Below are 576,716 nucleotides of genomic sequence, written 5' to 3' on the forward strand. Positions count from 1 at the left end.
GGTGGCTATCACAGGACTTGTTCAGTGAGTCGAGGCCTAGACTTGGCCCAGTTTATGGGGTGTCCGGGGTGCTTGGGGGCTTCCAGGAGGGGACACCAAATGGATCCTGCCACCACTCCCTATCAGTGGATCCTTCAGGGCCTGTTTTGTGCCTGGGTGTAGTGAGTTCCAAGTACTTGGGGGCTGCTGGAGGGAAAAGATATGACCACAAGGTGGCAGTAGCACATAACAAGCTTTATTTGGATGACACTTTGGCAGGTTTGCAGGTGGGGGTAGAGGTGTGCCTCAAAGGATGAGACCCAGGGGCCTCCACCCAGAAGAGGAAGAGAATTCCAGGGAAGAGGGGATCAGAGAGTTGCCTTAAGTGACTTGGTGATGGTGCTCAGCAGCATTGTGGGGAGTTGCTGAGCCGGACAGCTCTGAGGGGCAGCAGTGGCTTGGGGTCTTTATAGCCCCAGAGTTTACCTTATCTATGGCTAGCAGATGTTGGGCAAAGTTTCATGGGGAATGCAAAGCAGGCAGGCTCCAAATGGGTAAAAATCTGCTTGTTTGGGCTCTATTTAAAACAAATGGATGTGTAAAGTTTTGAGGTTTTTGCTAGCAGGCTTTTGAGCTAACTGGTTCTGGCCTACTGTGAAAAAGTAAACAGCATGGGGCCAATGCATAGAGTCCATCATTTACCATTTGTATAACATCAGGAGACTGTTGGAAAGCTTGCCCCCTCTGCTTCGTCTGGAGTTTTCTGTCCTGCAAATGCTGCAACCAACTAGAGTTTGCGGAGGGTCTTTCTAAATGAACCTCTGTGAGGGAAGCTTCCTCCCTGCTCCCTGGGTTATGCTATGTCCAGAGAGTTGAGAATTCTGGGAGAATCTCAGCTCACCACCATCATCCTCTGCCCAAGTCCAGCCCTGCCCAAGATAATGTTTCCAGAGAGATGCATCCCTCCTCTTGGGTTTTCCATCACATCTCTGGCCTGCTGCAGGACCTCTCTTATTTGTGAAACGACAGTAAGTTCAAGTGAATTGTGGTTTGAGCTAACTGGGAGGTTCCTGGAGAGTTACAAAAGCGTGAAAGGAAATCTCTTCCCTGGAGAAGAATACTCTGAGCTTGGATTCCTGTGGGATGTTTTCTCTAGAGCACTAGAAGCACATTATCTCCTGTTCCCTCTTTACTCTCAAAATCTTTCCCCCATCACCCTCAAGAAGGTGGGTAGGATGAAGGGTGGAGAGTCACAGGGCTGGAAAGACAGGGCTTGAAGGTCATTTCCTGGACCCCATTCACCTCCTGAACTAACATACTAGGTCCTGTGACTGTCAGTCCCAATAGCCCCCAGCTCACAATCTGGACATAACTGTTCACGGTTGCAAAGGGCCCTGAGAATGCATGTCAATTTCTAATGACTATACCTGAAAAGTGGGGGCAAAATCCCCCTTAACAAATTACATAGATCCCTCTTATATCACAGCTAAATGTTTTACTATTTTATTTCCTTTTCTAAAAAAGTGAGGAGGGGGAAAAAATAGCCCACCCAAGCCCAAAATGTGTTTCCTGGTGAAACTCACAAAGCTGAACACGTTCTCTGTCCAAAGCATGAGGCTCAGTGCACTCCTAGGCCTCCGTGTGGTACACTCTGCCACCGCCTACCCCCTTGTGGCAAATCCCCTGCTGGCAGTGCAAACTTGAAGTTGTCCTCACTACTTTAACACCCTCAGAGGATAAAGACTGTTGGCCCTGATAATGGCAGTACGTCAGGGGAAATTATTTGGGGCAACACATTCCTCATAGTTGCCAAGAGAGGATATAGGATGAGAAATACTGGTCTTTATGACATCTTGCTCATCTCTGGGAAGCAGAGAGAAGACTGATATTATCAACTCCATTTTGTAGAGGAAGGAAATGGGGCACTGAAAGGTTAAGTGTTTCCTTTAAGTCAGGCAGCAAGAGCCTGCTCTAAAATCCTGCCTCAAAGCCCAAGGCACTCTCTCCCCTGGAATGCTCTGCTTCCCTTCTGAACCAGTGTCTGTATGTCAGAGACAAGGAGTTAAGCCACACTGGACCTGTCTTCGAAGTGAACTGATTTAAAGCTCTGCCAATCCAAGGCCTGACCATCACCCCTGCTGAAGTGTCTGGCTGGGCCGAGAAGGTGGTGGAATCTCTTCTATTTGCTAATAAGGGGTCCAACCTCACCTTTCCTGAGTTGCTGATTCCACTTGGGCCCTGCTCTCAGCCCTCACTGAAAGAGGCATTTCTGGAAGGCTGGCCCAATGCCTTCCCTTTAGAGTCCTCTAGAAGGATCAAGAGGACATCCCTCCCTGAGGGCTCAGGGCCCTTCTTTACTTTCGTTTCTAGAATGAAACGATGCTATAGCAGCAATAGCATTATGCACATAGTGAGAAGCGGTAGAGGGTAGTGGTTAAGCTCAAGGTCTTTGGGGCCACACTGTCTGAATCCTGGCTGTGTAACCTTAGGGAAGCTGCTTAACCTCTCTGTGCCTCTGTTTTGTCATCTATAGAAGAGGGATATAATAGTACCTATCTCATAGATAGGAGGATTACATAAGTTAATATATTAAGGAAGTGCTAGAACAGTGCCTGGTACATAGTAAGTGCTGCATAAGATGATCAATTAGCATAATCCCAGCACTCTAATTTTTAAAAATGTCATTCTGCATATTTCTTCCCAATTCTTCTCCGCACGCATACACACTTTTACCTAGGCATGATCATAATTTATGGCATCTGGTTTTTGAGAGAAGTAGAAAACAACTTGTTTGCTTGAGAATAAATTTATAATTGATTTAGCTCTATTTACTCAGATCAAATATTTGTTCATTATCTCATAAGAAAAACGTTCATATTTACCAATATTGTAGGCTTCAAATTTTGGAGAGGATTTGAAATTATTAGTGACAGTGTTACAACCATCAGTTTCAACCATATTTATCTACATTAGTTTTCACGCTTGGACTATGATTATGCAGTGTCAAAATATCGGGCCAAGCCAAATGTAGTTCATTTGTTCACAGGAAAATCAGCTGAGCTGATTGTTAATGTTGTTATTTACAAGTGTTTTGTGCTGTATAGTGTCTTAGCACTGCAATTTCTCCCTACGCATGGCCGGAGAATATATTCCATATAAGCGAAATTTCCAGATTCCTGAAACCTCCTCTTTCACTGTCTGGAAAATGTTTAACATTTTGAAGGAAATAATTCTAAAATATATGGCATGCTCTTTTGCCTTAGTAAAAAAGATATACTTAAGATAACTTAATCTTTCCCTGAAGACTTTAAATCATTACTGTGACCTAAAATTATTGCTTAGGCTGCCCTCCCCGGCCAGTAGCTGCATGCCCCTGTGGTAAATGGCCACAGTTGGCTGTGCTTTTAAGTTTTTAGTCTAGTTTCGTAATTTCTTCTGTCTCCTCTCTCAGCAACTACTACAGTTATGACTTTATACTTTGTGATCTTCTTTGTGCTGTGTGCTAGGAATCCAGATCATTAAATATTTGACAATTTTCTCTTAAATGGGCTTAGAATGATGGTCCAAGGGTCTCTCTTATAAAATGAATTGGCTTTGTGACTTATTTTCTTTATGGCCTTCAGTTTTAGAGCTGTTAAGGTAGGTAGGAGCGTTGACTATGTATTATAATGCAAAGGGGGTGCGAACAAGGTACCTATGGCCAGAAAGTCTGTAAGCAGAATAATCTACATGTCTATAATGAGATTTTCATAAAAATTTTATTTTGCATTTTTAAATAATTCAATGCATTGGCAGTATAGTTAATGCCTCTATGAGAGAAACCAATGCACCAGCTCAGCCAATATCATTTTTACAGAGACATCATTTTGGAAAACAACAAAACTACATTAAAATGTTTGTACACAGAGTTACTGTACTGAGAACAAAGCACCAACAAAATGCTTGTGCGCCACACATTTGAAATGCAAAGCAACACAGGCAGATACAGTTTTATACATATAAAGCACATGAAACCAGGTTTTAGGAACCAGATACCATTTCATTCATTGCTTGATGTTAGAAGAGTTACCTTGGTCTATACAGAACATCTGAACTTACGGAAATTCTGGTGAGACGAGCATGCTTGTTAAGAATAGTGACGGTGAATCTGCAATGAGTATGAATATTGGAAATCTGCACCCAAGAAAAAGTGGTTCCAAAGACTAATTGGATAATGGCAAAACAAAGGGGGTACTTTATGAATTATCACGGCATTTCAATGGCCACCTGGGATGCCACCAATGTGGAAAAGAGTCTTCCCCTGGGGGCAGGGCCTCAGGAAGTTTGCTTCTCAGGAACCAGGCCAGGCTATTTCTGATGGTTCTGCTCATTTGCTGATGTGGAGGGAGCCCAGGTCAGAACATTGGCCTCAGAGATTTGAGCTGCAGTTCAAGTCAAGCTCACACCAACCCTGAGGGCTCAACTCAGCTCATACGTTGCAGCTGAGGTGGCCTCCATCTTCCCTCCCATGCTTCTTGACATACAGGTATCTCTTGGAAACTCAGTTGGATTTGAACAGAGCCTCTTTGCTCACAAAGGCCAATGGAATGCACGTGGTTGAACCATAATATTATGATAAAAGCTTCCAAGAGGAAAGGAGTTTTCATTTCAAATCACTGCCTTCATATAGCAATGTAGCCATTGCCTCCTGGAACTATAAAAGAATGTTTTTCAAGAAGGGAAAGCTAAAATCCCATGAAGAACAACAAGCCAGACATGTAACACATGCACACACACACATACACACACACAGGCAACGTGTCCTATTTCTGCAGTTATGGCCTGCCAAATGGTCCAGTGACACGGTGTTGGTGAGCACCCCCACACACAAAGCATATGATGACAATTAAATTCCCGTTTGTATCCTGGTTACTCAATAAATATTTTCCATGACACTTAAATATACAAAGTTTCTGTTTAAAATATGCATGAAAATGTCTTCTTTTTTTCAAGAACAAGAGAAAGGTTTATAGAGTCACATCTTCATTTACAACATGTTGGGATTATTTTTCTGGTTCTTATATACAGGCTAATGGGAATGTTAGGAAATACTTCAAATGAGTGCACAAGACACTAATGTGCCTCTTAGATACAAAGCAAACACACATGTAGACCAGGCAGAAGACACCCCTGGCTAGTCTCAGGGGTATTTTTCAAGTGTCAGTCAATGACTTACTGGAAAAATGGGTGGAGTCATTTGTTAAACCGCATTAAGACACAGAGGATATTATAAAAGTGCTCCTCCACAAAAACTACCTCTGTCCTTCTTACCATTTGTCAGTGTGGGGTATGGAAGGGCCCACAAAACATGTAGGGTTGGTTCCTCTTTGAAAACCCATCAATATTTGCTTAGATTTGGATTTCATTCCTGTCCTATAGACTGGTCTAAAGCAGATTTACCAAAGACTCCACATTTCAGTATTTTAATGTAAGAGGCAGAGAGAGAGAAAGAGTGAGAGAGAAAGAGAAGAAATATACATTGCAATCAATGAAAATATTTCTTCAGTCAATAATAACAAACCCCTCCAAAAAAAATAAAAGGAAAAAGAAAGGAACAAAAAAGGAAAAAGATGACTCTAAGAAAACACCCTGACTCAAGTGTTCTGGGAAATTTCTTGAACAGAAATTTGTTCTTCATATTTATAATAGTTACAGCAACATCTGAAGATGTTTGCCACTGCCAGGCCTCCAACTAAAATTCATTGAAAAATCCTGATATAAACTGTCTCATCTGCCTGCAACCACTCCACTTGCTCCAAAATTATGTTGTAAAGATCAAAACACTGCTCCACAAAGTTATACAATTGGACAAATGAATTCAACAGACTAATATTTATACTGCCATGTAATAATGCAGTTATTATAATATCATGGTTTCATAATACAGCATGCCTTTCCAGATGGCATGTTTTAAATCAGAACACATCTATTTTTGTTAATCTGTTATGTCTTAAAAGCATGAACAAGTACAATTCAGAAGCTCACATTTAATTCAACTATTCATTTGTTTAGAGAGAGAAAGAGCCCGAGCAGGAAAGTGAAAGCCAGAGGCAAAGAGAGAGAGAGACAGATAGAGAGAAACAAGTAACAACAACAACTACAGCCACAGCCACAACCACAAGAACAGAAAAGAAACCAGTCTCTTCTTTGGAGGATCCTAAGAATTTGTCACTCAACTAACCAACTGTGCCAAGGGGAAGAATTTTAAGTATCTTCTGATCCCAAGAAGCATGGTATCTGAGCCTGGTCTCTCTACTGGGCTCACTTTTGACATATTAATTTTATCTGAAGACAAAACTACCTCAAACAATCTTCAGCAGCCCTACTCTGATGAAAATAGGAATAAAAACAGCAATTTGTAGACTTGAATAAATGTGAGAGATTTCATCTCAGACATTTCTCTTACTAAAATATCCAGAGTAGAATCATCCAGGAAGAAAACTATTTGACAAATTGTCTTGAGATAGAATCAATCTCATTTGTAACATTTGTGGGTGAATATGATTGATTAGTGAGGATGGTTTTGAAATAGTGAATCACCAGATGATAATGAACACATTTCTAGCTCTCTGTATCCATGCAAACTGGTCCATTGCCTAGGGGGACTGCGAGTCCCTGTGTGAGTGTAATGTCAATTAAACCAGACCCACATGTGCCATTCTCCAGTCAGGAAAAACATTACAGCAATACCACGAGGGGTAGAAGAGCCCCCCAAACCCTGTTATTGTGCTGGCCACAGAAAGGACTGTGGAGGCAAAAGAAAGACAGGCCAGAAAGAAAGAATATGACATGGGTCTCCTCCAGGGCTAACATTCGACCGTGGACACAGGCTCGAACAGAACATGGAAATATTTAAAGAAAAATAGGATTTTAGGGCAAGTTCTTCAACCTTTCCAGATACAAACCTCTTATTAACTGCAGAAGATGCATAGGACCAGGAGAACAGGGACTTTGAGACTTTCTATTCTACTCTCAGCATAATTTATGATGAGAAGTTCTAATAAAAATGTGTGTGTGTGTCTTTAACGAAAACCTCATTCTCTTATAAAATATACTAAAGTTTATGCCTTCTTCTTAGCGACCTTGGTTTTCTTTATATTGGGTAGTAAAGGGAATTATTTTCATTTGGATGCTCATTTCTGAATATTAATCGTGTAATTGATACAGGAGACATTCTGGTTTGAATTCAGAGCTAGGACAGTAAGTAGATACTTTTAACTAAAAACACATGTTAAATAATAACTTCGATCCCTAATAACGTAAAAACCTTTTGAACAACAATGAGGAGATGGGAGAATTACTGAGTTTCCATATTACGAGAAAACACAATACATTTTGGATAGAGACCCTAATGTTTCCTAATAATACAAAGGCTGTCATTAGAAGGAGCAATAGTAAATAATTTATCCAAGTTACATTTACAAGTTAGAAATACCACTTGGACATTTAAAAATACAATAATAATAAAATTACACTTACCTATCCTTATTTTAAACCAATCTTGAGGGTTTTCTAAGTGCTTATCTCACTTCCATTTTACCTTCGAGATGTAGAGATGACCAAACTACCCCCACTGATCCATTTGGGCTCAAGAGGGCTTCATTCTTTTCAGCTATCTCCTGCTTAAAACCCATACCTCTAGGGCCTCATCATCAGCTATCTACATTCATAGAGAATTGATTTATATTTAAAAATGATGTAATAGTTTATCATTGAAGTGTATGTGTGTGCACGCACATGAGTGTGTGTGTCCACATTAACATAAACGTGAAATCCAAACCCTCTTTGACTGGTTGCATTCAAGTAGTATGTTGGAGCTGGCTTGCCCAGTCTTCCAACTTTGTGTGCATCTCTATCCAACTCTGTGTTCAGTGACATCATAATTAGTAGCTTGAAATTAGCCATGGTGGGAGTATTTATACCATGGAAATTGGCAAATGCTACAAATCAAGTGCTTTCTATTCTCAGAGAGCTGGTTGTTAAACATTTTACGGGTACACCACTGGTTGCATGCCAAGCTGACCAAAACAGAAGCTAGCTCTTCATCTGGGCAACATGGCACCAACTCAGCCTCTTTGGGGGTTTCTCCCATTCTGCTTCCTGCCCAGGGGCTCCTCTTCCACTGATTTCACAAGTACTGCAGAACCACAGAAGGGCATGAGCCTCAGGGATGCATTTGGCTATCCATTATCACCCTGCTGGGCTCTACCCTCAGAGACACTTCTCCTATTTGGTAGCCACAGGAGTGATGCAGGCCAAAACCAAATAGGTAAAGTATTTGCAATTCTTATTAAGCTCCAGCTATGGCAGCTGGCTTCCTGCTGCAGAGGCTTGAGAACAATGAGTCCCTCAGTAGGAGCAAGCTCTCTCCAGCTGAAAGCATCCACTGGGGCATTCTTCAGGAGGTTTCCCACAGCTGGCCTGCATGCTGCTGCTCACCAGCAAGTGCTGGCAGGCACTGGGTTTGCAACTGCAGCTTCCTGCCAGGGGCCTGGTAACAGGCTTCCTTTGCTTCCCCCTTCCCTCCTCAAAGTCTGGTACAAATCAAAGAGCCAACAAAATTGAGGTCACTGGCAAAAGAGTTTGAAATTTTGAATGATTTTTATTAAACACCATTAGTCTACACTGCACAGTTAATGAAACAGCAAAGCTCCAATCTCTTAGAAGAACGATGATTGATCATGGATCAGAAAAGCAGTTCAGTGTCCCCTAACCCAATGTGAGCCTGGTGAATGATTCATTAACATCTCATGTCAGAAGCAGAAAGGGGCGAGAACTGCAGCCTGGCCTGGAAGGGCTTTCCCTACCCTCCACCCCCCAACCCCCACCCCCACCCCTCTCAGCCCACCCCTCAATGCAACTTTCTTTTGAGTCGATGGATTACAGAGGAAAATGTGATGCTCTTGGTAAAGAGGGCTTCTAGATTTATGAGAAGTAGAATGGAAAGGGAATTAATACTTTTTCTTTCCCCAAAAATATCAGATGGTACGATTGATGTCTGAACCCAGCCTATCTGATTAGCCTCCTGCCAGGGTAACTGCTGATTATCAATACACAGATGCCATTTCTGTTGTTGGAGTTTGCTAACACCAAAGAGAAAATGAATCCGAGTTTAATTATGAGAATAAGGCTGTGCGAGTGGAAATGAGAAAGAACAACAACAACGATGACGAAGAAGAAGAATTTAGTCTGCCAGTCACATAACAGAGCAGTGACAACTGGCTCAATGTTTTCCCCACAGAATTGAATTTGGGGGCACTGAATCGACCCATTCATTTGACATTGTGTAGCTATAGCATCTCGCCACACATTTTCTCAATGGGGATAGTGATGCTTCTCTAAGCAAGCAGTTCATTGCCTTACTGAGTAGTCCTACCCAGTGATCCAGTTTGGTTCTCCCACCTGCCAACTCATGCAGGTGAATTTATCATGTCTGTTGAGAAGTACGTGAGAGCTTCACTCACAGCTAAATCGATTCTGCCTTCAAAAATGCTTTCCAACTTCATACTCCAACTTCAACCTCTAGGATGCAAATTTGAATAAAACAAAATCTGAATTAGATAGCTTTGGGAAAAATACGATAAAACAAGTATCTTTCCAAAGCAGACCCAATCCAACGCATTTAGTGATGTGATGTCCAAATGAAAACCCATCCATTTGGAAACTCAACAAAACACCTTTTAGCTAATGTCTTCTAATTTAAGTAACTTGGTTAGTGACTGAAGATTTGCATCTTTTTATGTCATGACATGGAAAAATGGCATCCCGACCTCAAGTCTTTTCAAAGTTAGCAGCAGCTAATCTGCTTTTCCAATTATGTCATCCAAATGTAAAACTACTAGTATTTTCCCAATGAGATTATTAAGCAATTAACAGTCTACAGGCTGGCTAACAACATGCTTACGGCTAAATTCTACCCCGAGGCCACACTAGTATACTCTTTTCAAATTAATCCTACCTACCCAACTCAGACAGTAATATGACAAAACCACTAAAAAATCCAAAGTTAATTAAAAATACAAAGCCAAGCCAACACCATAACACAAATTTGTCAAACTCTCTGTGGTTGGAGCTTGGGTGACAAAGGAAGGCATAGTGGTGGCCCTACCTGGGTCACGTTGCAGGGCTGAGATCCTTCTGTGTACTTGCTCAGGTGGAGCTGCCCGTTACTCTGCCCATTACCCTACCTCCATGTGCTTATTGGGATGTGTCTCACCACGCCTCCGTCAAGGTCTCAAGGCAGGATCTCTCACTGCCATCCACGTGTCTTGTATCCCTCCCACAAACTGGTACACTGAAGATATTTACTTGACAAAATATCTCAATCCTTCAAATAGCTGCACACCTACGACACACATCACCATTTACAATGTGATGGATAGAGTGCCTAGAAAACAGCAACAATCCTTAATCATGAAACCAAAAGACGTCTCATCTCCAGGGATAGGAAGGCAATTCATCCTCCATGTTTAATTGGTTTCTAAGCTGCTTTACAAATGGGTCTACTAAATAATCAGGTGGTGATCCTGAGCTCGACTGTCAGATTTGATAATCATGCTGCTGACTTGGCACACACTTTACACTCAGCCACCAGAGGTGACATCAGGCAACAGGCTTCTCTGCTGCCTCTCTGTTGTATGTAAAGTAGATGTAATGACTCGCTGAAACTAGAGCTGCAAGTCTTTCATCCATGAGGCAACATGCTTGTTTCCCTGGGAAACTGCCCCTAGCATTCTAATGTCTAGTTTCTGGAGATTGAATTTCAAGAAGAATCTACTCCTAAATCCATGATGGTCTAGGATTGTGGTCTAGGTTGAACTTACAAGTCAAGCCAGTGGGCTTCATTATATAGTAATAGTCAGACACTCTACCTGGTAAGCCATGGAAAACAAACTGAGAACTTGAATCACTGCAAAGCCATCAGCTTAATTTTTATATGTGACACCCTCCTTGGGTGTTCAGAGTCTTTCATATTATCATTTTCCTCATTTAAGAGGCTCAGAAAAGATTCTCTCAAGTTTCACTTATCTGTATGTGTGTCTGCTTGTGTGAGTGTTGTTGCTGAGACTGCGAACGTAAAGCTCAACCACACTGGGAGCATAAAAAGTGCTGGGTCAGCTGCTGGGATGCTCCCCGCAGTCATCTTAACAGCTTGGCCTCAGCCATTGGAGTACAACTTCCACAACCTTATTATACAACAAAGGGCCTTAAACTCAAAGATGACCAGAGCGGAGCTGGTCTGGCTCTTTTGCAACTGGTGATATATCTAACCTTGACAATGAAAGTGCAGAGTGATCCCTTGCTGTTCCTATTACAGACTTGCATGACTTGCTTTAAAAATCATACAAGTTTGCATCTTTCATGTGCATATATCTATTATTTATCTCGTCATGACTCAGTGAACAGAATTCAATAACTCAGCAGATTAAAGGCTATGTGGAATTAAATACTGGCAGGTAATTACAAGGAACTAATGTGTGGATAGTGTTGACTACATGTGGGAGATTCTTCTGGTGAGCTGGAATATCAAAGATGATATTTACATTGTGATGTTTAGGGACATAAAATGAATGTAGAGGATCATAAGGGGTGGGGATAGTCGCAACTGACGTGGAAATGCCTCCAAATTAGGTGAACTGTTCCCAATCTTCAGGGCTTTTTCAAAGCACCCTAGGGTGAAGCATTACCCCAAGACTCATTGTTTGTTAAAAGGCTAGATACTATGTAGAGAGTTTGGAGTTTTCTTTGGAATTTTCATTGAAATGATTCATGCTAATACAGACTTGAATAAAATCGTTGATTGTATTTCAGTCAAAAGCTAATGAGCCAAAAAAAAGGAAAAGAAAAGAAAGAAAAAAGAAAGAAGAAGAAGAAAAAAAGAAACCCTGTAAAATAGAGAATGAGAATAATTGGGCAAGTCCAGATTTTAAAGCCACTAGGAAGCAAACTGTATATTATTACGTCTAGGTAGTGATAACTTGACTTTTGTTTCCAGAGATTTGAGCAAAATACAATAAAAAAATCCTGCCAGTTATGGCCCCACCTACCAACTGCAAAAGAGGCAGAGGTGTGAATTCCTTGGACATTTTCCAGACCTCTCTTATCTCTTATCTGTGAAACTGGAGTGTAGCGTTTTGGCTACTAGGGCGCGCACCCACTAAACTGCCCCTGAAAAGGAGAGCTTTACACAAAGAGAATCTCAGGTGAGAATTTATGCTTCAAATCATGGAGTTCAAAATACTTATGCCAGCTGATAACTTTAAGTTGTCAAAATAAATGTTGCCACTCCTTCTCATCATTAAAATTTTAAAAATAGGGAATCAGGAAAGGGATGCTAAAAAAGAAGTCCTCTGGTTGTGTGCCATAGTATCATCTTAAGAGTGGCATTGCTATGCTCGTTTATTTTCTTAACACTCTTGAGTTCATGATGTTGCTACAACCTCTAACCAGTGGGTTTTGACAATGAAAATTCTCACCTGAAGATTGAGTCTGTGGGAACCACAAAAGTTTAACAATGGATTCTGAAAAACTTCTTTTCTGGACATAAAAGTACAGTTTGGGGAATGGCTATTGCTGAAAATTTGAATCTTTGCAGGTCCTTTGTGTCTAAGTTCTCATATCTTTATGTAAGACATCGCATTTCATTTCTCAAGAACCTGTTATCATCACAAGTTCTTTCCATTCTTTGTTTTGGGTAGTGTGGATTGAAAACAATACTGTAGGGACTGTGTCATTCTATCAAGCAAAAGGATGGTGGGATCTGAGAAATGCATATAAAATACTGAAAAATGACTAAGTAATAAAACACACTGTTCTCAAGTTGTAGTGTCCACTTACAATGACTTCTGTTTTTCACAGATATCAAAAGAAACATAAAAACAAACATAATCAAAGAGAACTTTCCCAAATGAGTGGAGTTCCACCAGTGACCGTTGGTGCTCTGGTAGAGGTAGAGTGATGAGTGGTGATGCTGGAGATGGGGGAGCACCCACTACAACAAATGGGCATCGATGCGCAGCCAACACAGTCCCTGGCGAACGTAGCGGACAAGATTGGTCATGCTGCTGTGCTGGGTCAGAGGCCCCATCAACGTGTCCAGATCACCAAAGAATTCTGAAAGTCAGAGCAGACCTTGGTCAGGTCTTCAAATGGTATCATGGAAATATGTACCAGATTGCTTAAGGTGCCTTAACAAAACCACATGGACATTGGAAAAGTTATTCATTGTTCATTCATTCATTCAACAGAAATTTATAGAGCACCTACTAGGGGGCCAAAACTCCACATGTATGTCAAGCACTATTATTTTAATCTTCAGTTAGCTCCCAAAACTCCACAGCATAAATAATGTTTGAAGTGTTCTTATGATTAATAAAACACAAATACATTTAAATTTGTTAATTCATAGTAAGTTTTTTCAAATAGCTACGTATTTTCTCAGACAGTGGATTCTAAAAGTACATTACAATCCTGTGGAAGTTTGTGAGATACACACGCACATATATCACAATATGTATATATTATATATAAAAATATATTTGTCTATATATTTATATAATAAAGATATATAATATTTACATATATTAAAATATACACATAAATTATGTTTATAAATAAAATGCATTTAAATCTATTTTATATTATATATTGAATTTATATTTTTTTATACTATAAATTTATATTTAGAAAAGGGTTCTTATACACAAAATGGTAGGGAGACATGGTCTACAGTATATCAGGCTGTTTGACATTCTATGTGTTATTGAATTGAAAATATTTTCTTTTCATTTTGTCTAAACGAACTGAGTTTACCGATTTTTCTTAGCATGATGTAGACACAGCCAGTGAACCTGGACAGCAATTATAATCATCAGCATCTAAGGCCAAATAAACGTCTAGAAGGCATCTGACTTGGCAAGTCTTATTAGCAATTCCTTTAGGGAAGGAAAACAACCTGCAAGTATCTGTCACAAAACAACTTTCCCCGCCCCCCAGGACATAGATGGTAAGAGTGCCGGGCTGATTCCCCTCCAGCTGTCTAGGGGAAGGGGCGGAACTGAGGCCACACTGCTAACCAATGTGACTGGAGCTTTAGACTGTGTGCTTTGTGGGGGGAGTGGGGAGTATGTGGGGAAAACTATTTGATGTCTAGAAACTAGCTAGACGTCCCCTTTTCACATCTGAATGGATTTGTCTGACACTGCGTTCATCTTGGTTATGAGAGGGCACTTCGTTAGCTCCCCACAGAGGAGGCAGCCTCAGCCATGAGGAAATCACGCCTGTGCTGGTTGGGGGTGAGGAATTTGGTGTGTGTGGGGGCACTGGAGACTAGCTTAAAGTGGTTGGGATGCTCTCCTGCCTTCTTGGAAAGCAATTTCCATGCATGGGTTACACACGCTTGATTGCCCAGCAGATGGTATTTCACTAAACAATGCATTTATTCTTCATGTTATGTATAACATATGGGCTCCTTCTCTAGGTATCAACTTCATTTGATTATGTGATACTTTCTAACCTGTACTATGCAATAAAAGTAATTTCTGCTGATAAAAGAGTAAATTATTTTTGGCATCTAAAATATTTTCTTATGTAATACAATAGTAAGGAAAATGTTAAAGGACCTAGTCATTGTTGAATGAATGTGAGCCAGGATGTCCCCTGGGTATTCTGTACAAAGCCTGCTGTGGCACACTTAACTAGATACTCAGGTCACCATTTTAATAACTGCTTCAAGTAAGCAGCTGGGAGGTAGGGAACAGGGCTTTTAGACCAAAGGCCAGGGGGCAGCGTCAGCCACACTGGCCCATTTTAGCACTAGAATCTTCTGCAATAAGCCATCTGCAGCTGCATGGGTGGGCAGGCACAGGGTGGGGGTGGAGACGTTCCACTGGGAGAGCGAACCTCACCCATCTCTGTTGCACAATTGGGTGGGAAAAGGCACAAGTACATGGTTGTCTCCAGTGGGATGCAGGTTACCAAGCAAAAGGGAAGCTTCTCAGTTTCCCCATTTCTTTTTTTTTTTTTTTTTTGTGAGGGAGATCAGCCCTGAGCTAACATCCATGGTAATCCTGCTCTTTTTGCTGAGGAAGACCGGCTCTGAGCTAACATCTATTGCCAATCCTCCTCATTTTTTTCTTCCCCAAAGCCCCAGTAGATAGTTGTATGTGATAGTTGCACATCCTTCTAGTTGCTGTATGTGGGACGCAGCCTCAGCATGGGCGGAGAAGTGGTGCGTTGGTGCGTGCCCGGGATCCGAACCCGGGCCTCCAGTAGCGGAGTGCGTGCACTTAACTGCTAAGCCACCGGGCTGGCCCTCCCCATTTCTATGTGGATAAGAAAGATGTGGGAAGAACGCCCAACTCTAAGCAGTTCAGAAATGACAAGTGTGTGAAACTCAAGGCTGCAAACAGAAGATTCCAAACTAGGTCCACTGAAAAGCCTGAAGACAATATTAGCAGGATACATTTCCTTTCTCTTGGTAGAGTAACGGAGTTGTTTTGATTCAATATTAGGCAAGGAATTTAACAACTCCTTGACACACTGTGCTGGGACAAGATTAGCACCATCTCATTTGAACATCAGCACAGCCACGGTGTTGCTCCTGGAAGGTTCTGTGGTTAATTTAGAATTAATTACTTCAACAGATTTTGAAAATGGATGCAATTATGAAGGACATCCATAAATATTGAACTGCCCTCCAGTTACCAATACAAAATGAGATAGTAGTGGAGGCAGAAAAACTAGGCAAGTCTTAAGATGCTTATGCCTTCCCTTGCACTTCTAGAACCCTCGGACGGGCCTGGTTGTCTGGGCCAGTTTCCTCTTTGGATTTCCAGAAGCCTAGAAAAGTAGACAAGTTAATAAATGCCAATTACTCAGGTAACTGAGGTCAGGAGCTCACTGAAGGTCTCTGAGGACCCATTATGAATCTTGCTCTCTAGATGGGCAGTGTAGCCTATTGGTTAAGAGTTCAGACTCTGGAATCAGATAGTTGTAGATTCAATTCCTGCTCCTAACAGTAAGAGCTATGATATCAAGAGTGAGTTTCTTGACCTCACCGAGCCTCAGTTTCTTCATCTACGAAATGGGGATAAATGAGACAACAAATGATAAAGCGCACAGTGCAGTGCCTGGCATATAGAAATTGCTGCACAAACGCATGTAACCAATACATGCAAACAGTCCCAGGAGTCAGTGTAAGTGTATAGCTGGGTTGAGGGTCGAAGTCTCAAATTATGGAATGTGCTTTGATAGCCACGGAATCTTTGAGTTATATAGATATATAATAATATGGAGTAAGGAAAGAGAATAAATGTTTGTAGGCTTTCTACCTTGCATCTGATATTTTATGCTAGGGGATTTACATATATTATTTCATTCAACCCATTCCTATCATCCTTCTGGGTAGTTTCATCATCATCATCATCATATTATTATTATTAGTGTACCTGTCCTAGAGATGGAGGCTAGGAAGTAGGACACAGATTTAAGTAACTTGCCTGAGGTCGCCCAGCCAGTGCATGAGCCAGGCAGGATTCAAACTTAAAGGATCAGATTTCAAAATCTGCAGCCTTCCTACTCCAATGGGACTGTTTCCCCACACACTCAACAATGCAGTAGTGAAGCGGCAGCAAGGAGGAGGGGCCTCATTCCATAATCAGGCGCTGGAGAGACTAGAGCAGCAGCTTTTCAGAGAGAAGAGAAGCAGGCAAGAACGCTGGGGTTGGAGTGGAAAGGAGAGGACAGCTGCCTGGGCCTTGAGGACTCTGAGGCTTAGGAGAAGAATTGGGCCAGGAGACCCAGTAAGTCCTTTTTGACCAAGCCCATGGGAACTGCTACCTGCAACTAGGTGGCCTGCAGCCCCAACCTGATTCCAGAAAAGCCCTATCAGTGCTTGGGACCTAGCAGCACCCAAGCCCACTCCATGCAATTTGCATCACATCATGCCCCAGCAGCAGCCCCTGGGCCGTGCAGGATGCTAATGCCTCCCTGTTCCTGGCCAGACATTTCTAACTTGTCTAAACTGCTGGTCACCTCTTTGCAGTCTAATTCTGAAAGGCCCACATCTGTCCCCACCTTGACTGGAGTAGGGCTGTCTGTGACTGCTGGGCCAGGATCAGCCACGTCAAATGAATGGCCAGAGCAAAAGTGTGGTTTATTTTTACTTCCCACCTTCATTAGGATGTGAGGCTTCATTGTGCATCTCCACGACAGCTAGGGTCACAGATGGCAGCATGAGTCGCCAAGGACACTCTGGTGAAGCAGGGTCCTCCTTGCATTTGTTTTGTAGCAAACCTCATGTGTTACCATGAACAGGACCCTGATTCTTCATCCCAGCTGTCAGTGTGTGAAAAATACTAGCTGAGCTTTGGTCCTTGCTTCTGAATGCAAGCCACATGATCACGTACTCACTGGAACTGATGATTATAACGAAGGTATAAGGCCTTAGTTTAACCTCACCTCTCCAAAAAAAAGATTAAAGTTGAAAACAGAAGCCAATAGGATCTTAATTAATTTGCAAATCATTCTTTTTTCCTTTGCCTCTGTTTCTTTGTGTTGATCCTTACCAGAGGGAAAATCTGAAACAGTCATTTGTCAACACATCACAATTCAGATTAATTTAAACTTTAAAGGAGAACTAAATCCCAGGCCTTTTTCACTCTCTCAGCAAAAATTGGTCATTTTGTCAGCCCTGAGTTAACCCCCCGTTCCCTCATCTAAGCCCTAGAAATCAGAGAGACAGAAATATAAGGCCACTGAGGACAACTCAAGTCCTTCAAAGCACAGTTGACTCCACCATGGTCTGCAAGCAATGGGGAGAGCAGGTGAGCATACCTTTGTTCTCTCTTGTCAGTTTGTCGGCCATGTCCCAGTGTTCGTAGCCCCGTAACACATTGCTAGTGATGTTGACGTGGCTGGCAGCCATGTGGTGAATGCGCTGGGGGATGGTGACTGGGCCGTTGTTACAGTTCCCCATTGAGTTGATGGGAGAGACGTTGTTGAGAGACACTGGAGACGGAGTGTTCCTAGGGAATGGGAAGGATCAGACCTCGTTAAGCTGGTTGGGAAGAGTGACAGCAGGGCTCTACGCCTCCCTCATCACACTGGGACCTCAGGAGAACACCATTTGCCACAGCGAGGTTTAGCATGGTGAACATATATGAAGCCCAAGTGGAGTGGAGCTTGTTCCCACATCCCACTGACTTTCCTCAAAGGACATCTGATAGCTTTTGCCAACATAGTAGCTTTCTTCAGAGGCCCCATGGTAGAAAGAGCTTATTATCACCCCATTCCTGCCTCATCTGACCAACCCACACAGGGCTACAGCGCCAGGCTGTAGAATGAGGCATCCCTGTCTTTTTCTAACGTTGAACACTCAAGTGTCCCTGCTTTTGACAACCATTGATGACTCCATGAGTACTGCTACTTTTGTTTTAAAATACCAGAGAGAGCTAAGTGAGTTTTTTTCTGGCATTAATTCTACCCACAAATGTAGTACTTTGAATATATATAACAAGTATCGTGATGTTTCAGAGAAAGAACGAGCTCAGAGCTATGATGATTTCTCTACCTGCTGCCAGAATGGCTATTGGCAGTTAGAAAACATTTGATATGCAATATCGGTCTATTATCAAAGTGTTTTGTGGAAACCACAATGACAGTTTGCTCCAAATACGTCACCACAATAAGCAAAGTGCAGTTCTTAAAAGCCCCCCAAGGAACAATAATAGAGAAGGTGGAAAAAGTAAGATTCTGAAGATGTCTTGAGGACGTTTTAAGACACGCTAACAGGGATGGCTGTTAATTGCTGACTGTTCACCTGCACACTGGTTTATAAAGAGAAGTCTTCAGAGTTCCTACTTAGGCAGTACCAATGTTCAGAGATACATTTTTGGTTAATTCTTTAATGTCAGCAACAAGGAGTCAACTGCTGGCTGCACATAGCAAGGAGGGCCTGGACTTAGGTTGCCCTGCTGCAGACTTGCCCAGGGACAGTCCCAAAGGCATGGGTGGCTTCCTGTGCCCATGAGCAAGGTCCGTGTGTACCCAGCCTTCCTATCCTCTTTCAGCCAGGCTTTGAACAAGTGCCCAGGCAAATGTACCGCTTTATTATGACTGAACATTTTGGGGGAGTAAAAGAAATGGAGGAAAGCTGTGTTTGGGACTCCCTGAGTCTGCAAGTTTGAAGAAACCTCCTCCTCATTCCTCTGAACACACTCGTGCACATCATCAAGGAACTCTCTCTCACTTCCCCTCCCCTTTACCAGATGCTGCTGTTGGCAACTCTAGATTTCCAGGGTGTCTGTGTTCCTCAGAGTCAGCTGCTGCTCACAGAATGGATGTGCCCCTGACAGGCAGCATACACATAGGATTTGGGGAAAGAGCAACTACAGCATACCAAAATGCCGAATTGCTGCCGACCCGATCTGGGATCACTTCAAACTGATATACTCGCCTCGAGACTCACACAGGCTGTGCCTACAGCCACATGAGAGCTTGCATCCATTTCCACAAACAGAGGATGTCTTCTGGTATGTTCTGGTATGAAGGGGAAAGTGGATCCTCACACTTGCTCTGTACTTGTCTGGTGTAAGAGGGTGTGAAGGTTTTCCTGCTCTGTTTATAATTTCTGAGATGTTTTGATAGAAAGATTTACTCTCAAGGCAGGGGTGTGGCAGGGAGATGTCCAAGCTAAGGGACCTAGGCATAGAAGGCTTAGCTAATGACAAAAGAAAAGCAGTGAATGCTGGATTTCCTTGTCAAGGCAGGTTGCAAACGCTATTTTCTAGGCTTTTTCCCCAGTGGTGGTCATTAACTCTTAAATGTCAATGTAAGGCAAGAAAGGAATATGTCCTCATTTGTAATCTCTAGAGAAAATTGCAAAGGTGTCAGATGTCACAAATGTTGAAAGGGGGACCGTGTGGTGCAGTGGAATCCCAGGAGACTTGGATTTTAGCCCTGGCCCTGCCATAAAATTGCTGTGTGCTCCTGAGCATGTCCCTTCCTCTCTCTGGGCCTTTCCTCGACTGGAAGAAAAGATTGGATTCAATGATTTTCACTCATGTGCAGAATTCACAAGGGGAAACAAATCACCTGTTTACCTTGTACATCTTGAAAAGGCCTTCTTAGTTTATAACATTGAAGTGCTATGGAGGGGCTTTCTTTCCCTTCCACTTCCTGTTTTCTTTCTGTTAAATAATCAGTAGTGGAGGTGAAGAGAGCTAGGGCACGGGTTTGCTTTTGGTCATTACTGATCTCACATGAGGCTCTGTGAGCTGACCTCCTGAAGAGCATGTCTACACATCACATTGTACTAACGAAATGAAAAAATTCAAACCTGCCTAAGGAATTGTGACTCTGGCTAAAAGAGGGTTGATGCAATGCTCACATCAGTGTGCCTCCAACTCCAACTCTGCTCTCCCCGCTGCTTGGGGTTCCTCGTCCTGTGTTCTTTCTGTGGGTCTATTTGCAGATCTTGTCCTTTTCTTCACATCCATGGCATATGCAAATGAGCATGCACATACAAGAACATGCTTCTCACCACTTCCTTCCTCGTCCAGCTCATCATCCTCTCTCACCTCTCAGCCACACTCACCCCTTTGCTGTTCCTCCGATTGATTAGGCATGCCCTTGCTTAAGAGTTGGTTGCTGTCCGTTTGCTTGGAATGCCCTTCCCCCAGGTATCTGCATGGCTTGCTCTCCCATAGTCCTTCTCTAATGTCCTTATTCAAGATCATTCCCCTGCTCCCTCCCCTATCCCCAGCAGCCCTTTCTATCCTCTTCCTTCTTTCAAATTGCTCTATGACATTTATCATCCTGTAGCATACTGCATATTTTTTATGGTCTTTCTCCTCCAACAAAATGTGACTTTGATGAGGGCAGGGATTTTTGTCTACTTCATCCACTGCTGTACCCCAGCATTCAGAACAGTGCCTGGTGCACATAGTACGTACTTAATGAATACCAGCAAAATAAATGACTAAATCGCTTTCTAGCCATCCCTCTCTTATTATTTAGTATCTACTACATATAAAGTGCTCTGGAGAGGGAAGAAAGAGAACAATGTACAGCACAAGGATAGGGGATATGTTTGCAAAGTGCTTGGCAGAGCGTCTCGTACATAGTAGGTACGTAATATTTGGTGAATGAAAGAATGAATGGCCCTTTATTGAAAAAAGCTAATAGTCTAATAGGGGAGCAGAATCCATCAATTTCTGGAAATCTAGGGTAAGGGCCAAAAGTGAAGTATAGAAAAGGGCTGTGGGAGTAGGGGTGGGATCCACTTGTGCTTTCCAACTTCAAAAGGTAACAATGATAACAAAAACTTTGCCAGTGGCAGCAGCCACCATTTGTTAAAGTTACCGTTCACCAAGCATAGTACTGTGGGCTTCACCGATATTATCCTTAAGCCTCAGGACAACTCTCCGAGGGAGTTTCTGCTGCCACTGTTTCAGAAGTGACAAAAGGGCTCAGAGAAATTCAGCTTCTTTCTGAGGGCCACACAGCATATTATTTGAAGAGCCAGGATTTGAAAGCAGGTCTGTTTTCCTCCAAAGTCCATTTTCCTTCCATTTCACTATGTCACCTCAAAGTCTTCCAAACTCTACCAAAGATTTCACCTGACATGGGTATCCACCTCTACCTTCACCCTTGTGTCCACATCAGCTTGTTTCCACTGCTCTCCCCAGGCCCATAGGTACCTCATCTACCTTCACACAGGTACAGCCCTCCCTAAGCTTGGAGATAAGTTTTGCTTGATGCGGATGTTCCCTCCAGTGACCACCAGACTCCTTGCAATCCTTTTACTGGCCAATGTCTCAAACAAGTGGGGATAACCATTCTCTTTTAACCTTTTCAATATGGCATCCACATCCACCTGTCTACTGAAGCAGCTCTTCTAAAGGCCTCCAATGGCCTCCTTCTTTCACAGTTCCATAGCCTTCCTAGCCCTCTTTCTTTTTAGTCTCTCTGTGTGACATTTGAGATTCTCGCTCTGCCCTTTACAGCTCTCCACAATGTGGTTTCCATGACTCTATATCAAGGGTCAGAAAATCTGGCCCACCACCTGCTTCTGAATGGCCTGTGAGCTACAAATGGTTTGAAAAGACGAACATTTGCAATCATTTTGATGAAAGGGAGCACTAACTTTGAACCTCAATTAAGCAAAATGTTATTTAAACAAAATTCCATTTTTCTCCTTAGCAGACTGTATTATAAAAATTGTACTTAATTGTCATTGTATTTTTAATTTCATCAGCAAAATCTTTGTGGAAATTTGTTTTCTCTTTTATATTCTTTCTATATAACAGCCTCAGTTTTGCCTCTTGGCCAGCAGACTCCAAAATATGTACTCTAGATCTTTACAGAAAAAGTTTGCCTACCCCTGCTCTATACTGAACAGATTTTTCTTCTCCTTCTTCCAACTGCTTTGTTACACTTTCTTCCCTCAATGCTTTAAGGCAGAGGATGCTGCTTCTGGAAAGTGCTATGAGAAGCCCTGTGTGGGGCCAGCCATCCTCATCCACTGGAGAAACCAGGCTATAGTCTTGCTTGCAGACAAGAAGCCCTCCCTGACCAACCAGGAAGGCCCAAGCTCCCTTTCTCTTGGGTTTCCACAAAAGTCTGTTCATACCTGTCACCTCCCTCCACTGGACTGTGTGTTTCTAGAGTGCAGGTGTCGCATAGAATTCAGCTTTGTCCTCAACCCCGTGTATGGAAATACACCCAAAGTGTTTGCTGAATGAATGAGACGTAATCCTGGGCAACCATTCTAAGTTGCCTCATTCAAAAGCTCTATGGCCTACCCAAGGGAGTGTGCTTTCTACAGACAGAAGCTGCTTAAAAATCATTTCAGGAAGCTTTTAATGTGACTTCACAAGCTTAGGATGTGTTTGAATTCTTTTGTTTCAGAATTAAAAAAAAAAATTTTCACAGTGATCTCTGGGCCTTTCAATAGTTATTTTTATTTTCTGAACTTTCAGAGAGAAGCATTCTTTCACTTTTGTTCATCAATATAAGAGTAAGACCTAATTCAACAATTTAAATGGTACTTCCTTTCAATATAGTAATTGAGTTAATGCGTAGTTTTTAATGGATCTGTTCCCTTACTCTGAATGTTTTTATGATCTCAAAGTAGAGTTCATTGTGCCACTGCTTTGGGAGTATGCTTTGTAGTTACTTATAAAGTGGCAGAGGAGACTATTTAACTCTGAAGAAAGTGTTTTGATCAGAGATGCAAGAATTTTGAAATGAAGGAAAATGGAAAAAGCAGCTCTTTGTGAAAGTATGTATCCACAGTAATCTAGTTTCCCTTCTGACTAATGGTGGGAAGCAGGCTTGGGGTAGTGAAGGAGGTATTAGGATCAGAGGAGAAACTGATGCTCAAGTAAGTAAGCGTAGGTGCATGGCCAGTTCATGGCTGAGCCAGAACTAGGATTCCAAATCTCCCTCCTAGAAGGAACATCTCTTCAGATGGCCCCCAGAAGTCATTGGGTCCAGACCTTTCATTTTAGAGATGGAAAAAGGAGCCCAGAGAGAGGAAGGGGCTCACTTAGCTTACCCTGGGAGCTAAAGGCAGCCTCAGGACCAGGTCAATGGGTTTCTGACTCACTCTACTGAGCTGGCCCAAGCACCTAGAGCTCGAAATATGGCCACAGGAATGGGTGAGTTCATCGAGCCTTAGATCAGCATTATAGTAGATGATTTTATATTTTAGGTCAGGGTATTTTAGTATTAATATAAAAATCATCATGAAGGCTCAGATAATTGGCTGACTAAGTGCCTTCACATTTTCAGCACTATTATGCCTCTGGTTTTATTAAACAGCACTTACCATATATCAATGAATATTTCATTGGTCTTTCATTACTGAATGAATCATTGAAAAATCACTGCAGTGGAGTTAACTTTACCCTGCCTCTCTGAAATGGCATGGTGCTTGCCATCTCATTAACAGATATTTTTATGGCCATAATTTGGCTTCAAGATCAAATAGTTAAAGAAATTTGGAATCACATCATGTTAAACTTTTCTGTCCTGCCATTAGCTGAAACCTGACTAGAATTTTGTGTGCACAAAAATAACTGCAGTCTCAGAATTGACCTTCGCTCCTGAGTTGTCAATACGAAATATTTAGGGTCCATTAAATCACCGATTTTCATGAAAAAGCAATTTTCACAAGATACTTACTTTCCATTGCCTACCCATGGAGATGGTATCTGAGTGACTTTCGAAGCATTTTGCTAAAAAAGAGAGAGAGAGAGGGAAATAAGGATATCTATTTTGTGTTTTATTAATTCAGAAACGGAAGTGTGATTTCGAGGACATTAATATTGATTGCAGCATTTTGGGATGCCTCCTGTTTCGTTAGCAGAGCTGGGGTGTATGTGCACGTCAGCAAACCACGATGCATAGTCAATGAAAATAACTGGTTAGGATAATTAGTGGGCTCCAATCAGGACCATGGACGTCACTTGGTGAAAGATCTTATATACTAGAAGGTCCACTGAAATCAGACTCGGTTCTCCAAGAAGTGGTTTAATTATCCTCATCTGAAATTTATTCTGCAAAACAAGCTCTTCAGAGTACAGACAAGCTTTTCACCTTTCACTCCAGTTGCAAACTTTTTTCCTGGGATGCAGCGTGGGCTGCAGTTTCTGATATCCCAGGAATGTTACAGGGATATAACAAACCTTTTGGTTTGTTTTTTCGTGAATCACCTTGATTTGCTCTCTTTACATGCAAATCCTCATGGCTGACAGTTTTCCCTGGTGAGCAGTACAACTGGTTCAGGGCTGCATTGCAATGGAACACTAAACATTGTTTTTCCCTCTGATGGCACTGGGCTGGTTTAAAGAATCAGCCTCCTGTATTTTCGAGGTCATACACTTGTGGAGCAAGGGAAGTCTGACACTTAGCGCCACTAAAATAGGACAGTGATCTAGCTCATTATAATGGCCTCACCAGGTTGAAACCAAACAGCACCAGGCCAGGAGGCCTGTGGCATTGAGCATTGAGCCTGACTCAGGCCTATCTTTTCACAGTCACAGCCCCAGTTATGGTCCTCCTCTGCCTCTTGGGTTCCAGCCCAGCCTCCTTTGCAAAAGGTGTGCTAGGGAGAGAGTCTGCATTTTCAGAAGCCCAATGAGAATACACCATTTCTCTAGAGCATCAGAGACCCACATCTGCAGTGCATTCTGCAGACTCGAGTTTTTAACCTCAAAGAAGCTCAATGCACCGCCAGAGGAGTGAGTTATGCAACATCTGTTTGGTATGTTGCAATGCCCTGAAAGCTACACAGGATAGGCCAAAGAGGACAGATACTAGAGTAGTGGCTCTCAAAGTGGCTTGTGATCACAAGACCAACAGCGTCAGCAGCAGCTGGGAACTTGTTAGAAATGCCAATTCTTGGGCACTGTTCCAGGCCTACAGAATCAAGACACTATGGGGATGGGATCCAGCACTCTCGTTTCACAAGCCCTCCAGGGGATTCGGAGGCCCACTCAAGTTCAAGAACCACCTTTCTAGTGCATAGGTTGAGACTGTAGACATACGAAGGGATGGGCAGCTGTTGTATTTGACGCTGTCCATCTACATGAGCACTAGCTTTATGGCATTATGGCCACAACACATAATAGCTGGTGAACTTGCTCTTTTTCTCTACCACCAATGTCCTCATACAGCTCTGCACCACCACTCACCGGGTTTGGATGTTTGATGTAAGGTCAAGATTTGATTCGCTTCAAACAACTGCTTTGGTGCAATTTGGCCAAGCAGTCTCATGCACTTGGCAAAAAAAAAAAAATAATAATAATAAAATTGTCTTTTTCTTTTGAAATCTGCCCAGCAGAAGGAACCTTGAGTCTTCTTAACTCTAAATCATGGGGCTGGCCCCGTGGCTTAGTGGTTAAGTGCGTGCACTCTGCTACTGGTGGCCTGGGGTCGGATCCCGGGCGCGCACTGATGCACCGCTTGTCCGGCCATGCTGAGGCCGCGTCCCACACACAGCAACTAGTAGGATGTGCAACTATGACATACAACTATCTACTGGGGCTTTGGGGAAAAAATGAGGAGGATTGGCAATAGATGTTAGCTCAGAGCCGGTCTTCCTCAGCAAAAAGAGGAGGATTAGCGTGGATGTTAGCTCAGGGCTGATCTTCCTCACACACACATACACACACAAATAAATAAATAAATCATGACCAGTGTTGGGGGACAGAGGCAGCAGAAGCCCCATGGATCCTCAAGCCAGTGACAACTGGTACAGTGGCCAGGCCTAGCACCAGGCTGCTGCTTGCAGTTTTTATCCAGGCTCATTCCCAAATTTTGGCATTGCATTTTTGCAGTTGAAATATCTTTTTTTGCTTGAAAATTAAACAAACTCCAGCTCCCTAGATGATGGATTTAATTATTAATTTGTTTGTTTGTTGTTTATATGTTTATTTTGGTAACCAAAGCATTCAGTTGTCTTCTTTTATTTTTAATTTTTTGTTTATTGCAGTAACATTGGTTTATGACATTGTAAAAATTTCAGGTGTACATCATTGTACTTCTATTTCTGCATATATTACATCATGTTCACCACCAAAATACTAATTACAACCCATCACCACACACATGTACCGAATTATCCCTTTCACCCTCCTCCCTCCCCCCTTCCCCTCTGGTAACCACCAATCCAATCTCTGTCCCTATGTGTTTGTTTGTCTTAAAGTGCAACCACCACACTCCAAGACTCCCCATGGCCAAAGGGCTCCCAGGGGTGTGAAAGTCCTCCCAGAGCCCAGAGTGGCCACAGTGACTTCTCTCAGTGCTGAGAAATTTCTGGGATGGCTTCTCCTTTGACACAAGACTGGCCACAGCCACAGCCACAAGCTGTGTCCCCTAGTGGGTCCACTGTGCACGGTGGGACAGAAGGCCTCATCCGCCTGACTGCCAAGGGCCATTTGGTCAGTCTGGAGAATAATCAGGGGATTGCACAATTGTATCTTCTCTCCTTGGAATCAAATCAAACCTAAGCTCTCCACTGAGCCCCAAGCAGAGGTGGGAGGACCATGGCCGGCCGGGATGAGGGAGGTTAACCCTTTGGCAACAACAATCTTGACATTTAGTAACATGCCTGCCATATCTCCTTAGTGATTTTATTCACCCAGTACCTATAAATTATACAAAATAAAGATTACCTTAAAATATTCCATCAGTGATCTCGAGTACTTCATAGCATGGTCCTTCTTCAGTTTAAACATCCGCAAGTAGAGAAGTGATAAACATCGGTAGCTGTGGTGATGAGGAAAGGATTATGTTAATGCCAGCGCTTAATGAAACCTATAAACTGTAAAAAAATGCTGATGTATGTTTTGTAGTTACTCTCCTATGGTTACTGAGGAACATAAGTAAAAAAAAAAAATTAAGAGAAGGGGTAGGCATTAAAATCCCATCTTGATAAGGGTATAAATTAGGAGAGTAAATGTTTAGTCAGTGACTGAAGAAATCCATTAGTTATCCTTTAATAGTTTAATGGAAAACAAGAATAATGATCTGAGGTAAGCAGCTTAAGTTGATCTGGAGTTTTCTAATCCTTCTGCGACATTTCAGCTGTTTCCTTGTGGCCTCCATGAGACTTACCATAATACTGCCAGCTTTTTGTCCCCGTCCGAAGCCAAGGGGCTTGCAAAGTTCTTCAGCCTCATTGCATACCTTTGAAGAGAAAGGACAAGCTCATGTGGAATCTGTATTACCCTTCAGAAAGCCCCAAAGTCACTGGCATTGTCATCTCCTGAATGCGTTAACCCCACCTTTGCTCTGGGCAGGAGGACTGACAAAGGCATGTGGGCAAAAGCATGCTTTCCCGAAAACATATACAAAATGATGATCGAAAGAGCACCACGATAGCACTGATGTGACATACAGAAGTTAGCTCTGGAGAAGTCAGCTAAAACCGGAGCCCACATTCTAGGACAGTGCTGTGGAATTACTGTTATTTTGATGTGTGTATAAATGCTGGCAAAATACTGTTTCTAGGAACACTCTAGCTAAACAACATTATTGCTTTTCAATGAGAGGTGGACACAAATGTCAGTCTCAGCTGAGTTTATGCCAGATGAGGTAAATAATATACAACTGTGTCTGACACGAGCATGGGGAGGGAGGCCACAATCACACAGTTAAAAAGGTCTTTTCTAATGGCTCAGGTTTGGAATACATTCCTATAGAAAGTGGTTTTGTTTTTTTTAAGGGAAGGTCAATTTCATAGCATTTGAAGGTCTAAGCGCCCTTAATTTATGGTGCTTGTATATTTTGTCTTTCCATTCTCTTTAATTGTTACCGTTCCACACTGGAGGGACCAAAGGTTGAGTAGTTTCCATTTTTTTTTTCTTCTAGCTGAACACATTCCATTCTGGGCATTTAGACTCTTGAAAATCAATTCATTGCATAAAATCATTGTCTGAGCTTTAATGCAATTTCACAGGTACTTGTGGTGGAATAAGTAATGGAGTTCAGTGTTGCAGAAGGAGGCTGCAAGTGTGCAGGCAGCCTAGACTAGTTCTCATTTACGAGAAGGCAATGGAGAGCCTGCAGAGATGCTGTGCTTGCACCATGGACTCCTCATTTTCAGCAGCCTCCCCAGAATACCAGCACCCCTGGGCTTGCCCCGCAAGACTCTGTGCCCCCTCAGCATACTCTATCTACCCTGCTTTCCTGGTTATTGCTCCAGTTCTGTTGGGTGAACATTTTCCAACAAAAGGGCCCGTGCACTTGATGTGGGTCCCTCCTGTTGTTGCAATATTAAGCAAAAGGATTTTTATTATGTAATAAATCTAACTGTCTTTGACAGTTGGATCACTGAAATGTCAAGTCATTGTGATGCCCCACTTGTTTTCAAAAATACATTTCTATTGCAGATTCCCCAGGCTCAGAGCAACTATAATTACTTGAATGAAGAAAATGGAGTGCTCTCACTGTAGCCAGCATACTGTCGGGGAGAGAGTAATAAAAATCTCTTCAGCATAATATTACACTACTAAAAACTATGTTCATATCAGAGTCACCCTCTAATTGCAACCACTTTTGAAGTGACTTGATAGTGGAGCTTCGATTGCCTAAATGGACCAGAAGACCTAGTTGCTTTAGCTCATTTTATTCCCAACTGAAGTTTCTCTCAAAAAAAAAAAATTATACACACACAACTTTACAGAAAAGGTAAAAAAAAAAAAAAAAATATATATATATATAGAGAGAGAGAGAGAGAGAGAGAGAGAGAGAGAAAGGAAACACACAAAAGAGTGCATGTAAAACTGGTGAAATCTGGAAAAAAAAAAAAGCCAAAACTGATAAAATCCGAATAAAGTCTACAGATTGTATCAATGTCAATGTCCTGGTCATGATACTGTACTATAGTTATGCAAGATATTACTATTGGGGGAAACCGGGTGAAGGGTACACAAGAACTTTCTGTATCATTTATTACAATTGCATGTGAATCGACAATTAACTCAAAATAAAGTTGAAAAATATTGACTTTAAAGTGAATGTCCATAAATTCTCCATTGACTTTCACCAGGTTCCACTGAAATATACTCCTATGGGGAGTAATCTATCATGTAATGAAAAAAAAAAAAAGTGCTTAAAAAAAAGAAATTTTTTTTTGTGAAAAATTAAGGGAGAAGGTTTTTTAATGGAAATAAATATTACTCAATGATTCACATTACATTTTGACCAAAAACGAAATTTGAAATTTTGCTTTTATATTTTTAAGAGAGCACGTGTTTTCCTAAATGAAAATTAATAAGAAAGAAAAATATAGAGAGAGGAAAACACCCATAATTTTACCCCCCTATTACAGCTGTGATCTCATTTCCCTTCTTAGGTTGGTCCACATGCAGAAACATGCTTTTCACGGTCAGAAATGTAGTGTATATATAATTCTGTAGCTTGCTTTTGCTTTTTTTTTTTTTAAGATTTTATTTATTTATTTTTCCCTCCAAAGCCCCAGTAGATAGTTGTATGTCATAGCTGCACATCCTTCTAGTTGCTGTATGTGGGACGCGGCCTCAGCATGGCCGGAGAAGCGGTGCGTCGGTGCGCGCCCGGGATCCGAACCCGGGCCGCCAGCAGCGGAGCACACACCCAACTGCTAAGCCACGGGGCCGGCCCGCTTGCTTTTACTTTAACATCATATTGTAAACATTTTCGTGCAGCCACATAGGCTCCATCATTACTGCATTTCAATGGCTGCAAAGCATCCTGGTGAGTGTACTACAATGTAATTAATTACTCTTCTATTATTGACTATTTGGTGCACTTCTAATTGTGTGCTATAATATATGCCAAACTGAACACTGTACAGATAAGTTGTTCTACTCTTACAATTATTTTCTTCAGTACAGGAAATTCAAATTTCCGGAAGTTGAATTACTGGCTCAAAAGATGTGGATTCTCACTTGCATAAGTTTTCCTACACAGTGCCCAATTGCTCTCAATTTACAATGATCAATTTCCACCCCCACCAGCAGCATAGGAGAGGCCCAGTTCACCATACCATTATTTTTGCATGTGTGCTAACACTTGGTATTAGTATTTTTACATTTTCTTGTTAATTTAAAAAGTGCCTTGTTTTAATTTGCATTTTGGGATGAATAGAGGGCACTGATTTTCTTCATGTTTTTTCATTAATGTTTCCCCTCAATTTTGAATCCTTATAATTTTTACCAGAATTTTCATCTTGTACATGTTTGAAAATTGCAGGCAGCCTCGATTAGACACTGAGAAATCAGTTTCTCCTTAAAAGCTACAGAACGGTGGTGGTGGCTTTCACAGTGCATAAAGTGTCAGAGAGAGACTTTATCTCAGAGCAGCGAAAAGCCAAAGATGGCTGATTGGCCTGGCAAGGCAAGGCTGGAGCTTTCCTCATAATCTCCCTACTTTTGTGGTTTTAACTAAATCTTCTCATTGTATGTGAGCATAGTTTTTTTTTCTTTTTTAGTAATAGTACCCATTCTTTTGATCTTTTGGTATGCTTTCCTGGGAAAATATGCATGCTAAATTTGTCCAAGATTTGTCTGAAGGTTTAGGTACAAGTGTGCTCAGATTTGTAACAGTTTATGCAGATACAAGCAACATAGTAAAAACCAGGCCTGGCATTATCTATTAAGCAATTAATCGAGCCAGAGGTGACTAGGATAAGAGGCCCTATCAGGTGAAGAACTGCTCATTGAATCAAAAGCAATTATTTAGTCCATCCAGTGAATGATGGTGCTTATCCACTATTCAGAGGTGGATTAAATTATTTTTCAAATATCTGCAGGTTACTGAAAAACTCTAGAATGGATATTATTTCTTCTCTTGCCCTTTCTTCCAGGAAATTTTTTGATTACCCACAAATTCTACTCCACCAAGACCAACAGGCCATAAAATTTCATTTAAAATGCAAATGAAACCAATAATCTGTGTAGGTAATATACTTTCTCCTGTTCTCATCCTCTCATCTCCACCTTGCCCCCTGCTACCACCTTGTCCATTTCCCTTAAATTCCAAATGCATGGAAAGTCCACTCCACAGCTGCAGCCATAACACCAACTTTGTGTTGGAACAGTGCCCCCTCCCTTTTTAATAACCAAGGCAGAAACTCTTAGACAACATGGTTTGTAACAGAGATCTGGATGGCACCACTTTTTTTGAATTATAAATCTACACTCTGAAAGACAAGTGTCGATGCCAAATGGTGAAATTATTATACTTCCACCCACTATGTTTCCATTTTAAATTTATGAATATTGCAAATTATAACACGCACATTATAACCTCCGAAGGGAATAATTTATAAAAGCAGTGTCCATCAATTATAAATTTTCCATGACATTAATAAAATGGCAAGAAATAATGATGACTTCTAAGAAGAAGATGCCTTGGACAAATCATTACTATGTGGAAATGATATTTTTAAAAAACATAGCAGCTTCTAATTATGACTGAAACGAGCTTAGGAAGATGGCTGCAGAAAGGCCATTAACCTGAGGAGCTCCACAGTCTCGGAGTACATGGTATACGGAGACTTTGCTTCCAGAGGGTCGCGCTCCATCGCATTGCCACATTCGGTGAAGGACAGAGCTGCATCCGCATAATTCACGGCTTTGCCAAATTTCTCGAACTGAAACAGGAAGATCACTCGTCAACATGGTATTCCCTCTTTTCTCCCTCATATGAAGGAGTGGTTCTCAACCTGGGGCAATTTTGCACCCCTTCCCCAGGGAACATTTGGTAATGTCTGGAGACATTTTTGGTTGTCATCATTAGGGACAGGGGGCTTCTGGTGGCCAGGGACCAGAGATGGTGCTAAACATCCCACAGTGCACAAGACAGCCCCATAATGGAGAATTACTCTGCCCATGATGTCAATAGTGCCAACATTGAGAAACTCTGATATAGAGTGGGGACAATGTATGAATTTGTATTCACAATAACATAGCTGATTTAAGGTTCTATTGTCATGACACTGAGGCTGGTTGAGAAGAGAAAAACACAGCCAAGGTATCATGTATGGTGGTATTATCATGTACTTGTGTATTATTGTTGTTGTTATGATTTTTGTGGTGGACCTGAATGCAAATCACTGCCTTGACTAGTTTCAATTCATTAAATTTATTTAGACTGCTCATTGTATTGTCCCATAGACAGAGCTTGCAATGAAACTCTGCTTTTTATAAGCCTCCGGAACAACTAACACATACAGTCTTTGCTTGCAACTCTTTGTGAGCACATCAACCCCACCCCCAGGAGAAGAGTAACAAATTGATGCTATTGTCATGAAAAATGTGAAGCTGCAGTGTGACTGTTGACAATAATCACATCACTTTCCTTGTAAATGATGGTCTGAAATAGTGTGTCAAAAAGTCGAAAAATATAGCACTACTAAATATTTTAGTTTAGTAAAATTTTATTGCAAAAGGTTTTAGCCCTGATAATGGTCACGATTAAACTGACTTAGACATACTGATTTCTTTTTTATGTGTAATGAATATTATATATGACATTTTTATAGTGAGTATTTTATAACAGTATTTAACTTTTTCAATTTTTGATAGCCGGATGTAAGAATTCCACTAATACGGAATTTTATGTAAAAGATTCAACATAATGCAGATTTAGCTATTTTAATTTTCTTATATACCTTTTATAAAAATATTTTCTATGCAACTGTGAAGGTTTCAATTCTCAAAATGGTAGAGTAGCTGTCTCTAGCAAAGGATTAAGTACAACTATAAAATGATGAGTTACAGGTCCTGCAGAATCTCTTGTTGTAAATGACTCTCTTTACAATAAATATTCTTCAGTTTTTATGTACTGCAGGAATTCTGTGGTTTCCTTCCTGTAAGCCATCGTGGAAAACATATAGGTTTCAACCAAATTCAAAGTGATTTTATGAAAACCCATGTGTGTATGTGCAAACTATCTCCTTCTTCTCTTGCCTTACAAGATAATTTCCTCAGGTCATCTGGCTCTGACTGGTTCTCTCATGTGAAAATGAATCTTTACATCCTGATTTTTGAAAGTGACTTTTCATTCACAAACCCATATCTGGAAGGATCCTTAAAGATCTCCTAGCTCAAACCTCTCTTTTTCCAAAAAGAGAAACTGAGGTCCACAGAGAAAATTACATGACCATAGTGGCAATTAGTGGCCAGGTCATACCCTCTTCCTGGCCCTCAGTTTCCCCATCCATAAAATGAAGGGCTTGAACTACAAGGGGGCTTCCATCTCTGGTATAGACACAAGCCTAGCAAAGATATCTTCCTCTAAATGAGTGTTTCTCAACCTTTTTTTTGTTATCACTACCCCCCCATCCCCACCAATGGAGCTTTTTTAGAAATTTTTTTCACACACTCCCACTGAAACTTTAATACCAAAGATATACTGATTATGTCTTTGTGTACTGTGGCCCTTTGGAGGGTTGCACACCATTGCAATATCTAAGACTTTTTCACCTCACCCTCCTCAAACCAATTTTTGCCCCCATGGGGGCAAAATCTCCCCAATTAAAAATGCATTCTCTAAATGGATTATACCAAAAGTGATTTTGGGAGAACATAAATACAACCCTGGAAGATAGAGAGTGATGTTGATTCTTAATCATATGTATGTATCTCTGTGGCTCTGATTTTTCTCAGTTCTTCTAACATTTCACCTACATGATCTCACATGTGCATCCTGGTCTTCATCAGCTCATGGACCAGCTTGTCAGGAGAATATCTATGTGCTCCCTTGCCCTGATTTTGACAGAGGGCAAACTCCAGAGCCCTTCTGCAGTGCTGCAGAGTTGAAGACATTTAGAGAAAACCTTTAGTCTTCAAGCCAGCAGCACTTGCCCAATGCCTTTCAAATCTCTGGCCGCCCATGCAGTCGTCACAGGCGCAGTCTTCCTGGCATGTCTCGTGGAGCTTCTACCCAGCCTGTGTTGTCATTTTTATCTGTAGGAGCAGGGAATAAGTGTTCCCAAGGGACAGTTCACACCAAAGAAAGGTTAGCTGCAGACAACAGCTGAGCAATCTGGACCACAGTGGGAAAATGACAGAAAGTAGGGAAGCGGTAGATGCAAGGGCCACACACGAGTCATAGTACAGAGACTGCTGTGGTACTCCATTACAGCCTTCCCAGTGTCAAACACCATGTGACAGCTAAGTCCTGGATGGACACAATACAACGACGGAGGATATTTTTTTTTAACACAGTGCGGTTGAACTGAGACTTCTAACTGTGCTGGGGTTTAGTCAAAGGAGAGGAGCCTGAATTTAGGACCTTCTCTAGGGCAGTTGTTCTCAATCTTGGCTGCACTTTGGAATTATCTGGGGAGCTTAATATCCATGCCTTGGTCCCAGTCTCAGGAATTCTGATTGCATTTGTCTGGGGTGTGGCCTGGGCATCAGATTTATTTTAAAGCTCCCCAAGTGATTGTAACATGTGGTTGAGATCCCCTGTTAGGAGGATAAATCAAGTCAAACAACTCAACATGCAGAGCTCATCACTGATCTAGGTGGCCAAAACCCTTAGGGACAGCGAGGCCTAGTGTCCTGGGGAAATCCAGATGACAGAACTTCCTTTCTCTGTGCAGGGTCCTAGCCTGACTGTGGGCCTCACTCTGGAAACCTGTAATTAAATGCAGCAAGGAGCTGAGCTTTTTCTACAGAACTGAGTTTCCCAAAGCCAATTTTTGAGGCCACTTAACCAGCCCTCAACAACCTTCTCCCAGCTCACACCAATTCTGGTTTACTGGAACCAACGGGAGCTCCCACCTTCTCCAGGGCAGCTTCCAAACAACAATAGTATATGGCATCTAGCTTCTGAAGTTGGGGCAAGAAGAACAGTGGGAAAAGAAATAATGGCAGGTCAACACTGTACAAAGACCTTTGGGAATTACAGTGCTAAGGAATTAACCAGCTCTGATCTCCCTATGTCAGAGCAGCAATGAGAAAGTTTGACTCACTTGTAAGGTGCCTTCTTTGTTTTCCTGCAAAGTGTAATGCCTTAATGGGAGGAAAGCAGTGAGAGGAAGGAAACCTACCAGCGCATCAGCTTTGTGCTTCAGCTTCTTAGCCTCTTGCATGTAATAATCAGCATTGTGAACCCTAAACAAACAAAATGAGCTCTTTCAGAAATCAATGTTTCATCTTTTCATTAAACGATTGAATAGTCAAAAATGTTTTTGCTATAAATCCATTCCTATATAGGAGTTCTCCCTGATTCGTGGTTTTGCTTTCTGTAGTTTCAGTTACCTGTGGTCTGAAAATACTAAATGGAAAATTACAGAAATAAACAATTCATATGTTTTAAATTGTGTACCGTTTGGAGTAGGGTGATGCCATCTCGCACTGTCTCACTCCATCCTGCCCGGGACCTGAATCATCCCTTTGTCCAGCGCATCCACGCTGTAGATGCTACCTGCCCTCTAGTCACTTAGTAGCCATCTCGGTTATCAGATCGACTGTTATGGTATCGCAGTGCTTGTGTTCAAGTCACCCTTATTTTGCTTTACTTAATAATCGCCCCAAAGCACCATTAACCTCTTACTGTGCCTAATTTATAAGTTAAACTTTATCATAGGTATGTGTGTACAGGAAAAAAAAAAACATAGTATATATAGGGTTCAGTACTATCCGTGGTTTCAGGCATCCACTGGGGGTATTGGAACATATCCCCCTCAGATAAGGAGAGACTACTGTACAATGCCTTGAAGAGGGCAGATGAATGCTATCATTCACATAATAACTAACCTTGAAATAATCCTGTAAATGAAATCTGAAGTGCATAATGGCCCATTAGGACAAATAACCACATCCACCAACTGCAACCATTCCAGTTGTCCAAACAGATCCAACAACACCTAGCTGTAAACCTCTTTGTTGGCACACACTTCTATCTGAGGTCACGGGTAAAAAAGGAGGACAAAGCAACCTAGAATTATGCACCTGCTTTTGGAAATAGTAACAGAGCTCCATGATTAAAATGGGCCAAAGACATTTCTTGGTGGGGATAGAGATAGTGTTGGGAGGAGGGATAATACTTTTCAGGCTATAGGAGCTGCTGCTGAGGTCTTATTTTGGGTGACACATGCATGGTGCTAGAAAAGCCATACTGTCCCCACCGCCCATTCACCACTCCCAAACTGTGTCCATGATAATCTGGGGACAACATACGAGTCATCAAAAGTGAGCTTGGGTCTCCGGACGTTGGTGGTGCTGCTGGACAGAAGGGGCAAGGCTGCCCAGGACGTCATCTCCAGGTGACTGCTATCCATGAGGCCAGTAGTGATGGTAGAGGTGATGGTGGAAATGGTAGTGGTAGTGGTTGTGGTAGTGGCTGTGGCAGTGGCAGTGGCTGTGACAGTGGCGGTGACAATAGCAGTAGCAGTGACAGTGGCAGTGGCAATAGCAGTGTTGGTGACAGTGATGGTGGCAGAGCCTGCCTTTTTTGGAGTGTCTCCCTCCTGGGAAAAAGGAGGACAAATGGCTTCCATTAGGTTCAGCTTTTTAGAACATCTTTTCATAAATGCTTTGAATGTCAAGCACACTGGGAAACAAGGCAAGAGAAAAGAAAACAATGCACACAGCTTGAGGATAAATAGGTGACCCTGGTATATTTTATGAACTCCATGAATCACCAGCTTTTGTTTTATGATGACCCCAAACACCAAGCTAGTCAGGTGCTGTGATTACATAGCCTCATCATACCATGAAGACAGCCGTTGGCAAAGGTCTAAATCCAGTAGGGGATGTGTGAGGGGGGTGGTGAGGAAGGGGAAAGTGAGGGAAGGATAGATAGAGGGAGAGGGAAAGGCAGAGGGAGAGAGAGAGAGCGAGAGAGATGACCCTGATGTGCATATATTTGATAAGGGAACCAGCCCGAAAACTTGCACTAGCCTAAGTAAAGTACTCAGGTCACTACAAAATACCAGATTCAGCACAGTAAATGCCAGCAAAGCAGGCACTGTACTGCAATAGTCAGTACCCTGGGACCGAGGCTGAAGCTGCCCTTTTGCTCACGTGACGAGCTTGACTGGTTTCCGGCTGAGTGAATGCCACATGAGTGCCTCCTTATTTTGAAGTCTTGGGATGGTGAAAGGTCATTTCCACCAGGTCAAAAATCAAATGGGTAAGAGACTTCTGAGTTTCACTCTGAACTGTTGTTGCCATAGAAAGAATGGAATCCAGATGAAGAAAGTTGGTGGTAAGATTTGTAATTAAGTGACTGTGTGTGTCACGAGACCACGGGCTGTGTTCCACAGCAGACTCTGCCCTCCCCACCTGGCAACTGTGGAACGATCCTGACTGTTCTACACCTGACCATACTTGCCATGGTGCCTCTTCCTCCCTCTGCTCTTCTGAGTTGGTATCTCCCTAAGGTTGGTATCCCCCAGGTTCATTCCTCAGCTCTCTTCTTTCTTGACCTTGACAGGATTTGCCAATCATATATGCACTGGCACAGATTTAACAATAAGCAGGTAACTCCCAAATGGGAACCTCAATCTTACTCTCTCTCCAAAGCTCCAGACCTGCAGTGACCACCTCTGGATAGTTCCACCAAGATGGCCCATTAGCACCTCAAATTTCCTTGAAATCAAATTGATAACCAAAACAGTTCCCTTTTTCTGTTAATGGCAGGCTGGTCTTCCCTGTCACTAAGGCTGGACTTCACGTCAGTAAGGGCATTGTGGTCATCCCCGGGCTAGGAGCATTGGAATCAGTGTATTCTCTACCTTGCCTTCCATCTGAGCTACTCCGTTTTAATCAGCTTTATATATTGAAGTTCTGTAAATTGTTTCATTTCAAAAAAGGATAATGCTCCTAAAACTCTTTGAAAATCACTGTTCCATTTCATTTTTAATTTCTTCTCCATTACCTTTATCCAATTAATTACAGAGTCCTATTCACTGTATCTCCCCAACATCTCTCAAATCTGTCCCTTCCTACTCTGAAGCCTCAAAGTACAGGCCCTCATGGCTTCTGACCCAGACAATCAAACAGCCTCCTGGCTGGACTCCCAACCTCCAAGCTAGCTTTTTCAATACACCCTCAATCCACTGTTTGCTAGCGTGAGCTTCCTAAACAAAGCTCCACACATTTCCCTGCCTTGCACCCAAATGCAAACCCTAGGCTGAGCTCCTTTGCTGGCATGTAAGGCCCTCCATAATCTGGCTTCAGCTTTCCGCCTCATCTCCCACTACTCCCTCCCACACTTTCACCAAACTGAACACAGCCCGTTTTCTTCACTTTCCTGCTTTGCTTCGTGCAGAGTCTTAGAGTTGAAAAAGCCTTCCCTTTGTTACCATTTTTTTCGCCTTGTGATAATTCACTCTTTTTAATTTTTAAAATTGTGGTAAAATACAAATAACATCAAATTTACCATCTGAAACATTTTTAGGTGTGCAGTTCAGTAGTGTTGAATACATTCATATTGTTGTGCAACCAATCTCCAGAACTCTTTTACCTTGCAAAACTGAAACTCTATCCCCATTAAACAACAACTCCCCATTCTCCCCTCACCCCACCCCCTGGCAACTACTCTTCTACTTTCTCTCTCTATGAATTTGACTACTCTAGGTACCTCATATAAGTGGAATCCTATGGTATCTGTCTGTTTGTGACTGGCTTATCTCACTTAGCGTAGTGTCCTCAAGGTTCATCCATGTTGTAGCATGTGTCAGAATTTCCTTCCTTTTTATGAACAGCATTCCATTGAACGCATAGAGCACATTTTGTTTAATCACTTCCCTTTGTTTCTAAACTCTACTCATCTATTAAGGCCTGGCGCAACAAATGCCTTCTCCTCCAAGAAAACTGCCTTATGACTATGCCAGAAAAGCTTTAATCCTCCTTGGGCCCTTTAGAGATCTGAAGGGTCTGTCTTGATCCCTTCTCTATGACACCAATCACGAGCTATTTTACATTCCAGTTCTTTGAGTACATGTCTCATTGCTCACCTTAGATTGAGAGCTCTTTGAACCCTGGAGCCATCTCTGATTTATGACATCACTACCCCCACTCCGACGCCCTTGCCCCACAGCCCAGTGCTCTCAGTTATTTGCTGAATGTATGCACGCATGCTTGTCTTAGTCAAAAAGATCACTTTAAAGATAAAAGCCAAATGTGAACATTTCTTATATCCACGAAAGTCTATTTTGTCCACTTGATCCTGGACCTCCTGATTATCAAAAATTCTTACGACCATGAGCTCACTGAGATAAACGTGCTGAGAGGCTACACATATAAAACTTGTTATGATTAATATGGAAAAAATAGTTTAAAGATTGTCATGGATTTTATTCTACTCAAACACATAAAAAAAAAATTGAAGCCTTCTGAAATTCCTAAGCCAGCTCCATGTTTCTACTGCCCGAGCCAGATGGCCCAGACCAAATGGTGGAGCAGGCCAAGATAGTGCCTCTTGTCTGTATGGCCAAGATATGTGACAAGAACCCTGAGACGCCACATCCAGCACATGCATGGCATTGATGTCAGTCCTGGCACATCTGACTGGAAATGGCTGCATTCAGCCATCATCACGTAAGTTATATAAACATGTCCTCTGTCCACACTCACCCGTCAATTGAGTCAATAAACAAGAATTCATGCATAAATGGAATAGAGAAGAAAACAAAAAATTGAGAACACTTTTGGAGTTGGAAGAAGCCTTATAGATCATCTAGTCAAATCCACTTATTTTATGTACTCAGAGAGTTTTCATAATTTGCCCAAGGTCACAGTGCAAATCTGTTACAGTGTTAGCACTCTGTGTCAAGTCTCTTAACACTCAGGCTAGGGCAAAAATATACCTGGATTTCAAGCCATTAACAGAAAGAAGGAATGAGTAAAGAAGAGGCAATGGGTTCTCAATTCTATCATGGGGGACCCCAGGGATTTCCTTAAGAAGGAACATCCATTTGTAGGTACAAATGTAATCATATTTGTCAGGTTTTCCCAGTAGTTTTTAGCTGTTGTGGAAATGACTTTGCAGATTCTTGTTAAGCATTATCATTGTCATAATAACATCCATATTAAGCACCTAATTATTTGTGATTATATACTAGGCACTGTACAAAGAAAACTGCCTAGATACGGCATATGCCCTCCAAAAGCTTGCAATAGAAGAGAGCATCAGTTGGAGTTTATAATATTAATTACATTCAGTATGAAAAATTGAATTGATAATGTAATTACTGTTTAGAATAGATGGCTTAATTCCTAACATTATCTTTAAACGTGAATGCAAATATTATGTGTGTATACACAAACAGAAGTTTCATGTGGAAAATGACAACTTCATAATAAAGCAATTTCTTTAATCAGTGATGAAATTTACCTAGATATGTATGTCATCTCAGTCATCTCAGATGATGAAGAACTATAAACTGGGATCCTTAAAGCTCAGAGGCCTCATGGTGTTTCATGAAGTGTTAAATGGGCATTTTTGGTTCAGGGTCCACCAGGTTGGCACCAGATATTTGAAAACTCATTGATTTTCACTCATTTGTTTTTTGTATTACACCTAAAGGAGACCAGATGCATATAGATGCTACATCCTCATATACATGCATTTTCATGGGAAGGCGGATACATTTGTCATTAATATTCACCAGTGACACTACTGCTCGTGGTTTCCACAGTTCATGTACCTATACCTGAGACAGATGAAAAGACATTGGGTATGGATGTGAAAAGTGATACAAATTCTCAATTATCTATCTAATCGAGCAGCAGTGCAAAAAATCTAAAAGACTGGGTAATCCTTTAGTGGGCTTAGAACCACAATTGTGTGATTTTTAGCAACAGAGTCATCTTTTAAATTCCATCCTTTTTAGTCATTATTTTTTAAAACAATTTAAACCTGCTTAAGCATGGTGGTGGAAAGATGTAACTTGGAGTTCCAACCCCAGTTCAGTGACCTTGGGCAGTCCCATGCATTTGTTCTTTCATTCACTCAATGATGGGTGCCTACCATGTGGCAGATGCTGTGGTCAGTATTTTGGAAGTTTCCCCCACCCTCAAGACATGAAGGGATTGGACCAAAGGATGCCCAAGGCCCTGAGTCTCTACATAATAATCTGTTTGGAGAAGTAAGACTGGAATGAAAAACTCATCCTAAGTTAGAATTATCAAGATCTGAAATAATAGAGTTTATTTGTGCACATATAATTACATTTTCTCTCTGCCTCTTTCTCCCATCCCCCTGGCAACATCCCCATGTGGTCAAGTTCAGTTAGATAAGCTGGGTCAACTTATTTCTACCTGACGCTTATAATATTTCTTCTAAGATGCTTACATTTACGGATATCCCTTTGAAAGTAGCACAGAATTTGCCTTCACTCCTCTTAGGCTTGGTAGAGGTGATCTGTCCAATTGTAGGGATGTTTTTGTCTTGACTGAAGGGACCATTATTGCCACTGATATTTCTGCGGCGTGGAGGGTCCTCTGGCAGTGGGGAAAGTGGAGGAGGGAACAGCTTTTCTTCTTTCCTTCTATTTGCTCTCCTGGATGAATTATTTCTGTGTAAACAAAAAGTGCAGGGTGTCATAAAGTTTTGTCTCTCTTTATTCTGATTTTTGCCATGATACTAGTACTTTCAGCTGAAGTAATATTTTAGTTGATGGCCCTTTACCTCTGATAAGGAGTACGTATAAAAATGCATATAGACATAGATATCTATAGAGAGCTATCCTTCTCTATAGATATAGCTATAGATAAATGCAAACATATGTATTCAAGAATAAACACGTCTTTGAAGCAGAACTCCATGATAAATACAAATGCCTAATGGAGTGTGCTACAGTGTGATATTTGCAACCTTTCAAGATTACTGTTAACTATATTTTTATGGAAAATCCAATGCAGACTTTAATCCCATCATTTTTTAGGATGTTTCCTACTTATTTTGCCCCACAACTTAACTGCACAATCATGCAATAAATGGTACAATAAACTATTAGTGGAAGGATATTTTCTTAAGAAATACTATGCTTATACATTACTTAGAAATAAAAAATGCACTAAATACTTTTGTGATGCATTGCAAATCGTATGTTCAAAATGTTCTACCCCAACACCAAGGCATAATGAGCTCCTGACCTTAAGTCATTATACTGAAGTACTGATGTACTCCACTTTACAAAACTCCGTTTGAAAAATATTTTGTCTTATTGCCACAAGACATCTGCAAGTACTCCTGTGCTTTCAAACTGATTTATCTACCCATTAAATGGGCACCATCAAATAGACTGAGTCTTAAGATAAAACAGGACAACTAAAACCTTATGCTAGCTACTTAACATGGTAATCGGGTCATGGATTTTCATTTTAGTTACTGTCTTAGACTAATCAATGAAGATTACTTGAATTTTAATATTTTCTTAGACAACTAATATTGCACTGTGCAGCCATTTACTTTTCATGATTATTGACTGCAATTTTCAATAGCAAATTAAGTCAACAAGAATTTATGTTTTCCTCTTGGTTAATTTCAGTCAGTGTCTAGAAATATAGATTTACAATATCTCAAAGCAACAAATCAAAGGTGAACAAGCATTCAAGTGGTTTGATTTCCTGAAATGGTAGAAGTCAATGTAGTCTCCTTGTCCCACTTCTGCTGTGTTGACCAAATTTGCCAGTTGTAATAATATTCGTCATCCTCTCCACCTTTTGTTTCATAAATGTGGCTCTATGTCAATTTTTGTCACACAGCAAAACTTTAAAAAAACTCAACTGTTTCGGTCATTAACTTAATTGGTTAAAATTATTTAAAAAATATTTGCCAATGAATTTTTAAAATTGTTCTGACATGTAAAACCATTTTAAGACAGTTGTGATGCCTGATTAAAATAATGGTGAACATGTAGATTAGGATCTGTGTCCATGAGGAAGCTTCACAAACATCAACCTGCACTAAGTGTAATCATTACAAAGGCATTGAACTTTTTGGAATTTATACAAAGAGATTTCAAGCATTGCTGTGGCATCTATGAGAGGTGAATGGTTCATTGGCTCCACTACTTGAGCTGCCTGAGAAGGTAGCAGGGGCTGCAAGGGGAAGAGCTGTTTCCCAGGGGCAGTTGATTTGCCATTGGCTACTACAGTCATGCTGTGTCTTCCCATCTGCCGTTGTACACAGTACACTGTACACAATACAGTACATTCTGTGCAGTGGTCACCAGTCACCTGGCCCCCTTTCCATCTGTTTGGTAGTGACCTGGAACCATGGGGCTTTTAATGACTTCCTTGGTGAAAGACACCCAGGGAGCATTTTCTAGAGACCACTCTGTCACTGTTATGGCTTCTTACTATAAGAACAGTTTTTACCACTCTGGGCACCTCTTATAGTAGGCCAGAGGAGGACAGCAGACAGGAGAAGTGCATCATCACCCCCACTCAATGCTTCCGAGGTCCTGCTGATTGTTCAAGCTCCAAAGAAGGGGGAGGAACTCATCAGGGCCCTTCTGTTGGACGACAGGGAACTCTAGCTGTCATAGTCTAGTGTGGCATTCTTTGCTAGGTTTAGAATATTCATTTAGAAAAATGAATGTTGTCTCATAGAAATTTCCAAGGATTTAGTTTGAAGGATGAACAAAGCACAAAGGAGCAGAAAAAGCTTGAGGAGACGGTTCCCAGGATCAGAACCTCTGAAAGGCCCGTCCTTGCTTTGTTCTCCTTCAACTCCAGAGATTTTTTTGCAGACTTGGATTTGTTGGGTGAGCATAAGAACCTGATTCAGGCCCTTCCTGAATGATAAATGCTGCTAGGTAAACACTGCTTCGCAAACTACTACAAAGGCAGAAAGACTATAAAGACTAAGAGTTAAAAACACCATTTTATGAGAACAAATTCAAATTATTAGACACTGATGTAAGACTTGATCATCTCTCTTCCATGAAACAGGAAAAGTGACAGGTCATTGGGTCACATAAGGAGACTAGCAATGGGGACTGATGATATTGCAATGCCCCACTGCCCCCTGACTTTTCCTTTTGCCTTCAGGTGGCCTGAATTGGTCAAAGCCTGGGAACTGGAGAATTACTGCCACTACAGCAATGCCATTTTAGTCCATCCTCCTTGAAGAGGAGGAGGGCCCTGAAATGATCATGTTTGACCGTTGGGGAAGAAGCATGTCCTCCCACATGCCTGGCTCACCCTAGGGTGAAGAAGGTCAGCTTGCTCCATTGGAAGAGTTTCTAGTTCTGAGAACTCCAGGTATGTGAAGGGATGTTTCCGATCAAAGTTATACCAAGAAATACAGATGCACGTCACAAAGAGCTGCAGATCCTCAGGGAGAGGGGCAGTCGAGGGCCCAAATCTCCTTATTCTATCCAGTGGATCTAGTGGTAATTGGTCTTTTCCTACCCTTCATCTCAAAGCAACAAAGATCCAAACAAATGTGAGCTGATAACTTATTTCCGACATCTTATCTGTGGCAGATTGATGCCACATCACTGATGTTAAACAGTAATCTGTGAAATAAATTGTTAGCAGCCGTTAGCCAGATTGCCTCTCTGCTCTGGGCTGCTAATAGGCTCCAAAACTGGTCTTTGATGGAAGTAATCTCTGATGTTGAATGAATTTATGGCAATAATTATCCATATGGAACGGTTCCAGTAGCTGACATGATTGTTAGTTAAGTGATATTTACAAGACGGAAGAACCCGGTCCCAAGCTTGGTAGAAACAGAGAGTAGGACTTCTTCAGGGAAGGCTGGGGCTGTTTGAGTGAGGAGGGACAGGAGGCCTCCTGCCTGACTCTGGCACCTTCTTCAAAGAGGGAGAAAGGAGAGGAGGTGCCAGCTGATTGGAATTAACATGTCCATCCCTAGCTGGCTTTCCTCAACACAGAACTGCTCAGGGGGAGTGTCACTCCTAGACAGCTCATCTTTCTGGCCTCCCCAGACATGTCATTCCCATGGCCTCTGAGGAGTTCAGGATGTAGCTATTGGTACTCAAGCTTTGTATTAAGGTTAAGTAATGACACAAAAGAGGAAGCAGCAGCTGGGTCATCGTGTCAAGGCCAAGGGGTTGCTTTCCAGGGAAACTGTTTAATCACCATCAGAACTGGAAGCTGCTCAGAAGCAGGTGATCTGGTTCAAGGGATAGATGTCTCTTGATGCTGCCCCTTTTTAATTCATTTACTTCATTTTACCCTTCACTTAGTGCTAAAAGTTCACTGTGGCTGATTTTGGTGATCAATCTGAGTTGGGGTAGAGAAATGTTGCTAAAAAGCTCATGGTGTCACTCAAAATCTGGCAGCCTGTATTCAACCCCTTATCCACCCTTGTTAGACCAGTAGCTAGGGACAGCTGTCAGGACGAGACTAAGCAACTCCTGTTTTTTACCTACCGTTTCTCTGGGACAGGACCCCCCAAAAGGCTTCAACTGGGATTTGTAAGAGTCTGAACAATCTAAGTATCATACAAAGATAGGGCACACTCACTCTTTAGTGTTGGGAGGCCTGTGGGGTGGGGCTGGTGAAATGCAGGGGGGGAGCAGGCAGATAGTGGTGGCCTCCTCCAGGCGTTGCTTTTTCTCAGGGATTTTCTCTGCAACTTCTGTTGGCTTTAACAGGAAACAAAATACACAGAGTTTGAAATACATGGCACATGCAGACATTTAAAAACAATGAGCAAGGTGGACAGTTTGCTTCTATTTGAACTTCTAGATTAGGTAGGAGGGTTCAAGGTGCACCTTTGATCAGACAGAAAAGCAATCAGCCTCTCCTAGCCTACTTCTACCAAGAAGTTGGCATTTGAGAGACTTGAGCTTATGATGTGAACCTCTGATTAAAGAATGGGTGGCACAGGAATCTCATACCAAAAGTAAAGAAAGTCTATAATTTTCAGACACTTCTCCCATCAACAATGCCCCTACAAATGAGTAGTTTAGAAACTATCATTGCAACTTTCACATGGCATAAATCCTGCCCTAGCAGCATGGGGACTGTGGGTAACATATAAAGGTCACTTATACAATCAACAACATGCAAGGAAATTAACCATGTGCAAGGCACGCCTTTGCACCTCTGTGTGTGCTGGTTCTGAAGGTCCACTTTCACCCCTGGTTGTACTGTTGTCATCACTAAGAGTGGGGAAACACTGAAAAGGCAAGGGCCCAGAATTTGGTCCCTATTTTGGAATATTAAATTGAATAAGTGGGTGCATGGCGCAGAGATAATACCCTCTGTTTTCGAATCTGTAAAGCTGAGTGAAGACGTAAATCATCCTTGCAGTATAACATTCAGCAGTATGGTTTGGCCACAGGGAAAACTGCTCCCTAATGAAGAATCTGAGCCACTTCTGACCATTCTTAAGTCTCTTCTGGGAAGGGTCAGGAAAAATGGGGCAAGGATTAGGAATCTCCTCTAGCCACTAAGGGCAGCCATTAAAAATAATATTGCCCAGGGGCCATCCCCCTGGCCTAGTGGTTAAATTCAGCATGCTCCACTTTGGTGGCCCCGGTTCAGTCCCCGGGCACAGACCTACACCACTCATCAGCGGCCATGCTGTGGTGGCGACCCACATACAAAATAGAGGAAGACTGGCACAGATGTTATCTCAGGGGTAATCTTCCTCAGGAAAAAAATAAAAATAAAAATAAATATTCCAAAATATCATGCAAGATAATGTTCTTTTAAAAACTACCATAAGATCTGGAAATATAACAGAATGAACTTGTTAGATACAAATTCACTTCCCTAGGTGTATTTGAAATGGAAGAGGCCATTCTGGGTTTCACCTTCTGACTGTAGCTCTGGAATTCAGCCCCAATCTCTTGCAGGTGAGATTTTCACAAGTCAAGCTGACCACACAGGTCAGGGGGCCCAGCGGGCTGGCCAGAATGTGTGTCTAGTGGAAGCCAGGATAATCAAAGTGTAACTGGGTTGCAAGGATGCTGATGTTTGTCTAGAGAAATTAACAAGGCCCAGAGGATGCATTTTGACCTTAGGAGCACTTGGGTGCCCTGATGCTGCTGGGATGGGGGACTACAGAGTAATGACCCATGAGTCCGTGAAAGCAGGAGCAGCTTAAGGAGCTGACCCCAGGGACTGGCTGCCTGGGGAAGGAGACTCTCTTCATATTCTTTCTTGCTGCACATTATAACCCCTCATGTGCCATATTGGATATTCTTGACATTGGCTGCCAAACCCTGATCATTCCTAACACTTCCTCCCTGGTCGTGAGAAATATCGCATTTCCCATGGAAAACCTCAATGCCTTCACCAACGACTGCAATCCACTGCCATTGGCCTCCTTGAAAACAAGACTCAAGATCAAGTTAGCCAACAGCCAGCCACTGTTCATGAGCACTTGGCAGATCACATCAGACAGCTTACCTTGTGCTTACGCTTGCCCTTAGGGGCGGGTTTTTCTGCAGCTGCAGCAGCAGTCTGACGCTTGGGTTTTGAGGATGTCTCCTTGAGGTCTGGCTTGGCTGGCGTTGCTTGGAGTGAGTTGTGGCCAGGTATTCTAGACAGCAAGTCAAGGTCAATTTTCACCCAGAGATTTTTCAGATTCTCGTGATCTCGTAGAGGGGATAGAAGCTCAGTTTGCATGACAGGGATGGGTGAAAAAGTCGGCTCCTCATTACTGATGGATAAGTTGTTGCTGCTGCTGCTGATTAAGGTGCTGAGGGTCAGGCTGACACCACATGTTTCCTTGGATTTGGCAGTATTGCCCCCAGGAGCAATGCAAGGTGGCAGGACTTTGATCTGCAGGGTCTCTTCCTGATCTGTGTTGGAATCAGACGTAGACGAATCCGTTTCAATGAATTCCCGGGACTTTGGCACCATCTTGCCAGGCCCTCTATACTTCTTCTTCTCAGCAGCCAAGGGGATGTTAGGCCTTGGTTCTTTCCTAGGGACTGGTTTGTGGGCAGTGGCTTTGTTGCGGCCTCTTGGTGGATCAGGAAGCTCCACGCTTTCCTTTTCTTTGGGAGTGCTGCTGGTAATATTTGGTTTGGGCCAGGTAACCTCATCAATGCTGGTGTTCTTCTCGACCTTTTTGGGCTGTTTTTTCCCAATTGTCCTTTGAGAAGCTGTCTCAATAGTTGCTGACAACTTATGCTTCAAAGCCTTTGTTTCTGGAGTTTTCTGAGCAGGCCGTGGACGGGCTTTCTCTCTGATGAGACTGAGGAGAGGCCTCTCTTTGGGTTCAGCCAGGACCTGGCTGGGGGTTGTCTTCACTTTGACCTGGACTTCCATTGGTTGGATGATTGGAGGAGGCACTGATATTGTCTCCATGGGTGTTTCATTTTGCCCACAAATAAATGATTTATTCTGGGATGTCACTTTGTTAAGCCATTTATCCAACTGCCACTTGTTGGTTGAGGGTGGCTCAGGCTGCAGATTGAGAGATAGCAGCAAGAATGAATTTCGTGTTTGGGAAGAATTCAGGAGGACCCTCAGTGCAGTGACTGCAGATAAAAGCTTGGGATGTTAAGTGACCATTCACACATTCACAAACACACACAGAATCCACATAAACCAACTTACCTAGATAACCAAATACTCCAAAAACCAACCTGATCTACTTATTTAAACAAATTTCCACTCCTCTTTTGAAAATATTCTCCACTCTGGCTAGGAAGGAAAGAATTATTCACAGAGAGTTTTTCCAGAGAGTGAGCAGGGAGGCCTGGGAGGGAACCTGTTCCCCAAATCCTTTGGTGGGACTCATTACTCAACCTCTCACCAGGAGGCAGAAGTAATGATCTCTGGTCCTGAAAAGAAATGTAAGCATGCCTCAAGTGTAATTCAAAAGGAAAGGCTTTCTGTCTGCCAAAGTGCCAGTGCCTCCTATACAATGCTGTAATTCACTGCAAAAAGAACAGGCTTTTTGTATTCTTACTGAAGGATGAAAAGATTTGACTTCCAAAAACCACTGCACTTTCCTCGGTGTTTGGGCAATAACCAATTTATGGGGACATGCATGCAGACATTAGTGTCCACTATTAAGCCACGGAAATGATGCGTACAATTCAGGCGCTTGATTCCCAACTCGGAATTCTGCCTGTTGAACTAAAAGAGCCATCATTTTTATTAGAACTGCTCTTCTTTTGAAAGCCATGAGCTGAGGCTTATGACACCAGCCAATAGAGGGTGACAGAATTAAAAACGCCTGAGTAGCTGTGATTCCAACTTGCACAGGGCAATAGCAGGTAAGGGTCGAGGAAAGTATCAGCTGCCACTGTTGGCAGCAGAGCTCCAGGGTTAAGGGCACTGGCTGTGGTAACACACAGAGCCTGGTTTCAGTCCTGGCTCTACCACTGTCTACCTGTCAGATCTTGGCAAAGTGCTTTCTTACCATCTCAAAACCTTATTCTCTCATCTGTAAAATGGGGATAATATCAAGGACTCCATAGGGTTGTTATGAGGATGAAATGAGAAAATACAAGAGCTTCCACATTCGAGAAGTGTTAGCTACTATTAATAGTAGCAACATTACTGCCGAATCTTCTATTATTCTTTTCTGATTATCGAAAAACAAGTGTGTAAAGAGCCATGGAGGGATCTGCTTGCTGTACAAGATGCAGGCTCAGGGGACCGAGGAGCTAGCCTGGACTCAGAGAGGATGGGAAAAGAAAGGCACATTTTTTTTTTTATTTCAAAATTATAATTTTTGGATTTTATGGGGCTGTGTTAAATGTTTTCGTGATTTATTATCAAACACTCAAAGGATGCAAATTGAAATTAAAAAAAAAATGTGACCTTTCAACCATCACACTTCTTGGGTCTTACCTGCCAAGTGGCAACTCATTGCTTCAACCCAGAGTAAGGGGTGGTGTTCCCAGTCCAGAAGTGGGTCTTGACTGGCTTCACTGGTTCTCTCGAAAGAGAAGTTGCTAGCCCAGTTATTGTTATGCCAGTGATACCTGTGAGGAAGCTTGAGACTCAGAGCAGCTAAGTGAGTCACACAGCAAGTCAGTCATACAGCCAGAAATGTCTGTCTATTAGGGACTATACGAATATATATTTTAGAGGGAAAAAATGCTATCAAATACCTGAATACTTTTCTGAAGTATTTATTGTGCTAAAGTAATTATTTTGCTGAAAGTGTGTGTGTGTGCCTGTGTGTGTTCAGTGTGCTGCCTCAGGGAAATTGTGGTTAGGGCCCTGGCCACTTCACTCACCTCTGGAGTGGCCACACGAGGTGCCTCATTGGATTCGCTGTCAGTCGTGCTGCTGTCAGTATCTGAGTCTGACTCGGAGCTGCTCTCTGAGTCACTGGAGCTGCCGGATCCCCCGCTGGCTTGCACTGCAGGTGGGGGCTGAGGTGTAGCCAAGAGTGGGCTGAAAGAAAAACGACATCATTCATTGCCTCATTCAGTCTCAAACCAGCTGGAACAGAGCCTAGCTCAGCATAAAGCTCTGTGATCTGGGAGATACAGGCAGAGGGAAGCATAGCACCCCATTTTACAGATGGGAAATGTGAAGCTCAGGAGCGAGTGCTCCAAGGTCAAACGTTTCATTAGAACCAGGTCTGCGTGTGTCCAAGTTCTTTAGGTTCCATCACACCTCCTTCCCTCCCAGAAAGCCTTGCCTCCCTCCCTCCACATGAGAACTTTAAGCTGAGGTTGCATGCCTTCCGGATGCATTTACAGACACACAACCTTAGATTCTTAATGGTCACATTTTTTTTTCAGTTAAGGTAATTGTTCATTTTCTGTTGCCATCTTGTTCAGAAACGCACAGGTTTGGCTAGGGGTTCTGATCTTAGCTATATACATGGTATAGTCCTCTCCCTATGAAGGGAGGCATTCAACCCTCATTTTAATTGGAAGAAACTGAGGTCCAGAGAAGGGGAGGGGTTTGCCTCTGCTTCAAGGCTAGTTAGAGAAGTGAGACTAGAATCATGGCCTTCTAGCTCCCTCAATAGGCAGGGGCTGTGTAAAGCATATTCACTGCCAGGTGCACAGCATTCAGCACCAAGGTGACCAGAGTTGACTGTATGAATAAGGGAATGAGAAGACGCATGTCTAGGCCTCCTCCACCATAATTTTTGTAAACTTTTTTGTAAAACTCTTATCAGGAGGTATGATCATAAGAGACCAACTATCTCTAATGATTGATTTTAAATTTGTAAAGCTGACCACGCAAAGCATTTGAAAATTGACACCATTTGCTACTCTGCCTTTATTGATAATCAATACTCTTCCTACTAATCATTTGCTCTCTGTGCCCCACAACAAATCAACCTCAGCTGCCTCTTGGCATGCTGGGGTATGTCATTGCCTTTCTGTCCTTTGGCCCATCCCCTCTTTGAAGTGAGTTTTGCTCTGCTTTCCCTCAGAAATGGAGCTCTAAACTCAGGGGAGGGTTCTCATCTCCCTCTGTCTCATCAGCCCAATCGCCTCTTCGGAGATAAGTTTAATCATGGTGAGGGGTGGGCTGGGGGCCCACCAATAGCTAGGGGCACAGCTATTTACTGCTGTGCTTGGGTTGGCCCACCTGTCTGCCTGGCTAGCCATCCGAGCCTCGCTGCCTCTCACACTCCCAGTTCCTTGCCTGGCTCTCCCCACTCAGCTCAGTCAGGAGAGGCCAGTCCTGGCCATGGAGGGCACCTGGTTCTGTGGCCTCACCTTCAAACTGGAGAAAGAAGGACCTTAAAGACCTCTCTGCCCGAGACTCTGAAAGCATAGAGCATTATTTCTTGCCTGCCCCCATCCCATGCCCTCCCCAGAGCCTATTCTTCTCCAACATTACAGCTCTCACCTGCTGAGCTGCAGCCATAGTCAGCTGCCGCTTGAGAAGGAATAGGATCCCTTTCAAGCCAGCATGGGCTCCTCGTCAGTCACTACCCAATGCAGAGAGCCTTTTCATTACATGTGCCTTGCGTCCTTAAAGACTGCTCCTTTAATCTCCCAGGTAGGTATTTTCTTTCATATAGCAAAAGCTCATTTTAAAATGCTATCTGCTAAGTAAATGCTGTCTGCAAGTACATTACTCTGCCAAATGTACCAGGAGATTAGGAGAAGCAGAAGAAATAGGGGACAATATTCCTTGGGAAAATGTGTGTGTATAAGTCTCTGTGTGTGTGTGTATATCCATGCCTTGTGTGTGTGTGTGTTTGTGTGTCTGTGCATGCATGTGTGTCTGTTCATGCGTGTGTGTGCACGCATGTGTGTGTTTCCGACAGTGGGGGCAGGGATCTACAACTCGGTGCTCTCATTTCCCTGCATTCCTTTACAGATCTCTCCTTAACGTCAGTAACGACTCCATATTTATGCAAAGTACTCCTTAAATCTAATCAATTGTTTTTGTCTTTGTTTACTAAATAAAGACTGAGGGAACATATTTAATGAGACTAATCCAAATATTATGCTAGCTTGGCCTCAATTCCCCCCAAGTAAAGTTTCGAATACAGCACAGGGCATCTGCAATGCTGAGACTACTGGCTGGTGGATTGAGAGATGAGATCAAACTCATACTCACATTTATGATTTTCAAGTGAAAATGCTGATTCTTGGTTTTCTTTCATATTTATGCATTAATTTATGGCTTCTCATAAAACCCTGTTCATCCTAACATTACCAACCTAGAGTTTGGATTTACTTTGGAATATTTCTGGTTAGAGTTTCTGTTTACTGGGTTATTTTTGAGCAACTTCTGTAAGAAACAAAAGAATCCCAGGGATTGTTCTTTCAAAACCGAATGTACTGGGGTGATATACATAAGGCACAGGTATTTTATTTATCAGAATCAACTTATTCCTCACATAAATCAAAATAAAGCCTTCACAGACTTAGTGGGAAACTTGTCTGTGTGTGTTTTATACAGCTGTTCCTTATCCAAAGCCCTTTGGAGGGCAGACGGATTTTGATATTCAGATTTTTTTAAATTTTAAAAAAGTAATATGGTGAATATACCATATACATAATACCCCCAGTGGGATCTGGGGAAGCACCCCTTAATAAAAGTTGTTAATATTGCTGCAGTAACATTCACAGTAAGAGGAATAAATAAAGACTTTAAATAAATATCGGCGCATCAGTTTAGGTCAGGTTTTGTCATCAAATGAGTTTGTCTCAAAGTTACTGAAAATAACAGTTCTCAGAATTGTCTGAATTTCAGAATTGTGTGAGTAAGGAATTGTGGACGTGGACAGCAACCATATATAAAAATTGACTATAACTATATGTATAAGTAAATACAGATATATTGGTATAGATACAAAATAAAGTCTATTTTAAATCTAAGAGTACCCTTGACTGAGACCCAATGAAATGAGACCTGAAATTATTTTCCCTAAGACTTCTTACAGCTAATCTATTGCTGTGTTCTCAGGGAGGACCCCCTGACCAATCAACATTGACAATGACCACTTAGAGGAATCTAATATAGAAAGAACAGGAAGAGGTACATTAGCTTTTCATACCCACATTGATGGACATAGATACTTGGGAATGAGAGCAAAGGTGGACTTGAATTCAGAGAGGACACCATGAGAACCCAAACTGGGGGTCAAGGACTTCAGCATCTTAATGAGAAAGAATTGCTTTCTCCAGGCAGTTGCACAGTTGGAAAGAGGGAGAGCCAGCATTTGTAGGAGGGAATAACAGTTGTTTACAATGGAAGCAAAATTCTCTCCCCAGTACCTTCCTATGCCCTTACTATCTATCTGCTGTTCCTGGGGTTGTTGGAGAATCTGGCTGCATACAGCCTGCTGAAGAATGTAAGCCACAAGTCTGAGGCTGGCCCTTACCTCCTGTGGGCTCACCAGGCACCCAGCTGGGGCCACTCCCAGGGACAAAAAGTGAGTAAAAAACCAAAACATTATATTCACAGGTAGGACAAACATCAACATCAGAATAATTGGCCTAAGGACACGTTCTTGTCTAGAATCCACCATGGAACTTTCAAGTTGGCAAATCATCACAATATTTCATTTTCACTTCTTCGCTGAAACCTGTTAGCTGTTCAGCTAGTTAAATTCCCACTTCTGCTACATTTATTTTCATACATCGCTAGTTTATTTTCCAAATGTATATTAAAGTGACTATGAGTGAAGCTGGCCCACGCAATACTTGATTCTGCCTAAGAGATGAAGGACTAATGTGCAATTTATACATTCTTCATTCATCAAACTGTATTAAAATTATATCTCACGCACCATTTACTCTCATATTTTAATAAACTACTTTTAAAAAGAATGCTGGTGGTTACAACAAAGATAATGTGTGGTACTGAAAATCATTAACATTTAATATATTAAACGGTCTACTCCATCGTCTGTAAATATTAAAAGTGTACTCTATGACTTCACCCCTAATGTAATAAAACTTCTCAAAGGACCCACATTTGTAACAACTTCAAAGTCAACTGCTCAACCTTTTCAGAGATCATATTTTACTATTGTATTCCTCAGAGTGAGCAGTATTTACTGAGTGGAGCAAAGCCTCATTTTAATCCTAACCCCATCTAGTAGGTCTTCATGGTCACAGGCCAGACTGAGGGCAACCAAGTTGGCTTAGCAAGTCAATGACTCTAGTGGGGAAATCTAGGGTTAGGGAGGAGGATCAAAGAGCATGCCGGTGGGAGAGAAGTTTGGGAAGCATTTAAGATGCCTTCTCCAGGCAAGGTTGGCCCTGGTGTGGAAGACTTGAGAGTACCAACGGGAACAGATGGGTTTTAAGTGGTAGTCGAAGTACCTTAATCTCTAGACATGACAGTCTCTCTTTGCTTATACTGACAAGACCTCTTCTGCAATAAAGGGCTCAATTTGTGACACCGTAAGATAGTCTGGAAGCCATATGAAGGAACTGGGACTACTTTGCCTGGAGAAGACTCTGGGGTGGGGAGGAGAGTGGTTCATATGATGATAGTCTTCAAAAAACCTGAAGGTCTGTCCTGTGGGAAAGGAAGTGGGCTTATTCCGAGGGCCTTCCAAGGTAAAACTGGGGCCGATGAGTTAGGGAACTAGTCAGGAAGATTTCACCTCGACATCAGGAAAGACTTTTAAAAATCTACTGCTGACCACAGAAAGAAGCCACTACATTGTAGGCCAGTGAGCTCGATACCCTTAGGTGACCAGATAGCAGGCAATAAAGACTGTGGTAGAGGGATTCTTACTGTGGGTCCAAAGTGGGGTTGGATGATCTTTGAGGTGTCTTCCAATTCAAAGATTATGATCCTTACAAAACTAAAGTGTATAGGGGATTTTAAGGAAGACTGTTTATGGACCTTAGAGAAAATGTGTGAAGAGACATTTGCACAATCCAATCCGCTCCTTAAGGCAGTTCTGAAAATGACCTGCTCTTGACAACACTTTATCAGTCATAGAGCTCTTATGTGAACCTTAGAGGATTAAAGCTGCATTTCTGTAGGGCTATTTTATAAATCAGACTTTTCACTAATTCAGATTAACAGCTTCCAGAAAGCCAAACATCTGCATCAGGGCTTTCTGACTCTAATCCTAATTTAACTGTGAATTCCTTTCTCAGGAGATAAACAGGGATGCTGAATTGGCCATTCTGCTCAATCAAGCTGTGTGGGCATCAAAAAGGAAAGGTTCGAGAATGGGTAATGACATTGTAGTGGGAAATGTACCTGGAAAGGATTCGACAAGCAAGTCCACAGGGTATTGATATTGGCAACATATTTCACAAGTCCCAGAACTTGCCAAAGACATATAGCATGAGATGTTTGATGGGGGAATCCTGTATTAAACCCTTGTCTTTAGTTGAGACTTGTGCAAATTTCATCAACATGACACTTTTCCAGTTTTATAGGGATCAAATGTCTCTCTACAAGATAATTTCAAATGCTTCCATATTTGATTTCATTATTAAGTTGTAAAGAGGTGGCCCTGAGGCAAAGGAATCAACATTTATAGGTGATCTTACCTCTCTTCCTCGTTTTCTTCTCTGAACTTTGGGTTCCAGAACTGGAACAATATATCTGCCTCACCACACCAGGCCACTAGAGGCAGACATTCTGAACCCTGAATCTATCTCAGCCAGGGGATGGGAGGAATCCATTTTTGTCTGAGTCAGTAATTTTGAAATCTACTCCACCCACCTTAGAAAAATACATTTAGCCCAATTGTACAATAGAAAGCGTATGCAGAAGCATAATACATAAAACAGATAAAAGCAGAGTTGCTCTGGTAGAAACAAGGGATAGAGCAGAAAGCAGGGGGAGGGTGTCCCTAGCAGCTTGTCCTCCTCCCTGGGATGGCCCCCAAGCACAGTCTGAAAGTCAAATACTTTATATCCCAATATGATCACAAGCAATTCAGAATCAAGTATGTTCTGTGTTAATGTACTGATGCTATTAACGAGTAGAGAGTGAATCACTGTCCAGTTGTAATCCAGACCACACCTTGGCATGGCTTCAAGGAGATAATCTTTGTCTAACATGTGTACACTGGGTGTTTGTCCTTTTGTCTGATCCTGGTGTTTGAAATGGAGTCTGCTCAATTTATTTGCAAAGAGTAATAAGGAGATGCACACTGATCCACTCATATTCATTTTCCTGGGCAAGTTACCATACATGACATTGTTGAAAGCTCTGACTGACTGAAGAGACCTGTGGTTGGCAAAATAATGAGCCCCATTCATGTCTACGTCCTAATCCCTGGAACCTATGAATATGGCACCTCACGTGGCAAAAGGGATTTTGCAGATATGAATAAAAGTGCCCCAATGTAATCAGGGGGTCTCTGGGAGCCAGAGCTCAGCGTCAGGAAGGCGCTAGTAGATTACTGACAAAGCAGTGGGCAATGAAAGAGGTTGTATCTTCCAGAAAAGCTGCAAGCTGACCACTTGGAACCTTCATGATTACTGGAAACGACTGGCTCCTCACATTTTTTGATCACCAGCAGTTAGTGTCTATTTCTCCTAACTTAACTGACACCTACCTCCTTTCCGAGGCGATAATGCTGAGTGATTTTGGCAATGGCTTTTCATAATTAGTTTTGACTCACAGTCAATCCCGGCTTGGTTACCCTTTTTGGACTGACCAGACCCAGGCTCTTGTCTTCCTTTCCTGCCTGTGCCCTTTCTCCCATTTTCAGTCTATTTCACATATCTGAATAGTTATATTTCCCCTACTGGTTTTAAAGAGGTAGTTTTAGTACAGTGGGAAGAGCACGGGATTGGAAGCTAGATAATCTCCTTTCGAGTGTCACCTTGGATACTTTATTATTGTGTGACCTGAGGCTAAGCACTTAAGGGTTTCAGTTTCCTCATCTGTAAAATGGGACTAACACATCACATAGGCTTATAAGAGGACTGAATGAGGTAACTTAGGTGAGAGATCTCTATTAACCAGTGCTTCTCAAACTTTAATGTGCATGTGAATCACCTGGAGATCTTCTTAACACGCAGATTCTAATTAGGTAGGCCTGGAATGGGTCCTGAGTTCTGCATTTCTAACACACTCCCACGTGATGCAGAGACTCCTGGTCAGTGGACCACAATGAGTAGTAAGGCAAAACCCTACACAGGCTACTGAGATATAAGCTGCTGGGGAAAAAAAAATAAGTTGGTGAATTTGAAACTAAAGGCTAAAACACAATTTTGAGATCAACTGTGAGTTTTATCGTTCTATAATTATTCTGTCCTCCTTTAGTAATAAAGTTGACTGCCTTATGTCAATTTTAATCTAACCTGGTCAAGTTTAAGCTTTCTTTAGGCAATTGCTTCCGAAGAGGTTTTATCGGATTCCCTCTGATAAGCACTGACTTCAGCTTACAGCTTTCCTGAAGCTACTTGCCTGCACCAGTAGTTAACCAAATGCAAGAATCTCTCCTCCCAATGTGTCCTGTGGATCACTGCGAGGGTCAAAGGTGGCTTGCCACTGTCCTAGCTGAGGGTCAGGGTGGTATTAGACTGCATAAATGGCCCCGGCTGGGACCCAGAACATAATTCATAACGGTAGTGCTAGTCTTAGCTACCACATATGTAGTGCACTCTGTGTGCCAGGAACCAGGCTCAGCACTGTCCCTGCCTTTTCTCTTTTAATCCTCATAATGCCTCTGTGAGTTAGACACTCTTACTACTTCCATTTCACAGTTGAAAATACTGAGATTTAGTACCAAACAATATCAAGCTGAAAACTAGTTTTAAGGATACAATGGGATCAAACGTCAATATGCATCTTCAAAGAAATGAAAAAAAACAAGGCACCAGGATTCAGCTTCATTGCAGTATGGCACTGTGGAGGATGCCGGTGTGTTCCCAGTAAGGCTGGTCAGTGCTGGCTAACAGGCCATTTATGTCTTGAGAGTGTCATAATTTGCATTTGGGAGAATAAAATGATTTATTTAAATTTTTCTGGAAATAATTAAAAGCCACACTGACTTTTCTGCTATCAGAGCTGTTTCAAACAGATAAACAACTGGAAAAAAATCATATACAACCAAGTATTTTTGCTCCTTTTGCCTTTAAAGTCCATTTTAAAAAATGGGAAGCAAGAGGACGTGAATGCTGACTCCCGTGAGCCCTGTCTACACCAAAACAGAGGATGAATGATTGGCAGCTCACATTCATAAGGAACCCAGAGAGGGCCAGATGCCAGGAATCTATAACAATCTATTGGAAGGTCAAAGCCTTCCAATAAAGAATTACATCAGTCATGAATCCTAGGTGGAGCAGGGGATGTACTTCGACTGAGTGACTTCAACCTGGAAGCTGCTTCCATGCGGGCATCTCCCCACTGTCTACAGAACTGGTCTGGAGATGAGGCCCAACTGCCTGTCACAAGAGCCCAGGCAGTGGGCAAGCTTATTCCCTAGGACAGTACAAAGCAGGCTGGAGATAGGCTCAGAGCGACTCAGCACAAGCCTCTGCCTTTTTCCTTGCTTGATATCTTCTTTCTATTGCCCATCACGCTTAGAGCTGCCTCTCAACTTGGGAAGTGGGCATCCCTCTTCCAATCTCTCACTAGACTACATTTCTTCTTTGATGTCTTTCAACATCAATCTCCTTATCAGTATTGTCTTCTCCCCTTCCTGTCTGATTTGTTACCTGATGTATCACAGACACTTGATTTAGAAGGTAAGCTTCTAAGGCCAGAGCCTTTATCAACCACACACGAACTGTAAAATGCTTGGTGCACTTAAGACACCCCAGAGTAAAGCTATAAAGAAGTCTCCTCTATAGATCTCTGAGCGAACTCTCCCTGGGCACATCCACTGCCTACTGTCTATGTTCCTATGGTCCCAATAGGATATCATCATCATTGGATCAACAAGACCAAAATACTTTTTGACTGCAGAGCACTTGATAATGTTCCAGCATTTTCACTCCCATGACCTCATTTGATTGCTATAAGGACACTGGGGGAGGAGGTATATCCTTTTCACTTTATCCATGAATCTCTAGGCCCTCTTAGCCAAAGTCATGTGGCTGGGGTCTGGGGGCGGGGGTGGGTTTCACCAGGCTACTGTGACTGTTTCCTAATCACCAAGTCTAGCTTGAGGAAATGAAAAGAATCAGTGATCCAGTACAAAATCCATCCTTGTAATCACATCAAAAGGCAACGGAAACATAGAATTAATCCCAAATGATTTCTTCAAGTGACCTAATGAGATAGGTTGCAAGAATTTGGTGTTGAAAACACTGAAAGCCATCAACCCTTTATGCTAGGGAAACCTTTTTGCATTTGACTCATTCACATGACAAATCTCACTGAGGCTAGAGGAAAAGATTTACAGTTCGTAGCTGATAACTCTTTTCACGTATATTAATAGTGTGTGAAAATTAAACAGGGGAAATTTAAATGTCCTTTATGTTTCACATCGTTGTGTTTATTCAACTGTATTTGTTTTTTTTTATGTTGTTTTTCGATTGATTTTTTTTTTCTTGTTAGACTTTTTTTTTTTTAATTGATGTTTTACTGGTTTTTAACATTGTGAAATTTTGGGTTGTGCATTTTTGTTTGTCCATCACCATATATATGACTCCCTTCACACCTTGTGCCCACCCCCCACCCCCACTGCCCCTGGTAACCACAGTACAGTTTTCTCTGTCCATGTGTTGGTTTATATTCCACATATGAGTGAGATCATACAGTGTTTGTCTTTCTCTTTCTGGCTTATTTCACTTAACATAATATGTTCCAGGCCCATCCATGTTGTTGCAAATGGGACGATTTTGTCTTTTTTATGGCTGAGTAGTATTCCATTGTACATATATACATTTTCTTAATCCAATCGTCAGTCGAGGGACACTTAGGTTGCTTCCACTTCTTGGCTATGGTGAATAATGTTGCAATGAACATAGGGGTGCATAAGCCTCTTTGGACTGTTGATTTCAGGTTCATTAGATAGATTCCCAGTAATGGGATGGCTGGGTCATAGGGCATCTCTATTTTTAAGTCTTTGAGGAATCTCCATACCGTTTTCCACAGAAGCTGCACCAGTTTGCATTCCCACCAGCTGTGTATGAGGGTTCCTGTTTCTCCACATCCTCTCCACCACTTGTTGATTTTTGTCTTGGTGATTATAGCCATTCAAACGGGCGTGAGGTGGTATCTTAGTGTTGTTTTGATTTGCATTTCCCTGATGATTAGTGATGTTGAACATCTTTTCATGTGCCTATTGGCCATCTGTATATCTTCTTTGGAGAAGTGTCTGTTCATTTCCTCTGCCCATTTTTTGATCGGGTTGTTTGTTTTTTTTGTTGTTCAGTTGTGTGAGTTCTTTATATATTATGGAGATAAACCCCTTGTCAGATGTATGTTTTGCAAATATTCTCTCCCAGCTGGTGGGTTGTCTGTTCATCTTGATTCTGGTTTCGTTTGTCTTATAGAAGCTCTTTAATCTGATAAAGTCCCACTTGTTTATTTTTTCTTTAGTTCCCCTAGTCTGGGTAGGCGTGTCATCTGAAAAGATTCCTTTATGACCAATGTCAAATAGTGTGTTGCCTATATTTTCTTCTATGAGTTTTATAGTTTCAGGTCTCACCTTCAGGCCTTTGATCCATTTTGAGTTAATTTTTGTGAATGGTGATAGCAGATGGTCCACTTTCATTCTTTTGCATGTGGCTGTCCAGTTTTCCCAGCACCATTTATTGAAGAGACTTTCCTTTCTCCATTGTATGTTCTTAGCACCTTTGTCGAAAATCAGCTGTCCGTATATGTGGGGTTTTATTTCTGGGCTTTCAATTCTGTTCCATTGATCTGTGTGTCTGTTTTTGTACCAGTACCATGCTGTTTTGATTACTATTGCTTTGTAGTATGTTTTGAAGTCAGGGATTGTGATGCCTCCTGCTTTGTTCTTTTTTCTTAGGGTTTCTTTAGCTATTCGGGGTCTTTTGTTGCCCCATATAAATTTTAGTATTCTTTTTTTCTATTTCTGTGAAGAATGTCATTGGGATTCTGATTCGGATTGCATTGAATCTGTAGATTGCTTTAGGTAATATAGACATTTTAACTATGTTTATTCTTCCAATCCACGTGCATGGGATAACTTTCCATTTCTTTATATCATCTTGGATTTCTTTCAATAATGTCCTGTAGTTCTCATTGTATAGGTCCTTCACCTCCTTGGTAGGTAAGATTTATTCCTAGGTATTTTATTCTTTTTGATGCAATTGTAAATGGTATTATCTTTTTGAGCTCTCTTACTGTTAGTTCATTATTAGCATACAGAAATGCAACTGATTTTTGTAGATTGATTTTGTACCCTGCAACTTTGCTGTAGTTGTTGATTGTTGCTAGGGTTTTCTATATATACAATCATGTCATCTGCAAATAGTGAGAGTTTCACTTCTTCGTTACCTATTTGGATTCCTTTTATTCCTTTTTCTTGCCTAATTGCTCTGGCCAAAACCTCCAGTACTATGTTGAACAGGAGTGGTGAGAGTGGGCAGCCCTGCCTCGTTCCTGTTCTCAGAGGAATGGCTTTCAGTCTTTCCCCGTTGAGTATGATGTTGGCTGTGGGTTTGTCATAAATAGCCTTTATTATGTTGAGGTACTTTCCTTCTATTCCCATTTTATTGAGAGTTTTTATCATAAATGGATGTTGTATCTTGTCAAATGCCTTCTCTGCGTCTATTGAGATGATCATGTGGTTTTTCTTCTTTGTTTTGTTGATGCGATGTATCACATTGATTGATCTGCGGATGTTGAACCACCCCTGCATCCGTGGTATAAATCCCACTTGATCATGGTGTATTATCTTTTTAATGTATTGTTGTATTCGGTTTGCCAATATTTTGTTGAGGATTTTTGCATCAATGTTCATCAGTGATATTGGCCTGTAATTTTCTTTCTTTGTATTGTCTTTGTCTGACTTTGGTATCAGGGTGATGTTGGCCTCGTAGAATGATTTAGGAAGTGTTCCATCTTCCTCTATTTTTTGAAATAGTTTGAGAAGGATGGGTATTAAATTTTCTTTGAATGTTTGGTAAAATTCACCGGAGAAGCCATCTGGTCCTGGACTTTCATTTTTTGGGAGGTTTTTGATTACTATTTCAATCTCTTTACTTGTAATTGGTCTATTCAGATTCTCCATTTCTTCTTGGTACAGTTTTGGGAGGTTGTATGAGTCTAAGAATTTATCCATTTCTTCTAGATTGTCCAATTTGTTGGCATATAATTTCTCATAGTATTCTCTTATAATCCTCTGTATTTCCACAGTATCCGTTGTAATTTCTCCTCTTTCATTTCTAATTTTATTTACTTGAGCCTTTTCTCTTCTTTTCTTAGTAAGCCTGGCTAAGGGTTTGTTGATTTTGTTTATCTTCTCAAAGAACCAACTCTTTGTTTCATTAATCCTTTCTACTGTTTTTTTGGTCTCAATTTCATTTATTTCTGCTCTGATTTTTATTATTTCTCTCCTTCTGCTGACTTGGGGCTTTGTTTGTTCTTCTTTTTCTAGTTCTGTGTATTTGTTTTTAAATAGATAATAAACATGGTGATGAATTCAAAAGATACAGAAAGAGATACAATGAAAAGTAAATCTTCTGATCCTCTACCATCATGGCATCTAATTTTCCAGAGTTTTCTACCATTATTAGTTTCTTTTAATTCTTCCAGTGATACGTTTATGAATATTGATATGTGTGCTTTTAAAATAAAGGTTTTTTTTATTGTAAAATTAATACCTAAAAAAAAAATCCTGTATGTGGAATAGCAGACATTCAAAAAATGGCATTCAAAGTCACATACACAGTTTCTAAAATAAAACTCATACAGTTTCCTTACTGAATGTGTCTTCGTAATCATGTCTGAAATATATTGTAAACATAAGCATTAAAATACCTAAGTGAATGGCAAAAATTGAAACTTGCAAAATAGCAGTGTCTAACCCTAAGACGAGGTAGAAGCAGTAATATAACCATAGCTGTGAGGAGTAGACGCTGCTCAGATGGCCCTTCTGGGTGGGACCAGGCCGCAGGTTCCTAATCAGAAAACAGTTGCTGACTATCCTCCACCATGAAATTTCTTAAAGATGTGGCCAACACGTGCTGGTTCCACTTCCCCACCCCTGGAAACTTCTATAAACCCAGTAATCAGGCTTTGTAACTCTTTGATCGACTGAAACTGCTTTCTTAATTGCCATCAACAACCTCTGTCCTGCCCACTCCCCATTGCGAATCAGATGTTCTTCCCTTATTCTCCTTGACCTTGCTCCCTGTTGGACTAAAAGCTTTGACTTCTTTTGTACTTGGTCCCAGTGACCATACACAACATGAGATCTCTTGGTTTCAGAATTCACAGTGACTTCCTCGCACATAGAGGCACTCTTCTCTCCAAGATTTTCAGAGCTCTATCTCCATCACCTTAGTGCCAGTTTTTTTTCCCTCTATTCCGAACACACCTGCCACTTTTGTCTCCTCCCTGCTCCCACACTGCCTTCATGCCTTTGCTTATCCTGTTTGTTCTGTCTAGAATGACACATTTTCCCTCTCTCTGCTTGCTTAAATCTTTATCTTTTAAGCTCAAATTCAAATAACATGAGGTCTTCTCCCATGACTTTAATTCTCACAGATACCTCCCTGTTCTGACTTCTTTTCACTAACTGCATCACAGTTCATCACTTAATTATTCTCGAATTATTTCATTGTGCTAACCTTTTGCCTGCTCAACTAAATTGTACATTCCTTGATGGCAAGGGCCAGATTGTACTGTCATTTTGTGTATCCTAGGGTGACTAGCATGATAACTTGTGTATAATTTTCTTGTTATGAAAAAATACTCCAAATGGCCTCCTAATGAATAGAAAATCAGCACAAATGAGGTCACCTGGTAAAGAACAATACTTAACTATGAAATGTCTATGTATTGCTGACTCTCAACAGAAGTCAATACTTAGGCCAGCCTACCCAACACCAAAACATCCTGAATCATAAATTAATTTGATGAAAATAATTAAGCAAACAGGTTGCCTGATGATGGATTTGTAACCTTTCAACTGATCGTATGGATGCTGGCTCATCACAGTGCCCGACTCTTTCTTCAGCTTCAGTTACACTGACAAAATGCAACTTATTTGGACAGACATTTTTAATATAATTGTTATTTAGAGCAACAGCCGTCGGTGGGTCACAGAGTGCACATACATGCATGAACATAAGAAATAAATGGTGTGACTCTTACTGAAAATGAGTGCTACATACACACAGACCTTCCTATTTTTCATTAAAATGATGATTCCATTATTCTGATTTGCGTGAAATGTGAGCTACTCTCATCCTATCATTTTGATACATTAACCAGCCCAGTCTATATTGTGCCTAATATTAACTCCCTTTCTAGTTGATGATTTTTCTAGTGGCATAATTAATTTCCTCATGGAAGAAAAATATTCAATCAATTTGGGATTAAATATGAGGTTGAAGGACTTTCACAAAAGACAGATTTAAATCTCCTAGCCCACATGCATTGCTAATTATGACACACTCACATTAAGAACAAGAAGGTGTCCCCTTCCCAAGATAAACGGGCCTGAAAATCCTCCCCAGCATTTACTATAAATCACAAAGACCATTAATAAACAGGCAGGAAAAAAACTGACAGTTTCTACGAGAATTCACTCCCATTCTCTGCCTAAGACTATCAATGTCATATTTAAAGCTGACATCTTAAATCTTCTATACAGAAGCCCTCTAAGTCAAAAAGCCCAGCTATTTTAAACAGAATTTCCTACGCCTGTTATTTTGAATGACAGCAAAGGAAATACTGGATCTTTAATCCCGTAATGCTATCTGCCTGAAAATCTTGCCTTCCAGCTAACAGTCTCCCTTCTCATCAATGCTAAATTAAAGGAGGTCAAGTGCAAATGAGAGAAGAGGGGACCACACTTTCCTCATACTTGGGGAGCTCCTTTGATCTTGTGCACAATTCGCTTTCGACATCAAGAGGAAAAGTCTGTTCATGGGCACCAGTAATAAGATAGCTAAGTACACGCAGCCTTATTCAACATTGACTCCTGTATATGGAAAGGCGGGGCTTATACTTGAACCTAGATCAACAGCAGCAAGAATGGCAATCCCATATTACAAACGAACACAGAGCCACTTAAAAGCTGACCTAGAAAGAAATGGAAACAAACTTAGGCATTCCTGCATGAACTAGCAGGATCTGTGATAATGACAAACAGGCTAGTAGTAATAAGGTCAGAGTGTTTGGTTTTGTCATTAAGAGGAATTTATGGTGTAGAGGAATTTGTCATGCAGAGAATTTGGGAAATTTAGCAACTCCAAAGAACACAGAATTTAGAATAAAAAAGATTTAAAAACCAGACAATTAAAAATGCCTTTTGAGGTTAAGTAAATGACATTTGTGGTCATCAGGAAAACCTGAGACTCTGCATGTCCTGAGAGTTATGTCAATAGCAAGTCACAATTAGACAGGGTCACCACCAGCTAAGCCCAAAAAATGTACATCTTTGGGATCATAGAGAAGGCAAGTCACTCACAACTTGGAGGTCCCACGGGTGTTAAATGTCCAAAACAAGAAAAATATGCTCACTTGCAGACCACATGAGATGTGTACTTTTAGTGAGATGTGAATATGTTTTCTAGCCTGAGAGTATCAATATCTCAGATTCCACTGCAGTTTCTAGGAGCCTACACTGCTCTAGCTTCACAATGACAAGACCCAGGTACATTACTCTGCCAGTTGGAAACTTGGGCAAAAAATTGCTGGAGAAATATTTCCAGAAAGGTTATATGCTAAAACGTTTCCTTTGACATATTGAAATAATTATATTTCAATATGTATTTCAGACAACTATGCCTAAATTCAAGCTATTATCTTGCTATTAGCTGTAGTACATGTTGGACATTAGTCATTTAATAAAGAAGATAATGTTGCCGACCAACGTTTGCATTAACCCCCATTTGGGTTCTAGCCATGTTTTAATAGCACACACAAATGTACGTTTACATGTATGAGAGTCAAACATTACTCAAGTTCTCATCATATATGCGAAGGTTAATCTTACAAATAAGAATATATAAAGGCAAAAAGTCTGAAAGAATTGAAAGGGTGATTATGTTTCAGTCTGTCAGACACGACATTAAATATCAAAGGGAAATGTGAACTCTTTCAGTTAGCACGAAACTCGTGAAAACTGAGAGGCTTCCAATATATAGAAACAACCTAATGTTGACAAACATCTTTCACAACAGATGAATGGATAAAGAACATGTGACATATATATATATATGTAACAGAATATTATTCAGCCTTAAAAAAGAAGGAAATCTTGCCATTTGCAACAACATGGATGAACCTGGAGGGCATTATACTAAGTGAGATTAGCTGGACACAAAGAACGATACTGTGTTTTCTCACTTACATGTGGAATTTAAAAAAAAAAGTCCAACTCACAGTAACTGAGAGTAGAATGGTGGTTACCAGGGGCTGAGGGGGTAGAAGAAAAGGGGAGATATTGATCAAAGGGTACAAATTTTCAGTTATAAGATGAATGAGTTCTGGAGACCTAACGTACAGCGTGGTGACAGTAGTTAATAATGTATTGTATACTTGAAATTTGCTAAGAGAGTAGATCTCAAGCGTTTTCATCACAAAAAGAGAAGGTAATTGTGCGAGGTGATGGATGTGTTAATTAGCTTGATTGTGGCAATCATTTCACAATATATATGTATATCAAAACATCACATTGTACAGCTTAAATATATACAATTTTTATTTTTTAATCATACTGCAATAAAGATGGAAAAAAAAACTGATAGGCTTCCAGTGGCGGTAGCACGATGATAAATTCTTGGTGTTGGAGCTACGGTTTATACAGAATTGACCTACTCTTCCAGTAGTATAGATGAGCTAGTACAGATCTACTATTGATGATCTCTTTGATGTTTTCAGTAATTTTTTACGTTGTCAAGAAAAATAACAAAGCATAGAATCACCTTTTTTTTTTCCCTTTTCTTCCTCCTCCTCCTCCTCCCTCCTTTTCCTCTGTCTCGTTCTGATATCTTACTTGTAAAAGTCTCATTATTCAATGTAATACTTTCTATTTTTAAGGGTCCTTTATTTCTGAATTGTATTATAAAATGACTTGAAAAAGTCCAGTTTTAGAAGTGTTTCCAGTATACATCTTTTTGAATTAATTGAGTCATTATAATGGGAGAATTTCTTTTTCCAAATCCCCTCTAAGTATCTTGTATGTCTATAACAAGCTAATGCTATGAAAAATAACAATACAAGTCAAATATTTAAAAGTTTTTAATATCTATATTTCAAATATTTCTTAGTTAACTCCATTCTAGAATGAGCAAGGAGAAAGAACTCAACCTCCTATAATTTGTATGTTATTAATGTTGCTATAGAAGAGCAAGAAAGGGCATAACATCAAGTGAAACATAAAGAGATTTTAATCAATGCTTCCCTTGCTATGCTCTTTCTTTAGAGATTGCATCTTTGGGAGCCCATCCTGTGTTAATTGTGTTTCCAAATTGTACATGAATCTGAAAGAGGAGACCAAAGCAACTTTCGCTCTATGATTTTACTTTCCTTTAATATGATGGCTTATACACTGTGGTTTATTCATTTATTGGTCTGATGGTTTTTATGAGTTGTGATTCAACATAGCTTCTTTTCTAGTATCGTGTTTTATAAAGATATGGAGAATGTAAGTCTGATACAATTATGGTTATGTGCCACACAAAACAATACTGTAAATATGAGGAGAATCTGAAAAGCTGCTTAGCAAAATGATCTTAATATACAAGGCAGTGTGAAAATGTAAGAGGAATCTATAATGACAACGAAGATTAGCCATTCGCTCTCTAACCTTATTTACAGAAGCAATCAGAGGTATTCAGGTCGAGTTAATGACCCTGTCTCCAATTAATTCAATTGTCTACAAACAACACTGGTGCAGTGGCTGTCTCAAAGTCTGCCACACAGTCTCAGAGGGAATACATAAGACTCCATTAAAAGTGACAATAATAATGCATTTATTACTGAAACACTATTGTATTATAAATAAATTCCTCATGTTAAATTATGCTCCACGCTTTAACAGAAATTCAATTACTGAAATAATAAAAAGATGGTGTATTTGCCAAGACTTGGACTATAATTTGGCTGCTTAGTTACCAGCGGTTGGCTGTTTTGCAATTTTTCCTTCATAGACTATTTCTTTTGAATAAATGCCAGACTTTTTCATACAAATTTTATGAACAAGTTGCAAAATGAAATTTTGAGCTTTTGAATCCAATTATGAAAGACATAACTAAATCTATTATTGAAAAAAATTCTAGTAAGCCCTTTCTGCCGTTGTTCAGAACTGTCTGGTAATTGAGGTAAGCACAGGTGCTGCTCATTATGGACCATTGTGCACCATCTGAATTCTGGGAACTGTGGAATTCAGATGGTTTAAACTCTGTTTGTGTGAATAACAAACAGGCCTGATTCTGCGCTTGTTTGTACAAGCTTGTACACAGCTCATTTGGGACTTCGAAGACACCTGCTTACCCTTTTAAAGCCAAAACAGTATCATTTATGTTCTGGCTATCCTTCTGATGACAATTTTGCAAAAGCAACAGATTTTGTGCTTTCCCTTCATTCCCACCATCTCCTCCACCATAGTAACTTCAACACGTCCTTGTCTTCAGTGATAGGAAAATTAGTTGAGTCAAGCTATGGCAATTATCCAATGACAGAGGAGCCACAGAGCTGTAAGACATAGGAAAAGAGAAAAGAAGAACCAGCTCTTCCCATGGGAAGACAACTTTGACGAACCAACTGTCTAAGGGGGACTGGGGATATGGTTTATTTGCATTTAGGGCTAGGAGATTTTTTTCTTCATTTTTCCCTTTCTTCTGGGTTCTCACATTTGTCTTTCTCATGTCTAATCTTCTTGTCTTTATTTTTTTCCAGCTTTATTGAGATGTAATTAACATATAACACTGTGTGGGTTTAAGGTGTACAGCATGATGATTTGATATATATTGTGAAATGATTACCACAATGAGGTTAGTTAACACCTCCATCACCTACATAATTACAGTTTGTGTGTGTGGTAGGAACATTTAAGATCTACTCTCAGTCTCATTGTCTTCAGATGTGTCATCTGAAAGCAAAGAACCTTATAATCGCAGAGATTTGTTTTCTGCTTTCAGAATGCAAAGGAAAAGCTACTCTTAACTGTGGTCGCCTCTCCTGTCCCATAGGGCCACAGGCCAGCAGCCATCAATTGAGCTGACTTGCCTGAGGAAGCTGGAGCCTGCACTGCAGTCCTGAGCTTCTGAGTAATGTCAAACGGCAACCAATATTCCAGCCTGCAGTAGCTTCTCAGTGCTATGACTAACTTTAATTATTCAACGACTTTGCACTTTCTCTTGTCTTACTGTGGTTTTACCGGCTGTAAATATAACACCTAGAAAATATGTAGTAATGAAGCAGTAGTTCTGTTGCATAGCAGAAAACAAATCTAGATTACCCCATACCAAACTCCAACTCTGGGTCCCTCCAACTGCAGCCCGCCCACCCCACCCACAATGATTACCCATAAAAGGTGACATTCTAAAATACTGTTTGTGAATCCTCATGGTGGGAGTTGTCTTTCATATGATTGCAGGAAAGAGTTGAAGATGTAGGGAATGAAAAATAAAATCAAGAGAAGAAATTAAGGATGCAATGTTTTAGGCTTGAAAGGTCTACTAGCAGACACCCCAATTTACCCATAGTGTTTATAGAATCTGGAATATAATCCTTCCAATTTAGCAAATACTCGCACTCCAAGGTCCTAGAGAAGTCTAATGATGAAGCAGAGTAGTCAACCCATGTCCATGTGCAAAGGCATAGTGGGATATTACCCAGTACACTGAAAACCTGACACTTTGTTACACCTCTATTTACCTTGTCTGTCAGGCAAACTTACGGTCATGACAATGCTTAATAAAGCCAATCAAAGTAACAATCAGCCAAAGTAAGTTCCTGCATGTCAGATATTAACGATGACTAATGTGGCTTGACAGTGCTCCACAGAAGACACATTGGAATCTTACCTTTTCCCTTATCATTATCACAGAAAGTGCAAGATAAAGCTCTGCAGGAATATAAATAATTTGGAAAGCCTCATAGACAATATTCTACTGTGTGTCTCATTTGCACTTAAAAAAAAGCTGCCCTACAGACCTTATGTACTTTTAAGATTTATCTGAAAGATACATGAAGAAGACTTCCAGCCAAAAAAAATGTACATATTTAATGGAATTAGATCTCTAGGCAAGAAAATGTCAAAAGAAAAGGTGAAATATTAAAGCGAATGCAAGGTGCTCCTTTCCACAGCTTTCTCTCTTTGATAAATATCTTCTGGGATGTCATTTCTAGAAAGTCATGATTTTACAAAATGAAAAAAAAAAAACCTGGACTATAAAATATACTCTCTTTATTGCTGAAGTAAGTTGCTATTTCACATTTCTCTCTGAAATCTGCTTTTGTCAGCCAGAGGACTTGATATTTGCCTTTATATCTGCCTTTTTATCATTCTTATTGGAAACATGGCAATTATTGTGAAATACTCAAACTGCCGGAAACTTCTGATTACATGGCAGGGACAGAGCTGGGGCTCTGCGCTTACTCAAAGTGCTCATCTCCCTTCCAGCTGTAGGTGGATGTGATTTCACCTAAAACTAAAGATCACAGAGTGGTGGTGGGCGGTGCCCGCCAAGAGAGCTGCAGGAAGGTCCAGGATGAGGTGATGTGGACAGAGCTTGTCCCCCAGAGCAGAGAGCACCAACAGCATTACCTCTGAAAATGAGCTTTTGAGGTAGAGGAGGATGGTAGGAATGTGAAATTTGGGCTTGGAATTGTATAAGAACATACACATTATATATATATATATTTTCAAATGACAAAAAAATTAAGCTCATTGTTAGCCTATCAGTGATCTGTGGTTTATAAAGAGAAAGTATCATATAAATCTAATTTCAAAATAAGTTAGGTTCCTCTCTCCTTTGAGTTTGATGCCTGAGTGTAAGACCTACACAAGTTATTAGGATACAATATATATACATCTTATTTTGTCCAACATTCTTTACCAGCAAAATCTTTGTTTACAATCATTACCATCCACATTATATGTAATAATGATAATACTAATAATATTTAATTTTATTGAGTTCTTAATATGTGCCATGACTTGTCCAAGGTCTCACAGCCAGTAAGTGGCTAGGAAGAAAAAATCTCACTTTCTTGTTGTTTTTCTGTTTGTTTGTTTTGTCAAAACACACTTTGAAAGGTTCTGCTCTATTTCAGCCAATCTCCCATCCATATGTGTATTTTCAGACAGATCTATTGGAGAAAAAGTACTAAAATCTTTAAAAATACGCTTTCATAAAATTATTTGCAGCCTTCTCTACTGACAATTGAAAATGCATAACGTTTACTAATTATTCTTCAATTAATAGCGATGATGATGATAGCTAGATTTTATTAGGCTCATGCTGTGTGCCAGGTCCTATGCCACCACTTTTCTTGAAATCTTGCTTAATCCTCACAATGGCTCCATGTGCACATCCTGTTATTACCCTCATTTCATAGGTGAGAAAACTGAGGTTTAGAAAGGTCAAGCAACTTGCTTCAAGATTTGAATGAGGGTCCTTCTGATTCCAAAGGCTGCGAGCTTTTACTACTATGCTATATTGAATTGACTTGGGAATAATTCTGATATGTAATTTAAATAAAATATCCATCACCATCATTTAGGTTTCTGGTTTTACAAATACCCAGTTTTAAGAGGCAAATGGCCTTCAAATAGCAATTTCATGATAACAGAGCAGAATCATAGTATCATAGAATCATATAGCTGGAGAGGACCTTGGTGATTTATTAATCCATCTCTCTGAATTGTCAGAAGAGGAACTGAGGCCAATCAGCAGTATGTTCAGTGAACTAAAGGTCATGTGAGTGAGTCAATCAACCTCCTAAACCCCTATCCTAATAAGATCGGCTGTGGCCAATTTGCTTTGGTGGTGAACAGGAGCTGATGAATACAGACAATCCAGAGAGGGAAAATATTTTATTTAAAACAATCAGCTCTTTTATTTTGAAAGCTGATTAGTGATTGGCCATAAGCCAGGCATTTGACTGATTCGATAGTCTCAAAACCTAACAGTGACAACATGGTGTGTGTGGTTTTATACGTGTGTATATGCTTAAAGCAGAGAGTCTGATTCCATAGGTCTCAGGAAGTGACCTCATATGTAGATTTCTTAACAAGCTTCATAGGTGATTCTGATGTGTGTCCAAATTTAAGAGTTGCTGGCTTAAAAGAGATGTTCTCATGTATTTTGGACATTTCCCCTTCTATATTGGTATTAGATAATAAGCAACTAACATTCTCCTGGTCCATTTATTGGAAAAAAATATTCAAATATTTCCATATGGTCTCATTGTTATGCTGTTAATAATAATTATAATGAATTATGCAGTCAATAGCAATAGCATTTTTCCAAGTGCTCAGGCCGAAAATCTTGGAATCATTCTTGACTTCTGTATTTTTTTCATATCTCCAATTAACCCATCAGCAAATCTTATCTGTTCTCCCTTCAGAATATATGTCTAATCTATCCACTCTTCACTACCCTCACCACCACTACCCTGGTCCAAGCCACCACCATTCTCACTTGGATTATGGCAATTGTTTCCTTACTGTTCTCTCTGCTTCCACCCCTGACCTCCATAGTAATTTCTCAATAGCCATAGTGTGATTCTATACGACATAAATCAGATCAGGTCTCTCCACTGCTCAAAATCCTCCAGTGGCTCCCAACTCAGAGTCAAAACCAAAGTCTTTCAAATGGCCTGCCATCTCTTATATAAGGATTCTCAGGGAACACTGACCTCCTCTCCTAACATTCTCACCCTTACTTACTGTGCTTCAACTGAACTATCTTTACTGTTTCTAGGCGCACTAGGTATACTCTTCCCTCAGGGCCTTTGCATGTGTTATTCTTCTTCCTGGAATAGTCTCCTCCCAAATCCCTGCAGGGCTTATTCCTTCATTTCCTTTAGGTCTTTGCTCAGACGCCAGGTCTCAGGGAGGCCTACCCTGACCACCCTGTTTAAAATTGCAACTCCACCCCAGCCCTCTCTAGCGGTATACCCTGATTTTTCTCCATAATACTTATCACTTTCCAACATATTTTATCATTACTTATTTATGTTGTTTATTGTCTATCTCCACCCAAAAGAATATAAACTCAACTAGGGCAGATCTTTGGACTGTTTTGTTTCCTGCTCTATCTCTAACTCCTAGAACAGCGCCTGGCATCTAGTACATATTCGATAAATATATGATGCATGAATGTATGTGAATAAATGTAAAAGTGTGTGTTTTTTAAACTAAAGTAAGGTTGGTGGGCTCAATGACTGACAAAGTAAACCACTAACAACAGATGATAGGAATAGGAGTGCCCATTTATTGAGCAACTACCCTGTGCCAGGGGCTGAATACTCAACACAAGTTACCTCAGTCCTCACAGTAATTTTCTGAAGAGATGGGAACAGTGTTGTAACCCAGTTGAACCCAACTGGAGGGAGGGAGTGTTTGAGTTTGATGCTGGGGGTGGGCAAGGAAGGCTCCTTACAGTGTAGCTGGATCCAGCTTCCCAGACTCTGAGGCTCAGGTAGCTTAAGTAAGCTTGCCTAAGATCACACAGCTAATAATAGGAAGAGTCTAGTAGTCAACTCCAGGTCAGCCTGACTCCAGAGCTTCTCCTATTATGCAGAAGAGAACAACAAAGAGAGTGGTAGATGCCCAGGTGGCTCATTCTTTCCAAACACAAAGAATAATGGCTCCTGAGCAGGCCTGGAGTTTATTGTGAAGCTCCTAAGAAACCAAGAGCAGCACTCCCTTGTTTCTAATCGGGAAAATTCTTAGAAGATTAAATTGCCCCAGGCCATACCCAACCTCAAACTAAGCTGTGCCTTCGGTCCCATATGATTTATCCTTGGAAGCAAATCCAAACTCATAACATTCCACATGGGAGTTTTGAGAGTCGGACTTGGATCCCTTTCACTCAACAGCAGAATAAACTGGGGCCCAGAGAGTGAAGGGACATGCTGAGTTGTGGGCAGATTTGGTGAGAGAGTGCTAGTCTCTTGGCTCCCAGTGGAGTCTACTACATATTTGCCTTATTGAGGGTGACACTGGCCTAAGTCATGTCTCCTGGCATCAGCAGTAGCAGCAACAGTGGCAAAGAAGATGGAAATGAAGCCCCAGTTACATGTCAATAGGAAATGAATGACACAATGGTTGTGTTTAAGGATGAACAGATTGCGATTGCCACTTCTATCCTTTTGGAGTGGATCATTCCCATAATGGTGTTCTGAGTTAGTTCTCCAGCACTCAGCCAGTCAAAGGACTCAATTTCCTAATGTTCTTTCAGAAAGAGAACTACCCCCCACTACAAGTGTGATACAATACTTGGAGCAGAATAAAAGCATGCATATCAGCCTTCATCTTATTAACAATCGTAAGGGAAAACAAGATAATTTACCTTTGTCTTTCTGAATCATGTTAATAAATTTATTTCAACAACATCAGTCATTATAGATGATAAAAATGGTGCAAGATATGCAAATTAGAGGATGTTAGCTTGGTGTGATTTGTGTTTATATAATGACTAAGGTTACCAATTAATTGGAGAAGTACTATTCATAACTGTATCATTCTGATAAATGGGTTATAATGGCTATTATAAACTTCACATTTTTTCTTTTAATTCTAAGAAGCAGAGATATTATTTAAAATATCAATGCACTGCAATAGGCAGATACTGTGAAATAACTCAGTGTTGGGAATGCAAATCACAAATATGGCTTGCATGTGAATTCTTAAATGCTCATCTTACCACAATCACTTTAAAATGTATGCAGTCTTTGATGAAATGAATGAAACCCATTACTCAGAGGCATTTGCAGCTTACAAAAATATCACTCACCCCAAGAGTCCCTATCTGAAGTCAGCCAGCAGCAGCTGCCGAAATAGCACTGCCTTAGTGGCCACGGGACCAGGAGCACTGCGTTATTTAAACCCCCATCAGCTGCAGGTAAGTGATTAGTGAGATGATAGACATTTCTCCAGTTCCACTAGCCAGAGGCCTCAGAGTCCTTGCTTTATTTGTGATGTATGTGCATGGTTTGGGACCAATGCAATTGAAATTCAAAGCTTAGAATGTCAATGGTGAATGGGGATGGAGGACAGAGTATTTGGAGACTTGGTGACTTGCGGGCAAGGCACTGCTGCTAATTGGCCCTGGCTATGTGAGGCAAACAAGTTTCTAGGCTGGAGAAGGAATGCTGGGACAGTGAACTCCACACAGGTTACAATGGTTCAGGCTGGCTTGGGGGAACAGAGCACTCCTGCTAGCCCCTGAGTGGAAATGGTAAGTGCCCTGCGTGACTCCAACCCCCACCAGGGCCTCCACTTTTACTTTTGTTCCCCCTTTACTGAGAGTCGCTGATGCGGTTCAAGGTGAAAGATTTTCCAAATGATTCATAGGACACTGTCTAATGTCTCTTGTAGGCCAGGACATGTTGAGGCTTGACATTTTCTCCACCCCTTTGGCCAATGTATGGTAAGAATAATCTCATGTTTATAGCTTCTTACAGTTTGCACATCTTTTGGACAAAGAACATTCTCTCCTGTTCCTTGAAGTAACCTTGTGAGGGAGCCAGTGCAGAGATTATTATCCCCATTTACCAAAGAAGAAACTAATGCCCCTGAAGGAAACTAGACTAGTTCAAGGCCATGGTACTAGCATGTAGCAGTGTCAGGATGGCCTGGGTCTGTCTGACACCTGGCTTCTTATATCATAGCTCTGCCTGAGGCTATGACAATGCCCGGCACATCCAGGCAAGGTGTGCTGACTTTGTGTCTTTCAGTGTTCCAGGTAGTGGGTGCCCACCCACTTCCATGCACTTGGGCTTGACTCATTTTGTAGGGTCTGTCAGAAGCCTGCTGTGAGCCCTGGCTGGGAACTTCCAAAACTCTTCTGGACTACCTATAAATCTGAGTTTCTTTTCACCTTTGGCTTTTTAGGCTAGGAAAGGGGATAACAGCCACTGGGTCCCGGGATGTGGGCTGGCTTCCAGCTAAGTGAAGACTAGTGAACCATCTGCAGACAGTTCCCTTCAGTCATGGAATCAGGATGACTAAGGATACTGCAAAACACAGAAACAGACATTTCCGTCCGGTCTCAGAAAGGCTACCTTAGATGAAGACGGATGACAAGGACACCAGGTGGAATCTGTTTTGCCATGTGAAGAAAGTACTTCAGCGAATCACACTAGGACTCTTGGCTTAGCTACACTACAACCTAAAGATAATTATGAGATGGTAGGTTTTCTAATGATATTAAAAGAAGCAGTATTGCTTTTCATTTGTTTGAAGAAATTGGATTGAATACAGCAGAGATGGAATTTCATTTCATATATATTCATTAATGGAGTGCTGCTCTTTAAAGAGAAATGTTAACTGAAGGGAAACCAGAAACTACTTTTATTGCTCAGATGGAAATAAAGACCTAGGTAGACTGGCTGTGCATTAGCCTGTAATCAACAGTGAATCACAAAATCATGCTAAAAGACTTGCAATTGTAATCCAATTAGTTTTCTTACTGTTTGGAGGGATTAATTTAGAGCTAGCACAGGAAATGCAGAATAGTACATATCTGGGAGATCTGTCAGCTCCTGTCTCCAGTCTGGGAGAACTTGAAGATTAAATCTCAATGTGGTAATGCCAAGGGTGACCCAAGTAGAAAAATGTGTAAGGTGTGTGGCTCTGGCCATCAACTGACTCATCAAGTGGAGGAGGAGCCTGGTGTCCTAGCAAGATACTGGGTGGGGAACCCAAACAACTCTGAGTTGGATTCTCAACTACTACTAATTAACCTTCTAAGCCTCGGTTTTCTCATCTGTAAAAAGAGAAAAAGGCCTTGCAGAGCTGCTGAACTGATTAGAGATAATACATGTATAATGTGTCGTGCCCAGCAGGCACTCAGTACACACAGCAATTACCGCTGCGATTGCTTTCAGAAGGCAGGCTGGGTCTGCAGAGCCTGAAACAATGGACAAGGCAGGTTGTCTGACAGTATGAAATACCAAGCACGGCCTGCCTCTGTACGCCATCTTGCAATCTTGGAGTCTGTATGGGATCTAAAAGCAAACTCACTCTTTTATCTACTCTATTTTACAACTATCCATCCATAATTTGTAAAACTGTTTTTTGAAACATGTAAAAGAGACATCCTGAGATGACTCCCAAATTTGTTACTGGCAAATGATGTTGGGTGGCACCTTCTCATTCTGTGGCTAAATGAACTTAAGAAGCACTAATTGCTTTGAAGTTAATAAAGACTTTATTGGCTTCAAATAATTGGTGTTTGTTTGGCTGCTATGCTTATAGTTATCACACTGTCTCTACATAATATAAGCTGGCAGAAGTTTCTACCTTTTACAAGTTTTAAATCCCAATAGAATTGACAGAAAAAGCTATAACCACAAATTGGTTTGCAATTTTCCTCTTTCTTCCCAGCAAGTCCTGTATAGTTATATTATGAACCTTGCTTCACACAAACTGCTTGTGACTTTTATGGCCCTTTTGTGATCTAAATGGGTATCTCATAAGATATTCCACTGCAGCTTCTTTTTCAATTGCTTTTACTGTGAAATGCCCTTGTGGAGAGTTCTGGGGACCATTTCACACTCTTATGGTATTGATTTGCTAAACCTGATGATAGGTTTATATTTAAGATACAGTACTGTATATGAACAGAGTGGGAAGCTTATGAAAAACAGGGCCAGAGCTTCACTGAGGAGATGTTGGATACCACTTGGATGATCTGGATTATAGGCAGAATCCCTAATCATCTCTGCATTCATCTCATAAACTCAGCACATGGAAATACCACCTGAAAAATGGCAATTTGGTGTATATATAGTAGTTCTTTCCCCAATATTGTTATATTCAAATTAAGTGCAATTTAACAGTGCATACATAAAAACATTATAATATCATTTTTTCAATACACTAAAGTAGGGAGTTTGGCAGTCCTTTCGCTATAAACATTTTTCATGACCCTCCATGAAAGAAGCCAACATCTGGCTAGAATGTGGAATGCAAGGTCTCTCTTTGTCTGTGACTGAATTGCTATTTAGTGCTCAAGATAATAACCAAATACGAGACTGCTTGGAGACCCCTTACTTCTGGTCCAGACTCTAGTTATTTTTGTTTTCATTCTATAGACTATAGCGTAATGAGAACAAGGCTAAGTTTGAGTTCTGGCGAGAAGAATGTAAGAATGTGAGAGAGAGAAAAAGGAAAGGAAAGAGAAGAAGGGACTATGAGGAAACATATAAGACAGAGGGAAGCAGGCACAGAGTACAAAGGAAAGAGAAAACAATAAAAGAGAGAAAGGGGAGAGAAGAAAGTAGAAAGGGAAGAATGATTTGTGGTAATAGGGTTATTTATTTAAATAGGAAAATTATGAAGCTTATTGGTCTGGCTGCTGTAAGGTCTCTGCCAAGACATATTTCCTGCCTTGAACCCTGCCTCAGCCATACTCCCTCACTCTAAAGAATTCTCTAGCCATAGCATTAGTAGTTATTAATAAATGTCTACGTTCAAGGTCCCAATTTCTCTTCCTTCCAGAATCTATTAATTCTCCGGATAAATTGAAAAGTCTAAGTCTGAAGCATACCATAAAAAAAAATCCTAACATTACTCAAAGTGGCACCGAAAAGTAAACTGACTAGAATTCATAAAAAAAAAAAAAAGCCTCAAACACAATCACTAGACAAAATGAGGCTTCAGGTCTCAGGGTTGGAGAATCTTAAATTATCTGGGAAGAAACAGAGCTGCAAGGAGGGCACCAGCTGAATGCTTTATATACTTTTCAATTAGAGCATCAGGGAAGAATTCATATGCTGCATTTTCCATGTGACATCGAGGCTTTTATTCTAAGAGGTCACCCAAATAGATCCACCAATAAGTTTCATTTGAGTGACAAAAATCAATGAATATGGATTGAAGTGGTGGGCAAGTTTCAATCACTAGGAAAATGAAGAGGAGGTCATTGCAATTTGGCAATGCTTTGATGTGGGAAGGAATGGATTGCTGAAAACACCACCATGATGGACTCTAGCTCACATCCTCTATAATTATGAGCTATAAATTCTACTCTGCGTTCTCCATATGCTACGTCTTCATTTAGAAACCATGGCATTCGTGGCTACTTCCATCTCAGCTCTGCAATGAAATTGACTTCCCCATAGATCCTCAACAAGAGTGACTCCTATGAACTTTGATGACTTCCCTTTCTGCTTTGCATAGAAAAGGTGATGTGACTTGGGGGGGAGTCGTTGTCTCCCTCCTGAATTATACCATCATTTGTCCAGCGTCAGTAGTGGGGAGCTCATGCAACCAGTGTGATGCAGAGTGGAAGAATTTCCATTCACCCTTTTCATCTCAGAAGGACCGAATAAATAGAGTTGTCAGGCTTTGATGTGGTTAGGCTGCTTTTGGCAAACGACACCAACGCGTACTTTGTTATTTTCTTTTATGACATAGCAAGCTTAGAACTAAAATGGAACTTCCAGTACAGCCTTGATGCTTCCCCACCCCAGGACTTTTTACATAATGCACAGTACATGGGAAGTGGTAGAGCTGCAAGACAAGGCAAGGAAAATACTAGAAATATCTGATCAGCTGAATTGTGGCTTGCTTTTGTGGCAATTGCTCCAAGAACCTACATCCAGCAGACTCAGCAGATGTTTATCCAGCAGTTACCATATGCCAGGGATTTTTATACACATTACAGGAGGCATTATCCCATGTTAGAAATAGGGAAACTAAGACTGAGAAAAGTTAAGAAAACTGCCCAAGGCCACAAAGCTAGCCAGATTGCAAATCCCTATCTTCTGACACCAGGTCCAGAGCTCTTGCCACTGAACCCAGCTGGTAGGCTTTCCGATACAGGGATGAACATCATAGCAAACACTTGTATAGCTACACTATTCCAAGTGCCTTACGCATAGTAATTCATTTAATCTCCATCACACCCTATGAAGCAGGTTCTATCACTATCCCCATGTTACAGATGAGGTAAAGGAGGCAAAGAGAGGGGAAATAATTTGTCCAAAGCTACCTAGTGGGGAAGGGACAGGGCTGCGATTTGAACTCATACACTGGAACCTGTGCTCCTCACTTCTCCAGACTGTGCCTGTTGTAATACGAGTTTTTTAATAGCCAGGCAGAGGACCTGGACTCCTGAGGCCAGTGCCAGCAGCCAGCATATTGCTATGGAGGTGACCTATTAGCATCCCTTGGGACAAATGTGTGTGTGACACACTGTGGGAATGTTGTCCTAAAGGCTGAGGTTACCTTTACTATTTCTTGCACCCACTCATCTAAACAAATATTAAATGCCTACTGTGTGCTAGGCATTGACTCTCTATAAATTAGTTAAAAATTTCAAACTATTTTTCTAATTTTCTCTAAATACAGAGATTATAACATCGTGTCCTTATAATGGTAACTTTAAATTTGGGATAAAACAACTGAATATTTTCAAATTTATCCCTATGGCTGTTCACTGACAGGAAGCTGCACGTTAGCAGAAAGGATTCATAGATTAGACAGCATTAGAGCTGCCTGGGGCCTTAGAGCTCACGCAGTTCCCTTTTTCATCTGATTCAGGATGAAATGGAGGCAAACTGGACAGCTGCTCTTAAAAGCAAATTGTTAAAATAATTCGATCTAATATCACACAGACCTACTTTTTCTCACTATCTGTGGAATGGTTGGATCTGGATGTGTGTGCAAATGTCCTGTTATATGCATTTACTTATGGAGTAGATCTGCCTGAGTTGTTTGCTGATATTCAGCCTATGGAGAACCTCCTGGTAAAATCTGAGATAGATGCAGAGCACAGACATTAGAACTCGTAAGCAGCATAAGCCCACATTACCCAAAGGTTATTGGAACCAGCAGGATTTGTGTGGGGGTTGGCTTGATTTTAACATTTTTAAAAATTATTCTGTATCACACTTGGGTTGGCATCTATCTGGAAGTGGAAGCATATGTGTATCTGTACTCCCCGCCGCCCTACAACTAAACTCTAACACCCTTGTGGGTGGGTGCTAGGTCCTCCTGTTGGCATCCGCTACAGTGTCTAGCCAAGTAGAGGCTCAACACATTTCCAGTCAAGTGCATCAAATCACGCAGAATGCTTTCTCTGGAAGAGGTACTAATTGTCCACATTATCTCCATGTTCATAATGCCATAAAAATCAAGCCTTGTAGATCTAGATGGAAGGCATAAGATGCAGGTAAGGACCTTGAAGCTAAACAAGTTTGCCTTCAGTGACAGAAAATTGATGTTTGCTAAAAGCACATGTGCGCGTGCGCGCGCGTGCACACACACGCACACACACACACTCTATGGATTTTTTACAAGTCTCACTATTCTATTTTCATTTGCTGGTAGGTTTAATCACTATCTTTGGTCATTAATTATGTCCCTGAAACAAATCAAAGTGCATACAGTACAAGACTTATATTTTGAGTTCCCATATTCGCCCTTCCACTCTAACAGGATTTGAGGCTCATCTATCTGTATAAAGGTGAGATTCAATTCACTTTTTATAGAAAAATCTAAAATCTGGTGGTCATTTCTAATGTTATTATCTACGTCAATAGAGCTGAAGTCTTAAATATAATTAGGCCCCATTTATCTGCTGGCAACTGCCAAAGTCTAAGCTGTGGTTCCATTTTGACATATTCTACTTTTTCACAAAAGATAAACAGCCCTAGAGAATTACCCCTAACTTCCTTTTTCTGTAAAAAATACACGCAAACAGTCTTCCTCCTTCTAAGGTCTAGATACTCGCCAACCTCATGAATATGTGCAATCAGATAAGCTTTCGGTTGGATTTAGAAAGTGATTTGGGATCCTGTGAGAGGGAATATTTGGTACACTGTGGATTCCCCGGCAGAGAATAAAACCCTTCTAGGCAAAGACTATATATGCCCTATAGAGCAAACAATCATGTGTTTTCTTAGGAGTTGAAGTATTTTTCAATTCTCTATGCTCTATCTGTGGGACCCTGTTCAACTCTGCTAATGCACACTGTGATTTTTAACACATGTCCATATTTTATCTATCACACATGCTTTGTTTTTACTTCCTAGTGAGTTAGACATGGTTTGCTGTGTTTCAGTTTCCAAATTTCAGCAAACAGCAGTAGAGTTTAATATTCATGCACTTAGATCTCACATCACAAAGCTGATCTTAGAGGTAATATTGAGGAAAGGCTGTATTAGGGAAACCACCTTTTAATGAGGTGCTTTTGGTAATTCAGGGACAAAATCTCTTGTGCCAGGCATAGAAGGACAAAAATAAACCATTTTAACCCCCAAATCTACAAAGTCTGAAAAAGCAATCTATAATTGTATCAAACTATCATTTAGTCTACATTACATATGGGCCGTGGTGGTATAGATTTGCTTTTGAGGCATAAACTCCTCATAGTTGTTGGTATGTGATTGGCATTACCTGTTTTATTATCTTAGAAATATCTCTGTACTTTATAAAGGGCACCTGGGTAACGATGAGCATGGTGAGGGCCAAAGGACATTAATGCATGAAGAGTGCCAGCCAATTGCTTGCTCCGGCTTCAAAATCTGTCAGTGAAATCTGGCAGAGTCATGTGCTTCCCATAATAAACTTGTTCCTCCGCCCGTGGCTGTTGGATTCCCACAAGCCAATGAGCTGTTTTGAGTTTGAAGCAAGAGAATATACCTTGGCAAAGAGGAAGCATTGCAATGAATAATGAATGCCCCCTCTGCTTTGCTGGTGGGGAGGGAGAGGAATAAGAGGAGTTCTTCATAGATGACCGACTTTGAGTGGCGGGCAGAAGGTTGGTAAACAGGGATTCTAAATGGGAAATATTTTAGAATCAAGTGTTGGTGTTTTGCTGAGAACATCCTAATAACTGGTAAGAGAGCAAGGATGTCTGAGTGCCCAAGAAACAGCACCAAGGTATCTAAACCCCCTTGGCAAAGTCATTCCAGTATCTGAAAAGACAAAAGGGGGGGAAAAGAAGGTCCTTAGATACGAACTACTTTCCATTTTTTTTTTCTTTTTCCGGAGAATATAAGAGAGCAAGATGAAACAGATTCATTGAATTCCCAAAAACCAAAACTACTCCATGAGGACCAAATGGTGCAGCATTTGAATTATTCTTTAGCCACAAATTAGCACCTCCTAAGAGCTTCATGTTTTTGAGCCATTGATTTTTGATGAATTCTGATTGGCAAATGTGAGAACAGATGTAGGTGTGCCAGATGGTTTTTCCAGATTTACTCAGGTCTAACTGCCAGACTTTGGGCCAACTAAAGCTGACAAAATTAAAGAAATAATTTATTCTCTTTCTCCTGACTCCGGGGATGGTTCTCTCTGCACCCACTAGTTCATGTACTGTGTGCAATGCCATCCATCTGGAAGAGAATCATTTATTCAACGTCCAGGCCAAAAGAAATACACCAACGGAGGGAAAACAGAAAATAATTTCAAAAAATTAAAATATGCTGGAAAACAGGGAAAGTACCAATTATCAGTTATCCAAGAATTTATGAGAAAACGCTTGATTCCTTTGAGCCAAACAGTGTTTACAGTTGCAGCAATGAAAATTCTAATTTTGTGCTCTAATGAACACAAAACGATCCACACTCAACCTTGGCAAAACTTATAATGACTGTGTAATTGAAGTGACTTTGTCACACTAAAATATTTCATAAAATAATAAAAACTGCCAAGAGGTAAAAACATGGATTGGGAAGCTTTGGTTACGTGATACAATAGCCACATTGTCCCCCTGTTTTTTAAGTAGAATGAACTGTTTACAGAATTAAAGAACACCCTTCATATTTAACACTAGCTTACCAATCCACAAGATGTTAGATGCTTTTAAGAAGGATCCACATAATAGAGTGATTTTATTCTAAGCATTAAACACATTAAGTTATAATTCACTTTTGTTGCAATATCTCTCAATGTACTTAAAGTGCTATTAAATTCCTCCTCACTATACATTTGGAATGTAGAAAAAAAGACTTTTTTTTTTTTTCCTGGTGACATTCCCTACTTAGAGTCAGCTAGTGGTTCTCACTCACTATGGAGGCTATGGGGAATCATAGTCTCCAGTACGGTTGTAGGAGAAATACAAATCAGAGTAATTCTGATTTGGAGAGATTTGGAGAGGACCTTGATTACACCTTAGTTCAGAGAATAGATTTGAGACCTAATTCCTAATCCCATTCTCTTGGGGATCTTGGATTTAGAATTGGAAATATCCATTTCTGTATTGGGCTAAGGCTTTTGTTTTTGTGTCACATATACAAAGTCCAAATAGCTACTCAAATGTTGCCTTCTAAACCAAAAGGCAGTGTCTATACAAGTAAAGAGAAGTTAAAAACTGTGTAATTGAGACCGAAAATAGCCAAAAGAATCTTGAAAAAGAAGAACAAAATTGGAGAAATCACACTTCTCAATTTCAAAACCTACTATATATCTACAGCAGTCAAGACAATGTGGTACTGGGATAAGGATAGATACATAGATCAATGTAACAGAAATAAGAGTCCAGAAATCACCCCTCATGTTTATGATCAACTGATTTTTGACAAAGGTATCAAGACAATTCAATGGGGAAAGAACAGTCTTTTTAACAAATGGTGCTGGGACAACTGGGTTTCTACATGAAAAAGAATGAAGTTGGACCTCTACCTCACACCATATATAAAAATCAACTCAAAATGGATCAAAGACCTAATAATAAGACCTAAGACCTAAAAGTCTTAGAAGAAATCATAGGTGCAAACCCTCATGATCTTGGGTTAGAAAGGGGGTTCTCAGATATGACACCAAGAGCACAGGCAACAAAAGAAAAAAATAGATAAGTTAGATTTCATCAAAATTAGAAACTTTGTGATTCAAAGGACATCATCAAGAAAGTTAAAAGACAACCCAGAGAATAGGAGAAAATTTTTGCAAATCGTATAGCAGAAAAGGACTTGTATCTAGAAGATATAAAGAATTATTATAACTCAATAATGAAAAGACAAAGATTCTGAATAGGTGTTTCTCCAAAGAAGATATAAAATTGGCCAATAAGCACATGAAAGGATGCTTAACATCATTAGTCATCAGGTAAATGCAAATCACAACCACAGTGAGATCCCACTTCACATCCACTAGGATGGCAATAATCAAAAAGACAGATAATAACAAGTGTTGGTGATGTGGTCAAGACATTGGAAGCCTCACACACTACTGGTGAGAATGTAAATGGTGCAGCCACTGTAGAAAACAGTCTGGCAGGTTCTCACAAGGCCAGACAGAGTTACCATATGATTCAGCAATTCCACTCCTAGGTATATACCTAAAAGAATTGAAAGCATATGTCCACACAAAAACTTGTGCACCAATGTTCATAGCACCACTATTCTAAATAGCCAAAAGGTTAAAACGACCCAAATGTCCATCAATTGATGAATGGACAAACATGATGTGGTCTACCCATAAAATGGAATATTATTCAGCCATAAAAATGAATGAAGTACTGATTCATGCTACGACATGGATGAACCTTGAAAACATTATGCTAAGGGAAGGAAGCCAGACACATAAGACCACATGTTGTATTATTCCATTTATGTGAAATGGCCAGAATAAACAAATCTATAGAGACAGAAAGGAGATTAGTGGTAAGAGCTGGGTGGAGGGTAGAAAGGAGAGTGACTGCCTAATGGGCACAGAGTTTCCTTTTGGGGTGATGGAAATATTCTAAAATGATTCTGGTGATTGTTGCACAAATCTGTGAAGATACTAAAAGCCACTGAATTGTATACCCTAAATCAGTGGACTGTATGGTATGTGAATTATATCTCAAAATAGGTATTTTTAAAAATTGTGTCATCATCTCAAAAACTCCACTTTGTATGTCTATAATGGAGAAAGTTTTGAGAGAGGATAGACATTACAGGGGATGCTGATCTAGACAATATGGATATTCACATTTGCCTAATTGATTAGACTGTAACTCCAATTTTCCAGTTCACTTTACCTGCTTACAATGAGGCTATGGCTTGAAGACTCTTTTCAGGCCCACTGGCTAGTTGATTTAGACTAGTGGCGCCTTTAGTGGCCCCCTTGGTAGGCTGGTGAACCTTCCGGGTTGTGCCCCAGTGGCTCCATATACCAATAGCAGGTTGGCTAAAAAAACTTTTGTTTCTGGCTCAGTGGGGTTACCCTCAGATGAGAATTACTTTGCTTAACTCACTGATGAGTTGACATCATTAATGCAATCCAGCTTTACTTATTCCAGCATGTCTCAAAGTCGATTCAGATATTCCATAAACAGAAGGCTTCTAGGTCATGTAAGTTTGAGAAACACTGCAATAAACTATATCCCCCCTCTTAGAGACGCACAATGTACATAGAATATTAAGGGCTCAAAATTCAACTTAGAAGAAAACTTTTTAAACTCAGCATTTCCCATATTTATTTGACCACTCTTCACCAAACATACACACCCACAGATGCACATATTTGTTTGCTTTGTCTTCTGTGTAACACCTATTAACATCCTTCAAAACACTATCCACGGATCACACTTCGGAAAATGTTATCTTAGCCGATCAAATTGGCTGAAAGAACAGAGAACCACGACCTTGAAGCTTTCACTGTCTGAGTATGTTACCTTGCTTTGAAGAATTTTAGTCTTAAAAAATTGAACATGGATGCCTAACACTCAAATCCCTAGAATTAGCATTTCCTAACCTTTTCCACATCTCGGTCCACGTAGGAAAGGATTGAAATAGTATGGCTTGCAGTCAAGAGACTCCAGGGCTCCTGGGCCCTGCCACCCCAAGGATTAGAAGGATCACTATATCTGCGTTTTTGGAATCTATGCCACTAAAAGCTGTGGGGAAGTTCTGTTCTTGATAATCTATTGCAAAACCACCCTAATTCAAAGATTTTCACACTGGAGAATTAGTAGACAAACTGTCTAGGTGATTCTTGACTTATCTGGACATTGGAGAATTTGTACAGACACTACCATAATGCTTTTTACAGCAAAGTGAGATTGAGTATAGTTTTGTTGAGGCAGTAGGAAGCCGACAGAGCAAAGGGGTTATGTAACACCACATTGCCAAATCCAGGAACAGAACTGGACACTTTGAGGAATGTGACTGAGCATGATTGCATCTAAGCACCTAGAACTTTTTTTCCATCTTTATTGAGATATAGCTGACATATAACATTGTGTAAGTTTGAGGTATATTACATTATGATTTGATACACTATATTGCAAAATGATTACCACACTAAGGTTAGTTAACACATTCATCACCTCACATGTTTACCATTTTGTGTGTGTGTGGTGGGAACTTTTATGATCTATTCTTTTAGCAACTTTCAAGTATACAATACAGCATTGTTAACTACAGTTACCCTGCTGTACATTAGATCTCCAGAACTTATCAATCTTATAACTGGAAGTTTTACCCTATGACAACCTTTACCCATTTCCACCACACCCCCACCCCTGGCAACTACCAATCTACTCTCTGTCTCTATGAGTTCAGAGTTTTTTAGATTCCACATAAAAGTGAGATCATATAGTATTTGACGTTCTCTGTCTTATTTCACTTAGCATAATGACTTCAAGGTTCATCCGTGTTGTCACAAAGGCAGGATTTCCTTCTTTTCTGTGGCTGAATAATATTCCATTGTATATGTATACATATATATACCACATTTTCTTTATCCATTCATCCATTGACAAATACTTAGGTTGTTTCCATGTCTTGGCTATTGTAAACAATGCTACAATGAACAAGGGCATGCAGATATCTCTTTGACATAGTGTTTTCATTTTCTTAGGATATATTCCCAGAAGTGGGATTACTGGATCATATGGTAGTTCTATTTTTAATTTTTTGAGGACCGTCCATACTGTTTCCATAGTGGCTGCACCAATTTACACTACCACCAATAGTGAGCACCTAGAACTTTTGAGCTACTAGGATTCATGTGCAAATGGCACGATGAGAACCATTCATAGTGTTAATCTTGTATGGTCTTTCTGAATCATCAAAGAAGGATTAGATTATGCCTGACGTCATTTCTTGTTGAGGGTATTCAATCTCTTCTAACGCCTTGAAAGTCATTCTCTCTATATGTGAGAGTTCCGTTAACCAAATTATTTTGATTAACCAGAGCATTTCTTTCCCCAGGCCTGTCCAATGTCAAAAGCAGAAATATAACTTTTTTTTTCAAACAGTGATTTTGTTTTCATTATTCATTCTTTGCATTATTCCTGTTTTGGGGAATTTGAGGTGTATTTATGATTTTTGTAGCAGTAAAAATTATTTCAAGGATCAGATTTCAGAGGGCTTCACAATATGCTTTCACTTGAACGACAAATCCAATTCAACATGAAGTTTCATTATGAAGAAACTGTTACATGTGATGACACTGGTTATTGAAAATTGCAATGAAGTGAGAGGAAGCTAACACTAACGTGTATGAGATTCTGCTTTCTTTGAATGACACAAAGAACTCAATATATCTAATCATCTCCGTTATGCCCACTGGGAACTGAGCTCTGGTAATATTGCACAAGGTTGCTTCTTGATTGCTGGAAACCTAAGTATTAAGCCATATGCCACTTACATCAGTAGTTAAAAAGCTCTGTGTGACTGCTGGATCCTGGGGATTGTTTTACATTTCCTCTCTTGGTTAAAGTAAATAATAGTAATAATCTGGGCATAAAATTAATAAAAGAAGGGTATCAACCACTCAGCGCAGACTGACATTTTGGCTTTTACACTTAATGTCTGAATTATTACAAACCTAGAAGTAGGCATCAGGCACATCATCTCTGATCACAGGGCACATCTTCTTGTGCCCTAATGAGTGGCCTAAGCAGAGAGACTTTTAACAGGAACACAACAGGGGAATCTTCTTTCTCCTTCCTATTGAAGGTTTTGCCTAAGAGGCTTGAGGGCTGAGAGGCAGTATATACTTTGATGAGCAACCCCTCTGCTCTGTTTCTCTCTCTTGTTCATAAAACTATTCTTTCTGGCTTTCCTCCCCAACTCTCCTGTGTTCATGAATCAAATCAAATTTTGAGTACCTTTCCTCCAGCCTCCAGAATCAATGTCACCCCAAGGTTACCAGAGCCCCCTGATGTGTGGCTTCTCTATTAGTTTCCTCCTTCCCTTCCTCCCTCCTAGACACTCAATGTATTGTATCTATAATTTTCTCAGTTTCCACTTGGTGGAGTTTGAGAGCTGGGGTACATTTCTGAATTTGGGTCTCCTGGTTAGTTGTGCTGCACTATGCTGTCAAGATAACTCTGGATTCTCTTTATAATTAAAAAAGTCAACAAGCAGGAAACGATTGATGGATGAGCCATGCCTACAAAGGCAGTGTGAGAGCTTCACTACTCAGTCTCACCACCCTCTCTTCTCTCATCCTACCCTCCATAATTCTGCCCTGTCTTCCATTCAGAATCTCCGAGGTCCTAGATCATTATGCAAAATAGTTTTATGATAAGCATTTGAAGTAAAAACTACAGTGATTCCCGCCATTTCTAGTAAAATACTTAATGTACATGTTAAAAGCTACAATTTGATTACTGATCTGCTAGCCAGTAAGTTCCCAAAATAATTCCAAGTAAATTTCCCTAGTATGTCTAGTTATTCTACCCTGCCTGAAAGATTGCTAATGAATGTGCTGCCTGAATGAACAGAAAGATTGGGGACTCAAACATCACCAGCCCGGATAAGGTGCTACTGGCACCAGAAAGCAGTTCCATCCCATGCAAAGCTTCCTCTGGAGTATGTTCCTCATCCAGAGGTGATTTTCCAATAAAATCAGCCTCGATTATTGCAAGCATAAGAGCAATCCTCGAGGGAGGAGACCAGGCAATTCAATTCTAGGAAACGCTATTTGAGGCAAAATTAACCTTGTAGCAGTGTTATTTCCTGAAACATGGTCTTCTTTTTTAGTTTCTTTCATACACATCGATATAAAGTGAGGAATTTATTTTAACCTCATCACTGAGATATGACCAAAGGATTTAATTATTTACATATTCATGAAAATAACATGAAACGAAAGAAAGCTTGTTTGGTTTTACCGCTCCACAGAGTTGTTACCTAAACCCTTGTGACAAGAAATGTCTGTGAGTCTGTGTATCAAGCCTTGCTTAAGGACCAGCTCCCTTAGAGCTGCTCACTCCAGAACCATCCAAGTTCTGAGACTATGGGCCAGTGGGGAAAGTTACCAAAGGCTTCAAGCTGTGACAGTGGAGTATGGTGAGAAAGAGAAAGGGGAGATCAGGTGCTTCTCAGACTCCCGAGCTCTGAGGAAGAGGGCAAGTGTGTATGTTTTGGCATTGCTGCTGTGTGTTCCATCCTGCTAATTTCTGAGCATCAAGATGGCCTTTCAAAAATAGGAAATAGCATGTGTTGTCAGCTGTTAACTTAACGACCTTTTGTTTCCTTGTCCCAGAGTGACAAAATATGCCTTCGGTCATTCTTGAAAATGCCCAATGACATCAAATGTAACTGCCCATGCATAACCCCCACCCACAGGGAGGCTGACATCTTTCCCCTTGTGCCTTCCCTTCCAAATCAAGAGTAGGAAGATATCCCGAATAGGAAGATGGGTATAGACCAGAGGAATCATCTGTGAGGTAAAATTCTAGCTCTATAAAGACAGTAAAACTAACTTTATAATGCCTCAGAGTAAAACCAATACAGAATATAGACTATTTTAAAAGAATGCTTGGTTCCTTTCCAGGAAAAGTTAGTGACTCACATGAGAGCCAATAAGGGTTCAGTGATTGTCCAAAGGGCAGTGCAATATCAGGCTTGCTCTAAGACTAAACTCATACTGATACTCAACTATGATGGCTGAACTTCAAAGTCATATCCTTAGATGCCTGCACCCATTCATTCAACAAATATTGAGCTCGTACTATATCACAGGTACTGTTTGAGGTTCTAGAGTTACAGCAGTGAATAAAACAAAATTCTCACTCATATGGACCTTACATTTTTGTGGGAGGTGACACTTCAAAACATAGATAGAAGATAGATAAATGGATAGATCAATTGATAGACAGACAGACAGATACAGTGTGATGATAACTGCTAAAGAGGAAAAATAAAGTAGGCTAAAGGGGGTTGGGGGTGTATATGTTGGAGGGGTTGCTATTTTGCATAGGGTGCTGGTCCAGTGCTGTTGCTCTTGCATAAAGCCTTTGTAAAATTCCTCTCCAGGGCATTCACTAGCCACAAGAGAAAATCACTATAATTTTGAAACAATGCCCACATTAATTGCCTTGATTGACCACTGTTTCAACATCCATGGCTCTGAGTCACTGTCTTGGACTAGTTTTCAAAAGTCAAACCCACATACAAGGGCCTACCACCCACCACTAAGGATCAGCAGAAGAACCTCACACACGTGTGATGGAACTCTACGAGATCTCCCAACAGGCTCTGCACCACAACAGTATCACCGCAGAAGGGCCCTGCTGTGCTCAGCTGTGTCATTATAGGGCAGCCGTCATCTCGGTGGATTCAAAAATACATAGCATTTTGTAGTTGCATCATATATGTAAACAGATGTTTCTATAGTGCTAGGAAATAGTTGGGACTCCTGTTTCCTTTAAACATAATCTTCTACAGTCTTGTTTCAATCATGTCAAATTCAGTTTTTGGAAATAGGTGGGGTTTAAATTATATATGAGTGTACATAAATATGTGTAGAGAGTGTTTTACACATCTACATATATCTTTAAAGCAAGTTTGCTAGCATGTTTAATTTGCTTAGTAAACCCTTGCATCATGGTTTGAGGCAAGTTAAACTTCCACTTAGCCAATGTTGGTAGTGATACATATCTCCAGCTAGTGGAAGAGAGATGAATAAGGTGTGCTTATACATGCAGAAACTATTATTAGCAGATTCTTGGCAACTCACACTGCAAGGTTTGATAATGCAGAGACGAATGAGTATGAATGAGCCCCTTGGCTGCCCTGGGCTTGCCCTGCCAGTAATTCACAGGGCTTCCAAGGAGGTACACAGTCATACACTCCCTGAAGCTGCCAAGAAATAAGCAAAAAGCCACAAGAGTTTTCTGAAATATTTTCGCCATCTATGTGGAACCCACTTATGGTAATCTGGTGCTGAGAGAAGGCAGAAAGCAGTCAACATATTAGGGGGTGATGAGAACAGAGAAATGGACACTGAGAAAAAGATCTGAGAACTTCTATAGTTATGGTTGCCTCTGCCTGCCCATCACCAGGAACAATTCTATATTGGACTTAAATTACCATGGAGCACGAGGGTATATTGATGTATAGAGTACATAAACACATGTGCATGAAAAAACCTGGATTATAACGATGTGTATATAAATGCATGTGCATATAAAAACTGGATTATAACGACATGTAATCTACCGCCATGCTGTAAATTCTACAAATGGAAACATTTTCTTGTGGAAGAATGATTTACCTTTTTAAAAAACTGTTCTCTAGATAACTGCTGTTGGTTCAGGCAAAAGCTTTAATAAAGCAGAAACTACTTGTTTTCAGTAGTTTCAGTCCCTGGCCAAAGTGAGTCATTTCTATAGTTCTCTGTCCCCCCAAACTAGTAGTCAACTAAACAATAACTTATGACCCCAGGCTCCTGACTTTGAACATGTTCTGCGGTCGCTGGAGGCCTCATTGACTGCTTGGAGCCTTGCGTGTGGTTACCAGGGGGGCATGCAGTGTTTCCCTAGAAATAAAAATGGTGCTGCTGTGCTTACATTTGTGGCTGATAAAAATACATTCAGAAAGAATTTTTATGTCTGTGAAGTGAGTTCAGAAAATGAAGCTAGAATAATCGTGTTATGTGTCATGCCTAAAATACTATATTTTAGTATATCCTAGATGCTTGAATAATGTGAAAAGAACTGTACAAAAGTAAAGTTTTTAAAAAATAAGAAACAATCAAGGGTCGATAAAGCCACAAGGGAAGAGCTGGATGCTTTGAGGAGTCCTATGTGAGCTGAGATTTACATAAATGACCACAGAGAAGGATCAGCCTGATATAATGAGAAAGCATTTGATGTGTCTATTTTTCTGCAAACAGTTTACAAAGGGTGCCTTATAATCCCTCCCTAACTCTACCCTTTAACTTTCTAGAGCAATAGAATCCTTTTCAGTATTTTCTTATTTTTGTTTACATTGCACTGCTCTCCTCTTAATGTCAAAAGTGGAGCCCGAGTCTTTGGCAGTGTGATGCTTTAGGAATCCTGGCACAGAGAGCTCCTCTTTTCTGTCTTGTCTCTCCTGCAATTCACAAACTTGGTATTTCCTGCTACTGTGAAAAATGCCCCCTTCCTAAGTTGCCTCTACCTACCCGAAATTGCTCACAACACGGCATCTGCTTTCTTCTCGCCGTGCCTTTTGCAAATGTTGTTCTGCTCTCCTGAATGGCTTCATCTCCGCTGCTCCTTGGGGGACTCCTGCTGAGCTAGGGAGAGCCCACTCCAAGCAGGTCTCGCTCCATCTGTGCCTCACTGGATGCCGCCCTTGCTTCAGTCGCAGAGCCTGTCTGTTCTGTAGAGCAATGACCTGTTTGTTCCTCTGCCAGAGGGTGAGGACTTTCAGGGTAGGAACGTTATCTTACTCATCTCCCTATCAACCAAGCCTGGAACACAGTAGGCACACAATTCATGTTTATTAAAAGAACACGTGTGTGGCTTGCTTGAATTTCTATCAGATCAAACTATGTGATTCTGAGTTTTTGACAGTTTTTTGGAATATTGCTGCATGGCAACGTTAAAATAAAATTGTAGGTGTAACTCTTATGTACCAAAAACTGAATTGACTTGTCTGAATGGATTAAACAGAGTTGTCCATTCTTATCTAAGCAGCAAATGTTAAGAAGCACAGAGTTAGAAAGTAATGTGATACTTTATCAAGTACTGGATAAAGAGATATTTATGAATCTTGTTGCTTAAAAAGTGGTTTATTTTCCTTTAAAATGGTTTGATTCCACATTTGCTGGTTTGTTTGAGGTCCCTCAGCTTCACCAAAACTTGGGTGCTTTCTATTTCTGCTTCATCAGCGTGGTTATCAGAGTGTTAATTCACCACCTAAACAAAAAAAGTTCTCATAAAGCTTTTGGAAAAATGAGTGATGGTAATGAGACAAACCAACTTGCTTGGAGTTTTGAAGAAACTCTTCCTTATAAAGTTAAGATAATTGAAGTTGGCATAATTGTTCAAGTGCCTGCAAACTTGTCAATTCATTAATTTTTGGAACACTTCATGCCATATTCTAAGAAAACAAACTGTTACATAAAGTTAGATAATATGACAAAAAACCAACAATAAATTTATACGCATTGAAAGTGACCAAGTATGTCCTAAGAGTCGATGACAATGAGGCAGTGGGTCCCAAGTGGAGAGAATTTCTGGAATCATGGGGTTCCGGGCAGTCTGTTCTCTAGGTCTCAGTTGTCTCATCTGAGATTGCCCAGATAATGCAACTCCAATTACCAATGAAAAGGAGGGTGCCCAGAAATTTGTGCAAGTTTCATTAGCTGTGATGATGATTGCTGGAACCTTCTGTATCTGATTATAGTTATCTGGACAACATAAAGAGCACAATTTATTTTATTTAGCTGTTTAGAAAGAGGTCTTATCTTTCCTTTAACTACCCTTAAAATGGCCAGAGCCGATTAGAGATTGACTACACTTCTGTTGACGTGGCAGGGAGCACACTGGTCTAGGTGCCTCACTGTCATGAAATGAGTGGGCCAGGCATCTGACCCACTGCTCTGATGAGGCTCCCTGGGGACTGCTGGGTTTTACGGATCTCATTCAGAGAGACTTAACTCCAAACGGCCCTTACCCTCATTGAGCACTGCTCTTCAGGTCATTCGTAAGTCATAAAAATCGTTTAGAGTGTGACACTGTAAAAGAGACAGAGGAGATATTTGATCACTTCAGACTTGAGTGATTTCTTTCTTTTCCATGGTTGACTTTTTAAATAATCTGCTCACTTCGAATACTGTTGTAGAGTCTGAACGTAAGTTATTAGGCCGTACCTAATTTTCAAACTACCTATGGAGGCCAGGCCTCCATGTGGTCATTTTATTTTACATGGACTCAAGCATCAAATTCTGTGTTCCATGCAATACCATGCCGGATAAGTTCTCTGCTCAAATACGTGTGGGAAACCTTGGATAAGACAAAGTTAAAGAGGCTTCTTTCTACAGGACTTCTTTGAGCCTGCATTATGCGAACGTGCAGAGGGGCGCTCCAGGAAAGGGATGTGGTAGTGTATGCCAAACCTCTTTGGTGCTGGAGCCTTTTTTTCCTAAAGGAGATAATCCCACAAGAACAGTGTTTGGCAGAACACAGTTCAGAGTCCATCGCCTTATCCTACAGAATGTTGTGATTTCAGTGATATTCTACAGGTCTGTGACGTGCATGTGTCCAAGAGCATCACATGAGATATGGACACCAACCACAAAATTACCTTTGGTCATAAGGGGTCATTTAAAAGGTTCAATCCAACGTCCTTGGAACCACACTATTCTTCTGTCTCACATATCTCTTTAAAACTCTAATGATGTGGCTTCTTGTCCCTCATTTCACAAATAGACAAGGCAGAAATGACGGGAAAAGGCATTGTGTGTGTGTGTGCACATGTGTGTGTGCATAAACACATATGTATTATGTACCCAATGTTGATAATGTATGTGCATGTATGCATCTACATCAAAATTAACATAAATTTTTCCTAAAATAAGCAGAATTATAAATCAGGATTTCAAGCTTTGACTTTTTTTAAGAGGTGGAAGAACCATACAAATAAATCTAGCTGACGTTTGTAGCAAGGAAAGAACATGTACAGTATCATACCACAAGCTGATGTCAAATTCAGGACTAGATCCCAGGTCTACGGATTCTTTGTTTATGTTTAATAATTAGGGGATTAATTGATGATTCACTGTAACAAGTTAGAGCTCTTCAATGCTATTTGACTCTACACCAAGCTAATCTCTTTCATCTAGATAAGCCCCGAGGGTCCCAAACCAGCATTTCTTCTGAGCCTCAAACCCAACCTTTGAGACTGCCTGCCACCTCACCCCCAGTGTTTCAAACCAGCAGTCTTTAAAGTCCTGGTGCAAATGTCTCCTTCCTCCACCCCCCTTCTCCAATAATGATAACTAGAAGCACTTTCTGTCCTTAGAGCTTCCCTTGTACTTTATCTGTCCCCCACTTAACAAACATATCTCTATGTTGTATTTAGTTCTTTACAAACCGATTTTATCTCTCCTGCTGGACTCTAAACTCCTCAAGGGTAAGACCTGTGTCAGATTTATTTTTAATTCCCTTGGCATCTATCACAGTTCCCGGAACACGGTAGATCCTCAATATATATTCATTGGAGGAATAAATGAATAATGCACAAACATCACAGGCAGGGAAATCTTTGTGGCTATTTGTCATTTTCAACAATGAAACCACCATATCTATGAGATGAATCAGTTCCTAAATAAAGCTGTAATTTCCCAAGCAGAGTGAATTCTGATCCTGATTTGTGAAAGACAACAACCACATTGTTTAACGTTGTTAAAGTGTAAAAAAGCAAGGAAAAATTTTATGATTGACAACTGCTTGCTGTCCCCTCCCTCTCTCTCTCTCCCTCCTTCTCTCTCTGTCTCTCTCTCTCTCTTTCTCCCTCTCTTTTAGTAACAGATGTCAACCTCGGTTAGATTCAACTCAACTTATTAGTGCATGGCTTTTAGCCAAAAGCAATTCACATTTGCAGAAGTGTACTATCACATATGTCTTAATAACAGAAACGTGTTTTTAAAAAAATGTATGTGATAAGTCACATATGGTAGAAGAAATCTGTACATCTCTCAGGCCTTGTTGTCACAATGAAAGCTTGGAGATAATTGCCGTGAACATTAATATACAAGTGAAAGTCTCTCTGACACATTAAAGAGCCACAGTTTGAACATACTAATCTAGCTTTGATACCAGCATGGTTCCAATAGACTGAGAAATGTACCGGCATCTCTTGTCCTGATCGCTGATCTTAAGAACATTCAATTTTGATTCTTACCCTCAGAGGTAATATTTAATGTTTCAAGGTAAAGTCATTAGTGTATCCAGGTAGATTATGTGCTTACATTCACTAACCATATATTTAATTTCTCCTTTATATGGAGTGTAATTAATGTGTACCACAGTCTCCCTATGGTGATGAAAGAAGCTTATAACCATGAAGGTATTAAAAATAAATTGAACAAGTGGTTGATAAATAGGGAGGGGGAGGTGAACCTTTAGAGAGGAAAATATACAAACTACATGGATACTGCGAATCATTTACCATCACTCTAATTGAAAGTTTACTTAGCCTTAGTTAGATCTTGGGAAGTTACAGAATTTTAGAAAATGCATATGCCTTTTGCAATATAGCCATCTACACACAACTTGGAAGATTGGCAGTACACTCCAGCTACGTGTTTGCTGGTTTGTGAGGCATCACTGCCCTGTTAATGGATCTCATATCCATAATGATTTTCAAAGATAGTGAATTAAGAGTAGTCTCTTTGCTCTGAATGAGAATTGCTGAAAGTCCAGAACACACAATAAGGGCTTGGTAAATACCTACTCAGTGTTTTAAAGGATAACAACAGAAAGGGTTGATAGTTTAACCTTCACAGTCGTGGAAACGCTTACATTTGTGCCTTTTTCTACGTGACCAACTAGAGTAGGGGTTAGCAAAGTTTTTCTTTAAGGGGCCAGATAGTAAATATTTTTGTTTTTGTGGTTTGCATAGTCTCTTTTGCAACTACTCAACTCTGCCATTATAGCACAGAAGCAGCCACAGACAGTACGGAAACAGACGAGTGTAGCTGTGTGCCAAGAAAAGTTTGTTATAGACACAAATTTAAATTTCATATAATTTTCACATGCCATGAAATATTCTTCTTTTGATTTCTTCCCCAACCATTTGCCCAACTCTGCACCAGAGGATGACATCCAATGACACATATGATCATCTTCACCAATCTGCGTTCGTACTTCAGTTGTAAATGATGCCTCCAGACCTCTACTCTTCCACCAAGACTGTGCATGCTTTCCATTGTACGCTCAAACAAACAAGCAAATGTTAATTCTTGCATACGAGATCAGACTAGTAACTGGTCGGAGGCAAAGCAGTTGGAATAAACCAGAGCAACATGGGAGCATTTGACATGTGGCATGAGTCAAGAATAAGAGACTGAATGACTTGGTCAGTTACAATACAAAGGCTCTTCCAATCTGACCCTCTACTAGAGTAAAGCCACCAGTCTTATTAAGCCTCCAGGCCAGGTTCCTGAAAGGACTGTTTTCTGGGATGTGTCCAATTTGTTTACTTGTTCATTCATTCAGAAAACATGTATCGAACCCTTACTCTATCTGGGGTCTCAGTGCACTGTGTAACTGAAATTCTCTGGCAGACATCAGAAACCAAAAGATGACCACTATACATAAAACTTTCAAAAACTCCACTTCTGCTCTGCTGTAAGGCAGTGTAATTGAACCATGCCCTGGAATTTCTGTCCCTGAGCTGAGGTCTGGACGAGGCCTCTCTTCTTAATGTACCTAGATGGTTGTGGCTGGGTAAGTGAGTTAGATATCATGAGCCCAAATGCAACAGGACACCCAAACTCACACTGAGAACAGTATCTCATTTAATTAGAAGACAACTCTAACCATCTACCAGTTGACTGTGACTTAAGATTATTATTGAGCAGATTTTCAAATATATTTAAAAATAAAAAGCTCCATATTCTAGCACTAATCCTTTGGCTCTTCTAGTTTTCCTATTTTCTTTTTATGATACTCCTTAAAGTGCTAGACATTAGAGTCTTAACTGTAAATTAACAAGAGCTCATAAAAAAATATAATCATGTGTAGGGTTGAATCCTCACAAGGAGCAGAGAGAAAACTAGTCCCACCTCCAGGCCATTAGAGTACGATTTAATGCAACCCCACACTGCCAATGGGCCATCTTGTGCACGGACAGATGGAGCTTAGGACTCACTTTGTATTGGGAGGGCTTGAACTTGGAGATGTTTGTCCCACTGAGGGCCTAGATTTACACTCCCCTCCAGCCCTTGCCCCATCCCTTATGACCTGGGGCACACATCTACATGCAGGTGGACTGCTGGTAGGGGTGCAGTCAGAGTAGGGGAATGAAGATCACTAATGGCCCACCCAGGGACTGAAGTCCTGGCCTTGGCCTCATTAGCACCATCCTCTAATCCACGGAGCTTGCCTGCCACGGGCTTGCAGTAGAGAAACCTTCCGGGCATAGACAGGAAAGAAATCAGGCTGCAGAGAAGATTTCAACCCCAACCAAACAACCAGACCAAAACTCAGCTACTACACATACTCCAATGGGACAACTACAGCATACTACATCTCCACACTACAGATGCCCTGCTAGAGGCTACAGAAGGCCGATAAGGAATATTCTGTGGCCTAAGAAAAATCAAATTTAAAAACAAAGTTCACAAAACCTTTTGGAAAAGTGAATTACAGCTTGGATTTAGTGGTGTGCTAACCACTACCCTGGTGACTTTGAAAAATTAATTCTTTTACAAAACACAAGCAGCCTTCTCATCGTTGGTATTAACTGATGCATTCTCCCAGAAACACTATTAAAAATCAATGCACTCCCCACTTCTGCATTTGGTACCCACCATGATGGAAGTCAGCTGACGTAAATTAACACGTAGTTCCTAGAGATGTGGTATTACCAGACCGACAATAACCCAGCACATAGAACGGGTCTTCCCTCGGCCACATGGCTGGCGGGGCTGAAATGCCTCACAACACTGCAATCAGATGTCACAAACCCACATGACAAGACAGACATCATTCTTAATTTGAAAGTCTCCCTTCTGAGAGAGACAGGATGTCTAAGATGTACTATATTTAAAAGAGTGCTGTGCGGCTTGTTTATAATTTAAGAGTATCCCATAAAATGCCTTGCAAATAGCTCTCTGTTAGCTAGAAAAACCTTTAGTTAAATATATTTTTATGAGCTTTTCATTAACAGAGTAGCGAGGCCTTGATGCCAAGGTGCCAAAACTCCCCACGTGGCTGGAAATGACTTGGCACATTTTCAGCCATTTACGTCTCTGTCATAGGTCCAAGGATTGCAATTAAAAATGTAATCTTTTTAGCATGTGCAAAACCCAAAGGCTTGAAGTACCATGCATTGAATATGATTGTAATAGTATTTGGCAGCTATTCGTGGATGGCTCATATTAATTTATGTAAACTGGGCACAACTTGGGGCACTTCCTCATCAGGACTTCATCAGGACTTCACAGGAAAAAGTAAAAGCTGGTCCTTGCTTATTGGCGGTATATTTTTTTTTGCTTGTTTTGTTTTTGTTTTTAAATTGTCATGAATAGAGATTAAATCAAACTCCAAGGTCTCTTTTATGACCTTATTTTTTCACATGCATGGAGTCCGTTCAAATTAAAATTTCCAACTAATAAAAAAAAACTTACTTCACGGGATTATTCTTAGGTTTTGCCTTTTCAACAGCCTGTGAACAGAAGAAAGAAATGCAATTAGACAACATTAGCAGGCATAATCTTTGCAACTAGTTACCAAAATAATAAGCAATATAATATGCTCTTCAGAAACATAAGGAGCTAACAGAAGCAGGGTGCTGGAGATAAGCAGACAGGAGAAGCAGAAAGCAAATTTTCTCGCCTCGGGAATATGGTTACCTGTCCAAGTGCAGCTTTCAGACACAGGCGGGCATTGTCAGGGCTGCTGGAAAGTTCGGCTATGCCCGTGTGAGTGGGCCATTAGGTTCACAACTCGATTCTCCTCTCTCCACCCTTCACTCTAATCTCACCCCCAATATGAGCCTCATGGGGCTATTACGACAAGGTGGGGAGACAGGTATGGAGGGAATGGTCATGAGCATATCTTGGATTTTTAGATTTGTGGTAGGGAACCATTTACCCTGCATTACTATTGACACCTGGTGCACCTGCACAGTGATAGAAAGGCCAAAGTATCCATTTCTAAAATCATTTTTATTAGCAGACACCAGAAAAGGATGACCGACTGCTTGGATCAATTTCCTCCCATGGAACCTTTAAGAAAACACACACCAAATCATCGAAATGAGGAAATCTCTGGGCCTCTCGGCCTGCGTTGCCTTAGACATGGAGCCTGGTTCCAGTTTATTGCTGAACCCATTGATCTGTGTACAGTCCATTTATCATTCATGAAAAGAGCTAGTGATCTTCACAGTATATTAGAAGAAACAACTCAGATCATCTGTCAACAGCCCTCTTATTTCTGTTTCCCTCTCCACAGGGATTGCATCTCCTTCGATTCTTCTGGAATTAAAATGTTGCTAAGCAACACAGCTGGGGGCGCTGATGGCAGAATGGCTAAAGTCTATCAAACTGTTTAAGCACCTGGAGGGGTTTAGTGATGATTTTTTTTCATACTTCCGTAGCATGATTATGTAATCAGAACTAAATTTGTACTTCCCTAGACTTTTTCAGGCTGTGGAAGTAACGTTTAATATGCGGAGCGCTGAAGCAGTGGTTTGACAACCTCAGGGTTCCTCAGACCCTTTTAAAAAGTATCCATTTGGAGACCTTTATATTTGTGAATCCTGGAGGTGGGTGAGGGCTAAGAGACTAAGAGAATACTGCTGTAAATTAGAATGCAGAGGCAACCACCTGTAACAGACCATTGGACTGTCTAACATTGGACTTGACATTCTGGGTGACCAGCGCATAAGCATATTGAACCCTTCCATGTATAACAACAACTCAATGCACTTTGAAGCAATTTTTTTAAATAAAACACTCCCCAAGTTTAGACATTAGTATTAGAATTCGAAGTCCTTCTCGTGTCTATTAAGTTTCAGGTTCTGTTGCTTGATAAATATCCATTAATATTTGGGCACTTTCTTTGGCTCAGTAGGCAAAAATCATTTTCTCACCATCTGTGCCTGAGGTTGAATTTTGGCAAGTGGTAGAATGGCAAGAAAGCTAGGGAATGAGGTAACAGGTTAAAATGACAAAACAAGGAATATGTGTCTGGCTGGCCCAAGTCATGTCTCACATGTGTTTAGGATATGAATGTCCATCCCTAAGCAGTTTCTGTAAAGGATGCTGAAAGGAAGAGGTGGATGCTGGTGAGGAGTAGGGGTTGGACATCGACCTTCACTAGTCTGCCTTTTCTACCACTTTTCTCCCCTAATCCTGGCTGGTTTGGAATAGGATGTGGTAGTGGGCTAAAGACATGTCACTGTGGAAATCACATGGCTACACTTCTCCTGATCCCTGAAAATCCAAACAAGTCTGTTCTAGAAGACTTAGGTTATCATAAAGTAATGGTCATGATGTTCAAGCAGTTTCCTTTTAAAGCACGCTGGATGTAATAGTATAAGCACGCCACTGGCAGAAGATGGGGAGGGGAGAAATCAAAGTGACATTGCTTAACCTAGCTCTGATTCAGCGACATGGTTTTTGAAAATGTCCTCTCGCTTCTGTGCTTCGGGACTGTCAACTAGGCCCAGTTATTCTTCTCTGATCAGGAGAAACATAATTATGTTCAAGGCCAGTTTCTTTGAAACATATGTCTTTTTATACAGCCATTATAGGAAAATAACTTCCTTCAAATTAATTTTTCTGAGTTGCTTGGCTATTGATTGAAAATGTCTATGCTGAGAGTTTCTCTTTCCTTTGGAAGTTAAATCGAGATCATTCCAGAGTCCCAACAGCTCTAGTCAGATGTGCTAATGGCATCCTACTCTGTGCTCAGCACCTTTAATCTCTAAACTAAGTGGTCACAGAGAGCTTCCGCCAGACACGAGACACATTGCACAACTTGCGTTCTTCACTTTCACTGTAATTTGACTTTGTTTTAAACAGGCTATAAGGGATTATTAAATTAAGAGACTTGGAAGAAAAGTTAACTGAATTATTTGTGTGCAAAATATATATGCCTTTAAGGCATAAGAACTAGTCTACAAAATATACAAGGAGGAAATTCCTCTTTTGAAATTATGGGACATGAAAAGACAATCCCAAGTTGCAGCTGCATGTGCCAGAATGTGAGATATCCCGCAAAAGGAGGGGAATCAAAATGAAATGATATAGTGTAATTCACCAAGCATTAAGAGGGTTACATATTGGGATTATAGCTAATTTTGAGTTTAAAAACATACATTAAAGTAATTTAAACTGATTGGAAAATGGAAGCTAGATAGTTAACACTTATGCTGCTTTAATTTGTACTGTCTATATGTTTTTTAAGACCTATATTCTACCTATTTTGTGCCACGTTTCCCCAACATAATAGCTATCTTGCCATTAAGGAAGCTCTGGTATAAGAAAGGATGATAAAATATATTAAAATGTTAAAAAATAGACCTCAGTATGGTGTGATGAGAGGTAATGGGGTATAGTGGAAAGAGTGCTGTGCTAGAAATCCAAAAACCTGAGTTCCACTCCCAGCTTTGCCACTTACCATCAGCAAGACATTAGCAAGGCGGTTAACACCTCTGAGCCACAGCTTCCTCATTTTAAAAATGAAGATAGTCATTCCTGTCCTGTCTACATCAAGAGTGGTTGTGAGTAGCCAACATCCATGACAGTGCTCTAGAGACCATAGCATGCTATGCAAATACAGTGCATCTTGATTGTGACTGCTGTTCACACAGGCATTGGTGTATAAATTTTTACAGCCAGAGAGTTTATGGGCTTACTGACTAGTGACCAGGTTCCAGACCTATGCAGTTATTCCAACGAGGATTATATGAGCACTCTGTTCCTCTCTCCATATCAAGAGTAGTTCTGGAGTGAATAGAATGCTTCTGTCTGGGAAGTCCTACTTGAGGGAGAGTAGGAAGACAGGAAGAGTCCTTCCTACTGGAAGAAGACTTTGATGTGTTTAGATCTTGACAGGCCTAGCCCAGCAGGAGAGAGGGCCCTATACCGTCACACAGGCCTCTGCCCTGAACCTTCTTAGGGGTTGTTGATGGTAGAGAGGTCAGGGCACCTGAGGTGCTGTAGGGGCACAAGTGCATGTACATACACTCAAATCTCTCTCTGTCTCTCTCTCTCTCTCTCCCTGTCTCTCTCTCTCTCTCTCCACAAGAAAGCCTGGGAAATATCCTTCTTCTCCAGGTGACTCCTCCATTAGCAGTCCTGCCTCTCACACCTCACTCCATCAGGAGGGCTCTTTGCTTTTTCACTAACATTTGACCCTGAGGTTGGGAAGCCCTGAGGATGCTACCCTAGGTGAGCCTCCTCCATGATACGTATCTGGAGAAATTATATGCCCAGGGAGAAGGCACTTTTGTCATTCAAGGAGTGTTTATGAGCTGATTCTTCTCTCGTTACCAGCTTTGTACTATTTGTGGTATCCCGCTAAGCAGCAAATTTATTTGCTCAGGAGGAATGATGTGGCTAAGGACATACTCATAGTTGCTTACTCATTAAATCCATCTTCCTAAAAATAAGAAGGAGCTTGTCTTTCTGTTATGTAGAGAATCCTTCTGCTATACTGAAGCTGAAGTTACATACTCAATTACATGAACCATGAAATGTAAAGCTATCATGAAAAAATAGAAAGAAGGAAAGAAAGAAAGAAGGAAAGAACGTGGTTGTCTATTGAGTCCCAACCTCCATGGCATACATTGCCTCATATTTCTTGAGGGAGAAAATGCACATATGAGGCACTTAGGAAACTTGCTAGTCATCTTCTATAAAATGATCGAACTTCTTTAAAATTCTTTGGTAAGGTAATTCTGGCCCAGTGATTACATATCATTAACTGTTATCCTAGTCCAATAGACACGTGTACTATATTTATAAAAAAATTTTGGAGAATCTTTTTGGGCTTTTAAGAAGCATGGCCTGAACAGTTATATCCAGACTTATGACACTACCTGCCCCCCGCTCCGAGATTTACAGAAAACAAAACTCAATGCAATATGTTTCCTGTTCGTTGAGACTGTCAAAGTGAGCCCTCGGATGGCCTAGAGATATCGTAGCAGTGGACTCATTTTACAAGGCTACATATTCAGGTACTGCTTTCTTCTTTAATCAATAATAATGCTGTCGGTCAAGCACAGAATGTGATTCTGTTAGCATTGCTCTATACGGCTTTCACATTTCCTGCTTAGATGTTTTTTCCTGGCACTATACTAGCAGATACACTCAAGCTGGGCATACACAATACATTTCTTGATAAAAAATGAAAAGTCAATCCTTCAGATAATTTCAAATAACTGGGATATTAGGCACTATCAAAACAAGACAGAAGAACAATCAATTGCATTGGTTCTGTGTTTCTATGTTTTACCTTTTTTTTTACTTTTCACGGCACTATTCTATGAGATGCAGCCATACCTTAACCTAGTGGCATGTATTGGTAAATTGCATCGATTGCCTAAGTTCAGAAGAGAAACTCCTCTATTAACAAATGAACTCATCATTAGGGTATTCAGATGGTCTAAAATCAATACCTACAGAATTGGTTAAATCAATTAAAGAGACATATACTGAGAGCATTTGCCCAAATATAGAAATGAATTGCTTAATTACAGCATTTAAATAGATTTCACTGGAACAAGTAAAACAGTAAGAGGCTATATTATATTCTATAGGCTGGGGTTTCAGCTGGCAGCACGCATGCACAGCCAGGATTGCAGATTAAGAGGAGAAAATGTCACTCAGCATTTTGCAACACCTGGATGCCTGCCTGAATTTCTGACTTTACATCCAGGGACTGCAATCTTTAGGAAAACACTACCCACTATATTTAACCTTCTGGATGGGTGCTCTGAAGGAAACGTGGAAATACTCTGTATTTGAACCTTGAACTTGTAGAAAGCAAAAACATGTTCCCTATACATAGAGTATTGGGCTTCTCCCATTTTAATTTAATTCATTGTTTTCTACGCATATATGCAGTAGGCCTGTGCTAGACATAACGGGGGCAGGAATAGAAGTTTGACAGGCAGAGATTGGAGGAAATTTGTTCCAGGTGGAGGGAACTGTGTGTTGCAGCTAACAGTCACTTAATAAACATTGAGTAGATAAACGCATTGGGGATGACTGTGGAGTCTGAGAGGCCTGAACACTGCTCTGTGCATGAAAGAGTACCTGAGGGTCTCAAGTTCCATGCAGAGGATAAAAGAGGCTCCCGGAGGAAAAGCTGAGATCCAGGACCACATGCATCTGGATCCGTCCTGCAACTGCACATGAGGCTCATAGTCACACCCAAAGAGGAGGGAGTCCAGAGCATTGGCAGGGTAAATTTCCCACCCTGCTTTCTGGCAGAAGGCTGTGCTTTCCTCATTCTTCCTGCAGCTATGGCCTAGCTTGATCCTTATTACCTCTTACCTGGACAATGGCCACTACCTCTTCACTGGTCCACTGGTCTCCCTCTTCTTACACCATTTTATGCTCCACTTTGATAATGCCACTCTTCCTCAGAACCCTTCATGCCTTCCCATTGCTCACTGAACTACTTATTAACTTTACCCACTCTGCTGTTAAAGACCCTGCCCATGCCAGTTGAACATCGACCTCATAGCAGGTCCTACTTGTCCCTGCATGTGTATTTCACTAACATGGCAACCAGTAGGAGTTTTTCAAGTGTCTGGCCCAAAGATGATGTGATAACAGGATTCAGAAGTGCATGCATCCCATTAAGGCTTGCTCCCTTCAAGGTTTCTATTTTGCTGGATAGAAAACCCTTTAGCAAGATCCATTTGTCAACCGACAATTTTGTTTATAACTAAAGTTTTGGTATATTGTAACTTAATGAAAAATGCACTGTCTTTGGTGAAGAAGCATGTTTCACTCACAAGAGTCATATGTTGACACTAATCATTCTCTAAGTGGAGTAAATATGGAAACACCAGGTAGAGCATCTCAGCATTGGCTTGAGTTATTTATTCTCTCCATTAGAAGGGCCAATGTAAATGGCACTCAATTAATCTGTACCCCTGGGGTTTGTGGATTTGAAAATTCAATTTTCTTTCCCCCAGCCAATCTAAGCCCTCTTGCCCCTGATGCTAGGGGGCACTCCTCACAAAATGACATGAGTCCTTTGATAGGAGATAATCAATACATAATAGAGGCTCTCTCCCTACCATGTGTAACCAGGAAAATGGGAAGAGTATTCTTAGTGAATAGTAGGTACTCAATGATATAAGTATTCCAAAACCCACAGGGGACTGAATATTGATGATGCATCTTTAGCATTAGTAAACTAGTGTGTTCAGGCTTTCTGTCCCTTTAGAGCACATTCTACTCTGGGTGAGGATGCTACATCCATCGTTAGCCATATACCTGTATTAGAAAACCCAGAAGTCTTCCACCTGTGTTTCTCCTTTACTCTCACACTGCTGCCACACTCACAACACCTGATGTGTGGGCTTTTTCCCAGCCCAGCAATTCTGTGACACCAGATGGGTGTCCTACAATTTAACTCAATTCGGACACTATCTACCTGGAGATAGTGTCAGATCCCACAGGTTAAGAGCTCAGTCCCACAAGACTGCCTCCTCCTCCTCTTGAGATGCCAATCGCAAGTCCAAGTTGTCACATGTGCTTCTGATCAATCAGCTATAAGTCACAGGTTCGCATGGCCCCCTCTTTGGGTTCAATTAATTTGCTAGAGCGGCTCACAGAACTCAGGAAAACAGTTACTTATGTTTCCCAGTTTATTAAAGGATATGATAAAGGATATGGATGAACAGCCAGATGAAGAGATACATGGGGTGAGGTCTGGGATGGTCCCAAGCATAAGAGCTCCTGTCTCCAGGGAGTCGGGGTGCATCACCCTCCCAGTACATGGATGTTTGCACCAGCCTGGAAGCTCTCCAAACCCCATACTATTGGGATTTTATGGAGGCTTCTTCATAGAGGCATGATTAACTCCATTTCCAGCCCCTCTCCCCTCTCTAGAGAAGTTGGTAGGGGGAGGAACGGAGCTGAAAGTTCCAAGCTTCTAATTCTGGCTAGGTCTTTCTGGTGACGAGCCCCAATCCAGGAGCCCATCCAGACTCGCCTCATTAGAACAAAAGATGCTCCTATCACCCAGGAACTTCCAAGAGATTTAGTACCCTGTGTCAGGAACAAGGGTCAAAAACCAAATATTAGAACAAAAATGCTCCTGGTGTTCTTATTAGCAAGAAAATTACAAGGGACTTAGGAGCTTTGTGCCAGGAATCGGGGGCAGAGACCAATATCTATATTTTCTATTATCTCTCAATACCAACTGACTTCTCCATGCCTCAGCGTCCTTATTGGCAAAGTTAGGCAGCTAGAGCAAAGATCGCCATGGTCATTTTAAGGTTTGCTATTCTATATTTTAATACATAAACAAATATTTCAGCGTATTTATATATAGATATGATTCAGGGCTAAATATGAAAACTGAATCCGCTTCCATTGGCCTGAAATAAGATTTATTAGCAAGTTTACAAATGTTTATATCTAATGTTCCAAAGACTCCTGTAAGACTCTGTGAAATACGGGTTATTTCATACATTTTGGAAAGGTCTGCTGCTTTTATCTGCCCATCCACTTGAAGTTTGAATGGTTAATCGTGGATTGGTAGCTAATCTCAAATTTGGACACTTCCATGTACTGACAATGCTTATGCTCTTTGCTCTTGCTAAATAAATAGAAAAAAATAAATATAACTAAGAATAGGACAGACTCTGTTTTTCATTCAGGACCAGGTCCTGGGTGTTTGCAGCCTTCCTGGTAGCTTTTCCAGCAGATGGCAGATATTTGAGGGACAGAGTAAAGCATTCCTGGGCCCTAAACCAAGCCTCAGTAAATTTTTCAAAGCCAGCATACAAATTTCAAAATCTTACATTTTCAGTTTGGCAAAGTGTTTTATTACACAGCTTTTACTGGAGATGTTCCTATTGCTCTAGTATGTGCTAGAACCCTAATTAAACTCAAGACTTGGAAACTTGTAATAAACTTCAGTACACGTGGTACATTGCCCAGGGTTTGTTAGCTAATGACTCCAAGACAGAACCTCCAGGCTCCAACTATGGATTTTGGACCCAAATTGGGGTGAATAAGGAGCCTAAGGAAAAGAACATGTTTGGCCCAAACAAGGAGTGAGCGAGAGTGGAGAGAGGACCAATGCTGTCTAGCTACTTCCTCCAGCCCAGGGGCGGTACAAGGGCAGCATGGTGACGCCTCTGCCTCCCAGCACGTCAATTCAAATCAATTTAGTGATCCCCAGCTTCCGAGAGGTGTCTGCTGCTCCCCCTTCCACCCTCTTTACATAGCCAGATACGTGCCATGGGCTTCTTGTGGTCAAAAGGCTGTGGTCATCCCTGTCCTACATGAGAGTTATCTATTCTGAAATAACAGATCATACTCATTTCTGTTTCTTTTTGGATCTTGGGACAAGCAGCACACCCTCACCAGTATCTGATTTAAGGTTATTGTGAGAAAAGTGTTAAGCTAAGCAAAATAGCCATTGGCTTTGCAATTGAAATGCTCATAGATGGATATTTCACAAATTGTAGTGGACATTAGCCAGTATCTGGTCATCAGCTGTGATGAGCACAACATATAAAAACAGTGTGCTGCTCTGTATCTCTATGTGCTCAAAGCATTTTATTGAGATTACAATAAAAGGCAATCTATGGAGATTACAAGTTAAAATATTTAGCACTAAAAGTAGACCTAATTACAATGAAAAGATTCAGCACGCAGGTTTCTAAACAGTCACAGACTTGCCTGGAGCATATTAAAAATCACATCATACAAGCCCTAAGCAGTTTCTTATTAATCTAGTCTCTATGCTAATAGAGCCAAATGGGAAACACAGTCTTGGGAATATGAAGGCCAATGTTATTCTATTAACCTTATATGTTATCCTATTTACTTTCCTGTCTTTAATGAATAAATTAAAATGTCCTCTCATTCTCTAATTGCTGAATACTTAGGGTATTACAATGTACGGATTTTATTCAGCTACATTCTGTAGCCTTAACAGCCCAAACTCGATATTTTGTGGGGGATTTCAATGAAAGGCAATGATAGATAAATTGTTTGCATTAAAAGACTCTATCAAAGTTATTTTGCACCTGGTTTCATCCTAGTCCATCTGCTGTTTCTATAGCTCTGACAGGCTGACCTCTCTTGCAGAGAAAACTTGGGGAGGTAACAACTTATCCAGCATGATGAGAGAAAACTGTGGCTAAAAAATAGGAACAATTACAACAGAGAAGAGTGTCTGTTGTCACAACGAATGCATTCACTGCAGCACATCGACTTCAGAAGAGCCAGCTGACAGCAGGAGTAAACTTTATTGCATCTTTTTCATTAACAAACTTTAAACATAAAAGTGGGCTTGAATTTAACTTGGCTAGTAAGTTTTGAAAGTTCAATAGGCATTACAGGTAGAAGGAACACATCCCAAAGCTGCTAGAATGTTCAGATTTCTGCTACCATGGAATTCATCTCATCTGCAATTATCGAATAACAACCTAGCTAGTGAGCTGGCCCGACAGTAACAACAAAAACAAACAAACAAAATTGGATTAAATATAAAACCAAAGTCAAGAACTTGGATTAAAAGCACGCTGCTTTGTGTATGAGGTAATTAGCGATATTCAGACAAAAAATAAAATTGTGAAGTGGAGAGGAAGAGCTAAGAAGACAATATTTTTCTGTAAATGTTAACATGTTTGAGGTGCAGCTCTGCTACTAGCATCTAGTTGAGAAGTCCACACACCCCCAGTAACACGCTTTGAATTAACTGCACATTTCTAAGGGTACCAGGGCGATCCTTAGGCAGAAAAGGAAAGAAGACTGGATTAAATAAAATTGGGTACATCAGAGCTACTTACAACATTGCATCCAGACACAACTCATTGGAATGCCTTTGTGCTCAAAGCGAATTCAAATTGTTCAGTTCTGTTTTTAAAGCACCGACAGCACTGCAAAATTTATCTAGAGTCCTTTAGCTGAGCCTGATCACTAATTAAACATTCCCAATCACAGTACCCATTTTCTGAACTTCTAACTGGGCTAAATGAAGTCATCTAAAGTTTCAGTCTAATTCACATTAATAACAAGATTGTATTAATATTAAAATGCCTTAAAGGTGGTTTCTAACAATACCTATTTCTTTTGTAGCCTTTATACTTCGAAAGTCTGCTGCTTTTGATGCCAATCTGAGATGATATGGGCCTGGGAGAGCCATGCACAGGTCTCACCTGTGTTCAGAACCCAGGCATCACAGACCATCCAGCCGCCAGAGCACAATAACAGACTACATGCTTAGAGTTGTGTACATCAAACATCACGATATAATTCAAGGAAACACTAAGCAGATGTTTACCTGGTTCTATGAATATGTGTTGGAGGGAGCTCTGGAGTTTGGCCACCACACGTTCTAGAAGCCTTTGGAATAGGGCAAATTGTGGCTAGCTTAAAACTTTAAAGACAGCAATTTTAATAATCCTGTCAATACAATTTCTTTGTTAAAAAAAACATTTGGGACTGATTAGGCTGCTTATATTGAAAGAGAAGCACAAGGTCTATATCTTTAGATCTTTTATTGAACTGCAAGCACAGCATCAATAACTGCTTCTCAGCTGTAAATGGAAATCAATTCCAGGTTTAACCCCTCATTTTCAGGGGTTCTTTTAATCCCGAGAAACATAAGAAGAAAAAATTTACCGAAAGGAAATCTGAAGGGTCAGCGCTATGAGATGAGAGCATTTAGAGAGCCCCATACCTACACACTCCCAAGAGGCCTGTCCTACTGGAGCAGGCCACTCTCTAGCCAAACTCCAGTGGACTCATCCCAGCATCACTGCCTGCCCTGGACGACTGGCTTTAAAATGGCAATTCAATAAGTGTTGTATGGGGAAGGCCAGGGTTGGCTTTTATATCTGTGATGCCAAGTGCAGTCAGCTGGCTAATCGACATCATGAAGCCCCTACATCCCAACCATGTTATTACCATCCAACTTAAAAAAAAGAATATATTGCAATGTGTATGTTTATGCAGACACAAAGTACAAAACACTGCATCCGATTCAAACACTGCTCTGAAAAATTCCAGTGTCCAATGTCAACTTCAAATGATCGTTTCCCATTCAGGGGGAGCTCCTGAGAGAAAACCAAGATGAGTACAGCTGTTCTCCAGGGCAGAGTGAGAGCTAGGAAAGGGAAAGTAAGAACTGCAATCAAAAAGGATGACTCAACCCTCCATCCACGTCAGTCCTTTGAAGAAAAACTCTTTTTTAGAGACATGTAATTTTCCTGGAGGACTTGGTACAGTGTCATTGGCAACCTGGACTTTCTTCCTGGAATGTCTGGTTTAAAACTTGTCAGGGCTCAAAGGGGAAGAAAGGTCATTCATATCCAATGGATGCCTTTGGGAGGCAGTTAGGACATTGAATCCAGTTGCTAGCAGATCTCTATGGACATCAAGGCAAAAATGAAGGGCAATATCTATTTACCAATGGATCCAAAGGAAGACGGTTCCAGTTAATGTTTAAAAGGGCCATAAGGAAGAATAACCACCTATTTGTGTAGTGCTTGTGGTTTTCAAAGCATTTTCTTATGCATGTTCTTCATTTGATTTTCACGATACTCCTAGGAGTTAGACACGACTGGTTTATCCTAGTTTATTGGTGAGAGATCTGAGACTTAGAGATGTTAGGTGACTTGCCCAATGTCTTGCAGCTAGCATGTGATAGAGCTGGGATTGAAGCCCAGGCTTCTCTATTCCAAAAACCATGCTCTTAATGACTACACTTACAATTCCTCACGGCCAGGCACACACAGCTAAGTAAGACATGTTAGGACAACACAGAATCTTTTCATTCAAGTTTGGCACATACTGGCTGTGTTCCAGGTAGTTAATTCAGCAGCTCTCTTTAGCATCCCATTTCTTACAAGAAAAGGGAAAGTAATGTATCTAGCATCTCAAAGACTATGAGACATTTTAGATTGTTAGTAGTAGTAGTAGTGATGATGATGATGATGATGATCATGGAAAGTGGTAAGGACTTACTATGTGCCAACCATAGTCTCAAATGATTTTGCCTGTATTCATTCACTTAATTACTGGATCCTCACTGTGACCCAATGAAGTGGGTGCTACTGTTACCTCCGTTTTATAGACACTTAGGAATTTAGCCCAAGGTCGCCAAGCAAGTGGCAGAGCCAGGATACAAACCCGTTTGACTACACACCTATGCTCTCGCTCACTCTCCTATACTGTGCCAGCACTCCCTCACCACCTTACAAGACAGCATGGACATATCCACTTCCCAAATAGTCACAACCAAGGAAGCAAATTGCAAAGGGTGATGTGGAGAGAAAGCACAAACTTTTAACAAACATTTTCAGGGTACAATCACTTTTGCTTTTTCATTGAAACCATGTGCGAATGTGATTGTGTATCTCTGACTTCAAAGAGTCACTAGAAGGTAAGATCTTTCATTAAAGATGTTTTCTTATAACCCTTAGTCTCTGTGGCCAGCCATTTGGTATCTTTAATTTGTATATTATAATTTGCCCATTCTGGCCACACGCACCATTTTGCCATTTGCAGGAATAATACTTTGCATTTAAACACATCCTAATTGTTCTACTAGTGTTTGTGCACAGGACTTGCTCAGCAAGGCTAATCCTGCTGTGGAAGGCGCCAGTGGTGGGGCAGGGAAAGGGGAGGTTGTCCTGATTATGAGAGACTGGTGACTGAAATGTCAAATTAGAAACTGACACTACTTGATCCTGTTTTACATTTTCATACAAGCATTTGAAATGCATTCTCTTGGGATAAGGTCTTAGGAGCTTTTTGGATAAGACTGGTGTGTATTCACTAAACTTGGACAATTTAGATCTCCTTAGGTGAGTCCAGGTGCAATGATTATGGATGAGATGGTTTGAGGATGTCTCCAGAAAGCTAATAGCTTTTTTATTGGACTATGTCTGCATGAATATAGCCACTGGGTTCTAGGAAAGTTTCTAAGTAAATGTCGGCTCAAACCAATGGTGTGGTCTGGCCCCTTGGACAACAATGCATTTGTTTGTATGTGTTACCCCCAATCATCCTGCCACAACTAGAATTATTTTGCAATTCTGTAGCTCAGACAGAAGACCCAAACTTATCTCTAAGGTTTGCTGCAAGGTTCGAATGAGACAGAGCACCTAACTTAATGTCTGGCACAGAGCAAGGGTGGCTCCATAAATGGGAGCTCTCAGCACTCCTCCTGATATTGCTGCAGGTATGACAGTCCCAATTATAAGATGAGGGAATAGTACCACATTATCTATGTGGCACTATATTATATCACCTGTAAAGAAAGTAACTTTGGCAGTTCCTCATTAAGTTAAGCATAGAATTACTATATGACTCAACAATTCTACTCTTAGGTATATACCTAAAAGAATTGAAAACAGGTGTTCAAACAAAAACTTATACGTAAATGTTCACAGCAGCACTGTTCACAAAAGCCAAAAGGGGGAAACAACCAAAATGTCCATCAACTGACGAACGGATAAACAGAAAGTAGTAAATCTATACAAAGGAATATAATTTAGCCATAAAAAAGGAATGAAGTACTACATCCCAAAGTGACAACGTGACTGAACTAGAAAGCATTATGGTAAGTGAAAGAAGCCAGACACAAAGGTCACATATCGTATGATTCCATTTATATGAAATAGGAAAATCCATAGAGACAGAAAGTAGATTAGTTGTTGTCAGGGGTTGAGAGGGAGGGGGAAATGGGGAGTAACTGCTTAATGGGTCTGAGGTTTCCTTTTGGGATGATGAAAATGTTCTGGAACTGGTGATGAATGCACAACCTTGTGAAAGTAATAAATGCCACTGAATTATACACTTTAAAATGGTGAATTTTATGTTACATGAATTTACCACAATAAGAAAAAGAAAGTGATTTCAATCCATGTACCTTTGAAAAAGAATGTTGGGCCTCATAGAGCCAGAGCTCACCAAACATTGCTGCCATGGTCACCTCTGCTATTGCACAAGCATTCTCTCTTGTTCTTTAGCCTTCCAGCCTTTTAACTAGTCCTCAAACTCTATAAGGAAAGTTCATTTGCAAATCTTTATAAGCTTGCACCCACTTCTTGCTTCCTGGACCCAGCTAGAGAGAATAAGTTGTCATTCTGCCTTACCTTAGGTCTCCCAGTTCAACCTCCCCTTCAAATGAGAAGGTTCATGGAGGAAGGCGTGCCAGTCTAAGGGCAGCATGCCATGGAAAGCTTCCCACTCGCCAACCAGGATTATCCGAGGGTCTCAGCACTTACACAGAGTCACCACATACATCCTAAATACCCAGATAATTTTGGCCAGCAGACCCGATGCCACTTCTTCAGGCAAATACAGAAAATAACAACTTGAGAAGCTAAAAAGCAGATTGCTTTTATGTAATCACATAGAGAGGGAGTCAATGTGCAAAATCTACTTTCATTTATTGTTGATTACTGCTTTAAATATTTCCATTAAAAAGTAATGTTGCATCTGTCAAAATCAATGATCAAGAATTTTTTTTAAATTTTATTTACCAATACAATGGTGTATTAAATACAGAAAGCAGGAATGGCAGACACTGGAATCTAAGCGTGCATTTCACATTTGCTCTGAAGCCCAGGACTCAAGTAGGAGAGGGACTGCTTGCATTCAGTAAATGTACAGCAAGCCTCTGGGAGACAACTGTGCTTGTTCTTGATAAAGCACCAAAGTTGCAAAGATACTATATTTACATACTATCAAAAATGCAAGCAGAACAAAGTAGAGAAAGTAAAGTAGAGAAAAGCATTGGCCACATAACATTGAATATGTATTCAATTTTAAAATTATACTGAATGGCAGGAGTTCTTGTGCTTGTGCTGAGAAAGGAGTAGGTGAGCCTTGAGAGTTTTTCCTAAGCTTTTCTTTGCAGGCTCCTCACAAAATACTTAGTGAATGTGGATTTCCCTATTTGTTAACTACCTTGAAATACCAGTGCATGAGCTTTCCTTAAAATAGTCTGGTTTCAGTTTTATAACTTAGCAGACTTCACCATAGAAAGAACTTGCTCAGGTATTGGCTTTAAACAAAGGCAATCCTTCTGTGTTTCTTATTTGAGGTTATAAGCACCTGCAGAAGGACCCCACATGTGGGACAGTTCCCTGTCACAGAGAAAATACACAAGCATCCTTGACACCATACACTACATTGCCGTTCTTCTGATTCATGAATGATACTTGACCTTTTCAAATCAAGGAGTCCAGACTCATTAGAAATGCTGAAAACACACATTCCTGTCATCTAATTTGGTGGAAAGTACTGCAAATACTTATAATGCAGAATGAAAGAAGACAGGGCAGCAGTAAGTTTTTGCCAAGTGCTTTTTGCCTGCAGGTTCATGTAAGCTGCAAGCTGCTGGGTACTGGTGCTCAGCTGTGTTCTGAAGTGGTGCACCTGGGCAAGGTGAATGGAGCAGTCACATTTATACCCTAATTAATTAATGAATGTGGGCTTAAAACCTCACCCTGGAGTCACTAAAGGAAAGTTACACCTCAGCCAAGACAATACTTAGTTCAAGAGAGAGAAAGACAATCTCTATTGCTTATTGATGACCAGTATGTGTGTTTGGCAAGGAGGAAGTGAAGGGAGGGGGTGAAAGCAGTTTTCAAGAGTTCAGCATCCCCTACTATAGCTTTAATGAGAGTGTGAGCTGATTCAACCTATTCCGGAACACTATGACTATCTATGACTATGCTTCTTTCCCTCTCACCAATGCCCAGAGATGAAGCAGAGGGTAGGCTTGTGGATGGCAAAACCATTCTAGTTCCTTTAGCTCCCTCCCTTTAGGTCCCAAACCAAGACCTAAGCTGCTCCTACCTGGTAGAGCTCAGTGGCAGTGCACTGAGTGGTCAAGGTCTTCACAGGCTCAAGGTCATCTTCATCACTGCTCAGCTTCAGGTCATCCTCAAGCATCCTACAAAAAAGGCCGAGTGGCATTTGTGTTAGAAAGTATCTTTTCTAAATCATCCTCAGATACATCTTGCAACAAGGATAAAATATTGGAGCTACAATCTGCCAGCTGCAATTCTGTCAAAGGTGCAGAGGGAACCAAGATTCTTTCAGCTAATTAGATATTTGAGCTCTTATATTTATGTCATACTCTGCACACATCTTCCCTCTCTACCTTCCCCTAAATCAAGAGGAAAAAAGGACTATTTCAGCATCTCCAGAGATGACTGGAGTCTATATATTTTTACTACTGGAAGCGTAATAAATGTGCTGATCAATCACTGTGGAGGTGGGATGTGGCATTGAATCTCTACAGGAAAAGATGCTCCGAATCTCCCAGGAAAGAGTAGAAGCATGACAACAGCCCCTAGCTCTAGAGGCTGTTGTTGAAGCCTGCTGGGGCTCTCGGGATGACAGAGGCAAAAGGCCCAGTGAACTTCCACCGCCTTTCAGTGTCCTCTGCATTGTGGCAGCTTGGTGGCCACAAAATAGCTGGGCAAGAAATGGCCCTTCCTGTAAAACTTGATCCAACAGATGTAAGCCCATGATGTGGATAAGAAATCTCTCCTAAGGCAAGGTACCTGAAAAATATGAGTGGTCTGAATTTTGGTGATGAACTAGCACTTTCAAAATTGTTTATCGAGCACACGGAGCCTTTTGTTTCTACAGGGATATTAATTCCAGTGCCACCAGCTCTATCTATCTCCAGATCTGAGCTACAGCAGGAAGAGTGACTTATTATCTCAAAATTCCAGTTACACAGCCTTCAAAGACTAATTGGTGTTTATATTTTTGTTTATTAAATTCAACTTTAAATCTCATCCCCAGGCTTCAACTGGGGGCAGTCCCAGCCTGTCTGGACTGATTACCATTTTCCGAGTATGTTTTGCTCTTTCTCGCTTCCAGACTCAGCATCAGGCTCAGCTCCCTGGCTAGAACTCCCTTCTTCAACTCTGACAACCCTGTTTTTCCTCCATAGCTCAGTCAGATCCTACCTCCTCCACAAAAGCTTTTGAGAAAGAACCCCCATCTCAGAAAGAACACCTATTCCCTCTGCGCCACCCCAGCTCCGGCTGGATCACAGCACTGCTTTCCCCTGAGTGTCTCCTCCACCAGGCCCTAGTTTCCATGTGGGCAGGGGTTGCAACTTATTCACCTCCACAATCTTTACAGCATCTTCCCAGAAATGATACAATCCACCACCTTCATTTTGCAGACAAGGAAAGAAAGGTTCGGAGAATCCAAGTGCTTTGCTCAAGGTCACATAGCTAGTTGGTGCTAGAGCCAATCCTAAAACTGCCATCTCCTGATTCCCACCTGTGTGTTTTTTCCAGAAGGGAAGCTGGAAAGCAAAAGGCAGCTTCTAATTTGATAAATACAGGAATGTATTATTTTAGAGATTATGTTCAAATGTTAGAAAGAGATTCGGGTCGGAGTGGGTATCCAATAACTCTCCAAAGAAAGCACAGCTCCTCCACTTTCACGCTCAGCCACATACGGCCAGGATGTGTTCACTGAGGTCTGAAAACCGAAGACTGACATAAAGGATGATTGGTGGGAAGGACAACTGTTAGAGTTGGTTTCAGATAAACCGAATTTGCAGGATTTATGACTGTCCTTCAAGAGACTAATGGATGTTTTGAAGATCTCAGAGAAGGAGACAAAATGTATCTTGGCATTTCTTCTGCAGTTGCAGGCTTATGACTCTGAACAAATAATTCTTTACAACACATTGTGGTAAGTGAAGACTGTATCATTCTCATAAGCTGTAGAATTCAAATATTTAAAAACTACCTACGCTGGTCATAAAGGGCTTCATTTTCCTGTGTGTGCGCGTGTGTTTGTGTGTGTGTGTATATCTCAATACAGGTAGCCAATGTCTATGTGTTAATTTACATCTAAGTGTTCAGCAAAATAAATGATTCCTACCATTTAGAGGATCAATTTCTGTGTCAGGGAAGGTGCTAAGTATTTGACCAGCAGCATGTAATTTGGACCCAATGAAGGAAATTCTATTATTAGCCCCATTTTCCAGATGGAAACACTGACGCTTAGAGAGGTCATGGAACTTGCTCATGATCACACAGCTAGGAAATCATGGAGGCAAACATGGAACTCAGACCATCTTCAGCCAGACTTGAGAGTATATAATGTTTTGCTAGAGGATGGAACTTACAAAGGATCAGGTGTATTAAATAAAATCAACAGCAACAACAACAAAAAAACACAAAACAAAACAAAACACATTGACATGGAGTCAAGATATTTGGATTCAGCTGCTGGCTAATCAAAAACTGATACCTTGAGTGAATCGTTTACTGTCTCTGAGCCTAATCTGTGTCCCTCATCTGTAAAATGGGATAATAATTAAACTCTTGCACAGGATGATAGTGGTGGTGAGCATAACATAAGCTAATGCATTTGAATTGCTTTATGAAAGCAGATAATCAATGCAGGGCATCATGATTAGTTTGGAAATATGTCATCTCAGTTAGAAATAATGTATATCATTAATACTATCAACAAGTAATCAGAAGCAAAGTCTTCATGAGCCTTTGTTTTTCTCATTTTATTTGCCAAGTAATCTGAAGGTAAGTCATGGTGAGTCAGGAAATGTCTCATGGCATCTCAAAGCTGGATCTAGAATAGGCTCGTGGTCTTCAGGCTATTCGCCTTCAAGTAGAACTAGCCCATCCAGAGCCAGAGCATGGAGAACCGAGCTCAGTAGTGATTTTACTCTCCAATCATCTCTATGTGATTTTAACATGGAAATGAAAGGCCCTCCCATGTACAGTTCTGGAAATGGGCAGCCAATCTACATAGCGATTGACATTAAACACCATGCAACAAGCTTGGTATGGATTTTGTTGTTAATAAAGGACAATTTGATCGGTATATTCAAGTCTCAGTAAACACAAGTTAAGGAAGTTACTACGAAGGCAAACTACCATTAGTTATCTCTGGAGTTGTTAGGGATTCATTTCATTCTGCTCCTTCCCTGACCTATTAAGCTTTATTATTGAATATACATGTACTTGTTTGCATTTCCCTCCACAGCTAATGCTGAACATTACTCTAGGGAAAGCATAGGATTATGAAAGATTTTGGATTTAATTATTATAGCAGCACCATTCACACCCATTGCAGTTAAGGTAGTCTCAGCAGAAAAAATGGTACGTTCATGAGGTTATAATTCCATAGACAAATTCATCACACACTGGGTATCCCAAATGTGAAAAAACCATGCTCATATAAATGTATGCCTGAGTGTGTGAGATCTTAAAGAACAACAAAGTGTTCTTTCACTTTTCAATTAGATGAAAACAGAACAAAGTAGACTTCCTTAGTGACTTCAGCTGTTTGTTCAGGATCTAGTAGTTCACAATGTCTGCCTTTGTACAAAAACTCTGTTTTTATTTTTACTATGACTTATAATTTCTACAGTATTAAGAAGCAAAATAGTCCATAAAACTGTGTCAACAAAACCAAGTCCTTGCCCTGAAGAGAGGATCCTATAAAAGCTCAAAAAATGAAATTTGGGGCAGATGAGATAGAATGAACAAAAAGAAGTCTGAGGAGGCATTGGAGAAGGAAGGGAGAGTTGCACCCAGGGTCTTTTCTGTTCCTAAATCTCTGGGCCTCAAGCTGAACCTGGTGGCCTTAGAGGGCTCTTTGCCCTGGGACATCCTAGGACACTTTGATATCACAGACTTTGTGTGAGTTTTCCTCATAAAATCATAAGATTACAGAAACCTTGCCACTTCACATGGTGATTTTGAAGAGGAAAAAATAGAGGGCTTGAAACATCATTACAGAAGGTTCTATGGAAATGAAGCCTTCAGTTGAGGCAGCATGGGCTTAAGAGCAAGGGTTTGAGAGCCAGACAGACCTGAGTTCAAATACAGGATTTTCTAAGGGGTTTGCTCTCTTGAACTAGTTAATAAAACTCTTTGAATCTCAATTTTTTTGCATGTTAAAATGAGGAAAAATAACACATACTTTGGAGAATTTTTGGAAGGATTAGAAAGTTTATACAAATTGCCTAGGAGTTAATATAGGTAGCTATTGTTTTTATCTTGGTTATTATTGCTATTGTTGTTATTATTATTACCCGAGAAATAGTGCTGTAGAGGTTCAAATAATAAAAAGCTCTGATGGTGACCCAGAGACTGGCAGAGGTATCAACTAGAAAGCATCGTTGGAAGCCCGTGACCAGATGAGGAAAGGTTCATAGATACTTAAGGAGTTTGGAAAGTTTCAGGGCTTGGATTTACTCTTCCAGAATGTTCTACACCCATCATGGCTGTTTTGGGTTTCCTGAGATCCTCCCAGAGTGTTTACAGATCCCCTGGAGATTTGAAAGCCTGTTGCCAGAGGAAACACCCAGACAATTCCAAGTGAAAAAAAAAAGAAAAAAAAGAGTGGCTCTGATGTCCTACTCCTTATATCTGTGGAGCAACCTGCAGATACAGAAAAATAGGCCAGGGATGGCCCCCACTGGAAGTTGTGCTCACCTTGAGCACCTTGTCTTTGGGCCTGCCACTCTCAGGAGGCAGTTCAACACACACCTGGCTCTAACATTTGTATATAAGGCTGGGCTTCAGAGGCTGTTAGTTGATCCAGAATCCTTTCTCAGAAGCAATTTTAAAAACCCTAAATGGTTCTCAGGGCTTGCAAACCTACATAGTACCTTTTTGTGAAATACAATATGGTGCCCCTCTGGACAGACAGCTTATCAGGTGAATCACTTTATATTGGCTGGATTCCAGCTTCTAGGTATCTATAGAAATAGTTGTAATGTTGGTGACTGATACTGAGATGGACACTGGCTCTCACAATTGGAAGTGCCTGTAAGTGTTATCTACTTCACCTTGTCACCCAGTGGAGGTATCTACAACATCCCCAACATATGGCCATAAGCCATCGTCTGATGGGTAGCAGGCAATACTCTTCTATTGTTCAGTAGCTTTAATTGTTAAAGTTCTGCCAGTTAGGAATTTCCCTGTGCTTTCCTGTAGCTTCCATCTGGTAGCCTGAGCTTTGGTTTCTATAGTCCACACTGGGAGATTAGACTTGCAATGGTATTGGAGATAGAGCCAGTGCAGGGGAGGGGGGGCGGGGCGCTGTTTCACTGGAGTTTTAGGCTCTAAACAAAAAATAGGGACCATAGCTTCTGTCTAAACTGTTTTGGTGTCTTTAGGGGACTGGCTTAAATTGCCATTGTCTTCACAAGTATCCAGAGCTGACAGCAATAAGAGTAAGTTTTTTTATGGCTCCAAATGGATAACACAGCTGAGCTGGGCTGGGCATCCCAGAGAGTCTGTGGGATGCCTGAAGACTTGTGCCTTCTCATCAGGCAGTGCCTTACTGTGGGCCCTCTTCTAGAATAGTAACTTAGTCCTACTGACTCCTTAAAGGGCACTTCCTCTTCATAAAGTTGGCTCGGAGAAATGAAACATGACTGGTTTAGAATTACTCAGGGAATTATATATTTTCCTACCTAGTGCTTTGTAGTCTCTGCAGCATTGAATCATTTGTTGGTAGTAAGGCAGGCGATGAGGAAGAGGCGGTGCTATTTTTCAAAGCATTCATTCTGTTTCCCTGAGGTAAAGGTGCTCAGGCTTTTTTCTTGGCAGAAGCTGCATTTAATTTTCTCAAGGTTTTAACTTAAAAGTCTGATTCCATGACCACCCCACTGGGAATCCTGGAAAATCCAGGTCTGAGGGCTGTGGCAGTGACAAACAGTTTGAAGATCTAGACTATATTCTATAGGGATAAATCTCGACCATCTGGCGGGGCCCTCTGGCCCAGTGGGCCCACAGCCTGGGTCTATACTAGATCATGCACCCTGCCAGGGGCATGCAGATCAGAGAAGTATTGTCTTCTGTAGCTGACGGCCTTCTAGGAGTTTCAGAAAATGGATATCTCGTAAGGTTACTTTGGTTCTTTAGCAAGAGAACTGGGAGTTCCCTTAGGGACCATCTAGTCCAGGGGTGGGCAAACTGCGGCCCTCAGTCTAAACCAGCCCTCCCTCTGTTCTTGTACTGCCCGTGAGTTAAGATGAGTTTTCACATTTTTAATTGGCTGAGAAAAAAATCAAAAGAATAATATTTCATGACACATGAAAATTATGTGGAATTCAAATTTCATTATCCATAAAGAAAATGGTATTGGAACACAGCCACTCCCATTCATTTACATATTGGCTATGTTTTTGTGCTACAATGGCCAGGTTCAGTAGCTGTAACAAAGAACATATGGCCCGAAAAGCATGAAATATTTACTATGGGGGCCTTTACATAAAAAATTTTGCTGACCCCTGCTTTAAGCTAATGATTTTCAAACTCTCTTAAACCCCAGAATCTTCCCCCTGCCAGATGAAATCTTACAAGGAACCCCAAATAAAAAAGAGATTAAGGCAGTGCTGCTTTGGTCACAGCCAGGTTGGGGAACCTCTGAAGTGCCCCAGGGATTAGAGGAACATAGTGTGAAAACAACTCATCTAGTCAAGTCTTATTTTTTGGAGGTAATTGTGGCCCCATGGATATTGCATAGGATTTAGTTAGAGAACCTGAGTTTAAGTTACTTAACCTCTCTGCATCTCAGTTCACTCTTCTGTGCAATAAGAATCAAAATAATATCTATCTCAGAGATTCAGGAAATGCCAAGCAGTCTGTTTGGCCAGAGTGCTGAGTATATAAAAGGCAATAGTAGGAAAAAGGAAGAGTAAATATCATTTTTCTAGACATACATGTGGTACAAATGGATTTACATCTATTTGCATACATAAGCCAAAGCTAATAACGTGAACCTTGATGTATATATATGACTATTGACTTGTATCAAACTGCCACCTCTTCAACCTTGGACTTCCTTAGAATTGATCACATAAATTCAGCACAATACCAATTTTCTGCTCCATGGTCATTATTTTGAATTTGATTTTCATTTTCTTGGTAGATTTCTCTGGGTTATGTCATTTTCTCCCAATGTGGGAACTCAAGTTATCATGCAAATGACAAGCTCCCTAATAGAATTCAGATGGCTTTCAAGAATGTTACACACTCCAAAACACTATTGTATCATTTTTCAGGGGTGTGTGTAGGACATCTAAGAGTGGATTTCCCCAGAGAAGACCATAACCCAGTGGACCAGCATGGACCTGAAAACAAATGCTGGGATAATTCCAAATGGGAAAAGAGAATCTTTTGTCTTAAAAACTATCCTAAGCATGCATCTTTTTTTTTTTGTGAGGAAGATCAGCCCTGTGCTAACATCTGCCAATCCTCCTCTTTTTTGCTGAGGAAGACTGGCCCTGGGCTAACATCCGTGCCCATCTTCCTCCACTTTATATGGTACCCCGCCATAGCACGGCTTGCCAAGCGGTGCGTCGGTGCACGCCCAGGATCCGAACCAGCAAACCCTGGGCCGCTGCAGCGGAGCGTGCACACCTAACTGCTTGCGCCACTGGGCCAGCCCCCCAAGCATGCATCTTGATAGCTGATGTTGCACTCTTCAGTAGGACTGGACGAGTCATCTTGAATGAATTTCCTTTGAGTCATACTGGACGATATAGAAAGTCATCCAAGTGGAGTAATAAGGATTCATTCAAGACCATTTACTGGGCCTGGATTTGTGAGTGAGACAATATTGTAGCACTTAAGAGCACAGGCTTTGGAGTTGGGCTGTGCTAAATCTGAACCCCAGCTGTAAAACTTATTGAGTGCGGACTTGGGCCAGTTATTTAACTTACCATAGCTTCAGTTTTCTAATACGTAAGATGCAACCAAAAATAGTACCTCTTTCAGAAGGTTGGTATGAAGATTAAATGAGATTATGTATGTAAAATGGTTAGTAAGGACTCTATAGTTACTATTACTAACATTATTACTTACCATGACTGTGCTCGGCCCTGGGGAAGGGAAGTAACTATGAGTGTAATATGGTACCTTCCCCTAATAAGCTTGCACTTTGGCAAGGACGAAGACTTCATAAACAAATAATGGTAATGCAGTGTTGCAAGTTCAATGTTAGAGGCATGTAAGAAGGGAGTCAAAGAAGGAAAGTCTAAGTCTACCCAGGGAGTCTGGTGAAGGCTACCCAGAAGCAGTGGCCTTCAAGAAATGCCTTGAAGTCAGAATGAACTGCTGGGGAGAAAGAAAGGAAAGAGCAGTGTAAGTAGGACAAACAGAGATAACAAAAGACTTGAGGTTTCGGGAAGAGTGAGATGCTTGGTCCGGCTGGAGTACACTACCTGTAGGCTCTAGTGAAAAGGGATGAGTCTAAGAAGGTAGGTTGGAATGAGAATGGGCCATGCCTTTTTCTAAAGAACACTGGGGAGGGGAACAACCAAAGTTTTTAAGCAGGGGAGGAACATGGAGAGTGAGAAGTGGAGATCTTGGGGAGCAAAGAATACAGATTGACTGAAAGAAGGAGATAGCAAGGGAATCAGTTAGACCACCATTGCAGTAGTCCAGGTAACAGAGGGTGGTGGCCTGGGCCAGAGCATAGACAGTGAGGATGGGGAAGAGAAGGGACCAGATTTTAGAGACACGTTGGAATTAGAATCAACTGAATTGGGACACTAATGATCCTGACATCCAAGGTCTTCTTAGCCACTCCAAGGGTACTGCATTTATATCACGAATTCTACCAAACTCCACAGCATGCACACATCCCCTCACACTAGGCTGCCCCTCTATATTGATGAACGTCTCTTCATTCTCCCAAGGCTCTGATACCTGCACTAAGACCTTTGCTGCCCAGCAGAAGGAGTGTCTCTAGTACTCAACCTTTCTCTCTGAAGACAGATCTGGTTAGCTCCATTCCCAATTGATGAGGAAAGGCAGATTTCTTGCCATGAAGACTTCCTTTTGGGGTTGTCCCTCTTAGCCTTTCTTCAGCTTCTCAGAGCAACCACAGCTGATTAGACTAGAGAAGAAACCCCTGTGGTTACCTACAAAGTACCTCCCAAACACAGAGGGTACTTCATTACTTACCTCTGTACTTCAGCTCCTAATTGTTAAAGGATTAAGTAAAGAACTCCTTTATGGAGCTGGTCCATTAATCTCCATCTAAGGAAACTCTTCAAAACAACTGAAATATTAAGTTGCTGTTAAGTGCACTACAACTCGTGCATGCTGACAGCCATTGTGCCTTATATTAAACTCAATGGGGGCAAGGACCAATTCTTAGTTAGATCTGAGGCACTGCAAATTCTCAGCCACTGATAACACAGCACTTTAGCTTGGAGTGCTTTAAACTGTTTCTCAAACACTTTTCTAGAGAAAGGTTGTGGAGAAAGGCTGTTTACCCTGAATGGACACAGCAGATAGGATTTCCTTTATGTTGATGCATAAAGAATTCACATTTTATTTCAGATGGTTTAAGCAAAATAGTCAAACCTGACAATTTAGGCCTAACTAAAACATTGACAGCAATCTTGCTCAGTTGTTTATGAAAATCCTACCTGATTTATATGCTCAGTCTTTTCTGTAGCATTAAAATGACCGCCCTCCCCCCCACACACATACTTTTGTTTAGGGTAGAAGGAGGTAGATTGTCTTATAACCAATATTGACACCATTTCAACCTATAAAATTCTAGGTTGGAAAGACTTTCTCGGGCACATGTAGCCCAGGATCCCTGTGAGCATTCCATCAGGTGAGCATGAGTACCACCTGTCACACACACACATACAAGACAGAGCAAGGCCAAGGCCAAGGCCTGAGTGATTCAACTGGTAAAGATACAGCAATTCACTTCTAGATGCAGACAGTTTAGTACTTACATAATGAAAGACAAGTGCCAAAGGTGCCAGCTCCCTGTGATCCTTTCCCACACACTGAAAAGGATGACACACAAACAGAAGGGGCCTGACAACTGCAGAGCAAGTTATAGAATATTCTATTACTGAGGAGTCCTGTTCTAAAATTCAGTTAATGAGTTTTATAGTCTGCAAGTCTATTCAGCAGGGGATAGAACAGAATGTTCCATACCTCATCAGAACCTGGAAGGCGATGGGAAATTGTCTCGTGACAGCCTCCCAGAGGAGACGGGGAGCGAGTGGGAGATGGCCTTGAAGTACATCTCAAGATCTTCTTGTCCTCTCCCGTTCTGGGAGGATCACTAGGTGTTCTGCTGAGACTCAGATTAGCTGTGGTTCAAGCCTCAGCCTACATGGCCTATTTGGATACTGCAGGGTGTCCACAGTGCCATCCATGGCAGAGCTGTTCTCCTACAACACCAGACATTCTAGTCAGTTGATAACTACTCCTTACTGGACCTGCTTTTCAGAGTCTAGTACCATGATGAACATACTCATTTACTGATGTTTCATGTCAAACGTGCTGCCCACACAGACTTATGTTCTAACAAAAGCTAGAGTATCATTACTATAAGCAGAACAATAGCTAACGGACTTTTTTCTTCTCTAGAAATAATGAATGTGAGCTAAGCTAGCCATAGCTCGAGTCCCAGGACACACATCTGCAAGAACTAGCCAATGTTCAGAGTCCTTGGAGACCAGCAACTTTCCTCTTTGCAAAGCCAACTGACTTGCATGTGGCTCCTGAGCACAGTGAAGGACTCAGTGTAGGGACTGCACTTCCTCTGCAGTCAGACAGGCCCAGGTTCAAACCCTTACTAGCTGTGTCATCTTGGATCAAATTCCTTGAAATTCCGAGTACCTTGGTGAAAGGGGGATCATAATAGCACTCTTATAGGATTTCTGCAATTATTAAATGAGATAACACACTTCAAGTCCCTAGCACATATGAATCACTCAATCTTTATCATCTATTGTGATTATTGGTTCAAGACAGTTCAGCCTGGATTATCCTGAACACATCAGATGTCATTTTATTTGGAAAAAGGAAAACTAGAGAAATGTGTTCTCATGATAAAGAAAAAGTTCCAGAAAGGAAAAGAACTGTATCTTTGCCACAAATAGATTTGCATGCCAGAAGTAGAAGCAGATCAATTTTTTGAGTACAAAGAGAATCTTTATTAATATTATTATATCAACTTTTTCAAATCTGGAAAATTCAAATCTACATAAAATGCAACTGAACTGTATATCACAAAATATTAATCTACCAGATACCAGGAGTGCATAAACAGTTTGATATTGAGAAATCTATTTGTATTATACATCACATCATCAATAAATATAAAAACCAAATGATCATCTCAATAGATGCCAAAAATATACTTGATAAAATTTCATACCTATTCCTGATCCAGACCTTTTAGAAACTAGACAGAGAAAGATATATCCTTTCAGGACAAGGAATATGTAATGGGAAACTGTCAATCTAAAGGTATGTTTTAGTATGTAGAAAGGTTAGATCAATTTTTAAACATATATTTTAAAACAAAAATGGAATCACAGATGACTGTGTTTCAAGTCAATAAAAATCTGTATTAATGTTGATTCATTGGGTAGACAGAAGGCACACAAACAGACTAATATCATCCAATGATACCATTTGTTCTGATAATTACTCCAATTTAAACAGTTTCGAGGCATCACATATGGCTTCCAAAAGGAATTCTTTCCATGTAGGTAAAGACAAAATTAGAAAGTAGCGTGAAAAACCTCAGTTTCCACTTCCACATTTCGTAAAGTATTAATCCTTTAAAAACACATCACCATTTTATTGGCATTCATGTTTGCCTGCAAGCTTTATAAATGCAGAGATGCTGGGTAACATGATTGAAAATTTGATCCTATTGTTTTAGCAAAATGAGAATTGTTTTAGAAGGGGCTCCACAATGTCTGGGCATATATTTTCCCTAAGTAACAGTATGAGGCATGCATTTCCCCCGGGAATTCAACATTTATGTTGATGCGCTTGGCTGCAGAGCCAATCCTGCACTGGCTCTAATACAGAGGAATTTTTTGAACATTTTGAGTAATGGGACTGAAATAATTTAACGGCTCCTTCTGTGCATGTTAAATGAGTTGTATGATATATTTAGCTTTTGCAGAAAACTTGTTTACACTATAAATTATAGCACATGGCACAATCACATTAATGTGGAAAGCCAGCCATGTTGAGCAATTTGGCCCTCTCTCTCCAAACTTCAACTTATTGCAATTGAACTCTTTGTGGCTCCACCAACACACCCTGGGTGTTTCTTAACCCTGTGACCCTGTTGAATACACATAAGGCCATCATTTTAGCACTTCCATTGACTCCAAAAGACAAGCTGGATTTCTGAAATAGGAAGATTCTCAAGATAGAAGAGGGCCTACTGTTGATAAGTGAGTGGCATACAGATCTAAACTGTTATGTACGACCATTTATCAGTGGATTAGAATGCTTTCTAATGCCGAAACACAGAAATAACCCAGGTGCCTAATGATTAAGGGCTCTGGTAAATCTGATCTCCTAAGAGGCAACACTATATAAAGGAAAGAGCAAAGACTTGGCAGTTGGATGGACTAGGGGTCGAGTCCAGGCTCTTGCATTTACTAGCTGTGCAAATCTAAGCAAGCTGATTGACTTCTCTGAGCCTCTGTTTTTTGTCTCTAAAACAAGACTGCTGATATCTACTTTGCCCGGTTGTTGTGTAGAATAACCGAAATAATATGTAAAAAGAGTATGATTATGAGTGCTTAATAAATGCTACTACTTCTATTACTACTGATATTAGGACAAATTGGAGCCCGATTCTTATATTAATGCATTCAGAAGCAACATTAAAGGAATTACTGTAGAGGAAATCATCAGGTTTCTGGTTGAAGAAAGCCGTTTAAGCAACAACAGAGAGCCATCAGTGTAGGTTTTACACATAGTAGGTAAACATCTCAGGAAATTAGAGATCTATTCTTTCATGATTTGACTTTAGGTAAGAAAGTGGCAATTCTGAATACTTGCCCCCACAAGTATTTCTATTTCTATCCTGTTATTCACAGACTCACATTCGTGATAGATGGGTAACTAGCTGTCTAGATAGAGAGAGAAACAGAGAGAACTATAAATATAGATATATGGAGAGTGGAAAATTTCAACACTGGCCAGTGGTTACCAGCTAATTTCTAGAACTATAAAATATATTCAAAATAAAAATGTAATCACTCCAAATAAAACTACTCCAGGCATTCTAGGAATAACCTATTAGTAAAATCAAAGCACTCTGAACCTTTCATGTCATACCTGTCAGATGTTTAATTATGACTGGAGGGCTCACCCCTTGCCTCTGTCTCACAACACACCTATGTTAGCCAATTTTAGCAAATAATAACTAAGACTTATCCAGGTAAGCTTAATGTGTGCCAGATATTCACTTCACCAAGTGCACTAATGGATCAATTTATTGACTCTTTCCAAGAAATCTGGGAGCTTGTACTTGTATTTTCTCTGTTTTTAGGCAAGGAAACTCAGGCTTAGAGAAGTTGAGAAGAGTATCCACAGAATGGGAGAAAATATTTGCAGGTCATGTATCTAATAAGAGTCTAGTAATCCAGAATATGTCAAGAAGCCTGGAAACTCAACAAAAAAACGATAGGTAACTCGATTAAAGAATGGGTAAAGGATCTGAATAGACATTTCTCCAAGGAAGATACAAATGGCCAATCAACAGATGAAAAGATGCTCAATATCATTAGCCATCAAGAAATAGACATAAAGTAGAAACAACCAAAATGCCCACGGAATGATGAGTGGATAAATGATGAATGGATGATACAGTCTATCCATACAATGGAGTTTTATGTAGCCATAAAAAGGAATGAAATACTGGTATATGCTACAACATGGATGAACCTTGAAAATATTATGCTAAGGGAAAGGAGCCAAACACAAAAGGCCACATATTGAATGATTCCATCCATATGAAATGTCTAAAATAGGCAAATCTATAGAGAGAGAAAGTAGATTACAAGTTGCCAGGGGCTGGGGTGAGGGGGAATGGGGAGTCACTGCTAATGGCATGGGGATTCTTTTCGGGTGATGAGACTGTTCTGGAATTAGATAGTGGTGATGGTGGTACAATTCTGTGACTACTAAACATCACTGAGTTGTACACTTTAAAAGGGTGAATTTTATGGTATCTGAATCTCAATAAAGCTGATATTAAAAAACAGTTATGGGCCAGCCTAGGGGGGTAGTGGTTAAGTTCACGTGCCCTGCTTTGGCAGCCTGGAGTTCACAGGTTTGGATCCTGGGCATGGACCTACGCACCATTTATCAAGCCATGCTGTGGCAGGCATCCCACACATAAAGTAGAGGAAGATGGGCACAGATGTTAGCCCAGGGCCAATCTTCCTCAGCAAAAAGAGGAGGATTGGCAACAGATGTTAGCTCAGGGCTAATCTTCCTCACCAAAAAAAAAAAAAAAGTCACACAGCTGGTCAAGTGGGGGAGGGAGAGCTGGGATGACAACCCACACCTGCCTGATGCCAAAGCCCGTTTGTCCCTTACTGCCCTGCATGACAGAGATTGGCAGAAGGTCTCAGATGCATTCCTACTCACATCTGCAGAGAAGAATGCTGAGAGAAGAACAGCTATTTATTCCCACATAATCCCTTTCTCCTTCCATTTTTCCTAGGTTAAAAATTGCAATTGATACAGCCAGCACAAGTTTCACCAAAGGAAAAGGACTTTGTCTTTTACAGGAGAGACAAAGCATTACATTAAAGAGAGCTGCCTGGATGGGGCGGGGGCCAAGCCAAGAACCCTTCAGCAAAGATGCTCTACCCTTCCCTGACTTCAGAATTTCCAAACCTGAGGCTAGTAAAGAAAGCAATCTGTCCCTGCAGAGGACCCCTCTCAACAGGACAAATCCCCTGCCCCACTCTCCAATAAAACCCACAGGCAGACTTTTGTTTAACATGGGCTGACTATTTGGATGAGTTGATCTAAGCGGATGTCAGAACTGACAGAAGCAGGCTCATTTTAGCAGTTACAGGGGCAACTGTGGTGAGGATGTAGAGTTGGTCTTCAACTGATTGTTTTATACAGCAATTCATTAAGCACGGATAGAATGGGACTCTGAAACTCTTCCCTACTTTAAGGTCAGGAAAAGGAGTTAGTTCTTGCTGATCTGATGTGCAGGCCGCCCAGGATTGCAGTGGTTTCTCCTCTGTTGAGTCCACGCCAGGCCTGGTGCTCCACTAGCTAATCGATTTTCCAGATCCTGACACGTGGGATTAGGTAGCTGGGCTCCTAACGGGGCCCAGCCCTGGTGTGCAGCTCCTGTGGTAATGCAAATGTTACATCACAAATCCAATTTAAATCAGAGTTCCCTTGAGCTGAGAGAATTTTCCCCTAATCCTCTTCTGGTTGTCTATCGTCTAACCTTCACAATCTTAGATATGACACTGTAAAAAATGTCCGCATTGCTCCTTTTCATGCAGAGGGAGCCCCCCACACACACACACCCACCACCAGTAACACTCTGTTTCTAACCATCAGCATTAAGAACTCAGCACAGACCTTGAACTCAACACAGACCTTGCTGCCATCTCCCCTACCGCCCACCTTCCATTTCCAGACCTGGACAAGGAAAACATTCAGGGCTGCTTCGGGGAAGATGCCCTGTCCTTGGGCTTGCCACACTAACTTGGGGCTAGGTTCAAGTGTGGAACACTTGGCTGCCTCCTTGGTTTTCGGACCATGCACTAATAGGGGTTTTCCCCTCTCATTCTTCTTGCCTTTTGTTATTTTTAATCACTCACCTATCAGGGCCAAATTGCCTTGTAACTGTCTGCAGAGTTTGCATCTGACAGAGATAGCTGCTATTGTTAATAGGAGCCTTCACTTCAGCCCATTTAAGTTGCCTCAGTTTGACAGCTTCACAATAGCCACCTTCCCTCGAAAGAAAACTGTGATTTAGTGGAGAGAGAATGTGGGACAACAGCCTGATCTGTCTCTCCGTCTCCAGTGGGTTCTCTTGGCATAAAGTCCCACCACAAAGCCAAAGGATGAACTACCACAGGAAAACAGGCCAGTCAGAAGCTGGGCTTGGTTAAGGACGCCTGGAAAATCCATGGTGCAGAACTGCTTACAAAGAATGTGGGGGCTGCTTCCTACGAACATTCTGTCTCCACAGGAAAAAGTAAATCTGTTTGTTGTTTTCATTACTTTATCAATTGCCCAAGTAGTGGTTGAGCAGGCTTTTCTTAACTTGGTAACTGCAGTAACAATGTTATCTGGAAATTACTGCTTGCAGATGCCTCCTGAGTCAACTCCCTAAATCCGTGTCATTCTGAGAGGGCGGAGAAGAAGGGAGCTCAAAGGTGGCTTTCCTGAGGGGGTGATTTCACGCCCCCAAATCCCTACTGTCTGGGATGGGACAGAAGTGAGCAACTGATCACTACTGCCATCTGAGGGAGCATGTTTAACAAAGACTGTTAGAATCGCTGCCATTCAGAAAAGGCAAATTCAGGAAATGGGCTTGTTATGGGTTGAATTGTGTCCCTCCCCACCAAATTCATATGTTGAAGTCCTAGCCCCCAGTATCTGAGACCTTATTTGGAAACAGGGTCTTTACAGAGGTAATCAAATTAAAGTGAGGTCATTAGGGTGGGCCCTAATCCAGTACGACAGGACAGGTGTCTTCATAAAAAGAGAAATTTGGACAGAGACACACATAGAGGGAAGAAGATGTAAAGAGACACAGGGAGAATATGGCCATCTACAAGCCAAGGAGAGAGGCCTGGAACAGATTCTCCCTTGCAGATCTCAGAAAGAAGCAACCTTGCCAACACCTTGATCTCAGACTTCTAGCCTCCAGAACTGGGAGACAATACATTTCTGTTGTTCTAAGGCTTCCAGCTTGTGGGACTTTGTTACGGCAGCCCCAAGAAATGAATACAAGGCTTTACCCCACTTCCCAGTGTCCCCAGATATGTGGATTGGGGGCACATGCATTCACCCCTAATGGCTGTCTTTTCATATACTTGCCTCACCATCTAATGACCTGGTGAAAGAAACATTTAGGGGTATGACAGAAACATGTTTGCTAGGAGAAAATAGCAACTAAGGTGATGGGGAGGAGGTCCCAGGGACCAATTTTCTAAAGTAGAAAATAACTGAAACTTGTGTCATCTGAGCTTCTTGAGTTGAAATAGCATCTCCAAAGCTAAAACTCAACCAAATCCCATGTCACTCCTTACTCTATTTAAGATATTGTCTTTATTGTTAAGAGAAATTATTAATTATTATTTTGTTTGGTGAACCACATTGATTTCACTTCTATTCTTGCCAGTTGTAAAGCTGAATTTTGCTTCCAATTACCTCTGACAATGCCACCTGAGGGTAGATTCAGACTCTTTAAATGTGTGATATTTTAGAACTGAAACATTCCTGAACCATGATTTTTGTTCCCTAGAGAGCTTAAAATGTCACCTTTTGGGCACAATCTGGACAGAAGACCTCAGAACAAGAATTGAATCACACAGCATGAGGGGTCAAATGCCAGAGAATACAGCATAAAGGAAAAGCCGAGAATGTAAGATGCCAGTAATGGGGCTTGTGTTCTCCCACCCAGGAGCCAGAGGGAAAGAGGACGCAGGAACTGAGTCCCACTTCTCCGACTGCTGCATGCCAACGGTCTTGACTGCTCTCTCCTCCTTTGCCCACCCACTTGCAAATGCTGCTCTTCCCCTGGATTGGCTTGCTTTTCCACTCCTTCTGGTTGAAATCATCCACTGCCCTGACTCCCACACCTATATCTTCAGCCTAGAACATTCTCCTGAGTTCCGGACTCACAAATCCAGCTCTCGACTGGACAGTTCCACCACCATGTCCCACAAATGCCTCAAGACCAAGAAAGCCAAAACCGAACTCATGATCTCTAGCCTGTAGCCATCTCCTCCTCCTGGTTTGTTTTATTTAAGTATGCATCCATCCATTCTCTCATTCATTTTATGTTTTTTTTTAATTATTTTATTGAGGACATATTGGCTTATAACATTGTGTACATTTCAGGCATACATTATTATATTTCAGTTACTGTATAGACTAAATCATGCTCACCACCAATAGTCTAGTTTTTATCTGTCACCATACCTATGTGCCCCTTTACTCCTTATGCCCACCCCCAACCCCCTTCCCCTCTGGTAACCACTAATCTGTTCTCTTTGTCCATGTGTTAGTTTATCTTCCACATACGAGAGAAATCAGGTGGTGTTTGTCTTTGTCTGGCTTATTTTGCTTAACATACTACCCTCAATGCCCATCCATGTTATTGCAAATGGCACAATTTTGTCTTTTTTATGGCTAAGTAGTATTCCATTGTATATATATATATATATATATATATATATATACCACATCTTCTTTATCCATTCATCCGTTGATGGCCACTTGGGTTGCTTCCACATCTTGGCTATTGTGAATAATGCTGTGATGAACATAGGGGTACAAATATCATTTTGAATTGTTGATTTCATGTTTTTTGGGTAAATACTCAGTAGCACAATAGCTGGATCATATGGTATTTATCTATTATTGTGGTAAACTACACATAACATAAAATTTAGCATTTAAAATGTACTATTTAGTGCTTTTTAGTAAATTCACAATGTTGTGCAACAATCTCCATTATCTGGTTCTAGGGCACTTTCAGCACTCCAAAAAGAAATCCCATAAGCTTTAGCTATCATTCTCCCAATCACTCCCACCCCTCAGCCCCTGGCAATTTCTAATCTGCTTTCTGTCTCTATGGATTTGCCTACTCTGGACATTTCATATAAATGGAATCATACATTATGTGTCCCTTTGTGTCTGGCTTCTTTCACTTAGTGTAATGTTTTTGAGGTTCATTCAGGTTGTAGCATGGATCAGCACTTCATTTTTATGCTTTATTTTTGCATCTCTCTGTAGTGTTACCACCTACCCAAATTTCTAAGAAAGAAAGCTTGAAGTCATTTTAAAATTTCTACCCTATCCCTCACCTCACATATCTGTCAGTCATTCACTTCTCTTGATAGGTCCACAGACCATCCTTTCCAGTCTGTCATCTCTTCTCTATCCCCACCTTATTTCAAGCCTTCAGCATCTGGGTCACAGTGATCATTCTAAAGTATAACTCAGGCCATGTAATTCTCCTGATTAAGATCCTTCTGATACCAGCCGAAGACAAGGTTGACATAAGGGAAACCATATTGTAGAAAAGAAACCATATTGTAGCTTTGAATGACCTCTGACTCACTAACCCAGCTGGATCTGCACCCTCCAGGAGATCTACCTACTCTGTAGATTTTATGACCCCTGCTTGTGCATGTACCTCCCAGCTGCGATAAGATGATGACTTTGTTCTTTTGAGTTGCTTAGGAATGTGATGACCCCTGGACAGAGTCTATCTGGTGTGGCCACTCCCAGTCTGTAACACCAGAGGGTCAACATTATTAGCCACCTCTCCTGTAACCCACTGGCCTATATAACTGCTTCAAGATCCTGTGCCCTTAAGATGGTTCTTTTGGATATTAGTCGGCCATCTTACCCCTTGCTAGCAAGCTGTAATAAACTGCCCTTTCTCTGCCACCATCTTGCCTCTTGATGATTAGCTTTTGTCTTGCAGCAAGCAGATCGTGCTCTTTGTGCGGTAACACTTTGAGGGAAACAGAGGCCGCAGTCTCTAAGAATCACTGCTGGGATGTCTGGAATCTGCAGAGTAGTGTGGCCTTGAGGGAACTAGGGTCTGGGGCATCTGGAGGAGGTTGTTTTAAGGGGCTGGTGGTAGAGGGTGGCTGGCACCATGATGTATCAGGGCAGTGTATGGAACTTAAATGGAATCTGGTGTCAGCATCAGAGCGTGCTGATGAGGAAAGGCTGCCAGGTGTGCCTGGTGAGGATGTGGGAGGAATCTGGGAGGGCTGCTGGGAGCTGATGGCACCTACTTCTCCACTCAGGGTAGTGCTTGGTGAGAAGGGAAATGCCTTGAGGGGCACAGAGTGTGTGAGGGCTGGGAGGAGTCTGGGCCCTAGGCTCTAGGGTGTGACTAGGGAATCAGAGAAGCTATGAGAGATGGCCTTGGGGAAGGGCAGGAAAATCCCATTGATTTTCGAACAAGGGGTACTTATATAGCATCTGGAGTGACTTCTTGCTGGACCGGTTAGGGGTCTGTGTGGGATACTGAGAGAAGACTACAAGACAAGGACTCAGGAGCACTGTAGGCAGAAGGCATGCCACATGAGGCCCATGGAAGTATAGACAGGCATGAAAGAGAAGAGCTTGTCTGCAGAACTGACAATTCCTATGTTTCTATAGCATATGAACAAATAAGAACCCAAATTAACATTCGTGTTGTCTTCTTGTACTTAAAAGAGGACTGTACACATTAAAGAAAATATCGTTTAGCTCATCTCTGTGCATACTGTTGCTGATCATTAAAGGACATTTTAATTCTGTTATTCAGGGATGGACTTCATTCTGCTCAATAAAATCTTGCTCTTCTGAAAGCTGCTCAGTTACTGAAAGGCCCTGCTTCGGTAGAAAGCTACCTGGCTCCACCAGCCTGAGGCCTTGTAGTGGAGGGCGTTCCCACATCCTTGTCGCCAGGCTAGTGCACCGGTCCTCTAGCTGCTGTGGGTTCTCCTCCAGGGCCCTCCAGATGGGCTCTTCTCTAGAAAACTGCCCTTGGCAGAAAGAGAGCCACCTTGCTCTTGGATAGGAAGCCCCTATCCAATGACTGAGTGATAAGGAACAAAAGGACCTCCCTGGGATCAGGCTGAAGCCAGGCTCCAGTAGGGACCACCGCCTTGCCTGGCAGTCTTCCCTGCCCTATCCTGCTCTCTTCACTTCCTGAAAGGTTTGTCCTTCTTTATAGTAAGTTCTCAGGAAATGCCTATGTTAGGCTCTGCTTCTAAGGAACCTGACATCTGACAGCCCCAACCCCACATACGATTCCCCACACCTGTGCGGCTTCTTGATGAGAATTCTTTGGGTCTATTTCATTTTGGAGATCTAATCCCTTAGTCTTCCTGGAGAAAAAAAAGGGCTTAATCTAGATTTAACACCCTCTCTATCTCTGCAGAAATGTACACCATCATGCTACAGCATAAGAAAATATGTCATGTTACTAAAAACAGCTTTAATCCATTCTTTGACTTCCTTATTAGCGCTAAATTGAATAAATGCAAAAATAACTTCTTTTGCATAATTCCCAAGCTTGCAGTTATAGAGCAAGGAGCATTTGCAGAAACTTAAAGCATATTTCCACAGAGCTATGCTTAGTATTTAGTAGAATGTGGCCACAGGCTCCTTCTTCATCACATACTAACTCTCCACCGTCACTCATTTTAGCAATTCTTGAGCCCTCTTATAGGGCTAGTAGTACCTCCCATTTTACAGATGGAAGTGATTAGAAATAGAGCATTGCAAAGATGGATCGCACAGCATGTTGCGGGGATCCGTGCCAGTACAAAACATTGTCTACGTTCTATACTAGTGTGAACATCTAGAATGTGCTGAGATTGTTTTTCTCATCGTTAATACAGCTGTGTGTGTTTTTTTTTTCTTTTTGCTTCTGCTTCTTTAAGCAGGGACAAACAAACCAACAAAAAAGTGCCTGTCACCCTACTGTATTGATTGTTTCCTACTAATTACGCTTTATTTAATTAAAAATAAAAGCCAATGTATATGCTAGGCAAAGAATCTTACTAAGCTGACAGCTTAGAAATGTGAAGCCTCTCTTTGTTTGGGAGCACAAATAATTCTTGAAGGCTAAGAGCATAAGTTTACCTACATTGCTCTCTCCTTGTCCTCGGAAGAACAGCTCTGGGAGTCAGCAGGGGGTGTGCCATAGAAATAACCTTGTCAATCCCTCCCTGCCAACAAGGGTGCTAATTAGTGCCAATTAAGAGCCTCGTTTTTTTGTCTGTGGAACATCTGTCCATAGGCATTGAACTCAAACCCCCAACTCATTTTATCAAGGCCAAAAATATCAGACAGCAATTCATCTTCGTCCCTGCTAATGCAGCTTGATTTTAAACTCACAAGAAGGTCTGCATCCTGCTCTTCTTCATCAGGGTCAGCTACTCTATTCCTGCGCACTCTAATCGTCACTCACATTTACCTTATTTTGATAAAGATATGTCTTTGTGAGGTCTATGACACATTGGTTGAGAAGTGGCGAGATAAAACCCTGGGAGACCTCTGCTTCTGGCTTACCCTATATTCTGCACTCTGCCTCATTTTTTTTTAGTGTAATGTATTGTTACCTAGATAAATGGTCTTTGTTTTGTCTTTTTTTTTTTTTAATCATGGTGGGGTAAAGGCCAGTGTAAAATAGCTTCTTTTTAATTGAACCTATTCTGTGTACACAGTGTGTCCATAAAAGCCCCTCCATCATTAGTGTTTGGTGATGCAAATGAAGGTTCCCCCGCTGTTTCTCCCTTTATAAAGTGCCCTTTCAATCAATGTTTGGGACAGGACAAGACCCTTGCGACTCACAGCTTGTTTTATTCTGTGTGGCCACGAGAGGACTTTCATTCATTCCTGGGTAGCTTTATACTGACATTTTATCACAGACAGTACCTAGGCTATTTCTTACTACTGCAAAATATGTGGTATATTTTCTGAATTCACCGCAGACTAGGAAAGCTGTTCATTTTATCTGGCAAAGATTCCTTTAATTCGGGTGTTTCTCTGGATTCCATTATGAAGCCTTTGTCCTTTCACTTCAAAGTAAACAAACACACTCATTGATCTTTAGAGGACTATCAAATTTTACTGTAAAACACATTATTGCCATATCATTTTCTTCAGTTCTCTAATAACGTTATTTCACATTATTCAATTTGTGACCCGCCTAGTGCAGTGAAATGTCATGAGTCTTTTCAGAGTGAGTTAGAGTCTCACAAGAAGTAGAAAAATAAATTTATTTAAAACAAGATGGAGTTCTGGCTGCTAACACATTATAAATTGCTTTATTTTAAATGTCTGAACTGGGCACACTTAAAATACAAGGGCATATTTCATTAGCATTTATGTAATTTTTCAGACGTCTTTTCCCAATGTTTCACTCATTGTCAGATGAGAGAGAGCTTGTCAGGAAAAATTACAGTTAATGGTAGTTAATGGTGGCTAAATTCAATGGACTTGTTTCTATTTTGTTTTACTCTTGCTGGAAATAATGAAAGTATTACATGAACAACCTTTACGGTGCTTGCGAATATGCGTCCAGTTCCAATGGTAGGTAACGTAAAGCTTTATCTGATTTATAAAACAATCTATGTAAACCTATTTTTATGTTTTATTTGATTCTAGCCATTACCCTGAGCTAGAAAGTAATTCTAAAATATATCTCACAGCAGAAATTTTCTGTACTATGCCAAATTAATCTGCATAAATCTATACCTGTTTCTAGGACACTGGAATGCATGTACGTGAAAGAGAAATACATTCAGACTGTCGTGTTTGTGGAATTTGGGGGAATGTCAAATCATTGGGCTTCACCTCAAATAGCAATGCTCACCTCCTCAGAGGCAACACGTGTTGTCTATATTAACCATACCATCAACAGGACTCCTAGTTCTCAATTGTTAAATCAGAAGTGACAGATGCAGAGAAGCCTTTCCACCCTTTTGGGCTGATCAGAAGTCACTGAGTTGGATCCCCAACCAGTTGGAGTTGGATATCTTTTTGAAAAACTGCATCAGTTATCCATTTGAAGCCAATCCACTCTGGGATTTCAAGGTAGGCTAACTGGCAGAGTCGAATTCAATCAGTATTCTGCCTGCTTCTCTTTGAGTTAAATATCCCTCATTGGCCGTGCACCAAATGATGAAGACGTGCTCAGAGGGCACTGGACCTTAACAAAGAACACACAGTGCAGCATCAGCAAATCTCTGAGCCCTTGTTTGATACTTTTTCAATTTATTTCTCTCTTGGCTTTCATCAGGACTCAGCTGCAGTGAAAGGAAAGCAAAATAAGGATCTCCCACCCCAAGGCCAGGTCCACCTGGGGTTGATATGCCAGCAGAACTTTATCTTATGGCAAACATAACAATCTTCTGACTTCTAAGAATCTAATTTCTGGGCCGGCGTCATGGTGTAGAAGTTAAGTTCGCGTGTTCTGCTTCGGTGGCCCGGGGTTCGCCAGTTCAGATCCTGGGCGCAGACGTACTCACCACTCATCAAGCCATGCTGAGGCAGCGTCCCACATAGAAGAACTATCAGGACTTACAACTAGGATATACAACTATGTACTGGGGCTTTGGGGAGAAAAATGAAAAAAAGAGAAAGATTGGCAACAGATGTTAGCTCAGGGCCAATCTTCCTCAAAAAAAAAAAAAGAATCTAATTTCTACTTCTCTTTGTAGATGAAAATACACATTCCTTCTCACATTGCCACCTGGATTTCCAGCATCATTCTCACCCTATCCCCTTTCTCCCTGTGGACAAAGAAAAAACACAAGGACAGCAAAAGAAGGCTCAAGTCACAGTGAAAATTGTCCCTACAATATGACAACTTTACAACTTGACAAGATAAGCTGGGGATCTGCATCTACTCTTGGTATTTCCTCAAAGAATAGCCATGAATTTAGATTGAAAGTTTACTAGTGCGTCCTTGAAAAAGTAACTTGCTACAGCCTGGATGATGTTTCAATCTGAGATCCCAAACCTCAGTGAACAGGCATTCAGTCAACCAGATTTTGCAAACACTAAATGCAGTTGGGGCCGGCCCCGTGGCTTAGTGCTTAAGTGCACGTGCTCCGCTACTGGCGGCCCAGGTTCGGATCCCGGGCGCGCACCGACGCACCGCTTCTCTGGCCATGCTGCGGCCACGTCCCGCATACAGCAACTAGAAGGATGCGCAACTATGACATACAACTATCTACTGGGGCTTTGGGGAAAAAAAGGAGGAGGATTGGCAATAGATGTTAGCACAGAGCCAGTCTTCCTCAGCAAAAAGAGGAGGATTAGCATGGATGTTACCTCAGGGCTGATCTTCCTCACAAAAAAAAAAAAAAAGGCTACCATTGAAAAAAATAAATAAATAAATGCAGTTGGATGGTCACTTCCTAGTTCAGGTAGCCAAGATAAGGCAAAGAAGAGTTTTATGTATGGACAGTGAGTTTAGCAAGATTAGCTGTGTGATTTTCAGCTGTCTTTCCCAAGCAACTTCCCACCTAGAAGACGGTACAGTCTTACAAACCATACTTTTGCACCAGCCTCTCAACATGTTGTATTTTCATCTTTGTTATTTCGCGAGAGATCATTCTTCTACTGCTGAATTTCTTAATTTAACACTACTGATTTGCTGAGAAACATGACATTTGCAAAAATGTGTCTCTGATATGCATGCATAAAATAAGTGGTGATAATGATGCATGAGAAAATCTAAAGGCAAAAAATTAACCCCACAAATAAAAATTTCAATATTTGAGTTCCTCTATATTATAAAGTAGCTGTTATAATATATTGCAAATACAATCATTTAACCATCTCTCTCTCTACACATTTTACAAGATGCATATTAACTAATATTGAGTATACGTCAGGCATAAATACAAAGAACAATATGTAATTGGTGAAGGCAGAAAGAGCCAACTAATCAGAACTCATCTCTGCTACCCAGCAATATTTTGGGTGCTTTCATATCCAATCAACTAATAATTATCTACTATCAAGTCTTGGATAATGTGAATGAGATAAGATATAACGAAAATTATAAATCACTTGTTATGTTATATTCATTATTGAAAATTGTGTTCAAAACTAATGTTTAAGTCAATAAAGTAATTAAAAATGATAATTAAATGGAACACTATGTCAACAGAAACATCTTTAAGAGTGTAGATCAGAAGACCAGAAATCCCAGGGTAGGGCTTTATACCAGTTTAACTACCTAGTAAATGCTCCTCATAATAGGAGATCTATTATCAAGAAGGGCACATTCTTGGCCTTGTTGAAAATATGACTTGGCTATTTAGGAGGGAATGCATCAGCCCTGGCTTATTGGTGCTGATAGAGGGAAGCAGCACACAGAAAACCAGGGCCAAATGGGAAATTCTTTCCTCTGGAGTCTGGATTGTGTGTGATGCAAGCTCTCCCTCAAAATTAAAAAAAAAAAAAAAATATATATATATATATATATGTATATATTCTGAATTGTCTTTTTTCAATCTAACATTCTGCAAGTTTGCATTTCAAAAACGCATTCCCACAGAGGGTGGGGGGAAGAGAGCCCAGGGCTGCCAGCTGGGGAAGACACAATTTGAAGTGGACAATCCACAAGCTTAGATTTGAGAGTTGACTTCATTACCACATTCTCAATAATACCAGCATTCAGAATGGTCTGAAACATCACCAGGATAATAGGACTATTATCTCTCTCGGCAATATCTAATAAAAAGCTCTTAAGCACATCCAGTCCCTGGTTTTATAAAACATGGCGGCAAATTATCTCCCAAGAATGTTCAGTGAGTATGCAGCGTTTCTTTCTCTATTCAGCCAGCTTTTCTCCTCACAGTGAGGGAAGATGATCGGGGGATCAGAGTCAACCACCAAGGAGACAACTTACAGTTGCAGGTGGTCATGGAAAACACACGTGCACGCGGGTGCACACACACACACACACACAGACAAAAGGCTCCTCACAAAGAAATCTTCAGGGTGAAAGTTCGTGGGATTTCAGAACACCCTCCATATTATCATTACAAAAATAAAGTCTCCGTGATTTCTGAATACAAATTATAATTTCACTAAGCTGCCTAAAAGGGACATTTGATTTAAAATAGACTTTCTGATCTGGTTGGGCAACTAAAGGAAAAGTGGAGTGGAGTGGCAAGATAAAAAATAATGAGCATCTCCACTTCAGGCAGATATTGAAGCTGAGTCTACATATGCACAGAGAACTCTGTAATGAAGGAGTGATCTAGATGGGCACAGCCCAAGTTATTCCACACAATATTGACAGATATTCTGGGAAAAAACTCTATGGCCATGTCAGTTTGGGAAACACTTCATATTCTACACCCTTCCTGTAGAAACACAGTGAACATTAGCATATTAAAGGCTCAAAGAAGTCCGACAATGAAAAGACTTGTTAGGTTATTTTAACCCACTGGTTCCCAAATATACTGGATCACAAAAATCCTTTTTTTTCCTGAATAACAATTAACACTTCATGGTAACTATTTCATGGTAGTATTTTATGGTAAATCACTTAGGAAAGGTGAAATCTAGATATTTCATATCTAAAATAATTTTGCCTTACGCATCCACATAATTAACAGGAAAATGAGGTTATTTTCTTTCCCTCTGAATTGGGAAATCACATCATTTGCATGGCATAAATAAGACCATACAGCCAAAGGTTCCAAGGAAAATTGTTTGACATTAATAAGAAAATTTTTTAAAAAGCACAGTAAAAGCTTGATTTTCACTTAGAAGATGAGAGTCAATGTACTAAAAATCCCGAAATAATCACCCAGCACCACATTCATGACTCTCCCACTGACCTGCCTCGTGGTCAAAATTGAACGCAGAAATGGGCTGTCTCTTTTGAAAGTTGAAAAGCTCAACGTGTTCTTGCAAATTATCTGATATGACTACATTCAAAAAAAGTCTGAAAATAGTGCTGTACAAATAAAAGACCAAATATTAACCCCTGTATAATCAGCTCAGAAAAACTTTTGGTAAAATTGTTCAAGCTGAATTCCATATGAAAGTTCAAACCTGTGTTTAGCGAAGTTATTGGGTGAGGGCTTTAAATGCTTGCATTTACTTCAGGGGCTGTTTATTTTCATGCAGAAGGAGACGAGTTTCCCAAAGTATCATCTTAGAAGAATAGAGAATTCACATGATGTAAATCTCTGTATTGCTGTAAATGTTCCTGCAACAAGGTGCGGGGAGGTGTGTCTTCTGCATTGGAGATGTGCTTATAGGTCCTGCGTGCACAGATCTCATATGATTTTGCACAGCTCAGCCCTGGCTCCCTTTTCAACGGCATTTTGCTCATTCAAACTGATGATTTCAGGGAACCTTTCCACATGGGCTGCTAGGCTTCTTTAGAGAATTCTTGTTCTGAGAGATGCTATGCCATGTCTCCGGTTACTGATCTGTCCATGTCATGATGGTTGTGAATGTTCTGCACACCAAGTATGACATTCCATTTCAAATGTTACTAATGAAAACTGCTCTAATTTTCTCACTAATTTATTGTTAGATTTTCAGCTCATGGAATGTGTCCATGAACCAGGCAAACTGAAGGGGAAAGAAGGGACTGAAGGATTAGGGTCCCATGAGAACAAGAACAAGGCCGTGTTTGACTGACTGCTGCTGAAATACGGCATTTCACTAATTATGAATGAGCATTATGGAACTACCTCTGAGGCAGCCTGTGGCATCTCCATCTCTACTTGTGTTAGCAAAAGCTGCTGGACTATAAATAATTAATATTAATGGTGAGCAAACTCTATAAACCATGGACCCCAATTTAAAAAAAATATATTTTTACCTTTTTATGCTATACAAGGAAGCATTACTTTGCACAATAGATTTGTTTCCGGAAAATGCATGTAAATTGATGTTTTGAAAATCAACCCATATTGTAAACGCATGAGATGAGCTTACTATTTAGGGAAAAGCTGTGGTGAATCATTTTCAAAGTGAAGGATTCTTTTTAAGGATGAAAAATTACCTTTTTATCTGTTTGGAAATATATGCTAGAATTTTTGTGACAGCCTTGCTTCAAGTGGGAAAACATCTATATATGTATTTTCTTTTTCTCTCCCACGTAAAATTGTGAGTTATAATCATTCAGTGATAACCACCATGCAGCCAAACTACACTGTAATGGAGTGGGCACATGGATGTGCATTTTCTCCGTTTTTTCATTATGATTCATCTGCTTTGTCCCTTGCCATCGTTTGAAAAGGAGGAGTTACTGAAACGCTGTTTATGAGAAACATTGCTTTGAAACCTTTCCACATACCATCATTTACATTATTGGAATTAAACTAAGAAAAAAGTTTTATACCATAGGTTCAAATGTAGGAAATTATTTAATGGCTTTAAATTGGAAATGGTTTGACATGATCTGACGTGCATAATGAACTGTCTCATCATACCTCATCAAACGTTTTTTACATGAAATTAAAAGACAACAAACCTGAATTCCTGAATTGAAACATGATTTTAAATGTCAAGTGACTTTAGTTTGGATCTAAAAGTTTTAGCAAGAGCAATAGAGGGACATATGCTTAGGCCTACCTCCTATTATTCTACAGTTTTGGAACAGGGCTTCTAGGAGCTTAACATAAAACTTTATGCAAAGAATGGTCTCTGAGAGAGCTGCTTTTCCACAGAGGTAGCCTCTTAACCAAGATAATTCAGGCTGTCCAGAGAAAGCTCACTTTCTAGAACATGGAAATTCATTTACTTGTACTGATATATTTATTCTACCTACAGTTTCAGTCTCTTACAATAATAAAGGTGCCAGTAGTAAATACAATGGGTGTCAAATTCTAAACTATATGACATATTGGAAAGATTTCATTGAACCTCTTTGATTCTATTTTATAGTTAATTTGTGTCGCATTCAGAATCAAATTGTCAAAGACATCTCTTTGCTCAGAATTGTTATCTTCTAAAACTGTTTTAGACCTTCACTTACTATATCACTTAACTAAATTCCTTACGGTGTACTTTTCCTAGCAAGGCAAGAAAAAAGATGAGTCTATTGGGTCTAAAACAGACATTCTAAAAAAACACACAAATATTTTTAAACAGTGCATATCTACTTTATGGCAATACTCTCTTAACTCAGTGCTTAGGAGTAAGGGAAATAGCACCTCAGTGGATTATTTTTCATAGTTCATTCAGCAATGTGTTTACTAAGTCACTGTTACTACTACATGCTTATATATTTTGATATACAGTATGTTCTACAATAGTGTGTCTTCTGAGATTTCATTCTTATTTTTAAAACCTATTTAAATGTTATTTTACCTTCCCTCCCAGCAAAAACAAGCTTATTTCTCAAGGGATTCATAGTCAACCCTGATCATAATTAAAGGCAGAGTCTGAAATGTCTTTTTAGACCCAGGAAACAGAAGCAGATATGCAGCATAAGGAATGATCTGCCCAGGCAAGGGAATAGACTGTTTATTTCACAGAACGGTGGGGGCTAGTCCATGAAACTTTATTCACATGTTTTCTTATTCAGACGAATCCCCTTATGCATGCAAAAAATTGGGAATTCAGAAAAGGTTTCTGTTCTACCTGATTAGAAAACTGCCAACGTATTTGTTATAATATTTCAGCAGCAGTTATTCATATACAGGTTTCCCCCACTATCCAAAAGTAGAGTGTGCCTATGAAAGCTTTCACAAGCCGAAATGGCGTAAAGCAAAGAAGTGAATACCGTTAATTTATATGGGAAAAATTTCTGAGCATTCCCAGACCCAAAAAATAACCTACCAATATAGATCAAGATAAAGCACAGATGCTCACAGACACAGTTCAAGGCTATGCAGGCCTGATGCTGAGTGTAGTTCCCGGGGAAGGAGCTTGGAAGCTCCACTCTCGGTGCTTGGGGCGTGCGCTGCCTCTATAACAGCTCACTGCAAAACAAATGCTGAATGCTATTTTCACTTTTTGCCTTTTTTCATAAAAGCGAAAATTAGCAAAAACGGGTACTAACGTAGGTCTTTTGGAAAAGTGAAGTGGTGTAAAGCGAACTTTCGGATAGTGGGGGAAACCTGTATATGTGAACCAAGCAATCCACAATCATGACTCAGGAAATTACTCCAGAGGTGATTCCGCAAAAGGTGAGAGGCTATCCTGGGAATCAGGGGCAGAGAATTTTTTTGGTCAAACTCTGGTCCTCTGTTGTCTCTGAGGAGGTGTTGCCATTTCCCAAGACAATTGAGTCCAGGTGGATCGTGGGATTGGACATTCCATGGGTAGGCAAGAAGGCCAGAGGTCAGGGGTCCCTTACTGGAATCAGCCACGTTCAAGACATGAACCCACTGTTATTGGCTTCCAGAACTTAGTTTCAATTTATGAACCTCAGTTCCTCCTGTGTAAAATGTGGGTAATAGTAGTGCCTGCATTTGATTGGGTTGTGAATATTTAATTAGCTAGTGGATATAAAACACTCAGCATAGTGCCTGGCACTTAGTAAGTCCTAGTTTCTATTTTTTAAAATAATCACAGAATTGAAAGTATAGTTGTGGTTGTGATAAGATGCTGTGATGAGCTCCAAGAAGGGGAAGAATGTGCCTAGTACCAAAAGTGTATATATTTAAGACATTTTAGCCATTCTTCATTTCTATCCTTGGGGGCTGGAGTAGGTGAGGCAGCAGAGGAAATGCTCAATGTAGACCAAGTTTGCTCATTCTGCAGAGGTCTTGCTCCAACTGGGAACCTCCGGGACAAATCAAGGAATGGAGGGAAAGGCTCCCCAAGTGGCTGAAGATTGCAATGTAGTGCAGTCAGCACTGAATCAGAGCACTCAGTAATAATGATAGTACTAATCACAAGCATAATTAAGAACAATAGTTAATGTCTATTGAGAACTTCCTATGTACCAAGCACTGTGATAAGCACTTCAATCACTTAGTCCTATAATATAAGTGTTATTACTATCCCTATTTTACAGATGAGGAGACTGAGTGATAGGTTAAGTAACTTGCCCAAGATCACACGACTAGAAGATGGTGGAACTGGTGGAACCCAGGCAATCCGTCTCCAGAGCCTGTCCACTTCAATCTCTATGTCATATTGTTTTCCATGACTAAACTGTACACAGACACACACACACACATGCATACACTCATGCATTTATATTTCTTCTTATAATACTACCTTTTTAATATGAATTACAGAATATAAGAATAAAATTAATCAAAATGTTAATATTAATTCAGAATAATTGATACCTGGATCCTTCCTTCACTACCTACCAGTCACTCAGTTACATTTTCTTGTTATCTATTGTGTAGCAGGTCCTCTACCAGTTGCTGAGGAAACACAGGTGAATCCATACCACCCCATCCCTAAGGAGTTCACACACTTGTGAACTTACTATGTCAGTAGAGCCAAAAGTGCTGCCGCCTGAGGTTCTACAGTCCTCACAAGTGGAAGACTGGTGGTATTTGTTTGGTGGGCTTTCCTGGGCATTCCGTGGGTTTGGAGGAATATCATAATTCAGTCATCATTATCTCAGTCTCCTCAGCACACAGACTAACCAAACAAGAATGAAGAGGCTCTCAAGGGAGGTGAGAGGCAATCTACCCTCAGGTCTTCAGACAGAGCTATCCATCAGTGGGGGATGAGAGTTCCTGTTGCTCCATAGCCCTCACTCCCAACTACCTGATAATCTCCAACAGGCTTAATATTTGCTATCCATTGTGTGGGAAAGAGTATGCCAACTTTCTCAGAGTGAGATGATCACTTCTGGTCTGAAATTGCTCTCTTCAGAGAGTTAAAGACACATTTTCTATGTGTTTCGTAAGAAACACCCATTAAAATCCTGTCATGAGCAAGACAAAAAAGAAAAAAAAGCCCAATCAAGTAAAAAAGAATCCTGTTATAGAACCACAGACATAGCTCACAACTAATTATAAAGCCAGACTCATCGTGATGTGCTAGTCTTGAGAGAGAAATGCAAAAAGGAAGGGCAGATGGAGAATCCCTGGACTTTCAAATGCCTCCATCTCTCATCCTACTCTGAAGTGAGATACTCTATATTGCTTGTTTCATTTCCCTGGCTTTGGGAGCATCAATGTGATTTCAAGCTCTTTCTGCTACTGGGCAAATCAGTGACTGCTTGCCCTCTTGATCTGAAAGTCTGTCATGTGGCTGCTCTGCATTCCCCTACTGCGCAGAGCCCTGGGCACAGCAATCTGTGGTTGGAAAATGGCTGCCATTTGGACCCCAGGGCCACTGGGGTTTGCCTAGGATGGACCCCCAGAAGTATCTTCTCTGAGTGTCTTTACGTCTTTACTGTGCATCTTGGCTTCCTGCCACCCTAAATATCACAGTTCTTTCTGGATAGTATAAATTGAGCTGAGGTTGATTTAAATTTCACACAGAAAACAGCTTTGCTTCAAACCACAGCCATTTTTTTATGTAAAAAAGAAATCCATCAAGATATAATCTTTTCGTGGGTATCCCCGCTTCAGATGCACAACCTCTAGAAGACGGAAAGGCAGATTATTTCAATTAAGAGGCTGTCACTGACCATTGTAAGCAAACTTTCTTCAAAGTTCATGACAGCAGTGACTTTAAAATTTCTTAGTGACTGTCATGATCTAATTTTCAAGGTATGGTTGCCATAGTAGCAACCTGGAATCTTAATCCAGTAGTAAAGGCCAAGACAGGTCATCAGTTTCAGGTCCTCTTCAATCTTAGAATAAGAGGGCACCCCAAAAAAGCACGAATATAAGGTGTGGATCTAATTTCAAATTCCATTCTCTGAAACAGTGAGATTGTAAAACATATGTGATTTTTTTTAAGTTTTCATATTCTTCTACAAATGTTCAAACTGTCACTAAATCGAATAATGATATGTTGGGTGTGAGTAGGTGGGTGGGAAAATGCACTCACTCTTCTCAACATGGTGAAACATGCAGAAACATGCCGAGGATACCTAATCTAGGTAGGAGAGGAGTAGTGCACATAGCAATTGATTTCAAGTCAATTGCTCTCTGCTGGCATTGGGAGTTGATCCTTTGATTCAAACCAAATCAACACAACACTTGTGAGAAGTAATGGCGGATATTAATAAATAGAGCACTCAACCAGGAGTCAAGAAGCTTGGAATTCAGCCTTGGCAACACTATGAGTTGTGTGAGCTTGGGCACCTTGCTTAAGCCATCCAAGCAGGACTCTCCTCACTCCTAACATGGGGAGATAACTATCGTGAGTAACTGACTGCAAAGCCCATTCATGAACTCATCCGATGGCAACACAATTCACTATGGAGTTTGAGTAATTGTGCATGTCCATTTTATATATGATGAAAGAAAGGCTCAGAAAAGCACCAAGTGACTTCATCAAGTCACATGACAGGAAGTGAGAGAGCTGGGATTTGAGCCACCCAGAAGTGGAGGTCCAGCAGCTGAGGTCTCTCAGGGGCAATGACAACTCCCTCTTCTTTTCTCCTGGCTCCAAGGATTGAGTAGACACCAAATGTAGCAAACATAATGATACGTGTGGAAACGGAAAATGTTACAGAACTAGAAAGTGTTATTATTATTATCAGTGTCATTTGCCTCCGTACTCAACAGTTGATAATTGTTCAATTGAAAGTTTATATGAGTGTGGCAGATATGGTATAAAAAATAAAAGTTTGGGATTTGTAATCCAAGAATCCTAGAGTGAAATTTTATCTCCTCCAATAACTACCGATGTGCTCTTGAGCAACTTATTTAACTGCTCTGAGATGAAATTTCCTTCTCCATAAAATCGGTTTAATCTCACAGAGGTGTTGTGAGGACGGAAGGTGACGAAATGAGTGAGCCAGAGAAGTGGCACAGTGCAAAGAGCACCAGGCAGGCCTGCTTTCCAGTGTCAGCACTGGCACTGGGATGTTTGTTGGGTGTCCTCTCTGAGCCCTTGAGAGATCGCCCTGGGAGTGGTCATGATGATGACAGCCCATCTCATAGAGTTGTTGAGAGGATGAAATCACTAATGCTTATAAACTGTTGGCCTCAGTGTCGGGCATATAGAAGTTGCCTAGAAGTGGTGGCTATAATGAGCCAAGCACATTGCTCACATGCAGTTGCTTTGCTTCCTTTCTCTCTGTACTATATGACAGATGAAAATGATTTTGGAGAAACCTACAATGATTCTTTCAATTTCTAGATATCCTAAACAATTTCTAGATATTACGAGTATTCAGTACATTTTTGGATTTTTCTCTTGAAAATCTGGAAATATTACATGTAGCTATAATATTGAGATATCTATCTGGGATTAAAAACAGTGGGCACCTTTGCAGAAGTGAGTTCACTCCTGAAAGTAGGCAATGGAGATGGCAGAATTGTAGGTTGGCTCCTCTGTAAATCATTACTTTCCACTCCCTTTTCCAGCACTTTGCTCTCGCAGGCACCCTGGAACCTTAGCCAAGGACCAGGTGGTATACTAGGGGTTGTACTGGTAGATATTAGGTACCAAGATCCCATAGAGTAGCAAAAGAAAATAAATGTTGTTCATTTGGTTTTTAGAAGGCATACCCCAACCGCACCCTACTCCATCCTTCTGTCCCATCTTGGCAGCATATTGTGAGATGTCAATCAAAGAGCTTTGAGACCTTTTTCTTTTTTGGTCCTCATTATTAAAGAGGATAGATGAACCACAAAGAAAGGCATTTGTCAGATTTCTCAAATGATTTTACAGCTGTAATGGTGCAAGCATCTGTGGTATTGTACCAACACTGCTTCCCACTCATCAGTAAAATGGAAGTGCTTTTAGCAGCTCTGAGAAGGTGTCAAGAGCAGAGCATTTAAACAGAACGTTCCTGATAATGTAATTGTAGCAAAGGATCTGGCTGTTTGTGAAATACTTGATAAGATGGAAAAGAAGAATGAATACTTTAAAAGCGGGGTGGATATTCCTTCTCATCTACTCCAGTCTGAGTTGGGTTTTTGTTTGTTTGTTTCTTTTTAATTTCTAAGAATGATCCATGGGGCTTATCTACACTGCTGCTATATTTTCTTCACCTGGGCCTGGAAGACTTGTCAGCGGTCTGATTGATGAGTTCTGGCCCTGCAGCCATCTGGGAAATCTGGGGACAAAGCGGCATGTTCTAATGGGAATGCAGGATCCTGGCTTCCAGTCCCAGCTCTGACACTCCCTAGCTGGAGGACTTTGGGCAAATATCTTCCCCTCTCTAAGCCTGGTTTCTTTTCACCTGGCTATTTAACAAGATTGCTTTGACACTTACATGAGGCTAACACATTGTGTGAAAGTACTTTATAATAATCAACCACTGTGCACATGAAAAGTAGCTCTGGCCGTAGCATTTTACAATCTAGTAACTGAAAAAAGAGTGCGCAAGTGTGTACACGCATCTTATTAGTTCAGACAGCATTAGATAGACCTGATATTCTGAGATACAGAGTATGTGCGTGCATATGTGCATATGTGTGTGTTATCACAACATCATGTTCAATTATACAACTGGAATTATTTTGACTTTAGTCCCTTGCTTATTAACTTCAGTGTCTTCCACCAGCATTATTCGCTTCACTCCCAGTTACTGTTCAAAATGTCAAGGAGAACTTGGAAATAAGCCATTGGTTGATAATATTGGGAATATTTTTTTAATTATTTCACTATGAGGATATAAAGCAACTTTCCAATTATCAAACACATTGGTAAGCATGAAAGGTGATGGATGAACCTCTCGTAAAAACAGACCTAAATATCAGTTCTCTTCTTTTCACTTTAAATTGGCAAAATGGAGATTTCTGGAGAGGGATGTTGTTCCCATCGCAGCCCATTGAAATCAAACTTATAGGGATTTCGTGTGGTGGTGTAAGTCCCTTGCAGGCACGGATCCTTCTGCCTCCCCAAAGGGAGCATCTCACAGGCATGGTGACACAATCTGGCTGCAGGCCCTGAGCTGAGGATGGACCTGTGCTTGCCTAAAGAGAGTCCACGTCGACCCATACAGTATATATGAGACCTAACTCAATGACAGTATTCAGATCTAATACTTTCCCTGCTCTAACCCAAAATGACATGGACCATTTTGGCCTGCATTGTGGTCAGCCCACTTAGGCCTAATGCCTGGGCAAGATCACACCGGCCTTCAAATCAGTAAGGCCATCTCCAAAGTGCCTGTGGGATGGCTTCAGTGTAGGTTAAGAGCATGTGCTCTGGAGTCTGTTCTATTCTGGCTTTGTTACTGTGGCCCTTTGGGCAACCCAGTCAATGTCTCGGCCTTTGTGCAATGTAATGAGTGTGACTCCCACGGGCTAGTTGTAAAGAGAGAAAGTGTCTGGCACATCGTAGGTACTCAATAAATATGAGTTAGTGAGGTATTGGTGCTATCAGTGCAATGTCTAATCTTTGCTAACCTGTGAGCTCCTTGAGGGAAGGATGTGTGTTGTTTCACCCTGAGTTACCATGGTGCCTCATGCAGAGCCTTACACACAATAGGGGCTTAATGCATTTTTGTTGAAAGGAATGAAAGCTTGAATGGACGAATATAAATATGAATGCAAATCAGATAGATAGAAAAGAAGAGATACTTGATTTTTCCCTGAGAGAAAGAGAGAGAGATGTTTGCTTCTAATTATAGAGGTGTCTCGAAATCCACCTGAAACATACAAATCTCGGGCATGTGAACAACAACACAAAAATCAAATCTGATCTTTCAAGATGTATGCTAGCTGAGCCAAAACATCTATGTTTTCAGCTTTTGTAATGGAAGTGGAAATCCACAGCTCCCGTCGAAGAAGTCCCCGTTTTCAGTCTTGGCGCCTGTCAAGCACCAGCAGCTCCAGAGCTTCTTGACGCGAACATTCCAAATGCCAATATTGCTTGTTGTCACATTAGCCAATATACAATCCTCAAAATAAAATCCTCTTGATGTCTGATTACTCTTCTTAAGGACCTCATGCTGATTCATTTCAAACTGTGAATTACCTTTAATTCACAGCTTGAACAGGCTGCCAAATTTTGTTTTCTCTGCTCCCAGGTGGCTATCCCTGATGCAGTGGAGAACTTCCAAAAATATATTAAGTCCTTAGGAAAAGTTGGCAAGCTCTGAGATGCAGGGCATACAAGACAGGTTAAAAGCAAGAGCTGGTGTGCGTCTCGGTTTGAAAATCGGAATGGCTGCAAGTAGTGAAAGTCACCCAGATGATCAGTTTATTAGGAGAGTTTAGTTTGGCTTCTGTATGCCTCAAACTCATTAGTAGTATTTCTAAGTTCCAAGCACCAAAGCATGTATTCTGAGTAAGAATTAATATGATTAAGAAAATAATGGCCATTTTCCCCTGCCTCGTTACACAGTCACTTTGCTACCGAAATTGTATCTAAGTAGCAGACCAAACACCTACTTAAGGGAAGAATACATGAAATTGCTAGAGATGAGGGTTATTGCTCTGCAATGAGGCACGTCAGTTCTCAAATCTCAAATCAATCAGACTCTCAAAGGAAACGTTTTGATGATGAAAGTTTTGGTAGAAGGATGGTCAGAGTTGTAATGAATGTGAGGGGTTTTTTTTGGTAAAAATAAAATCTTGAAATTCATCTAAAAAATAATGTAATGTTCGTTGTTGGTTATAACGAACTGGAAAACATTTCTAATAATCTTTCTATTCTCTATAGTATTTAAATCTTCATACCACATAGAGAACAGTTGAGAAATAATGCTTTATTTAAAGCAATTTTGACCCAGTTTTGTATCATCTAAAAAAGAGAGGTATAATTTCTTGTGGGACTCCTTCCCACCAACTTCAGCTCTACAAGTTTATTTGAAGGTTGTGTCCAGGTTCAAAGGGCCAAATTTGGTGTACCAAATCCCTGTACTCATCAGATCCTGTGAGGAAGGGCAGCCTGGTGGAAAGAAAGAGGGATTTGAGCCTATGCAGCCCTCAGCCTGCATTCAAGTTTTCCCACCAAGGAGTAGTGTAACTTACTTGGCCCTTCTGTGTACTCAGAGCCAAAATACACATTCAAGAAGGGTATGCACATTGTCTTCCCACTGCACTGTGCACACTTCACAGGGAGGGACTGTATTCTAGCTTTTCTTTTCTCATCTGTAAAATGGGAATAATTTGAAGCCCCTCCAGGATGGTGGCAAGCATACTAGGGTGATGTATGTAAAAGCACCTGGCATGGGCCTGGCACATGTGCTCAGTAGCACAATGATTATTGTCTGAGACTTCTGCCATTCCTGTGATAGTATAATTTCCTTTCCTCCTAACTAGTGCTACAGCCAAGGACTTGTTCACATGGCATGTATATCCGTCACTCAAGAGGGAAACTGAGGCTGGCCCCAACTAGTCTGTCTCCATAAGGCTTTTCATCAACTCTCTGGGTCCATGGCTGGGATGTTTTCAAACCTGTAGCTAATACCGTAAGTGGAGGAACTGGTTTTATGGCAAGGAAAGAAGAGCATTATGGCTACATCTGCCTTTATATTGGGCTTTTATGGAAACCATCCAGGCATTCTCGACAGCATGGCTTAAAACACAGGAGCTGCTTGATTAAAAGGGGGTCTGGATGGTTTCCAACTGGACAGAGTCCAGATGCTAACAACCAAGTATAACAAAGGAACTGCATATTTGGAGCTGCCATCTTCTCAATAGTACTCACAAAATTAGCTAAAGTCAAGGACTGACTAGATGCATACCCTTGAGTTCATGTATGCTGTCTGAAAATGATTCTCAGGGCAACTGAATACATCTTATCTGTTCCTATTTAGGATGGCTCATAAAAGACCAACAAGGTTATGTATTTTTGTAAAGGCACTGTACTGACAAGTAACTAACAAGATGTTATAATCAAGTAGATGAAGCAATCCAACTCAACAAAGAAAATCCAAGTTCTTTGGGCTTGGTTTCAGTTTTCTCCTCCATCACTTCTTAATGACTTCATTAAGAAACAAGAAACTAACCCAATGTCTAGTGTGTCCATTCAATCCTGGAATTTTGTAATTGAAATAAATTGATCTTTTAGAAGCAGAATGGACATGATATTACTGTACAAATATACAAGTCTATAGCCTGAGAAATAAGATTTGACCTTCATAAGCCCATGCCCCACCCTCTTTTTTGGGACAGAGACCTATTTTGAAGGAGGCTGGAAACTCCATTGGATTTAGAAGACCTCAGTGAGGCCTATTCCAAGACTGAAATACAGCTCAGACTCATATAGGCTGAGGGAAACAAGAACTGCTGGGTCTTCTTTCCTCTGGAAATTATTAAGGGTTAAAGTTAAATGCACTTTTATGTTGTCAAGTTTAATTACTAAAGAGTATAACTGTTTACATTTGAATTCTGACAAGTGTTTGTGTGTATACCTGTACGTGTATATGTATGCATGTGCAAATTAATTTGTTTAATTTCCCTTACGGGGCTTTATCTGTATACTTTGAAATAAAAATAAATTCCCCCATGATTTAAACTCACATCTTCTGAATCTTACATCAGTGCTTTCCCCTCACTACCATAACTGCCACAGAGCAGAGACCCAAACCCAGATCTTGAAACTCTCCCAGGCCAATGCTCTTGCCTCATGGGCAGTCAGGGTCCCAGCTGGACCCGGTAGGATGCCACCCCATGGATGGAGACACCACAAAAAGCACTGTGTGTCAATGGAGTATATTGAGTGAGCAAAGACCCAGTTTTCCAAAAGGCCAGTCATACTGCTGGGGTCAGGCCCAGAAAGAGCAGTGACTATCAAGAACACAGAGGGAGGCTGGCTGGTTACCAGCCTGCACTCAGGCGCACTTGGGCCAGTGTTTTCAGATCTGTTGCCCATGCATACAGTCCTAATAGACAATTCAGACTCAAATGGATGATCTGTATTTCATCAACCAGAGAAAAGAGGCCAAGATGGAGGAAACTAATAAGCACCCCAGTAATTAAGAGATTATGTTTTATAAGACTCTCAGCTCTCTCTACTGCAGTAAGTGGACGGAGCATGTCCAGGACATTTGCTGGCCTTGGGAAGGTGGCTCCCCTGTAGCAGGGCTGACTTAGGGTTGCTTCCCACCAAGTTCTGGTCACCAGCAGTCTGTCTATACTCAGAATGTTCTTAGTTACCTGGAGGATTACTCTGCCAAATGGAAAATCCTGGAAGCTGGCTTAAAAAGCACAGTGTAGTAAAATGTGGGAGAATGATAGTAATGACTAAGCTGATAATAATTTGGAAGCTAAAAATAAAAAAATAATTATTATAACTCTGATCTGTCTTGTGTTAAACCCATATCCTACCATAAAAAGGGAACTTATTCCAGCTAAAGTCTGATGGACAATGCTTGCACTTTAGATCAGTAGCTAAAAAGAGAGCAGCTCATTCATAAAACTGACTCCCTGTCTTCTAGTTTTATTGATGCTTCCTATAGAGAACCTTAGTCCTATTGAACGCACTACATACCTCTGTGCTATGAAGTGCTGTTCTCTGGAAATGCAGCCTCCAACTACAAACCACAATTGGCAAGTTTATTTCTGTTACTTACAAACTATTGAAATGTCACATTTTATGGTCTATATGGAAATCAGCATATTTCACAGCTGGAGCCTAATACTCTTGCTTTGGAAGCAAGGGCATTCTACAATGGGAAAAATATTTTTTATTTTTTCATGTTTGGAAACATTCGTTGATTTCCTAAAGACACAAGTATGTGTGTGTGTATGTGTGAATTTTATTCACTTTTTAATGGGAGTGGGACAAGGTAGGAGGATAAGATCTATTGTTTACTAGCATAACAAGGGGAAGGGCAATTCAAAATGTGATTAACGGAAAAGCTGAAATGAATAATATCAAAGATGATTTTGATTTCCATATAATTTGATCCTTAAATCAGGGTTTTGGTTTTATTTTCCCCCTCTTTTTTTTTTCACTTCTTTAAATGGAGAATTCTTGGTTGTTGAAATTGAACTTGGAATTAGAAGGCAGAGATCACGCGAGAAAACCAAATAAGAGGACTGGCGATGGGGTGAGGGCTGTGGGGGCTTTCCTGCTCAACAGAACCAAGAACATGGAAATGCCACTGACTTGCCCAGAGCCTCTGTCTATTTGGGAGTCATTCCCAGTTGTTTTATGCAATTATTCGTGATATTCCAAAAGATGAGCAATTCACTTCAAGTGTGCCATTAGGCCACTTGAATGTTATAAATTATTTCATTTTGAAAATTTTCAAGTATGTGATCATTACTCACACAGAAAAGTCGACTTCCATGTTCTATTATTAGGAATGAAAGAAGTTATGAGAGAAATACTCCCTTGATATGCTCTTGGACAAATGTATATTAGAAAATCTACAATAGTTAATCTGAGGAAATTGGTTTCTCCATACCTCTCCTTCAGTTAACATTAACAAAAAAGAAGACAGTGCTGAGTGAGTTGCAAGGCCTTGGCTTCTGAACTTCAACCTAGCATCATGTAATCTCTTATTCCATCTCTTCCTGGCTGCCCTTGTTTGTCTTTAATATACAGTCACCAGATGACCTGCAAACAGCAAGGTCTCAGGCTGACTGGCCATAGCAATCCACTCAACATTTCATGTCTAATCATGGCCGCTTAGACGAGTCCTTTCTCCATCCTAGTCAGCAGTGGCTGACTATTGCATATAATGATGCCTGTGGCTAAAGTTACGCAATGCTCAAACAACTAGTCAAGAATCACATTTGTTTTCATATCCCAGGTTTTGACCCAGCCTGTGCCTACAACATTAGAGAGTCTAATGGTGATTTCATTCCTTTTTACTGTTACTTGCTTATCATGGGAAATCTCATTCTCTCCTCTAACCCAACTCCATATTATTATGAGTCAAGGTTCATATTTACAACAAGCAGGAGAGAGAACAAGATTCGCTCAGCACTGAGGCACCATTTCCTTGCCAAATGCCCTTGAAGAAGCCTGTTTTGGAAACCAAAGTTTAAAAAAAAACTCACGACTTGAGTGATACTGACTTTGTAGAAGCTCTGCTGGTCGGGTCACTCCACTCTGAAAAGAAAGGGCACACACAATTACCATCCGTGTATTCTACTGTCAGATGATTATTCTGAATTAAATTGGTCTTCAAACATGCAGCTCTTCCAGTTACACTTTTTCACAGCATCCTGCCATGAATAACAGATGAAAAAAAAAGGAACTAATTGGATATATCACAATATGACTTTTTGTTATTGTCGTTATTTTATGTTTTAATGATATTAGGTAGGCAAAAGAAGAAGGTAGGAGAGGAGAGGATGTGAATGTTTGGACTAAGAAGAATTTTTTAAAAACACCTACTTTGTAAGGTGAATCCTGTGGTCAGATGTTGGGATTCCTATAAGGAAGAACACACACAATACAAACATTAGTTAAATTATATGAGGGGAACAAAAAGTGTATCAGTTATTGCTGAAGATGTAACTTGATTAATGTTTGCAAATAGGAAACCGTTGTGAACAATTCCATTAATGAGGCTTCTGTCTATAGTTCTATTTGAAGGATAAGCATTTGCTAGCCAAACCTGCTGCAACATGACCATAACTGCCATTTTGTCAGAATCATAAGTAAGACTGATATCTGTTTGGAAATGTGTGCAACATGGGAACAAATGACCCACATGTGTGAAATTCAAGTGTATAATTTCTCACTTAGCTAGGCAATGAGGCCTCTAAGGAAGGAAAGGGGACTGAGTTCAAACAAACAAATGATCGTGGTTTGTGTAGAAGTGTAAATAAGACCGTAACTAATAGATTTGCTCAGTTGTTCCATTTTATAGAAACAACTCCCATTTTCTACCTTAACTGTGACACATATGCAATAGATACATCTCATTTTCACAACAGGAGTGTTCTTAAAACTTCATTACAAATTTGCTGAAGTATAGGAATCAGTTTGAAATATGCTAGTGGAGTGCATTATTCAAAGGGATTTAAATTTGATTTGAAAGTCACCCTAAGCACAATTTATTCACTGTTTTGAAAAATCCGGATTTGCACACATCAGGCTTTCTGGGAGCATGGCACACCTGTGTGGATCCTGACAAAACTTGCAGGCAGAGCACTACGATGATGTACATGGCACGCACAGCACTGCACGGATGGAAGAGAGAATATCAACTGCAAAGCAAGCATTCCCAAACTGGAGACGATGAATTAAAAAATATAAGAATTAGTTATATCAATCACTGCTGCAAGTCATCTACTCTTTAAGCCTAATATTGCCATGCTATTGAGTAAAAATAGGATCACAGCATAATGTATCTTTAAAAGAAGTAAGCAAGAACGATAACACTGTGCTTTAATTGAAAGTGAACTTTTCAATCTATTTAGCATTTTTCTGCTGCCCAAGAGACTAATCTGCTGACAAGATCACCACTCCAGAAGACTACCATAAACTCCACAAGAGATGGAAAAGGCCTCTCAACTAAAGAGCTGTCACAAAGCCCATGCAGTTTGTTGCTCAAAGGCTTCTGTACTCTCACTGACAGAGAATTGACTTTTGACAACAGACTCTAACAAGCTTGGCCATCTGATTCCCACACCTTAGCAAATCATAAATGGCGAGGAAGGGGAAACACTTCTAGAGGAGCAGCCACTAGGAATATTGAGATATGAAAACTGACAGCACGGGAGGGCAAAGAAAATGACACAGCAAAGTCACAACTTAAAAAGCACAAGAGTCTATGGCCACTTAATATAGAGGCAAGCATTCCTACCCACCTTAACAGCTCCTGAGGGCACAATTACAGCACGGTATAATACTATAGCATAGTACAATCACTGATGCTCATAATAATGTCTAAGTTATCAAGAAAGACTAAAGCATGTTCAGTATAATTTTTATAAGAAGTCAGAAAAATATTAATTACATTTCATAACGATCTTTATTACATGATTCCTATGGAAGGACAACCTTTGGTTATCCAAGAATTTCAAATATCCAGAACACCTCATCTCCCAGAGTTCCAAATAAATGAGTGGTGGACCACTTATATATCCTTAACTATATACCACTATTTCAACTTGTTATTTTTTTAAAGGGATTTCATTACAATTGTATCGGACAAGTTTGGGCTTGTATACCATTAGGAATCAAATGATAAGTTCCAAAGTCAAATAAACCGAATATCTGATTAGAGAGTGAAACATGCAATCGGTCTTTGTAATGGTCCCAGAAATCTAGACTGAATTTTTAACCTTCATCCAAGTATTCTGGACTTTAGACCCAATCAGTTGTTCAAGGCATCAGGGCAGCGATGCAGGAAACAAATTGAAGGGTTTTGTTATTTACTGAATTTGAGTCATTGGTGTTATGCATTCTTGATACAGTTTTTAATGTTAAGCTGGGTAAGACTTCTTAAAACCAGAATTCCAAACAAATGAAACACCTTTGGATATTACCCAAGTTACTTTACATACATGCTCAACCTGAATTGGAAATAGCTTGGCTGTGGAAAGCATCTGCATTGTTCATGCAATAAGTGTTGATGCATGTAATACACATCTTTAAGAAATGTCTGACTGTGATTTGTGCATTTCTTTCATAGACATGTCATATAAGTAATTTTAGTAGTAGAATATAATGACACCAAATTGTTTTCACAAACTTACGTGAGGCTATTTTAAGTAATAGCCTTGATGATAATCCTACTATCAGAGGCTTTCATAGGATCTAGATTCTAGAGCAGGGGTCAGCAAACTTTTTCTGTAAAAGGCCAGATAGTAAATATTTTAGGCTTTGGGGGGCATAGAGTCTCTGCCATAACTATTTAACTCTGCCATTATAGGGTGATAGCAGTCATAAGTAATACATAAATGAATTAGTGTGGTTGGATTCCAAGAAAGCTTGATTTATAGACACCGAAATTTGAATTTCGTATCACTCATATTATTTCATATCATTCATACTATTCATGTTCTTTTTCTGTTGAAAATTTTAACCATTCAAAAATCTAAAAACCCATGGGCTATAGTTTGCCAACCTCTGTTCTAGAGGATGTTTACCTCCATGAAGCCTTTACTAAACTTCCCCTGAAGACATTACTAGCTCCCTCAATTCTGCTTAGCAATGTACCCCTTTGTGAGTTTTTCCATTTTCTTCGAGGAAACATGGCATTTTCAATTTGGGATTGACAAGTAAACTTAAGTAAGTTGAGAATTTTCAACTGTATCTGTTTTTATAAGTTTACAGCATCATAGACTATTTGAATTGAAAAATCCATTGGGATTACATAGTACACAAATACACACAAACACAAACACTCACAGACACAGTACAGATAGGTAACTGAGGCTCAGAAGAACTTGAACAGGACCACATAGCCAGCAAAGGGCAGAGCCAGGATTAAAAGCAGCCAGGTCTGCAGCTCCTAAGACAGCATCCTTTTCACTGTGCAAGCTATGTCACGGATGTAAGAAATGGATGATTCCTGAGAGGGTGGTGTCACCTAGTTCTGGTGCAAGCACTAAGGAAAGGGCGATCAACTCAGTTACATGTATTTACTGGACACACTCATGCTTTGAAAGATGGAATTTGAACCTGGGCATGTGTAAATCTGTGTGATAAACACATCGCCAGAACACTTGGATCTAAAGACTGGTTCCCTCATTTATTAACTGGGTGATTCTGAGCACACTACTTTACTCTGTGTCTCAGTTTCCTCCTCTGTCAAATTATCATTCTCTTTGGGTTGTAGTGAGGATTGAATTATTTATTATATATTAAGTGCTTAGAATGAGGCGAGGCACATCACAGCATTATACGTGTTGTTGATGTCATTATTGTTATTTAAAATTTACTTTTCTTCCAAACCAACATTTTGGCAGGAATCTAGAGAAACAAAAGACTGGGTGTGGAGCCATCCTGGTTTCACCATTTTATCTCACTTGCTTCTACCTTTATCATGGGGTTGATGGTAGCAGAGATAATTGGCAGAAAATGTAAATCATGCCTGACTCCAAATTGTGCACTTACTACAAAAGCCCATTTAAATAACCAGTTCTATTTTACACACTTGTAAATGTCAAAATTGCGACTTGCACAAATTATCTCCAAAATTGGAGAACACAGCTGAAAACACTGCGATTGCTGTACAAGTGCTGGATTCAATGCCTGAAACGGCTGAATGGATCCCTTGGCTGAGATGCTAGGGAGAAGGATACTGAGCCCAGGGCAGCCTAAGGAGAGAGAGTGGGGACACAAGAGGGAATGACACGCACCCGGACAGGGACAGAGAGGGCTGCTGCTCACTTAGTTCTGACCTCTTTCTAAGGTGGGAGGGGATGATTAAAGACAGTTTAGGCCAACGTTATTGTCGAAATCATGACCCTAAAAACTAAAGGATCTGATTAGGTTTCTCCTTCTACAAATAAAGTCCAAACTCCTTGGTTAGTATTCAAGGCCTTTTATAGAGATGCACTTATCTCCCCACTCCCCATCACACAAACTCTGATTCAGCCAGTGGAGACCATATCAGTATGGATCACACTGTGATCCCTCCTCTCTTCGTGCCTTTGCCCATCCTGTTCTTCTGCATGCAGTGCTCTTCTCTCGGGCCCTTCTCCACCTGTCAAAGGTGTAAGCATCCTCCAAATGCTGCCATCTCTGTGACACTTCCTCAACGCCCCAGGGAGTGTTACATACTTCTCTGAGCCTTTTATTCTCTATGAAGACACTTTCTCTGTTGCTTTGTCGTTTAGCTCATAACACATGGAGGGTTTTTCTTCATCCCTAACTTTAAGTCTATTGTATGTCCTCAGTAAATGGTTTCTGAATAAATGGATGGATGGATGGATGGTTAATTGGATGGAAGGAAGGAAGGAAGACATTTTTTCTTCCAAAGTGTGTTATTAGAATAGCCATTTTTTAAAGGCATTTTAAAAACTGATCATAAGGAAAAATTCTTACTGGGAGCAGGTGAGGAAAAATTACATTAAATATTTGACAATAGAACTTTAGAAGAAAAAGTTCGGTCAATATGATCAGTTGGTGTGTAAAGATCTGTCTGCTTGTGAGCAAGGACTGGAAAGTGATATACAAAAATGAAAATTGATCCATTCGAGTGAAGAGTATAGGTATTTTTTTGTGTGTGTGTGAGGAAGATCGGCGCTGAGCTGACATCTGCCAATCCTCCTCTTTTTGCTGAGGAAGACTGGCCCTGGGCTAACATCTGTGTCCATCTTCCTCCAGTTTATATGGGACGCCGCCACAGCATGGCCTGACAAGCGGTGAGTCAGTGCGCTCCCGGGATCCGAACCGGCGAACCCCAGACTGCTGAAGCGGAGCACGCGCACTTAACCGCTTGCGCCACCGGGCCAGCCCCAGGAGTATAGGTTTTTTAATTTAAAAAAAAACTTGGATATTGTAGTTATATCATCTATTTGGTCTTTCTTAAGGGATGAGTTCACGCCTCTCTGATTCATGAGCTCTGGGCACAATGAGTTGCCCAGTGGCAATGCTCTAAGTAGTATGATACGCATGCCAGTATCTGTGCGCATATTCTCTTAAAGACTCTATTTCAATAAAAATATCTATATTAACATCCCAGAGGGCAAGAGAGGGTCTCCATTTTATGGCACTAGAACACCAAGGCCATTTTTATTTTTAAGAATGTAATTGGAAGATTGGTATAATTGAAACAAGATAAAGGAAAATGGAGGAAGGAAGATAACTGACCTGTCCTTGGATGGAAAATGTGTTCTGCTCAGAGTTTCCAGGAGTATGCATGGCAGTGAGAGGAGCAGGCCAGGGATGGGTCATCTCCTAATGAGGAAAAACAAAACAACTTTATTTGGGGGCACTTAGAAAATTAAACACCTTCTTGGCACAAAACATACTAGGTTCTTTATAAATACTTACTGACTTAATTGGCCTAATTTTTCTCGAGGGGACTTAAAGTCATTTGGTCCATTCTCCTGCTCCACACTGATGCTTGAAGCCTACCTGCAACACAAAGGGCCACCCAGCATCCACTTGCACATTGCCAGTGACAGGGAGCTCACTACTGCTTGAAGCAGCCTGTCCCATGTTGAGACAGCCTGATCAGACTATTCTTCCTGGTTGTAAGGTAAACGCCTGTCTCCCAGGAGCTTCTACCTATGGATCCTACTTTGTAGCTGCACAGAACATATCTCCTCTTCCTTTGCATGACAAGCCTTCAGCTGTTGGAAGACAGCAATCCTATCCTCTGGTGTTGTCTTTTCTCCAGGCTGAGACATTTGCAGCTCATTCATTCATTTGTTGGGAACCTTCAACTTTTCTTCTAATGCTTGAGTTCTGCATTTTATGACTACCTTAGATGCTCCCAGGAGGGATTCCCGATTGCCTGGGGCTCTTCTAACTCATGGTAGCCTGTTTCAGGTGTGATCTGCCAGCTCAGGGGAGGGCAGCACTGTCACCACCCGCATTCTAGATACTCTGATACTCATTTCTCTTGATGTAGCCTAAGAGTTAGTGACAAGATTACACACATGATGTTGATTTTTTCCATGCAAAGATGAGGCAGCTAAGGAGAATTCTTTCTCATTCAAAAGAAGGTTACTATGTGATTAGTGGCTCTGTTCTGCCCCGCCATACATGTAGTGTATTTGTGAGTTCAAGTCTCAACATAGGAAAAGCCCCTCGGGCTCCCACTCTCTCTTATCAGCAGGCACACCTTCTCAGTTCTTTCAAACACTCAGTTTGAAAAGAGGTGCTGTTCAAATCTTGCTTCAGTCTTAGGGTTCATGGCCAACATGCTTGACCCAAAGAGGAAGGATAATTAAACCACATGCTTAACATCCCAGCACCAGAGGGATGACAAAGTTTGTGAAGCAGGAGGGTGCCAGCATGTGTTGCATTCATCAAACATTTTGGTATATAAACATTAAACACAAAAATCAATGTAATGATAGAAATAAAGGAGAGCTTTGGGGAGGGGTGGTGAGGATCAAAGTTTATTAAAGGCCTTTTTAATGAGTCAGTTACATAATACTTTTTCCCAATCTTTATGGGTAACATAGTTAGTCATTCCAAAAGTAGTATTAATAAGAACTTTCAGGTAGCACTAAAACATGGGCTTTTTTTTTCTTCTGTAATTATCCAGTTCAAAAAGAGTCTTTGATGTATGAAGAGCTGTAATGCAAGGAGATACTTCACAGATTCATTCACAGTGGCACTGCTGAAGCAGAATTTGTAAGTATGATTCAGACAAGCGCTGACACAGATTGGATTTTACCTAGCACTATTTAAAAGGAGGCAGTAAGTACATTAAAAATGCGTACAAGATTTAGAAGGGATGCTTAACCTACTTAAGAGATAGACTATTTCCAAGTGTTTTTGAGTTGTGAATTTGTATGCAGTTGATAACGTTCGTGACAAATGCTACTCATATATTCATCAAAACTGGCCCAAAGTAACTCTATGTGACAATAGTTTAAAGCCGAATTCCAATTACGTTGTATTTTTAAAATACTCAATGATTTCTTTTAAATTTTAGATGATTTTTCCTGATTAAGGTGGGTCTTCTCCAAATTGAGTCCCCTCATTTAAAAGATGTAGATCCTAGTTAGCCAGAGTCAACCAAGGGGCAATAAACCCAGGCCTGGGATAGGAGTGCTGTCTCTTTTCAGCAACTAAGGGGTATGTATCCATCAATGAGAGCCTGAGTTATATCCCTTTTCACCACTGGCTTTAGAGGTGTGCCTCTGGGTTTATTAAAAGGTGTTTCAGATGCCTGGATGGATGAACTCACTTCTCAAAGGTGTAGCTTCTTCTCCAGGTCTTCTGTATTTACTCTGCGGCAGAATCTGATTATCTTGAATTACTGTCTGAGTGTACCACCCTGCTGGCCAATCCACACAGAACTGCATACACTTTTGCATTTTCAATTACAACTGATTTTCTGTATTTGAAAATGTGAGATTTCATGAAACAGCAAGCCAGTTCCATGGTACCATGGATGCATGCGATTAAGGTAGGGAGGATGCAGTTGAAAGGAATATAATTTCCTGAAAGGATATCTTCAGCAAGGAACATTGGAGCAAGCTCTTTCACGTCTCAAAATGAGTTAGACCTGTAAAGTGCAGAAAGCGCACAGCAGATTTTCCATTGTTATCGTTTTCATTCACACCTGAAGGATATTAATCTATTTTTATGTTCTTGCTGTTCTCAAGATAAGAACACCCATACACCCTTATCCAACTGTACTAATCCTTTGCCTGTTCATCAGGTAGGAATGAACACCTGCTCCACAGTGTTGCCAAGGCTATCACAACAGGCTGCAGTGCTGAGTACCTGTACTCAACACCATGCAGCACTTCTCCAATAACAACAAAATTATACACACACACACACTCACACACATGAGATTGGTTTGAAACTCCTTCGTCTCTGGGCTCCTTTGATCCTCTCCAAGAGAGAGAAAAAGCAGGGATTCATAGCCCCACTGGGCAGTTGAGGTAATGGAGGTTCTGAGAGGTGGGAACGCTTGCGCACAGCTTCACGTTAGTCATAAGTGAATGCTGGTGACGGGTTCCAAAGCGTACACTCTTTCCACTACACCAGTGTGTCTCCCCTTTGTAAGGTTGACTAACATGGTTGATGGAGAAAGGACTAAGTAAGTAATGATGTTTTATTTTTCAGTATTTGACAAAGAATAGGTTTCACAAGCAATAGGGCATTCTACATAATTTGCAACAATGGTGCAGATGCTTGCATTAATGTGATCTGAAGACTCAATAGTCAAACCCATAAAAATCAGGAAAGACCCATTTTCCACCAAAGATTATTTCCCAACCATGTTATCAATACTATGGCTCATGGCTAAGGACTCTAATGAATCCAAGACAACTTGTGGGTACCCTTGCTTTGCCTGACTTAGAAACAGAAGCTGGGTACCCCACACACTGAGGGACAGAAGATAGTCCGAATTCCAGACTCTGCTAATCTCAAATGCAACCTATACTTGCCTAACACAGAGCTGTGTGATTGGCTGGTATTTCAAGTTACTAGTATGTTGTCCCAAGCCTTGTCTAATTCAACTTTGTAACTCTAGGGCCTAGTACGTAGTAACTGCTTAATATGAGATATTATTAGTCTCTGAAGTTTCTATGTGAGAATTAATACTTAATAATAATAATAATAATACCAAGATTTTCCAAGTGATTCCAGTGTACCAGGCACTTATTTCTCATAGTTGGTCTTTTTGTAACACAAACTAAAGAGGCAGGGATTAGCATCATACTTGTTTGACAGATGAGGAAATGGAGACACAAAGAGGATTGTCCAAGGCCACACAGTTAGCAAATGGCAGAGTCTCTTTGGTGGATTCCCTACATTTTGTTCTAACTTGTATCGGGTAGCCATTATGTACCAGTCACTGGGATCTAGAAATGATAAAACGTCAAATTCCCGCCCGTGAAGAACTCACTGCTTGACATGCTAACCACCTCGAGAGGGGAATGTGCAAAGGTGTCAGGGAGGAATTCTTTGTGCAAGGCATTTGGAAAAGGCTTCCCAGTGGAGGCGAGAGGAGCAGGGTGTGAGCACGTACATGTGCACGTGTCTGTGTATTCCTTTCAGAAGCTAACATTATATCTGGCACATAGTAGATGTTCAAACAATATATGTTTAGGTTAAATAACATGACATAACACAAATATTAAGGTCCTTACTTCAAAGAGTTCAAACTGAAGAGATGATTACAGCAATTTTTCAAATAACCATCTTAATGAATACAAAGGATAATGGTATCTCACACAATTTAATTGCTGTTGTTATTGTTGTTGCTGGAGTCAGAGGGATTCCCAAAAGATCCCTGGACTAAGAGTAAGGAGGCTTAACTCATGTCTGACTTGTGCCAAAAGTTACCTGAGTGACCACCGTCAAGTTGCTTGCCCTCTCTGAGCCTCAGTTTTCCTACCTGCAGCATGTGGGCTTTGACTCAGATGGCCTCTAGGGGTTCTTCCAGCTGCTAGTGTTGTTAACCTCTGCTTCTACCTCTTCTGCCTCCCTCCACAGGCCTGCCACGGGTGAAATGAGCTAATGCGTGGTCAAGGGTTTGAGAAACTGTATAGTGCTGTGCACTTACAAAGCTCGTTGCTACCAGCCCCACAAGCCCACCTACAGCATCGCCAGCGTGAGCCTGCTTAGCCAACAGTCTCCTTAGGCCGTGACTAGGGCTCATGATGAGAGGGGCCAGGCACACCTTTCCCCCTTCCCTCAGCTGAAATGCCAAGAATGTAAAAACTGCAATTTCAGAAGTATTTACAAATTCCTGGGATTAAGAATAATAATAAGTGGGAACAGCTGAGCAGTTGTAAAGTACAAATATGATCAAATAGAAGAAGAAATCCACACAACCAGGTTGGAGTTTATTTTCATGGAAACTTAGACTTAAATGACTCCCAAGTCATAACTGACCTTGGTCTCTGACTTCCTTTGTGGGAGGGGGTTACTTTCTTTCTTTTTTCTTTTTCTTCCAGGAAGTGTACTCACAAATAGTACTGTAATAGCAAAGTAAATATAGACACTGGGCAGTCCTACATGCCACCATGGCCTAAGGATGCGGGAACATCAACAGCCTCCATTCTCCAAAGCTAATTTAAACCTGAAAACACTGAGTCCAGGTGTCCTATTTCTGTGAGTGAGGTCTGTGCATTGCACAGTCAAAGCTACTTCTTTAGCTAAAGGGCCCTCCCTCCTCCATGTTTGGGAGGGGCGTTAATAATTTACCAGGAAACCTCATTTGTTTGAATAAATGATTTAGAACCTTCATATCCATGGGCCCTGACAGTTTTCTGAAGAGCCAGAAATGGGGGTGGGGCGGACTTAGGCATTGGGGCTGCCAGGGAATAAGGGACAAGGGCCCTTGGGGTCCCTGGCATGGGGTTGTCCAGGAATTCGGGTCTCAGGAGAGCAGCAGCCAAATCATCAGGCCTCAATCCACTATCAATTGCTAACTGGCCTGTAGGAAGCTCTGCTCCTCCCTCATAGGAGAGGAAAGCCAGGCAGGGGTATTAGCACATTATCTGCAGCAGCAGGAGGCTGTTAAATAGGCAACAGACAGAAGACAGGAGCCGGAGAGGCCCTGGGATGCACCCTGGAGGGAGTTGAGTGATCAGCTGTGAGAGGACTCACATGCTGACTGTGGTCTGCACAGGCCGCCACTCCCGGTGTAGCAGACCAAAATGCAGCCCCGCTGCTGTGCAGCCCCTGCAGAAATGTGCATCTGCCTGTGTCTCCTGGTAGGCCTTCCTGGAGCAGGCCCTGGGAGGACAAGGGCTGGAGGATGGAGCCCTTGGCCAGGGTCGGGGAACTTGGCTGTTGCATATGAAATTCTCCATGCAAGGAAGTAGGGCTCATGGAAAGAGCTACTGGTCTCGCTCTCTCTCCCCTCTGGGCTCTCCTAAGATAGACATTGTGTTTCCCAGAATGTTTTGTCCTAAAGATGCTCACTGCTCTGTCCAATTAGGGTTCCAGGGCCTTTTTGACCCTGGCCAGACCACAGTCTAGAACACTGATGCCACTTGGGAAATCAGATCCCAGTTGGCAGACTGGAAATTGCCATGGACATAGCACATCTTGGCTTCAGCAAGGCATTCACCAAACCTCACATGTAACTCTTACAACTAAGGATGGAAATGTGCGAGGTGTGTTAGCATGCACTAAGGTGGGTTTACAGTGCAGGTGAATAAGCCTGCACAAATTGCTGAGTAGACAAGCTCAACCTAGAAGGCAGTCTCTAGAGGCATGCCATAGGGCTCTGTCATTCCTTGTTTACCAGTTTTAATAATGATAATAATGTCTTACTTTTTATTGGGCTTTTTGGTTGAAAGAACTGCTTTCAGAAACATTATCCCATTCAGTCAATAACTTAAGAACATTAGAATGTCTGCTTATCAAAATTGCAGGTGATACCTATGAGTAATTAAATTTCAGACAGATCATGAAAACTGGCCCAAAGCCAATAAGGTGAATTTTAACAGGGCTACAGGAAAACTGCAATTATATTCCACAAACCAAGTGTAAAATTGCAGAATGAGAAAGAGCACCTGACATGGCTATAATACATGGGCTAAAGCCCAAGGATTTTAGTTGATCCCCCCAAGTAAATTTGAGGGGGTTTGGCAGCCAAAAGAACCAACACCAATTCAGGTGATATCAAGGTAAGTATGATGCCCAGAATGTGGAAGGCAATAGTTGATTGTGTAACAGTACATTGTATGGGACAGACCACATCTGAAACAGAGTGTGCCATCTTGGATGCCCCATTTCAGCAGGGCCGTTGGAATAGTTCGATTTCTTAAGAGAGACAGCTACTAGAATGGTAAGAGCTTGCAAAGCTCGTCACCTATATAAATTACACAGGCACTTGAAAAGAAGAGGGAAAGTTCAGTCTACAGAAAAGGGAGACTGAGGGAAGGTCTGAGAGGTGCATTCGAATACATGAAGGGCTCTCAGATGGAAGAGATTTGGGACTTGCTTTGTGGACCAAGAGGTTAGGACTAGCCCCAAGGGTGGAAGTTATCAGGGGACCAATTTTAGCTTAAACTAAGAAAGGATTTCCAATTATGTGAGCTTTCCAACCAGGGAGCCTACTGCTTTAGAAGATGAGAGAGGGGGAGTAGTGGACCAACTGTTTGGCCTTACATAATCATATGATCATAGTCTTTATTTCTCTAAAGTCAATGATATTTATGAGAAGATGCAAAACTCATATGTGGAAGATAAACAAACACATAGATAAGGAGAATAGATTAGTGGTTACCAGAGGGGAAGGGGGTTGAGGGGTGGGCGAAAGGGATCAAGGGCACATATATATGGGGACAGATAAAAACTGGACTATTGGTGGTGAACACGATTGCAGTCTATACAGAAACTGATATATAATGATGTACACCTGAAATTACACAATGTTATAAACCAATACCACCTCAATAAAAACAACAACAACAACAACTGAATCTGGACCAGCAGGGCTTTGTTTTTTGTTTTTTGTTTTATTACATGACATATAAACATGGCTGACCAAATTGGCTAAGGAAATTCATCATTCTTTCAGGGATGGTCAGGGGGCCTGCTGTCTCACAGTGAGACAACTAACAGTCCAATTTGTCTGATTGTTTGCTCAGCCCTTGGAAAGTCCAACAACAGTGGAACCATAGACTTTCCCGAGCTTGATCACTAACACTCCTGCCAAACCTCTCTAGTGGTCTCAAAACGCTGTGCCATTCAATTGAATGAAATATTCTTCTGTTTGGAATGCTCTTAAGACAGTCTCCTGAGATTGCATCTTTGATTTCTATGCAAGTGCTGGAAGGGAAGAAGTATAAAATCAACTGTTACATTAAACATAACTCACCAACAATGGGCCAACACAAAGTGCAATCCACCAGAAAAAAAAAAGGCTAATTCTTTTAAAAGTTTCTAACACTAAGTTATGATTTCATTGACATAGTATAAAAAGGCTGGCAATGTTTCTTCAAATAAATAATTAACTGCTTTATTCAAAACTCTTTAGTGCTGGCAGTTGTTTCAGAGAATCTGGAAATTTTCTCCATTGGCCCCAGGATTATACATGCAAAAAGTCCAGCTCACACCAGCTGCCTTCATCCTGGCAGCCCCCAAACCAGGGTACCACTTTAAATGAGCCTAATTCTAATTTACAATTGGGGAGCGTGGTGATCAGTGACCCTGCAGCTTTACCGTGTGCTCATTCAGACAATCAATCAATCCAGCTTCTTGCCATTGCCTGATGCAATCAATTATATTTCATCCACTAAATGTAACAGGGATGTGTATGGCCATGTGCAGGGGCTAGCCATGTAACTTCCTCTGGACAGTTACTCCTCAGGTGCGCTACACTCAGACTCTGCAAAGAAACATCTCCAAAGGCAGCAACAGGGGAACAGACCACCATAGTCACATACTGGGCAGAATTCAACTAGACCCATTGAGTTCTGCACATGTTTTCAGCAGCAGCAACCTGAAGCCTCAGCCCATCTAAGCAATGGGGTCTGACTCTCCAACAGATGATTGCCTTGTAAACTTCAATCCTTATCAGGACATTTGTCTCAATTAGTTGAACCAATCACAAGAGAAGAGTGGCCACCCCTCTAGGAAATGTTGTTAGATTGAAACTGCCTTCTTTGGTAAAGGCAAAATTAGCACAAGTTCAAGGGTAAGAAATATAAGACCCAGCCATTGAGAAATATTTTGCAAAGATCAGGAACAAAAAGGAAATCTAGGTAGAGGGCTTCTGCTCAGTGGTCAAGTTCAGGCATCAGAGGATTCTAAGGTTTCTTGAAGGCCATTTCTTACCTTTCTAACCCATGAACTTGTTTCCTTCGTTCCTAAGCTACTTTTGACATGGTTACTCTTTTCAAAAGTGATTTTTAACTTTGCTGTTGAGTTTCTAGCTCTTCTATTTCAAATTATTTTGCCATCAGCTATATCCAAATGACCATCATTTAAAATACACTGGCTTGAAACAATTCCCCAGGCTTTAATAATATTACAGCCATGTTTTTTCTCAGAGCCACTCTACTGGATGGAATGACACACTATATCCTCATAGCATGAAATATATCTTTATGGTTAACCTCCAATTTGCTCCTTTAGCTCCAGGTCAGCTAAACCAATTTGATAAAACTTACGCACCTTCTCTGGCTTCTCCCCCAGCACATATTTAATGATCTACATTTAATTTCATTCATTCAAAAAACATTTATTGAGTGTCTACTTTCTGCAAGGCATCTAAGAGCCAGGGGGCTTGACTAGGTCCAGGCACAGGGTGCGGCCAGGTTCTAGGGAGCTAAGGTATTCGTAATTGGATGAGTGTAAGATAATGACAATTAGTGGTTATCATTCAAAAGTAGAACTAAAATAAACCTGTCTGAATGGTTGTTATTTTTTTTTTAAAGAGTAACATGCAGTTTGTTACCATGTTTCAGAAATTACCAAAGGGATTCATTGATCTCACATTGCTGGACAGATATGCAGTGCAGATGCAGCAACACAGCAGTCATTTAGAAAGCCAGCTTATGCTATCGGTGAAAGGCACTAGAGAATGACAACTCTGGGCAAAGGGAAGAAGGATACATTTCTCGCGATCCCCAGTCTAAGCCTTTTCAAAGACGACACAAGCATTAGGATTCCATTTCTAAGGGCTGCTGTAGCTTTTCAAACATGATAGCTTTCTTTTAGTTTACACTTATCACACTAAGAAAAATAGTAACAAGGAGTTCATGACAACTGCTTTTAGAAGGAACAAAGGCTCAATTGCTGAGGAAAAAAGAAGTAATACCTATTTTCATGAAAAGAGGCCTCCAGTGAACAAGTTGGCTGCAGCTTTGCTCTCTCATTATTTCAGAGCTCAGTAAAAATAAGGCACTAGGCCACTACTACAGCTGAAATTCCAGCCAATATGATTTGCATGGAATTGTCTTTCTTCTGAAACAGCTATTTCCATCTTAGAATCACAGTGCCAGGGGGATGAAAGAGAACTGGTTTGTTCCATTCACATGAAATTAACTAACAAATCGATCACAAGGTGTCCGTGTTCTAACTACTGAGCACCAGCCCCTCCCCCCAGTAAAAACCAAAATAAACCAACAGAGGCATCAAACTCCACAGTAGCCTGAATTGAACAACAACAAAACCATGACTAAGCCCCAGTGAAATTGATTCAGAAAGCCCCCTCTGAATATTCCAAGCCCCTAACAGGCTGAGTATTCCAGAATGCCTGGACAGTCGCTCCTCTCTCCAGATTAGTTTTTTTCTGCAATTACTTCAAATAATGGGAAGTAAATAGCTTCTTTATTCCATATTAAGAGTGGCAAAGAAGCAGCACAAGTGAGAGCTATATCTTTTTCTAAAAGGATGTCTGACTAATGGAGAAAGGGAACATTCTAAACTCAATATGAACACTCTAGGGGCCAGGCGGTGTAGACGTAAAACCTTGCCCCATCGGCATGCTGTAAAGCTTAAATCCTGAGTTACAATCAGGAAGGCAGGTCCCTCTCTGCCTTGGTGAAAATAGCCACTTGCCAAACAGCGTAAGCTAGAAGTAGCTACTGATATGATACATCCTTGGAAATCATATCATAACAATGGCACATGGAGTCTATTATCAAAGTGTCTTTTATTACGAGTCTGCCATTGACATCTTTGAGGCACCCACACCTGTTCTGTAAAGCGTTTGCTCACCACAGGGAAAGGATGCCCTCACCTGGCCCCCCACCCAAAGCTTCCCTAATAACCCTGTGGGAATCCATTGCCCATGGATGTCTCTAAATCCTACTTAATCCTATATCTGTTTTCAGACTATACCATCTTTTGGGGTAACCAGATCGATACTTTTACTTCCTGCTATAAATTTAGTAAAGCACCAAAAGAAGATTCAAAGAAAACAATGTCAAATCCTTTGCTGGAAAGGTTCCGGTGAGCAAAGGTCACATTGGGCTCGAGGTAAATAAATAGCGCATAGCAGACTCTCCCCCATAAACCTGCCTCTCTCAGGCCTGGCTGCAGACTGTGATGTGTAATCAATTTGTATCTCTTGTCCAAAAGCCAGTTGTCAACCAGCGGTTTTAGACTGGGCTCTAGTCACATCTTTCTTCCCAGCGCAGTAGCACACTGTCCCTTCCTTCCACTGGCTCCTGCTCATCTATTGTCTCCTGCATTTGTTTTGAAAAGGGAGAGAAATGTGCAAAATCATTTAAAAAAAATCCTGGTCATGGATTTGCAAGCTACCCACAGAGACTGTTATACAGCTGACAGAAATCAACGTGGCAGGGTCTCTGGGCTAATTAAATGAATGTGACAATTTGAAAAGCTGCAAAGTGCCTTATGAACCATGGAGTGGTCAAAAATGAAAAAAAAAAAAAAAAAACCCTGCACTGTATTAAAGACATGAAAGGGGCCTACATATTTAATAATTAAGAAAACCATCACAGGGACAATTTAAACGCCTTGGCTAAACGCGATTGGGAGTCTGTGAAGGGATGAAATAAGTAATTCAAAGTCCCACTTTGAAAATAATTTGAATTGCTGAACGACAATCAGAAAAGTCACAATAACATCCAATAGAAGTTTGCACACATTTAGGAGTTAGAATTCACTGAATGTTTCATTTATGTTACTGTATTTCATCCACTCAAGAATCCATGGAAGTCGTTTTTCTTATTCTTATTTCACAGATCAAATACTTGACTCTCAGAGAAGAGCAACCGCCGGCACAAAGTCATGCAGCCAGCATGTGGCAGATCAAGGCCCTCCGTCTAGGTGTCTGGCTTTGCACTCTGGACCTTTGCCACCACCGTGCTCCATAGGATGGGCTCTCTAAAAGGGAACACTGCAGAATGTTCAGCAGGAACCAGGCTTTCTCACCTTTCTATATGCCAATCATATTTTGGTGCTTGAAGGAGCCACTTTATAACTGTTTTGAAACCACTGCCCTTACTCATGCCACTTTCTCAATTCATTGTCATGTGCGTGGGTCACACAACCTGGATGGGGCAAATCAAAGAAAATAAGTCTGCCTATAAGGAGAGGCCTAGATATATTAAATGTGTCTTGTCACCAAAATACAATCCAATGAAGGGCTGTTCACAGGACTTAGACCATTTTAAGGTTAATAATCCAGATCTAGGGTCCCTGTAATAGTAGATCAAAGTGTAGGTGATCAACTTCCCCCTACGAAGTAATGTGTCATCTAAAGTCTCTGGAGCTGTCCAAGTGCTGCTTGTGGCCCTTCCTTTAACGATGCACCTTAGGTGACTCTCTCAAGAGATGGAAAGCCTGGGGCCAGCCCAGTGGCGCAAGCAGTTAAGTGCATGCGCTCTGCTGCAGTGGCCTGGGGTTTGCTGGTTCAGATCCCGGGCGCGCACCAACACACTGCTTGGCAGGCCATGCTGTGGCGGCGTCCCATATAAAGTGGAGGAAGATGGACACGGATGTCAGCCCAGGGCCAGTCTTCCTCAGCACAAAGAGGAGGATTGGCAGATGTTAGCACAGAGCTGATCTTCCTCACAAAAAAAAAAAAGAGAGATGGGAAACCTGAAGAGGGTAGAAAAGGGAGAGTGAAAGAGAGGGAGAGGAGGGAGGAGTGACTATGATCAGGTTCTGGGTTTTTACAGTACCATTTTTGTGGAAAGGGCCCTTCCAGGGTCTCATGCACACTTTCCTTCCCACAGCCGGGGGTTGAAGGCATTATCACACCTCTTGAACACAGGAAAATGAACTTGCCTGGGGCCTAGGTTGGGAGTGGGGACTTACTTCCCTGTAATGCCCACCAAGCCAAGGGTATATGCCTTAAATTCCTATCCTCTTCTCTTCTGTGGGAACATTCATTTTATCTCTTTCTACCTACTTAGCCTGATTTTTGGTTCTTTTTTTATACCATAAGGGCACTGCTCAGAACTAGAGTAGCATTTGACTGATATATTCTACATAAGCCTCAGGATGGAAATAAATTATTCAGAGATACTCTAAACACGGTCAAGGGTACATAGTTGAAAAGCTAAAACTAGATTTCGTTTTATTTAATGATAAGACTCAGAACAAAGACCTAGAGCAGATCTTAAGAGATAATCTACAGGCAGTTCTGTTCACTAGACCTTTCTGCAATGATGCAAATATCGTATTTTGTACTGTCCAATGATAGCCATTGGCCACATGTGGCTACTGAGCACTTGAAATGTGCCTAACGGACTGAAGAACTGAACTTTTATTAAAATTTAATTAATGTAAATTTAAATAACTAGCCATATGTGGCTATTGTTACTATATTGGACAGCACAAAATAGTCAACACTTCAATTTTACAGATGGAAAATCTGAAGCACGTAATGGCTAAGAGACTAGCCAAGGGTCACAAAATAAGGTAGTGGAAGGGTCAGGACTAGCTGTGAGGGCTCTTGATGCCCAGTCCAGTGTCCTTGCCACATTGCTTTCCTCTTAATCCCAGTTCTTCCAAAGGCTGGTGCTATATGGTCTTTACTCTGTAACACAGACCAGGCTCTGACAACATCAGGGTGGAGCCTCCAGATCAGAGCACCACTCAGTTTTATATCAAAAGTACTGGGTGTAATAGGCTGTGCTGGGGGATCCTGGGTTAAAAAGCAGGAAAGAAGCTGCAGAGTTTTAGGGTGGACAAGCTCCTTGGGTCTCCTCCATTCCCTACAGATACTGAGAAGTTGGAAAGGAACTGAATAAAAAATGATGAGAGGCCCAGACAGCCAGGATCCTTTCATCTGCCTTAGTTTTAGACGGGCCTTAGTTCTTTATTTTGTGATTTGGCAATTTCTAATTAACATGTTGCCGGGGAGAGCTGGATGAGTCTGTTTGTGTTAGCGTGTTCATCCCAGGAATGGAGGACTTTGGAGGAATGCTCTGTTTTGACACAACCTTTGTTGTGAGGCTGAGAGTGTTTAATGGAAGCAACATACAGGCTTTGATCCACAAAAAGATCTGGAAAATTCACTCTGGAAGAGACAACACATCTCATGGAAGCTTCTTTCTTATGACCACAATGATAATAAGCACAGTGAATGGACTCAAATCAGCCCCTTTAACATTATTCGAGATTCAAATCATCTCTTCTCTCTCTGATTATAGTAGCATATGGGGCCCTACCTTTGCCTTTAATCAATGCCTTGTTTAAAGTGATAATGCCAACATTATTGTACTCTGAGGAGCAATATCAAAAATAGGGTAGAGCAGTGGTATTAAGTAATAATTGGCAATGGAGAAACTTAGCACAAAATTTGATGCTAAATACCTTATTTGGAGAAATAAGAAATGGAGTCATTATAATGCCTAATATTTGTATACCATTCTACTCACTAAACACTATTATCTGCTTATTAACTTACAATATCTTCACAGAAAATCAAATCATTATTTTAATGTGCATGGAAGTAACACTATGAGATCATTTTCTCTAACCATTCCTCTACAAATTTAAGTCATTCAACAAACACGGTGCACCTACTCAATGCACTTTTTCTACACCTACACTTGTCACCTTTGTGTACACGTGTGTGTGGGAGGGGGGAAGGGGAGGCTTCTGGGCTAGGCCAAAGAAACAGAAAGAGGAGTTTGACACGGACTGTGCTCCAAGGGACCTCACATTATGCCATGAGATGCAGCCCCCCCAACACACAAAGGCGACAAGTGTAGATGTATAAAGTGCTAAGGGGACCCAGAAGAAGGAAAGAGAGAGATTCAGCTCATTTGGACAGTGTTAGGGCTTCGGAGAAGAAGCGCTCTCTGTGTCGGCTCTCACATGGTGTGAACAGGAGTTCTCCAGGCAGACAAGAGTAGATGCGGTTCCAGGCAGAGGGAGGCGCCAACACACAGAGGTGGCGGTGCAGGTGTGTGTGGCATATTTGAGGAAAGGAAAGAAGTCTGTGGAAGATGGAGAAAAGGGCACATAGCCAGGAAAAGTGGCAAGAGATGAGGTAGCCAGGAGTGATGGCACACAGGAAGGGCCCTGACTGCCAAGATAAGGATTTTGGAGTTTCTCCTCTAGGGGCTGGGGAAGCACAGTACCTCTGCTTGAATACTTTTGGTGACAGAGACCTCACCTCCCTTCTATCCTTTGACAGATCCACCAGTTAGAACAGGGAAGAGAGGAAGGATCTAATATTTATTGAGTGTTCCAAGCACTATTCTAGGGGCTTCACATACATCAGCTCATTCAATCCTCCCACTAATCCTGAAAATTAGGCAATATTAACCCAATTTTGTAAATGAGATCCAGAATGGTTAAGTTACCCAAGAACGTTCATCTGGTGAGAAGAGCCAAGCTCTATTTCCTTAACCATGATGTCTCCCTGGAACATTCTTCCTTTTATTGCTCAAATATTTATCCCTCTGTAACTGCCCTACAGGGGTGGCGTTCCACCATTTGGGGACTTCTAGCCTAAATCCAGCCTCTGAGCCTCACTTCCACATGGTAAGTCCTTCAGGCAGCCATGGCCTGCTCCTTCTTCTAGTTCAATCTTCAGCCATTCTAATTTTGACTCCACTCACTATCCTGCTTACTCTTTGCTGAGTGCATTTCAGTTCAGCAGCATCCCTCTTAACACTTTTTATGAAAGTAATATAAAGTATAAAAATTGAGAACATTTAGAAAAGAAAAAAAACACCCATAATTCTGTCGCTCTAACAAAATAAGAACTATTATTTCAGAATATTTTCCTTTAGTTTCTTTTTATTCATATTTTTACATAGCTATAAAAATTAAGTACATAAAATGTTATATTCTGGTTATTCCACTTCACATTATATCATAAGTTTTTTTTCCATGTCGCTACATCATCCTCAAACCATCCTTTTAATGACCGATTATTTTTCTGAGTGTATAAATCAGAATTTGCTTAACTATTCCCCTATTGTTGGATATCGAGTAGCTTTTTTTGCTATTACAAATAATGTTGTAATGAATAATTTTGTTCATATAGTTTTTCTAGGGGTTTGGATTTCTTCCATAGCATGGACTCTTCAAAGTGGAATGACAGATTATCAATGTCCCTCTAAAAACAGGGTGGTGGGAGCCAGCCTGGTGGTGTAGTGGTTAAGTCCCCGTTCTCCACTTCAGTGGCCTGGAGTTCACAAGTTCTGATCCCGGGCACGGACCTATGCACTGCTTGTCAAGCCATGCTGTGGCAGGCATCCGACATATAAAGGAGAGGAAGATGGGCACAGGGTCAATCTTCCTCAGCAAAAAGAGGAGGATTGGCAATAGATGTCAACTCAGGGCTAATCTTCCTCACCAAAAAAATAAAATAATAAAATAAATGAAATAAAAACAGGGTGGCCAACCTAAAAAAATGGAGAGGCACACTGTGTTCATGAATTGAAAAATGCAGCAAGGTACAAGTGTCAATTCTCCCCAAATTGATCTATAGATGTAATGTAATACTAAGCAGCATTCAAGCAGGAGTCTTTGTAAATATAGATAACATGTTTCTAAAATTCATATGGAAAGGAAAGGGAACTAGAATAGCCAAACAATTTTAGAAAAAGAACAAAGTTGGAGGATTCACATTATCCTATTTTAAGACTTACTATAAAGCTACAGTATTCAAGACGTTATGGTATTGGTGAAAGGACAAGGACATGGACCAATGGAACAGACTACAGAGGCCAGAAATAGACCCACATAAATAAAGTCAACCTACATTTTATAAAAATGCAAAATAAATTCATAGAGAAAGATAGTCTTTTCAACAAATGAAGGAACACAATGAACCTTCACCTACGATAAAGCTTCAACCTACACCTCACACCATATACCCAAATTAATTCAAAACGAATCAAAGACCTAAATGTAAAACATAAAACTATAAAGTTCAAAACAAAACATAGGAGAAAATTTTTATGACCTTGGGTTAGACAACAAGTTCTTAGACTTGACCCAAAATCACAATCCATAAAAGGAAAAAATGATAAATTTGACTTCATCAAATAAAAGACTTTTGCTCTCAGAAGGACACCATCTAGGAAGTGAAAACAAGCCAAGCCACAGTCTGGGAGAAAATATTTGCAAATTACATATCTGAGCAAAGATTTATACCCAGTATATATAAAGAACTCTCAAAATTCAGCAATAAGGTAACAAACAACCTGATTTTAAAAATGGGCAAAAGATTTGAATGGACATTTCATCAAAGAAGATACACAAAAATGAAAATAAGCATATGAAAAAATGCTCAACATCACTAGCCATTTGGGAAATGCAATTTAAAACCACAATGATATACCACTACACACCTATTAGAAAGGCTTAAATAAAAAATATCAATAAGATCAAGTGCTAGCAAGGATCTGAACAACTGGGTCTTTCATATATTGCTGGTGTGAATGCAAAATGGTACAGCCACTCTGGAAAACAATTCAGCACTTTTTTAATAAGGTTAAACATACACTTGACCCAGCAATCCCACTCCTAGGTATATACCCCAGATAAGTGAAAACATATTTTTCACACAAAAATCTGTACATGATTATTAATAGCAACATTATTCATAATCACCAAAAAACTAGAAAGAACCCAAATGTTCTTCAATGGGTGAATGGATAAACAAATTGTGGTACATCCATGTAATGGAATGTTACTCAGCAATAGAAAGGAATAAATCATTGCTACATGCAACGACCTGAATAGATTTCAAAGGCATATGCTGAGTGAAAGAATCAGTATGGAAAGATTACACACTGTATGATTCTGTTGATATGACATTCTGGAAAAGGTAACACTGTAGGGACAGAGAACAGATCAGTGGTTGCTATGGGCTGAGGGTGGAGAGGAGAGTCTGACTGCAGAAGGGTAATATGAGGGAATACTTTGGGATATTGGATTGTTTTGCATTCTGTTGAAGGTAGAGATTACAGGAATCTATGCATATGTTAAAACTCATAGAACTATAACTAAAAAAAGTAAATAAATAAATCTTACTGAATGTACTTTTTTAAAACTGTGCCAGCCAGAAATCGATACCACAAGCCAAGTGTGGTCTAAGTAAAACAGAGCAAGAGGGATTCTATCCCCTTCGTAGTTCTAGGTGTTCTAGACCAGGAGTCAGCAAACTTAATCTCACAGGCCAAATCTGGCTCACTGCTTGTTTTTTTAAATAAAGTTTTATTGGAACATAGTCTCAAGCATTCTTTAACATATTGTCTATGGATGCTTTCATGCCAAATCACCAGAGTTGTGACAGAGACCAAATGGCCTAAGAAGACAAATATATTTACAATCTAGCCCTTTACAGGAAAAGTTTGCCAATCCCTGCTCTAGATATTTGTCTTCTACTAATATATTTTTGAGAAGCAATGTATGTTATTGCTAAACTTTTTCTTGTCTACTCTAAACATGGGTGGACTCAAATGCACTACCATATAGTTATACTCCTATGAAACTTCATTTTATTAGATTTGATCCATCTGGTAAGCTGTTTTCCTGATTCTGACACATGGTGGTATTAGCAATCCCTTCTAGCTTCATTGTTATCCACTGGGTCAGGGGCTGAGCCCTGCAGTAATCACTTAAAACCTACTTCTTCTGCCCCGTACCCTCATGGTGAAAGGCAGAATGCACAATGGTTAACAGCATGGACTCTGAAGCCAGACTGCCTGCGTTGAGATCCTGGCTCTGGCTCTGGTTAGCTGTTGAACTTGGAAAGTCACTTAAACTCAAAGTACTTCCATTTCATTATCTGTATTGGGGGAATGATAATAGTACTTGCTTCCTATCACTGGTATGGTTATTATATGAGTTACTATATATGTAATCCTTAGAACAGTGCCAGGTGCAAAATCTTGCTATGTAACTGATATTATTAGTGTGTACACTCAATTCAGGCCAACCTGAGTTCCACTCCTGTTTCAACTGCTTTGTAGTTGTATGATTATATGACTTGGGCAATTTATTCAACCCCTTGAGGCCTCCAGGCTGCCCTTGACTCATTAGTCAGTGGTCTCTGGGTAATGAACTAAGCACTGCTGGAGAAAATTACACAATCTACAGACTGGAACCAGTATAAATTTTATGTCTTCAATATCACCTGGCTTCTTGACATTGCCTCATAATCTTAGTGTATTCCTTAGAGAGCCCTCTCTCTCCCTTTCAACGACTATTTCAAACCTTCTCTAATCTCCTCAAACCTCTGAATTTTCCCCTGAATGCCTCCTACCCCTGCCGGCTCATTAGGAAACTAGTGCTGGAAATTAAAAAAAAATAAAATTCTCCCATATTTACTTCTAATATTTTAGCTTTTTGTTTTTAATCTTTAACACATCTGGAAATAATATTGTTGTATGGTGTGAGGTAAAGATCCAAGATTAACTTAGGGAGAATAGAAATGTTTGTGATATCATCTTCCTATCCAAGAATGGTATGCCTTTCCACATGTTTAAATATTTTTTGGCATCTCTAGTAGTGATTTAGTGTGTTCATATAATTCTGGCACATTTCTTGTTAAATGAATTAATAAGATATAAATGGAGTCTTTTTGCCCATTATATCTTACAGTTGGTTACTTTACATATAAAGATTAATTCTATATATTTATTTTGCACATTGAAACTTTGCTGAATTGCTGTATTGTTCATAATAGTGTTTTTGGTTAATTTTCTTGGGGTTTTTAGGAAGACAATATATATATAATCTACAAAGAATAATTACCTTACACATTCTCTCCATTTCAATACCTCTTATTTCTTTAGTTTGTTTAATTGCCTTGGCTAACCTCCAGAGTAATATTAAATAATAATGGCAATAAAGAACATCTAGTCTTTTTTCTTGACCATAATGGGAATGCTTCTAGAGTTTCCCTCTGAAGTATGACACCGGTTTTTGAGCTGAGATGGATATATTTTATTGCATGAAGGATGTTTCCATCTATTTCTATTGGATGTTTCCATGTATTTCTATTTTATCAAGAATGAATGTTGAGTTTTGTCAAGTGTCTTTTAGTAGCTATGAAGATGATTCTGTAGTTTTTTCTTTCTTATTCTATTCATAAAAGGCATTATATTAGTGGATTTCTTAACATTTACCCAGCTTCACATTCCTGGAATAAAACTCAGTCATGGTGCATATCCTTTAAAGTTCTGCCTGATTCTGTTAGTATTTCATTATAGAAATTTGCATGAATATTCATGTTATATTATTCCATAATTTTATTTTTTGTGTGCTGTTTTTGTCAGATTTTGGATCAATATTATGTGCCAGTTTGGGTTTTCTAAAAAAATACTTTGCAAATTTTTCTTCTTTTTCTATGTTCTGGAATAGTTGAGCTGTATTATTCCTCAGTGGTTTGGTTGAATTTCCCCATGAAATCCCATCTGGGACTGATTATTTCATTAATGGGTGGGACCAGTCTCCATTTCATTGATGGTGATAAGTCTGTTTAGATTTTCCCTCTTCTGGAATCAGTTTCAGTTAATTATATTTCACTACAAAAGTTGTCCATCTCATCTAGATGCCTACATTTATCTGTACAGAGGTGAGTAGATTGCCACTTATGATTATTTTAATTTTCTCTGTATCTGAGAGGTTGCTTCTCTTTATTATTCCTCATTTTTTTTGTATTTTTGCTTTTTATCTTTTTTTTCTTGATAAGGTTACCTAACAAATTATCTGTTTATTGCTGTTACTCTTTTATTTAGGAAAAAAGAGATCTTAAATGTGCTAATTCTAATGATTTTCTGTTCATAATTTATTACTTTAAGGTTATTGATTTATCTACTTTTTAAATAGCATCTTTAAGCTCTTGTATCACTGTTTGGCTAATGTTTTTTCGATAACATTGCTTCATTTTTTAACAATTCATGCCACTATGTTGGTCATAGCTTTAATTTATTCCCTAGCGACATTTTTTTCTGCTACATTTTTTGTATGCTTTTTTTTTTGTATTTTTGCTTTTATAGTGATTCCTTTTTTGATTATTACTAATTTTATACTGATAAGAGTTCTTCCTGGACAGTTATTTGCAGGATGTTTTTGTGGCAATGGAGGCTAGGGCTTAATCCCAGACTAGCAGGAATTCTCTTCTGAACACCAGGGTGTGTGACTGAATGCTTTGGCCTTTACTTCTGTCTTATCAAAAGACATCAGCCCTGCAGGCTGCTCACACAGCAGCATCTTACTCTTCCACTTTGCCTCAGCCACAAAGTACTTTCCACAAATGCGGATTAGTTATGTAATTTCTCAATCAATCCTGCCTTTCCCACTTCGCAAGATATGTATATCCCAGACTTGGACCATGGAAGCTGCCATCACAAACCTTCACACCCATTCCCATTATTCCAATGTTTTTGCTTTTCATGGGGTGCCACTTATCCTGAAACTCTGTGCTTCATCAGCTATGCCCCAGATCCACGACCGTGGAAACCACCTCTTGGATTTTTCCCTGTTTGACCTTCACAAGAAAAATTGTGATTTAGGCCTATGGATGTCTTTTGGTTAGATCAATTAGGGAGTTTATTATTCTTTTTCTCATTCTCCATACTGCTTTTGGTGAATAACAAGAGAAGGTGATTAACAAGGCTTGCTTCATTCTTTAATTTCAAAACTGGAAGATGTCTGCCAAATTGATTCTGAGAAGCCACTTTCTCGATGTGTTTTCCAGGGACACTAGTTTTCCCTTTACACAGATGCAAATGGAATGGTCAGTTTGCTTGCATTACCTTTTTCTTCCCCAACCCAATCCCGCTAGCATAGCCAGGACAAAAAGGCTGGTTCTCAAACACCAGTTGGAAGCTATGACTTCGCTCAGATAAGCCTAGACTGCTTTTTGGCAAACCAAAACCAATACATTGTTTCATTACCCTCTCTGTACACACACCCAAGATACAGAAAGCAGGTGTAAATTCTACATGTGGCTTAAATTCTCACCTGCTTTCATTCAATTCAATAGAAAACAATGAATCACCATATTCACAAAAAGAAACAGGCTGACAAGAAAACAGACTTATTTTTATAGCACACCTAAGATATATAGGGAATCATATATTTACTCAGCTATTTGAAAGGGGCTACTCTTGCTCACTCCCTGGACAGCTAAATGCTGAGTTGCTAAGTTACTGGTATTTGACATCATCTCTTCCCTGACATGTCCCATGTTTGACAGGTGCCCATGATTCACTGGGCCAGTCACCTCGTTACTCACATTACTCATTTTCTCAATGACGTCTGTATAATCATTTAGAATTCACATCATATACTAGCTGCGAACCCCCAGATTCCACATGAAAATATTTAAACTGCTTGACAGGCTGTAAGTGCATTTGGAAGCACACTGGATGGCTTACCTACGTTGTTCACGTAATAGTTGTTATAATTAAATTTAGCATCTTTCTTCTGGGTTGGTTTGTGTTTGAGAAAAGAGGAAATGATTACTGGGAGGCAAATAATGGGTAATATCTCTTATGGACTAATTTGGTTCCATGAATAGCTCACCTCACATATGTATGCTACGTATTAAGTCCATTAGTGCTTTGAATTAGCTTCAGAAAAGGTAATACTCCACCTAATTTACCCAGTCAAGGGTATTTTCACCTGCTGACAAATTTACATATTTCCCAATGTCATTAGGTAAGAGCTACTCATCAGAATAGCAGAGGGTGCAATCATTAATTAGTTCATTTATTTGACTCCATCAATGCTAACATTAATTATAGTCTAAATTATATTTAGCAATTGTTGTCTTTCTTGGATGGAACACTATATTACTACTTCAAGAAACTATAATTTTAAAAGTCCACACTAGAATAAGATAGATGCTTTTTGAAACATTCCAGAAGGATTAGTATTTAAGACAGCTATATAGAAAATCGTTTGCACGTTTCCAATTTGAACATTATTTAGACATTAATTTGGCAGGATATAAAATCAATTGCCTAATTATTGGTTAAATTTATCAAAGAAATTCTACTGAAAGGTGCTTGATTATGGCTGCATAGTTATGATAATATAATCAAATTTCTTTTCAGACATAATTGTCTGACCAATTTTGTTCTCTGATCCATATTTTTCTCACTCTTAAGATGCGCTTTTCATTTGTTTCCTCTTTAAAAGTAAAAAATAGCAAGTACTGTACATGGTCGTCCTGTAATTATTTGGTAAGTCCTTTCCACACTAAAACTGTAAACTTAAACACAGACCTAATAAGTAGAACTGCCATAATTTAGAATGTTGTAAACACAGATCATGCTGTAATCAAAAAGGGGTGCCCATACCGGTGTTTACCAACCTGATCCATATGGCAGGGAGAAATCTGTAAAATGATACAGTTTATCAAATCAAGTTCCCTAAATCCTAGCTAGCAAATTCAGCATCCCTCATAAACACTGAATTACCCTTACAGATGTTTGCCTATGAAATCATCAACTACTAGGTACTTTGCTAGGAAACACAATCTGTTCAGCGTCAAATCAAAGAGAAGCGCTATATCTGCATTTGTGACTCTAGAAAGGATTTAATTGATAGTTTGTTGATATTTTTAAGTAAATTCGTGCTATAAACAAATAAATCACGCGACTGCAGAACAAATAATCACTGAACATCCGTCTTTAGCTCGTAGCATTTAGTGCATGCTGCTCTCCTTGGCTTAACTCTTCCAGAAATGATTACTCTAGGACTCATAAAACCCCGTGGAGCTCAGGAAAGAAGCTGCTGCTGCTGCCCACATTATTACATACGAGCAGCTTAGGAATCCCTCATATGATAGATGAATTGTAACTGCAAAGCGCCATCACTGGGGCCAGAGTTGTTATTATTTTTCATTTCTGTTTGTACTTGAGGGTAGCTTGACTCTAAAGAAAAAATGGCATGCTGACACAGGCTGGGCTGCACTGTGGAGATAGCTGCCTTGAAGTTTCTGATTTGTAAAATTTATAATAAGTAATAATATACTTGACAAGTAGCAAAGACATCTGAATTTATGCAGCTTGTTTAGTGGGATAAGGGCAGTTGGTGCGAAGGTGTTGTAGGCTGGGGAATTCTGGCTTATTGGAAAAACTACTTGAAATTATTTTGGCATAATTGAATTGGTACAAATTAAGGAAAAAACAGAAGCTGAAATGAATCGTTGGTTGATGCAATTATAATGTTAATCATAAAGTAGACTGGAGCTTGTGAAGTAAGGATGGATTCAGGGAAGCCAACAGGAACAGGAGGAATGGACAGCAGGACAGCTGTCAGAGACCTGGGGGCAAATTTCTTCCTCTGTGGGTTTCAGTCTTTCCTGTTCTGTAAAATGTGACTAATAATACAATCTTTTAGGGTTGTTGTGACATGTAAATGACATAATGTGCTAAGTACTCTGCCTGGCATACATTAAGTGGCCCATTACTATTATCATGTCTTTTACTAGTATCAGTGATTTGTTATTTTTATTATTTTATTATTTGAAATGAGATTTGAAAATATTAAGAATGGCAGGAAGAAAGAATTAATTCCTAAGACCTGCTCAAATTATGTTGGTTTGCTGATATTCTTAGTTAAAGTTGCTAGAAGTAACTCAGCCAGCATCAGAGGCATTGTTTTTTAAATCCAGAGACACTCACTGCAGGTTGGCGATAGGGTGGTTGACAGGCGTCGTGCAAAACAAAGAGCAGGTTCTATTTCTGCTTCTGCCATATACTAGCCTCACCCTTGGTTGCAGGTCATTTATGTCTCCAGGCCTCAATTTCCTGAAATAATAAGGGACTACCATGTTTCCTATGAAATAAGATAATGAGGTTCAAGTGCTTTGAAAGGCAGTCACGTGCTACAGGGAAATAAGGTCGCCATATCAGGTCAAGTCAGCCCTGGAAGACCAGATGAGGTGGGCTACAGGATGCTGTGAGAACTAGGAGCTCAAAGAAAGAGAAGTGGAAGTGCTGGTCTGAAGGGAGCCGAGCCCATTATCAGAGAACGGTGAGAGGAACTTGCAAAGAAAGCCAACTGGTTTGAATTTGAACAGCGTTTGAAAAGAGAGGGGCAAAATAAAATGCATTAGGCAAAAGTATTTCCCTGGCCTGGGGACTGAGGGGCTGGGGGTGGGGAGAGGCTAGTTGTGCTGTACTTGGTTAATAAAAGAAGTCTGTCCCAAGGGGAGATGAGGGTTTGCGCGTTTGCCTGTAGAGGGAAAAAAAGGGGAACTCGGGGAGGTGGGAGAGTGGGAGAGCAAAGAGACTATGTCCATGTTACGCATGCAAATACTGTGCACACTTGAAAGATTCCTTCACTGCAAGGGGTGGTGGGCTGGAAGGGTGAGTGATGATCTCCTGCTTTCTAGATGAAGAGATTGCAAAGCCACACAGCTAGGAAGTGATGGAATGTCAGGAGCAACAGGAGGCTGGCTCTTCCTACCCCTGGGCTGGAGCTCCTTCCTCCGCACAGCTCCACTTCAGCAAGGGAGAGGAGATGACCGCACTCTGGACTCTGCTTAGCTTATAAAGCACTGAGGGGGTCAGAGAGAGGCGGAGAGAAGAAAGAGAAAAGGTACTTCGCCCCTAAGAAGGAGGTAGATGGGGAGGAAGGTGACAAACAGACTTACTGTGGAACCATCCGAGGGGCTCTAAGGCCCTCACACCAACAGGAACATGAACGTGTGATAACAAAAATGTCCAGCAAGTACTCTGTTGTGCCATGTGAAGTAGTCTATAAAAATTTAAGTATTAGTCATAAAATTTGGACATAAACTTCAGAAAGCTTATTTTTATTCTAAGCATGGGGAATGAAACATGTCACTCCTCAATAAAGGAAAGCCCACTCATTAATTGTGCTGTTGAAAAAAAAAACAGAATTCTATACAATCTATAGCCCTTCAAAAAAAAAAAAAAACGTTTCCCCAGATTCTCTTTCAAGAACAACGGAAGGACTTTTGTTATTTTCTCAAAGGGTGCTATCTTTTATGAGCTTATTAAGGCAACCTGCTTCTTTTCTTTCCATGTTTAAGTGACATTCTGTTGTTTTTCTAAGTGGCTCCTCCAGCAGACTGGAGTACCCAGCATCTAACAGGTGTTCACCCCGCGCCCCTCATTAGTCACCATGTGAACCACCTAGGCACGAGGGCCAGGCTGCTGCTAAGTAGAGAATTCCAATTTTGACAAATTAGGGAGTGATTTTGAAATGGGTCTGGCATTCCTTTGGGAGTTAAGAAAGGACCAGTGACTTCATTTGGAAAAGCAAGACTACTGTGGAGACTAGAGTAATAAGTTTCTGTCAGTGTTACCTTTCCGTAAGGAAGGCAGCCAACACGCTAGCAAAGATTTGGTGTATTTGGTGTATCTGACCTATCTCCACCCAATGGAAAGAGCAAGCAGCTGGGTTTCCAGGGTCATCACACTTGTGAATTTCACAACAGTCGCCCACCCTCCACCCCAACCCTTGGATTCCGGGGAGAGATGACTGAGGGGTTCCTGGGCTCTTGTCTTACAAAAGTAGCCAGTATATCCCTAATTCAGAGTCTCACCTCTTAATACTCAATAACAATGTTCTTGGGCTGAAAAAGGTGCACAAATATCCACAACAGGTGAAATCAGGTGGCCAGTCAACTCAGTGGTAAACAGCTTTCTGCTCTTTATTATTCCTTTAGCTGCATTTTCACAGGGTTTGCTTCGAACACTGGGCTGCTAAGAAGGCACTTACTAGGGTAGTCTCAAGGGGAGTCGGGGTAACTTTGCCAAGTGAGGAAAGGGGGTGCAGAATTTTCACTGGCACACAGGTTGTTTTCTTTCCCCAATGGAAAGCCTGCATGGTTTTCTCATGGCCACACTGATCATCATTTATCATAATAATGAGCATTTATATACCACTTGGCAGCTTATAAGAGAATTAGGACAGGTATTGTTGTCCTCTTTTACAGACAAGGAAGGGAGATTCAGAAATATGAATTCATCTGTCCAAACCACAGAAGTGACAAATGGTAGAGCTGGGACTAGAACTCACTCCCATTACTCCTATTCTTCATATACAGTCACGCACCGCATAACGATGTTTCAGTAAATGACCAGGTTGCATATATGATGGTGGTCCCACAAGATTAGTGCCATATAGCCTAGGTGTGTAGTAGGCTGTACCATCTAGGCTTGTGTAAGCACACTCTATGATGTTCACATGACAAAATCACCTAACAACGCATTTCTCAGAATGTGTCCCCGTCGTTAAGCAACATATGACTGTACCATATTTCCTTATGATGCCAACAGCCAGATAAAGGAAATACATTTTTCTGGCTGGGCTTTGGCTTTTCCTTTCGCTTTCATTGTTTACTTTGGGAGAGGTTATTGCCACCTTTTACAGCTTTCTGCTGCCTCTGTGCCATTCTCATGCACAAATTCACTCCCATTAGTAACATTTCCCCCCAACTTACAATCATTCTCAAGTCTCTCCTCCCCTCCTCCCATCCATCCTCCCACATCCCCCCTTCCCCCCCCCTATAGGCCACAATCTCCATAACCATGTGCTATCAACAATGCAGCTAGAAGCAGCAGTGAAGTTGACTTGAGATTACCGAGAGCAGAAAGGCAAGGATTTAGGGTAGGATGCCTGAACAGGGAAAGTTTCCTAAGGAAGGTTGGTGAGTCTCTGTCCAGACCTCAAAAGAAAGACTCAGAAGGATATGAGAATGGGATTGAAGCTTGGTGAGGTTAGGAGATCAAAGGAATTTAACACTTGCCATTTTAAGCCAAATGTGGAAAATGACCCTTTGTCTAGCATCTTACATAAAACTAAAACTAAAAAGGAAGAAACAGATATCACATTTTATTTATTTGAGCAAATAAATGAGATAATTTACTATATTTTCTGGGGGCATCAAGGGGTAGTGGAAAGAGCATGGCCTTTGAAGCTGGACGGGCGTGGATTTAAATCCCAGCACTGATACCTAACTGGCTTTGTGAACTTCGGCAAGCCACTTGAACTTCTCTGAGCCTCTGATTCTCTGTGTATATTAAGGGGAAGAAAAAAATCCACGTCTAGGATTGTTGTGAAGTTGAGATGAAGAGAGGTATATAAAAGCACCTTAGCCTGGTAGTGAATGCATCTTAAGTCTCCACCAGCACCTTCTATTTTAAGTTCCCTCTAAGGCCCTAGGAAAGGCATCAGCACCCTGAGCCTTGGGACCACTGAGGAGATAGCAAATTGGCCCCCATGACATGATATGAGAATGGGGAGGTGACAGGTAAGAAATAAGACAAGAAGTATAAGCAGAAGGGTTTTGAAGTGAAATGTGAGGATTGCCCATCATGATACTCCCGGAAACAGAACAGTAATTACTTTAAACAGCTTAAGCAGACAGATTGCTTCATTATTAAAAGGCACAGAAATAAAGGTTTAAACTCACCCGCAAGATTTCTTCAACACAGCTTGGATCAGTGGGAAGGCTTACCTACAATAAAATAAACAAAAAAATTTAAGCACAATCTAGTTATTCTCAGAGAATTTTATTGTATAATATTTTACTCTGTAGGAAAAATTGTAAAGAAATAAACATAGCTATCAGTGTGTTTTTTCCCTATTAAATACAAAGCAGTAAGTATCTAAAAATGGCAATTTTGTTTTACTTTAATGAAGTAGTAAGACCACAGTGCAAGGTGCAGAAAGAGAGTGACTTGTTTTATCACTGATTTGCTGGGCGATGCTGAGCTATCCTCCCCCTTCACCTGGGCTTCACTTTGCTCATGTGTCCAAAGAAGGAGCTTGACTTCCTGATCTTTAAGGTCTCCTCAACCCTCTGACATAATTTAGTGTATTATTCATAATCACAGATTTTTAAAAGATGCAGCCTATATGAAACACTTCTATGATTAAGTTCTCTTTTAACTTAGGAGTCCAACCAGATGCCTACAATTCTTATCCAAAACACTAACGCTAAAACTCCTGTGTAAATTGCATTCTTGCTTTGGCACTTAGAAAAAATATCACAAATATACAAAGGGAATCCCATGAGCCATCTTTCCCATGAGTGTGACACCTTCCCAATCAATCAAAATTCAAGCAACTAACAGAAATGTACTGAGGACTTACTCCATGTCTGGCACATGACCCTTTCCTCCAGGGCTCCCTAATGAGTGAAAGCAAGAAGCCAAACACCAAAGTGAGACACCAGCTATGAAGCAGTGCATGACTAGGGACTTGGGAGTGGTACAACCACCTGGGGAAAGGTCTCCCGGGCATGATGTCACCTATGCAGGTTATGCACATCTCCCAAACATTCCTAACTCTCTCCTTCATACCTTCACCCTCTCGAGATTGCAAATTGATCACTTCCACTTCCCTCCAATTCTGGCTGTATGTTCCAGGTCTCTTACAAGGGCAATTAGGTCGTAGCCCACTATTACTCTGATAGATTGGAGTGTGAGCATAACTATACTTGGGAAAATGGGAAATAGAACATGGCATCAGTTTCTTTCAACCTTAGAAAAACGTGCTAGAATCATCAGCAAATCTTAAATTAGCATTCAAGTCGTTACTGTATATACATTAAGTTCAAGCAATATTTATTGAATACCTTCTTCATGTAAGGGTCCCTGCTCCAAGGAGCATAAAATTCCTAGCAGGGGAGGCAGTCTGAGAACGAGTCACTAAATAATGAGGGGGCCATCCATCCTGGGTTATCTGATACAGTTCCAGTTTACACCTGTCATCCTGGTGTAATTATTGACAGTGCCCCCTTTCACCCTCAAAAATGTCCCAGTTTGGATGTTAAATTATGTCGTCACCTTTCCAAAAACAATAATATTCTAATAATGGTAGAAAGAACAGTAGAAGGAAAGGCTGAAAAAGTTGGCTGGGCATACATTGTAAAGAACCTTAAATATAGGTTTCTGATAGGGAACCATAGGTGGTTTGGCCCAGCACAGTTTGTTCATTCATTCATTCATTCAACAAATATTTTTGGAGGACCAGGGACTGTGCCACCAGGATTGTGCTAGGTACAGATACAACGGGAAGCAAAAGGAGACACAGATTCCTCCCTCATGGAGTTTGCAGACTCAAGAAGAAGGCGGATATTAAGAATCACATAGTTAATGTATGGCAGTAACCGTGATAAGTGCCTCAAAGGAGACCATCCCATAGACACTAGTTCTGCAAAATGAAAGGTCCCATGTCCAAGTAAGTGTGGGAAATTCTGCAATCTGTCCCCCTCTTGGAGTTCCATAATGCCAATTAAAGACTCGGAGACACCTTCTAATTGGTTTAATGCAGCACGTTCCCAACTTTCTGGACCATTGAATTCTTGAGTTTTTAGTTTTCGTGTTTTTTTCTTCCCAATTAACAATTATCGCCATTCCATAGAATGAGTGTTTGCAGAACATACACTGGGAGATGCTGGTCTAACATATCACAGGATTACAAAACTGAACTCATTATTCTTAAAAGCAAATAAAATCTCATTCCATTGCCCAATGCTCCAGCAAGTATATTTTGCACGACAACTCTTGAATTCTAATAAATACCTTCCCCAAACACAAAGATCAAAATGATTAGAGCAAAGACTTAAATCTTCAATATCATTATTGCACTGTATCGGTGTGGGCTGCCTGGGCTAAAAATATATAGCCCACTCTCGTGAAAAGGTCTTTGTTGTCCTTTTTCCGCACAAACACATAAATGTTAATTTTTAAATTAAAGAGGAAAAAAATATTAGCAATATGCAGACACAGCAAGAACACTTGCCTATGAGTCTAAAGAGTTGGGTGGGAGTCCTGGCCCTACCACTTGGGAACAGGACTTAGTAACTTTACCCCTCTGAGTTCCAGTTTTCCCAACTGTAAAATAAAATAGAATAAAATAAAATAACAACAATAATAATACTTGCTCCTTTCAAATCTCACAGGGTTTCTGTGAGCAGCAAATGAAACAAGTAATGTGAATGTGCTTTGTAACCCACAAAGCCCCACACAATGAGTCAGGTTATTACCCCTTGTCCTGTTGTTGCTTTATTATTAAGTCCAGGCTTCCAGTCTTTTCAAGGTAAGATCTGACTCACTCTTGCCAACTGCAAATATCATCTCTACACCTGGTATTATAAATATCCATTTCCTTATGGGGGAAATGCTATCAAAATAGAAAGAGTTGTGGACTCCGGGGCTTTGCAGCAAATCTAATAATGACTTAGTGGGGTCGGAAGCATTCAGGATTGGGAAAAACTCTATAGACAAGAGCAGTCAAATAAATATGCATCCACACTGAGTGTTCAGATTTTTTTTCTTTTTAAAAAAATACTGGAATCCAGCATTCACATGGAGTCACTAGTCTTGTAAACTCATCTATCCCTGCCCCACAGCTGTTTTCACCACAAGACCACTACATTTGTGCCGCAAGTGCTTTTGAATTAACCAGCAAGCATTTCCTCTGCGCCTAGAACAGTGCTAGGCATGGGGAGTTGGTGATACAAATAACTACGAGGAGACTTGGCCTCTTTCTCTCTGAGTTAAATGTCTAGATGGGACAGGAAAACAAACAATTAGAGACCCACTGGGACAGACAGAAGTAAGGTAGTCGTGACAAGGGTAATAGGATCGTATTCATTCACCCGTTGCCTATTCATCAGTTCTCCCATTTATTTCTTTAGACAACAAATCCTGATTGAGCTCACACTGTGCTCAGGATGGTGCCAAAGGGGAGGATTTAAAAACACTGAAGACAACATAATTTCCACCTTCAAGACTCCACGTAAATTGGGGAGACAAACATTTACACGGGAAACAGACAATACTGAACAGGAGGTCTGATTTAGGTGTCCGGGAGAGGGTACCTACCGGGTTCACAGACAGAGCCATGTCCGACAAAAACTCCCAGCTGCCAAGGTCCCCACTGTAGTCCTCACTCCATATGGGAGTGAGAGGCCAAGGATCTGACATGGCCGAGAAGTGGTGGGGCCACCTGAGGCCACTTCAGTCTCTGCGCCCCCTGCAGAGCCGCGCCGGGGTCACTCTGCACACTGGAAGAAAGCTGAACTAAGGCTGAGCCTTGGCCCCGAATTTTTCCCAGTTGCTCTCTCTGTTTCACACACACCCGTCTTGCAGTAGTTCTGGAGGAGTCGGACAGGTGTGAAAGGAGACTGAGGAAGAGAACTAGTGGTGACACTGGGATTAGAACTGCTGCCCGATGAGTTGCCAAGCTGCTGCTGAATTCCGGACCCACCTTCTCTTCTCTTTCAAGCCACTCTTGAGTATTCAGATAGTCCACAAAGCGCAAGTTAGCCACTCAGAGCTGCAGCGTCCTTTTGCATTCCCCCTCTCCGCCCCCTCCTCCTGGAGCAGAAAGCAAGCCGCAAGCTGCACAGGGAAGCTGTGCTCTCACTCCTGGCCTCAGACGACCCTCTTGTGCTGGGCACGGATGTGGTCCTCTGAGGGGCAGGGAAGGCAGGCGCACGTCGGGCAGGTGGTGAGTTGACTGAGAGTCCTCACAAGTGCCTACCCTCTCTGCCTGTGACAATGCAGGCTGCCACCCCATGTAGCCACAGAGAGACCACGCACAAATCATCTGCCTGGTGATAAATACATATCTTAGGAGATAATCAGGGTACCTTTAAATCATCAAATATTCAATTAACTGCAGCAACAATAAATGAATTGCATAGGATGTTTTAATCATTCTGGAATTAATCAGTTTGGAGCATACTTCTTGGCGATTAGGGTAATACAAGATATCAAAAATACCCTGATTGTGGCATTGAGAGACATAAGCAGCAGCTAGTACTAATAGAAAACACAGAGATTAATGTAAAACATTAAAAGAATAATGATCATCACATGGTTAACCCAGGGGAGCTCAATACATGCCTCTGAGTATATTATTATTAAGGGATTGCAAGGGAAGAGAGGTCATTTTTTTCCTAAAATCATCCTGAGGTTGTCCCACAATACCTGGCAATCAAAGCCCACTATTCTAGGCATTTTCCACCTTGACAAAGACTTTGCAAAGTGGAAGTCAAAACTGGCAAGTTTAATTGTCAGCAAATGCTTGGATTCCCCTAACAAGTGCAAGTGACACTGAGTGACACCCCACTAACACCAAATACCATGCTACCGGCCCAGTTACACAATATCCACGACTGACATCGATGGCAGCTGCCAAACTAATTCTGCTTGTATTTTCATTAACAAATTGCGACATTTCTCCCCAGGATTGATTTACGGGACACAGAGCTCCCCTGACAGGGCATTACTAATAAAATGAAAACTCAGGTTATGACATTGTACTACCAAATGAGTTTTCCATGTTTTAAGAAAGTTTAATCCCCGTCATCGGTCATTTGTAAAAACAAGGGGCAGCAGCCTCTGAAGTTCTTATTTGCATGCGCTTTGGGATCCCTTTATCTCCCCTCCCCATTCAGCGAGTCCCTGTTTTCCAATTTGGAAAACTACAAACCCAGTTCACATTAGGCTCCTTCTGTCCCTTGCTTCCTGCCTCACCTTAACCCGTCCCTATTCTAGTTTGTATTCATGAGTCTATGATTAAATGGGAACAGTTAATATTACATAAGCTGCAGACAGAAGTCCTCAGATAATATAACTTTAATCAAAACAAAAAAGATTTCACAACAGCTACATGGTACAGCCAACCAGCTCATCTTCCAATTTCATTTTAATACAGCAAAAGTCCTGGGTGTCCAAAGAGTTGGTGTTTACTTTAAAATACTGCTTCTGGCCAATTTTTAAGGGAGTCACATGGTCAAAATACCCCATGTAAAACAAGTTAATATTCACCATTCCCTCTAAGAAAGGAAAGAACAAAAAGTAGAGCGTGAAGATTACAGGAATTTAACACTTGCCATTTTAAGCCAAGTACGGAAAATGACTCTTTGTCTAGAATCTTACATGGAACTAAAACTAAAAAGGAAGAAACAGCAATCACATTTTATTTATTTGAGCAAATAAATGAGATAATTTACTATATTTTCTGGGGGCATCAAGGGGTAGTGGAAAGAGCATGGCCTTTGAAGCTGGACGGGCATGGATTTAATCCCAGCGCTGATACCTAACTTGCTTTGTGAACTTGGGCAAGCCACTTGAACTTCCCTGAGCCTCTGATTCTCTGTCTATATGAGGGGAATAAAAAAATCCACGTCTAGGATTGTCGTGAAGTTGAGATGAAGAGAGGTATATAAAAGTACCTTAGCCTGGTAGTGAATGCATCTTTTTTTTTTTTTTTTTTTGTGAGGAAGATCAGCCCTGAGCTAACATCCATGCTAATCCTCCTCTTTTTGCTGAGGAAGACCGGCTCTGAGCTAACATCTATTGCCAATCCTCCTCCTTTTCTTCCCCCCAAAGCCGCAGTAGATAGTTGTACATCATAGTTGCACATCCTGCTAGTTGCTGTATGTGGGACACGGCCTCAGCCTGGCCGGAGAAGCGGTGCGTCGGTGTACGCCCGGGATCCGAATCCGGGCCGCCAGCAGCGGAGCGCGCGCACTTAACTGCTAAGCCATGGGGTCGGCCCGTGAATGCATCTTAAGTCTCCACCAGCACCTTCTATTGTAAGTTCCCTCTAAGGCCCTAGGAAAGGGATCAGCACCCTGAGCCTTGGGACCACTGAGGAGATAGTTTGGTGGCCTTGTGAATTGGCCCTCATGACATCTTGTGAATGTTGCTAATTATTAAATCTTACTCAGGGGCCCAGTGTATAAGGAGTCTCAGGCTGCTGCTCCGTCTGGTGACTTTCGCTGAAGGTAACAAAGGAGGCTGGAGATGGGACTTGAGGGGGTAAGACAACAGAGAGAGAAGGGGGAGCGGGGCAGGAGAGGTGGGGGAAGGGTGAGCAATATGCTTCATTATGAGGCCATCTCTTCCCTGATTACATTAGGAATGGGCAATGGCGGAATGCATATGCAGAAAGGCCCATCATCAGCTAAGAGTACCTAATAGCAGATGGAATTTCAAGTGAAGAGTACTTAATTCAGTGGATTCTGAATAGCCATTAGCTCACTGTTTATTTATCTGGTCTAATAACCAGTTTCTATAGAAGAGTGAGCTATAAATGGGGAGGGGGTTATAGTCTTAAAGAAAAATAAGGTACACATCTAGAAAGATCACCTTAAGAAACAAAGAGCATACCTGGAAGTGTCTGGCTGCCTGACCCACATTCTCCCCAGGAAGCCTCGCCTCTGGTCACCTGGGCTGGGCAGTGAGGTCATTCTGGCTGCTGCAGCTGCTGCCACTGCCCATACCCATGCCAAAGCTGTGTAGTCTCCGCTGGCCAGGTTCCCCAGGGCCAAGATCCCCTTCGTACACATTCTCCAGGCTTCTCGCCTAGATTCCTTAATTCTGCTGCTCACACTCAAGCTGTACTCTCCTACTTCTCTCTGCCAGCTTCCTAGGCTATGACCCAACTTGCTTGCCCCTTCCTGCCTGTGTTCTCAGCCTTCTGTCAGCTTTTGGTGCCAGCTCTACAACCCAGACACCTTCTAGCCACGCTCCTTTCCTTTTGAAATTCCTAGGCATGCATCTGACTCCTCAGGACCCACGGGATACCCACTTCTCTCCTGTCCAAGTCCCAGCACCGCAACCGAGGACCATTTAAGATTAAAGTCTTGATTCCACTAAATCCCTACTTATTGCACTTCCATTAACGTTAATGGCTATCTTGTGTGCAAGCCCATAATCTCCTCTAGCAAAAGAGGATACTGTAAAAATACAGATGCACAAATTGGAACGAAGTAAGGCAATTTCTGAACTCTATCAATAGCCACTGTTAACAAGGCTAACACGCGTGATCTAAATATACAAAAAAGACATATCAGGAAGCAAGTTCACTTTTGAATTATGTCAATTAAAGAGTGAATGATACAGTCTTTAGAGTTTTCGTATCCTCCTGACCTGTCCATGATCACAGCAAACTCTCATACCATAGAGCAACTAAACAATTTCAAAGCAGTGACCTCACTTCCAGGTAACTATGATCTTATAAAGTAGTGAGGAGAAAAATATACTGACAGTCAGGAAACACTTCCATGTCCAAGCTCTCCCACCAATTAGCTGTGTGATTTGGTACAATTCACTTCCTCCCCCTCTAGCCTATACAACAAAGGCATGGGAATATATTACAAGTTCCCTGTGTTTTGTATTGCATATAACAGTACAAAAATAATAGGACATCTACATAAGATTACCAACTTTTTTAGTTTTTCAAGAAAAGACATTACAAAAACAATATCCAAAAGGTAGGCAAAGTGTAATCTCCAAATGAAGGACAGTTTCTTCTCAACATATGACAGCAAACTATACCAACATGAAAGACACTCACATATCATTGTTCTTAATGTTCTCATTTTGCCACAGAATAACAGCACCCACAACTCGGACTGATTGCCAGGCAAAATGATCTCTCAGGTATCTTTTGGATTCTGTGATTTTATTCACTTTCTGTTTTATTTTATTATATTACATATATTTTATTCTATGGAATAGTCCACTTCTCAACATTCAATTCTCTATCTCCTATGCATGGATTATTTTCTCCGTGATCACTGATGCTAATTGTCAAATCCCAGGTACATTTCCTCTTCCCCTGCTGATGGTTTTTAAATGCATGGGAAAACAAACTAATTTTTGTACTAACCAATACAAACATAATTAAGAAGGCAACCTTTATGTAACAAGTCATATAGCATATGTAGCTTCATCTATAAAACTGGTTTCACACCTTAGTCATCCTAAGATGAAACTGAACCAAAAGACCATTTAAAGTACCTTTTGCTGGGAGTCCACATTCCATACAGCATAGCATATTATCTATCACATGTCATGCATTTCAAAGCCAAGCATGAATTCTTAGGAGCGGCTAGGGAGGCAGTAGGGAAATCGGGTAAACGTGGTGTCTCGAAGCCTGGAGAAGAAAGTGCTTCAAGGAGAAAGTGGCCCTTAAGTAAGATAAGAATTGGCCATTGGGTTTGGCAAGATCTGGGTCATTGGTGACCTTGGTCAGAGCTGTTTCAGTGGCATGCTGTGGATGCAAACCTGATTGGAGTGTGTTGAGGAAAAAGTAGGAGGGATGGATGGAGAGAGTGAATAAACAACAATTCCTACTGTGACAGGGAGCAGAGAAATAGATGATAGGAAGTAATGATGTGGGGGTCAAAGTTTTTTCTTTGTTTTTTAAGAGTGATGATATTAAGGCATATTTATATACCAATGGGCATAACTCAGTGGAAAGGGAAAAAGTGTTGCAAAAGAGAAAGTGGATGATTGCAAAAGCAAAGTCCTTGAGAAGAAGAGAGCGAAATCAGGACAAAATTGGAGAGGACGGCATGAAATAGGAGCATGGACACTTCTGGACACTTCTTCCACTGTAACAGGAGGGAAGGCAGAGTGCCTAGGTACATAAGAGGTGGGTTGGAGAAACTAAAGATGAGAAGATGAGGTGGTACTTATCTGACTGTATCTATTTTTCTCTATGAAGTATGTGGCAAGGTCATCAGCTAAGAATTGGGGGTGGTTATTGGAAATGTCAGGAGAAGGGAAAGGTGGGAAATAGTTTTCTTGGAGAACAGGAACATGGATTTGCCAGGGAAGTATAATAGAACTATCTAGCAATGTTTAAGGGAGAGAGAAAAAGAGCTAGGTATGGTGTGAAACACAGAAGGAGATGCTGTATATACCTGGTGAATGGAGATAAAGGAAGGAGGAGGCAGGGGGAAAGGAGAGAGTCGGAGGCCAATTAGCTCTGGTGACTCAGAAGGAGGTGACACTCTGCTCCCCACTATTAGCTACTGCCCTTTCCAACACTGATTAGCTAATTAACCACAGTTTGCAGTTCTCCGACTGCTCTAATCTATAAGAGGCTTCATTCTGAATGGAATAAGCAGAGACCCCAGGAGTAGGAGTAACCATTTTCTTGGATCTCACAGTGGTCAATCCCATAAGATTACCCAGAAGGCCAAATGAAATTAAACCCAGCTCCAAATATGGCCCCAGGGCTTGAGGATCTCCTCTCAGGGCTAAATGAATTCAACCCTATCTCTAGGGAAGCAGAGAACTCCATTAACCCATATCCTGCTGAAAGAGATCATTCCTATAAAACATTGGAAGGAGTTTCCAAATTGTTATAAAAGAGCTATTTTTAATTATGTAAATATTTTGTACTTAAGCAAACATCTTACACATTTACTATGTGATCATTAGCATGAAACATTTTAAAATACGATTATCTTTTATAATGCGTGTTGGAATGACAAGTTCTTCAAAGCATTTATGGTTTCTAATGATACAAGGATTTCCTCATTGGGCGGGGTAGGGGTGAACGGGATGGGGATGGGACGACGACGGGGGACGTGGGGAGGGAAGGGACACAAAGTGGGAGTTCAGGTTGTTCTGACAGCTTCTGAAGATATTACCACAGGCATATTATGGAGCCTTAATGCTCCAATGCTGTAACCCCATTTATAAAAGAACCTTTTAAGTATGTATCTTTGGCTCTTATTTTTTGAATATCTTTTAGAAAAGGTCTTTCCTTGACATTCACAATCTCTCACCCTAAAGAAACTACTTCAGTCTTCTTCTACATACATAGCTAATGATTTAAATGTTCTGCTTTAAAAGGAGAAACCCAGATTTCAGTCTGATTTTCTTCTAGCTAAATTTCCCTTAAAGTAATATCAATGGAATAGACTTTATAAATTGTACCCATACACGTCCTCAATAAAAATGTGACAACACAATACACTTGATAGAAAGTGGCTCTACTTTCAGACTAGCCTCTACGGAACTTGGCATCTTCTTGACTCTCTAAACTCCACACTTAGGATTGTCTTAATTGCCAGTGGATGACACTGCGATTCCACAGAAACAGAGTTACAACTGCTCTTCTTTGACAGTGATGATCCTAAAGAACGAGCCCTGTGCATGGGAACTGAATCCTCGCCAGCTCCCTATTATTTATAACTCTAATTAAAACACTTTTATCTATTAATGCCAAGTGACACTGCTATATATATTCAGGGAAGTTCACATTTTTTTCTATACTTCTGAAATCTCTTAGATCTGCACCCACTTACATGTGGTTTAACTGCTCACTAAAATGAAACGATAGCTAAGAATAACTCACTTCTATTAGATTTATAAATCTCATTAATTAATTCTACATCTCCAGTGGTGTAGAGACCAAACTCAAATGCAAGATCTAATTAAAGAGAAGTAAAAAAATGTTAAGAAACAACACTGAGATTGAAACACAGAAGTAACTGTTTAGCCTCAAATTAATGAGGCGCTATGCTAGGCAAGCATGTCCATTAATCCCTAATGAGGATTTTAAACACATTAAAACTTCCTAATACAAAATGTTTGCCTTCCTTTTATCCAATAACAAATAAGCCAATAATTTTCTGGCTCTAAATGACACTATTAACTGTCACGGCATGTTTTATTTGACAAACCCTCCATTCAAATACTGTAAAACCAATTAATTTGCCTGCTGTGAAATGTGTTTCTTGATAGCTTTTATGTGATTTTTTTTTCTTCTCAAAGAAATGTAAATAGGAGGTCAATGTAGGTGCCTGATTTTGCTTAAAAAAATATGCCACAGCAGCTATAGGTTGTCTACCCTGTTTGCAATTCAAATGAATTGAAAAACAACCTCCATTTTCAGGTCACAATCTCAAATTGGTCTTCTGATAAGTAAACTGTGCCAGAGTAATAGTTTGATTACCATGAAGATGGTCTCATATTTGAGAATGGAGAGTTGGCAAAATTGCCACTTTGTTCGATGATAAATAATGATTCACAACCCTGGCCCTTACCTTTTAGCTTTGTTAAGTGGCCTGGCTTTGTTACCTATCTCCTGCTACATCCAGCCTTCCCCCAAATACACCTGCATGTGTGTCCAGGAAATCGCTCTCTAAAACTGGAGTTTATTCTTGATGCTTTTATTTGAAAACACTACAATTTGTTACACTTTTTTGCCGGCAGAAAAATCAATAGAAAAAATACAAGAAGTTCCTGTTTCTTAAACTTCCCCTGGGCCTTACTTAGTATCTCCAGTTAGCTTTAGAGATGTCCCCAAGGCCCCATCTGCCCAGCATTTATGGGACACTCTGAAACAATTGGCTCATGGAAGGGCATGGCACTCTTCCAGAAAATCACTCTGCAAACACAGACCCTTGACACAGTGTCATAAAGAAAGGGTCTGTGGCACTGAGTGTGGGCCTGCTCTGTGGAGTGTCTCAAGCCCATTGCATCACACACTGAAGACCAAAGAGGGAGTGATGCGTGGCACACCATGATTTATGGAGCCTAACAGTTTATGCCAATTAACATGGCCAGCTCATGCATGGCACCAATGATCCTGGCTGGTCTCACACATCCACACGAAAACCAGGGATTGATTATTTCTTAGCTGTGAAAGTACGCAGCATAATCAGACACCTGGCAAGTAATTATAATTCCAGGTACAATTACAACATATTGATACAAATAAAATACACTCAGTGAAATAAGCACACTTACTCCTGACTACAATCAATGTGTTGGGGTATTTCTAAACTTGGAGTTTGGAAAATTGATTCACGTGAAGAAAATTGTCCCAAATGGAAAATATACATTGCATCCCCACTATGCACAGTACCCTGCACTAAGCATTATGGGAAATTAAATAGATGATAAAGAAGAAATGTCCACAGGGAGCATATACTTTAGATGAGTAGCAGGACCTACATCCCTAAAATGAGTAATGACAATGCAAGTTAGCATATATTTTCTGATCCCTGAATCAGGCACACAGGGAGTATGAGGATTTTTCTTTGAGTGGGTATGAGAACCAGTTTGGGTAACATGACTCAGACGGCCAAATATGGGAATTCCCAGAATATCTAATACGGGGAGAATGAAAGTGATTATTTCAAATCAGGACTATCCTAGAATTCCCAGACTGTGTGGTGATCCTACTTTTAAAAGATGGATAAATGGCTTTGACCATAACTGTGACAGAAAGTCACAAAAGAGAAAACTGTCTATGTTTTCTCTGGATCTGGGGTGTCTATGGATCTGGGGTGGTCAGGCAAGGAAGTGAGACCTGATCTTAACTTTGAATAAAAGAAAAGATTCAGATAGGTAGTGACTATGGCACTGTATGACTTTGGGCAAGTCACAGTTTCTCCAGATATAAAATAGAGGGATTGGCCTAGAATCTAGTCTCTAAAGTGACTCCAATCTGTTAAAACAAGACTATCAATCAGTGGTCCAAAGCAAATTAATTTCAAAACTTCAACTTGAGTTCACCAGCAGATCTCTAATTAATAGAAGTCTCTCATTAAAATTAAAAGCTATACATTTCACAGGTACAGAGCCCACATTATCTACAGAAGAAAAAAGTCAAGCCATTCCAACAAATGTTTTGAAAATGGAAACAGACAACATGCTTTAGAACTTCAGTGGAGGCATTAAAATGCGGACAGTTCAATTTTTAGTATCAGGGAGACCACAATGACAATTAGATGTCATTTTCAAAAATGACAAGTTGGCCCCAAAGCCAAAGTGCCTCAATCATGTGAGAGCTGTGTGTTGAGTTACAGGTTATTGCTAAACGGTAGTGAAAATGTGATCTGTACTGGCTAAGTCAATAAACTTGAAGCCAAAACATGTAGAATGGCTCTGTTTGAAAAGATTATTTTGAAAAATCTCATAATAGTTCCTAAATCTTCCTTTTTTAATCAAGATTTGGGAACGTACTGAGACCACCAGACATCGTGTGCTTGCGACCTTTTCAACTGTCAGACCAGACAGACTTTTATCTTATGCGAATCAACCCAAAGCCTCAAAGGTGAAGTGCCAGAGCATGAATCCATTTCACTAGACAGTCATTGAAATTATAATTCAAAGTTCAACTTACTTTCACATTTTCTACTGCAATACTTTTGGCAGCCCAGGGCAGAAAGTCGAAACCTGGTTTCCAATGGAGACCACTTCTAGTGGTTTCTAAATTTTGGCAGCAAGAATTCCATCTTGTCAAAGAGATCAGCAGTCGCTGGCTTTCATTAATTTACTTTCAATGACTGCTGCTCACTCTTAGGAAGGTTTTCTTTACCTAAGGATGTTGACCTGCTGTTGGACCCCATTAGAAATAGACACGAAGAGACACTGATATATTAGTAGATTGGGAAATTCCCTCCAGTGGCTTTCACAGACTCCACAACTTCCATTTATTCTCACTGATGCCATGAGCACAAAAAACAAGATTTGTGGCCAAGACATATAGCTGGAATCTATAAAAGCTCCCAACTCAAGATAAATAAACTCACCAATATATATAACACTATAAAGTGTTATTTGAAGATCTTTAGAATCAGTTTTAAAGTCTTTCTTCATTCAAATGGATTATCATAAAGAAGAGAGACTTTTAAAATCTAAAATAATAGACCGATTTAAACAATGCAATTACTAATATTTAGTGTGCATTTAGTTGAGTACCCAAAAGGCTCTGGGCTGAGGGCATACTGTAAATAAAAATTTATTATGATCACACTAATCTTGAAATTATCTAGCCTAGCACTTAGGTATACTTAAAAAATACATTTCATTAATTTCTAAATGTTTTACCTTTGTTTTACAATCCACGCTCAAAAGGAAAGTGTGATACCTTATCAAGACTCTACAAGGTTTTTAAGCAGCATCTAACATCTATTTTGTGATGATAAGCTTTCCAATTAGCATTTTCAAGATTCTGTTTCTCTTCTCTATAAATGATAACCTAATCCCAAGTGAGATCTCCTAAATCCTTAATGTGAAGATATTAACCCCTTAATTCAAAAATCTAAGAACAGCATCCTTGTGGCATATGAAAACAATAGGGAATGAGGGCATTTATATGAGGGTGATTTTAAGAATGTCTTCTACTCTTATTGTTACTGAGACCAACACCCCTACAAATAATTCCTGGGAAGGTTAGAGTCTGTGTTGGGCTACAAAGTCTTTTCACATCCTCTCCACTCCCCACTCCTCCACCCCGTAATCATTCATTCCTCACAACAGCCCTGTGAAGTAGGCAAAGAAGATAGAATGAGCTTCATTTTAAAGATGAAAAGAACTGAGGCTTAAAAGGTTACAAGACTTGTCTGAGGTTTTATGGCTACTTAGTGGTGATGACTAGCCCCTGGGTTTTCAGCTACCCAATCCAGTGTATCTTCCACTATTTCATGTTGCTGTACAAATACAGACTTACACACAGAGTTCCCACTAAAGCCATAGGAATTCAGGATCCAAGCTCATGAACTGCAATGAAGGTTCCCTTCTAGGATGAGAGGATACTTATCTCTGTTATAGGGCAAAAAGTGTTATCACAAATTCCAAAGTGACTATGAACATAAAAGGCAAAAAACACAGATGATCTAAAAAGAGACCTACAAAATGGCATGTTGAGAAACTGAGAGGAAGAAGAACGTCTTGAAGGAACATCCCCTGTACAATCATGACTCAGAGACTGTGCTTTGAAGAGCACCTGCTGTTGTCACTGGCAGACCAACTCTTTCCTCCAGCCAGGCCTTCAAAGTTGCTAAACATCGAAGACTCATGTTCAACATCGAGGTCAGCATCTTGCTACTCCAGTTTGACTCCTCCTTTAGCTTTTGTGCTTTGGCCATTTTACATCCAATTAAAGGAAATTCCTACAGGTTCATTGGCAGTCCAAATATGCCATGAAAACTGTCCTCCCCACAGCCAATATTGATTTTAGAAGTCATGAACTTGTGGTGAAATTAGCTTACTGGTTCCATGCCAAGGCTGGAATGAAGAAAGACACTTGTTCACTCAACACAACCTACCCTTCCCCTTTTATCGCTTCATTCAAGGAATGGGGAAACAGCCAAATAGAGCTGGCAGGGGAAACCCTTGCCTCTTTAGAAATTTGGTTACTTAGAGTAAGATGAGCACTCTGAAAAGGACTGCCCCTGACAGCCATGACAGGTATGGTAGAGGCCTTTGGCCCAACGCATTAAAGCTCTGACCATGATCTATTAAATTTGCTGGAGGGCAGGGAGGAGAAGGACCAGGTAATAAATGAAATAACTCTGATGACAGATGTGCCATCTGTCACATGCAAAGCTAACGTTACCAGTTCATTCTCAATGGAATACTTATCAGTTGCTTGTCCAGTAATGGATACATTCATCTCATGATAGCCTTGACAGAGAAAGGGCTCTGGGAGTTATACACTCCAACCTTCAACCACGCAGTCCATTCTAAAGACGAGGACAAATGAAGTGCAGAGAGGTGACATGATTTGCCCAAGGTCGCACAGCCATGTGAATAGAAGGCCTGGGACTAAATTCTGGTCCATCTGACCACAAAGGCCAAGTTTTTGTAGTCATATTATACAACCATTACTAACATAACTCCCATGACAGGAAACTCATTACTTAATGATTCCATTTGATTCAATTCAGTTAATTTCAATTTAATTAAGCAATTCAAGAAGCTCTAATCAAGCTTCTTCTACTGGAAGATCTAATAGATCTATCTACACAGTCTCCTCTGTATTTTGTTGGGAAGTGAGGGGAGGGGAGTTGTGCCCCCCCCTTACCACTGAAAACAGCATCTAAATAGGGTATCTCTTTAACAAATTTTAAATAGTGTGGTGATGTGGCTATTGTTAAGACTGATGAAAAGATGTCCGAGAAAGCAGTGTGCAAGTAAGAAGAGAAGACACATAAAAGAGAGGCAAAGTCTGGCACTTTTTTGATATACTTGCTGTCCAGTCACCCAGCAGTGCAGCACCACCCCACCACCTTCCTCCACCATCACCACCAAGGCTACATCATCAGGAAGTCAGAATCCAGCTTTCCCTCCAGCCAGGTGCGATAGGCAATAGGCTGGAGCTCCTACTTAGATTCTTTGGCTGTGGAGAATGGTGAGGTTCACTGGGGAGTAGGGGTCATGGTCACTGCCTCGGCTTCCATAGCACCATGTTCAGTCTAAACAACTGAGCAATCAAAGCCAGGAGACGAGGAAATACAATGCTAGTAAATTGGAAGTATTGAGAAGAGACAGTTAGATGAATAAACCTGTTTTGTAAATTATGATTTAAGTGCAGAAAATAATAGTATTTGTTAATTTCTGGAGAGACATGCGTTGGAGCAGCCGCAAATGCCCTACTTCTGTAAATGATTCTTCCACGCCTCCTTTCTAACGGCATTTATTTCAAAAGTGAAATTCAGCACACTGAGTGGTATTTCTGAAAGTTTAGGTAATTTCCTGTCTCCTCCCTTTCTTTTCCTTGTGTACCCAATTTTACTAATGCAGCCCCAACATCCAGCCCTTCAATGGAAGAGCCACACCAAAGTGGAAATGATCAGTTTCAATGGGCCTCCCTAATTAGGTATTGTAGTATATCCCATCACCCAAACCATGGCCTAATAGCAACCTCCAGGCCTAATTCAACTAGACTCTAGAGTGAACACTTGGTGGTAGCTGCCCCCAATGCACACTGAATGCTATATGCACACCACTACAGCTTTGGCATTTTACACAATTAGTTTCACAGCGGAATGTTTAACAGTATACTGAGTTAAAGGTAAGGGGCAAAAATGCAAACTATGTGTCAACAAAGCCTTTTGTTGTTATAGCTTTAGTGTTAAAACGGTCATGTAAATGGCTATTGTTTATAGAAATGCTTGTTGAGCACTTGCAATGGGCCAGGTCTATTCCTTTATCTTACCTAATCTCCATGGCAACATTATGACATAGGCATTATTATCCCTGTTTTATAAATGATGAAAGTGAGGTTCAGAGATGTTAAAGAATTTGCCCAAGGTCACACAGTTATGTGATAAAGCCAAGATAGAAAACCATGTTTGTATGACTTCAAAACCATGTTCGTAACCATTGTATAAGAAGACTGACTCCCAATTATATTATCAAAAAATAAAATACGTAGTAGCCCCTATTAAAAATATGAGTTGTATTATATTATTTTCAGGTCACAAAACTCCTTTGTTGTGCCAATATAACATAATGTAGTGAACATGAAAATACAAGTTGCAGTTCAATGAGCCCAATTTTCCCATAGTTCAATGAGCATAAGGTTCTATATACCCAGTTCTATAGGATAAACAAGATATTATGATTATTTCTTTGCATTCGCAACTACCATGGCCAATACAATCACCTCAATTTAATCTATACAAAGTACAATGTGTAGCTCAATGGGCTATTTCATAAGATCTCAAAGAAAAACTAATTAAAATGGTCTCAAGAGGATTTGCTGCCATTTTTCTTCCTATAGAACAAATTAAGTCAAACTAGAAGGTAACATTATGTTGAGCCTGTTCAATAAAGACAAGTAATTCAGGAGTGAAAGTTTAAAAATATTTAATTTATCTGCTGTGGACTTTTGTATTTGAAACGAGTGTTTTTCTCTGCAAATGTGAAATGTGTATGTGAGAGTGGATACAGAATAAATATATATTGGCCCACAATTGAAAATCTAACGGCAAAATGGGTCCTCCTTAAGGAAATTTCAAAGCCTAATTTTTCAAAGGTTGCATTTCTCACAATTTCCCTCTAATGGGTTCACTACTGGTTTGTTTATTCTATTTGTCTCTAATCAGAGAAAACCTACTCTTTCCAATATTATCATCACCCAAAGCTTTCAAAGTGACCAGACCTTTTGGCCCGGTTATGTTTGAAATGCTCCTTTGACCTTGATCATGGCCAAGCTGATCCTTTGACAACCAGTTCCACTGTCTTGTCAATTCAACCTATCAATAGACTTGTATTTCCATCTCTCTGTTTTCAGAGCTCTGCGTCGCACAGTGAGTATGTCTCATAATGGGCCTGCCTAATTCTACCAACAATAGAGAGGGAATAATGAAAATGCATGGTTTACTGTAGGAGGAGAGGGGTGGCCAGTGGGAAAGAAGGCTGTAGCTGAGGTCAGAAGACTTTGGTTCTATTCTTCCTTCTAGATCTCTCTCGAGTTCTTCACCCATGATGTGAAGAGAATAGAAGAGCAGGTATCTCAGATCTTGCAGAGCTCCCCAAAATAAGACTGTGACTGGTGACCAAATAAATTGATTATACTGCTAATCAATGAGACTGAAAGTAAGTCATTATATAATGTCTACAAGTAACAATTCCTTTTAGGAATTGCTTTTGTCCAGAACACTTAGAAAGGGTTGGACTATCAGACTTTCTTCATTTCGTCAAGGCAACTTTTGATAGACTCAAAATATATCATTTGAAACATCCCTCACTATTTATTCTGGCAGTTGGGAGCTATTTTTCATCAAGTTTCATTTATCTAGCTGTGTGTCTTTGGTGAATCACCTCTGTTCTCTGGGCCAAAGTCACCTCACTTTGAAATGAAGGGGTCTAATTCTCTCTGCGGTCTATTCTGGCTCCTATATTATATAGGAGCCTAGATAACTATGATTCTTAAGTCTTCATGGAGTCTTATGGTGAAATGATCACCTTTGGCAGTAACCAGTATTTCTGTCTTAATTCAGGGGACACAGATTCTGTTGAAATGGTGGTATGATCAGCTAGGTGGGAAAAGAAACGGGGCCATAGAAAACTCAAACCTACCATCCTTTTACTGCATCAAGTTCTCACTCATTTTTCTGGGGTCTAGATAAGGATCGCAGGACTAGATTCCTAATTGTCTAAGATAATGCATGTGCATACATTTTGTAAAATTGACAGACTGTATCTCTGTAGAGGCAACATGTTCTTAGAATACACTTTAAAGCAAAAAAATATAAAAAAACAAAAAGCAACAATCATTTCAAGAGAAGACAGAAAATAATATTCTTCAGTAGTTCTGGTGGGAAATATACCATCACAGCTACTAAATTCATAAAGAAATTAATCCCTTCCAGGAGTGTCATTTCTCTCTCTAGAACATACTCAAGTGGGCGTCGCTTAATTCAGCCTCTTTTGTAAATACGCAGTAAGTTGTATACATGGGCACAATAATCTGGGCAAACATACACATGCCACACAAGCAAGGCTTGCAAATGATGCTCATAAATTGTTTTAATGCATTAAAAAAAAACCCAGAGTAAACATAGCAGTTTAAAACCTGAAACTGATGTAAATCAGTTTTTAAAAATCCAACCAAGTGCTAGGTGAGTTGTTTACGGTGAGAGGCCCTCCGTGGCTCTGCCTTCACAGCGCCAGCCCTCAGACTGCAGGAACTGATGGGAGTCACTGAGAGCAGCACAGTGGCTGAAACAAAGAGGGCCTCATTACCATGCACAGCACAGCATCCTTCAGATGAGATGAGAAATGTGACTGCATGACAAACTGGGCCTGGGGAAATTTCAAAATATGACCACCCGAGCATACAGAAGAGGGCGGTAAGAACAGGGGCAGGATGGCGGGTCAACTGTGCACAGAGAATGCTGGTTTAGGCCGCAAATATAAATAACAATGGCCACTTGGACCTGCAATCACGCAGATTTTATATTAATAGGGATCCACATAGACAATGTTCTTGACACGTGCCTTTGTGGAACTGCTGAAAACAGAAAACTTAATGGAAGCACAATGTTCATGCTTCATTTTCATTACATTAGGCCATTTAGTACGCATTTTACACACTATTCTATATTGCTTTAGAGTGAATATGAAACCAACTGTGGCCTGTGGATAACTCTGACGAAAGATAAACAGTCGCTAAAAGTCCTCCCCCCACCACCCCCAGATGAAATTTCTATCATGTCTAAACCAGTTAGAAGGTGCTTTCAAAGGCACTGACACTGTGCTTAGTAGGGAGAGACACATCAACTTTGAGATAACCCAAATGACGATTTAGCCATCCACTAAGAAGTCTCGCATTAGAACCTGGAAGTTGAAAACGAACAAAGTACCCTTAACCAAAATGTGGACTTTCTTCTTCCACCAAATGTGCTACTATATCTTTAAAGGTGTCTGCTACAGTCCTGGAAGGACGAGATAACTGAGAAAGCGAGTTTGCAAATTCCTCTGCTCAGATCAATACAACTCTCAGCTCTAGAGTCTCTTTATTGATGACAATCTCTTTCATTGTAGTGATTAGAGATTCAACATCTTTTAATCACTTTCAACATGACAACTACACGTATCTATAGCTCTGTGATTTATGGCAATTGACACGGTACTAAAAATCGGTGATTATGAGGTTGGCTTTTTGGTGTTACTGATTTTCCCATCTACTTCAACCAAATAGCAAATAATGCAAAATAAACCATTGTTGCAATGTTGAGACAAGCAGGCAAAAGGAAATCTGAGTTTGATTTTGACACTCCTATGCTAAGGAATTGAAACTATAATGAAGGACAAAGTCAATCTGAACTCACTTTCAATTTTCTAGTCTCAAATGGAGGGCCTATTTTCTGCTTCCCAACTACTGAATGTTGTGGCCAATCTATGATATATTGTTGTTACTGGAAGTTCTTTTCTTACAAAACGACACACATTTATTAAATTTAGTAGACATATTTCAGTTTGTAGTGATAATGAAACTGGCTTTGCCTATCCACAAATTAAATATCACATCTCAAGGAGGCAACTTGGATTGCTCAAACATGCGTGTGCGCGCACGCACAAACACGGTCACAATGTTGATTGTTGTTCAAAAAATTAGTTCAGAAAGTTGACTAACTTTTCACACCATTCTAAACCACTGCACAAATTCCTTCACATTACACATGGACTGGGCACAAAACTAAGTGTAATGAAAAAGAGACCACCTTAACAAAGAAGTTAAAAAAAACTAATTCTGGCCAACAGTTGTGACTAGACACCTAGGTTTCAATCATCCATACATTTTTTTCATTCATCTATTCAGCAAACATTTGTGAGTAATAACTACCCTTTACTGAGTATCTATTATGTGCAGGTATTTGGCATATATATAAACTGTAATGCTCATAATGCCCATAAAGTGGGAATCTGAATTTTGAGTTTAGAAGGAAGTAGGTTCGGACTGGCTAACTGGTGCATGGGTAAAGAAATGAGATTAGAACCCAGGCCTGTTGATCTCCACCACATCAGACCCATTGCTTCTTCTACTGTAGTCCAGGCATGGCACTAGACAATGCTGTAGGGGCTTCAAAGATATAGAAAACATAGGCCATACTGTTAATGGGCACCATTATGGGTTGATCTGTGTCTCCCCCAAAATTCAGGTTGAAATCATAATGCACAGCCCCTCAGAATGTGACCTTACTTGGTGACAGGTTCTTTGCAGATATAATCAAGTTAAAGTGGGGTCAGTTACAGTGCACCCTGATCCAATATGACTAGTGTCCTTATAAAAGGAAAATTTAGAGGAAGACATGCATAGAGGGAAGCCAGTGTGAAGAGAGAGGCTTACGACAGCAATCTACAAGCCAAGGAGAGAGGCCTGGAACATGTTCTCTGTCACAGCCCTCAGAAGGAGCAACTCTGCCAACACCTTGATCTCGGACTTCTAGCCTTCAGACTGTGAGACAATACATTTCTCTTGTTTAAGCCATCTAGTTTGTGGTTCTTTGTTATGGCACCCCAAGCAAATTAATTCAGTCATATAGCCTAGTTGGTGGGACAAGACAAACATATGAATGCCTGAGCTACAAGGCAGACTATAGAAAAGGACGAAAGGAAGGTAGGAACAATATTCAACGGCAGGGGTGACAGGGTTAACTTCCGGGGGAGGAGGGAGAAGGCAACAGCACTGCGGGGTTAATTTCCCATATTTATAGATTAAAATGACAACAATAGAAATAATAACAGCAATAACAATAACGATAATAATGATACAAATTATAGCCACATTTACTAAGTACTTAATATGTGCTAGGCACTGTGCTAAATGCCCCACAAGGATTATCTCATTTAATCCTCACAGTAATCCTGTGACGTGAGTTCTAGCATTATCACTATGTTCCACTGGGCACCTGCCAGGCTGTGGACATGGGTAAGAGGAGGGTCAATTCTGTTCCCCATGCAGCAGTGATGCAGAGTGCATCTCTTCCACCAGACCAAGTCCACACTCAGGTGGGTTTCCTTGCCCCTAACCTCAATGCTCCCTAAAAAGGTTCTCCCATATTGCTCACAGACTGATTTGTCTTATGAGTGGTCTATTTTCCTTTTGGCATTGGGCTCACAAGCCAGTGCTAATTAATTTCTTACAGCTGACCTGCCTTCCTTATAGCAGGGAGGGTATGAAAAGATTCTCATAAGAGAGGCAGTTCCTTAGAGCTAGGCTTACAGAGCACAAAGTCAAAACAATAAATAGATGTTGATTGCTACAAGGGCCCGAGGTGCAATGTGCACGTGGCACATGTAGCCTGGGAGTCCCACATTCTGTGTACAAGTGGGTCTATGGTTACACAAGTCCATAAATGTCTACCCTGCATCACCCCCTACCTCATCCTCTCTTCCCTTCCTCCCGAGCACACAAGATCCAGATCATCAAATGCGTACTTGGCTGTGAATACTCATTTTTAAATTTACCAACTGTGTTATGAAACTAACAGATGGTCATGACAATAACAGAAACCTATAGCTATGCTGGCCATATCTTTCCAAACAAAAAAGTAGAATTTATCATCTCAAAGTTCTTTGTGTGTGTGTGTGTGTGTGTACGAGAGAGAGAGAGACTTGAGTATGTTTGCACTGTAATTCTTAACAATTTCATTCACTTGTAGACCTAAAATCGGAGTTCCTTCATGTAACGTATTCCATTCAGTGAAAGCTTTTCTATGAACTGGGCACTTTGCTAGGTGCTAAGACATGGAGCGTTTGTGGAATGGGTTCATAACCTGGGATCCATAAATGGGCTTAGGGGGGTCTGAAATTGTATGTAAAATGTTGTATGTGTGCCTATATGCATTTTCTGGCAAGAAGTCTCATTATTTTGATCAAACCTTCAAAATACACTGTGATCCATCAAGGGTTAAAAATTCTGGTTTATGGGGACAACTGGGCAAAATATTTGAAATTAGGTCGGTCTTAAAAAATCAAGGGCATATCTATAGTGTATCTTCCCCAGCATGAGATATGCACCCGGCTCCTGACCCACAGACACAGAAGCCCTCAGCATTTATCAGACTTGTCTCATAGCAGGAAGGCTCTTACTGGTGCCTTGCACCAAGGCACAAGGTAAAATGAAGCTGAAGTGGGTGAAGAGATGTGTGAAAAAGTGAAGCGTGAATGTGGCAGCGGTCCCTATTTTGGTACCATCAACATAAACCATCAGAATGGCCCAGAAATCACCTAAATTTCACCTCCCAGTCTGAATCTTATCCTGCAAGTGGTATAAATATCCTGATATTGGGTTCAGATAAATGAGATTCCTGAAACCATATGGGTGACAGGGAAAGATAGTAGTAAAACCCCTGACTAACAGCTAATCTCACCAGCCAAGGGAACCATCAGTGAAAAGATGAGTAGAGCCAGTTCCACAAACTAGTTTGTGTATGACTGTGTCTGACTGTGTAACTGTGTGTGTGCCCCCTGCCTCTCTCTGCTGCTGGGGAGGGCCCAAGAGAAGCAAAAGCATAAACAGCTGAATTCAGCCCAAGACCTGATTGCATCCCAAATGTATATGCTGTGGCCCGCAAGTGAAAGCTGCACCAGATCAACCTCCACGGATGGCCTGTGGCTTTGTGTCACCCACTTATGTCCGTCTCCGAGAGGGCCAGCCCATGCATGGAGACAGTGGACTGTTCGGGTGCTGCTTCTGCATGTGTAATTAGTCACGGTGCACCTGTACCTAACTGCATTAACAATTAACACAATTACACACACAATTGTGGAATTGCCCCCACTATCTGAATAATTAGTGAGCTAACAACATGATTTGCAGGTGCAATTGAGCAATTATGTACAGTTCCAAAGTGGAATATGCATATTTAGAGGCTTGGATGAGGCCCATTACTAAATCTTGTTCCAAATGGTCAAATTAATTTTATTATTAGAAGGAACAGTACTCAGCGACAGCTATCTAATCCTTAAGCACTCTAGCATTAGGTACGAGGGAACAGTTCATCTCATCAAGGTATTCAATTAGGAGGTTCAGTGAACACAGCACCCCTGCCAGAATGCTGCCAGCCTGCCCACTATCCCCCGGCCTCCCTGAGCCTGGGGTGTCCTTCTTAACTTGTCCTTGCCTCTCCTTTAAAATGCTACTACAAATTCATTCGCTCCTTGCAGCTTTTCCTAACTGAGCCCTCTCTCTCTCGAGTCTTGGGTTCGGCAACCCAAGAGCTCAGCACTAGTGGCTGAACCAAAACATCATGTCAGCTGCCTCCTGCAAGGAATAGGCCTGGAAATGTGGCAGCAGTGCCCGGGTGCTACCCACAGCCAGACCCCAGTGGGCAGGGCAAAGACAGGACTGACTGCGCTGCCAGATGTTGACAGTACTAGTTGGCACACCTTCCTAGTTCCCTGGCATTAGGTAAGTTTTCTCAATCTACTCTGCTCTCTTCACCCCCCTGGCTAAGTGGGTGTCTCTTCGGCCACTGAAAAGGACATTCACTAAAGGCTCAAGTTTCAGACATGCACGATGGCTAAACCAAATGGGCCATGGGTCATTTGCTCCCATTGCTATGGAATGCTCAGGAGGGGAGGCAGAAGCTAGATTGTGCTGGAAACCCATGGAGAGACCCGGGGCTGCTGCTGCTGCTGCATGGTGCCCACTCAATTTACAAGGCACCCAGTGCTTGATTCTCCTGTGAACTCACAGACTCTTTTGGGAGAAGCTATAAGGCTTGGTCAAATCTGCCTATAGTTCAGCAACTCCACCCAGTGTTTTTGCTATCTAAAAGGAAGCAGAAGAAAAAGCCACTTCTGGGTCCAATTTGAATTATTGTAGATCCCCCAAAGACCAAGGCAATTCTCCCTTCTAGAAACAAGTTACAAAGTCATATCTGAAGATGGTTATCGCCTCTAGAGTGAGCTCCAGTCATGTTGCGGCATCCATTTAGTGATCTATGCGAGACGTGTGATGCACATCATAACTGGCAGAGGTGAGAGCAAACAGGAGGCATGACCTGGTGATGCATGCAGCAGGGTAAGTGCCGACATGCAGCCTGGGCCTGATAACCACCATGTAGTACAGAGAGGCTTTGGGGAATGTTTTCTTTTTGTGTATATGTTTTCTGAATGTCAATTAGTCTCTCTTTATACCACTGAGGGAAAAATGTCAATAACTTCATACTTCCACTATCTAACCAATAAGATTCAAATAGGAAGACATATAGATCAAAGATGATAAATGACCTTTTTTTTTTTCAATGTTTTTTATTCCTTAACATGGCGAATCAGAAATGAAGGCTGGAACAAGGATCATTTGTAAAGATTCTGTATGCTTAAAAACGTCAATCCCCTTTTCCTCATTTGTACTTTGGCTAACTTGTACAGATTGGGAAATGAGTGGAGATGGAGGATGAGCTCTGTGTACTAAGCTCTTTCCAACAAAACTCCAGGAAAATTATTATTTTGGAATATTGCATTTTTTCAGCCACCTCAATGCCATTACTTTTTACTATTCAGCTGCATGAAAAATTACCTAACTTGTTGGAATAGATTTCTTGACCCATGTATAGCTACATTAAATGGTAAAATTTAATGCAATCTAACCAAATTAGCACAAATTAGGCTAAATTAAAGGGCATGTCACTAATAAATTTTATGCTAAACATATTACTAATAATAAATTCACCAAAATGCATAATGAAAAAAATATTCTTTTTAGCCTAGTTTAGTCCAAATAATATCCAAAAGTCTTTAGTATGAAACATAACAAGCAAAATCCATATTTCCTTAAAGAGAAATGGAAAAATAACATTCTGCTGTGTTAACTGTGGCATTGATTTGTTTTTATGTTTGTCACTATGATTTCTTAACAATATTCCCAAAACGTTTATCCTCAGAGGGACTCAGTTTCCTAACCTCTAAAAAGTACAGGTAACATTGAGTGATCTTCAAATTTATTCTAGAGCAGAGATAAGGTGTAGCTTAAGACGGTATTAGAAAGAACACAGGCTTTGCTATCAAAACACTAGATTCCAGCCAGTCTCAGTTCTGCCACTTATTGGTTGGATATATATATATATATTTTTTTGCTATCTGTTTTTCTTTGTAGTAGACAAAAATTATCTCAAAAAGATACGTCCATGTCCAATCCCAGGAATCTGTGACCATTAAGTTCTATGGCAAAAGATGTGATTAAGTGAAGGCTTTGGAGGGGACGAGCTTACCCTGGATTATCTGGGTGGGCCCTAAATACAATCACATGTATCCTTATAAGAGAGAGGCAGAAGGAGTTTTGGGAGAGACACAGACAGAAGAGGAAAAGTTGATGTGAAGATGAAGGCAGAGATTGGAGCGATGGGGCCATAGCCAAGGACTGCCGGCTGCCACCGAAAGCTGGAAAAGGCAAGGAAGGATTCTTTCCTCGAGCCTCCAGAGGGTCCTGCAGACACACCCAATTTGTTCTAGCCTCTAGAACTATTGGAGAATAAATTTCTATTGTTTCAAGTTACATTTGTTGTAACTTGTTACAGCAGCCATAGGAAACTAATACAACCTTGGATCTCAATTTGCTGGGCTGGAAAATGGGGCTAGCAATGTCTTCCTCACAGATTCAATGTGATAAGCTTCCAAATAAGTAATAACAACAAAGGCTACTGCTCTTATATAACTTACCATGTGCTATTGAGAAAGCCAAAGTGCATGCTAGCACAGGAGTCATTATCATTCCAGCTTGTCATTTTCAGTATTTTTAATCTTATAAGCTATTTTCAGATACCACAATAGAATATGCATCTTATATAGAACTTATACGTACAACTTGCAAAAATTTGTGAACCAAAAGAAATGGCCAACTCTTTCCTGGCCACCTAATAAATTTTCGTAACAATTGCCTTCCCTGATATCAACCATATCTAAATGAACAAGGAGGGCAACACTATGCTATAGAGCTTTTCACTAAAGGTGGATCCATTTTCATGAATAATCATTCAAAATAAGGATGTGTTGATTGTGCATAATTACAACGAATCAAGGTAAAGAGCTGAACTATCCAATCAATAAAAATTACTCTACAGGTTCCAGTCCAATAAAATCCAACTTACTCTTTCTGATCACTCAAAAGGCCCCCAAAGTTCATTACATGATGAAACAGTTACTGAATTTTATTTTTTCTGCCATGTGGCCTAAGAATGAGGGACAGCACTGGGCAATTGCACTGCAGAGAGCAGCTTGTCCAGTTAGTTATGAAATGCACTCCCAACCTACTGGTCTGAGGCCAAAGAAACAAAATTTTTCCCCAAGCAAAACCAATATGTTCCCATAAATATGAGGGAGAAGGAGGAGGATTCTAGAATTGTATAGGTTGCTCACAGGCTGATTTTTTTTTTTAAGCAGTGGCCATCAGTATTATAATAGCAGTAGCCAACTATAGAGTAGCCAGATATAAATCTGGAGGGAAACACAAAAAAGGTTAACGAATAAGGGAGGAATGTAGGATATGAAGTCAGCAAAGTGGGAAGGAAGAGGGAAAAAGAGAGGAAGAGATAAGATTGTTCAAGTGCTTGTCATTAAGTGCAGGAAAACTGTATGGGTCCACAGGGTGCTAGACACAAATCTCTCTGGACTGTTTTGTTTTCTTCCCTGTCAATCTGTGCTCATACAAGGAGGATATGACATCTACCTCATGCTAAAAAGATAATTCTCAGAGCTAAAATAAGTGCTCCATTGTGTATGGTGATTGTATGTGAGGTTTCTAGTGTATCTCTTCTTCTAAATCATTTTGATAACTTTTTAATCGTTATTTGAATTGCCTTTGCCAATATTCATTTTAATTTTTTGACTGCCTTGATTCATTTTAGGGAAAAGTTGAGAAAGAAGCCAATAATGGTAAGCAAGTTAAAAAAGGATAAGATATAGGCACTCATCCTGACTCGCCATTTGTGACCAGTATGTGCTGCTCGTTGTATTTGCAATGAAGTCCTACATCTTCATTCAAAGAGGAAACTCTCTGAAATGGAGGTTTTCTCCCAACAGTTCAAGACTGTCTCTGTGAAATAACTTACTGGAACACGGCAGTCACACATCTCCCACCTTTCAACACTTTGCAAAATGAACAACTTCTAACTCACGTTTCCTGAGAGAGGCCCGGTTTCCTGTGCATTCAGGGGCCTCCTCTTCCCTGTTTTCTATATATTTCTAATATGGAGGGACTCTGCAGAGCCAACCTACTTCCCTGGATGTTTTCCATCCGCACAACAAAAAAACTACCTTCTGTCCTATTTTCCACCATAAAATCTCCCTGCTTTAGTAAAGGGCTCCTGAAATGAGAGCTAATTTCGCCAAACCTTTGACAATGATTTTTCAACAGCAGCTTTACATCTCTATAGCATACTCATCATTTGCATTTGTTATTCTGATTGATTCGCTGCCCAATTTTGCATATTTCCAGGATGAATCTCATTTACTACTCAGGAGGCTACCCTCTTCACAAGTGCTTGCGAAATTGCCCTGGCCCTCGATTTGGTTCTAAGAAGCTGGTTAATAAAAGATGCAAACAGCCTTCACTGGAGGGTTACTTTCTCCTCATAAAGATATGAAAAAAAATAAATGTAACCACAATCAAGTGTATAGTCATTATTACTTTCATAGCTCCCCCACACTAATTACTTATTTTTAAATAGATACATAATTTTATCTTATAACAAAAAAGGGCATGGTATTTATATACAATTTAGAAAATACAGGGAACAAAAAAGAAGATTCTATAGCCCCCCACCTAGAAATTACTAGAGTTAAAATTTGGTGTAGGGTCTTCTAGTGTTTTTGTTGTTGTTGTTGTTTACATACATATGCTTTTTTTTAACAAGAAAGATTATATCATACATAACCAATTGCTTCTTCATCAATGGATGGATGATTATATCATTATACTTCGTCTTCTCATCTTATGTTGGTTTTGATCCACAGTACTGCAATTCCACGACAAATAAATGTAAAATAAAATGTATAAGGCATCTGTTGTCTCAGTCCCAATTCTAAGATTAATATCTCTTATTTCTTCATTGCCTTCAGTTATTTGGAAATCCCTAATAAAGAAATCATCACACAGCTTTCATTAGAAGATAAAAAGTTTACATCCCAAACAGACTTTTGGAAAGATTTTCGATGGAAATTTTAAAGATTTTATTTATTCATTTTTTTCCCCCCAAAGCCCCAGTAGATAGTTGTATGTCATAGGTTCACATCCTTCTAGTTGCTGTACGTGGGTCTCGGCCTCGCGTTGGACGGAGAAGTGGTGCCTTGGGGCGTGCCAGGGATCCGAACCCGGGCCGCCAGCATCAGAGCGCGCGCACTTAACCGCTAAGCCACGGAGCCGGCCTCGATGGAAATTTTAAAGTAACCAAATATTATACCTGAAATTCATAGGAGGTTCAGGTGAGAAAAAAAAAATCCTTGAAAATGTAAACCACTGTTCTATAATAATCACATGGTATTTTATATAGGCAACGTTAAACTCATCAAAAACATCATTTTGCCATTCTTTCTTCTTGGATTCTAAATTTCAAACATCCAAGCTGCTTTCAGATGCCTCTACAATCCTTTCTTCATGGCTACACACTGTGATGCATAAAGGATGAGAAATCAAAGTTGTCAGCCCTCTGAGAATTTTGAATGTATCAAACATCGCCTTCTAAATACATTTCTATTTCATTTCAAAAACAAAACATGAGTGATTTAGTCTAAAAAAGTCAGTCTGTTTCATTACCCTATAGCTGTACCAAAGCAAGAGTCAATTACATTGCCACATCAGATGTGTGTTGAGATAATTACCCTGGAAAGAAGATGTAAGGATGCCCATAAAGGCAGTGAAATGTGACCTATTAAATCAGGCTGTAACCTATTATGGGTCAAAAAACACATTTGTAGAGCCAGCAGTCTCCTGCCTACATCTAGTCTTGCATGAATTCTGCAGGTGTCTTTTGCAAGTAAACTTTCAATCTGCCTTTTCATTTCAAATTGGGGTCTTGTCTTCCTCCCTTCACTACTCCCGGCTACCTGGGATGCATGTATGCACTTCACAGAACTAATTGCCTACTTAAAATTACATCTCTTGAAATCTATTGGCCAAAGCCGACACAACAACAGGCCAAGATCATGCTGTATTAAATAAGCAGGGAGTCATTTGGGTTCACTTTCCTGTAAGTTCACCTCTTGTTAATACTTTGTAACATTGATTTCCATCTCCAAATGTAACATCTGTTATAGTGAGAGAGCAAATGAGTCAGCAATCAGATTGACTGAGGATCACCTGGCATTGAGAAGAGAAAAAATATTTACTGTTGTCTTTACTTGGATTACTGCCAGTCACAATACAGACAAGATGGTGGTGGGGCTAAAAGGTGGCTTCTATTCCAGGAATTCAATGGGTTGGAGGGATGCTCAGTGCCAGGCAGTACAATATGGAAATCAGGGGCCATCTTCTTGCGATTACAGATGGAAAAAAGAGGGGAGAGTAGTTATAAGGAGTAAATGCAGGTCTTGGTCCTGTTTGTGGCAAATCAACAGGTCCTTCTATAATTGGACATACTTCCTTTGAAAACAGGTATTTTCTCCTATTACATGACACAAAGAAGCTAGCTAGTCCCAGGTACACTGTAATCCTGTATTGCAGCATCCATAAAATGACCCACATGTTCAGAGAACTCATGGGACTCCATATAGTTGTACTTACAGCTGAGGTTTCTGACAGTGAAAGGATACATGAGAGGATCATAAGGGAAAAAGACACAGGTGGCATCTGGAGGAATCCATGTGCAGGCTTTCTTATGTTCTCTCCCTCCTGTGAAGGACCACACAGTGCATTCTGGCCCAGCAGTGAAAATGAGGTCACATGCATGCAATGCTTCTGCCCAGGGAAGCCCCTTAGAGACTTAGCATTCAAGGTTTTCATTTGGGGCTGGCCACATGCGCACTCTCTGCCTAGCATGTACCAAAATTCCAGACTTCCAGAAAGAAAGCAGGTGTTCAGCATAAATCACACTGTTTGTAGGAACAGTCTAGGCACAGTGAGCTTGCTTTTTCGGTTAGGGATTGTCTTCAAAGCCAAGTTCCCCGAGGCCAGCCAAAGGCCAACCTTGCAAAGCAAGCCCTCTAAACGATTACAGCTTCAGTACTGCAATGCTAACTAACTCTTCTGCACAAATACACTTCCAGTGAAGCACATCTATACTATGCAAATAATTTCAGTTTGCAACTGAAAATCATCATAAGCAGGTCAAAGGAATCTCTGTGTTAAAATATGTTTTACAGTTGATCCTCATGAAAGAACGAGAGGCTATCCCCATTCAGGCTCTTCATATGTTCTTTCCAAGACTTCTGTGAGGCCTTTCCAGACTACAGGAGCCATGGTCATCCCTTATATTTCTCAATGGATCATGAACTATCTTGTAATATCACTTATTATGCAATTTAAATTTGCATGAGATTCCACTCATTCATCCACGTCTTTACTATTTTTCCTCCACTTGTAGTACCTCCTGCCCTTGAAACCACACAACTCCCCCCAACTCCACAATTACAAATCCCACTGATACTTCAAAGTTTAGATCAAATATCATTTCCTGCTTTTGAAGCCTTCCTCAGGAACCCTGGCTGGAGTTAATCTGTAACTTTCATAGCACTTTCTACTTTGAACTACGGTTATTTGTGTGCATATCTTGCTACATGCAAGATTTTCCCTCTAATCTGCAAGCTGCATGAAGGCAGGGTCCAGTCCAATCATGATAAATTTCTGTACTCTCCAGTCTTTCCCCCAGCACACGCCACTAATTTCTAACACAGCACTCACACATAGTAGGCACTGAGCAAATGTATGTCAGATGGATGGATGACTGAATAATCTGGAAAGGCTCTCAATTGGCCCACATGAATTTTGCTGATAACTGGACTTATAAAGAATGCACACATTCACAAGGAAAGCTCTGCCTGCACAGCAGGAGTCACAATGCTGTAGAACCATTATTACTTGACTGCAAAATGTACTTCTTTGAAATGAACTTCCCATTTGGACAGCTGGAAATCTGGGGATCTTTCCTGGGAGTCAACCCAAAATTTAATATCAGGGCAATGAGAAGGGGTCTGAGTTTGGAAGCTACTCAATTAATTTAGAGTCCTGAGTCCAAGGAACATCGTTTTCCACATTACTCCAATGATTCTGGCTCTATCCCAAAATGTTTAAAACGTCTGTTCTGGATTCCCACTGGAACTACAGCCCCCAGAGGGAAACAGGAGCCAAGTTCAGGGTGGTGGGGCAGGATCAAAGTCTTTGTCCTCTATGTACTAGGAAATGGCTCTACATTTCGGACTGAGGTACCCAGTGACACACCTGGACATAAAGCACAATGCATTTAAAAACTGTTTAACAGTTTACCAATAGGGAACAAAAATACATCACTGGCAGCACTGCCTGCTACCCTGTCACCTTAGTTTCTTCCATTACAGGTTTGCCATTCATGAAAACGACTCACACTTCATGCTTGTTGGCAGCCTTCATGCTGTTATAGCTGCCTTTTATCCAAAGTATTTAAAATAGCCCCTTTATAAGGAAGGTATATCTTGCTTTCCACAAAGCAAGTCCAATTGTAACGATTTTTATAATAAGCTTTTTTAAAATAAAAATTCTAATTTATCTATTTTGTAATATTATTTTTCATCTATTAAGTTTCCCTAGAGTGAGTCCCCACCCCATTTCATTGGAAGAGGTGAGAGGCAGCACAGTTTCAGAGCACAGACAGCCTGTGTGCTCAGTCCAGTTGGCATACACATGCCAAGCTCTTTGGCCTCTCTGAATCTCAACCTTGTCATCTGTAAATGGGAAAGAACAACACCTACTTCAAAGGGCTGTCTAGGGGAAGTCAAGGAGAAAGGTTGGGATAAAAAAGAAGTGAGATGGTGGCAAGATCTGATTCCTAAGTCCGTGTTGTCTGAGAGGAACCACATGACACTCAGAGACCAGTTGTACAACAAACAAAAACATATCTCTATAACTTTCTGCCAAAGCAAAGACATTTTGGTCAGTGAACCCAAAATGCTGCTCCCCCCCACCCCAATCTCTACTAAAAAGGCAACTTTTCTTTTGAATTTATTTTCCATGTCATATCTATGGGAAAGACTTATCTGTAGCCTAAACCATTAGTCCTCTTAAACTGAAAGGGCCTACAGACCACAGTGACTTACAAATATGTGTGTATGTGTGCGTGTGCATGCATGTGTGTGTGTACGACTGCGTGCACATTTTTGTTCGATTTTGAAAGAGAACCCCCCAAGACACTCTACGGAATCGTCAGTAAGGGCAGCAGGGTGGTAACAGCAGGCTTGCACTTCTGAAGACCTGGAAGTGCAGTTAAGGAGGTGTGAATTGCATTTAATTAAGGCCTCTTAATCTCAGCTCCCAGTTCTTGAAGAGAAAGGACAGCTGCAGGTAACTGGGACACATGTCCCAGATGCAGGGGCCACAGGGGTTCACAAGTTTAGTCCGGGAAGTATATGTGACTAGATCATTGTAGTCAGAGTGATGGATGCTCTACTAGTCATAGTAACAGAGGGAGGTGGGACTAGGGAAGACAGAGATGAACTGCTTGGGGTGGGGGACTGGGAAAAGGGCTGGGAAGGGAGCAGAGCAAACTTCAGAAGAGAGACCAGGAGTGGATTCTTGTGAGATGTATAATAGTTCACTAGGCAGGGAAAGTGGGGACAGCCCAATATTCCAAGCAGAAGGAACAACACAGAGGAGGCATGTGGCCTGAGGCTGCATTTATAGCTAGCCTCCCAGGGACCTTGGACATTAGGATATAAGCGTTCAGATTACTTTGTCAAGTCTCATAATATTGGAGCCACACTTTACAATTATTCTTTCTATACAATGGGCATGGTTATCCAGACCTTCTTTATGGAAGTCTTAGAAAGAAAAAGAAATACAATTGACTACAATGATATCTATGAATGTAAAATGCTCTCTAGCTGCATAGCATTGCTCATTTAAAAAGTGTTAAATATCCTTCACCTACATTACAAGCCAAATTGTGAAAATAAACCTGTCTTATTTAATTAAGAATAACCAACTGAGTCCGTAATGCCAATAATCACCCTCTATCAAGATGGCTGTAATTTGTTTGTCAGCCTTTTTAAGTTCTTAGCAAATTAGTTTGTTCAGCATGTGGTTGCAAGGATATTATGAAATCACAGGCTTTGGAATGCCTTTCTCTATTAAGACTGAGCTTTAGGTTGCTGGAAGCCTTCATTGGCAAACCCTGCCATCAATCGCCCTGTATGACTAAAGCTCTCAGTTGAAAATTCTGAGTCCATCATTGGAGGTGTTTTGTTTACTTCTTAACAACAGGAATCTTCCTAGGATGGTCACATTGATGCCATTTGTTGTATCACAGTCTTGCTTTCTTCCATGAGGTCATTTTCTCAAATAAAGTCCTGTATTTAGCAAGTTATTAATGCTTAGCTTTTACAACTTTCTTTTAATCGACTGTGATCATTCAACCTACATCATCTAACTATAGCAATAATACAAATTGGACCCTACAATAAATTATCATTTTTTAATTTGGCATTGAAAATCCTCTCTCCCTTCCAATTGCCTTTCTTTAACACATTGCACAATACAGGAATCATTTCTATAACTCATGTTGGCAAGAACTGTATCACCTGTATAATACAGTGGTCCCCCCCTTATCTGCAGGGGATATGTTCCAAGACTCCCAGTGGATACCTGAAACCATAGAGGGTACTGAACCCTATATATACTATGCTTTATTCTATACATATATACCTATGATAAAGTTTAATTTATAAATTAGGCACAGTAAGAGATTAACAACAATAACTAATAATAAAATAGAACAATTATAACAATATACTGTAAATAAAAGTTACTGTGGATCTTAGCAACCTCAGCATACGATTTTTGTTCTTTCCTTAGTAAGTTGAGAACTTTCACATTTTCACTTAAAGGAAGCACTTCACGGCTTGTCTTTGGCATGTCCGAAGTGCCAGCATCACTACTCTTGTGCTTTGGAGCCATTTTTAAGTGAAGTAAGGGTGACTTGAACACAAGCAGTGCGGTACCGTGGCAGTTGATATGATAACTGAGATGGATACTAAGTGACTAACGGGCGGGTAGTGTCTACACTATGGATACTGGACAAAGGGATAATTCAAGTTCTGGGCAGCACAGAGTGAGAAGACGGGATATTTCATCACACTACTCAGAACAACATGCCTTTTAAAACATGAATTGTTTATTTCTGGAATTTTCCATTTAATATTTTCAGACTATAGTTGACCGCACATAACTGTAGGAAACTGTAGGAAACCATGGAAAATGAAAACACGGATAAGGGGGGACTACTGTAGTTCATCTGAGAAGTTATACTTAGATGGCATTTTGTGTATCATGTTACTGTGGTCCCTAAAATCAGTTACTAGTTACTTTCTCCTTCGCCCTTTGCTTTTAGACCAAAACCAACCAAACAAATAAAAACACAATCTAAACAAAAATGTGAAGGCCAAAGAAAGATAATGTTACCCATAATCAAGGGAGAATCCACACTTCTGTACTTTTTCTGGCATTTCTGAGCACTGAGAAATTCCGAGAGAACACTAAGCCAAGAAGAAAGCTGTCAATGATCAGGATCACAGAATTAGACAAACCTCAGGCAACATCACCCTAAATAATCCTTGACAGATCAGAATCCTCCTTGCTTATAAAGACCTTCTTAGGAAGGGAATCTACAACCTCATGTAGTAATCCTCTGCAACATTGTAAAGGACCATAAACGGTAAAGCATTGACTGTTATCCTAAATAGAAATCCTGTATGCTATGCACAAAGGGGTTCTATAAACTCCAATCCATCTATTTTCAGAAAGCAACTAAGGTGCATTCTGTTTATACAGCGATAAAACTCTTTACTCACAATCAGGAAGTAAGGGGCTTTGAAAAAAATTTCTACTGGCATATCTGGGTCCACCTCTTTTGCCAGGAACCCATACATTTCCAACAAAGATGGAATTAGAAGTTTCATAATCCACAATAATGTGCATCACGATACGATAGAATAAATCTAATGGAAAAGAATGAAATTACCCGCAAGGGTTCCTGGAGATTTAGTTAGGCAGTTAAGCCCACTGCTGCTACTGAAGAGACCAGAAGCCTCACCTTGGAAGAACAAAAAGGAAAGAAGGAAAAAAGGAAGCAAGAGAGGAGAAACAGGATAAGAGATCAAGAAAAGCAAGGAATATAGAGTGGTAAAGTGCATACCATAGAGTAATGACTTCTGGGGCCCAACAGCTTACCCTGCCTCTCTCAGCTGCCAGGATCACTGGAAATGTCACCCAGTCAAAGAGATTGATTCTAGTAAGGAATTCAGGAACAAATATTTCAAAAGGATCTGTCAATGGGAAGCAAATTTTCCCTTTGAGTACAATCATTCAGAAATAGCAAATTTGAACTTCAAGATGAAATAACAGGACTGTATCACAAGGTCTTTTGACATCTGCATTTCTGAAACTGTCACAAACACATTTTGTACATGCCAAGTGAACAACTGGATCTTCTGCTTTTATAAGGCACGTGTGTATGTAGGTACACATGCAAAAAGAGACTTTGCAAAAGAAGATGAAAGGCAGATATTAAGAATCAAATCAGATTCTCAAAAAAAAGGAAACAAACAAAACAAAGCCGACAAAATTACAATGTGCCATTGACAAAATAAATTAACATAATTCATAGCATTGCTACTATTAAAGTTGTATTCCTAAACTTGCATCCTATTCTGATCTTGAATAAACAGGCAAATAAATTTGCATGTCCATAGTTCAATTATTTAAACAACTTATTTTACAGCAAAACCCAGAATTCATCAAAACTGGCATCTTTTAATGCTAATCCTAATTAGAACAAGCATTGCATTTTGTATGCTTTCCAATTATGCATGAGAAAAGTCAGCATAAGTGTCCTCTCTTATCATAATTATCTATTTCTAATTTCAATTTTGGCTATGACTTTGCACTCAATGATGTAAATGTAACTGTTCCTGTCAGATGAAGATTAATTTGATTTAGGCCCTCTTTGTTCTAATTATATATTCTATTTCTGCTCAGTGTGCATGTTTCTTTCTAAGCCACATCTGTATTTTATCACAACAATGGAGAATTTATTTGGCATTTAAAAGGCGACCATAAGATTTCTTTTTGGCACAGTTATGACAATTTTCATTAAGCCTGTGCCAAAGGATTTAATATTTCAGCTAATCTACAGATTAATGTAATTATTATTTGAATATTAAAGCATGAACGTTTCTGAAATGAAGTTTCTAAAAGTTATTGCTCTAATTACTCCCTCTGCTCCCAGGAAAACCTTATGGTCGTTAGTTTATTTCCTGAGCAAATTCCTTTATTGGGTGACACCTTGCATGCTACGCTTCCAAGTGGCGCCACTATAAAGGTAAAAATAAAAATTAATCACTTGGGAATCAAAGCTGTCTATCTGGAGGTCTGGAACCTGAGCATCCCTGCATTCATCCTCAATTTCTCTTACTAATTTCCTACCTTGCTATTTCATAAAAATAATCACGTGAAAAGCAGTGGAAAATAGCAAATTAACCCTGTAGTAAAGTCTTCTTCTTCATTCAAAGTAGAAAGTGGTTGGAATATGGCATCAAAAAATAAATACTGGTTATAGGATCCAGTGCTGAAAGTCAACCTGAGGTTTAACACTACAGGAGCATGTTCTACACACATCTCAGAGGCCAAGATTTCAGGTTTTCGTTTTTACTCCCCTGGAAAAGCCCAGGAGGTAAAATACGCAGTATAATTCAATTCAGCAAACATTGTTTGAGTGTCCAGCACAATGCCAAGTACTAGAAAGTTTTTTACCAGGAGAATATGGTCAAGTCTAGATACCTATACCTATAAAATGCTTTGAGATTCTCAATACTAAAAAAGATTTTTAAAAATCAATATTTGCTGTTTTAAGAAGGGCCACGGTACATTTATTTGAAAATACAGAGTAATTCAGCAAAGCACACCTGGATTTCAAGAAGTAAATTATCCAGAAAAGGCCTCCTCAGTCTGGGCTGTGAAGGTCAGTGACCTCCTGCCACATGCACTTTTATTTTATATTTTACAAGTTCAATCCTGTTCTGTCACAAAATAGATGTGAGGCAGCTTGTGGAGATAAACTTAATACAATGATATAAAAAAATGGAAGGAATAACATTGGCTTGGCTTGGATTAGGCCAAGACTAAGTAGCCCAAATACTTTCTACAAAAGCACGGATACTTACTCCAGGTGGCTCAAAAAGGAGGAGCTGTTTCCTGGCAGCCAGAGCAAAGAGGGGCTCCTGAGAGGTTATGAGATGCAGAGGGTGCATGAAATGAGAACAAGTCGATAAGATGCTAAGGAAGAGCCCTTTTCCTCGGATGGAGAGCTGAGGAAACTTGCTGTTCTGTAACTTCATGATGAGATGCTAAATGACACAATGGATCATGCCTAAGCAGCATCCTGATATTATAAGTAGTAGAGTGAGGTTCGTAATTGGCAGAGAAAGGTGCTTGGAGCTAAGAAAGTCTAAACTTGCAGAGAACTGTATCACTCATTTTCTCAGTCGTATACTCATTCATTCAATCATTCGTCATCTATTCAACAAATATCACTGAGTTCTACTATGCAGCAGGCACTACGCTAGGCATTAGAGCAACCACAATGAAAGATATGTGCTTTGCTCACACTCCATGAGGACAAGGACAGTGTCTGCTGTGTTCACTGCTACATTCCCAGCACCTCTTACAGTGCCTGGCATAGAGTTAGGGCTCCGTAAACATTTGTTGGATAAATCAATGAATGAGTCTGCAGTCTAAAGAGCTAGTGAATGATAGGGAGTTGACCTAACATCAGGGCTTGAACTGAACAGGAAAATAGAGGTAGACTTGACAGCAAATGCTTTCGATTGAGGAAATAACGGAAGAGGCTTTGGGACTTGATTTTGAAAGACAGTTGAGTGGCATGCCATCACAATCATGCACGTTATAATTCTGTGTTTTTATATCCCCCCTCCCCCCAACATATACAGAGTACTAAGCTATAAGTACAATGACTTTTTGCTCCAACTTGTAAAATATCAAAGAATAGATTAAAATAATAAAAAATACTACAATCTCTAAAAGTTTCTAAATAGCTAAATATTTCAGCTCTAGTTGGAGCTATAACTACATGCACTTTTGTTCAGCCAACAAAATATTGCTATTTATTGACACAACAAATTCATGAAGTGGTAGGGAGATATAAAGCTCATTTTACACATAAGGAAACTGAGGCCAGAACACATAGGGACAATGTTATTAAAATGTAAGACTGTACTGTATATTTTCCTTCTAAGACTGCATAGAAGGATGAAGTAACATGCAAGAGCCCAAAGCAGAAGAGTTGCACTTAAATCTTCCATTGGTAAATAAAGGTGTTTAGTTCCATAATCGGAGACTTGGCACTGAATGTCAGGTTAATACAGGCATATTTTAAAATCCTGCATATTTATATTCTGAAGAAATGACTTCAAACTTTAATAAGAGCTGCATATGCCATTTACTGTATGATATTGACAAACTATCCAACAATGTCTTGCTTAAGGCACTTTGAAAATGCTATAAGTGTTCAGGTAGATGAAGGATATAAACTATGGGCATGACTTCTATATTTCAGAGTATTTCACTCTTTTACACATGGAAAATTCCAATTTATTTTCAGTGATTTCACTTCTTTTCAATAACAATAACAGATTGCCCTTCCATTGTCCGGTAATCCATCGAGTCAGTCCAGTTGCGAGTACGCAGTTGGCACTTCAATTCTTAAAGCGTCTCTCCCTGTAGATATTTGACAATGCCTGAAGGCCATCTTTCTTCCTGAGGAGTAACTAAAAGAGACACTGTTGAAAGCTTGAGGAAAGTTTTGTGAATTCTGTCAGAAAAGGAGGAAGAAGGGTGACATCTCTTATTCGTCCTTTACACTGCTTTCTGTAATCAGGTAGTATAGGCAGGAATTAGAATCCTTTGAGAGGAGGCCCATAGAAAACTCCACTTTGGCTTTTTAAGCAGCTCCATTCGATGCTGCTTCACAGACTTCAAGAGGTGTGTCACTGTTTCCATTCTAAATCCTGGTTTGGGTAGGTTTGAAGCTTTGGTTATTAAACCTGGCATATTAAGTCTTAGCTTGGGAGTGAGTTATTTTTTCAATCCAATGAAAATTCCAACTATGGCACATTGGAACAAAGAAAATAACAAATGGCTTAGTTTCAATGCTTTGTTTTTAACTTGAAAACGCTATTTATTATTATGAAAAGAGTAAAATTGTCTTTTGGGCAGATATGTTTGCTAGAAAAATGAATAAGCTCTGTCAAGTGAATTTTCTACTCTCTAGCCTCTACCTGTGGCTCAAAGCAAAAGTGTCAAGAAAATCTCTTTAATAAATACTGAGAGATTCGCAACTGCCATTAGTCAGTTGCTTCACAGTTTCTTTCACAACATGCCTAAGAAGTTGATGAAAATACTGGATTCACTTGGTGGGACAATGATTTCTCATCCCAGACTGAGTGTGGCTTGGGTTTCTCTGAACAGACACTGTTCAGGCATTCTCATAATCGCAGTACGTAGGTGAAGTGAAGTGAGACACAGGATCAATGTCCCTGAAGCGATCTGAATCTATTTATGATGTATATAGGGAGGATCAGAGGCATTTCCATTAACAAAAGTATCCCTAGGATAACATAATGATCCTTCCATCCTCAGAATATAATGAAAAATGTCTCCAGTCTCTATTTCCCCCACTGTGATTTGGCATCAACACTGTCTGCACACAGTGCATTCTGTGGTTACAATAATGTCAGTTGAGAACTATGTCAGAAAATGTGACTTGCAGAACCACTTTATTTCTCTGAATACATTGTGCCCTCATTGTCACACTGAATTCAGACCTTCTTATCTCAGTAACAATCCTTGAACTCATTTCACAATATTTCTTGAGGAGCAAAACCCTTCATATTGTCTGGTTTGGGTTTAAATGTGGTTTTTTTCATAGTTTAAAAGAAATAAAATATGCCCCAGAACCTATAAAGTCATGCAAATAATTAAGTCCACTACTAAAACTTTTCAAAGCTCCAAAAGTAGAATGGTTTATAATTTTGTAAATATTTTCAAGAACCATGTGAACCAAAGGAAAGACTTTTTCACAGAAATGCAGCATTCTGTAAGGACTCCCTCACATTACAAACCCCCTGTCTGACATTTCTAGGATTCAAGTCCTGTGTGCAGGCGTCACTAAGCAAAACAGAGTGAGCAACTGTTCCGGTTTCCCCAGGACTGCCCAGTTTAGCATTGAAAATGTGAGACTGTTGGTCTTCCTACCTGGAACATACTCTCTTTCCCTGGCAGCAGGGGCTAAATCATTGTCTGGGCCAGGCCTGGGCTCGTGCAGCAAGAATAAAAAGAGATATAGTGTTCCTACTTTTGAGATACATCTTTCCCCCAAAGCCTCCTGAATGGCAAAACTCAGCCTTGTATGTCAGACCACCTTCAAATGCCTCAACAATAGCCAATTGAGAAGTAAGGGAAAATATTTCATAACAAACATTTCAAAATGATACATTTAAACTTTCAAAATAGCAAAGGTTTCAAAGTGATGCTACCTAGTGCTGTCAATCAAGGAGGTGGTAGAGGATATTGACATTCTCTCATCCTGCTGGAGGATATTCGGCAACAAGTATCAACAGCCTTAAAAATGTTCATACCAGGGCCGGCCCTGTGGCTTAGCGGTTAAGTGGGCACGCTCCACTACTGGTGGCCCGGATTCAGATCCTGGGCACGCACCAACGCATCGCTTGGCCGGCCATGCTGAGGCGGCGTCCCACATACAGCAACTAGAAGGATGTGCAACTATGACATACAACTATTTACTGGGGCTTTGGGGAGAAAAAGGGAAAAAAAGGAAGAGGACTGGCAATAGATGCTAGATCAGCGCCAGTCTTCCTCAGCAAAAAGAGGAGGATTGGCATGGGTGTTAGCTCAGGGCTGATCTTCCTTACAAAAAAAAAAAAAAGTTCATACCTTCTGATCCAATAATTCCACTTCTAGGATTTTATCCTAAGGGAAAAAAGCCAGATGTGCATGAAATGATTCATGCATAATGCTATATACTGATGTTCTATTTACAATGCCAAAGAACGGAAACTGCCTAAATGTTCAACAAAGAAGGAATGGTTAAATCAAATATGATGTAATCATGTTCCATAATATTATATTATGAGTCCTCAAAATAAAGTTTTAAAAATTAATGACAAGTGAGAATGCTCAAAAAAGAATGACAGAAAATTATATACACTGTATGACTCTGTTGGGGGGAGATAAATAACCAGATGGAGAGAGAGATATCACTGAGATGTCTACAGTGGTCATTGCTGGTTGATGAGATTATGGGTAATTTTCATTCTATTCTTTACACTTTTCTGGAGTTTCCCAATTTTGCACAATCAACTTCTATCACTTTTATTAAAACAAGTTATTGGAAATGTCTGCCAAAGAATCACCCCAAAAAACAAACAGGCAAAACCACAAAACCAGCTGTCAAATATTTGAGGAGTGACTCTAAGTCTTAAGAATCTACTAATAACTCTCATTTATGGGCATCTAATGGGAGCCAACTACTATGCTAGGAGCATGGCATAGTAATATATATTATTTTCTAATTAATATGTATGCATGGTGCTCTAAAATTTATATATTTATATATATACACATATATATGTATATATTATATACATACATGTATATGTGTGTATATATACATATATATGTGTATAAATACATATACATGTCAGCAAATGGTTTCTATAAAGGACCATATAGTATATATTTTAAGCTTTTCAGGCCATATGGTCTTTGTCACAACTATTCAACACTACCCTTGTAGCACAAAAGCAATCAAAGATAATAAGTAAATTAATGGGCATGGCTATGTGCTGATAAAACTTTATTTACAAAAACAGGTGTCCATAGTTTCTAAACCCCTGCTCTGTTATACCAACTGAAATTTAATTGGATAGGCTTTTACAGTTCAACCTCCTCATATTATTTTCCCTTTTAGGAGGCAAGAATTCAGGTCTTCTGATCTTTTTGTTGGACTCCATGTACTCATGTCATGTGGTCACTCTCCGACATTTCTGAACACTCAACCTGATCAAGGGTCAACAGGTCAAATGTAATGACGAGAAACCAAGAGTTAGCCACTTACCATTTACTCCTTACATTTATGTGCCTCAGTTTCATACATGCTAGTTGGTTTCTGAAACACAACTGCCAGGAATACACGTTGTACTAAGCTGCCACATGAGCTCTCAAAATATGCATTCTGCACCATCGAAATCTAATCATGCAGAGAGTGAGGAAGCTTTCACTGCAAAACATCTGTTTCCTTTATTATAGTTTTAAAATTCAAAACTAGACTTTTGGTCATCGTGCCTGGGCAGGTTTCAATACTATTCAGACATGGTGAATGAAGACTCAGATTTACTAATATAGAGGTAACAGAGGGAAATAAGTCAATTCTTGAATTGTCTTCTTTTTTATTTCAAATAAATAAGCTGATTTTTTACGAATTGTAAAGAACACAAATAACCACTATCAAGTGAAATGTTCACATCTCAAAAGCATAAAATTCAGAATTCTCATACTTCACCAGCACAGAAGAAAGCATAGTTAACTCTTTCATATGAGAGCATCCCTGTTCAAGGGACACAGCACAATGAGGAGAGACACTTACTGCATTAATCTGCTAACTGTTCTTGCCTTCTGCCAACCTTATCCAGTTCTGTTCTTTGGCCAGGCCAGCTCTATTTAAATGTTAGCCCATATACAACATAGCTAACCTTTGTGCTAAGCACTTCACATGGTTTATTTCATGCGATCCTTACTGACCCTCTAAGGTAGGCACTATTATTATCCTCATTTTATAGATAATGACAATGAGATTCAGGGTAGTTAAATATCTTGCCCACACTAACATGAGACAGCTCCTGGATGTAAATGCAGGCTGTTATAGTCTAAAGCCTATTATATGCTAATCTCCTATCTTACACTGCTCCTCATTTATACAGGCCCACTCTTTAAATATTTTGCTGGTCAAGCCCATTCCATCAAACTTGTAAATAATCACTAATCATAAACATTCAAACTAGCCAATGTTTCAACTTCAGCTGTTCTGCTGCACCGATTTCACTTGAAGGAGCAAAGTGCTCAGGAGGCCAACAGCATGTTTCTTTCAGGAAAGTTATTCAGGAGTTCAGGAGCAAAATTTAGGAAACATCCCCTAAGACGGCTAGGTAGACAGAAGCAGACAGACAGATGGAGATATATATATTACATAGTTACTTATTTATAATACATATACATTATATAGTTAATTATATATATAATATATATTGTATAGTTAATAATATATGCTATATAATAATTATATATAATTATATATATATACACACACATACATACCCGTGAATATAAATACATACATGGATATTTTATTGTACGATAGTTTTAACAATGTTTGAGTATTTTGGGTTTTGTTGTTAGAAAATTCTATATACTTCCCTCACCTACAGAATAAGATGCTGTCACTGTGTGATGTGACCTCATTTCAGACTATCTACGCATGTGCAGTGACCTCCTCCGTCTTTTTTTTTTTCCTGTTGAAATTTGGCCCATAGAGGCAAAAATCAAACAACATGCAATTTCAACTTACTGCAGACCCTGTTACCCCTCATCAGTTTGTGATTTAGTGTAACCTGAACAGGAATCCCTCTGCTATTTTGTTGAAGAGCAAATACAATACAATCCAGAACTAAGAGGTCAGACCAAAGGTTCCGATTAAGGTAGATTCGAAAAAACGGAAACGTTTTTCTGTAACTAAATATCATAATTAAGCACAGACAAAGCACTGACCTGCCTCAGTGTCACAATGATTTGAAAACAAAAGTGACAAAAGCAGTTTCAGTCATGATCAAGATAGGGCTAAATATATAATGTGGAAAGAACTGATTGAATATGGGAGTTGCTGGTGTGAGTGCATGTAAAACGATAACCTGATGGTAAGACGAAAAAAAATCAGGAAGTTTCAAATATTAATCTATCCCCTTAACTCCTAAACTTGCTCTGACAATTGCAAAAACGTAATCACCACTACAACCAACATGAAAAACCCTATCTATGAAAGGGTGAACCCAATCAGTATATTCATGCCTTAATCTGATTTATCCACAGCCCATAAAGATGCTATGGGGGAGAACTCTGTTATTTATTTCATTGTAATCATTTGTATATTTCTCATTGTAATCTCTTTGTATATTACCCTCCTAATAGATTATGAGCTTCTGGAGGGCAGTGGTTACATATTATTCCTCTTGAATTCCTTAACAGTACGTTTAAATTGAACAGTATCTCAACAGGCAAGAAGAGAAGTGCCTCTACTCACAAGAAGTTACCACTTTTCAGCACTTTACACACACCCCACTTCAACAATGGCTAACTGTTCCTTCAACAATGTATAATCAATACCCAAACACTGAATGGAGTCTCTAACAGGGCTCCATCCTGCTGGTGCTGGGAAAGGAAATGGGGGGAGGGGCTAAGCAGGAAGAGGAGGCCAAAGGTGACTCGTTCCATTAGCTGGCATTAAGAAAGGTCAGATGCTTGAATCTATAGGGGGAGCCCATAAACAGCCCTTGGATTCTCAAGGCAGACAAATAAATCTTCTTCCTCCTTTTCATACCTTCTTCTACCACCACAATCATTTGATATTTTGTGATTTCTGGTCGCTTCAGAGATAAACCTGATTTTTTTTAATGAGTTTTTTTGGGGAGAGGAGAAGTTCAAAACTGAGAAAATAAGAGGACCAAGAGGATTTTGGTCCCCAGACTTTTATCATGAAATTCCTTTTGAGGCCACCAGGGGTTTTGATATGACAATGGCAATTTCTGAAGAATGGGTACACATATGAGTGCAGTTCTAAGGTCAAGGGCGTGATCCTGATGGTCTTTGCTACAGGGAAATTTACTGAGAGGAAAAAAAACAGATATCAACCCATGTTTCCCAGAAAAAGACTTATAAGAGACGTGGAAAACCAAATCAATACTCAAACTTTCCTTAGGATTCTAAGAAGCCAAACACAATTATTGGTAATTAGATGTTGAATTAATGCTTATTAGAGTTAGCTTATTAGATTAATAGAGATAAAAAGTCTTAATACTATGGTTACTCCTGTGTGTTGCATATTATATGTGGCATAATGAGGTCTCTTGTATAATCAATGTGTATTGTACATTAGCACTTTTTTAAATAGGATTTGGAAGATAATTTTACTAAGCTCAGTGATTTTGGAGGCTTATAGCTGTGCTCTATGCTTTCCTAGTCTACTCTGGATCATAGCCCTGATTTATTGGATGGGAAGATCTCGATCAGAAACCAAAGGCCCACTATCACATCATTCCTTCATGTGCGAAAGAAGGGTTTGCTTATATATAGGGAAGTTCTGGAGTTTGTATTATGTACATCCTACACATGTAGGAAGATTGGGAGATAACAATTTTTCCAGACAGAGTAGGAGAGAGATTTGGAAGGCTAAATGGCAGACCAGGTAGCAGTGGCTTTCATGGAATCTAGAGTTAAACTGAAAGAACATGGATGGACTCCATAGGCTCTCTTCTGTCAGTGATCTATGGAAAATTTTTCAGTTCAGGGCATTGGATAGAATCTCAGTGTCCACAAGTTATCCTGGTCATAATCAACAATGACAAATGGCCCTTCTGCCACTTGGTAAAATGCAGGATACACAACAGAGCTCCAGGAGACCAAACCAGAGATAGCATTATCTTCCTCAAAAGACACAATGTTGATGTTTTGCCAACCAAAGAAATCAGAAAAGCAATTACATGAAAAATGTGTCAGAATAAGTTTAATGAGATAAATAAAGATGTGCCAAAACATATAAAATCTGATGAATAAGTTACGGAATCAGCTGGGCCATATTGCTGGGAGTTTGCCTCATAAGTCCATTTATGCTGTTGCCTCAAAAGTTTCCTCCAGCGATATATAATTGCACATAAAATTTACCCCACAGTGTATAATTTTCTGAGCAAAAACACAAACTTAAAAATAGCCATGGAAATATCAGAGCAGTTACAATTCGCGGATTCTTCTGAAGAATTTAAACTAGCATTATCAACACCCGAGGGCAGTTATTTTTGTAAAACAAAAAATAAAGAACATCTTTCATGACTTCCAGGAAAAAAAAAATGCAGATTATGCATACTATAAAAATGTGGAGTTGTGTGATTCCGATATGGTTTCTTTTCATTTAACTCTATTTCTTCCCCTGCAGACAAACAGCTATATCATCACAACATCCCCAAGGTCTCCGAGCTGTGAAAGGAGAAGTGAGCCTTACAAATGGCTGCTCAGGCTCTCCCGACTTTGGCCTTTGCATTCAGGCACAGTGGATGAGGTGTCCTGGGAACGGAGGAGTACACGCTGCAACGTGACTCTGGGAGGAAAGAGGGGATTTTAATGTTGTTAAAAGGTACAGAGAAATGGAGAAATGGAGTCGATGTCTAAAATCCTCTGCTCAATGAGGAAATCATTGAGAAGTTCTTGGCAGAATGTCAAATACTGCATTTACGGAGACAATTAAAACAGTATAATGCAAAATCTATAATTAGAAACATATCTGTGCAAGTAACATACTATTTTTCTTCAATGCAGTTAAAAGAAAAACATGAATTTCTGCCAACGTTCATTAGGGTCTTCACCAGATAATACTGCTTTAGTGAGGAGATGGTTTCAGCTGCCACAAAGGTTAAATTAAAAAACAGCAAATGCCCCAAAAGGAATATGTTGTTACATCACTACTTAGATTTTCACATAACATAATTAAATCAGGGACGTGCTGTGGCTCGTTCAATACTAATGTGACCATGACATTCTCTCACTTGAAATTCAATTTTTTTTTAATTGGGATGCTATTCAGGAATAAAACTAGATGTGCAAACTCCATAGTTGGATTATTAACAAGTTGTTTGATTCTCCAGTGATTTGACTAAATTGCCCCCCTTCTGCTTGCCTCCCTCCCTCTCTTTCCCTCCCTCCCTTGCTCTCTTCCTTCCTTCCCTCTATAAACATTAGAGGGTTCATTCTAGGCTCAAGACATTGTTCTGAGTGCTGGACACACAGAGGTAGGTGGACAGCCTAGCAGTAGACAGAAGACAAGGACTCACAAAGTTCATACAATAACTTGCTGGCTCTGTTGTTCTTGAAAGGGGGAGATGGCTATGAATTAGCAGAGAAGGAGGATGGCATTCCTAGCAGTGGGAACAGCACAGGCAGAGGCATGGAGAATGAACAAATGGGTTATGGCTGGGTAAGCAGGCAGAATCAAAGAGGCCTAATTAAGAAATGGTGAGGGGTGTCAATACCACAATTCTTTAAACACCTGACATTTGGCCACCCAAGACAAGATGGGTTCTGTATTCAGAAGCTCCCGGCATCCACGGGTATACACACACACACACACACACACACACACACACACACAATGATACTCAGGGCGGATTTGCCCAGAGCACACTCCCTGTCTCCCAGAGCCTGCTCAGCACATTCTTATGCTCTAACGTGCTTCCTCCTGTAGGAAAGCCACCTTGGCCACATGTTCTTTACCATTGTCAGTAGGGCATCTTAGAGGTGTGCATAAGTGGTTTACAAATCTAGGAATCCCAGAATGCTCTGGAAGTACCACACCCCACCCTCATTCCCAAGGCAACCCCCTCATTTGCAAAACAGCACGATGGCATAGAGGAAATGATCTAGCTCTCACATACACCAGAATGAAGCTAATGAACTAGCGGGATAATTTTTTTGGTCGTTTTTTGCTGTCCACAGCACTTCAAATCCAGCATCACGAACTGGCTACACACAAACAAACCAAGTGAGTAACCTCATCAAAAATGTGGGTAAGACTAGCACTTCTCAACAGAAACTAGCACTTTCCCTAAAATATTCGACAATACTGCTAGCACAGATTTATTAGCTCTGTGTTGTAAACATGCTATCTTTATCTGGTTTCAATTACAGTCTGTAAACGCTGGAGAACTTGGAAATATGGAAATACGCATAAATTGTTATACTCAGCTCAGAGAATGAAAATGAATGGGTATAAATGCTTGCCATCAAAAGAGGAGTCAAGGGTATGCCTTTTTATTGAGGTAGATTGACAGACAGATATCTGTAGTTCAAGTTGCTCAGGGTCTCTCAGGGAGACAAGACATGCCCATTGAGAATGACAATGAGAGGCAGGCTGTGATATGCGGCCTAACAGTGAGTGCTAATAATAATAACAGCTGCCATTTGCTGAGTGCTTATTCTGTGCCAGGCACTGTGCTCAGTCCTCCACCTCCATTATCTCATTTTTAATCCTTCAAAAGCTCTATGAGGCACTATGATTATTCCCAGTTTACTAATGAGAAAACTGAGGCTTAAAAATATTCATTGATTTTCCCAAGGTTACACAGCAAGTACTTTGCAGAATCCAGATTTAAATCCCAATCCGGCACAAGCAGTGGACAGCTAGAAATTTGAGAGGGAAGTCTGGTAGAGATGGCATAGGTAGAAATACCTGGTTAAGAGAATTGAAGCTTTGGGAATGAATAAATCTGATAACTGCGTTTGCTCGAGGTCAAGACAGTGAAATGATCCCTAAGGCGGGGTCATGGAAGGGAAAGGCATGAAATGACAGGTGGAGAGGTGGGATGAGAACGAATAGAATATAATGTCATGGAAATAGTTTCTGAAAGAAGGATGGGGAACAGTGGCAAATGCTCTCCTTCCCAAAAGTAAGATCAAGAAAGATGAAGTCTGAGAAAGGATGGCTGCTTAGGAGGCTCTGAATGAACGTGAGGGGTGCAGGCATTCAGCATCGCGGTGAAGAAAGTGCCCTCAGAGTATGGAGGGGAGGAAGTAGTGGTGAAGGGAGGAAATGGAAAGACCTTAACTCACATTCCACATCAGCCTCTTAATTGCTATACTCTAAATAACTTAACCTTCCTGAGCCTCAGGTTCCTCATCTGTAAAACGAGCTCAATGACAGCTACATTGTGGGAGCTGTGAGGATCTGAGGGAGAAAAGCACGCTGCATTGTGTTGTAGCACATTGGATCTGGGGTCAGTCTAAGTAGGGTTGCAGTGCTGGCTTAGTCGCTTCTCTCCATGTGAACTTGGGCTATTCCTCAGGTGCTCCAGCACTCACCACAGGCTATTGTTACCATCAATATAAAGTGACTAGCCCAGCCCGAAGTAGGCACTCAATATGTAGCAGATGTATTATTATTAATGAAAACTAGAATCTGGCAAGTAAACTAAAGTCTACTCTAAAAAAAGTCTACAAAATGTGCAATGAAAACAGACTATCTAGTCAGGCCACATAACTTTCAATAGGTTGAATAATTCTCAAGCAGCAAAATGATTACATTGTGTGTAATTTCAAACATGGGAAGCCAGTACAGACACAATTCTATTTAGGGTAGCAGGGAAACTGAGATGTATTTGTATCTGAGCTATGTACTAGGATTTCCCCCTTTAAAATTCTATGAAGCACAGCTTTTACAGTTCCTCCGAAAATTAGAACAAAAATGGGAGAAACTTTTCCCAAGCCTAAAGGATATTATTCTTGGCAATAAAGAACCGTGAAATTAATGAGCTGTCTACTAAAGATCTACCATTAAAAATGTGTATGAGAAAACCGGTCTATTCGAACTCCATTCCCTCAATCTGTAAACGCTATCCTGGGAGTTAACTCAGCACTTAAGAAAGTTCCATTAACTCTTGCAAACCACTGCCATCTCAGTCAGCTATGAAAGAGGCATTTGTTCCCCCCTCCCCCCACCAAAAGAGAACACACTTTTCCAGGAATGCCCACCGTTGTTCCCAAACAGGGTCCCCAGTGCTCCCGTTTGCTAACCAGGGTGCTCTCTGAGCCCCCTCGTCCTGGCAGCCCCCTCCCTCCGGGAGGCACAGGACCTATCCTCTGCAAAGGATGGATAAGGGCCTATTATTAGGCCACACTAACTGCTTATATTGGAAAATGAGGAAATGCTAATGAAATTGCTTTTATAGGCTGACATTCATGGATGGCAGAAAGGGACATTAGAGAATGAGTCCAGTATTTGCTCTTTGGGAGTATTTCAGCTCCCAGCCAAAGCTCAGTGGCAAAATGCACACATGGGCACACCCACTAATGCACCCATACCCATACACAATCTGTAAAGGTCACTGAGCACTTGTTAACCTTGAAGGGGAAAGAAAAACCTCAGTATTTTCCCCCAACAACACTCTGAGCCTCTTGTAAATCATATTCATATTCATACACTTAAGCATTAATTTACATACTTAATTTCTGACAGGCTGACAAGCGCAGCCCTTCTCCCCTCTTACTGTAAAGTGAGAAGTCAATTGTTATTCAGTGTATCCGTTACAGTGGTAGTGCCGCTAACTGTATTTTATATAATGTGCTATCTGCAGAAAGGCAGATAAGAATTTGATTTAACATCCAATTAAAAGCCGTCATTGAAAAATTACTTCAAATAAGCCTTTTATTTTCTTTAATCAGTCTTCAATTCAAGCCTTCCTTGGACCTACTGAACCAAGCATCAGGACTCATGAATTTTGATTAAAAAATTTGAGCCCATTTCTAACTTAAGCAGATTTTTTTTGTTGCACTGTTTGATAGAAATTTAATAAATCTATGAATCCTATCCAGCATCATTTATCATCTTTTTTTCTGCAAGACTGGCCTATTATACCTAGGCAGTAAATTATGAGGGAACCAGCAAACCAAAACTTTTCAGGCCGTTACTGAAGAAGAGATATAATCACTTGCATTGAACCATATAATTATAGTCGAATATGAAGCTCTGAAACATTAGGTCCTGTTTTGAATATGTAATGCCCATGCTTTGAGAGCCTAAAAGATTTCTAGCTGATCTAATATAGCTCAGTTTAACATCATATTAAAGTATTTGTTGTTGATGAAAATAACAGCAAGAAAAAAAGAAAGAAATTTGTAAACAACACAATGGTCCCAGCCAGAAATATTTGGGAAGTGACCCTGGGTTTTGAAAGGCAAATGGAAAACCAAAAACCTTCACCTTGGTGCTTTATAGTTCATGTCTTGTGATAAAGGTTCAAACTGTGTTACTTGCATTTGCTCTCTAAGCTAAAGGATTTTTTTTTTGCATATTTTTTTTGCATACCATCAGAGCGGTAGCTGTATCCCTCATAGAGTTTTAGTGGTCTTAATGTATATTCCTTTGTACATTCAAAAATTATTTATTAAGCTCCTTCTAGAGACCGACCACTATGTTGGGCCTTGAGATGCGGCAGTGAGCAAGACAGACAGGACAGCGCAGTACAGAAGACAGGCAATTTAAAAAAGCAATACCCACAGTGTGTGATAAGTGCTTTGTGACAGTACCAGCAGTCAGGAATCAAGGGAGACTTCCTTGCAAAAGTGCCAGTTCAGCTAGGTCTTGAAGGGTGAGTAGGAGTTCATGAGGAATAGTCTACATTACTGCCAACAATAACTTTTATTGATACCTGTGTCTCTGCATGTCTCAGGAGGGATTCATGTAAAAGTCAGAGGGTCACAGTGAAAGATGTACTTGAAAAAGATTTGTATTTATCTAAGAGAAATAAGCAAATACCTAATGCTTCTCTTGTGTCTAGAAACCCTGTCCCCAGACCGTCCACCTCTGCCACCGTGTCAATGACTACACAGGTTGAATTTTCTTCTTTCCAAAGTCAGCCAGCCTCTTTCACATTTCTGTGCTTTGGTACAATCTGTTTCTACCTTCTGGGATGCCATTCCCAACCAATTTCTACCAGTGAATTGGCCCTCAGACTTCAAGAAGTAAATCCACTCTGGGAAGTCTTCCCTGATGGCAGTGTGTCCCTCCTTGCTTGAGTTCCCACAGCATCCTGGTTATTCCTCTATTAGAGGGCATGGTACAGCCACTGCTCACTTACTTGTCTGTCTCTTCCACAAGACAGAAAGTAGCTCATAATGCAGAATGAATGAATGAATGAGTAAATCAATAAAATGCCTTTAACCACTTACTACACTGATTTGTATGGCTGTGGTAATTCCTTTCTAGAAGGGAAAACACCAGCCTAAATCCTTTAGGCAGGGGTTTAATGTGCTCCAACAGATAAATGGCATTGATCCCTTTAGAAAAACCAACACTGTGATTGATACAATAAAAGAGGAGGGATTCTGCCTGGCTTTGCAACCTATGTTCTCTTATTCATAGTCTTGCAAAACACTCTGGGTATAAAGGAAGGCAAATGATGCTATGAAATATTCATTTTTTAAAGGCTTGAGAGAGAAAAGGTTAGGCCGTATCTAGAAGAAAACTAAGGAGCATCTTACAAACAAGGGCCGAGATCAAAAGAAGGAAACAGAATTTTCAATGGAAAGCTTGTCAGGGATTCAAGATTAATTAAGAATAGACATAAGAACAAGACTATTGCTCCTTGTCTGCCTATAGCACCATCACACACTAATAAAGTAGCCATTCCTACTGATATTGTGTTTTAGCTTTGGCTACTAGTTTTTTTAAATGACAAGCTACGAAATGTATGCTTTTTTTCCCTTCCAATAATACAGTATGATTGTCAGCTTATACCTACTCGGTCTTTAGTGCACATATAATTGTAATAGACACTGCAGGCCTCAGGATTTAAAGAGCTGGGAACAATAATCATCATGTTCAAATAAAATCAAAGGTGCAGGAAGTCTGGGTTAAGTTTCAAAATACTTTTAAAAACGTTTGCCAAAGTCTTATTTGTTTGTTTCGTTTTTAAACCAATGGACATTTCAAGTAAAATAGAGTCCATATGTTGCTGATCCATTTTAAATTAACTCATCAAAACATTGTTTGCAAGAAGCCAAGAAGCACTTGACTTCTAAAAGAAATCCAGAGGTGGGGGTTAATGAAATGGGGGAAGGAGTTAATGAAAATTAGAAAACATTTTCTACCTCCATCTCCCCACCTATGCGGCTCCATTAAAGCGCTCACATTTGGTCAGCCATTCACTGTCCAGAATATGATAGATGTATAACAGTTTTAGAACATCTAGGTATGGGGAGATCAGCCAGTCCAACCTTTAGAGAGTCCAACATTTTAGAGATGAAGCCCCATAGAGGAAATGATTGGCTCAGAGTCATACAGCAATTAGAAACATGGCAACATGGAAACCTAGGAGTGCTGATCACCAGTTGATTTACAAAAGGATATTGACAAGAGGATATTTACAAGAGCAATAATCCGCCAGCAGGCCCATCTTAGGAAAGTAGGGAACCAAGCACAAAAATCACCACCTGACACGACATGTTAGAGACAGCTTGGGAAATCCTAGCCTATCCTTTATTTCCTTAACCAAAATTCTACATGTTAAGGGATCCTGAATGTTCATTGAATCCTCCCCTCACCAGTAAGGGGCTCTCCTACTTTATACACAAGAAATCAGAGAAAGATCATGACAGGCCTGGGGATAAGAAGGGAAGCAAGGTCAGCTTACAATCCTGACAGCTGCACAGGCCTCTCTCTCCTTGGCTTCCTTCTTTAGACTTGATGCAAAAAAACAAAACAAAGACAAAACAAAACGCTAGTGTGACGTTTCCATACAACAATACCATCATAAATATTCGAAGGCTCTTAGAATATCAGCATGTGTCATGTTTCCATTTTGAGCACTGTCACCTTGAAAGGGGGCGGCACAAGCCAGAAGAAGGGCACTGAGAGTTTAAAATTATAATTCGGAAGACTACCTAATGACATGGCAACATGCTCATGATATTACGTTAAGACAAGGTGCAAAACTCTGATTGCAATGATAATCTCAAGTCTTGTCTTCTGTATACTCCTACATACATAAATGAACCAGCACAGTTGATATTTCTGGGTGATGATATTATGCCTTAACTTTGTTTTCTTCTTTATACCTTCACATACATGCACAGTTCTTAACGTTATACAATAATATAATTTTATCAGGAAAAATAGACAGGACACTAGGTTATGAGTCAGGTTTGAGCCCCAGCCCTGCCACTCACTAGCAGTGTACTGCAGGGCAGATTGCTACTTAACCTTGATGAGCCCCAAAATAACTATCTTTATAGGGGTTCCTCCTGCACAGTGCTGTTTTGAGCACTTAGAGGAAGCAGAAGGTAGTGAATTGAAAATTGCAAGGTAATCTTCTCGGGTTCTTAGCACCATTGCTTACCCCTTTCTTTGGACACATAAGATGTAAACAATTAGGAATAGGATTTCTTAGCCTGTTTCTATACAGAAAACCCAGCATAGTGAAAAGAATAATAAGCACACATTCACACATTTCTTTCTATATATTTCTTATACACACATTTATATATGCTTCTATCCCGTCTTTTAAAAGTCTTTCAAACAAATCCATTCTACAGTTGGCAGTTTTCTCCATTTTTTGCCAGTATGCCATACCCCATAATCACTTAGGAATCTATTTGTGATAGAAGCCATTAAGGGCTTCATTTTTAATCAAATAACTAGTATCCCCTACTCTGATCCCCAAACAGAGTCCTTTTTATAGACCACATTAGAGCTCTCACCTTTTCTACCAATGTACATCCTCAATGGTCTTCGTTGTTGAGCTAGCAGACATGGTTAAGAGAATAAAGAATTCAGGGCCCTCCAGTAAGATGCAAAGAGTAGAAAGAGAGAGAAAATAGGAAATTCATCACGTGCACCCACACCTCGCCATGATATATACACATACACACACTTACAAACATACCCACCCCTCATCCAGAGTTCAAATGTTCATTACTGAATGTTGGCTTGTATTGTTTAACAAGACATGAAGAATAAAATATCCATACACAGGAAAAGTATTTGTGTTGTGACTTTCTCCAAAGGAGTTATTTTGCTATATTTAAACACCTGCAACAACTGCTATTCTCAGTCTTCACTTAAAAACACATAAACTTTGATAGCTAAAATCTTCACTTTCATCTATTGTTACTACTGAAGGACATCAAATGCTTTCTGTTATTTAAAATGGAGTAACAACTGCTTGACAAATAGTTACTCCTCAAAAAACCCCTCATTCTTGTAACAGTTGATTGCATTAGATCATTATAATATAATGCCATTTGTTTTTATCTCAGGTCCATAAGGTAATAATATCACAAAACCTTTGTGGGCAAAATCAACTGTAAACTGAAAAGAAAATGGAAGTTTTAAGGCCAGATTAGAGAAAGTGAATGTTTGGGCAGGAGGAGGCAGCTAGAAATAGAGTTGCAAACAGATGAACGGTACACGATTTACCTCTGCCAAGAAACACAAAATAGTAGCAAATCACAAAAAGAGCGAAAAGCAAGATTAGAAGAAGAAATAAGTTTTGGATAAATGAAGAAAATATAGGCTAGAATAGAATCCAAATAAAATTTCTGAAGCCCAAAAAATAAATATAGAGAGCACTTATAGACCTCTTGAGTGACAGTGAGAAGATGGAGTGATACACGTTCATGAAGGAGATGGGAAGTCTAGGAACAGAGAACATGACCCCTGGTATTTAGGAACCAGTTATCCTATTCCCGTGGTAAAATAATACTCAATTCACATTTTTTTTACAACAAATATAGTTCTTAATTTCCATACCTGCAAAGCAGATGTGAGTTCACCAAGCATATGATGTTAGAATTTTAGAAATCGTAAACATAATTTAAGTTCCATTTTCATTTTATAGACAGAACAGAAGTGCAATGGATTCTGACTCCAATGCAGTAATTACTACACCATAACATGCTATAGGACTCAGCAAACTGAAAATGAAATGCTCAGATTAATTTTAGAGATTTCTATTATACTTTTTGAACTTGAAATTGATCATTTCTAACACCTTCTACAAACTCATACAAAATGAAAATCATTAAACCAAGAGTCTTACTTTCTCCTTCCCCATTTTAACAAACATAGGTAAATCCAAGTTTTGAGGGGACATGGTGAATCAAGCATAATTTTTATCCAGAAACTAATAACAGATTTGTTGCAGAAAGCTATCTAGTAAACATTGCCAAATATTAATTTGTATTTTAATCTATAAAATATTTATAACAGAAGTCTTGAAGCTAATAGATTGAAATGTATGGAGCTACAATCTTGATTTTAACTCACGCTCACTAAGAGAAATTTATCTGTGCTGCTCACTTATTTTTACAATAAAATCACCTCCAATGAATTGCATTCATTTCTTTATATAAGCAGAAAAAAGGTGGAGATATTGGAAAAACAAATTTTAATATTCTAATATGTACCAATCCTTGACTTGTTTAAAAATGATAAACTATATGGTAGAGCCACTCTTCAGTCATGCCCCCACCCCCAACATAGTGTTACTGTGCCTTAACAAAATGCAAAACAAAATGAAACAAAAAACACAGACTGTGTTTAAATTCCCAAGAGCTAAATGTAGAGTTGAAAGAGAATAACTAAAGAAAGGGTGGGTATGTACATAAACATACACAAACTCTCAAATAGAATTGTGCATCAGAGAATCTGAGATAACATCATTGTACCTATTCTCGGGTGAATAATTATTTTACTAGGTCTTTGGTTTTTCTAACATCAAAGATAATGTGCCATCTCTTGCTTTAATATCTAAGATGCATGTGATTTCCATGCAAGCCACTTTCACATATCTGTCAAGCAACCGCTGCCTAATGAGTTTGGGTGATCAAATTTATAGCTATAGGCGCACAGTGACATTTTCTTCAGGATCAGGTTCTAGTGCTGCCACTTGCTTGTTGTGTAACTTCAGAAGAAATAACAGACTCCTTCTCTGGATCCAAGTTTACTCATCCATCCAACATTCTAGATGATCTTGGATGGTTCTTCCAGTTCTCACATCTGTTTCTCTGTACATATTCAAACCAGTTGAAGGCATGCAAAAAATACAAAGGCACAAAACTTATGAAAGCCAGGTTTACAATGGACTATTTAGGTAGACAAGTTTCACCGCTACTTTTATTCGATGGAAGTGGTGGGAAAGGGAGCATCACATTGGTAAATATTGAGTTGGACTTTTTAAATCTTCTTAATTCCTAAAACGGTTTTAGTGAACATCACCAGAATTATGACACTGGTAGCCTAAGCCAACCAAGAGAATGGCCCATCTTTAGAAGTTATCATCTATTTCATTTCTAGATTCAACAAGGAAAGATGGAATTGGAGTCAGTGTGGTGTAGTGAAAAAAGCACAAGGCAGGGAGCCTACATGGACTTGGGTTCGAATCCTGACTCTATGCTTACTACATGGCTTTGGGAAGGGTGGCTGATCACTCAGTGGGGATACAATACTAGCTCCTACTTCCTAGGGTGTTAGGAGGTTCAAATGAGATGACATGCATAAAGGCCTAGCAGAGTGCCAAGCAGATAGTATATGCTTAGTATCTTTATTCCTTCTCACTTCCTTTTTTTTTTTTTTTGTGAGGAAGATCAGCCCTGAGCTAACATCCATGCCAATCCTCCTCTTTTTGCTGAGGAAGACTGGCCCTGAGCTAACGTCTATTGCCAATCCTTCTCCTTCTTTCCCCTTTTTCTCCCCAAAGCCCCAGTAGATAGTTGTATATCACAGTTGCACATCCTTCTAGTTGCTGTATGTGGGACGCCGCCTCAGCATGGCTGGACAAGCCATGTGTCGGTGTGCGCTCGGGATCCGAACCCAGGCCACTAGCAGCGGAGCGCGTGCACCGCTAAGCCACGGGCTGGCCCCCGCTCTTCCATTTTTAATGGCTAATCTCACAGCACTGCTATCCCCACAGTCTCTTCCCCTAAACTTGGGCCAAACTCCTGAGCTAAGATCAGACGAGACCTCAAGGTCCAGAGCCAAAAAAGGGCCCGTTGCAGTAAAGGAATCCATAGACAACAACGGGAGAGAAAGTGCAGAGCAAACACTTCCCCACCACCATCCCTGTGTGGCCTGGGAGGTGCCTACTGGGTGGACAGAGAGCTAAGGCACGCACGTCTGTCCCCAGGCTTCTGGTCCCACACCACTACATTTATATAAGGTGATGCCATGCAAAGATATTTAATAGTCTTACTGAGAATGGCACTATTGCTAGAACTGAGGCCACCACATGGAAACAGCTGGGTAGGCTTTGGTTTCCTTTCATTCAAGATTATAGACCATACACATGCAGCTACATAACTGGCTAGTTTTGTCTCCCCAAACAAATTAGCATTTGGTCAGGCCCACTGTCAAATTAAGACATTTTCCTGTACTTGGTGAGACTGAAAGCCACAATTTCCAAGCATTAATTATATCCACTGGTGGGTTGTACATCTACTGATATATTAACCCAATGGCAGTGCCTCAAAGGAAAAAAGAAACCTGCAGGCAGAAAAACACAAATCATGGAGTTTCAAGAAGTGTGGGTTTTGCTTTAATAAGATTATAATTTTGCTCATCAGTAGTGTTTTAATTTTTTCATTTTCCTAAAAATCACTGTATAGACTCCTCCTTGTGAGGAACCATGGATAAACCTACTAAACCCCAACTCCAGAATACTAGCACATTTCCTTAAAGAGAATCAAAATTCATTCCAATATTTACCAAGTAGATGAATGAATGCACAAAAGAAAGAAAAGTTTACTAGGCTTAAGAGAAATGTTTTGTGGCACAAAATCCTACAGTATTTAGTACCTAAGGTGATACTACTGGAGTCACAGGTGTTATGTGACAAATATTTTAATGAATAAATGCATGAAAATTTCACCCATCTATAATCAAATGTCTATAACAGACAACACAAAGGATGTGGGCAGTACATTGCGTGAGTGGTCAAAATAAATTAGTATTTGATTACTTTATTCTCACCAGTTCATTGATGGGGAAAAAGAGTGAACCCCACATCCAGACAAAACCTTGCAGGGAAAAGAATAATTATTATAATTGTTTGAGGTTGACCACAGTCACTGATGGAAAGTTAACTACATCTCTAAATCAGAGTTGGAGATAACCTCTTGACCAAAGATCAAATCATTTCTAAGCTGGTGCTATTTATATACAAGGAAAAAGGAAGCCACAAACATGTCATTCGGCATTGTTTGAATACGAGAGCCGTCTCTGGGTTATTGGATTCTTCCTGCCTCTAGTGACAGGTAATTAACCTGGACAATCACGGGCCCTTTGCTCATAATACATTTTTCATCCCAAACAGACACTTTCAACCCAAACAACCCTTGATAGATTTCAAAGAAGAAGTATATGCAGTATCTTCTTTGGCCCTCCAACTAATGGTGAGAGGCTGGTGGAGCAGGTACTAGATTTTCCCATTTTATATGAGACGAGACAGAGGATTAGAATGCTGAAGTGACTTACCCCAAATCACAGTAATAAAAAAATTGGCAGAACTGCCCCTTGCACCCTGAGCCTTTTGAGTCTTTCCAATGCTTTCTAAACTCTTCCTTTCTAAAAATAAACAGGGCTTTCTGTCCCATTCAAAACTAAGTGCTATGTCCCAAATGTTTCCTTTCTTCTGTTACTGCTAAGAAAAAGGTGGAGATTACACTCTGAAGGAAAATGCTACTTCTTAGATGTTTGGAGGTGGGGTATAAAAAGTGAACCAGTAGTCTGATACTAAGTCAAGGACAGCCCCACACTCTCCCAGACTAAATTTTCCCATTCCTATTAGAGCAACCCATTTAGATGGATTCATGTGTTGCCACCTTGGTTTAGACCCTTTGGGAGTGGTTCTTTACCAAAACTAGCTAGGAAAGGACAAGTGCAACTTGGCTCAACACTGCCAAGTCCTGAGCTGTGCACATATGCAGAGGAATGCTTCTCTAGAAGCTGGTCGAGGGCACCTAGAGAAGCACAGAGGCAAATCCTTTGGGATCTTTTTGGGGTAGAGGAACATCAGGAAGATTTAGGCCACTCAAGGAACTCAGTGCCATACTTTAAGATGGTTGTCTCACTGAAATGACTTGTCAGAAAGAGCTGATCTCTGACATAGTGGCCTCTGGTGTCTTGCCCATATGTGTGCATAGAACCCTTTTGGCTGGTTAATTCCTCATCCTGGAGTCAGGTGCTTCAACGTCATCTGGGGTGTTAGTGGCTCAAAGGGAGCTTCTTTCTTCAGCTTGGCTTCCTGAGGCCACACCACGACCAGAAAGCCACATTTCCTGGCAATGGGGAGCTCAGCTCTCACTTGCCTGAATTTCCTGGTAAACTGGTTTTAAGCCCCAGAAATAGTTTCACTTGTTTGTTTGCTGGTGGGAGAAGTGACATGCATCGTTGGCTTTGGATGTTTTTTTTCTTTAAGTACTGCTAATACTGGCCAACCAACCCCAGATGTTTTGAAAAACGTAATTCTGACGTCATCACATCACAACACATGTGCATTTCATGAATGTGCACTTTTGCCTTGTTTGGGGGGCGGGGAGGGAAGGGTGGGCTGGCTTCCTGAAAGAAAATGTCATCTAAATCTTCCCTTAATTCAGCTAATTTATTTCCTTAACACTTTACAATAGCCTGAGGTCAGTTAGCAAAGGCATTTTTTGCTTAAAGTTGCCATCACCATTTTGAAAAGTAACAAAGCATCTTTCAGTCACTGGGCCCTTGGGCCACAGGCAAAGGACTCTGCCAAACTCTGAGACACCCCTGAACTTCAGCTGTCACCCATCGACAGACAAGGAAGCTCACCGTCTAGCAGTCTTAGGTGTTTGGAACATCCTTTGAGCTGGTGGAAGGCAGCAGCCAATCTGTTGCAAAAACACTAGAAAGGTTCTCTAGACAACTTTGGATGTTGCATTTGTCTTATCAAATGAAGCTCTGTGAATTAAATGAAAATGGATCAGAGAGGATTTACAAATGAAAGGAAAGCTATCAGGGATTATTGCTTAATGAAATGGTGTCACCCTTTTATTACTTCCGAATGTTTTCTCATATTTAAAATATTTAGTATTGGGGAGTGTTGACTTTTATGAAGATCTCGAAGCACATTAGTAGAAGTATTAGAAATGTTAATAATGATTATTTCATGCCAAGAATATGCTAGCACTCACACAAATGCATAGAGCATTCCTATGAGGCAATTACCATTGGTGGCAAGAATTATTATCCCTATTTTACAGCTGGTAAAAAGGAAACCTATAGATACTAAGCAATTTGTCCAACCATACAATGGCTGTGACATAGGCAAAGCAAAGTGGAGAGTCAACACAATTATCCGGCCAAGTCAAGCCAATAAAAATAAGCGATTGAGAGTTAAGTTCCTCCCTCCCTGCCACCACCCGCGAATTAGCCAGATCGCTCTCTGCACTGATTAAATTCACTGGATAATTGTTTTAACGCCCCTTTCAAGCCCTCATCAACCCTCCCCTGAACTACTGCAATAGCTCCTAACTGGTCTGTCTCCCTGTCTCCAGGCTCATGCTGCTCAATGTATTCTCCACTCTCCACCAGAATTAAAATGAGGCCTGAACAGACTAGTCCCCTTCTCACAAGCCTATTCTCCACAGACAGCAAATCCATCCCCCTTTTCACAAACCTCTCCAGAAAAGAGAATAATGTCCGTAGTGTGACATTTAGACCTTCCATCATCTGCTTCATCCAGCCTTATCTCCTTCTACATTCTCCGTTATACACCAAGTTCTTCCACTCCTCCATGTCTTTGTTGTTGTTCCTTCAATGAGAAGTGGCCTGTCTCCATATTCCACTTATCAATAGTATTCTCATCCTTCAAGGCCTTGCTCAAATGGTCCCTCTTCTATCATGCTCCTCTTTGGTCCCTTCAGTCATAATATACACCAGGTTCTGCTTGCCCAAGCTATCCCTTAAACCTCTTTTTTACACACACATCATTCTGGCTTGTTTACAATTCTGTTCTCACCTCTCTTACGATCCACCCCACTGGTCTGTAAATTCCTGGAAGGCAAAGACAATGTCTAATTCATCTTAGTGTTTCATACACACCCCAGTGGCTAGTGTAGAGCTTAGAATACAGGAAACACACAATAACCATGTATATAGATAGAGCCCAAAATAAAGAGGTATCCCCAGTAGTGAAACACAAAACTATACTCAGTTATATTCAGAATAACGCAAACCTTCCCAAGTCGTTAGATCCTACTTCCTTCTAAAAGCTTAAAACTGCTCAATGGATAAAATCTGAAGTTATTTTGTCTGTTTTAGCTCCTAAGGAAAGAACACTGTAAGTTATATATTGAATTTTACAATATTTGGCCAGTCCCAAAACAACTGATTTACTCAACCAGTAGATATTTTTTCCATTTATCTGATTTCTAGACCTGCGTGGAACTAGGCTTAAAGGCACTTTGGAATAAAGTGCTTATAAGTTACTGTCAAAAAAGATTTTACAATTGGATCTGCATTTATAAGCACACTATTAAAATGTGCTTTAATGTGACCAGAACATTTTCAAACAGCTGGCATAGTCATCTGAAAAAATAATTAGTTTTCAATAAAAGTTGCTTTTTATTACTCAGGAAAAGTTCACCGGTGACTTTTAAGGATCTGCCAAGTGAAATTTCAAAATGAAAATACAGTATCCCTGCTGGCCAGTGGCCGAGTGGAATGAAACACAAACACACTAATTTGTGCCAAGCCCTAGACATGCCGCACCGAGGCACAGTGAGTAAGTGCCTGCCTCGGTTTAATGTTACATAAACCCGCCCATTGTCCTCTCCAGCTCTGCAGAAAACTGTCCACTTGGGGCCTATGGCCTATGGATTGCGCCAGTTTTATCCCCTCTCTTTTTGCTGGCAGGAAATGAAAATGGGTTTGGGAGACCAAGAAGCCAGGCCCAGGGAAGGCTAAGGCCTAGACATTTGTTGCTCAAGAGCCTAAGACAAAGGAAAATGGACAGGAAACCTGGTGATGCTGTGAAAGCAGCTCTGCTTGGAATGAGAACTGCATGCAGCTTCCATCCTTAGCTAGTTAGGTACAGTCAAATGACAAAGAGAGGAGATTCGATGATTTAGCTGCATCCGTGTTTACAACCTGCAACACTTAGAAGCAGTTTTTACCAGGAAGGTAAACAAACCCAAGAGCCTTTTAGACGATCATCTCTGTTGGCAGGAGTGTTCACCAGCCAAAAGCGTCTTCAGCCCATCTGACATCCACAAGTCATGTCTTCAAGCACAACTAGTTACTCCCTCTGAGTTCTATTTGGTAAGTCTTTCCAGGTTTTTCTCTAGCAACATTTTCCCTGTTCCAAGGGCTCTTTTAGCACTCATCTACAAAAACAACATCATCAACTACCAAAAACACACAAAATACAACCTCTTCCTATAGGAACTCTGTTGATCATGGAATTGAAAAAGTGAGGAACGTTTGCAAGAGAAACATCAGCCTTGAGACACTAGGAGGCTATAAAGAATGCTAGCAAATCGTCACCTAGGTTTTCTCTAATGTAAGCTGTTTCCATGCTGAAACAAGGTGAGGGGCCGAGAGTTCAAGAGCCAGCCTTGTGGTGAGAGCGAAAAGAATGCAGAGGTGGGAGTCCGACTATCTGTGTCTGGATCCATACTTTGCTACTTGTTTGTTCAGAGTGATATGCAGCATGTTAGAAGCTCCATTTCTTTGACCTATGAAGCGAGAATGAAAATGCCAACCTCAAAGGACAGTTGTGAGAATCAATGGGACAATGTTTTGTAAACTATAAAGTGCTGTGTCATTATTGACCTCTTTTTCACTCTCTCCATTCATCTTTATTTCCAAATGTTCTAATGTAAAAGCCGTTTTCCCATTTAAGAGACAGCGCTTTAACATTCATAGTCATTTGGAGCAGAAACTACCAATTCTCCAAAGTGTTATGGTTGGAAATATAATGTGCGCAACTGGCAACAAAGGCTTATCTGAACCTCTGACCTGATTCTCAGATGCTTAGAGGGTCACTTTTATGGGGCCATTTGTGTACTGATAGATTTCTATTGTTAAATGGATCCTAAAATTTGCTAAATATTTGTTTGAAGTTGAGGGCAAAATAGCTCAATCCCTATAGATCAGATTTAATAAAATGAGAACAAAATGCTTTCTTCTCTATCTCAATTTACAAACTATTAGCAGTTAGGTCATTCCAGCCAGATAATTCCATTGAGAAAGAAGCAGATGTCCAGGGCCGGCCCCGTGGCTTAGTGGTTAAGTGCGCACGCTCCGCTACTGGCGGCCCAGGTTCAGATCCCGGGCACGCACCGACGCACCGCTTCTCCGGCCATGCTGAGGCCGCGTCCCACATACAGCAACTAGAAGTATGTGCAACTATGACATACAACTATCTACTGGGGCTTTGGGGAAAAAAAAGGAGGAGGATTGGCAATAGGTGTTAGCTCAGAGCCGGTCTTCCTGGGCAAAAAGAGGAGGATTAGCATGGATGTTAGCCCAGGGCTGATCTTCCTCACAAAAAAAAAAAAAAAAAGAAGAAGAAGAAGCAGATGCCCATTTTATTATGCTTAAATAGGGTTAATCTTTAGGTCATTATTAATTTTAAATAAATAATAGATAAACATCTAAATATGACTATAAAGCATTACTCCTACCTTTTAGGCCTGCCACTTCCTCTTTCAGTGGGAGGCCACATTAGGGGCTCTGTTCATCTATACTGCCTGGGGTGTCTAATAATTGTAGATTCTGTTAGCAAGGGGACCACGTGTCCTCAGGGATTGTACTTCCTGTATGTGCTCTATCATGACACCACCTCAGCCCTGGAAGGTTTTCGGGTCAGCTCCAACTTATTGACAGAGTTGTGCTGTACCTGAATTGATGCCCCAGGACAGGTTGAAAAGGTTCATACAGAAACTTAAGAAGGATGCAACCTAGCTTTCTAACTGTATGATTAGACTGTATGATTCCCTAATCCGATACAAAACTTTCCCTAAGTGATCAGGCTGTTTTGCCCACCTAGGGCACTGAATACCCTCAGATTCTGGGAATCTGAAATTTTGGAAATTGCTAGGCAGAATGGGTCTATGTGACCAGACCCCAGTAAAAACTTTGGACACTAAGTCCCAAAGGGGCTTCCCTGGGCAGAAACATTTCACACGTGTTGCTGCATTTTTGCTGCCGGGGATAGAGCATTCTGTGTGGCCCCTCATGGGAAGGAGAGAGCATAGGAAGCCTGCATATGGACTCCTCCAGACTCTTCCTGATGTATCTTTTCCCTTACCGACATGGCTATATCTCCTTGCTGTGTCTCTATAATAAATATGAGCTGTATGACATTATGTTAAGTCCTATGAGCCCTTCTAGCAAATCAACAAACCCTGGGTAATCTTGAGAACCTCTGAAACAATCCCCATGTGGCCATTACTGAGGAAAACTGGCTTGTTACTCTTCAGACACTGTATTATTTTTATATAAAGTATCTCCAAAAATATATTTGCTGCTAGTTCTTCAACATAATCCAGAGGACACCCTTGGCCATCCCAAAAAGCCAAGAAGGCAAATTAAAAAGTGGCCCAGATATTCTGTCCATAAAAGTTTCAATACAGTCATGCACCACATAAAGATGTTTCCGCCACCAATCGACCACATACATGACGGTGGTCCCATAAGATAAGTACAATATAGCTTAGATAGGTAGTAGGCTATACCATCCAGGCTTGCCATATTTGTGTAAGTACATTCTATGACCTTCACACAACAACGAAATCACCCAATGACGCATTTCTTAAGATATGTCCCTGTCGTTAAGTGGTACATGACTGCATTACAAAAAAAATAATTCTGAGTTGCTTAAGTTCTTATAACTAATTGCCTTTTGGGGAAAAAATCAACTAGAGATCACAGATGTCTAGACCAATTCCATTAAACATCACAAAGAGGAAGAAATGTGGAAGTGCAGTAAATGATAATTTGTGTTGAATAAGAAAAAATGTAGGAAAAAGGAAAAAGTAGGGAAAGGGAGAAATGTACTGAAAGTTTATCAAAGAGAAGCATTATGCTAGAAAAGTGGAAATGGTCTAAAGACACCAGCTACTTCTTAGTGAGCCAAGTTTTCTTAGGACCCAAGCTCCACCTCTCCTTGCCGACGGAGTTGGACAGAATGCCTTATAAGACACTGTGTTAAGTCTTGAGGCTTTCCCAGAGGTCACTGGAACCTGATTTTGCTCCACGTCTTACTGAAGGGGAGATAGTCTTCTAATGGAATACAGTACCCATATTCCAGACCCAGGACCCGTACCCCCAAATCCTGAGGAGAGGACCCCAGCAGACACCCACTGCAACTCTACCTCCAGGGAAACCACATTGGATGGAGGACAACATCTGGGTGGACAGAGATGAGCTGATGTTGGGGAGAAGACCAGGCCATGTGGGGGTGACACTGCTCCCAGGATCTCTTGGGTAGGGCTTTGTGACTGGCTTCTCCACTCCTCACCCTGCATCTGAGGAGCTCTCCAAGGACTGCTGGAACTGTTGATGAGTATGGGCTAGAGTCGCTTCCTTCAGGTGCTCTAGACGAGTCCAATGCCACTGCAAGGCTCAGCAAGGGGAGTAGGCTAGTGTTTCCTTTTAACTTAAGCTATTGGGTGCCAGCTGTCCCTATCTCCTCGTCTGCTTCATGAAAAACCACCCCAGTGCCTAACCATTATGTAAGGCCAGAACCATAATATTTAGTGGCAACCCACTGGAAACAAAACATGGCTACTAATAACAGTAAAAACTAAAATAATGTATTAATTAGTACCAGTGCTGTTGCCTCTCTGCCTCCCATTGCTATTCCACTATGAACCAGCCCAGTATTAGTACCTTTACTGTTCCTTCTAACATGTATTTGAGCACCTTACTCTTGAACTATGTGGCATGGAAACTAACACTCTTCTGTTCTTGGCTGCACTCATCCTTAAGATTTGGAGGATTGTATTCAAATCTAGGTGTCATCACTCAGTAATTCTGTGGCCATGGGAAAGCCATTCAATCTCTCTGTTACTGAGTCCCTTCATTTAAAGATGGGGTAATAATATCTCTCAGGCAAGGCTGTTGGGAAGATTAAGGATAACATAGGTAAAGAGCATCAAAAGCTCTCATTAAATGAGAGTGGCTGCAGATATTATTGTTGTCAATGTTCTTCTTATTTTTAAAAATTTCTATTAATGTTCCTCTTATAATGATGATGTAATTTATGACAAGGTATCATTCTTGGTCACTGTCTCCAAAGTGGTGAGTACAAGCTACTCTCTCAGAGGAGGAGCAAACTAGCAGGCCTTTGGGTGTTAGAACCCAAATATGCACCATGGGCTCATTTGTTACCATGATCTAAACATGAGAAGAGACTCACTCTGGCACAGGACAGAAGCACAGCGATCCGTTTATCAAGGGCACCCTAATCAAACAATGCACCAGATTATCCTGGTGTGCATAAAGTCCTGTGGAAATCATGAATATATGGGATATTTTCATTTGCCTTTGTCCATATTCCAGGATGATTTACAGTTTTTACAGTTAGTCTTTTGTTTGCTGGGAATGGGGTGGGAAGAAGTGGCCAACCTTGGTAGTGACTTGCCCCATCCTTCTCAGGCATACGCTGGACAATTAGCATGGCTGTATAATTAACAAGAGGCACACTGTCCTCTCTCCATGCTCAAGGCCCTCCCCATCACCAAAAAGAAAAAAGGTATTCACACCTGAATACAATTTTGGTTACAGAACAATAAAGGACAGGTGACAGGCCCTGCTAGAAGGCCTCTTTTTCATTTTCCTGCGGCCACAAATCAGACATCTTGGGCTCACAGCAGGACAGGCTCCACTGGCAGTAATTGGCACCATCTGTAGCTGTCAGAGCACTGGCTGGCATTCCAGCATTCCATCTTTCCAGTCAAGGCATTCATCACTCGTCCAAAACTCAGCCAGCTGACACTGAAAGATTAACTTGCATTGATTTGCTTGGCTAAACTCGCCTGAGATTCAGCTGGTACTGAGCATTCCTGTTTAATAGCCATCCCCATCACAAGATGTTTACAAGGTGATTGTCTACTGAAGTTTTTTTTCCACTCCCCATCTTCTGCCTAATGTGCTCTCAATAATTAGACTTCAGGAAATGGTGAATTAAAACAGAGACAAGTGAGTACCGCATACAATCCCCACCAAATGCCAGGCCCGTGGGCTGTATAATTAGAAAGTCTCTCCCCTTATCTCTCAGTTGCATTAAACTCCTCCCTTGTCACAGTGTTTGTAGGTGGTGGAGGAGATGTTTCTACCTGCATTTTTGCCAGAAAACATTAAGGGTTAGTCATCTCAGAGGTAACTCAGAGGCCATGAGGTTGGCCTGCCTCCACCTTTTCCGCTCTCCAGCCCATGAACATTTCCTGGCCACCTTTCCTGGGCCAGGCTCACCGCTAGGCATGGGGGCTACAGAGAGGCATGAGCCACAGGCCCTTCTCAAGCCCTCACTGTGTGGGGGAGTGGAAAACCAAGTTAATCAGTGCTGCAGTGCACTGTGCTGTGTGACTGGGCAGAGCACTGATAACAGCTCCATACACAGGAAGCGTGAGAAGAAGGCACACCTATCGCAGACCAGAAAGGGGATCAGGAAAGGCTTCCTAGAGGAGGTGATACTTGAGTGTTGAAAGTTGAGAAGGAGCTAACAAGACAGTGAAAGGGGAGAAAGGAAGAGGGCATTCCTCGCAGGGGTAGGGTGTAGAAGGCATTGAGCATGACACAGCAGGGGGTAGCTGCGGTGCTACGGGTGGTAGTTCAATGTGACCGGAATGAAAGAAGCGCATGGGAAATGGTGCACAGTAGTGAAGGGGCAGGCACATTCAGCCTTTGTGCTAAACTAAGAAGTTTGAATTCTATCGTCTAAGCGTTGGAGAATTTTTGAAGAGGTTTTCAACAGGGGATTGGCAGGCTCCGATTTGCAGCAGTATGGAGCATCAACTAGGGAGAAGAGCCTGGAGGCAGAGAAAGAAGTTAGAGTGAAGTGTGTCCATGTTCCAGGCAGTAAGGGTGTGGGGAGAGGTCAGCTTGACAGCCTACAATGATTGACCAAAGAGGGGCGTGTGGAAGTGGGAAGAGGTAGGAAGTCCAGAACATCTCACAGGTTTGGTTCTTGCGAGACCAAGTGGAGGCAACAGCCAGTCCCCAAGTTGGGGAATAAGGCAAAAGGTGCCAGTATGATTCCAAACATCAGAAGGCCTGAACATGTGTCACATAGCCCACCTTTCCAGCAACTCCTCCCACCATGCTCGGTGGAAACTTCCACTCCAACAAGCACATCAGCATGTTACTTCTTGAACAAAATCTTGCTTTTCTGTTCCTGAACCTCAACTCACATGATGTCCCTCAAATATAAGCCCTCCTTCCTCTGCCCTGCCCACCAATCCTTCCAAATGAAGATCAGCACCCAGCACAGGGTAGGACCTCAATAGATACTTGCTGTTATGGGCTGTACCGTGTCCACCCAAAAGATATGTTGAAGTCCTAACCCCCAGTACTTGTGCATATGACTGACGTTATTTTGGAATGGGGCCACTGCAGATGTAATTAATGAGGTTAAGATGAAGTCATATTGTAATAAGGTGTGCCTTTTATCCAATATGACTGATGTCTTTATAAGAAGAGAGAAATTTGGACACAGACATGTACACAGAGAGAACGCCACGTGATGATGGAGGCAGAAATTTGTGGGCGGTAGAGATTGAAGTACCGCAGCTACAAGCCAAGCAACATCTGGGGCCACCAGAAGCTGGAAGAGCTAAGGAAGGATCCTCCCCTGGAGCCTTCAGAGGGACTGTGGCTATGCCATCACCTTGATTTTGGACATCTACTTTCTAGAACTGTGAGACATTACATTTCTGCTGTTTATGCCACCTGGTTTGTGGTATTTTTTTACAACAGCCCTAGCAAACTAATACACTTGTGAATTGAGACAATCAAATGAAATTGTGCCTCCTCCATGAAGCTTACCCTGTTTCTGCAAGCCTGAAATTATCCATCCTTAAAAGTCAGAAAGCAACCATCAGCCCACAGTCCTCCCTTACCCTCCATTGCCGGCCTTAGGTGAACAGTGCCATCCTAACAAGGGGCTGACATAGGCAACCCATCTGCTGGAACAATAATAATAACTGCTCTCACTTGTTAAGTGATTCCATGTGATAACCACTTGGTAAATATTATCTTGTGTTATGGTCACAAGTGATTTTAAATGCGTTTGTTTCATTTGAGCCTAACAAAGACACTAAAAGGCAAGGTCTATTATCCCCACTTTACAGATGAGCAAACAGTGGCCAGAGAAGGACTTTCCCCAATGCTGCATAGCAAATGATTGATAGAGCCAGTCCCACTCTAGAGCGTGTGCTCTTCACTGCCATGTTCAAGTTTCCATTTGTCCACATGTAATTATTTTTAGCCTTGCCCAATTTTGTTCAGTTTCATGCTACTTCCTGTGTGTAAAAGTTTCCTTCACATTGTGGAACACCTTGCTTTGATTGTGAATATACACTCAAAAGAAATCTGCCCTCCACCAACTGAGATGAATTTTCCATGCATATGTTTTAAGCCTATAATGTCAAGAGGCAGTTAGACATGTTGTAAACCCTGGTGGATTGGGATTAACTCAGCTTCCTGAGGCAGAGAAAGTATCTTAGAGTGTAGAGGGAGGTTATATAGATATAAATGCAAATAGATATAAATATATAGTTATAGATATCTGTTTTTTCCTTCTGAGCATACCAGAAAACATACATTTCAAAAGAATGATCCTAGATCCATTTCCGGGAAAAAAAACATCACAACTCCTAGGACTTGCCTTGGAAAGCAAAGCAAGTGATAAATTGCAAGTCTCACTTAAATTGCCACCCTCTTACTTGACAATGTAAATAAAATGTTCTTCTGTGAATGAAGATGTAGGAGTCAGAATAGCATGACAAATATCTGTTTATATAGTCATTATCAAAATATTACTAACAAATATGCTTCCACCATCTTTTGGGGAGTAATTGATGGCAACGTTAATGTTTAATTTGGTACATGAGATAAAAAGCACTGAGCAATAGCGCATGTGTTGCTCTTTCTACCACTATCATCACAGCTACTCATAATAAACATCTATGGAGTATCAACCATAGATACTTATTAAGCCCAAAGGGGAAAACAAAACCAGAAAGAATTGACAAGATTTACAGCCAAAAGATTAAATATATGTATATATAGGTTTATGGATAGATGATGGAGGAAAAGAAAGGAGGGAAGCAGGGAGGGAAAGAGAAAGGAGACAATGCACATGGGACATGGGTATGTGGCCTCTCTAAAAGTTCCCAGGAAACTAGAGTCACATTTCCACAAGTTGTTCAACAACAAACTCTCCCCACTAAAAATAAATAAATACATTTCTTTCAAAACAGAACTCAGCAGCCACTTCAGCCAGCGGGATTAGTGTGGTCAGAGTGTATTGTGCCCATAGCTTTCACTGGGGAACCAAGCCAAAGATCAGGGGAGAAAAAGCGGAGTTCAAGGGAACCATGAGAGAAGAAGACTCGAGATAATACTGAAAGAATAGGAGGAAATAGAGTGAGGGGAAGAGAAGAGAGAACAGGGAGAGAAGGGAGAACACCTGGAAGCAGTGGTCTAAGTTGTCTAACTGGGCAAAATTAACGTTCTGTAGCATTTTACCTGCTCAGTGCCAAGCACCCCTTCTTGTAGCTATTCTATATTTCTTACCATTGAGCATCTACTATGTGCCAGGAATTCAGTTAGGTACTTTCATATGCTGTGTTTTATTGCTATCGTCATTGTCACTATTTAGAAAGCAACAAATCTACATGATAATAAAGAAGCTAATTATGACCTCAACCTCAACCCCATGATATTAGCTTGCTCCATCCATTCTCAGACTCATGAGTACTGAAAGAATGGATAAATGGGTTGTTTTGGTTTTGATCTCCACAACCACTTGGTGAGGTAGGGATTATATCCCTATTTGACAGATAAGAAGACAGACATGATCCTGCAGTGAAGTCTCAGAATGACATTCAATTTGTTTCTGCCACTGTTACGACTTGAGGATCTCAGATACAATCCATTAAGCCCTTGTTTTTCTTAGTTCCATTCTTACCGGTCTGAGGCCTTTAACTGGTGCTGCTCTGTTTCCTTGCTTAGCGAGCAAGGGATCCACCAAATTTCACTACAAGGAACTGAATTTCAGCCAGTGTTTTGGATACACTTAAGCCAAAGGAATTATCTCACTCTGACCAATGACTCATTATTTTAAGTGTAAAGAGAGAGAAAAGCTCGTTGTTAAGGCATTGGCTGATTGCAGACCTTCTATAGCCTACTCATGCTGCCCACCTTCCTCTTGAGAAAGGACTGGAATGCTTGGAGCCACCTTCAGAACCTCATGGACCAACAAAGAGAGGTGAAGCAACTCTTTCATCTGGGACAGACAGATGGGACACTGTGACTTTCCCCTGGGTCACCACAACTAAAACTCACCTAAGTTTTAGTTGCTAGGTCTCACGGTAAGTTTGTGTTTAGCTTTTTGTAGAATTGCCAGACTATTTCCTTTTTTTGCCTAGAACTTAATGTTACAACATAATATATACTTTTCTTATTATGTGGTAACAGAGTGTTTCACCTTGTAAGCAAAGGATGCACACTGCAAAAGACTTTCACAGTTCAGGCAACATTCTAAAATACTTGGAACATCTAAGATGATAGTTGTCTACAGACAACTTCAGTGGAAGGACCTGGGCAATACAGGGGCAATACAGAAGATGAGCCCTTGAATAGGTGATGTAGCCATGTTCTGAATCTTGCTTCATAGGGAGCTAATTAAATAATTTCACGCCTAGGCTATCGACCAGTGAATTCATCCATCTAGATTCCAAAGTCTCTACTGGGACAGCTACTGGCCACGATTGAAATCTCACAGATTCTCCTTGGACATATGTGTTCACATGACCTCTGTCATCCTCAACCACATACAGACCCTGTTGGGATATGTGTAAGAACCTTCTCTGTGGTTTGCGCCCCATTATTAGAAGAGGCCAAGTCTGGCAACATCAGGAGAGAGCTGTACTTAGAAGCAGCCAGGGTGTGTATGGGGGTGTGTGTACACGTGTTCGTGTGCACTTGTGCATGCACATAAGCTTGCAGGGGGGACTGTGCATATACATGTGCTGACCTTGGGCTTTCTTGATGGAATATCTGCTGAACTTGTTCCCCTTTGCTTGTATGCTTAACCAGAAACTGCATCCAGCAATAAGAAAGGCGCTAGAAGAACATGGTAACTAAAATCCATTCTTACACATTGCTTGATAAGTAACCCATATCCTTGCTGATCTGCAAGCGTAACATGTCCTTTCCCACCTCAGAGTGTCTATCAGTGCCACTCTCCCAGCCTAGACTGTCCTTCTCCACCCCCTACTGCTCAAGGTCACTAAGATGCCTCCTGAAGGCCACCACCACAGTGAAGGCATTCCTGGTTTCTGCTGGCAGGCATCTTCACTCTTTTCCTCTGCACTCTTACACTGCTCTTCCCTGTATCTTTATTTTTCTGATTTCTGTCTCCATCTCTGGCTTCCTTCCTCACTCCACCAAGACATTGGACTACTTGAGGGCAGGGACTATGACTGACTTGCCTCAGATCCCAGCACACGGGTATTCAGTAAATGTTTGTTCTTGCATTTATCCATTCTTTCAAGCACTTACTGTGTTAAACACTGTGATGGTTGATTTTATGTGTCAACTTGGCTAGGGATATGGAGGTGAACAAGATAGAGGAGGCTCCTGAACACATTTGTCCAAAGAGAATCTATGAGGTTTCAATTGTGGTCAGTAGCTGTCCACATATAGACTTGGGAATCTAGAAGGTGGCAATATAAAAGGGAAAAAGACTATAAACAGATGGCTGACATAAAATCTCAGTTCTCAGTAACCTTCTTGTATTACGGCCGTGGTATACACTGGTTCATTATGAAGATGCTCCATAAACACAGTGTTGCACAGAGTAGGCCCTCCATAGTCACTGAACCCATCCAACGAAACAGAAAGGAACTGGCGTTACTTTTAAATCAAACTCAATCATGCCAAAGCAACAAAAATAAACATGATGACCACACCCCAGTTCCGATTGGAGTTTCACCGTTTACTACATTAAAAATATGCATCATAACTGAACCCACAAAGTAGAAATGCAAATATTACTGTGAGAAGGAAGACAAAGGCTAAGTTAGCATGTTTTAAATAGTCAGGGAGTAATTAGACATAAAGTCACAAAGCCGGAATCTTACTTTTAAAAAATTATATTTTTGGGGCCGGCCCAGTGGCGCAAGCAGTTAAGTGTGCGCGCTCTGCTGCGGCAGCCCCGGGTCCGCTGGTTCGGATCCCGGGCGCACACCGACACACTGCTTGGCTAGCCATGCTGTGACGGTGTCCCATATAAAGTGGAGGAAGATGGGCATGGATGTTAGCCCAGGGCCAGTCTTCCTCAGCAAAAAAGAAAAAAGAGAAGGATTGGCAGATGTTAGCACAGGGCTGATCTCCTCACACACACACACACACACACACACACAGAAAATATATATATATATATTTTGTCTTCCTAATACCACAGCAATTAATCGAAAGTTTACATAGTTCTTCAATCCAGATACAATATGTCAACAACGGCAGTTAAGTGCATCATAGAAATGGAATGCTCTTGTAGAAGGTTTCATTAAGTCTAACATGATTTACAGGACTTAAGACACATCACTGGGAGATTTTTATATCACTGCAGCAAGTACTCCAGGGATGTCTTGACCCACTTGAAATTGTTTTAGCTCCGCTATTACCTGGGTCACAATTGATGGCAGCATATATCAATTACATTGTAGTCATTTAAAACATGCTCCCATGCATCTGGTCATCCAAAGTTTCATTTCTTCGCATTTTCATACTCTGAAAGAGCCATTATAACAGAACCTCTTGAGCAGACTAACATTAACTCATTTACCTAAATAGGGCCCCTACAAAACAGGCTACTAGGAAATATGCCCTCCTTAAAATTGCAAATGTCCTCTTCCTGCATTTCTGAAGATGCTAATTTTTCAATCCTCTTCCTGCATTCTTCTCAGCCTCTTCTATTTTAGAACTGACTACCTCACATTGATTTTCGGACTCAGAGTCAATAACTGGGCAGCGTTTTCAAGTTTATTTCTGCCAATGGATAGAAGGGATTGTTTAGATGCCTATAATTAGGCTGACTGCTAGTGGTTTTGGAACGTAATCTGCTGTCAGAAACTTTGCATGTTGGGTAGACTAGGAAGCACTGGAAATCCCATACTGAAGGCATTTCCTGTGAAATCTACTACTAATTATTTAAGATCAGGGCAAACTGTGCATCTTTCACTGCAAGGATGACCTCCCCCCACCACTCAAGGTGTTAGTTCTATGACATATGGGTTTGACAAAATCCTCTTGCCAAACTTTATGTTAGCATATCAAGGGAAAGGACTAAATTTGATGCATTTCTTTATTCACCAAAATGCCACACAAGGGTGCCTAGCTCACGCTACTCAAAACCCTCCATGTTACTTAGAGTAAACTCCAGGGCCCTTACAAATGGCCTGCAAGATGTTCCATGAACTGCTGTCTGCCCACCCCAAACCCAAGCTCCACTTCCCTGCCTCACCTCCTGCCATTCTCCCTCTTGTATGTTCTGCTTCAGCCTGTGGCCTGCTTCATATTTCTCAGACATAATTTTGCACTTGCTGTTCCCCTTATCTGGAAAGCTTTTCCCACACAGAGTCCCATGGCTTGTTTCCTCACTTCCTTCAAGTCAGCGCTCAAATGTCATCTTCTCAATAGGGCCTCTCCTAATCACTCTTTTAACTATTGAGCCCCTAAGCCATGCCCCAACCTCCTCTCTGCTTTACTGTTTTCCATTGCACTTATCATCATCCTGCATCTTCTATATTTTACATACATTTGTTGTTTATTTTATATCTCCCATTCCCACCCCTCCATGGAATGTAAGGTTAATGAGAGCATTCTTATATCCCTAGTGCCTAGAAAAGTGACTGGCACATAGTAGGTACACAATAAACATTGCTGAATGAATGAATGAATATGAATGCACAACAGTTTCTCTCTTCAAATGAGACAAATCATTATATATTGAATTTCTGGTTATACTCATTAAAAAGTATATTTAATAGCCAATTTCTCTTTTTTTTGTTAATTGAGGAAGGGGTTGCCCATTCCACTATGACCATTGTTCATCTTTCAGGGAAGGATTCCAAACCAAAGAGGCTGTCTAGACAGAGGAACATGTACTATGTTATCTTTTAAAGTTTGTGTTGTGTTTGTCCCTAGGGAAAGGTGACTTCCTTCACTGTCTTGAGAATGAACTCCAGATTTTTTAAAATTTGGAATCCTACTTAAAAACTTTTCAAATGCAATATGATGTTATGCTTTCAAAATCAGAGTTATTTTTGTGAACTTAATTTTTAAATATAATTCCATGGATTTGGCATGCGGCAACATGCCCACGTCACAAGGATTCCTGGTCTTAACAATAAACACAGATTCTGTTCTTCCAAATCCTGTGATTACCTCTTACATCTGTGAGTTAAAAAATACTAGAATAAAATCCCTGGTGAAGTAATTTGAGCCCACTTTTCTAGGTGAGGATGGAGGCAGGTGTGACTGAGTGCTTGAACCCATTACTTTAATTCACGTCTGTTTACTGTATGCGGATCACAGCAGCTAGTAGGGAGATGCTTCTTACCAATGCCCACGGACTCCAGCTCAGTGTAGAGCTGAGCAACCACCACCACTACCACCCAAATCCAAAGGTGTAGATGGGGCAGGGAGGGAGTGAAGGGAAAAGGGCAGGTATAAGATCAAATGGCAGAGGGCTATCGAATCAGTACCACACAAAACATTCAGAAGGCAATATAGAAAGCATTTCTCTAGCAAGAGGCATGTGTTAAATGGCACAAAATGGGTCTGGCACACACCACCCTTTAAGCACTAGTAGTGGCTCAGTACAATTGATGAAGTGCTTCCATTTAAAGTTATTAATTGCAATAATGGCCTGAACTCAATAAAATGGACATAATGGATAAAAAGGAAAGCCGAACAATATTGTCTTTATTAGCATAAAATCTTCCAGGGTCTCCACTACACTTTCCAAGAGGAATGGAGAGATGCCTCAATTTTAACCAAATTTTTATGGTTTTACAGCAGCCGTGGTTATGCATGAATTTCAGAATACATTTACTTGAAAATTCATTATATGAAACATTTATCCCATGAATAAATTAGAGCCTCTGAAATACAGTGCAATAAAACTTTTGCTGCTAGAAGAATTTTTATGGGTGAAATAATGTGAAAATTAGTAACATCAAATATGATTCCCCTTAACCCAGACTAGTCCCATACACAATTATTTTGACGTGGTCTGTCATACGTAATAATATAGATTTTCAAATAATGCTACAGAAAAGACTTGTAACAATTCTTATCAGAATTTAGAAAACATGATGAATCATTGGGTAAGGAAAATGGCAGTGTATCCATTTTACAGAATGATTTTTTTTTTTCTCAGAGCCAAATTGGATTGAAGACTTTGTACTCTCTCAGAAATTTTTTTAACTATGATATATTCAAGCAAGGGAAAATGTATTTTACATAGAGCCAACATCTTCATTCCTTGTTTACTCAGTTGCTCTTGACTTTGCTGTCTAAACTCAGCATATTGACCCTTTCAATGATTATGTTTGACTATGGTTGACACGTTTAAACACACATTAATGCTGGTAACTTCATCAGGTGTAATTTGGTACTGAAAAAAGAGGTTTCTAAATAATTAAACAACATATAAAAACAGCAATCAGTATGAAGAATACTAAAATGAGCCCTGTCATTATTTTCAAGATAGATAATAATTATAGGTCGCCCAGCCAATTAACCTAAAACCAGTGCCTCCTCCCATTCTATGGAACTATTAAGATTTCACAGATGCAAAAATGTGAAAATTGCCTCTGAGGAATATGGCATATACCTAGAAGATAAAAAGCAATTGTTTAAATCAAATTTAACAGGGAAAAAACACATAAAATAAACCCACTGTGCAAATTATCTATGTGGAGATAATGCACTATCCCAACACAATTTTGCAAAAGTCAAGATGTATTTTATTTTCAAAAATGCTATCATACAGCATTTTTGTTTTGGATAATGAAAGATTTGGAAATAGATAGTGGTGCAGGTTACACAACATCACAAATATACTTAATTCCATGGAATTGTACATCAAAGAATGGTTAAAATGGTAAACTTGTTGTTATACCTATTTTACCACAGTAAGAAATTTTAAATGATACATTATTTATAAAATCGTAAGAATTGAAATGTTTCCATTTGTCTAAGCAGGAAGATGGAACAGAACCCTAGAAAAATTATAAATGTTGCTTTCAGATCTATATTGCCTATGTGATGGATGAAAACTGCTATCAAGGGAGGCAGAGAGGAAGGGTACAGGGAATCATCCATTTTCAGAGATCCATTTTATCACTGCATGTGTTTTAAGAGCCTTATTTGTCTTCAGTTCTGTTGTGCCATTTTTTTCATCCAAGTCAGCGATGCAATGAGAATAACTTGATCAACTTCATCACCAGTTGAATGTCTAATTTCTAATCTGGAATCTTCCCCTTAGAAATCGTGACTGGCCTTGGGGAATTAACTTTATTTAACTGGGTCTCCATTTTCAAATCTGTTGTGTAAGCAATACTTCCAGTTCAAATAACCTATGACTGTTCTAGAGTCTCTGATTGTCACTACAACTACAATTTTTAGATTAAGTGTTTATAGATCATAAATCTACTATTATATCAGGCTTTCACAATTTATATTAAGCTTATCATTGACTCAAGGCCATTAAGTATCTTAGAAAAGCCCTCTAGAGAGGCTTTGTCTTAAAATCTTGCCTTCAAGCAGTTCAAGTATTATAATTCCCATTTTACGGGCAAGACAAGTGAAGCGAGATAGGTAATGAATGCCTTCCTGAGGTCACAGAACACACCAAGTGTGTAATGGGTACCAGAATCCAGTTCTCCCAGCCACTAATATGTTACCCTTTCTACTGTTTCACATTGCCTACATGAGTACGTGTGTATCTCAGTTAGTTCCAATAGCAAAGACATCGTAAGAAGTCATTACTCTACTATATACTTTGAACTCTTATTTATTGAGCAATTACAATATGTCACATACTATACAAGGGACTTTATAGAATATATCCTTATATAATTTTGTATAATGTATAATTTTATAATTTTATCCTCACACCAACCCTATGAGATAGGTACAATTACAATTTTGCACAGTTGGTATATAACATATTGCATTTTTTCCCTGAGTGGGTGCTCACATTAAAGACACTATTCCATACATTCAATGAATAAACTTTTATTGAGTGCTTACCATTTATTGAGTGCCAGTCACTGTTCTAGGTGCTAAGGATATACGAAAGACATGTTTTGAAGATAGTCATTGTACTCATTCTAATCCTAATTTTTCACATTCAAGTTAATATGAGTCAGGGAGGCACTTAAATGACTCCAGCACATTCGGCTAAGGCAGTCCACTTAATCCAAAACTTGATTAGCCTAAAATTTAGTCATAAAAGTTGACCCATGAAATCTTGGTCTGAAGTGGTCTGTTTTGCACCACGTTATCCTATTTCTACACTTCTCTTTCAGACCAAAGTAGCTGTAATATTTTTATTTAGATTAGAAGAAAAACAAAGAGTTAACCTGCTGGAGATTTTTTTTATTGCTTGTGCATTTCCAAATGAGTTCAGTTGATCAAAGGATATAAGAAGAAAGTTATTACTTGTAAAACTTACTTTTCACTTAGACCACAATGGTACACGTGAGTAGTTGTCTCTAATAGAGTGACATGAGGCAACTTAAATCTTCAACTTAAATCCTTTTTGTTCCATGGCATAACTTCATAGGATGTTGTAAATATCTCCATGTGGTGGTTAAAATATACAGTTCAGGCTCTAATCCATGCGAATTTACAGACAAGCTCATCTATAACATTCTGAAGATTTTTTTAAAGATCTCATTACCAGAACATTTTGGAACAATGAGTGAGCATGCATTAAAAAAAAAAAAAAAAAAAAAGAAACCTGAAATACAGGAGTGGCCACAATATGCCAATAAATGTAGCCATAAATTAATAGATCTTAAAAGATCTGAGGGGACTGCACAGTAATTCTGACAGCATGGTCTATCCTTTTTATTTTGAGCTCGTTTATTTTATATTTTTAATCAGTTGAAATCCAAGCCCCCTGACGCTACTAACATTAAAATTTGAGAGACTACCCTTTCTGCATCTCTTTATATCTTAGCTATTCTTGGAATAAATGACAAGCATTGCAAAATTCTAATGGTGACGTTGGATCAAGACTAAAATGCTAATCTAAAACACCATGCCACAGCCCAAAAGTCCGATTCAATGGATATATTGTAGCATAAAGAAACATAAGTTTTGAAACTGGATAGATTTGGATTCAGATCCTTTAGTCTGTGACCCTGGGTCAGATCCTTTAATCCCTCATAGCCTCAGTTTTGACAGTAATAAAATTGGGATGATGATAACACCTGCTTCAAAGAATCACAAGAATTAAATGAAATGATGCATACAAAAACCTACCACACTTTTTGCCACATATGAGATACTCAATAAATATAACTTACTTGCCTTTCCCCAAATGACCAAAATGAAAAAGAAAAAGCATCTATTATTTTAAATTCTGTAATGGTATACTCTTTACAAAGTGATAAGTATGTCTAATTATGTGATAGAATTTCCAAACACAGAAGTGTGAAACAGATTCTATTTTGGAGAACTAAAACAGATTAATATGTTAATGATTACAATACACACAGATTCTAGTCTCTACAACGAATAGATAAAACCTTAAATAAAAGATATCTTTGTACAAATACAGCGAGCAGAGTTATTTCAACTCCTCAAAGTGATGTATTGAGAGGAATGTCAGAGGTCACCTTATTATTACCCCTAGAAATAAGAATTAGATTATCTCTCCGTATGTTCATACTGCATTTTGAGATTCTTCTAACAGTCTAGGTTTTTCCAATTTGCAAATCAGACCTATTGCTTAGGAAACTAAAACTGAATTAAAAGCTAGAACAGATCAAAACTTTCCAAATTAAATTAAAACAATTCACTCCAGCAAACAGCTCCAAAGCCGTTACTGTGGGTGCAAGTAACTCTGATAGCGTCTGTGGACGCAAGGAAAGAAAGACGAGACAGAATCTCTGCCCACAAGGAGATGACAGACTACTGAGAGAGGCAGCTTGGCTCTAAAACCAGACAGGATGAAAGAATGTTATCTATCCTAAAATAAGAATCTTCTGTCTATGTGTAAATCAGACAACACATTTGTAGACAGTTACTGTTTAAACTGGCTGATGATTTTCCCCGCTACACTCAAAAGTGAGTTTCAGGGGCCAGCCCCATGGATCAGTGGTTACGTGCACACGCTCCACTACTGGTGGCCGGGTTCCGATCCAGGCGCGCACCGACGCACTGCTTGTCCGGTCATGCTGAGACCGCATCCCACATACAGCAACTAGAGGGATGTGCAACTATGACGTACAACTATCTACTGGGGCTTTGGGGAGAAAAGGGGGGAAAAGGAGGAGGATTGGCAATAGATGTTAGCTCAGGGCTGGTATTCCTCAGCAAAAAGAGGAGGATTGGCATGGATGTTAGCTCAGGGCTGATCTTCCTCACCAAAAAAAAGAAAAAAAAGTGAGTTTCATTCATGGGCTATGCAATAGCCCTGCAAATGGTCAGTGAAGCAGAAACAGAAACACAGAAAGCCATATTCTTTTCAAATGAGCACTCCCATTTTATTATTTCTATGCCTTAAAGAAAGAGTATCCTTGGGTTCCAGGCTAGATATGACATCAACATACCCCATGGTCCTAATCTGAACATTCTTGGTCTGGAAAAGGAAACATATAGGTATTTAAATGTATCTGGGACAACTCAGTTAAAGTACAGGCATTACAGTAGTGGGAGTGCTTCTCATCTTGTGAGCACCACTAATGTGTTACAACATGTGGGTTTTCTCAAAGTTTTAAATAGCTGAGCTTACCACAACACATAGCTTTTATGCTAAGAGTAACACTGGTGGATTCAACAGTGCGGGACCCTTTACAGAAACCATAAACAGTTCCCTCTCACCTACGATTCTCCATATGCCAAGGTTATGCACTTAATTCCTTGCTGGATGGACAGTGTCCAAAATGACATCCTGTCCATATGGTTTCCTAGGAAGAACTATAGCTAGGATGGCCACAAGAAGCACTCACCTCTGAAATTGCAACGACAGTGCAAGGCTCTGAGAAACAAGGTTTCAGAGTTAACTGGAGGGTGCAGGTGCTTCTGACACTGAAGTTAAGAGAGTGACATCAGAAGCTAGATAAATAAACTGAATGAACCTATTAAAGGGTTTGAGAAACCCAGTTTCTTGATAGAGGATTAAAATGTACATCGACAACTTGAGCCCATCAATATTGTATGAGACGACAAGGAAAGCCCTTCCCAAATGCATAGAACCATAGGATTGAGGATTGGAAGGACTTTTTAATTGTGGTCATTTAGTTGAAATCCTCATCTACTACTTGACTCCCCTGTGCAGCCTCTGTTATCAAGGAGCTCTCTGGCCAATCTTCACATACTTTCTGCGATAGGCAACTCATACTTCCTCTGCCTCAGGATGAGGCATATATAATTGAACACTCAGCCAATGTTGGCCTCCCTAAAACTTTCATCAGATGATCAGGATTCCATCCCTTATAGCCACATCGAACAAGCTTAATTCCACTTTCCTTCCATTAGACAGACTGTCAGATATACGATGAAGGCTCTTCTGTTCCCCTAAGTTCACTGATTCTGTTTCATATCAAGAAGCTTGGAGTCCCCCCATCCCCCTTCTCCTAATTCATTGCAGCTTATGGTCCCTTTAACTGTGGCACCCATCCCTCACAGAAACTCTCGTGTCATAGTCTCACAAGTACAGAGTCAACTGCAAGATCACTGCCCTTTGCAAGACACTACACTTCCTCCTCGCCGACTAAGAGCCTATTTGCTGTTTTGATCACAATAAAACATGGAATCCCATGGTAACCACTAAACTAAGAAGCATACTGCCTCTGCCATGAGGTCATACCTGTTGCACCTTGACCTTCTGCTAGTTTATTGGATCCCACTTGATTCTAGTAGATTTAAGTTACAAACATTTATGAAGTACCAACTGTGTGAATGATACTGTGTTAGGGATTGGGGATACCATAATGAATACAACAAAGGACCTGTTCAGGGAACATACATACACTCTAGAAGGAAAGATAGAGGTGTTATAATAAAAGATTAAAGGGTGATATATGTTATCATTAAAATATAGTCATGCCTCGCTTAACAACGGGGATATGTTCTGAGAAATGCGTCATCACGCGATTTCGTTGTGCAAACACTGTAGAGTGTACTTACACAAACCTAGATGGTATAGCATACTAGGCCACTAAATACTATAGCATCTAGGACATATATACTAATCTTATGGGACCACTGTCGTATACACGGTCCATCACTGACCAAAACATTGTTATGTGGTACATGACTGTATTCAAAAAGGTCCAAAGAGGAAGTCATCATAAATTCTGCTTAGGGGATATGGGAGCACTAAAAATGCCCCAGAAGAAGGAGGAACCTTGTGGATGACTTTAAAGGTTGAATAGGATTTTGATAGGAAGGTTATTCCAACCAAAGCAAGTCCACGCCGAAGCAAAGAGCTGTGAAAGCATTTGGTGCACACAAGGACACTGTAGGCTGGAGCACAAGGCTCATGGGCGGATGGAGTTATGGAGGAGTAATGGGAAATGGGCTTGTGGCTGAGAGTTTGGATGAGTTTGGACTTCATTCTGCAAGAAACACCATGCCACACAGGTTTTTGAGCAGAGAAATGAATGAGAAATGTGTTTTTGAAAAATCAATCAATTAAAGAATATGGAAAATGCGTCAGACGGAAGAGAAAGTAGAAATTGCTAGCAGGACCATTAATTAGACAGGCTGTTGCAGTCATTCAGATAAGAGATGAGGAGGGCCTGAGCTGAAGGATGGAGAGAAGGCTGGCTGTGGCAGAAGCCATGATGATAAATTGACAGGCATTACGTGATTGGATGTTGGGGGTAAGGTTTGAGCCTGGGTGCCTATGTAGATGGTGGTCTTCCTGCCGACAAAAGTGAAAAAATTACATTATAAGAGAAGATGGCACTATATCTTTCTGATTTACATAAGATGCCATTAATAATTATAACTCATTTTACAAGTGAAATGCTTAAGAATAAAATAGTTGTTTTTTTTTTAATATGTGCAAAGTATCCAGGTAAAAATATAATATGCAGCTGTAAATTTGAGAGTGGATGGGAGACATAAGTTGGGCATCATCAGGAGAGGGTGCAGAAGAAGACTGAGAACCAAACAGTTAACCCTATTAAATTCTATCACCTTAGAATCAACCATTGACACACTGCCTGTCCCACTGAATCAGTAATTACAAAGCAAGGGATTTACCCTCAAACAGTTATGAAACAAAAACTAAATTTCAAAATCCATGACCCACCTAGAATAAACATACAGTTTTACTTTCCAAGTGGAATGTACCTTGGGGGCTACATAGAAGTCATGAGAATCATTTTCCCTGGGATATGCGTCCAGCCACAATATGGGAAACAGATAGCATTTTATGGAACCATTTGGCATGACACATGTTCTCTGTTTACGAATGGGAGGAGCAGTTCATGTTTAGTGATGATTGAGGGGCAAAAAAACCAAATTGTAACCTGAAATATCCTGTTCTAGGGTTGGCATGACTTTGTCTTCATGGCCCTGTGATCTGAAAAGAACTTTGGTATATCATTTGCTCCTGAACAAGGAGAATGCAGTAGATATTAGAGTAGAAAAATAGCACATTGTTAAAGGCAACGAGAAACGCTGACAGTAGGATCGAGAGGTGTAAACATCTTGACCCCGCATCTTGATTAAATACTTTTATATGTACTTTTGTTGGTTCTGGTCCCTCAAAGTCTCTGTCTCCCCCTGATTGGTTTTGCTATAAGATAAAACAATGAAATCACAAGTATAATTCAGCCTCACTTTTCATCCTGAGCCTAACAGGCAAAGAGCTTCAGTGAGTTTGCTGGCTTTTCCAAGTGAGTCTAGAGGGGCTGGTTTCCCGAGATCGAATCTTGGGCAAACAGTTCACTATAGCTCTACAAACAAGCTAAAATTATGACCTTATGCTATTGTTTCTCAACCATCCAAAGCTTTGATGCAGACTGTATGCCCTCTCCAGTACAATTGGATATGAAGTCACTTTTGTTTAAAATGCCCTAGGAAGATTCATCACTAATCGTGTGGGTTTGGGCGGCAGTGTTAGGTAATTCTGTTTAGGTTTCATTAAGCGTCAAAGTGACTCACAAGAATCCTCTGCGAAGGAATGCCAAATCAGCCTGGTTTTGAGATATCAGGAAGGGCTTTCATGCGACACTCCTGACAGTGCTAAATATTCCTTTACCAGGCGGAATGAAACACCTGTGTCACTAGTGAAGCACGGAAGGGACAGACAGAGCATTAAGATAAGAAAAAAATACCAATTACAGAAAAACTTGCTTGGAAATGGTGTTTCTTTTTTTCTTTCCCCATCAATGTTTCTTTAACATCATTTCTATGTTTACATCGCATTGTGCCTAGTTATCAACACGCACACCATTCCAATAGAGCTACTGTTACTCAATATTTCTGACAAGGACCAAAGAAAATTTCCTACATCCAAGCCATATAGTTCAACAGCGTTAAGTATGAGAAAATTTAGTTAGGTTTGGATTTTAAAAAATGAACTATAGTTATGATAGAGTCCATTAACCAATTCTAAATTAAAGTGGAATTGAAATAAAATTATAGGAGAACATGTATAAAAGAACATGTGACATCCACATGGATACCAAATGAATCCATTATACTAAGTACTTTTCCAGTAATAGCAAATGAATTCATAATGATGGCACACTTAAGATCAAATGAAACCTAAAAATATAAATGTCAAAATATCTATCTATACATGGTTCGCACTCATAATTTACCTTTTCATTGCACACCAAATACAAAGTCAAAATGCTTCCATGTTGAGGATTTTAGTCTAACGCTTTTCACTTGTGAATTAGGTTTGATGATTGCAAATGGAGTTTTGTGTAAATCAGAAAGACAGATGATAAATTTCATGGGTTGGTCATGGCAAAGATGGCAAATTTCACAGTAAGTCATAGACTAATGTACAGACACACAACCACAAATAAAATAAATTTAACTGCTAAGTAAATTACTCTTCAGGGTTAAAAATGAGTGCATAAGTGTACCACACAGTGTTTCCATAAGATGCACTGAAAACTATATTCTAAAGCAGAGTCTGTAAAAATTCTTCTTCAAGAAAATAGTGCTCTTCCGTGTAAGTATTCAAATAATTTCAATATATTGTTGCTGTTTTTGAAAATCCAAAATCACGGATAATTGGAAATGATCAATGTGTTATATTTTAAATGCAGAGTCTCTTTGGATTAGCTCTCACCATTTGGACTTTATATGTATTCTCTTGAAGTTTTGTCATTTATCATGGCAATAAATAATAGAATAATGAACACATTTTTCTTATCCATGAATAAATGGATATCAGAACAGATGGAAGCCCCTATACAGTTTTTAAAGTCTCATGAAAAAAAGAATACGTTAAATGTTAAAACCAGCCAGCGTTCGACCAGGCATTGAGAAACAGGTCAAAGATTTTCCACACGTAAGCTCATGCTCATCAAAATGCTTACTAGCACATCACTTAGAACACAATTTTGTCTGCCCATTCAAATACCACTTTTTTCTAAACCTAGGAGATCTATTTCAATATTATGGACATGATATAATTGCTCCTACCAGCATTACAGATTTTTGCACAGCTGAGTGGAATCCACCAAGGCAATTTACCTTAATGGTGTGGGCACATGTAACATGGGCACAAAACACACACACACACACACACACACACATTCCCTCTTTATCATAATACCTACAAAAGAAAGATTTTCACAGAATAAAAAGGACAAAGGCCCTAAACGACAAACTGAAATTTTATTAGGGGAATTCTAGTTAAATTTGAGCCTTCTAATCTCTAAGAGCTAGAAAGATTTCCAGCCACAGAAAGCATTTTGACAAGACATTTGCTTGCCAATTAAATCCTCAGGAGTACAGCCACAGATAGGGCTAAATACAGATAATATAATTTGGCCTGTTATTTGCGCAGCAGTAAATTAGAATCTTGAAAAATAATTGAGTCCACAGATGTTCTTTCTAAACAACAACAAAAAATTTTTAAACGCTCTTCTGCAGTTGTATTCCAAAACATCCCTTATAAGCTGCTGCTTCCTGGAAGCCTCGGCGAAAGGCCAAGGTCAGAATAGCTTATTGGGAAGAAGAAGCTATCAGGGGAGGGGAGTTTGTGGAGGCTGACGGGGCTTAAGTGTCAAGACTGGGGCTTGTTTAGGAACATGGTGGGCACTAAGAAAGGCATCGCCCCACTCCAACAGCACCACCCCTCTTTTGATCAATATGGGGCTCAAATACTCCCTTGTGTAACTCCATCATTTCGGGTGCCTGGTACATTTAATTAAGCTAAGTAGAACGAGAGCCTACCCTGGGAGTCAGCCTGCTCGCCTGGCCCTGTTGCAGAGAAGGCTGGTTTGAACAGAGCATCAGGAAGCAGAGATTTGGCAATTTTTCAGTTCATCTGTTCAGTGCAAGTGGCCAAGGTAGATTATTTTTTGTCTGAATTATCAAGTTTGGCTGTCTATGTTGATGAAATGACCCAGATAATTGCCAAATCTCCATTTCACCAGTCTCCACAACCCAAATATGTCACTGATCTTTTGAGGATCACATCACTTACCCTGACAGTTTCCCTATTTGTTAAATAAGATGAACAGCGCCTGACATCACATCTCATTTAGAAAGCAATATGTAACCTTCAGGTGAAATGCATAAATTACTGTGTGTTTAAGCTTTAACAGAAAATACAATGACAAAGACCAATGTGAATAAAATTTGATATTAAAATCTTGAGATTATATTGGATCTACTTAGTCTTTAATTTGTCCTCCCTTAGAATCACTGTCTGATTTTTAAGCACTCTTTGTGAGTATGTTGCTTTCCAAAGGAAACATATGGCAAGTGAAAATTCAAAGGCAGGGACCCACCAGTTTTCTAGCTGTACTGTCTATTCTGGCAGCTTGTCTAAGGACAAAGTGTGGCTTTCACTGTGCTAAATTTCTAGAAACTGATTTTTTCCCCCTGAAAGACCTAAACGCAGACCCAGTGTGCAAGTTCATCATTACCTACCAAGAGTCGTGACTTCCCCTATCACTTGGATTTTCTTCTGACTTTGTTATGATAGCACTTGGCCTGCAGAGAGGTGCATTCCAAGCTCTTGTAAGGATTAGCGCCACCCAGATGGCATAGAGATACCTTTTTCAAATTCCGCCCCTACATTTTCCTTGACTGCTCGACACACTATTAGTCATTATTGTAGCAGCTTACTCTAAGCCAAAGGATATAAATGTGTCTGGAATCTGACTGGCAGGGGTGTCATAAAACTGTACACACTGAGTGTGTATATGTGTGTGTGCACGTGCGTGCACATATACATGCATGCACCCATATGCACACCCACATATGTATGTGTGCACACACACTGCATATACACAAACGCACTAGCTTGCTTTCTAAGTCTCTCGAGGGAGAAGTAGAAATATATTTTTCTCATGATAAAAAGCTAGGATTGATTCCCATCAATCAAGCCCTGTCTTCCCCCATCCATCTCTGGCCACGGTGTAGCCAGTTACTACAGCAGAACCATTCAGAACCATTCAGCAAACTCCTGAAATGTTTACTCGAATTATGGCATAGCTCATCCATCAGAAACAGTAGCATTATACTGATTTGAATAGTAGCATATCAAAAGTTGAGGCCCATACAATATTACACATTCTAAAATAACCCAGGAAAAAGATTTTCTCACTCTCATCAATTGTCATCAATTGATCTCACTTACTGCAAAATAAACTGCAAGACTTCATAAAATACATATCCGCTTAGCTTGGTATTAAAGAAATTCAGTCCTATATTATTAAGTGTAGAATCTAGGCTAACACACTATGTAGAAGAAACACTGAAACTCAGAGGACATGCACCGCTTCAGCTGCACATTTCGTTTTATTTATATCCTAAGGGGGGAACCCATCTGTAAACATTTTCAAAGTTTCAAGCACAATGCAGAGGGACTGCCTACATCATTATCGATGCAGAGCACGCAGTTTAACATTTGTTTATGCAAACCATATAATTGGAAACTCTGTCCATTTTCTGCTTGTGCTAAGTATTCTATGTATAAATACTTTTTCATAGTAGATAAATAGGGTTTTTATTTACGTCTTATCACCTTCATATTACATATTCATTGATTTCTAAACTGCCTTAAACAGCTCTGTAGCTGGGAAACATTATGAATTCAGCTTTGGCACCTTGGTATTAAATTTGCATAGCAGGTCACGCGTCGCTTGACATACATGCAAAATTGCACTGCGGCTATTTTATTACAAGCCACAAAAGATATTCAGAAACTGCATACAGCATCAAAAATAAATTAAAATGGATCAAAGACCCAATAGGAAGCCACATTTTTTTTTATTGTTTTGTGATGCCTAAAGCCATTTAGATGTTCTAGTCAATAAACAAAAGTTAGACTAACAATTTTTAGTCTTTCTGGTTTTATATTCTAATTACCAAAGGTTAACACAATTTTTCTTTATCACATCAGGACCAACTATAGTTGTAGTTAAGAGTTAAATATTAAATCCCCTGTACTATGATGCCTGCAATTACATGTATACTCTAAATACACACGTGTATGTTTGTTGCCATAATTAAATTATGTCTTGTTGCAATACATTCAGCATTTGCACTTCTAGGAGATTTGGCATTTATTAAAAGTGTATCAACATCCCATTACAAATTACCTGTCCTGGTATTTTATGTTCAAATACACTAGCAAAACATTTTTCTAGGCTAAGGCTATGACATGTATTACAAGCCAGCTGTAGTCATATCATTTCTAGATGCTCTGAAATCATTCTCAGTATACAAAAGACTCAGAGCCCTGGGTTGGACTCTGTTGCATCACGTACACAACACCACCAGGTCCTTGAGGACTCAGTGACCTCAGCTACTCAGGTATGAAGACTATTCATCAAATTGCTAAAGTTCCGAATTTTAAATTCACCTAAATTGGTTCCTTTTAAAAGAGAACTAGAGATAAGGTAAATGTCTCCTGTTGGAGAGGAAGGGGAGAGATTGAAAAAATGGGTAGAGGAAAGGACTTTGCAAGCAAGGAAAAATTGTATGAACAATGACATAGAGAAAGAAATGTGCCTGAGGAGTTTAGGGTCGGTGAATGGCCCAGTCTGTAGAAGATTCTACATGGCTGTAGGTGGGAAGACATAAAGACAAGACCCATAATTCCCAACTTTGTTTATTCATCTGGGACAGTAACTCTCAGTCTAGAATGATGCCACTCTATAGTTAGAGAAGCTCTTTCAACTGGCCTTTATTACAACCCTTAGTTGGCCACTGAATTAAAGGATTTCATTCAAATGGGCTATCAAAACATTTAGTACATTAAAAACTATATTATAACTTCACCCATAAAATTGTTAATTGATTCACAAACTTTTTAATCTAAGGTCAAGGCCATGACTAGATTTCCATGACATACTTCTCACATAAACCACACGTATAATGCATCCTCTAGGACTGCTCATTTGAGATTCTTGAAAGTGGACTAGGAATTTAAAGACACTTAAGAAGCAATCTGAGTAGAGAATCTTTTAGATTTTTATCATTTTTCCTCAATCTTTAATAGTTGTCTCATCAACATCTATTTTGCTTGCTTTTTTTTTTTTTTTTGGTGAGGAAGATCAGCCCTGAGCTAACATCTGATGCCAATCCTCCTCTTTTTTTGCTGAGGAAGATTGGCCCTGAGCTAACATCCATGCCCATCTTCCTGTACTTTATATGCGATGCCACCACAGCATGGCTTGACAAGCGGCGCTTCGGTCTGCACCTGGGATCCGAACCAGAGAACCCCGGGCCACCGCAGCAGAGTGCACACACTTAACTGCTGCGCCACCGGGCCAGCCCCTTGATTGCATTTTTTAATCAACTGAACTTGACTGTTCAGACTTGTGGGTATGTTGGGATAGGGTGAATGTATTTTGCTTGTGGGATGGACATGAATCTTTTGGGGCCAGAGATTAGACTGTAAAGAAAATAATGCACCCCAAAAGATGTCCATATCCAATCCCCACCAGGACCTTTCAATATGTTTACCTTACAAAAGAGACTTTGCAGATGTGATTAAGTTAAGGATCTCGAGATGGGGAAATTGTCCTGGACTATCCCAGGCCAATATAATCACAAGAGTCCTCAAAAATGGAAGAGAGAAGCAGAAGAGTCGATGTCAGAGAAGGCAATGTGACAATGAAAGCAGAGGCAGAATAGGATATGTGAGGATGGAAGCAGAGGTCAGAGAGAGAAAGATTTGAAGATGGTACACTGCTGGCTTTGAAGATGGTGGAAGAGGTTATAAGCCAATGAGTAAGAGAAGGGGTTATAAGCCAGGTGGTCTCTAGAGGCTAAAAAAGGCAAGAACAAATTTTCTCCTAAGCCTCCAGAAGGAACACAGCCCTGCTGGCATGTTGGTTTTAACTCTATAATTCCCATTTCAGATTTCTCACCTCTAGAAGTGTAAGAGAATAAATTTGTGTTGTTTAAAGCCACTAGTTTGTGGTAATTTGTTACAGCAGCAACAGGGAACTAATAGAATTGAGTTTTCCAAAACATTCAACTTTTTCAAAGGAGAAACGATTTCCTTTTTTTTCACACTCATTTTTCTTTGGTTTATGCAACACTGAATTAAATTACATAATTACAATACTAAGTACAATTGGCATTAACAGGGATTGTGGACAAACACCACTAACCCCCGCTAGCCATACAATTTAACTGGTGGGAGCTGAAGCCACAGGTGTACCTGAAAGTTGCCTCTGGCCATCAGTGCATGTGTCATGGGCTGCAGCCAATAGAATTCCCACAGGGCTTAGAGAGTAGTGGTTAATCTTGCAAGTTCCCAACTGCACGAAGGTCAGTTAAGGGAGCTGCTATGGTATTTGGTGTTAGAGCAAAGGTTTTCCCCACTCCCACTCCTTGCCCTGTTCTTAAAAACACAACACTGCCATATAACGCAAATATCCTTTGAATAGTAAAGTGAATTTTTGAAATTATATTTTAAGTTTTTTCATTTCTATTCAGATAATTGGAAATACCCAGACATGTCACAGAAGAAGAATGAGAAATTTTGATGGATTTCTCTAGCCTGGCTGCAGATCACTTCTAGAATGGTGTACCTTTTGGAGTGAACTGGAGCTGTGTAGATGAAGACAGACAGAGATACAGGTTAAAAGCTCATTTGAAAGTATTCAGAAGTCCTAGTCCCTGGGCCTTGGGTGGAAACAGGTCAGCATCATTCCATCATTCCAAAATAATGTGGATGTTTCCTGGAGTTTGTTCTCATGAGATATGGTTGAAGAAGTGGCATTATAACACTGATAAGCCACAGCTGAGGCTCCTGCTCAAGAAAGCATCACTTATTCTTAAAAAGAAAGATTTGTTTCCTTGTCTTTTTCTAAATCTCATTAAGGTGCTTAGCTTAGGAACATACTATGTGGTCAAATAATGCCATGATGTTAGACTTAGCTCTTGTCTTACTTACATTAGAAGGCTCTATTTTAGGTAAAACCTTCGGGCTGGCAGGATGGCTTATGTCTGGCCTTGCCCTGGCTTCTCTGAGAGATCACCCAGGATGATGATTTCTAACCAGAACCACTTTCTCCGGCATACACTTTTTTAAAAGGAACAAATTAGTTCAAAGCATTATTACAGACCACCATGTGAAATTCTCACATTCTTAGCAGTTTGAAAAATGTTTAATTTATGTTTATGTATTCTTATTCAAAATGTTAGTTAACAGCCTGTAGGGACCCAGTAATAGGACCTTTTTTTCTTTTTTATGTTTATTAGCTACATTAATGACTGTTTCTGCAATTCCACTGCAAAGACTTTCGTTAATGAACGCCAATTAATTCTGAAATGATTTTAAACAAAGGGTGATGAGAATAACCAATCAACCATGACAGTGTAAAGAGCAAGTAAGCTGCTGTGGCCTAAATTTCCTGTGTTGATTATTTGCTGTCAGATGGTATTGTTATTCATCAGCCCTGTCTTCAGATTCTATATACATGCGATAGACTAGAGTGTCATTATCTCACGGTTGGGGCACTGTCCCCAATGGCACAGATTCCAGCATGACCAGGTGTCAGCACCATCCAAATGCATAGCCTCGCTACCTGTCACCAAACGGGGTCTTATTCTGCAAATACTGCTTTCTACTTAGTAGCACACAGTAAATATTTGTGAAGTTGAAATGAAGCTAGAAGTAAAACCTAGCCCACACAAATGGTAACTGAGTGGACAGGCTGGATGGTAGTTAATAACATGCTTTATGATACCCCATTCATAGTTCAAAACATTCTATTTTCAAATTTAAAAACTAAACATGAATTCTCAAAACCCTTACTAGAAATGGTTAATCAAGTAATTTTCCTAAAGCCATTCATCATAATTACATGACAATCGCAGTATGAATGCAAAATGCTTATGTGTATGTATCTCTCTGGAGTTAGAACATCAAAACATTTAAACAAACCCCAGGTGATTTGAGCCCAACAAAGCCAATGTTTTCCTTTAAGAGTGAAAATACTCAAATATTTTGCTCCAAAGAGTAGCTTTGGAACTTTATGAATTTCACTCCTCCCTCCTCCATCCTCTACCTGCAAGTTTGATGGACACTAGATTGTATGTGGTGGTCCCTTCCAGTTTAAAAAGAGTAATGCCCTAGAGCACGTGCCCTTTAGTTAAGGGTCTTCTTCTGCTAACAGAGCCTTTCTCATAACACAAAATGTTATGAGTTAGGCGGGTCCTAGCCAATTGCACAGCTTCCTGTCCTTGGGTATTACATTCTTAAATAGGACTCTGCTTCTTACCTTCATTTTCAAGGAGTGGCATGAGGAAGGGACTTGAACTCAATGTTAAGTTTATACCAAATGACAACTTATTGCCAGGTGAGGACAGAAGTACTCACTCAATTGAAACAATGGATTCTTTCTGGGCAATCCAATACCTCCTCTCCCTGGTAGGCACAAGCAATGGGCTTTGGTTCTCACATGTATACAAAAGAATTATGTCAATAAATAGAAAACGATGGCCTTTCCTCCAGTGACTTGGTCCAAGAGGCCAGAAACAAGTATCAGGTTGAGTCAATTGAAGCAGATATAAGGAAACGATGCATATATCAGGCCGCTCCAGAGAGGAACGGTGGAAGAACTAAAAACAGGCATGAAAAGTCATAAGCTAAATATCTATTAAATGTACCACCATCAAAGTAAAGACCACTTTCCATCAGATGCAAGGGATATGAATATTTGTGTAGATGCATGTGTCCATGTAGTGTCCCTAGTGTCTCAGATCCCTGCTCCTATTCCAGACAGAGGCACTCATTCCTCCAGCAGCTGAGAGAGTTGGCTGCTGACTGCTTCTCTCAACTAAACCACCTTTCCAGGAATTGCCCTTAGCCTAAGAGAGCCCCTCACCCAAAGTCACATCCATTCCCTGGGGACAGCTCACATCCAGTAACTGGTTGATGCAGGAGTTTAAAGGCTTGGCACCTGGCCTCAATCAGGACAACTTGGAAGGATTATTTCCATTTCTTTAAGTATTGACCCTAAAAGCACTCCTCAGAAAACTTCCCACACACAATCCTCCATCTAAGTCAGCTTCCTGGGGAAACGGACCTGTGACAGCATCACTATACATTAATAGCATCCTTCGACTCAGCATACATATGTAACATAACTTAAGAAAATAGAACATGCAACTATATATTGTTTTATATGTTTATATATAATATATATATGGCATTAAAATAAATGTGACTTTATCTTGCCAAAAATTAATAGTACATGATTCTTAAAAATTGGACAAAACTGACCAAAAGTAAAAGTGGTCATTTAAGTTTAATTTACATTAACAACAATCTCTCCTTTTCTGAACAAAAACATGAGTATTAAAACAGCGCATAGAAAAGCAGGTCAGGTTTTCCAGAATATCATGTGCAGCCCATAGGCCTTGTGTGATACAAATTGGTAATGGAGACCGATATACCGCGTTCTAAATGCTTACTTTGTTCCAGTAGAGGGTAATCCCAGAGATTTTGTTTTGTTTGGATTTGTGAGGAACATCATTTATCCCTTAGAGTAAAAGCAACAATACTAAGATGAATCGTTCTTCGAAACTTTCCAACGTTGAGTTGTAGGCCAAGAGTCCCATGGCCACGATATGATGACGTTATTTGAACATTTCATTGAACTTTAAGACCCTTATAAATTCAGATGAACATGTGGAGACAGTTTTATCTTTTGCTTTTTTTAGGAAATCCTTGTAAACCCAAATTGCTCTATCTGATCTAATTCCAGTTCTTCTGAGGAATGTTTGTATCACATCTACAAATCGGGCAGGGAAGAACATTTTGAAAACTAAAAAATTATATAGTTTTAGACTACTATTCCCAAGACTAATTGTTTTTAGGTAAAACAAATGTTTCTGACTTAATTTTATACATTAATAATTGCCATTACTTGCAGCTGGGATAGAGGCCAACTCCAGTTGAGTAGTAATGGCTGAGTTGAGATGGGCCTCATTCAGGCTCACAGAATGAGTGCTGCTATCAATTAGTAATGTTGGCCATCACTGTTTGCCAACTCCAACTTACAGAATATAGGTCTAACCTCCTGAGGGTGACACAAAATATTCAGTCTCATCACATACCACTTTGTCCAGCACATTAATGATCCAGCCATAGAAAACTAGAATGAGTCCACTCACCACCATGCTCTTTCAGATTCCCTAGCCTTTATACATACTGAGCCCTAATTCCAACCCTCCCCCCATTTGACTTCTGGGCCAAGTCCTACTCATAGTTCATGATTTAGCTCTTAACTCACATCCTCTGGGATGACTTTCGTGCTCTCTTAGACCAAATTAGTTCTTCTGAGTTAGTGGCTCCCTGCTCATATCTCTTTAATTTCATTCACTTATTTTGTAATCGTGCATTTCCCCTCTATACTATGAGTTTCTTGAGGCGAGAGATGGCACTTACCACAATATAAGATACATATACATATAAGATACAAAAATAAACATTTGTTGAATAAATGAATGATAGTAGGAAAATGTATTTACATTTTAAAAGTCTGCATTTCATATGTTTTATCCACCAGGGTGCTAGGCCCAAAATATATTTCCAGTGCTAGTTAATTAATCAAGAAAGAAGGTTTTATTAAATAATAGCCCATGGGACTAGAAGCACAAACAGAACCACAATTACATCCTTTGCTTATTATTTTTACCTTTCAGGGACATTATCCAGGATTGTCTCTTTAAACATAATATGTTTCTAGCTCTCAGAACCCTCTGTATAAAGGTTCAATGTGTTTCAAATTACATTGATCCATTTGGAACAGTCTGATTTAACAAAGGATTTTAGATCCTGTTTTTGTCAGTTTATGAATTAAAGATCCATTGGAAATGAGGGATGTACTATTGCTGTGTCTATATAGTTAACAACAAAACAGCTTCAAAATTATTCTGAACCTAACTTTCCAGAATATTGGCTAAGGGTTCATGAGGGCTTACCGTGTATTAGGTACTGTTCTAAGCATTCTATGTTGAACCAATTCATTTAATCCTCATACCCTTTAAGGTTAGGATCTATTATTATTCCTATTTTGTACATAATATAACTGAGGCCTAGAGTCATGGTTATGGGCTGATTTATATCCCCCAAATTCACACGTTGACATACAAACCCCCAGTACCTCAAAATATGACAATATTTGGAGATAAGGTATTAAAAGAAGTAATTAAGGTAAAATGAGGTCATTGGGGTGGGCCCTAATCCAACATGACTGGTATTCTTACATAAAGAGGAGATTAGGACACAGATGGGCAGAGAGGGAGGACCACGTGAAAACACCAGAAAAAAACTGCCATCTACAAGCCAAGGAGCCCTCAGAAGAAACCAACCCTGCCAACACATTGATCTTGAACTTCTGGCCTCCAGAACTATGAGACAATACATTTCTGTTGTTTAAGTCACCCAGTCTGTGGGACTTTCTTATGGCAGCCGTTGCAAAATCACACAGACATGGAGTACGCTGCCGTAGGTCATAGAGCTAATACAGGATTCAAACTCAGGCAGTTTGGTTCTCAAGTGCATGCTCTAACTACTAAGCTTTACTGTCGTCCAACTGAGATGGACAGCCACAGTCTCTCTTAATGGTGAGGTGGCTGGCAGAGGCCTAACCACTCTGAAATGATAAAGAAAGAAGGCTGGACTGGAGGTCAGGAGACCTAAATCTTGGTCCCTCCCCTGTCAGTAGCACAACACATTGCCCCAAGTAAGTCCCTTCTCTTCTTTGAGCCTCATTTTCCTCAAGTATCTAAATGAGAGGCTTGCACAAGATGGTCCCTATGGATCCTTCCTTCCTTCTCTGTAATTCTATGATTCTACAGTCCACACCACCAGAGAGCTGGTTGTAACTGACTAGTCCAATGGAAAACAAAAAGCTTTTTCCCAGGTTACTGAGTTATCCTTGACTTGCCATTGAATTATTATATATTCTGAGAGTTGGAGGCATCCTCCTTCCCAAATGTTTGATCACTACAGCTAAATGTATCAGGTTTCCTCTTGCTGACAAGCCCTCACTGCAAGCTGCAGTCAGAGTGGCCAAGTAGCCCCTTTCTTCTGGAAGATCTATGATCCTAGACACTTCCTCTCCTCCAACTCAAGCAGTCTGGGTCTGATGACATCAGGGACCCATCAATCCAAACATGCCTTCCATCAGATGAGCTGTCAGACCTGGCTGAGAAAGGCTGGGTTTTTCAGTAACATTTTAATTTCATATTTCAACTGTGCATGGGTCTTGAATTTTGTGTACACAACAATACTTTAGAGACTTCAAATAATGCCAGTCAATCAAACACACCAGGGAGAGAACAGGCTACTGATAATTTATGTTTCCAAATGAACAAATAACCAATAGATTCCATTTGTCTATAGGGTGACAAATGTACCAAGGCCAGCCAACTACTTTCTGAGTACCCAAGTTTTCTTTAAAAGTCAACTCAAAGGAGCTAAGGATAAAGTTTTCACAATATGCTTGCAAAAGTGGAATGATTAGATTTGATCACTTAAACATGGCATTCTGCTAATGGGCACATCTTATATAGTTAAAATAGCTTTGGGTGCTGAGAGTAAGGGAAAAGCCCTTGGCATCTGGCAATACAGCTGACATTACCAAAGGACATCTGATCCCCTCTGACCTCTGGAACAGCCTATCAGCATTGCTGCTTGAGTGATCAGGTCAACTGAATCCACGAATTAGAAAAAGAGAAACTCACCGCCTAGCTGTGGTCTTGGGGAGCACATACACTTAAAACCTGGGGACTCCCCAATACCCCAGGAGCCCATTGTGAAAATCCCACAAGATGTCTTTCCATACACAGCAAGATAGGCCTTAAGTAGGACAATTGTCCGCTAGACTGCCAGTATCTGAAAGGCAAGTGTTATGCACTGAACTGTGTCCCAGCAAAATTCATATGTTGAAGCCCTAATCCCCAGTACCTGAGAATGTGACTGCATTTGTAAATAGGGTCTTTAAAGAGGTAATTAAGGTAAAATGAGGTCAATAGGGTGAGCTCTAATCCAGTATGAGTGGTGCTGTTATACAAGGAGAAGATTAAGACACAAAGACACATGGGGGAGACTATGTGAGGACACAGGGAGAGGACAGCATCTACAAGCCAAGGAGAGAAGCCTCAGAAGAAATCAACCGTGCCAACACCTTGACCTTGGACTTCTAGCCTCAAGAATTGTGAGAAAATAAATGGCTGTTGTTTAAGCCCCTGAGCCTGTGGTACTTTGTTATGGCAGCCTGAACAAACTAATACAGCAAGGAACACTACAGCAAGTACTTATCAGGCCCCTTCCTAAGAGCAGTGCACTGTGCTTGGCCCTGGGGATACAGTGATAAATAAACTTATCTACACTCCCTGCCCTCGAGGAGTTGGCTACTTGAGAAGAAACATATATAAAGAGGCAACCAAAATAGAATGTGAGACGGGCTTCCATTGGAGTAAGGATAGGGTACCCCTGGGATGGAGAAGAGGGGTCCCTGGCTTGGGAAGTCTTCCTAGAGAATGTAAAGTGTAAACTGAGAGCAGAAGGTGAGAGCAAGTTGGTGCATTTCATATGGCTGGAAGGCAGTGTGTGAGGGAGTGCTGAGAGAAGAAGCTGGAAAGTGTATCAAGGGCCAGGTCAAAAGGAAATTTCCAGAGGTTCCACCTATCTCTTTAGGCAATGGGAGGCACTAAAAGGTTGGCCTGACTGCAAGGTGGAGAAGGCATGGTGGGGAGGGGCAAGACTAGATGAAAGAAAACCAGGGGCAGAAATCAGGTGAGACATGGTCCTCACCTGGTGTAAGGTGACAGCCAAAGGGTTGGAGATACAGTTTTAAAGTAAATGTGGAAAGTAGGACTTGATGATTGGTAGATGACAGGGCAGGAGGGAGTGGGAGGGGATCTTTGGTGATTCCAGATTTGTGGGACTGACGGTAGTGCCATCAACTGTTCAGTGTTAGTTATGCTGAGTATGAGGTGCCTGTGGAAACATCCATGTCAAGATGTCTAGAAGGCAGCTGTATATGCTTATCGATGTCTAGTGCATAGCAGGCATTCAGTACAGAAGAAAGGGAAGGAGAGAAGGAGAGAGGAGGAGAAAGGCGGAAGGTAATGAGATTTATCATATGTAAGTCCAAATTCTTTACCCAGCTGGTTTTCTTTAAGAACTTTAAATGTTTAAACATCAGTGTCTATTGAACATGTTGGCATACCTCCCTACATCCTGGGTTGTGCCACAAAGGAAAACCATGGTATAGAAAGAGACCAGGAAGTTAGAGATACAAGCTTCTGGTTGCACAGCAGGACCAGTGGAAGGGAAATCATAGTCTTCAGATAATGAGCTCTTCTCTAAGTACCAAATATCTTAGGAGCAAACTAAATATGTAGAAAACTGGAAATCTCATCAACTAAATGACACTGGAAAATATGTCTTTTAACATTTTTTTCCTAGTATGAAAGGCACTACTAAATTTTCTTCTGCTATCAAATCAACATGTTGATATGCACCTAATTGACTTTAATCAAAAATGAAGAAATAAGGCTACTGCCATAAGAAAACTTTCAATTTTTGTAATCTCCGTAAGTTATATTTAGACACCGAAAAAAATTCAAACACATCCCAAAATGGACAAAATTACAGGTTTTAAAACAAGCTCTCGGCAAGATTTTTTTTTTAAATAGTTGAAACTGAAACCTGATAATTTGTTCTGTTTTTAAAAAATAGAAACCCTGTGACATAGAGATGGTTACTTATTTACTCTGTCTCAGTTCAAATGAAAATGCCAATACACTATTTATGAAAACAAAACTGATGATTCTTACATCTGACTAGAGTCAGGAAAATTCCCCTCGTCATAAGCCACTTCTGGACCATCAGACTAAAGTATCTTTAGAGATCACATCGACTCTTTAAGTTCCATGGCTTCTTGTGTATTCATTCGATGCAGGCATGCTTTATTTCACCCGCCAACTGTCTATACCCACCTCATTTTAAAAATATTTTTGTTTATTAAATGAGGGTGTTCAATCAGTAGGTATTTAATTAATTAATTAATGATTTCATAGTAAATGCAAAGATAAATAAGGCATAGACCCAGGTCTCCAGTGAATTATGATCCAAGCAACAGCAGAAGAAAACATGCATGCACACTAAGTACCCCAACAGAAGGCCACATTCAGTAAGTGCCATTAAGTATTGGTCAGAAATGGAGGATTCCAGGTACGGGAATGCTTCCAGGGACAAGGAAGAAATGACCACCTTTTGGAGGCCTACTGTGCACCAGGCACCGTTAGGTACTATACACATGCCACTTGGCGCATGTGTTCTTCTCATCCCCAGTTGAGGAAACTGAGGCTTGGAGAGGCTAAGTCCCTTGTCTAAAGGTCCCTCAGCTGGGATCAAGTGCCTGTTGCACTGGTTCATGTCCCCTTTCACTTTAAAAAGTGTCCTAACTCAGAACAATAACTCATATGGTCCTATGAGTCATATCCTATCAATATCTAGCACAGAGTAGGTGCTGTCACTGCGTGTTGATTGATTGATTGATTAACTGAATGAAGAGAAAAAGAGAAGGGGTCACTGCTGCTGTATACATTTATGTTAGAGTCTGAAGAACTGCTGCGGTAAACTGTGGCATGGCTCTCTGCCTGGGTTTTTCTTCATCACATGTTAAATAAGATCAATGATTTCACCGCATTCCTCAATTTCTAGATTGCTTCAAATATATATGAAATTGTCAGGAATTTGTCAGAATGGAAACCATTACAGAAGCCCAACACTTTATTATCATTTTTATTAGTTATCACAGATTTATTTAGATTTTGCTAAAAGTCACAGACTTGAAAATTTCCGCTGTCAATATACTATTGAATTCCATGTCGGCAATTTTTGAAATTGAAAAATGCATCGGCCTTTGGGCTTCAGATCTCCTGAGAAGAAAATGAAAGTACATATCAGTGTGTGTGTGTGTGTGTGTGTGTGTGTGTGTGTGTATGTGTGTCAGAGAGGGGGAGAGAGATAATAACTTTTTCACCTGGACACAATCTAAACACAAAGTTTTGAAAGTTTCCAAAGGAGTTAAATCGATCTGTAATTTAAAAAATAAAGGTAAAGTGATATTTTGGTAGGGGGCTTGGAGGGAGCTATGCAGAAAAAGGAAGATATTTGGCAACTTTAAGTGTTACATTCTAAAACTCTTACATATACATGAACATAAGCTCTGAAATGGCTCATATCTACAATGGTATTTCACCAGAATTGTTGTTATTCATTATATAAAAGATCAGCTATTTGTCCAATGAGATTTTATTCTCCCATTCTAGAGTTTTGGCTTTTCATTTAGTTATTCATAATTCTGATTATCTCATCCAATACTTTAAAAAAATCAAACTCATAGGAAAATCATCACTATTTGTGCTAATTTGTGCTACTCAGTAATGAAACCTTAAAATCTCTCTGCAAATGCTTTAACTGACCTAGTATATTCCTTTGGCATCCTCTAATAATTTCTGCCATGGGACAGTCATAACTGACTAGGTTGAAAATGTTCCTGGTTTTGTTTAAATAAGGCAAGAACTAACTAATGTGCACAGCTAATTATTAAATTACTTTTAGCCACTGCTCATTATTCTTCCATCTCCCCTGCCCCCCCGCCCCATGGAGTCAATGTGAAAATCTAAGCTAAGCCCTGACCGAGCAGATCACTTCTCACTGCGTAGGAGTGTGGTTCAGAGTAAACTGGCTCACATCAGATTTGACTCTAATTTGGGTTTTAATACGTGTAATTTGAACTTAAGCACCCCCAGAAATGTCTTTAGCCAGAAATGTCTAACCTGGAATCCTGTTCTAAGTTACCCTACTTAAATCAGAAAAGCAATGCTCTCTCCTTGTATACTAGAAAAGCTTTTCAACAAGTGCACATTTATTTCCGCTTAGCTGTTGGAGCCTAAGAACTGCTTTGGTTTCTAAATATATATAATATAGATAATGCCCATGGAAAAACAGGTTATAACAAAACCGAGGATAAAAGATGGCAACGTTAGTCAAAATGAAGACATTTCCCTTTTGAGTTTATTGTACAACAATGTGCAGCTGCAATGACTTGATTTCTACTTCACCAAATAATTACAATTGCATTTTTCAATTTAGCTACTGGAGCGCTTATTCTGTAAATTGATACTTGCTTAGTGAGGTTCACTTTCAAACTTCAGAGCTCTGCTCTGACATTTAGAAAATCAAATAGGTGCGTAGGTGGCCAAGTATATATTTGTTCTAAGTGCCTAAGTGCTATTTTGAGTGGTTACAGGAAATTGCGTTCTGAATAGAGGGCCCAGGTTAGGAAACTGGACTGCCTCATTAACGATGTACTTACAGGTGATCCCTTTATCAATCAAACTTGCTATATTACCTTTTAAAATTGTTTTCTAGAAATGTATTACATTTCTCAGCAAACGCTATTTGGGCTCATATATAACATTGCAGGAATATGCTGCATTTGAAGCTAAATGCACAAATTTAAAGGCCAACCAAAAGCTTCCTTCAAAATCAAAACTGTTGGACATTGCTGAATTCAAAGTCAGAATTCTAAGTGCTGACTCCTTCTAATTCAAAAGCCTTCTGATTAGTAAGGACCAATTATATTCATTAATTATTTTATAACAATAATGATCCTACTCTTATTAAAAATAGCCTCCATCGGGGCAAGCCCAGTGACACAGGCGGTTAAGTGTGCGCGGTGCGGCGGCCCAGGGTTTGCAGGTTCGGATCCCGGGCGCGCACCGACGCGCTGCTTGGCAAGCCACGCTGTGGAAGCATCACGTATAAAGTGGAGGAAAGTGAGCACGGATGTTAGCCCAGGGCCAGTCTTCCTCAGCAAAAAGACGAGGATTGGCATCGGATATTAGCTCAGGGCTGATCTTCCTCACACACACACACACACACAAATATATATATAAAGAAAATAAAGACTGTAAGACATTTAAAAACAAATAACCTCCATCACTTCTTCTCCAATGATGATGCTTTTAAACTTTTTAATGACTTTCAGATCTAGATTGTCCATTAACCTATCTTCATTTAAAATATTTGCATAGGCTGTCACACAGGGCAACTTCTGGCCAATTAGGTATAGGTGAAATTAATGTATACAAGGCACACATTCATTTTAATGATGAAAAGTCAACAAAAAGCAAGTTTCTGTTGGGCAATGCTGCCTCATAAAAAGAAATGCTCTAAATAGTTCCCAAGTCTCAAAAGCCAGCAAAAGTCAGTGATCCCAGAAAAGTGGTTTTCTGAGAGGCAACAAGCCAACTAAAAGTCTCTGACCACTCAGGAAGAGCTCGAGTCTAAACCTTGACCACGAATAGGCAAAGCCTTTAGGGCTGGTGTTTTGTCAAGAGGAAGGTTGAGTGGAATGAAGGACAGCTAGGTTTGAAAAGCTTACAGACAAGAACTGCAGTTACAACTTATCAATGGAAAAGGGAGAAATAGGCCCTGAACATAAACTCTATCCTTACAAAGACATTATCTCCCACCTAAGACCAATGTGTTAGATGCACATGAGAGAAATTAACATAGCAATAGTCCAATACCACTCCAGACCCTCCCACCCACAAGAAAGCAAAGCAGAAAAGGGCAATTCCACACCAGTAACTCTTGAAGTTCATAAAAATCTAAAGTTAGAGCTGGAAACGTGATATTTTAACCTCAAATGTCAATTCATTCAGTAATTGAGTAATATGTAGACTGATACATTCCTGCTCACAACCACAGTGACTGAGAAGAACAGACGTAATTCCGATTGGACAGATAAAATGATCTGGGAAGCTCTCACCTTGCATGCACAACACACTTTACAGTTTACACAGCACTTGCACATCCATAACCTCAGTATATTTTCATATAGCCTTTCAAGGAAAGTAAAGCGAGGATTACTTTTCCCGTTGACGAAGCTGAGAAATACTCGGCTCAGAGAATAGATGTGACTTGTTCAATGTATGCATGGCCAATATAAGAAGACCCAAGACCACGACTTAGATGAATTAGATGATGGTAAAGTTCTCTTCTGCTCTCTCCACTCAGTTCACCTCAGGCAAGGGTGTGGTGTAGCAAAACACATATCTACTCTCATTCCTGAGCTTCCAGAATGATTGTCCTAATAATGATAACAAAAATGAGAATAATAATATCCACCATTTCCTGAGCACCACAATTCTCCCATATACTTTACCAAAGACCTGAGATTTAGGAATTACTACCTATCCAAATGATTGACTTTTTGGGATTTCTCAGTACAAGAAAAAAAACACCCAAATAACACAGGTTAGGATCATTTTATATGTTTTTGATAAAAAAAAATGCAGAATGTTAACTATCGTAAACCAATCACAAGGATCTTGTTTTGAAAAAGTTTCCTTTTTCATATAAGTGAATAAGCACACCTTGATCTCTTATGAAGATTCTAATCTTGCTATAGCACTAGGCCTGCTTGAAATGCCCACCATCCTCCATCCATCCTCCATCCACTCATTCACCAACATACATGAAATACCTACTTAGTGTCTACTCTTGGACAAGACGTTGTCGCTCTTTGCTAGACCTTGCATTCTGCATCTTTCTCAGGAGTAGGCTGGTCTGGCAGTTCCTTCTTTCCCATATAATCTGTGAGACCAGATTCACATGATGCTTGGCTGGGGCCCACAGTGGCAGGGGTCCTTTGGCACTTCCATTCAAAGGGTTTTAGATGTCAGGAACAAGCTTAGCCCACATCGTGTGTATGCTAAAAGTACTTTCAAATAATTATTCATTTTATTTTGGAGAAAATAACTGCAAAGCAATGAAAAGCTGAATGGAAGGGCTTTTGTTTGTGTAATGAGTATTTATTCCACCAGTTTTCTCAAAATTAGGATTACATACGTTTAAGCCCTGCAATCAAAACGTTCACAGTACACAAAGCCAACTTGAGTCACCTGTACGATGACCAGCTGAGTAACTTTTAACTTTAAACCCAACCACCCATCACCACCCTCCTTTTATTTCTTCACTAAATATCATGTTTGTAAAGCTACATTATAAGTTTGTACAACAACTACAGTATGTATTTGTTACCTGCTGCTTTTGTTCTGTTGTTATGCATGCTTTTATGTGCATACACGTATATGTTTGTGTTTGTGTGTGTGTTTCTATGTGTGAGTATGGATGCTCCTACCCAAATCTTGAGGAATTTATCAGTAAATCAAAACAAACCATGGGGAAATACATGAAGATGGTTGCAGGTGCACTTGAGGAGTATGAAAGCACGAAGCTCTCTGGAGGAGAGTGTGAAACAGAGACCACAAAGGCCCCATTTTAACATTCTATTCTTCACACACATACACAGACGAATGCACATACATACACCTTTTAGCACACTCTGATCAACCACATCAAAATAGAACATTTAGGCTCACTTTCAAATTTGCTTATCCTAGGAATCCAGTGTGGGATTATACTTCCCAGTAAATTTTACCCTCTATGCTCATTCTCTTTTACATATTGGGGATTATTTTAAAACACAAATAGTTTGTTGATTGGTAGGAATGGATACAGGAATGACAGCACTTAGCAAAATAACCTAGCTATGCAGCCAATTCCCCCGCTCTCAGAGAAACAGACATAGTCACACGGTATTGTGAAAAGTAGAACGTGTTTGGCCCCTGGCAATGTAATTGTCTGATGTCTGGTAACTCATTTTAGGCCTCAATACTCTGAAGTAGGTATAATTGTCTTTGTTTTATAGATGAGGAAACTGGGACTCTGAGGGCTTGACAAACTTGTCCAAATCCCAAAGCTAGAGGTGATGCAATTATAATTTAAATATGGCTCTACTCTTTTCCAAAGCCATTCTTTTCCACTCTGCCAAAGGTCTCAGTTTTGGGTCCATGGACCCCTTGGAGGGTCCACAGATTGTCTTCAAGAAGTCTAAGCAATTGTATACAAAATTGTTCGGGTACGTCCATTTGTACATTTTTCTGGGGAAAGGAACTAGAGGTTTCATCACTTTCTCAAAAAGGTCTAAGGCCCCAAAAGGTCATGAACTACCATGATTTCATCCTAGTGCTATATAGGACCTGGTGCAGACGGCAATACTTCCCTAGACCCATCCTAGATCTGCCAGTCAGCGTGCATCTCTCCCTGCTCTGGGCTCCCATAGCACCCTGCACTCTTCTGTAACCCTGATATTTTACCTTGTTTTGTTGTTGTTTGTGTACATATCTTAGTTGCTCTGCTGGAGGCAAGTTTCTCGAATGTAGGGCACAATCCTACCCAACTTTGTTTACCTCAAAGCCCCAGCACAGTACTCTGCACATAAGGCCAAACAAGGTTGATTTAGTGACTGGTTGGTACTTACCTAAACTATTCTTACTCCTACTCTTGGTCTTTGGTCATCTTAGAAGGCTCACCTCCCCAAATCCTAGCCTTGTTTGCTGGCCAGTCTCAGGGCACTCATCATCAAGAAAGGCCTAGACACAAAATACCCTTATGTTTCTACCTTGTTATCCCACAACTGAATACACATTTTCTTGTGATTATTGTCTAATTGCCTCAGATATGCTATGGACTCTTCAGTTCTTCAGGGGATTCCTTTACTTAGTCAGCACATGTTTAATGAGCACCTACTCTGTGCCAGGTACTATGACTGGAATTGGCAAAAATCCAGTCATCTCTTCTAACAGTTTCAGATTCCCCATAAAGATTGAGACCACATTGGGGCCGGCCCAGTGATGCAAGTGGTTAAGTGCGCGAGCTCTGCTGCGGCGGCCCGGGGTTCGCTGATTCGGATCCCGGGTGCGCACCGACACACCCCTTGGCAAGCCATGCTGTGGCAGCGTCCCATATAAAGTGGAGGAAGATGGGCATGGATGTTATCCCAGGGCCAGTCTTCCTCAGCAAAAAGAGGAGGATTGGCAGATGTTAGCTCAGGGCCGATCCTCCTCACAAAAAAAAAAAAAAAGATTGAGACCACATTATGCATGTAGATGTGCTCAATACATAATAAATGAATGAATAATTATCAACCTTAACTTGAGACTGCTTTTGTTCTTCATAATGGCTCAGAACAGGCTAGTTTTATTCCTTCCATCTTTAGAAACATTGATTTTTCTTTGAAACTAGTATGCTTATTCAGAATTATAGGGTTTAATAAGCTTAAAAACTAGTTTCTAATTAATTTATATAGTTAAGAAAATAATCACCTTCATATTTTTATTTGAAATCAAGAGTCACAAAAATGGCACTGAGAATCTTCAAAGTTAAAGTAATTGCCTCCTTGTCTGGTGAATGGAGGTGTTAAAGCTTGTAATTCAGTGGGATTTTACATACCTGTGAAGGGAGGGGGACAGGGAAAATGACTGAAATTTATTTTAAGCAGAATCAGAATAAGAAACAACAGTGTAAGCTGTTCTAACTGAAATGTATTTACATTGGCAAGGTGAATGGGCAGTGGAGCTTCCATTTGGCATCACTAATGTCTTAGCAGTCCAGGATGTCACCCAACCAATTGAAAAACCGAGGCCATTCATCTGGGACGTAATTCTGTCAGTGGCCTTCCATTTTTCAAGATTCTTTTTTTTAATACTACATAAATGAATAATTAAAGAGGCAATTGAAAATAAATATTGAGTATGCCTAAACCATGTTCTCAAGGCATTTTTATCCCATTTAAATTTTAAAGGTAATTATATTGCCTACTGCCAAGAAAGTTAACACTAATTATTAGAATAAATAATGCTGTACAGATTAAATAGGAATGCAAAGACAAAAATGCCTAATGGTTTATTCAAAACAGGAAGCACTACACTGTTATTTGTAGCTCTAAGTACTATATCCTCTTGATTTATGAGGATGCAATTTTTAAACTTCTATTAGTGAAATCTTTTTTCCCGTATACCACTTTGACTTTACTATCAGATTGCCATTTTAAAAAATTAACAGTATTTTTTTCTCAACAGTGATCAAATATAGCTTTTGCTTGTTTCATCATGCAGCTTTTATGTGTATATTGTTATACAGTTTGGAAATATATATATTTATGTCCACCTATGTAAATCACATAATGAATTATGTCTCAATTAAAATCCACACACTAAGTCTAATATTTTGTCAGTAATTTATTCCCAACCTAATATGTATTTTAACATTCCAAAGCATTGATACATAACACTGAAATTTTAAACATCGATTTTGACTAATTCTATTTAAGAGTTGACCCAGTGCTGAAGCGAATGTAGAGAGTGCCTTTTTTGGTTCTGTGTGTATCGAAGGCATTAGCCTTCAATCTTTCAATCTTCCCAAACTCTAAAGGCTAATTTCAGGAAAATTCAATAACACACTGCAGCTGTAATTTCCTTTCTTTTCGTCCCAGAAGGTGAAATGAACATATTTATGTGGTAGGGATGCCGTTTCCTTCAGAAGTCAAAACATAGATGCTAGGTGTTGTTTTTTCTCATGGCTAATATATCTGCTGGAGCGTCTCAACTAAGGAACTTTTATCTGTATTTTGAGTTGTGGAAAGTGGCCAAGTTCCCCGTTGCACTTGATTACTTTTGATGCAAGTGCTCTCAAAGACAAAGGTTTCACCTGTGGCCTTTCAGGACTTTCCCATTCCTGAGTGAGGAATGTGTAGCCTAATAGCAGACTAATGTGTGTCTATTAAGCCAGCTGGACTGATTGGCTTTGCAGAGTCCTTCCAGCATCAAGATTCTCTAATTCCATAAATTGTACCACTGTCCTTTAAGGTGCTGATCACTTTTTTCTTTTAACTTAATGTCCAGAGTTATGAATCTAGAGTTCAAGGCTCAGCTCTGTAAATACGTGTGGTGAGGCTCTCAGCTCCCAAAGTCTCCCCATTTAGAATAATTTCAAAATAAGGAAGTATATAAGAGTTACAGAGAGAATTCAAACAGTTGAGAACAAAAGAGGAGTGGATAAGTAAAGTCAAGTAAATATATTATGATTAATTTTCCTATATTTGAAAAACACGATTTCAATTCTAGTAACTATGGAGGGCAAAAATGTTGTAAACTCAATTCCACTCCTTTCTGCTGCTTCCACTACCAGAAATTCATGACCTTAACTGAAAGGCAATGACCATGTCCACCAAATAAAGGCAAGGAAGCAGAGCCGAACAGTTTTTGAGATAACAATTTATATAGCTGGCCAGTCACAATAACTCTACCCCAAGTCCACCAAAATCAAAGTATGCAATTTCTCACTGAAGATTATATCATGGTGGGGAGGAGGATGGTGCTGAGTGAAAAGTTACCCCAACTCTCCATTGTAAGTATGTTTCCCAGGTAGACAGCTTGAGTCTAAAGGAAAAAAGATCAGGAAGGATCATGGCAAAGTCCACAACTATGAATACAAGAGAAATTATGCTGGAAATGTGTTCATTTGACTTCCAAAAATTACAAACTATAAAACATAATTTAATACTTAATATACTCCATAACATGGAAAATTGTCACTTCCACTTCTGTGATTTCTAAGAAAGTATTCAGCATATTTTCCCATGTTCTGTAAAGTACTATAACATCTTTCTGAGTTAAGATATTAATTTTTAAGCAGTGAACCAAAAAGGCCATTTATAGGAAATAAATCCTTCATTGAAGCATAAGAAAATAATCATGATTTTTTTGTACAAAGCTTTGCACAGGAAGCACCGTGCAAGCATCAATCCAATATCATGACATTCAAAGCCTATTGTATCATGACAGCATGACAGTAAAAGAGATAAAAGAAGAAACTTATCTGCTTTGTGAAGATTTGGGTGTCAAAGAAAAGAATCTTGGGCCTTAGTGTCACCATCCAGCAGCTGCCCAAACTAGAAAACTTAAGAGTCATTTCTGATCCTCTCTGTTGGCTTCCTCTCAATGGCCCATCTAATTAATCACTGAATCTCATCAAATCAACCTTAAAAGTCTATCTCAAAAATGGCCCTAATTCAAATTGCTGGCATTTCTGGCCTGGAATAGTTTAACAGCCTGCTCAACGCTCTTTCTGCCTCAAACCGAACCAGCCCTATCATGCCGGCTACTCCCTTCCTCCAACGCCCCTGCCAATCCTCCCTCCAACATGACTTTCCTAAAACACCATCTGCCATACGCACAGCATTAAAAGGCTCTGCATCACCTAGAGCTCACACCAAGACCCCGTCTTCCCAATCAATCTCCCTTTCTAACTCCCTAAACACAGCTGATTCTTTTGCGTCTCGTGAATCCCAGGAGCCATCAGGCCCATTTACCACTTGATGTGGGTTTATATTGTAGGAAAGACCCATACTGCCACTTTACCAAAAAAACTTCCAATCACACTTCAACAGCTAGCTCACAAGTTACTATCTCCTTGAAGAAGCTTTCCTGATAACTTTACTCTTAGTCATTCTCTCCACTCCCACAAAAGACTGAAAAACCATCTATTATATTTCACTGTGATTTTTGTGTGTGTCCATATACCCTGACTTAATCTACTTAAGATCAGGCAATATGTCTTCATCATCTCAGACTTTCAGCTCCTAGCACACTGCCCGGCACACAATGAGTACTCAATAAAAGTGTGTTGAATGAATGAATAAATAAAATGAATGGATAAAATATCTTTCCAATAATGGATTTTTCCAACAATGCATATGATAATATTTTCAGATTTAAAACATCACAATTCATAGAATCAGACTCAATGTGAACAACACAAAATGTTACACTGTTTTTTTTAAGTTTGTCCTTGGGCCAAATCTTGCACTCAAATATCCAACAAGACCATTTTCTTTTAGATTTATTATAGGTGGATTGTGGATTCAGACTGAACTCTCTGATGTGGGTCCTTTTCACCCATCAGTCTTGCCTGGGAAGGGATGTTAGATTTTCCCATCTTCCCAAGGATCTGAAGGCCCTATTTGTTCAAGAAAATAGAGTAGAGCTGCAGAGAGACAGTCTGGGTGCCTCAACACACAAGACAGAACACTTGGTGAGACTCCACTCAGGGTGAGTATCCTGGTCTGCATCTCCAGCAGGTGCCTGGGAGGGCATTTCCAGATGTCCTAGAAGAAGCCAGCTTCCCCAGTAAGAATGCATCAAGACCTGGATGAATAGGAGATGCTGACAGACAGATAAAGGTCTGTACAAGATGGCAGCTACTTTTCTCACCACCAACCTATTTAATGAAATTGCAACATAGTTGTACCACTCTATGGTACACACTTTAAGCAGTGAGCTATCATGACACCCTTATATCACAGGAAGCATGCCCCTTGAAACCCCACCAACTTCCAAGGCTTTATGCAGTCCATTTCATCTGGATGAGATATGACCTCCTTTTTTCCATCAACCCAAGTATTTTAGCTTCTTGAAGCCTTAGCTCAACCTCATTTCATCTTTAAAGCCTTAAGGAAATAGATCCTTTCTCCTGTCACTCCTTCTTTCTAAGTTGCCTCAAAACCTAGATACTGCCCTGGAGGCTAGGCAAAAACTTCATGAAGTACTAAGAAAGCCATCATTTTCTAGCCTTCTCCTCCAAGAAGTCCACTGGCTTTCTCAGGCCCCCACAGAGAGACACATGGACACTGGCACATGCATATGTGCACACACATACACAAACACCCCTACACATCAGCTATGAAGAGTCTGTAGGGGCTGCCACAGACCATCCGTCCTTTTACCCCACTTAACCCAAAGTCACAGGCTGTGCAAGAGGACTTGCTATTCCTAGAATCTCAGAAATCCCTACCAACCCACACCCAAGTCAAATATATACTTTAGTTCTCCCGATTCATAAGGGATTCCAGAATCCTGATTGGGTTTGGACTAGGTTCTTCTTCTCCATAGATAAAATTATAGGACTGACTTCCTTTTAGTGGTTATCTCTGAGGTCATCTCTTTGCATCCTGTGATTCTGAGCCCAAGACTGGACATACAAATGGTTCCCTGCTCTGGTAGCTCAGGCACTCCAATTCTAAGAAAACAAAAGACAAAATGACCTTCACCTCATGATTCACTAAGGAAAAAGACCCTCATGAATGGAAGTGTGATTTGTAGTGTTGAAGAGTATTTCTTTCTTTCTGTCTGTCTTTCTTTCTTTTGCTGAGGAAGATTCACCCTGAGCTAACGTCTGTTGCCAATCTTCCACTTTTTTTCCTTGAGGAAGATTAGCCCTGAGCTAATATCTGTGCCAATCTTTCTCTATTTTGTATGTGGGTTGCCACCATGCATGGCTGACGAGTGGTGTAGGTCTGCGCCTGGGATGCGAACCAGCAAACCCTGGGCTGCCAAAGCAGAGCATGCCGAACTTAACCACTACACTATGGGGCCAGCCCCTGAAGAGCATTTCTAATCCTAGCTACAAAGCCTTCTTATCCACCTGTCTTTAGGCCTGAAGGAGCCTCTACTCCACTGGCCAGTGCCATCTTGACTACAGATACCTCTCCTGACTCTAGGATTCTGCTCTCTACAAGTTGCAAGGCTGACCTTCCTCCTCTCTCTGCTCAAAGCCATCTTCCTGTTGATGACAGGCAGAGCAAGTCAAATAGTTTTTGCTGTCTGAAACTTTGTCTAGATCTAGCCCAGAGGTCAGCACACTAAGTTTTGCAAGTCAAATCCAGCCCACTGCCTGTTTTTGTATGGCTCACAGGCTAAGAATGGTTTTTACACTGTAAGATGGTTGGAAGAAATCAAAAGAAGAATATTTTGTGACACATGGAAATATGTAATATTTAAGTTTCAGTATTCATATATAAAATTTTATTGGCACATAGCCATGCCCATTTGTTTATGTATTGTCTATGGCTGTTCTCATGCTACAATGGCAGAGTTGAGTAATTACCACAGACTGTATGGCCCACAAAGTTGAAAATATTTACTTTACAGAAAAGGTTTGCCCACCTAAGATCTAGCCGTAATCGAGTCAACTGCACTGACAAATGCTTTTTTCTCTATTATTTAATTGGGAAAAACTTGATACTTACTACGCTAAAAGATTTTTAAAAATAAGTTTTGCACAATTGTATTTACACAGTTTATCCACAACAACTATCTTTCACATAGGCACAGTCAAACTGAAGAGCTTAAAGAGAATTTTGCTCAGAACCATTGTGGACTAAATCTGAAGTCAGTTCTGAGTTGGGGAAACCCACCTCTCTTCTATGGACTGACTTGGGCATTTCACAATGAACATTGATCTCCCTCCATTCCCAGCCTGGAAAGTGTGAAGAATAATCTCTCTCATAGTGGTTGAACAGTGTCACCCTAAAATTCATGTCTCCCCAGAACCTTAGAATGTGACTTTATTTGGAAATATGGTCTTTGCAGATATAATTAAAGATCTAGACATGAAATCATCTTGGATATGGAGTGGGCCCTAAATCTTATAAGAAAAGTAGAGGACATGAGAGACATACAGAGTAGCAGGCCATGTGAAGATGAAGGCATAGACTGGAACGATGCTGCTACAAGCCAAGGAATGCCTGGGGCCACCAGATGCTATGAAGAGGCAAGAAAAGATTCTCCTCTAGAGTGATTGGAGGAAGCTCAGCCTTGCTGACACCTTTTTTAATTTCTAGCTTCCATAACTGTGAGAGAATACATTTCTGTTGTTTTAAGCCACCCAGTTTATGATACTTTGTTATGGCATCTACAGAAATCTAATATATCTTCCATTTTGAGTCCTGTAATTTTTCAAAGACCTTTCACAGCTTTTTAGTTCACTTATTTTTACAATAATTTTCTGAGGAGGCAGCCTAGGGATCACCTGCATTCTTTTGCTGAGGTACAGGGAGACTCACCCATCTAGTATCTATGAATAAAAGCCAGAGATCCTGCCTGGTCCTTGCTAACTACTCTTGTAATTTGATGATCCATAAGTTTTTAAAATTAATCTACTTGGGGGGCTCAAACATTTGAGAGAAATTTTACTCCTCCTATAGCAATTATTTATATGCCCACTTTTTACTGACCTCTCATTCACATCTAAGGTTCATCTTGAGGGTAGTTGTGTTTCAGTCACAGAAGTCCAGATTTTAGCTATGTTGTCTGGGCATTCTGCTAAAGTCATCCTACCAAATAGACAAAAACTCAGAAACGTTAGGAACCAAGAAAAGGTCCTCTAACAAGGTGTGTCATATGTTACTCATTTCAGAATATTGCAAAAACACTACTTCTCACCATATTTGTAAATGAAAAACACATGACTGTAACCTGTAATACCACAAGAAAAATTGCTCTTTTGGTATGTTTGGCCCCAGACTTTTGAAATATGAACCCAGCAAGGGAATTTCAACTTAAGCTGGATTCAGCTCATTATTCTCTTGCCGCTTATGTGCCAGTAGAGAAGCTGCTTTTAGAAAATTAACCCATACATATATAGTAGCACACTGTACACCAAATGCCATTGTGCAAATGGCACTGAAGACCTGGGTTCTAGTCCCAGCATGGCCACATGCTGGTTGTGTGACTTTAGGCAAGAGACCTTTAGTCTCTCTGAGTTTCTCACAGATTCTGCATCTATGAAAAGAGAATGATAATAATCCCAGACTCAGTTAGAATTGGATCAAAATAAGATGGCTGCGGGGAGAGGGAAATGGGGAGCTGCCAGTCAAGGGGTACAAAGTTTCAGTTATGCAAGATGAATAGTTCTGGAGATCTAATGCACAGCAACGTGATTGTAGTTAACAATACTGTATTATATACTTGAAATTTGCTAAGAAGGCAGATCTTAAATGTTGTCACGACACACACAAAAAATGGCAGCTATATGAGGTGATGGATATGTTAATTAGTTTGATTTTGGAGATTATTTCACAATGTATATCAAAACATCACATTGTACACCTTGAACATATACAATTGTTATTTGTCAATTATACCTCGGTAAAGCTGGAAAAATATAAGACAATGTATGTAAAAGCATTTGTAAACTATAAAGTATAAAGCTTTTGGTTATTGTCACCTATATTATAAATTCTATTTGGTATCCAAAGCACAGTACTTTCTAAAAAGATAGTTAATTAAAGATTATTTGCTTTCACAACAATTAAAAAAATACTAAAGAGACTTACAACAGCCATAAAGAGTTTTATAACTCCTCTCTAAAGCCCTTCGCATTCACGATTGGGGTTGAATCAATATGGTTATCTACCTGTCAATTTTTCTTATTCTTTAACGCAGAATGTGAGCAGTCTGTTTTTATGACTGGCTCAGAATGTACTAAGCTAATCGATATATCCAGTGATAACAGGATGATTTGGAACACACGTAACAAAAGCTTATCACTTTACTGCATACTGAATCTGTCAAAATATTTTCCTAGAAGTAATGCGAAAATAGAAGTTCTCCATCTTTCATTATGTTAGTGGGTGGTGACAAAAGGATTAGGAGGCTATTTCCTGAGTTCACACCTTGGTGTTTTGCAGTGAAATGCAGCATATAGCTGTTTATCTTTTAAAAAAATGAATTGAAATATAATAATACTCCAGGCTGACTGGGTATCCAATTCCTAAAGAAGATCCAATTCTAGTTTCCCCCAATTTACCTAGTCTTAAAAATTCCCCAACTGCTCTGAAGGGTGGTAGCGAGAAGTGTGCAGGCAGGCAGGGCTCACAAGCCTCCACACTGTTCTAAAGCCCACACTCTTGGAGGGTATGGATGAGGGAGGGAATGGCTGAAGTGACTTTACAAACAAGGTGGGTTTGGGCTTAACCACAAAGGACGAGCACGCCTTCAGAGGTTTACAGCTGGAAGAAAACTCACTGATGACTTAGTCTAAACTCCCCATGTGAAAGCACCTCTCAAGTTCACAAAGCAAGTCCAGGTCAAGTGGAACCCACATCTCAGTAGACCTCGTCCAAACTCTGTAATACATCACACGTTCCCTCACATAAGATTTACTCTCAGCTATCTCTTAAAGAATCACTACAATTATTAATAAATAGTGATGCTTTAAAATGTATCATTATTAATGATGATTTAAATTTGCATAGTATAAGAATCGAAGGGTTTTTTAACAGAATAAGAATAAATCAGTCTTTTGGCTTCTTTCCAACCAAAAAACGTTAAAAGTGACAAGAGATTTAAAAACACAGAACACCAAGACAGTTGTGCTGAAATCAAATAGTCTAATTCATTTAATACATGGAATGTTGAAAGAGCTGACATTGTTCCAGGATGCTGATGGCTAGAATCACTTACATATAGCCTTAGAAAAGAAAATATACACTCAAAAGAACAGGACTTGAGGAAATAAGAAGGAAAAAAAAAGAAACCCAGGCATTTACATAATCTTTACTAAGCCAAAGTTCAGATCTCTTCCTGAATTTGCCCAGTGCTAATGAGAAACGGCGGGAAAGGGACTACTGAAGGACAGGGACTCCCAGGGAAGGAGAGCATCGTTTAGAACAACCATGTCAGCACTACTTTAGAAAGAGCCTTGGGAAAGCATGTTGAGGAAAAGCTGATGCCTACAGGGCAAGAAATGAGATGTGCTTTCTTGTAAGGGAGTGGAGAACACAGGAGCTCAGAAATTACTGCTTGAATTGGTAAGAGCAGCTGGCTTGAGAGAGTTCCTAGATCACCACCCGTGAAGCCATTGGGAAAGTGAAGTTTCAAGTTCAGCATCCCAATCTGGCTGCCACATTGCCTAGGCATTCAAGACACTTAAGAGCCTGGCTTTGAGCCCTATCTCACTTTGGTCCTACAAATCCACAGCTGCAGACAAACTGGTCTATCCTCACAACACACCTTGCATGTTTTCACCTCCCTTTTTTGTACTTGCCTTTCTCTCGACCCATCACTAATTTGTACACATAGGAACCGCCTTCCAGATCCCTCTTCAGCTACTGTAATTCCACACAGTTATTCAAAGCCAAGTTCAAAACCTATCTTGTATTCTATCTCTGTGAAACCTTCTAGGCTTACTCGTATGTATCAATGTCTAGTGAAACAGCCCTACGATTGCGAGCATGGTCTCAGCAGCCCCTCACCAAGACACCTTTCCTAATCACGGAAATACGGCAACCTTAACTGCATCCTCTCCTAGCATCTCCGACATCTCCACCACAAAGAACACAAGGCTTTTCTAATTGTATTACTGACTATCCTTTTCAGATGTTCAGTTGGGGCCACTTCATTCAGCTTAGGGAGACACTAAAATTAGGGGGAAATGAAGAGGTGTGGTAAGGAAAACAAATTTTAATACCGATGAGACCAAGCAGTTGGAAGTGTTAGTCAAAAAAGCACAAACAAAAAGCAACCATTAGGTGATGGACTGGCAAAGGATATACAAAGGCTCCTACGCTTCTATAGAATAAATGCTAAGGTCAAGGTCTCTGCTGGCACCCTGAAAGTGCAAGGATTTTTAGAGTTGTCTGCATTCATTCCCAACGGGGTGGAAATTAGACCAGTTACAGCCTTAGACTGGATACTATTTTATTTCCATAAGAATGGACAAAAAAAATCAACTCGTGATGCACATCAAGTGGAAAATGCTTAGCATGGGTTGCACACAGCAGCTGGATGACCTTCCGTTCTTTGAAGGAGCTGCCTCTACAGTTTCCGTGTAGCTGCCCAGGCACATCCAGCACATGAATGGGAAGTTCCCACATCGTCTGCAGTTCGCACACAAGTGACCTGAGCTTCCTATCTACCTCATAACATATAAAGCTAAGTACAACCACAGTGTTCACTGCATAGGATATAAAACAAAACGGGCACAATCACAAATGTGCGCAATAACTTTTCAGCTCGTTGAGAAAGCTAGACACTAAAATAAGCTAAAGCCAAATACCATCATTCATATCAATTCCATTAAACTTTTCTAAGAGACTCCTAATTTGGGGGCAATTGGAGCCTCGGATAGCTTATGTCACAGTCAAGAGCAGCTTGTAAAGCAAATGACCCTTTATGGTGATGACACTCCACACATTAGTATTGTACTTATGAAAGCTTATTCACTTAGGATGGAAACACTTAATACATGTCATTGATCCTTTCATTTGCATGCAATTATTTACTTCCCAAACAATACTAATAACAAATTGCACCAAAATGCAAAGCTATCTACACTGGAAGATTTTTATCCTAATGAAAAAATAAACAAAAACATCTGTAATGAAATTATTAACAAATTCTTTTCCTAATTAAACACCATCTGCAAGCAACGCTCACTTGATATAAATAGCCCTCTTACTGTTTTCAGATGCACTTCCCAGAAAATTCTTCTAAGCCCAACTGCAAGAACACATCAGTCTTTTTTTTGGGGGTGCCTGGAATGTTAGTAAATTCTGTAATAAGTTTTTAAATAAACAAATAAATTATTTGTTTAAAAAGCATGCTTCAATTGAAAAGCTGACCTTTGGAATAAAGTTGATTAGACTTCTAGTAGCCTTATTATTATTATTTTTTGTGCAGGTGAGGAAGATCAGCCCTGAGCCAACATCTGATGCCAATCCTCCTCTTTTTGCGGAGGAAGATCAGCCCTGGGCTAACATCTGTGCCCATCTTCCTCTACTTTATATGGGACACCGCCACAGCATGGTTTGACAAGCAGTGCATCGGTGTGTGCCCAGGATCCGAACCTGTGAACCCCGGGCCACCGAAGCGGAGCGCACACACTTAACCACTACACCACCAGGCCGGCCCCTGGTATCCTTGTTATTGATACAGAAATTCTAAGAAGCAAGGAAATGTTTCAAGGATAAGAAATAATTAAAATTTCCCCACTATTTACACAAGCATAGACATGTAAACGAACATGAGCACACGCACATGCACATTTCACGTCACTGACAGTTTATGATCTCTCAACTCACAAATATAATTGTATCTGATTATTTGTATATCTTAGGATGCTGTCTGTTTTCTGGTCATTCAACCCCCTACACCTCCCAAATGCACTTCACTAACACATGTCAGCCTCTTGTCACTAGAGGCAGGGAAAGAGTTGGGAATACTCAAAGAAATCCTGTGATTGCTCTATGGACAAGCCTTTATAGTAATAACTCAAAGTAATGCTACCATTCATCGAAGATGGCTACTTTGACTAGGAACCCAGAACCCAATGACTGGAACTCTTGGCGCCAGGGACTGGGGCTGAATTCTAATGCTAAGTGCTTTTGAAAAGTGCATCAAGATTTAATAGGGCAAATTTCCAGACTTGGTCAGAGTTTTAGCCACATAAATTCCATTAGGTTCAAAGCTCCATAATGCTTCACCCTGTCTATATTGATGCCCATGTTTAATCTACACCCTTCTAAGTTCTCTGTTAGGCTGTCTAACTTCTCATTTCTTTTCCTCCTATTTTTGGTTTTCACATTACCCTTGAAGCCTGCATATTCTCCTGACTTCAGGGCCCTAAGCTTCTCTCTACCCCTCTTTCAAATCTCTCCTTGAGACCTATATTTTAAAATAAGTACTTTCTTCACTGATCTCTTTTCATGACTTTATTGCACCTGACCCATTTTTCATAGAAGGCTCTACCAAAGCCTATTCGCACCGTCACCATCACAAAGGCTATGTGCACACACGTTGCTCTTTGGATCGTCATCTCCAGAGTTGATGACAGCTCAGACTCTCGTTGGAAATGTACCTCTCCTTGGTGTGCCAGAGCACTGAGTGAAAGCATGAAGTTGTTTCTGAATCTGGGTCAGCCATGTTGTGAATGTATAAGAGAGAGGCTTACAATGGAGTGGATCTCACTGGGTCTGTGACCTATCACTCTGCTAATGAGGTATGGACACAGGCTGACAGACCTCTTGATGGGCCATTTCCAGACTAGTCCTGAGGGATGGCACTGTCATGTAAGGAGGGAACAACAGCAGATATCAGGGCAAGAGAAGGGACAAGAATAATATCCCAGCCTCTCATTATACTCCTCCTCTTTCAAAGCAGGTTTCTTTTTGGTTTTTAAGTATTACAATCCTGTATTAAGTCATCCAGTGGAAATTAAGATTAGGATTGTGCAGAAGCAAAGCAGAATAAGACACAGGCAGACAGAGTACAATTAAAGAACCATAATTGAGGATGGATTTTCTAGCAATTTTTCACCTTTGTTCATGTTATTTGATTAACATTATGGCTTAGAAAATGTAATCAAGCAACCATTTTTAAAATTCATTCATTCAACAAACATTTATTGAGTATCTACTATGTGCCAAGCATTTGCTAGGCACTTGGGATACAGAGAAGAATGAGACATGCCTTGCTCTCAAGGAGCTCACAGTCTAATAGAGGACACACACACATAAACGGATAACTATAATACAATGAAATAAGTGCCAGTCAAGGTGTATATAAGGTGCCAGAGGAACCCAGAGGAAGCAGTTTGTAATTTAGCCTGGTGGAATTGGAAGCTTTCACAGAGAAAGTGACAACTGAGTAGACTTGAAGGAGAAAAAGGACTTCACCAGAAAGACAAGGGAGGGTAGGGAAAGACATTCTAGGCTGAGGGGACAGCAGGCACAAAAGCAAGGAAGTGTGATAATGCATGACATGACGGGGAACCACAGATAGCTCCACTTGGCTTGGATTTTATCTGCATATGAAGAATCAGTGAAACAGGAGGTCAGAAAGGGAGTATGAAATCAGAGTGAAGAGCTTTGTATGAGGGACTAAGACTTTTTCCTGGAAGCGATGAGAAGGGATTGAAGAATCCAAAGCAGGGAGTGACATAGTCAGATCTGCCCATTAGATCAGCCTGCATGGAGGATGGTTTGGAAGACAGGTGAGACTAAAGGGAGGGAGACCAGATATGAGGGGCTATCACAGTAGTACAGGCGAGAGATGCTCCCAGTGCTTCGAAGGCAGTGAGGGTGAAGAGGTGATGGATTGGAGAGATATTTAGGAGGAAGCTTGACAAGACTTGATGAATGATGATACAAAAAGCAAAACTGCCTCAGAAAGGAAACAATACTGAAAACATGCATTCAGAAAATACAATCAACAGCCCCGCTCCTCCCTTCCTTTGTGCTCCCATAGTCCTCTGAAATCACCGCATCTGCTGAGTATGAACAAAGGAAGGAGAGCCAGAGGGCACATATGGTTAGACTTTTCTAATTTAGACACCACTAATTTGGAATCTGCAACAATTCAGACAGACTCTCTGTGACTCCTATTGAGTAAGAATTTCAACCTACATTCTTCCTCTGTGTTTTTTGAAGCTTTTAGTCACCAGTAACAGGAATCCAATCTAAAAGCAGTGGCTTCTTCCAATCAAGCGTTTCAGGTGCAGTAGGCAGCCGCTTACATGGTGGTATGTGAGGAGCACCCAATACATGTCCCCCACCCAGGGGCCACAACGTCTGGGATCCAATCATTAGCAAGTCATTCCTTCGGGAGAGGCTTTGGTCCCTCTGGACTTCTCTTTTACAAGGCAATGGTTTCTGAGATGGGCAGGACATTTAGTCATTCTAAACCCAGTGGGATTTTGGTTGAGCATAATGCCTTTAGCTTTGACAGAAGGGATCAAGGTAGTATAAGAGGGCTATGTAAGTACCTGTACAAGAAGGTGATGCAGAAGGGAAGATTGAGCAATACAGAAGAAAACATTAAGGTCTTGCCAAGGAACGGTCCTGCAAGCACTCAAGAAACTAAGATTCTTAAAGAATGCCTGTCACTTCTGGTTCCAGCAAATCACACTTGTATGTTCTTGTACCTTAAGGAACTTCTGTGTTTTATGTTTATGATATGCTATTGGCTACTCAAGGCCTATGGTGACTCACAATCTTTTCATGACCTCATACTGCTTATGACCAATTAAAATCTCCAATGTCATTAATTTGCACATAATATTACTACAAATGCATTCTCTGAAACTATTTTATAAATCCCACTTTTCACTCACTCAGACTGACCTTGTCTTTTGTCACTCCAAATTATGGAGATTTAACTGTATTTGCAGAGTGTTAATCAGTCAAGTCACAAGTGACAGAAGATCAAGAATCTGACTCTGACCTTGAAGAGTCTCATTTATGGCTCAAGAAGGTAAATAAGAGCTGCTTGTGAATACTTGATTATAAAGGTTAGAGCAGCGAACTAAAAAAACAAAACAAAACAAACAAAACTTTAAAATTACTTACTTCACTTGTTTGGAGAATCGTGAACTTTGGCAGTTTAGTCTTTGAACTGGCTGCACTGGGTTTTCCATCCAAGAGTGATCCAAATGACAGATTCCCAAAGCTGTTCTCGAATTCAATCGAAGGTTTTAGTGTTGGAGAGATGTCTGGTGCCTGGTCCTGGCCATCCATGGGTCTGACGTAAGCAGTAGGTTTTTGCTGCCCCACGCTTGTCTTGCTGTAAAGCGCAGGTGGGAAGTTTTGAACTGCAAGACCACTGCTGGGAGCTAGTAAAGATGAGGCAACTAGGGGAGACCCTGGCGCTTGCACTGTAAATTCAGATTCTTCTGGTGAGTTAGATTGAAAGATTTCTTTGAATGTATCCCCTCCACTGGACTTGAGATTACTGTCTTCCTTTGCAGACGGGTTTGACTCTTCAACTGGTCCAACTTGAGGCTGTTCAGCTGGGTAGACAAAGAAGTCTTCCAGTCTGGCTTGGGGCTGCTCCTGTGTAGATGGCTGCATCTTGTTTGGCTGACCACAAGCCTGGCTGGCCGGTACAATGCTAGCATTATGAGTATCTCGTGGCCAGTCAGGTTTTGATTTCCTGTTGCTGTGTATTAGAGTTGAATTCAGTATCACAACAGAAGGTGGAGGCATTGGTGCCGAGGGGTGAGTGTTATCCTGGTGAGGTGGGATCATTCGGTTCTTTTGTTCTGGAAAAAAGCTTGGTTCATTTTTGTTGATGGGAGTCTGGGGCACAGAATTCTTTGGGATTCCCACTAGATGATTCTGATTAGAATGGTTAGTTAGCAAATCCTTCATTTCATCATAGTTTCCCAGCGTGTTCTGGACTCGGCTGGCAAGTGCATCACCTTTGTTTGTCTAAAATAACAAAAAGATGGGGGTGGGAGGAGAGAGAATGAATAGGTTTGTGTTTCCTAATGTTAATGTTTCAAACAGATGTTCTAAGTAGACTAGCATATAGGGTTCTTTAAAAATTCTCATGCTGCTATATAATTTCATACTTTCCATGTGCTATGTAAGAAAAAAATCAATAACACTATTGAAAGGGCCTCTTGGAATGAGCTGTGTGATTAACGTTTGTATACTCCCTGGCCTGTCCTTAAACATGCTCATAGGGAGAAAGTTTGAAATTACATCGTTTATGAATTTTATTAGCAAAATAACTTATTTTAGGTCAGATGAGCTGAACTGTTACATTCTCCATTATGATTAACAACTTCCACTTACTGATCATTGGAATTAAAATGGAATGCTCGACTTATGTTTATTCTTGACACGTCAGCACTGTGCCCTACATTACACCATGAAAAAGGCTTATCCCATTGGATAAGGAAGTCAGTTAAATCGTGCTATCATGACTACATTCAGTTTAGAAAAGGCATGGGATTAAACAACACCTAATTGAGCTAACATGAGTAAAGCGAATCTAATTCTTTTTACTCAAAAGACTCTATAAATTACTGGTGTCTGCCTACAAGTTCTGGGGGCGATTGTGTTTACATATTGATGATTCATACTCGTTTACTTTGAAATGGTGCAATTGTTCATCAACAGTGACTCAAGCTCTCCTGTGTCTTTTCAACGATTTAGAGAAATTTATTCAAGAATTTAAACTGTTGCCTAAGTAAATCAAAACAAAGTCAGATTTTCAAAGTGATGTTGGCAACTAAATCATTTTAAGGACAATCAACATGCCAACTATACCATCCCCAGTAGGATATGTATACTAATCTTATTTAAATGGCTGTGATTGTTTTTAAAGTAATTAAGTTCTGGCATGAGTTTTTGTAATATAGAAAGCACAGCTTTCATAACTAAAAAATGCTGGATAGCTATATACTTGAAAATGACTTTGATGAAAGCTCAGCTGTTCATCTTAGAAAATGACTTTTTATTATTCTCTTTTACCTGCCACAGATATTATCAAAACAAGCTGCTGAATTCAGAAGGGCAAAGGATTTCTTTGTGCCTAGGCTGCATTACCCTGGCCCAAGATGTTGCAGTGAAACAAGGCTACCAGCAACCATGGAGCCATGTGGCAGTAGGGCCACTTGATGGGGAAGACACCCAACCTATGTAGCCTCCATGTCCAAGGAGCCAAAAGCATGTTGTCTATGAGTAGGAGGAGTGACCACCTCCCCACTAGTACAACCTCTACTAAAGATAGATGTTTAACATCTAAGATTTCTCACACACCCTTAACACAGCCAAGTCTCCTGGCATACACAGGGAGTGTGCCTACTCAAGTCTGGTCTCTTAGTCTAAACCTAGGTTGTAGGGCTGTGTGCTGTTCTCTGTACGTGAAGATGGGAGAGTATGCAGATGAATGGAGGGTGAAGTGCCGGAAATGGATGAAATCACCTAGGGAAAGAAAATGTAGAATGAGAAGATTGGGCTCAGGAGAGAACCCTGGGGAACATCAATCTTTAAGAGATTGGGAGAAGAGGAGCCATCAAAGGATACCAGAAGGAACAACCAGACAAGGAATCAAACTGGAAACCCTGGCCTCGTTATTAGCATGATCTCCACATACCATATACACTATTCAACTCACATCATGTGTTAAATCATACAAGACACTTCCAAAGAAGTGAGGGTAGTTCTGGAAATATGATTTCAAAGATTAAGGAAAAGTATGCTAAATACATGCTAAGAGGGCTCTGTTGGGGGTGGGGAATTTTAGAAATCAAATAAATATATGTCAATTTTAGTTTTCTTATCCTCAAGAACATCTTACATTGCATCACATGCAACCTTGGTGCTGAAGTAGTGATTAAACAATTAACATTACACATAATCCTCAGTTGAATAATCGCTCCATTTTCAGAAGTACATTTGAAAGGCATATTTAATAGATAGAGATGGGTAGAAATCACTTTTATTCCCTGAAAGTCCCTAGATTTGTCAATTTTAATGGCAGAAATTACTTTTCAGCTAAGGCAAGAATAAACTCTTTGTATATAGCAATCTCCTTCAATGGAGTTGCACAATGAACCATTTGGGCAGCAGCCAAAACCAGTCTCTCTGTTCAATCCCTAAATTCAAAACAAAGAGATTTCATTGTGCTGAGGGCCCAGTAAGAATTTGAGGCAAGCTTTCAATACTTGCAGGGTTGTTCCGGCCCCTCAGTTTACCTCTTGGGTCAGATGATAGCCTAACAAACACTAATACCTGGCTATCTTCAAGGATCTGACCCAACAAGAGGAAGCAACACCATTTCATTTCCCACTTTAAATCCTTTCATTTTACACTGTTTCATTTAATGAATTAGGATATGCTTCCTTCCATGAGACAAAGAGAATTCTATGACCCATGAGTTTTTCCTTTTTGCCTTAGCTACCAGGAAGTTTAAAGTTCAATTTATTGAACTTTCATTGAAAGTTTACTGGACTTTCATTGAAAGTTAATTGACATCTCATTGAAACAGAGTTCTACAGAATCAGAATCTTGCCCCGAGATGTCACAGAGACGACCATAATGCCTCAAAGCCCTGAGAAGTCATTCACTCTCTCCAGGCCAACGTCATCAGGACCCAAGAACCTCAAAGCCCATTTGCTTGCAAGCAAGCTAGTCATATTCCTGTTCCTGTTCAGCAGCAAATAAAAGGAACATTCTCATCTTTTCTTCAATGGAGGGACCCTTAGTTAGGTTTTAATGGCTCTTCATTTACGTCTTCTGTTATAATTATCTGGGTTTCTGATGCATACTTAAACTTTTTTTCCATGTCTAGGTTTTAACATATGCTTGAAATTAGGAGAACTTCTAAATTGGCCAGTGTCTAAAACTGTGTCTACATGAATAAAATTAGAGGAAAATTGAAAGTTCTCTCAATAAGTCTAGAAAATCAACCTCCTACTACATAGGGTATACTACAGTTATGATTTCTTTTCCTGCATAAAACTATGAGCTCTTAAAGGTCAGAGACCACGTTTTACTTACCTTCAAATCTTCTAGACTTATTAATACCATGTCTGGTACATATTAGGTACTCAATAAATTGTTGCTGAATTGAACAGAATCAAATTATAATTTATACTCTGCCTATATCAAAATAAAGGATTTGCAATAGCTTGGAGTAAAAGGCACAAAAAAAAGAAAAGCAAAAGTCAAACTCACTTGGTTGCTGTGATTGAACATTAAATTGAACTTTGAGCTTCTTGGTGGCTAAGGCAAAAAGAAAAAGCTCATAGCTTATAGAATTCTCTTTGTCTGATGGAAGATAGCATATCCTAATTCATTAAACGAGACAAATGGTTGCCAGATACTAAAATGTGAAAAGGAATTCCTCTCACTGGTTTGGTTACAAGAACCTTTCAACAACAAAACAATTTTTTCAGTACCAATTTTACAGAAGACACAAAGATGTTCTTCACTTGGATTTTCTTATGATGACTAAAAAGCAAGAGCATTGCGTTAAAGTCTAACTCAGTGAAGGCATGTCTGTATGTGGAGTTAGAGGGCCAGGCTAATAGTTCCAGGTGTGGGGCTTTCCTGTGCACTAATGACATGGGGTGGAGCTGGGATAACCTGGAAGAATGGAGGGATGTCAACTCCTTTAGACTAGCTTCCTTACAGAGCAATTGTCTCAGAGGAACTTGGATCTGAACTGCATAGCAGACAGTTCAAGGTTGAGTTCACTGGCGACACTTTCTGAGTTGCTGATTGAAGGAAGATCCATATGCTTTGCATAACAGACGTGCTGTGGCTACAAGTAGGAATTACTGTGGTCATTCTTAAAGACACAGACTGGTAAAATCAAAACACTCATGAGGCAAGGTTAGACACGGAGGACACACAGACATATAGCCTCAAGAAGTCCACCATTCAATGATCTCCAAATAATTAACAGTACAGTCCAGGTCACCGGAGTCCTCTCTCTGCCTTCCCACCATTGGAGGTGGGTACCTGTCAACCAGTTTGTAAATTTCTCAAGATGTAGATATGAGATCCACTGGATAGAAACCCAATGGGGCCTGAAATACATTTACGTACACCTACACAATGTATTCTCATTATACACCATAGCAACTTCTGATTCACACTAACTGTTCTTTTTCGCCCTTCAGAGTCTTAGTAACCCTATTAAGGAGCAAGGAATTCTTAGCAGTCTCAACTGAACATTACAAACATGGCAAAAATGAAATTTAGCCATTTCAATCAATTATAGGCTTCTTTCAGTTTGGCCAATTCTTTACTTCCTGTTCCAGATAATTGGTTGATTCCTTAAAGGTAACCTCTGCAGCCATTATTTTCTAAGTAATCACAATTTCTCTATCATCAAGGAAATGCATTTTCCAAGTATTTTCAGGCATAAATTACATGTCTGGTTTGTGGCTCATGACTAACAGCACCCCTTTATTTAAGCTTTTTGCCTCTCATTACTTCAGGAAATGCAAAGTTGCCTCAGTTTGCTTCTAATGCTATCTGCAAATCAGTAGTATAATTTCATTACAGACTAATGTGCTAGGAGGCTATTGTACCATAGTATTTCTTTTTAATAAATGTAGCAAAATAATTTAAGTTTTGAGGTTCATTTTTTTCTTTTATTTCATTGTGGCTAATGCATGTGATTTAGTAATTCCTTTTTTTCTAATTGTAATATTTTTACAGTTAATCTCTCTAAGCTGTAAGTTGCTATTTCTTTCTTTACTCTAATTATAATAACGATAATATCTTGAATTTGTACAGCACTTTGCAGATTTCAAAGCCAGGTTTCCCGGGTTCTTTGACTTGATCCTTACAACACCCATATGAGTCAGCAGAGCAGCTCTGGTCTCAATATGGCTTCTAACTGCCCGGACCCAAATGACCTGGGGTAAGCCACTTAACCTCTCTGCACCTCGGTTCCCTCATTCTTGTTGAGCTGTGAAGAGCTATAAAATGTTAGCTGTTGTTATTGTTATCAGGTAGTATTTTCATTATCAGCTATTATCATTCACTTCAGAGAGGAGGAAACTATAGATCAGAGAAATGAAGTTTCTTCCGCAAAGTCACATAGGAGGTAAAGTTGTCAGATCTTCTGACTTCCTGTCAGAGGATTAACAGCTTCCTGTTACAGACAGAGAATCACACAGAACTGGGTCTAGATTCACCACCTACACAGATACAAAGCTGCAGTGAAGCCACCTCACCTTTCTGAGCCTCAAATTCCTTATGGGGAATATGGGGAAAATATAACCTCCCGTTGTTGTAAGGACCAAACAAGCCCACATATAAAGCCCTAGCACAGTGCCTGACACACAGTGGGCAATTGGTACATGACAGTTCCTCATCCCTCTCAATCTTTCCACACTAACCTAGGCATGTAAATGGCTTCACATTTTTCAAGCACTTTTGAGAACATCCTCCTCAACAGCAGAGCACAAACTCAGATTTCAAAGTTATAAGCAACAGAAGCAGCCACACAGAGAACTTACCCGCCACCAACCAAATCTAGGGTGGTCAACATTCTTTCCATTCCAGGAATGGTAGAGGTAAAGCAAAGAAAGGAAAGAAATCAGCCAGGATCATGAGAGATCACCATTTCTTCTTTCTGCCGAGAAAGGGAAGTGGGTCCCAGGGACTGATGCTCATTGGTTAGTTTATGAACTACCAACACTATTGGACAAGTGATTAGGATCATGTTTTAGGCTGTAGAGTGGCAAGAAGTTTCCTGAAAGTCCTGATCCACCACCAACAATTTTGATTTTTAATTTGATAAGCATTCCCACCACAACCCTAAGGAATAGCTGTGGTATGTCCTTGTCTCTATGAGTGGACCATAGGCCAGCTCTAGAATCCCCATTGCCACTAGCATGTCCAGATACTTCAAGGGTGTCCACATCAGTCCAGGTCTGGGGAGATTTGGAGGTGCACATCAGTTATAGTATCATAATACAGGGAAAGGAGAGGCATACTCTCCAGTGATCTCCCAAGGAACCCTAAAAATGGACACAGCACAAGATGGCAGCTGATCATGAAAGCAACAGTGAAAGAAAGAGAATTACTAGGTCATCAACTGTTAGCATTATTCCTTTCATTCATAGTCTTGACTCAAGAACAAAGGCTTTTCTCCATCAAGAAGCATAAAGGCAACAGGCTACTAATCCCACAAGTCTGGTCCTACACTAGACTAATGTCCTCATCTGTGTCTTTACCTGATATACTCTTGTCTTATCAAGACAGATGGCTTTTGAAAACCTCTGACAATGTTGATAACACATTTTTTAACTGCCTACTCAAAAATATACTGCTTACATCTAAAAATAAATATGCATCTATATTAAAGGCCTTATTAACAAGGGATGGTATTTACCTTAAAGGTAGAAGACAATTAATTCAACAGGACTTAAAATTATAAAGGGGGAATAAACCAGGGGTTCTACACCTCATAATAGTGTTGAGCACGGAGCAGATATTGAATTCTAAGAATGAGCCCTTTGAGTAAAGCTCATTTTTCTAACCCATCTAAAGATAAGATGTAAAACTCATCTCGTTGTTCCTCTTTCTCCAGAAGGGATGAGGCATCTACCATCCTTTGACCTCTCTTTCATTTTTTTTCTGGAAAAAAAATGGAGGCCACAACTTCCTGCCCTGCCCCCAATCTTCCTTCCACTCTCCTGCTTTATTCTCATCCTAATATTCTATTCCCATCTTCCTCCCTATTGCTCATTACTCGTCACATGCTCTCGATTTTGTATTTTCTCATTTCCTCTGGGACCTTGCTCCACTCACCATCACTTCTCCCTCCTGATCTTCACCCTCTCCTTCTCCATTGACATTAGTTCCTTCCCATCAATCTCTAAACACGTTCAAGTTTCTCTCACTTTAAAAAAAGCTTCCTTCCATATAATCTCTTCCCTTACATTCTAATTTATTTTCCTTTCTTCCTCCCTCCATACAAAAACTCTCTGCGAGAGTAAGTCTACATTCACTGTCTTTCTTTCTTTTACCAATTCCCATTTACTCTTCAACCCTTGGCAGTTTGGCTTCCCACAATGACCACCACCATCAACAAATAAAACAACTCTCCCTAAATTTACTAATTATCCCTTAACTGCCGAATCTAACAGCTACTTTTCAGTCCTTACCTTTCTTGATCTCTCTGACACATGTAACTAGCAAATTCTTCCTCCATAAAATGCTTTATTCCCTTGGTTTCTATTAAATGATTCTCTCCTAGTTCTCTTCCTACCTCTCTGATCATTCACTCCTTTTTAGTTTCCTTTCCTGGCCTCTGCTTTCACCACTTCTTTTACCCCTTAAATGTTGCTACTCCCCAAGAGTCTCTTTGTCCTTCTTCTAACTCAGTAATCTGACTCAGTGATAACTTTCATTTTCATAGCTTGCATTGCCACCTAACTCTCTCTCTTTTGACTGCTCACATGAACTCCAGATCCATATATCCAATGCATACTAGATATCTCTCCCTTGATATTCCACTGGCATCTCAAACCCAACATGCTCAAAACAGAACTAATTATTTTTTCTCTACAAACACCAGCCCTGTTGTCCTCCTGACCAACCTGTTAATAATACCGCTACCCTCTCAAGTCAAAAAGATGGGAATCATTCATTCTTTCCCACACTCCCCACATCCAACCAGATACCCAGTCCCATCATTTCAACTTCCTTTCTCTACCTTAAATCCTGCCTGCCATGAACTCCCCTTAGTCAACTACAATAGCTTCTTTATCTGAGATACCTCTGGTTTCCCTTCCCTCCAACCCACTCTCCACACTTCCAACATCATCTTTTAAAATTCTTTGTTCTGGCCATGCCCTGACTTAAAAACTTGCAATGACTTCTCTTCATGTACAGAATCGTGTCCAAACTCCTAGGTATGAGGTAGAAAGTCTTCACTAATCCCCCTGCCTATCTTCCTAGCAGTTACCATGCAGTCATGCCCTTACTTATTCATGATGATCTCTGCCACTGGACAAGGAATTCCTTGAAGGCAGGTCCTATTCCCCTTCATACACAAGTCTAAGACGTGACTAGCACATAGTGGGCCTCCAATAAATGCTTGTTAAACTAATTATATCTCTAAATACACATAGTCAATGGTAGTATATAAATTAAATCAATTGAGATAGGCAAAAGGCTTTTTTAAGGATTATACTATTATTGACAAATTGAAAACTAATAGTTTAGGTGACCTAAGTCTCTTTGTCAGACTTACCAAACTTGGAAGGCACCTGAGTGTCTCAATCAAGGGCTGTTTGTTTAATTTGAATAAGGCAGCAAGACTCTGGTCTCACTAGTCACCAATCCAGCTTCCTCTCTGCCCCAAAGTAGTATTTGTGCCTATCCTACCCTCATTAAGAACTTTCCTTTTCCAGAAGCCACTGTCCTCTAAATAGTGCCCTTCTAAAATCACAACTCTTGAAAATTTTCTCTATTGTTGTTTTATCTGTTACATCGTTTTTGTTTCATTACAGAAAATTACACCGCTACTAAACTTCAATAAAAACCTACAAGCTGCCAGCAATTCAACAAGATTCTTCCCCTAACCTCCACCCCAAATAGAAAGTTCAGAGGCAGTCATTGTGAAATCAATACTTGGAGACATAGCAAAATGATCACTATTGGAGATACACACTAGCCAGAATACTACTAGAAAATCAACCTAGCTACACTACCTCCTCTGGTTGAGGCAATCTCCTAACCCATGATTATTAACCACCAGGAAAAAATGATTGACTTTTCCCTTCCTTCTAGAACAGTGATTTTCAAAGAACACTCAAACCACTGAACAGCTGCTAACAACCTAAAATGGAAAAGGAAAGCAGTGGCCTTGTGATGGATGGCACTGATTGGGAGGAGAAACAGACATATCCATTGACATTCTGATGAAGTCTTCAGGGGCTGCCTTGCTGACAATCAAAGTGGGAAAAAGCATCAAGGGGGCATTCCTTGCTGTAGGAAGTGCTGGGCAGTAAAGAACTCCTTGGAGACAGGAAGTCTCCCAAGTCCCTCTCACATCATACCGTGCTCCCCAAAGAAGATGGAATTTGTCTCTGAAGACTTCCTCAGAAACTTCCAATTGCCCTAAATACAGTGTATGTATATATTTCATTTGTAAAATATATTCTCCTGGAAATGATTTGGGTACTTTAAAAACAGATTGAATGGTGATTAGTGCATTCAAAAATGTAACAAGCAACCATTTTCCAGAAAGATAAATTACGTACGTATTCAGCTACCTTGTAGGGCTCCCCAAAAAGATCAAAGCCTGAAGAAAAGAGATCATCTTCTTGCTGGACTTCTTGATTCCTCCGCTCCCATTCCCTTTTTTTAAGTGCACTACGGTCTTGTTCATAGTGACTGATACAAAAAGAAACAGACAAAAGAAGAAAAAGATTAATTAGTCATGTAAGTCATTTAGATCTCCCTTGTTATCAATAAGAAGGAAAAAAAATACAAGTCGAGGCTTCTCAAATTGATATTGCATAGAGAGCAGAGAATCTTTCTCTTTACTCCCAAGGGGTTCAGATCCTGACCCGTTCTTCAGAATACAGAAGAAAACAGAAACTTGCTTATTAGAAATTGTACTCATGACCACTTAAGTATGGCAGAATCTTCTTCCCTTGTCCTTGCTTGATTACCAAAGGCAGTTAAAGACACCCCAAAAGTCAGCCCACTGTGCAGGAAGGTACTGAATTCAAGTCGCATTGTGCTGCCAACTGCCCAGGGCTCAGAATTCACAGATGTCACAAAGTCCTAAGGCAAAGGAATTATCAAATATGTTGTGCAGATAAACTGGGATTCTGTCCTGATCCCATAGTCAGAGTTAGCGTGTTGTAATTAAATCACAAGAGAGTGTAAGGGCATTTTTGGAAGTCCACAGAAAACCAAATCACTCAATCACTCACACTCAGTTTTGTTTTGTTGTTGTTGTTTTGGTCTTCTCGTAATTTGTGTCATAGGTGACTGGAAGCCTTTTTGGGAAACTCTTCACAAAGAAAGGGGTCTGGTTTAACAAACTAATAACAATGAAAGGAAGTGTCAAAAGACTTGAATGATTAGGGGCCGGCCCAGTGGCGCAAGCGGTTGGGTGCGCGCGCTCCGCTGCGGCGGCCCGGGGTTCGCTGGCTCGGATCCCGAGCGCGCACCGACGCACTGCTTTGGCAAGCCATGCTGTGGCGGCGTCCCATATAAAGTGGAGGAGGATGGGCACGGATGTTAGCCCAGGGCCGTCTTCCTCGGCAAAAAAAGAGGAGGATTAGCGGATGTTAGCACAGGGCTGATCTCCTCACAAAAAAAAAAAAAAAAAGACTTGAATGACCTTAACACACAAATGTTTTATAAACACTATGCAATTCTGTGGCTCTCATCACATTTCAGGCTTTCCCATTGGAGGCTCAATACAAAAGCTTCCAGACAATATCTAAGACTGATTCTGGGCCCTGGGATTTTATAGAATGTAATGCTTCCTTATTAAGAAATCAATTATTTTCCTCATCATGCAAGACTGTGCATATTAAACTGCAATCTGTAAGTCTTACAGTAGTGGATTGTATTTTGTTCACCGGATTTTTTCCTCTGCTTTTGGTTGTAATCTTACCCAAAATGAGTACATATAGGCTGGGCAAATTTAAACTATATAAATGTACGTAAAATGCCTAGCAAGTGCTGTGTAAATGTTGCTTTCCTTCCCCATGTTAATACTGCCATGGTAAGATTTAATTAGATAATTGACATGCAAATGAACATAACAGCTAAAGGAATTACAAGCCATATACTGAACCAATCGACAGGTTCGAACACATCCCAAACCTTAATGACTATCATTGGTAGCCTATTTGCTCATGATTATCATAACTTTAATTCACCAAATAAGAGCCCAGAGTATGAAATATCGATGGCAGCTTAACTAGATATTGATACACATGGAGTGTAAGATGCCACTACACTTAATCATCCACCTTTTTCCACAGGAATCCTTGAACTGACAAATTCAAAGTGACTTTGATAGCTTTATCTTCTGGATAAACAACACTTCATTTCTCCATTTTAAAGTAGTGGCAACATTTAGAGGATGTTTAAATGTACATTATGTTTTTGTAATACAAACAATACCAGATACATAAGAGCTCACTGGGCCACTCATGAGTATGATCAGCAATTGTTATCACTGTCTGGGCAAAACAAAGACCCTCTAGAGCTCTACCCAAAGCCCAGGCCCCACATCTGGGCCCTGCCTGGTCAAGAAAGATGCCAACTCCAGAAACGGGAAGCCAGCCTGTCATTCATAGTCTCAGATGCCATCCATAGGTATTACGTTTGCTAGCATCAGCTCTCATTTCCATTCACAAGCTGAGATCAGAACCCCAAACAGTTGTCATGTGTCACAATGCCTTTGTGTTGGAGTCTGATGTGGCATCAACCAGGCATAGTAACATCTTCAGTCCATGAAGTGTGGAGCACGAGATTCAACCTCAGCACCATACATCGGCTGTGCATAACCCAAACCTATTATTAATTTGTCAAAATGTAAGAAAAATAGAGTGTCAGGGATGGAGGTCAAGGTACAAGTTAAAGCAATATTTATTGGGGATGGGAGGAGGGTTTGTTGCAAAGGAGAACAAGGACACAATTTCCTTGCCTTCCATAGCATATGATCCTCCACACATAAACAAGAGCCAAAGTCTCATGCTTCCGAAGAATGTGAACAAGATGTCAGTTTCCTAGCTCTCTGTTCATTCTGTGCACCTGACAGCCCAGAGTGACAGGCCCATAGATCACATTTAATTCTCCCATGAAGAGAACTGAAGTACTTTGGTCTCTTGGCTTTGCTAACTACCTTCCTTCTCTTCTGAGGGAAAGATATAATTAAAACCCTGAAGGAAAAAAAGGAGAAGGAGAAGAAAAGGAAACGTGTTTCAACTTGCACGACAACGCTTCACATGGCCGGCAGTCAGGGCACTTGCAGGGCTGTGCACCCAGGTTTGATTCGTTTGGAGGCTGTTGGCTGCGTTTTGCCTCAGTTCGTTAAGCTACCAAATTCCAGACAAAAATCTGAATAGCAGATTGAGTGTGCACATGGGTGTTATCTGTTGCAAAAAAAACTGCCTGCTGCATTTTTTAACACATATAACAAAGAACAGTTAATTCTCCTATCTCTGGCAAGAATAAATGTAATCTCCATAGAGTTGTATTGCTCTTGGAAGGCAACCAAATCTCTCCAACTTTTTCCTTTTTGCTCAGCATGGCGTTGTATTGAAAGCTTCACACGGCGAGGTATAATGAGGAATGAACTACATGGTGGTGAGGCTTTCACAGTGCAGAACGTCACTGATTTCTGACTGAAATCAAAATTACTGATTTGAAGCACCAGCTAATTAAAACCACAGCTATGCATTTAGCCTCTTGTTCTACCTACTGCAGTTTATAATTATGAGGACCTCTTTATCTACTCAATGAAAGTTCTCGCCATTCAGGCAGGTTGTGTTTGAACCTGTGAGCCCTGCAGAGGCCACAGGAAAGCATAGGTTGTCCCCTGATGATTTGATGTACCTTTACACTCCCGGGCTTGTTTTCCAAAGGAAAAAAAAGGTTCCACAGCCCACCAAGAAGTGCTCAAGCCAGAAATCTGAATCAATCATATTATTGGTCTGAACAATTCAAGTTTATTCACACTGATGAGGACAGGGTGAATTGGTCCTATCAGTGGGAAGATCCTCTTTCATATGGGGAAATTGAGCCAAAAAGCTCAACTCAAGGACTCTCCACTCTTAGCAAGTTAGGAACATTTTTTCTCCCGGATACAATGAAATTTGTCACGTTACGGTGATATAAAAACCACTGAACACTCAAAACTCAATTTACTCTTAATTTACCAAAGGCCTTTGGTTTCTCTCTCTCCAGCCTAGCTTGCTGGAATCCCTGCTTCACCAACATCTGCACTAGCTGTTCGGAAAAGGATAGAAAGAACAAGTTCCATTTACCACCCCCCAAAGCAAGGCGTGATGGTACGAAGCTTCTCTCTAGAATGGAGCTTTTATATTAGCTCTGATTTCACCCATGTGTCTGTTTCCCTGGCCTCCAATAACAGAGAAATGGCCCCCATTAGCACAAGAGGAAACTAAGGCCCTCCAGAGATGAGGGGAGCTGTCCCGGGCCCTCGTCAAGGTAAATGCAAAAGAAGACATGAACCTGTGTCTCTTTCATCTTCAAGTTCAAGTGATTTCTTCTCATCTTTTCCTTCTTTCAGATATGCTCCTATCCTTGTCCTTAAACCTGATCTTGTATGCAGATAACTCCCAATTTCATCATCAGAAGCCACAGGTGCATTCATGGGACGATAAAATCCAGGGCACGTGTAGATTCACTGAGATCGAGAAAGTTTAATTATGCCATCTTCATTAGCTCTCAGTGGTAGCACACCGGGGCTGACAATGCAGGATAGTCTTTTAGAACTGAGAGTGTTAGAGCAGGGAGAGTTTAGCAATCATCTAGCTCTGGTCCCTTCATTTTACAGAGGACGAAATTGAGCTCAGACAGGTAATGGGCCTCACAGCAGGTTTGTGGCAGAACCAGGAAGTGGGAACCCAGGTTTTCCAGTTCCCGAACTAGTTCTCTTCTTAATACCCCACGGCTTGTCCCTTATGCCTCCCATGTTTCCATCACACTCAAGAAAACATATTAGTCTCATATGCACTCCGTTGGTCAACTTTCCTTAGGATTATATTTTATTATAAATTGCCAGTAGGGAAAAATTTTAGGAATTTAATTTGAATTCGAGTATAGAAAAAACATTCGTTTCCTTACACCAAAACGTAGACCCTAAAGGGATTGTAAAAATTAACTACATCTGCGGGGAGAAGTTGAGAGACGGAGAGTAAAAACCAGTTTAAGTCCATTTGGTTTGGATATTTCATGAAGTTTAACAATCATTGTTTACCTCATTTCGTTATTTTACAAAGCTAGTTGGGGAAACATTAAAAAAAGAACACTGATATTTTTAAATGACAAGTTCGTTTAAAAATACTGCTAACTAATGCAGGATTTCCCATAGTAACGATGTACATGAAGGTAAATAATTCAGTCTCACTTGTTTTCTAATCCAACTGGCACTAAAATACCTTTATTTTGGTTAATATCTTCGCAAAAGCATAAAAAATACATATTTAATCCACTCAAGGGACAAACATAAGCTATAACTCACTCCTTATGGTTCTCCTGAATGAATTTCTGCCTACTATAAAATTTGTAGATATTTATACTTACTACATGTTCCAGAGTTCCAAGTGGTACTTTTTTAAATATCTAGCGCTATTTTGAATTTGACACTGACCTAATCTCTACATAGCTTCTATTAGTTAAAAAAAGATAATCTCTGCTATTCAATACCTTCAAAATCACCCCCAAGTTATGTACTTATTTTATCTGCTAATATCTATGAGCACTTAAATGCAGAGTGCTAAATTCAATACCATAAAAAAAAAAGGCTAAAAATAGGCCATAACTATTTTACACATATAGGGAAGACACACGAGAACCTTGGATCTGGAGATGTGAACATGGCCTTAAAAAGGAGTTTCTAGGGGCCAGCCCGATGGCATAGTGGTTAAGTTCACACACTCCGCTTCGGTGGCTCAGGGTTCCCAGGTTCGGATTCCAGGTGTGGACCTACACACCTCACATCAAGCCATGCTGTGGCGGCGTCCCACATACAAAAATAGAGAAAGATTGGCACAGACGTTAGCAAAGGGACAATCTTCCTCAGCAAAAAGAGGAAGATTGGCAACAGATGTTAGCTCAGGGCCAATCTTCCTCACAAAAAATAAAAAATAATAAAAAAAAGGAGTTTCTAAAATCAGTAGAACCTCTAAGTCATATTAAGACAGCAGGACTCACTGAGACCTCTGCATACAACCACTCTCTTCAGCTAATCAACCCTCTCCCCACAGACACTGGCTCTCATTAAAAAGAAGAAATCAAGATAGGAACGAAAAGGAGAGAAAACACACAAGACATTTACTCAACACATCTGTCAGCTGCCCATCCTGCTATGCCAATTTCTTTAGGTCTTAGAGAAATGGGCCAGTGCTTATTCTCAGAGTTCCCTTAAATTTGTGCTTTTTAAAATGACATGTACACCAATACTTCCAGAAGTCCTGGCAGGAAACAGGCTTAATCTTCCCCTGTAGGGGCACCTTGGGGATAGCCCATTCCCTCCACTTCTGAAAATGGAAGCATAGATTCAGCTCATCTAGTAACCTTGTCAAATCATCCTCCAGTGGGGTCAGGCAGACGTTCCAAGAACCACTCCTCTCATCTTGTCTGTGTCTTACCTATTCTTCTTCCCTCTCGTCCCCACCCTCTCTTTTTTTATTATGACAGCTTTACTGAGATATAATTAACATACCATACAATCTGCCCATTTAAAGTGTACAATAAAGTGGTTTTCAGTATATTTACAGAGTTTTGCAACTATCAGCATGATATAATTTTAGAATATTTTCATCACCCCAAAAAGAAGCCCCATCACTTTAGTTATAACCCCCCCATTCATCATCCCATCCAGCCCAGCCCTAAGCACCTACTAATCTACTTTCTCTCTGAATGAATTTGGTTATTCTGAATATTTCATATACATGGAATTATACAATATGTGTCCTTTTGTGCCTGACTTCTTTCACTTAGCACAAGGTTTTCAAGGTTCATCCACATTGTAGCATGGATCAGTACCTCAATCCTTTGTGTAGCTGAATAATATTCCACTGTATGGATATTCCTTGTCTTATGTTACATCATGCTTATTAAGGGGGTTCAATCTTGTGAGTTTGTAATGATTTCACTGGGGTTCTCTATGTCTCCCATTAGAGTTTTTACTCCTTAAGGAAAAGATCTGTGGCTTCTAAGTCACTTACAGCATGCTACAGGTGACCACAGCAAACACTCCTATACATGAATAAGCAATGTAAAATACAGATATCGTGAGGAAAACACTTTAAAAAAGTGTTTGGCTCAGGATTATGACAACATTTTTTTGACTAGCCTACCAAACTCCCCAAATGATGTTGTAATACCTCTAACTAATACCAAATACTCAAGGTGCAAAGATAACTGAATACATCTAGGAATGGGGAAAACCTAGTAAAAACCTAACCTGTTACCAACCAAAGAAACAGCTTCTGTTGTTTCTAAAGAATTTTTCAGTGTGTCCAGAAATGATGATACCCAGATTCAGAAGTTCTGAGCTGGGGCTCCAACTCTTTCACTTACAAGTCACTTGATTGTTTATAAATCGCTTTATATTTCTAAACCTCAGTTTCCTTATTTGTAAAATGAGACTAATCTTTCTCTTCCCTCTTCATGAGGTTGGTGTAAAGGTTAAATATGATAGTGTATGAAGAAGGCTTTTGTAAACTACAAATGACCGCTCACATTTAATGGATGACATCACTGGCACTCTGATCATGCATTACCTTCATCACACAAAGCTTGACTGCACATTAACTCCTGGGATCCTCAGCAACAACCAGTAAATTAGCAAAACAGGGATTATTATTTCCACTTAAGGATGGAAAACTGAGGCTCAGAAAATCATTCTAGCCTACGAGAGCTGCATCCAGGACACCACTCACCTGATTCCTAATCCAGTGTTCTTTCACAAAGTCGGAGATACTGCTACAAGACCTGCATATGCCAAAGTTATTTACATACAGCTTTTACAAGTTCTCTTTACTCCACCAAAATTATAGCAAAATTTCATTATTCCTGAGGTCTAAAGTCTTTCTAGTAACAGACTAGGGTAAAGTATATTTCATTAGATATCCTCTGAAAATTTTTCACTATAGACTCAAAAATGATCTTTGAGATAGAGGCACCAAATTGGTCAAAATATGGACTTCATTCACAAATTAATATTGACATGAGGATTAAAACAATACCTTTTTAATTTCAAATATTTCTAAATATTACCAATCTTCTATAATCTGGTTCTCAATTTTGGCTGCACATGGGAGTAGCCCAGGGAAGATTTTTTAAATCCTCATGCCCAGGTCACATGCCAGACAAACTGTATCAGAATCTCTCCGGGTGGGCCCCAGGCATTCAATATAAAACAACTTCTGGTCTTCATACACGATAGGATCATTCATATATAAACTTCTTTATTAGACCCATTTGGGCGTGCCTAAATGTGATGCACTGACCATGAAGGTAAATCAAGAACCAGGCCCCATTAGAGAACAGACTTATTCTATTATGCAGAAATCTACATTGCTGATAGATGTTGGTAGAAATGCCTTGAAGGTGAAAAACAGCTATTAGAAGAATAGACTTGCCATGCAGAACAACAACAACAACACTAATATCGACTCTCTGTTGATTCCTTGCTCCATGCCAGGCACTATGCTAGGCATTTTGTGAGTATTGTCTTATTTAATCCTCACAAATGAGGTACCATCTTCCTCACTTTGCAGATGAGGAAACTGAGACGCATGAAACCTGGAGAGGTTAACATGCCCAACATCACACAATTAGTAGGTAGTGTAAGCAGAGCAACTGCTGAGGATGCCCGAATCCAGAGGCCACCTTCTTAACCAAAAAGAAGATGCTAGCAGGTAGAAGTAAAGGGCACTGACAGAGAAGTACATGCACACATTTAAGCTCTGCTCACACAACAGGCCCAGTGCAGTTGATCCAGAGGGTATGTCTAAAATCTGACCTCCCTGCAGAATATCTCGGCTTAGAAGGGGCTCTTGGAGCATGATACAGATTCTCCTCAGAACAGCAAGCACAGGGGACACGGAAATGGATATTGATTATCAACAATATTGTAAGAGTGCACTAAAATTCCATTTTTTAGAGGATTTCATTTTAATGGAAATGCCACTTTTATATAGAACAGCCATGACTCTGGCAACCCAAAGCTTCTCATCTGCCTGCAGTAGTACTCAGCATATCAATAACTTTCTAGAAATCTGTTAAAATGTACTTTAAAAGCAGTCTTTCCAGTGAAATTAAATTCTTTTGTCCTCACACAATATAACCGTTGGCTAAGAGACATGGCCCAATATCCCTAACTGCTTGAGAGAGGTGTCTGTCTCCACAAGTGTTCCTTCCCTCCTCTCCCAGGCAGCTCAAAATGTGTTAGCTATCCCTTTACAACCATGCGCCTTTATCTCCTTCAACCTCATGTCAAGCATCCCCTCCCCTTCCATACTCAGGTACCCTATTACAAGAAGACTCCATTGCACAATGGAGTTTGAGTTTCTTTCCTGCTTTTTTAAACATTTTCTTAGGCTAAGTGTCTGATTTCCACTTTTATAAAACATAATTTAGAAATAACTCTAGTTCTGACCCATTCATTAAAAATGAGAATTCGCTCTCACTCTTCTAGTTCATTGATCCATTAGTAACACAAATCAATATCTTACAAGCACCTGGCATTCAATGTGGCCAAACAGAGAGAGCTGCAAACAAGTGCATGACTCAGAAGCTTTCAAAAATACCTCCTAAAGACTAGTAGGGGCCTGGAATGGATACCACAAGCCAAGAAAATACGCAGAGAGTGAATATAGTAAGTGTATTTATTTATATATTTATGACTTTTGAATTGGTTCAAAATTAAAACTATATAAAGGGGCCAGGGGGCCGGCTGGGTGGCTTAGTGGTTAAGTGTGCGTGCTCCGCTACTGGCGGCCTGGGTTCGGATCCCGGCCGCGCACCGACGCACCGCTTCTCCAGCCATGCTGAGGCGGCGTCCCACATACAGCAACTAGAAGGATGTGCAACTATGACATACAACTATCTATCGGGGCTTTGGGGGGAAAAAAAAAGGAGGAGTATTGGCAATAGATGTTAGCTCAGAGTCGGTCTTCCTCAGCAAAAAGAGGAGGATTAGCATGGATGTTTGCTCAGGGCTGATCTTCCTCACAAAAAAAAATAATAAAAAAATAAAGGGGCCGGCCTGGTGGCGCAAGCAGTTAAGTGCGCGTGCTCCGCTGCGGCGGCCTGGGGTTCGCTGGTTTGGATCCCGGGCGCGCACCGACGCACCGCTTGTCAAGCCACGCTGTGGCGGGGGCCCATATAAAGTGGAGGAAGATGGGCATGGATGTTAGCCCAGGGCCAGTCTTCCTCAGCAAAAAAAGAGGAGGATTGGCAGATATTAGCACAGGGCTGATCTTCCTCACACACACAAAAAAACTATATAAAAATCAAAATGATATAAAATGTTCTCACTTCCACTCTTGTCAGCATCTACTCTGCTCCCCATTGCCAATCAGAGGTAATAATTTTTATTATTTTCTTGTTTATTCTTCCAATGTTTTTGCATGCACTCTTTAGTGTCAACTTGAAATTATCTCATTTATAATTCTCTCTTTAAACTAATCAGAGTTGATGCCAATGCTGAGCTTTAAAGAGTGGCTGGATCTAAATCTTGATCTATTCGAAGGAAATGCTAGCATGCTTTTCATAATCAGATACGGTTCCATGGATCCATGTGCGAGTAGGCAGTGGTGAGCTTTGAATATTCTCGATGCCTCAAAAGGATTGTGTGGTTGGTTTGAATTCTGCCTTGTGGCAGGCAGGGTGCCCTGCTTGGCTGCCCAAGGCTTGGCTTGACCCTCTGCTCTTGATGATCTCCTGTCCAGCCCCAGTGTATCCTGGCGCCATCCCATGTGCCACATGCCCAGCTCCATACCTGTTGCTCCTACAGCCAAGCTACACAGAACAACTCTGTCTTTCAGATTAGGAAAAAACTGCCTGAAGTATTTCCTCTCTATGCCCAGTAAATATCAGGAATTCTTCCCCAAAGTCTTAATATAACCTGGCTTCTCATAAATGACACCTTTAAAAGGTGTTTTATTTTCAGTTAGCCATGAGCAAGACAATTTCAATAACTACTTAATTTAAAACAATATTTTCTCAGAAATCGTATTCTCAATTACTTTTAAATTAAGGAAATTAATGCCCTTAATGAGCAGTTTATGATTGACAGTGCTAAGCTGATTCTATTTTCCTGTCTCACCAAACCCTTTGACCTGCATGTAGTCACTAATTTTTACCCAGGCAAATTCTACCCCCTAAAGGCTAACACTTTGGGCCCCTGCTTCTCCATGGCACTCATTCCACAGGGCTCTGGCCTGAGCATACAGGCGGGAGCATGAGATCAAGACTGCAGCTAAGAACAGCCAGGCGCAGCCTGCTTCTCCCACCCTCTGCATACTGTCAGGACCCCAGGTTTGTTTTCTCACGTGTCACATGGACCTGTAGTTGTGACTTTCTCCTAGGTTACACTTCCTCCCCTTGCCTTGATGAGGTGCCCAACAAGGTGCCCCTTGTTATGGGTTGAAGTGTGTCCCCTCAAAATTCATTTGGTGAAGTCCTGACCCCAGTATTTCAAAATGTGAACTTATTTGGAAATGGGGTCTTTGTGGATGTAATTAGACAAGTTAAGATGAGGTCATACTGGAGTACGGTAGGTCCCTAGTCCAATATGACTGGTCACCTTATAAAAAGGGGAAATTTGAACACAGAGACACACATGGAGAACGCCATGTGAAGATGAAGGCAGAGGTTGGGGTGATGCTTCTACAAGCCAAGGAATGCCAAAGATTACCAGCAAATCACCAGAAGCTAGGAGAGAGGCCTGGAACAGATTCTCCCTCGCAGCCCTCAGAAGGAACCAACCCTGCCAACATCTTGATTTCAGACTTTGAGCTTCCAGAACTGGGAGAGAATAAATCTTTGTTGTTTAAGCCTCCCAGTTTGTGGTACTTTGTTGAGGTAGCCCTAGAAAACTAATACACCCCCAAACCGCATTTAGAGCCAGTTCACAATGAAAATGTTAGACCTCATCATCATGAGTATAAATAATCAAGACATTAAAAATTATCTTTTTCACTCCAAATTACATGTTATCCATTCCTCTCCCTTCTACCCCAGTACAACTCTCCTTTGGCTTTCCAACTCATCCTTCTTTCCTCTTTTCCTGTTCTGTCTGAGAGAACTATGGGTGTTAAATGAAACTGTCACCAGAGAGGAATAATGCATTTCCGCTTCCCATTTATCTGGAAAAGTGCCAAGTGTTCCGCTCTCAATAAATATTCTTTGACTGATTGAATGAACAAATGACAGGCAAACATATTTTTTCTACCCAAGTTCAGTGACAAATGTTGACAAAATATTAATTAATATATTAATTCACTTGTCTGTTTAATCAACAAACATTTACCAGGTGCCTACGTCACACCAGGCACCATATTTGGTGCTCAGAAAAAAATTAAGACACAGTATGAGCCTTCGAGAAATTCAGAGCCCAGAAGGGGAGGTAAATATATTCCAAAATAATCACAGTACAGGGTAACACATGCTATGACTATGGGAACAAAGTGCTGTGGGAACATTCTCAGGTTGGCGTGGGTGGGTGGGAAGCAAAATCAGGCAGCTGTATTCCAGGAAGGCCTTGAGCAATGGAAGAGTTCACATTCTGCACATCAGCTACTTCAAGTACATGCTAACCAAGTGGCACTAGAGATGATCCCATGGGACCAACATGGACAAGTGAACAAGAGATTAAAGATGCAGCCAACCTGAGTCCTTTGGATCGTCCATGTCTGGCGAAATTGGTCTACAACACTGCCAGGAAAACGGCACGATTTTCTGCTCTTTGGGGAAGCTGGAATATGAGACTTCGGTCTTTGCAAATGCTTGCATTCAAGGGTAAACCCTAATTGCACTTGTGAACCAAGTGAGAGGAAGAACCTTACAGAAAGAAATGGACGACTGAGATAAGCATGTGAATGGTGAGCTCATAAAGAAGAGATGAGATTTCAAAGGGAAGCATTTATTGTTTCCTGCATTATAACCCATTGTCTCACAATATGATTAGTTATCAGTCTCAGTTATCCAAAACTGGTATGAAATAAAGCGTTTACGCAGTTATGCTTCATTGATGTCAGCTAGGGGAGCATGAAAATCTCCATGAAGGTGGGTAATTGATGTGTAAATCAGAGCTCAATCACTCTGTAATAGAAATGGTCCCACTGAAAATATGCTTGTTGAACACAATCGCATAGAAGCCAGAAGGAGGGAGGGAGGAAGAAGATAGAAGGCTTATTTATTAAAAATGATAATAACTGGCAATTTCTGCACTTTTCTCCAACAAAGAGCTGCTGTCAGAAAAGATTGCAAGCAAGTTGTGACCAATATAGCCAGATAGTTTCCTTCTGTTCTAATGAACTGTTTCTGTTTTATTTAAAATCTTGGAGACCCTGTTCTGGATGTTTAAAAAGCAAATTAAAACAACATGTTCATCTTCTGAAACATGACACATGTTAACGACATCAGTGATAGTAATTTGGTTAACAATGCTTATTCTAGGTATGCTTGCTATTGTTATTAAAATCCTTTTGTCACTTTGCATTTGCTCTCTGAAGAGCAGTGAATAAAAATGGACAATACCTTGCAGTTTAATATTTTAATATTTCATATTGAAACAAAATAACTTATTTTTGTTGGTCAAATAGCAGTTCCTATTTCTATCATCATTATAATCATTATAATTTTTATTACTTAAGGTGCCAGAATAGTGTTTGCTGGCAGATTTTTCTTCTCCCCTACTGTCCTCACTGAATAAAGAGAAAATTCTCTATAGCAAATACTGCCACAGTAAGTTTAACAGCCAATATTCCTGTCAATTAATATGAAAGAGAAAGTGCTAGCTTTTATCTATTTTCCCAGATCTTGTGCAAAGAAAGACTGAGTCAACAGGAGAGGCAGGTTTACCCTAGGCATCTAGCGTGGATCCAATGGATTTTCCCACCAGTGCGTAATCCAGTCTTGAGTCTTGGCACAGTGCGTACACACACCCTCACGCACGCGATAAGTACGTTACTTGCGGCAGCACAGAGCAACGGCATGGATACAGATATGCTCTGCTGTGAAGGTGAGGGCCCTCTGCTTACTGGAGGTCACCAGCTCAGCTTGTCGTCCAAAAGGACATGTATGCTGACTGCTGGTCTCCTATCTAGTGCTGGATCTTAACCCAAACGTTCGCCCCTTGACAAAATGCCTGTATACAGTGGACTCACAGCAGGTGGTTAAGGGGAGGGAGGAGAAGTTGGGGCTTGATTGAAGAGGGCTTAGCCTTACCTGTCGTGATGCAATTTTTTGAAGGTGAGTGGATTCACATATTATTGATATCATTACAAAATAAATAAATAAATGAATCTGGTGCATACCAGGATTTTAAAATTTGGCTTCTCTTTTGAAAAGCAACAGACTCCTATATTTGCATGGTACTTTTCACTTCACAAAGCTCTTACACAAGTATGATCATATGTGAGCCTTGCAACAACCCTGAGAAATAGGCAGGCCAGGCACTCAGACATCCCATTTCACAGGTGAAGACACTGAGACCCAGAAGGGCTAACCGCCTCATGTTCACACTGTAGCTCAGCTGATGAGGGACAGAACCAGACATGAAGGCAAGTTGTCTGCGTCCAGGAGCAGTGTTCTTTTCTATCATACCACCCTGTACTCCAACTGCAAAATGCTTGCTAATTCTATTATTCTAGAACACGGGAAGTGTTGCTAAGTGTTAGAGCAAAGGGACATTAAGTTTTTTCGAAAATAGCTTTCTATGGGTTATCGTTATTAATGGACTTGCTAATAGTCCATAAATGTGCCTTTTTAGAAAACAACGAAATGAAGGGACACACATAAGATGGAATTTTGAAAGGAGGAGACTGTGTAGGGGAAAGACCTCAGAGAGTGATTCTGCCACTTAAGGATGTGTGACCTTGAGCAAGTCACTGGGCCACTCTGAGCCTCATTCTCCACAATTAACACATTCAACCTCACCCTCACAGCCTTCTCAAGAACCACTTATTCAAAGGAGCGCACAATATAAGAGGAAGAGATAAACTATAATGGAATAATCTAAAACTGCACTGTCTAACACAGTAGCCACTTGCCAAGCTGAGCACTCGCAAAGTAGCTAGTCTGACCTGAGATGGGCTGTAAGTATAAAATACACATGGGATTTCAAAGACTTCATATGAAAATAATATTAAATATGTAAGTAATAATTTTATACAGATTACGTGTTGAAATGATATTTGGCATACACTGAGTTAAATAAAATGTTATTAAAATTAATTTCACCTCTTTTCTTTCACTTTTTTTAAATGTGGCTACTAGGAAATTTAAACTTACATATGTGGCTTGTGTCTATGGCTCACATTATGTATCTATTGGGCAGCACTGGCCTAAAAAGAGAGATTTTCTAGGTCTACTTAATAACCCACTTAGCTTAAACAATATTGGTTTCAGTGCTCTGCCTCAGGACCATAAAAGACTTTGTGCCTTTGGGTTTGTTGTAAGTCTATTATCTCCCCTTCTCTCTTCTCATTTGCTCCCTCAATTTCATTTTCATTTAGACCTTGGGCACATATGCCAGTGTTTATTTTCATGACTGCTGTATTGTCTAATTGGTGCATTGTTGATCAATAATATGGGAGGTGTTGAGCTCTGTTTGTGTAATATGTTTAATATGCTTCTACCCAATGCACCATATGGAGGCACTGTACTGTATATTACGAGCATATTAATGCAAAGACTCAATTGAGTATCACTGGTGCATACTAAACTAGTAAAACAAAATTATGTTAAGTAGTTGCTGAACATCGTGGTCCCTAATATTTTTAATGAGCATCACAAACACTGTGCTGGCATGTGGGGGCCAGTGCATGCCCTTCTCTGAAATATCAAAAGAGCCTAAGCACTATTGCAGGCTCAATAGCAATTTCATTTTACAAGATGATGGCATTTTTTAAGGTACAGAAACTAAAGAGAATAAATAATAGAGTGGGACTTAATCTACCAATAACTGTGTCTTTAAATCTAAACTCGGGGCAGTTTTGAAGCCTTTTATGCTTGTTTGCTTTCCAAGGTGCTTGTAATTGCTGGGAAGAATTTTGATTAGCATAAGCCACCAGCAGTTTCTTTCTACCTGCTTCACATACATTTCACACATTACTTTTAAAACTCCTCGGTTTACTGATATTTTCTTGGAAAATTGCCAGCCAATCTGTAGCAAAATTAAACTGTGCCTTTTAGTACAAAACAATCATTGATTAACACATACTGTTCAAGCCAGATGAATCAGCAGCCTGCGAGGATGAAGCATTTTATCACAGTAACACACCATTCGAATGCTCTGACAGATGCATTCATTTGCTGATGGGTACCGCGACATACAAGAGCACAGACCCACACTCTGCAGCACTTCACACTCTTCTTCCTCAGCACACAGTGTGCTCAACAACAAGAATGTAGTCAAATGAACAATTTACTATGATTAGTTTAGTTTCATTTGTTAATTACAGATTCAACAAGAACTGAATGCTGAAGCTTTTCAAGTATCAGATACCCATTGATCTATAGCCCCCTACATGCTCAAGTCATACTGGAAGTCTAATATAATTTATTGTTACTTAGAGCACTGATTGGCTAGAGGAATTATATTCCAATAAATGATGGCACTGTCATTGAATCCGCCTATAATTGCTTCCATTCATTGTAATGTATGCTCTAACGCAAACTGGAAAGAAAGGAGATGATCAACTTCAAGCTTCAGCTGTTTCAAATTTCACAGTATGTCCCTAAGTTAATGGATGTTGAATATTATGCTGATATATATGCCGTGTTGCACTAGATGGATCTTAAGAGAGTTATATATACACACACTCATATATATTGCATGTATGTAGATTTCACACAGATCTATAATCGATGACCACCCAATGGGCTTGCTTGCCTCCATGGAAGCAGATGGGATGACTCTGCCAAGACTGGACCATGGTACAGAATCCTCAGGAATGGTAGGTCCTCTACTGCTCTGTCCTGCACTCCTCAAGACAAATGGAATCCTCAGGCTATTTATTTCCCTTTGGAGTGGCCCTACCTTGGGCACAGTGACACACAGAAAAATTGTGCCCAGACATTTGTGACTCATCTTCCTTGTTGCCTCCTTGAGGAATCCTCACCTGACACTGTCCCTTCAATCTAGGCTGGGATCAGAGCCCCTCGTCTCCACTCCCTAGCACTCCGCAGCTCCTCCTCAACCTCGCTTATTCCACTCTGAAGGAACTGTTTACCACCAAATAGATGGTGAGTTCTTTGAGACAGGCACTGTATCAGTTTCCTGTGTCCGCTATAACAAATTACCACAAATTTGGTGGCTTCAAACAACACAAATTTATTATCTGTCAGTTCTGGAGCTCAGAAGTCTAAAGTGGATCTCAATGAGCTAAAGTCAAGCTGTCAGTAGGGCTGCATTCCTTCCAAAGGCTCTAGGGAAGAATCAGTTTTCTTGTCTTTTCCAGCTTCTAAGGATCACATTCATTCCTTGGCTCATGGCCCCTTCCTCCACCTTCAGGGCCAGAAGCATAGCATCTTCAAATCTCTCTCACCAATGCTTCCATCATCAAATCTCCTCTGACTCTGACTCTCCTGCCTCCCTCTTATAAAGACCCTTGAGGTTACCTTTAGGCCCACCCATACAATCCAGGATCATCTCCTCAGCTCAAGATCCTTAATTTAATCACATCTGCAAAGTCCCTCTTGCTTCATAAGTAACGTATTCACAGGTTTGGGGGATTAGGACATGGACATCTTTGGGGGAACATTATTCTGCTTACCACAGGTACAACAGTTTAATCACTCTTGTCCTCCAAGTGCCTAAGGCCATTACATGACATACAGTAGGGCTTCAATACTCTTAGCAGAGGTGAATGAATGCATGAGAATGATTCATTAAAGCTTTCAAATGTCTCTTCTGAAAAGTATCTCACACATGAAGAGGGCCCAACAGGTGAGGCAGAGCAAAGCCTGAAGGCTTGTGTTCATCCACACCTGCTCTGTCATTTAATGCCACTTTGGCTCTCCAAGGTTCAACTTTTCTCACCAGTAAGTACCTCTGAGAATTGCTGCAACCCTCAAATAAGATAATGCATGTGAAAATGTCTGTGAGAGTAAACTGCTTTACCCACGTTATTTAGCATTATCCTTGTTATCTCTGAGAGAAGAGACACCAGTTCTTTGAGAGAGTGAGGTAAGAAGGAAAAGGTCCCACTTCTATAGAGATGTAAGATATTATTACTCAGTAAAACTCAACTAACCATCTGAAAGTGACCTGAAAACATGTTTTTTATTCATAAGCAAGTAGCTTAAGAGACTGACACAAGACATTTAAATTACTTCAAATAACTGGATGCTCAATTGCTCAAGATAAGTGGGGCCACACTTGCCCTCTTACGTTGTAGTTGAGCACAACCATCAAAGATGGATTCGTCATGTTTACTTATCACAGCAGTATGAAATCTGTGGTTACTCGTTTATAAAACCCTACACATTAACCCATCAATTTTATTGATTAATAAGAGGGTTCCATGACATTACAACAACAGAGATGACAATACATCTTCCAACAGGAGTAAAATTATCATGAAAGGCACCACACACCTGCAAAACACTTCACTGTAGTTCAAACCAGGAACGTGAAAACAGGAGAAAATCGAGCATGAAAACAACCTTCAATCAAAGGGTCTTTAGAGGGTATTGAGATCAAAGCCGTCATTTTCCATTACAGGGAAGATCAAGTACAAAGAGGGGAAGCATGTTGCCCAATGTCATCCACCTGGGCAGTGGCAGGACTTGGACTGGAGCCCAGGTCTTCCGACTCTTAATTTAGTGCTCTTTTCCCTGTCTCACCCTTTGGGTCTCCTGACTCCTATTCAGAACTCTCAGCTCACTGTTTTGTGAGAGAAAGGGAAGGCAAAAGAGGAAGTGAAAAGAGCATTCCTCTAGTCCTGTGGTTTTGAAAGAGGAGGTGGAACAGACAATGAGTTTGGGAAGTTTCCTTTAAAACGCTCATGAATCACTAAAAACTAAACAGGACTTACTGTCTGCAAGCAACACACTCTATGTGAAAAGGCTGTCATATTCCAGACTGTGGGATTAGTTGGGAGAGAAGTAACTTGGAAGCCCTCCAAGGAAAGCCCATGGTTTGGCACAAGGCAGAGAGAGTTATTAAATAAACGGCCGAGTGACAGAATACTTTCTTTGTAACTGGTTGTCTCAGTGTTGTCTGGTAGGCACAACCTGAGGCTATTAAACCAAGGAGTTGGCTGAATATTAGGGTGCAGTGAACACTAATGGGGCCAGAGTGTGTGCACACATGCACATCCACAACTTAAGGATGAGGCAGATTTATCAGCGAGGATCTCAGAAGAGAAGAGACCAGAGAAGTCATCTGGTTCAACCGTCCAACCCTCCACCCGATAAGAAAAATCCTTCTTCCGACAAGTGGCAAGTTCAGTTTCAGGGCACTCACAACCTCACAGGTTGGCCCAATGATCTGTCTGTACAGGGCTGTGACTGGGTGAGAAAGGGCGTTGTGCTGAATCCTTCCCCTCTCAGCCCCAGACCTGAATGCTCCATAACACACTGACTAGCATTTGCTGCTATTTTTTCACAGCACTCCTGGAACCCTGACTTTGAGGGTTTTGAAAGAAATGAATATATCATCCAGTTGCACTCCACCCTCCAACTGACTTTTGAATGCCTTTTACAGCATTGTTTCCAAAGAATCTCGGGATGTTAGACCCAGTTATTTATTTATATACCTGCAGATAGATAAACCTCAGGTAAGCGCCTGTGGGCTTCTATCCCGTAGTGATAAGGTTCTCTGGAATGGAGTCTGGAGAGATGGGTTTCCATCTCAGACCTATCGTTACCTAGCATGGTAACCTCAAGCAAACCATTTTCCCCTTTTGGGCCTCAGTTTTCTCACGTGTAAAACACAGAGTTTGCACTGGATAATTTCCAGGGTCCTTCTATGATTGTATTCACCTTTTGGTAACTTCCCCTACATTCTCCGATTGTAAGCTCATCCCTTTTGCACCACCTCTGAGCCAGCCTAGCTCCGGGCACTCCCAGGGCAGGTCACCAATAGCCTCACAGACTCCATTATCATCCAAGCTAGTGTATGGTGTTGTGGATGAGCCAGCTTTCCCCTACGTATCTCAATAACAGTGAAATCAATGATCAGCCAGTATGCAAAGTACACTTTGCCATGAAACCCAACACATGAGTACAAGCTAAAACTTCACACTTAGCAGTGTTTATATTTCAAAATTCTTTGCTCGAGCTGCCCCAGTCTCAGTATTAGATAACCCCCAATTCTCCGGGCGTAATGATTACCATACTGTAATTCCAAGTCAAAGTGTATCCTATTTTGAGTTCTACACTCCCAATCTGTTGCCTAGTATAAATATTATACTATGTAATGTGTAAATATTAAAATTTAACTTTAACAAGTTGAGTCACAGTCACTGGAATTCGGCCAAGACTCTAACACTTTTTCATTATTTCCAAAGAAAGACCAATTTAAGAAATGCAAACCAGTTCCAATTCACTTCAAAATTTGGCTTAATGTCAAAGAAATTTTAATGAAATTCTGCTTAAGCATTAAACATGAAGGTATTTATATGATTATTAAGTTAGCATTCAAGCTAAATAGAAATTAGTTTTTGGTCTCTCACTACTGGGTTCATAGGCCAGTGAAACCTAGAATGACGGCTGCATTTCAACAGAATCCCTCATCTCATAGAGGCAGCTTTTAAATAGACACTAAGACACAACATTATTATCTGTGCCTTATCTGGTCCTTTACTGCTGTAGGGGCATGGCTCTGCCAGGGCACCCTGGTGACCTTGCACCAGAGGCAGAGGCTTGAACCATAGCTGATCTTGGCAGAACGCCTTGTGATCCTCCCTAAACAGAAGAGGACACAAGGCCTGTGAAGAGCTGCTGCAAGGCCATCTCCCACTCAATCCCCCTATCGCCTCTGGAAGACTTTCATGAGACAGTTTCTCATCAATTCCTGAGTTCTGGCTCATGCCCTCCTCTGCATCTCCTTAGAATGGAGCTGTAGAGTAAAAAAATCCCTTAGCTGCAATCTAGAAGGATCTCCTCAGCAACAGGGTATCCCGCAGCTCACTCTGCAGTCATGGACCCCTTTTCCTTCCCTGGTCTCCTTTTCAGTGTGTAGGACAAGGAGGACAGCTCCTTTGGCTCATTCTTCTCTGCATTATCTATGTAAATACTAAACGGGCTCAATCGGAAAGTGTCTTGCTGTTTCTTTTCCAGTAGGATTAGTCAGGCGTTGGCCTCGCCCTTGTCTTGTATGTGTGTGCTTGACAGCCATATATATCTTTTTTCTTCTTTATGAAAACTTCCTCAAAACAATCTTCTGCAAAATCAGAAACTTTTTTCCTCTTTCTTGCACGGATTCAAGCAGAAACAGTTTAGCAATAGAATCTCACTACACATTATTAGACTGAGAAGGGATTTATTCCTTTAGGGTATAGCTTCTATGGTGGGCAGTCTTCAGGCAAATATAAACCTATAGAACCCTGACTCTAAGATAAAGAGGAAAAAAACCAGTGTTCTTAGACTGAGGGGTCAATTTGGGAAGGGGGCAGGATAGATACTTCTTACCCCAAGGTAGAAAGTGAGAAGAGAGCTGAAGATCCAGAGATACTTGGAAGCAGGAAAGGCACTGTGATGGGTGGAGAGGGAGAAAGATGATGAAAGTCATGTCAATTGGCCAAATGGCCTTGATCTCCTTAGAGAAATAGAAGATGAGTTCATCTGCTAAGGATCAGGGGAAGAAAGGAGGACCTCACCTCACAGAGAGAGGAAAGCTCTGGAATGGCTTCTGGGAAGGGGATGTCAGGCTGAACCCAAGATTTGCTGAGCAGTGATGAGAGAGGTCCTGTAAAGGTTAGCAAGGATGAATCTATTCTAGACTCTGCCAGCAGTTTTTCTTGTCTTTCTGCTCAGAAACTTGAGTGAAAAAAGTAGCTAAGAGGGCAGGCTGCCTGGTGACAGGAACAGTCACAGGAAGGGCAGAAGAGTTCTTGTGCATGCAAGGTCCATCCCAGGCTCTGGCATAAATGGGGAGAGCTGATGCAGAGGGAAGTGCCCAAGAGAAACTTTCTACACTTTGGCTACACCAGGTGGGGTAGGGGTGGAGCGAGGGACAAGTTGTCCCCCATCTTGGAAACATTCTTGTAGATTGCACCCAGGTGACCTTCAGTGTTTCCCACCTGCAAGAACGAGGGAAGCCTTTGAGGACAACAAAGAAGAGAAATATTTCCCCAAATGCCCTATAATTACCTTACAAAGGCAAGTGCAAATGTTGTTAAATCTCCCCTATCACTGCTCCCCTCATTTACCCAGAAAATCAAAACGAAATCACCCCATATGGTCCACAGTGCATTTTAAATCCCAATAAGGGACTAATACCTCCTAAGAAATGGCGACCTATGGGTGTTTTGTAGGAAACATACCCCCCTCGCAGCAGAGAGCCACCCAGGCCTGCACAAAGGCCCCAAGGAAATGAAGTCTAACTAGTCACCCTGCCTCCTCACAGGGAGCATTTCTGTTGTGCCCAGTGCTCTCGAGGGAATCCGGCAAAATGTAATGTATTCAGCTTCAAGAGAAGCAGAGTAGGCTTGCAATGCTGGCCTGTGGACACTGGTTGAAAGAGCTGGGGACGTTTTGTCATAAAAAAGACAATACTTGGGGCACATACAGGCTCTGTTTCTCAATCTCTGAAGGGAAGTCTTGGGGAAGAAGGAGCAGATTTCTGAGGGGGCCCACTGGGGAGAGTGTATAGAGGGGAGGGTTTGGCTCCACCCAAAGGGAAGTCGACTTAGCTTAGCCTGCAAGCTCCCTGTCACCAGAGGGGCTCAAGCAGAGATTGCAGGACTGTTAGGCTGGGAGTTGTTGATTCAAACAACAGGACAAGAGGCTGATACTATCGGGAAGGCTCCTCATCTCTGAAATTCTAATTTTCAGATTCTCTGAGGACAGTGTGAGCCATACTCACTGGTCAGTGTGCAAGGGAAGCCACATTCCATAAAAAGCTTGCTTTTCCACGATTCCAGAGGGTCCAGTTGCTTGGTCCAGCTCTCCCTCTGCAAAGAGCTTGGTAAGGGACTGGCATTCTGGCAGCTGAGCTGATTCCTTAGCATTTGCTATGCTTCACTCATCAAACTATATATCAATGTGCCTTTTGTCTTAAGAAAATACATAATGGGATTTTAATTAAATTACAAATTTACATATTACCAACTGGAAAATAATTTAATAAACAATTTGTTTCAATCAATTAATAGGAACAGATTAATGGTGCAATTAATCAAATATTTTACTTTTTAAAGTTTTGATTCATTAAAGTAAACTAACAATTTGCCACTTGAAAGAGTATAAGGCTTTATCTCAAAATTTTAGGCATGTCTGTCGCTATTCTGTTCCCAACATTAGGAGCACATAATAATGACAGTTGAAAGTACTCTCAGAGGTCAACTGGTCCTGCCCCTCACTTACAGATGAGAAAACTAATGCCCAGGGAGGTTATCACCTCTTATTACTCCAATCCCCCCATACATGCACACACACACACACACACACCCCCCACACTAATTCTTGCCATGTACTTGTAATTCACATGAGGGCAATTAATATTCTTTATGAGGTTTCTATTGCCCTTGGATAATTGTTTTAAAACAGGATATTTGGGGCAATGTGTATTTTATTTCAATGTGTCTAATAGGACTATGATAGTTATCAAAAATTACATGTATGTAAGGTGCAAATGCTTGTTCCTATGGGCAATGCCAACCAACACATCCAAAAGAAGTTAGAGTAAAACTGATATCTTAGCATACCAAGAGGTGCCTGCTAGAGACTGCCACAGTTCATCTGCCAAGGCAGAATTTAGTTTTCCACTACAGTGCATCTGTTACATCAATCTGGAGATGGTGGCAAAGTCTTGAAGAAATGCCACTATATCTCTACGGCAATTAGCATATCATTATCTATAAGCATTGTGACTATACTCCTAAAGGCATATCTCATAGCTACCTTTTCTAGCTCCAATGTTCAAACATGGATGTGACCACTTTGGCTCTAAGGAGGCCATGAATTCACAGCCCCGTGAATCTTTTTATAATGCCAAGCCAAGATATGCAACAGAGGAAGCAACCCACTGTACAAATAGGTTTCCAAAAGGCCAAAGAAAGCAGGATGATTGGGGGCAACTAAATGACCTTTCTAATCGTGGTTCTCTCAGGCAAATATTTTAAAAGTGGTTTGCTTACTCTTCCCAATTCTCATTCCCTTAGACTTATCCACAGTATACGACATCGTTGATCAGTTCCACTTTTTGGGGGGACATATTACATTATTAATTTTTTCAAATTGTGGCCATATATATATATATATATATATGTATAAATTTGTCATTATAACCGTTTTCAAGCATACAATTCAGTGGCATCAAGTGCATTGACAATGTTGTATGGACATTATTCACAATGTTGTGTGGCCATCACCACTGTCTATTTCCAAAACTCTGTCATCCCCCACTTTCCTGACACCCACCTGCCTGGCTTCTGGAAAATAGAGTTCAGCAGCTCTGCATCCTGCCACTTTGACCTCTCCTTCACTGTCTCCTTTCCTGACACCTTCCGCTACTCCCACCCCCAAATGACGAAGTCCCCAAGGCAAGTTGATCCCCATCCAATCCTTCTCCACCCTCACTCTGCCCCAGTCTCTCTACTGTCCTGTCTCGGCACTCATGCACTCCCACCCAGAAAGACCCTTCTTCTACATGTCTGAATATAAAGACTACCTCTTCCATTAAGTCTTCTCTGATGTCCATGCCTAGAATTCGCTCCCTGTCGCATGTCAAATAGTGACCTCCAAAAGATACGTCCACCCAGAACCTGTAAATGTGACCTTATTTGGAAATAGAGGCTTTGTAGTGCAGATGTAATCAGTTAAGTATCTCCAGATGAAATCATCCTAGATTTATGGCAGTCCCTAAATCCAATGACTGGTGTCCTTATCAGAGAAAGGCAGAAGGAGACTGGAGACACAGAGGAGAAGCCCATATGAAGACAGAGGCAGAGATTAGAGTGATATCGCCGCAAGCCAAGGAACGCCAGGGGCCATCAGAAGTAGGAAGAAGCAAGGAAGGATTCTCTCCTAGAACCTTCAGAGGCTGTGCAGCCCTACCAATACCTTGATTTTGGACTTCTGGCTTCCAGAACTGTAAGAGGAAAAAATATCTGTCGTTTAAGACAACAAGTTTGTGGCAATTTGTTACAGTAGTCCTAGGAAACTAATAAACCCCTCCATCTCAGAAATCCTAGAGCCTAAACTCCTTTTCCTTTATATCAGTTATACATTTTTGTCATCCGCCCTGCCCCAATAGATCATAGCACCTGGCACATAATACACACTCGCCAGATATTGTTGAATGAAACTGAGAGGGCAAGAGACTTGGGTATAAGCTGGAAAGCAGAAGGCCTGTATGGCTTACTATTCCTCATCCCTACTCTGAGCACAAATAACCCACCAAAAGGAAATGGTATAGAGATGATGCTCTAGGACAATACAACCTGAAGTCAATGTCTCTATGGTCCATGATGTCTGAGATTAGAAATTGAACAGAGAATAGGGAGGGAAGCCGGCCAAACTTGTGGGCTAGTCTTGGGACCACCAATTTTTCCAAAAGAGTATTTCCTTAGAAATTAAAAAGGGAAACTCACATTTTAAAATCCATTTACTTTTTTCTTGGGCTAACATTAGAAAATAAAATAATCAGAGCTCATTAATATAGTTCATGCACCTCTGTTTTTTTTTTTTTTTTCAGGTTATAACAGCAATAATTACTTCTGAATGGGTTTTTCCCCGGGAATTAAATGACTGATGGGGGTTAATGGCCCTTTGGTTTTGCTGTGGGTCATCAGCTCTCCTGAGTCTGTCATTAATCCCCATGATATGCCCTGCTGAAACAGGTCATCGTTGATAATGGTCTTTCGTGCTTAAATTGAACTAATGCATTTTGCCTTCTCCTTCTAAGTCAGAATGGCTGAAGGATCCTCTATCTTTAGGAACAAAGACATTTTTCCGATGGTGGAAAGAAAGTGCGATTTTTTTTTTACAGCACATTAATAAGACTAGAGAAATGAAAGAATCTGAAGTCTTTGATGTCCAGTCCAGAGAAGCAAGGGACAGGCAGCACTAGATCACTAAATGACGTGTATTCCAATTAGTGCAAGGCAAGATGTGACAGATAATGAGGCTGATTATGGTACACGTTCTTTCAGCCTGCAAAGGGTGACCACACTCTTATTCTTTGAAGTTTTCTTTTGCTCCTTTGACCCTTTTGGGGGAAGAAGAGGGTCAAAAGTCACCACCACTAAGCATATCTGTCACTGACAAGATAACAATTCCACAAGTCATGTTGGTCTCAGGATAGGCCAGCATGCTCAACTAGCGACAGACACATCAATCTTGCAGCTCAATGCCTAGAGGTCCATATTCACAGCTAATGATCAGACCTGGCTGCTGGGCTGAGAGCCTCAAGTCACATCTCCCTTCTTTGGAGTAGCTCATCCCTGTGGACAAGCGAAGTCTGCACAGAAAGCGAAATACTCGGATGAAGTCAGTGAAGAGTGACAGGCCGCTCCTAGTAGCAAAGAAATTGCTCAGAAGCCTGCAGAGATGGATACACCACAGGAGGCACTTCTTCTGATCCGCATGCAAAGAGTGAGAACAATGGAGGAAATGGAGCTCCTAATCAGAGATGCAAAGTGTAGGGAGTGGTTTTCTTATGTTCTCTAGCATTTTGCTATCGGCTGAGTACAAACTAAATCTAAGACTTCCTCAGGCAGTTGTTATAACTCCATTCTTACGCGCATCAATGTTTCTGAATATAATTTTAAGATGCAGATAGTTTCTAAATATAAAAAGGGTTGTCATCATAGGGGAAGAAATTGGATATGTGATAGAAATTTTAGTTCCCAGCTGGATTTTGGGTGCCCTACAATCTGTCTTAGGGCAGTAGTAATTTTTCTTATATTGAAAGTAACTGTGAATATTATTTTTGCATTATAAATTCTACTGATGTGCAAGCAAAAATAAATGCAAAGAGAATGAATAGTAAGTACATTTATTTTGAATAATCTAGTCTTATTTTGCTTCTGGTCATTATTGTTCTATATAAAGTATCATATACAGTACATACAAGAAAAAATGTAAAAATCAGTTGAAACTCATCCTTTGATGATCAGAAAATTAAATATGATCTGCACAGGCAATATAAGAGGTCTATTTATACAGCTATGGAAAGTAAAATAATGCTACGGCTACATTACTTTAAAAGGTGGAAGCAACTTCAATGCTGATGCACCCTGAGAAAGTCTTTTCTTAAAATCCCTGTTGGAATCAAATACATTTAGAACTAGGTCACTATAGTTTTGTGTGTACAAGATTTTTGGAAAATATAGGTGGTAAAGGAGAGAAGTCCAAAATAAAGAGTGGCTGGTGACAAGTTTAGAGGTGGTAATGAGAGGAGGGGTTGCGACTGTAAAAAACCTCCGATGATTCAGAAAAGCTTAACTTTTAGAAGATGCATTACTCAACGCTTCAAAATTGCCCACTAAATCAACCATTTTAAAGCCCTAGACCTTAAAAAAAAAGCCTATGCTATATTATTTATCATTAGCTTGCAATGTCTAGAGCTACTGGTTCAAAAACAACTTAAGAATTAAATTAAATGTGTGGCATTTGTCAAATTGCACTTACAAAATCACTAACGGAATATAAAACTGTCAGCTTATTGCAGACCTTCCACCGACCCTGTAGGCTTTAAAGGGCACATGTGTTGGCCGAACTGTGAAACCTCATGTTAAAAGAGGCAGGGTTTCCAGGAGAGCTGGGATAGGAGACGCTTACACTGTGGACTGTGGATCTGGTGTGGCCCTTCTAGCTTGATGCGGTTTGCAAAGCTGCAGCTTCTTTTATGTTCATGACTAACACCTCCACAGGTCTTCCCTGCAAAGAGGTTATCTCTTTATTATTGTACTTACCTATATAGTTACAACTCTCCTGCTTCCTCAAATTATTTGAGATGGCTTAAAACATGTGATGATTCATTCTAGATCAAGTGAAAAAGAACATCTTTATTCAAATGTTTGAGCGGGACATATATATATGAACTACATAATGAAACTGAGAATACACTTATATAAAGCATTAGGACTCAAAGAAACTCTCCAGTACTTATGTTCTTCCTTCAGTCGGTTTCTGCAAACATTAATATGCATCCCCGCCACCACCAGGCACTAAGCTAGGCACAATAGAATGGGCGATGCAAAAGCATTGTTTCACTTTTTCAAGGCACACCCCTTCATACAGATCTGAAGAAAAAAAATTCTTTCAACCTCTAAGCCTCTCAAATGTTTAGAAAACCAAGTCTTCGTGATTCTTTCAATATTAAAGACCGGTCATGGTCTTCTGCATGCAAGTCAACTAAAACCATTGGCAATTAGAGCTAAGAGAACACTTCATCTGACCCTTTCATTTTCCATGTGAGAAAACTATAGGCCAGAGTGGGGCAATGATTTGCCCAGAAAGATAAAGAGTGCAGATCTCCTGAGGCCTACTGTTCTTTGTATTATATGATGCTATCTTTACAAGCCTTTAGGGCTAATTTGAAAGCTTTTTGTTTACTTATTTTTAATCTCTGGGCGATTCCTACTAGAATCAATGGTTACAAATTGCATCTTAATTATTGCCACCAAGCCCATAGTTCATCTGTCCCCTTGCCAGGATGCCAACTCACAATGTTCTTGAGGAGCTTACAGTGAGGTTAGAAGGAAATGTTAGAGACAATTGAGCTGAAGTACTGTACTGGGCATGGCTGCCAAACAGTGTGCAGAGTGCAAGGACCAAGAGAATGAGAATGAGACACGGAAGGAGAAGAGCAGGAACAGGCAAACAGCTTATGCCACAATTCTGGCGTGGGCTGGCCTGGGACTACCTCACCACAGGTCATTGGTAATAAACTTCCTTCTACCCTGAAGGGTTCTGATACTCAAGGCAGGGAACCCTGACTTACAAGACCCCAAGCCCTTGAGGGCAGAGACTGAGCTTGTCTGCTCTGTGCTCCCAGCAGCAAGCACTGTACCTTCAGAGAGAAGGTGCTTGTGATGGTAAATTTTATGTGTCATTTTGGCTAGGCCATGGTGCCCAGTTGTTTCGTCAAACACCAGTCTAGATGTTGCTGTGAAAGTATTTTGTAGATGTGATTGACATTTACAATCAGTTGACTTTAAGTAAAGGAGATTATCTTCCATAACATGGGTGGGCCTTATCCAATCAGTTGAAAGCCTTTAGATCACAGACTGAGGTTTCTCAGAGAAGAAGGAATTCTGCCTCCAGACTGCAACACAGAAATTCTAAGTTTCCAACCTTCAGACCCAAGACTGTAACATCAAGTCTCATCTAAATTTCCAGCCTGCCAGCCTGCCATACAAATTTCAGACTTACCAGCCCCCAAAGTTGTGTGAGCCAATTCCTTAAATCTCTCTCTCTCCCTATCTCTCTATATTTACGTATATATCTCCTCTTGGTTCTGTTTCTCTAGATAATCCGGACTAATACTGTACTCAATTTATATACATTGGATGAAGAGAGACCCTTGACAGTGTTCTCAGAATAGGCCACCTCAATTGGTGTCTACACCTACTCTTTAAGCATCAGGGTGTAGCTACGTAAGTAAAACATCCCACCTCATCTTGGCTTTTTCAGATTTGAGAACATAATTTTTTTTGTGTGTGTGAGGAAGATCAGCCCTGAGCTAACATCCATGCTAATCCTCCTCTTTTTGCTGAGGAAGACAGTCTCTGAGCTAATATCCATTGCCAATCCTCCTCCTTTTTTTTTTCCCCAAGGCACCCCAGTAGATAGTTGTATGTCATAGTTGCACATCCTTCTAGTTGCTGTATGTGGGACGCGGCCTCAGCATGGCTGGAGAAGCGGTGCGTTGGTGCACGCCCGGGGTCCAAACCCGGGCTGCCAGTAAGGGAGCGCACGCACTTAACCACTAAGCCACGGGGCCGGCCCCGAGAACATAAAATTTTTTAATCACTCAGGAGCTAGATTTCAAGTAAACAACTGACATTGTTAAAGTAACTAAGGGAAAATTAGTGGTACAGTCTTATTGCTTTCAATGTTTTAACATCATAAAACAGTAATTACAAACCATGCAAAATGGACTCAACTAAATAAGATAAACCTCTATATCTATATTTACTACTTGTTTATTTTCCGTCTCTCCCACTAGAATGTAAGCTCCTGGTGGGTGGGCATTCTAATTTCATTCACTAATGTGTCCCCAGCACCTAGCAGAGTACCTGGCACATGGTAGGTGCTCAATAAATTGAATGACTAAACGAATAGATGATCTTAACACATTTTACTAAAAAAAAGCTCAACACTCATAGCTAATGGGCTCCTCTGTAGGGTGCCTGAACACAGCTGTTCTCATTTGTTGAGTTGTATGCTCACCACGAGGAAGTTCTGCTTGTTCCCAAACTTGTTTACACCAGTTATAGTTGTTATCATGATTACATAACTAAAACAAATATTAGATAAACTGATTAAATATGAGTATAAAAATAGTTACTGTTAAAAACCAAGCTGAATGTTTGGAAAAAGTTTAAAATGCATCACTAAAAAATTGCTGTCAAATTAGTCGCAGATTAAACAACTGTCAAGGATTGCTAAAAAAAAAAAAGAAAAAAGAAAAGAAAAGTGAAAATCCATAAGACTTCAGGGCTGAGATGGTTTCCTAAGTGCCTTTAAGCTCTTGTTTCACTTCAAAGAAATAAATTGGAAATGGATCATGGCTGTGGTTTCTGCAAGAGAGTCAACATGGAACTCTAATCAGCCATCCATACTGCAAAAAACACCATCAAAATTAATAAATAGATATATATTTCATATGTAAGTTAAAATAAAATATTTTATATATTATAATTTTTCAATAATTCCCTGCTTTAACTGACTTTTTGATTAGTCAACCAACTACTGGTCCCAATCTCATCCAACAAGAGGGCTTCTGCTCTAATATACGTAGCATAATTCAGAAAACCCTACGTCCTTAGTTCCTGCATCACTTCCGCTGTAGCAGCCAGACCAGGATAGTTCCCTGAGATCGTCTCTTCTGAACTCATACACTTTTTTGTTTCATAAGCTTTTACTGCCTTGGGCAGCCCTCCCTTGAGAGTGCTTCCTATCATTATTTTGCTCTCTGAGAGTGTTGTTAAGTGTGCAAATACTCATTGGTATCACCAACAGAGGGCAGACCAGGAAAGAAGTTGAAAGCCCCAGTTGGGGTGGAGTAGACACCCAGTAGAGATGTGAAAGAAAGAAAAAGGCATCTTTTCCAGAGTAAGGCCACTCTAAGTTACAACCAAAATATCACCATAAAAAGAGGATATGGCCATATTCTGTATTGAGCCCAGGGCATGGTGAATCATTCAGAAATTAATCAGGTGAGACAAAATGCAGCAATTTATAATTTCAGAGTCACCTAAATGAATGATTAACATAGATTTTTCAAGGATCCTGACCTTATATTGTTGGGGAGTTCTAAGGTATAGCTTATGAACAAGAATGGTATGATGGAGAAGAATTCTGGGAAAAATGAAAACAATCTTTATTACAAACCTAACTCTCCTGCCACCTAGCTCATTCCCTCCACATCTGCTAGCCACAAACCACCAAGTATGGATTTCCTAAGAAAATCACTTACGAGACCACTGAGTAGGAATGAGAGACAACCCTTACTTTATACAACCAATGGCCCAAGGAACTATTCCCCAAGAAAAATTGATGACTTTGACTCCTGTCTTGGTGACAGCTCTGCCCAGACTGAATTCCAGGGTTTGACAATGCTAACTACATCTGCACGCTCATGTTAGTGGTGTGCCAAGGTCTTAGTCCTCCAAAGCTAAGCACAAAAGAGCCTGCACCAAGGTGGTAATTACTGTCACTCTCTCAAATAATGAACTTCTAATCACGTTGTGGAAAATGCTTTGTCAGGAAGATTAGCCCAATTAAGAATTTCTTGGCAAAATTGCTAGAGGAAACAAAAATGTACCAGTAGATAACACAGAACTCAGAAAACTACATAGCCAAGTGTGAAACAGCAGTCACCAAAACTGCCCCTTGGGAGAGTCACCCACAGAGGAAAGATGGAAAAAAAACTGATGTTATATATTTAGGCATGTATCTTCCCTTGACTTCTCTATGTAGCTTGTGCAACAGAGAGCTCAGATACACAGAACATGATAAATTTTCCCCACATGGTTGTTTACAGAATGTGTTAAGTGGAATATGCTATTACAGCAATACAGAGAAGTCTTCGATTAATGCAGCATTTCTTCTTCCACCAATCTCTCATCTTCTGGCCATCAGACCACCTTTTAGAAGATTAGTAGCAGAAATAAAATATGAAACTCATTTTTCTCTCAATCTATTTGTTAACAGCTCTGCCAAAGAGTATGTACACCAAAGACATTGGAGCCATCTGGGAAAATAAGTTGAAGGGTGGCAGTTGGGGGATTTCATTAATATAATACAACCTCAGGGCTCACCATCTATTTGGTCAAAAGTCCCAGTTCTTCAACAGTAAGACTGTACTCCCACACGTAGCACCCACCATTCCCAGCTCTGCTTTGCTGACATTAGCATCTGAAATATTTGCAAGAAAGTCTGTAGCCCTAGGATATGAGAGGTCTGAAAGGACTCCTGCAGGACAATGGTAAGGTCTTTCTGAAAGCCAGAAGAGATTGTATGCAGGGCTATTTATGGATCCTCCAAAACTCCCAGCTGGATGCACTTTGAAGAGGAATAACAGGCCATGGTGAAGAATGAATGAATGAAGGCCATGGTGAAGAAAATAGAATATAAGAAGCTGAGGAAGAAAACAACGTTCATCTCAACTTCCCCGGAGTCCTCAGATATTCCATTTAACATTTTTTGGCCTCTGAACAGTTGGGCCATAACCTCACTGGGTAGCACGGGTAGTTCTTTCATCCTGATAGGTTGTCCGGCAGTGAGCGGGTCTATGGTCAGAAATAAGACACAAGATGCAATAAACCGTTTCAATTACAAAAGTCTTGCTCAATAGGCATCCATCTTGGCTAGAAATCTCTTCCTGTGTAGGGCTTGCCCACATCTTCCAATAGCAGAATCCACTTGTTTGGTCAATTTGTTTTCCTCATTAAGAAAATTATAACCATGTCTAAATAAACCCTCCCAGCTAAAATGAGGCCCTCTTGTCAAATCAACCTTGTACCAATTTCTGCTGATGTTATCATACAAGGAAAGATTCAGCAAGGAATGAATTGGTACAATTTTTTTTTTAAATTAGATTAATTCTATCTCAAAGGTTATAAGCTTCAATTGTCCCCTAGGTAAAAAAAATGAGTTTAATGACTCAAACAGATATTTAGAATTTTTATAAGAGTCAGTTACAAGAGGAATAGAATTCAGGTTATAAATAACTTTCAGTTCATCTAATAATATAAACTATATATATAGAGCGAGAGATAGAGAGAGCAGGGAATGAGGAAGGTTCATTCTATATACTCTATATACTCGCATTAGATGCCACTTCTCTTTAAAGGTTTATCATGTTCTCCCTGCTGTAAGACACCTTTTAATGGAAAGCAACACTTTGAAATTCAAAGCTTTATATTATAATTTACAGGAACATTGTTGAATCTCTTCTGACATCTAATCTTTCTAGTAACCAAATATTATGGCATGTTGGGGATAGATATTTTGTATGAGGTTCCTACACGCTGAGTTTATCGAAAAGGTATACACAAGAAAGATTTTACAAGGAGTAAAGGTAAGGCAACTGTGGATCGCAGCAACATAAAAAAAAACAGAAGTGTCTTTAAAAATGTCCTTTTATTTTAAAATTTTGAAAATCATGTTTTTAGTTATCGTATCCTCTACCAACTTACCCACAAGGTGCCAAAACAACCTCAAAGCAGGCTAAGAGATACCAAAAGGCACACTGGCACAGTAATATTCATTAGCAATTAATTTTCACATACAGGGTAGAGCAAAGGGAATTCACAGAACTTTGGGTTGCAGTGGAGTCTTGGCGATTATAGGGTCCCAACTCTTCCCTGGACTCCTTCTGTTTCCAATAGTGAAAGAAGCCAGCTTCCAAGAGAAGTTAAATGAGTTTCCAAAGTTCACATAGCTAGTAAGTGGTGGATGGAGGATTAGCGCCCAGGCCTCCAGACTTGGCCCAATGTGGTTTGTCTAATGAATTAGCATAACCAGTGGGAGTCACAAAATGGCATTTCAGTTAGGCACCTCGGAAAGTGATGACCCTCTCGCCTCATTAGTGGGGATGAGCGGGGTAGGCAGAGGCAGATGAAGGAGAGAAGAATAAGACAAGCATGTCACTTTCTGTTTGTGCACTTGGGTAACTATGAATGAGTTAACACGTGCAGGGAGTAGACTTAGTCTGGGTCTCAACAATGCCAGACATCTGGATGAAAATTGAAATTTTTAGTCAAAACCCCAGATATTTACAAATACATGTTTTCATCTAAATATTGGATTGTGCATAGACAGAGCGTTAACGTAGGTAAGTGGAAAACAGAAAATTGCAAATCTCCGTGATTGGGTGAATTATTGCCTTCGGCTGGGGAGGGGGGCAAGGGTGGTATGTTCAGTATGCATGAAGCATTTTGAGACGTTTGCTGCGATGGATATTTTTAAACTCTTTCTAGCCATACATAGAACGCAGAGATTAACACAAGAATGTCTTAATTGGGCCTATTTTATATACAAAAGAATAATGGGCTAAATGGGATGGAATGAATGCCATATTTATCCTTCAAGGGAGGAAAGACACGATGATTCACAGGCAGTGAAGCTAAGAGCATCAAGCCTTCTCATGAGTAGAATAAATATCTCTCCTTTCATAATATTCTGCCTTCTAGTCCTTAAAGGCCCCCTAAAGGCACAAATAGAAAAGAGATGTGAAAATCTGAAACGATTCATTTTAATTTCACATACTCTAATTTTCTTTTAGGGATTAGGATGCAGAGCCACGATAATGGTTTGACAACTCTGTCTAAACTGTAAAATGCCCCGAATGCCACTGTCAATGTAAAGTTCCATTATAACTCTTCCCAACTTATCACACGCCTCCTCTGTGCAACCAGCCAGTGGCAGAGACTCGACAACAGTGCACGAGCTAAGGAGAGTTTGCCCTTGGTTTCTGAGAGCATTCTCACATTTCATGATTTTTGCTTATTGCAGATTTACTCTCATAACCAAAAATGGGCTTGAATTCCCTCAGCATGGAAATGACAGGAGGAAGAGGCTGGCATGATTTGTGCTGGGCAGCAAAGACCATACAAACTTGCTGCAGATATCCATTAATTGATGATAAAATGTTTGGAGCTGAGCAAAAAATTACTCTAGTTAACAGAAATAGACTTTCATTTTGGGAACAAAAAAAGAAAGCAAATGTGGGAAAATGATGCATAGGATCTCTTACATAGAATCACTAGTTCAAGAAAACTGATTAGTCCTTTATCGTTGCCCAGAAAGAAAGGTAAGAGTGAACTTCAGTAAATAACAAAAGAAAGACACATAAGAAGTACCCTGCTACAGAAATTTGCAATCTGTTGACTGAAGATTGGTTGCCACAAGTCCTGCTGTCTAGGATGAGGCAAAAGTGTTCACCCCGCCAAGCAAGAATCATTCCTCGGGGAGCGGTTGAAAACTGGAATACTGTATCTCATTTGTTTAACCTGGCCCTTAGCATTAGATCCACACACAGCATTAACAGACACCATTCTCTGTCGAAAGGACAATTCAGCTTTCCATCTAATTCTCTAACAATGCCTGGGATTTCAGAAAGGTCTAGCAAGGCTAAAAGCAAACAAAACATAGCTTGAAGGTGTCACAGTTGTGTGTGACACTATGTTCTTGCAAAGCTGTGTTGAAATTAAACTGTCACCAGTTAATTTCCACTTTCTCATTGACTATCATTTTAAAAATGGTTTGTCTTCATTTCCAATTGATCACCAATTAATAGTTTATCCTAACAATTCAGCTCCCTGTCTCTGATGGCACCCCAGCCTCTCCATTAAGTCGTTAATGAGCTGCCAACTCTGTATGTATCTTATTTAAAGAAATGTGTTCCGATATTCTTATGCCAAGGTTTTATACTAAACTGGATATATGGTTGTAATTAATTTAATGAATTGGTGCCAAAGCAGCAGGTTAGGTTTTAGAGGAATATACAAATGAATGAGACATAAATCACTCTAATTCCAGCCGAAGTACAAAAAAGAGGTACAGAGTGCTGCAGGAGTGTGGTGGACAAAGATTTTACTTTTGCTTAGAAGATTCTGGAAAATTTTCTCAGACGAGATGAGGATTTCAGGTGGATCTTGACAGATTAGTTAAGGCGTATAATGCAGGGAAAGGCATTTCAGGGGGAAGGAACAGCCTGGGTAAAAACTGGAGGCTAGAGCACAGGGTTCCAGAGAGTGTGTGATGGGAAACAAAGCTGGGGGCCAAATTGTGCTGGGGCTTAAGTTCCAAGCTCTAACACCTGGCCTTGATTTTGAATGGGCTAGAGAGGGGTGGAAGGCTGCACCGTTACTGAACTCTTAGACACAGATGGCAAAGCTGGAGTACACCTCTAAATGGCACCATTCCCACTGTGCCCTGGGTATTTCTATTGTAAAGGGCTTAGGGTAAAGGCTCTCTTTTGCCGCATCAAATAAGGTCAACCCTCAGACAAGCAATTTCATGTTCATTTTCACCCGCTTCAGCAATTCTTTCATGGGACAGCATCTGTATCCATTTGATATTCTTTACATCCATCCTCTCACAAATCCTGCATCCCAGTGCATAACGAGAGATCCATTTCTTAAGAGGATTCCCACCAAGACCTCTCTATGGATGCCTTTAAGATTTTGCACCTGCAATTGGCTAATTGCCAGCACAATAGGCCACTTCAGCCTTCAAAATTAAGGATTTAACGATAAGTGGGGAACTGCAATGATAAATGAAAGACTGAATTCACACTTCTGATTTCTATGGCCTCATATATAATGGGGTGTAAAATGGAGGCAGGCCATAATGAAGTCTAAAAACGATCCTTACGGTCACCATTGAGTCCCCTGGAAATAGCCTCTCCAATTTAGAAAGTGGAGTGAAAGAGTGTCTTAAAATCTGCGATGTGATCATTATTATAACCTCAAAAGGCGGCTTTGACACAAATACAGTGATTATTTTGTAACTTCTGTGGAAGATCGACCCCTCCCCCTCCTTTTCAAGGGCCAAATTTTAAAAAAAGGATCACGAAGGACACATTTTCCAGAGCCTCAAACCACTTAGGAAGTTTCATCATTAGGCTCATAAATATTTGTACATTGGTTATCTCTTCTTACTAATCAGAAAATTGCCTTGTACCAAATGTCCAGTCCTAGCTTCTTCTTGTTACCAGGTTGCCACAAGGAGAATAACCAACTCACAAATCCAGCTCTTAAAGAAGCCACAAACCGAGGACAAGTCTGATGACTGTGTCTCCTTTTTACTATGAAAGCTTCTAGAAATGTTTTTCCTACAGGTGTAGTGTCTGTTTTTAGAAGCATCTTCATTTGCTAATATGGCTGCACATACTTTTCAGCTTGGCAACAGCAGCAGCGGTGGCAGGTAGAAACTACTCTATTGAGAAAGCAGTGTATATTTCATAGCTTTGGTAGAGAGTTTACCTCCTTGTATTGAGGGCATCCTTCGAGGAAATTACAAAGACCATGCCTTACAGAAACAGTGCACAAGGAGAGAGGACTTTGTTAATAGAGGTTTCAGACATATTAAGCAGGGGAAAAAATCCCCAGGGATGAAAAGTCTCTTTAGACAGGCCTGGTTGATATATGGATTGAAGCTTAGGAAAAGTCCCTATTGTCAGAACTAGAAAAGATATCCGGCTAGCTTACCACAGAACTTCCATGAACTTTTGTATAGTTTTGCAATCATAAAAATGAGCCAGTACATAATTTTCCATAGTAGACAGAGGGTGCTTCCATGCGCAAGCTAAGAAATTAAATGTCAATATATTTAAATGGCGTAAAGTGCCTGATTAATAGCACAGGAAAATAAATCCCAGAACAAAAGGCTTGCAAAGCTAATCCCTATTCACACACATTGTTATCAAGAAATATGTATTTAAGGCTTACCAGGTGCTAAATGCTGAGTGGAGAACTAGCCAATGTGAAAGGCATGGCTGCTATCTCAAGGTCATAATTATTTGGAGAAATAAGACCTATTGACACGTAAAGATAATTAACCAAATTAGACACTCCCTAACAATGCCAAGTGGTATAGATTATAACTACCAGAGGGCTCAGAGAAGGGAAAATCCTTGAAGTCTGGAATGGGCAAGAAAGGCTGCATGGAGGAGCTGAAGCTGGAGGCGTGCAAGATGGGGGGATGTCAAAGGAGGCCCAGGGAATGGAGACAATGTGAGTCTCAGGGCTAGGGGTGTCCCCAGCCCACTCAGGGGATGGTGAGTGTCTGAGCCTGTCTGAAGAAAGCAAATTTACGGAAGCAAAGGTAAACGAGTTTGAGAAAGTAGTTTTTTTGGGGGGAAGGGGCATCATGGAAGGTGTAGGATGCAGGCTGAAGAGTTCAGACTTGATCAAATGGCTTAGTGAAGAAGTGATTTATGCCAAGGAGTGCTTTGAGCTAAGCTGGGAATAGGATGTAAAGGACTAAAGGGGCAGTGACTACATACAGGAAAAAAACCGCACTGTCATTTGGTCAGTGGGAGATAGAAGGAGATATCAAATAACAAATGAGAGGTCAGGTAATAAAACAAGCGAGGGAAGAAACTTCGGGATTTCCTATGTTTTAGATTTCAACTAGCATAGCATTGTTAACCACTTTTTATTCATATAGAAACTATCCCCCAAGGTACTTACAACACTTTGGGGGAAACGTTTCACTGAGCCTCAAGGAGTAGAAGGGTGAATGGGAATGGGAAGATGGAGGGGCATTTTAGCCAGTCCTTTAGAAATGAAGAAACTGAGGCACAAGAAGGTTAATGTTATGCATCGTAGGCTGAATAATACCCCCCCAAAGATGTCCATATCTTAATCCCTGGATCCTATGACTATGTCAGCTTACATGTCAAAACAGACCTTGCAGAGGTAATTGAGTTATGGATCTTGATGTGGGGAAATGATCCTGGATTATCCGAGTGGGCCCAATGTTATCATAGGGGATCTTATAAGAAGGAGGCAGAGGAGGCAGAGGCAGGAAAGGAGAAGTGGGGTGCAACGGAGGCAGAGGTCAGAGTGATGCGGGACCAACAGCCAAGAAATGCAGGCAGCCTCTAGGAATTAGAAAAGGCAAGAAAAGGGATTCTCCCCTAGAAACTCCAGAAGAAACGCAGCCCTGCCAACCCATTTTAGACTTCTGACCTCCAGAACTGTAAGATAATAAACTTGGGTTGTTTTTAAGCCACTAAGTGTGGGGTGATTTGTTACAGCAGCCACAGGAAACTAATACTGCATATATATATACAAATACGTTTCTCTTTTTCACAGACTTTCATTATGCTAACCACTAGACCATACTACCTGAATTTTGTATTAATTTCAACAAATTGCAGACAAGACAGCAAGATATTGAGAACTATCCAGAATCAGCAGGCAAGAAGCCAGCTTCTCCCAAGAGAGTATCTTCCAAAACTCAAATGCCTTTCTGGAAGTGTCAGCTTTCAAGGTATGGCATTCTCAAAATCACACCACTCTCAGAGCATCAGTTGTTGTCAATTTTAATAAATTAGAAAGTGGTATCACAAGAATGCATCATGGCTAATACTCTGCTGCCTAACACCACTCACCCAGGGCCTTGCCGACCTGCCAGTACACTTGACCCTGAATGTCCAAGCTCCAGCTTTCTGTCTAAACAAAGCCACATTATACAGTTCATAAAGAGGCCTGTTTCCTATGTTCCCACTGGAAACACTAGGAAGACAGAATAATTATATGGAAAACATTGGGCTGAGTAACAAAAATTGCAAAACATTATTTTAGTAAGTTACTGCTTTCAGTGTTGCTAATACAGTTCATTCAAAGTGTTTTTTCCTCCTTAGCTTTATTTCCCATTAAACCAGCCCCCTGAATTACCTTTTAAGGGGAATTTATGTTTATATGGAGAAATAAAATGTGTGAAAAATATATTTTATTCTAACTCAACACAGTGGACTTTGCAAAGGCTGATATGACTAGTTGAGGCCAGTGTCACTCTGTGCAGATAACCTGATGCCATTTCCCAAATGCCAGGCTGTACAGCACCCAGCATGTTGGCCGCATCAACCTCCAAGCTTCTCCAGGCACGTTATCCTCTAGAAATGCAATTGGGGAGGCAGAAATTCACTTGGGGGAGTAGATCCCCAGTTGACTTCATAAATCACTAATCTCGTAGACAAAAAAAGAAGTAGTTACACACCTTTTATGTGCTATGCTATGGCTCCCTCAAAATGAAAGAAAAGAAAACAGAAAAGGGAGGCACAACTTGCCGTGTCCTCACTAAATGTTAATTATTTGCAAGAACCATTGTTTTCTGTTTTTTTTTTTATCGTTTGAAGAAGAAATACATAACTATATAGACATCTTCTGACGTGGAATATTGAGAGGGCAGAGAGCATCAGGATCAAGTGGAATAAATCCTGAACTAGGAGTCAGGCATCCTACACTCTGTTAGTGGATTGACCATTAACTCAAGTTGCCAAATGATCAACAAACACTATTTTTACCACCTGTGACTCAATACCAAGTCATTTACAACTAGGATTATTAATAGCAGGGAAAGGAATGACAGTGATAATAATTATGTACCCATACTCTGTACCAGGCTGTCTCTCTCTATATATGTGTAATCTCTAATTCTTAAAACAATGCTAGTTTATAGATAAGGGAAGTGAGGGTCAGCGAGGTTCAGATTACTCAGCAGTGGAGCCCGGAAAGTACTTGGGGAAGAGCCAGACACTGTCATGTGTTCTGCTTTACACTCACTCCAAGCCTTCATGAGGACAAGCTGGATGTGGGAGGGGCAAAGGGCAGGCCACTGATCTCCGAGAGAAGTCTCATCTCCTGAGCTGGAGGCTGCCTTTCCACCTGCCTTTCCATGGAAGCAGAGAAGGATCAGATTCGGTGACAACCCTCTTCCTTTTAGTCCCCAGGGTGGGTCGGCTGAGCCATACCATGACAGGATGTATGTCGCCAGGGACATATCTATGTCTGTGTCTCAGGGTAAAGGCATTGACAGGGACTGTGTTATTTCCTGGTTCTGATGCAGGGACTGAGTTGGGAAGTGTATGTGGGGAAGAGGGAGAAGAGTTAGCAAGGGAAGTACTTTGGCAGTTCTGCTTCGACAAGAATTAAAAAGTGCAGAAAAGAAGGAATGCTGCCATAAAACTCCCAAAATTTGGACTTGGTTTTGGATCAAAAGCTAAGAAAATAGTGAGGACTCCATATAATCCAGCGAGTTATTACATACACAGATTCAGATGGAACTCAGATCAAATAGTATCCCAGAAACATACCCACGTACATTCAGAGCTTAATATAACCCAACTAGCATATAAGGCAGGTGTTAATACTACACCCCAAACCACATTTCCACAGTACTTCAAATATTTATAGCTTGTTATAAATTACACCAAGGCCACATATCAAAGAATGAAAATCACCCATATTAAATTAATCAGACATTTTAGAAAATTGTACATTGCACATGGCTGAGTATAATCCATTTAATGTTTCAATGTCATGGAACATTTGCTTTATAAATAAAATATGAAAGTGATTAAGATCCCACAGACCCTTAGGAATACCGCAAATCTATATGAGACCCCCCCCTTAAGCCCCGGATTTGTATCTCTGGATTTGGGTTAGTGGAGAAAAATAAAAACTCATGCAACTGAACTAGATCTCACTAGTTGGGGATGCTCAGAGGAAAGTCAATGTCAGCGTGGGGAAAAGTGAAATTCAATATCCCCCCTGCGAATATTCTGATTTCCTGCAGCAGAATTCAAATTTTACCCTCAGTTCTGTAAGCTCAGTTGCCACTGTCCTTTAATGGAAACTCAAGTGCACAGTGAAGGCGATATTTGGCTCAAATACTTTCTACACTGCGCTAAACATTCCTGTTGTTAAAAAGCACCTTTACACATATATGCCATTAGAAACTAAGATTGAATTTCAGGACAAGCATGTAAAATTTGGAGATGTCTGCAGATGGTTTAAAATATTTCACCAACTCCCTACCAAAAAAACAAACCAACAAAAGCCTCTGCCTCCTCCAGAGAGAGCCAAGCAACTTCCCTAAAGTCACCAGGCAGCCATAATTTCCCACTGATTCCGAAGATGCAATTTTCTATCTCTGTTTCTTGGATTTCATGACACCCTTTCCTTCCTTTATAGAGAGGTACTGCATGATTTATATTTCTTTAAAAAAACGAATTAAAATTAATTTTGCTTTGAGAATCTTTTGATAGCTTTCTCAACACCATCTGGACAAATTCATTGACACACTGGGGCATGTCAAAACCAGGGCTGTGAATCCTGGAATAAGCCTTGCCAGACTGTATAATACAATAACTGACCACAGCTTTGTTGTCAACTTTTCTAATCAAATACCAGATAGAGAGAGAGGTCACCACTGACAGAGGACCCTACTCTCATCGGTCATATTCTCTCCTGGACGCCAGTGAAGGCAACGAGGCTAGATTATAGCTGTATGTTGATTTCCAGTGCACATAATACAATTGACACTTTACAGCGTATATTAAATATTCCTTTTCGGCAGGAGTTCTACAGAGGGCAAGGCATCACAAACTTCTTACAAGACTCATCTTATTATTCCTATTGGAAAACTGCACATGGCAGATAGGAAACATTTGAGTCCAAACTCTCTTCTAGATCTGATCAGATAGCAAGGGCTTACCAGGCACATTACCAGTATATGACTTATCTAAGAGGAAGGAAACTACACAGATTTTTAGAACCATTTCAAAGAGATTTGTTCCCTTATAATTAAATAGAAAATAAAGTTTCCATGCTATAAACTCACTGATGTGAATCTTCAGATGATGAAAGAAAGTGTATAGCAGGTCACATATCACTGAAGCAGAGGGCATTCCTCCAGGATTTCTATAGAGTGTTGTGTGCTGCTTTGATGTTGCCTTCTAGTTTAGACAGGCCAAGTTCTCAAATTATTCTGCACCCCTGTTCTAGAGACAACCTGGGAAAATGCAAAGGACCTGGGTTTTGGAACCTGGAAGATTTGAATGAAAGGTCCATTTACTAGCCATTTACCAGCTGAGTGAGCATGGGGGGCAGTTACTCTACCTCTCTGAGATTCTGTTTTCTCATCTTGAAGTATTCAGCGCATAGTAGGACCTCAATGTTCTTCTTTACATTTCGATTCCCATGACCCTAAATATGGTGCTTGGCACATGAAGCCAAACTCTTATTATGGCGTTAGGGCAGGAGATCCGTGTAATGCCCAGAAATGAGGTCAAGTGCCCTCAAATTAATGCTTAAAAAAAAGAGAGAACAAGTTATTTATCTCACTCTTATTAACTCGGGCCTAAATCAGGAAAAAAACTCACTTATGTGGCATCGTATCAATCAGAAATCTCTGTTAATTGGCACTTCTGTGTGTATGTTTTATGCTGTAAAATGATAACTGGACGTTCATAATCATGACCCAGAGGTATTGCAAAATCTAGAAGTGTCTCCTGAATCACCAAAGATTCAATTATATCCAATCTAGTTTTAGCGTTAAGTGATTGAAAATCGATAATCCTGGTATAGAAACTGAAAAATCTGCCATAGAGCCTTCACATGTGTTTTAGTCTACTCAGGCTGCTCTACCAAAGTACCACAGACTGGGTGACTTAAACAACAGACATTTACTTCTCAAAGTTCTGGAGGCTGAAGTTCAAGAAGAGAGCGCCAGCATGGTCAAGCTCTGGTGAGCGCCCTCTTCAGGACTAGACAGCCATCTTCTCATTGTATCCTCATACGGTAGAGAGCAGAGAGGGGAAGTAAGCTCTCTCCTGGCTCTTGTAAGGGCATTAATCCCATTCATGAGGGCTCCACCCTCATGAACTCATCTAATCCTAATTACTTCCCAAAGGCCCCGCCTCCAAATACCATCATATTGGGAGGTGGGGTTTCAACATAAGAATTTTAGGGGGATACAAACATTCCATACATAACAACATGCTATGGCATTTACAAGGCTTGGGAACGCAGTGGAAAGTATGAAGCTGTTAGAAAATGGGCTGGCTTTAAAAGTGTTATGAATCTATCTGCAAGGCTTACTTGACTGATTTTTTTTTTATTTTGAAGGAATTTTAGACTGTATAGAAAAGTTGCAAGCATAGTACAGAGAATTCATGACCATGCTCTGTTCAGCTTTCCATAATGTTAACAACTCACATAACTGCAATACAATTTTCAAAAAAAAAGGAATCAACATTATTAAAACATAATTAACTAAATTTCACCAGGTTTTCCCCTAATGTCCTTTTTTTCTGTTACAGGAGCCCATTCAGGATTCCAAATTGCATTTAGTTGTATCTCCCAGGTCTACTCCAATCTGTGACAATTCCACATCTTTCCTTGTCCTTTCATAACCTTGACACTTTTGATGAATACTGGTCAATTATTTTGTAAAAGGTCTCTCAATTTGGGTTTGTCAGATGTTTTATCAGGTTTATACCGAGGTCACACATTTGGGCAAGAATACCACAGAAGTGACATTGAAATTATTGTACTTTTCTCACTGCCATCACATCAGGGAGTTCATGATGTCAATATATCTTATTACTGTGATGTGAACCTTCATGACTGAGTTGAGGAGATGTCTGCTAGGTTGCTCAAGTTACTTTTTTTTCCTTTGTAACTGATCAAAATTGGAGGGAGATATTTTGAGACTATGCTAACATCTTGTTTCTCCTCAAACGTTCATCCACAGATTTTAGTATCTATTGGTGATCTTGCCTGCAACAATTACACCATGGTCTTTCTCAAATGGTGACTTTGTATTTCTTTCATTCATTCATTCATTCATTTATAGCAGTATGAACTCATGGATATTTATTTTATTCTATGAGTTATACCACATTACTATCATTATTTATTTTATTATTTAAATTGTCTGAGATTTGGCCATTGTTTACTCTTTCATGTCAGCTCCTGTGTCCTTTTGATATGCCTTGATTACTTTTTAGCACTTCCTTACTTCTAGCACCATAAGATATTCCAGACTTATTTTAAACTTTTCTTGCCCAAGCACTGGAATCAATTACTTCATCAATTGTTCCTGGTTCCACTTATTGGAGTATGGTGTTTAGAAACCAAGATCTGGGTACTAGGTGTGCTCATTGCTTTGAGGATGTCATTACTGTTAGGATCTCACAGCAGATCAAGCTAGGAAATATGCATATGTATACACACATCTCTATTTATCTATCTAAAATATGAGTTCATATTGCAACCCAACACCACAAGTTTCATTCTAGCCTTCTCCTATTGTTTATTTGTAACTCCTTTTTCCAACAGTGAGAAGCCTACACTCATTATCTACAATATAGTCACAAGTTTGATCAACCCCAATAAACACATAGAGTAGTTTCAGAACTATGACACTATCTGGGCCTGGTACTTTTTTGTGAGGTAGTTCATTAATAACTTTCTCTATTCCTTTGATGGGTGTTGATCTGTTAAAGCCTTCTAAATCAAATGATGTAAATTTTGGCAATCTCTATTTTTCTAGGAAGTTATCAATTTTATCTAAGTTTTCAGCATTGCACAGATGCCTGAAGAATAGTCTCTTGTGATTTTTTAAATTTCCTTTTTCAAATGGATACTTCCTCTTTCTCATCTCTTATTCTGTAAAAGTTTGCTTTCTCTTTCTTTTCCTTTAATAAGTTAGCTAGTGGTTTCTTTATTTGCATAATCACAGGATTTTTAATGCAATATCACAGGATTTTGATTTGTCAATTAGATCTACTCTTTTTTTTCTGTTCTCTATCTCATTATTTTCCATTTTTATCTTTATTATTTCCTTCCTTGTGCTTTCTGTTCCTGTACTTTGTTGTTCTTTTTCTAGTTTTTTTATCTGAGTATTTTCCCATTTATTTCATCTTTCATTTTTATTCATAAAAGTGTTCACTGCGATGAATTTTCCTCTGATGATTGTTTTAAATGCATCACATAGATTCTCATATGTAGTGTTTTCATTTCCATCTTTTAATGTATAATTTAAGTTTGTATTTCCTCTTTCATGCAGGAGTTGTTTAATTAGAGCTTTTAAAATTTCTAGATAAGAGTGACATTCCACTTTTTATTTTGTTAGTGATTTCTAGTTTTATTACATTGTGTTTGGAGAGTGTTATTTGTACTATTTCTACTTTATGAAAATGATTAATGTTTCTTTTGTAACCTAATATATGATCAATTTTTGTGAATGTGCCCATTATATAGAAAGTGACATTTTATACATAAAAATTGAGGAAACCATCTTTCCAAGAAACAGTTACAAAGACCAGAAAACTGTAAGCCAACACTGTAAAGAAAATTAAATATACTCAAAAGGAATATTCTCAAAAAGGCATTTGAAGATATGAAAAATCACCTTGAATCAGAAATGCAAAAACTAAAACTAAAAATGTACAAAAAAACTCAGGAAGGAATGAAAAAGTGAGTTGATGAAATTCAGGAAAGAAATGGAAAAGATAAAATTATTTGAAAAATAAAGAATAAATTACCAGGTGCCTAAGGAAGAAGAGATTCAAATGAAAACTTAATAAGAGACATTGAAGAAAGGTAGGAAAACAACAAGGAAAATGAAAATGACATGGAAAAAAAGTAAAAAGGGTCAGAGAGAAAGTAGTGGAAATGGAAGGAAGGCAAAGAAGAAATAATATTCACATTCCTGGAGTCCCTGGAAAAGAAAAATAGAATGTTGGAGTAAATAATGTTTAAAATTATAATGCAAGAAAATGTTACCAAAACAGAAAAAGATCTGAAACAATTCATTGAAAGGGCTCACTGCACACCTAGGAAAATTATCCACAATGATCAGTTCAAACACATATGGTAGTAAAATTATTAGATTTGAAAGATAAAGAGAAAACTCTCAAGGCCTCCAGACAAAAACCATCAAATAACTTACAAAGGCAAGAGAATGAGACTGACATCAGAGTTTTCAAAACCAAGGCAACAATGGAGCAACATTTTAAAAAACAAAACTCAATGAAAGAAAGTCGCTAGATTTTGTATCTAGCCCATCGGTTATTCAAGTCTGTTACATCAAGGCTACAGGGGAAAACAAAGTTTTCAACATACAAGAACTTAGGGAATTCTATACTTATCAGCTCTTTTTGAAGTTTTTCTCCATCTCCCTTTGCTCACCGCAAACCCTTGTGTCAGAGCAGGGGTGGGGCTGAAGCCTGAGATCATGCACTAGGATTTTGTCATTTTTCCTTTTTTACTCACAGTTATTTCACATTTTTGGCATTCTCTGTCTTCAAATTATGCTGAGCACTTGGTTTGCCTAGAGTTTACTTTTCCCACATTGCAATTTCTTTTGGTTTGTGGGGGGAAATCTTTCAAGATAGCCAGCTATTCTACTGACATTGCCCTCGCGAACTGGGATTTCTAACTTGGCTTTTTAACATGTCAAATCAGAAATTTCACATTGGCGGGGGGCAGGGCATCAGTTATTTAATAAAAACTTACATGAAGTTCAAAAGTTGTTTGTCTCCTAACACTCCTTTGTAACTATCTGCTGAGTACTTATTTATGGTGCTAAGCATTTTACCAGCATCAGTTCTTACAGATTCCATTTTTTTGTGTGTGTGTGAGGAAGATCAGCCATGAGGTAACATCCATGCCAATCCTCCTCTTTTTGCTGAGGAAGACTGGCCCTGAGATAACATCTATTGCCAATCCTTCTCCTTTTTTTCCCTTTCTCTCCCCAAAACCCCAGTAGATAGTTGCATGTCATAGTTGCACATTACAGATTCCATTTTTAAAAATCTACAAAGTAGCTACTATTACTCACCTTTTAGAGATGATGAAAGTGAGGCATAGAGAAGTAACTTGCTCAAGGATCAAAACCAAAACTGCTCCATTCCAAAGTTGGAGCTGTTAACCATGACTCTACACTGCCTATCTTTCCTTCATTGTCTTCTCATTATATGACCTCCACAGCCACACTCAAGTCATCCTTGATTCCTCATGTTCACTCAATGCCAAGAGCAAGCTTCATCCGCTGATCTCCAAAATGTATTCCCTTTCTCTCTGTCTGTAATTCCATGACTCTGGTCTAAGCCAGAATCAACTTTTACCTGGAACTGCCATAATAACCTCTCTGCTTCCTCTATCACTCTCTCCAATCCATTCTCCACACAGAAGCCGGAGCAAATTTTTATTAATGAAACATAAATCAAATATTGTCACTGCTTGACTTACATTCTCCAATGGCTTCGCACTGTACTCAGAATGAAACCTATCTGTCCCTGCCTACTTCTTTTCTTTCTAACTGTATCTCAGGCCACTCTCCAACTTAATTACTCTCTTCTTGTCAATACTGGCCTCCTTTCTCTTCCTCAAACTTGCCAAGCTCATTCACACCTCAGATCCTTTGCATTTGCTGCGCAATTATTATGCAATACTCTTCTCCTTCTTCCTTCAGGTCTTAGCTCAAATATCACCTCCTCTGAAAGACCTTTCATGAGCACCCTATCAAAGGTAGTGTCCTCACTCTACCATTTCACCCAGTCCCTCCTTATCACATCAACCAACGCTATTGCATTCATGACAGTCATTACTTTTTGCTTCATCTTACTGTTTGCTGTACCCCCAGGTACCTAGAACATGCAGCACATAGTAGCCACTTGACAGAAATTTATTGAAAAAGGAATGGATAATCTATATATCGGCCATATTTTGTATGTCGATAATGGAGACATAAGGTCTAACAAAATATTTTTACACTGTTTCCCAAAAGAGGCATCTAGAGCTTGTCATTGGGATACTGAGATACTGAAATTTCTAAGGCATTTTGATGGTTTATGAGACTTAAATAAGATCTTTTAAAATGAACTGTTCTTGAAACTTCACAGTATATGGATTTCGAGTACCAAAGTCATTGCCTTAAGAAGGGTCTACTCTCCAGTTGGAAGGGGAAGAAAAGAGATGCCTGTAATATATGCACATGTAATTTAGGCTAAATGCCAAGTGAGGGCCAGAGAAGTTAAATGCCAACGGAGTTGAAAGAGCTGGGGAATCCTAAAGGAAGATGAATAGCAAATTGATCTTGGAGGGTGAGAAAGAGAAAGCTTTTTTATTGGATTTTTCTTTCTTAAAGGTACATTTGAGGTAAACCCATCAAAGATTTACATATATGCCAGATTCTTCTAAAGTGTAAACTCTCCTCTGACTGAGATATTTTAGGAACTCCAGAAAGTTTTTGCCCGCACTGGGGTACAATTTCAAAATGTGAAGCAGATAACTTGCTAAATAGTACCCCTAGTGGTCTCAAAGAGTTCTTTCAGCTTCGTAAGATGCCTCATTCCCCAGGCAAGCAGTAGCTTCACAACTCTGAGAACGTGATTCCTTAACAATATGTGCTACACCTATAATTACAATTAGTACTTAAGCAGCAAGTTATTCCCAGGGAGCATAACAATAACAGACACAAAAAGAATAGAAAGATAAAATATTTCCAAAGATTTTTTAAAAATTATTCAGTCATACTCTGTTTGGTGGGGGCTCACTCTAATAACTAACTCTTGGTGGGGCTGGCAGGGAGTTTGGGGGTGGCAGACATGTAAAGGAGGAAGGAGGTGAATTCCCAGGAACGGTAGTTGAGGAACATGTAAGATTCTGTTCTGCCACATTGGGAGAAAAGGTGAATTGTCAACAAACATTTCCTACACCTGATATCTTTTGTATGGCGAGCTGCACATTTAATAAAGAAGCAGCTGCCACTACTGAACGATTAATCAATACTGGTAAGCTGACATCCTAAGAACTACTGAACTGAAGCTTTTCTCTCCCTCCCGCATTTACAAATAAAGTGCTCACTATTTGACTAAAGCCTGTCGACTTGACTGGAAAAATATCAGAGTCCTATTTAAATGACATTTGTAGAGAATGAGATTTTCTTCTGGCCACTGCTCCTTATTGCTAATAATAACATCAGATTAGTGGATTTAGGCCAGCGGAGGAGCAATGCCTTTTCTGATCCCTTCTTAAAGCAAGCCTTTCCATCTGTCTTGCCAAGCAGTCCTCTCTCTTGTTCGGGCCAATGAGCAATTCCTAAATGGCACTTCATTGATACCATGTGGGCTACCTTATCTAAAGACCTATTGTGTTGCTAAATTCCATACAAGACTTGATCGAGTCCACTTAGCCTTGAAAGATGAAAACACCTGCAACGTTTACAGGTTCAAAGATTCCTCTATACAGTCTCCACCAAATGTTGACGAGTAGCAGGAATTAAAACAAAAAATTAACTAATTCCTACCGATAGAGCTTTTCAAATGACCTTCATTCGTCAATTTTCATCTGTCATCATTTCAACTCATCAGATACAGTGAAGTTTTTCATTTTAGAGAATATTAAAGTTGTGATGGTTGATCACTTTTGGGGGAAAAAAAATCCATGGCTAAATACACATAGGCCCACTGAGATGATTATCGGGGAAGATGCCTTTATTATTATTTTTACAAAGAATTGTGCAAGTTTGAAGACCGCACACGATTTAAAATCTAAATGCCAGGTCTCCCAAGAACAAGTCTAAGTATTTCTGAAGCTCCATCATAAATAACTACATTTAACTTCCTTTTTCAGCATTTGGCACTTTAAAAGCCCTTTTACAATTCACACCTATGCTACTTAAGTTAATAACTGACATTTCCTCTTCGTAATGCATAATGTAAGCCTGAGTACTGCTGTGAACCTGAGATAAGCCTGGAGACCAGGAGACTCAGTATGAAGCCAATGTTTCAAGATCACACTGATCGCCTATCTTCTTGCGTCTATTTTGTTTTTCAATAAAGTCTTGCTCATTCTTAACCCTGACCAAAAGGTGTTTCTACATGGTAGAGAGCCGCATGCCAAGTAGAGCCACATCGAGCCAAATGGTTTGACTTGACTAAGCTATGCGGCTTGAATTGTATGTTTATCAAAGTTAAAGTGAGACTGTTCTTTTCAAAAACAGCACTTATCAACACTTGAAGAAAAAACCCTGGGTCTGGTGTCCAACTGTTTTACCTATGTATTTTTCGAGGCATGACACTGTTAATAAAGTTACATTAAAAACACAATATAAGCAATCGAAGGATGCTTTTATGGAGGAGATGCACTCAATTGTCAATTTATGTATGTCATAAAGTCAGTAATGTATCCTGCATCTGACACAATTTATCTTCATTTCACAGGGTCACAATAAGTACACAGCTACATCTCCTTCAGGAAGCCCACAGATGCTAAACCAGGCATCTCCATTTTGAAAGAAACTTGGGCCAATTTAGCCGAACGTCTTCAAGAATCAACAACTATTTAAGTTCTGTGTTATTGTTGCAGAGCTAAAAATAGAAAAACAAAACAAAACACTTTTGAGAAAGCCCTAACTATTTTAGTCAAAAGAGGGGGAAGTAATATGGAATGAAATAAATCTGATCATTTTAGGTATAACTCAGATAAATACAGTGATTTTTAATAATAAAAAGGGAAGTTTACTTGGTCAAAATAAAGTTGACAAGGTATCTCTTTAGAGTTAACAAGAAAGACATCATTCTGGACATTTAACACAAACACCACGCAGCCAGGCACCCTGGCAGAAGGCCACTCTGTCAACCATTCGGTGTTAGTCTACACTCGGTTGTTTAGAAGCTGCTGGTGAGAGTGGCGGGATCTTTGTTTATTTTGCTTTTCTTCTGTGTGACCTCCTGCTCTAACCCCATGATTGTTCCTAAATGAAGAAATAATTCAGTCTCGTAGCGGGAGTGAATTCAGGTTTCCCACACCATGCAGTGTGCGGGCAAGGATAGAAAAACCACTGCCGCAGGACAGTGGGAGCCAAGGGAGCAGGACTTTCCACTCTGCCAGTTGGCACTGGCACAGGAAGGACAGGGCTCATTTTGCTTTGTTTTGGTTTGCGTGGGCTTGATTCCTTTCATTCCTTTTTCCTTTGGAAGACAGGGAGATGAACCATGTCCTAGAAAGAGCCAGAATCATCTCCCCTGCTTAAATGGCCCTGCGTTCCCATTGTCACGTCTGGAGCTGGCTGTATGGTGGGGCAAAAGTTTCAGAGCTGGAAGAGATCTGAGAGATCACGGCTGACAAGTAGCAGATGTATTTTTTTTTGTCTTTCTTAGACTTTATAAGTTACCCTACTATTCTTTTATGATTTCATTCACAAAATGTTTAGGACCTCAACTGCAAGAACTTTTAGATTAGATAAAAAATTAATTACTAGAAGTATGAGCATTTGACGATTACATTTCACACACCCAAACCACCAAATGTATATACTCTCCAACGTGTAAACGATAAATTTAAAATAGCCCAGAACACCCATAGATGATGTGAGAACGGTATGATTGATTATTTAACCTTCTAAAGCATGCATTAATGTTGTCACTATTAATAGATGAAACCTTTATACTGTAGTGAACCATTTCCTATGATCAAAGTCATTTTTCCTCAATTTATTTCTGCGTAAAACGGAAAGAGTTTCCGATTAGCAATAAGGTGCCGGCGGGATATGTGGTTATCCAAAGGTAATCACAGCCCTGTGGGAGTAGAGGTACTCAACTGTACCTTTTGCTTTGTGACTCCTCAGGGGGGTGATTATCTCATGATAATCATATACCCCCACCCCACTGTGCCTTATTGCTTAATTAGCTACTGCATGAAATGTAGTTCTGTTTGCACCAACTTTATGTCGACTATAATTGCTCTGAGTTGCAGTTCCAAGATGAAAAAAGTGGATCAAATAACTACATATATTTTGTTTGATTAATCATGAAAAAATCATTAAGGGATTAAAGTGAAACCATTTTACTCCTGCTGATCATGTTCAGCAATTTGAAATTATTTTATGATCCTGATCAATGTAATTAATGAGAATGGCTGTTAATTAGTTACACTAGCAGGTGGGCCATGAAAAATGTATTCACTTAATAATACCATAGAACAACATGCGATTAAGGGTCCCTGTGTGGATTTTACCTGGTGCACAGAAAGAAAGTCCCTGGCCAGCACCCTGCGCTCTTTGAGATTGCTGCATTCCCTTCTTCACCTACCTCAGTTTCCCCACCCCCTGCTAGAGCTTGTCCTAGGGCGACACACGAAAACAGCAGGGCTGGAGATTTTAAATGCTATCAAACATTTTTCAGCTTAAAAACTCTCCTCTTTGTTGCAACGCCCTGCGAGCAGAGGTTCCTGGTAAATTCCACCAAGGCACTATCCATTTCAAATTAACTAACTGGAGATTCACCCTAGAAAAGGTGGTCATTCAGACACCCTCATCCTCATCTGCCCCATCTAGTGTTGCTAACCCTTTCTCTAGAGAGTCCAGCTACAGTAACCCCTTGGTTGCTGCCTGGTGATAGACAAGAAGTGTTGACATAGCATGTTACTGAGCCATTCATTAGTAATGCTGAGAGTTTGTCAGGGAGATTTTATCGTCACAAGATGTATCATGGTCCCTGAGGAGCTAGTCAATACATACAGTCATCGCCATAGTTTTTATCATGCAGAAATACAAAAGGAGGTGAAAACAGTAACAAATACTTCCAATACTCTCCTGGTTAAACTACTGAGTTGCATCAATTATATAAATGTCTACAAATGTCTGTTAATACAATTTTCCTGCACGCTGAGCTCTCAGATTTCATTAAACCCTGCTAACTGGCGTTTAGGATCTGTCCCAGTGTTCAGCCTGTCACTGTTTGGCCTAATTGAGAGAGCTGAAATACCAAAAAGCGACGCTAATGCTAAAGTCAGGAAAACCCTGATTCCTCGACTGAGGAGATGGGAACAGAGCAGTCCCAGTTCAAGCTCTTTTTAGAAGCTACCTCTCAAGTGCCCATTGTATTTGGGTTAGTTCCATCGGATTTGCAAGCAATTAAAGGAGATACCTGGCTAGATGTAGGGGTTTTGTGCAGCTTTCCTGGCCCCTTGGCTAGGCGGTCACACCACTGCACAAGTGGCCAAGAAGTGCTGGAGGTGGGCTCTTGTTCCTCTGGATGAGCTGCAGCCCATTTCCTTGGTGTTAGATTGTTTCTCCTTCCGAATTAAGGTTTGAGGAAGGCTTTGCTCCTCTGCTGGTGGACTTCTTTCTTTCTTTTTTTGTGACCATCACCTGCTTAGTAGGAGTTTCTGTTATTACTTAGTTCATTTTCTATCTCAGGGTATTTTTCCTCATTGTGTTTGCAAAAGGGAGCAGCAGATGCTTGGGGGTTTATCATTTATATATGCACATGATCATAAAGAGTCAACTAGTTCCAAAAGATTTAAGACAAATAGCAGTCTCCAGCTCTGTACTTCACCACTGTCTCCTTCTCCCTTCTCAAGAAGCAACCGTTTGCAACTTTAGTTCATTCTTTGGGCACTTGCCCCCATTTCTCTAAATAACACAACTGTATTGGTATTTCTTGATTTTTTCCAGTTTCGGGTATTTTCTATTGACTTTCCTCTACAGAAGATGAGCATTTAGCCTTCTTACTTTCCCCTTCCCCCACCATACATTGAAGTACTTCCCATCCCTCCATCTTCCCAGCATATTTATATCAAAAGTTCAGTTACATCAAAATTTATTTTTACATTCTTATGATTATACATGTTAGTCAACACTGAGCCGTATACTAAACTATGATTTTCCTTTCCGGCACAACTCTTTGGAGTTCATCATCATCTTTGGCTTTTATCGTTGTTTGGCTTACTTTTCTAGGCACTTATCACTAACACAACCCCAAACCCTCTACCAGCTGTGGAAATTACATCAATACATTCACTCACCTCAGCTACCAATTTCATGTTCTTGATAAATTTCACTGGGAGCTTTCTGAGCTGCTCCAAACTAGACTGGTCCCCTGTACATGTGGGATTCTCTTCACCATCATCCTTCAGCCTGCCCTTGCCTCTCTCTTGTGTTGGTGCTCCTGTTCCCTATATGGATGCCATCCCACTTTCTTGATTTATTCCCTCATTTTGCTGAACAAACACATCCTCTGGTAGCTTACTGAGAAAGGATTGGTTGGAGGTAAATTTTTTTGAGATCTTGAGCGTCTGAAAATGTCTTCATTCTACCTCCCACTTGACTGATAATTTGACTAGGCAGAAATCCTAGGGTGGAAGTAATTTTCCTTAAGAATCGTCTTCCAGCATCGCTATGAAGTCCAAATCTATTCTAATTTCTGTCCCTTTGTATGACACCTGCTTGTTCGTTCTCTCTCTCCCCTCCTTCTCCCCCCTCCCTTCCTCCCACTCTTCCCCCTCCCACTGGAAGGTTGTGGAAATTCCTCTTTATTTCCTTTTTTCTGGAATGTCACAATGAGTCCTGGCTGCCAGCATTCTGAGGGAAGCAGACTGGCAGTCCCTGAATTTAGTTGGTGGTGTATGGGTGTGTTCACTTAATGTCCCTGTTTCCAGAAAAGTGCCCCAAGACAACAACCTTCTGTTTTAACCTTCTTCAGAGAATAAACCTCCCATTTTCCGCAGAGGTGGAGGAATGGAAGACTGTAAGAGTGAGGGAGGGGAAATAGGGATCTAAGGTCTTCTTACACAGCTTTCAACTCGTCCTCTATATTTCAGACCCGATTCTCTCCCACTTCCAGCGATATCCAGCACCAGCAATTCCGGGGCTTTCTGAGGGGTCTGTGACTTGAACTGAATGGATTCCCAGCTTTTCCCACTGCCGGCTTAGGACTTGGATTTCTAGATCTGTTAAATCAGGTACTATTTGGCCAAATGCTTTCCAGCTTCCCAAATTTTGTTATTTCCTCTCCCATTTTCCCAGTCCTTTGGGGTTTATCCCTTTAAAAAGCCCCTTCATTGTAGTTTTGGTGTGGTTTTGGGAGGGAGCGAAATTAGATGCATGTGATCAATCCACCATTGAAAAAAGTCAAAGCGGCTAATTCACATACAACAACCATGTCTCTTTCTCTCTCCTTTTTTTTCCAAACATCAATTATGTGGCTGATGTTACACAGTTAACTCTGTAAACCAAGCAAGAACCTGAAATTTAACAGACATAAACATAAAGAGAGGTCCTGTGGAGGGTGTCCCAGATGTATTTCTGAATTGATTCCAGACCTTAGTAAAGCCTGGCTGGCTCAGGCTAAGCAGTTCCAAAGGGCTGTCCTGAAATTCTAACCAAGGCACAGAGTGCTTGCGTGTCTGCAGCTCCTCAGCTCAGTCTGATGTTTCATAAGCTGAAATTCCCAGCCCAATCTTACTGCTCTACTACCACTACTAATAGACAGCGTCCACGTGAATATCCATGCAGTTTACAGAGTATTTAAACATGTAGTAACTCATTTAATTCATGTCCCTGAATCCTGATTTCCTAGAATAATGGGTAAGAGCTTGGACTCCGGAGTCAATGTCACCTGGGTTAGAGTCTCAGTTCCACATTCATTATTTGCATGACCCTGCACAAATTATGCAAACTCTCTGAGCCTCAGTTTTCACATCTGTATAATGGAGATAACTATCGTACTCCAATCTTCTGAGGTTTTTGTAAAGATGAAACAAGATTGCACATGTAATGCAGTCAGCACATGGCTGGTACATGGGAAGCACTTGATAAACAGCAGTTATGACTCTGATTACGCTTCTACAGATGAGGATCCTGAGATTCAGAGAGGCTAAACGATTTATGCAATTTCACAGTGCCCAGGCTAAGAACTCCCGTCTCTGATGCAGAACCTCATGCTTCTTCTACCACACAAGCAGTTCTCACCCCTGGCTGCACACTCAAATCACCTGGGGAGCTGTGAAAACTTCCCCATGCCAGGTCAGTCCCCAGAGGTTCGGACTGAAGTGCTCAGTGTGCATTCTGGACACGGGTATGTTTTCCAAGCTCCCCAGGTGATTCTGATGCTAAGCCAGGGTTGCAAACCTAGCTCTTTATCAAACTTCCTCTTTAGTTTTCAGGTGGCCTTGAACTGTGTATTTTATCTACCACCAGGCCCTTATTCACATCCATGTTCTAGACTCCTTCTCAGTAGAGAGAAAGGCAATCATGATATACTATTTACAAAAAGTGTCAAACAAATACCAAAATTGCTCCCCCTGTGCAGTTTAACCACCCCAGGAACTCGCTGGTTTAGAGAATTAACAGCTGGTTAGAAATGACTAGAAATGAGCACGTCAAGTTCCAGCTACAGTCTCGCCAAGTTTTCCTGAATACATGGGGAGGTCATTCTGTGCAGTCAGCCTGGGCTCCCCTACAGGGCCTGCAGAATGATCTATTTCAAACACTGTTAGGGCAACCTGAGGTTCTGAGCTAAATTATTTAAAATAGGCTTCTGATTTTCCAAGCCAGAAAGGATACAAAGGGAGGCTGGATCAGGGGGCAAAAAGGGAAGTGTCACACGGCTCCTTCTGGGTGAATGGAAAGCCTAGAGGAGGAAAAGCAGTAGGCTGCCTCCATCTCAGAGCTGTCAGGAAGAGGTCACCCGCCCGAGCTCGGCTTGGAGCACATGGAGTTGATGAGACCAAGGTCACAGAGCTGACTCCCCATGAGGCACTCAGCAGTGCTCTATCTAGGGGCCACATGCCACAGCCCCTAATCCCATCTAGCTGGCTTTGGCGGGGGGGCAGGTAGGCCAGTGGTCCTAAGGAAGCCCAAACCCCATCACACGTAGACCACTCCACCAGTCAGGCAGGCCAGTAGCAGTTCCAGAATCAGAGAACCTCACAGATCATTTTTATCTTCAACAACAAATGAAGGCTGTCATCACATATTCAGGGAAACTTTGTGAAGGTACAGCTGGAATTTGATATGCTTTATAAACAAATGTTTACCTTCATTTTTTATTTTTTTATTTTTATTTTTTTTTAAATGGCACACTACTTTATAATTTTATTTATTTATTTATTTTTCCCCCAAGGCCCCAGTAGATAGTTGTATGTCATAGTTGCTCATCCTTCTGGTTGCTGTATGTGGGACGCGGCCTCAGCATGGCTGGAGAAGCAGTGCGTCAGTGCGCGCCCGGGATCCGAACCCGGGCCGCCAGCAGCGGAGCACGCGCACTTAACCACTAAGCGACCGGGCCGGCCCTACCTTCATTTTTTAAAAGTGCATTTAGAAAAAAATATATTCTCTATTAGCAGGCCTTGGGCTTAATATGCTTTCTTCCCATGGTCTTGGGAATAATGAACTTGTCTAGGACATGAAATCAAAATGAAAGGACCAAAGAATCTTCTATGGGGTGAAGGGGGAAATGGTCAAAAGGAACCAGATCAATCTTTCTAGGAAGTTCTTCCACAATAAAACAAAATTAATTTCCATGGCCCATACCTAGTTCCTATGGATTCGGGAGATTCTCACCTGCCTGTCCTGGAATAAAATCTGCTGTTCACAGAACTGCAAGCTCCAGGCAGTGTCTATTGGCCTCTTCAGATAAAAGACAATTGGCGTCGTCAGGCTCCTGAGCACATTGTCATAATCAGCCTGATCATGGGTACACGGCAGCTGCTCGATTGATGGTGTTAGACAGGGAATAAAAAGAGATGCCAGGAGTGTCCTCAGATCTGACATAACGAGGCAAACATCAGTCATTTGGCTAAAAGGCTCATAAAGGCTCCATCAGCTGTGACACAGGAGTCTGTCTTAGGCAAAGCTAATGAGGAAATGTGGCGGTAAGCATTTTCCTTAGACAGGAACAAGTTGGGAGTGAGCTGCATTTTTAACAAAAAAAAGAAGTCCTGCTGAAAACGGTGTGTAGTCTTGCTCTGATCATAAATGATAGGTCTGTGTTTTGAAACAATTGTCTCAATGGAAAAATGTTTTTTCAAAAGTGTTCCACTTCATTTGCCAAATGCTCATGAGCACATAAAATTAGTACTTGAAAGTGGTCACTTCTAGGGAAGGCGACATTATACAGAATGTAATCTTGGCCCTCTCAGAAAAGGAAATTTCTTTGCTAATGATGCAATAAATCTAGTCCATGCCTTGAAAGAGTTGATCATGGCTGGAAGCCATTAAATATGGGATTTAGATAATAATATACAAGCCACAAGAGTAACCAGCATGTGCATGGCACTTTTTGGTACGTAAAGCACTTGTACTGTATTTTGTTTGATCCTTAGCGACAAATGCAGGGTAGCAATGATTATCAGTTCGATTCCCAAGAGAGAGAAACTGAGGCTCTCGTAGGTGAATTAACTCAGCTAAAGACCCAGAGCTGTCAGTAGTGGGGCTGGGCCCGGAACCCAGGTCTCCTGCCTCCAGAGCTCTGGAATGCTTTGCCCTACAGTTGAGCCAGGGGACTGACTTGTAGAGAAACCGCCAAACACATCAAGTGTTCTTTCAATTTAAGGGCTGGCCAAGAACTTTGACATCAGCTAATTATGATGACCTATGTCCCCCCTACTCCCTGTGGCCCATGTCTGTGGATGCACCTTAGGTCACCAATATTATCTTTTGATAGCACTACCAGTGACAGCAGCACAGCAAGAAGAATAAGCTCAAGAGGACGGAAATTTAGACCAAACACATTTGGATGAGGATTGTCAATGTCTCGATGAACATACAAGTTCATCATTTATATTGATATGTCTGTAATACCCCGGTGGCAGCAAGAGTAATTCAAAGGGAAACAAAAACAACCATCTCATACATCTGAGGGAAATTGGAAACAGGGATTATCTAGTAAACTGCACCCCCCCAATGAGTTGGCATGTACAAGTGCTTTCTGAATGGAAAAATCACAAGAGTAGACATATGGGTTATGCTCCAGTCATTTTGCACATATGACCCTTCCCCTACCTATGTTTACCCTTCTATGAAATCATAATGAAAAGTACTCATTTTACTGGGTCTTGGGGGTAGGAAACATTTCCTAAAGAAAAGAAATATAATAAATGTTGAAATTATTTATTTGGGATATTAGTAACCCCAGGGCTCTAACCCTTGTCCTCATAACTCTGGTTCTTCCAGAAGAGTACATGAGTATTTCTCTGGAGCCACTAGGATGCCACTGAGAGCATTCCTACACTCTGTGACACCCTGGCACCTTGAATGAGGCAATGTGGGGGTTTGTCTGCACTTCCTAGCAGAGAATCTGGGGAGGAGAGGATGCATTCATGGAAAATCATCAATGTCTCAGGGCTCCAGAGATGAAAGAAAGAAAGAGGGAGGGAGGGAGGGAGGGAAGGAGAGACAGAGAGAGAGAGGCCTAAAAGCATGCAGAGAGTATGGATATGCAAAGAGTTCTCAGTGCATCACCAGAAGCACAGCTCAGGTAGGCGCCCACTCCTCAGGAAGGAAAAGGTGTTAAAGAGAACACTGAGACAGAAAAACAGTGCTGTGTCTTGTCTAGGTCCTCTTGAGCAATATGATCTTTAGATAAAGGGGAAGGGCTAATTACATATTGATAGATTAGCTGCTTTCTTTTTTCCTAATAGCCAATGGCTGTCTTTGCTCCTCAGACAGCCAGCAAATCCAAGAATACCTCTGTGTTGACACTCCACCTCTGCTCTCTGTGGAAGGTAGTATATTTTAATGTCTATCCAACTGTGTGTTTTGTGGTAATGATTAGCAGATGCCTTTACTAAGGGAGAACTACACTCGTGTTCTGGAACAGTCTTGACATGGAGAGCTGCTCTCTGACCGGCCTCGCTGCCTAATCCATTGAACAATAGGGCTTTAGTTTTGCCGAAGAAAGTTAACACTGCTGCAGCGTTTTACTGTTTTACCTACTTCCATTTCAGGTGGGTTTCCTCCAGAATGTGGCCTTTTGAGGTTACAATAATATAAATTAAGCATCTGCCTTACAGCTGCACTATTTATATTGGTATTTTCTCACAGTTTACTTTCTGCAATGTATTTGGGGTAACAAGATTGCTATTTAGTATAATACATTAGGCTGGCAGAAGAGTGCCTAGTTTGTAAGGAGCTGGTGAAATTTTCCTGAGAAAGAAATGCATACCCTAGAGCCACTTGGGTAACATACTAAATGGCAAACAATTACAGAGCTTCTGCAAATCTACCTGTTAGTGGCTGCATGGATTACAAAGCCACACCGAGAATCCGGATGCAGTGGTGTCTACATGGAATGCAGTAAAAAGCAGATTTCAGAACTTGTAACATGCCAACATGCAAATACATAAATTCCCCTTTCTGAATGTCACCAGCTGGGTGATTTCCAGGCAGGCACTGCAGTATTTTCCTGGAACCATAGAAGCAGCAGCCACCCTCCCCTGAAGCCTATCTCCCCGGCTTCCCGCAGTGCCCCTGGAAGCTCAGGATTCATATTCAGAACGCTGCATGTAGTAGCCCTTTGGGGATGGATATTAATGAAGAAATGTTCTCATGCCAGAGCTTACTCTTTATCAGAGAATGAAGGGTACAGTCTGTTCGAAGTGGCTTTTTAATGTCTCATAATTAACCCTGCCAGAATTAACATCCGTGGCACCAGTGACAGCAAATTTAAAAAGTCACATCAGCACAGTGAAATGCCTCTCACCACCTCTGTGTTTCCCCCCTTATGTTGAAAGAGGAAAGTTCTCAAAGTCTGTCAAGTTGATTGTCTTGTCACCGCACTAAGAGACCCGCCAGGCGAGGTATGACTGGGACACTTTTCCACCACCCCTGCTGCGAACGCCAGCCTAGCTCAGCCCTTAACTGGCCACATGCCATGTAGATCCATGGATGGCATGGTTTCAGTTTCTTTTAGTCAATGACATACAGTGGCTCATGTGATCTCCAGGGTGAGCATGGAGAACCAAAATCCAAGTGTGTTGCTGCATTTCTGCAAGTTCTATTGCTGCCTCTCCATTAAAAGATAGACCAGGTGTCCTGTGACTCACTTTAATCTAGCTTCATATCAGCTCTCTTGAACAATCCGGGGCAGATGATTAGAAAAAAGAAGAAGAAGAAGACAATGGTACGTAGGTGACCAAACAAACGTGACTTTGCACTGATAAGCTAGTGTAAATTGTCTAATCCTTAGATATTTCTGCCTTTACTTAAAACACAATTTTTCACAGTGAAGGGAAAGCACACTAATCAGTTTACACTCAGATTTTGATATTTTTTTTAATGTGAACAGGAAATGATTGGTCTGGAGAAAAAAATTCACATGATAATTTTTGCAACTTGAATCGCTCAACAACTCCAGGGGCTCACTGTGTTCTTTATTGGAATCACTGGAATCCAGAAGTCACAGATCAATCCCTTCTCGGACTGACAGAAATATTTTCCCTGTGGTTTGATTTCTTGGTGCAAAGTGGCAAACTCAAAAGTCAGAAGAGCTAACAAAGGGGAGACCTGATAAGGTGACAACTGTGAAGCTTGCACTGCCAGCTGCACATCTACGGCCTTTGCCAGTTTCGCAAATGAAACCCTTAAAGCATATATTTTTACACATATGAACAAATATTGCTGATTCTGGATTAACACTAACATTTCATTAACTTGGAAAGCCACGCTATGTATATGCCCACACAAGTACATGCACTGCATGAGAATCTGTGCTGGAGACAGTCACGGAGCAGGTTACTTTCCTGCTATTAAAAGTCCACCAGCGGCATCAAAAAAGCCATTCTCGGGACTAGTGAAGCCATGGCAGCTAAAGCACACTGCTGCTCCCTGAAGAGGACCTTAAGGGACTGCCTTTTGGGGGAAGCAAAAACCCTTGAAACATCAATGTAATCAACAAGCCTGCATGGAATGCCTACTAAGTGCAAAGTGAATGCAGGGTAACCAGAAAACTGTGGGACCTGAACACAGAGAACTGTACTACTACCTACGAAAACAGGGAGTGGATTTCTAAGCATGCATGAAAAACAAATAGATCTCTAAGTCAATAAATCTGCTTTTTCAATAGGAGTGCATATAACTCTGGATTCTCTCTGCCCCACTTGCAAAGGTATTTAGGGATAGCCAGACTATGCAATCGAGTGCGCCCGCTTTTCACCATATGGCCTCTTTCCCTTGGCAAAGAGATAAAGGTAACTTTATCGTGATGTTTCCTTTTAAGCGCTCAACTCAAACTTTCAGCACGGGCCTTTGTCAACATCCAGCACTAATGCTGCAGCGGTTATGCACTGGTGTGCTCTTTCGAAGAGTTATTAGCCCCCTTAAAACCATGGTTTTGTAATCACCTTTCTTTTTTCAATTATGAAATTTATTACATATTTCATGCTGCATACTACAAAATTCTGAAGCTATTCACGGCACTTTGCTCAATAAAATATTCATACACTAAAATGCATGCTTTTTCATCATGAGTAATATGTTTAAAAGTAATTTCCCATTGGTCATCCAATTTTGGAGTGGTCAGCCTTTCTGGCTCTGGAAACACTGTTAGAATCAAGGCAAAACTAATAGCCCCTTCCTGTACCCGATCCCCTAAAATATGCAAAATGCTGGCTGCATAATGTTACAAGTGTTTTTGTTACTGCAGAAGCTATCTCCCTCTCTGGATTGTCTTAGTCAGTGGATCCCTAGCAGAGCAATAGAGTAATGTATGAGCTCCAGTCTAAAACAGAAGCGTTCAGAGTACCGGGCTGGGGTTGTGAGAGCAGGGAACATTGCTACCTTGTTCACTGCAGGGTCCCCACTGTCCAGAAAGGAGTCTGGTACCTTCTAGAAGGTGCCTAGTACATGAAGGTTTGTTGGAAGAAAATCAGCAGGGAAGGAAAAGTGAGGGAAGAGAGGAAGAAAGCAGAGGAAGAAGAAGAAAGGGAGGAAAGAGAGGAAAGGAAGGAGAGACAGAGGAAGGGAGAGAAGGAAGAAATGCCAAACTAGGTGTGACCTTGGGCAAGTAATTGACCCTCTAAGTCTCACCCCCTACTGCGTCAAATGAAAAGGGTAGACCAGATAATTTCTAAAATTCCTGCCAGCTCTAAAAGTCTACGATTCTATTATTTAAATTGTCCATTGATGTCAATGTTAATATAGATAATAAAAAAAGGACTTTGATCACCAATGAAATACATAAAAGTATTCAGAATAGCACCCGTTATTGATCCAGTATCTGTCCCATTCTCCCAACACTGGAGAATTCTTTGTTTCAAATATTTAAACTGCACTGGAAAGATGAACTGGGCATATATTTGCTTAACTTGTAGACTGACAGAGCTCAGATTCATAAGTGTTTCCATTGGTTTACTAAAACACTTATCACCACTCTAGTTCAACAATTTGAGTATTATCCTCTTGTAATAATGTATACTTATGAGAGCAAAGAAAGCTAATGTCACCTAAAATGAACACATGTGGAATATTAATCTTTCAAAACTCTAAAAGCCTAAAAAGTATTTCCATCATGGTGTGGCTGAGATTATCTTCTGCTAATTAAAGCACTGCCGCCATTAATTCCTCCACTTCCTAAATTAATGTCTCTCGGAAATGAGGTAATGAAGTTTCTCCAAGTACCCACAAAACCCCGTAATTCAAGGCCAGTTAATGCCGTGTGTTTGCTGAGCTAGTACTTATACTGCAACATGCAAGAATATTTGTGCAACTTCACATTCAAGTATTAGTGAATCTACAGCAAACAAATTTAGAACACTTTCAAAAGAAAATCATATTTTTTCAAGTGTCAAAAATATTCTAAGATCATACACTTCATCTGAATGCACACCTACCAAAACTAAGTTCTTGGTGTGCACACAGTGGTAACTATGTTCCGACGAGACGCTTTCTCCATTATACACCATCATACATGCTAGAGGAGATGACCCAAAGTGGTGACTGTCATTATTCATTTATTTGCTTGGCCCTGGACCCACTGATATCTTTTTTTCTCTCTCTCCTTCTTTCTCTCTCATCTTTCTCTCTCTCTCTCTCTCTCTCTCTCCTCCTCTCCCTCCCTTTCTCTCTCCTTCTCTCTCTTTTCATGTAAGCAGAGGCTAGTTCAGTAATTACTTAACTCAAGGCAGTTAATATAAATAACACCCCCACACACACCTATACATACAACTAAAAACCACCAATAGCTCCCCATTACCTACAAGAACAAAACTCAAACTCCTTGATCTGACACCTAGGATCTTCCAGTTAGAAGCTGTGTGACCTTGGGCAAGTTACTTGACATCTCTGTGGCTCAATTTGCCCTCATCTGTAAATTGGAAATACAAATAATACCCACCTCATAGGGTTGGTGAGTGGAGTAAATGGACTGATATATATATAAACCGCATGGAACAGTGCCCAGCACACAGTGCCATACGATTATTAGCTACAATGCTGCTCCCTCCACAATGGAGTTTCAACACATAATTCAGGCTCTACCTCACACTGCTCCCATCTTGAACATTCCAATCCAACCCAATTTGTTTACTCACTCTTCTTAAATTATATTGCCTGCTTCCCTACTTTTGTGCTTTTGCACAATAAATAGCAAATATTTATTGAGAACATGCCATGTGCCAGGCACTGTGCCAAATGTTGTGTAGATTATCTTGTTCAAGTTTCACAAGATCTCTGTGTGACAGGTACCATCACATCTCCATTAGTGCTAATAAATAGCAGAGCCAGTAGTGCAATCCAGGTAGTCTGGCTCCGGTGCTCTCCTCAAGACCACTGGGAGGTACGACCTCTGTGTGCACCCGCTAGCTAGAACACCTCCTGCAACGGCTTCCCCGTTCCCCTCACCCACCTACGTGCTCTCCAAAACCGTCTCAAATCTCATCCTTCAGACACCCTTAACCAGGTCAGTCCTCAGAGCTCTTCCCGTCTGAACTCTCAGAGCAGTGATGACCTCCTTGGAAGCTGAGACAATCCATTTGCCACATAATTATCTAATATCCTGGAACAGCGCCTCTATTTTCTTGAATTCTGAAAGATTTGATTTTCTTTTTGTACATGTTTGGCTTCTTTCTCCAATTAGATCTGATGCTGTTTAAGGTCAGGGGCTGCATCTCATGTTTCTTTTATGTCCTAAATAGCACTTGGCACAAAGTAGATACTCAGTAAAAAAGTGATGATTTGATTTAACCCCAGGGACACATAACTACGTCAAGCTGATCTTGGCGCCTCACTTTACCAGCTGGTAAGCAGACATAATAAAATTCAGTTTTTCAATCCCATCCTTGATTACTCACTTATTACATCAGCCATTTTCCTAGTTTTCTCTCTTGGATGCTAATGCTTCCTTTATATTATCTGCCATCCTTTTAAAAAGTGTCCCAGATCCTGGTATTTGAAAGTAAGTTTCAAAATAAAAAATAAAGTGATTTTTTTTTTGGTAAAGAAGTAATAAATTATTTGAAACCCCTTTACTAGAGCCTCATTTAATTAAAATAAGCTTTAAAGTGAGGAAGAGCTTTATGAACTGATGTGGAATGAAATCCAGGATATATTTTTAAGTGAAAAGGTTCTGACATTTGGAACCATGTTAATGTTTCACAATGATTTCAAAAGAAGGAAAATAAATAAAGATGAGGGAACAAAAACCCCAAAAGAAACAAATGAACTGAACTATATTTCAAATGAGTAACATGACCACATGGGGTGGGGGGGAGGACAGAGAACTAACCCAAGCAATTTTTGAATACAGTCTTTTCAACTATATACCTTTAGGCTAAAGACAAAAAGAAATCTAACTGGATATTGTATACTAGTTAGTAGGCTTCTTTTCGTAGTGTTATGGATTAGCAATTCTGAAACTACTTTCTGTGTATTCTAGAATTCAGCAAATAAGTTAATATGTGGTGAGTAATGGGATCCAGGTTTCCCAATGTCAGAAAAGGGAGTTATAAATATGGAAAGGAAAAAGGATAGAATGAACCCTGTGGTGTTGGATGGGACTTAGAGGTATGCAAGCAAAATCATGGTTTTTAATGTGTATGTGTGTCCCTGTGTGTAAATATATACATTATACATATACACATTATAAATATATGCATTATATATATATATATGTTATATATACATATATATTGAAATCTACATGAAATATATATAGAAGTCTATATGAATATATACTGGTCTATATGAGAGATATAGAAATATATAATAGATGTGTGTATATATGTGCGTATGTATGTGTGCATATACGCATATATCTATATACATGTATTTTCTAGCTTTATTTGCTAAGAGAGCTTAGAAACAATTGCATCTCAGTAGCAATAAGCACATGTAGTGCCCAGATCTTGGTTTTTAAATTCCATTTTCCCCTGAAAGTACTCCTTGGAAAATAGCTGATTCCAGGGCTGGAAAAGAGAAAGTACAAGATGAACCAGGGTATTTTTTACGCATGAAATAAAGAAAGACTTAAAGAATGATGGGGCCATGTCAAAAGGACTTGGGAATCACCTTAATGGGACTCTCACAGGTCAAACTGGGAACAATCTGAGCTTCAAAATACATGATGACAGTAAAGGATTACAACCCACTGAAAAACAAAAGAATCCACACTGAAAGATTGAAAGAAAAAGAAAAGAAGGAAGGAAGCAAGCAGGGAAGGAAGGAGAAGAGAAGGAAGTTTGTCTTCACTGTAGGAAAGTCAAGATAAGTGTCAAAGGAATAATTGACTATAAAAATCACCACTTGGCATCCACTGTAATAATTAATTCAACGGAATCATCAATGAATCATCAACAAATGCTAATTCAGCGGTTTTTAGTATTCACAAGGTTGTTCAACCATAACCACTAATTGCAGAACATTTTGTATTACCCCAAAGGAAACCCTACACCTATTAAGCAGTTGCTCCCCATTCCCCCTTCCCTGCCCCTGACAACCATACATGTACTTTCTGTCTCTATAGATTTGTCTATTCTGGACATTTCATATAAACTGAATCATACAATATATGGCCTGTTGTGGCTGGCTTCTTTCACTTAGCATGTTTTCAAGATTCACCCACGCTGTAGCATGTATTAGAATTCCATTTATTTTTAAGGCTAAATAATATTCCATTTTATGGATATATCATATTTTGTTTATCCATTCATCAGTTGATGGACATTTAGGTTGTTTCCACTTTTTGGCTATTATAAATAATGCTGTTATGAACACTTGTGTACAAGTGTTTGTGTGGATATACATTTTCCATTCTCTGGCATATATACCTAGGAATGGAATATCTGGGTCATATGGTAACTCTATGCTTAACTCTTATCCTTTTTGAGGACTCATCAAACATTTTCCACAGCAGTTGCACCATTTTATATTTCCCCAAGCAATATATGAGGATTCCAATTTCTCCACTTCCTCATCAGCACTTGTTATTGTGTGTCTTCCCAGTGGGTGTGAAGTGGGATCTCCTTGTGGTTTTGACTTGCATTTACCTGATGACTAATGATGTTGAGCATCTTTTCATATACTTATTGGCCATTTGTGTATCCTCTTTGATGAAATGTCTATTCGTATGCTCTTGCCCATTTTTTAATTGGGTTACGGGTGAAACTTTGATGAGGAGCAAGGTAATTTACATAGTCTCAAAGTATCTCCCCACAAGATACTTACTAATTACAAATGAAAAAATAATAACTTTACAGGTGAGGAGCAACACCTTAACCTAGTGATCAGTTAACATCACCAGTAATGGGACAAATCAACAGTATGTTCCTCCTGATATGATGCACTGAGAAGAACAAAACATCACTCTTGTGATATTTCTGCCAATAGCACATAATCTGAATCTAATCACAAGAAAACATCAGACTTACTGAACATGAAGGACACGCTGCAAAATAACTAGCCCGTAATCTTCAAAAATATCCAGGTCATGAAATAACAAAGACACACTGAGAAATTTTTCCAGATAAAAGGAGACTAAAGAAGACATAAAGACTGAATGCAGGGCCGGCCCCGTGGCTTGGTGGTTGAGTGAGCGCGCTCCGCTGCTGGCGACCCGGGTTCGGATCCCGGGCACGCACCGACGCGCTGCTTCTCCGGCCATGCTGAGGCCGCGTCCCACACACAGCAACTAGAAGGATGTGCAGCTATGACACACAACTATCTACTGGGGCTTTGGGGGGAAAAAATAAATAAATAAAATCTTTAAAAAAAAAAAGACTGAATGCAAAACTGAAATCTCTATTGCTATAAAGGACATTAGTGGGACAAATGGCAAAATCTGAATATCTCTAGATTAGACAATAGCATCAGACCAATGTTAACTTGCTGATTGTGAATAACACATCCCGCGCTTATGTGAGAGAATGTCTTTGTTTTTAAGAAATATACACTGAACTACTTAGGGGTAAAGGAGTACCATGTCTACAAATTATTTTCAAATAATTCAGAAAAACAGTGCATAGATAGATGGATAGATAGACAGACAGAAAGACAGAGAGAGAGAAGGAGAAAGCAACTGAGGTCAAATGATAACATTGGCGGAAACTGGGTGACAGGTATACGGGAATTCTTTGCACGATTCTTGCAACTTTTCTGGATGTCTGAAAGTATATAAAAATAAAAAGTTAAAAGAAAATAATAAGCTTTAATAATAGTATAAAGTTGATCTTTCTTGTTATTGACATTAAGAAGTAAAACTATTTAATTTCAACCCACTGATCTGAGTTGTTTGCTTTTCTTTTTTAATATAGGCGTTATAAACGTATTCCTTCAACAAAGTGACTAACTTCAAAGAGTCTCCTTCTAAAAACTTTCTTTTGGCCTTTTGTATAACTCCATTTGAATTAAACCATTATTTTAAAGAAGAGGAAAATTATATTTTTCATTTTATTTTAATTATTTTTACCTTAAAAGAAATATCCAATGACCTGGATTTTTTATTTGGGGATTCTTTTACAAAAGGTGGATGGCCTTGTTCCAAGGATAAGCCCACTAGAAGCTGAGACTTCTAGCAGTTGAGTTCAATTTGATAACCACAGGCCTCACTGACTCATAACTAGTAGCAGCCATCTGGCAAATAGGAGGCACTGGGCACAAAGACATTGATTATGAATGGGCAAGATTACCCAGGCAAATCTAGCACTTCTTGGAGAAGTAACTAAAATGTGAGTTCCATAGTGGCACCTTATTTACAAGCAGCAAAGCATGTTCGGCTCAGATTGCAGGCTCTGAGCAAATACCAACTTGGCAGCAGAGGAGATAGCAGTAACCTCAGCTTACAGCTGGAAAATTTAAAAATCCAACTTATCCCTAAAATATATGCTAGAGATGCAGGGCCCAAAGGAAATGAATTCAATGTGACTGCAAAAATGCTGCCCATCCTCCCCCTGTCATTCTCAGCACACAGACAACCCCATGCCGAATTCTGCCACTTCTCTTTGTCATCCATAAATAATTGTCACCTCACAATCATTTACTCTAAAGAAATACCCCTATTTTATCATGTTTATTCGTCCACCTTGCCGACTGAATGCAATAAAGCCCAGCTGGTAGTTTCACGACAAGCTTCCCAGGCACAGTCACAAAACATAAAACTGTTTTAACTTGGTTTCCACACACTGCATGCAGTGATTGCTCTTTAATTTTATTTAGTCCAGTTTTCATTTAGGTCTCTGAGCATCAAAAGATTCTTGCTATACTATTATATTTAATAAAACAAACATGAACCAGCATTTGTATTGGGGGCATAAATGACTAATAGCATCATTTAAATATAATACTCCAGACAACTCTCTTTTTACTATAGCAAATGACAACAATCACTTTATTTTTCAAAACACGTATGGCTATGATATACATGTTGCTGATAAAAGCCTGTTATTCACTGAACTAAATTGTGCTTGGCCTTGCATTGAACTCAGAGAAAATTGCGCATGTGCATCTCAGGTAAAATTTAGCTCCATCTAGATACATGTACTACTCCAATGTTGATTTACAGACAAAATATACTGGAGACAATCTGGTAACAAATACGGAGGCTATTTTCAGCCATTTTAGCCATCAATTACAGACATACTTGCGCTTTCAGTTCAGCATATGGAGACTAACAATGGTGCTTAATTGTCACAACAAAAATATTTTTATTTCAAATTACTATTTGATTTTGTGTGCTGCTGTATTCCTGATCATAGACACACCTTCCATAAGTTCACAAGAGCCCTGGTCTCTGATGCTTCAAAACAGCTTAGCTACAGTGCTAACGCAGGCATAGTTCAAGTGTAGCGGACTCCAGCCTAGAAATAAAATCTGCAACTAGAATAATGTGCAAGGACAGCCTCTGGGAAAAGGTGTCCTTTCCAGTGGAACCCCTGGAGCCCCTCTCCAGGGGCGATTCTTTTATTTGTAATTAATTAAGGTGACAGCAGTGTTTTTTTTTGGGGGGGAGGGGTACCTTTCTGAAACATTTGCCTAAGAGGCCAGATTCTAACATTTATGTCACTGGATCCTTCCAAAGTTTTTTTTTTTTTCTGCAGCAGACGTGCATACTAAACTGAGAAATTTCAAAACAATTTAATTTTTTAAATCAATATGTTTCACAGTCTTTATTCGCATATCTTTGTCCTGCAGAGTGCCAGCTATGTCACAAATACGGTGTCTTGGAGTATCCCACGATGTGTTTTTTTTTTCCCCAAACAGACCACATCGAGAGGTAGAAAAAATTGTCCAAGGTAACAAAACAAAGCAGCTTGACAATGTTTGCAGAGTTTTAAATGGAACTAATATTGTCAGGAACACTTGTTGGGTACCTCCTATGTGCTGTACAAAGGGCTGAGGATAGAAAAATAAATCAGATAGGGTTCTTGCCCTTAACAAGTCCACAGTCTCAGGGCTGTGGGGGCAAGCATGAAGGGAGATCTGTGGAACACTCCTGTCGGTGCCTTGGCATGGTCTGCACACGGGACATTTGGTTCAGTCTGGGAGGGGTGGGTACCACAAAAGGGGAAGAGATGACCCTCAAGTAGAACCTTCGAAGATCAATAGGAAAAAGCTAGAAAAAGTGATGGGGTAGGGGGAGGATGCTGGGAAGACATTGTAAATGACAGCTTGGACCTTAAGAAACAATGAAGATAGGAAAGGACTGGGGGAATGTCAAACAGACAGCCTTAGGGGTACAGCAGCAGCGTATGGGAATAGGTCAACAAGCCCTCGCAAGCAGGTAAATTTCATAAAAACACAACTGCAAATTTCCAAAATCTAAAACCACAAGCAAAACTGTATAAGAAAGGGCACCTCAAATAGAGGTATTTGGAATTTTCTAACTAGATTGGTTCACAGAAAAAATTAAAGGCTAAGAGCTACAATAAGTGCAACACATGACTAAATAAAAACCGTAAGATAGTGCACCACATGAGGGCCCAGAGAAAGAATTGGGGGCTTTTGCTGAAGCATCAGTCCAGCGTTTGTCTAGTAATTCCAAAAAGAATCGCAGAGGAGCTGCAACTTGTCAACAGATGGATGGAAGCTGGGCCAGCAATGCAGTCAGAATCCTAATTAAAGCACAAGCCAGCCTGAAAGGTGAAAAGTAGGTGGAACCCAGTGCACATGAGATACTGGGGCATTGTCCTAAAGACAATCTGGGGAAGAAAGGCTGACACCACTGAGAGTATTCACCCTAGACAAAGGAGCAACATAAGACAAGAGGAGAATCTGGGGCTCCAAGGAGGACCTCCACCACCACCACGGCTCAGGTGTACTTGGCAAGGAGGAGCATATGACAAAAGAGTCAAAATATGTGTGGGATTCTATGAGATGGCACATTTTTGTGAGGAAGTCAATTTTAAATACCAGGCAAAAAACTAGAAGTAGTAACAAAAAGAGGTCTTTGCTTTCCTCTATCCTTTTCACTCTTCCGTTCTTTGTTAATGATGTTGCTAACACTTCCTTCATCAGTCTAGGAAAGCAGACGCTTGGGAGTCTTAGGCACTGCGGCTGTTTGTGGAATAAACCTGAGCAAATAACAGCATAACACGGTTTATGAAACCAGAGGGTTTACACTCTATAAATAACTTCTATTTATTCTTATTCTGTACACGTACACTATTACTGAATGCTGGATGATAGCTTTTTGCTATTGCCTGATTGACTTCTCACACACACACACACACACACACACACACACACATCCAAGGTAATGACAATATTGATTCTGAAGAGACACTTTTTGAGACAAATAAAAGATCCATATGACTGGTCTAACAGAACAGGTCTAGAAACTTCATGGGAACTCTGTGGTCTTTTATGAATAGCAATTGCCTTAACACTTTTGCAAATCCTACATCCTAATATCATCAGGGGTTTGGAGCAGCATTAGAAAGGATGTGATACCTTAGAGATACTCAAGACAGTGAGTGATCTGTGCTATTTTATTGTAAATTAAGTTCTACATTTTGTCTTTAATAAAAAAGTAATAACCTGTGACCATGAACCGCACTAGATAAAGTATGAAAACAGAAGCTTGCATGTGAAAACATTTCAATTAAATGGAGAATCCAAACATAGAGCAAAGGAAACCAATTAAGCAATTCAAACACAAAAATATGAAAAGAATTTTATTGTGAAGCATGGATTAGTTTCACATACACCAAAAAAATAAATCAACCCATATTCATTTCACTGAGCTGGGGGAATTGGGGAAAATTCTTCCGTCTTTGGGGGATAGCCACCTCTTCTGGTTAAATGTAATATTCAAAATGTGCCTAATTCTTATAATCCAAATATGTGACACTGCTTGGGTTTCCATGACTACTGCTCTGAAAACCATATTAATTATTCAAGAGGTCCATGCCATTCTCCCTGCATGCCCTAAGGAATGCTGGGAACCGCAACATGCCATTATAAAGGGAAGAGCTGTTAAACAGACTGCATGACCAAATCTAAATAGGAAAGTTATTCCCTTGAAGTCCAGACATCGTCCTGAGAGCATTAAGCAGTATTATTTAAACTCCTTGGAACAAAATGAAATGAGGGAATGAAAGAGTTTTGCTTCACGTGTAATATCTTAACAATCTTTGTAAGACCATATAATTGTAGCCCCTGCTAATTCCTCTGATAGGATCTTATTTTCAACCAAGTCGGTTGTCTTGCATAGAACAGTACTAATTCTATGAAACTTTTCCCCCAAAGGCTGCCATTTAGACATTGCAGAACTTGTAGGAAATCAGATAATCAAGTTAATAAGACAAATTGTGACTAGGCATCTGGGTGCCATATCCGCTGTTGCCTGAATACCACAATAACCATAATTTGTGCAGCCTGTGATCTCGCCTTCATCATAAATAACATTATCAAGGCAGATGCAGGGAGGTCTGAGTGTATTCAAGCAACACACACCTGGCTCCTGATTTCCTGTCATAGCTAAACTCGCAGTGTCAATCCTGTAGCAGTGCAACGAGGGGTATTACCAGCTCAATTACGCAAAGCCGGGAGAGGGAAGCTAACAGCTATCACTACACGCTCTTGAGCTCCTTCAGGGGTCACAGACGCTTAGAGATAACATTTGCACTTATTTTCATTTGCGTTTATTATAATATTGTTATATATTATAACGTGTAATGCTTATATAATATATACTATTATATATCCTTTTCACGTGATTATATATTACATTATTTGTATTTATGAGCAAAAGACACTGATTTTCAGAGAGATGGCTATTGCAATGGGACACAAATAGGAGTTTCTAAGTTCAAATTCCAAGGTCTCTTATTTGGGGCGTTTAGAGAGATTTACACAATTATTGGGCTTCGTTAATACTGAATTCTTATTTATCATGCATACACAGGGAGGAAAAAAGTGCAAATTTTCCAGAAGCAAAGAATGTGCGAGAATTCAAGGTGATTTGAATACACTGAATTCTGTACTGCATAATCTTGCAATCAAATTTCAAAATAATGTGATAAAAAATTATACCCTGTGGAAATGTAATCACCTGCCACAAATGATAAAGAAATAAAATCAAATGATTTGTAACAATTATCTAAAACATAATGAACAGTCTATTTGCTAATTAAAGGGAAAACATATCATGTATTATAATTACTATTCAATATTTAGTAATATAATTTCTCTATAGTTAACTTATGAGCCTCTTCATGAATGAAACGCTGATGGAAAGGAGTAAAAACTGTGATAAATGCTTATCCCACAAATAAACAACCTTTATTATTAATTATTCTTTCCATCAACCAATTACCACTCAAATTGTCAGAAAGCTAATTATAGAAGGAAAGCCAACTTGCAAAATCTATTTAGTGAGATTTTAATTCAATTCAACTACTATCTGTTGAACCTGTTAGGCATTGGCAAAATACTCAGTGCTGTGCGAGACAAAAGAAGTATGGCTCTCATTTACTGAGGGCTTCTCATGTCCCAGGCATGGTGCTCCAGTACCAGTTTCACACACATACACACACACACACACCAGTCCACCAGCACTGTTCATGTATTTATGAATCTGCACGGTATCCCAACAGAAGCAGGTAACAGTACTATCTGTAAGGACTTCTCAGACTCTCAGTTTCACCATCTCTAAAATGGAAATTATAATGTGTACTTCTTAGCTTTTTGCTGAGGATTCAATGACAAGGTAAGTAAAAGGCATGGTCTGGTACCAGTAACTGGTAGTCATTATTATTCGATATTAGCAGGTGGGTAAAAGCAAAGCCGCCTAGCACCTAATAGTTAGTTATCTTCACGAAGCACCACCAATTTAGCCCACTATCCCCTGCCGGAGATGGAACATCCTCAGTCACATCCCCTCCCGTGAACAGTTTGACCCAAACAAGCATAAGCAAGTTGCCATGCTCCAGAACGAATCTGTGTGCGCCTATTAAGAGAGATTTCCAGGTCACTGACTAGGATCAAAGCAACTAGAGCCAGAGCCATGGTTATGGCTCAGTCTGTTATGCTGCCGCCTACAAGAGGCCATGAATCATAATGAAAAATCCACTAACTTTGGCTTTGTCAACACCAACACTTATAGGGCTATTCAGTCAGATCCATTCACAAAGCCTCAACCCTCCCCTCTGTCACCAGGGCAGGAGGGGCGGAAGTAATCTACATATCAGAAAATCGGCTCATCGATTGGTGAGAATCGACGATATATTGTGGAGAAGGAGCGAGCTGTTGTAGATCACCGAATATTTTCATGAACCATCAGTACACTATAGACAAGGGTTACCAATTTTCAGGACTCAGACAATGATAAAATCCAGTTGTTACTAAATCCTTACTGAACACTATTTTCTCTTTCTTTGGATGATTCAGGTCATCATAAACCCTGACGCTGCTGTGGGAAATATAGATTGGGCTAAATCTCCACTATCCCTCTGATATAACCTCTCTATTTATTCTCTTAAAAGACTGTTATCCTTTGTCTCCTCCTTATCAAGGCAGAGTACACGATGCTAAGGGTGAAAAAATCCAGCTCTAAGCTTTTCAGTTGAGAGTCTCAGAAATGAAAATTTCCCACACATTCTTAGTTTCAATTGTCACATCAGAACATGACAGCTAATACTAACTTTATTGTTAAACTATGATTTTTCTTTTTCCTCAAATATACAAAATGTTCCCTTTTTTCCCATCTTTTGGCTTCACTTTGTGGAGGATGAAATGGCAAATGTCTACATTATTTAACCAGAACTTGTTTCCAAGACTGCAAAAAACATTAAAGGTACCCACGTGTGAAAATAAGAGAGATGTTAACCTTAAATGTACCGTTGGTTTTTAATGGTTGTTCATATCAAAGTTAATTTTCCTCCCCACATGTTTTTTTTAAAAATGTAATTCAAAATAACACTGACGTTCAACTCAAAAAGATTCGAATTTTAATATCTTTTCCATGCTATTCTTGAGGCCAAAATTTCGTCTTTATCACCATTTTAAAGAGCACATGGTTAGTATTGACTTGCATTTCACAGACACACACACAGGAAACTATATGCTAGCCGAGAATTTCAAGTTCCTATCCATTCCATGTAGTATTTCTCACAGGCTATTAACTCACCGAGCTAAATGCAAGTCTCCTTTATCTTGCTTGCTCCCCCTCTAGTGGAGGTGCTGGGGATCAGGGCTCAGAGGATGGAAGGAGACTAAACAGCTGATCTTCCAACTGGAAAGCCAGCAAACCACTAAGTGTGGAATGTCACTGCACTGGCCCAACATTGAAACCTTTCTGTTTATCTTTTTCTGAAAGCTCAGTGATTCTCACCTAACTGGAGTGATTAATGTGTTCCAATGCAATTTACCTAACTAGTTTTTAAGTCTGTCTGCTATTTATTATCACCATGCAGCAGCAATTCTAAGTGCCTGTGATTAAATACTCCTCCCTGGAAAGAATTTTCTTGGGCTAAGTTGTAAACAGTGGATCTAGTTACTGTTTTATGAATCATCAATGAATGTGAAAGCTAGTAAATGAAACTTTTTTTTGTAACAGCTTTACTGAGATATAATTCATATAAATACAATTCGCCTTTTTAAAGTATAGAATTCAGTGGTTCTTGTATATTCACAGAGATGTGTAACAACACCACTGTTGAATTCCAGAACATTTTCATCATCCCAAAAATAATTCCTGTACCTATTAGCAGTTGCTCTCCATTCTGCCCTCCCCCCAGCTCCTGGCAACCACTCTATGGATTTGCCTATTCTGGTTATTTTATATAAAGGGAATTGTACAATATACGACTCCTTGGGTCTGCCTTCTTTCCCTTAGCATAATGTTTTTAAGGTTCATTCATGCTGTATTATGTATCATTACTTCATTCCTTTTTTGTGGCTGAATAATATCCCATTGTATGGATAAACCATAATTTGTACACCCATTCATCAGTTGATGGACATTGGGTTGTTTCCACCTTTTGGCTATTATGAGTAATGCTATACACATTCGTGTACAAATTTCTGTGTGGATGTACATTTTCAATTCTCGTAGCTATATACCTAGGAGCGGAACTGCTGGGTCATGTGGTAACTCTATGTTTAACATTTGAGAACCACCAAAAGGTTTTCCACATTGGCTGCACCATTTTATATTACCACTAGCAATATGTAAGGATTCCAATTTCTCTACATTCTTATCAAGACTTGTTATCATCTATCTTTTTTTCTTTTTTTTTTTTTTTTGGTGAGGAAGATTGGCCCTGAGCTGACATCTGTGCCAATCTTCCTCTATTTTTTGTATGTGAGATGCCACCACAGCATGGCTTGATGAGTGGTGTGTAGGTCCGCATCCAGGATCCAAGCCTGCGAACCCCGGGCCACTGAAGTGGAGCACGTGAAGCTAACCACTACAGCACTGGGCTGGCCCCTGTCTATCTTTTTGCGCGTGGCCATCGTAGCATGTGTGAAGTGGTTCCTCATTGTGGTTTTGATTTACATTTCCCTAATGGCTAAGGATGTTGAACACCTTTTCATGTGTTTATTGGTCCTTTGTGTATCTTCTTTGGAAAATGTCCATTCAGAGGTTTTGCTCATTTTTAATTGGTTTATTTCTCTTTTCATTATTGAGTTGTATCAGTTATTTTTATATTCTGGATACTAGTACCTTATCAGATACATGATTTGCAAATATTTTCTCCCATTCTGTGGGATGACTTTTCACTTTCTTGATGATGTCCTTTGAAGCTCTCCATCAATTTTTAATCAAAATAATTGCTAATTCCTCAGGCTGAATAATTTTTTCATAATTTCTAGAAAGTGCTTTCTATATATAGATGGACCTAGAGATATTAGTCCTACCACCACTGACCCTCTGGCCCTGTGCTGATCCTTAGTTTGACTGGACCATAAATACTTTATCAGGTGTCTATCTGTCCTTAGGACAATGAACCTTCTCGAATTTCCCAGAAAGCTTTTTTTCTTTTTCTTTTTTTTTTGTGAGGAAGATCAGCCCTGAGCTAACATCTGCCAGAACTCCTCTTTTTTTTGCCGAGGAAGATTGGTCCTGAGCTAACATCCGTGCCAATCTTCCTCCACTTTATGTGGGACACCGCCACAGCATGGCCTGACAAGCGGTACGCCGGTGCATGCCCGGGATCTGAACCCCCACCGCCAGCAGCGGAGCACGCACACTTAACTGCCAAGTCACGGGGCTAGCCCCTCCCAGGAAGCTTTTAATAGCTTTAAAATGATAATGCTGCATTGTGAATGCCCGCCTTTGAGCAAGTGAACTCAGTGTTGTTGTTTTTAATTGGCATTATTTGGCTAGAGGATTTGGGTTAGCAGCTTTTTCCATAGGAATACAGTGTAGCTGCAAGACTTAGAAATCCTCTCTTTAATCAATACTACATTTTACTTTACAATCCAAGACAGCTTTGCCATCTGGTTTCCCATTTAAGTTAAATTTGCCCAAAATTTTAAATTTTCTTGATATCATTCAGATGCAGTTAAACTTACCAAGCTAGACTAACTGCAGTGGGGGGCAGGGTAGAGGGAAATCTTGGCTGAATTACTGACAAATCTCTGTCCTGCATATTTGGAAAGCAATGCTATAGTAGCTAATCAGGTATGGTAATCATGTCTATCTTTAAGGATCCATAGAAGCAAGGCCTCAGGTCAAGTGGCCTACCAGCGGGGCCTGGGCAACAACTAAGTAGCCCACAGGCTTGCCCAGCAAGCAGCTCCAAAAATTGGAGTTGCTTTTTTAAACTAAGGCTTCATTTGGACCACAAGTGTCAGAGGCACAGCTGCAAATAACAAACTTTTGGGACGATAGCTTCTTGTGGGTTGAATTGTGTCTCCTCCGAAAAAAGATATGTTGGAGTCCTAACTCCCAGCACCTCAGAATGTGACCTTATTTGGAAACGGGATCTTTACCAGAGGTAATCAAGTTAAGATGAGTACATTAGGGTGGACTCTAACCCAATATGACTAGTGTCCTTATAAAAAGGGGAAATTTAGACACAGAGATAGGCATGCGCAGTGGGAAATTCATGTGAAGATATAGGAAGAAGATGGTCACGTGAAAGATGGAGGATTGGAGTGATGCATCGACAAATCAAGGAACATCTGAGGCTACCAGAAGCTCTTCTCTAGTGTCTTCAGAGGAAGCATGGCCATGCCAACACCTTGATTTCAAACTTCCAGCCTCCAGAACTGGGAGACAATACATTTCTGTTGTTCTAAGCCACACAGTTTGTGGTATTTTGTCACGGAAGCCTTAGGAAACTAATACGCAACTCCAGGCACTATGCAAAGGGAGAAATTTTGGTATCTCAGGTGGAACGGTTGTCAAGTCTGTCCTATACTGGCCCTTCTAGTCATATCTGCATGCCCAGACCATCACCATTGTCGGTAGGACCATCTTTGAAATGCAAAAGAACAATACACAGAATACATTCCACATTGCTTCTCTGAAGATGTACAGTTCTACTTTACTAAATGTTATGAGACTTCAAGTCTTGTTCTGGCTGTGTGTATGGTATGTAATAAAGGAAGAGTAATGGTTGTCTGGGTAAAACTGATAAGTTTGTGAGCTAAATAAGTCAAGGAATCAGTGAAGGAATCATAACTGCCTCCTCGCCCCAACTCATTCTTTATAAATAATGAGGATGTCTTATTTGGTGATATGAAATTCCATCATAAGCATATTGAGGGACTATAACTATGTAGATATTGTGATGCTATGTAACTAGTGGGGTTCAAAATAGGCTAAATGATGATGAAAATGACTTTGGAGATTACAGATCACCTTGACAAACATATGCTAGGCACTTTGGGTGGGCAGAAATTGTAAATAGTCTGCATCCTGATCCAGTCAAAATTAAGTCAAATACTAATACAATCAATTAAGTGGGTAGAAGATATTGGTATTTATCAAGGAGGCCAATAAAATAGAGACAAGGATTCTTTCCATTTTACCTACCGCTATCCCGTTTTCATACATTGCATGTGGGCTGATACTGCACATGCTTGTGTGGGAGAAAAAAAATCGTCAAAACAAATTTATTGAAATTTCTTTGGTAAGCATTGCACTTTTTTTTATTTTTATTTTTTGATGAGAAAGATTGGCCCTGAGCTAACATCTGTTGCTAATTTTCCTCTTTTTGCTTGAGGAAGAGTGGCCCTGAGCTCACATCTGTGCCCGTCTTCCTCTATTTTGCATGTGGGTCACCGCCACAGCATGGCTTGAAGAGTGGTGTAGGTCTGCACCCAGGAACTGAACCCGCGAACACCAGGCCACCAAAGCAGAGCACGCGAACTTAACCACTACGCCACTGGGCCAGCCCCAGCATTACACTTTTATTTTTGTTTCATAATACTGTCATTTATTCATTCGACAAATATTTATTGAGCTGCTATTATATGTGTGCTAAGCAACCAAGCCTCATCCATGAATAGGAAGAACTTCTTAATACTAATGTCAGGAGCTGATACTGTGACTTCAGTCCCAGAGGTCAAACACACACAGTTCTCCAGAAAAGCTTTGGATCTGTCATAGCAAATCTCAAGGTTTCTTAATCTTAAATTCATAGAAGGACTTGATAGATTTTGCACCCTAACTTTACTCCCAGGGAAAAAGAAGCTGAAATAAATGGTGTCTAGAAAATATGGGATATTTTTCATTCCACATATATTTCTCATTTAGGGAAGTTTGTTTATTTTTCTGCAAAGTATATTTTAGCAAAACTTTAGTTCTCGTTTAACAGCAGAGAGATGACAGCTAAAAGCTTGGTAGAAGAGAAATGCTCAGTACTAATATGGTTATTTTGAAGGAAAGGGGAAAGGAACATGACATACATTGTACACCTCCTATGTGCAGAGTTTTCCAGAATTATCTTATTTAAACCTTATAGCAACCCTATGAAAGAGACATTCGTCCCCCTCCTCCTCGTCGTCATCACCATCACCATCACCATTATTTGTAGTACTACCACTCTATGGATGAGAAAACTGAAGTTCAGTGAGGAGAAGTGACTTACCTGCGGCCACACAGTCAGTAAGAGGCCACTTCATACCCTTCCACATTGCAAAATGCTGCCTCCAAAGTACAGCTTCAAAGAAGTCACACAGCTTTTAACCCCTGCTCAGTAAATGTAGTCTTATACATTTGCCCCAGTATTTTCTTAATGACAGTCTATAATGTTTATAACCTATAGATTACTAAATATGTTCCTTTTATTTCATAATCCATTCCACTTATGTCTTGTGTTTTCTTGTGATATATTTTAGATCCGAGGAACTTTATATTTCAAAATGATTCATTCTGCTCTGCCAACTTCAAGGCAAGACTGCAATAAATGTTCTCTTGTTGATCAAGAGTGTGTATTTGTGAGCAGAAAGAAATACTATCTAAATTCACATCATGTTTTGGACCACCACCAACTAATACATTGACATGCCAATATACTGGATTGTTTACATACAAAGTAAATGTCAAGCAAAGGGAAAACCCTTTTGTCAGTTACTAGATATTCCTCTTACCTTCTGGGACATGTCAGATTGAAGCAAATTGCACCTGCTTCATCCTGTCATTACATTTGACCTAAACTTCATTTAAAAGACTCGAGAAATCATTTTAAAGCTGTAGTATTGATTTGGCTTTAGAAAAGTATTTGCCTTGGAATCTGATTTAAGGCTTGCCCCACATTCACTTGTCAAGAATGTAACAACAGGTTTACAAATGAAAGTAAAAAGGAGACATTTAATTCTAATTTCATTAAAAAGAAGATTTTATGGAAGTAGACAAATTAGAAGGGCAACAAATTATCCTACCATCCAATGGCTCCAATGCTTGCTTCAGCCAGTTTGTCAGTGATCTAGTCAGGACACGACCAGGACATTTACTGCTCAATGGTAAGAAGCACGTTTAAAGGCCTGTTGACAGCTGATATTAAAGCTTTCCTTATGTTTATCTTTTTCTTCCTCTTTCAACAAGAGATTCCTGTTAAGAGCCTTTCTGGTTCTATGACGCTGAGCGACTGTGGACTGCAGCCCTACTCAGCCCATGAGGAAGCCGGGATTTCCAGCAAGATACTCCCAGTGAGACCAAAGGGACACAGACAGAGGCACTCCCCCAGCTAGTAGGTCTTTACACTGGCCCTCCAGTGTACTAGGGACTGCTGAGCTGGCCTTACTACCATGTACACTTGAAAGAACACCTCGATCCTCCTGATCACTACTGGTTTCTATAGAAACAAGAAAGAATCTGTTCTTTTGCTAAAATTTTCCCCTAAAGCTTTTTCTAGCACTGTATAAAACATTTATTTTTTGCTATCACAGTCCTCCATTTAGAGCGTCATTTAACAGATCAAAGAACAATGGGCTGAGTAAAGATAAGCATGTGCTTCGTTTTCAGAAACCAAATCCTATGTGCATTAAGCAGCCGTGGTCAATTCATCTCTCCTGGGTCACTTTAGGACTCAAGCATTTTAGAGTAAATACTTGAAACAATGGTATATCAGAGAGTGAAAAGGGGTCAACAAAGTATTTGCTCAACCATGAGCTGACTTTTTCACTTCGGAAGACTTCAGCAGTTACATTATTTAAATGAACTCTGTCTCATCAGTGTCACCGTAAATTATCCTTGAGAAGTCCAGAGCTCCTGACTGCAGGAACGTGAGTCACGACCTTGATGCCTGCGTGGCTTTGCTTTGAGATAACGGGTGGGTTTCCCTGCTTTATTATTGTGTGCCCTTCTCCAGGGACCACATTTGCTCAAGGAGTAGCTAAGGCTAGTAAATATTGTAACTGTCCTCTTGTAATCACCTAGCAAACAGACTTGCCTTCCGTCACATAAAACCCCCAGAGCTGTTAGATCATGAAAGAGGTATTGAACCGGGGCTATGCTTAAAAACTAAGAATGGGAATCTCTGTGGCATAAATCAAGACTAAATCCGCTACATGCTTGCATGTGTCTAGTCTTCTGTCAGATTCCATTCATTTATTCCTGCCTCAATAAATATTAATTGAGTGCCAACTATTTGCCAGTCATGGAGTTTTAAGCACTGCAGGTAAGGTGCAGCGCTGAGCAACAGACACAGTCCCTGTTCACCTTGAGTTCACTGTCCAGCTTGGGAGACAGACATTAAACAAATAATCACACAAACAAAGAACTGCAATCATAAGAAATGCTATGAAACAAAAGTATCACATGTCTAAGAGGGAGTCTAACCTAGTCTAATGAGCCACAGACGCCTGGATTTTGCTGGTACCTTGCTTCTAAAGAGCTATAGAGCAGGGTTCGCCCTCAGGTGAAATTAACCTGAAACTTGTGCATGTTTTGCAAAATCACAGGACTGTCACAGATCTTGAGAGGTGAATGGCTCAGCTCTTCAGCAAAAATGGTTTTCTCTATCTGAAGATTCTTAAGGATGGGGGCCTCAGAGACTTCCTTGGTGGCTCATCTGGGGTTTGAACACATTGTAAGTATCTTAGCTACCAAGATGTCTAAAGGACTGCACAGTAAAGGAATTCACCCATAAGGTGGTCTTCAGTTGGGGAGACGTGGAATGCAACTGCCACTGAAATGCTGTATTTCATGCTCTGAATTAAATACAGACTGAGAACCAGAGTCTGAGGACTGACTCTCTACTCCCAAAGCATGTAGACAATAAAACAAATACAGCCTTGGTATTCCTGCTGATACAGTTTTGCTATTCACACAACCATTTTCATACTTCCCCTTCTTTTTCCTTTGATTCTGAACCTGAACTTCTAGGAGAAAGTTGGTGTCTGGTTAAACAAAAGACACTTGTATACAAACGCACAGTGGTAAAGAGTATGAGCTTGGAAGTCAGATACTTTGAGTTTGAACTCTGACTGTACCACCTATTAGCAGATAACCTTAGGCTAATTGAATTATATTTCTGAGTCCTGGTTTTCTTATCTGTGAAATGGGGATAATAACTCATGGAGTTGTTCTAAATATTAAATGAGATAATGCATGTAAACTCTTTGGAACAGTGCTTGGCAGAGAGTAAACATTCGGTAAATGAAGGCTTAGGATGTGCACACACCAGACAATGTACTTCTAACAGACATAGACTTTTATATATATTTATGTATAAACATGTATGTGTGTATACCTACCTGCCTTGTTGATATATACACACATCCATATCTATACATATCTACTTCTGACAGCTTTGTTGATCTTTTTATCCTCAAGGTTGAGCTCTGAACCCCAAACAGAGTTGTTATGCAACAAATGGTTGTTGGAAGAAGAGAAAATAGGAATAAAAATATATTTTAGAGCTTAAAAATATGGAGTTCTCTGTTAACATGCTATCTTCAAAGACATGTTAACTGAATTGATGAGAGTTTCTACTTATACTTTTCCAGTAACTTTGGACCCAATTCTTCTTTTGGTTGTGAGCAATTTCAGTGAAATAAAAATAATTGCAATCAAATGCTCAGAGCCATAAACCTACAAGTAAACATATGGATTACTACATTATATTCACACCCTTAAGGTCTGTTAAACACCTTAGGATGAAAAAAGCTAATAAATATGAGATTTATTTCGTTATCATTATTAACTTAAAATGGAAAAAGCTAAAGATAGCAGAGAACCTAAAAGCTAAAACTAACATTTTCAAACAACTATGTATTTAAAATTATTATGGCTAATGACCTTAAAATTTTTCTAGCTCTGTTTCCTAAGAATAAAAACCAAATCATCTCTAATAAAAATAGTCATAAATTTTTGTTGCTGATGCCTTTGGGGGGAATATTGAATAAAGTACTTGAAAGAAGTCAGTTTTTTTACAACCTAAGAAAATAAAATACAGGGGATACAGAATTTTTTCTTATCATACATATATTAAAAAACTAGAGATGAATTACATAATGTTCTTCCAAGCACACAGAAATATTCAAGTATTCAACTATATACTATGGTGAAATATAGGCTGTAGTCACAAAGCCAAGCATTGCCAGATTCCTGGGTTGAAACTAACTGTCCGGTCTTTAGAATAATGTGCCCTAATCATGCCCATGATTCTACTGATAACAAGCATCCGTGCTCTTTCCCCTTCATTTCAATTCCACGTAATGTATCAGAGCTTGCATTTGTATTGACTTGCTGTAAAGAGCAGGTAGAGAGCAGCCAGCTCTTCACTTATCCTCCTTCTGACGTAGAGGAAGAGGAGGAGAAAAGGGATCATGATATTATTGCAATTCCACTTAGGCATGCGATAAATCTCTATTGAGCATTACTTTGTGGAATGCAAGAGCTAGGGACTGTGGAAGATGATAGGCACAGTGTAGCTGTGTGAAACAGCCATAAAAAATGAACATAACATAAATCAGAGGAAAGTACAGGAAGGCTGCTTGGAGGAGGTTGCACTTGAGCTGAACATTGAAGGATAATTAGGCTACCGGAGATAGAGAAGGTAAGGGAGATATCTTCCTGACCATTGGATGAGCAAGAGCAAAGGCACAGAAGAGGAATGAAGATATGAAGAATAAGTGATTAAGAATGTGCAACGATATAAAATGGCCAAGCAGAAGGAGGGACAGAAAAGGCAGGTGAGGCCACACCAAGATGCCTCCAAAACAGTGTGCTGAGTAACGTGGATGCTTTGGTCTCTAATCAAGAAAGAACTACCAAATGCTTTGGAGGAAAATAGCTTTCTTCCAGACAGTTCATTGCCTTTATTGCATCAGATGAATGAGGCAGCTCCTCTATAATTACATAGGCATTTTGGACTTCCCTTTCTTAATAATTTCTTTATTAGTTACTGAATATAGTCTAATGATAGTATATCTGTCATCCTAAGTGTCTTAGACATGAACAAAATATATATTTAAAATGTATCTGAGATTGAATTCAAATGATCAACTACAGTTGAAATTTAGTCCTACACACTGTATTGCCAGACAGTTAGGTAAGTGCCACCATAGATTTATTGAATCTTTCCACAGCAAGGGAGAAATTATTTAGTGTGTTTGTTGTTTTGTTCTATCATATATTTCCCTTCTGGGTATATTGAGGTTTCCTTCCCACTGTGCAGAGAGCCCCTGATTTTATTTCCCTTTTTGTATCCCCTTCATTTTCATCACAACCATTGGAAATAAAAGGTAGACAATTTCTAAAGCAGGCTGTTGTCTTTCCTTCCTTCCTTTCAACAAGCATTTACCAAACACCTGTCATGTGCCAGACACTGACACTGACAGTAGATGCACCAGGAGGAATAAGACAGAGGGCCCTATCTACCCTCAAGTAGCTCACAGTCTCATCGGGGAGACAGCCCAGGCTGAAATTCAGTTCCAAGACATTTGAAAGCCTACAAATAAGTGTGTGGAAGAGAAAGTAAAAGGTTACCATTCACGTGCTACAAACAGTTTTATTTTATCTTATTCTTGTCTCATCAAAGACAAAACTTCAATCGTTCTTTGGCAAAGACTAGTCCTTTGTTTTGGAAAAATCATCTCAACAGACTCTCTAATTACATAAACATAAAGCATAATAAATGGCGCCACTATCGGCCTGGTCACCCAATACAAAAATTGAGAGAGCATGCCCCATTCCTCCCTTTTACTCACCCTCCACCCCCCACACACATCAGATCCATCAGCAGCTCCTATTGACTCTACCTCCAACAGATCTCCTGCATCCATTCACTTGTCTCCATCCCACGCATACCACCATCATCTCTCGCCTGTCCCATTGCAATAGCCTCAATAGCTGGCTCGACTGCCTCCTTCTTGGCCTCCCTACAGTGTTCTCTCCATTCAGCAGCCAACATACCCTTTTAACATGTAAATGAGATCATGCCTTTTCCCTGCTTCATCTCCTCCAATGGGTTCCCACAGCAGGTAGAATAAAATTCAAATTGCTCATCTCAGCCTTTGAAGTACCCACTGATCTGGTCCTTGCCTACCTCCCTGACCTCACCCTCCATAAGGTTACCCTACTGAACAAGGCTGGTTTTGTTCCTTGAACAAGCCAAGCATGTCCCTGCCTCAGGGCCTTTTGTAATTGCACTGCTATCTCCTTAAATAGCTTCCCCAAGATCCTTCACTTGACAAGCTTCTTCTCATCATCTGGGTCTCAGCTCGAACAGGGCCTTCTCAGATCACCCAGGCTAAAGTTGGCCCCTTCTGCTTCTGTAACTCGGTCACATAATCCTATTTTACTTTCTTTAAATCAATTACTGAACTAAAAAATGAGATTGTTTCTGTGTGTGTTGATTTTTTCATGTCTGCCCACTCCGACTAGGAATGGAAGCTCCGTGAAAACAGGCACTGGGTTGCCAGTGCCTAGCTCAGCACCTAGCTCAGGGCCTAGCATTTAGCAGGCCCCTTGCAAGACGTGAGAAGGAAGGAAAAGGACAGAGGGAGGAAAGGATGAGAAAGAGAGGAGGGAAGAAGAGTGACATCTACTATTCTTAGGAATATGGATAAAAATCACCTTCAACCTGAATGCACTTGTTTTCAGGTTTGTTCTTCTAGAATGGTTGAATTGGCCTATGTCTGTAGCCTTAGTTGCCCTAGGGCTTTGGGCAGGGAAGGAAGCACAGCCAGAGAGATTTTCTTGACTCCCTAAGCGAGGGAACAGGACTAAGGCCCGATGATGGCTTGTTACCTGTGGAGGTGAGTTTTGGGATCTTTCTGAGAGTTGCTTGCAGGAGACAAAGGGCCAAGGGGAGACACGGAAGGCGCTGCTTTCCTGAGCGACTTGGCAAGACTGAGCAGCAGGGTCTCAGTTGTTTCCACGGGCTTGTATTCTAGTGTTGCATGACTCTGACTCACCAATCAGCCATGGCTTCTTAACACTACATCAATACACAGTTCCCAGGACAGCACAGGCTGCGGCTGCATGATGCGAAAGAAACCTGCCAACCGATTAAATGTGGTTACAAAATAAATCAGTCAGAACAGCCATTTGACTCAGGTAGACAGAGCCATGCTGTCATGTACTGGCACTACTCTGTCATCTTAAATTGCTAAAAAAGTAAAAATGGTGGCGGCTGGGGAACTCACCACTTTCATTAACATTTTCCTGTAAGTAGGTTCAATAATTTCCCAATGTCCTACAGCTAGATTAGAACTCATGGACTCCGAATCTTAATCATATGAGTTCCACGTGCAAGGGGCCATTCCAATACTGACTTTTGCGTCTCTGATGTGATCACGAGTATTGTATAACTTGCCCCACCTTGTTTTTGTTTTCTTTTAGTAGGGTGCCATAGGGTGAACCATTTCAGTTAAGGGCAATTTACCATTGAGCCACTGACATAAAAATACATAAGAGAATGTGGCTCTCAAAAAAAGTAAAGCAGACCCCAAAGAGCTTGACCACACAGAACCCTCAGGCTAGATTCCTAAGTGTTCTGGAGTAGTCCCTGTGGCCCTTCAGGATCAGGGCACTCGCCCCCTAGAGATTCTGGTTCAGTCGGGGTGAGGTGGGCACAGGCATTGCCTGGTACCCTGGAAAAGCACCCGCAGCCCCGATCCTGAAGCAGAGCCTGGGTGGGGGACCAGGCCCTAGAAGAAAGCCAGGTAGGGCTTCCTGAAGCTCCAACTGAAAGCTGGCACTCTGCAGAACACTGCTCTGTTCTGAGGCTGTGCTGAGCTGGGTCTGCATCATTCTTGAGTTTTTCGTAGGCTGGGAAACGAAATTGGTGCTGGGACGGGTTCATGAAGTGGACTTTATTATTACCCATTTCACAAACCCAACTCCCTGCTTGATCCTCATAAAGGGAAGTTCTCTAGAACCAGTTTTCTCCACAGGACTTCAATGTCCCAAATACAGGGTCCAAACAGGCCCAAGGTTATAGTTAGGAATATCTGTGGAAACTGTCCACCTGCTAATAAATTACTAAAGACTCAAAGATTATTTTAACTTATTCACTGAACTCATTGATTCATTCATTTGTTGTTTTTAACAACCAGCAAATATTTTTTGAGTACCTACTGAATGTCTGGCTGGTGTGGTAGATATAGAGAGCATAAGACATGGTCTCTATCCTTAAGGAAGCCATAGTCTTCTGAAAGAGGCAGAAACTGCAAACAAATAATTACAGTCTACCATGGCGAATACTGTCAGGAGAGCTGCAGACAGTGCTGTGGAAGCCCAGAGGTAAAATACATTCTGACTGAGAAACCAGTGGAGGGGGAGAGAGAGAAATCAGGGAAAACTCGGGAGAGATGGCATTAAAGTTGGGCTTTCACGGAGAGCAGGAGAAGCCCAAAAATCGCAGTCATCAAGATAAAGGAATTTTAAGGCAATGTGTTTTTTTTTTAAAGCAATTTTTTTAAATTTTTATTTATTTATTTTTTTGTGTGAGGAAGATCGGCCCTGAGCTAACATCTGCCAATCCTCCTCTTTTTGCTGAGGAAGACTGGCCCTGGGCTAACATCCATGCCCATCTTCCTCTACTTTATATGGGACACCGCCACAGCAAGGCTTGACAAGGGGTGCGTCGGTGCGCGCCCAGGACCCAAATCGTGAATCCTGGGCTGCCGCAGCAGAGCGCGCGCACTTAACCCCTTGCGCCACCAGGCCGGCTCCGGCAATATGTTTTTAAAAATTAAAATTAATACAATATTTTTTTCCTTTTGCTTCAGGCTCCAATGTGGCTCAGAATGGCACTGTTACTGATCCCGTCTTTATTTAAAAATTAGATCTTTTGTTCATTGTGGATTTTTTTACATTAATTTTGATTTTTTACAAATACCACATTAAAATATTACTTATCTCGATTATTGAGTTTTTGGTGCCACCTGAAATGCTGTGCTGGGGCCAGTGCTTCACCCACCTCACCCTAGTCGTGGCCTTTCCCTAAACTAAGCAATCTACGTAATGAGAGAGTAGAAAATCAGTCCATTTTCCCACCCAGTCAACTGGAACAGACCAACTCAAACTGCCAAACTAGCTTTCCCCACATTACCTAAAAAAATGACAGGGTTGAACGTGTCTTCTTGGAGTGGAAACCGCAGTGGTCACTCCCATTTTCCCTCCATTATTTAGCACACTGAAGGCACCAAGATCTGCGAATGGAAGCACACAGCATTCGAGAACCAGCTCCCTGGCCTACCAACGCCTGGGATTCCCCATGTCTGTTAATGGGTTTCCTCTAAGTGGAGTCAGTATTTCTGAAAATGGCCATACCCAGTCATCAGAGAGCTGAATGGCATCCATTGCTGTTTTCCTCCCTTTTACTAAATTAATGTATTTGGCACTGGTAAATAAGTTCCCTTTAGCTGAGTAAAGCTAAAGAGCTGGTGCCAGTCTCTCCAAGAGGGGGGATGGAGCCATTTCCAAGAATTCCAGGCTATAATTTTTACATTACAGTGTTATTACCAAGAGGTGGTTTTCTCTGGCACATCCTTTTCCATTTCTTTTCTTATATGTTGGGAGACAGACATGGGAGCATATGTGCTCTCTATTATTTCTTCTAAATATTCCTCTTGTTTAAAAGGGGAAGACGGGTATTGGGAATCCAGCGTGGTGACAGAGCAGCTATATATAGGTCTGCAAATGAGAGAACTGTGTGTGGAACAACACCCAAGCCTCTGGCTTCTGGCTTCAAAGATGCAGCAAGGTAAGCAGGGAAAACACTCAGGCCCACAAAACTGCCTCTCCCTCTTAGAGCTCATAACCTCATTGATTTTAGTCCAGATTTATGTCATCATTTGTTTCTGATAAGAGCTACTCGCCTGCACGACTCTACCAGGAAAAGGTAAAATATAACCTAGCAGGGCAAAATAAAAAGGGAAAAGAAAAATCAAACCAAGTGAGGGCTGGAAAAATTCACTGCTTTTGCCCTGATTCTTTTGTTCATTTAATATCACTTGCTCTGTAAAACTTGCCTGAACAGTCCCTATGTTCGCCTTCATCCTCCAAGAGAACAGCTAAATGCTAGGAACCAGTAAACCGTGGCTCTACCCATGCCGCACGTGTTTATCAAATGTACTAAAGCATTGGATGGGGTAAAATATCAGATCAGCCTGAGCTCAAATCCCGGCTCGGCCCGTTACAAGCCTTGTACCTTGGGCACGTTACTTAAACCTCTCTGCGAACATAATTGGCACCATTAGAAAAGATGGCTGCCTGAGGTTCTCAAAAAATCATGGGTGAATGAGTTCAAGCAGAGAATATACACTGCCTGACTCATGGTAAGTATTCAATAAAATGCTAGCTATTATTACTAACAAATTTTTTGAGAATAGTTACATTCATTTATAGAAAGATATATTTTAGGAAATGTTTTTAACATGTATGACAGGTCAGAACAATTTTCAGTGTCATTACAGTCAATCACTTAGAATTTCTAAGAAATCTCCTTTTATTTACATGGAGTAGAACCATAGAATAATGAGACTTTTCATGTAACAAACTAGCAGACATTTGACATTCAAATGAATGCCGGCACCTTCGAAGCAGCACCATGAGGAAACTATACACTGTTTTCAAGGAGACAGGCATTGCTCAACCGAGTTTGGAATTCCTCTGAGGGAATTACCTTCAGCTATAGTTATGAACCATGCATGAAAATGAGGCTCATTATTTTAGAGCCACAGCTCATTTTTTAGTAAAATGTGTGTTTAACCTTATCAGCCTCCTTAGTCACCAAACCTGGCTCCAAATTACTTTTGGTTGTTTCAGAAAAAAAGTTGCTGTTGCTATCAAGAAACGAAAATCTGAGACCTATAATGACATTCAAAAAGAACGAGGCACAGATTCCAAAGGCCACTCACAAAGATGAAACCGCCAACCATTTACCAACCTTGTTGGGCAGTGCTGTTGAAATAAGGCAGTACCTCTCGAGGAGGTCACTTTGAATGGGGCCAAACTCAGGTTGGGTGGATACGTTCTGGATGTGGCAGTTAAATATTAGCCACTTTCTCCTTTCTGGTCAACACTATAAAGCCTACAAAAGGGAGGCACAAGCCATTTATAGCAAGTCGATTTCCTAACTAAACATCGTGACCATTTCCATTTTTTGAAAATTAATCTCTGCCTATTTTGAGATTCTACACAGAAACAGCAATCTTAACCAGAATAATCTCTCTGAAATCATATCCTTTTTAAGTTACCCTAAAAGTAGAAAGACCATTCAATTTTGATCTAGCCCAATATAGAACACAAATATTTTCCAGAGGAAAAAATAAGCAGCCAGAGGATGAACTTCTTCCACACAGGGTTAATAACGAAAATGCTGATACAACCTTAAGTATGGTGGCGCCCAGAACCAGCGCTATAATTAATCTAAATGTACTGTAATTACACTAAATGTTACTTCTGTAGAATAGTTCCAAATCATGCGGCTTTTTTATGCTTAGATAACATGCAGTTTATTTCCAATCATGGATGTAGGCATGATTTGCTAAAGGAACATTAGGTCTGGAAGCAATATCTTAATCAAATCAGAGTTTCTTCCGTAAAACAAATCTTTGGCTTTTGAAGAATTAGCAGCATCTAATGCCTCAGGGTAGAGACGTGAAACTGAGCTGAAATCCCCACTGTTGGATCTCTCCCTGTGCCCTCCATCTTCCAGTTTTCACAAGTACATCCGCGTAGCCTCCTACCTACACATCTACACGTTCTATGGTCACAAACCACCACAGCTACGTCTAAATTACACCCTGAAAATTCCACATCGAAAATCAGTTGTAGGAAAGTTCAACTCATGTGGTTTCTACATTTCTTCAGAACAGAAGCTGGTTCCTTTTGGAAGGAACTCATTTAAACAAAACCTAATAGCAAGCATCCATAAATTAGAGAATTATTGGTATGTGCATAATTTGATGCATAAAAGCTGAATGAATATTCCAGGGCTGAAAATGCAGACTCTTACATATGCAGAAAGATTTCTTATCGTGATTTTAGTTTTGTATGAATTTTAGTTTTTGTATTTTAGTTTTAAATGGGCTGGGACACCTTTAGTCATTGGCTGCTGTCATCTTTCTAACTGTTCAGTGGTTCTTTCTCCATGTTCATCTACCCAATGCTGTGGGCTTAAATAGTAACTGTCGAAAAAAAGAAACGCCAATCTGGCTAAAGTACATGTCCTGACAAACCCAAGTCTGGTGTTCAAATCAGGAAGCAGAACATGTTATAGATTGAAAAGGTTGTAGAAATCGCCTTATCAGGGCAGAGTTTAGACTCACGCTAGGACAATACTATTATGTACTTTTAAATACAGGTTAGATGACAATTACTTCTTCCTTTTTATCATGCACAGCAATGATCAAGTGTTCAGTAGGTGGATGATGAGAAAACAAAGAACCAAACACTGGTTCCAACAGAGACCAGAATCTTCTTGCTGCCCTTTCATTACCCTTTGTAGCAAGAATGGAATCGGACATCTCCACCAAAACTCTTGTCAATGTGCTCTGTTTTTAACTGGTGTAAGTTCAATTCCCCAAACTGCAGGGTAGTGAGCAGCTCACACAATGTATGGGTGCCTGGGGCTGGGAGAATGGAAGAAATGAACCCTAGGAGCCAGGCGATCATGGAATGTGAAACAAGACCCCAGAGGTCATGGAGTGGAAACCCATTATTTTACAAGTTGGGAACCAGACCCAGAGGAGTTAAGTGACTCGCCCAAGGTCACAAAGCAAACAAATGGCGGATAGAGCTAGAATCCCGATATCCTAACTCCTAGGCCAGGGCTCCTTTAGTTGGGCAGCAAGATGCCTCTCCTCTGCAGGAGTTGACTTAGCAGAGGGCCCTGGAAGAGCCAGACTGACTCTGCTGATGCTCATAGGCATCAGTCCACCCGTTTGCCCATCTAGCCACTCAACACACATCTACAGAGCAAAGATCATGTGCCAGGCCTGGTGCCAGGGGCTATGCATTCAGTGAAGTCAATAGAAACCTAAGTCTGGGCAGCACTACAAAAGGACTTATTATAGGATTAGGGTGGAAGATTCAGATAGAGCGTGGTCTCTAATCTCAGAGAGTCTGAAATCTAGATGGCAAAATGTGGCAAAAGCAAATTAAGCCAAAGTGTCTCCCACTATCCCCACAAGAGAATAGTGTATTCTGGTTTTATGTAAATACTTGAATAATCTCAAATATTGGTAAACATTGAAGAAGATTTTTCTTTTTGTGTGAGGAAGATCAGCTCTGAGCTAACATCCATGCCAATCCTCCTATTTTTGCTGAGGAAGACTGGCCCTGAGCTAACATTCATGCCCGTCTGCCCGTCTTCCTCTACTCTATATGGGATGCCGCCACAGCATGGCTGGACAAGCGGTGCGTTGGTGCGCGCCCAGGATCTGAACCTGGGCGGCCAGCAGCAGAGCACGTGCACTTAACCACTATGCCATGGAGCGGGCCCCTGAAGAAGATTTTCAAAATGTTTTCAGCAGGAGTGAGACTGTGAGGGGGTCCCATTCTACCCCTCCAATCTTATCTCCCTCTACTAATCCCCAACCCCCCCTCTAGGCACATGTAAACTTGAAATAAACCTCTCACCCTTCCCCAACTGTACCATGGCCCTTCTCATGTCTGCCTCTCCTCTTGATAAAACAACTACTGTTAATTAAAACCCCCATACAGACACCAAGCTTTGGGAGGATACAGATCATGCTGCTTTATCCTCTGCAACTAGCCTAGCACCTGGCACATAGTAGGTGTTTTAAAGTATTTGTTGAATGAAAGAGCCAATCATTGCAACATATATATATATTTTTTTTTTTGGTGAGGAAGTTCAGCCCTAAGCCAATCTCTCTTGCCAATCTTCCTCTTTTTGCTTGAGGAACATTTCCCCTGAGCTAACATCTGTGCCAATCTTTCTCTATTTTGTATGTGGGATGCCACCACAACATTGCTAGATGAGCGGTGTGTATGTCCGCACCCTGGATCTGAACCTGTGAACCCCGGGCTGCTGAAGCCGAGCATCCTAACTTAACCACCATGCCACCAGGCCAGCCCCTCATTGCAACAGATTTTTAATAATTGTTTTTCGTTTGAGTTTTTGGTGGCTCTGGTAGGTAGGTATCATTATCATTGTCTTACATATGATAGAAAAGAGGTCCAGGGATGTGGAGCAACGGGCAAAGGTGACGTAACCTGTAAATGGCAGCCATGAGTCTATTAATTCATGATCTATTAACTCCTAGTCCCTGTTCTTTCTGCTGGTCCCTTCATTGCATCGTCAACTTCTAACCATGCTTTAAAGGTTAGGCTTCATCTTCCAGAAGCTTCCTCTAATCCAAGGGCTGTGTCATATTTCTCTGAAACGGTGCTTGGAAGTATCTTCTTCCACTAGGTTGTGAACTGCTCCAGGACCAGGACAACATCATTGTCTTTCTCTTGCCAGCACTCTGTGGATGCCCTGCACTTGGCAAGCACTCACTGATATTAGTGGAAGGAAGTCGGGAGTGGGGGAAGAGGTGGGGAGGAAATGAACAAACAAGAAAGAATGGGTTGAGGGCACAGCCTGAGGCTCAGGTATAGTTTGGGTCTTCCGATCATGCCACAGAAGGACTTGTCTGCCTTCTGTCCACAGGGATCCAGAATTCAGTGTTACTGGAAAATGGAAACCCAGGGAGAGTGTTCTGTTTGAGAAGCCCTTACTCATTCAGCTCAAGCACTTTTTCATACTCCTTTCAGAGAAGGCCACAGCAAATTTTATGTTATAGGTATTTTACTACAATGTTTTTTTAAAAAGTTAACATCTGGATTGAGATGTGTTATAAGTATAAACTATATACCAAGTTTCAAAGATTTGTTACCAAAAATGTGTAAAATTTCTATATTAATCTTGTGGTCCAATAATAATGTTTTAAATACACTGGATGAAAAATATAGTATTAAAATTAATATCACCTGTTTCTTTTTACTTTTTCTAATGTGGCTACTAGAAACTGTAAATTGCATATATGGCTTGCATTGGATTGCTGTTGGGCATAGCCAGTCTAATTCTTGTTTTGGGTGGTAGTTACTTGGGTCTATGCAATTGTCAAAATTCATTGAACTGAACACCTAAGATCTGTGCATTTTACTGTGTGTTAGTTATAGTTCAATTTGAAAACGACACACACACACACACACACACACACACAAAAGAGAGAAGGCCACAGAAGAGTCGCCCTTTTTTCCTCCTCAAAGAATGTATTCTGACATAAAGGGAAAAACCACCCTGAGCATTTTTTAAATCCCACTAGAAGTCAGGTCTTTTGTTGCAATTCCCTATCCCACCACCAGGACCAAACTATTGCCAGGCGGGGGGGGGGGGGGGGGGACTTCTCATTTCCTATTGTCTTGCTTTACCTTTCACAAAGCAACAAACACTCAGAAAGGAGCTGGGGCCCTGACTGACTTAGACGTCATTACAGAGGCAACAAGTAAGAGATGCCCCCAATTTCCATATCCAGAGGTAAACAAGGTTAGAACAAAACACGCTAGAGAAAAATTGAAAGCCAGAAAGCCTTCCATTCTCCTAGATTTGACTTTTTCATTCATGCAAAAGCATCTGTGCTATGAGGCCAAGACTCGCATTGTAATATTAAACTCGGTACCTCTACTCAAAAACAAAACAGCTAAGTGAGCAGACCAACGAGCAGGCCGTTCAGGAACACCGCTCAGAACATACTGAGAACCAAATGCAATTAGATGCCCCGCTTTTGCTCTACTTGCCTGGTAAAAGAAAACCTGGCAAATGTACCCATGTGTCTGACTCCTCGGAAAGGGGGGATTGACCAGGGGCCTCCCCAGCAGACAGAGCCCCAAGTCCGCAGTACAGCCTGCCCCAGCCAAGGGCTTGGGCTCCCCCTCTCATCTGGCCTGTGAAGACCCTACCTACAAGAGGGCCAAACAGCTAGTTCTGGCCTTCCAGCAAATTGGAGCTGGCGCACATTGGGCAAGGGCATAGATCTGGGGTCTTCACACCACAATTCAACCCTAGCCTCTCCCCACCACTCTCGGTGAGCTAGAGGACATGTGGCTGTGCCAGGAGTTGCCAAGACCAATATCAGGTACGATGACTCACCAGAAGCACTCCCAGAACTCACTTATGATATGAGTATGTATAAAAGTAGCCCGGCGTCATTGTAAAACAAAACTGGAAATTTCAAAAAAGTACAGAGAAGAAAAATTATCGTCAAATATATGTATGTACCAAACTTGATGCAATTCTTCTCTTACTGTTGGAAATTTAGACTGCTTCCCATTTTAGGCTTGCTTTATGACTTAACCTGTATAAACCAAGCCATGGAAATCAATTTCCTCCCTCCACAAGGAGACTTGAGCATTTAAATAATTATCTTCTGCAAATGTACACCACAAAGGTCCTGATTCCTGATATAACTTCTTTCCACAATGTCCACACAAAATTTCCTGGGTTAACATCCCATTTGTTCTCAATCTTTAACATTATACCGACCCTGACATACTTCACTTGGCTAAATATGAATTCTGTCAAGTCTCATTCTAACAAAAATCCAGTCTTGGAGATAAGAAGCAATCCATTGGGGGCTAAACAATAGTAAATCGATATTTTCTAGCTAAAGGACAATTTTGGAGCCACAGATTTATATGGGGGAGGGGAAATCTTTCTCCAGTTCTTGGAGGAAGCTATTTGAAAATGCTTAATAAACTATTAAGCATATCGTTTTCAATAACCAAGAGGGAAAACACAGTAGCTTCCTTTTCTGATGCTGTCTAATCACAATTATAAGTTCTAGAAATAGCAACTGGGGGAGAAAGAGCAAAGAGTGGTCAAACCAGATTTTGAAAAAACTCATCACAAATCCAACAAAACCTCCATTGTCTTATGGTTTTCTTTATCCACTATTGAAGTCTGTGATTGTCATCATCCAGGTTTAGATACAAAATGCTCACTAATCCCCTGTAAATCTCACTTTGCCATATTCAGGCCTGGGATCCACAACAGAGACAGGATTATGAGGCACTCGGGATCAGAGAGCCACAGAGACTTGCAGGCCTGGAAAGATGAACCTATGAGGAAAGGTAAACGAGGCTGTGATTACTCAGCCAGAAGAAGAGTGGACTGAGAGAAGAATTCATAACTTCCTTCAAATATAGAGGGGATGGTGAATAGTTGAAGGAACTCACTTATGCTCTGCAAACTGAATAAGAAGAAACTGATTTTACCTGCGACATGAGAAAATCACCTTAGCCACAATGGAAAATTTCCTAGTAGCTTGTCTGTCCGTTCCTTCATCTAGGCATCCACTCCACAAATATCTGTTCAGAACTTACTTGCTAGCAAATTAAACGCGTTTCCAATAAAAGCTCATTCACGTCTTTGATGAGTATTCATTGAGTGTGTGGTATTTCCAAGTAAGGAAGGAAACACAGAAATAATTGACACAGCCCCACCTTCAAGGTTGTGAAAACTATTCCTCAGAACACCTTTGGAAGCAAATTACACTTTTATTTGTCTAGAATAGTTAATCTTTATATCATGAGGACAAATCAGATGACCTCTAAAAGTTCCTTTAGAGATATGGGGCTTTCTTTTTAATTAAGTAATACAAACCAGGGGCTGGCCCGGTGGCGTATAGGTTAAGTGTGCGCGCTCCGCTTTGGCGGGCCGGGGTTCACAGGTTCGGATCCTGGGCATGCACCGATGTACTGCTTGTCAAGCCACGCTGCGGCAGCGTCCCATATAAAGTAGAGGAAGATGGGCATGGATGTCAGCCCAGGGCCAATCTTCCTGAGCAAAAAGAGGAGGATTGGCATCGGATGTTAGCTCAGGGCTAATCTTCCTCACAAAAAAAAAAAGTAAAACAAACCAAAAAAAATCATAAAAACCAGAAACTTTACACCAATGCAGAGTTATTTTTATGAAAGGTCATATTTGAAGTCTTTAAAAAATGATAAAAGATCTACCCAGCCAGTGTATATTAAGGCACGTGTATGTAAAAAGATTAAACTTTTATCCTTCTCTTGATTCCATTAGCTATTGGTCAGAATCCATTCTGTTGAATGTATTCCCACCTTACGTCGATGTCTACACTGGAAGAGTGGAACATATGTTTTAAAGTAAATGGGAAACAGCTGTTTTATTTGGCCACATCCTTAGACATGGATGGACTCTGCAGCTGCAGACAGCTCCCAAATGCAAATAATGAGAACTCTGGATGGCAAAACACTGGGAAGTATGGGCTGGAAATCAAATATTTTCACCAATATCCCCACCACAGAATGTCTATTGGTGAAACCCACTGGGCATAGGGCACCGTTTGAAGGCTCTGGGTGGTGAGAACAGAAGGAGTTGATCTTGCCTCTACCACCAAGAAGTGTCCAAAAGTCTGACGTGGGTACAGCACGAGGCTTGCTGGAAGTATTTCAAGCAACCACAATTGACTTGCAGTGGGGAGATGGCTAAGTCAAATTGGCCACACAGTGCTCCCTTGTCTTGCTTAGCACGTGGCCTCTGTTGAGTCATGAGTAAATGTCCAATGATGAGAGCTTGGCAGTGAGAGTAGTGGAGAGTGATGGGTGTAGGGATGAAGAGGAGATGTGGCTCTTTTCTCAGTATACATCTAGGCAGACAGGTAGGACAAAAGAGAAGGGTAACCTCCAGCTAAATCTATGTCTTCAAGGAAGGGCCTTTTCCTTATTCAAATTTGATTAAACCTGGACACTTGGGAAGTCAACGCTTCTCACTTGAGAGTTTCTTAATTATAGAGGGGCCTTGGGACCAGACCAAAATCATGACAACTCAAATTCCTGTGCCATTGCTTAATTCCCCCACATCCTTATTGGAAGCATGTTGGAAGCTCTGCTTCCGAAAAATATTCATAGGCCCACTGAAAGGTGAGAATAAAAGAATTCCCTTCCTCAGAAATTTTGAGATGAGATGAGAGAAGGTATAGAAGATATCTACCATAGTAATCATCCCACAGTAGGAGCTCTGGTCCCTTCACATAGTTCTAGATTTCTCCTGCCCATCTAGTAGGCAGGTCACTTGTGGGCAGAGACACATGCTTTCTTACCCTCACAGAGGCCTGTCACAGTATTTCTCAAAGTGTCAGCGCCAGACAACCTGCATCAGAATCGCCCTGTACACTTAGCATATGCACTGATTCCTGGGCCACACCCCGGACTATAGAATCTAAAATTCTAATGAGGGTGCCAGGGGTGATCCTTAGGCACACTAGGGTTTGAGACCCACTAGATTAGGATGGATCCCAAGCATACACACAGACCATTTATCTTACTAGATCCATGTGCCATATAAGAGCATTTTCAAACTACTATATTCAAATAAAAATATCCACTGAGGAGAAATTCCTCATTCCCAAACCACAAGGATATTCCAAATGCCTCTGCTTATAAGTACACTGGTTGCTAAAATCATTGCCCACTTTTTTCCAACTGGCATCCTAATTGGACTCCCTGGCCCAATCCCCCCAACCCAGGACACCAACTGAATTGTCCCAGAGCATAGCTCTAATGCCACTCCCTGCTCACTTGCAGTGGCTCCCCAGTGTCTGCAGAACAGACTCCCCACTCTGCCCAAAGAGCCAAAGTTGCCAGCAGTGTGGCCACAATGCAGTAGCATGCCCTTACTTTCTGCTACTGCCTATCTTGCAGCCATCCAAATCCCTCTTACTCTCAGTTAGTCCATGGCTTCCTGCTATATTCCCTGCCAGGCAACCAGCCAAAAAAATCTGCAAACCGTTCCCTGGACATTTTTTTTTTTTTTTGCTTTTTTCCCTTGTGTCCTCCACTTAGACTATCCTTTCTCATCTCCTTATGTGCAAAGCCAATCTCAAGGCCACTCTTTACTCCTTACCGTGGGAAGGGAACAGTCCTTCCTTTGAATTCCCATCAAGCTCCCTGTAGCTCTCCCTCATAGCTCTTAACTCTGTCTACTTTTTATGGTGTTTGTGGGCATGTATTATCTCCCCAACAAGACTGTAAATTCCTTGAGGGCAAAGTCAATGTCTTGGTCACATGTTTATTTTTCACAGCCCCTTGCACTTACCAGCTGCTCAACAAATACATGCCTAGTAACACACAAGCAACTACTGAGACCCAATCAGTGCTACACTGTTAATACCTCTTGCACATGACCACAGCAAACATAAATAGTGTCATATATCCAAACACTTTTCCCACCAAAACTCTAAATATACCTGGCCTGCAGAGAAAGAAAACTTGGGGCCAAGTCCTCAGGATTAGTTGTATTATTGATGATATGATTAGAAACATGGTGATATTCCCATCCAAGAGCTTCTCTCCCTTAGAGACAAAGAAGAAAATAATTTATGTTTAGAATACTACTGAAGCAGTCAAACATTAATGAAATGTCAGGGAAACAACAACATGGAAACAGCATGATACAGCGATACACATTGGGTCTCAAATTCAGTTCTTGTATTATTTTCTTCATGTACATTCCTCTGCTACATGGGGAGTGATGCAGAACACACATGGAAGCCACCTAAAAGCTGGAGATGCCATTGTTGAACACTGGCTACTATCAAGGAAAAGCAAAAAGAAAGATTGCTACTAACACTGTTGTCATCGTTATACTTGGTGGTGTGTGTGCATGCACACATCCATCTTTTTTTCTCCTCTATATGAAGGCACAGGGTACGAGATAAGTTTATGTCTTTAGCATACCAGATAAAAAAGTCTTCTAGGGTCCAGCCTAGTGGTGTAATGGTTAACTTCGCACGCTCCGCTTCAGTGGCCCAGGGTTCGCGGGTTCGGATCTCGGGCGTGGACCTACACACCGCTCATCAAGCAAAAAGAGGAAAATTGGCAACAGATGTTAGCTCAGGGTCAATCTTCCTCACCCAAAAAAAAAAAAAAAAGTCATCTACCTGGGCCATCTAGGAGGGCAAGTGTCAACTGTGCCCCCAAAGCCACTGCTACAAATGGGGTATTCTGGCTCTTGTAAGTGGTTCTGTTAACCTTTAAATAAAAACTATAGACCCAATGGAAAGCTGAACATTTATAGGAGAGAAAAAGTTTAGCAAGATTTACAAGCTACATTCAAATCAAAGTTGCTATATCTGACACCATTTAGGACTATTAATGGTACTTGATAATATTGACGTCACTTTTTATGTACAGCAATATAATTAGCAGTGCTGTTACTACTATCTTGCTTGTGTCACTAGCTACATCTTTATAAACATAATTTACTAGATGGGAAAAGCGAAGAATTTTTAAAAATAATTCTATCCCATGGCATCACACCAAGGTATAAAAGATTCCATTCTATTAACAAACATTAATAATATCAACAAGTGAAAAGTTTCTTGATGTTAATCAACATACCAATCACATAGCATATCCCTGGCTCTGAAGGTGATAAGTCCCACCATTTTTGTTTGCATCTCAGCTATAAAAACAGGGCACAGTACAGAGAGTATCTGTTGGTAATTCTGGCTCAACACAACATAGAGGCCATGCCAAACCCTTAGCCCTGAGAAAGGAGAGCAATATACCTAACCCCATGGCAAGGGTCAAGACAGCCAACGACTATGCCATCAGCTTGAAGTCCTCTCACTGTGTCTACAAACCAGGTGATATGAGGCTAAACCATGTTCAGTGACAGATTCCAAAGCAAACTTAAACTCTGTTGAGAAAAGAGTTTGAAGGTTAGACTCTGACTGGCAAATGTCCATGGCTAGAGTGATTGGCCTATGGAATACTTTTCCTAGCGGTGTCATGAAAAACAAATACCCTCAACATTATATACAAGCTGTGAACCCCCAAGGAAACTTAATTGTACTAAACAATTTGAGGGATGGGTTGTTCTAAGTGCATTTTCTGGTTAAGTGAAGTGTTCGGTGAAAATCTTTTATCATTTATTGCTAAAATTCCTCTGAAAATGTGCCATATCCCTTCAACTTTTCTGCCTTAATAAGTACAGTACTAAGGTACTTATCATTCTGGATCTCCTAGAGATTCAAGGTCATTTTTGAACACTATTCAGTACAGTAGATGCAGGAGGGTAGTGGAATGGAATGAATCTGTCCTTATTCCACGACATAACTGAGAAATTATATCCAATTCAACCTAATAAGTATTTATTTATTTATTGTGCTAAGAGCTGAGATGAATACTGCGTGTCCATTCCGGGAGCAGGGAGAAACTGACAGCAATTGTTTCCTTATCTCTTGAATTTAAATAAAAGTCAAGAGTAGAAAAATGCTGATTTAGACTTTTGGTTGGGTGTGTACATTTAATTAAATTATTACTACACTTGTAGAATGGACCAGGAAGAAACTGAATTAAAAAGGTACCAGAACCTCAATACAACCTTGTGCTCAGAGTCCAGGCAGAAAGGCCCCAAATTTATGTCAGGTGCCCCTGTTGTCCACCCACAGAGCACCCTGTACTTGCCCTATCCCTGCCCTTATTGCAGTGCCCCGTCACTGTTCATCTGCCTAATTGCCTATCTGCTCCCACTAGACTGAACCTTCTGACCACCAACCAGCACAGTGCCTTCACATAGTGGACGCCCTCCATCCATTCACCCATTCACTCACCTGTGAGTGTCTGTCCAATGCTTAGGGCAGTCCATTTCCAAGGGGAGTCTAGGAAAGGCACCACTGGAATTGCCTTAAGTTTGTTATAAATGCCCATTCTCGGGCCCCACCCCAAGCCTAATGAATGTGGAACTGTGGGGTGGGGCACAGCAGTCTGTGGTTTAACAAGCCCTCCAGGTGAGGCTGATGCAGAGCAAAAGATTGAAAACCAGTGGCTTGGGGTGACCATATAACTGATCATCCATATCGGCACACTTCTGAGGAGGAAAAGGGACACCGTTGACAATTACACCTGGAAAACAGGTACAAAGTGGGACTGTCCCAGGAAAACCAGGATGAACGGTCACCCTACCTATGCTGCCTTATTATGCAGTAACCACTTAAAAGGGATACAAGATGCACCCATCTTATTTTAAATTCCACTCTACAGTGGATCACACTAGTGAAGTCCTGTGTATTTGATAAAGACTTTTAAACACAGCAGGCCAACACCCAAAAGTTCCTCCTGTACCCAACTATGAGGTACAATTAAAACTGTATTATTCAAAATATAAACAAAAAACACAGCAGGGTGAGAGAATGCACCTAGATAGTTTTCACAGCGCTTCACAGAGTAGCACGGTATAACGGAGAGGTCTGAACTGAGGGTCCAAAGAGATCGTGTTCTAATGCCAGCACTGTCCCCAAAGTCATGGCATGATCCTGGGCAGAGTATTAGCCTCTCCAGCGTGTTTCCCAATATGAAATAAAGGGGTTACAATGGCTAATACTGGAACAATTTGAGCAACAAAATAAATAACAATGGTATTAGATTATAACCCATAGAATAAAATAAATATCCGTGAGTTCCTATCAATATAAATAAATGGTTGAATAAATAAAAGAGAAGAAAGGATAGTTCTTCTTTACAGAAGAATTCCAATTAATAAAGGTAGACAGAAGGAGGGAAATAGAAAATCTTAAGTAGAACACCACAGTGCTAATTTCTGCAGGCAACATCTACCAATGGATGCTAAAATTAGTGGGTGAAACTTTAAGGAGCAATGTGATATTTGCATAGCTTCAAAGTATCTCCTCCCAAATTCACTCATGATTGTCACATGGGACCAGCAATTCTGCCAATGGCTGGCCTGGCCATCCATACAAGCTGAGCTCAGTCGACTCACAGAATCTCACATCTTTCTCACTGAGGGCTTTGTGAGAGAATGCCTTCTTAAAAACTCATGAGCCTGACAGCATGGCAGTTGACCAAATCTCAAAATAAGAAAGAAAAAGACAATAGCTTGTTGATACAGAATCGCCCTACATAACGTGGGAAAAAATATTAAGCTCATTAGCAATAAACATGTAGGAAACACTGCCCATTAAAATGCTGCTCTGCAACTGCCCCAACCTCCAAAACAGAGATGGACCAAGACCCAGATGTGCACGCTCACACATGCACACACACGCAGAAGTCCATGGTGAGGATTCTCCATCGGTCCAAGTGGAAGACACCAAAAAGAAAAAAGAGGATAAAAACCCACTTGTTTTCTTAGGGCATCAAATCATTTCCTATCTGGGATGCTTTTAAGAAACAGTCATGAGTATAAGAAAGAAGTCATGTGGGCAATTCATACGGTGAATACCAAAATTATGAACTTGGAAAGGGTTAGTTTATATTTAAACCTGTAAGTATTTTGTTCAGAGAAAATGTAACCACAGAATGAATTCGGGCAGGCTGTGAAATAAAACACAATGCCTGATGCAGTGGGGGGCCCTGAGAGGCTCCCCACTTAGTGACCATTCACTCCAAGTTTGAAGTGAGAACCTCACCTCGGACTGTGGCAAATCACCAACTTAAATCGAGCTGACCTTTTCCATGTTTTCTGTCTTTATAGCTCCCTCCCATGGGAAGTAATTAGATGTTGTGGCTTAAAAGACTTCTGCCTTCATGGAACATGGAGGGAGAAAAATAGGCAATAGGAATGGCGGCAGCAAAGGGTTTGATCACCTAGTTTAACCCTGTTAATAAAAAGTGGAGAGTAAGACATGTAGATTGAGCACTCAACAAAAGCATCTAGACTTAAAACACCTTTACAGTCCAATGTTATTCTTTACAACACCACCAAATAACAGTTCCTACATATTTATCAGGAGATGCTGAAAGCCACTATAAAAAGAATCCCTAATCATTAGGGTTATTAATTAAGAATAATGAAATTGTTCCTCTAGAGATGTCCCCTGAAGAACTAGGGCATTCCATATCCTCCGGCAAGGCTTTGGAACCACACAAACCTGAGTTCAGGCCCCAGCTTTGACAATTTCCCTATGACCTGGGTCAAGCTGCTTTGTGTCTTTCAGTCTCAGTTTCCTAGTCTGTAAAAGATCTGCTGATCTCGCAGGGGAGTAGGGAGGGTTGAGCAAGCATATCTATAACATGCCAAGCACGTTCAGTTACTTGGATAGGGTAGTGGCTCAATCAAGATCAGTTCCCTTCCTCTTTTTGCAAAAGGAAAGCAAAAGTATATAAGCTTTACTCATTTGATATAAGATTTGTATTCCAATGGACATCAAGCTTTATCAACAGTGTGTGCTCAAGAGCAGGTCTTCTCAGTCCTTATAGTACATTTGCATCACTTGCGGATCTTGTGATACTGCCAGCAGTTCAGGAGGTCTGGCTGGGACCTAAGACTGGGCATTTCTAACAAACAAGCTATATCAATTGAGGTTGATGCTGCTGGTCCACAGACCCCACTCTGAATAGCCAGGGTCTAGAATTCAGGAGGCCCAGATTCCAGTCCTGGTTCTGCCTTCCAGAGTATGAAAAGTTGTCAGGAAGGTGTCAAGAAACCATTTGCTAACTCATACAGAAATGGCCAAGGCCAGGCGGTCAGGTTCAGACCTGGGAGGAATCAGAAACAGATTTCATTACAGCTCTACGCCTGGTGATTCAGCCTGTGATGTGGAGGAATGAGCACCATTTCCATGTGTGGAGTCACTGATGAAGAAGATGGGAATGGCCCCAAAGATCACAGACTGCTCACTGAACTCTTAGCCAGCATCCCTTTCCTTTTTGTCCATTCCTTTAACAAATACATAGGGAGTTTCTACTCAGTTGGGCTCTAGCCCACCTAGAGAAACTCACTAAATATGACAAGAAATGTTCTTAGTTTCAGTTCCCATCCCACTTCCTTCTGTCCTATAATTGCCCTTCACCTGCAGGCGCGTGTGTGCATGGATGGATGCCAACCAAAAGGGGGCACTGGAGATCTGCCCAGTCACCTCCGGAGATCCAAAGAACAATACCCTAGTGTAGAAGATTTTAATTTGTATTCTCTACCCATTTGGATCTTGGAATGTGTAATAACAATACCTATATAATGGGTTTGAAGGTGCATCCACCTGGGGGCATGCTACGATTACTGAGCTGAGGCACGAGTTCTGGGTGGCTAATTTCCTTAGGGATAGAGCATGGAATCGACCTCATCATCCCTCTAAAGGACAAACTGTTATAACTGCTGCTTGGGAAATGGTGACTTCCTAAGTGCTGCAGGACCCAGGCCTGTGTCTTTAAGAACACCCTGCCTTGCCAAGAAGTAGACTTCACTCAACTTGACTGAGAAAAACGTTTTTGAGTCAAGTGAAAGCACCCGCAGGGCACGCTTCCTGGTGCTGCAGACAACATATATGACTCGCACAGGCAGCATTTGCCTTTCCTCAACATGAATGCAGAAGTAGCCAACTATGCCCAACAGAGCCAGAACCAGCAAGCTGCTCTTGTTTAAGAAAATAATGCAAAGCCCTGCTTAGCTATGACTAAAGAGAGATTTAAAGATTGTTGGCATACACTTAGTACAGAATACAACACAGGTCATTCATTTTCAAAAGATTGGTGCTAACTAGAGGTCAGTATCACTTTTCCAGCAAAGAATATACATGGGAAAAGCACAAGTCATAATACAAAGGTTCAAGGAGAATTTAAGTGTGAACCCATTTCTGCCGGACTGATCTTCCCTCCTCAGGTTATTTAGGCTCATGAAGCCTCAGTTCGCTCATCTGTAAAATCGGGGTACATAGTGCCTGTCCTATGTAACTGCTGAGCGTGAAAGAGCTCTGTGAACCCTGAAGTACTCTACAAAGGGAAGCTCTTGCTGTTGCACACAGAACAGAACAACACCTGCTGTAATGTGGTTTGTTTAAAATTAACCTGATGTGGTCCAGCAATGAACACCGACACTGGCATAATGGTAATAATATGATATGCTGGACTGATTAAAATTTCAACTATGCCATCCACCCCCGTCTCCTTGGAAAGTTAATGAATTAATGAATCTTTAAAGGACAGTCAGGGAGGCCTTAAAAAGAAGATGCCTTTTTGAGTAAGGAGAGAAAGTGCTGGATTACAACTTAATGGCTTCAGAATAATGGTAATTTCCCTATTTTCTTCACTTGCCTTAGCTCAGCTAATGGCTTCATTAACGGCCACACTCCCCAGCGAATAATAGAGGCCCTTGTCACATCCATCATAGTCATGTCACAATAAAACCAGTTAAATACAATCCAGCTCCCTGTCTCATGCCAGTCAGCACAAGGAATCAGAATTAGGCGAACAACTCATAGGAAAGCTTGTACGTTAAATTTCTTTTAACAAAAAGCACGCAACAGGCTACTGGTAATGAAACATTAACTGTATTGTACATGCCACGTTGAATAGATAACTATGGCAACAATCAAAAAGCTGTGAGGATGAGCTGCTCTTTATTACAAGTTGAACCACAATGGCTTTATTTCCTTCATTCTAGTTTGATCAAAGTAGCATATTTTCTCACAATTAGCACAATCATGTCAAATCTGCAATGTCATATCATAATCTAAAATGTCACTTCATAAAATCAGGCTGTTTGAATGACTGAGTTCTTTCTTTTCAAAAGCATCTGGTGTAGCTGAAAGATCTTAAATTTTTAGACCTCTTTTTTTTTGCCCCTCTTGGCTATGGAGAGAGAAACGAGTAGTGAGAAGGTAGTTTTGCTTCCGTCAAGGATGCCAACAATTTTTACTAACCAAGGTACCAAGTATGGCTGCTTCACAGCTTTACACTGGATGTAACAGAATTCTGGAAGTTTCAGGAGCATCTTATTGCATGCATTTTGCATGGCTTACCATGAAGCAGATTCTCCTCGTGCACAAGCTACTCCTGGAAGTTAGGATGTTTTAGAAGCTGCGTTCATTCATTTTGGGCCACTAGGGCACCATTAACTGCCCTGAAGCAAATAACTAACTGAACGGGACCCTAGCGGCCTGAGACCAACTGAGAGAGCAGCTACCAAAAATGCTTCATTTACTCCCAGGAAGTGGTGTCTGCTCTGGGGGAAGCTGGGTTGATGTGAATTATACTAAAGGACGATCTCTGTTGTGGGGAGAGTCAACTTAGCATCTGTGATGGCATCAGCTTTTCTTTGTTATATTTTGGTCCTATTTTATAATTCATTTTAATGGGATTCGTTTTTAGATTCAGAGAAAATGAAAAAAAAAAGTCAATCTTTAGCTGGTCAGTGGCAGTCTTTGTTCCTGCTGATATTGTTATCTCTTCCCCCCTCTGGCACACAGCTCATTGTAGATAACGATTTGTCCCTTTAATTTTAAGAATGCAGAAGGTGTTGTGTGTTCACAGTGCTTCCCTAATCCCTCCTTCTGGCAATGTAAATATGAACCAGCTGGACCTGGGAGGGTTTCAGGTATTTCATTTTAGTCTTCATCTTGAAATACTGTTTATATTTAACATTTCTCTTTATTAGCAAATGTAATATATAAACCCCTCTGCCATTCTCTTGAGTAGCCCCAGATGAACGAAAGTGCACATATTTTCGGCAGATGCCTTACAGTTATTTCTAATTAAAACAAGCTGGTGTTTAGGGCTATGAGAAAAGGAGAAAAACGATGCCTTATATCTAGCACCTCAGATCATGTCCTTCTAAATCAGGAATACAGATATAATCTAACATTGAAATTTTCAAAGTGACGTGCAGCATTTGCCCCTAATTAATGGGAAGCGAATGGTATTCTTTGAAATCGTGAGGGCAAGAGTGAACGCTACTCGCCTGGAGATACATATGTCCAAAGTGTAGGCTAGGTAGGGTGTATCTCGATCTTAGAGAATCTTGGGGAATCTCTTTTTAGGTGGTAAAGAAAGTTAAAAAAAAAAACAGACATGAAAGTACAAGGTACTACCACAGTATAATAAATCATATTGTTTTGTCTGCCCGTAACTCTCATAAGACAAACTAAATTTAAAGGTTGCCCAGAGTTTAAGAAAAACTACAACTCTATACTCTATCACATGCTTATTGGAGGATTATAAAAAATTCTAGTTAGCAGAGCCTGTCTGTTTAGCTGTGTGAAGCCATAACGATTCTGCTTAGCAGAGAACACGTCAAAGGCGGCCCAGCGAGGGACATGACTGACAGAGGACAGATAGTTTAAATATCAAATGAATGTCTTCAGAGGGGATGCTGAGTAGCTATTAAAGGAAAGAGTGGAGTATAAAAGAGAAGTCACAGGGCTTCAAAGTCAGCCACACCTGTGTTCAGTTCTGGAACCTGCCATTTATTTAGCTGTGTGACTTGAGTAATCTCTCTGAGGCTCAGTCGTTTCATCTGTAAAATGGGGACTGTCTTCACTTAATAAGTTCTCGTCAGGACTAAATGAGATAAGGCACACAGAGCACTTGCCACAAGAGCTTGCACATGCAAGGATTCACAAATGGTAGCTATTTGGGGATTGAAGGCTTGTTTTCTTTTGAAATACTATTCTTGACGGATCAAATAGTTCTAGCGAGTACATCAAGAGGCTTTGCTTAAACAGTCAGGTAGACTCAGCCGGCTTCTCTAGATCTACTGAGTCACAATCTGGATTCTAACGCATTCATGTTTGAGAAGCACGGACCTAGTAAGTTGCCCATCAACACTGTCATTTCAATTGTGGTCTGGGGAGCAGCAGCATGGACTTCACCTAGGAGCCGGTTAGAAAGGCAGCTTCTGGGGCCCCAGCCCAGACCCACTCAATCAGAGACTCTGGGGCTGAGCCCGGCAATCTGCATGTTTCTAGCTGTCTAGCGACTGTATTAGGTACAGTGCCTCATACATGGGAAGCATTCAATACATGCCACCATAACATCTGCTTGATTTAATTCTTTGATAGTTACTCCATTAGAAAGGGTAGATTTGCTTGCATTTAGTCAAATATTCTTCAGTGTTTCCCTATAAAGACTTTGATAGTAGATGGAAGGTTCGTCTAATCACACTGGAGGCCGTCCTTGGGGGAGGAGAAAGATGGCCCATGTCTGGGTCTATTTCTTAACTTGTTTCATTACAAACCACCTACACCCCTGCACGTCCTGTGTGGCACCGCAAGGACGCAGCTATCAGAGCTTGCCTCACTGAAAATGCCTCATTTCCTACCATTAGATGGGAGAATTGTTTAATCTTGATGCTGCTGATGGGGCCATTTCTGCTTCTCCTTAAGCCGCTGCCTTTTCCCCCTCTGCTCTCAGCACTTCATTTCAGGAGAACAGGACAAAGGGGCACCCTCATTATCCCCATGTCCCCAGATGAGCAGAGCTCTATCCGCAGCTGTGAGCTAAGCAGCGGGGAGGAGAAGCAACGCACACTGCCAGGGAATGGACAGTGAATGGACCTCAGTAAAAGCTCCTGGAAATAAACAAGAACCTCCACTGCGTGTTATTTTCCCTAGAGTGCAATGGCAGGATCCGAGGGGCTCCAATTATAAAAGCACTCTCTAGAAAGGAACAACATCTTGGACAAATCAAAATTTAAAAGTTCTCCTCCTTTCCTTTCCAATCCCACAGCTACCATTGCAGACCAGGCTCTCATCAGCTTACACCTGGACCATGTAAATCATCTCAGAAGCCTTATCTTTGATCTCTTGTAACCTAGTGCCCAGCACATGGAAGGTGCTGAGTAAATGTTTGTGCATGTTGATGTGGTCCTCTCACCTAAGGAATGTCTGTTCTGGAACGTCACCAAAGCTCTTCTTCGACATCTGTTGCCATTTCTACTGAACTTGCTTGCAGAATATTAAGAAGGCTTTTCAATTCCATGATTATCTTTAGAAAAACTCAGGCACCTCATCTTTCATAATATTCTTGGATTAAGGTGAAGTTAATGTATTACTATTACCAATTTGAAAGTTGAGAAATGGATCCAAAGCACTAACCATGATTTACTCATAGTTGCATTAAGAACCATGGCAGATCAAGACACCTGCTTTGTATTTTGACAAGATGAGGAACTCCCCCCTAACGTTTACATAATGCACTGTTTTTGTATTTTATATTAAATTTTCTCATGGATCTTACCAAAATATTTTTAAAAGCGCTATCGCACATTAATGGTGCTTGTGTTTGCATGGTTTTCCAGATGCATTGTATCATTTTAGCGTCACAAAAGCTTGGTGGGGTTGAAAGGGCAGAGGTTATCATTTGCATTTCGCCACTGGGGTAACTGAGGTCTAGAGAGATGCTAGCTTCAGCAATCATTATTCTATGGCCTGTACAAGGTCTCACAGCTTTTAAGGGGCAAAACCCAGGCCTGAATGTAGCCTTCTCCCTCTAGGTCCAGGGCTAGATCCATGTCTCCACGTCATGCTGACCAACTGCCAGTGTGGTGCTATATTAACAGGCTATTTAGCAAAAAGCAGTTAGTTTCAGTACTGTCAAATTTATTGCCCATGGTTGAGGTGGACATAAATGTATTAAAATATTTCTATTAAGATAGCTTCCCCTTTAACTATCTAAACTCCCACCCCCCACCAAAGGAAATTTGATTTGTTGTCTCCACCTCTGTCTGTCTAAAACATCTCAACACCCAGCCAGTCTGCAGCCCTTCAGAGGCCAGCCTCCCTCAGCTCCGGCAGAGGGTCCCCCAAAGGCATCTTGGAGATGTTTTCAAATAAGTTAGCAAGACAGACACATATGCCATTTTACTATTTAAATGGCACCAGACACAGAATGCCCGAAGTGTAAGTGCACTAGCTCCCCAAACCTGCCTTTTCTGAGCAAAGCTGTGAGTTTAATTAAAATTTTCTTTAATTAAAATGCAAATATTCTAGGACTTTAACAATAAATTGTTTACACCAGACTGAGTAACAGCCCTCAAAGGCTTTGGAAAAAAAAAAGTTTCAATTGCAAGCTATAGATTCAGATTTCACTGCTCACTGAGATGGCTAAAGACATTTTTTTTTTAATTGGCTTAATCTGTTTTAAACAAAAATGCAGATATCATAATGGGTATCTAGGTTCTATCATAATGTGAATTTAGGATTCACATACAGAGACTACAATTCCCAAAGTTCACAGCTGCTAAGTAAATACTTAGGCAAGTTCAATATCTCCTCTTTTGGTTTTGAAACAACTTTTACAGGACTTTGAGTAGCAAGGTAAAATTAAAAACCAAAGCCTGATACTAATGTTTTCTATAAAGATATTTATTATTCTCTTTACAAAGTTTCAACACAGGTAGTTCAAAATTCTTTTAGTTTGAGATAAATTATACTAAATATCTGCCTTAGTTTCTTCATGAAAAAACACTGAGAGAAGTTATACCGAGTTTCTGTCTAGTAGCTTCATGGTAGGTTGGGGCCTCTACATGCACGCTTGATTCAACTGGGCAGCCATCAATGGCACCTCAATGATGCCAACGGCACTGTGCTAGGCACTGGGGCGAGGGACAGTGAATCCTAGCTGGCACCCCCAGCCCTCCAGGTTTCCCAACATTGTGGGGGAAGTAGCCAGGCACAAGAAGACCGCCCACCGATGGAAAGACCACTCACGGATGGGGGCGAGTGTCTGGGGAAGATGACTAAAGAGATATGGTTTAGGGTCTTCACAGATGATAGAATTTTTAAAGGAAAAAATGTGGGAGTGGGAATGAGGGGGGCACTCCAGGCAGAAGGAACAGCTTGCAGCAGGGGCCTAGCAATTATTCACTATCCTGGCTGCACATCAGCATCCCATAGGGGAGCTTTTCTAACATGCCAATGCTGGGCCATGCCACCAGAAAAGCAGAGGCCACTGGCCAGGGTAAAGGCGTGCGCAGCCAGGGTGGAGCACAGCAGGGAGAGTTACGGGGCTGCAGGGCAGGGCAGGGCAGGGCAGGGACTGGGGTGCGCAGCTGGGGCTAGCAGCCATGGGGAAAGTGGGCAAGTCCTCCGATCTTCCGTACACCACACATTTGAGAAGCAAGAATAAAGAAACATTCATCAAAAGAAAGAAAGGAAAAGAATAAAAATATTTCTTGCCACAATGGCGCACTCCGGGGCCTGAGTAGCTCCTTAAGTAGAGACTCAGGAGGCGGGGAGGCTCTGCCTTCCTAGAGATCTTTCTACCCTGGAGGGAGGTGAGGAAGTGGGGGTGGGGATAGCACACATGTGAGTAGGGCAGCCAGATTTGGCAAATGAAAATATAGGATGCCCAGTTAAATCTGAACTTCAGATGAATAACGAGCTATTATTTAGTATAAGTATGTCCCATGCAATTTCTTTATACTTTAAAGAATACTTATACTTTAAAATTTCACTGTGTGAAGAGAGAAAAGGATGGAGGTAAACCGTATTATGGAGGGCTTTTAAATACCAGTCTCAGGAGTTTGGACTTAATTCTTAATAATCAAAATAATAATATCTTTATAAGAATAACCATAATGATGGTGGTAGCAGCAATCATTATTTAGTGAGTATTATGGGCCAAGTCCTTCTGTAGATCACCTCACAATCAAGTACCCTATGACTTAGGTACTATGAGTATCTCCATTCTACCAATGAGGAAACTGAGGCACCAAGAATTTAAGTAACTTTTCCAAGGTCACCTGGCTAGTAAGTGGAAGAGTCGGCATCTGAATCCACGTCTCTCTGACCACAAAGCCACGCTTTTTATCATTTCCCTACACACCATCTCAGGATGTCATTTGTGGGGCCATGCTATTCTACTGAGTAAGCAGGTCACGAGATTGGATCTGTGATTTAGAAACAAAACAGAACTATGTTGGCAAATCCAGGATAGCCTAGACAATTCAATACAGTTTTGAGGATCTAAACTTCTAGTAGGTAGATAATGAATACAAAATGAAATAAAACTTTATCAGACATCTACTAGTACCTGCCAAATGAGAAGTGTTTTTATTTTGTCATCATAATTTGTCCCAATAGTAACAACTAACCTTTATTAAGTGCCTTTTATGCACCAGACATTAATTTATTTAATCCTTACAACAATCTTATGAGGTGGACACTGTTATTTTCACCATTTATTTCACGTATGTAGAAACTGAGGCCTAAAGAACTAAGTGACACATCCACGGCTGCGTGGCTCAACACAGGGAATGCTGCCTGGCGCTGTAGTTTGAGCTTAAATCAACATATGATGCCAACTTTCAAATACCTTGCTCTATTAACTAAGTCATAATTCATGCCACTTATACATCCTTTCCAGGTTTCCAAAGAGCTTTCCCATGTGCATATCATTTGATCTTCACGGTAGCCGCAGATGAGGACATGCAGGCACAGAGAGTTTGAACAACTTGCCTAAAGCCATAAAGCTGGACCTGCACAGAGGTCTAGGCTCACTGCTGGCCCACCTTTGCAACCAGTTATCCTATCTGAGAGATGCAACGAAGTTTTCACTCACATCCTGATGCACATCTTCACCGCTTTGGCTGGAGGTAGAATTCTATTTCAATCCTTTGACTCTAAATGATCTAGTGAGTTAGTGTGAATGAAATTTTCAAAGTACAGACCTTGCTCTAAAACCTTGTTTTCCCCGAGCGGATTTAGCCCGGGAAATGGAGAATCTGGCAAAAGTAACAATAGAGATTACAATTAAGTGTGATTTGTAAAAGAAAACCAAAGGACTTAGTGGGCTGTATTTTAAACCATAAAATTTAAACTAAAAAAGTCCTTTAGGAGATTTATCATTCATTATTAAGATATTAAGTAACAAATACTGAAGTTAATGATTTACTCTTCAAATTTTTCAGAATACTGATATATTTTTAAGCCATAGCAAATGAAAAGCAGTTTGGAGATTATGGAAAATGCATTCATGAAGCCAGTAAAACTAATCAATTTCTAGATTTGTCTTACTAAAGTTCTTATTAGAATAATGGCATAAACATGACCTTCGTGGAAATTCTGTAACATATTCTCTTTATTTTGGTTAAACTCGCAGGAAGATCACTTGCAATGAATCTAGATTCCCCAAATTCATTGCCGATTAGAGAAAATAAAATGAAATAAATTACTAAAAGCTGACAGAATCTACTCATCACAACGATGTCGTGTTTCAACATTAAAGCCATTACTGCACTTGCAAATCATAATTTACACACTCCTTCACACAATAATTTTTGGCGAAAGGAAGGATTTATTTTCCTCTCAGAGTTATTGTGTCAATGTGTTTAACCTTTGCATCTGAAAAACCCAACCTGAATCTAAAAGACAGAAAAATAGTTGGCCTTGAGTTCTGTTCAGTGATAACAGAACATGATTGCAAATTCCTGCTTTCCAGAGAAATGAGTTGAGATGAGATCCTCCAGAGTTAGCCTTCTGTGAAACACGACTGAAAACTGGTGAAGCTGCTCCCAAGACACTGACATTTAATAATTTAACTAATGTTTGATAGCGTATGAAGATGGTGTTCCACCCACTGCTAAATACACACACACATGCACACGTGCCCAGGTACACTATCTGGTTAGAATATTTGTGTATGTCTAAGTGATTTGGGGAAAACCATTGTGTGCCAGAGCAAAAGCACACACACCTGGCTTGACCAAATCAGGGCTGAATTTCTCATCCATATACCCAAGAGGTATCTAAAATTAGAATTACTTCCTAGTATTCTGCTCAAAAGACTGAATTAGATGCCTTGACCTCTTGCTCCATTCTACTTCTTTCAAATATTCTTAACTACATCTCCCCACGTGCTCTCCATTTATCTTGTTTTCACCTTTCTAAAATAACTTTCATAAAAAATGTCTATATTAATGAACAGAAGCTCTATTTTTTTTCTGAGTGAACGGCCATAAAGCCATTCCTTGACCATTCTTCCTGTATGTGTTTTGGGTGTAGTGCATATGGTTAAATAAATCTTACTGAAATGCACAATAGTGTCATCTACAACCAATTACCATCAGAAATTGCTTTGTAAACACTCAACAATAAAACAATTTATTTTAGTGAACAGAGTCTATGTCAGTCCAACATTAAGTTAAAAAATAGCATGGAATCTACCTCAACCACAGTAGTGCTTAATTGCTACTCAATTTGCATAATTTATACAAATTAATGTAGACTCAATAATTAGCATTTTCATATGGTTTATTGGAATCTAAAAGGCATAACAGTATGGTCTGTTAGCAATCCGAACATGTTTAAACAATATGTTTTGTGAGTCACTGGCATCTTAAGTCAGCTTTGCACAAAATGGGAATCAAGAAAATGTACAAATGTCAATTTGTATGTTCTGCCTTTGCTGTGTTACTAAATCTAGGTTTCATTGATGTACTTTTTGGTGATGATGATGAACTGATTAAAAAGCACCATTAAAGAGTGTTAACAACACTTGAACAAATAACAGGCAGACGCTAGTCCAATATTTCATGTAAAGGCAATTCATGATCTCTTGCAAATACTTATTCTTCCCACATGCATACACAACCATCATAAAAATAAATAAAAATAAAAGTTGAATAAATCCAGCTGAGTTGTGTAGCTTTTAAAGCAACCAAGTATCTGATCCCTGGTAATACAAGTACAAACATTTCCAACTTCTTATGTAGACGGACAGATGCTGTATAGTTATAACATTTCCAAATACAAAACCAATACTTGGAAAAGCACTGACCCCTTAACCACCCCACCCCACATCCATATATTGCTTGATAGTCTACAAATGCTTTCAGCCACCGTGTCTCCTAGGGCCTTCACAACAACCCTGTCACAGAGAGGAAAAGACTGAGGCTCACAGAAGTCCCATGCTCCTCCCTCTATGTCATGCTTTACCTATAGGAAGTGGTCATGACAAATGAATACAAATTCACATTCCTCTTGCCACAATGGAATTCATGGTAGCATTCAGGAAGATGCTGACGAATATTACATTTTCTATTTAAGGTACAAGGTAAAGGACGGGTTGGAAAAAATGTGGCTTGTATATCATCACTACATGGAAGATACAGTAGGAAAATATTCAGCGGTCTGGAACACGATAGTTCAATTTATTTGGATCAATGCCAAGTTTAATTACCTTGTTTTGTGAAGAGGTTGACTATTCAGTCCTCCTAGTAAATTCAGTGTTTGGTGAAGACTATTTCAGATGGGGTATGGGGAAGATTATGGTAACCCAGTTCATCTCTACCTCATCATCCCAAGGTGCATTTGAATGCTACGTTCAGAATTTTACTATATATATACATACATATATATACACATATATATATATACTTTTGCTTTAATCTTTCTGATATACCTTTAATAAATAAAGTCTGTTTTAATAGACAGAAGTTCTATTTTTCTGAATTAACTACAATTAAAATCATTTTTCCTGTGTGTGTGCCTATAGAAAAAGCCAGGGCAAAGTTAATGTCTGTTTTCTATTTTTTCTTATCATCAGTTCCCAGAGTATCAGCTGAGTGCCTTGCAGACAGTAGGCACTCAAACATTCACTAAATGATCGAACAAACAAGAACAGGAAGTTTGAAGTTTTAAATTCTCTCACAGAAACAGTCAAGGGTACTACACCTACAGGCATTACTTGTTGTGAGCCAATTCATTTTACACAAGCTCCAGTGTCCTCATTCGCTGAGTATGGCACTCGTTTGTTTCCCTGAGTCCCACGCTTCCAGTCTTACAAACGTTGAGGCTGAAACACGTCAAGTGTTAGTCGTCAGCATCTGCTGGTGACGTGGGGAAATGCAGCTTAACTAGACTAGACACTGCTGGCAGGCCAGAAAGAGGAGCCAATTTACAAGATTCCAACCAGAGTAGGGACATGTCAATCCACACGGTTAATTCGTACGGAGGGGGGAAGACACAGGAGGGGATAAATACACTGGCATTATGGACAATCTACAAAATCACCCCAAGGCAACTCTTGCCAAGTCTTCTACCTTGGAAAATGTTTTTAGCTCAACTGATGGGAGATTCTTGGCCATTTTCATAATGCAATAATTTTAATAGTAACAACACTAATATTTATTGATCACTTATTAAGGCATAAGATTATGGAATAATAATAATAACTACCATTTATTGAGTATCTACTCTTCAATTGAAAAGAGTAGCAAACCTGCATGCAGATGACCTGAGAAGGATAATAATTATTACAGCAACTAATGTTTCTTGCTTGCTCAGTATGACTCAGGCACTGTTCTAGATACTTCACATGTATGAACTCATCTAATGCTCCCGACAGTCCTGTAAAGTAGGCCCAACTATTACCACAGGCCAGGCACACTTCTCAGCCCATTTAGGTATTAACCAGTCTGATAGCCACAATCACCCCACGAGACTCGTGCTATTACTTCCCCTTATTTTACAGATGAGAAAACTGGGGCACAAAGAGGGGAAGTGACTTGTCCAAAGTCATATAGCTAAGTGGTGAAGCTGGCATTCAAATTTAGGCAACAGAGTGGCTCCAGAACCTTACTACCCACCTTGCTGTCTCCTCACCATTTTGGCTGTTCCAAAAGGGCCACTTTTTTCACTTCATTCCCAACAAAAGCAGTAAAGAGAAACGTTCCAATTTTGTTTCAATAATCTTTACGGCCACCTGGTAATACTTAGTAAACTCTGGGTGGGTTTTCAAGATGCCTCATTCTTTGGTTTGGAAACCTGGTCAGGAGGGTGCTAGAAACTTCAAAGTGGATTGCCATGTGGTGGGACCACTCCTTCTCTCGGCATAATTTATTTACTCCTCTAACCTCATTGGAGGATCTGTGCACATCAAAAGGCTGTTGTTCAAAAATCGTTTTGCATGGGAGACAAGAGAATAAACACGAGCTCAATTTATCACTTTTTTCAAGCTCGGTTTTGATATATTAAAAACCCTCAGTTAAACAAATGATTAGGTTGAGAACAGAAATGTCAACACAGCCACAGTCCACTCATTTACGGACCAGCCAGTCACTGTGGCTGTGTTTATCTGTACCTTGTGTTTGTGTATAAAGGCCCCATTTGATAGAAACAGTAAAGGTGCCCGAGAGGTTCTCTGGTCCCCCTCAAGAAGCTGAGGCCCAGAGCTGCTTGGTGGCAGAGCTTCATCGCTAAGACCTAAGCCTCTTGTCTCCTAGTCCAGGGCTCGTTTAATGGCAACACACTGCTTCATGCCATCATCAGCAAAAGATGATGAAGGATTGCAGGAAACCTTCAATGCAATGACAAGGGTCATGGGGGCAGGTGTGGCCATCTACTCTCCCAACCCACTAAAGCCAGCTCTGGGCTAGCATGGATTTTCTTACTAATTAAGGAGGCTGACCAAGCATCCTGGACATGGCGCTGGTGTTGCCCTCCATTAGCACCCTTGGAGCAGACAACAGGTCTACTTCTTTTCAGTGGTTTGTGTGTAAATCTTGATGTTTAGTGAGATTTCAGATGTGCAATCTGGGATAAAATTTGATCAATATAATTTTAGGTTATGATTTTCAATCTTATGAGCAGAAAAAGAAAACTGAAGAAGTTGCTAAAGGAAAATCTTTAAAGAATTTATCAGCATTTGATCATATTTTTCACTTCAATCATTTGAATGGTATTTGTATGAATGTGCTCATACATCTATTAAAAGAAGCCCTCTTTAAAAAAAATAGGGAGCACTTGCACTCAACACGCTAAAGTTGAAGCAAATTCCATACCCAGCTGTGTAATTTTCTGAATGAAAATAACATTCATGTGGCTTTTTTGAATACACTGGTTTAAGTGAGTTGAAGACCAATGGTTTCTTTTAGAAATATTAATTATTTTAAACTATTATAGCTACTTAGAACAAAAAAAAACAATGAACTGAAATGAATCCAAAATATGATTAGGAAGGCACGACCCTCCCTCCCCAGTTCTAGAAACTTTCCTGATCCAGATGATTCCCATAACATGATGTCCAGCACAAATTTTCACTCTGCTTTTCAAGACCATGTGACCAGGAGTTTGTCTAAAGTCTAAGGCTGGACACCAAGAACACCATGAGGATTTCTCTAACAGATCTGTGCACTTCACATCTAAAGACAGGTGAACACGGAAAATATTTCCTTTACCAAAAGTAGGAAGGGATGACATTTTACAAAATAATTAATCTCAATTTCCCTTAAAATGGGAAGCCCACCACAGTAAGTTAAAAACAGTATACAATTTACTAACGTGCTAAAGATGTCCCAAGGTAGACAGACTACATAAACTGAGGTATACCTGTGAGAGCAAATACCAAATAAATAAATTAACAAATCTCTCAAGTTTTCATTGGCCCTCTTGTTCTTCCTTTTCCAGAGGTAAATTTAAGCAAAGTGAATTACAATAGTCTTCGTTCTTCTACTGGCACAAATTGTTACTTGCCATAAGCTACTTTGGGTATATCAAGGAAGCTGAAATCTGCAATTACAGGCCACGACCTATGCTTTGCAGCATCATCACTTTCTTGGGCCAGCTAGAGGCAAATGGTCACTGAGCAGCTGGTAAAGAGAGGCAAGTGAAGGAGCAATGTGTACACTGTCCATCAATTGGTTTTCTGCAGCCAGGAGAAGAATGAAATCAACAGGAGAAATGGGATATAGAGGCAGGCTCATCTGAGCCAGAACTAGAGTTAGGGCACACAGACAAGATGGCCTTAGGTGGCTTAGAAGGGACCCTATTACTGTTCCAGAAAATGATGGAGGTAAATGAGTAGATGTAGGGGGGAGGGGACAACACTTCTCATCTCTTTTTTAAAACATTTTTACTATGAAAAAAATGCAAGCTTCCAGAAAAGTTGCAATAATATTAAACAAAAGCCCATATATCCTTCACCCAGTGTAAGTTGCAGACATGATACCCCTCTACCTCTAAATCCTTCAGTGTATATGTCCTGAAAATATGCACATTCTCTTACATAACCACAATATAATCAGGTAATCGGGAAATGTTGATACTCTACTGTTCGATCTAACCTACCAATTTTACTTAAAGTTTGCCAATTGGCTATATAATATCCTTCATAGAAAAAAAGGTCCAGGAGCCAATCTAGGTTCCTGCCTTCCATTTAGATGCCATGTCCCTTTAGTCTCCTTTAACCTGGAACAATTCTTCAGTTCTTCTCTGTTTGTCATGACTTTGACATTTTTTAAGAATATAGAGCACCTATTTTGTAGAATTCTCCTCACTTTGGGTTTGTTGTCTGATGTTTCTTAAGGATTAGATTCAAGTTACACATTTCTTGAAGGAATAACACAGAAGTGATGTTGTGTCCTCTTCAATACCTCATATCAGGAGGCATATGACGCTAACTTATCCCAATACTGATGATGGTACCTTTGATCACTTGGTTAAGGTGGTGTCGCCAGGTTTCTCCACTGTCAAGTTATTATTCTCCCTACAATTAATAAATATTTTATGGAGAAATACCTAGAAATTATGCAAATATCTCATTACTCCTCAAACTTCCATCCACTGCTTTTAGAATCCATCAATGACTCTTGCCTGAATCAGTTTTTCACAGGGGTGTGGGTTAGCATACTTGGATTAAGCAAATAAGTAAGTATATTGTGGATAATGAGAGCTTGGTTTCTCAATTTTAGAGAAGTGAGTTACCAGTAAGAAGAGGGGGAACATTGGAATGTGATGGTGTTTGATTGGAATAGGTGATACCAAAATGATCTCATGGTATTTTAATATATATACCGATGGACAGATATAGAAATAGATATGGATGTGTATGCATGTATGTATGTGTGTGTCTGTGCATATATAAATATCTCCTAGCCCTGTCTGCTGAGATGGCCCAGAAATAATGAAACTCTAGTAGTAAAAAGCACACCTAGCCCCACAACATCTTGTTCTCTGAACACCAATTTCCAATAAAAGAAATCAGGGCTCCGAAGAGAAATGGCTGATTCTCGGGCTGAAGCAGGGAAGCACAAGATGAGCTTGGAGTATCTTGTGCCAGAAATTAAGTAAGTGCTCAAAGACCAAAAGGACACAGGATACAGCTTGAAGGGGCTCCCACTGGTCAAGTCTGGAACAATTTGTGCATCAAAATAAATAATGAGGAAGTGATATTTTACTATATTTTTGTAAGATATTACCATGTGGAAAACTGGATAAGGGTACATAGGATCTCTGTGTATTATTTCTTGCAACTGTGTGTGAATCTATAATAATCTGAAAATTTTCAAATAAATATAAATAATGATAGTAATGTATTATAACTCACTTAATAAAATAAGAATCCAGTGATGAAGTAAGGAAATAAATCAAACAAGGGAGAAGGGAAAGCTCTTGCTTAAAGGAGAACACCAAGTTTTTTGCCCATATTTCCTAATCCATTTCTGCCAACGCTTTCTTGTTCACTGAAGATCATTTCATTGAGTCAAAACAATTACTGTGATTGCTCTTAGAAACGTCTGGAGATGTCACTGGACCAAGGGTTTGTCTCTGTGAGTTGTGACTGGTGTGCTTGGGCTATTTCAGAGTCCTGGAAGTCCTGAACTTGGCAATCAAGGTCTGGTGCTCTATGGAGCTTCTGACCATTCAGAGTACTCAGGACTTCCAGACTGCTTGTATGTCATTTTAGCCCACTAACACTGGGACCCCACCAGGGGATACATTATATATATATATATATATATATATATATATATTACATATAAAACATATAATATAACATATATCTTACATATATATGGAATAAACTGTTGTTGCTGCCTTAATTCATCTCCAAACTGGAGGAATTGTTCAGAATGTTCTTCCTGTCTTTCTCTGTGGATTTCACAATTCAATTGTTTTTCTAACTTTTAAAATCTTTACAAGTATGGCTCGGATATGATCCCTTTCAATGATACTACAAAATACTTAAGTGTTAACTGACTACATTTAATAACTATCTCTTTGTAGCTATATCTTTAGGTAGATAGTGTTGAATCTATAGCCAAAAACCTAATGCATAATTATGAAGTCTTCTATTCTGTTTATTTAAATGTAAACTATTTATATATGATATAGATAAGGCAAATGCCCAAATCTGACTAATGGCACCGTTATCTCTGAAACTCAGCCCATTCACTGGGCTGAGATTATCACCCACATACTTGTATAGTGGTAGTTTAGTGGTAAGTGTCACAATTTTGTTTGTTCTTTATAAGCTTTAACATTAGCTCTTTATAAGCTTTAACATTTGATTAAAGTCAATATTAGCCATACAATATTGACGTTGGCTATAGTTTAGATTTTAAATGTTATGTCAAAGCTCTTTTAATGTCTTGTGTTTGGGGGCCGGCCCTGTGGCTTAGCGGTTAAGCGCGTGTGCTCCGCTGCTGGCGGCCGGGGTTCGGATCCCGGGCGTGCACCGACGCACCACTTCTCCGGCCATGCTGGGGCCGCGTCCCACATACAGCAACTAGAGGGATGTGCAGCTATGACATAGAGCTATCTACTGGGGCTTTGGGGGAAAAAATAAAATAAATGAAAAAATTTAAATAAAAATGTCCTGTGTTTGGTTATAGAAAGGAAGAAAAGGAAAACAGTGACTCTAAGCCCTGTCTCCCTCTCTCTCTTTCTTTGTCTCACACACACACACAAATGAAATTTTGTACTTACTTGCTTTTACAGAATTAACTAGGTCAATATAACAGGAAAATATTACCTCAATTATTTCTTCCTCATAGAATTCCGACATCTCTGTTTTTCACTTTCAACCAGCTACAATTACAACTGCAGTTGAAGTTTTTGTACCGGTAATTTGCATTCTGAAAATACTAGAAAATTCAACTGACCTAATTTCTCAAAACTCATTCCTTCAGAACAACACCTAAAAGGGAGAGGTGCCCACAACAGTTGTTAACAAGTAGACTGAGTACTTTATAAGTCGTAGCTCCAAATGGTGATGTGGCAGCCACAGCCCCGAGGCAAGAGGAAGGAAAGCCCAGTGTCCCAGGACACACATGCTGCCTGCCGCCTGCTCTCTAGAAGGCAGCAGCAGGCCAGATAGAAAATGTCTCTGAGTCTACGGATGAAAACAGGCCTGAGAATGGAAAAGTGCTCTTTACACCTGGCTTCTTAGACAGTCGTAAGTTTGTCAGTTCAGACTTTGTGTCTACATTCCCTTTATGACGAGAATATTATGGAAAATTCTACATGACTAAATGTTCATGGAAATCAAGTATCCAGGGATCCTTTTTTAGTTCCTCTGTATCTTTATTTATGAAAATGTTTTCAATTGGGGAGGGGGCTCGTGCTAGGAAAAGAACTCAACACTACAGCCAAATTCGTGAGTGAGACTGACACTTTAAAAATAATTTCCCTTGGGAATTCCATATGGTACAGTTGGAAAGGCAAATTTTAATACTAAGTTCCTGGGGAAGTACTTATCTGAAAAGCAGTGAAGAAATGAGAAGTAAACTGAACCATTAGCCTACAAAAATAGAATATTTCTGGAAAGTATAAAGTCATACAAACCCTTCTGGAACAGTATTTAGAGTGGGCAAATTAAAAATGGAAAGGGAAAAAATATATTACCTCCTCTTCTCTCTAGGGGCATATATTTATTTTTACCCTCCCCCCTCGCATTAAAAGGCTAGGTTATAGTCTGCAGGAGGGATGTGGATGATTCTCAAACCACCAGCACCACCACGACCACACACACACATATGCAGACTTGAACATAAGTTGTACATTAGGACTGAAGTGCTAACGGCAAGTTTAAGTGGCAAGGACTCTGTTTCTTCTGTGGTAGCCCATGCTGTGAATGAGAATCATACTGCCCGACAGCTAAGAGCCACTTTGAAAATATAAGGCTGAGGTGGGTGTTGCCTTTACAAGGCAAAACACAGAAAAGAATTCTTTCTCCTTGACCATCCTCCTCATCCCTGCCTAAATGATTACCCTGAGGAGTATGTCATTTCTTTCTCAATCTGGAGGAACTGGATCCAAGAATTTTCTAAAGCGGTGACAGGGCTGAAATATTTGCTATGAACTACGCAAAACAGAAAAGAAAAGCAGTTATAATTCACTTTTAAACTTGCACAATTTTAAAGCTGCCAAGGAACAGAGACTAATATTTAGAGATAATTTTATGAACAGGCGTTCCAAATTTTTTTTACATGAAATCAAAGTAGGCTTCGACTTTGATCCGAATTTCAAAACACTTCTTATAAATGGTTGCTAACATCGCTATCTGTGTTGCAAGAGAGCTATTTTCACTTGAACTACATGATATATAATTGAAGTCAGAGCTGTAAATCACTCGGCCATCTGTCCTTAAGCTGTCACAAATCATATATGGAAGCGCATATGTGTAATGAAAATAGACTGACAAACCTTTTAGAGTTTACGTGTTTCTGAGTTCATTAATCCTGTGTCCCACACTTTTCCGAGATTCTTCAACAATATGTTTGATGAATCGGTTTAATTACATGAATGGGGTATGTGTGCATGTGTATGTTTTATAATGTCACTATTACGAATCCAAAGGAAACCATGCAATTGACTTACATTTTCACTGAAAAAGAAAATAAATAATTTTAATCACATACAGAACCTAGATCTATTGGCCTCGTTTTGTTCATTTGGTTATTAACGTTGAAAGTAGATATTAACACTTACAGTTACAATAATATCTCACTTTCATCTTAATGAAGATTTATATGCATATACATCACACGAACATTCCACAAAGATGCTGCAGGGAGCAAGTGTTTTAGTGACTGGAGTTGAATTCCAATTTCAGGGATGTAGTGTCAATGCTATCCCTGACAGAAAATCTGATTTCAGGAAAGTTGCATGATTTCTCTGTGCCTCAGTTTCTCCTTTTATTAGTGTGTGTGTGTGTGTGTGTGTGTGTATGGGATCATACAGTCCAATTCTTTATACTAAGGTATTGGAATGGTTTATAAATCAATATGTACCAGAGGGTTAAGTTGCAATCAATGAAAATATAAATACGATCATATCAACCAGATGGGAAAATCTTAATAAAATAGAGTTGTTGAGGGTTTTTTGCAAAAACTGGGACAGGGCTAGTGATGCCATTCCTGCCTAGCCTGAGTCAGTCTAAACACACATCAATCACAAGCAATTGTTGTGCAACTGTACAATTGTATAAGCAACTGTACCAGCCACTGAACACTACAAGTCTTTTGAAAGACCCGATGTGCATTTAAAATTTAACTCCCACTCAATGTAGCCCTAGAACAAACAGTGAAAGAGTGAATACGAAACTGAAAAGGTCCCTGCAGCATGTTCCCCCAGCAGGAAGGAACTGAAGTTTTCCCTCAAAGCCTTTTTTCTGATGCTTTGTAGACACAGTGTATGCCTGTTTCCATAAACAAGTGAGTGCATGAGCAGAAAGCCCACTCTCACCTCTTAATACAAAATGCCCAAGAAAATACACAGAATGTGAAACTGTCCCTATCACCAGATGGACCGGAGACAAGAGCTGGCCATCCTGCCCCACACAAATGCATGCATAAGCCTTGTCAACTGCCTCTGTGACAGCCCACACAGATAAATATAGAGTGCCGTGCACCTGCAATCCTTGGAGAAGTGAAGACTTTAGGTCCAGTAGGGGTAACCCGTGTTTCCTCTTGTCAGCAGGACAGGTGGCCAGCAAATAACAGCCACGGTTTGACTACTTTGCATTAGAACTTTTTCGGGGCACACTTAGTAAAAGAACAACAGGGGAGGTTGTGAGAACCCCAAGGCAAGCTGCAATCCACCGGGGCCCAGGGAAGCCAGTTGCACATTCTTGTGAAGCCATCAGCACAGAGGGAAAGGCTCCAGCTCACTGGCAATACGGTGACAAATGCTTGCACTCTGGCAGAGGTTTCATTTGAAGCTTTCCGCCCCTGTTTCTTGCCCTGACCTGGCAACGGCATGAACTCTGCAGAAAGTTGATGCAACTGGGGAGAGTGGAGTGGTGTTCATGGAGGGAGCGAGGCCTGTTGGAGGCATTGCATCCATGGAACAGGCCTCGCCCTCTCCACAGACACAACGCCTTTTCAAACTCAGCGTAAGGGAGTCCTAGACACAACTCATTTGACTTCTTTCTTCCTTTTTTACACTGAATCCACACACTCGAAAGCTAGAAAAATAAAAATTTACAATCAGGTCAAATCTGATCTGAAATATCAGTGTGCAATTCCATGTGGCCCCAACTGAGAATCTAGGTGGTCTTTTAGCCCCTGGCTTTCACATCAAGACAACTCAAGGCTTAGCATTAACAGATTTAGAAATCCCCAGAGATCACTCACGCGTGCGTGCACACACACACACAATGGAAAATAATTTGGTTCTAAGAACTTCTTAATATTTATGACAGAGGGGAAATGTATCCTGATAACCAAAATAATCTCATATGAAATACGTTTCAGTGTTAATTCCTAAAAGTAGACATATTCTTTTTTAAGAGAACTTTTTAGCAAGAGGAGGGCAAAGTATTTTTTTTTCCAAGATTGCAGAACTTTTGTGAGTTACACCTGAATGTACCTTGAGTTGGAGTAATTACTAGAGGCTGTAATGGGTGTGCAATTAGCCAGTCCTCTGCGTTGTCACACGGTGCAGGAATGGTGACAGTGGCATCATCAGAGCCTCCCCTGGGATCATACTTGGTGATCTGCCTCCAAACTCATATGCCTATGACCCGGAAGGCCTGCTTCTCTCAAGCCAAACTCCATGAGGAAGAAGCAGGTTTAGGGCAGCTTCTATTCAAAGTTCATTTTCAGTGCATAGTAGGCCACGCACTGATAAATGACTGTACCAGTCTTAGCAATGTATGCCGTCTTTATGCTCCACTCAACTGTCTGACTTCTACACAAAAGCTTCTTCTCAGGGGCACTATTCGGGTCATTACAGAATGGGGTTGTCAGAGGGCTTTGTAATTGTAACCATAAACAAATTACTTTAGGAAAAAGGCCAGAGCCACCAGCAGCAATCAAAGAGATTTGTCAAAACTGTTTCTGATTATTTTATATCAGATTCCTTATTAAATAGAAAAAAGAAGTAAATGCAGGTGAAGAGATTACAATTTTTGCAAAAGCTGTAATGTCTAAAGCAAAAGACACTCTATAGCTGAGGTACAGAAGCTCTTTCCACTTTAAGACATTTTGTTTCAGATGATAAATTAGGGCCAATGCCTTTCTTCTATGAAGAGTTGAATGAAAGTTCTGGTGAAGGAGAGTCAATTCCCTGTTCAGTTTAAATTTATTCTTAAATTCATTCCATTGCATCCAAAACAGAGCCAGTATTAAGCTGAGTCAGTATTAAGAACCAGCAGAGTCCTGGAGAGCCCAGTCAACCCAGCAGAGAAACATGGGAGCCCAGTGCCCACCACGTGGAGCTCCTGGTACACTAATTCAGCACTGCACTCAATGCCGTCGCGCATTTCAGTTCGTTTTACCCTCAGCAAAATCTGCCTTTCTTATGGGAAGTGGAAGTGGGGGTGGTGGGGAAGACTTTAAAAATTTATTTTAAAAAATGCACAAAAGCTTCTAGAACATCAAATGGCTCTTACAAAACAACATTTTGATGAGTTAAGTGTAAATGAATCAGAAACATATGGATTACATTTCCCTCCAAACACACAGGGGTCTCAGAATTAAAGAGGGAAAGAGGGCTTGGGGCAACATGCATTTGGGGTTTCCCTGAATCCAAAAGCATTTGAAAAGAGTTCTAGACAAGCAGCAGGCCCAGAGTGCATCCTGGACATTAAGGGATTTTAAAGTTTGAAAATATTGGATAGTTAAAGTTCCCTCTTTGAAGCATCTCAGATGTAAGCTGGTTTTATATGATTTTTTCCTTTAAATGCACAAGTGTTCAGGGCAGCTGGCATTGATTATTTTATTCTTAAAAAAAAGAGTGTTTAAAATAAAATAATGGCATAATTTGTTTAGACAAAACAGCCCTCAACCAGACAAAAAGGCTAACAGAGTAAGAAAGGCTGTTTGTATATATGGGAGAGGGAGGTGGAATAGGGTATCAGGACCATATATCTTAAGAGTTCAAGTTTCACAAAAGCCTAGAATCTACAGCTAGTTTATGCATGCATGTATGTATGTATGTGTACATATATGTGTATATACATGCGTATATAAGTATGTATACATGTGTATACACATTATAGTACTAAATAATGTATAAACTGGTAGACATTACTATTAACTTATTTCGTCAGGTCTCTGAATGGTCCATTCTAACATCATTAACTGATGCCACACGCGCAGTATGTGCCTAATGCATGGACACAAAGGATAGTTCAAATTCCTTTCTGAATTTTTAAGCTCTCTTTTTCTCATTTTTTTTTATAGTCTCTTCTGTTTTGTATTATTCTCATGTCTACATGAGTGGGAGACATTTACTACAAACCAAACTAGAAATCGCCACAAGTGATTTCACTAAGAATGTGTTTAAAGACTAACATTTATTTCCTGATGTTATGAACAACAACAACAAAAATAAGATGCTTAGGTTTTATTTTGAAAACACACAGAGAGTGGATAAGAGGCAGATAAATATACATTCTCCATTGTGAGAATGTTAACATCTCACTCCTGACCTGGAGAATAGTTAACTGACTTCTCTAACAAGCATGTCAAGAAGCAAATGGCGTAAGATCCCCACACTAAGTCAGGAATGCGAGGATGAGGAGGTTTGGGAGAGCAGTGAGGAGCTTCATTGCCTCTATTTATATAAGGTGCCGTTAAAATGCCAATCAGAGGCAATAGTAATTAATAGGCTCCATTTGTTGAGCTCACAAAGGAGCCAAAAAAAATTTAAAACTCTATATATGTCAGTGATTCTCAGTCCTTTTAATTTAAAAAAAAATTAAAGTTTGGAGTGTTGATGTTATTTTCATTGTTTGTTGGATTTTACGTTGCAATAATCTTTCTATTCTTCCCCTCACATTCCCTCTCTCCCCCAAATCAGGCAAAATATTGTGAGCCATATATTGCTAAAATTTAAAGTGAGTTTAATGTGATTTGATTTGAGCATTACTCTCTGACAATTTCAAGCTTGAGATTCACAGCCAATGCCCTATACTGCGGTTTTTCTCCTAAGGGATTTTAAAGCATCATAAAAACTCAGCAGTTGAAACAACCTCAAAGGTCATCTAGTTCAACCTTTATCTAAGGCTGGAATTCCCTCTACAACATTCCTGATAAGGGTCATCCAGTCTTAGCTTAAACGCAAGGCAGACATACTCCTCTACCTTAAACTCCGCGAGGTAACCTCCACTCAAGTGGAAAGTGACCAAACACCACACGCCACCGTTCCTCTCCCCATCAAAGCTCAGTCATATGTGGGGTCATCGCTCAGGGCAGAGCATAGAGGACACTGGTTTATAAAGGTCTCTCCTGACAGTCAGTAAATGACCCATAGTCATGTATCACTTCTCTTGCAGAAGAGATAGACCATGCCAACAAAGCATTGCAAACACAACAGACCACTGCCCAATTAAATACAATAAACTTCTTAACACAAAGGCTGTCATCTGTCATCCACACTGATAGTCAAGGTGGCTCTCTGGAAGAAAACAGCTGGCTTTGTTTGGTCTTACTAGCAAAATCCATACTCCAGTGCCAAGACTAGACCAAAACAAAATGGAATCTAAAGTCTCCTTAATAGGCTATTCTCCCAAGTCAAGATGAGTCTCTAGTCTAGATTCCAAACTAAATATTTATAAAAAGCATTTGGTAGCAAAAAAATATTCATCTTAGGATGCTGTGTTAATAGCTATGACAACAATATGTGAAAAAAATCTTTTCTAATTTAGAATCCCTTTAGCAAAAATAATCTATACTGTACAGATGAATTCAGGGGCTTACAATAATTCATCAATGGTGCAGGAAGTATAGGAAGTGGTTTGTTGAAGACTGAAAGGTTGCAGGAATCAACAATGCAGTGCAATATTACAGGGGCTAGATTTTGACTTAAGATCCCTCTCATGCAACAGGTGAAAATAATGAGTACTACCAGACATTGAAGAAATTATTGAAGGCAGCGTTGGGTCAGCCTAGCCTCCCGGCAGCCACAAACAAAGCCAGATGCCCTGTGCCATGGGTTTCAAAATATGATTGATAACTCAAGCCCTTTCAGAACAGTCTCTTTGGAAAGGGTTTGCTGTGACTCCAGCCAATCCTCTTTCTCACGCTGATCTCCTTCACAGAAATCTGCTGCATGAATCGACCAGGGCAGTGGTACTGAAGGGTAGGCTGAGTAGAACTGGGCAAGGAGTATCTGCCTTTGTTACATGAAAGGGTGCCATAATCCCTGCAATGGAAGGATCTTCAGAAATGACCTTGGGCACCTTAGAGAAACCATGGACTTTTGCCCAACCCTTCAGGCGCCATTTATGCAATGGCCACCACGATATCCCCAGTGCCTGACCCATGGTAGACAGCCACAATATATTTGATGAATGAAGGAATGAATGAATGTCCGTTCCCCTTTTCAAGAGACAAAACACTTAGGATTTCACCCATCGCAAAGGTTGGGCTTCAGTACAGACTGTGAGGAGAGTGTGGCCACTCAAGGATGTAGAATCAGAGTGGAATGCTATTCAGATCCAATCTCCATCTTGCAAGATGAAGTAATGGTCACAGCCAGAAGAAGCAAAGGGGCCTTTCATGCCATCCAAGTAGTGGCTTGTTCAGAGGTGGCCAGTGTGGAGCAACATCTTAAGACTTGGCTCTGAAGAGCTGTATTACAGTGCAGTGTTATAGCAACAGGGCTCGAATCTTGGCTCTGTTACTACCTACCTACCTATGTGATCTTGAGCAACTGACTTGGCCTCTCAAGGTCTCTATTTCCCCATCATAAAAATGGCAATAATAAATGTGTCTACTGCCTCACAGGTTTACTGGAAGGTTTAACAGAGTTTATGTATGGAAAGTGCTCAGAGGAGTGCCTGATGTGCAGTAGCTACTCAATATACAGGGGCTATTGTCATCTCCCAAGTGTAGGCCAATGTGGCCACAGTGAGAGATACACATAGTTTCCCAGGAGGCATCAAGGTTCAACATTAGTTATTTGATTCCTTCTAGAAAAGTTCCTGTTAGTCTTTTGATCGTCTGATGTTCCCATATTGTGGCAATTAAGGGAGAAGATATCCAGAGGGAGGTTTCCCTGTGCAAAGACTGTTGATGATCTGCTTGTCAACCAAACTTCTAAAAAAGTTTATATGGATGAGGTGGAGAGGCCTCTCCCTGCTCTACGTACCATAAAAATAGAGCTAGAGCCTTCCAGGCACAGCCACCTCCCACCTGCATATCTAGACAGGGTCGCTGTGAGTCTCTCCAGGCAATTATCCACATGTTGGGACGTTTTGCCCCAAGAAATGAGAACACAGTGAACACAGGAGGGCTGCCTCAGACCCAGGGAGGGCTGATGGGAACTGAAGAGATTATACTTATTCTGTGTGGCTTCCAAGGCAGAACTAACATGGCAGAACTACAACCAAGGGCTGGCAGCCCTTTTCATACATACAATGGAATTGGTATCAGAACTGTCCAAATAGGAAGGAATTAGCTGTCTTGAGAGGTAGTTCATTCTCCTCTCAATTTTTAGGCTGGCCGAAGCTGCGTAACCACTGGCAGGGAGAGTGAGGAAAGGGCTTCAGCACTGTCAGGGTTTGGCCTAGCTCTGATCCCCCTGAAGGTCTGAAGTGCTAAGACTCCACACAACTGCTGGAACGAGGATGTGGAAGCAACTGTAGCAGAGAAACAGACAGAGCTTCTCCTCTCCCCTTTAAGATCAGGCATTTCACGAGAATTGAGACACACCTGCATTTTTCATTTTGCCCGCACACCGCTAACAAACAGTAATTCACACTGGTTCATGAAAATTTATATTTGTTTTTTTATTTTTATAGCTTTTATGATTTTTACATTTCAGTTTTTAAGTGGAGATTATCATTATGAAAAAAAACTGTGGCTCATAGAAAGTCTTAATTCTTCTAACATGTAATAGAAGGATACAAAGTATCAGTACTGATGCTAGGAAGGCTTCTTCATCCACTGTCTATTTATGAAAATTCAGTTTTACTCTTAAACATCAGAAATATAAACAAGTGTGGCTTAACTTGCCAAAGCAAAACAACTAGAATTTCCAATGTCTTTCCATTTCATTGAAAATGAAGGTCTAGTAATTCAACAATTTAAATTCAAGATGCCTTCTTGGATTTTTAAAATTGATGGGGCATAAATCTCCACTAGCCACAACAGTTTCAGACCTGAAATTTGGAATTCATTGAAACAGCTTGCAAGATATTAAAGGCTTCTGTCCCCTCAATGTGCTATTTCTCCTTTTTTGTTTTCCTGGTGAGGAAACAGAGCAATTTACCTATTACCCTTTCAAAATAAACTTATGAAAGGTAAAAATTGCTATTTTTCCTTTAAAAAAAGGTTTCATTTTGTCCAATCTCCTCAATCATTCGGTGTAGGCTGCCTCATTCACTACAACCTTTTAAACATTTCTCTCATAAAATGCACAAATAGTCTTTAGGAGAAATTAGTTCAATGGCTCCCAGAAAGCAGTGTTGTTTTTCCCCTTTCCAAACACTGCCATAAGTATCCCGGATCACTAAGAAAGGGTAAACGAGTCTGAAAATTTGTCAGATGTAACCGCTATGATTAAAAGGAAGACGATGAAAAAGGGCAATGATGCTCATGCAACAGGCTGTCTTTATCTAAATGCTATTAGACCTATCCAAGGAAGTGAATGAAACTGTAACTACTAAGCCATTTATAGGCATACATGTCAGGAATTCAAAAGATAGCGACAGAAGGGTAGGTGATAGAGAACGGAGGGTTGCGGAGTTAGAAGTAACATCAGACTTCTCCCCCAGTGGCTGCTGAAGTGCAGCTGAGCTCCGGGCACACTGAGAGAGGGGCCTGAATTCACAGGGGAGGCAGTAGCATGTTAAAGGATCAACATTACACAGGCCAATACAACTTGGCATTTTCCCATGCCCAACCACCACCACCAAAAGGCAGCATTATGGCTGGAACTCCTTCTTTTGAGAATAAAGTAACATCAGAACTGTGTTCAAGAAATCCAGGTGCTGCAATGTGTTTGAGCAAACATGAATTCACAAACATCCGTTCCATGACCTACTAGCCACCCCTACCCCTACAAGGTAAGGCCCAAATTCACAAGTGAGACTGGGGTCAATTCCAAACTTTCACAGTATGTGGGGAATAAAAGGAGAGATGAGACATTAAGAAAATGCCTGGAAAAATAGCCCTAACTTTGGCACTGCACTTTTTCTTCTTTTTTTTTGTCTCTGTATGTTCAACGCTTTGTTACTGGTATTTACACCTCTGTGGTTTTCTGGTCGATGTTGTTAAATGAATGCGTGCCTATGAAATATAATCAAAGTCACATTAACCCCAAGAACCTGGACCATGTCTGTGAAGTCATGTAGGCACATTCATTCAGTTATGTCTTCCCCTTTCTAACGCCTATGAACAACAGCAAAAAAAATAATAATAATTAATTAAAGCTCCATGAAGATTTATGAGTGGACTCTCTTCCCAACTTCTGCCCCTGTAGCTGGGTGAGGCAGCTTAACTAAAACATCTCTGAGAAATGCCATGAGCCATGAAGTTTCTGACTTGTGTATCATTTATGATACCCCTGGGGAGCAGGCCTTGCCTAAGAAAACCTAGGCCCAGCACCCCATAAGGTTCTCATTACAAACAGGAATGTGCCATGCCAGATGCACTGGGGGTTGTCAAGCTTTGCAAACTCTCCCCCAAAAAAAAACTCATAAATTTTGCAGAATATATTGCTTTTCCTTGGATTTTTATGATTATGTTCAATTTAAGGAAACTTACCCCATATATCATTTACCTTAGTTTTTAAGAGTTATTTGATGTCCACAAAGTTCTATGAACTTTCTACTAATCATGTTTTTTACATCTTAAAAATATAAACCCACATATTTCCAGCCAGCCATGAATTTAAAACCTCCCCACTTCTTCTAATTTTGGTATGCAATTGCAGGTCAAACAGATTTCAAAGTTTTTCTGTTGGGCAAACTCACCTTTCCATCTTCCATTAAGGCAATGAACCCAATGAAAGATGGCAGTAACAGTGATCAGAGCGTACAAGGAAGTCAGGTCTTGGCACTGAAATTGAATGTGGGGTGACACTGTAAGGCTCAGAGGAATGTACTCCCCTGGAGCAGCCACTGTAGCATTCAAGCCCCAAGGAAAAGTCTCCCCAACCCAAGGGTCAAGGGTAAGGGCAAGACTGGAGATGGTGGGCTGGAGTTGGGAACCTAGGCAAAGTTTGGTGGTCTCTCACATTTTAACTTGTTTTAGTGATTTTAGTGTTATTTTACTAAATTAACTTTATAATAATACATATTCCAGGTCTGAAAATTTAATCAATCTCAAATTGCTTATCAACCAAAAATAAAATCTCTCAGCTAATCATGTATTAAGAGGGGCAGTGTCTGTAAACCCTTTTGTCTGCCTCACTGTAGCTGCGGTAGCTCTTAATACTATACCCAAACCAGAAAGTCTTCCTTACACACCCCAGAAACCTAGAGGCCAGGCAAGGGCAATATGGTCCAGTCTTGTCTAATGAAATATGAAACAGGAGACGTAAAGATCTCACTCTATCTACAAATGTTTAGGACAGGAATAAACTACAAAGCCAGATGTAATCCTGTGCTAAATCAGATTAGGAGAAGCAGACAAAATCACAAGTTTATTCAATGTGTCATTTATCCCGGGTGACTAATGTATTATTTGTATGAAGTTAAAATTGAGCTTTGAGAAACTATGAAATAAATCAAATGCCCTACTTTATGTAATTTTAACAGACAGATCCCATTAGGATTCTACTATACATAGCAATTGGTTAAAATCATTGACCACTATCCTTATAAATTAATCAACTGAGGTAATACTGGCTGGGCTATCATCATTGCTACTAATCTACATTTAGAATTCACTTTAACTTTTCAAGCCTCTCAAAATAGGTTCATCAAATTTCTATTTTTGTTCAAAACATATGAGTAACTGTGACTGTTTACAAAAGCCTGTATGGTAGAATTGTGCCACTGGTGTCATTTTTCAATGGCATTAGTCTGTGCATTGGCATTTCATTGTAATTTCTGGGTAAAATGCTAATCAGAATCTAACCATCATAGTCTTCATCATTCTTGATGGGAACTTTTACCACCTGCAGTCTGAATATATGTGGACAGGTGAAGTTTATAACTGTTCTAGAACTTCAAAACCAAGTGGCCAAAATGCCTAATTGTAGCAAAAGGGATATAGTTAATATTTAATAGTTAACTTTTTTAAAAGCTCCATCACAGCTCTTGTGGATCTTTAATACCCAAATATATTTCATTTTTGATTATGAGACTTAATTTATTAAAGATCCATAAGTATCTACTGTCTCTCCTCCTAGTATGTGCCTTAATGTCTGGTTAATTTAACTAACTGGGTGTTTTATCCGCACTAAAATGTCCTAGATTTCTTCATCACCTTTTATTTTTATGTCTATCTTCCTTGACCTGTGAATTGTCACCTTTAATTTTGCACTGTGAAAACAATAAAATAAGGTTTAGAGGTTTTTTCCCAAGATTATTTTTAATACTTTGAATTTGCCCATCAAACTCTAATATGTCCAAATCTGACACAGCTGATGTCCAACTCTGTGAAGGCAGGGGTAAAAACACCTGTCTTTGGGGGTCCCTGTTCAATGAGGTGACGTGTGTAAAGCATCTGACATAACGCTCCGCAAATGCTAGTTCTCTTACCCCAACTATCGAACCATCTTAGAGTTCTTAAAAATCAACACATATGGAAACATTTCTGCACGACCTTGGGCTGAAACTGTATCTGAATCCTCCAGAGGCATAAATAGAAAATGTGTTCAGTCTAAAAATATATGTTAGGAAAACCCAAATCCTAGGTTAGCCTCCAAAGCAGGAACTATTAAAAAAAAAGAGGAAGAAGAAAAGAAAGAAAACCAAAAAAACAAGGCATCTGGCTCAGAGGAGACAATGCTACAAAACTGGGGGGAGAGGGGCCGGCCCCGTGGCGTAGCAGTTAAGTGCATGCGCTCAGCTACTGGCAGCCCGGGGTTCTGATCCCGGTCGCGTACCAACGCACCGCTTGTCCGGCCATGCTGAGGCCGCGTCCCACATACAACAACTAGCAGGATGTGCAACTACCACATACAACTATCTACTGGGGCTTTGGGGAGGGGAAAAAAAAAAGGAGGAGGAGGATCGGCAATAGATGTTAGCTCAGGGCTGGTCTTCCTCAGCAAAAAGAGAAGGATTGGCATGGATGTTAGCTCAGGGCTGATCTTCCCCACAAAAAAAAACTGGGGAGAGAAATATTCAGCAAATGTTGAAGGTGAGTCCCCCCCACTTTGTACTAGATGAAAGCCTCAATCCAGTGATTGTAACAAGATTAGGACACCTTTTTTAAAAAGTCAGCACAATTCCCCTTACAGAATTTTGTATGTTGTGGATACTAATTGTAGGTATACCTCATGAAAAGAAAACGCTATACGTAAAACTCTAAAATCACAAATCTGATAAGCTTAGGGCTGTTTGGGAGAGATTATTCTCATCAACAGAGAATTCTCCACAGGATTCCTGGCAAGCAAGATGCACATATACAGCATTTAATTTATAAAGTTTTAATAAGCATACTATTTCAGGAACACATCTATTGAAGGTAAGGCAACATACCTACCAGTCTGACCATTGTGACTTTGGTTCTTCTCTTAGACTTCATTCTTGCACCTCTGAACCCTCTCTTTACATATTTGATCACACAAAGCATTAAGCAGGTTATTGTACATCAATCCATTTATTTATTCAACAAAAAGTAATTGAGCACCTACTTTGTGCTACTGTTCTGAGCTCTGCAGATGCAGCAGTAAATAATAATACCCCCAAAAAAATCTCCACTCTCCTTGAGGTGACGTTCTTGTCAAGTTTGAATTAACTCAAGGTTTACAGACAAATGTAGCTTCCTCCCAAGCACCGAATCTGGTGCTTACACTAAAGAGAAGCGGAATCGTGTGTCTCTTGTCAGAGTAGATATGGGGTCAGTTACACCTCATATGGGTTATGGACTTAAACCCAATGCTGATTTGTAATTACTAAAGATGAGTAACAAAGGCCTTATCAGCCCAGGCCACTGCAGAGCCCCACAGCATGCAGGGCTTGCCACTATTCTAGCATCTCTCCCAGGGTATCGTCATGGGTTAACAGCAGCTAAGGATTCACATGGCCTGTGCATTAATTTTAGCTCTGCAACATACTACCTGTGTGACCTTGTGCAAGTCCCTGAACCCCTCTGTCCCAGGTTTCCTGCCCTGCAAAATAGGGAAATCAGATAACACAGATCAGAGCCTGTCACATAGGAAATGTTAGGTCTAACTATTATTTTCACTTTTATTATTATTACTATGACTTATTACTATGGCTTCCCACCTAGACTTAATATTTTGAAGACCTAGCATAGTGCCTGAATGAACTGAATAAATGAATGATGCTGCACTCTGAATTGGCTGCATTAGGTTATTACTCTGGGCCAGACACTAGGAATACAGACATAAAAGACATGTTCTCATCCCTCAAAACAAGTGCATTGGAAGTATGTTCAGGGCAGTATGGGAGTACAGAACAGGGGTATCTAACTCTACAGGGCAGGAGTATGCGAGTTTTGGGGACAGAGAAGGCAGGAGGATTGTAGCTAGTGGCTTCCCAGAGACAAAGCTGAGATTTGAAGAATGAGATCGCCAGACAAAGAATTATTTGGTGGCCAAACAATTAATCATAAATACAGATGTAAACACTAATCAGATGGTGCCAAGGCACGAACTCACTCTTCAGGAAAAAGAAATGCAAAAGGCAAAATATCTGTACACACCTTCCAGACAAATGAGCCAATTATTTTTTTTTAAAGGACAAAGAACAAAAGAAGAGATATATTTGGGTACATCTCAAGAGCCAGGATATACGCTTCTTTTGAAAACAGCTATTTTGCCAGCAATTTGCCAATTTACAAACATTTGTTTCAAGTGATTCAGGAAAACAAATTTTCATTTGGTCTTTCTCTGAAGAATGTTTGCATAAATACTTCCATAATTCAGACGGTCAAAATAGTTGTCAAGAGTTTTGTGGTTTCCCCTCCGCAAATGGTGGTCAGTGTTAATGGGAATACCCCATTCACACAGCAAACGGAACTTCAGCAATTGTGTGATGAATGTGAGCTACTGTCAAACCAGATAACTCAGGGCCCAAAGGCAATTGTTTAATATTGAGTGTTGGCTGCTGCTGGTCCTCTAAGCAATCCAAATTTCTCTCCGGACTGTGCTAATAGTACTAAAATATTTTCATGGGCCTTGACAAGGACTGTTTCTCCTACCCTAGCTCACATTCTCACTCTCTCCCGGAATTCCTATTGTACTTACATCCATAGTTCTACATTCCAATGTCAAGTCAGTGGAGCCAGAGGTCATCTTTCACATTCCTTTCATCTCCCCCTAAAAGTGACTGCCTAGCGAAGTGTTGGGCACAGAGTAGGTATGCAAGGAAAACAGTTCTTGATAGAATTGACGAATACTGAACTAGGGCACAAGGGCTCCCGACCCAGCTTTATCACTTACTGTATGTCCTTGGGCAAGCCATTTTCCCATCCTGGGCCTCAGTCTCCTCATCTGTACAATGAGCAGTCTGGCCCAGATGATCCGGAAGGGCCCTCCAGTCTGGAAACACCAGGTTCAAGGAATTGATTAATATCTACACACCAGAGCCAAACCTTCTGCCAGCAAATAAATAATGGCTAATTGATGAGACCTCTCCATGATTCCATGGTACTTCATCAGAAACATCCATCACGCTGGAATTTAATTTAGTTACTATGGCTGTGCTGACCCAGCAGGAAAACAACCAGTCCCTTTGGAAAATTAATTTGTTAAAAAAATTAATTGACTGACATCCCGGGGGGAGATACAAAGGCTCTGTGATTGCATTTCTCATTGTTCACCAGATAGTTAGATCATCATGTACATATTGCCACAGTCAGAAGGTTAAATTGACCTCATAACGCACTCCTTCTGGTCAGTTATTTTGATCAAACCATACTAGAGACCCAAAGACCGAGAAGACAACAGACTCCCAAGAAACTTCTTCCAATGATTGTTAAAGCTAGCTTGCAATTTCAGCACCACTACAAGATAAGCAGGGTTTTATTTTTTATTTATATAAAAAGAAACCATTTCAATGCTATTTCCAGGAGATATGTTACCTACAAACCACAAAATTCATTTTCCAGGAATATGGTTTAATCAAGGCCAGGAAGTGAACCAGTATCTGCTACTGAGATCTGGCTTTCACTGAAGATGGTAGACAATGCAGAGAACTATTATTTGGAAATCTAACAAAACAAACCATTCTTTATAGGATGGGGGTAATGTGTTTTTTCTTTTCCTTTTTTTCCAGCAAAAGGAACACTGAAAAAAATAAACAGGTGGGTGATTTTGAGTTTTTAATGAAAACAAAACCCGTTTCCTTAGCTTATTTCCCGATGTGTGGCTTTTACACCTTCATATACCAGCACACGCCTATTGAAGAACCAAATCAAAGATTACTTTAAATCACTGGCTGATTTTCTTTTTCAAATGAAGTAAAATGCACAGGTATATTTAAAAAATAGCATTCCACAAACTAAGCAATCCATAATCAAAATCAGATTCTAGCTGTAGCGCTATTGTCAGCCCTGCTTAAATCATGCCATTTTATTTAAGCACTCAGATAATTTTTCTCAGCTCAGTAAGTAGGTGGATGTTAGCAGCTAAGGTCATCGAAAAGATTTACTTTAAAATAAATTCAACAATTCAGAGCATCGCCCTCTCCACGGTATAAAGTGTGCCTTGCTTTGAACATGCATATAAAATTTCATTAAAGTGCAACATAAAAGTTTTACATTAGAGGAACCCAGTGCTGGACCTTTGTTTAACAGTCATGATAATTTATGGCGTGGATCTGCTACAGTTAAGTAGAAAAACAGCCTTCTCATGATGAAATACAAGTCATAAAGGCTGAACCTCAAGGAAAGCTGGAAGAATCCCAACCCTCCGACTATTCAATTCTTCTTCAGATTTTTGTCACACATTCTTCTTTAACGTTCTGCGTAAGGATTGAGACCCAATACCAGTCCATTAACTCCTGTACCCCTATGCCTTCAAAGTTGTTTTTTTCAGTTCTAAGCATATCTTAGAATACATAGAAATTGAGTTTTTTAAATCACACCAATAAATAACATGGGTTCTAATTTTGCCTTTTCCTCTTAAGCTTCTTTTGTAACCATTGTTCTTTCTCATTACTTTCTGCAAGGGACCACACTGGCTTAGAAACCTTCAAAAAATTACAATCAAAACACTATCAAACAGGCAAAGGGCCAGTATTAGCCCCAGGATCTTTGAAAGATACGAGCATTTGCATAGAACACTCGTGGAGCTGATGGGGCTCTAACATCAATCAACAGATGTTTACTGAGCACCTATAGTGGGAAAGGTGATACACCATTCCCTAGGACACAATGTGGACATTCAAACATGAATGACTTAATGCAACAGTGGTGACCCAGTGAAAAGAGCAACAAACACAAATCCAAGACCATCCTCTTACTGTGTAAACTTAGGCAAGTCACTTAACCTCTCTGAACTTCAGTTTTCTCCTCTACAAAGTCAAGCTAATAATACCAGTCCTGACAAACCCACAAGGTTATTGTAAGGATCAAATCAAAAAACCAATGTGGTAAGTTACAAGGGTTTGGAAAGAAATGTTATCCACCTCCTACCCCCAGCTTTGAGGTTCCAAATCAACCAGAGAAACACTGTGGTCTTCTTTATGTTTAAGTATCAAATCTTCAAAATTAGGGCATTCAAATTTAAATGGACAGTTCTTAAGGACTTGAATTTTACCTCTTTTATATATATAATTTGCCATTCACACGTTTTCATTAAATGGGCATCCATAAAAGAAGTGCTAAGAGATTGTATCAGTACATAAATTGCTCTTTTTTTAATTAAAAGGAAAAAGCAAGTTCCCTTGCTAGTCAATTACATTGTAATTCCACAGATTTTTTTTTACAGAAGTATAATATACATGATCCAATCCCTTTGCTTCAGTGAGAGCTAGATGCTCAAGCCCACACCGTAACAGTAAATAATAGGCAAAAAAGGTCTGCAGAAAGGCACCTGATCTGGAAATTGGGAGATGTGGATTTCTGACCTAGCTCTACTACTAACCAGGCTGTGTGAACTTAGGTGAGTCAAATGACCTCTCTAAGGCTATTTGATCATCTGTAAAATGGGAATAACACCTGCACATTCTAACTCACAACAACCGAATAAGACGCCATAGGGGAAAGGATTCCACATGTTAGGAACGCTCAGACAAAGTCTCAGCTGTGGATGGTGCAGCTCTGGGTCAGCTCCATCCAGGCTGGAACCTGCACTGCATCACAAAGTAGTTAGTGATTCCATCACTTCATGTGTAAAATAGAGATCATAACATCCTATCTCATAAAGTTGTCTGAAGGACTAAGTGAGATTGAGTATTTAAAGCATTTAGTCCAAAGCTTGAGGCACACAGTAAATACTCAATTAATAGTAGCAATGAGGATGATGCGTTCTACCACACAAGGGTGAAACACACGTGCGCGCACACACACACACACACACCCTCTCAAAAAGGTTTCCCCAAGTTGTGGTCTTGAATTCTTTAATCAGCAATACATTTCTTTTCATCATCAGTAAACAAGTTTTTTAAGTCTCTTTCTTTATCCCACAGTAATGAGAAAAAGAAAGACAAAATTAAAAGTGAAAAATGTAGTCACTCTACCAATTGTTTTGTCTACATGATGGGCTAATCAAGTATATGGCAGTTTCCTTCTTTGAGGTACAACCTACAGCTATAAGCTCATAGGGCTACAGCTTCTAGATTGCTCCAGAGATAGCCATTTTATTAGACTTTTACGATTTTGAAATTATGCTAAATATGTGCAAATTTCGCATGCAAGAAATAGTCTTAGCTAAGAATAATGGGCATAAAATAAAGGTTCAGCACATTAAAGCCATTTCTATTCAACAATAATTAGCATGTTTAAATACAATATAATTTTTATCCATCTACAAAATGCTTAAATGTTTGGAATCTCGTTTATGTCTATAATGACAGATTCATTTTTGAGGCAGTCATTTTCAATCTTGATTTGTATATTTTAAACTTGTTAAATGCTTGACTGAATCATTAGCAAAACAATTCATGTATCATTAAACTGATTTCTAACATGAGATAATTTTCTTCCTTGTCCAATAGAAGTGCCTTTTAATATTTACAGAGATAGCTTTTATTCTTTGGGGAGTTTTGGAGGAGAACTTATCACTAGCTAATTTCACCGTCTTGAGTATCTCCTCCCCATATACCCCCTTAAGAAACTCAACCCCACAGGGTTTGCTGAATGAGTGCTCAAACACATTGGAGATTGCATACTGTACTAGCAAAGAAAATAGACCATAGACTGTCTATGGGAGACAAACAGAGGGGAAGCGAGAAAGATAAATGGATGGATGTAGAGAATGAATAATCCTGGCCACCTGTAGGCCTTAGTCAAAACAGGATCCCGCCCCACCACCTCCACATTCCTACTACCCCCAGGTTGGTGAAGGTTGTGTTCTCTCTCTCTCCCATGGCTTCCCATCCATAAACAGGCCAGTTCCACTCTTCCGGAGGATTGCAGCTAAGGAGGCCACGGAAGACCTGTGCGCACAGAGCAGGCGGAGGCAGCCGGGCTGCTGCAGTGCATGGGCCATGCCCGACTGGAGCTGAAACAGTTCACTTTTGTCTGAAGAGCAGGGTCCCCGCCCCCAGCAAGGTCGAGGAAAACTGGGGAAAGTGTGGGCTGCTGGGGCAGGCCCCAGGGGCCGCCTTCACCGAGGAGGAGAAGCCTGGCCCGCACATGGCCCCTTCCCAGCCTTGACAGACCCACACAGACCTTTGAACTTTCTATTTATATAACAGTTTAGTGAGTTTAAGTCTCTTCCTGTATAACTGCCCGTTTGCAAGCTCGCCTCTAATTAGGCTACTTGTGAGACATCACTTAAAAACTACAAACAACTGATGCTGTCCTTTGCAGTGAGAAGTCGGCCACCGGCACAATAGCTTCACTACAATGTTTACTAGTCTTTTTAACACTTTGATTTTGCTATCATGGTGGTTTTCTTTTCTTTTTTTTTTATTTTTAAGAATGTGCCCCTTTCTGTATCTGTCTTTCCTTCTTTCCTCCCTTTTCTTTCTTTCTTTTTTTAATAATAAAAAGAAGAGAAGCATCCCCACAAAGGACCTTGGTCTGTCACAAAGCAACACCTAATCAACATGGGGGGTTGCTTACAGGACTGAAAGGCTGTGCACTTTGTAGGCACTCTGATTTTGCTTTCCCCCCCTTAAATGGGGATTCATGACATCCCCATTGCTGGGAAACAAGTCCAAATCTAGCCACATAATCTCCAGACACCTCAAGAATTCATTTACTAGGCTACCACAAGCAAGTCTATGGAACGATTTAAACAACACAACTTGACTTTTTTTCTTTATCTTTTTTCTTTTTTTTAAGAGCAAGTGGTGTCTTCAGTGTGCACAGACAGACATCTGCGCCTTCCTCTTCTTTCACAGAATGGTTCATATTAAATTCAGACTCAGGTGAACATTGCTCATTCATCCAGGAATCTTAAAGAACTTGAGCTTTGGCCCTTTAATCGAGTCCAGAGCATGACCCATTAAGATAGTCTTGCAGTTTGTGAAATCCAGGGATATGTTCTGTTGGGTATTGAGCCCTCCCAGACACAGCACATAAACACACTGCAGCGTCATTCATGCCCCATCCTTTCCATTTGTATTCATGCTGACAAATGTGTGTGTTTATAAATGGGCACACACTTTTTGTTTACTATAGTCAAGTGTTTGCAAATAACACATATGCCTGTGTATGTAAAGTCTTTCTTCATTAAGTCTAGGAAAATGAAATTGTTTTTTAGCTGGCCGGTCCATTTATTGTCAGACATCTAGGGTTGCAGGAGAGAGAGCTCAGAGCTTTCCCTTTCACAAGTGAATGCTGAGAAAAGGTCCAATATAAATGAGATCCTTAACTGGGCTGGCGCCTTTTTCCTTCTTGGACTTCCTGGGGGTTTGGGGGCGAAGGCAGTGGATGCCATCACTCTAAGCAGCTACTCACTCCCAAGAGGGGAAGTAAACATGTAATGAACATGTGATTGGCATGCTCTGGATGTGCAAAGAGAGTTTGGAAAGGTATAGATTTCCATTCAAGGCAATATCAAGCTTTTTAGTTCATCCACTATTGTCACATTTACGTTCCTTTTCTCTGTGGGGGTGTACAAAACACAGATGCACAACTGCATTACAAATGTTTACAAACACAGATGCATAAGGAAGCTTGGCCCTCACAATCAAACAGTGAGGAGAAATTTTCCTGGAACATGTGCACAGAGGGAAAAAGCCAGCTTATTTATGCAGATGTGTTATACTAATTCATTGGTATTTCACACATTATCCACGGAGTGTCCAAGTCCGAATGTTTCTTAACTGACGTGGCATAGTAAGGGATCTGGAGGAAAAAAGGCTTTGCATTTTCCTTAATATAAGAAAAGAGTCTCCAAAAAAGGGGGAGGGCTGTATCTTTCTGAAAAAAGAAATCAAATCTAAAAGAGCCCATTCCTTTAAATATGCAACTGCATGTGGGTAAGATTAAATTGAAATTAAAATAATATAATAAACACGTTTTTAAAAACGTAATACCTTCTATATGTTTAACATTTGAACTACACCCACGAAATCAATTATAACAATGTCTGTTAAATTAACGGTGTTACCCACACCATACATTAGGCAAATTGTATGCAAATAATAATGCTGTGGTTATCAGTTGTCTGCAAAACAAATTACTGAAGCAGAGTAAGGGCTGTGTGTGGAGCATAATATTTAATCGAGCAGTCATTTTATTGTGATGTTTACTTTTAAATAACAGCGTGGTTATTTAAAAAAATGTAACATAATGCTTTTTTGCAGAACTGATAAAACCCTGCATGGTATCAAAAATGCCTTACAGATACAGCATAACTTGTGGCTTCAAGGATTTACCCCGAATTGCTGTAAAATAAAATGTATTTAAATTCTGATTATTTTGGATTTGCAAGTAAAGGAGTCATGATTGGCATAATGACGCTATTGGCTAAGCGTATGTCCCTTCTCTAAAGAAGGAAATTGCCTAAAATATCACATCAGCAAGGGAAACCCTTGTAAAAATACACAGCACTTATAGCCAACGGTTGCTAGTAGTTTAACATTGCAAAAGGTTTCGCTCTATCAGTCGGTACTATACATTATTCTAACTACATTTAAAAAGGCAATAACCAAGAGTGCAATTCTAAGTCGCTACCGCCGCGCCCTCCCCCATCTAATTCCATAGGCTGTGGGGGGAAATTGATATGTTAAAATATCTTGACAAATTAACAATGATAACGTTTGTGGCAGAAGGTGAAGTTTTTTAAAAAGTTAATAGATATGTATATCACTATTTATGCACGCACGCGCGCACATCACGCAGAGAGTAACAACTTTCCGGCTCTCCAGTCACCTCTGCACCATCTTTCAAAAACCTCAGCGACAAGTTTACGGTATTTGAGGAAGAGCTGACCAAACCTTTGAATCCGAGCTGGGTGCCCATTACAAAAACCTGCGGCTGCCTCCCAGTGGGAGGCGGACGGGGGTCCAGCCGGTAATTAACTGTGCATTGACGTCGGAGCGGCCGACTTCGGGGGCCAACTTCAAAAACCCTCAGTCTTAAAGCCAAATGCCGAAGTCGGCCTGGGCCCGGGGTCCCCCGCGCGGTGGCCCCTGAAGCCGTCGCTCAGCGGCGGAGTGCGGGGAACTTGGGCTGAGCGGGGAGAACGGAAGGTGTGCGCGCCGCGTCGCGCGGGGACCGAGGTGGCGGCAGCGGGGGCGGTGGCTGCCGAGGAAGCAGAGGCAATCAGTGGCACCTCGCCGCTGCCTGTCCCCCGCGGCCGGCCTCCGGCGTTGGGCACCTGGAAAGTTGATGCATTTCGGGCAGGCAGCATTCGGTGCGCTCGGAGGCCGGCCCGGGCAGCCGTTCGGGGAGAATATCCCGGAGGAGGTCGTGTTGCTCAGCCCCCGGGCGGCACCGGATCCGATTTGGGCCAAATGCAACTCTTTGGACTTGGAGTGCCAAGCGACGCTTTCAGGACCCGCATCCCTCCCTCTGTCCCCACCGCCCCCCACCCCGGGCAACCGACCGAGGAGTCGCGGCGGCCGGGGCCAGAGGGTGGCCGAGAGCAAGTGGGAGGGCGTCCGGGGCGCCCCCACCACAGCCCCGGCTCCCCTTAACAAAGGCGAAAAGCCCAGCCCCAGCCAGGGAACCTGCATGGCAAAGGAGAGGGCAAAAATCAACACCTACCACTGCTGCTCCAAGTCCCAGTCCCTGAAAAAGTCGAATAGATCCATAGCGGCCGGGCGGCGGCGGCGGGCGGGTATCCGTCCCTGCTCGCGGCGGGTCGGCGCGGCTCGCTCGCTGCTCTCGGCGGCCCGGCTCTCCGGCCCTCCCGCCCGGCTAAAAGTGCCCGGGCCGCATCGGCGGCGGCAGCCGGCGCCGGAGGTACCGGGTCCTGCGCTCCCGAGCTTCGGCGGCGGTGGCACGGCGCGGGCAAGTGCCTGGCCGCCCGCTCGGGTCCGCTCGGTCCGCGGCTGCCCGCGCGCCCAGCGCCCCGATGCTGCGGCGGCAGCCGCTGCGGGCTCGGGCCGGCGGGGCCGCCCGCCTGGCGGGCTGCGGGCCGGCGGCGGCGGCGGCAGGGGCGGCCGGGGCAGCGGCGCGGCGCGGCAGCCGGGGCGGCGGCGGCGGCGGCAGCGGCAGCGGCGGCGGCGGCGGCTGCACAGGCGGCGGCGGCCGCGGCAGCATCACACACTTACACACTCACAGGGGGCGGAGCCTGGACAGCCCGAAGCCGCGACATGGAGCCGGCACGTTATCATCCCCGGATCTGGCAGGGGCTCGCCCCGCCCGCCCGCGCTGCCCCGGACCCCCCCTCTGTCAAAATCAGCTGGTGGGAGCGGCCGCAGAGCCGGGGACCCCGGCCGGGGCCCGGGCCCAAAGGGCAGTTGCAGGGATACGGGTGGGGAGCTGGTGGGGCCAGGACGCAGGCTTTGGGAAGGGTACTCTCTCTCTGAACCCCCGCCCACTCCCCCCACTGAGAGTTACTGTTTGGAACCAGAAAAGAAGGCACAAACTGCCGTGGGGATAAGGGTCGACCCCCACTGCCCCGCGCGCAGTCCCTGCCCGGGGACACTCCTCGGGCCCCTGAGCACCGGAGCAAACTTTGGCGGGCCAGGGCATCCCTCGGGCCCGCAGCGCAGAGCACACGGGCCCAGGAAGGAGAAGGCGGTCACCTTCACCGTCCCCGCGGCGCCGCGTGTCAGCACCCGGGCATGCCGCAGTGCCGTGTCCGTCTGCAGGGCGCGGCGAGCACCCACTAGGTCTGCAAGCTCTGGGCCCTGGATTCCGTGGGCTGCAAGGGTAGGCACGAATGACTTCCCTTGTGTGGTCCTTGGGTTCAGGATTAGGACGCTGGGGAACTGGGTTGCACTATCACCTTCCCCGCACAGCCACCACGTGGCTTGGGTAAACGACTTCTGCACTTTCCTCCTCCGGGGAAGGGGAAAACCACAGCTTGCGCCCACTATCCCACGGTCCAGCTGCCTGTCTCCCTTCTGGCGAGAGAATCCGTCTTTCTCCACGTGCAGCCCCGTCCTTCCCTTCAGCCTTCACTGCTGGTCCAGGACAGGGTGGATCCCTGAACCCATGCCCTCAGGGAAAGGCTTCCTGGCCTCCAATGCGTAAAGGGGTGTGGAAAGGCGGGACCTGGTTCTGGCATTTCAGGAGCAGGACTACTCTGGAGTCCAGACGTCTCATTTGCCTTCTTCACGTCATTACACAAAGGGAATAGTATTGGCGCATTATGGCAATCCTAAGGCTAGGACTTGATTAGCAAGAGCAGTAGACTGAGCATTGACAGAGCAGGATGCCAGTTCTGATTCTGTCAGTGGCTCTCTGTGTGACTCTGAGCAAGTCTCTTCTCTGGGGCTCATTTTCCCCATCTGTAAAAAGAGAGACTTGATCCAGCTGCCATCTCGCTCTTGCCATTCTGGTGTTCTCCTCTCTATTTGAATATGCTTCTCTAATATTATCTTGTAGTCTCAAAATCATCCAAATAGCTTTTCTTTACTTTTTTTTTTTTTCAGAAGAAACTGAGGCACTGAGACTGGGTAATTTTCTCAAGATCTGACATTTCTCCTAGAGGGGGAACCCAGATTGGAACCTAGAATCTGGGAAGCCAGTTTAGGGCAGAACCCTGTAGAAGGTGCTACCCCTGGAAGAGGTGGATGACTTCAGAATCTGAGCTTGAAAGGGCCCAGAGTTTGGTCTCTCTCTCATTTTTTGTATGGAAAAAAGCACATCACTAACATAGAAACAAGGCACTAAGATACCGCAACTCTAGTATCCAGTGAGGCTTTGCTCAAATGTTTGTTTATTTTGTATAGGACCAAGTTCTTAACAAATACCAGTTGATTGAATACAAATCAACCAACGGGCAGCCAAGGAAAGACTATATTTCAAATTGCCTGTCAATTTGGATACTTGTAAACTCCTCTGGTCAAAGACTCGGTGGCGAAAGAGTTATTGGCAAAAATGGTGCCAGGGATTTTCAAATTATCTCTGTGCCTTGTTTATTCCTGGAGTTCCAGTCTTCAGCCCTAGACTGTGAGTCCTTGAGATAGCAGGGAGTGCCCTGCTCAGATCCATGGCCCCCAACATTTATGCCCGCAGTAAATGATCTTCGAATTGGATTTGATTGCTAATAATGATTGTCGCCAGAGCTAGTGCTTGATCAGCTAGAAAAATCCTTAGAGGAAAACCAGAATATCTGCAATTAACATTTAAATGGTGATTATGGTCACTTTGTATCTGATTCACTTTTCTCACCAGATTGTATTGATTGGAGAAAGATAGAAAAAAATAATGAGCTAGGTAAGTAAATTTCCAACAGAAATAAAGCTGCTCCTTTAAGAGTTCCAGACCCCCATCACCCCACTGGTGCACTTTCTTCCCAATCAGCGGGAGGACCAAGCAGAAGCAGAAGGAGCCAGCAAGAGGCAGCACTCTGAACAGAAGTGCCTGCGGGAAGGAGAGAAGAGACAAGTGGTGCCGGCTGCCGCTTCAAAAGAGGGGCAGGGGCTTTCCCTTCCTGAGATCAAAACCAAGAGGGAAGGCTGGGCTGGGTGGAAGGAGCTCCCACTCCCAGCCACCCTCCTGGAACAGGGATGAAGCTGAGAGAGACAGCACTGAAGGGACCAGGCTGTCCCTGGGGCCAGCCAACCAGCCTAGGCCCCGCACACGCTCACTGTCTGAGCATCAGCTACTGGGCAGGGTAGAAGCTTTACCTTCTCTAATGCAAGGCACACTTCCTCCATTTCTCATCCTCCTGCCCATCCCTGGCCCTAATGGGGCCAGGAGCCTTAGAACTCAGCTCTTTAGTGAACCCTCAGATATGCATCCAACCCATGCTTCCTCCATCAAGCTGGCAGCAGGGAAGGGAAAGCAGGTTGCAGGGAAGGCAGTAGCAAGAGGAAGTAAAACACCTATCTAGAGTCAGGGCCAACTGCCACTGTCAACACTGGCAGCTCTGTTGTCTAGTCCCTTGGGGTCAGGTTGCTTCCCTTGCATTCCACTCCCTGGGGCATCTTAGCTAAGGTGCAAACTCCTCTGAGCCAGCCTGTTGTCCTGGCTTGGCCTGGAAAAGCCCCTCTCTGATGTGGCAACACAATTTTCAGTTCAACCCAATATCTCAGAAGTTACAACCTTCTCCCTTTTGACCCTCCTATCTCTTTTGGCTTCTCTCATTCTCTCTGAACAGGCCCCCCCTCCACCTCACCAATCTCCCCCATTCACAAAACCCCAACCCAAAGAAACCCACTGCGGGGACCATTAGGCTAAGAGAAAGCCATCTTTTCAGACAGGACAGAATCAAAATGAAGACTCCATGACCCAGTCTCTTGAAGTAAAATCAGAAATCATTTTGCAAGAGCCTTGATTTTATAAAAATGCTGATTCTCAGACTTTCCAAAGTGAGATTTTTGACTTGACTTACTTTTAAAGGAGTTTAATTTGGAGTCTCCAGGTACTAATCTTCATTTCAAAGAACTTGAAATCTCCATTCTTACAGTTGTAGTCAAGGCTCTGTCACACAGGTTCTGGTAGATAGTGTCTAAAAATTAAGATTAATTTAAGAAAGTTTCACTGTGAATATCAGTTCCAGGAAATGAACAAATTGACAGCGTGTGATACATGTATCATCCTGTCACACCTCAGATTTCCACTTAAAATATTAAGCATTTGTTTCTGACCTGGTGTGCAGTCAGGCTGAGTTCCTTTCTGGGAGGAAATTGTCATCAAGGTCACAGTTCGTCTGAGGAAGCCTGTTTGAAAGAATTCCACGGACTCCCTTGGGCAGCACCAACTTCCATTACTTTGGATCTTCCTCTGGCAGAGCAGCCTTGGTGCTGTCGTGAGTTGGGAATGGACCAACGTGACTCTCTGAACTTGGGACAGTTTCATCATGTGGGCTGCAATATCTGGAACAATCTTTGTTAGAGGAGCATTTCTATCTTTTCTAAAGTCAGAATGTCTATACTTACTTGTCCCATTAAGCCTCATGAGGGTAGGGCCCAGGTCTGTGTCATCAAAGCCTAGCACAGGGTCTGACATGTAGTGGGCCCCTTCAGGGTCTATCCAACCAGTCTCCGTGAATGTGGCAATTCCAGGAGCTGACTTCAAATTGCGTCTGGGTCAGGACAATTCTCTGAAGTTAGGATGAGTTTTGTGAATATAAATATGTAAATTTTTTTCACAACTCCTGGTTCTACCACTTATTACTTTGGATCTCAATCATGTATCACAACTGAAAATCCCCACTCTTGGGTTTTCTAGTTACTGTAGACAATGACCCCATTTCAGACATCTTCCAAAGTCCCTGGTTCTGGGTTCCTATTGGGTGCTAAATATCAAATACCATATCACCTTATGTCAATAATCTGCTTAAAATTAGATTTATGGTACTTGAAGATGATGCTCTTCTGATTTTATATGGTGCATTCTTGTGATTCCTTGTACATATTGAGCATAACAATAAAAAGAGACAGCATTCATTGAGACTTTATTACATATCAGGCACTGTGCTAAGCATTTTAAATACATTATTTCATTTACTCATCAACATGATTCTCTAAGGTAGGTACTAGTATTATACCTATTTTGCAAGAGGAAACTTAGGCTCGCAGAGGCTGAGTACATGCCCAGAGTCTCAGGGCTCATAAGTGCCATAGCTAGGCTTTGTCCCCAAGTTTCTTTGCTGCCAAAACCCATGGTCTAATCCACACTGCCCCACAGCCTCCATTCTGCATTCATAAAGGGTTTCAACTCACTGTAGCCCCAGAAGGTAAGCAAGGAAAGGGCCTTTATCTTCATTTGATATTTCAGGAAACAGGTTAAGTGACTTCACCAAGGTCACAAGGTGGCACAGCTGAGCGGCTGAGGCTGGGGCATGGTCATCTAGGCACCAAGTCCAGCTCTCGTTCTACTTACCACATTATTGTTTAGAATGCCAGGGCCACTCCAGTGAACTATAACACCCTGGGAGTTTGGGACTGCAGTGGCATCAGTTAACTGTTGGATTAAAAAAACTTCTCATGGTGCAATTTCCCTGATCTCAACTGTGGCTGAATTGGGGGAAGGCAGTTGGCTGAGCCATGCCGTCATATTAAAGAAAGTCAGTCAGATAGGCAACAGGAAGCAAGAAGATGGTGGAGCAATTCTTGCTTCATCGTTTAAGGAGACTCAGATGGGTCTTTTTCCTGGAGATTAGAAATCTAGGGCTAAGATACCTCTTTAGTCGAGTGTGGAGGAGTGCTTGGTGGTGGGCTGTGAGGCGTCCATGGAGAATTCTCTCCTGCATGAGACTGTGCTGCTGTGGAACTGCGAATCCACGGCTCTCTCCTAACTTCTCAAGGGTTCCATTCTTGTCTCTAACATAAATTAAGGGGGCTGGAAACACTCCAGCTCTGACATTCTAGGGCTCCTTGAGTTGAAGTCCCTTGATATGAACCCCCAGTCCATGGCCAAATGCAGACTGGTAATTTATAATGATGAGGGAGGCAAAGCGAAGAGTCACCTCAATTACCCAGATCAATCATCTCCATTCCTGATCCGGTGATTGAGAAATCTGCTTCCTGGAGCTCAGAACCCTGTCCCTGGGCTGCTCTCATAAGCCCATTCAGCAGCGTGGCTGCCAAGTGTCTCTTCCCGGAGCCTACTCTGCAGGGTTGAAGGGCTGGATTCCAGAGGGAAGTCAAGCATTTTCCCAGTGGCCAGAGAGGGAACCTAATGTGTATGAAAGTGCTCTGTAAACAGTAAAAAGCTCCACATAAATGCGTGACAGTAAAAAGCCCCACATAAATGCGTGCTCTCATCATCCCTAGGGCTGGTGTCTAGAGGCTTCATCAGGTGAGATCAGCAGTGTTAAGTGCACTGGCTGTGTTTGTAGGGTTTTCTTTCGTTTTTTGTTTTTGTTTATTTGCTTGGAAAAGGGGCACACATGCCAAGGGTTCTAGAGCCTGGTTAATAAGTGACACGTTTGTTGTTAAAATCATATTAAGAAGTATAAACTTCTTTATACTTAGTAATCATTTTTTGGAGGGGGTTCAGGTCATTGATTTTCATATTGAAACATTTAAAAGAGTTTTACATCAGTGTCTTTGTTTAAACTTTTCTGGTTCTCAGCATCATGTGAAACCTTTATTTTTCTATTAAATTGCTAACAATCAAATTGTTAGCAATGGCATTAGAAGAAAGGAAATGACTGCCTAAAATGAATTTTTACTGCTTCTGCCTTTCTATTTTCAGGAAGCAAAATGCATTGATAAGCCCTTCAAGCTTTAAATTATTCTTTTTTTTTTTTTCAGCTTTACTGAGGTGTAATTGACAAATAAAAATTTGTATACATTTAAGGTGTACAAAGTGAGGGTTTGATATACGTACATATTGTGAAATTATTACCGCAATCAAGCTAATTAACACATCACCTCACACCATCACCTTTTTTTGTGTGTGTAGTGAGAACACTTAAGATCTACTCTCTTAGCAAATTTCGGGTGTACAATACAGTATCATTAACTATAGTTACCATTAGACCTGTACATTACATCCCTGTATATTAGCTGTACATTAGATCCTCAGAACTTATTCATGTTATAACTGAAAGTTTCAGGGATGGACATTAGAGGCACAATTACTCTGGTTGTTCCACTGGCAAAGGGAGAGCAAAGGCCTCAGCATCGAGAACTTTTACCTAATCACCTGACCTGGGAATTGCTTCTTCAAAGAGGCCATGCTGCCCTGCCACTCGGTGGTTGTTCCTTCCTCCTTTCACAGCAATTAAACTAGATCAGGATGATGGAGGAGAGACTCAGAGTCGGCCTGCACTGGGGCAGATGCACGGCTGAGAAGCTTTTCCACCACCTACCCAATGGCCCAACTTAGGCTCTTTCTTCCCTAAACCTAAACGAACACCTCAATGAATCAGATACCTCTGGATCCACTGCCAGTGATAACTGGAATCTACTGTGAAGAGGTGAGTAGGTCCTGCCCATTTCCACCTGACGGTCTACTTTGCTTTGCTATGAGGGATCCAATTAAAAGTTCAGTCACTCCAGTCCAAAGTTCCTTCACAGGCCTCTGAGAGACTACAGCCAAGAAGAGGGCCACATCCCTCACCACGCTGCACTTCAAGGTATCATACTTGAGCCTCAGTAGCATTTCCTTATGTCAACTCACCACACTTTGTGACTTTGCTTATTAGATCATGACATTTTATTACCTAAATTTCAAATTTATCAGTAGGATGATGCCCCCAAGATCATAGTTTTCTTTTCTGCCTGCACTTAGTTTTATATATCATAGAATCATAGAGTATCAGCACTACCAGGAACCTTACTGATTATCTCTAGCCCAACAGAGGCCCAGATTGCTCACCAAGATCACACAGCTAGTTATATCAGAGTGAGAACCATAACCAGGTCTCCTAAGCCTCAGTTGAATACTCAAATCATGCAGTTCTGAAATCTTAAACCGTTGCATTTTGCATCATTTTTAGTTACATCATAAAATACTTGTTATTTGAACTATTAATTAAGGAAAATCTTATTCTTTGGTTAAAAAAAATGCAAATTTCCATCCACGAGTCTGTAAGAGAATTGTTGAGGTTTTATTTTTTGTTGTTTTTTGTGTGTGTATATTGATAGTCTCTCTAGTCAATAATCATCAACAAGTGTTCATTAAGCTCCAAAAGGTCCCAAGTTACATAGACACTTCACCCATAGCACTGCTCGAAAAGAAAAAATGGTAAGCTCTACTTAGAAAACACATGCAATTCACCTTATTTAAAGCAGGCTTTCCTGGAATGAATTATCCTGACTCTCAATAGAGTCAGGTGCCAAAGTAGTTCTCAATTAAAGAATAAAACCAAAAACAAAGCCACAGGCTCTGGAGAGGGAAATGTTTTGGCTGTTCTTTTGTTTTCCATTAATCTCATTAATAATGTATGTTTTCTCCAACATGGTATCCTTTACACACCATACGTGGGTTATGAAAGTCCTGCTGATGTAGGGCCTACATGCAGCCTGCTTCCTATTTCCCGAAATCCCTCCTTTGATTTCTATCAGGATAGAATCCTTCCCTCCCCATTTTGATTTGCGGGATTGTGTTTGGGCAAATGTTTCACCTAGACCAAATAGCAACCATATTCTATACCTGAAGCAGGCAAAATTTTTGCTTACTTTGCTCATCTACCTCAAATGCATCAGGGACAAATGTGGTGTATGTGAAGAAACTTTTTTTTTACTCTTTTGATCATGTACTCAAGAGCTAATGAAGGATGGAGAAATTACCTGGTCTTTTCCTTCCATTCTCATGTGCCGCAGTTTTGGTTAGAGTACCTGCCTTCAACCTAAAGCACATTTTTAATGAGTGATGTTTTTTTCAGATTTATTAACCTATATTAATAGGCCTCCAAGTAACCAGTTAGAACCTATGCATAGCACTCAGCAAAGTGTAGTTTCTCGAAGTTCACTGATAAAATGATGACAGAAACTATCTGCAAGGATTGTGTTTACAGTTAGCATATTCTAAGGTTGAACAGTCATCAGGACAGTTTATGGGACAAGAAGTTCGCAATCTCCATGAGACCTGAAGATAAGCATAAAATAGGGAACAAACTTCTCACGGTGAGTCTATTAGTCAAGGACATAGTGTTCCTCTTGGACCATCAGCGGAACTTTCATCAGAAAACCATCAATGTGGTTAAAAATACACAGGCTATTGTAATGTGTAAACAGAGGCTTTCTACACAAGCAAGGGATAATATATAAAACTTTTTAAAGTGTTTTTACTGTTCCCAAGTGCCAAAGAGTTTGCCTGCTCGCAAAACAACTATGTCGGCAGCATTACCTGGAATTTTGAACTATATAAAATGTCCTATATAAACAATGATGAATCAACAGTAAATATCAATATCAATATTGACATGTGGACATGTAAAGTTTTGGAAATTGCCAAAAACCTCACAAAAACTTTTACCAAAAATTAAATATTCTTATGATACAATGTTAGAGCTTGAAGGAAATCTGAGGATATGAATCAGTTAGGGCATTTTGCAGCTAATGAAAAAGATCAGAAAGGGAAAATGAGCAGAACACAGTTGAAAGGTTTTATAGGGAACAGAGTCAAAATTCTACGGCATGTCTCTGCTTCAAGCCCAGTGCTCATTCCTCTCCATCACATCCTTCTCCAAAAAACTCATCAGTAGTTGGTAGCCTCTGGAAGAGTAAGAAGTCAGCCTGCAAAATGAAATACGCAAAAATAAGGGAGGTACTCAGTCCACAGCCACATAAAGAAATTTTATTCAGTCATTATAGTTATGTTTACAAAAGGTTTGCAATAATCCGGAAAAAATGTTTTGTTCTGAAGGTATAATGTATGTTACACAATTATATAAACAGTATGATCCTGAACAACACAAAACAGATGCATAGGAAGAGGATTGCAAGCAAATGCACCAAAAAGTAAATAGCAGTCTTTGGGGGGAGGCGAGGTAGTGAGATCTAAAGTAATGATTTTTCCCTTTGGAATTAATAAATACCTTGGGGAAGATACTTTGAGACTATGGAAGTAATCTGTGTCTCCTCAAATCTTTGCTGCCTAATTTTAGCATTCATCAGTGGATTTTGGTGCAAGAATTATTACTGTCATGTTTTCATGGTGATTTTCTATTTCCCTCTTTCCTTCTACATTTATTAATTGGCATCATTCTTTAAGGAAGAGTTGCCCCCCATTTAGTGAATTATTTATTTTACCATGGGTTCTTAAATACTTGTTTTTATGAGTTATAATCCAATACTATCATTATTTATTTTGTTTCTCAGATTGTTGATCTTTGGCCATTGGGAGCTCTTTCAGTTTGGAACCTGTTTTCCTTTTGACATGCACCCATCCCTTTTGAGCACTTCCTTCTTTTTAGTTACCACAAAATGTTCCAGGCTCATCTTGTATTTACTTTGTCCCACCTCTGGAATCAACCACTTCTTTGAGGGTCCCTGATTCCTTTTATGGGAGCAAGGTATTTAGAAAACAAGATCTGGGCACAAAGTGTGCTCATTGCTACTAGAGTACTATTGCTCCTAGATTCTCTCAGCAGACAGAGCAAGGAAGGGTGTGTGTGCGTGCGTGCGTGCATGCATGCGTGTGTGTATGTCCCCATGAGTTTGAATTGTCTGGTTCTTTTCCATTTCCCATTATTATTTTGGGTTCTTGGTTATTTGCCCCTCACTTTTTATGAGTTCCTTATATAGTAAGGATATAAGCCTTTTTATCGATGGCATACATTGCAAATATTTTTTGCCAGTTTGTCAGTTGTCTTTGACTTTGTTTATAGTGTTTTTTGCCATGTATTTTTTAATTATATGTAGTCAAATTCATCAATCTTTTCTTTTATTGGCTGTGGATTTTGAGTCATATTTAGAAAGGCATTCTTTAAATCAAGGTTAAAGAAGAATTCACCCAATATACTTGTATGGTTTCATTTTGGACTCTTGGGTCTCAATCCATTTGGAGTCTATTCATGTTTTTTATGTGAGATGAGGATATAATTAATCTTTTTTTTAAAATGACTTCTCAGTTTTCCCAGAAATACTTATGAAAAAGTCCATCTTTATCCCATCTTTACCCCAGTGATTTGAGATAACACCTTTGTCACATATTAAATTACTACTTTCTTCAGTGTTTTTTTCATGAATGAGTAATGAATTTTGTCAAAGGTTTTTTTCAGCGTTTATGGAGATAATCATATGATTTGATTCCTTAGATCTATTAATACACTGTATTAATGGATAATCTATTATCAAACCAACCTTACATGCCTGAATAAATCTCACATGATCATGGTATATTACTTTCATAATATGGTATTGGATTCCGTTTGCTAATATTTTATTTAGTATTTTTGCATTGATATTCATGGGTGATGCTGTTCGATAGTTTAGTTTCTTAATATTATCTTCATCTGATTTAGATATCCATGTTATACTTGCTTCACAAAAGGAGTTAATAAGTTTTCCTTCCTTTTCAATGCTCAGGAATAATTTATAGCCCATTGGGACAAACTAGTATTCGAAGATTTTGTAGGTTTCCCTTGTAAAACCATCTGGGCCTGGTGTTTTTGTGTGTGGGGGGTAAGTCCTTAAAACTTTCTCTCTTCCTTCTATGGAAATTGGTCTGCTGAAGCTTTCTAAATTAAAAAAAATCAAAAAGCTCATTTTTAGTAATCAGGAATTTCATTAGAAATCATCCATTCCATTTAAGTTTTCAAATGTATTTACACAGAGGTCTGAAAAGTATTATCTTAGGTTTTATTTAAATTTCTTCTCTCTTGTCATTGCTTATTTTGTACAATTTTTCTTTCTCCTTTGCTTTTCTTTAGTTATTGATTTAACCATTTTGATAATTTTCAAGAAAAAATCTCCAATAATTTTGCTTTATTAATTACATCTACTCTTTTTCTATTCTCTGCTTCATTAATTTCTGTTTTTAACTTTATTATTTTCTCCCTTGTTCATTTTTATTTGCTTTGATTATTTTCTCTAGTTTTTAATCTAAGTATTTCATTTACTTTCAGTCTTTCATTTTTATTGATAAAAGTATACATTGCAGTGAATTATCCTCTAATCACTGTTTTGAATGCACTCCATAGATTCTGATGTGTAGTGTTTTCAATGTAATTATATTATTTTCCAAATTCTGTAACGTCACTTTATATTTTCTACTTCCTTCAAGAGTTGTTTAATAGAAGGGTTTCTTAATTTGAGGTTGAAGAACATTTTCTACTTTTTGTTTTGTTAACAATGTCTACTTTTATTATTTTATTGATTAAAGAGTATTGCTTGGAATTTACTGATATTTTCTTTTCATTCCAGTATTGATCAGCATTGTGCTTGTGCCATGGTTTATTGAGATAATGTGTATAGTCATGTGTCACTTAACAATGGGGATACATTCTGAGAAATGTATTGTAAGGTGATTTTGTCATTGCACAAACATCATAGACTGTACTTACACAGACCTAGATGGTATAGCCTACTACACACCTAGGCTATATGGTACTAATCTTATGGGACCACTGCCGTATATGTGGTCAGTCATTGACTGAAATGACATTATGTGGCACTTGACTATATTTCCTATTATAAGAAAATTCAATATATATCCAGAAAATCCACCCAATTGGTTATGTTGTTTAGGTCTTCTCTCTCCCTGCTTATTTTTTGTCTACTTGATCTTTTTTGTACTGAGAGTGGTTTATTCATCTCTCTCATTATTAGTGTCATCTCCTGTAGTTTTTGCTTCATAAAGGTGGTTGATATCTTATTTTGTGCATAGATATTTATAAATGACATATCTTTATTGTGAATTATGGCTTTTAGCACTAATATGTATCCTTATGTCTACAAGAAATCCACTTTAAATGTAAATAGGTTAAAAGTAAAATATGAAGAAAGATATAACATGCAACCACTAACTAGAAGGAAACTATATTAATTTCAGACAAAGTAAACTTCAGAACATTATGAGGGATAAAAAGGGGCATTACAGAGGCCAGCCCAGTGTCGTGGTGGTTAAGTTCACATGCTCCGTTTTGGTGGCCCAGGGTTCATGGGTTCAGATCCTGGTGCAGACCTACACACCACTCCTCAGCCATGCTGTGGGGCCATCCCACATAGAAAATAGAGGAGAATTGGCCCAGATGTTATCTCAGGGCCAATCTTCCTCACCAAAAAAAAGAAAGGGGACATTACATAATGATAAAAGGTGAATTCCTCAAGAAGACATAACAATCCTAAATGTTTATGCACCTAATAGAAGAGTTTCAAAACACAGGAGCCAAAAATACTGATCAATTTGAAAGGATAAATCCATACTTATAGTTGGAGACTTTAGTGTCCCTCACTAAGTAATTGATAAAACAAGTAGGCAGAAAATCAGAAAGTATATAGGTAATCTGAAGAACACTATCAACAAACTTTGCCTAATTGATATTAATAGAATACTTCACCCAGCAACAGCAGAATATACGTTCTTTCTAAGTGCACATGGACTATTCACCATGATGGACCATATTCTGAGCCATAAAACAAAACATAACAAGTGTAAAAGAATAGAAATAATAAAAATGTGTTCTTAGGCTATAACAGTTTTAATACAGAAATCAATAACCAAAAGATATCTGTAAAATAGCCAAATATTTGGAAATTAAACAGCACACTTCTAAATAACCCTTAGGTCAATGAGGCATTCTCAGGGGTAATTAAAAAGTGTTTTGAAATGAATGAAAATAAGAATGCAACATATCAAAATCTGTGAGACATGATTAATACAGTGCCAGAGGGAAATTTATAACATTAAATGTATAAATTAGAAAAAAGAAAGATCTAAGAACAGTAACCTAAGATTCCACCTTAAATAACTAGACAACGAAGTACGAATGAGCCCCAAAGCAAGGAAAAGGAAGTAAATAATAAAGATTAGAACAGAGATCAATTAAATAGAAAACAGAAACACAATAGAGAAAATCAATGAAACCAAAAGAAGGTTCTTGGAAAATATTAATAAAATTGATAAAACTCTGGTCAAGGAAAAACTAACAAGAAAAAAGTTTTCTACTATGTTACATTTAATGCTTTGTGGCTTGAAATCTACTGTGTCTGGTACCAGTACAGTCGTGTGCCACATAACGACGTTTCAGTCCAAGAACAACTGCATATATGATGGTGGTCCCGTAAGATTAGTACCATGTAGCCTAGGTGTGTAGTAGGCTATACCATCTAGGATTGTGTAAGTACACTCTATGATGTTCATGTGACAAAATCACCTAACAATGCATTTCTCAGAACGCATCCCCGTCATTAAGTGATGCATGACTGTATCACTATCTCTTTTGGTTTCTATTTGTCTGTTATTCTTTTATCCATCCTTTTATTTTTAGCCTTTCTAGATCAGGTTACTTTAGGTCCAGCTTTGTATATGGCTTATAGTTGGATTTTTTTGTTCTGGGCCAATTAAAGAGTTAATTAAGACTTAATTAGTGAGTTAAGCTTATTTGCATTTATTGATATGACTGATATGTTTCCTCTTAAATCTGCCATAATCCTGCATCATTATATTTATTTTGCTATATTTTCTATGGCTTTCTCTACGAGATTTAAATTTTTTCTTTTTTTTGTTTATAATTTTCTTCTGTTATTTAGAAAGGTTTGTATTTTTGCTCTCGTATTTACCATTGTTATTATACTTTTTTAAAAAATACACTTCATATCTGGCTTTCTTATTTAACATTTTACTATGTGGTTTACCTGTTTGTTTTTCTCCAATTCCTTAAACACACTCTTATTGCCTATATGACACTGACCTTTTCCTATTTTCTCTTTCATTCTCCTTCCTGCTCTCAACGTTAGCTGCATTATTTCTACTTTGTCACAACATATAATTTTGTATATTGATATTCTACCATCATTCTTACTTTCTGTCTTAGTTATATTTTAATATGCTCACCATCAGTCCTTTTGCAGAAGTTTCCCAGTCATAGCTTGATTGGATGAAGCTCGTTCCCTAGTATATTCCTCAAAAGGAACAGATGAATTCAGAATTCCCTGAGTTCTTGTATGTTGAAAACTGGTTTTCTATAGTCTTGAAACATTCAGGACACCCTGGTTGGATATATCATCCTTGGTTCATACTTTCCTTGAGCTTTTTTTTTAATGCTGCTCTGTCGTTGCCCTGCTTTGTATGTTGGTTTTGAAAAGTCTATGTCAGTCTAATTGTTTTATAAGTTAATTGATCTATTTGCCTAGAGGCCTTGAGGATTTTATTTTTATTTTTGAAATCTAATAGTTTTACCAGGCCGTGTCTTAGAGCTGATCATTCTCTGTTCCCTAGGTGCCCAGGGGTCAATTCCCGTCTTTTTCTATTTTGGGAAGTTTTCTTGTTTTGATTTAAATCTTAGCTCTGTTTCAGTGTTTTGCTTCTTCTTCTCCAGGGACTCCAATAATACAAATATTATTCCTTCTTTGCCTCTCTTCCCTTTTCGCTGCCCTCTCTCTGATCTTTTTTACTTATTTCACTATGGCATTTTTATTCTCATCATTTTTCCCCTTGCCTTTTTCAACACTCCTTCATAAATTTTCATTTCAACCTATTCTCCCTCCCTTGGTCCCCTTGTAATTTATTCTTCTTTTATGATATAATTTTGTCTTTTTCCTCCATTTATTTTCAAAGTCCATTCAAGTCTCTTTTTTTCTCCACATTTTCAGTCCATTTCTACTTTTATTTTTTGAATTTCTGTTTCAAGGTAGTTTTTTATACCTTAAGAGCTTGTTTGAGTATGTTTAATTATGTCTATTGGTTGACATACAGTTTTATTTTACACTTCATGTTTTGTCTTGTTTTGTTTTTTGGAGGGGTATTGTCCTCAGTTCATATATAAGAGATTTTATTTCCTGATTTTTGGCCATAGCTTTCCTTACTTTTGTTTTGTTCATTTTTATGGTATTGGGGTATTTTACAAGGCTCTTAATTTAATAGCACTGTTATGGACTGAACTGTGTCCCCTCAAAATTCATATGTTGAAGCCCTAACCCCCAATGTGACTGTATTTAGAGATAGGGTCTTTAAAGAAGTAATTAAGCATAAATGAAGTCATAAGGATGGAGCCCTAATCCTTTAGGATTTATGGCCTTATCAGAAGAAGAAGAGATCTCTCTCTCTCTACATGCACACGCAGAGGAATGGCCTCATGAGGACACAGTGAGAAGGTAGCTGACTTCAATCCAGGAAGAGAACCCTCACAAGAAGCTGAACCCTGCCAGACCTTGGTCTTGGAGTTTCCAGCCTTCAAAACTGTGAGAAAATAAATGTCTGCTGTTTAAGCCACCTAGTCTATGGTATTTGTTATGGCAGCCCAAGTTGACTTAATATAGGCACCTCCAGCTGTCAGTATAGCAAAGTCCAGGTAATTTGGTAGTGGTCGTGGGGGTTGGAAGTTTTTAGATTTTGTAGTTCTTTTTTGTCTTGCAGGGCCCTAAATTTTCCCCCTTTTTCTTTGTATTCCTCTTGACTACTCAGTTACAAATGATTTTTCCCCTTCCTTCTTCTGTTTTTTCTTTCCCCAAAGGTATGTGTTTTGAAAGCTCTTCCTTTATATCATGCTTGTCCTTTTATATCATAGCTGCCTATTTAAATAGGATTTGACCACTTTAAAGCATGTGTAGGGGCCAGCCCGTGGCTTAGCGGTTAAGTGTGCGTGCTCTGCTACTGGCGGCCCGGGTTCGGATCCCGGGCGCGCACCGACGCACCACTTCTCCGGCCATGCTGACGCCGTGTCCCACATACAGCAAGTAGAAAGATGTGCAACTAAGACATACAACTGTCTACTGGGGCTTTGTGGGAAAAAATAAAAATAAAGTTTTTTTAAAAAAAAAAAGTGTAACCCTTTAAATCATGAATAGTTTGAAGTTCCCTCCTTGTAGTTTATGCTCTGATCTTCCTAAAAACTTTTCCTTTTAGTATTCAGACTTAGCGTAGTCTTAGTCTTTTTGGTAGCAGATTTACAATAAACATAGGACCTTTTGCTAACTTACCTGATCTGTCTTCCCGGAAGCTCTTCTTGGTCTGCTTTGCTTGCCACGGAGCCTTATAGCAGCAGGGCAGGCACAGGCCAGAGCCATGAGAGATCACACTCAGAACTGGTGAATTTTCTCTTTTCACTTCCAGTTATTTGAAGTTTGGGCATTCTCTGTCTTCAAGTTATGCTAATGGTATGGTTTTCATGTACATTCCCTTTCCCTCCCCTTTTTTTTTAATCATTTTGGTAGTGTGTATTAGGAGGCAAATAGTTATGCTGTAACCATTGTTGTGAGCTACCTGATATCTGGTTGTGTTTATTTTTTAAGAAGAGATTTAAGGATGCTCTTTATTCCGACTTGGAAAAAACTACCTTTACTCCCTTTTGTGGAAGGGAAGTATAAACAACAGCAATGTTGCTAAAATTCAAGGGAGAATAAAAGATAAGGATTTAAATTTGGGGTGGGAGGACTGCCTGTTAGCAATGAACAATTCAAATTTTAGATATAAAAATGATGTCTAAAGAAAAAATTCTGCTGTCAGACTCCTCCTTCAAATATACTTTATAAAGCTTCTTTTGCAAACCAACGGGTAGAAATCATGGATATTTATAGGGAAAGTGGCTCCATCTTTCTGAAACTGTCATGCAGTCTTGTGTTATATATTCATTTGGAATGCTTTTGTTTGAAAGTAACTAATACCTGATGAATATTAATTGAAACTACAAGAGACGTCAAGTTTATTTAGCATGATGGGGGAAGTAAACTAGGCAGAAGCACATCATTGCAAAAACCTGAACCATGGGGTGGTCCAGGAAACAGCCTGACAGGGTGGAAAGAGCAGTGGATGAGGACTCAGGAAACCTGGGGCCAAGCCCCATTGCTTTCACTAAGAAACCAGAGGACATTGGACAAGTCACTTCCCCTCTCTGGGCTCACATTTCTCATCTGCAATGTAGGAACAATAATACACCTCCTGTTTTTTATGAGCATAAAACGAAGAGTTTTGCAAACCATAAGATATCAGAGATTTGTACTGGATTCTTATTATTGAGAAAGAGTATTGCTATTCTCTTAAGAGAACAAAGAAACTGTTGGTTGTTTATCTTTATGTCATATGTAATATAGATTTGTTGTTGTTTAATAACTATAGGATGTTTATATTCCAATAGGATGCCAGCTGGCAGAGTTTACACTGAAGTCAAAACAGAAAATAAGGAGATGGATCATATTAGAAGGAATAGTGGGTGGATTCTTAAGTGTTATATGTTAATAGTTATGCCTAAATTGGTTGCCATACACCATTTTTCAATCAGGAATTTATGACAAGTGGTTTGGTTCCTTTGAGCTTCTAAATCCTATTTGGATGTACTATTGCTCCCTAATCCAAATTCCCTCATTTTGAAAGTCTATAAGCCATCAACAGCCTTTACAATTCAGTGCCTAGAATATGCAGTGTGCTCTAAGTGCTAGCAATGGGTGATACTCAAGAAGGAACCAAGTCATCTTCTATACTCATTTTTTTTCAGTGACACAATGTCACAATGACATTATCAGTCTCTTAATTGCTCAGGTCAGACAATGTCACTGTCTCTAAGCACTGTGCCTTGCATGTAAACTCTCCACACTTCCACTGAACACCCCATGCCATCTTTCCAAACACCCATGGGTGTGGGTGTGGCTTTGTATCCCTTCCATAAGCCTCATTAGGCATAAGTACAACAGAATGGTCAGAATGAGAAAACCTTTGAAACGCCATACCTTGGTTATAGTAAGTAGTCTTAATGTGTTAATGACAAATGCTGTTATTTAGGAAGCACTTGGACTAGAGGTATCCTTGGATGTCTTTTCTAGAGCTGCTAGTGGCAACTGTTCTGGAAACATTAGCAGACATTGTTGGTTGGCAAATTCAACAGCCATTTTCAGCTCCCTTATCCATTGCCGCCTATAGATACTGGAAAGCTAGGTACTTAAAACTAGTTTGGCAATGTGATTTAGCTCTTAGCAGTGAGACAGAAGGGGAAATCTGTTGTAGGATTTGGGGGAACGCTTGTGGTTTCCTGATAACAGGGGACATGTGGCTTTCCCTTTTCATCCTTTCTACTCAAATTCAAACAAAATGTCTGAAGCTGCAGCAGCCTTCTTGTGACCATGAGGTGATAAGACCTCACCACACACACACACACACACAAACACACACACACACACACACACACACACAAGTCAAATCTTGGAGTGTAGCAAAGCAGAGAGATGGAAAGAGCCTAAGTCCTTGAGGACATCATTGAGCTATCTGACCAACTATGACACTGTCTTACTTCTTACCTTCTTTTAAGTTAACAGTAAATAACAGTAAGTCCTCTGGCTTCTTAGCGAAAGCAACGGGGCTTGGCCCCAGGTTTCCTGGGTCTTCATCCACTGCTCTTTCCACCCTGTCAGGCTAGTTCCTGGACCACCTCATGGTTCAGGTTTTTGAAATGATGTGCTTCTGACTAGTTTACTTCCCCGTCGTGCTAAATAAACTTGACCTCTCCACCCCGTGGTCCACCTGGGACCAATAATTCAAAGGAATTAATCCAACATCAAATGTCTTGGCCCACTGTTCCTGTCAGTAAAGAAGACATCTTGTCATTCTTGTGCTGGCTTTCATTCTTTTCCAGTTGGACATAAACTACACAGTTCCCTTGTAGCATGATCAAAAGAAAGAGCTGATTTACCAACAGGACAATCATAATACTATATACCTATAAAAACAAGATCCACAGATAATGCAAAAAAAGAAAACCTTGATATTTCAGTTATGTAGCCATGTAAAGTCAGATGAAACCAAGATAGAATAAACGGACACTACTGTTAGACTTTCCTCTTTATTCTCCTTAATAATAGCAAAGTTAAGCCAAAAGCACCAAGAAAAACTGTAAAATTGGCATTAGGCAATGAAAGCATTGAAATGAGATACTGCTTAAAGGTACTTTACTAAGAATGTTTTTTTGAACTACTAAAAATGACTCAGAGTAAAGAAGTAAGAAAGAATTTAACCAAAGTTTACAACCAACATCAATTTCCAAGTTTCTCTTGGATGAACATGAGGTTATTGCATTTTAAGTCTGTCTAATTGTACAAAATATAATGTTTAGTCTCCTTTTAAATGGCTTAACAAGTTACTTGGACAATACATAGCATCTTCTTATCAGTGTTTTCCTCAAATACACAGATTCACTTTTCTATTTAAAAAAGAGTCTGAGAAAAGGCATTTGAAGTTTTCACAGATATCTGAGGGATGGTTTGCTAGGTTCATCAGGGTACAAACACAGTTTGCTCGGATCACTGTGACCAATCATTCAGAGAGATGTCAACACATGCACATGTGCCCAAATGCTCTTCTTTGCTTTGCCCTGTGGAAGACCACTTTTAATGAATTTCACCCAAATCTCTATATCCAACAGCCATTTTTATTTGAAAAATAGAACAAAGTGTAGCATAAGAAAAATAAGACAATGGAGGTCAACTTTTCTATCCTCTGGTCTTTTAACTTCACGTTATTTCTACTGTTTCGGCAAGATTGCCCTCTTATTTTCTCTGTTTCAACATCAGCTGGGTAATTTCTATAACAGCTCCATATGGAAGACGTACATGCTTCTTGGCTTAAGTCTGCTCATACGTGCATGATTCAACACCAAACGGAAATTGCAGCCAACTCTCGATAACCTATAAAGGGGAAAGGAATTGTAGCACAGATAACTCAAAATGTCTGAAAAGCCCAAAGTCATTGCTATTTGGCTTTGGAATTGTACTGTCTTAGCTTAGAACATTTTGTCTTTTAATTTATACTCCTTTCCTAATTTTGTTTTACATTTTTAACTTTAGTCAGTATTCCCAGCAAATGAGAATGTAAATAATTCCAGTTAATGGGGAGAGATGGCCTGGGAGAAGGTTCCATGGGGTTGTGGGACGCTGGTATAGGTGTTAAAAATTGATGTAAACAATTCACAAAGAGGATAAAGTCCTTGTGGATAATCAGGAGTTGACCCTATTATACTATATGCAGAAAGCCAGAGTTATGCCTACTCAGTCTTGTGCCTTCATACCTATGGGGAGAGTCTTATCATCTACAGGAAGCACACAATTTTATTTCTCTGTGGATCTAAATCCCCCATTGCATTATTTTGGCTGTGATCATTTATACCTAAAATTGACATATCCTACTAAGAAGCAAAGTGAAACCAAAAGCATCAAGAAAACTGTACTATTAGCTTTAAGCAATGAAAACATTCAAATGAGATACCGCTTAAAGGTAAGTCAGTGAAGATTTAGATAAACTCAGCCAGAATTCCAAACATAGGAAGGAAATAAGATTCAACATTCTTTGCATAAGTAGGGGAGATTTTTCCAAATAGAAGCACATCATGCATTATGTGCTTCTACAAAGTGTTTAAATTCTGTGGCTTAGATAGCTGTGTAAAGCTTGATGAAAATAAGGTAAATTTGACTCAGATAATGACTCTCTACCAGGGGCCTTTTCAGTGCCAGACAACCAAAACCCAGCACACTCATGCCCTCCAGAGCGCGCACCACACATCCTGGGGTCCATTCTAGAATGGCCTTGAGTTATCAGGGTGGATGCTAGAACTGGAATTTCCTTTCTTTTCAGATCAGTGTGTTTGCTTGAAATTCCTTCTGTCCAGTTTTGGATCTCTTTTAATTAACTTTTTGAGCTATATTTATATGGGCTCTAATATGTAAATTATCAGAAGCTATAGTCAAGAAGGCACAACATTAAAGGTGAGACTGAGCCATAGTAAAATCGCCTACAGAGATGGAAATCAATTAGAGGAACTGTCTGTTTGAATCAGAAGGCGGCACAGGGCTTAGCTGCCAAAACAATTCCAGGCTTAAGGGTTTAAGGTATCTTTGTTCCAATGACACACCAATCTTTGGATTAAGCCTTCTTTCAAAAACAGTATCCAAGATGTTCTTGGAGATTTCTTGTCACTGAGGGTCTGATGCTTGACATATTTATTTCATACAGTAAGAAATAACACCATGCGAAAATAGCTCAAATGACTGTTATCTAGCTCCTTTCCTGGCAATGAAATGACCCTGCCTTGTTTTGTTCTGGGAACCCTGCCAGGTGAGCTTTGAAAGGCTAGCAGGGCTGAGGTGATTTCACTGGCTGGGTGGTTCATTCTGACACATAAAATGGACGTGCTTAAGTCCTGGGCAGACAAGGAGGCCCGGCAGAAGGTATATAGTGTACTTTCCATCATTTCATGGAGACCAACTTAGTCCCGCTTTATTGAGATCTGGACTTGCATGGTCCCTCCAGGCCTTCGGACCCAGAGACCTGGTTGGAATTCTAGCTCTGTCACTTGCTAGCCTTGTGGCCTTGGGTAAGTTACTTAACCTTCCTCGGCTTCACATTCCTCATCTATAAAGTGAACATAATAATAACCACTGCATAGCACGGTTGTGACTATTAAAAGAACTAAACATTTGTCTCAGGTGTGAATCTCAGGCCTAAAACACAGGTGTGCAAAATGTGTGACTTCTTTTTCTATAAATCAAATTAATTCCTTTTTCAGGTCCCCATTTTGCTAGGTGGCAGACACGTTGTCTCAGTGAGTTCAGGGACTCTCTCTTCTCACTTAGCGCTGGGGTTCCAGGATGAAGTGCGCCTGGTTGATAGCAGGTAACATCCTCCCATGCTGGCACCCACACAAGTCGCCACTGCTCTGGCCCTCACCCTCCACTGTGGACCCTCTCCCCACCCTGGTTCTTTCTCAGCTCCGGACTCCACCTCAGCTTCTCTTTCTTGCCACTCTTCGGCTAAGGAGACTGTGAGCTGCCTCTGCGTCTTCAGCCTAGGGATGTCTCCATCCATTCCTAATGTTTTGCTCCTGAGCCCTGCTGGGCTTGGAGGGAAACCACTCCAAGACTTGCTCCTGCCCAGTCCACAATCTACAGAGTACAGCACAAGTCACATCTGTTCTTGGAATCCCAGAAGCCGCCTGCAGTTCCCATCATCCTACCCTCTCCCTGTCCCCAACCTCAGAGCTGGGTGTGGGGGTCAGCTTCTCAGGGATATACCCTCTTGCTTCCCCTCACTCTCTCCTTTCCCCCTACCTAACAACAACAACTAGCATTTATATAATGATTGCTATTATTATATGCCAGGTAATGTTATAAACACTTTACAAACTTAATCCTTAGAATAACCCAGTGAGGTAGGTACTACTGTTATCACCATTTTGCAGATAGGGAAACTGAGGCACTGAGAAGTTAAAGGCCTTGCCCAAGGTCATGTAGCTAGTATGTGGTAGAGTTGTGATTTGAACTCATGTGGCCTGTCTCCAATAGTCATGCTCTGCCTCTCAGAGAATATTTATCCAGGGAGTGGCTGAGGGGGGACTGCATTTGAAATGCAGAAGCCAAGAATTTGCCTCTCATTTTCTTTTCACTTCTGTGGTAGCATCCTTTTCCTATGGTAGTGAAAAGGACTGGATAGGAGTACAGTACAATATGTGTGCCTTGCAGGGGAGGTGACGGTATTTCATGATCAGTATTCCGTCATACATTTCAAGCACAAATACAGAGTAGAAGCCTATTAAATGTTAGCTCCCACACCCTTCTTCAAATGCTCTGTCATAGAAGTTACCATCAGAACAGAAAGTGTTCCACACAAAACTAACTCAATTCTACACAAAATGTTTTAACATTAATATTTAATATTTTAATGACAAGACTCTGTTCACCTTATGTATTTATCTTTCAATTAAAGAAAACATTGAGCTCATGCCCCTGTAACCACCCTTATCATCTTATCAGAAGCCTGGAAAATTCTGGAGAAAGGAGGGCAAGTTATAACCAAGGCCACATTGTTGTCTTTTCTGAGTCCAGTCAGTTGGATAGATTACTGCAGACACAAACATGAGGCCCTGTACAGTCAGCTCTCAAAAATAGTCGTTAGTAGACTGTGAGATGACAAAAAGGAGGGAAGACATCAGATGAGGAAATCCGATCTGCCATGTGCTTGACTGGATGGTCACACGCAGTGGAGGATGGTTCTTCTGTTCTATGTATGTGTGCTCCACTGGCCCTGTGTGGCATTTGTCATCTCTGAGGGCTCAGGGTCCATGTCCTACTCTTTGAAGGCTTGGGTTTTATGCTCTTCTCTTCCTAGAATAACCCTAGAATGGCAGTTAGGGTTTTAGCAAATGTTTTTTGATGGAGACAGTGTTTTGCTTATATTACACATAACAGCTGAGTGGTCAATAGGCTGCAACCCCCAATTTTACAGCTCTCCATTTTGGTTATTTTGTTGCAATGCCATAGAGGACCTATTAGTGTGTTCTTGGGCCCTGGATGCATTAATGATGGTAAAATATTGGCATCTTGGAGAGTCTGGCCATTTTCTGGCAGCTTAGGAGAAGTGCTGACTTTTAGAGCTTCAAAGAAGAACAGAATCCTGCAACCAGCTGGAAATGCAGATACACACCTCTGCCAACTCCCCATTACAATTCTCTGTCTCTCAAATAGAGATTAAATGCAGTGCCAAAATGTGTCATCTGGTGTTGCGTTTTTGTAATGTGGACAAATGTCGACAAAATTCATGTGGAGGCTCAAAAATCTAACTATTTATGAATTAAAATTAAATTTAAGTTTTACCGTGGGTAGAAGCCTTAATTGCTAAAATGGATTCACTGTGTCATTGTCAAAACAGCAGCATTTCCTTCCTGCAATCACCAATTAAAAAGGAGGAAGGAGAGAGTGCATGCTATCTCAGTGGGCACGACTATCAGAGCTGATAAAAGTGAAACGGGATGATTTCAGACTGTCTACACTGGAGGCAATTGTTACTTTTCACTCAATCTTATAGATCCACTCAAAATTTTGGCAGGCACGAACAACTTATATTTTGTCTGCAAAATGTGTGTGTGCCTTGCCATGTTAGCCTGGATCAGTCTCTGTCCCTCCTGATCCACATAACTTCCCCCTCAGGACCTTTAGACCCTCAGCCAGGAAGCAGAGGAAACCAAAATCTGCCGTATTGAGTATACTCCAAACTGGACTGTTATATCACACTGGGTACTATGTCACTAACCATTATATATTCCAAATTCCTGCTCACTGGCTATCTGATACTCATGATTTACATTCACTTTTTTGTGTGTGTGTGAGGAAGATTAGCCCTGAGCTAACATCTGTTGCCAATCTTCCTCTTTTTGCTGAGGAAGATTGGCCCTGGACTAACATCCGCACCCATCTCCCTCTACTTTATATGGGATGCCGCCACAGCATGGCTTGACAAGCAGTGTGTCAGTCCACGCCCGGATCCGAACCTGCAAACCCCTGGCTGCCGTGGAAGCCGAGTGGGTGCACTGAACCACTACGCCACAGGGCAGGCCCCCTATATTCACATTTTAACATGAAATTGTACCCCTATGCATGCGTATATAGTAGTTTAAATTGAGTGAGTTAGGTACAATAGGTGCAATATTCATTTCACTGTCAATGGTTGCCTCTCCAATGGATCAGCTCTATACATAACACTGCCTCTCTACGGGAAGAATTTGGCTACCTGGGCAAAGTAACCACTCTTGGAAAGGTGTTTACACAAAATGGGCTTACGGTAACCTGAGAAGATTACAGCTTGGAGCAGGTATGCCCAGTATTTTGTCCCAAGAATTTAGCCCTGCAATTGGCCATGTCAGGTATATATGGTCAATCCTTGGGGAACACTTGGCACAGAGAAATATTGCAAATTCAAAAGCACCGTACATTTCATCATTAGTATTATATCAAATATTGATTGCAGATCTTGATTTCATCTCTTATGAACTCCCTATGTTCACAACAGCCAATTCCAATATTTTTTCAAGGTTCCAACTCTACACACACTCCTTATTCGACAGCCTCACACCCTAATTTACTAACATGAGCTTCCTCAACTTTCTTCCTATTCATTCTAGAATTCCTCTCTGCCTTACCCATCTTTTCCACCATCTCTCTCTTCTTAAAAATCCTTTCCCTCCAACTCCATTTCTTCGTTGCTTACTTAGTCCTTAACTCTACTCTTAGTAGGGTTTATGTTCTCAACATGCTGTTGACATTTCTTTTGCACATCCACTTTGACTTTGTGTGATCCAATGTGCTCTTTCTCATGGACTTATGATAATGTTGACATACCCCATTCCCTTCTGGAAACTGTCTTTTCCCTTGGCTCAGGCAATCCCATACTGAAGATTTTCCTCTTCCTCTTTAGGGCTCCTTGTTTCTCTTTACTGTTTCCTCTTCCAAGGTTTTGTACTTCCACCTCTTTTCTTCCCCTCTTTAGAGGCAAGAGTTTCTAAACATAGGAATGAATTGACAAGATTTAGAGTTTTCCAGGAAATCTCCTGTCTATTTACATCAAATTGTGTTTTTGCATGCATCTGTGCATTCATTTGGGTGAAAGGGTCCATAACTTTCGCTAGACTTCAAAGGGGTCCATGATCCTGCAGAAAATGTTAAGAACTCCTGCTCTGGAGTTCCTCCTTGGGCAATTTCATCGTCCTTCAAGGCTGAAATGATTGGTTTCCAAATCTCAATCTTCCACACGACCTTCCTCCCAATCTTCAGTCCTTTAAGTCTAGTTGACTCTTGATGTTTCCTCCTGATATACAGCAGCACTAAACATTAGCACATATACCCTCTATGGAAGCCAAAACTAGCTGGACGCTTTACCAGCCTTCCTTGCCAAGTGCCCATAAGGCAGCTCTGTACAAAATAGAAAAAGCACCCCCTTCAGGCAGGCCCAGGACTGTGGGTACATGGCTTAGTAACGGGATGGTACTTTTGTGTGTTTTTTGTTGACTTTTCAATGTGTACTCCCATCATGCCAAGCCTGCATGCAAGCTGATATCCAAGCATCTTAGTCTGATCATCAAGGTCCTCCATGATCTGTTCCCACCCCTGTGCTTTTAGCATTACAACCCAGTAATCCCCCCCACAGTGCCTTCACTCCAGCCAGACTGGCCTGCTATATATTCTGTAAAGCTTTTCCTATATTCCCCCCTGAAAATACGATATTTCTTCTTTGAATTACTTCACGCTATTACTCATTTTCTACATGTATCTTGTATTAAAGTGTATTTTGTGTGCAGAGGTATTAACTCCTCTGCTAGATTCTAATCTCTTTGAGGACAGGGAATAATTTTGTTCATCTCTGTGTCCATGGCAGTTTCTGGCACAGTTCCTGACACCCAGTAGTTAAGAACAAATGCTTGTAGAATGCATGAATGAATGAATAAATGAATGAATGGCTAATTTAATAATGAACCCATTTGAATTGTAGAGTTCACTTGAAAAAATGTGATAGATAATTGACCATGGGTCATGCTGTTCATAATTGCAATGTTTTTATTTTTCAAGCCAAATATTAATTATCTAAGCTAGTCATGCTGTTTCTTAATGACTTTTAAACCTGTACCACCACAAATACAAGACTGCATGAATCTTTAACAATCTCCAAGTAGTTCATAATTAAACACCAAGTGATTCAACTCACTGAGTCAATCAATGCCTTTGTTTATAGCTTGATTTTCAGCCCTGAAGAGACAACCAAGAAATTTAAAAAGCTAACCAAATCATGCAAACAAAGTCTGAGAATCAAAAAGTATAGAACAGTAGCTCACCACCAATTCTGGGTCTGGATGACTAGTAATGAAAGGGAAAAGTTTCAGTAACCACTCAAGGTAATCAATACAGTGACTCATCTACTCAACAAATTCTAGATGAATCAGAGCCCTTTTAGTTTCAAAGTTTATGACTCATGTCTCTTGATCTCTATGGACTTAATCACAGAAACTAAATGTAGGAGGAAAAACTAAATGATCCAAATCCAATCTTTTAGCAGTCCAAGAAAAAAAGAGATTTTTTTGAATTAGAAGAAGTTAGTTTCTTTTAGAGACTTAGCAATTTAAAACATTTCTCCAGTTACAAATGACCAAACCAATCCACAGAAGAGAGATCAGTTTATAACCAGTTTCTGCCACTCTCATAAACCACACTACAGTTTCTTTTTGACATCAAAATAATGTTGCCTTAAATTAGAAAGTGATTCTATTCATCAAGATGTTTTGAAAGTATTTTGTTTAATGACCCTCACCATTTTGGAAGATCTATTTATTAGAATCACTTTGGAGAAGAAATCTGGTTACTCAAACATGAATGTCCCCTCTATTATATTACTACTCTAAGTTCTCCATTGCTAATACATTCAAATTCCACTAATTAGACTAGTAAAGAGAAAAGCCAATGTAGCAGGAAGTATCTTTGGTGAGAACTGGACTTCATGAACTATGGGGAGGCAGTAGACGACAGTGACTAAAAACACAATGTTGAAACTAGACTGATATGGATACAACCTCCAACTTGCCCTCTTAATGTCTGAGTAACAGTGGATAAGTTCCTCATCTGTGAAATGTGGATACTCATAATGCCTGCAGGATTAAGTGATGAAATGTGTGAAGTACTAGTCGAAGTACCTAGCACTTAGTAAGTTCTCTCACTATGAGCTTTCCTAATTGTTATAGTAGCTGTTTGTAAGGCTATGTCTCTGACCCTGCCTTTTCCAAGCTCACTGCCTGATCGGCATTCTGCCTCATCTATGGACTCTTCTACCATCCATGTCCTTTGGAGGTTCATTTGACTGTTCATCATCTGTACCTTTCTCTAGGCTGCTGCCCTTCTCTCCCTCTTCAGGTTCACACTGTGCTTGTACCCACAGCTTGCCTTGGTCTTGCTCCTTTAGATATTCCCCCTGACCACCACCCTTCCCCGGTCAGGCTGATCTTGTCCATAAGCGATCTTTAATCTAACCTTAATCTCCCTCTAGACCTCCACTCTAGTTCCTTAACCACATCTCTAACCAAAGCCATTGACCCCAGGAAGATGAAGAAGCATACATGAACAGACGCACAGGGCGTCCAGTGCAATGCTTACCAAAGTGTGTATTACTGCAGAATGCTAATCCTGCAAGTTCTTATGCAAGAAAAGATAGGTTTTTCTGGTCAAATAATTTTGCAAAATTCTGCATACGACTTGCCTCCTGGAGAATCACAGTGTGTCTTAGTACAGTATTTAGAGACTTGGACAAAGAAAGTTAAACAGAAAACTGTTTAACTGTCAGCTGGAAGACACTTTCGTCTTCTGGAAACACCAGTGTAGTGGAAAGTAGGTTGGGTGAGGAGATTTGCATTATAGCCCAGTTTATATTTATTACTGAACGTAGCAGTCAGGGTGCCTACAATAACTTACAACCCCCAAATCCCAATATGTCATGCTATTATTAGCAATCACTATTGCAAATATTGCCAGTCACTGTGGCAAAGGGAAAAGAGAGTTATAGAGGGTATGACCCTAATAACTAAATGCTCCACCCAGAAGTGGTACGTGCCACTTCCACTAACCACTCATTGGTGAGTACCAGTCATCTGGCTTCACACAACCATAAAAAAGCCAGGAAGTGCCATCCTAGCATCTGCATAGGATGGGGGAGAAGTGGAAACATTTGGCGAACAGTATTAATGACTACCACACTGAACTTCAATGTTCATATCTGTAAAATGGGGAGAAAAATAACCTCTAGTGAAGATCAAACGAAATGAAAAATAAAAGTCTCTGTAAAGTGGAAAGTGCTCTACACATTAAAGGATTATTATTATCAAAGTGGCTCATGGGGTCTTTGCTTTGAGATTAAGATGAGAACATGAGCCACAAAGAAACTGCATGAAAGAGTAGGTAGCTAGGATGATGACAAGCAGAACAGGATTAAGAAGGATGGGGGCCTAATAAAACAAAGTTATGGATAATGGCCAAACAAATTTCAGTGACAAGAATGATCTAAAAAATCATGAGGAAATTTGCTAGACAAAAGTAAGCTTCAGTCCACTGTGGCCCACAGATCACATATTGAAAATGAGTATATCTGAATTAATAATGTTTTACCATAATTGCTCATTGAATTAAACCACAAAGAAAATCTTGTTTTTATTCAGAAATATGATCTTCATAGACAATTTATCCTCAGGCAGACTAGATGCTGTTTCCATTTACAAAAAGTATTAACTGTCATCTATCCTTCTTTTCTTCCCGCATAGAAATTATACAACAAAAGCCTTTCAAGAGGGAATACATTTGTGTCACCTAATTTTTTACACTTTAGAGCAGATCTCAATAGTCTGAATTCAGGAAATGCTATGGTTCCATTCAATTTGTCATCATTCATTCCTCCCCTAACAAACATGATCTGCATCTACTTGAAAATGACATATATTTAAGGTGCAATCCTTACTAAAATTAGTGATTATGATATATTATAGATGTATCAGAAGCAAATAGAGTAGATTTTCTCCAGAAATTTGGAAAATTTTTCTTATAATCCAGTTCTTTGTATTAACATATCCAAATCTAGTTTTTTTTCAATGATGCTTTAAATGTTCTAATTGAAAATGATGTTCCTGATGTTCTTGGGCCATTCAGGGGCTATGGATTGCCTACATGTACAGCATCACAGAATTTGATGCTCCGGACAGGCCCTTAGCCATGCTCATTAACAGTCATAGGCCAGGACCCCAAACAATTGCAAGGACAGTGGGGAGAACTGCATAGGGAAGAAGCAAAGGTGGAAAGGAGATGAATAAAATAGTGCCAATGGCAGTATAAAATCCCCTCAAAATGCAAAAAGTAGCAAAGGAGCACTATAAATGAGAATTTTAGTTCAAAGCAGACTTCACAGGGTAGTTTGTAGATAGTTATTTCCGTCAAAGCACCAAACTCCACAGTAACACTAGTTAGCTAATGGAAAAGGTTAAGAGTACCATAGAGAAGGCCACAAATTTAGCCCCCCCAAAAGTTGACATGTGGTCAGTATGAAGCTCAAGAATATGTTTTTTTTTTTTTTTTTTTAAGGTATAAATGTATTCTTTTTATTTTTTTTTTTTTTTTTAGGGATGAAATGAAGAGTTTATTGCAGTAACATTGGTTTACATAAGACAACAAACATATACAGAACCCGACAAAGTAAAAAAATCACAAAGTTTGGCAGCCCATCAAAAATTATCAGATATGCAAAGGAGAAAAATACTACCTATAATGAGGAGAAATGTCAATCAATTGAAACTGACCCAGAATCAACACAGATGACAGACTTAATAGATAAGGACATTAAAACCATATTTCATATGTTCAAGAAGCTAGGGGAAAGACTGAACAGGTTAGAGACATGGGAGATATAAAAAAGATTAAAATTGAATTTCTAGAGATGAAAATGCTGATGTCTGAAATGAAACATACCCTAGATTGGGATTAACAGCATATTAGACATTGAATGAGAAAAGATTAACAAATTTGTTAGGCATAGAAATAGGAACCATGCAAAATGGAACACAGAAAGAAGGAATCCCCTCAAAATGAACAGAGCATCAATGGGCTGTGAGACAACTTCAAGCTGCCTAATATATGCATAATGGGACTCTCCTAAGAAGAGAGAAGGGGCAGAAAAACTTCTGATGGATTCATCGTCAAAAAATTTCCAATTTTGATGAAAAGTATAAACCCACAGATCCAAGAGAGGGGCTAGTGAGTAATCCAGGTGAGAGTTAATTGTAGTTTGAATTAGGGTAGCAGTAGTGGAGGTGGGTAGAACTGGTGAAATTCTGTACATGTTTTGAGGGTCTAGCCAATAGGATTCCTTGACAGTTTGGATTTTGAGTGTGAAAGGATTCAAGGATCACTCTAAGGTTTTCGACCAGAGGAACTCTAAGGCTGATACATGGCAAATGACTTATTTGAAAGGGATCCAGTCGGAATAGGAACCATCAGCTCAGACCTGAGCTGACAATATCTCAGCTTGCTGATTTAGAAATCTATTTCTGTGTTATTTTTTACTGGTAGCCTTTGGTATCCAGAGCAACAATAAATAGTTAAGATGAAGATTACTCACACTGCCCTTCGAGGGATATGCCAAGCTCTAACTTCCAAAGTGGTTCTTGAATGGGCATCTCTAGAATCTCTTCATCTAACCAGTCTCCCAGCCCACATTCAGACATCATGGGTTCTCATGAAAGATACAGTTATCCAAGCATCCAAATGTTGTGGTTTGCCCTTTCATGATTAGTACTTCTTTCTTAGAAACAGAGAGGACAATAGAACACTGTGTGCATTTCAGTTGCCAGCAGCTTACCAGAATGGCAGTGTCCAGGGCTTCTTCTGCTACTCCCTACTGGCTGTGACAGAATGTTTTCCCAGCATCATTTACAATGCTGGAACATTCCCTGCTTCCAGGTCTTGCCTGGATCTGTCCAGGAACATATGTGTCACCTGCCAGACCAGCAGGAACAGAGGAATGGCAGGGGCTATTTCATTTTTGGATGAATTGACTTCATAAGTAGGATTCAGGTATGACAGAGGGTAGAAAAATTAAGCATCACAATATTTCATTGGCAATATATTTATAAATGGATGACATGACTGTCATATTTCTCATCATTAAAAGAAAGTAAGAAAAATAGTAACTCTGGATTTTTTTCTACTAATTAAATGAAAAGGAAATTTTAGAGGAAAAAGGTGTAATTTTGCTATTTGGAAGCCTCCCTACTGAGGTGAACTCAGGCCCTGTGCTTTGGGAAGGCTTCCTGGAACTTCAACATTAGCATCAGAAGAGAAGTTCGTGGACGGCCCCTTGTGCACTGCATTCTACTCTATAGCAAATGTGGGTTGGGCTGTGGCGAGAGGCCAGCATACAAACATGAATGTAAGATATTTTTTGATTTAATAAACTTCATGAAGACCTGTGAGGCACGGTGCCAGAAGCAGGGGAGTGGGGATGGTAACAGGAGGTTGGAAAGGAGAATGCAAAAGATTGATCAGAATCCTTGCCTTACAGTCTCACAAGCTAGTGGAGAAAATAAGCATACAAATATCCATAGTATGAGATAAAGTGACTTGTGCCTGAGCTTTCTTTGAGGACACAGTCATGATCTCCCAGGGCTGCTTCAGCTCACAGATCGTTTGCTCAGAAGTCTATGAGTCAATCTTCACATTCTGACTTTTTAAGATGGGGGCAATGTGCAGGAGGGGCCTAGCTCTACCTGGAAGTTTCCACTGCCTGACCTTGTCAGAATTGCCTAAGTCTACCCAGAGGAGGCCAGTAGGCCATTTTAGCCAAGAAGTGGAAAGTCAGAAAATAGACATGGATCTGCGGGCTTAGGTGAAGGAAATCATGCGGACGCTCACTCAAACCGACACGCAGATTGAAGTGAAACTTATTTTGGGTCTGAAAAAGTTTCATAACCATCCTCAGCATGTGTTTCATTTTCATGCCCTGTTTGCATGCTTCACGGCTTCCTAATTCTACTAAAAGCAGAAGTGCCACAATATTTTAATGAAGTTTCTTCTCATGGCACCAAAAGGCCAGGTGTTAACAGTCAACAACATGGCAGGAAGAGGATGCAGACATTCCTAAGAGACTGAACCTTCCCTCGAGGAGCACACACGTGATCTTTCCATGACCTCCATGTTTGTCTTTTTCTACAATATGCTTTGAATTTATGGGGCAGACCCATTTGGGATCCTGAGGCACTCTGTAGGTAAGGAGGCAGATTGATTTTCCATTTGTAAAATAAGAAAATTGAAATGCGGAGATATGCTCTGTCCCAAGCAAAGCCACAAGGAACAACATTCTTGGTCCCTCATTGATTCATAAAATAGGAGAGCTTCTCTGTAAGGACAGGTCACTATTACTTATCTCATTTTCTGCAGAAACTGTTATGTTCACATCAAACTATAGTATATTCATCTGAAATTAATTTGAGAAGAGAGTTGCTAAATCAGGAGCTACAAGTGTTTGGGGGTTCTGTAAGACCATTGGGATTCTCTTTCAATTGTTAATGACATCGTCATTAATAAGTAACTCCATCCTCCTGCCCCTAGATTGAAAGGTGAGGATGTAAGAGAGGATATAAGGAAGTCTTTGGCAGGTTTATCCCAAAGTAGAAAAATTCAGCTTTTAGTTTATATTCATCAGCAGTGGCCAATGGAAACAGGAGTGAAGGGTGAAGTTTCTAGGAGAGAAAGAAGAGTCTGGCACATTCAGGGAACCATAAATCTGGCTGGATGTATTGGTGTTGGGCAGCAGCTGAGGCAGAAGATATACACCAGACCTAGATCACAAAAGGCCTTATAGCCCGTATAAGGATTCTGGACTTTTTCCAGGAGTGGAGAGCGAGCGGCTGAGAGTTTTTTAAATAGAAGAGTTACATGGTGTGTTTTGTTTTTTTTTTTGCTGTGGTATGGGGGATGGACTGAAGGTGGCATCACCAGAGTCAGGAAGGCTAGGTTGCAATAGTCTAGGTGAATGATGATGGAACCCTGAACCAGGGCAGTGAGAGTGGGGATGTATTCATTCATCTAACAGGTATTATTGCTTGTCCACTGTACACTAGGTGCTGTTCTTGATCCCAGGCAACAGTAGTGCACAAGGGGGAAAATATCACTATCTGCATAGGGCTTGAATTTTGATGGGGATGAGAGAAGTAGGTGATTATACTTTTTCTCATATCACGCCTTGGGGTTGAGTTTTATGTGCAATACAACCTCTCCCACTGGACTGTGAGCAACTTGAGAGCAAGAGCAATGTCTTATTTACCATGACACCTGTGATACTAGCTAGAATACTGGTATGAACAGTATGTGCTCAATAAGTGTTAGCTATGAGATTGCATATCGTGCTATGATGAGAATTCATGAAAAAATCTTTGTAACAGGCCAGAAAATAGGTTCATTGTATAAAAGGCACTGTGCAAACCCAAGTCATTTTTGGATTGTTCCCCCATTCCAATCTTACACAGTTCGGTAATTCATATAGAAAAAGAGCCATTTTAAACCTCTGTGAACCCTCTTCAGTTAGAAGTGCTTTAAGCATCATGTTCCTCCACCCCTTATTGCTTGTCACTATTATAATTTTACATTCATTTGTGTTTATTTGAGTGACATCTCTTTTCTCCTCTAAGGCTTTGAACTCCTTGAGAGCAGGGACAATATCTGCTTTTGCTCAATACTGCATTCCCAGCAGCTAGCACAGAGTCTGGCACATAGTAGACACTCAATAAATATTTACAAAATGAATGAATAAATGAACAGATGGATGAAGTGTTGTTGGAAAAGAGCGATTAATCCCAACTGGAGAAGATTCACAAAAACTTCCTGGACATTTGAGCTGGGCCTTGAAGAGGAGGAGGTTCTTCCAAAGTGGGATTGTGGTGTGGGCAGAAGGAGGGGCAGGGACATTCTCAGAAGAACGAGAAGAACAGGCAAAGGCCCCCAAGGGCAAAACCTGCACAGAAGGTTCGGGGAACAGTGAGTGGTTTGTTGCGGTTGGCACACAGGATGTGTGCAGGCTGGTGGTGGGCAATGCAACTGGAGAAGTGGAGACCAAGTGGTGGAGGGACATGAAAGCAATAGTAGCAACTTCATTTATGGATGGTGTAGCAGGGAGGCTCTGGATATGCATCATCTCTAGTCTTCACAATAACCTGTAACAGTGGTTCTGCAAGAGTGGTCCTGGGACCAGTAGCATCAGCATCAGCATCACCTGGGAATTTATGAGAAATGCAGATTCTTAAGTCCATCCCAGACCTACAGAATCAGTAGCTTTGGATGTGGGTCCCTGCACTCTGTGTTTTAACAAGCCCTCCAGGGGATTCTAATGCACACTAAACTGTGAGAGCCACTGCCCTAAAGTTAAGAATTCTTATCCCATGTTTTACAGCTATAGAATCTAAATTCAGAGAGGTATAGTAACTTGCATAAGGACATACAGCCAGTTAATGGTCAAGTTGATTTGTCTAACTCCAAAACCCCTCATCTTCTGATATCATGCTGCCTTGCTCCTGGCAGGGGATATTTTTTCTGAAGACACTGATGAGTCACACAACACTTTTAATGAGGGGAATGACTTGATCACATTTGTATTTTTAGAAATATCATTCTGGCAATATAGAGGGTGGATTGGAGGAGAACTCTCAGGCAAGGCAATCAATTAGGAGGCTGTTGTCATAGACCAGGCAAGAGACTATGAGGGCCAAATGATCACCATTTCATATCTGAGAAAACTGAGGCACAATGTGTTTTTGTTGCCCCATTTACTCTTAAATCGTTGCAGGATAGCATCTCCTGAGACAAATTAGAAATGGTCATTCTGACTTATGTATCATTTATCTCCAGAGTCAAAACATATAAACCTTGGGGGGGGGGATGGTTGTAGTTCTGAAAAACAAAATGAGAGAAACCCCTGACATCCAGCAGGGAACCAACATGTGAGTGCATCTTACATGTAGTCTTAGGGCATGGTGGACATGACACTACCAGGTGAACTCATGCATTCACCTCTTCCAAACTCTTAATGTTAGTGCTCTTCGGTCTGGAACCTAACTTTCTCATCTTTTCTCTCCTTTTGATTTGGACCTCTAGAGCATTGGGTTTTATTAGTCCTGAGATCATGGCCCATTATTGGCCTGCACAAGGCCCTGCTCTTGTTTTATCTGTGTATTTACTCCCTTTCATCACCATCTCACAATCTCATTTCCTTATGGCTTCATGGATAACCATTCTAATGTATTCAATGTGCATTCTTTTGTTTGTATGTGTGTTATAAAATACAGAGAGTTATTTTACATGCATATATTTTAACTTATGTAAATGGTATTGTGTTATATATGGCATGCTGTTTTGCATTTTTTTACTCAACGCTAGTTAGATCCATCTGGTCTGTTACTTACTGTTGCATAGTATTCCATGGTGTGCTTACTCATACCACATCCTGTCTATCCAGTTGCCAGAGGTAGATACGCAGATCATCTCCAACTCACCACCACCACCATTGTGATTGTCAGTGCTGCCAGGAACATCCTTGCTAATTTGCCCCATTGAGCCTTTGAGCTGCACGTCCAGGAACTAAATCACTGAGTCCTGGAGCACAGTGTCTGGTGTTCATTAAATATTTTCAGAATAAATCATTTCTTTCATTTTGACTCAACTCTCTAGGAAGCTGAGCAGTCAAATGCTAATCAGAACGTGAAGATATAGACCATGTGTAAGAATTGTTCCTTAATACTTTTTTTAGCCCTATATTGCCTAGCATAATATCCAGCACATAAACCATGCACAATAAATAGTATTGGAATTAGTGCAAATATGCAGTATTTTGAATAGGTTGAAAATGGCTTCTGTGTGAGTACGTGGCTTCAAATATACCCAGAACTTCCTCTTTCCTTGGTGGGATTGTTGCCTACATCATGATTAATGTTCATTTAAAGTATTACGGTATAGCTCAAATTATGAAAGCTTCTGGAAGACCACACCCTGAAGACACTTGGGTTATGAAATTAGTGTAGAATAGCCAAAGAAAAGGTCAAGAGAGATTGCTATATAAACAATGGGCTTCGTCTGCCACCAAGCTCAGTCTTTGGTAGGCAGATCTGCTTTGCATCTAAGCATAGTTGACTTCACAGACTAGAAACAGCCATTCAGAAAGAGGAGGCAGTCTGCTCTGTGTGGGTGAAGGAAGATGAGGTGAGGTAGAGACACTGAGGGTGGAGATAGAAATTACCACAGTGGCTGCAGAGCTACTAGATTTAGGGCTCTAAAATATTGGTGTGCTTCAGAATCACTTGGGGTAAATAGATTAAGATGCAGATTCCCAGGCCCCATCAGAGATATTATTTTGAAGGTCCAGGATTGGGCTTAGGAATCTGAATTTTATCAAGCACTCTAGGGGATTGGGCCACATTTTGAGAAAACTCACACTAGAGAGACTGACCCAAACAACAGTCTAGAACAAAGAGCAAAGATACGTTTCATAATGGATAGGCTGGCTTTAACAATGAACGGAGACTCAACTTCAGAAAAATAGGAAAGGACAAAGAATGCTCCAGGGACAAGGATAGATTTCCTGAAGCCAAGAACCAGAGAATCTTCCAGATTCAGGGGCAAAGGTAATGAATACTAGGTCAAAGAATGTCACGAAGCTTAGGTGCTTACATCTTTGAGGCTCTCCTCTTCTAAATCAGGGTAGAAGCTTCTCCTTCCAAAAGCAATTATTCTGTTCATTAATTTAAAAAGTACCTGATACATTGTTTTGCACAGAGCAGGAAATGCATAAATGCTTTGAATTGTTGAATTGAGCATGGGACTTCATCAAAGAAATAAAAGGTTCTTATACAGCTCTTTCCTTGAGAAGACAGTAATCTACTCAGAGAGATAAAATGTGTAAATGAAACTCCAGGATATTTTCAAAATGATAGGTAATGAGTCCTGGTAACGGGGAACAAACCAACATCTAAAGTTCCAAGGAGGTAGGCATTAAGCTATCAGACAGAGATCAGGATAGGAAAGATTTCTTAGAAAACATCAGTCTTGAGCTGGGTCTTGACAGAAGCAACAGTAAATTTAGAATCTTGTACAATATGAATGTAGTCTTGTATTATCCATCTAATACAAAAGATGTAATAGGATATAATTGACAAAGAGAAGAAAGGAAGGAGAAGAGAAAAGGCAAAGCGCAAGGCCAAGGATGAGACCCTCATTCCCATTTAGGTTCAAGATGGACACAGGTTTGGGTTGGAGTACAGTCAGGCACCACTTAACAACAAAGATACGTTCTGAGAAATGCGTGGTTAGGCAATTTCATCGTTGTGCAAACATCATGGAGTGTACTTGTACAATCTTAGATGGTGCAGCCTACTACACACCTAGGCTATATGGTACTAATCTTATGGGACCACCGTTATATATGTGGTCCATTGTTGACTGAAACATCGCTATGCAGAGAGTGACGGTATAAGAAATATTTTTTTATATCATCTTTTTAATATTCTCCTTAAACCATCTTAATTCCACTTCTGAGGTCCTACATTCCTGGAATGGTGGGCTATCCAAACCCAGTCATCCTTGGGCACTCTACCACTTGAGATTAAACAAAAATCCCAGGGACTTAGGTAACACCAAAGCATTGAGCAGGACTCCAGGTCATCACACTAGTATTTCCTGGGATAAAAACTGTCTCAGGCCCCACGGGCTCTTCAGTGCTATAGCTCTGTTACTTGGGGCCCTGACTCTTCAGCAAGGCAGATTAATGTTTAGCTCTCTCACACGCTTCTGCAGTTCCTTTCTGCGTTCTTTCCACAGACCAGCCCTGCCAGCAAGGTGATCCGGGGCATCCTTCTAATTTCCAACCTGTAAGAATCCTTGAGGTAAGGAATGGCCAAGACAGACAACCTACTTAAAATTGGAGGGTATTAGGAAATATAGAGAGCAAGACAAAATTATATCTATGTGTATATCTATACCTATATCCACACATGCACATATATATATTCATATTCTTGCTTCTTTCATAATTGAAACAATGAAACTCCTGGTTGTGGAATTCAGCTGGGCCCTCCAAATTTTGGCCAGAAGCTTTTTAAAGGCTTCAGGAGGCAAATTGCATTTATAAAATGAAACACTGACCACATTCATTCACTCCTATTTTATATTTATATGGTGACTTTTGTACTAGATATTCAAATGTGCTTCATTATGCTTTATGACTGTAATTTGCATACTGAAATAATATTTGAACTGAGGCACTTGGGAGTGATTTATAATGTTTTCAACAGTTCCTGTGCTTTAGAATGAAGGTGATATAGGTCTATACAATTGGAGAACTTTAACTGCAGGGTTTTGTCTCACTCAAACTCAGTCTAAACCTTTCATTAAAAATGAGTTGTCAATAGGGGCTGGCCCCGTGGCTTGGCGGTTAAGTGCCCACGCTCCGCTAATGGCGGCCCGGGTTTGGATCCCGGGCACGCACCAACACACCGCTTCTCTGGCCATGCTGAGGCCGCGTCCCACATACAGCAACTAGAAGGATGTGCAACTGTGACATACAGCTATCTAGTGGGGGGCTTTGGGGAAAAAAAAATCGGAGGAGGATTGGCAATAGATGTTAGCTCAGAGCCGGTCTTCCTCAGCAAAAAGAGGAGGATTAGCATGGATGTTAGCTCAGGGCTGATCTTCTCACACACACACACACAAAATGAGTTGCCAGTAATACAAAGGCAGCAGCACCCTGGCCGTTAGTCTGACTGGGGCGAGGTTGAGCCCCCCCAGCTATACCTGGTATAGTTGTGATGGGCACCTTTCTCACTCCCTTGATTTAAGGCCGCCTGTTTCCCTACTGCCAAGGTCTCCAGGCTTCCAGCTGGAGCCTGTGAATCCTGAGCTGGAGATTCAGCCACCCTCTCTGAGCTGAGATCAAGCCTATTGCCAGCCATGGGGAATGTAGAGAGTGTTTGAGCTGCTTTATAGACTCGAAAGACTTTTCTCTAAAGAGACGTGCTGGGATTTGGTCAGGGGGCCTTCCAGGAGCAATACTCACTTGGGGTCCACATAGCCTTCGGCCTCAGCTCCCAAAAGTACAGCCCCCATTTGCAGGCTTGCTATAGTAGGTTCCACAGGAGATTTCTTTTGAAAAAGGGTTTCAGTCACTAAAAAAAAAAAAAAAAAAAAAAAAAAAGAGTTTGAAAACCAATGTACTACATGGCGTATGAATTTCTCTTTATGTTGGCATGTCCTGTTCCTGGTAATAATTCTGGTCTTGGTATCCTAATTCTCTAGGAACTGGGCTTTAGCCCTATTATGGACTGATTTGTGTCTCCCCAGAATTCATATGTTGAAGCCTTAACCTGCAATGTGACTATATCTGGAGATAGTGCCTTTAAAGAAGTAATTTAGGTTAAATGAGGTCAGAAGGGTAGGGCCCTAATCCAATAGGACAGGTGTCCTTATAAGAAGAGGAAGAGACACCAGGGGTGCATGCACAGAGAGTAAAGGCTATGTGGGAACACAGCAAGAAGGCAGCCATCTGCAAGCCTAGGAGAGAGGCCTCAGGAGAAATCAAACCTGCTGACACCTTGATCTTGGACTTCCAGTCTCCAGAACAGTGAGAAAATAGATTTCTGTTGTTGAAGACACCCAGCCTGAGGTATTTTGTTATAGCAGCCCTAACAGGCTAATTAAAAGCCCCAATGATTTGACATTTAACTATTCTTTAGTGAGCAGCTATTCCATGCCCAGCATGTTTTGGCCCTGGAGATACAATGGTAAAGAAAACAGACACAGGGGCCGGCCCAGTAGCACAAGCAGTTAAGTGTGCGTGCTCCGCTGCAGCGGCCCCGGGTTCGCGGGTTCGGATCCTGGGCGTGCACCGACCCACTGCCTGTCACGCCATGCTGTGGTGGCGTCCTATACAAAATAGAGGAAGATGGGCACAGATGTTAGCCCAGGGCCAATCTTCTTCGACAAACAAGAGGAGGATCGGCATCGGATGTTAGCTCAGGGCTGATCTTCCTCACAAAAAATAAAAATTAAAAAATTAAAAAAAAAAGGGGGCCAGCCCCAGGGCTTAGTGGTTAAGTGCACGCGCTCTGCTACTGGCGGCCAGGGTTCAGATCTCCGGCACGCACCGAGGCACCACTTCTCCAGCCATGCTGAGGCCGCATCCCGCATACAGCAACTAGAAGGATGTGCAACTATGACATACAACTATCTACTGGGGCTTTGGGGAAAAAAAGGAGGAGGATTGGCAATAGATGTTAGCTCAGAGCCGGTCTTCCTCAGCAAAAAGAGGAGGATTAGCATGGATGTTAGCTCAGGGCTGACCTTCCTCACAATAAATAAATAAATAAATAAATAAATAAATAAATAAATAAATAAACAAACAATTAAATAAAAATAAAAAATAAAAATAAAAATAAAAAAAAGGAAAACAGACACAAATCCTTATTTTTAGGTCACCTAACACTAGGCAGACTCAGGAGCCAACTTGCCCAGGCTCTGCTACTTACTAGTGGTGTGACCTTGGGGTAGCTACTTACCCTCTCTGTGCCTCAGTTTTCTACATCTATAAAGTGAGTATGGTAACAGTAATAATGTTGGAGTTGTTGTGAAGATTGAAAAAATTCTTATATGCAAAGCACTTATAATGGTATCCGGAAGATAACAAGCATTAGTTCTTATCATTTTTACATTGTAGTCTACATAGACAAAAAACAACATATTATCTAATTCCAGGCAGTGATAAGTGCAATGAAGAGTGATAAAGCAGGCAGGGGATTGAGAATGATGGGGGTGGGAAAGACCTCTCAGACGGTCTTTTAAGCATAGTCCTGAATATTTATTAGCCCTGAATAAACTGAAACAAATTGAATAAACTAAATACCATCCTGAATAAAGTGAACGAGCAAATCATGCAAAGAACATTCCAGGCAGAGAAAATATCAAGTACAAAAGTTCTGGGGTTGCAAGTTGTTTGGCATGTTATAGGAACTGTAAAAAACCAGTGTGGTGGATCTCGAAAGTTCTTATCACAAGAACAAGAAAAATTTTGTAACTATGTATGCTGACAGATTTTTTTTTTTTTGCTGAGGAAAGCTGGCTCTGAGCTAACATCTATTGCCAATCCTCCTCCTTTTTTTCCCCCAAAGCCCCAGTAGATTATTGTATGTCATAGTTGCACATCCTTCTAGTTGCTGTGTGATGGATGTTAACTAGACTTATTGTGGTGATCATTTGCAATATATACCAATATCGAATCCTTATATTGTATACCTGAAACTAATATAATGTTATGTCACTTATACCCCAATTAAAAAAAAATACAGACCAGTGTAGTAGAGCAATATGAGCGGTGCAGACAGTGAACAAAATTAGGTCAGGGCGATAAGGAGGGGCCAGCCAATAGAAGGCTTGATTAGGTCAGAACTCCCCCAACTTCCCCGATATACTGCAATCACCTTGAGCCCGTGTTAAATATACCAATTGCCAGGGCTTTTCCTCTGGAAATTCTGATTGAATAGTCTCAATACTTACTACGTGGAAGGTATCATTTTGAGCACTAAGAATACATCAATGAAAAAAAAAACAAAGAATTCTGTCTCAATAGGGCTTATTCTAATAAGGGAAGACAGAAAATAAACATCTTTAAAAATCACATAGTACATTAGATATTGTTATATGCTCAGGTACAAACAAAACATAATCTATGAAGTGGAACTGGCAGTGCTGGGAAGGTAGGTGGGTTGCATCTTTCATACAGGATGATCAAGTCTGGGTTAGAGGTATAAATTTGGGAGTTGTCAGCATATGGATGATATTTAAAGCTATGAGACTGGCTGAGATCGCCAAGGGAATGAGTGGAGATAGAGAATAAGTCCAAGGACTGACCCTGGGCAACTCCAGTGGTTACAGATTGGTGAGGTGAGGCAGAGTCAGCAAAGGAGATGGAGGAGAAGCAGCCAGTGAGGGAGCAGGAAAACCGAGAGTTGGGCGTGCTGACTGTTAAGTGAAGAAATCATCTCCAGGAGAAGGAAATACACAACTGTGCTAGATCAGGTAAAATGAGAACTAAGAATTGACCATTAGATTTAGCACAAGAGTTTATCAGTTTAACAGAAGGGAAGACAGGCAGGTAGATGTCGTGGTAAGAGTCCAAGGAAACTGTCTGGTTGCTTCCATTTTCTCAGTGAACAGGAAGCATGGTTATCAGCCAAAATTGAAGATGGAGAGGACGAGATGGAAGCTTGAGGAGTGAGGAGAAGGCACAAAATAGTCATCTTGGAGAGTAGGAGAGTATAAGGACCTGGCAAATAGTATATGACTGCTGAGCAACATTAAGGATCCACTTGAGGGTCAGGGAGATGAATTTAAAGGAAGACCAGCAGCATCTTTGTGGGGGTTTTGCCAGTCATGTACGGTTGCACAGGTACAGTTGCAAAGTAGGTTGTGGTCTTGCTAAGCAAAGTGAGAGGGGAGAAAATTATCGAGAATATATACAGAAAGCAATTATAATGCTTGGCCGTGGAATTCAGGAGGGAAGAGAGGACATCAGGTGGGTGAGAGACAGTGAAAGTTTGTAGGATCAATGGATTGTAGGGATGGTTGTAGATCGGGCATTGGAGGGAATGAGCCACAAAGATAGAAAGTGGTGGAAAGAGAGTAGGATACATGAAAGTGAAGTTATGGGAGTTGCAGTTACCAGTAACAACAAGAGCGAAGGTATGGCCATGGGAGTGACTGGCTGAGGGGTGGAGAACAAGGTCACTAGAGGAGGGGGAGAAGTCAAGGAACTGAGAGGCCAGGGTGTTGGAAGGATCATGTATGTCAGTATTGAAATCACCAATAATTAATACAGGAGTAGTATTGGAGAACGTGACAGTGAGCCAGGAGTTAAATCATCAAGAAAAAAAAAAGAAACTAGGGAAAGTCACCCAAGGACCGATAGAACTGAACAACAATGTGGTCTGGGGGACATATTGTGTTCTGGCATGAGATTGAAAACTTTGAGCAAAAACTCAGGTGATTCTTCTCTTCGGGATAATTTGCGAAACACTGCCCGGGCCGTGCTAAGGACTTCACATCTTATTCTGAGTGTGATGGGAAGACATTGGAGGAGTTTGAGCCTGGGAGTGACAAAAGCCCTTCTTAGTAGTCCAGTTCATCCAAGCAACTGCATTTTTGCCCCTAATTCCTAGTTTCCTGCCTAGACCCTCACCAATCGGCTGCCCGGTCCCTCCTTAGTCAGGCACATTCCCGAAATCTGGGTCTCTGGACCAAACTCCCTATCCTGTGTTGGAACAAATTAATCTCCTGATTTTGCTTGTCCTTTTGGACTCACATCCCACAGCGACTGGGTCCCTAATACAAACTAATCTCTAACCACTTTTCTATGCTCCCCTGCCCAAGGAGATTGCCTAGACTCATGGTTCCAATCTGGGGGAGCCTCGTTGTGATTCAAATTTACATTTGTGCTGGTCTATGTGTTATGTTAGATTAATATATGGTCTAGATCAAGTATAATCAGAAATGGAGACCACGTAGTTTCGGTTTGGTTAAAAAGTAGGACAGTTTTCCTTGTAGAACGTAGGGTCATTAAATGTATAGCAAACCAAGTCACTGCTCGGTGCGAACTATTTATTGTGGAGGAAATAAATGGAAATGTGTCAAACTTGTCATTTTCCTCGGCAGATAATTGTGGATGTCATTAACATGGTCATGCGTTCATTCATAAAATAATTAGTAATTACCTTCTATATATAGCCACTGTTACAAATATAACAGGGAAGAACCCAGGCAGAGGCCCTGATCTGATGGAACTCACAGTCTAGTGAGAGATACTGAAAGTAAACAAGTAAACACATATATAAGGAGATTTCAGAAAGTAACAGGTGCCTTAAGGATAGTAAAATGGAAATCTAAAGGGATTATTCTGTGCCAAGCATTGTTTTAAGTTGCTTTATCTATTTAGCCTAATTAATCCTTACAATAACCTCATAAATTTGGTGCTGTTATTATCACATTTCACAGATGAGGAAACTGAGGCCCAAGGAGATTAGATAATTTACATACCTGAGCAAGTTACTTAACTTCTTTGTGCTTCTGTTTCTTTCCACATAAAATGGCAATAATAACAATAATCATAACTATGGCATAGATTTGTTTTTATGATTAAGGAGATTCAAACACATAAAGGACTTAGAACATAGCACATAGTAAGTGGTAGCTTTTATTCCCATTTTACAGATGAGGAACCCAAGTTCTGTAAGGTTAAGTATGTTACACATGTTCACACGTTAAGTGAAAAACGGCAGCTACTCAACCAGTATTTGTTACCTGAAGGGCGAGACTGGGGCTCCTATGCAGCTTCTGCTTGCTGCAGAGCCCGTGTCCTTTGCAGCACTGCATCTCTGTGCATGGGCAATCAGGAGTTAACCAGGAGCTAAAAATACATTTTATTTCAGCTCTCTTCTCCACGCCTAGAGATACTCAGCAAACTGTACTGTAGAATTAGGACATGTGCGGTGTTAAACTGTGGCACAAAATCACAAGGAAACAACTAGAGGAGGGAAGGGCATTCAGTAACATGAGAAAAAAGTGAGAAATAAGCAATATGTCTCTGTTTTTCTCAACATCAGATTACTTGCAATACTCATGACTGTATTACCATTTCTTCAGGTTTTATAGTCTGAAGAGGAAAATAATAATGTATATACAAGCGGTGCTTAATGAACTTAAACTAGACTTAAAGGACCTATTTAACAGTCTCAGTTCTAGGAAGAAGACATTACAGGGTTTGTCCAGCTCTAATTTTCCCAGTTCTGTGCAATCAAGGATTCCATTAGATAAGATCTGAACAAATATTAATCCATCTGAACTCTAAGTCACCCTCAATGTAAGCTCTCAAACGTCACCTCCTCCCATGCACTGACTTCTCAGTGCTTGCAGCTGTGACACAATAGTGGCCTACGAATGACCAAGCTCTCCAGCACTGTTGGATTCTGCAGTACAAGAGACAGAGGGAAGAGAGATTCTGGGCCTTAATGCTAGCTTGTCACATTCAACAGTCCACAGCCCAAGTATTTAGTAGTCAGAGAGATGCCTTCTTAGTCTATGATCTTTAGCAGGCACATTTCTATCCTGAAAACATTTATTTCACAACCGTCCAAGAACCTGGGAGCCCTCAGGAATCTAGAAGGGGTCTTGCTTTTAAAAAGCATTTCCTCTAAGGCAGGAAACAGGTGCCCTTATTTCATGGCATTCTGGGAATCAGGGCAGTCTTTCCCTAAAAAGAAAGACCACTGCTCCTTAAAACAAACTTTCTAAAATCTTCCACTGACTACAATTAGTTTGAAATAGTTAATAAATCTCCCACAAAAAATACCTCCTAAGATGTTTGCAGTGACTAAATGGCAAAAGAGCAGGGCAAGAAGGAAAAAAGACAAGCCAGAAGGCCCCAGTGGAACCTAGCAAGTCAGCTTCCTTTGCATCTCAAATTCCTGGAAAGGCTCATACAAACACATAAAGGTCCAGGCTCCACGTGGGTTCCTCTCACTTTCCCACAAGTGTGTGGACTGGTCAAAAGCCTTTGCATTGAAAATGTACCATTCTCTCCTGCCAGCCTCCTCAGCTCTCCTCCTGGGAAGCCCTGCTGGCCCCTGCCTGTCCACTCTGTCAGGCCCCTTGCTAACAAAGTTACCGGTACTTGCTCTCCCTGTCCCCACGTCTGTTACAGCACAGATCACTTTGCCTGGTATTCATTTGTCTGCAGTCTGTGTCCCCCACACAGGATGTGAGCTCCCTGCGGGCAGGGACCAAGGCTAACTCATCTCTCGTTCCTTAGAACCGAGATCAGGGCCCAAGGAAGAGTAGACAAAAGGTGGAGGAGGGAAATGGAAGAGGGAGAGGGGAATGGAGGGAGAAGAGAGGTGGGCGGAAATAAGTGTGAGTCCCTGCTGCAGGCAGCCAGGTGGATGGAAGTCCCTAGATGGGGCTTCCTGTTCCAGGTTTGCCCTGCCTAGTTCTGTCAAGAGACAAGAGGGCTTCATCCAGAAGAGCTTTATGAGGCTTCCAGCATTGCAGTTAAAAAAAAAAAAAAATGGACTGTCTTCGATAGCTCTATCCAAAACAGGAATAGTGAATGGTTTGGTTGCATCATTTCCTCCTCCTCTAACCTCACTCCTCTTGCTCCGCAGAGCCCCTTTGAAGGCCATAGGAGCTCCTGTGATGTAGCGAAGATGGGCAGCAGGAGAAGTAGCTAGGAATTCCGAAATTCTGTGAACTCTTTTGGCGCCCTTGCTCTTTTTAAAACCTTCTTCTATCTTTTCTTTTTCCTCAGCTCAATTCTAAAAATTTACTGAGTGCCTACTATTGATTGAGAATATCTGTTTTTCTATTGCATTCAAAAAACATCAGCATCTTCTCAGACACTTTGTCTCCAAACCATAAGCCTTAATTAGCATGGCACCCTTTCTGAAGTTTCAATCTCACCATCGTGTAACGGTTTCATTTCTTTTTCAAGGCCAACCTCAGAATTTTCAAGGCTTTGTGACAGCGACTGATAGTGTGAGAAGCACTTCTTTCCAGTGCCAAGAGAGGCATCTGCTGTGAGGCCCCCTCCCATTCATGAGCGAGGAAAGCTTCCCCCCAAACCTCGAATGTATTCCACCTTCTGTGTTGCTGTGGACTGGAGCTGCCTCAGACACGACATCTCAGTGTGGAGTCTTCCATATTATTGCACTCCTCCGAAAGGCCACGGAGTCTCTCAGTTATTCATCAAACCAAAGGGATTGTAGAAGTCAGCCGTGGACTCTGCAGGACTAAACCTAAGGAGCTTAATTTGGTTGAAAACTACACTTTGATAGCTTGATTCTTTTTTTCCACCTAAAAAATACTATATTAAGTAGATGTGCTGGGCTCTCTCTCTTTATAGTAGTTTGGTTGTTTAATATAATGTGAATTAAAACTTAAAAGGCATTTAGAAGCATCCCCTTCTAGTACCCAAAGTACTAGAAGTAAGATCCACTAGGACAAAGACTGTCTTTACCACCCCCCCTCCCTCCTCAGGGGGGTGTCTCGTGCATTTATTCCAGCGCACAGTGCACGGCACATGGATAAACAAATGAGTAATGCTAATAGCAAAGAAGTCAAGGAGTAGAGACCTGGAAGAACCCTTAGGAAAAAGTCACAGCCGTGATTTATCAACTCATCTGACAATTAGAGTTACCTGGCCATTTGTTAAAAATATAGGTTATCTGGCCCCCAACCCTGACTTTCTGATCTCCAGATCTATAAGGGAGGAGACTGGAATCCATATTTTCAACAAGCTACTCTGGTGATTCTATTATTTTAAAGTGTACAATTCAGTGGTTTTTAGTATATTACAAAGTCGTGTAACCATCAGCACCATCCAAGTCCAGAACACTTTCATCATCTCCAAAAGGAAACCCCATACCCATTAAGCAGCTGCTTGCCATCCCCCCTTCTCTAGCTCCTGGCAACCACAAATGCACTTTCTGTCTCTATGGATTTGCCTACTCTGGACATTTAATATAAATTGAATCACAGAATATGTGGCCTTTTGTATCTGGCTTCTTCCGATTAGCATAATGTATTCTAGCTTCATCCATGTTTTTACATGTATCAGTACTCCATTCCTCTTTATGGCCAAGTAATATTCCATTGTGTGGAACATACTGCATTTTGCTTATCCATTCACCAATCGATAGACATTTGAGCTGTTTCCATTTTTGGACTATTATGAATAATGCTGCTATGAGCGTTCACTGTTTGGACACATTTCAATTCTCTTGCAGTGTGTAGTGATAGCTGGCAACAATCAGAGTCCTAGAGTAGAGGAAACAGAGACAGGATTTGGGGAAGGGCCATGTCCAAGTTCACACAAGGAGTCAGTGGCAGAGCTGGACCCAGAGCCCAGATCTCTTGACTTCCCAGCCAGGATTCTGTCCCTTCCCCACAATGACCAGCCCAGTCAGAAATCTGTGCTAACCTTTAAAAAATATTTCTTCCTTTGGGCTTGAAGGAGTATATAGGGTGAGCTGTCATATCTGAACAATCTATAATTGGTGAGGACCTGTCAGCAACTGGGTTGAGTAACTGCTTCTACCAAACAGTTACAATGCATTGGAAGAGAATATATGGCTTCGCGGGGACCCTCACTCATTTAACATAGGTTGAAGAGTGGATAATATAACCATTGACTCATCTACCTGGAGGAAGTTAAAGTCGCTTCTATTTCTCTATCGGATACCCTAGAGTAGCATTGAGCGCTCTTTTTCTTGAAAACACTCTCCACTTGGCTGACTGCTATCGTTGCTGAACTTGAACATTTGAAGGAGAAACAGTCTGGGAACAGGCACCAATTTTTCAGTGTGGCATTACTTGTAGGGGCAAATGTCCATTGGGGACTTCTCTAGGCACAAATACTGATTGAAGGTGTAGTTAACTATGTATGAAATTTTAGCTCCCTCAGTTAATTGGGGCACTAAATTATGGCTACTCCAAAGAGCAGAAAAGACTTTATGAAAATTGAACCCGTTAAAGGGAATTCTCCCAAGTTAGGAGCAATAAACTACAGCAGCCTGCCATAATGATGACCTTTAGCAAGAACAGCTAACTTCCCCATCACTGGAACAGGTAGCAGAGGGCTTCATTTGAGGCTGTGCAAAAAGAGCTGGCAAAAGGCCAATCCAGTTAGACTAGACCAACTAGTAGTCCTAAAATAAAATTGGACTAAGTTTGGTTGCTTAATCAGCATTCATAACAATAAATACTTTCCTCTTTCATTATTTTTAAAAAAAGATATCTGACAATAAATCTGTTTTCTGTACTGACCAGTAAGTAGCTTCTCCTTTGGAAAGCAATCAATCTGTAGAGGAAACAAGCACCTAGTGCAGAATAGGTACTAAACAGGTGCTTTGAATGAATGAATTGATGATGGGGTTTACCAAGGAAACAGATCCTGTCCTTGAAAGCTCACAAGGGGCATAAATGAAATTCTAGAATACAAAGTGATAGTAATTGAGGTCATAGTAATGGGACAAAAGAAAAAAAAAGCAGAATCAGAAGTTCCAAGGAGACACATTAAACATCAGAATGGGGTTAGGGTCAGAAAGACAACTTAGAACACAATGGTCTTGAGCTAGACTTTGGAGAAATAATGGTAACACCAGAATCTTACATAAATGAATATAACAAGGTATTCACACATTACCTGTTTAATAATAATAATAATAGAAGTAATAGAATGGAATTGACAGAAAGAAGGAAAGAGAGGAGCCAAAGCAAAGAACACGGCTAGGAATGAAGGGACTGTGCCCAGGAAGTCGGGATAGTACAAGCACCTTTTTTTAAGCTGTCAGGAACTGCTTGGATCCCTGCCCTTAGTTTGTAAACTTTCCCACAGCCAAGTCAGTTTCCATTTGGGGGTTCTATCCTGCCAACACTTGGAGCCCAGTTCTGGCCTTAGATAAGATGCACAGCCTCTATCTTACAACGATATGAACTCAAATTTTGCTACTAGTTCCAGGCCTGCTGTTCAGACCTGATACTTCTGTGCTTAGGATCCACATTCTGGGTGTGTGAATTGGCAACTTCTGCTGATGAGTTCGTCTGAGCCTGTGGATTAGCTTCCTGCTGCCCAGCTGCCCTGAGCTTAGGTTCCAATCACCAATATCCAGCCTCTGTGTTTTCCAGGACTGTTTCCCCACTAGGGTGCTTGCTCAGGCCTCTGGAACTTCCACCTGAATTTGCCTTCTCCCCAGGAGAGTTGTCACTTTGTGATGCTGAGTTTCTGTCTGCATTCCAGCCCTGGGCCTTTAGCGTTGACCTCCCCACCTGAACCAATGGTAACTGGCAGGACAACTCCTATACAGATTCAACTCCTAGCTGGAGTCCTTTACTGTCTGGCCCTTAACACCTAGTGAACTTGGATGGTCTCCATTCTGTTCACATTGTACCTCCACCAGCAGCCCTGCTACTTCAGCTCTCTGAATTCTTTCATCACTTCTCTTAAAAGTATTATCACCTACTCACACTTCCGGAAGATTTATTCATTAAGCACTTACTATGTGCCAGGCATTAGGATATGGGGACAAACATGGAGCATCCAGTCTGAGGCAAAGATAGATGTTGAATAATCATTCAAATCATTTTATAGGTCACCTCAAGAGCACCATGTTATTGTCCCATCAGCATCTCCAGCACAGGCAGTTACTTAGACTAGAGGATACTAGATCCTTATTTTGGACCACCTTGGGCCCACTGAGATTACAGCTGAGCATCCTGCCCAGAAGCGACCACACTCAAAAAAAGGCAAGACAAAAGGAACCCCTCATTTTAAAGCTTCTGACAGGTGTTTGTGTAGCTAAGTGGTGGCCATTAAGAGGTAAGCAGCCTGGTAATGGCTTCCATTTCTTATGCACCTACAGGCCCCCAGGCACAGTGTTGAAAGCACTGAAATGAACAGAGGAGGAGGGACACAGCTCTGCATAATCAAGTAAAACGCTACCTCTAGAGCAGTCTTGGGTCAGCTGGGCTGATCACCTTGGAGGCAGAAAATGTTTCTCTTCCTTAATAAGGATTGAAACAACCCTGTTTGGAGACTCTACCTGTGCACTTTGGAGATGTGCATATGTCTGTATGGATGCTTGTGTCTCTTTCCAATAAGTACCCATTGGATCACCTGGAAGGAGGAGGCATGTGAGCTCTTCACTCCAGCGGAGAGACGTCGAAGGGACTGGAAGGGGAGTGCTGAAGCCTATCTGTAGGTCCTGCTGAAGCCCCCAACCTATGACCCAGGAGTTATTCTAATCTAGCCTGGAGTTTGGGATGGCTGTGGGAAATCATTGTGGCCCAGAAGGATGGCATGGATTCTACTGAGGGCCTTTCCAGTCCCTCCAGGTAGGGGTGACGCTCCATAAAGCTGCATAGGGATCTGCAGAGGATGTCCAAAGGTGGGGGTGCTCTCTGTGGAGATGGGGGCTGTGCTCCAGCCCGAGCACAATAAAACATTCCTAAGTACTGGAGTGAATCCATAGGTTGATTTCCTGCGAAAGCTTGTATGAGTGTGTTCGTCCCTGGGACTATTGTAACAGTCCTATGGGAATTGCAGGCTGTGGAATGAGGTGGAAATGGGAGCAGAGAGAGGGGGCAAGCAAGACAGAGAAGCAGCGGCCTCAGGAATACACTTTGACCCTCTCCTTCCTTCCCAAATATGCCCAAAAAAGACGCTCTGTTTAAAAGAGCTAGAGGCGCGTGTTACTGAGTAGAGTGCCATCTCTGTGAAAGACTGTGTTTACCATTGTGTGGTGCATGCACTGCTTTATTTAGTGACATATGTTGAAACAGTGTTTCACACAGCTAGGTGCATGAATGACTCAGTACAGTGATATCTGTGTGAAACGCTGTTTAGCAACACACGCTACATATATACTTCTTTAGGGACATATGTTGAAACTGTTTTTCACAGAGCAAGGTGCATGAATGACTCACCATAGTAATTTCTCTGTGACACCCTGTGTTAATAGAGTATTACTTTTTTTTACATGACTACCTTCTTTATTGATGAATGTTGAAACTCTGTTAACAGAGCTGGGTGCATGTGGTAGTGAGTATAATAATAGCTCTGTGGAACACGTGTTAGGGGTGTGTGACACATGTACTACTTTGTTTCGTGATATATGTTGAAACGCTGTTTGACTGACAGAGGTAGATGACCCAGGAAGGGAGGAACTCTAACTTCAGGGTCACACAAAATTACCACTGTGGTCAGGGAGATACAGATATGTAGAGTGAATCGTGGTCACATCTACCAGGGAGAGCTGATCAGGTCTAGGGCAGCCAGCATCAAGAGAGGTCCTCCCTGAGGATGGGACATTGAAACTGGACCTGGAAGAATGAATAATAAGAGCACCTGTTTACTGGGCACTTGCTCCGTGCCAGGTATTATTTGAAGGGCTTTACATGATCACACCCATTTAATCCTCACCAAAGCCATGTATCCTCATTGCACAAATGGAGAAACCGAGGCACACAGAAAATTCAGGTGGTTCTCCTAGATTCTGCAGCTGCAGAGACTGCCCTCATCACCACTATGCTATACTGCCTGTTGAAATTAAATTGCACGGAGGTGGGAAAAGAGTATTTCGGGAACAACAAACAAGGTCCAGAGGAGACAGTTTGTGGTGTGTTGAAGGAACTGAAAGAAGGCCGGTGTGACAGGAGTGGAGTGCACCAGGGACGAACCCTCTGAGATATGAGATAAAGTTTGAGAGAAGTGCAGGGGTTCAGTCGCTCAAAGCCTTGTGGGTCTGGGGATAAGGTTTGGACTGCTCTTGGAGCAATGAGAAGCCCTTGAATAGTTTTGAGCAGGAGAATGGCATGATCATTTCTACTGGAAGTGGTGAGATTCAAGGACTATTTTGGCTTTGAAATAAATTGTGATTTATTTCACAATGTGGTGATTATGGGATATTCTGCTCCAGGAGGAGCTCCAGGTTGGGGAGGGGAGTGTGGGAAGCTTGCATGCTTGGTTTCATGCATGCGCTGTTTGACGTGACTATGACACATCCGGCCCCGTGGATTTACATCATCTATATGCCAATGGCTCCCATCTTATGGACATCTGTCAGTTCAAATTTAATTTGTCCAAAAACACAAAACTTGAATCCTGCTGACCCGCACACTTAAGCCTGCTTCTCCCCATCTTCCCTGTCTCAATAAGTGGTACCACAGTCTATCTGGGTGCTTCAGCCAAAAACTTAGGATTCTTACTGGATTCCTCCTTTTGTCTCACTCCTCACATCTAAAGCATCAGAAGCTCTGGCAGCTCTATGTTCAAAATCCATCCACAGGCCAATCACTTCTTTTCACCACCTCTACTGTGACCACCCTAGTTCCAGTCACCGTCCTCTGTCCTTTGGACAACTGCCACGGTCTTCTACTGAACTCGCTGCTTCTACTCTCACCCCACTAGAGATTAGTATCAACAGAGCAGCCAGAATAATCTTTCTCAGATCACGCCACCTTGCTCAAACCTCTTCTTATGCTTCCCGCTGTGCTCAGATTACAATCCAAATTCCTTAGCAGAGCCAACAAGGCCCTCTATGACCTGACCCTGCCTGGTTCTCCAAGCTCGGTTCCTACCACCTGCTCCTAGCTCACTCTGCTTCAGCTGCACTGGCATTCTTGTTCTCACTAGAACATGTCACGTTCATTCCTGCCTCAGAGCCTTTATATTTGCTCTTCTCTCTGCCTGGAACACCATTCCTCCCAGATATTCTCATGTATTGCTCTCACATTTCATTCAGGTCTGTGTTCAAATATCACCTCTTCAGAGGGCCAATCGCTGATTGTCCTATCTAGAATGTCATTCCTTATCACTCTTTATCCCATTTATCTCATTTTATTTCCTAATATTTATCATCACCTCAAATTATATTATTTATTTCTTTATCTCAGTTCTCCTCCACCAGAATATAGCTTCTGGAGGGCAGGGACTCAGTCTTGTACAATAACGTATGCCCACTGCCCAAAACAGGGTGGGGAATATAGCAGGCGTTCATTAACTATTTGTTAAACCTATAACTAAGTTTTTTATTTGACAACTGCTGTTTTGTTTATCTCCAAACTGTGCTTTTTTTTTTTTTTTTTGAGGTTTGATAAACTTTCTTTCTTTCTTTCAGGTAACATTAGTTTATAACATTATATAAATTTCAGGTGTACATCATTATATTTCAGTTTCTCTGTAGATTATATCACGTTTACCACCCAAAGTCTAATTACAATCCATCACCACACACATGTGCCTCTTCACCCCTTTTGCCCCCCTCCCTACCCCCTTCCCCTCTGGTAACTACCAATCCAATCTCTGTCTCTATGTGATTGTTTGTTGTTGTTTTTATCTTCTAGTTATGAGTGAGATTATACAGGATTTGACTTTCTTCCTCTGACTTATTTCACTTAGCATAATACCCTCAAGGTCCATCCATGTTGTCACAAATGGCCAGATTTCATCCTTTTTTATGGCTGAGTAGTATTCCATTGTGTATATATACCACATCTTCTTTATCCATTCGTCCTTTGACGGGCACTTAGGTTGCTTTCAAGTCTTGGCTATTGTGAATAACGCTGCGATGAACACAGGGGTACGTGTATCTTTACACATTCATGTTTTCATGTTCTTTGGATAAATACCCAACAGTGGAATAGCTGAATCATATGGTAGTTCTATCCTTAATTTTTTCAGGAATCTCCATAATACCGTTTTCCACAGTGTCTGCACCAGTTTGCACTCCCACCAGCACTGTATCAGAGTTCCCTTTTCTCCACATCCTCTCCAACACTTGTTATTTCCCATCTTGTTAATTATAGCCATTCTGACGGGAGTGAGGTGATAGCTCATTGTAGTTTTGTTTTGCATTTCCCTGATAGTTAGCCAAACTGTCTTTAATTTCTGAGAATTGCCTTCCTGCTGCCCATCCCAGGACCCATCACTAACTTGGTGACAGAACCCCTGTACATAGTTAATTAGCCAGGGAGCTGGCACCTACTCCAGGCTAGACCAATAAGCATTCTTTCCCAGCATTTGGGACACAAGACTGATAAAGAGGAGTCACATACTCTTCTACTGGCTGAAACAGAGGACTTGGAAGCCCAGGGGCTGGCAGTGATCACGTTCTGCCATAATGACTGGGGACAGAAACATTTAGGCAGAAGTAAAAGAAAATTATGAAATAGATACACAGAGAGAGGCATACAGATACAGACAATATATGGGCAGAGTCCTTCTTGGGTTCTAGTTTCCTTGGTTCCAGTTCATTCCTGGCAGATATCCCAGACTCTAGATTTCTCAAGATGATCTAATAATCTTTAAAACAAATTATCTCCATAAATCATTTGAGTTAGATTTCTGTTACTTCCAAACAGGAGTTCCAGTTAAACAGATTTGGAGGTCAGAGGAGAGGTCTGAGCCATACATACCATTTGATGAGTTATTGGCATATAGATGGTGTAGTAGAAATTAACAGAACTCCCTATATTCAGCTCTTTTCTCCTTCCAGGTACATAATATGGCTTCCCGATCTCCCTTGCAGTTGGGTGGGGTAATATGTCTAGTTTTGGCTGTAGAAGTGACATATGTCACTGTAAATTTGGAGGCCGTTAAGAGGGAGTGGATGTTCTCCACATTCCACCTTCCCTAATGTGGTCACTGAAACCATGTCATGAGAGTGACATAACAAGGTGTCATCCTGGATCCCTGCATTGGCCATGAGCGAGAAATAAACCATTGCTGTGTGTTCAATCCCTGAGATTTCAGGACTAATTTGTGACCATAGCATAACACAGCACATACTGACTAATGCAGACCATAATTAACATCCTGAGAGGGTTTAGAACAGAGCCTTGAGAACACTTATAGCTAAAGTTTTGGTAAAGGAGGATTGGGCAGCAAAGATTGTGCAGGATCTGCCAGAATGGTAGGAGGAGAACCAAGATCATGGGGAGTCCTGAAATCAAGGGCAGTGAGGTGTTAAAGCATGAGGGAATGCTCAGAAGGCATGGAGATTCTGCAGAAAGAAAGGTTAAATAAAATGAGGACAGAAGAATGTCTGTTGGATCCTGCAACATTCCAGTCATTGGTGACCTTGACAAGATTGGAAGAATTTGAAGAATGAGTGGGAGGGAAGGAACTGAGTACAATGTGTACGGACTATTTGTTCATTTGTTATGTTGCAGCCAATAAATGAGGCAATAGTTGGAGGAGCATGTGGAATCCACAAGGGCTTTTATTTATTTATTTATTTGGTGAGAGACACGAGAATATTTAAATGGTGATACAAAGACTCAAGAAGTAATAGATATTACAGATACTGGGCACTAGCTAGGCAGTTTTCATGTATGATCTCATTGAAGGCTCACAGCAACCCAATAAGATGGTGCTTATTCGTAGTCGAGGACAGTTCATCGTTGGGCTCATGTGGCGCTGAGTAGTTAAGAGACTGGCCCAGCGTACCACAGATGTTAAGTGAGAAAGCCAGTGTGTGAACCCCGGCAATAAGAGCCCTTGCATTTACTTCCTCTGCTCTAGAGACAAATAGGTTAAAGAGACAGGTGATGGGTTGACCTCAAGTTTCCTAAAGGTCCAGAGTAGGCAGGAAGTGGTGCTCTCTAGCATACCGGTGTTTGGTACAGCACACCTCTCCATGGTAACAGCAGGTAAGGAGGAGACAATGGGGCAGCCTCAGACTCATAGACTGGGCGGTGAATTGTGAGAGGGACTATTTTCTGATGGCATCTATTTTCTCTGTAATGCAAGATGCTAGGTCATATGCTGAGAGTGAAAGAGTGAAGTGGAGTAAGGTGCTTGAGGAGGGTGGAAAAGATTTGAAACAGTGAGTACAACTAGTGATGAAGTAAGCTGTGTTAAGGACCCACTTGTGTTTGGTAACCACGAATTTCAAGTGGAATCAACCAGCCTGGTTGCGTGAATTTCTCCAGCAGTGAGCAGCTGTGGATAGAATAATAGCAGCTAACTTAATTGAATACTTAGCACATGTCAGGCATTGTGCTAACCACTTTACACGTGTTACCTCGTTAAATGCATTCAATAACTATGAGATAGGTTCAAGTGCTGGTTTGAAGAAATCTGCTAACTCATATTATTTCAACTGGAGCTAGACTTTAGTTTTCTTTCTCCCTCACATCCCTATATCATCAGCCATCAAGTACTGTTGATTCTTTCCTCACCATTTCTAGGTCTTGCCTCTTCTCTTCATTCCCAATGGCACTCCTCTGGCCAGGCATTTCTGAACTCAAGCCTGAATGACTGCAGCCAGCCTCCTCGTTGGCCTCTCCCTTTCCAGCCTTGGCCTGCCCCTGTGCATATTTCACATGGCTAAAAGAATAACCAACCTTAAGGAGCATTTTGATTTGGTTCTTCCCAGGCTCAAGAACCAATAATGGCTTCCCACTACATCTTGAATCAACTCCTAAGTCTTTAGATTAAGATTTAAGACCCTTCATCTACTGGCCCCACTATTTGTTACCAATGTTATTTATTATTCCACATTATTTTCTGCATAAGGGTTTAAAAAGCAAAGATCATTCATGATTGTGAATCTTATGGGCTCTATGCTTTTATCTTATTTTATAGCCACAATATACACTGGTGTGTGGAAAATAACCACTAATTAGAAGAATCCCGTCTAGATCTCTCTCCCAAGTTTTAGTCTGATATATCTCAGTGCGTTTAAAGACCTACAACTCTGAATATCCAAATCTGACCTCATCCTCTCCCTGCAACCCCTATTCCTGCCCCGGCCTACTACGATTATATCCCTCAGTTCAGCCAAGGGCACTACCATCCACCCAGTTGCTCAAATTAGAAATCTGCAAGTCATCCTTGACTCCTAATTCATTATTTATGAGATATTATACACATACAGTGGAGTGTAAACAATTTAAGTGTAAAGTTCAATGAATATTTACATATATATACATCCATGTAACCACTACTTTTATCAAGACATGAAATATTTTTAGCACCTAGAAGCTTCCCTAGTGCCCCTTCCCATCAGTACCAGCATCCAGAGACACTCACTATTCTGATTTCTATCACCTTTGATTAGTTTTGCCTTTTCACATAAATGGGTTCATATTGTAGGTACTCTAGTGTCTTTTGCAAACATTGTATCTGTGAGAATCATCCATGTCATTGCATGTATCAATAGTTTGTTCTTGTTTTTATTGCTCTGTAGTGTTCCATTGTATGAATATACCACAATTCATTTATCCATTCCACTGTTGATGGACATTTGGGTTGTTTTTGATCAGTTTGGGGCTTTTGTGAATAACAATGATACTAACATTTTTGTACATGTTTTTGGTAAGCATAGCCATTCATATATCTCAGGTATATACCCAGAAGCGGAACTGTTGAGTCACAGGAGAGGTATATTTAACTTTAGTAGATGCTGCCATTTTCCAAAGCAGTTGTACCAATTTACATTCCTGCCAGCAGTGTATGAGAAGATTAACTGTTCCACATGCTTGCCAATGTTTGATATTGTCAGACTGTTTAAGTTTAGCCATTCTGGTGGGTGTGTAGTGCTGAAAATCCATCAATGTCTTACCCATTTCTCTTGGAGTCTTCCATGCCAAATTTCTTTCTTACTTCTTTTGTTTCATCTACTGCCACTCTACCAATCCTACTCTCCAAGCTCTTTAATTAGCCACAATGATTTTGTTAGTTCCTTGAATGTGCCATAACACTTTCTTGCTTTTAGACATTTGTGCATGCTGTTCTCTCTTCCTGGAATACCTTCCATCAATACTCTACCAACACTGAGCTAATTTGTACTTATCCTTGATAGATTACCATAGGATTCACCTTTTCTGTACACTCCTTGAGTCACTAGGAGTAGGCTCTCATAAAACTGAATGCATACCCTCATCACACTGAATTGTAAACATCAGCTTATATGTCTGTCTCTTTGACTAGACAGTGAGCACCTTGAAGGCAAGAACTGTGTCTTATTCTTTTCTGTATCCCCAGCTCCAACCATAGTGTCTAGCATGTAGTAAGTGAGAAAGAGAGGAAGGAAGGGAAGAAGGAAGGAAGGGAGGAAGGAAGGGAGGAAGGAAGGAAGAAGGAAACAGACAGTCAGACAAGTGCATACCTAGGTAGTATTCTTCAATTTGCAGAATGGTCCTGTGCCTTGGTAATCCTCTAATAAAGAATTGGCTGCTGTCGCTAGCACTAAGACTACAGTCCCTAATCATTGTCTCCAGGGAATCTTCTTTCTTAAAGCTGAGAGGAAACAAATGTGGCCTTAACCCCTAAGACTCCAGGGAGCCAATAAAGTCTCTTTTAGAAAGCAATTATTGATGTAAGAAATTAAGGATGAAACTGGCCAGAGGTGGAAAGTAGGTTGTTGGAGAACATTCCTGAAAGTGCTGAGGACACTAGATAACTCTAGAAAGGAAGCAACCCAGGGAATAAAGAGAAGAGGGCAAACACAGATGATCTTCTGTTTGGGGAAATGTCAGAATGTGGTGACAGATGGGATGTGAGGAACAAAGCATACTTAGGAGCCAAAAATCACTCTCCAAAGAAAATTTGTTTCTTTTCTGCACCAAGAGGTCTAGCTTCTTTAATTGTTAGATAGCCCATAATTTAGTACTCATATGGAGACAAGACAATGCAACTTTTGGGCTTGCACATTCAGTCCCAGGACTGGCCTTGTACAGGATGAAACCAGTGGATCACTAGCCCTGAGTGGAGCAGAAAAATGTCTGCAATGGCAGTGCCTCAGCATAGCAATCTCAAAATGCCAGAATATTTTTAGTGAAATGAGCTCCTTTCTGTGAGGGTGCATAGCTTGGAGTGTAAAATATAATGCAAGCGAAGACTCATTGCCAGCCTCACTCACTGTTAATGCTACACTTGCATTCATTAGTCCAATTCAACAAATATTTATTGAGCATCTGCTATAAGCTGAGAACTGTTTTGGGTTTTGTAGATATCACATCAGATAAGATGAAGTCTTGTGTAACTTACGTTTAGATAGACCAAAAAAAAAAAAAAAAAAAAACAAGTAAACTCAAAAGATTATTTTAGGGAATAATAAATGCTTAGAGGAAAATAAACAAAGGGGATCATGATGTTTTCAGCTAAAGGTAAAAGAAACTCAAACTCAAAATAGTTTAAAAAATAAGGTAATTTATTATCTCAAGTAACAGGAAGTCCAGAGGTAAGATAGGATCCAGAATTGGCTGACGAATGGCTCAACAATACCATCAAGGCTCCAAGTAGTAGTCTTCATCCCTGCTCTATCATCTTAAAATTGGCTTCATCCTCTGACTGGGAGCAAGATGCTGCCACAATTCTAAGTATCACCTACGGATAGACCTTGTCCAGAAGAGTAAGAGAGACATTCCTCCCCTTGGTCTCACACAAGAACAGAGGAAGCTTTACTGTGGTGCTAATGAAGCTCAATTAAGCTTCAGGGTCCCTCACAGGCACAAACTCCTTCCAACGCTCTGGGAAGGGCCTAGGGACGGGTTCACAGGGTCATAGGTTTTCGTAAAATTTGCAAAGATAGATATTTTAACCACTTTCAGTTAAGGCCTCTATCTCTTTTCACTCTGGCATCTCCTCTGTCACACTTCCCCTTGTGTCAGGTAGCACTGGAATGGCCATGAGAATTTTAAGGATCCAGCTAAGGTAGAGTTGAGTCATGGATACATTTAGTATGGATCTTGTGATATATTTTTATATGTTCTCAGTTACTTCTGCACATACTTAATTTATCCCTAGCCATTCCAGAGTAGGAATGGCTTCCAGAATACTCTCACTGCCCGTTGTAGTGACTTACCTTATATCCTGAAATGAAAGTGTTGGACAGAAATCATATCATAGTATTATATGTCCTACCATGCCCATTCCCAGAAAGATGTGGATATTGAAGAAGAAACAAGGTTTCAAACGTTCAGAGCCAGAAGCTAGTCTGTGGAAAATCCTTCCAACCATTGAACATGTCAAATTATAAGGGGAAAATTTGGTTTTCCTTCACACCTATCAAAATGGAATTTCCCACTTGTCAGCATGATCATTAATTATAAACATCCAATGAAAAAACCTTGGGTTGTTTGATATTCCACTTAATGAAGAGGAGTGAATCACATAAACATATTGAAAAATATTTAAATTTAAATTTCTTCCTGATTTGCCATGAAATGATGACACTGACAACATATAAAACTCAATTGCCACTACTAGGAGGACATGCCGCAAACGGGTTCATGAGTGTGATCACTTCAGAGTAATCTCTGCACAAGAAAATCTGAAAAGTCTTTCTTTCGTCATATATGAAAGAAACTTGATAGATGTTTTTCCCAAATTTGACAACAATTCTAAAAATCTATTTGACGTTACTAACATCAAGTTGTGAGGCTAAAAATACTGTTTCTGGGCCAGCCCCGTGGCTTAGCGGTTAAGTGCGCGCACTCCGTTGCTGGTGGTTCGGGTTCGGATCCCGGGCGCGCACCAACGTACCGCTTCTCCCACCATGCTGAGGCCGTGTCCCACATACAGCAACTAGAAGGATGGGCAACTATGACATACAACTATCTACTGGGGCTTTGGGGGAAAAATAAATAAATAAATAAAATTATAAAAAAAATAAAAATAAATAAATAAAAATACTGTTTCTAAATTAGTAATGTTAAAAAATAAAATTTTAATCAATCACATTAGAAGGTGGACTAGTTTATATTTCTATAGAAAATATTACACAATCATTGTCATTAAAAGAGGTGAGCAAAGAGTATTCAGCCAAAACCTAGGGGGAAAAAACATTATAGTGGTCTGCCAGGCAATTAATAAAAATAACGTGTTATTTTGCTGAACTTGTGAGGTCAGGTTTCTAAAAGTCATAACTTTATGATTTATTTTCTCATTGCAAATATAAAGTTTTGTAAATAATTTTATATTTTCAATTTTGTAGTATGTTTCTCATAGAATGCCCCCCTCAAATTATAAAAGATGCTGTTCCCACACAATCTGGATCTACTCCACTCATACTCAAATGAGAGGAAACTTTTCCCAGAAATCCTGCATAGGCTTCTCCTCATGTCTCATTCTATCCATCTCTCTTACTCACACTCTACTCATTCAGCTGAATGTGCCAGGATAAAACCTTGTAACCATAATGACTGGTCTCACTTGAAATTAATGGTCATTACCTTAGGTGAACTGTTAATGCTGCCTTGCAATCATATTTTCTTAGTCTGTTCTCTTTTTCACTGTCTTGGAAAACTCATTTATATCTTCCTTTCTCTCCTCATACCTCCAATACTTCTTCCCCCACCTCCCTCTCATGTGGTGACCTTGTTTCCTATTTCAATGAGAAAACAGAAGAGGACTCCCACAAACTTCCACCTACTTGTATTTGCACCCAGGTACTCTGCCCAGATACTATGGATGAACTGTGCAGTAGACTCCATCCCCTTTCACTGAACAAGAACTTTGTTCCAACAAATCTGCCCTCTCTCTCTCCATCTCAAGTTTTCCTTCTCTCATGGATCATTCTCGTGAGCACAAAAAAATGCTGTTATTTCTCTCATCTTGACAAAAATTTTAAAAATCTAAACCTTCTTTTGACTCTGATTTCCCTTCCAGATACTACCCAATTTCTCTCCTTCCTTTTTGAATAAAACTCCTGAAAGGATAGCCTATGCTCCAAGTCTTCAATTTCTCTCCTGTAGTTCTCTTTTCCATCTATTCCAATCAGGCTCGCCCTACCTGGAACCCAAATGTTCTTGTCAAGGTCAGCAACGACTTCCATGTGACTAAATCCAATAGTCATTTCTCCATTTTCATTTTATTTGACCTTTCTGTACACTTTGACACAGTTGATCACTTTGTCCTCCTTGAAACACTTTCCTCACTTGACTTGCATGAAACCACATTCTTATGATTTTATTTCTACTTTTCTGACCATTCTTTCCTGTGTCCTTTGCTGTTTCTCCTCATCTCCTGCACATCTGAGTTTGAGGGCTCACTTCCTAGTCCTTTTCTCTTCTCTCTCTACAGTGATTCTCATGGTCATATCATCAAGTCTCAAGACTTAAATCATCATCTATATGCTTATGACTCTCAAATTTATATCTCCAATCTGGAAGTCTCCTTTGAACCTCTACAACCAATTGCCTATTTGACATCTCCACCTGTATGTCTTATAGGCATCTCGAACTTAAATGTCCCAAACTGAACTCCTGAGCAGCCCACCCTACCCTCCCCGCAAAATCCAGCTTATCTTGCTCTATTAGTCCATTTGAGCTGTTATAACAGAAAAACCATAAACTGGGTGGCTTATAAACAACAAACATTTATGTTTCACTGTTCTAGAGGCTGGGAAGTCCAAGATCATGATGCTGGCAGATTTGGTGTCTGGTTAGGGTCTGCTTCCTCACAGATGGCTGTCTTTTCACTATAACCTCACATGACGAAAGGTACAAGCTAGCTCTCTGGGGTATCTTTTATAAGGGCACTAATCCCAATCATGAGGGCTGTGCCCTCATTTCAACGTATGAATTTGGGGTGGGGGTGACAAAAACTTTCAGACTATAACACCTGCCATCTGCCTCATCCAGTTAATAGAAGCTCCATTCTTTCAGTTACTCAGGCAAAATAATCTTACTATCATCCTTGATTTCTCTCTTTTGTTTATACTTCACATTCAATATATCAGGAAATTCTATTGACTATAACTTCAAAATATATCCAGAATCTACAACTTCTCACCATTTCACTGTCAACACAGTCAGCATCTCTCACCTGGATTATTGCAATAATCTTCTAGCCACTCTCTCTATTTCTGCCCTAGCTCCTTGCCTGTGCCCCCTACCAGAATGTAAGCTTCATGAGGGCAGACATTTTTATCTCTTTTGTTTATTGCTTTACCCCCAGGACAAAGAACAGCGTCTGATATAGGGAAAGTGTGCAGAACATATCTGTTGCATGAATGAATGAATTGTCCAGAGTTGGGTCTCATGCCCATTCTTCAGCCAATCATTGGCAAGTGAAATACAATAACCTGTAGACCAAGCATGCCAATTCCTGGACCTGTGGCAGCATCAGCTTCCCTTAAGACTCAGGGTTGCATGTGGAATGGATGAATACATGAACAAAATCAGTGTCCTGTTAGGAAGGAAGGGGGAATGGAGGGGGGATTCATGCTAGGTAGGCAATCAGCAATGTCCAGTATGTAGGATGAGGAGATAGGGCAGGCAATAGGGAGGATGCTTTAGATAAGGTGGTAAGGTAAAGACCTCTCTGAGAGTAGATGACATTTTATTTGAGATCTGGAAGATAAGGATAATAACGAGATCTGGGGAAAAAGCTTTCCAAGCAGAGGGAATAGCCACTGCAAAGGTTTTAAAGCAGATAAGAGCCTTGTGTGTTTCAAGTACTGAAAAGAAGGCAGTTTGGCTGGAGAAGAGAAAGCGAAAGGGAAGAGTGAAATGGGAAGAATTTCAAGAGGGAGGCTGGGCCGTCCTCAAGCCTTGGACACCAAGGTCAGCCATGTCAAGAGACAATAAGAAGCCACTGACAGGCGGTAAGCAGGGAATGACATTATTTGACTTATGCTTTAAAACATTCAGTTTAGCTGCTGTATGGGAAATGGGTTGTAGCAGGGCCAGAGCAGGAGTGGAAAGACTAAGCTACTGGCCTGGTTGGAAATGATGGCATTCCCCTCTCCCCAGACCCTTGTAATAGCCTCCACACTTTCCCCCTTCTACTCTTCTTTGTATCATTGCCAGGGCAATCTTTCTAAAGTTACTACTCTTCCCGGTATCATCAGTGCTACGCCCCCATCCACTGGCAGAATCTGATCCAGACTTCCTATATTTCATTCGTCAGGCTGCACACACCTAGAGAAAGTGGCATCTTTGTCTAATTTGCAGAAGAGTCTGAACTAGTGGTGGGTCTCTTCCCTCTCCACCTGTTATTGGGCTGGCTCTAATTCATTATTCAATCAACTCAGGCAGCACCTCAACCTGGAAACAGAAACTCCCACATTGCAAGTTATGTGACTGATGTCCCTCAGAGTTGCACAATGTCGTGACCCTGCCTGAGGTGCCAGGCTGTGTTTGGTGCACCCCTTCCATCCTCCCACAGCCTGAACCTATTGAATTATATAAGGCTTCCTACTTTTCTTCTCCCACCCATTAGATATTTAGCACCTCCTGTGAAGTTTTCCCTTCTTCTTCATTATCCTCCTTCTTCTCTCCATCTCCTTCATGTCACCAGTGTCTTTACAGTGCCTGGCACCTGGTAGGTTGCCAGTATTTTTTAATTGAACAACTAGACTAGATTCTATGGAGGGTAAGCATCATGGTTGACTCCTTTCTATGTCCACCACAGTACAGAGCCTTGCACAGTATAGCTACTCAATAAATGCTCATTACATTGAATTTCACTATTTATTTAGAGTCCTTCTGCAAGTCCTGTTGTCATGAATGTAATGGAGATTTGTACTACAAAGCACTGACCCAGGCCATCCCTCAAAGCTAAATTTACACTCCTGCCCAAATTGAAAGAAAACACCTTCTGACGACTTCTCTCTCATTATACAATCCCTCTAAGCACTCTCCAAAAGCAACTGCTGCTAAGAATCACACTCAAACAGAGATCCAATTCCAGCTCTTGTGATATCCAGATCCACGTGATGAAAGACACAAATAGATACCCAAAGACATTTTCCAAAAATTTCCAATCTTAGTAATTTCCCTTCCCCTCGGGAACTCAAAGGTTTTGGTATCCTTGAAAGAAGAGGGGTCAGTTATAGAAGAAAACATGCCCACACACAAGAAAATACCTAGAAAGTGCACTAAAAAGTACCAACCCACCAGCCATTTGTGGTATAGATTCCAATCACCAAACAACACACCACTGATTATGTCATTTTTGTGTGTTTTTGTCAGTACCTATATTGCCCTTTGATTCTTGGTGTGACAGTGTATTATCTTCTCTAGTATAATTTATCAAATTATACTCCAGAAAAAGAAAGCTATGGTTCATTCCTGTTATGGGTTGAATTGCGTCTCCCAAAAAGATTGAAGTTGAAGTCCTACACCCCAGTACCTCAGAATGTGATTTTATTTGGAAATAGCATTGTTGTAGACATAATTAGTTAAGATGAGGTCGTACTGGAGTAGGGGGGGTCCCATGTTCAATATCATTGATGACCTTATGAGAAGAGAGAAATTTGGACATAGACACAGAGGTACACAGTGAAAAGGCCACGTGACAAGAGAGGCAGAGATTGAAGAGATGCAGCTACAAGCCAAGGAATGCCAAGGATTGCCAGCAATGACCAAAAGCTAGGAAGGAAAAAGGAAGTATTTACCCCTAGAGCCTTCAGAGGAAGCATTGCTCTGCTGAACCCTGATTTTGGACTTCTAGCTTCCAGAACTATGAGAAAATAAATTTTTGTTGTAAGCCACCAAGTTTGTGGCCTTTGTTATAGCAACTATGAGAAACTAATACAGTTCCTCCTGCCATTTTAAAGGAGGAGAAAGGAAACAAAGAATGATTGAGTAGAAGGGCAGTGCATTTGGAAGAGCCCTATGTTAGGCAGTAAGATGACCTGGGTTTGACTCTGGTTCTGTCACTAATGTGAGATCCTGAACTGGTGTAAGACTCAATTTCCTCATCTGTAAAATGGGAAGATAATACTGGCTGGCCAGCTTACTTTACAAGACTGTTACCTGTTATCTATTGTGAGAATCAAATGTAATAATATATGAAAGCCACTTGAAATCTGTAAAGTCAATCCGAATGTGAGGTATTATTACTAACATCAGATCTAGTCATTTATTTGATTTAAATAAATCCCCAAATAATATCAGTGAATTTGGGTTGTTAGAAATAACATTTAAAAAACCTCAAAATTGGGGAATGTAGGTCTACTTTGAAAGAGAGGAGACCCAGTGTTCTGATTAAGATGAAGAAAAAAGATTTAATTGGTCCCAGGTGTGTGTGCATGTCTGCTTACTGAAATACTTCTTGTTATTGTTCTTTTGTTAACAATTCAGGATGTGAAAAATTAAGCCCATCCATATTTAAAATACCTGAAATAATTCTTTCACCCCCTTGGCCTTGTTAGAGGAGAATGAATTACTACTACCTACAAAAGAGTGTCTTTTTCTATAATAGATTTCTTTTTCCAATTTTAAGTGACACTTTCACAAAGATATTTGATTTTTAGTGAGTGCTAATCAATTCTACTCTTAAAAAAACTTATACAAAAACTCCATTTGTATAAGTTTTTCAGTCTAAGAATATAACATAAAAACAGAAAATGAGTCATAATTGGCTAAAGGTGACCCTTAGATACTCCCAAAATAGAAAGTTGAATCGTTTTCTTCAATGACAAAGAGGGAAGATATCTAGTCCATTTCCATCCTCAAGCTCGGTTCCTTCGATGACCCCACTCATCACACATAGACATACAAAAAAGAGAGGGAAAAACTCTCTAATGCAGGAACCAAAAATAGATAGCAACTGCTTCACGACCTGAGACACTACCTGTTCCCTGTGATGCTGGGAGGATTCAAATTCTTGAGGACAAATAACTTTGAGGGACTTTCTATATACAGAATGTTGTGTATCCTAACACCTGATGACTAGAATGCAACAAACCAAACCAGTGCCCAGCTTTCATTTCCATTACTCAAGACTACTCAACATTTAATTAATAACTGTGACAACAAACAAAAGATACCTGTTTGAATAGAATAAGTATCAAATAAATGTTTGTTGCTGCTATTGACACCAAAACTGGAAAAACAAACATTTATTGTATATTCCAAAAATCGTAATCTCCCTGCTTGAGTCACCTTCGCTAAAATGATGATGATGATGACAATGCTGAGGATGATGATGACGGTGGTGATGACAATAGCTAACAATTGCTGAGGGCCTATTATGTTTCAGAAACTGCACTAGGCACTTCGTGGGCACTTTACATTGACTTTAATTTCATTTAAGAAGTTTAACACTCAGAACACCACTGAGGCTCTGAAACACTATGTGACTTCCTTAGTGTCACACAAGCCAGGACTCTAGCCCAGGTCTGGGTGTATCCCAAATCTACTGTGCTTTCAGCCAGACAACTTCCGGCTCAGTTTTTGCTTTTTAAAAAATGTCTTTGTATCAAGATGAAAAAACAATTCACAGCTTTTTTTGTATGTTTGTTTGGTCATGCTCACGCTCATAGAACAGTATCATCTTCATTTTACAGATGAAGGAACTGAAGCTCAGAAAGATTAAATAACCAGGCCCACACCACAGACCTTAAAAAGTGGTGAAGCTGCGGCTATCCCCAGATCTGTCTGTCTTCAACATCTATATTTTTACTGGCTGATCTCTTAAAAAAAAGATACATGAATTGTTTTTTCCCACCCCTCACTCCCTTCCTACTTGCTCTCTCTCTCATCTCTTCCCTTACCAGAGCGGAGATTCGAGCTATGTAAACAAAAGGAAAACCATTGGCCAGGAAATGGTCACCACCCCAATTCAGGCCTGTCTTGGTTCTAGACATCACAGCATCAGGGTATATATTCCACCAGAATTAAGATACCAGCCAAACCCTAAGAAAGGCCTTCCCAAGAAGATACATGGAAGCAAAGGGAGCATCAATGAGGGCCATAGACCATAACAGAAGGTAGTGGAGCTCTTTTGCCATCCTCATAGCAAAGCAGCTGCCAAATGACTAAAGCCATACAGATTCTTCCAGGAGAAAGTGGTACAAAGTCATTAGACAGGCTTTGGTTACTGGGATTGGAAACAAGGTTATCAGATAGAGGGCTGGGGGAAATCAGGAGGCTGAGCCTTGGGATCCATTTTCTATACTTGACTCAGAAGGAATCCTCAGGAAGTTTCAGGCTTCTGGATTGTCAAAGAACCCTGAGCAGCTAGTGAAACGAGATTCTTGACACTCCAACTTTGACTGGCATCTGTGGTGGCTCCACATCTGGCCTCTGTCCCATGACTCACCACGATCAACTCCATTTTTACCTCAGTCTGTTAGGTCAACTAGGTCTCTGGCATAGGAGGAGTGAGGGTTCTAGACACATCACATGCAACTCCCGGTGGAAACCTTAAACATTCCCTCTGCAACTTCTATTGCCTTAATGGATACTCAGATCTCCTTTAAAATGTCATTGTCTAGCAATACTCTTCAGTGGAGGCTGCTCACTTTCCCATAGCCCTCTTATGTCAGTGCCAAAGGATAAGTTACCCTCTCCCCACTCTGCAGTAGAACTTCCCTAAACCTTACTGAGCAGCTCCTCTGCCCCTGAAGCCCACACCATGGGGTTAGTCCACCCTCTTCTCATCTTCTGCAGTGTTAATTTAAAAAGATACTGAGCATCTACTGTGTGCCTGGCCTTGGACTATGTACTTTGCACACATTGTTCTAAGTAATCCTCTCAGTTGCCCTGGGGAGTGTTGATTATTATCCACACGAGATAATACACACTTCCCAAGGTCACCCAAATATCAAGTGGCTGTGAGGGGTAAGAACCCAGGTCTGTCTGGTTCTGAAGTCCATCTTAACCACTAGCCCATGCAGAGAAAAAATGACAATCCTCCATGGTAATTGCAATAATGGGAGTGCATAATTAGTGCAGTGTGAGGACAGAGAGAAAGACGTGGAGAAGCTGCCTGGGACACTCAAGGAAGGCTTTAGAGAAGAATTGAGTTGCTGAAACCCAAAGTTCCCCAGGCAGAATGGAGTAAGGAGAGAAAGCACTCATAGGGTGCAGTACGTGCTAAGGCATGAGTGTTCACACGGCATTATGAGAAATAAGAGTGTTTTGTCTGGCTAGAATGTTGGATCCATGTGGGTGAGTAGCAAGAGACATTATTGGAAAGGTAGGTGGACGAGGCAGGCCACACGGAGACTTGGATACCTTGTGAGGGGGCATAAATGTCTCCTGAAGGCAGTGGGGATGGATCTACCTAAGGGTTTAAAGCAAGGGACATGAGAATTGTACTTTTGAAAGCTCACTGTGGCAACAGCATGGAGGATAGATTTTAGGGGGGCAAGCTAGGAGGCAAGGGGGCCAGTTAGAAGGCTGGTCATCCAGGTGGGAGAGGATGGTAGTCTTGTGATGGAGAAGAGGAAACAGATTCAAAGATACTTAGAAAAAAATCAGTAAAATGGATAACTACAAAAGTAATTTTCCAAAATCAATAGATTTTCCACATATAAACAACAACCGTTTAGATCGTATAGTGAAAGGGAAAAAATCCTACTACATGAGCAACACAAAAGTTAAAAACCCAAAGGATAACCTTAAGTAAATCCTTGGAATTATTATTTTGAATAATCCTATGAATAAATCTATAAAGCTCTATAAAGGGAGTAAAAGAATACTTGAATTAATGGAGAAGGATTAGCAGACATTTGGTCTTGTCCAAAACGTGCCCTGCAAGGCTGGAGAAACATACCGTGCTTTCAGATAGGAAGATGCAATAGCGTAAATATATTAACTCCCCATGTACTAATCTGTCCATTTAATGTGATCTCAATTAAAATTCCGCAAGAAATGTTTTTGAGGAACTTGTTTCTAAATGTTATCTGGAAGAATAAGAATGCAAGACCATATAGTGCAGTGGGTAAGATCATAGGCTTTTGAGTCAGAAAGACCGTGTTTCACTCCTGATATGCCGCCCAGCACGTGCCTACCAACTAGCTTCATGAACTACAGCAAGTTACTTAACCTCTCTGTCCCTGTTTACTCATCTGTAAAATGGAGATGAGAGCACATGCCTCCTAGAGTAGTGGTAAGAATTAAATGAGGTAATGCATGTAAATAAAGCATAGCGCCTTACACATATTAAGCACTGAATAGTTATTATTATGACTAATGGAATGAATACATTAGGCTGCACCATATGAAATTGCCATTTTTGTAGGTCAAACATGGTCAAATATTGGCAATTTCATATGAATCAACCTAATATAAATTAATGTATATAACAAAGATCTAATATTCTCATATATAAATAGTTGTACAATATTTTTAAAAAAACAATAAGGAAATGAGCAAATAATACAAACAGGTAGTACACATTTTAAATGGCCAATATATGAAAGCTGTTCCATCTTACTAACCATAAAAATATATAAATGAAAATAATTATGAGGTATTATTCTGTACTTACATTGGCAGTAATTTTTGACAATATATTAAGGCACTACCATATACTATTGGCTGCTTAGTGTAGTGGCTAAAAAGCATGAATTTCAAGAGCCAAAGTGCTTGGATTCCAATCCCAACTTTACCACAAAACTAGCTGTGTGAATTTGGGCAGATAATCACACTTTCTTTGCCTCAATTTCTTTATGTTCTAAAGTGAGGATAATAACAGGCTCTACCTCATAAAGGTTGTTGTGAGGATTAAACAAGTTAATTTATGCAGAACACTTAGAGCAGGGCCTGGCTCACAGTAAGTGCCATGACAGTTTTTTAAAAAATCATCATAACTGTTATTATTAGTGGAAGGGAGCCATTGACTCAGTTCCTAAGGCCCCAAACCTGAAAGTCATCCTAGATATGTCTTTCTCCGTTACTCCATATCCAAATGATTAAATTTTCCCTCTTCAGTGTAAAAACACTGAAAAAATCGCATTCATATCTTCATTTCCATCATCACTGCCATTGAGGCTCTCACATCATCCCATAAGCTCATAATTACATTCAGTTTTTCCTCTATCTCCCCTGCCCACTAATTCATCCTTCCATACCACTACCTAAGTTTTCTTTATTAAACCTTAGACAGATCACATCCATCTCCTGCTCAAAAACCTGCAATGCCTGCCTAGTGCCTATAGCATAAAGCATGGAATTCAAGACAGTCTAGATCTCAATATGCACATTCATGCCTCTGTGACTTTCCACATGCTATTTTTGTTTTTCAGCCTGGGAGGCTGTTTCTTCCATTCTCCGTATCTTGCAATCATAGCCTTCCTTAAGTCACAGTTCCAGTGCCACTTCCTCTATGAAGCCTTCCTCGATCACTTGATCATCAATTCCACTCCCTACCCCCTGCCAAGTCATATGTACTGTATTCTATGCTCTGAGCTTCCATAGCCCATTCATTGTTCATATTTTCATGTATTACTCCATCCTGTGTGGAGTTGTAATTACAATTTTCTTGTCTTCTCCACTTGGATCCAAGCTCCTTATGAGTAGGAAACATCCCTCTGTTTATTCATCTTTCTTCTTCCCTACACTTAGCACAGATCTTGCCTTCTATGCGATCACTGCATGTTTACTGAATCAAACTTAACAGGATCATTTGAAATCATAGATGCTGAAAGTCCCCACCAACTAATAAAAAGGAGTGACTTGTCTGTTTTTTGCTTTTGAGAACATGGAATTCCCCTACAGAAACCCAGCTGAAAGTCCATCTCAGTATTTTTCTAGCTAGATCTGCATCCTCCAGGGCTCTGTCACAAGGTATGGATGATACACCACATATCAGCCAGAGTCTCTACCTCAGACTTTTGTGTGTGGAATAGAGGTTGCAAGAGGTTGAGAAGCAGCTCTTGGCTGGCTTTGCAGGGGGAGGAATTCTTTTCAGGATTTATTGAGTTCTGAGTAAGCTTAAGCCCTAAATACAGGAAAATGTTTGTAAATATTAACTTCTATTCGGGAGATTATTTACTTTCTCTATTGCCCCTATCTAAAAAGGTTATTCTCTCACAAAATTATAACATACTCTGCTCTATCTTGGAAGTCAGCAAATTAAGGTAACGGTTGGCCATTTAGAAAAAAAAATCTATACAAACAACTGAATCAACTGTTGGGACTGTCAAATCAATCAATAAGCTCCAGACAAATGTTTAGCACAATTGTACAAACATAGAGTAAGCAAATGTTGATGTGTGACAGTGAAAAGAAAATGAAATTCAAGATCAAAGAGACATGAGTTTGATTCCTAACTCCACCACTTCTAGCTGTATGACCTTGGGCAGGTCAAACTCTTGAGCCTTTGTCCTTTCCTCATCTATAAATTGAAGAAAGACAAATACCTACCTCACAGGTTTGTAATGATGAGCAAATGAGATGGGGTTCATAAAAGTGGTTCACAAAGTCTTCTACAAAACTTAGCTATCATTATTTTTGAAGCAGGAAGGCATTTAGAGATGATTTAGTACAACATCCTCCTTTAACCAATGAAGAGACTTAGGCTTAGAGAAGGGAAGTGGTCACACAGCTAGGAAGTGGTAGATCTGGGTCTAGAACCCAGTTCTCCTCTCCCCTATGCTCTTGCTTCCTCCTAGACAAGAAAAGCAAAGTAGCTAGGTGTCTCACAGAACTTGGGACAAAATGGATTACATGCTTTGGAGCACTGACTCAGTCACTCATCCTGGAGGGAGACATCGTTTTCTTAGTACATATGCTTCTTCCTTAAGATCACTTCTTTAGACTTCCCAGAGAACACATTCATAATACTGAGTCACTCTTGCCTTGCAGCTCAATGAGTCAGAATCTTATCTATCCCCATCAGAAGTTTAATTTGTTGTCAGGAATAAGATGAAATGAAAAAATACACAGATGCACAAAGAGGACATCACTTGCTTATCCTTGGGGCATTAAGCAACTTGAATAGAGGAGCGCTAACGAGGGACCCAATCGTTAATTTTACTGCAGCATTGGTGCCTGCTGCGCAAATAAAATGGTAAAACAAAGGTAGAGAGTATCATCTGGAGTGCATAGTGTCCAAGCGCTGGTATTTGTGAGGTGTAGTAGAGCGAGTAAGGGTATCTGACAGGAGAATAAATGACCTGGACTGTAGTATCCATCCTACTAAGCAGTGTGACTTTAGACATGTCCTTTAACCTCAAGGAACCTGTGGTCTTATCTGTAAAGTGAAGAATAACACTAGCTCTGCTAGTCTCCCAGGACTGAGTAAGGTTCAAATGCAACCCAGGTGTGATGTGGAGATTCAATGAGATAAGGACTCTAAATCCCCTCTGCATCGGCAGGCACAAGGCACTTACCCAAGCCAAGTCTCAGTCTGCTCAGTTATAAACTGAGATCACAGGCTCTACTGCATGGGGCTGTTGTGAGGGCTAAATGAGATAGAGGGCAGAGTGTGTCAAATGCCTGGCGCCAAGAAAGTGTTGGGTAACTTGTTAAAGTGAGACAATATACCTTTAAGCATGTTGTAAACTCTAAAGTGATATAAACATGTAAGAAATTATTATAACAAGGACAAAATTGTATGCAAAACACCAATGCTTAGCTAATTGCTTAAGTGTTATGGGAAAATTCATTATACTGTCCAAATGTAAAACACGCTCATTTACAGCAGTTTCCCCTACAGCTGTGCTAGTGATGAGGTGGGGAATATTTGAAGGTTTCTTTTAAACACAGCTGCTTTATGTATTATTGTCAATTATCTCCGTTCTTTTCAATTTGATCCTTCAGACCCCATCTTTTATGCTTCTAAAATGGTCAGAATAGCAGACATTTGGTGAAGGTAACTCACAAATGTGGATGCAAGCCCTCCAAATTGAGTTAGAATCCACATGAGCTCCTTTTCTCCAAAAGCCCATGGTTTGTTCCAGATAAATGCCTTGAAATCATTAGCCTTAATGTATGGAATATTCCAGAAAAGAAAGTTCATTTGCCTTCAGAACTTATTTTGGGCATATATTTTTAGAAACAGCTACTGTTTTAAGGAAAGATATGAAATAAATTTCATGACAATTAGTATTTTGGGGAAATAGAGGGATCTAGATAACCAAGTATCTTAATAGTTGTAATATTATACCACTGAAATCTCAGTGAAATACATACAAACACACACACGATATATAGATAGCTAAACTTTAAAATTTTCAAAGTCTCTCTGGTTCAACCTTATTGTAGATTCAGAATTAAAGAATTTATAACTAAAAGCACCCAGAAGATCACATGAGTCTAAACTTGTGTCCAAACTAGAAACTTCCTCTATAGGCTCCCAAGCAGATGCTCTCTCCTCCTTACAGCACCTTCCAGTGACAAAGCAGCTCATTTCAGCTCCATATTAGAAATAGTTGCCTTAAGCAGAGAAGCCAGAAGTGGCTCCAGCATTTCTATAGAGCAAAGGCTTGAAGGTTTCAAACTGGTTGGGATGAGGGGTTAGAAGACTTGTTTTGAAATTGCATTTGCCAAGCAAGAAATTCTTTTCACCTAGAGTTTTTACCTGGAGTGTGTGTTTACCTGACATGGCTTAGGAGTGGGGCAAAGCTAAGGAGATCAAAAGAAACTCAAAGCCCTGTCCAAACCACCTACTGGTACCTCCACTGCTCCCCCAAACTTCCATATTCTCAGTTCTGCCCTTCGCAGCATGCCACACATATGTGTGAAAGTGCTGGTTTGTAGATAGTCACAGTAAAATGCCAAATAACAGGGGTTTTTTGTATGTTAAAACCAGATTATACAAATAAACCATTTGATAAATCATTGTGATTTCAATAGATCAATTGTGCTGAGGAGATTCCAAAGCGGGAGAGGGTGGATTCAAGCAGCAAGAGATATTGTCAATCAAAATTAATTAAGAAATTATATATCAATCAATAATCTTCTAAAAAGTCTTGTAATGACCTCTGTTACTCTGTTTAAGCACAAATAAGATAATCAACCATGTTACCTATCTAGAGATTAGATCTTTTCCAATTAACTTGACTTAATTAACTCTCTAAGGTACTGAACTTTAGATGCCTCAGACACTGTACTTTAAGATTATTACAATTGGAGTACTCACTGAATTTACTGTTATTTTTATCATTAGAATTATATTTACTCATTAGACAAATGGAATTCAAAATTTAAATTCACGTGTGTGGGGGATGAGGAGTTATAAGATCAAAAAATATGAGCCCAATAGAGACAACTGAAATAAATAAAAATGAAAGCCTCTGGAGATCAGCCTTTGTTCCCTCATCAAGGATTATAGGAAAGGAAGTCAGTTAGCTTCTGGTAAGCACATGGGGCTATTTCAAGTGGCTAGCTTTAATCATTCTTCTCTGTATTGCGCTTGCTTGCCTATAGATGGAAATATTCTCATCTTCCTCTCCACATCCCCATTCACCTTGGCATCCCTTTTTCCTGCCTCCTATCAGATGGAGGCATAGTCCTGCCTTCTATTTAAGGTCCACCCCTTTACCCTTGCTCTGGCTCCCATCGCCGTCTCCTCTGTGGGGACCTTGCTCCATCAGACAGCCAATGTCTCTCTCCATATCTTCAACCTCTCTCTCTCCACTGTCTCCTTCTCCTTGGTTAATACAAAGGCTCAGGTCGCCCCCATCTTACAATGAATAAACAACACCCTCCTTTAACCCTCCAACTTTAATGCTGTCTTTCTACTTCTTGAAAGATTTCTCTATACTGCCTGCATCCCATTTCTCATGCCTCAACTGACTGGAATCTGGCTTCTGCTCCTACTGCATCACGGGTGCTGCTGTCGCAGAAGTCTTAATGACTTCTTAATCCGTGACCACTTCTCAGTTCTCATCTTATTTTTTTTTATTGAGGTGAAATTCACATTAAGATAAAATTAACTTCAAGTGTACAATTCAGTGGCATTTAGTACATTCACATGTTGCGCAACCATTACCCCTAGTTCCAAAACATTTTCCATCACTCTGAAAGGAGACCCTGTACTCATTAAGAAGTCACTCCCCAATCTGCCTTCCCTCTCAGCCCCTGACAACCACTAATCTGCTTTCTGTCTCTGTGGATTTGCCTATTCTAGGCATTTCTTATAAATAGGATCATATAACATATGGTCTTTTGTGACTGGCTTCCTTCACTTAGCATAATGTTTTTGAGGTTCATCCATGTTGTAGCACATATCAGTGCATCACTCCTTTTGAAAATGGAATAATATTCCATTGTATGGATATACCACATTTTTATTATCTATCAGTTGATGGACATTTAGGTTGCTTCCACCTTGTGGCTGGACGTCATCTTATTTGACCTTTCAGAGGCATGTGACACTGCTTACCTCCATCATAAATACTTTCTTCCCTTGACTACTGAAAAGAACTGCTCTTCCAACTTCTCTTACTTCTCTCCTCACATTCTCTCTCTTATGGGCCCCTTCAGTGTAGGGGTTCCCAAGAGTCCAGTCTGGGTCCTCTTCTTTTCTCATTCTCTGTACCCTGCTTAGGTGAGCACAGTACTAACTACCAATGGCCCCTGTGACAACTTTTTCTGCTTCTAATACAGACCAAAGTGTACCAGTCCCAGGATGTGAAGAAAAGTGAAACAGCAGTATTTGGGACCCCAAATGCAAACCAAGTTCGGAATACTGCAGAACAGTTTATGCTGACTCTCAATCTCCCACCACCCAGGAAAAAGCAGGCAATGGGAAAGACAGAAGGATTTGGAACTAAATGCCTCTCATAATACTCTCTCCTCCACTGGCCCATTTTTTTTTTTTTTACCCCTCAAACCACATATACAAAATATCAATTCAGTGAGGAAGGAAGTCAAAGAACATGTGTCATGTGGACAGAACAATTGGTTGACTCAGTTTTTCATTTTTAATCTATTGCTTTGTTGTCAGACACAGCTTCAGTGCAAAGTTTTAGCAGTGGGGGGAAGGTTCCATTTCAGCAATTCATGTTTTTGTTATTTTCTCTTTTATCCTCATCAAATTGACTCACCTTTGGCTAAAAGAAATATATAATCAGCAAATATTGACTTAAAGGACTATGTGATTTACATCTTAATGCAGAGTAATAAGTCTCCTTGCAATTCTCTTGGGAACTACCTATCCTGGCAGATTTTCGTCTTTTTCTTTCAGTTTAACTCTATTTTTACTTTGTGATTTTAACAAGTAACAAAGATCAATGCTGTAGATTTTGCAGGGTACAGCTGGACAGTGTTATATCAACAGGGTCTCTTTAGCTTCCACTCCTTCCCCAGGCGCTGAAAAGGGCAAGAGCAGTAGGAGGGTGTCAGTGTTTCAAGAGAAGTATTTCTGTTGTTATTAATAAAACTAACTGGAAATCATTCATTCAATATTTAACAAGCATTTACTGAGTGTCTACCATGTGTTCCCATAGCCCTCTTGGCATGCATCTCTAGTATTGCAATTAACATATTGAATAGAAATTCTGTTAACTTTTCTATTTCTCCTCTTTACACTGTGAGCTTCTTGGGGCAAGGGCCATGTCTTGTTGATTACTGTATCTCCTGTGCCTGGCTAAGAATAAGGATTCATTCATTCATTCAAGCAATCAATAACTAGTTACTGAGTGCCTACCATGTGCCTGCCATTGTTCTATGCACTCAGGATTCAGCAATGAATAAAACAGATAAAAATTCCTGACTCTCCTGGTGTTTACATTCTCAGTTTGTGTGTATGTGTGTGGGGGGTGGAGTGGACAATAAACAAGACAGGAAAATATGCAGTATGGTAAATGATGGCAAGTGCTGTGGATAAAAATGAAACAGGGAAGGAAGTAGGGATTGTGGAGGATAGGAAGGTTGTAGCTTGAAAAAGCATGGTCAGGGAAGGTGTTACTGAGAAGGTGACATCTGAACAAAGACCAGAATGAGGGGCAGGAGCAAGCCATGTGGCTATCCATGAGAAAAGTACTCCAGGTAGAAGGAACAAGTGTAAGTGGTCTGATAGGTGACTGCAGGAACTTGACTTTTACTCTAAAGGAGATAGGAAGCCATTGGAGGGCTCTGAGGAGGGGAGTGACACAATTTGACTTATGTTCTAACACTATCACTCTGACTGCTATGAAGAGAATAGACTGTAAAGGGCAAGGGTAAAGTCAGGTAGGTCATTTACAAGGCTATGGTATTAATAGTAATTCAGGCAAGAGACGATGCTGGCTTGGGCCAACATGGAAGTAGTAGAGGTCAGGAGAAATGGTCAGGTTCTAGATATATTTTGAAGTTAATGCTGAAAGGATTTGCTAGAAGATAGGATGTGGGGTAAGAGAAAGAAAGGAAGAAGCGTGATGAGATTTTTTGACTGGGAAAATGGGAGGATAGAATTGCCATTTACAGAGATGGAGAACACTCCAGAAAGAACACATTTGGGGAGTGAAGGATCAGGAGGTCAGTTTGAGTTATGTGAAGTTGATGGTGTCTACTGGACACTCAAGCAGGGATGCTGAGCAGGCAGGTGGATATATGAGCCTAGAGTTTAGAGGAGAGGTCTAGGCTGGAGGTAGACGTTTGGGAGTGATTGGCATATAGATGGTATTTAAAGCCATGAGATTTGCTAACAGCAGCATGGGGGTGAGTGCAGATGGAGTAAAGATAAAGGATGGGTAGAAAAGGGCGAACCAGCAAAAGAGACCGAGAAGGAATGGCTAGTGAGGGAAGAGGAAGCTCAGGAGAGTGTGATGTGCCAGATGAGTTTCAAAGAGAAGGAAGTGATCAGCTGAACCAAATGTTTCTGACAGCTCAAGCCAAATAAGGACTTGGAGTTGATCACTGGGTTTAACAAAGTGAAGGTCATAGGTGACCTTGACAAAAGCCATTTCATGGCCAGCCCTGATGGCCTAGTGGTTAAACTTCAGCACGCTCTGCTCCTGCAGCCTGGGTTTGGTTCCTGGGCGCAGCCACACCGCTCATCTGTCAGGAGCCATGCTGTGGCGGCGGCTCACTCAGAAGAACTAGAAGGACCTACAACTAGAATATACAACTATGTCCTGGGGCTCTGGGGAGGAAAAAGAAAGCCATTTCAGTGGAAGGGAACAACTGATATAAGTGAGTTCCAGAGAGAATGAGAGGAAAGAAAGTGACCACTCAGGGAGAGAAAGTGGAGACAGTGAGTGTAGGCAGCTTTTTTCAGGAGTTTTTACTGTACTCTTTGCATCTCCAAACTGGGACTAGTGGAACTCTCTAAAATCTAAACTTTATGAGGGAAGAGGTGTTTGTGTGGTTGGTCCTCTGCTGTGTTCTCAGTGCCTAGAACAGGGCCTGGCACACATGATAACAGCTCAACAGATCTTTGTTGAATGAGTGACTACCTTGCTTCTAATTATTTGATGATGAAAGGCCTCAATGCTTCAAGATGGGCAGAATACTGCTAAGAATTTTGACAATTAAGTGAAATGTATCCTAACATCAGGATTTTGATCTTCAGAAATACACCATATGTTCTAAATATATATTTTTACAGTTATACATAATCTAAAATTGCCAGGCACATGGATGTTTGGGAGACCTATAGGTAGCAGCACCAACATTGCCTTAAATGTGCCTTAAACCTTTACTCAAAACCTAGAAAATGATGGTTTTGAAGGCCACCGCCATTGCTGGGAAACTGTTAAGGAAGTGTTATGTACACATCTGTTCAATCAAAGTTGCATCTTAAAGCTGTTGGGAGAAGGTGGATGTTTCCTTCTTTGAACAAAGTAGAAAATCACCTTCTTCTAATTAAAGACAACTAGTGATGGAGAGTTTTCGATCCTTAGCACAGGATGAGTTATAATAGCTTTTCTCTTTAATTAATTATAAAAGCCAGTAGCTAAAATAGGAGAGGATTATCAGTATCTGAAATTGCTCTAGGAAGGTCCTGAAAACAAGCTCCTCAGAGGAGGAGGCTTCAAAACACGAAAGAGGCATTCCAAACAAAACGTATATTCAATTCAATAAATAATTTGTTCCCAAGTGATCCTTTTACATTTTTATGTTTCGTGCCAGGTACGGTGATACATAAATGAAAAATATGCAGGTCTGTGCCTTGAAGGAGTTCATGGTCTAATAGTGGAGACTGTCCAGGAAACAGATAATTAGGAGAATAGTTAAGGGATGATATAATAGCGTTGTTAGGAGTATCTAGGAAGGACACATAATCAGCTTGGGGAGGGAGTTCAAGGAAGATTTTTTTTTGGAAAATTTCAAATATACCCAAAAGTAAAGAGAAATGTATATTAAACCCCCGTGTATCCATATCCCAGTTTCAACATCTTGCCAACCTTGTTTCATTTATTCCCTTCTCCCCATTTTTTCCTGAAGTATTTCAAAGCAAATCACAGATGTTATGTCATTTCACCTATAAATACTTTATTATGCTTCTTTAATTATAAGGACATTTTTTTAACATGACTCTTATCACACTTAACACAATTAACAATAAGGAGGACTTCTTAAGGAAGATAAGGTCTGAACGCATGCCTGCAGAACATGTAGGAGTGAGCCAGGAGAAGGCGATGAGCATAGCAAGTTGTGTTTTGGGCTGAGCAAAGGGGAGTATAAGGCTTTGAGAGGGACAAGAGAGAGCCTGGGTTTTGTGGAAAACCACAGGCAATTCAGTGACGGGAGCATGGGGTGACCACAGCTCTGGGCTAAGCCCCTCATTCATACTAGGTTGCTTAATCTTCACAACAATGGTACTACAAGAGGTACGTGTAATTAACTACAGACAAGGGAAGGAGGCTTTGAGATGTTGAATAATTGGCCTACCTATGGTCCTTCAGCTAAACAAATGGAAGAGCCTGATTGTGAAGTGAGATCTTTTGGATTCCCTGGGTGCCTAACCACTGCAGATCCTACCTGCACAGATGTTTGTGATCATCTCCATCCTCAAATGTTTGCCCCTTCAATCTTGTTCTATATAATTATCTACTTTACCAATTAATGGTCAATTCATTTACTTCTTAAAGTGTTAATATGAGTTTTTTTAGGGGGCAGGAGCTGGTTGGGTTCAATGTAGTAAATTCACAAGACTCTTGCTTTTAATATATGAGTCTTTTGTAGTTCAAGCAACATGAATTTAACTGAGTCATCTACTGTCGCCAGACAGTAGCATACTCTAATTGCAAGAAAAGCATCTAGAAGGAAAAAACAGTCTCCTGTGTGCTGAACTTGCAAAGCTACAGTGGCAAAGCCATGGTGAGCATTGCAGATGTAAGAACCCCCTTATTTTCCTTCTTGAGAAATTCCAGTATTTGCTGATGCAGATATCCTAAGGTAAGAAAAGGGTAATTATTATGTTTTTATGAGAACTGAATTTTGTATTTAATTAACAGATTAAGTTATTCCCTGTTGCTAACAGGCTGTGTTCTCAATGAAACTAAATATTATGACAATTGCCAAGTTTATTAGATAGTTTATTGTGTGAATGCTAGAAGTCTATTTTACTGAGTTCTTCCACCTTATTAGTTTCTGCCTCAAGCCCATGTTTCAGGTATCACAATTTCCCTGCCATTTTAGTTTGACAGTTCTGTAATTCTCATGGTATGCATTTAGTTTCAGGTTTCTCCTTTACGAAGTGATGCTCCAAAGCCTGGCAATCTACAACTGTTGGTTGCGTTTGGGGAATTTTCCCTGCACTTCAATTATCATAGCAACAGAATCACAAGAGAGAAGGCAGAGCATGGCAAGCCCTTTCCTCTCTCCACCATGCCCCAGCAGGACATGGTGGCTGAGGATGTGGGCTCTGGCCCCAAATAGACACGGGTTCTTGTTCCAGTCCCACCACTGACCAGTTGTGGAACTGTGGGAAAGCAAATGTGAGTATGGCATGGTGGTTACATGTCCACGCTTTTGCCCAGGCTACCTGGGTTTGACACCCAATTCAGGTTGTTGCTTAGCTGTATAAGCTTTGTCAAATTGTATAGCTTCTCTATGCATCAACTTCCTCAGCTGCAGAATAGGGCTGATCATCATAGTATCTACTCTGTGGAGTTGTGGTGAGGAGGGACTGAGTGCTTGGCAAATACATGTTAGCTGTTATTCATTTCCCAATATCCCACATCAGAGAGGAGAGAGTGTTTTGTGATTGTTCAAAAACCAAAAGGCTACAAAACTCTGCTGTGCAAATGATGAAACAAATCAGAATTCTACTTGCTAAGTGAGAGAGAGAAAGAAGGTGAGAGAGAGAGAATTCCAAGTTGTCTGTGGTTGTGGTCCCAACAAGGCTGTGAGAGCCAGCTTGTGGAGACGCCCATCATGACTACGTCTGAGTGGCTCCTGAGGTGGACAGGCCCCTAGAGCTTCCAGGCGAAGCAACATCTGCATTCCTGAAGTTAGAGCATCTTGGTTTCAGAGAAGAATCCCATACAATCAGCCCATCTCTCTAGTCCTGGGAACTCCGTGGAGTTGGGGGGACAATGAGGTTAGGGAGACTGCTGACTACAGACATGATGTCAGCGGATTTGTGAAGGGGTCCCTGAGTGTTAGATTGAAAACAGGGCTATTGCAGCATCTTTAGGATGTCTCATTATATCCCGGTGTTAGTAAGAGCCTCCTGAATACATTTTAAAATTTGATTTTAAATAAAAAGTCTGCTTTGTCTAGAGAACAGAAGTCAATAACCTCATTAGAGCAAAATGCCACCTGAACATTAAACAGAGCCTGAAGGGAACTTACCTATTCCTAATGTAGGGTGAGGGGAAAGGAAAGAAGAGGGGTCAGGAAAACAAAGAAAAAAAGCAGAATGATGAGAAAGGTAAGGAGCAAAGAAGGGGAGGAAGTAGAACTGTATAGTGAAGAAGTGTAGGAAAGAGCCTGGCCACAGAAATGGATGCAAGAAACCATACTGGGACACCAGCTACAGAGTTTGGGGAAGCACCTCAATTTAGAGCAAGAAGGCTCCTTAGATTTCATTTAGTCAAACCTGTTCATGTTAGAGATGGGGAAACTGAGGCCTGTCTGCTCATGGTCACACATGGAGTTGGGTGGGAGAGCTGGGTCAGGAACCATGGCCATCTACCTCCCTACCTGGGGCTCTGGAAATTGTTGCCCCTTTCCAGGGTGTAAGTTGTGGTTAGATATGAGAACTATTTTCCTCCTAGAATATCTGTGTTGTACTTTGGGTACATTCATGCTACTTCCTGCCCTAGAGGCCAAGCCTTCATTGCATGTTGTGCTTTGTAAGTCAAACAGGGTTCCCTGGGTATAGGTTGGTTTCTTCAGGAGATCAGGAGGTGGAGAAGGGCTCCACTGAAGCCCTGGAAATAATAGTCAAGTACCCCTACTGACCTGAGAAAAGCGAAGAAAGTCCTGAATATTCTGTGACTTTATCAGAACACATTAAAAATGAAAATTGCTATTTCTTCTGAGAAAACATTGGCACTTTCTAGTTTTATTAAAGGGCAACTTCCTCTTTTCAGATACACATGGCGGTGCCATGGAGTGATGATTTGTCCCATTAATACTCAGTGACCTGGGAGAAGAAAGAGATAAAGCTCTTTTCAAAGTGGCCTGGAAAAATTCCCTTGAGATGCAGATGGAAGCCGGTGATTTTCAAAATTGTTCAGAATGATTCCACAACATAGACAAAAGCAAATGTACTCTGCTGCTGACTATAAATTCTCATACCCTCATTGCATCCATAAATACATTTCTCCAATGAGTTTACTGACCACCCATCTTGTCTCTGAGTTCCCATCCTACGCTAATGAACAACCCATACAGAACATCCTCTACATCTGGTCCAGGCCTTTGCCTCTGTATCTTTGGTTTGTCTTTATGAATTTAGTACTATCTTGCAGTAAAAACAAGATCACTATCAATTTGTTTGATGTCCCCTGCAAGCAGCCATAGGACATTATTAATTCTCTCTCAAGACCTTTCCCCTCTCACTCTAAGGCATATAAACAGAGTTATTCTAAACCATTTGCTGTGTTTTGACATTCTTTTCAGAATAATTACCCTAAACCATCCACAAGAGCAAAGAAAAACATAAAAGATAAGACTGCCAGGGTTTAAGTCAAAGATCAGTTAAAATATTCAGCACTTGTCAAAAATAATATTTAGAAAAAAGAACTCCCAGAAAATATTTTTTTATGCTGATTTCCACAAGACTGTAAAGGTCAATGGGCCAGACCCCACGTTGAGCAGTAGGTTCAGAACGGAGAGCTAGACAGCCAGTTGTATATGAATAACAGAATGTAATGCATCAAGAAGTATATTTTTCTTTTGATGAAGACAAAAAAAAATGAGTGTCCCAAAGATAACAGGGTTGTGGCAGTGAGTTTGACACCAAATGATGGAACTCACTAAACAACTTCACTGTAAGAAACTTAACTAAAGAAATTGCACCAGCCCCTCCAATTTGCCTGGTAGTTGGTACTGAGGGGCAGAGCCAGTTAGCAAGTGGGGGGAGTGAGATTTGGACCTAAACAATCAGACTCTAGAGGCTGTGCTCTTAACTAGGGATGGTATGAGAAATGGGGATCAGATGAAGCTCAGGGATGGGGTGTGTGGTCACTCAGAAGATTCTACCCACCCTCTCTCCACTAACCCTAAGGGGTATATTGGGCAGCAGAGGTGGTGGGTAGGAAGAGGATTTCTCAGAGGAGAATTTCCAGTTCTTGGTTTTGCCCTTTGTTAATTTCTCGTTCAAGTTTCTGAAGTCTGTCCTGCAGATATACCATCCTTGAAGTGCAGTTGGTTCATCTCTTGCTTTAATAAAGAGATTTTCAAAAATAATATAGTGCTTTTAGAGGACACTGCCGTGGATTGAATTGTGTCTCCTCAAAAGGTATGCTGAAGTTCTAACCCCCAGCACCTATGAATACGACCTTATTTGGAAATGGAGTCTTTGCAGATGTAATCAAATTAAAATGTGGTCATACTGGAATAGTGTGGGCACCACTATGACTAGTGTCCTTATGAGCAAAGGGAAATGTAGACACACAGACACAGACACACAGAAGAGAAGGCCGTGTGAAGATGGAGGCCAAGAATGGACTGATGCATCTCCAAGCCAAGGAATGCCAAGGATTGCTGGCAACACCAGAAGCTGGAAGAGGCAGGAAGGATCCCCCCACAAAAGCCTTCAGAGGAGGATAACCCTGATTTCAGACTCCTAGCCTCTAGAACTGTGAGACAATAAATTTCTTTCCTTTTAAGCCACCAAGTTTGTGGCAATTTGTTATGGCAACACCAGGAAACTAATACAGAACTATTGCTTTGACTCGCCTATGGAACAAACTTAGTCCCCCACTGAATAAAAATTTTCTTAGCTCTTCTGCTTATTTTAAGAATGGAGTACTAATACTAATCCTTTCTGGGTGGATACCTCAAATGGGTAACCATACCATTTTTCAAAAACCCTAGGGTCGGGCCGGGCCCATGGCTTAGCGGCTAAGTGCGCGCACTCTGCTGCTGGTGGCCCGGGTTCGGATCCTGGGCGCACACCGACACACTGCTTCTCCAGCCATGCTGAGGCCGCGTCCCACATACAGCAACTAGAAGGATGTGCAACTATGACATACAACTATCTACTGGGGCTTTGGGGGAAAAATAAATAAATAAAATTATAAAAAAAAAAACAAAAACCCTAGGGTGAAGCTTTGTTATATTGTTTATTCATAATAAACTATCTATAGATATCCACAGTGCAGAATGGATATTTAAGCTACAGTATTTGCTATTTGTTAAATTAATTCCACCTGCTTGGCTTAATTCGTCATTTTTATTTTGCTCTGCTTCTTTAGATTCCTAGTTTCTACATTTCCCCATTTGCTCACTTTGGAACAACATGAGAACAATTCCTGGAAGAGAGTTCTCTGCATGGAGTCAATTGCAAAAATAACCTTTAACCTTCTAAAACAGATCTTTGGTGATAAGGAGTCCCAAGCACTTATTTCCTTTAAAATTTCTCCCTTCATTAACACCAAGTAGTTCTTATTGCTATTCCAATAGATTTGCATTTTGTATTGCTGCTGATAAAAGTATGTGCTTATCTATTACACACATTACAACTGAAAATTGGAAAGCAATATTTAATATATCACTTTACAGACAATAGACCCTAGAATTTTGTGATAGTAATCTGGTTATCTTGTTATCTGAAATGTATTTAAACACACACACACACACACACACACACACACCCCTTATCTTTTATATTGCAACCAAGAAGCTAGCATTATTATTCAATATAACTTTTTGTGTTAGGAAACCAAAAAACCTGATTTACCTGGTTCAGTGGCTTTACCACAGATGAAAACATTGCCCACGCTCTGCACATGAAGAGTACGTTCTTATGCAAAGTGGATGTCATATCCGGATTCTTAGCTGCAAGCCTTCATCATACATCCCGAGAGTTAGCTCTACAAACAGCTTCAATCCATGAAGGCCCCCGAGGTCATAGCTGATCCAAAAATGTTCCTCCACCTGCTTGCTGGGGAGTTTCCCTGACCTAAAACACCCACCATTTCAGTCACAGTTCAAGGTTAGAAAGCTAACAGAGGCGTGCATCCAGAAGCCTCCCATAAATTAGAACATGTTACCAGAGAGGTGAAGGAAGATTCTGAAATGTGCTCTAGCTGTCTCTTATTCACATGTTAGAATGCATTTGTTTATCCTATCATATATTTCACGTATATTTTGGACTCCAGAGAGAACTATTTCGTGAAGGATTGATGAGATCCTGGATTGGGGGGTGGGAGTGGAAAGGATGCCCCAGCAGGTTCTGGAGTATGATACTGAGGGTGAATATAGAGGATAGTTAATAATGAACTGAAAACATCCCTGCTAGAATGTCCTACTTACCAGAACTCTCCACCTCTAACCTCGCCACAGACTTATGTGACGAGCCTTAAGCCTGGTGTTGAACCATAGAGCTGCGTTCTGTAGACCACTAGAGAATAATGTAACGACCCAGAGCTTGGGCTTTTGCAGTGAGACAGATTTGGGTTTAAACACTGTTTCCCCTATTTACTGGCTGTGTTACCCAGGGCAAGTCACTTGACCTCACTGAATAGTCAGTATTTCATCTGTAAAGTGTGGATGATGAAACTTCCCTAATAAAGTTAGTATGAGCATTAAATGACCTAATGCTTAGCACATTGTGTTGCACATGATAAGCAATAAATAAATATTAGTTATTATTAATTAATCCAAACAAAGCAAATTAGCATTTGTTCCTGATGGTGAGTCACTAAACAGCAGATCAAATGGTTGATTAATCGATCCAGTCAAGTCCCTGAGAAGTCTGAGGTAAAACTACTTCTGGGCCAGTTATATCACCTTACTAATCAAATAGCACAATTAGTTGTCTTATTTGCTACTATCAGATGTAACTGCTAGCAATCAGTCAGCTACAGTATGGGGAGACAGAATGGATGGCAAGGTTTCAGAAGATTCCAGTAAACACATTGGGAGGTGGGCAGTGTAGGGGGACCCAAAGATTTGACTGTGTTTGCATTCTATGGTCTCTTGTCTACACTTGAAGAGTGTCCTGCATGACTCTATGCTATCTTGGCTTCCAGATGGTTGGGCTCTCTCCCCTTCTATCTCTCAGAGACCCAGAAACATCGTGGAAGTTTTTTTCTTATTAAGGTAAATGGACATCCGAGACACAAACCTCAGGAAGCTCCAGGAAAGGTCCAGCTGAGATGCCAAAGTGTTTGGTGTTCAAAACCAAGGATATCAATAGTGAGGAAAAAACTTTAACATATGCACACCTGGAGGAATGTAACCAGCTTAGGGAAAGGTCTAGAGGGCAGGGACAGTGGGCATCAACGATTTGAAGGCTTCTCAAGAGGAAAAGAGAGTAGACCTGCTCTGATTAATTTGAGTGGGACCAGTAGGTAGAAGGCTGGGAAGACATACTTGATGACACTGGGTTGTTGCAATATGTAGTGAGCTCCCATTGGTGAAGATATCTGAGCAGAGGCTTGATGACTAATTCTTACAGAGGCTAGGGAAAGAACCCTTCCCTTTGGAAGATATGGGTCTAGATAACAGCTAAGTGTCCTTCTAACTGTAAGATGATATTACACAATGACTCCATAACAAGCTAGAGAATCTAAATTATTTCATTATTTCAGGAGGTTTTTGTTAGGTTTTAAGTCACCTTATGGCTAATTCTATGCCAAAAAAATGATGACTAATCAAAGGAATAACCTCAACATATTTTATATTCATTAAGGCATAGTTATTCATTCCAGTCTAAATTACTATCTAAAACAAGTAAATAGTCTATAACTAGTACTGGGATTATACAAAAAGTATATGCCATTTGCAGATATGTGCAATAGGAGGAAGAAAAATACGCCCTAATAAAATTACAGCTCATAAGTTTCAACATTAAAAACCCTAATTTAATTTTATAATCCATCCTTATGAAGTCACTGAAGATTTGTAAGCCTTTCCCTAATGAGGTTCCATGGTATAACGGCCATAGTACTCTGAGGATGGAGGGGCAATGTACCTCGAAAAACATTTGAAAATCCATTTAATTATATCAGGCCCCATGACAAGCATTTATGAATGCACACATCAAAAACTAGAAGTGTGATTTGGGATCACATATCATCGGCTGAGTAGCAGAAACAAAGCTAAGTAAAATTCTGCTTCTCTTCTCAAATTAACAGGATTGACTCAGTTTAATTCAAGTTTTGGTTTTCTCAAGGAGTAAGCCTATGGTGCAGTATTATTTCAGCTGAATCAATTGCCTAATTCCTAACACTGAGTTTTTATAACTTTTGCAAAGCTAGTAGATATTCCACACATATTTCTGTGGAGACCCATTGCAGACAATAGAGATTCTGCTGTTCATCCAAGCAAAGAGGATGGGGCCGATAGCATTCTAGGCTTCCCACACACTGCTGTTTGCACCTTAGGTGTTATAAACTGAATACTAATTAGGTTTTAACACTTGTAATTAGATGATTTATTCATGCTGTTGTAATGTACTTTTCCTTTACAAATTTTGTTTCACAGTTGTCACTATCCAGATCAATGCTTGAGTTTTGGTGGCATCATTGATAACTCCCAACAGCCTCCACCACTGGTCAATGCTTATTTGTTGAATGAACAAACTCCAGAATCCAACCACTTCTGGTTTACTACAATAGCCTCCTACTGTGGTCTTGCTTCTTCCATCCTTGATCACTTGTAGTCTAATCTCAACACAACTGCCAGAGGGGTTCTCTTAAAATCAAAGTCTGATCATGGTCCTCCTCTGCATAGATTCCTCCAGTACCTCCCCATTTTACCCAGGATAAAAGCCAAAGTCCTGTGTAAAGCCTGAACTAGAAGGTCCTTGGCAGCCTTGTCCTTCCATTCTCTCTCTGATGGCCTCTCCAACTACTCTCCCCTTCATTCGCCCTACCCCAGTCAACTAGCCTCCTTACAATTCCCAGGCCTAAATGCTCCTGCCTTAGAGCTTTTGCGCTACTGGGAATACTCTTCTCCCAGATATTGGCATGACTAACTCCCTCACGTCTTTCACATGTTTTCTCAAATATCACCTTGACTACCCTACTTGAAATTATAACCCCCAACTCCATTACCCTGCTCTTTTTTATACTGATTATAAATCCAATTAAAAAATGCACAGAATCTATATTCTGAAAACTATAAAATGCTGATGAAATAAATCAATAAATGGAGAGACACTATGTTCATGGATTGGAAGACTACATAGTCAAGATGTCAATGCTCCCCAAATAAATATAAAGGTTTAACAAAATTCCTATCAAAATCCCAGCAGGATCATTTTTTAGATATAGATAAGAGGATTTTAAAATATATATGAAAAGATAAAGGAACTAGAATAGCCAAAACAATTTTTAAAAAGAAGAATAAAGTGGAGAAATCATTGCACCTGATTTTAAGACCTAGTGTAATGCTACAGTACTCAAGTATGGTACTGGCAGAGGGATAAACACATAGATCAATGGAACAGAATAGAGAACCCAGAAACAGATGCACATAAGTATGACCAACTGACTTTTAACAAAGGACCACAAGCATTCAATGGAAGAAGGATAGTCTTTTCAACAAATGGCTGGATCAATTGGACATACATAGGCCAAAAAACGAACTTAAATCGAAATCTCATACCTTATAAAAGATTAATTCAAAATGGATAAAAAATTTACATGTATAATGTAAGACCATAAAACTTTTAGTAGATAACACAGGAGGAAATCCTCATGACGTAGAGTTAGGAGATGAATTCTCAGACATGGCAAAAAATGATAAATTGGACTTTGTCAAAATTAAAAACTTTTGCTCTGTCAAAGACACTATCAGTAAAATAAAAAGACAAACCATAGATTGGGAGAAAATATTTGTAAACCACATATCTAACAAATGACTTGAATCCAGAACATACAAAGAACTATCAAAACTCAATAGTAAGGAAAAAACTACCCAATTTAGCAATGGACAACATGCTTGAACTGAAACTTCACCGAAGAGGATATAAGCAAATAAACACATGAAAAGATGTACATTGGCCATTAGAGAGATACAAATTAAAACCTTGGTGAGAATCACTACATACCTATCTAGAATGGCTAAAATTAAAAGAAAAAAAAGACAATACCAATTGCTGGCAAGGATGTGGAGCAACAATTCTTCTCATTCATTGCTGTTTGGAATGTAAAATGTTACAGTCACTTTGGAAGACAGTTTGGCATTTTCTTATAAATTTAAACATATACTTGCCATACAACCAACAGTGTCACTCTTAGGTATTTACTCAAGTGAATTGAAAACCGATGTTCACACAAAAACCTGTATGGGGATGTTTATAGCAAGTTTATTCATAATTGCCAAAAGCTGGAAGCAAAAAAGATATTACTCAATAGATGAATGGATAAAAATACTTTGATCTATCCACCCAATGGAATACTATTCAGTGATAAAAAGGAATGAGCTATTAATCCACACAAGATGGATGAATCATAAATGCATTTTGCTAAGTGAAAAAAGCCAGATAGAAAAGACTACACATTGTATGATTCCATTTATATGACATTCTGGAAAAGGCAAACATTTAGATATGGAAAACATATCAGTGATTGTGAGGGGTGGGATGCAAGGAGTGACTGACTGCAAATGGATCTGCACAAGGGAACGTATAGAGTGACAGAACTGTTCTCTATGGTACAATGGAGGTGCATACATCACTATGCATTTTTCAAAATTCATAGAACTGTACACCACAAAGAATGAACTTTACTGTATGCAAATTTTAAAAAATTAAACAAGATGTCAGGGGAAACTGGGATGGAATGCAGACTGTGACAAATGAATCTAACTATACTACAAATATATAACATAACTTTACTGAAAGGAGTGGCAGAAAAAGTAGCTGACCTAAGTGACTTTGGAAAACAGTATTTTCAGTAGATGTTATAAGGCTAAAGAGAAATAAAACCATGAGTTCGTAAACCATGTACTTAGGTCGATAAATTTGTTTCTCACAGGGGTACAGGGTAGCAATTCTGAAACAGCACTAGGGTTGAACAAATAAGTAAATGGATAGTGAATTGATGATGGGAGCCAGGTTTCTCACAGTCCTAGAACAAAGGTACAAACAAGCAAGGTGGGAAGGCTAGAAGAATAAACTCTATGGTGCTGGACTGGAGTAAGTGGTGCCAGTATGAACTCATACATATATATATACACGTACATACATAAACACATACATACATATAGATAATATAGAAATACGTGCATATTTGTTTGAATACACAGGTTATTATTCATATGTATGTGTGTGTATATATGTATACATGTGTATGTATACACACGCATATACATATATATGAATACTACAACATATGTATATGTGTGTATATATGCATGTGTATATATACACACATACATGTATACATATATATAAATACTAGTGTGTGTGTATATATATATGTATGTATATATACATATACATACATATATATATACACATAGCTCTGTCTACTGAGAGGGCCTAGAAGCAGTGACATTCTGGTAACCATGAGTACAGCCTGCACCGACATTATAATTTCTAAATACCACTCTCCATTAAAAAGAGCCAGGGCTTCCTGGAGAAATGATAATTCTAGAGCTGCGGGAGGGAAAGTACAAAAGGATGAGATCATGTCAAAAGGACACAGGAACCAACTTGAAAGAGTTCTCAATTGCCAAAGCTGGAATAATTTGCACAACAAAGTAAATGACTATCTGATAGTTACTGTATTGGATTGGATTGGATTGGATTGGATAGTACTGGATAGTAGCCCAAAGAATGAACTACATATCCATGAGTCCATACTGATATAAATAAATAAATAAATGGGGAAGAAAGGAGAGATCTTCCTTTTTTTTTTTTATTTATTTTCCCTCCAAAGCCCCAGTAGATAGTTGTATGTCATAGCTGCACATCCTTCCAGTCGCTGTATGTGGAACGCGGCCCCAGCATGGCCGGAGAAGCAGCGCGTAGTTGCGCGCCCGGGATCTGAACCCGGGCCGCCAGCAGCGGAGTGCGCGCACCCAACCGCTAAGCCACGGGGCCGGCCCAGGAGAGATCTTCCTTACAGAAGAATTCCCAATAATAAATGTAGAAGCAATGAGGGAAATAGATAATCACCATCAGAACACCACAGTAATCATTGCTGCAGGTAAGATCCACTGGTAAATGCTAAAATTAGTGGGCAAAACTTTAGGTAGAAACAGAATTGCTGTATAGCCTCAAAGTATCTCCCCCCAAATATTTATTAATTACTGTAGTGGCTTTAACATATGTCCACAAATTTTTTGATACTCGTCCATCCAGGAAGTGGAGCTTAACCCCTCTCCTCTTGAGTGTGTGCTGGGCCGAAGGACTGGCTTCTAAGGAATAGAGTATGGAAAGGGAAAAATAGTAACTTTACAAAGGAGAAATCTGGCAGATACCACATTTAACAAGTGATCAAGTTTAACATGATGAGTAATAGGTCATTTTGATATCATGTTTCCCCTAATATGATGTGATGAGAAATCTATAACTCCAGTCTAATCATGAGAAAACTTAAGGCAAACCCACATTGAGAGGCATTCCACAAAATAACTGACCAGTACTCTTGAAAACTGTCAAGGTCACATAAAAGGAGGAAAGACTGAGGAACTGTCACAGATTATGGGAGAATAAGAAGACATGACAACTAAATGCAATGTGGTATCCTGGATTGGATCCTGGAACAGAAAAAGGATGTTAGCGGGAAAACTCAAGTCCAAAAAAAGTTGGTAGTCAAGAGTATCAGGTTGCTGTTAATTTCTTAATTTTGATAAATGTATCATGGTTTGTTAAGATGTTAACATTAGGAGAATCGGGGTGAAGGATATAGGAAAATTTTCTGTACTATCTTTGCAACTCTTTTTTTTTTTTTTTTAATTGATGTTTTAATGGTTTCTAACATTGTGAAATGTTGGGTTGTACATTTTTGTTTGTCCATCACCACATATATGACTCCCTTCACCCCTTGTGCCCACCCCCCACCCCCACTGCCCTGGTAACCACAGTCCAGTTTTCTCTGTCCATGTGTTGGTTTAATTTCCACATATGAGTGAGATCATACAGTGTTTGTCTTTCTCTTTCTGGTTTATTTCACTTAACATAATACGCTCCAGGCCCATCCATGTTGTTTGCAACTCTTTTATGAGTCTAAAATTATTTCAAAATAAAATGTTTTCTTTAAAACATATTGAAAATACCAAGTGTTGACAAGGATGCAGAACAACTGAATCACTCATACATTGCTGGCAGTAATTTAAAATGTTACAGCTGCTCTAGACATCAGCTTGACAGTTTCTCATGAAATTAAACATACACTAAACATACAACCCAGTAATTGTATTCATGGTCTTTTAGCCCAGAGAAATGAAAATGTACATCCGCAGAAAAACTTGTATATTAATTTTTATAGAAACTGGATTAATAACAGCCCACACTGGAAGCAAAACCCAGGTGTCCTTCAATGAGTAAATGATTTAAAGAAAACTGTGATACATCCATACCGTGGAATACTACTCAGCAATAAAAAGGAACGAACTGTTGATACACACAACAATTTAGATGGAGCTGGAAGGATTTATGCTGAATGAAAAAAGCCAATCTCCAAAGGTTATACCTGCATGTATGTATTTTAATGACTTTCTTTAAAAGACAGAACTAAACTATAATAATGGATAACAGATCAGTGGTTGCCAGCAGTTAGAGGTGGGGTGATGGAACGATTGTGTATTTTGATTGTGGTGGTGGTTACATGAATTTATAAATGGCATAAAATCATAGAGCTATATACCAACATATGTACTGTATGTTAATTCTAAAAATAAAAAAAAATAAAAGCCATACACCAAAAATTAGTGCACTCTACACATTACTATATCCATGTTGTAACTAAGTGGAAAAATAAAGATATTCCAAAAGAATGTAAAAAATGTGCCATATTTTAATGTCCACATTTTCAATTAAAGTCAAGTGATAAAAAAATATAAAATCCAAACACACGGGGCTCTGTGAGTTGTATTTTTCCTATTGATTTCTACTTATTTTGTAGTAAGCTGATTACAGTACGTTGAAACATTTTTAGACTTGCTTTTGGCCCAAGATGTTGTCGAAGTTTTTAAATGTTCCACATGTGTTTGAAAAGAATGTACATTCTATAGTTGTAGATTTTAATATTTTATATGTCGTCTATTAGATCAAATTTGTTTAATGTGTTCAAATATTTCTCCATTTTTCTTTAAACTGACATAGGAGTGTACATCTCACTGTCGTAGAAGAATTATTTGTGGGTATTTTTTAGGCTGAAGATGAAGGTAGTTTCTTCCAAAAGGATTTGTGTTCACTTCTGCCAGGTGCTTGGGGGCATCACCAGTCCAAGACCACCTTCAGTCTAGTTCACAGCTTGATCTTTCTTTCAGAACCCAGGAAACGCAAACCCGGGCTACAATTCCAAGTGAAGACAGGCTCATGGCCACAATTCTCAGTGACAATTACTCGTCTTTTATTCCTTCATTTCCACTGCTCTTTTTAGTCCTGGAGAGGAGTACCTTTGGTTCCTACTTTCCATCAGAATATAAACCTTTGGGGTCCAAGTTTAGTATGCGGGAGAGTCTTTTATTAGTTTCTCTCCCTAGGGGAGGACCTGGGCTTTCACCTCTGCCTCTTCACCCTGTGAGGCCACCACAACTGAAAGCCACGTTTGCCTGGATTGGCAAAACACCTCAGTCCCCATTTCCCTTAGATTTCCACCTGGTGGTACTCTAATAGCCTGTTATTCCTTTCCTGCTCTTGGGCAATCTGAACACATTTGTCCTACCCAATATTTTAAATTTTCATCAGGGAGGTTGTTCTGACTAAGCTTAAATGGAAGTCCCCAGCTCTTCTGCAACTTCCCTCTTTATCTCCCTCTATTTCCCTCTAGACCATGAGTTCCTTTATGTCCCTAAGACCTTGTTCAGCACCTGACATGTTAGAAATAAATACCCAATACATTCTAGAACAATGAATTGCCACAATAATTTGAACCCAGGACTGTGAGACCAGACCTCCTGACTGGAGGCCCAGTGCTCTTTTCACTGTACCACGCTGTTTCTTCCAGCTCAACACTTCCCATCCCAGGACTAGTCCCTGCGTCTGCAGGGAGAATACGGGAGATCTGTGGCTAAAGCAGACATCACCGTTGAAATCAAGTACATGTCCTGGCATTTTGATCACTGATAATTCAGCTTAGCCTGGCTTACTAATCTGCCTGGATCATGGCCCTTCTGCCTGCCCTAACTACTGATATCTTCCTGTCCCCTTAGCCTGTGCCTTTTCCACCTAGATTTCAGACCTTCTGACCATTCTCTGGTGCCCCATGCTTGATCTCTGTTTGAAAAACCCAGCTCTTCTGTTACCCAAGAGGCAGATATTCAGCCAGGGCTGGATGGGTCTTATGACAGCTTTGCTTCTCATTCATTGAGTCACCGAGGTAGAAGGATATACAAATACGAATCTACTACAATTCTCTGCCTCAGCTGAGGGGATCAAGGCATCAATGACCGGGCTTATGTATTAGTTTCCTGGAGCTGCCGTAACAAAGTACCACAGACTGGGTGGCTTAAACAACAGAAATTTATTTCCTCACAGTTCTGGAGGCTTTCTAGCCTCCAGAGGTCAAAGTGTCAGGTGGGTTGATTTCTTCCCAGGCCTCTCTCTCCTTGGCTTGTAGATGGCTGCCTTCTCCCTGTGTCTTCCCTCTGTGTGTGTCTGTGTCCTAATCTCTTCTTATAAGGACACTAGTCATATTGGATTAGGGCCTGCCCTAATGACCTCATTTTAACTCAATCACCTCTTAAAGACCCTATCTCCAAATGTAGTCACATTCTGAGGTACTGGGGATTAGGACTTCAAAATATGAATGTAGGGGGAACACAATTCAGACATAACAGCTTAT

General features: G+C 40.5%; 1 protein-coding gene across 4 annotated transcripts; it reads right to left on the bottom strand.

The window, feature by feature from the left end:
• Positions 1–8,868: 8,868 nt before the first annotated feature.
• On the bottom strand, positions 8,869–478,989 carry AFF2 (ALF transcription elongation factor 2). 4 transcript variants are annotated; one of them, XM_087427393.1, is made up of 21 exons: positions 478,700–478,989; positions 329,675–329,795; positions 319,488–320,348; positions 194,569–194,613; positions 166,425–166,511; positions 161,049–161,085; positions 160,727–160,760; positions 118,030–118,126; positions 101,635–101,672; positions 50,666–50,825; positions 47,871–48,875; positions 45,975–46,096; positions 41,827–42,049; positions 36,705–36,994; positions 35,573–35,636; positions 32,028–32,164; positions 27,643–27,714; positions 27,201–27,294; positions 24,208–24,260; positions 17,854–18,044; positions 8,869–13,131 (listed from the first exon to the last, which is right to left on the bottom strand). In XM_087427393.1, the coding sequence occupies exons 1-21, from the start codon at positions 478,744–478,746 to the stop codon at positions 13,010–13,012; spliced, it is 3,900 nt and encodes a 1,299-aa protein (XP_087283519.1). In that variant the 5' UTR covers positions 478,747–478,989; the 3' UTR covers positions 8,869–13,009. The 4 variants fall into 4 exon arrangements, with proteins under 4 accessions (XP_087283519.1, XP_087283518.1, XP_087283521.1 ...); XM_087427392.1 differs by having other exon boundaries at positions 329,663–329,795; XM_087427395.1 differs by lacking the exon at positions 166,425–166,511.
• Between the last annotated feature and the right edge of the window lie 97,727 nt (positions 478,990–576,716).

The sequence above is a fragment of the Ceratotherium simum genome, chromosome X (assembly GCF_057802395.1).
Source record: "Ceratotherium simum simum isolate JZ-2026a chromosome X, ASM5780239v1, whole genome shotgun sequence".
Classification (NCBI taxonomy): domain Eukaryota; kingdom Metazoa; phylum Chordata; class Mammalia; order Perissodactyla; family Rhinocerotidae; genus Ceratotherium; species Ceratotherium simum.

What these genes read in the sequence shown, in the direction of transcription:
- AFF2 (XM_087427392.1), bottom strand. Translation starts at nt 478,746, where the DNA reads ATGGATCTATTCGACTTTTTCAGGGACTGGGACTTGGAGCAGCAGTG. An exon ending in AGCACAAAGCTGATGCGCTG is followed by an intron (nt 32,165 to 35,572) that starts GTAGGTTTCCTT and finishes TTCCTGTTTCAG; the next exon opens with TTCGAGAAATTTGGCAAAGC. An exon ending in CCATGGGTAGGCAATGGAAA is followed by an intron (nt 18,045 to 24,207) that starts GTAAGTATCTTG and finishes CCCATTCCCTAG; the next exon opens with GAACACTCCGTCTCCAGTGT.